Source organism: Homo sapiens, chromosome 6, assembly GCF_000001405.40.
Source record: "Homo sapiens chromosome 6, GRCh38.p14 Primary Assembly".
Classification (NCBI taxonomy): domain Eukaryota; kingdom Metazoa; phylum Chordata; class Mammalia; order Primates; family Hominidae; genus Homo; species Homo sapiens.
In genome coordinates, this window is record NC_000006.12 from 55284940 (window position 1) to 55693421 (window position 408482).

A 408482-nucleotide genomic window follows, 5' to 3' on the forward strand; every position below is an offset into this window, starting at 1 on the left:
ACTCAACATGTGAATCCAGGAATCCTTCTAAGAGGTCTAGATTTAGTATGGTTACCTTAATAGGACAAATGGTAAAGAAATAGGTGTTCCCAAACTCTGCCAATCTTATGAAACAAAGAGTCAACTCTTTACCTCATTATTTGCTAATGACACAAATGCAAAGACATCTTTTGAAAAGAATGTGTTGGGACTGTTTTATGCTGTACCTTGAATGTGTATCTCTCTTTTTTTTGCTATATTTCAAAGATTTAATGTAAGTTGTCAATGTCATTGAGTTCTTGTTATCAATAGGGATGATATAATTTTATCTAACATGGAATCCATTTTAACTTTGTTATTTCTGAATTTCTATGAAACCACAAAAACCTTCATACTTGAATTTATTTATTCTTGGCTAAAGATTACTCCCAGTTTGTGAGGAAATTTATTTCTGAGTTTCCAAAGCTTGGAGAATTTATTGGATATTAAATACCTGTTATAAATTATTGATGAGTTAATTGCAAGTAGCAGACACAATGATATTGAATTTCACTCCCAATACACATTGTTTTAATGAAGATTAAGGTAAATATGTTTATAAAATTTAGTCTGGCTATGCTTAAACCTGAAATAGCAGAATGGCAAAAAACCCCAAAGCTGTTTATGGACCCAAATTGTGAGGAGGGCTATTATTTTAATACTTGTGTAATAATAGAATGCACTTGATGTAAATTGTAATAGCCATCAACTGCATTTCAAAAACCTTTCGCTAGCCACTACAATTTAGAAAGCTTTTCAGTGTCAGTTAGTTTTACAACAAATGCCTTTTCTACTTTCTACAAGTCACAAGTCAAAAAAAAGTAAATTCCACCAAGTTTTATTCAATTAGTTTTCAAATTGCATGAAGCAAAAAATAGATTTTTAGAGACAATATATAAATAGAAAAAATATTGTAAAAGTCTACTCTATTACCTTATGTACCACAAAAAAATAAAGTACAAAGGCATGAAAAACACTATTATTTCCCAAAGTTCAAAGGGAATTGTTTTCTACGCAACTACTGCTACTAACAAGGGGACAACAACCCCCTCCACTTGCCACGTATTTTTATTCTCTTTTCTTTATATCTTTGGAGTTAAATGTCTTTTATGTTTTTCATGAAATGTATTCTATAATTGTTGTATTTCATGTGTGTAACATTATGTCAGTTGTTTTAACAATTATCTTATATCTTGAAATTCTTTATGCCTGATTGTACTGTGTCTTCATGAAGAAATTTCTTATCAAATCCAATGTGATTACACACTTACTGCTGTAAAGGATGCGCATTATGTAGTTTTTAAGTAAAAACTATAGTGAGAATTCTATAATCACATTCACACTCCCCTCTCTATTGTATGAAAAATCTTGTTGTTGTTGATTAGATAAGGTGGATATTCACTCATAGTTAATGTCAAATCTCTGCAGTTAAGGATTGAATTAAGCCCTCTGGTGCAGTACCTAATGATCAAAACATTTTTTCCAATAAGTTTATATAACCAAGGATAATAATGATATAAAAGGTTTTTAATGTTGTTTTTAAGAGCAGGTACTATAACAAAGAAGGTTAACACTGGTACAGAAATATTTCATAAAAGTTATGAAAACCAGATAAATACAGTATTAAATTTTGGAGCTTTTATCTGAGTTGAGAGATTTAGTCTACATTGACTGAGATGAAATGATGAACTCATAATTTTCAATTTATTATCAGAATAATAAGTGACATTTACATAATTAATTTTTTTCTGGGCCATTTTGTATAAGTCATTTAGGACTATTTTAAGTTCACTGGTAAATTTTAAAATGTATATTTTCAGCTTTTCAATTTTTTTCAAAATAGTTCTGAGAAATTACAGAATCAGATACTAAGGATATTAATTTAAAAATCAATTTTTATTCAGCACTATTTATTCTAACATATATAAAAAATGAAGCCAAAGTAACCCGTCAAGGTAAATACTTGACTCCTAGGAAAATGTGATTTTAGTAGGCATCTCAAGAGGAAGTGAAACTTCTCGTGGTGAAATTACAAGAAAAACAAGTTATTCAGTGGTGAGAATGTGTTGCTCTAAGCAATCCATTAGCACAGACTAGCTACTTGGCCACTCCTCTTCCTTCTGGAGCCAGCCCTGAAGAGTGGTCACAGCATCTTCATTTTTATCCAGGCCAATGGCCATGCATGAGAAGTTGGGTAGCAAAATTCTTGAAGCACCTCTTTGTTCTTGCTCTTCTTTCACTGTTTTCTCACTCTCCACCTGTAATGCTCACTGCCAGTTTTACCACCAAGCTAAGTATCAGCAGACCTCCCTCCACAGCGTGCCTTGCCCTGTAGAACTCCTGGTCCTTCCTTCAGCCCAACCCCATCCAATTGCCTAGGTTCTTGTTGTCTCCTGAGATGAACAAGAGGCAAGTAGCTAATTTGAGAACAAATGAAGCAGAGCTGAAGGAAAAAGTAAAACATTTATTTTTTCATATCCCAAATTTTATAATTTTACATTTTTTTAAAACCCATTCATTTTCTTCCCAGAACATTTATGCTTATCAGTGGTCTTCTGAATCTGTGACAACTCCCTTTTCAAGCCCCAGCTAAGCTTCTTGCCTCAAGCCAGAAGGAATCCCAGTTTTGAGTCTTGTGTTAAGGCCATGGCAGGTCAGTAGGGAGATTATCTGAGGAGGTACCGCTTGTGACACCTTCAGAAACAAAACAGCTATTGCCTTACGTTTCATAGGCCCAGGCCCTGAGCAATAGCAAAAAGATAATACTTATTTTTTTAAACTGTTGTTTATTAGGTGATCGATTTCTAATTAATTTCAAAATATTTAAGGTAATATTTTAATTACCGAGGAAGAATGGTACAAACAAAATGTTGTGGAACTGGAAAATCCTCAGTGCTTGGCAACATGAAACTTATTTAACTTATTATAGATGAGATAATGAGAACATCTTCAGAAAAGAAGCTATGTTCCTTAAAACAGGGGTACAGATTTAAAAGCTCTGTTTATATGGTTTTGGTAGACTAAGTGAAGAACTTGCCTATAAAGCTGAGTCTAGATCATATAGCATATCCATTATAAAGTGAGAAAATTGCAATTTTAGAGTATTGTCAATACATCCAAAAATTTTTACATGATTTCTAAATGCAGATGTGTGTGTGTGTATGTCTACGTATGTCTCTCCATATGCAACAAGCAGTTAATTAGTCCAAATATATCCCACAGTGTAGATTAGTTTCATATCTCAGCTCTTCAATGTCTCTTCTTCATTTAATTCACTCCTTGGTGTCTAGTTTTCCTCACTCTTTTACAAATATCCAGGTTCTATATTTCTGCTTTTCTAGAGAGCTTTTTCCCTCAAGAATATATTTCTTTTTCTTTCTTTCTCTTTATTTTTGTTTGTTTTTAACTAACATTCATATGGTTATAACAATTTGAGACAAGTGAAAAGGAAAGATCTGTAAACTGCCTATCTCCTTTGAAATTCATTGCCAATAATCCTTAAGAATATAAAGTTCCTTGATGCCAAAGACCTTCTCATTAGTGTTGCTGCCTGTTGTTTCATTGGTTCCCTAGAACAATGCCTGGCACATAAAAGTTATTTGATAAATATCTCTGCTATTAATGAATTAATAATAACTGCATGACAATTCTTTCCTCAATTCATCATTTTGCTTCATTTTCTCACAGTTGCTTCAATGTGTCTGTGGAACTATCTTTCCATGTGAACAAAACACTCTACATTCTCAGTGTCTACAAAGCACATATTTCCTTTTATTAAAATTAAACTTTGAGAGCACCAAATCCTAATGTCTAACCATCATCAAACTGGCAGATAGCACCAGTATTCTTTTTGCTCACCAATTTTATGCCCAGGCATCTACTGTTTCTTTCATGAATAAAACCTGACACCTGTAAGAGGATTTATCATGGTGAACTTCTCTTTGTTACTGACATTTTCAGCCTCTTGGGCTCTCCCCTCCTTACTTATACACATTGGCACCCAGCTTGAAGTCATACTCTCTAGACCCTGGGTCAATGTGGGTAATGCATCCAGGAATCCAGCTTAACTCTTCCTTGGTCTCTTTGATGTGACTGACCTTTATTTCTACATTTCTTCATCAAACCAGTCTCACAGTTTTGCACAGTGCAGATCACATGCTGCACCGTGTGCTTATTATCTCCTATAACAACAGATGCTCCACTGAAATGCAAAACTCTGTGTTAAGCCAACAACTGCTTCTCCATCCTTTCCTCCTATACGTTTCTTCTCACTACAACTTCCCTTCTCAACCCCAAAGGGACTACTGGATTCTTTACTCTTTTATTTTACCCCAGTCTATCAGTCCCATCCTGGACTTCCTTCCTTCTCTGCTTAGAGGAAAGCAAGATGCTCAGGTAGAATTGCACTTATGACTAGATATTATTTACTTCAAACAAATTCTTACTATTTTGTCCTGATGAAATTCATGACAGTTTTCATACAACAGAAAGCCTGCCCTCTTAGAAGAGAAGAGAACTGAAAAGAAATGGTTGAAGTAAGGTAGAAAGCCCTCATGGAGTTAGGTGGCTAGGCCAGCAGAGCTAGGCACTGTTCTCCTGTTCAGAATTGCACTCCTGATACTCCAGATGGGAAGCCTGCCATGGCACTAACCACAGCACTTTTTATACCCTATCTCTGCTATTATGAGCCCACATTAGTTTTTCTTCTGCTTCAGAAATTGTTGCAAAAAATAATTTTATTATTTACAAATTATTTTTAAACCATATAAATCTGCTTAGTTTGATTTCTCAAACCCTCTAAAACTTACACTTCTTGTTGTCCAATCTTTGCTTTTAATTGGGTATAATTTGAGGCAGAAATAAATTAATCTCATTTTTAAAAATGTACTAGCTATTAATAATTTTTAAATTTATCTTCTAAAATTGGAAAGTATCCACTTTAAATGCATCTGTAGCAAGGACTTTTTACATACATTCTGTAGCTTTATTACTTCCATTGAGAACTGTTAAAATAACAGAACTTACCTCACTGTACGCTGGCTTTTGAAAAGGCAGCAGAACTGTTTATCTGATTATCGAAGTAATCATATTACATTTCTTTTTCTTTTCTAAGAGAAACCTTCTTCATGTGCTCAGTCAAACATTTTGGTGTTTAAGAATTGACTTATTAGGTCAGGCGCGGTTGCTCACGCCTGTAATCCCAACACTTTGGAAGGCCGAGGCAGGTGGATCACTTAAGGTCAGGAGTTCGAGACCAGCCTGGTCAACATGGTGAAACCCCACCCCTACTAAAAATGCAAAAAAAAAAAAATAGCAAGGTGTGGTGGTGCACATCTGTAATCCCAGCTACTTGAGAGGCTGAGGTGGGAGAATCATTTGAACTCGGGAGGCGGAGGTTGCAGTGAGCAGAGATCACACGACTGCACTCCAGCCTGGGCGACAAACAAGAATCTGTCTCAAAAAAAACACAAAAAACAAAAAACAAACAAAAAAGAGTTGACTTAGTTAATGAAAATATTTTTATTAGGAAATTATACTTCTCTTTACAAAGTATGTATTATTTGTTGCATCTATATAGTCTATCAATTCTAAAAGCACACTTTATGCGAAAATGTAGTCTAGGCCTTCAGAATGTATTATTACAAGAAAGTATCTATCAACCATGTTTCATTTGTTTGCATGTTTTGTTTTGTTTCCAATAGACTATGAATATTCAGCTTCAAATGCTACCTCATGATTGTTACATTCCTGTTGTTGAAAGAACCCATCTCTTTCTTACCTTCTTGTCCCTAAATTGTGTTCTTCTTATAACTTACTTTGCACATAACCATAATGGAGTGAGATCATAGAATTAAGAGGATTGAGAAAGAAAAATACTTCCCTCATTCCATTGGCAGTAATCTGTGATTCAAAAGTTAACAACATACCATGTATTCTTGTAGGAGATTCTTTCATGCTTATCACTGATCAACTTACATGCAGGTTAAAACCAGCCCTGAAAAAATGCTCATCATCACTGGCCATCAGAGAAATACAAATCAAAACCACAATGAGATACCATCTCACACCAGAAGAATGGCGATCATTAAAAAGTCAGGAAATAACACTTGCTGGAGAGGATGTGGAGAAATATGAACACTTTTACACTGTTGCTGGGAGCGTAAACTAGTTCAACCATTGTGGAAGACAGTGTGGCAATTACTCAAGGATCTAGACTAGAAATACCATTTGACCCAGCCATCCCATTACAGGGTATATACCCAAAAGATTATAAATCATGCTACTATAAAGGCACATGCACACGTATGTTTATTGCGGCACTATTCACAATAGCAAAGACTTGGAACCAACCCAAATATCCATCAATGATAGACTGGATTAAGAAAATGTGGCACATATACACCATGGAATACTATGCAGCCATCTGAGCAAACTATCGCAAGGACAGAAAACCAAACTCCGCATGTTCTCACTCATAGGTGGGAATTGAACAATGAGAACACTTGGACACAGGGTGGGGAACATCACACACCGGGGCCTATCATGGGGTGGGGGTAGGAGGGAGGGATAGCATTAGGAGAAATACCTAATGTAAATGATGAGTTAATAGGTGCAGTACTCCAACATGGCACATGTATACATATGTAACAAACCTGCACGTTGTGCACGTGTACCCTAGAACTTAAAATATAATTTAAAAAAAAAAAGCCCTAAATGCAACTTGTTCAGATAACTGGAGCCATCTTCCTAGCTCTTTATTTCTCAGACAGTGTGGGTAAGTCCTGCTCCGTACGAATGCTTATGTCAGTTTTGAAGTTCAGTACTTTCTTAAGAGCCAGAGTCAGTCAAGATGTTCCCTTAACAAGATTTTTCAATGGGGTTACACATTAATGAGTTCTTTTTCCTCCTTTAAGTATTTGAAAATTTTGGTTTAATAAAAGGTTTAACTATGATGAATTTAGGATCCTTTTTCCTGTTACAGAACACAGAATAATAGTTAATATTTTACATACATATTGCAAGTTCATGTTGCCACTAGGAGTGTCCAGAATAGACGATTGAAACAGCCTTCTAGCTACTACTATCAAAAAAGAGCTTTAAATAACATATTTTAATTAAATAACATTATTTTCTATAGCTATACCTCAATAAAACCATCAACCAATGTTTGTACAATTTGATGCCCCCACTCTAAGATTTTTAGCTAGTGTAAATCAGAGTCTCCTATTTAATGAGACACTTTATCCAATCAGGTTGTGTTTATTATTCAACCAGATGATCTTGGAACTTATAACAAACTAGTAATATTTAAAGCTGGGCTTTATGTGCGTGATTTACTGGGATGTTTGCTTATACCTTGTTTCCAAGCTAAAAATATTGTGACCAGGTGTGTTAGTCTGTTTTGAGTTGCCATATAGGACTACCTAATGCTGGGTCATTTATAAAGAAAAGAGGTTTATTTGGATTATGGTTCTGCAGGCTGTACAAAGAGCATGACATCAGCATCTGCTTCTGGTAATGCTCTCAGGAAGCTTTTACTCATGCCAGAAGGCAAGGGGAGCCAGCGTGCCACATGGCAAGAGAGGGAGGAAGCACAAGAGAGAGGAGACGTACCAGGCACTTTTTAACAACCAGCTCTCACATGAACTAACAGAGTGATAACTCACTCAATACCCGGGGGATGGCACCAAGCCATTCATGAAGGATTTGCCCTCATGACCAAATACCTCCCACTAGGCCCAACCTCCAACACTGGGGGTCTCATTTCAACATGAGATTTGGAAGGGACGACTATCCAAACTATATCATCAGGATTTTCTGGCATGGACTACCAAGCCATTTCTGCTTCAAACTCCCCTGAGATTCTTGTTAAAAATGCAGATTCTTTGATACCACCCCCAATACACTATTTAGTCTGAGATGAAACTCAAGGATTCTGATTTAATTGATCTAGACTAGCATTTGACCATTGATTTATCATCTGGGATTCTAGGAAGTCAACCACTTATATGTTTTAGAGCAGACTTCATTATAATTGAGGAGAATGTTTGTAGTCTGTGGGCTCCTCTGTCCACTTCTGATTGGGGCCCCTTTGCCTGATTCTGACTGGATCAGGCAGAGTTTTATTCAAGCCACTGTCCTTTTTGGCTTCTTAATGTTCAAAATATATTAACACAATCTCAGTTTTCTAAGAGCTAAATTATACGACTTGGTTCTTGTCTGGTAACATAACTGCATTACTGGCTCTTGTCAAGATTCAGAGACATTCTCCCAGTTTCAAATTTGTAACTAACACTGTTTGATCACAAAAAAGTTCTAAGCCAAAGCAAAACTCTTTCTACCACCACCAGATGGCGTTACTTTGGACTTACCTATAAATGGATTTCCAAATGGTTTTTCAGAAACCAACTGGAGGTACTTAGAAAAACTTATGGAACTCACAACTATTCTTTGCATGTCAAAAGCTATAACAGTAAATAATATTTGTGGAGAATATTCTGTAAGATTAGGCTGCCTTTCTTTTCCTCCAGCTTATTTAAACTATATCCTTATATTAACCCTTGTTGGAGATGTGTCCTCTTATTGCACTGTATGTGAGTGTGTGTGTGTGTATCCCATCACGTTGGTATGATGATAGCACCCTTCATTGAGAAGCTTTGCAAAAAGAATATAAGAACATGTTATTATGTTTACTTAAAAGTATAAGGCCGGGTGTGGTGGCTCACACCTGTAATCCCAGCACTTTGGGAGGCCAAGGTGGGAGGATGACGAGGTCAGGAGTTAGAGACCAGCCTGACCAACACGGTAAAACCCTGTCTCTAATAAAAAATACAAAAATTAGCCAGGTATGATGGCACGCATCTGTAATCCTAGCTACTCAGGAGGCTGAGGCGGGAGAGTCCCTTGAACCCAGGAGACGGAGTTTGCAGTGAGCCTAGGTGGCGCCACTGCACTCCAGCCTGGGTGACAGAGTGAGACTCCATCTCAAAAAAAAGAAAAAAGAAAAAAAAGTATTGAGGACATTGCTCATGACATTCCAAGGTTATATAAAAGAATATATAAAAAGAAATTTCTGCCTGGACTTAGTGCCAGGAATACTTGTACTTTTCTTGCTTTCTTCTTAAGAACATTGCACAATAGAGTATTTTTAAAAATTGTGCTTGCTGTTCAAATTGCCTGCTGGAAGGATTAGAGGCAGATCTGTAGCATGCCGAGTCCCATCTTTGCATACAGGCTATCATGACAAACATTGTATGTGCTAATTCTGTCTGGCTTCTCTTTATATTCCTATCTGTCTCTATTTCCTGTCATTTTAATGTTTTAAAATTGTACTTTTTACTTAAATGGTTTTTGGAAGAAATAAATATAAGTAAAGTCTGTTAGAGGCCCGGCGCGGTGGCTCACGCCTGTAATCCCAGCACTTTGGGAGGCCAAGGCGGGTGGATCACAAGGTCAGGAGATTGAGACCACCCTGGCTAACACGGTGAAAACCCATCTCTACTAAAAATACAAAAAAAAAAAAAAAAATTAGCCAGGCGAGGTGGCGGGTGCCTGTAGTCCCAGCTACTCGAGAGGCTGAGGTGGGAGAATGGCATGAACCCAGGAGGTGGAGCTCGCAGTGAGCCGAGATCTCACCACTGCACTCCAGCCTGGGCGACAGAGCGAGACTCCGTCTCAAAAATAAAAAAATAAAATAAAAAAATAAAGTCCGTTACAAAGCACAAAAAAGAACGGCAAAGCCAACAAACATATGAAAAAAAGCTCATCATCACTGGTCATTAGAGAAATGCAAATCAAAACCACAATGAGCCATCATCTCACGCCAGTTGGAATGGTGATCATTAAAAAGTCAGAAAACAACAGATGCTGGAGAGGATGTGGAGAAATAGGAATGCTTTTTACACTGTTGGTGGAGGTGTCAATTAGTTCAACCATTGTGGAAAGCAGTGTGGCGATTCCTCAAGGATCTAGAACCAGAAATACCATTTGACCCAGCAGTCCCATTACTGGGTACATACCCAAAGGATTATAAATCATTCTACTATAAAGACACATGCACATGTATGTTTTTTGCAGCAGTACTCACAATAGCAAAGACTTGGAACCAATCCAAATGCCCATCAGTGATAGACTGGATAAAGAAAATGTGGCACATATAATATACAGCATAGAACACTATGCAGCCATAAACAAAGGATGAATTCATGTCCTTGGCAGGGACATGGATGAAGCTGGAAACCATCATTCTCAGTAAACTAACACAGGAACAGAAAACCAAACACCACATGTTCTCACTCATAAGTGGCAGTTGAACAATGAGAACACATGGACACAGGGAGGGGAACATTACACATCGGGGCCTATTGGGGAATGGGGGCTAGGGGAGGGATAGCATTAGGAGAAATACTTAATGTAGATGACGGGTTGATGGGTGCAGCAAACCACCATGGCATGTGTATACCTATGTAACAAACCTGCATGTTCTGCTCATGTATCCCAGAACTTAAAGTATAATAATAAAAAAAAAGAAAGCACAAAAATAAAAGTACTTGGAAAAGTTTAAAGGGTTAAATATTATGCAAAACTGAAAACTAGCTTCAGATACATTTAAGTTTATATCATGTTAACAAGTTATTTCTTTCTAAAAAATTCTAACCTGTAACACAGAGAGTGGACTTGAACTTGAAAATATGGTTAAGGTACAAATGCAGATTTGGGGTCCCAGTCTCCCAGACTGTGGCTTCTATGGAAGAGATTGTACTGGCTCCAAATTCCACAGATGATTGAACAACTTGTTTCTGCCTGTGTCAGAGCTGAAGAGTGAATATCTCCACTATATATATCTCAAAATCTCCCAAATGAAATTTGGTAACCCTCTATGCCATAACACATCACATTAATAATTTGTATTCAAAAGTCTCTCAGAAAAGATTTTTGAAATGCCAGATACTTTAATTTTTTTATGTTTATATATTTAGGGTGTATGAGTACAGATTTCTTACATGCCTATATTGCATAGTGGTGGAGTCTGGGCTTTTACTGTAGTCATCATCTGAACAGTGAACTTGTACCAAATAAGTAATTTTTCAACTCTCATCCACCCACCCTCCCATCTTTTGTAGTACCCAAGGTCTATTATCCCACTCTGTATGCCTGTGTACCTATTGTTTAGCTTCCACTTATAAGTGAACACATGCAGCATTTGACTTTCTGTTTCTGAGTTATTTTACTTAGGATAATGGCCTCCAGTTCCATCTACATGGCTGCAAAAGTTATGATTTTATTCTTTTTTATGGCTCCATTATATGTATGTGTGTGTATCTCAATTTTCTTTATCAAACCCTCTGTTGATGGACACTTAGATTAGTCCACATTTTTGCTATTGTGATAAACATGTAAGTGCAGGTATCTTTGTAATATAATGATTTCTTTCCCTTTGGATATATACCAGGTAGTGGGATTTCTGGATCTAATGGTAGTTCTATTTTTAGTTCTTTGAGAAATCTCCATACTGTCTTCCATAAAGGTTGTACTAGTTTACATTTCCACCAAAAGTGTATAAGCATTCCCTTTTCTCTGCATCCTCACAAACATCCTTTGCTTATTGACTTTTTAATAACAGCCATTCTGACTAGTGTGAAATAATATTTTATTGTGATTTTAATTTTCTCTGATGATTAGTGATGTTGAGCATTGTCTCAACATCACTATGCTAGTGGCATGCATGTTTTCTTTTGAAAAAAAGTTTGTGTTCTTTGCCCACATTTTAATGGGGTTATTTGTTTTTTTTTTTCTTTGAGTTGTTTGAGTTCCTTGTAGATTCTGAAAATTATTCCTTTGTCAGCTGCATAGTTTACAATTTTTTTCCCATTCTGTAGTTTGTCTGTTCACTCTGTTGATTGTTTATTTTTCTGTCCAGAAACTTTAGTTTAAGTCCCATTTGTCTATTTTTGTTTTTGTTGCATTTGCCTTTGAGGACTAGGTCATAATTTTTTGCCTGGGCAAATGTCCTGAAGATTTTTTTCCAGGCTTTCTTATAGTATTTTTATAGTTTCGGGTCTTATGTTTAGGTCTTTAATCTATCTTGAGTTAATTTTTGTAGCTGGTCAGAGGTAGGTGTCCAGTTTCAATCTTCTACATATGGCTATCCAGTTTTCCCAGCACCATTTATTGAATAGGGAGTCATTTACCCAGTAAATGTTTTAGTTGACTTTGTTAAAAATCAGTTGGTTATAGGTGTGTGGTTTTATTTCTAGGTTCTCTATGCTGTTCTATTCATCAATGTGTACATTTTTATACTAGTACCATGTTGTTTTGGTTACTATAGCTTTGTAGCATAATTTGAAGTCATAATATGATGCCAACAACTCTGTTCTTTTTGTTTGAAATTGCTTTGGCTTTTTTTCCTTGTGAGAGTTTGCTGAGAATGATGGTTTCCAGCTTTGTCCATGTCGCTACAAAGGACATAATCTCACCCTTTTTTATGGCTGCGTAGTATTCCATGGTGTATATGTGCCACATTTTCTTAATCCAGTCTATCATTGATGGGGGGAGGGGGAAGGGATAGCATTAGGAGATATACCTAATGTAAATGACGAGTTAATGGGTGCAGCACACCAACATGGCACATGTATACATATGTAGCAAACCTGCACATTGTGCACATGTACCCTAGAACTTAAAGTATAATAAAAATAAATAAATAAAATAAAATAAAATTGCTTTGGCTTTCTGGACTCTTTTTTTTGGTTTTATATGAATTTTAGGATTTTTTTCTAATTCTATGAAAAATGGCATTGGTAATTTGATAGGGATTGTGTCGAATCAGTAGACTGCTTTAGACAGCATGGTCATTTTAATAATATTGAATCTCTAATCCATGAGCCAGGGATATTTTTCCATTTGTTTTTGTCATCTAGGGTTTTCTTCCATCAGTGTTTTGTAGTTCTCCTTATAGATATCTTTTACCTCTTTGGTGAAATGTATTCCCAGGCATTTTACTTTATCTTATCTTTTTGTAGCTATTATAAATGGAATTGCTTTCTTAGTTTGGTCCTTGGAAATGCCAACTACATTTAAAATCCTTTTCCATTTGATGGATTTCAGGTCTTGATGAACATCTCAGTTGCAATTTTCTTAAGATTGAAAAAGTAAATATTTTTTCTATATGTATATATAAAATTGTCCTCTCTCAAAATTTTAATTCAATAACCTGCTAGATATCACTTTAGAATCTTGCAGTACTAGTTTTCTTCTCAATTAATTGTAGATCTTAGCCTTTTAATTTGGGCATGTTTTTCCCTATTAGGACTTAAGTTATTAGGACCTAAGTTTGTAGACAAGAACTATGTTATATTTGAGAAATTTGTGAGTCATGTACTGGGCCTAGCACAGTGCCTCATAAGATGTAGACCCTCAATAAACTTGTTGAATAGGTTAATAAATAAAAAAGCCCCTATCACTCAATTTTTTTTTTTTTTTTTTTTAGATGGAGTCTCACTCAGTCACCCAGCCTGGAGTGCAGTGGCACGATATCGGCTCACTGCAAGCTCTGCCTCCTGGGTTCACACCACTCTCCTGCCTCAGCCTCCTGAGTAGCTGGGACTACAGACACCCGCCACCATGCCCGACTAATTTTTTGTATTTTTAGTAGAGACGGGGTTTCACCTGTGTTAGCCAGGATGGTCTCGATCTCCTCACCTCATGATCTGACCCCCTCGGCCTCCCAAAGTGCTGGGATTACAGGCATGAGCCACCACACCTGGCCTATTTCAGTCAATTGTTAAAAGTGCTAAGAACAAGTGGAGATCTTGTTAATGAAGAAAAAAAAAATAGTATTTACTACTTACCTAAACACTCTACTAAGAAGGGATATACAGATCAAAAGGATTAAATCTCTGCCTGCATTAAGCTAACTGTTTTGTAAAGAAGAACGTAAACAAAGTCAAAAATGCATTTTTTAGGTGCTAGAGATTAGACAGGACAAAATCTTCTGGCTCTGCCTAGAGTTAAGTGGCTTTGGGAGAGGCTTTGCTGTAGTTTAAAGGCAGAGGTGGGGAAGGCCACTCTGGCCACAAGGACAGATCCACAATGGGATGGGGTATGAAACAGCACGAACCCTTCAGGAAATTACACATAATTTAAAAGGAAAATGGGAGCCCATGGCAGAAAATAGAATTGAACAGCAGGAAAAGGGTAGATAGTAAAAAGCATTTTATAATATTCAAGGACATTTGAAACTTGTGGTATACAATGAGGAAGAATTTAAAAATTCTATACAGAGGAGTGACATAGTTAGATTTGTGTTCTGGGGAGCATAATAATAGCATTACAGCGGGTGAATTTGAAAGCTGGGCCTCAAAAGTTTAGATCTCAAATAGGTTTTTATGGGAGTATTCATCCTCATGAAACATGATTTGGAACTAAACCAAGGCAGTGGCAATGGGGCTGGAAAATAAACACTAGATTTCATATCTAGATGAAGATTTGTGGAATAAGAGAGGCCACATTAATGTTTAATTCTATTTACAATGGATCCCAGCCACCATCCGCTTTAACACAGAGGTGCTTTTCCAGTAGCTAAGAGGACTAGGTGCTTTAGATACATTTGTGAAGTTGTCCTCCCATTGTTAACATGCTTTTTTTATTGTCTGTGTGTAGGTTGATGGGGGAGGCAGAGTTAGGATCACACATAGAAGTTCAGTCTTTGAAATGCTTTCTTTCTCTTTTTCCCCAAACAATGACCCCCACCTTTTCCTTCTGGCATATGTTGCCTCAAGACCCTAACACTGCTGCCAATCTGCTGGTCTTAGAGCCAAGAATCTGCCACCACCTGGCCCACCACAGCCTGCTCTGCTAGCTGCTCTCCTGCCAATACTGGCCTTCATGTACAAGTGTAGGTTTTGAGGGTTCCGTTCTCTCCCCCTTTCTCTCTTTGAGTGTGGGTTTGTGAGTGTGTGTGTCTTCTGTAATAAGAAGAAAACAGGCCACATTTTCTCTACTCGTGTTATACACTTCCCGGAGTGTCTCACATCAAAACCTGTCCTAAGTCCAAGCCTTAGAAGCTCTTTGCTGGCCCAGCCTACACTTGGGTTGTTACTTCTCAGGAGCTACCTTTCTGTCAGTTGAGATTTTAACAACCCACCACAGTACTCCAAGCGTGCAGTCCCTCGCATCTTGAAATCTGTGCTTTGGCAGCAGCAGAATCAGGGGTCTGTGGATTCTGAACCCAGAATGTGTCAAACCAAAGGGTGACATATTGGGACATTTAATAAGTCAGAGACTATTTCCCAGGAATATTTTTTTTGAAGCATTTAAACTAAAATACAATTGAACTGAGATCTCAAAACAGGAAAAATGAACTTGACAAGAATTAGGCTAAGCTGCATCTCATGACGTAAATATTCACATTTGCATATACATTAACAGAGTCAAGTCAAAAATTGATTTTTTATTGGATAGGATTAACTTTAGCTACAGAAAACAGAAAGTTTAAATGACTGGCTTTAAAAAGCGAAAGTTTACTTGCTTTCACTTATATGCAATCTGGGGGGTTGCGGGGGAAGATTTGTTTGTGGGTTTCCCATTCTCAAGGTGCCAGGCTCCTGTGTTTCTGCCCCATATCCTTAGAGGGAGGGTTTCCTCCTCAGGATTGCCTTATGTGCAAGGTGACTACTGAAGCTCCATTTTTTATGCCCAAATTGTAGCAAGAAAGAGAAAAGGAAGAAGGAACAGAAAGGCACATGACATCACTTCAAATAAAATTAGGGGGAAAATAATAACAGATATCTGATAGGAAACTAACAGTACCTTCTGCAATAATGATTACATTTCTGGAAAATAAATGTTAAGATCCTTGAAAACAAGGAGTAATAGTTGAGGAAAAGCTTCTTAGCAGCCTGGGACTAAAAACTTCAAAAAATTTAAGATAAAAATCTGAAAACTGGTAGAGAATTGGGGAGAAAAAGAGAATTTGAACAAGGCATGCAAGAGTAAGAAAAATGTCATCACAAAATTACTAAGAAAGCATAAAAGCAACTATATTTTATTAGAGTAAAAATAAATGGATTGAATAACCCTAGTAAAATAAATTCCAGCCATACATTGTTTATAAAAAGTGTATTTAAGGTGATTAGGAAAAAATAAAACTAAATTTAAGTGCAAAGATCTCCCAGGGAAGTCAAAGCAAAAATAAAGTCAGATGTTGCTGTCATTAGACAAAGTAAAATTTAAGGTGAAAACATGACAAAGAGGGACATTAAATAAGGATAAATGTACAATCAATGGTGACAAACTTTTATAAACTTGAAATTATATTAACAAAACATAAACCATGTAAAACTAAAATACCTTGATAAAATGCAAATTATCAGGTAACAAGAATATATCTATTGCAGAAAGTAATATATCAAACTAAAATAATGTGTATCTATTACAAGTATACAATACTTTGTAGCCTACAAAATAAGAATATACGATTTCTTCTTAAAATGTTATACATTTACAATAATTAATAATTTGGCCACTCAGAAAACCTTGGTAAAGCAAGGAAAGTAGAGATATTATAAGCCAACTTAATAATTTAGTAACATTGGGTAAAAATGGAAGAAGTATCATATTGTGGTTGTGAACATAAGCTCTAGTTCTCCTAGTTTTGTGATTTGGGAAAGTTAATTATCTTCTCTCTACCTCGTCTTAATTTTCAGTAATATTAGGATAACAATAGTTTGTACATCATCAGTGTTTTTTTTTTTTGAGGAATAAATGACTCACATGTATTAAACACTTAGATCCATTGTTAACATATAATATGTATAAATAATGTCAGTATAAATCAATGTCAGCCTAAAAAGTTAAGACTGTGATTTTAAATAATACTAGATTTAGAATAAAATCAAAATTGAAATGACATTATTAACTTAAAAATAACAAAAAAAGAGAAGACTTTAAACACAATGGATGGAAAGCAGCTATACCAATAAAAGACAAAAATGTGGAGTATTATATGTTCTTAATGTTTTTTAAAATTATAAAAATAAATAAACTAAAACATAGAATTTTAAAAATTAAATGTTGGAGGGATTAGGTCAGATAAGAGAAATTTCTGTTAGCAGCAGCTGAATTTTCTGCTAATGACAGAGAATTGTGAAAAGATGATTTCATAAATATGGCAAATGTTTGTAATAGCCATCCTAGGAGCACGGATATTAGTAACTAATTGAGGAAGTACTGTTGGGCAGTGTCAATATACTGGTTAAGAATAGAATTTAAAATAATGCTAATTATAAGGCCAAAAAACTCAGTAATGCAATTTTTTTAGTATAATTCAGTAGGGGAGAAGGAGAGATAATTAAACTTGGAAATTGACATACAGTTGTCCCTTGGCATCCATGAGGAATTAGTTCCAGGACTCCCTATGGATACCTAAATTCACAAATGCTCAGGTCCCTTATATAAAATGGCAAAATATTTGCATATAACTTACACACACCCTCTTTATAATTTAAGTCATTTCTAAAGTACTTATAATACCGAATGCATTATAAATGACTGTGGAAATAGTTGTTGTATTATTTAGGGAATAATGACAATAAAAAATATATGTATATGTTCAGTAACAGATGCCTTTTTTAAAAAAAAATTGTTTTTGATCCACAGTTGGCTGAATCTATGGATACAGAGCCCACATTTACTGAGGGCAGACTATATTTAGAGTACTTAAGGATCACAAGGGACACACATCTGAGGGTACTGAAGAGTGGGAAGAAATTACTAACCAGAGGGTCAGACTAGAAGGCAAGGAAGTGAAGCCAGGAGATGATTAGAAAATAAGAAAATCATACAAGCCTGGAGATTATGTTGAAGTGTAAGAACATAATTAGAGTGAGAAACATGAGTCAAGGAAGAAGGAGATTGGTGCTTGAGAGATGTGGCAGACTGTATCTTTCAAAGATGGCTACACCAATATATATCTCATTCCACAAGCTGTTTTTACCATGCTGTATTGACGCTCTTCCATATGGAGGTGGGGCCTATGTCCCCTCCCTTGAAACCAAATGAAACTTTGTAATTGCCTTGATCAACAGATTGCAGTAGGAGTGATGCTGGATGATTTCAAAGGCTAATACACACAAGAAAATAATGGCTTTCATTTGACTCTTTCTTGGAACATGTGCCTTGGAAACCATGAGCTTATTTGCAAGAAGCTCAGCTATCCTAAAGTTTATCTACTGGGTAGACCAAGTGGAGAAATTACACAGACATTGAGATTATGTTCAAGGGGTCTCAGAGGTTCAAGGCCTCCCAATTCAGGCACCAAACAAGTGGAGAAAAGGCTTTCAAGATCATCCCTCTGAAATAATTGTCTGATTGAAACCTCAAAAGAGTCCCTGAGCCAGAACCATCCAGCCAAGCCACTCTCAAATTCCAAATCCACAGACACCATGAATGACAGTAAATCATTATTGTTGTTTTAAAGCACATAAGTTTTGGGGGGTTATTTACACACAGCAACAGAAAAAAAAACTGATGAATGGGAAACATGGAGAGAAATGCAAATAGAATAAAATGGGGAGGAATACAAGGAGAGGAAAGTAGTATTGTGCAAAATAGGCAATCGGATGACCCTCAAAAGGAAATTTTTTTTCTGAGCAACTTAATGAATATAAGGTCAGATTAAATTGGAAGGTAACAGGTACAAATATCATTAATGCTAAATTCTATTTGTAGTAAGTCAACTATTTGTAAATTATGCATTGGAGACCGACTTTACATCAATCAAAAGTTAAATTTATTTAGAAATCTATAGAAGAAGAAAAAGAATAAAAGCCATTGGAAAAGTTTTTACAATTATTCCATTAAATAGACAAAGTCCTTTAAGGAAAGGGATTAAAATGAAGGTAAGGTGATCTGCTTAAAAATAATATAGCAATCTGGGAGCCATGGCTCATGCCTGCAATCCCAGTGCTTTGGGAAATCTAGGCAGGAGGACCTCCCAAAGGAGGACTTGGAGTTTGAGACCAGCCTAGGCAACACAGAGAGACTCCATCTCAAAATTTTAAATTTCTTAAAAGAAAAAAAATAAAATGAAATAATATTGTATTAATTCCAGTAAAAGCATCAGACCAATTTAGAATATGGATGAGAGAGAAAAACTAGAAATAACACCACAACAAGGAAGGAGAAAGCTGGTCTCTGGCAGGGACTTCTAATTTAGAGAAAGACAGATGATAGCAAACAGCAAAAGTTGTATTATAGATGTAACTTAAAAACTAATTTGATTTTTATTTTTAGTCAGAAAACTGCTTTAGGTATGGAACAAGTATAACCTGGTATTTCCAGTATCTCTCTGTTGACCTCACATCTCTCTCCAGATACTGCCTCAATTCTCTGCTTCTCTTTATAGCAAATTCCCTTGAAAGAGAGACTACCTGGATCAGAAATTCCTCTGCTTCAATTTGATCCTGAATCCACTTCATCTAGATCTTCCTCACCAATTCCCCCAAATATTTGTCTTATTATGGTCACATGGGACCTCTACTTTGCTATATCAGTAATTTTGTTCTCATTTTACTTTTTTGTAGTTAATTACTCCCTTCTCCTTGAAACACTTTCCTTGTTTGGCTTCTAGGATGCCCTGTTCTCATGGATTTCCTTTCACTTCTCCAGTCATTTCTGTTTGTTTTTTCAATATCTTCGTGATCTTATATTTTTAATGCGTCCTGCTAGCTTCCCAACTAGGTTTCCTACTTTCACCTTAATTCCCTATGGTTTATTCTCTACAAGAAAGGAATTATAATCCCTTAAAAATGTCAATAAAACTCTATCACTACTCAATACTCTCCAAGGGGTCCTTATTTTATTCAAGTAAAAAACTAAAGTCCTTACTATATGTCTGTAAATTCCCATAGGATCTGGCCCCACAGCCTCTCTGGCCCCTGTCCATTCTGCCCCTTGCCAATTCTGCCCGGCCACAGTTGCCCAATAGCTGGTCTGTGAACACATCAAGCACATACTTAATCTCAAGGCTTTTGCAATCATTCTTTCCTCTAGTTGTAATCTCTCATTACTTATTCTGAGTGTCTTGTTTCTGCAGTTGCTTTACTTACTTGACCTATATAAAATAGTAATTCTTACCCCTACAACTCCATTATGTCCTATCTTCTTTGCCTTGCCTTATGTTTTTTTCTTGGAGTTACAGATACCTGATGTAGATAGTATTTACTTTTTTTATGCTTGCATTAATCACCTAGAATATAAACTCCAAAAGAGGAGCTATTTCTCTTTTATAATCTATCTAATATATCTTGGATATTTGCTCCCACCTAAATTTCATGTTGAAATGTAATTCCCTGTGTTGGAGATGGGGTCTGGTGGGAGGTATGTGGATCATGGCGCGGATCCCTCATGAAGGGCTTGGGCCATCCTTTTGGAGAGAAGTGGGCTCTGGCTCTGACTTCACACGAGATCTGGTTGTTTAAAAGTGTGCGACAGCTCCCCTGAGCTTCCTCTCTCACTTGCTCCTGCTTTTGCCATGTGAAGTACCAGCTACTGCTTCATTTTCCACCATGAGTAAAAGATCCCTGAGGCCCTCCCTCAGCAGTACATGTCCCTATGCTTGTTGTGCAGCTGGCAGAACCATGAGCCAATTAAATCTCTTTTCTTTTAAATTACTCAGTCTCATGTATTTCTTTATAGCAATACAAGGTTGGCTTAATACATATCTCTAAAGCAAAAGCTGGGCCTGGTATGTAATAGGTGTTCAATAAATATTTATTGAATAAATGAATAAATACTAGGCTAAATAAAGTTTAAAACATCATAATAGAACACTGGGTAGATGTCAAGATGACAGTTTTGTTATTCACATATGGACATGGAAAGGTCTTTGTGGTGCATTGTTAAGGGAGCAAACCAAATTACAGAACACTATATAGAGTAGAGCTGTATAAAATACATATGGTGTATGTTTATAAATATGTCTAGAAAAATTTGAAAGCTATATATCAAATATCATATCATTTATCTTTAGAAGGCTAATTGCATATTTTCAATTTATTGTTTATAATTTTTTTTATCTATTATTATAGGTTACTTGTATAATCACAAAAGACAACTGAATAATTCTTTTTGTCTTCATCAACTTTTATTTTAAGTTCTGGGATACATGTACAGGATGTGCAGGTTTGTTACATAGGTAAACGAGTGGCATGGTGGTTTGCTGCACAGATCGACCCATCACCGAGGTATTAAGCTCAGCATCCATTAGTTATTCCTCCTGATGCTCTCCTTCCCCTTGGCCCACCAATACACCCTAGTGTATGTTGTTACCCCTCATGTGACCATGTGTTCTCATCATTCAGCTCCCCCATATAAGTAAGAATATGCAGTGTTAGGTTTTCTGTTCCTGTGTTAGTTTGCTGAGGATAACAGGTTCTAGATCCATCCATGTCCCTGCAAAGGACATGCTCTTGTTCCTTTTTATGGGTGCATAGTATTCCTTGGTGTATATGTACCACATGTACAACTAATTTCCACAACAAAAAATGTACTATTACATGGATATAATGTTTATATTCTCTTCACAGAATTTGAGTCACTTGAATTTTTGCTTTAACACTTAGAATTTGGAGGGTCTGTTTTCTTAAAAAAAATTAACACTTTAAATCCAATAAGTAAATGTGGAAGGTTGGTGGAAATAGTTAGCTGGAAACTCAGAATTGATATTAACTTTCACCAAGCCTTTGTTCACATTATTTTCTTCTACAATTTATGAATGAATAATCCTGCACTATCTATGCATTCAAACAATGATACATATGGTGCATATGTATATATGGCAAAAATCTAAGAAATGTAGCCAAATATTAATATTGCTTACACGTAAGTAGTCAAATCATGGTGGTTTTTTTTTATTTTCTTGATTTTGCAAGAAAATTAATAAAGAGGCTATTTACATTTTAATGTACAAATGTGTATACAAATATAATAGTTATGCTTTAAAAATCCAATAAATAAATGTAAGTAAAACATTTCTGAATTTTTTAAAGATTTCTCAATAGATCTAGGTATTCTTCTTAACCAAATACTGATACTACCGTTAACCACTTCTGGAAAATTCTGGCAATTGGTCCCTTTGGGGAAGAACTAGAGGAATCACTACTATACACACTTACTGTGGTATTCAGTGCCCTTCCTCAAGGGGAATTCGCCTATCTTTTTTTTCTTAAGTAATATTTTATCTTTAATAGACAAATAATGGTTGTATTTATTTACGGGATACAAAGTGACATTTTGATGCAAGCATACCTTGTGGAATGATCAAATCAGGCTAATTAACATATCTGTCATCTCAAATGCTTATCCTTTCTTCATTGTGGGAGCACTTAAAATCAATTCTTTTAGCTATTTGGAAATATAAAATATATTATTTTCTAACTATATTTACTTACGATGTAGTGTAATAGATCACAAGAACCTATTTCTTCTATCTAACTGAAACTTTGTACTCTTTGACCAACATCTCCCCTTTCTTTGTCCATCCTCCTAGCCCAGCCTTTGGTAGCCATCACTGTACTCTGTATTTCTATCACTTTGCCTTTTTAAATTGCACATATAAGAGAGATCATGCAGTATTTGTTGCTTTGTGTCTGACTTATTTCCTGTAGCAGAATGTCCTTTAGGTTAATCCATGTTGTCATAAATGACAAAATTTCCTGCCTTTCAAAGGCTGAATAGTATTCCATTGTTTATATATACCACATTGTCAAAATCCATTCATCTGTTGATGGGCATGTAAGTTGTTTTCAAATATTGGCTTTATTAATAATGCGGCAGTGAACGTGGGAGTTCAGACATCTTGTTGACATACTGATATTAATTCCTTTGACTATATACTCAAAAGTGGAATTGCTGGACTGTGTGGTAATTTTAGATTTTTAGTAACATTCATACTGTTTTCCAAAATAACTGTATGAATTAACAATACCATCAACAATGTACAAGGGTTCCCTCTGCTCCACATCCTCATCAACACTTGCTAGTTTTCATGTTTTCGATAATAGCCAGTCTATCAGGTGTAAGATAATATTTCATTGTGATTTAATTAGCATTTCTTTGATAATCAGAGATTTTGAGCCTTTTTTAATATATCTGTTGACCACTTTTATGTTTTCCTTTGAGAAATGTGTATTTAAGTCGTCTGCCCATTTTTAATAGGATCATTTGTTTTCTTATTATTGAGGGGTTTGAGTTCCATGCATATTTTAGATACTAGCCTTTTATCCAATGCGTAATTTGCAAATATTTTCTCCCAATCTGTGGGTTGTCTCTTTAACCTGCTAACTGTTTCCTTTCCTTCCTGCAGAAGCTTTTTAGTTTGATGCAATTCCATTTGTCTATTTTTGCTTCCATTGCCTGTGCTTTTGGGGTTAAGAAATCTCTGCTCGATTACATTTATTGATTTGCGTATATTGAACCAGCCTTGCGTCCCACGGATGAAGCCCACTTGATCATGGTGGATAAGCTTTTTGATGTGCTGCTGGATTCGGTTTGCCAGTATTTTATTGAGGATTTTTGCATCAATGTTCATCAAGGATATTGGTCTAAAATTCTCTCTTTTGGTTGTGTCTCTGCCAGGCTTTGGTATCAGGATGATGCTGGCCTCATAAAATGAGTTAGGGAGGATTCCCTCTTTTTCTATTGATTGGAATAGTTTCAGAAGGAATGGTACCATTCCTCCTTGTACCTCTGGTAGAATTCGGCTGTGAATCCATCTGGTCCTGGACTCTTTTTGGTTGGTAAACTATTGATTATTGCCACAATTTCAGAGCCTGTTATTGGTCTATTCAGAGATTCAACTTCTTCCTGGTTTAGTCTTGGGAGGGTGTATGTGTCAAGGAATTTATCCATTTCTTCTAGATTTTCTAGTTTATTTGCGTAGAGGTGTTTGTAGTATTCTCTGATGGTAGTTTGTATTTCTGTGGGATTGGTGGTGATATCCCCTTTATCATTTTTTATTGTGTCTATTTGATTCTTCTCTCTTTTTCTCTTTATTAGTCTTGCTAGCGGTCTATCAATTTTGTTGATCCTTTCAAAAAACCAGCTCCTGAATTCATCCATTTTTTGAAGGGTTTTTTGTGTCTCTATTTCCTTCAGTTCTGCTCTGATTTTAGTTATTTCTTGCCTTCTGCTAGCTTTTGAATGTGTTTGCTCTTGCTTTTCTAGTTCTTTTAATTGTGATGTTAGGGTGTCAGTTTTGGATCTTTCCTGCTTTCTCTTGTGGGCATTTAGTGCTATAAATTTCCCTCTACACACTGCTTTGAATGTGTCCCAGAGATTCTGGTATGTTGTGTCTTTTTTCTCGTTGGTTTCAAAGAACATCTTTATTTCTGCCTTCATTTTGTTATGTACCCAGTAGTCATTCAGGAGCAGGTTGTTCAGTTTCCATGTAGTTGAGCAGTTTTGAGTGAGTTTCTTAATCCTGAGTTCTAGTTTGATTGCACCGTGGTCTGAGAGACAGTTTGTTATAATATCTGATCTTATACATTTGCTGAGGAGAGCTTTACTTCCAACTATGTGGTCAATTTTGGAATAGGTGTGGTGTGGTGCTGAGAAGAATGTATATTCTGTTGATTTCGGGTGGAGAGTTCTGTAGATGTCTATTAGGTCTGCTTGGTGCAGAGCTGAGTTCAATTCCTGGATATCCTTGTTAACTTTCTGTCTCGTTGATCTGTCTTATGTTGACAGTGGGGTGTTAAAGTCTCCCATTATTATTGTGTGGTAGTCTAAGTCTCTTTGTAGGTCACTCAGGACTTGCTTTATGAATCTGGGTGCTCCTATATTGGGTGCATATATATTTAGGATAGTTAGCTCTTCTTGTTCAATTGATCCCTTTACCATTATGTAATGGCCTTCTTTGTCTCTTTTGATCTTTGTTGGTTTAAAGTCTGTTTTATCAGAGACTAGGATTGCAACCCCTGCCTTTTTTTGTTTTCCATTTGCTTGGTAGATCTTCCTCCATCCTTTTACTTTGAGCCTATGTGTGTCTCTGCACGTGAGATGGGTCTCCTGAATACAGCACACTGATGGGTCTTGACTCTTTATCCAATTTGCCAGTCTGTGTCTTTTAATTGGAGCATTTAGTCCCTTTACATTTAAAGTTAATATTGTTATGTGTGAATTTGATCCTGTCATTGTAATGTTAGCTGGTTATTTTGTTTGTTAGTTGATGCAGTGTCTTCCTAGCCTCTATGGTCTTTACAATTTGGCATGATTTTGCAGTGGCTGGTACTGGTTGTTCCTTTCCATGTTTAGTGCTTCCTTCAGGAGCTCTTTTAGGGCAGGCCTAGTGGTGACAAAATTTCTCAGCATTTGCTTGTCTGTAAAGGATTTTATTTCTCCTTCACTTATGAAGCTTAGTTTGGCTGGATATGAAATTCTGGGTTGAAAATTCTTTTCTTTAAGAATGTTGAATATTGGCCCCCACTCTCTTCTGACTTGTAGAGTTTCTGCCGAGAGATCCGCTGTTAGTCTGATGGGCTTCCCTTTGTGGGTAACCCGACCTTTCTCTCTGGCTGCCCTTAACATTTTTTCCTTCATTTCAACTTTGGTGAATCTGACAGTTATGTGTCTTGGAGTTGCTCTTCTCGAGGAGTATCTTTGTGGCATTCTCTGTATTTCCTGAATCTGAATGTTGGCCTTCCTTGCTAGATTGGGGAAGTTCTCCTGGATAATATCCTGGAGAGTGTTTTCCAACTTGCTTCCATTCTCCCCGTCACTTTCAGATACACCAATCAGACGTAGATTTGGTCTTTTCACATAGTCCCATATTTCTTGGAGGCTTTGTCCGTTTCTTTTTATTCTTTTTTCTCTAAACTTCCCTTCTCACTTCATTTCATTCATTTCATCTTCCGTTACTGATATCCTTTCTTCCAGTTGATCGCATCGGCTCATGAGGCTTCTGCATTCTTCACGTAGTTCTCGAGCCTTGGCTTTCAGCTCCATCAGCTCCTTTAAGCACTTCTCTGTATTGGTTATTCTAGTTTTACATTTGTCTAAATTTTTTTCAAAGTTTTCAACTTCTTTGCCTTTGGTTTGAATTTCCTCCTGTAGCTCGGAGTAGTTTTATCGTCTGAAGCCTTCTTCTCTCAACTTGTCAAAGTCATTCTCCATTCAGCTTTGTTCCATTGCTGGTGAGGAGCTGCGTTCCTTTGGAGGAGGAGAGGTGCTCTGCTTTTTAGAGTTTCCAGTTTTTCTGCTCTGTTTTTTCCCCATCTTTGTGGTTTTATCTACTTTTGGTCTTTGATGATGGTGATGTACAGATGGGGTTTTGGTGTGGATGTCCTTCCTGTTTGTTAGTTTTCCTTCTAATAGACAGGACCCTCAGCTGCAGGTCTGTTGGAGTTTGCTAGAGGTCCACTCCAGACCCTGTTTGCCTGGGTACCAGCAGCGGTGGCTGCAGAAGAGCGGATTTTCGTGAACCGCGAATGCTGCTGTCTGATCGTTCCTCTGGAAGTTTTGTCTCAGAGGAGTATCCTGCCGTGTGATGTGTCAGTGTGCCCCTACTGGGGGGTGCCTCCCAGTTAGGCTGCTCGGGGGTCAGGGGTCAGGGACCCACTTGAGGAGGCAGTTTGCCCGTTCTCAGATCTCCAGCTGCGTGCTGGGAGAACCACTGCTCTCTTCAAAGCTGTCGGACAGGGACATTTAAGTCTGCAGAGGTTACTGCTGTCTTTTTGTTTGTCTGTGCCCTGCCCCCAGAGGTAGAGCCCACAGAGGCAGGCAGGCCTCCTTGAGCTGTGGTGGGCTCCACCCAGTTCGAGCTTCATGGCTGCTTTGTTTACCTAAGCAAGTTTGGGCAATGGCGGGCACCTCTCCCCCAGCCTTGCTGCCACCTTGCAGTTTGATCTCAGACTGCTGTGCTAGCAATCAGCAAGACTCTGTGGGCATAGGCCTCTCCAGCATATAAACAGAACCAAAGACAAAAACCATATGATTATCTCAATAGATGCAGAAAGGGCCTTTGACAAGATTCAACAACGCTTCATGCTAAAAACTCTCAATAAATTAGGTATTGATGGGATGTATCTCAAAATAATAACAGCTACTTATGACAAACCCACAGCCAACATCATACTGAATAGGCAAAAACTGGAAGCATTCCCTTTGGAAACTGGCACAAGACAGGGATGCCCTCTCTCACCACTCCTATTCAACATAGTGTTGGAAGTTCTGGCCCAGGCAATTAGGCAGGAGAAGGAAATAAAGGGTATTCGATTAGGAAAAGAGGAAGTCAAATTGTCCCTGTTTGCAGATGACATGGTTGTATATCTAGAAAGCCCCATTATCTCAGTCCAAAATCTCCTTAAGCTGATAAGCAACTTCAGCAAAGTCTCAGGATACAAAATCAATGTACAAAAATCACAAGAATTATTACACACCAATAACAGACAAATAGAGAGCCAAATCATGAGTGAACTCTCATTCACAATTGCTTCAAAGAGAATAAAATACCTAGGAATCCAACTTACAAGGGACGTGAAGGACCTCTTCAAGGGAAACTACAAACCACTGCTCAATGAAATAAAAGAGGATACAAACAAATGGAAGAACATTCCATGCTCATGGTTAGGAAGAATCAATATCGTGAAAATGGTCATACTGCCCAATGTAATTTATATATTCAATGCCATCCCCATCAAGCTACCAATGACTTTCTTCACAGAATTGGAAAAAACTACTTTAAAGTTCATATGGCACCAAAAAAGAGCCCGCATCACCAAGTCAATCCTAAGCCAAAAGAACAAAGCTGGAGGCATCACACTACCTGACTTCAAACTATACTACAAGGCTACAGTAACCAAAACAGCATGGTACTGGTACCAAAACAGAGATATAGCTCAATGGAACAGAACAGAGCCCTCAGAAATAATGCTGCATATCTACAACTATCTGATCTTTGACAAACCTGAGAAAAACAAGCAATGGGGAAAGGATTCCCTATTTAATAAATGGTGCTGGGAAAACTGGTTAGCTATATGTAGAAAGCTGAAACTGGATCCCTTCCTTACAGCTTATTCTAAAATTAACTCAAGATGGATTAAAGACTTAAACGTTAGACCTAAACCATAAAAACCCTAGAAGAAAACCTAGGCATTACCATTCAGGACATAGACATGTGCAAGGACTTCATGTCTAAAGCACCAAAAGCAATGGCAACAAAAGCCAAAATTGACAAATGGGATCTAATTAAACTAAAGAGCTTCTGCACAGCCAAAGAAACTACCATCAGAGTGAGCAGGCAACCTACAAAGTGGGAGAAAATTTTCGCAACCTACTTATCTGACAAAGGGCTAATATCCAGAATCTACAATGAACTAAAGCAAATTTACAAGAAAAAAACAAACAACCCCATCAAAAAGTGGGTGAAGGATATAAACAGACACTTCTCAAAAGAAGACATTTGTGCAGCCAAAAAACACATGAAAAAATGCTCATCATCACTGGCCATCAGAGAAATGCAAATCAAAACCACAATAAGATACCATCTCACACCACTTAGAATGGCAATCATTAAAAAGTCAGGAAACAACAGGTGCTGGAGAAGATGTGGAGAAATAGAAACACTTTTACACTGTTGGTGGGACTGTAAACTAGTTCAACCATTGTGGAAGTCAGTGTGGCGATTCCTCAGGGATCTAGAACTAGAAATACCATTTGACCCAGCCATCCCATTACTGGGTATATACCCAAAGGACTATAAATCATGCTGCTATAAAGACACATGCACACGTATGTTTATTGTGGCACTATTCACAATAGCAAAGACTTGGAACCAACCCAAATGTCCAACAATGATAGACTGGATTAAGAAAATGTGGCACATATACACCATGGAATACTATGCAGCCATAAAAAAGGATGAGTTCATGTCCTTTGTAGGGACATGGATGAAATTGGAAATCATCATTCTCAGTAAACTATTGTAAGAACAAAAAACCAAACACCGCATATGCTCACTCATAGGTGGGAATTGAACAATGAGAACACATGGACACAGGAAGGGGAACATCACACTCTGGGGACTGTTGGGTGGGGGGAGGGGGGAGGGATAGCCTTAGGAAATATACCTAATTATAAATGACGAGTTAATGGGTGCAGCACAGCAGCATGGCACATGTATGCATATGTAACTAACCTGCACATTGTGCACATGTACCCTAAAACTTAAAGTATAATAATAATAAAATAAAAAAATAAAGAATAGAATAAATAAAAACAAAAATAAATAAAAAATAAAAAGAAATCTCTGCTCATATCCAGGCCATGATGGTTTCCCCCTGTGTTTTCTTCAAGTAGTTTTATAGCTTCAAGTCTTATGTTATATTAAGTCTTTAATCCATTTTGAGGTGATTCTTGTACAAAGGCTGAAGTAAGGGTTCATTTTGATTCTTCTGTGTGTGTGTATCCAGTTTTCCCAACACCATTTATTGAGAAGTCTGTCATTTCCCCATGGTGTGATCTTGTTACCTTTATGAAAATTTAATTGACCATAGGTGTATGGGTTTATTTCTGGGCTTTCTATCATATTCCATTGATTGATATGTCTGGTTTTATGCCAGTACTATGCTGCTTTGATTACTGTGGATTTGTAATGTAATTTAATGTCTGAGAGTGTGAAGCCTGCAGCATTATTTTTTCTCAAGATTGTTATCTGTGGCTATTTGTAGTCTTTTGTGGTTTCATATATATTTTACAATTTTTTATTTCTGTGAAAAATGCATTGGAATTTTCATATGGATTACATTTAATCCGCTTTGGGTAGTATGACCATTTTAACAATATTAATTGTTCTAATCCATGAGCATGGGCTAGCTTTTCATTTATTTGTGTCATCTTCAGGTTTTTTCAACAATGTTTTATAGTTTTAGTATATGGATCTTTCACTTCCTTGGTTAAATTTAGTCCTAAGTGTGTGTGTGTGTGTGTGTGTGTGTGTGTTTGTGTGTATGTGTGTGTGCATCAACTAACCATAGTCATGTGGGTTTATTTCTGGGCTTTCTATCATGTTCCATTGATTACTTCTAAGTGAATGAGTGTGTGTGTGTGTGTGTGTGTGTGTGTTTAAGATACTGTTGTAATTTTAAAATTTCTTTCTCAGGTTGTATGTTGTTAGTGTACAGAAATAATATTAATTTTGTAAGTTGATTTTGTATTCTGCAAATTCACTAAATTTGTTAATTTGTTTTAACAATTTTTTGGGTGTAGTCTTACAGGGTTTTCTATATATAAGATCATGTCATCAGTAAACAATTTCATTTATTCTTTTCCTATTTGGATGCTTTTTATTCTTACCCAATTGTTTTGACTAGGACCTCCAGTACTATGTTGAACATAATTGATGAAAGCAGACATCCTTGTCTTGCTCCTGATCCAAAAGCCTTTAACTTTTCACCACTGAGTATGATGTTCACTGTAGGCTTGTTATATATGGTCTTTGTTGTGCTGAGAAACATTCCTTCTATAACTGATTTTCAAAAGTTTATCATGAAAGGATGTTAAATTATTTCAAATGTTTTTTCTTCATCTATTGAGGTGATTATATTGTTTTTATTCTTCATTCTGTTACTATGGTGAATCATATTTTTAATTGTTTTTTACTTGCATAAATTTATTTTGTGATAGGTAGAAAAGCACATCTGCAGACCTAGAAGCAGAGTGAATCTAAAAAATATTATTTATAATTATTATGAGTACACAATAGGTATATATTTTCATGGGGTACATTCAATGTTCTGATACAGGCATATGATGTGTAATAATCACATCAGGGTATTTGGAGTATTCATTACCTCAAGCATTTATCATTTCTTTGTGTTAGGGAATTTCAGTTTCATTCTTCTAGTTATTTAAAATATACAATGAATTATTATTGACTGTAGTCACCCTGTTGTGCTATCAAATAGTATGTCTTATTCATTTTATTTAACTATATTTTTGCACCCATTAACAATCCCCACTTGATTTGAATATGGTAAGCCATTCTTGCATCCTAGGAATAAATTCCATTTGACCATGGTGAATGATCCTTTTAATGTACTGTTGAATATAGTTTTTGGTATTTTGTTGAGGATTTTTGCATCCATGTTCATCAGCGATATTGGCCTGTAATTTGCTTTTCCGGTAGTTTCTTGTTTTTTTATTATACTTTAAGTTTTAGGGTACATGTGCACAACGTGCAGGTTAGTTACATATATATACATGTGCCATATTGGTGTGCTGCACCCATTAACTCATCATTTAACATTATGGAAAATCTCCTAATGCTATCCCTCCCCGCTCCCCCCACCCCACAACAGGCCCCGGTGTGTGATGTTCGCCTTCCTGTGTCCATGTGTTCTCATTGTTCAATTCCCACCTATGAGTGAAAACACACGGTGTTTCTTAGTCTGGCTTTGGTCTCAGGCTAATGTTGGCCTTACAAAATGATTGTGGAAATATTTCCTTCTCTTCAATTTTTTGAAGAAGTTTGAAAATAATTATTACCAGTTCTTCTATAAATGTTGGGTAGAATTCATTTATGAAAATATCTTTTCCTGGGTTTTCCTTGATGGCGGACTTTTCATTACTGATTTAATTTCCTTGCTCATTACTGTTCCATTTATATTCCTCATGATTTGATCTTGGAAGGTTATGTATCGAAGCCTTTATCTATTTCCTCTCCATCGTCCAATTTGTTTGCATGCAATTGTTCGTAGTGGTCTCATAAGATCCTTTGTATTTTTGTACTATCAATTGTGATATCTTTTTTCATTTCTGCTTTAGTTTACTTGAACCACCTGTATTTTCTCGTGGTTAATTTAGCTAAGGATTGTCAATTTTGTTTGTCTTTTTGGAAGACCAACGCTTAGCTTTACTGATCTCTTGTATTGTTTTTCTAATTTCTATTTCATTGATTTTTGCTCTGAAATGTTTCCTTTCTTCCACTAACTTTAGGCTTAGATTGTTCTTCTTTTACTAATTCATTGAGGAGTAACATTAAGTTGTTTATTTAAGATCTCTCTCTCCTTCTCTCACTCTCTCTTTTGATGTAGGCATTTAGTGTTACAAACTTTCCTCTTAGAACTGCTTTTGCTGAATCCTGTAAGTTTTAATATGTTGTTTCCATTTTCATTTTTCTCTAAATATTTTTAAAATTAATTTTTGAATTTCCTCTTTGACTCAATAGTTTTTCAGGAGCATGTTGTTTAATTTGCATATACTTGTTAATTTTTCTTGGTTTCTCCTGTTATTGATCTATAGCTTTATATCATTGTGATTGAGAAAGATACTTGATATAATGTTGATCTTCTGACACTTGTTAAGATGTTTTGTGGTCTATCAATTGATTTATCCTAGTGAATGTTACATGTATACTTGAGAAAAATGTATATTTTGTTGCTGTTGGATGAAATGTTCTGTATAGGTCTATTAACTCCATTGGTATACGTATAGTTCAAGTCATATTTTGTTATTAAAAATTTTTTGTCTAGATAATAGTTCTGTTGTTGGAAGTGGGATATTAAAATTATTTACTATTATTGTGCTGCATTTATGTCTCTTTTCAGAACTCTTAATCTTTGATTTATATATTTAGGTGCTTCAGTGTTGGGTGCATATATATTTACAATTGTTATATTATCTTGATGCACTGATCTTTTTATTATAATATACTGACCTTCTTTATCTCTTTTTACAGTTTTTTTTAACCTAAAGTTTATTTGGTGTGAAATAAGTATAGCCACCCCTGCTCTGTTTTATTTGCCTGGAATATCATTTTCCATCACTTCATTTTCAACCTGTAAGTTTCCTTTAAGGTAAGGTGAGTCTTCTGTAGGCCCATATAGTTGGATCTTGTTTGGTATGTATCATGGTACTGTATGCCTTTTGACTACAGAATCTAATCCATTAAACTTTAAAGTAATTATTGATAGATGAGAGGTTGCTACTTCCATTTTATTGTTTTCAAGTTGTTTTCTAGATCCTACATTTTTTTTCTTATATCTTGCTTTCTTTACTTGTGATTTGATTGCTTTTTGCAGGGATATATTTTGAATTTTTTAAAATATTTTGTGTATCTATTATAGGCTCATGCTTTGTGGTTACATAAATCATCTTATACCTATAACAAGCTATGCCAAGTTGATAACAACTTAAGTTTGATCACTTACACAAAGGCTACACTTTTACTCTCCTCCTTCTAAATTTTATGTTTTTGATGTCATTCTTTACATCTTTTTATAATATGCATACTTAACAAACTACTGTAGCTGTAGTTGCTTTTAAGAATTTTGCCTTTTAACCCTTATACTAGAGAAATCCTTGATTTGTTCACCATCATTACAATATTAGAATGTTTTGGAATTGAAAAATGCCATTAATTTTACCAGTGCGTTTTATACTTTCATATGTTTTCATGTTTCTATTTTGAATCCTTTTCCTTCAGCTTGAAGAACTCCCTTTAGCATTTCTTATAACGCAGGTCTAATGGTGAGAAACTCAGCCTTTGTTACTCTGAGAAAGTCTTTAACATCCCTCATTATTTAAAGACAGGTTTGCTAGGTATACTATTCTTGATTGGCAGGTTTTTTTCTTTTAGAATTTTGAATATATTATCCCACTCCCTTGAGCTTTCAAGGTTAATGCTGAGAAATTTGCTGATAGTTTTATCAGGGTTCTCTTATATGTGACAATTCAATTCTCCCTTGCTGCTTTCCATACTCTAAGTTTTGACAGTTTTGTTATGATGTGCCTTGGTGTGAGTTTCTTTTCCTTTTTTAAATTTTAGATTCAGAGGGTACATGTGCAGATTTGCTGCAAGGACATATTGTGTGGCGTTGGGCTTCTGTTGATCCCACCACTCAAGTGGTGAACATAGTATCTAGTAGGAAGTTTTTTGTTTTTTTGTTTTTTTTTTAGCTCTTAGACCCTTCTTTTTCCCTTTTTGGAAGATGCAGTGTCAATTGTTTCTATATTTATGTCTGTGTGTACCCAATATTTAGTTCCTACTTATGTGAAAGAACATGCAATATTTGGTTTTCTGTTTCCGTGTTAATTTGCATAGGATAATATTTTCCAGTAGTCTGTCCATGTTGCTGAAAAAGACATGAGTTTGTTCTTTTTTATGGCTTCACAGTATTTCATGATGTATATGTACTTGGTGTGGATTTATCCGGATTCATTTTATTTGGTATTCTTTGGGATTCCTGTATCTGGCTTTCTATTTTCTTCCCCAGTACTGGGAAATTTTCTGCCATTATTTTTTGAATATGTTCTGTGCTTGTCTCTCTCTCCTCCTTCTGAACACCTATAATGTATATATTGCTCTGATTGAGGGTGTCAGTATGTCTCTTAAGATGTGTTCATTCTTTTTCATTCTTTTTCCTTTTTGCTGCTTAGATTGGATGATTTCCAGTGACTTGTCTTTGAGTTCATTGATATTTTCTTCTGCTTAATCTCATTTGTGGGTGAACCTTTCTGTCAATTTTTTCAGTTTAGTTTAATATTCCTCAGCTCTAAGATTTGATTGATACTTTCATATACTTTCTCTTTGTTAAAGTTCTCTGTTTTTGCATTTCTCTCTGGACCTTAGTGACAGTCTTTATAATCATTATTTTAAATTCTCTATTGGGTAAATTACATCTCTTCTATTCACTTGGGTCAATTTCTGAACATTTATTTTGCTCTTTATTTGGAATATATATTTCTTGTTTCTTTAGTTTCCTTGACTCTGTGTTGTTTACTGCACATTAGATAAGACAGCTGCCTTTCCCAGTCTTATCAAACAGGACCTGTGTAGAAGAAAAATATCACTAGTCCATTTGACAAAAAATTTTAATGTGCCTCTCAAAGCTTTGTTTGTCCAGGCCACTGTTTCTGTTATTGGTGGCTCCCAGGAGATTGGGATATGCCATGTCCTATCAATACTCTGTGAACTATAAGATAGAGGCCAGACTTTCAAAATGTAGCCAGAAAAATGTCAAGTATTAGATGTGTGGTCCAGTTCCTTCTATCCTCATGTTGAAATTGGGTGCAGGTGTTACTTCTCCACTCTCTCTGCATGAAGCCAGGGAGAGGTACTATGGAAACTGCCTGTATTTGTGTTCAGGCCACACTTTTTGATTCTGGGAAGATAGCTTTGGGAGTGGGGCCACTGTTTGTCTACATCTTTGTTATCTGTGATCTAGAGTAAGTTAGGAATGCAAAGCTCCACCACTCCCAAGCTTAGGCTGTTAAGAATTCAGTCCTTTGGGTGGGAGCTGTAGAAGTTGTGACACTTAATTGTGAACAAACTCTTTTCAAGAAGAATAGGTAGGCTATAAAATAATAGAAGAAATGAATAGAGCTATAGAAGTTGTGACACTTGGTATGTGAACAAACTCCTTTTAGGAAAAATAGGCTGGGGACAAGCCAAGTTCTGCTTAGTCTACCTGAGAGCTACTATTAGTCTGTCTTGTTAGCTCCCTGATGCAAGCTGGAGGTTAAGCTATGTAGTTGTCACTGGATGAGTGTGCAGTAAGCTGCTAGAGAAAAAAAAAAAAAGGAGCTGTGCATTCTAGCCCCTGTTCTCCACTGCTCCCAAGAGATATAGTTCCTGGAAGAGTTTGCATGCCTGTTTAAAACCACCTCTTTGTTCTGTGATCTAGGGAGACTTGTATATGCCTAGTCTCTTCTGCTCTTAGAGCCAGGAGTTTTGGGATATAGTATTTCTGGTAAATGCTGTAAAAGGGCATTTTGTGGGTGAACACACTCCTTCCAGGGAGAATTGGGAGAGCTGGGATTATTGCTGAGTTGAGCTGGAGGAAGTCTCAGGAAGTGTTAAGCTGCTGCTCAGGCTGTTAGAGAGCTACTTTTTGCTTGCCCCTTTAACTCTCAGATGCGTTAGTTAGAAACCAGACTGTCAAGTAGCCGCTAGGGGAGTATGCTGTAAACCTCTTCCAGGGAGAACCAGGTAGTGGTATTTTTGAGTCCTGTCTCTGTACTAATTCTACTAATTCACAGTGTTAAAGCACCTGAAAAAGTGCTTGCACACACATATAAAACTGCCACTGTTTTCCTGTGGTCTAAATAAACTTGTGTATGTCTAATTCTCTCTAACTCCCAGAGTTGGTGAATTAAGAGCCAAACTGTTGGGCATCTTATAATTGGGGTGCCATATGTAAGGTCCCAATCCTCTCCACAGGGAGAATCTGAGTGTTAGTGATTCCAGTTATATGGTGAAGTACCTGGAAGGGGTCCATGCTCAAGTATGCCTCAGATTTGTCTACCCATTTGAAGTGCATGTTTGGGTTTTTATTTTGCTTTTGATGTGTTTTTTTTTGTCTTTTTTTTTGAGACAGAGTCTCATTCTGTTGTAAAGGCTAGAGTGCAGTGGCACAATCTTGGCTCACTGCAGCCTCTGCCTCCCTGGTTCAAGTGATTCTCCTGCCTCAGCCTCCCGAGTAGCTGTGACTACAGATGCGTACCACCATTCCCAGCTAATTTTTGTATTTTTGGTAGAGACAGGGTTTCATCATGTTATCCAGGCTGGTCTCAAACTCCTGGACTCAAATAATCCACCAGCCTTGGCCTCCCAAAGTGCTGGGATTAAAGGCATGAGCCACTGCGCCCGGCCATGCATGTTTTCTTTCTTGCCTGGTAGGCAGGAATCTCTCAACTTATTTCTGACTTTCTCTCACAGGGAATTAATTGAGATGTTCATTCTGTGCATTTGTGAGTATTGGGAGTGCCAGGAGCTTCCTATTCTGCCATGTTGCTGACATCAGTCTAAGGAAAACAGTTTAAAGAAAGTTCATCAAAAAGTAACAGTAGACACATCTGGGTGTCTTAAATATGAATACATTTCTTTCTTTCTTTCTTTCTTTCTTTCTTTCTTTCTTTCTTTCCTTCTTTTCTTTCTTCCTTTCCTTCTCTTTATTTCTTTCCTTCTTTTTCTTTCTTTCTTTTTTTTTTTTTTTTTTTTTTTTGGAATTTTGCTCTTGTCGCCCAGGCTGGAGTGCAATGGCACAATCTCGGCTCACTGCGACCTCCGCCTCCTGGGTTCAAGTGATTCTCCTGCCTCAGCCTCCCGAGTAGCTGGGGTTACAGGCATGTGCCACCATGCCCCGCTACCTGCTAATTTTTGTATTTTTAGTAGAGACAGGGTTTCACCATGTTGGCCAGGCTGGTCTCAAACTCCTGAGCTCAGGTGAGCCACCTGCCTTGGCCTCCCAGAGTGCTGGGATTACAGGCGTGAGCCACTGCACCTGGCTACTTTTATTTCTTATATTTTTCAAATGCTATATATATAAGTATCAAAACTTTACAATGTAAAAACTATTTTGAAAAGGAAAAGATCATTATAACAGTTATAGATCTGTTTTCAGTAGCCTTAGCAACTTATTAACAATCCTTTTATGTTCCTGTCGGACATCTCCCCCCATGGAATGTCCAAAGCCCCTTTCCAATGCACCATTGAGAGAACTGGCCTTACAAAATTGCCCTATCTGGAATTCAGCAGGACCATACACTACCCCCATTCAGTCGTCTCTCTGAAAGACAATGTTGGCAGTGTCTGGCCACAATTCAAAGGTTACTATCTCCTATTTTTAAAAAAAGGACTAGAACATATAAATTTGAATACAAATGTATAATGTTTTGAGGTGATCTGGTAAGATGTTGGTCTTCCTTCATTTAGTAATAACCTCGCTGGATCAACAGGTACATAACATCTTTTCACGGTGATAATTGGAATGTGCACTAGACTCTAGCAGTTACATAAAATGGGAAACAGAGAGTAGCAAACGAGTTATAAGGAATTTAAAGGCGTTATGAATGCTTTTTAATAGTTGGTCTTAACTATGGTCTTAGAGATGTAATAAATTTCTGAAAATCAGACCCAACTAATAGAGTAACACGACCATCACCAAAACACAACCATGGAGACTTACTCAATTTTAGCTGAAAGGGGATAGCACTGTCTCAGCCAAATTGGACTGATATGATTGAGTATATTAATTTACCCAAAAAAGAAAGAAAATGACATATACCTCCTTATCATGAAGAGGGCTACATGGGGTTTATTCTAACCTGATGCCATTAAATATTCAGGTTATATAGAATGAATTATGGAACTAATCCTCTTTAAATATTTTCACCCACCAATTTTATGTTAGCATACCTACATTAAGATACTGGCTAGCATTTAGCTTTTTTTATAAGTAAATAAATTGGCAATATCATTAACACTTCCATCAATATCATTGTTTAAAGCATAAATAATAAATGAGTCCATTCTTTATTTCCTACTAGACTGAGGGCCAGAACTTAATAATAATCCTCTAAGGCAATCTTATTTTTTGGAGCTGTTTTAGTTCTCTTGAAGACAGGCAGCGTATCTTCCCAAATGATGACATGAGCCAAAGGAATGGCTGTTTAATTAAAATTTTTAACTTCATCAATGGATTGAATGATTTTGTATAAAGAGTATTGAACTGTGAGTCTTGTGCCTTGATAAATGGTGACAACCAACACCAAGTAACGCAAAACAAAAGTAAGAATTCATTCCTCCTTCTCAACCCGCCCACCATCTCAAATGGTTGCCAGATCCTGTAAATTTTAAATTCTGAAATTTCTTGGACCTACCATTTTCTCTGCATCATTACTACTTTTAGTTCAGCCCTTGTCATTCTCCCCTAAACTACTGACATAGCTTTGTGACAGGCAATTTACCTTGTTTCCAAACCATCTTCCATAGCATTGCATAAGCAATTTTTCAAAACCCAACCAGGTTACTCTGTTCTGGAACTCACCAAAAGCCTCTCTTTCTTCTGTTAAACTCTAGTCTTCTTGGTAAAGCATAAAAGGCCACCCATAATTAGCACTTATCTTTTCCTCTTCATCCACTGAGTCTCAGTAACGTTAGTCCATCTGAACTCCGCAGAACAAACCTCAGAGTCTTGGCTCCTTGTGGTTTCTCAGCTTCTCCCAGTTTTGGCGGCCTTGTCCCTCCATGCCTGGCCACATCTCATCAGGTTGTGAGTGAGGAGCTTGATGGGCAAGTTATGGTGAGGTGATTAAGTATACCTAATTATTATTATTTTTTTTGGTGAGGTCTTCCAATAAAAAAAGCAAGAGTTTTTTTGTTGTTGTTGTTTAATTTCTCCAAAAATTACTGCTTCATGTCTGCTTTTATTACTTGGCATCTTAGAACTCTGTTTACAGGTCTTTTAGCCAAGAAACTCATGACCATATGTATGTATTCTTTTCAGAATGTCAATTTTAGGTTGGCTAGAGCTGAACAGACTCCTCCAGACAGTAGCATGCTACAAAAGTTTTAAGTAGACAAATATAGTGGTAATGCAAAGGTGATTGGAGGAAGTCGAATGTCACTGAACAAAAGCTTTAAACAACTTTATGTTCCAAAAAGAAGTGCCCTTGAATATGAAGTTTTTTTCACTGATTTATCATAGAGTTTTATTTAACAATTTTTCTTTTTTCGCTTTTATATGTAGCTTAATTTGCATTCTAGTTTATCCAATTCATGCAACTAGTGTCTGTCCCTCATTTTTGTTTTTGTAGAGTCTTTGATACAAAAGTCTTTTAGTAAATATTACATGTCTTTTGCCAAGGTGTGAGGTCTAGTGCATTTAACTGTCATGAGAATGATACGTTAGCTAAAACAAAATTTATCAAAAAGCAATTACATAAATTTAGGGAATTTTGAATGGGAATTTCAGAGCCTTTGGGATGCTTCAGTAGCAGCTGTGAATGTGCTGGCAAAGCCCAATAAGTAGAGCTGAGGACTACTCATGAAAATTCCCACCGGAGCAGCTGTACTTTCTTCTGTTTCATTTATATATTACAACATTTTACTTGAAATGTAGAATACATTTTAAAATTAGGCACACATTATAATTAGAAACTATCAAAATTGATAATTCTATTTCTACAATGTTCTGATTCAATAGCAGCTTTCATTTAAATAATCGAGAGTATTATTTTCGTAGACATTAAATTTGGGTTTATGAATTTGAGGTTCTATAATTTGCTTGGGGTAAAATTGTGTTATCTTTTTACTAAACTCATTGAAATTCAGTACTTCCTGTGCTATCTTTGTCACTAATAGAAGTTACAGATATTTTTATATAACATTTTATTAGTGGAAGTTCTTTCAAATTAGGATCTGTGATAATCACTACACTGAAACAACAATATTTTTAGACTCACTTAGATCTTGATATTTCCTTCTGCAATGAGGAAGCATATGTATTACTTTATCACAAATTTAAAACATATTTTGACAAGTATATTTTAACATACTTAATTTCCTTTATGATCTTTAAAATTTTTTTTTGCCATGAAAATATTATCCTGAGAAGGAGTCTATACACAAAGAGGACTGATGGCTCAATGAACAGGCATTCAGTGGTAACACAGCTGATATTATTTTGTGTTGGATAAACAGCTATATGACCACAGGTGCTTTCTATACCTATAAGTTATAGACCGAAGCAGCTGTACTTGTCTGGCAAAGATTAGCACCATTCACAGGGTCTTATATTCAGGTTCTGTGGATCACTGCACTCTAGAAAGTCATAACTATATCGCCTTCCTTGAACAGAAAATTATGTTATTCTCTTCCTTTGTTTCATAAGTTTATTTTCCTTGTGGTTGCTCTTCTTAAACTCAGCACTTAGATACATTACTAAGCATGTGGTTTTTGCTGCCCCAAGATCCCTTCAGCTGCTTCTTCTAATACCATAATTTTCCTTCGTGATGCACACCTTCTGCACCATCAGATTCTGTGCTTTGAAAAGGGCCAACTACACTGACAACCTGTATCTATGATACTGGACATGGGGTAAGTTCCTTTTGTAAAATTGATTGGCACTTGACACATCTAGAACTGATGTGACTTAATTCTGCAACTTTAATAGTAAAAGAATGACACTTTCTACCCTGCTTTCTAAGAGAGAAGGATGTTTGCCAAGGGCTTCACAGCCATCTTCCCACCAGAAGGAAATAGCCTTTCTGGGAATAGAACTGGTAGAGAAGAATGCAGGTAAGAGACAGGAGGAAACAAACAACTTAGACCCAGAGAAAACAGTTTAAAACACACCTGAAATTAATTCTTCCCACGGACTCTTCAACTATGGTAGTAACCAACTCTGTCCTAGTTTAAGTCCTTTTAAGTTGGCTTATATCTAAGCTTGTCTTGGTAGAAGTCATTAGGAAAGTTTAGTGACTCAATCCCTTGAAAAGAAGAAAAGATTGATTAATTTTATGATATTATAATCCTTCTATTATGTAATAATTAAGTCAGTGAATGTAATATAATCAATTTTTTTGTGATATAAGCCCCTCATATACATACCTTATATTACAGCAAGAATTAATACAATTGACACATTTTACAAAGGAGTGAATAACTTCCAATGCTAAGTCACTCATCTAGATCTATAGAGAAAAGCAGTGTTATAATTTTTGTTTGTTGGACTCTAGAGTCTGTGTTTTTTCATTATGCCTGCTGAAAACAAAATATAGTATAACTTCTCTACTGGTATAAAATAAACATGAACAATATGCAATCAAAAACTCAATGGTGTAACTGCACAAATACTTCTCTCCCATCCCTATCTCTTCTTAATTTCTTGCCAAAGCAGCATTTTATTTTTTAAGCATTCATTCTAGAAAGGCCTCCAGGTGATTTAGAAATAGAAGTCTCATGACACCCCAAGAAAGATGATGTGCTGTAGGTTTACATGAGGAAGGGCGTAGCCAAACCAAGGCATAAGATAAATAAGTCCCTTCATTGAAACTAGGAAAAAAAATAGTTGTCAAGTGATGCACACAAATGTAGATGATTATCTTTCCAGTGGAACATAGAATTTCTGCATCACTGAGAAGAGTATGTTTTTTACACTGTAGCTGTACTTGGAAGGTATCAGATACTGTAGCTGAAGTGGCATAATTTTTAAGCATACTGGGGTTTGTGGCACATGTAATACAACATTCTTTGTTTGGGAAGCAGCTTCCCAGTATGTTTGAGTTATATCAGGCTAATTCTAGTAGAACTTCGATTTTGCATACATTTTCCAGGGCTATTATGCGTTTTTAGCTTTTCTATATCCTCAAATGACATGAAATTGCCTTAATGAGGCTAATTAAACAAGTGGAGACTGAGTATGCTCAAGTGTCTTTGAAAATTTTGGGTCATATTTGGGAGGCTTTTACGTAGTGTTGTATTTTAGTTAAGGAAAATAAACCTTTTTCATGAACGTGCAGATTATGTATCATTTCTCTTAGTATTTGGCTCATGGGCTTTCTTAGAGGCATAATATCCTAATATTCAAGACCAGCACCCTCAGGAGAATAATCGAATTTGAATATAATTAGAACAGTTCACAACTTAGGAAACACTGGGGAGGAAATGATGATATAGGAAGCTGACTTGAATTGGTAATGCCTTTAGGAAGCAAACACAGAGGCTGAAGCCTTATTCTGGACAGTTACTCTTAAGAAAGTTGTCAGAAGAAACGCATCTGCCTTTTTTTCCAGGTGAACTGCCGTGAGTTGTCCAGCATGATAGTGTTTATTTTCTTGGGTAAGTGAATGGTGCTTCTGGTTTATCTGAATTATTCATAATACTAATTCTTTGTAAACTGAATACCATCACACTTAAGCTTAACAGGGGCTTATAATATGAAGTACCAAGTAAATTACAAATTTATGCTTTAACATGGTTTATTCTTCTTGCAAAAATGTACACTCACTTTTACTCACTTATTTCTAACTCTATAGATAATGCAGCATGTGAAAATTGTATTAATCTCTCAGCTTGTTTCTGTTTTATTGTATAGAATGACCCAATGACTTTGAGTTACTTATTAGGATTAATGGAATTCACACATGTGTTAGAACCTTTTAGAAATAAAAATAAAACCTTCCAGTATCTATTTACAAGTTATAAGATGAAAAATTTCAAACTGTTATCTATTTTATTTATTTTGCTTTGAAATTAAACAAAAATAAGATTAATTTAAAACATTCAATTTACCTACAGTGTTAATATTTGCTAACTAGAAGTAATTTAGTGAAGTAAAACCACTTAACACCATATCAGAATGCTTCATATTTTCATTAATTTTTATGACCTAGAACTCAAGTGTGGACTTACTTCTCTTGTATTGGATCCGATGAATGTATTATAAGATGTTGATGAAAAATAATTTATTTTTATTTAATGTAGAATCCATGAATCTATTTGCTAGATGTGTGACTGGAGAATATTTTATATCTTCTTTAGCATTTGGTAGAATCTATAAACTGAATTCAGAAAAGGAATAATTGTAACTGTAGCTAGATTGTAATTTTAAAAATATGGCATTTTATGTTTAAGCTAATATATACTTGAATAAAGGCATAATTATGGGCCAGAAAGCAAAGAAGTTTACTTTAAATTGTATCGAACATAAAAGGAGAGTCATATCAAGTCAAGGAAACAAGTTAAGAAGGAGAGAAATCCCTTATATTTTCAGTTTTTCTTTTGTTTAAGTAATATTTTTCCATTGTTCCATAATTTTGCTTTTTGTAATTATTCCTAAAATATTTTCTTATTTTTATAAAGATTGTTAATATTTCTTTAGTTCTTTTTTGTGATAAAGAGAAATATAGGAAACTTTAATTTTTATAGATCAGGCAGCAATATAATGAAGCTCACAAAATACATTACAGACTCATTATGACCTCAGTTGAAAAGGCAATGGCCTCTTATTTTCATCTTTTACTTCTAAATTAACTTGACACCAGGTTGCATGAAGGAGGGAAATAACTTCTTAACATTGTTAGAACTAAAATTATACTATTTGATATGTTGTACCAACATTTCCCATATTATATTTTTTAGAATGCTTGTTTGACATTATCTAAATAGGTCTTATAATGAGGAAAATGTCTGTTGGTAAAGAAATGTGGAAAACAATGAATTTTAAAATCTCAGAACATTTAGTAGGATAATAAGCCCCATACATCTTTAAAACACTGATATAATTTGCAGCATTATCCATCTTATTAATTTAAAAATAGAAGTTATTTTTCATTGAGTATTACAGGAAAATTCTTGAAAAATCCTAGGTTAAATACAAAACCACAAGTCATAGTTTGGAATGAATAAGACAGATTTTGGAGAGGTAATACATTCTTGATTCTTGTGGACCAAATCATTGAGGTGGTTTTCTTAGTTGAGTCAATATTTTGTTGAGTAGGAAGTGTGGAAAATCCTATAAAATAATCTATTAAGAAGCTTGTTCAACCAAAAACTGAAAATGTGAAAGGAAGTAAAACATTAAAAACTGAAAATGTGAAAGGAAGTAAAACATATTTGGGGAAGACAACATGTAGTATTTCTAAGTGATTATTACTCTGAAGTACTGATGAAGTTTTGATGATATATCTGGGATATTATCACTTATAAGATTCTTGAAGGGGCTTTTCACAAGATATAATGATTAATGGCAAATAAAATACCATTTTCTTATAAGTTGAGTTTATGACTTCAAATTTCTATTTCTGGGTCTTTGGAAAACTGGATTTGACCAAGTAAATTTGTGCTAGGATCAAAAGAGTCCTCTTTTTCTTTCTTTGGGCTAGCCAAATAAGGAGTACAAGGGCTTGGCTAGATGAGGTTGTCCATGAACACATGAGAAAACAGAAAGCTGATATGTCCATTTCCACTCCAGCCCTCAGCAAGAAAAATGTTACCAAGCTACACCCATGGGCCTAATCTCCAAATGCAGTGACCCAGCAAGTAGTACACATGGTCCAATCAGTTGTCTTGGATTCTTCTTATAAGATGAGATTTGCAAAGAGGTAAGATTTAAAAAAAAAAGAGAGATTTCAAGCCCTTACTTGAAGCCTATCACTCTACATTGTCACAGGTGATTCATAATTAACAACAGCATTTAAAAATTCAAATAATTTGGCTCTTATTTAGTTATAGCTTGACTCTCTTGATGACAGTTACTACAACTGTCTCTGTAACACAATTTCAATCCCTGTATTTTTTTCTATTAATTGATTTGGCTAGTGTCACTTCATATGTTTGCAGAATCAATTTGACTAACTTGCGTAACATATTAAATTAACATTGCTATTTTCTTGATTGTTTTTAGAAAACTTGCTGGATTTCTCCTCTAGCAAAAGTAACTTGTAAATATCTGGAAGGTATTATTTTTTAGATGTTATCAGTTATTTATATATCTTATATATAAACATCTAATAACTTGGGTATAAGCCAATATTCATTTATTGAATACCTATACTGCATCACTGTGTTTGGTGACAAAAATACAGTTATAAATTATCCTTAATGTCTGTGGGTAAAGCTGTACAATCCAGTGGTGGAGACAGGCACATGAATATATACACTACAGAACAGTAAAATCTGTAATTGCGGGATCCCCACAGTTCTAGTAAATGGATGGAAGATGTCAAATTCAATTTGAGTGTGGAAAAAGGGGAGTATAGAATTCAAGTAAAGTTTCCAGAAAATAGCTAATGATTGTGTTCAGTTTTAAACAACAAAAAGGGTTATTCCAGAAGAAAAAGAAAGAAAATACTTATCAGGGATCAGACAGTAGGTATGCAGAGGTAGAAGACAGCATGGATCATTCGGGAAACGATAAATGCTTGAGACCTTCCAGATTGCACATGGTGAGGAATATGAGAGCCCTGATATGAGAAATAGTTTAAAGGATATAAAACAGAAAAATGGCAAGACTAGAATAGTACATCAGGTAGATTAGGGGTTACAAAGAACCTATCTGAATAAGGTTCTGAATAAGATTCAAACTGGAGGCAGACTGACTAATAAGTTAAACAAATGCTCAAAGTGAAAGTCAATAAATTTAGCAAGAATGAATATGGGAGAGTGAAGTTGAGGATGGAAAATAGTCTACCACAAAACCAAGATTTCTAGTTTGAGTTCTCATGTTAATTGTGGCATTGTGAATGAAGTAGTGGTCCACAGTGGAACAATGATGATGAAGATCCTGTGAAAGTGTTTCTGAAACATTCAAGTAGAGATAACAATTACGTACCTATGACAGGAACGCTGGAAATACTGAGATTAAATTATACATTTGAGAATCATCAGACTAACATTTTAGTTCAAACCATAAGAGTACATGGAATTTTCTGCAGAGAATGTATAAAATGAAAATAGAAAAGGTCTGAGAAGAGAACCTAAGCTAAAATTATACTTTACTAGAAGAATAAAATGATCCTGGGAATAATTTTAGCTATGGTCAGAAAATACAAAGTGGATAAATATCAAGAGAACAGAAGGGAGGGCTGGCAAAGGAAGAGTTTCAAAAACAAAAAAGTCAACAAAATGGTCAATGGTGAGATAAAGTTTAAAACCATTAAGTTAGATTTTAAAGGGGTAATTAGAGACTTTTTTAAGAGCAGTTTTAATGGAATAATAGTAATAAAAATAAATTATAAGTTGAGGAATAAATAGATGATGAGACGTCAAAATGAGCAAATTTAAAATATTCATTTAAGAATCTATAAAAAGAAATACAGATCTACAGCTAGAGAGGAGGTTAAGGTTATTCCCACCATCAATTATTTCACTACATGTTATTTTCCATAATTCTGCTCTTTATCATTAATAACTTAGATTTGAAGAAAATGGATGCCAAATTTATATTACAACCTTGTTTTTGTTGTTGTTATTCAAGCTATGGGGTTAAGCTTGGAAAATGAATACACTTCCCAAACCAATAATTGCACATATTTAAGAGAGCAATGCTTACGTGATGCAAATGGATGTAAACATGCTTGGAGAGTAATGGAAGATGCCTGCAATGATTCAGGTAAACAAGTTGCTAAAAATACACTCAAATGATTTATTTTTACTAAGATAAAAACAGGATTTGATATTTTGTCATTATCCTAAGAACTAAGTTTTTTTCTATGTATCTTATTTAATCTTGACCCCCATCGATTCACTTTTAATCATGTATTAGCAAATTTAATTACAAAAGGATTTTCTTAATTACTAAAGAGCTTTAATTACTGAGGGCAGCATTATTCAAGATTTCAGATTATTTTCTTACCTCTCTCACCATGTATAATGCTACAATTTTATGCATTCTTCTGAGAACCATGGCACTATTTTTTTTCAAATAAAAGGTTATTTTGATTACATATGTCAATGATAAAATAGAAAAAATAAGATTTGTTATAATAATTGTTGTGCATTTGTCCATGCACAATGTACAATGTATATTCTTGAAACATATATGCGGTATTTCCAATTCTATGTCAAGAACAAGTAAAGCTATAGTTTTGTTTTTAACTTGGCCTACCTTCCAAACATTTGTGGGGAGGTTCAAGAGTTGAGAATGTGAAGATTGGAGAGTGACTGGTATTTTCTTTCTTTTTTCTTTTTTTTTTTATTTTGAGACTGAATCTTGGTCTGTCGCCAGGCTGGAGTGTAGCTGCGTGATCTCGGCTCACTGCAACCTCCGCCTCCCGGGTTCAAACGATTCTTTCTCCTGCCTCAGCCTCCAGAGTAGCTGGGACTACAGGCGCATGCCACCATGCCCAGCTAATTTTTGTATTTTTAGTAGAGACGGGATTTCACCACGTTGGCCAGGATGGTCTCAATTTCTTGGCCTCGTGATCTGCCTGCCTCGGCCTCCCAAAGTGCTGGGATTGCAGGCGTGCACCACCGTGCCTGGCCTATATTTCCTTAAAAAGAAAAAATATATATATTTTGAATATTCAAGTAGCTAAATAAGCATTGAATGAGAACATTATAGTAAGACTCCTTTCATTAAAAGTAAATAGAATAGTATAAACTACAAATAGAATAAAGTAAATAGAATAAGTAAATAGAATAAACTGTCTATGTGGTAGAACATAGTCAATTTATACAGTAGAACATTGTTCTACAGCATAATCTATACAGATTACAGTATAATCTATCTACAGTATAATCTAAAAATAATCTATTTATTTTGATGATTAAACTTCTTGCTACATTTTATAAGGCAATTTAAAATATGTTGTTAAAATATTATATTTAGGTGTCACAAATTGTACCTTATTTAATTTCAGTATACAAATAGTCTTTTGCAGTAAATTGCAATAATATTTGCATAATTATTTTATGTATGAAGCTGAAATATGCGTATTCTCAAATGTACAAATGAAATAAACTAAGGTAGTTTTATTCAGAATAATAAATAAAAGAAAATGTTCAGGTAGAGGATTACATATTTTTAAATTAATGTAGAAAATGAAATATTGGTAATTATGAGACTTATTCAATAATATTTATTGAGTGCTATGTGCCAGGACCACATAATTTTTAATGATAAATTTAGAGCTACCTGCACATATCTTTCTATAGTCTGAGAATGATATGAAAATAAAAGATCAGATTATGACAAAATAGCTAATAAAATAGATAAGCTGACAAAATGCTAAGATTAGAGAGCATTCTGGTCACCTCCTGTAAGAGTAGCCTTATTTTTACTGAAAAGCAAGAAATGATATTCTAAGTAGGAAAAAGCTATTTTGAAATGCAGAAAGTTTTAATATAGAAAGTACATTATGGAAAATATTCAATGAAAATACAGGTTTTTCATAAAATGTCACTTATATGGATATCTTGCAGCAACCCCAGATAATCTTACCATATTAATTAATTATTCAGGTTAATATGTTAAAAGTACTTTGGGGAGGAAGAATCCAAAATTATAATCAGATTAATATCTATAGTGTTATGTGTTTGATTGTGAGATCCAGGTGACCCCTGCAAGATGAGGAATTCATCATACTGTAACCTGAGTATCCAGTACTTAGTGGAAAGCAATTTCCAATTTAAAGAGTGTCTTTGCACTGATGACTTCTATTGTACTGTGAACAAACTGCTTGGAAAAAAATGTATCAATAAATCAGGTAATATTTTGTTTTAAGAAATGTTTATAGTCATGAAAAAGAAAGCAACAATTTCAAAATTAACCACATCTATGTAATGTGATTAATGTTTTTTGTAATTTGATTAATTCTTTTCAAAGCTTTATTATTTTAAAAATTTTGTTGGTATATAGTAGGTGTATCTATTTGAGGGGTACATGAGGTGTTTTGATACAGTTCTTGATGTACCTTGGGGTTCTGTGAGCCATAGACCTCAGTAAGTGCACGACATACTTCTTTCATTACTAACCACAATTCTAAGCTTCATTCGAGTCAGTGGAATTATAGATTCACTCATTCAATTCATATATTTGTGGAGTTTATTGTGGCCTTGCACAAAACCTAGATGATAGAAGGCAAATAAGATATTATCTTTGTTGTTAAGGAACTCAGTGTCTCCTGGGAGAAATCAAAATGTAACTAATTGCTAGAGTTATACTTGCCTTTGCATAGGGACATTTAATCAGGCTAATACACTGGAGTAGGGGTGATCAGTTAGCCTGCATGTACCCTTAACTGTACAACAAAGACATTCCAAGAGATGTGCGAGATCAAACAGTTCTAAAGTCAACAGTTTCCAGTCTTCAATGTCCCTATATACTCCGAAAAGTAATCAGCAGAGGAATGCACCTGTTATCACAGAGTGCTCAATTCTTCTTTCACAATCAACCTTCTCTCACTTTACAAGAGGTAGATTTACCTCTCATCTACACGGAATGGTCTCATCGTCCAATCCAACCCATTCAACCATCCGTTGTGGGCTCATTGGACAAATTTCTGTTCCATAATTTTGCCATTTCCAGAATATCAACAAATGAAGTTATGCAACATGTAGCCGTTTTAATTCAGTTTATTTTGTTTAACATAATACATTAGAGATTCATTAATTTTTCTCATGTGTAAGTTTATTTTTCTTGAAGAGTAGTATTTCATTGTGTGAGTATATCACAGGTTGGTTCCATTCATTATCGAAAGTAAATTGCATTATTTCCAGGTTTTCAGGGATTAAAAATAAGGCTGCTATAAATATTCACATACAAGATTCAGACAAACATAAGCTTTACTTCACTTATGAAATTGTGGGGTCACATGGTAAGTATATGCTTAATGTTACAAAAAGCTTCTAAACTGTAATTCAGATTTAGTGTAATCATCAATGTATAAAAGTTCCTGTTGCTTCATATTCCCAGCAACACATTTTTTTGCCATTCTAATATATAGTGGTACTATATTGTAGTTTTAATTTGCACTTAATTATAATGTTAAGCATATTTTTATATGTTGTGTGCCATCTATCTGTCTATCTTATTTGGTAAAGTATTTCTTCAAAGTTTTGTCCATTTTAAAATTGGTGTTTGGTTATTGCATTGAGTTTTGAGAGCTGTTTCTGCAAGTTGAATAGATTTTTTTTAATCAGAATATGTGTTTTGTATTTTTTTAGTCTGTATCATTTAAGAGTGTCTTAAAAAACAGAATTTTAAAAATTTTGGTGAAATTGAGTTTATCATCTTTTCTTTCATAGATCATACTTTTGATGTTGCATCTAATAAATATTTAATTCACATTAACAAAGATTTTCTCATAAGATCTAGAAATGATGTAGCTTTAGGTTATATATTTAGGCCTATGTTACATTATGAATTAATTTTTGTATCCAGTACAAGATATAAGTCAGATTTTCTTCCCTGCAAATATCTAATTGTTCCACCCACATTTGTGGAAAATAATATAATTTTACTTTTCTCAAAAGTCATTTGGCCATATGTTGGTGGCTCTATTTCTAGACTTTCTATTCTGTTCCATTGAGTTAATTCTGTACTTTTGCAAATATTTTATAGTCTTACTATAGCTTCACAGAAAGTCTTGAAATCAAGTAGTATGATTCCATTAACTGTTACTTGAAAAATAATTTTGGCTATTCTATTTCTTTGTCTTTATTTTATTTTATTTTATTTTATTTTATTTTATTTTATTTTTGTTGTGTTGCTGTAGTTGTTTTTGAAACAGGGTCTTATTCTGCCACCCAGGCTGGAGCATAGTGGCCCAATCTTCACTCAGTGCAGCCTCTACCTCCTGGGTTCAAGTGATTCTCTTGCCAAAGCCTCCCAAGTAGTTGGGATTACAGGCATGTGCCACCACACCAGCTAAGTTTTGTATTTTTAGTAGAAACGGGTTTTCGCCATGTTGGCCAGGCTGGTCTGCAGCTCCTGGGCTGAATTGATCTGCCTGCCTCAGCTTCCAAAAGTGCTGGGATTACAGGTGTGAGCCACCGGGCCGGGCCACTTCTTTGTCTTTCCATAAACATTTTAGAATCAGCTTGTCAATGTCTGCAAAGAATCCTGCTGACATTTTGACTGAACTTACCTTGAAATTATAAACCAATTTACTATGTCGAGTGTTCAGATTTATTAACATGATATATTTCTTCATTTATTTATAACTTCATTGATGTAGTTCATCAGTATTTGATAGTTTTCAGTATATAGTTCTTGCACAACTTTTTAGGCTTCTACAAACACACTTCAGGTTTTGGTGCTGTTACAAATGGTAATTTATTTTACATCTTAACTTTCTATTGATTATAGTGATTATATAGAAATACAATTAATTTTTCTATATGGACTTTATAGCCTATGACTTGCTAAATGCAATTATTCTATTTTTTTGTAGAATCTGCAGGAAATTCTAAATAAATATTCTTGTCATCTATAATAGAGTTTCATTTTCCCCTTTCCAATCTTTAGTCTTTCATTTATTTTCCCTGCTTTATTACCCCAACTAGAGCTTTCAATATATTAAATAGAATTGTTGAAAGTGGACATCTTACCTTTTCACCTGTCTTAGGAGAAAGGCATTCAGTTTTGTACCATAAAGAGTGTGTGTGTGTGTTCTTTGCAGGTTCTCTTTATCAAGTGGAGGAAATTCCTTATTTTTGGTTTTCTTCGTTTTTAAAATCATAAATGTATAAATAAATGCTGAATTCTGCAAATACTTTTTTAGCCTCTATTACTATTAATTACTTCAAACATTTATCTTTTCCTTTTTTGGGGAGTATTTCTATTTTTCTGGCCATTTTAAAATATATAGTAAATTAGTGTTAACTATAGTCTCCCTACTGTACTATCAAGTACTAGAACTTATTCCTTCTATGTTAATGTATATTTGTATCCGTTAACCAACTTCTCTCCATTTCTCCTCCCCCGTGTCCTGCCAAGCTTGATCACATTTTTTCCTTTAGTTTTTTATATGGCGAAATTCATTATTTGATTTTTTACTGTTGTTCCAGCCCTTCATTTCAAGGCTAAATTCTGTTCAATCATGGTGTATTATTCTTTTTGTATTTCTGGATTCAACTGCTAATATTTTGTTTAAAAAACTATGTTCATAAAGTATATTGGCATGTTGATTTGTTTTCTTATAATGTCTTTGGTTTGGTATCTAAGTTATGCTGGCCTGTAAAATCAACTGGGAAGTATTTCCTCCTCTTCAATATTCTGGAAAAGCACAAAAAGAATTGGTGTCATTCCTTCCTTACATGATCTATTTCATTAACCAGTAAAGATATCTGGCCCATGCTTCATTAAAAAGATTTGAAAATATAAATTCAATGTGTTAACTTGTTGTAAGACTATTCTTGTTATCTATTTCTTCATGAGTGAGCTTTGGTAATTTGTGTCTTCCATTTGCTGAATTTATGTTGGATTTTTATCCTTAAAGTTTTCAGTTTACTGTTTCTTTTTGGTTTCTATCTCCCTACAAAATTGCTCCTAGTATTTCCTAATTGTCCTTTTTAATATCTGTAGCAGTTGCAGTGATGTCCTTTTTATGTTTACATATTGATAATTTGTATAATTTGTGTCCTTTCAATTTTACTATTCATTGTTTCTTTATGTGTATGTCTGATTTGATTTTAATGTGTTCTCCATTTTCTTGCTTCCTAACATAAAACCTTGAGCCACTGATTTGAGATTTTATTCTTTCCTCATATAAGCATTTAATACTATGAATTTCCTTCCAAGTACTGATTTAGCTATAGCCACACATTCTGATATGTAGTTTTAATTTAAATTTATGTCAAAATATTTTCTCCTTTTCTTTGTGACTTCCACTTTGTTATGATTTATTTTATTATTATTATTATATTTTGAGGCAGAGTCTCTCTCTGTCGCCCAGGCTGGAGTGCAGTGGAGTGATCTCAGCTCACTGCAAACTCCTTCTCCTGGGTTCAAGCTATTCCTCTGCCTCAGCCCCTGAGTAGCTGGGATTACAGGTGCTTGCCACCACACCTGGCTGATTTTTGTATTTTTAGTAGAGACATGGTTTTGCCATGTTGTCCAGGCTGGTCTTGAGCTCCTGACCTCAGGTGATCTGCCAGCATCAAACTTCCAAAGTGCTGGGATAACAGGCATGAGCCACCATGCCGAGCCAGAAGGTTATTTAATTTCCTAATATCTGAGATTTCTCAGATATCTTCATTATTGATTTCTAGTTTAATTTCAGTATCATAATATAACATATTTTGGATGATCTCAATTCTCAATTCTTAATTAAAATAATAATTGCCAAATATCACCTATACAATGTGATACAGTCTACACACATAATAAGGACACACACATACACACACAGACAAAGTACTAGAAGCCATAGAGTAAAAAATAATGGTGACTCAGAAGACTTCACAGAATTGTTAGACTTGGGCCTTTTAGGGTAAGTTGGTTTCATTAGGTAGGCAAAACAAAATGGATAATTTAAGCAGAAGAAACAGAATGAAGTGGGGAGCATTTGGGGAGCAACAATTCCCTTGTTAAGCTGGATACTAGAATGGAAAAGTATTTAACACTGGAAAGAAATCAGCTATTTATGAAAAGGAGGAAGGCTGAACTTACATATCTTTCTAAAGAGATTAGACTTTAAACCGTTGCTATGAGGAGCTATTACATATTTTAAATAGAGGAATGTATCATCAGTTTCTCAAAAGTTATCACAGGCAATAACGTAGAGAGGATGGAATGGGAGGCAAAGAAAGATGCAGGTCAAGAATATCAGTTAAAAAGCCATCAAAATAATTTAAGAGAGAGGTAATGCATGCCTGAACTAAGGCACCGGTCCTGAGAATTATAATAAAATATATACTTAAGGTATATTTATGAATAATAATCAATAGGAATTGGTGACCAGTTGGATATGAGGAATTTAAAATGTATTAAGCGTAATCTCCAGGTGGCTGGCTTGGGACAAGGGGATTGCTATACATTGAGCCAAGAAATGAAAAATTGTACAGGACTGGGGACGAAAGTGATGAGTTGTATTCTGAAAACATTTCATCTGAGGCATGCTTTGGAATATTCGAGTTAGGAATGTTGGTATTTTTTTTCTAAATTTGCAATGATAAAAAAATAGTCTAAAAATGTAAAGGAGCATGCCTCATCAAGCTGGCATTGGGAAGCAGGGATCTTGAGGAGAGAAATCTAAAACAGAGATATAGAGGTTTATGAGTAGATAAAAAACATAAAGGAGAGTAAGACTGCCTGGGAAAAACACAAAGGGAGGAGAAAGATATTTTCAGAAGAATTTTATGACCTATTTGAAGAAACCAAAAAGAAGTTTTTTAAATAGGAAAAGAAACTACAGAGAGTGGAATTTTTGAAGCCAATGAAAGAGAGGACATGAAGAAAATTGTCAAAATTCTGAAAAGTCAAAAAAGATAGGGACTGATAATGGCATTAATTTGCTACTTAGTAGATATTACTAGTTTTAGATTAATTAGGCTGAAATGTTAGCATGCTGAAATGCTTATTAAAATATTTAGTGAGTTTTTTCAAGATGGTAAGACATCTGAACTTAATAGCCTAAATTGCCACTTTTAGCATATCAAATTTTGACAAAATATTGTATATCAACAGAACTATACATATTTAGAGCAGTTAAGTTGAAATCAGTTTACATACTAAAACTATTTTTTCCACAATAGAAATTTATTAAATGCTGTTATGTGGAAATATTGATGAATCAGGCATACAAAAACCTTGCACTCGATGAGAGTTTCATATGGACAAGACCTAAAGGAGAAAGCCTAAATATTCCCGATGGACTTCGTAAAGGACCTGACCTGGATTTTGTGTTTACAGAAAGCATTCAGCTGATTTATTATAATTCATGACAAAGAATTATAAAGAAATTGATAATTTAAATATGAGAAAGAACATGATAATTTAAATCTTACCATTCCTTCTATGTCAACTGCAGCATCCTCCACAGACCTTCTAATCATCACTTCAACAAAATGGTTTTCTCTCCATGCTTTGCATTCCCAAAATATTCTCCAGAGTACACAGACATGCACTTTTCTATTCTCAAGAAAATCAGTTTTGTTATTTCTTTTAAAAAATATGCTAAAGCACCCAGCAGAATACCTGACGCTTAGCAAATTATTAGTAAATATATAACGTAAATATTTTTCATTAACTAAATATTGAGCATCTCCATGATGTATCCATTAATAAAATATTTATGTGTAAACCCTGGAGAATATAAAGAGCATCATCAAATGAAATGAGCAAACAAAAGTGGTTGGCAGCAGTTCCAAGATGGCAGAATAGGAACAGCTCCAGTCTACAGCTCCCAGCCTGAGTGATGCAGAAGACGAGTGATTTCCACATTTCCAACTGAGGTACCAGGTTCATCTCACTGGGGCTTGTCAGACAGTGGGGGCAGGATAGTGGGTGCAGCCTACTGAGCGTGAGCTGAAGCAGGGTGAGGCATTGCCTCACCCGGGAAGCACAAGGGGTCAGGGAATTCCCTTTACTAGCCAAGGGAAGTGGTGACGGATGGCACCTGGAAAATCGGGTCACTCTCACCCTAATACTGCACTTTTCCAGTGGTCTTAGCAAATGGCACACCAGGAGATTATATCCCGTGCCTGGCTTGGAGGGTCCCACGCCCATGGAGCCTCGCTCATTCCTAGCGCAGCAGTCTGAGATCAAACTGCAAGGCAGCAGCGAGGCTGAGGGAGGGACGCCTGTCATTGCTGAGGCTTGAGAAGGTAGACAAAGCAGCTGGGAAACTCAAACTGGGTGGAGCCCATCGCAGCTCAAGGAGGCCTGCTTGCATCTGTAGACTCCACCTCTGTGGGCAGGGCATAGCCGAACAAAAGACAGCAGAAACCTCTGCAGACTTAAATGTCCCTGTTTGACAGTTTTGAAGAGAATAGTGGTTCTCGCAGCACAGAGTTTGAAATCTAAGAATGAACATACTGCCTTCTCAAGTGGGTCCCTGACCCCCAAGTAGCCTAACTGGGAGGCACCCTCCAGTAGGGGCAGACTGACACCTCACACAGCTGGGTACCCCTGTGAGACGAAGCTTCCAGAGGAACGATCAGACAACAACATTTGCTGTTCAGCAATATTTGCTGTTCTGCAACCTCTGCTTCTGACACCCAGTCAAACAGGGTCTGGAGTGGACCTCCAGCAAAGTCCAACAGACCTGCAGCTGAGGGTCCTGACTGTTAGAAGGAAAACTAACAAACAGAAAGGACATCCACACCAAAACCCCATCTATACATCACCATCATGAAAGACCAAAGGTAGATAAAACCACAAAGATGGGGAAAAAACAGAGCAGAAAAGCTGAGAATTCTAAAAATCAGAGCAACTCTCCCCCTCCAAAGGAATGCAACACCTCGCCAGCAATGGAACAAAGCTGGATGGAGAATGACTTTGACGAGTTCAGAGAATAAGGTTTCAGATGATCAAACTTCTCTGAGCTAAAGGAGGATGTTCGAACCCATTGAAAAGAAGCTAAAAACCTTGAAAAAAGATTAGACAATTGGTTAACTAGAATAAACAGTATAGAGAAGTCCTTAAATGAGCTGATGGAGCTGAAAACCATGGCACGAGAACTACATGATGAATGCACAAGCTTCAGTAGCCGATTCGATCAACTGGAAGAAAGAGTATCAGTGATTGAAGATTAAACAAATGAAAGGAAGCGAGAAGAGAAGTTTAGAGAAAAAAAGAGTAAAAAGAAATGAACAAAGCCTCCAAGAAATATGGGACTATATGAAAAGACCAAATCTACATCTGATTGGTGTACCTGAAAGTGATGGGGAAAATGGAACCAAGTTGGAAAACACTCTGCAGGATACTATCCAGGAGAACTTCCCCAATCTAGCAAGGCAGACCAACATTCAAATTCAGGAAATACAGAGAATGCCACAAAGATATTCCTTGAGAAGAGCAACTCCAAGACACATAATTGTCAGATTCACCAAAGTTGAAATGAAGGAAAAAATGTTAAGGGCAGCCAGAGAGAAAGGTTGGGTTACCCACAAAGGGAGGCCCAGCAGACTAACAGCAGATCTCTCGGCAGAAACTCTACAAGCCAGAAGAGAGTGGGGACCAATATTCAACATTCTTAAAGAAAAGAATTTTCAAACCAGAATTTCATATCCAGCCAAACTAAGCTTCATAAGTGAAGGAGAAATAAAATACTTTACAGAAAAGCAAATGCTGAGAGATTTTGTCACCACTAGGCCTGCCCTAAAAGAGCTCCTGAAGGAAGCACTAAACATGGAAAGGGACAACCGGTACCCAGCCACTGAAAAACTCATGCCAAATTGTAAAGACCATCGATGTTAGGAAGAAACTGCATCAACCAACGAGCAAAATAACCAGCTAACATCATAATGACAGGATCAAATTCACACATAACAATATTAACCTTAAATGTAAATGGGCTAAATGCTCCAATTAAAAGACACAGACTGGCAAATTGGATAAAGAGTCAAGACCCATCAGTGTGCTGTATTCAGGAGACCCATCTCACGTGCAGAGACACACATAGGCTCAAAATAAAAGGATGGAGGAAGATCTACCAAGCAAATGGAAAACAAAAAAAGGCAGGGGTTGCAATCCTAGTCTCTGATAAAACAGACTTTAAAACAACAAAGATCAAAAGAGAGAAAGAAGGCCATTACATAATGGTAAAGGGATCAATTGAACAAGAAGAGCTAACTATCCTAAATATATATGCACCCAATACAGGAGCACCCAGATTCATAAAGCAAGTCACTAGAGACCTACAAAGAGACTTAGACTCCCACTCAATAATAATGGGAGATTTTAACACCCCACTGTCAACATTAGACAGATCAATGAGACAGGAAGGTAACAAGGATATCCAGGAATTGAACTCAGCTCTGCACCAAGCAGACCTAATAGACATCTACAGAACTCTCCACCCGAAATCAACAGAATATACATTCTTCTCAGCACCATATCACACTTATTCGAAAATTGACCACATAGTTGGAAGTAAAGCACTCCTTGGCAAACGTAAAAGAACACAAATTATAACAAACTGTCTCTCAGACCACGGTGCAATCAAACTAGAACTCAGGATTAAGAAACTCACTCCAAACCGCTCAATTACATGGAAACTGAACAACCTGCTCGTGAATGACTGCTGGGTACATAATTAAATGAAGGCAGAAATAAAGATGTTCTTTGAAAACAATGAGAACAAAGTCACAACATACCAGAATCTCTAGGACACATTTAAAGCAGTGTGTAGAGGGAAATTTATAGCACTAAATGCCCACAAAAGAAAGCAGGAAAGATCTAAAATTGACACCCTAACATCACAATTAAAAGAACTAGAGAAGCAAGAGCAAACACATTCAAAAGCTAGCAGAAGGCAAGAAATAACTAAAATCAGAGCAGAACTGAAGGAAATAGAGACACAAAAAACCCTTCAAAAAATCAATGAATCCAGTAACTGGTTTTTTGAAAAGATCAACAAAATTGACAGACTGCTAACAAGACTAATAAAGAAGAAAAAAGAGAAGAATCAAATAGAAGCAATAAAAAATGATAAAGGGGATATCACCATTTAATACAGAAATACATCCCACAGAAATACAAGCTACCATCAGAGAATAAACACCTCTACACAAATAAACCAGAAAATCAACAAGAAATGGATAAATTCCTGGATGCATACACTCTACCAAGACTAAACCAGGAAAAAGTTGAATCCCTGCATAGACCAATAACAAGCTCTGAAATTAAGGCAGTAATTAATAGCCTACCAACCAAAAAAAAAGTCCAGGACCAGATGGATTCACAGTTGAATTCTAGCAGAAATACAAACAGGAGCTGGTACCATTCCTTCTGAAACTATTCCAATCAATAGAAAAAGAGGGAATGCTCCCTAACTCATTTTATGAGACCAGCATCAACCTGATAACAAAGCCTGGCAAAGACACAACAAAAAAAGAGAATTTTAGACCAATATCCCTGATGAACATTGATGCAAAAATCCTCAATAAAATACTGGCAAACCGAATCCAGCAGCACATCAAAAAGCTTATCCACCATGATCAAGTGGGCTTCATCCCTGGGATTCAAGGCTGGTTCAAAGCATACGCAAATCAATAAACATAACCCAGCATATAAACAGAACCAAAGACAAAAACCACATGATCATCTCAATAGATGCAGAAAAGGCCTTTGACAAGATTAAACAACGCTTCATGCTAAAAACTCTCAATAAATTAGGTATTGATGGGATGTATCTCAAAATAATAAGAGCTATTTATGACAAACCCACAGTCAATATCATACTGGATGGGCAAAAACTGGAAGCATTCCCTTTGAAAACTGGCACAAGACAGGGATGCCCTCTCTCACCACTCCTATTCAACATAGTGTTGGAAGTTCTGGCCAGCGCAATCAGGCAGGAGAAAGAAATAAAGGGTATTCAATTAGGAAAAGAGAAAGTCAAATTGTCCCTGTTTGCAGATGACATGACTGTATATTTAGAAAATCCCATCATCTCAGCCCAAAATCTCCTTAAGCTGATAAGCAACTTCAGCAAAGTCTCAGGATACAAAATCAATGTGCAAAAATCACAAGCATTCCTATACACCAATAATAGACAAACAGAGAGCCAAATCATGAGTGAACTCCCATTCACAATTGTTTCAAAGAGAATAAAATACTTAGGAATCCAACTTACAAGGGATGTGAAGGACCTCTTCAAGGAGGACTACAAACCACTGCTGAACAGAATAAAAGAGGACACAAACAAATCGAAGAGCATTCCATGTTCATGGATAGGAAGAACCAATATCATGAAAATGGCCATACTGCCCAAGGTAATTTATAGATTCAATGCCATCCCCATCAAGCTACCAATGACTTCCTTCACAGAATTGGAAAAAACTACTTTAAAAAGTTCATATGGAACCAAAAAAGGGCCCGCATTGCCAAGACAATCCTAAGCCAAAAGAACAAAGCTGGAGGCATCTTGCTACCTGACTTCAAACTATACTACAAGGCAGTAGTAACCAAAACAGCATGGTACTGGTACCAAAACAGAGATATAGACTAATGGAACAGAACAGAGCCCTCAGAAATAATACCACACATCTACAACCATCTGATCTTTGACAAACCTGACAAAAACATGAAATCGGGAAAGGATTCCCTGTTGAATAACTGGTGCTGGGAAAACTGGCTAGCCATATGTGGAAAGCTGAAACTGGATTCCTTCCTTACACCTTATACAAAAATTAACTCAAGATGGATTAAAGACTTACATGTTAGACCTACAACCATAAAAACCCTAGAAGAAAACCTAGGCAATACCATTCAGGAGATAGGCACGGGCAAGGACTTCATGTCTAAAATACCAAAAACAATGGCAACAAAAGCCAAAATTGACAAATGGGATCTAATTAAACTAAAGAGCTTCTGTACAGCAAAAGAAACTACCATCAGAGTGAACAGGCAACCTACAGAATGGGAGAAAATTTTTGCAATCTACCCATCTGACAAAGGGGTACTACCCAGAATCTACAAAGAACTCAAACAAATTTACAAGAAAAAAACAACCCCATCAAAAAGTGAGTGAAGGATATGAACAGACACTTCTCAAAAGAAGACATTTATGCAGCCAACTGACACATGAAAAAATGCTCACTATCACTGGCCATCAGAGAAATGCAAATCAAAACCACAATGAGATACCATCTCACACCAGTTAGAATGGCGATCATTAAAAAATCAGGAAACAACAGGTGCTGGAGAGGATGTGGAGAAATAGGAACACTTTTACACTGTTGGTGGGACTGTAAACTAGTTCAGCCATTGTGGAAGACAGTGTGGCGATTCCTCAGGGATCTAGAACTAGAAATACCATTTGACCCAACCATCCCATTACCAGGTATATACCCAAAGGATTACAAATCATGCTGCTATAAAGACACATGCACACGTATGTTTACTGCAACACTATTCACAATAGCAAAGACTTGGAACCAACCCAAATGTCCATCAATGATAGACTTGATTAAGGAAATGTGGCACATATACACCATGAAATACTATGCAGCCATAAAAAAGGATGAGTTCATGTCCTTTGTAGGGACATGGATGAAGCTGGAAACCATCATTCTCAGCAAACTATCCCAAAGACAAAAAAACCAAACACCGCATATTGTCACTCATAGGTGGGAATTGAACAATGAGAACACTTGGACACAGGGAGGGGAACATCACACACCGGGGCCTGTCGTGGGGTGGTAGGAGGGGGGAGGGATAGCATTAGGAGATATACCTAATGTAAATGATGAGTTAATGGATGCAGCACACCAACATGGCGCATGTATACATATGTAACCAACCTGCACGTTGTGCACATGTACCCTAGAACTTAAAGTATAAAAGTAAAAGAAAAAAAAAGTTGACCATATGTTGAGTCAAAGCAAATATCAACAAATTTCAAGACACTGAAATAATTAGAAACATGTAATTTTATCTTGGTGGAAATAACCTAGATATCAGTACAAAAAATAAACAAGAAATCCCCCCCCCCCAAAAAAAAGAAAAAACAAAGTAAGTGATGAAGAAAAATATCACCAAAAGAAATTGAACATTAACATTATGTGGTTCTATAACCTGTAATATTGGTGGTAATTAATTTTTTAATTTGTTGGGATGCTAGTTAAGTTGATAGTGTGACTTTTCTGTGAGAAAACAAAACAGTATAAATGAGCAGATAAACCACTCAGTAAAATTTTATAGGGTTGGAGTTTTATAGAGAATCACGGGAAAGTAAAAGAAGAAAGGACGAAAAGACAATAACAAGAAACTGTTCCTTTATCTGAATGGGTGAGTGATATAGGCTGGAAAGAGTCTATGAATCCAGGAGATGATGCTAAGATTGGGAGTGAATAAAAAGATGAAAGTTCTGGAGGTATATGTGCACATGAAATAATCAAGAATGTGAAGCTTTGGAAGCGAGTAAGATAAGTAATATTTGCAATTGAAAGAGAGAGAACTTCATGTCAATGTCAGGTCTAGAAGTCGATCATTGGTGTGGCATAGTTGGAGTGTCGGTGAAGGTCATAAGAGCTATGGTTAAGGAATTCTGAATTAAGGGTGGAAGATGGTTTTGTCCCAAAAGACATAGAGATAACTTAGCACAATGACAAGATCTGAGGTAGAGGAGAATATTGAGACAGTACCTGAGTCGATGCTGAATATCAGGGCAAGACTTTGAGGTTAATATTTGACAAAAGAAAAGAGGGAGGCACAACCCGACAGCATAAAATTCAAAGAAGGAGAAATGTTTTATAAGGATGAATAATTAATATTTTGGAAGCTACAAAGCTGGAAAAGTAGATATAAACACATTCTAATGATATCGTGGTATGATCTATATGGGAAATGGGTAGGATTCACTAGCAAGAGCTACAGGGAAGTGAGGCTAGAGAAAATCTAGGCTTCCCAGATATTACACTTTTCTATTTTTCTTCTTGCTTCCATGGGTGATTCTTCTCAGTCTCTTTTGAGCATCTTCTTTTGCTTTTGCTTTAAATGTTGCCACATACCCTCTAAAAAAGAAATCTCTGTTGCATTTAATTCAACTAGTCATTTTATAGAAACATGTTTGTCTACTAGTTTATTGTAAGCATATTTCTTATCAGATTATAAAATATAAATCAAAATATTTACATATACAAGAGTTTAGTTTCTGATATTATCAATGTTAAGAAAAAGAAGATGTATGGAAGTACTTCTGATTCTAATATTAGATATTAGAGCATATTTTAGGGATTGTTGGATATTTTCTGATGAACTGTATAGGATTTTATAACTCACATGTAGGTCTTATTGGTGAATACTTTTATTTGTTTCCTGAACATATTGACCTTCAGCTCCTCTTTCAGTAAAAGCCACTGTTTAAAATATCCTCTGGGAAAAAATGAGTGTGTGTGTGTGTGTGTGTGTATGTGTAAATGCTAGTTTTATATTTAATGTGTAAATGTTAATTTCATACAAAATTAGCATTTAATGTATAAGTATTAAAATGTAATACCTTCTATGAAGCACTTTATTTTCAGACACTAAAAATAACTGTTTTGTTGTGTTGGTAACAAGTACTCATATAGTAAGTAAATTAGGCTGCTCTGGCTACCATAACGAAATACTACGGGCTGGGTGGCTTAAAAAGCAAAAATTGTATTTTTCCCCAGTTCCGGATTACGAAAAATCTCAGATAAAGGTCCCCAGAATCTTTTCCTGGCTAGGACTCTTCTTTTACTAGCTTGTAGATAGCCAGCCACATTTTCCCTGCGTTCTCAGGACCTTTCTTCAGTGAGTACTCCAGGGGAGAGAGACAGCTAGCTCCCTGAAGTCTTCTGACATGGACACTAATCCTATTCGATCAGGGCCCCACTCTTATGACCTCTTTTAACCTAAAGACACCATCACCCCATAACTGCACACGGAGATTATGGCTCCAACTTATGAATGTAGGGGTAATGAGAAAAACATTCAGTCAATAACAGTGAGTGAAGCTGTTGTTTATTTAGGTCTACACAGTAGTTTCTTGAATATATTTTAGTCAGTGGCACAGCCTTACCAATCATTCCCAATGCAGGGGTACTAATCCATAAAAGAATGTCCAGCCTAGACTTTTGTACCTGTTACAAAAGCTATATGACTCCCTGGGATCTGTTTGTTGGGATTTTATTAGATATGGAATAGTAGCACAGAAGTTGGAACCTCCAGATCTTCCTCAGAGAGGCGGGATGATGGGTGGGATCAAGAAGAAAGAGTGGTTCTCAAGCTGAGACTTGATCAATTAAAAAAATGAAAAACAATGCATAATGAGAATAGCTTGGACAATATAAGGAGTCTGGAAGGCCATGACACACCTGGGGGTAGAAGTAAGTTTCCTGTGATAGTACCATCTTATATGTGCACTAGACTAGCAGGCAGGAAATATGAACAAACAGCTCAGATTAGGACATAATCATGAAGGGACATTTATGCCATAACAAAACTTATTATCTTAATATCCAATGAAAAAATAATAATTTTCATTTCAAAATGAAAATCTTATCATCTGATTCCCCTGCCACTTTATGGATACATTAGTGCTCCTTATAGTTTCTTTTGGCTTTGTTTTATATGTCTGTATTTCCTTCTGGGCTGTGGGATGCTCGATGACAGGGACTGCAGATTTGCATCCTCAGTTTGTCACCTGGTACATAGTAGGGAACCAACCAATGTTCCTTTAAAGATTTTGGAATTAGATGAACACCGAGTTCATTTTCGTTGATGAGATTTTTCAATACTATAATTATAATTTCTAAGAACTCTTGGAGGATAAGATAATCAGAGGTGAAACTGGTTTTAAAAATTGCATTTCATACTAAAGAAGACCCTTCTGAGAAGGGTTTTTATGCTGGGCAGGGTGGGAGGTAGTGTTCAGAAAATATTCCTTCTGTTTTTTTTTTTTTTTTCCCCAGTCAGCATCCAATGTTTGTTTACTCCGTGCACACAGTCTAATCACTAGCATTTATTTAAGTCTTCAAGTAACTGAATCCTCAGAGCAGGGCTGTATAGCTCACTTGAATGATATTTCAGAGGCTTGTTTTCTTCATCTATACCACATTAATTTTGAATATCAAGGGCTAAATACATGTTACATAACCTTGTATGTACTTTTGCTTGAATATATGTGGACTTTACTCATTTATAAATGTGGCCCACGTTTTCCTAGGAAATTCAGAAAATTGTTCAATAATGAAATAATTTCTTTGTTTTCCTTCTAGATAACGTGAAAGAGGATAAATTCAAATGGAATCTAACTACACGTTCCCATCATGGTAATGTTTTTAAGTTATTATTTTGATCTGCATTGCAAATACCTGATAATATAAAATGCAGTTACCAGGCTTCTTAAAGATAGGCCAATACAGAACAAATCATGTGGTTTAACAGTTCTAATATAATAAAATGCAGCAAAATCATTTCATTTCTTTTACTAATGATGCATCAAAGCAACTACTTTGCCCATCCATTATCAATTTATACATGCGCTAAGAAATACTTAATAATTAAAACCAAATACTAGGTTGGGCACAGTGGCTCACAGCTGTAGTCCCAGTACTGTGGGAGGCTGAGGTAGGTGGATCATTTGATCCCAGGAGTTTGAGACCAACCTGGACAACATGGCAAAACCCTGTCTCTACAAAAACAAAACAAAACAAAAACAAAAACAAAAGTCAAAACTTAGCGGGTCATGTAGGCTTGTGTCTGTGATCCCAGCTCATTGGGAGGCTGAGGCAGGAGGATCACTTGAGCCCAGGAGTTGGAGGTTGCAGTGAGCTGGGATCATGCCACTATACAACAAGACCCTGTCTCAAAAATCAAACAAACAAAAATCCAAATAGTAGATAGTGATTACATTTAATAGGTATTTGTGATCATATAAGTTATTTGGCACCAACTGTTTTTGTGTATACTTGTGTATCTGTAGGAGTATAAACATTTATATATGCTAGAATAAATATGTGGAGCCTTTATTCAAGATTCCCCTCACAAAAATGTGCAACAGAACAAGAATCATTTTGCCTTGAGCCAATGAGCTAACCATAAGCTACATAGTTCAAATGCAATTTCTGAAGATTTATCGTTTACATTTGAAAACCTTGGACTGGGAGATTTTTCCTTCAGCTCAATTTTGGCCCAGCACGCTTCCCATCACTCTAGATCACAATGTGTATCCTGTATAGATGAAAGATGATTCCAATAAGTCTACGATTTAGGTCTCAGTAAATTCATACTTACTCTAAAAGATGTAATGTTTGCCAAAAATAGGACATTGGTACATCATTGTATTTTGCTCATAGACTTCTCACAGTGTTTTATAGTTTCTGTATGTACAGCTTTGTGTTTACTTTTCCACGACCTGGGCATATCATTGCTTTCAGGATTCAAAGGGATGTGGTCCTGTTTGGAAGTGGCAGAGGCATGTGTAGGGGATGTGGTCTGTAATGCACAGTTGGCCTCTTACCTTAAAGCTTGCTCAGCAAATGGAAATCCGTGTGATCTGAAACAGTGCCAAGCAGCCATACGGTTCTTCTATCAAAATATACCTTTTAACATTGCCCAGATGTTGGCTTTTTGTGACTGTGCTCAATCTGATATACCTTGTCAGCAGTCCAAAGAAGCTCTTCACAGCAAGACATGTGCAGTGAACATGGTTCCACCCCCTACTTGCCTCAGTGTAATTCGCAGCTGCCAAAATGATGAATTATGCAGGTGGGTAAAAACACTCATACCTTACTTTCTTATTTCGGCACCTTATTTGTTATAGTCCAGTCCTAACACTTGATCTCATAACATTAGCTAGAGTTCCCACCATCATCCAACATAGTGTAAATAAAACCAGACAATTAATATTTTTTTGAATCTGTGGTACATATGCAGTATCATCTGAAATTCAAATGCAGAGTAGATTTTTGAAATAAAAAATCAGCATGTCAAAATATGGTAGCCATGAAATAATATTATAAAAATTATGTATTCAAGTTAGACTAATGAATTGGTTAATAGACCTGACTTACATATCAGCTTTTTAATTTTTTTTTTGTTGTTTGTTTAATTATGTAAGGCTGTTACAAATTTATTATTTTGGCAAGGAGACTCTTCAAACTTTGAAATAAATTCTTTCTGTCTTAGGCTGGAGATCAGGAGGAAGAAGGTAGCATAAATACTCACATGAGTGGTGCAAAGTCAGAGATAACCAGGTCCACACACATTTGTGTCTTTTCACAATGTCAGGCTTTAATACTGTTCAATCACAAAAGCCACAAGCTACATGGAGTTCCCAAGGAGGCAGTTCTCCTTAGTACTTCTCATTCACTTTGTTTTCAGAGCCATGGGTACACAGGCTCAAGCCACTCCACAAATCAGTCAATATTGCAAACCATACATAATAATATACTTAATATATAAGGATTATAGGTTAAACATTCCACAACAAAGTAACATTTAACATTAAGAGAAAAGGGATAGAGAAAAGGGTTAATGAAAAAGTCCAGGAAGAGTGACAAAAACAAAGATTCTTCTGGTCTTATCTGGGCTGTCCATTGATCTTGCAAGGAAGAGTCTGATGTGGGGAGAATTGTTGGCAGCAGATGCTGGGTGCTTATGAGCGACAGCAAGATGGTGTCAGGTAAGATGGCCATTTTGAGCTGCTGAAGTCCTACTCTCTTTATGGCCACAGAGTCCTCTTGAGAGGACCGATAGTGGAAGAGTATGCTTGTTTATGTCCTTATTTGGTTGGATGCAGTATTGTTTATTTAGCAAAATATTTTGTCCCTGTTGGAAAAGTACCGTATGAAATCTAAGATGGAGTCTTTTTTGGAGTTACTTATGTCAAGGATGCTCTATACAAGTAGGATTTGGACATCCCTAGCACACATGTATGCTATGACCATAGAAATGTATTCATTCTCCTCTTTCTAACCTCACACCTTTAATTATTGGGGGAGTAATGTTAGTCGTTTATTTATTAATTCAAAAAAAATTTATCAAGCACCTACTACTACTCTAGGCAATGGCGAATAAGGAAAACAAATGCCTATGGATCTTATAGTCCAGAGAGAAGACAGATATTAAATTAAAAATGTATGTGTTGTTTTAAGGCAAACAACACTAGGCAAACAGTAGATACTGAGAGAGGAGATATTAAGCAAACTGACCAGCCAGTGCTTAGGAAAACATGTATGTGGCATTTTAGAAAAGCAGTGAGGGTAGAGTGTGCAAAGGGGAGAGAAATAGGAGCGAGATAAGAGAGTTAATTGAGTGGGTGTGAACAGGCCTATATCATATGAGGGCTTGAAGGACACTGCCTAGGGCTTCGGACATGTAGGTGGCTTAGTGTGTGATTTGTCATATTTGTCCCCTTGTTTCAACTACTGGCAAAAAAACACAAAAAGTAATGATATCAACTTCCTGAAGGTTCTTAGTAAAATTCTCTCTTTTAGCTTTTTAACTATGTCTACTCTTATTTTCAGTCACTCTAACTGGCAAAGTAGTTCCAGATCTTGTAAACATTTGTTAAAAAGAACTGCTTCCCTATAGCACACATTCTATGAAATAAGTGGTAAAGAGCTAAGCAGAGTCCTAGAGCATTGACATATTTCGTCAACTTATAGGATATCAAGGTTCTTAAAATTGTATTCAAGAATTTTTCATGCAAATGTGTCAGTTATTTTAAGGCTTATTATTTATTTTTCTTGAGTGAATAAGGCATTGACAAAATACTTTTTATAATGCAATTTAGGTTTTTCAAACTCATTTATCATCTCAAAAATCCTTATTAGAGAAATACTACATTTCATTGATTCTAAGATGCAATTTCTTTTTACACATTTTAACATCTCTGACATATTTTAAATAAATTTTTAAGGTCAATAACAAAGACATTTGTCATAATTTAAGTTCCAGCAGGTGTTTTTTGTTGTTATTGTTGTTGTACATAAAATAATGGTATCTTCTGAAATCAATGAAATATGAAATCAATGAAATATCAAACACATGTGATTACACTACTTTTCTCACCTCAAATGAACTAAAACTATTACTATTCTGCCTTTCTAACTATCATATTCCTACATCAACAATGAAACCTAATAATATTTTAACCAGCCAGGGCCAGGGGCACCATGGTTTCAATAGCAAAATCACTATAAAAATATCAGATTTATTCACAGATGGGTACCCAGCTTTGCCTGATTCCAGTGCCAGGGCTTTCGATATGCTATCTAATTATCTGGAAGCCATTAGCATTCAACCTTCAAAGCATGGTATTTCTGAGCATCCACATCAAAGAAAATATTTTAATAGCAAGTGGTGGCTCTGCTGCTATAGTCCTTGAGAATTCCTGTGATAGACTCTGAAGCACACACTCTTACACTAACCTCCCCTTGGTATCAACACCTTCTCAGATGGACTGGCACAGAGTTGATGATTTTCCTCAACAAGGACCCCCAGCTTTAACCACCTTTTCAAAATGTTTGGTGTGGGGTCTGGAGTGGGATAAGCACTCAAAAAACGTCATCTCCCTTCCTCTCACTTTTGAATATTGTACACTTAATTGTTATATTTTAGTATACATATATGTATTTCTTCTCATGTAATTTATTTCTTAGATTAGTTCAAGTGTAAGGACTGTGTGTCTTCAATTTCCTTTCACTATGTGCAAATAGTCCCTTAATCAGTACTTTATAGAGGTGATGGAAATGTTATATAATATTAGTAGTCAATGTGAAAAGACAAATCCTATCATTTTCCTGAGCACATTTTGCCTTAGGGAGATTTCCAGCTTTTATATTAAATTATTGTTAATGTAATTCAGATGAAAAACAAATCTCCAAATGGAAAACCACTTCTTCAATGAGAATATTAAGCCCTTTATGATACTTATCTTTTTTGCAGAAGAGCCTGTACATAGGCAAAACAGGGCACTTCAGTTTTAAAATACAATTTCTGTCCCTGTTCCAAATTTTTCAATTCACGATGGGCTTTGAAATTCCTTTATTTTTTAACTGCCAAAGAGAACAATTTAAGGGCCATTTCTCAATTACCTTTCTCTAGTACCGACACCCTCAGGGAGGTGAGATTATGTCTTGCCAATTTCACAAAAGTCTGGGTATTTACAGAAAATTATAATACATTATATTTTTATATATTAACTTAAAAAAGTAATGACAAGGTATTTGCTTAGGAAATATTCTAAATACTTTTAAATATGTATGCATTATTTAATTGATTTAAAACAGATGACATCATATTATATACTTCTCTATATATTGTTTTTGTTTTTTTTCCCTAAATGTGGATTAAAGATCTTTCCATAATTGCATATAAGAAAATTCACACATCAGGGTCTGTTAGGGAGTCGGGGGCGAGGGGAGGGAACTTAGAGGACAGGTCAATAGGTGCAGCAAACAACCATGGCTCATGCGTACCTATGTAATAAACCTGCACGTTCTGCACATCTATCTCATTTTTCTTAGAATAAATTAAAAAAAAGAAAATTCTCAAATGTTTGAATGGCTATAGAGTATGCCATTGCATGGATGTAGCTTAATTAATTTGCTTAGTCTTTTTTGGACATTTAGACATATTCCAAGTATCTTATTTTATTTGTAGCTATTGTAAATGGGACTACTTTGAAGATTTGTTTTTCAGATTGCTTGCTGTTAGCATATAGAAATGCTACTGATTTTTGTATGTTAATTTTATATCTTGCAACTTTACTGAATTTGTTGATCAGTTCTAAGAGTTCCTTGGTGGAGTCTTTGGGTCTTTTCAAATATAAAATTATATAATCTGCAAACAAATTTTTCTACCTTTCTAATTTGGATGCCCCCCTTTTCTTTTCCTTCTCTTGTCTAATTGCTGGGCTAGGACTTCCAGCACTATGTTGAATAATAGTGATGAAAGTAGGCATCCTTGTCTCATTACAGATCATAGAGGAAAAGCTTTCAGTTTTTCCCCATTTTATATGATACTAGCTATTGGTCTGCTCTGTCATATATGGCATTTATTCTGTTGAGGTATATTCCTTCTATATCCTGGTTTTGAGGCTTTTATCATGAAGGAACGTAGAGAACTTTAGCAAATGCTTTTTCAGCATCAATTGAAAAGATCATGTTTTATGTCCTTCATTTTGTTGATATGATGTATCAAACTGATTGATTTTCATATATTGAACCATCCTTGTATCACTAGGATAAATCCCACGTGGTCATGATGAAAAATCTTAATGTGTTGTTGCATTTGGTTTGCTAGGATTTTGTTGAGGATTTTTGCATTAATGTTCTTCAGGAAAATTGTCCTGTAGTTTACTTTCCTTGGTATGTCTTGTCTGGTTTTGGTATTAGGGTGATACTGGCCTCAAAGAATGAGTTTGGAAGTATTCCCTCCTCTATTGTTGGAAATATTTTTAGTAGAATTGGTATTAGTTCCTCTCTAAGTGTTTGGTAAAATTCAGCATCATGTCCCAGGTTTTCCCTTGCTGGGAGACTTTCTATTATAGCTTCGATCTCATTACTTGTTATTGGTCTGTTCAGGATTTGGACTTCTTTATAGTTCAATCTTGGTAGGTTGTGTCTACAAATTTATTCACTTATCCATTTTAGATTTTCTGATGTATTGGCATATATTTGCTCATAGTAGGCTTCAATGATCCTTCGAATTTCTGTGGCATCATTTGTAATATTTCCTTTTTAATCTCTGATTTCATTTATTGAGGTCTTCTGTTTCTTTTTATTAGCCTAGCTGATGGTTTGGAGATTTTATCTTTCCAAAAGACCAACTTTTCATTTTGTTAATCTTTTGAATTTTTTTTGTTTCACTTTCATTTATTTCTGCTCTGAAGTTTATTTTCTACTATTAATTTTGGGTTCAGTTTGCTCTTGCTTTTCTAGTTCTTTAAGATGCGTTGCTAAGTTGTTTATTTGAAGTTTTTCTACTTTTTTGATGTAGGTGCTTATTTCTATAAACTTTTCTCTTAATACTGCTTTTTCCATATCCCACAGGTTTTGGTATGTTGTTCTTCCATTTTCATTGTTTTAATACACCTCTAAATTTTACTCTTAATTTCTTTATTTGCACACTGGACAATCAGGAGCATATTGTTTAATTTCCATGTATTTGTATAGTTTTCAAAGTTCCTCTTGTCATTGATTTCTAGTTTTATTCCATTGTCATCAGAGAAAATACTTGATATGATTTCAAGTTTTTGAAAATTTTAAGACTTGCTTTTTAGCTAACATATGGGTTACCATTGACAACGATCTGCGTGCTGAGGAGAATAATGTGTATTCTTCAGCTATTGTATGAAATGTCCTGTAAATATCTATTAGGTACATTTTATCTATAGTGCAGATTAAGACTGATGTTTCTTTGTTGATTTTCTGTCTGAATGATCTGTCCAATGCTGAAAGTGAGATGTTGAAGTCTCTCTCTTTAGGTCTAATACTATTTGCTTTACATGTCTAGGTACTGCAGTGTTGGGTGCATATATATTTACAATTGTTATATCTTCTTGCTGAGTTGAATCTGTTATCATTATATAATCACCTTCTTTATCTTTTTATAGTTTTTTTCTTGAAATCTATTTTGTCTAATTAAAGTATAGCTACTCCTGCTTCTTTTTTTGGTTCCATTGGCATAGAATATCTTTTTCCATCCCTTTATTTTTCAATCTATGTGTTTCTTTATAGATGATGTATGCTTCTTAGAGGTAACAGATCATTGGCTCGTTTTATTTTTAATCCGTTTAATCCATTCAGCCATACTATGTCTTTTAATTGGAGACTTTAGTCCATTTACATTTCAAATAATTTTGGAATCCAGTGTACCAAAGTAGTATTTTATTTTTAATTAAATATTCTTTAGTTCATCATTTTGGCAAAATTTCATGGTGTTTTTCCTGAGTGAAAATTTATCTACTTATGTATAAGTAGATAAACCATGCAATTTAAACTTAGTAAAACATATTTAAAATGAATAAATAGCATGTAGGTACAGATGTAGTCTCTATCTGAATGACAATCAATACTTCCAAAACTTACATTTAGAAGATATCTTATATGTAACCCTTAACAGCATTGAAGGAATATGTTTGTTCTTCTGACCTAATAATTACATGTTCAGAAAATTTGCAGTATTTCCTTTATTATAAATTTAATATACATGAATTAATCTTCATTATTATATTTAAAAGCTTATCCTTTAAGATGAGTTAAATATTTAATTATTAAAAACAATGTGACTTTGGTTTTTTAACATAGCAGCATCCATGTGGACAAATAACTTCATGAAAATGTCATGTACTTATAGGGCTTTCATACATGTTTGATGTCAACCTATTCAAGAAGAGTAAAAAGCAATTTTCGGTGACAAACATTAAATTGAAATAATTTTATTCTTGCATTCATTAATAAAAATATATTCTTATTGTAAAAAAATTCAAAAATGAAATTAGTGTACATTATCCAGACTTTTTTTCAATTTTATTACAGCAATAATCAAATACATACAGAAATTTTATACCTCACAACATATTGTAAATTCTAATTAGTCTGTTTAGTCTCTTGAGAAAGTATAAAGCGCCTCCCATCCTGTGGGATAACTGACTTGAAAAGTCAAATACCTTACTTGAAATCACTTGGTGTGACACAGTGGCCAAAGGCTAGCCACAAAACTATATTTGGAATAAAAAATTGCCAATAAATCTCTGAAGCAGTTCATGCCTCAAATAGTCATACATTGGAATAAAATTAGTAATAAAGGAAAATCCATCCGTGGAATCCTCAACTTAACTGCTGTCTTTCATCACAAAAAAGGGACAATAATTCACAATATTACTCTACAATTTCTTCCACACTACCTATGGTGATTTTTCAAATCACAAATTTACTTTTCAACTATGTACTGGCATCTCGAAGGCATTGTGTTCTATGTCTTTCATTAGGTGAGGGGGGATCACATGTTAATGTGAAATAACACTATTCAAAACTAATTATTTTTCTTCACTCTTTCTCTAGGAGGCACTATAGAACATTTCAGTCAAAATGCTGGCAGCGTGTGACTAGAAAGTGCCATGAAGATGAGAATTGCATTAGCACCTTAAGCAAACAGGACCTCACTTGTTCAGGAAGTGATGACTGCAAAGCTGCTTACATAGATATCCTTGGGACGGTCCTTCAAGTGCAATGTACCTGTAGGACCATTACACAAAGTGAGGAATCTTTGTGTAAGATTTTCCAGCACATGCTTCATAGAAAATCATGTTTCAGTAAGTTCCCCAAATAAAATTATCTGTCTATCTATCTATCTATCTATCATCTATCTATCTATCTATTTTGTTTTTGCCTATACAGTAAAAGAGGTAATCCAGCACAGACATTTTTGTGTTTGGTATTGCATTTGAAAATTTGCTTTCTGATTATGTTCTGTGTATTTGCTATTTTACTCACTTACTTGAAAATAGTACATTTTAAAAATTTATATGATAGGTCACTCTTAATTATCATTTATTGATTTCAATATCAAAAGCATAGAAGGTTTATTCTATCAGATAAATGGATATATCAAGTATCAATTGCTGCATAACAAACCATAAGTATCTATACTAAGTAACAAAACAATGGCTTAAAACGATAACCATTTATTTGCTCACAATTCTGCACATTGGACTTGGCTCAGCTGGATGGCTCTTCCGATGGTCTTTTGGGGGGTCACTCATGTGCCTATAGTCATCTGGTATCTTTAGGCTCGGCTGAGGCTGTTTGGTCCAAGGTGGTATTAGCAGACACCATTTTCTGGTGTGGTGTGGTTCACTTCAATATGACATCTTCAGCAATATAGCCAAAAACTCTTATGTGGAAGCAGAAGAGTTCCTAATGGCTAAACCCCATTGTGTAGCTGTCTAGTATCTGCTACTGTCACATTTGTAATTATTTCACTGAACAAAGCAAATCACAATGGCCAACCTCAGAGTCACTGTGGGAGTGGACTACATAAGGATATGAATATTCAAGGTCAGATTAATCAAGGATCATTACTCTAACAACCTACTATGATTGGCTGTCCTGGCCTATGTACAATATATTCACTCTTCAATTTAGTTTTTCTCCCCTTGGTCTTTAACATGTCTGCTGATCAACCTATAATGATGAAATGGAAAACATATTTTCCGAAGTTATTGTTTAATTTAGGGACAAGAAAATTGATATTTAGGAATTTAAATAATTTGTTCAGCATCTCAAAGTGAGCTAATGGTCAAGAAGGACTTTCATGAGTCTTAAGGAAACAACCTAAGGATGTGATCATGTAATAATTCAAAACCTCTCTATTATCCATCTTCAGGGTTAGACCATGCAACCTTCGACGTCCCCAAACTTCCCCAGGCCCCTACCCCTAGATCCCTAGCTGTAACTACCATATCTGCAGGTACTGTTTCTAGAAGGAAGTAATGGATATTTACTGTTTCATAGCAAACCAAATCTTTATATTTATTGAAAATGTTTGACAGACATAGATCTATATCTACATCTATATCTATATCTATATCTGTATCTATATCTATATACAGATGCATATTTACACATTTATATTTCTATTTTTCTTTACAGATACTTAGGAGATGCACATTAGCCAATGTGCTAAAAATTGTGATTTGTTGTATATTATGTAATAGGCATACAGCTCAGAGTTTATGGTTTTGATTTCGACAGTGTTTTCTGTGGAATATCCACAATTTCTATAATTAACACTACAGATATATTTCAACTGAAATCACGATACAGAGAAGAATTGAAGTGTTATATAAGTCATATTCTCTAATTTTCCTCTCTTATTAACATTAGTTCTGTTGAAACTGAAAATACTTATAATGAATGGCTCATATGATTACAGCAGGAAAATACCAAATAACCAATTTGGTATTAACCAAACTAAACTTATAGTAATATATACAGTTATATAATAATGGTTATTTATAGGTTCTTTCTAATATTACAAGGTATGAAGAAAAATGTTGATTCTACAGGTTAATAATGATTCAATTTATTTGGCAAAAATTCTCTAAAAATACAGGTCTAAACATCCTAATTCTAGTTCTAAACATGTTTTTCTCAAATATAATAACAATTGTGTTCAATTTTCATAGTGTTTGCTTACTATAACCTTTTCAGAGCAAAAAATTTGCAGAGGCACTAAAGATAGACATTTAAAATTGTGTAAATATTAAAGTTCTGTATGAATGCTTTAAAGAATGAAAATTCAAAATGATTTCACTTTTCTTTACTCACCTAGGAAGAGGAAGTTTTTGCTCCAAATATTACCTACTAAGACTAGGAATTTCAAATGACAGGATTATAGAATTAAAGGAACCTCAAAGGCCTTTGGTCACAGTTCTTGGTAGAATTGTCCCTTGGTATCCATGGGGAATTGGTTCCAGGACTCAAATGGACACCAAAATTTGTTCATGTTCAAGTCCCTGATATAAAATGGTGTAGTATTTGCATATAACCTATGTATATCCTCCCATATACTTTAAATAATATCTAGAATACTTATAATATCTAATACATGATTTACATATAAATGTCATGTAAATTGTAGTTATAATGTATCTTTTATATTCATATTATATTTTATCATTTTGCTGTTTTTTTAAAATTATTTTTTTCTCTCAAATATTTTGATCCAAAGTTGGTTGAGTCGAGGGGTGCAGAACTCACAGGTATGGAGTGATGACTATACTTGAATTAATAGGAAAAATTCCAAACAAAACCAGAAACCAAATCCTTAGGCCTTGCTAATTCTAACAAACCTTTATCCATTGCCTCAAATATATGAAAGTAGCACAAGGACATTTGCTGAAGGAAGTATGTCTCTCATCATTGCCCCGACTTCTCACATCAGCCTAGCACTCTCATGAATTTTCAAAAGATCGGTCATTACAGTATGTTTCTAAAACCCTTTAGCTTCTGCTTTCTTTACTTGAAAGGGTCAGAACTGAGTGGAACTGAGAGGACTGTGAAGGGAGGCTTTTCAGTTTGTCACATTTGCTTAATTAAATGCATTGTTTCTCAAACTCATTTGAGCTTAGGCCACAGTAAGTAATATATGTTTATATTAGCACTGTACTCTCATTTTTATGCAACATACTCTGTTTGTTAACAATTTTTATTGCTTTATTCTATTGTTCCCCAATGCTGACCACTACCCACTAAATTATTTTAAGACTTACTAACATGTTGTTCACTGAAGTTTCAAAAACACTTTCTTGGAACAAAAATTTTTCTGGAAATAAATTTATGAGATTAAATAGCTTGCCCAGGGTTCTACATTGGGTGTGGTATAGTCATGACCCTGGCTGGTTGACTTGGAGCCCGCTATGTTCTCCTGTTTGTGAAATGATAATGAAAAAAAAAAAAACAGCAACAACAAAACAAAACAAAACAAAAAACTTATATCTGTTCCATATGCTCCAAAGTCCTATTAGTCTGAACTTCATAGTTCTGTTCTGAGAACTAAGCTTGGAAAATGCACTGAAGAGCCCTTATCTGGTCCTGTGTGCAGGACTAGACTCAGGCAGAAGAGCATCCTGAACAAACCATGTATTCTGTCACCAACCTCCACTTACCTACTAACCTATGGATTCACAACAAACTTACTTGTCTGTGATAATCTGTAGCACAGAACAAATTTGTGGCCCTTAGAGCTAATAGGGAAATGAGAGCCATGGAAGAGAGAGAAGTTGGTTAAGAGACAGAGGACCATCAACACGGGAAGGATTAAAGGATCCATTATTGTTTTCAGTCCATTATACCGAAGGAGTGAGAGGGTATACCTTAAGCTGACAGAAATGTTCTTTTTGCATTTCCCAGAGCTTTTTTTTATTTAAATACCAGTTATATAGTCAACTAAAAGAGATATGAAATACCACCATTCTGACCCAAAATATTCAGATCCTCCATGTGGATAATTAAAAGAAAAAGGAGAAAGAAAAGGAGGAAGAGGAAAAGGAAGGGGCAGGAAGGGAGAGGGAAGAGAAAACAGGAAGGAAGAGTAGGAGAAGAAGTAGGAGGAGAGAAAGGAGAGGAGGAGGAGAAGGGGGAGGAGGGGAGGAAGAAGAGGAAACAGGAAGGAGGAAAAGAACAAGGAGAAGAAGTAGGAGACAAAAGAGGGAAGGTAGAGGAGGAGGAGGAGAAAGAGGATTAAGAAAAAGCAGAAAACCTCTGTTTAGTAAATTCTACAAGAGATGGAAAACATAGCAATACAAAAAAAAAAGCATGTGATACATGCTTAAACAAATTTAAAGAATACAGAAATAATCCCATTCTCAAGAGAGAGCCAATGTTCATAAGGTTGGTGTATATTCTTTTGAACTTTTTCTTTACTTGTAATACATACATACTTTGAATACCTTGTATATACCCAAACATGTCTCCTTTACTCTGATACACACACACATTTTTTAAGGCAATCAAACTATACTTATTGCTTTACAGGTTCCTTTTTAAACTTAAAAAATATATGGTAGACCCATTTCCAAGTATTTACATACATGGTAGCTTAATTCTTTTTTTTTTTTTTAATTATACTTTAAGTTTTAGGGTACATGTGCACATTGTGCAGGTTAGTTACATATGTATACATGTGCCATGCTGGTGCGCTGAACCCACTAAATCGTCATCTAGCATTAGGTATATCTCCCGATGCTATCCCTCCCCCCTCCCCCCACCCCACCTCAGTCCCCAGAGTGTGATATTCCCCTTCCTGTGTCCATGTGATCTCACTGTTCAATTCCCACCTATGAGTGAGAATATGCGGTGTTTGGTTTTTTGTTCTTGCGATAGTTTACTGAGAATGATGATTTCCAATTTCATCCATGTCCCTACAAAGGACATGAACTCATCCTTTTTTATGGCTGCATAGTATTCCATGGTGCATATGTGCCACATTTTCTTAATCCAGTCTATCATTGTTGGACATTTGGGTTGGTTCCAAGTCTTTGCTATTGTGAATAATGTCGCAATAAACATACGTGTGCATGTGTCTTTATAGCAGCATGATTTATAGTCCTTTGGGTATATACCCAGTAATGGGATGGCTGGGTCAAATGGTATTTCCAGTTCTAGATCCCTGAGGAATCGCCACACTGACTTCCACAATGGTTGAACTAGTTTACTGTCCCACCAACAGTGTAAAAGTGTTCCTATTTCTCCACATCCTCTCCAGTACCTGTTGTTTCCTGCCTTTTAAATGATTGCCATTCTAAGTGGTGTGAGATGGTATCTCATTGTGGTTTTGATTTGCATTTCTCTGACGGCCAGTGATGATGAGCATTTTTTCATGTGTTTTTTGGCTGCATAAATGTCTTCTTTTGAGAAGTGTCTGTTCATGTCCTTCGCCCACTTTTTGTTGGGATTGTTTGTTTTTTTCTTGTAAATTTGTTTTAGTTCATTGTAGATTCTGGATATTAGCCCTTTGTCGGATGAGTAGGTTGCGAAAATTTTCTCCCATTTTGTAGGTTGCCTGTTCACTCTGATGGTAGTTTCTTTTGCTGTGCAGAAGCTCTTTAGTTTAATTAGATCCCATTTGTCAATTTTGTCTTTTGTTGCCATTGCTTTTGGTGCTTTAGACATGAAGTCCTTGCCCATGCCTATGTCCTGAATGGTAATGCCTAGGTTTTCTTCTAGGGTTTTTATGGTTTTAGGTCTAACGTTTAAGTCTTTAATCCATCTTGAATTGATTTTTGTATAAGGTGTAAGGAAGGGATTCAGTTTCAGCTTTCTACATATGGCTAGCCAGTTTTCCCAGCACCATTTAATAAATAGGGAATCCTTTCCCCATTGCTTGTTTTTCTCAGGTTTGTCAAAGATCAGATAGTTGTAGATATGCGGCGTGATTTCTGAGGGCTCTGTTCTGTTCCATTGATCTATATCTCTGTTTTGGTACCAGTACCATGCTGTTTTGGTTACTGTAGCCTTGTAGTATAGTTTGAAGTCAGGTAGCGAGATGCCTCCAGCTTTGTTCTTTTGGCTGAGGATTGACTTGGTGATGCGGGCTCTTTTTTGGTTCCATATGAACTTTAAAGTAGTTTTTTCCAATTCTGTGAAGAAAGTCATTGGTAGCTTGATGGGGATGGCATTGAATCTGTAAATTACCTTGGGCAGTATGGCCATTTTCACAATATTGATTCTTCCTACCCATGAGCATGGAATGTTCTTCCATTTGTTTGTATCCTCTTTTATTTCCTTGAGGAGTGGTTTGTAGTTCTCCTTGAAGAGGTCCTTCACATCCCTTGTAAGTGGGATTCCTAGGTATTTTATTCTCTTTGAAGCAATTGTGAATGGGAGTTCACTCTTGATTTGGCTCTCTGTTTGTCTGTTGTTGGTGTATAAGAATGCTTGTGATTTTTGTACATTGATTTTGTATCCTGAGACTTTGCTGAAGTTGCTTATCAGCTTAAGAAGATTTTGGGCTGAGACAATGGGGTTTTCTAGATATACAATCATGTCATCTGCAAACAGGGACAATTTGACTTCCTCTTTTCCTAATTGAATACCCTTTATTTCCTTCTCCTGCCTAATTGCCCTGGCCAGAACTTCCAACACTATGTTGAATAGGAGTGGTGAGAGAGGGCATCCCTGTCTTGTGCCAGTTTTCAAAGGGAATGCTTCCAGTTTTTGCCCATTCAGTATGATATTGGCTGTGGGTTTGTCATAGATAGCTCTTATTATTTTGAAATATGTCCCATCAATACCTAATTTATTGAGAGTTTTTAGCATGAAGGGTTGTTGAATTTTGTCAAAGGCTTTTTCTGCATCTATTGAGATAATCATGTGGTTTTTGCCTTTGGCTCTGTTTATATGCTGGATTACATTTATTGATTTGTGTATATTGAACCAGCCTTGCATCCCAGGGATGAAGCCCACTTGATCATGGTGGATAAGCTTTTGGATGTGCTGCTGGATTCATTTTGCCAGTATTTTATTGAGGTTTTTTGCATCAATGTTCATCAAGGATATTGGTCTAAAATTCTCTTTTTTTGTTGTGTCCCTGCCTGGCTTTGGTATTAGAATGATGCTGGCCTCATAAAATGAGTTAGGGAGGATTCCCTCTTTTTCTATTGATTGGAATAGTTTCAGAAGGAATGGTACCAGTTCCTCCTTGTACCTCTGGTAGAATTCGGCTGTGAATCCATCTGGTCCTTGACTCTTTTTGGTTGGTAAGCTATTGATTATTGCCACAATTTCAGCTCCTGTTATTGGTCTATTCAGAGATTCAACATCTTCCTGGTTTAGTCTTGGGAGAGTGTATGTGTCGAGGAATTTATCCATTTCTTCTAGATTTTCTAGTTTATTTGTGTAGAGGTGTTTGTAGTATTCTCTGATGATAGTTTGTATTTCTATGGGATCGGTAGTGACATCCCCTTTATCATTTTTTATTGCATCTATTTGATTCTGCTCTTTTTTTTTCTTTATTAGTCTTGCTAGTGGTCTATCAATTTTGTTGATCCTTTCAAAAAACCAGCTCCTGGATTCATTAATTTTTTGAAGGGTTTTTTGTGTCTCTATTTCCTTCAGTTCTGCTCTGATTTTAGTTATTTCTTGCCTTCTGCTAGCTTTTGAATGTGTTTGCTCTTGCTTTTCTAGTTCTTTTAATTGCGATGTTAGGGTGTCAGTTTTGGATCTTTCCTGCTTTCTCTTGTGGGCATTTAGTCCTATAAATTTCCCTCTACACACTGCTTTGAATGTGTCCCAGAGATTCTGGTATGTTGTGTCTTTGTTCTGGTTGGTTTCAAAGAACATCTTTATTTCTGCCTTCATTTCGTTATGTACCCAGTAGTCATTCAGGAGCAGGTTGTTCAGTTTCCATGTAGTTGAGTGGTTTTGAGTGAGATTCTTAATCCTGAGTTCTAGTTTGATTGCACTGTGGTCTGAGAGATAGTTTGTTATAATTTCTGTTCTTTTACATTTGCTGAAGAGAGCTTTACTTCCAAGTATGTGGTCAATTTTGGAATAGGTGTGGTGTGGTGCTGAAAAAAATGTATATTCTGTTGATTTGGGGTGGAGAGTTCTGTAGATGTCTATTAGGTCCGCTTGGTGCAGAGCTGAGTTCAATTCCTGGGTATCCTTGTTGACTTTCTGTCTCGTTGATCTGTCTAATGTTGACAGTGGGGTGTTAAAGTCTCCCATTATTAATGTGTGGGAGTCTAAGTCTCTTTGTAGGTCACTCAGGACTTGCTTTATGAATCTTGGTGCTCCTGTATTGGGTGCATATATATTTAGGATAGTTAGCTCTTCTTGTTGAATTGATCCCTTTACCATTATGTAATGGCCTTCTTTCTCTCTTTTGATCTTTGTTGGTTTAAAGTCTGTTTTATCAGAGACTAGGATTGCAACCCCTGCCTTTTTTTGTTTTCCATTTGCTTGGTAGATCTTCCTCCATCCTTTTATTTTGAGCCTATGGGTGTCTCTGCACGTGAGATGGGTTTCCTGAATACAGCACGCTGATGGGTCTTGACTCTTGATCCAATTTGCCAGTCTGTGTTTTTTAATTGGAGCATTTAGTCCATTTACATTTAAAGTTAATATTGTTATGTGTGAATTTGATCCTGTCATTATGATGTTAGCTGGTTATTTTGCTCGTTAGTTGATGCAGTTTCTTCCTAGTCTCGATGGTCTTTACATTTTGGCATGATTTTGCAGCAGCTGGTACCGGTTGTTCCTTTCCATGTTTAGTGCTTCCTTCAGGAACTCTTGTAAGGCAGGCCTGGTGGTGACAAAATCTCTCAGCATTTGCTTGTCTGTAAAGTATTTTATTTCTTCTTCACTTATGAAGCTTAGTTTGGCTGGATATGAAATTCTGGGTTGAAAATTCTTTTCTTTAAGAATGTTGAATATTGGCCCCCACTCTCTTCTGGCTTGTAGGGTTTCTGCCAAGAGATCCGCTCTTAGTCTGATGGCGTTCCCTTTGAGGGTAACCCGACCTTTCTCTCTGGCTGCCCTTAACATTTTTTCCTTCATTTCAACTTTGGTGAATCTGACAATTATGTGTCTTGGAGTTGCTCTTCTCGAGGAGTATCTTTGTGGCGTTCTCTGTATTTCCTGAATCTGAACGTTGGCCTGCCTTCCTAGATTGGGGAAGTTCTCCTGGATAATATCCTGCAGAGTGTTTTCCAACTTGGTTCCATTCTCCCCATCACTTTCAGGTACACCAATCAGATGTAGATTTGGTCTTTTCACATAGTCCCATATTTCTTGGAGGCTTTGCTCATTTCTTTTTATTCTTTTTTCTCTAAACTTCCCTTCTCACTTCATTTCATTCATTTCATCTTCCATCGCTGATACCCTTTCTTCTAGTTGATCGCATCAGCTCCTGAGGCTTCTGCATTCTTCACGTAGTTCTCGAGCCTTGGTTTTCAGCTCCATCAGCTCCTTTAAGCACTTCTCTGTATTGGTTATTCTAGTTATACATTCTTCTAAATTTTTTTCAAAGTTTTCAACTTCTTTGCCTTTGGTTTGAATGTCCTCCCGTAGCTCAGAGTAATTTGATCGTTTGAAGCCTTCTTCTCTCAGCTCGTCAAAGTCATTCTCCGTCCAGCTTTGTTCCGTTGCTGGTGAGGAACTGCGTTCCTTTGGAGGAGGAGAGGCACTCTGCTTTTTAGAGTTTCCAGTTTTTCTGCTCTGTTTTTTCCCCATCTTTGTGGTTTTATCTACTTTTGGTCTTTGATGATGGTGATGTACAGATGGGTTTTTGGTGTGGATGTCCTTTCTGTTTGTTAGTTTTCCTTCTAACAGAGAGGACCCTCAGCTGCAGATCTGTTGGAGTACCCTGCCCTGTGAGGTGTCAGTCTGCCCCTGCTGGGGGGTGCCTCCCAGTTAGGCTGCTTGGGGGTCAGGGGTCAGGGACCCACCTGAGGAGGCAGTCTGCCCATTCTCAGATCTGCAGCTGCGTGCTGGGGGAACCACTGCTCTCTTCAAAGCTGTCAGACAGGGACATTTAAGTCTGCAGAGGTTACTGCTGTCTTTTTGTTTGTCTGTGCCCTGACCCCGGAGGTGGAGCCTACAGAGGCAGGCAGGCCTCCTTGAGCTGTGGTGGGCTCCACCCAGTTGGAGCTTCCCGGCTGCTTTGTTTACCTAAGCAAGCCTGGGCAATGGCGGGCGCCCCTACCCCAGCCTGGCTGCTGCCTTGCAGTTTGATCTCAGACTGCTGTGCTAGCAATCAGCGAGACTCCGTGGGCGTAGGACCCTCCGAGCCAGGTGCTGGATAGAATCTCATGGTGCGCCGTTTTTTAAGCCCGTCGGAAAAGCGCAGTATTCGGGTGGGAGTGACCCGATTTTCCAGGTGCCGTCCGTCACCCCTTTCTTTGACTCAGAAAGGGAACTCCCTGACCCCTTGCGCTTCCCAAGTGAGGCAATGCCTCGCCCTGCTTCGGCTCACGCAAGGTGCGCGCACCCACTGACCTGCGCCTACTGTCTGGCACTCCCTAGTGAGATGAACCCGGTACCTCGGATGGAAATGCAGAAATCACCCATCTTCTGCGTCGCTCAGGCTCGGAGCTGTAGACCGGAGCTGTTCCTATTCGGCCATCTTGGCTCCTCCCTGCTTAATTCTTTTTAAAGGTCATATCATATCTTATAGTAGAGCTATATCATAATTGTTAACTAATCTCCTGTTAATGTGGATATTTTGTTTGAATGCAATTGTTTTTACAGACATTGCTGCAATAAATGTTATTGCACGTATGTACTGGCATTTGAATAGAGTAAGTTTCAAATAGTGGAATTACTAGACCATAAGATTTGTGCATTTTTAAATTTGGTAGACACTGAAAAAAAAACAGTTTGTTTCTGTTACATTTTAATGAGAAAGTTTCAATATTTTTAATTTGTATTTTTATTATAAATAATATGGAACATCTTTTCAGTGACTTGTTGGAGATATTCTGTTTCTTCTTACCTACTCCTGTACTGTGCTTAAAATATCCTGCTTCTTTAGTCTCAGTAAATGACACTTTTGTTGCCTGTGTCAGCTGTTTGTGTGGATATGTGAAGACTCATTGATCTGCATACCTCCTTAATGATCCTGATCACAAAGTGATGACCTGGTGGGTCATAGCCTTGGGCTTGGAACTGGACCCTACTATGTGTTATCTGAGTGATGTAAAGAGCAAAGTTTTAAAATCATTTTTTGAATATTCAACCATTCTTCCTCAACTGGATAATTTCCATTGCTTTTTGAAAGGATAATTTTCACTACATGATTAATAGTCAGAAAACAAAATTTATAATATAAATATAATTATGAAAAATAATTATATTTATCATTCAGTTAAAGAAAAATAACATTGTCATGATTTTTGAAGTTCTTTTAAGTGTCTCTCAACATCACATTCTTTTCTTTCCCAATACAGAAATTAGTGTTGATTAATTCCTTGCTTCCCTTTCTAATTTTGCCACATTAAAAAAAATCCAATCAATATATTGTTTAGTTTTTCATGTTTTGAGCATTATATAAATGGAATCACATTTTTTTGCCCCTTTAGTATCCTGAAATGAAGCCATGTTGTGATGTAGAACTAGTGACTTATTTTTTACTGCTATGTAATATTCTATTGCAAATACATCTATTTATTCTATAGCTGGCATATGTTAGGATTTTTCCATTTTAAAAAATTGTAAATAGTGTAGCTTGATCATCTTAGTACATTTTTCTTGATACACACATGCAAGATAATTCTCTAGGGAGCAGTTCTCAATCTTTGCTAAACGTGAGAATCATTGAGAGATTAAAAATTCTCATGTCCAATAAACCAATAAAATCACATTATATAATGGCAGGACGTGACAGTAGGACCAGCTTCATGGACATGTGGCCAATGTAGTTACATAGGCCCTGTGCTCAGAAGAATCCCAGATCTGGGGTTTAATGCTCTGCAGTCATTGTCGAAATTCTTAATAATTTTCTTTTGCTTTTGTTTTTGAAATTCAATGAAATAATAAAGCACACAAGAGGTGGCTTGGAGCCTCAGCACATGTGTGTTTCTGTGTCTTGCCATTTCGCATCTTCTTAGGGGCAAGCAAGTTCTCAGCTGCCTGCTCCCCATCCTCTGATGCTGGGCCCTGCCCAACACCCCTTCACTTCGCCATCCTGCAACTGCTGCCAGACATTTGTCTATTTTCTAAAAAGTGATATTGAGCCTTCCAATCCACAGATATATATTTTTTTCTTTCCTGTCTTATAATAAATTTTTGTTACTTTCACAATGAAAAGTAATTTCTAAATAAATTTTTTCATAACTTTTGCTATCTATAATTATTTCTAGGTATGGCCCAAATATTACAATTGCTATTGAAAGTCATATTTTCTCAGGATTATACTGTCAAACTCTTCATGGTTGAACTATAGAAATTCATTTGATTTCTACACATAAATTCATGTGTAGCAAAGTTGTTAAACACTCATAGATTTTGACAATTTATGGAATTATTTTGTTCTTCCTTTTAGCTAACCATATACTCGTCAATAATCACAGTTTTGTTTCTTTTGTTCAATGCTCATGCTTTTTTTTAATCCTCCCCACCACTTCCTATAACATCTAGGACCTACAGAAAAAAAGTGAAATATAAATGGTGATAGTGAGCACCCTTGCCTTGTTCCTGATCTTGAAGAGAATTATCTCATCATTTACCATTAAGTCTGACATTTGTCACAAGTTTTTTGTAGATACTGCAGATTGGAATAAAGAAGTTATCTTCTATTCATGGAATGCAAATCACTTTTAAACAACAAATGAATGCTGAATTTTATTAAATGCTACTATACATTTGAAGATCTCATCTGAAATTTGTTCAGTACTTTTTAGTCATTGTCTTGTGGTAGAGTGATTTGTCATGGTTCTAATATTGTTAGACTATCAGAAATAGAACTAAAGTATTCATTTAAACACATTCAAGAATCTCTATTTGTACAAAAAGGAAAAAAAACAGACACAAATAAACCCAACTTATTCATTAGCACCATGTCTTTTCCCCTTTCACAGACAAATTTTCCAGAAGAGTTGCCTGGGTTTATTGTTTCAATTTCCTTTTCTCTAACAGGTTGATCCACCCTTTCCAGTCTGGCTTCTGGGTATAGATCCACTCACAAAAGCAGCTTTCCCATAGGTTATCAACAACATCCATTTCAGAGGGCCTGGAGGTCCTTGTCTTATTTGGATTTTAAGCTACCTTCAAGAACAATTGATATACTTTTCTTTCTTGATATACTCCCCTCACACCTTAGCTCCTATTCCTCTGATCACCCTGAATGCTCCTCTTATTTCTACTTTGTAGGCTTATCCAATTGGCTAATTAATATTTGTGTTTCAAGACTCAGCTGTAGATTCTCTACTAAAGTACTGCTATAATCTTCCCCAAGGAGATCCCATCCATGCCCATAGCATCATCACTTCTTATAATGACTTACAATCTTCAAGGAGACCTCTTTTCTAAGATTCCAACCCAATTGCCTGTCCTCCTACTTGATATATTCTTTAGGATTTTGAGATTGTGATATAACAAATAAGCTCCAGAAGCTCAGTGGCTTTACAGAATGGAAGTTTATTTCTTGGGAGCATTAAGTCCAATCAGCATTAACATTGGTCATTTAGAGGACTAGCCTCTTTCCTACATGCAGCTCTACCTCAGCATAGGACCTCTAAGTCTTCCCTACTCAGCAGAGGATAGGAAAATAAAAAATGTGGTTTGCCTCACAGTCATAAAGGAGCATTTTATGGTTCGATGGTGGCAACAGTGCATATCACACACACTCATGGTCCACTGGCCCCAACTCAGTCACACGGCCACACTTATCTCCAGGGAGACAGGGAACTATAGTCTAGCTTTGTGCCAGGAGGAAAGGCAATTGTAATTGTTAATCAACAAATAAGTCTCTGCAACAATTTACCCTTCCTCTTAGCAAATTTCCGTTGCATTTTTCTCTTCACACAGAGAATATGCTTATTCCTTCTCCATTGGAGACATCTTAATGTTTTTCAAATTTTTATTCAGCATCAGCCGCGAACTCAAAGCCCTGAATGTTAAAAGATGTGCAAGCTAAATGTTGTGGCACCTTGTAATAGACAGGAAACCCACTGCCATCTTCCCGACACAGACACCAAACACTAACACACCCAAACCCCCACTATAAACCTACATATAGTATCAGGGACAGCAAAACCTCAAAAAAAAAAAAAAACTTCTATTCAAAATCAGGAAAAATGGGAGAACAATAACACACAGTGAGATCCTATACTATAGGCATTGTGCAGCCTCTCTGGCAGTGTGGATTTCAGTAAGGAGAACCTGAATCAGATATCTGTGAAGAACCACCTTCTGTGGCTCCTATTTTATCCTCTGAAAGGTTCTTCCTTGACCGTATTTTTCCACGGCCATATCTGAAATAGGTTTGGCGGAGTACACCCTCCTCGGGGAACATGGAATGTTCATAGCCAAATCCTGTTCATAGAGTTTGAAGGACTGAAAGTTGTTTTAAAGTTTAACAGTCACAGACTTTTGCAAGCAGACTGGTGGCTCCTTTGGCAATATAATCTCTTAAAAATGTGTTAGATTTCTCATGTACTTGCTTTTTATCAGTTACATGTGCCAGTATTCACAATAAAAAATTTTTCTTGACTTAGTTCCCAAGTTTGCCTTATTTCTTTCCTTCCTCACCTCTGTGCCTCTCTCTCTCTCATTTAATAATTTAAGCTAATCTAAACAATAGACTGTGTAATAAGGTAATACTCTTAATCTGAGATTTGCTCCATCATTGAATCAATTTATTTAACTTAGAAATACTAGGCCTTTTATGACTGGAGATATTTTCCTTTGTTTTCTTCAACTTTTTTTTTTTAAGTTCTGGGATACATGTGCAGGATATACGGTTTGTTACATAGGTAAATGCATGCCATAGTGGTTTGCTGCACAGATCATCCCATCACCTAGGTATTAAGCCCAGCATCCATTAGCTATTCTTCCTGATGCTCTCCCTCCTCCCACCAGCCACCTGACAGGCTGCAGCATTTGTTGTTCCCACTGTGTGTCCATGTGTTCTCATCATTCTGCTCCCACTTATAAGTGAGCACATGCAGTGTTCGGTTTTCTGCTCCTGTGTTAGTTTGCTGAGGATAATGGCTTCCAATTCCATCCATTTTCCTGAAAAGGATATGATCTCATTCCTTTTTATGGCTGCATAGTATCCCATGGTATATATGTACCACATTTTCTTTATCCAGTCTATCATTGATGGTTATTTAGGCTGATCCCATGTCTTCACTATTGTGAATAGTGCTGCAGTGAACATATCCATGCACATATCTTTATAATACAATGATTTATATTCCTTTGAGTATATACCCAGTAGTGGGATTGCTGGGTCAAATGGTATCTCTGCTTCTAGATCCTTGAGGAATTGCCACACTGTCTTCACAATGGTCGCATGTTAGTTTTGATTTGCATTTCTCTAATGATCAGTGATGTTAAGCTTTTTTTCATATGTTTGTTGGCCACATGAATGTCTTCTTTTGAGAAGTGTCACTCCTTTCCTTTACCCACTTTTTAATAGTGTTGCTTGTTTTTTTTCTTTTCAATTTGTTTAAGTTACTTGTAGATTCTGGATATTAGATCTTTGCCAAATGGAAAGATTGCAAAAGTTTTCTTCCACTATGTAGGTTGTCTGTTCACTCTGATGATAGTTTATTTTGCTGTGCAAAAGGTCTTTAGTTTAGATCTCATTTGTCAATTTTTGCTTTTGTTGCAATTGCTTGTGGTGTTTTCATCATGAAAATTTTGCCTGTGCCTATATCCTGAATGGTATTGCCTAGATTTTCTTCTAGGATTTTCATAGTTTTGGGTTTTACATTTGTCTTTAAGCCATCTTGAGTTAATTTCTGTATATGGTGTAAGGAAGGGATCCAGTTTCAATTTTCTGCATATGCTAACCAGCACTCCAGGCATCATTTATTAAATAGGGATTCCTTTCCCCACTGCTTGTTTTTGCTAGGTTTGTCAAAGATCAGATGGTTGTAGCTGCGTGGTCTTATTTTTGAGCTCTCTATTCTCTTCTGTGTATCTATGTGTATGTTCTTATACCAGTATCATACTGTTTTGGTTACTGTAGCCTCACAGTATAGTTTGAAGTTGGGTAGCGTGATACCTCCAGATTTGTTCCTTTTGCTTAGGACTGTCTTGGCTATTTCGCTCTTTTTTTGCTCCATATGAATTTTTAAATAGCTTTTTTCTAATTCTGTGAAGAATGTCAATGGTAGTTTAATGGGAATAGCATTGAACATATAAATTACTTTGGGCAGAATGACCATTTTCATGATATTGATTTTTCCTATCCATGAGCATGGAATGTTTCTTCATTTGTTTGCATCCTCTCTGATTTCTCTGAGCAGTGGTTTGTAGTTCTCCTTGATGATGTCTTTCACTTCCTTTGTTAGCTGTATTCCTAGATATTTTGTTCTTTTTGTAGCAGTTGTAAATGCGAGTTTGTTCATAATTTGGCTCTCTGCTTGTCTGTTGTTTGTGTATAGGAATGCTAGTGATTTTTGCACATTGATTTTGTATCCTGAGACTTTGCTGAAGTTGCTTATTAGCTTAAGAAGCCTTTGGGCTCAGTCAATGGTGTTCCCTAGATATAGGATCGTATCATCTGCCAACACAGATAGTTTGACTTCCTATTTGAATACACTTTATTTCCTTCTCTTGCCCAATTGCTCTGGCCAAAACTTCCAATACTATGTTGAATAGGAGTGCTAAGAAAGGGCAACCTTGTCTTGTGTCACTTTGCACATTAATCTTATATCCTGAGACTTTGCTGAAGTTGCTTATCAGCTTAAGATGCTTTTGGGCTAAAACAATGGGGTTTTCTAGATACAGGATCATGTCTTCTACAAAGATAATTTGACTTCCTCTTTTCCTATCTGAATACCCTTTATTTCGTTCCCTTGCCTGATTTCCCTGGCCAGAAATTCCAATAGTATGTTGAATAGGAGTGGTGAGAAAGGGCATCCTTATCTTGTGCTGGTGTTCAAGGGGAATGCCTCCAGCTTTTGCACATTCAGTATAATATTGGTTGTGGATTTGTCATAGACGGCTCTTATTATTTTGAGGTATGTTCCTTCAATAACTAGTTTATTGAGAGTTTTTAACATGAAGCGATGTTGCATTTTATCAAAGGCCTTTTCTGCAACTATTGAGATAATCATGTGGTTTTTGTCTTTAGTTCTGTTTATGTAATGAATCATATTTATTGACTGGGCTGTATTGAACCAAACTTGCACCCCAGACATGAAGCCAACTTGATCGTGGTGGATAAGATTTTTTTTGTGCTGCTGGATTCGGTTTGCCAATATTTAATTGAAGATTTTTGCATCGATGTTCATCAAGAATATTGGCCTGAAGTTTTCTTATTTTTGTTGCATCTCTTTCAGGTTTTGGTATCAGGATGATTTTGTGCTCATAGAGTAAGTTAGGGAGGAGTCTTTCCTTTTCAATTTTTTGGAATAGTTTCAGTAGAAATGGTACCAGCTCTTCTTTGTACCTCTGGTAGGATTCAGGTGTTAATACCATCTTGCTTGGTAGGCTATTTATTACTGCCTCAATTTCAGAACTCATTATTGGTCTATTTAGAGATTCAGTTTCTTCCTGGTTCAGTCTCGGGAGGGTGAAGGTGTCCAGGAATTTGTCTATTTCTTCTGGATTTTCTAGTTTATGTGCATAGAGGTGTTTATAGTATTCTGTAATGTTTGTTTGTATTTCTCTGGGGTCAGTGGTGATATTCCCCCTTATTATTTCTGATTGTGTCTATTTGATTCTTCTTTCTTTTCTTCTTTACTAGTCTAGCTAGCTAGCTATTTTATCTAAAAAAATGGCTACTGGATTTATTGATTTTTTGAAGGATTTTCATGTCTCTATCTTCTTCAATTTATCTTGGATCTTGGTTATTTCTTGTCTTCTGCTAGCTTTGGGGTTTATTTGCTCTTGGATATTTTTCAATCTTATCTTTTACTATTTGGGACCTACAAGTAGTCGGCTTTTTCAATGTTAGGGGATCCTTATTTTAATGCCTCTAATCTTTGCTTGACAACCAATTTCTACCTGAGCTCATGTCTCTTTTGTAAAACCCTGCTCAAGCAGCCAAGAGTGAGCCATTCATACTATCACTCCAGTTCTTTCAAACCACCACATGTAGTGCTACTGGCTGGGTGGATATCTGATCTCCTTTGCAAATTGTACCAAATAATTTGCCAATTCACAATTTAAAAACGGTCTCCATCTTTCCAGCCCCCAATAGGCAGTTTCTCACCACCTGACTGCTAAGACAATTCTCCATATTTTAAACTGTGGCAGCTGCCCTACTTCAAGGTGTCAATTTTTATATAGGCTAGGCATCACTAAGCCATCACCAATAACACATCAAATACCAGTAGGCCAAAACAATAGTTAATTTCTGACTCACATGAAATTTAATTCCAGAGGGAAGAGGTGGGATGGGTTGAGTGAGTTAGAGGAATTTAGGTGTTATACAGCTATTTAGTGATTCCAAATGTTTCTACCGTATGGCCACACCCTCTTCTAAGTTTACAGATGCTTCTTCATTCATCCTGCAGATTCAGAAAAAGACATTACACTGGAGATTTTTAGGGGCCAGTCATAAGTGCATTCCACATGTACTTCTGTTTCTACTTATCTGTGGGGAGGCTGGGAAATATAGTTTAGCTCGATACCTTGGAGGAAGAAAAGTGAATTTGGTGAGTGGCTTGCCAGTCTTTGCCACAGTATTTCCAACAAAGCATGTAATCTGTCTCCCTAAAACTAGTCCTATTTAATTATCATTTGTACCACTCTATTATAGATAGATACTGAAAGATCCAAAATTATTTTTGAATATGGCCAGTACATATAACAGAGAACAAAGCATAAAGCAATGACTTTTGTGCAGTAGTTTATCTGGGAGCACATGTAAAGGAGATGGGGTGTCAAGAGTCAGTAAAAAGATGCAATACTGAGTTGTTTTCTAATTCAGGTAACTGAAGTTTTCTTCTTTGGGGACCTTCTAAGATGCTTTGTGAAATACATCACTGAACTTTATTCATAGGAGAAGAAAGGGGAAATCATTTGACCTTTGGATCCTGTCCCTCACTGATTTGGGGTGACCCCACTAGCCTTGATTCCCTCAAACTCGCATACAGTGTATGCATGAGTGCTGAGTGGGTCCCCACATTTCGTGCTTCAGTGGCAGAAAAGTACTGGGAAAAGAAAAATGAAAAGCATGGTACAATGTCCAAGATGAAGCACTCTTAGGTTGCAGCTGCATAAAAAAAGATTAGGCATTCTATGAAGAATTTTGATGGTGGGGAAGGAAGGCAAATTCATATCCAAAGTAAGTATAAATTCTAGTTGGAAAGCATCACTACCTCTTTCAAGTAGAAAGGTTACGGTATTATAAATCTGCCATCAACCTGCTAAAATAAGATCTTGGTATAGGTATCAGTTGTTGCTGGAAGGTTTGCCATTCAGCATTGGTAGAACACTAACTGATCAGCCTTATGGAGAGGAAATCCATTCTGTCAGGCCCATGCATAGCTGCCATCCTTGCCACCATAGCTACATTCTTCAAGCTCACTGCAAAACTATGGTCATGGAGGGTCTTCTCTGTGGTAGATACTCTCTGCTGGCAAAAATCTGAGACAGAAAAATTTGCCCACGTCTTGCCACTACCATGGGTACTTCCACAAGTCTTTTTCCCTCATTCCCTTTTCTACAGTCTTCCAAGTCTGCTGTTTTTTTTAATCCCTTTGACCAAGCAATTTACCACTGACCATGAGTCTTACTTCTAGCCACTTGTCTTTCCATACAAAGTGAACAGTCAAGAGTACTGCTCATGTTCTGCCTCTGGGAAGGATTTCCTTTTACCACTGGCTTCTAGAGCCACCTCTGTGAGTGTTTGTAGTCATCTGTGCATGGACAGTAAACACTGATATACTGGGTTCGTCTTTCTGGGAATCATTTACTTAACAGATCCGATAATATCCAATAGGTGCTAAATTTCAAATGGCAAGGAGTATTCTACTGCAGATGGAATGGTTTTGCTTCAGAGCCCAAGGTGTCTGTGTTGTAACTCTCCTATTAAGTTCTTGCCAGAGACTCCATATACCAACCTGAGAGCTTGAATGAGATTAAGTGTATAAAGTGACTATTAAATAGCAAATATTGTGTATATGTTACACACTGTGCCTTTATTTTTATATTTTTAACTTTTATTTTAGGTTTGGGGGTACATGTGAAGGTTTGTTACGTAGGTAAACATGTGTCATGGGGATTTGTTGTACATATTATTTCATCACCCAGGTATTAAGCCCAGTACCCAAGAGTTATCTTTTCTGCTCCTCTCCCTCCTCCTCCCTCCCCCATCAGGGAGACCCCAGTGTCTGTTGTTTCCTTCTTTAACACTCTGCCTTTAAAACCATTATGTTGATTTGGATTAAGAATTGAACCATTAGGCTTCTTTTATTTGATGCCTTACAAAGACTATAGTGAATACTGCTACACATTTTTCAGAATTTATTTTTTATGTTTTGCTTTTTCCCCAAATTTATATATTTTTTAAATTGATATAAAAATTATATGTATTTACCATATGCAAGATGATGTTTTGAAATACACACACACACACACACACACAAACTGTGGAATGGTTAAATCTAGCTAATTTACACACACATAACCTCACATAGTTATCATTTTTGTGGTGAGAACACTTTGCATTCACTCTCTCAGCATTTTTCAAGAATGTAATATATCATCATTAACTATAGTCACCATGTTGTACAATACATCTCCTGAATTTTTTCTTCCTATCTAACTGTAGTTATGCATCCTTTGACCAATATCTCCCCAACAACCCTTGCTTTTAATAATCATCCCTCTATTCTCTGTATCTATGAGATCAACATTTTTAGATTCCGCATACAAGTGAGATCATGTGGTATTTGTCTCTCTGTGCCTGGCATTTTTCGTTCAGCACAATGTTATACAGTTTCATCCATGTTGTTGCAAATAAAAAAATTCATTTTTTTCCATGGTTGAATAGTATTGCATTGTGTATGTATATCACATTTTCTTAGGTTGATTCCATATCTTGGCTGTTGTGAACAGTGTTGCAATAAACATGGAATGCAGATATATCTTCAGCACACTAATTTCACTTCCTTTGGATGTATGCCCAGCAATGGGATTGCTAGGTCATTTGGTAGTTCTAGTTTTAATTTTTAGAGGAAACTTCATACTGTTTTCCATAATGGCTGCCCTAATTTATTTCCACCAACAGTGTGCTAGGGGTTTCTATATTAAGGTTTTACTAAAGCCAGCTGGTTCCCCAACTCTATTAGTAACAATCTTTCCACTATTAATGAAGAAACATGGTCACAAAGACAAGCCCAAACTATTGAGGAGTATTACTGGACATTAAATTTTTGGTTCTCAAATCTGGCTAATCCTCAGAAATATATACAGAGTGTGTTGAAAATATAGGTATTTAGCCCTAACCCCAGTAATTCTAATTCAGTAGGCCTGGGATAGAGTTCAGCAACATGTATTTAAAAAGTTATCCAGGTGGTTTTGATTTTCAAGCAAGTCTGGGAACCACTTCTCTAATCCACATTTGGGAAAACCCAGTCACCAGCCATAGGTCCCAGATCCTCTTTTCACTTACACCTCTCAGGGAATAAGAAAAGTCTGTGCTCAGAAGGGAAAGACCAATAAGACTAATACCATGCAGCTCCCAAGGTGGCCTGCTTCACTCCAGTGCCCAAAACAATTGTTGGTACACATTAGCCACTCAATAAGTAGTGAATGAATGAATGAGTAAATGAATGAAAGTCAACCATAGTTCTATGGCAGCACTGTTCTTGAATTCAATAGCTTTTCCTTGCTTTATTGGAAGTATCCTAATACTGCTTCTCTATTTAGAGCCTCAATTCTTTATGTTTCCACTCAAGCTGGAACTTTTAATTCAAATATTTGAGCAAAAGAATCAGGAATTAACAAGACCAGGCTGCTACTGCTCACTTTAATAAAAACATTTCAAGCTCCTTGTATTTTCCAACACTTTTCCTTTTTATAGATCTGCTCTCAAAAAGTTTGAGTAGTAGGAAATAATTTTACAGTTGATCCTTCAGTGGTGTCATCATTGCAAATAAGCAATTGATCCTAACACATTTTTGCTCTTAAATGTGTGCATTCCTTTAATGACTGATATGGTTAGCCCTATCTGTGAATGACAGAAGATTGTTCCCAACTGATTTCCAGAACCAGCTGGCTTTTGTGAAATATTAACATAAAACCTCCTCAAAATGTATATAGTCTTTTTCAAGAAGCTTTAGAAAAGAGCCTTTCCGTACCTGTTTCTACCATTTCATTTCTTTTTATAGCCATACTTCTCACCCATCTGTCTATCGATCCCTCATGTTAGATGTCAAGATGCTAGTAAGATTGGTTTATTCATCTTACTTGTCTGCATTCAATGGATAGATGATTTATTTGGCTGCATTTCATCCTGCCTTACAACATTTCATCTGTCTACTCCCAGTGAAGGTCTGGGTTTAAAAATAACATTCCATTAGCGAGCATTTTTATAGAAAGTACTTTGAATACACTCATTTATATATGGAGGTGCATGATACATAGTCTTACATTTTTTTCCTTAAGTACATAAAATTTTAAACTTAATTTTACCAAAATAATGCAAAGACTGTGTAAAATGACTTAATAAAGGTTCGAACTCACTTTTGTAATTACATGTTATAATTTTTACTATTATCTGATCACTGACTGTCTGAAGAAAGATTACAGACTATAAATAAAACACTGAGCTAAGTGAATTGTGAAAGACATTTCCCCTGCAAAAACTCCTCTCTCTCTCTCTTTCTTTCCCTGTCTTATGCACACAGATATACATACACGTATACATAAATGCACATACATCACCTTCTAGTATAGCCAATTCAAATAAATTAGTATTTCAGGAGCTTTATGTTAAGTTTTGGCTTTAAATAAATCACTTCATCTAGCCAAAACCACTGACTTTTTCTTGGTTTCTACACAAAACTCTAATTCAAGTCTAGTTTCCTTCAAATTCAGTCCAGGTGCTAAAAAAGCTTCTTGGTTTTCCAAGGAACATTCAACAGAATTTCTCTACTCTGTATTCATATTTATATCATAGCCTCTAAACAGTCCAGTATTTGGTATTTTCTGGATTAAAATGGTTCCATGGTGAATTTGTAGTCCATTGGATTCATAGACATTCACTTATAAATGTTTGTTTTTCCTCTTAGAAATAAGTGATTATTCCTTAAGGATCTTGTTTTTTATTATTTGCATTGTTTTGAATTCTGTAGAGAACAGGCATATGTGTTTTAAGTTAGCAATAAAGAGAATAATAACAAATAAACTGTTTCTTTAAAATTACTTTAAATACCATCCAATGTAAAAATGTTGATTTATAATAAACTCTACAACTTTTAGGTTTTATGCTATTTAATATATACACTTAGAATTCTAGATATTTCTTTGGGTTGGGTCCTCAGGGAAAAGTCAGTGTATTTAACCATTATTAGCTTTCAAATTTAAAATATAAATAGTGCCCCTTCTTCCACTCTCCTTCCTCAGCCTGACTCTTACATTTTTGATTAAAAACAATAATCAGCAACAATGACTCTAGAAGTCAAATTCTGTGCTTGGAAATGTAAATAGACCTTATTACAGAGCACAGCCATAGAGAGGCAACATAGCACCAATGTGTCTGGGTTCAAATAATTTTTCCATCATTTACAAGATAAGTAACCATAAACAAGTTACTTCTCTCACTTTCCTTCAATTTCCAGTCTGTGAAATGAAAATCACAATAAACATTTCTAACTAAGAATGTTGGTACAAAAATTATATCAGTAAAGAAATATCTGAAACATAGTAAAACTCAGTAAATACTACTTTTTATCACAGATTTTGAGGGGTTTGAAAAATCAGGCAAATCAATACTTTTTGAATAATTATGATGTTAAACATGTAATATGGGTAGAAAATTTCTGGAAGATCTAAGGCATATTTTCTTAGAATAAGTGACTTCTTAAGTATGGTGTTATCTTTGAATAATTTTAGGGTAGATAATCAACTGGGGCTATTAGTTGCAAACTTCATTGTTCATAAGAATCACATGGTTTCCAGTTAAAATCCAGATTCTGATTCATTAGGTCTGGGGTAGGGCCTGAGATATGCATTTCTACAAGCAACTAGGTGAGGCTGATGCTGTTGGTCTAAGGATCACATTTTAAATAGCAATTACCTCTAAGGATCACATTTTAAATAGCAATTACCTCAACAATTTCTTGAGGACATTTTAAGAAGACATGAATTTACTATCCAATCTCATATACAATTATGCACTGCATAATGATGTTTCTGTCAAAGTCAGACTGCATAATGATGGTGGTCCCATAAAATTATAACATCGTATTTTTACTGTGTTATACTTTGTTATACTGTGTTTTACCTTCTCTATGTTTAGGTACACAAATACCATTGTGTTACACGTTGACTACAGTATTCAGTATTCAGTAACATGCTGTACGGGTTTGTAGCCTAGGAGCAACAGGCTAGACCATATAGCCTAGATCTGTAGTAGGCTATACCACCTAAGTTTGTGTACATTCTCTGATATTTGCACAACAAAATCTCCTAATGATGCATTTCTCAGAATGTATTCTGGTCCTGATCATTAAGCTACACATGATTGTACATACCTTCCTGCCGTCTACTGGGAAATAGACTAACCTGATTGACATGATGCACTTTCTAATCCAATGGGCTTGAAAACTGGGGCATTTACATTTAGGACAAGTTCCCAGGTGATGCTGAAATTGCTTGTCCAGGTACCACACTCCATGAAACACTGGCTTAGAGTACTCATTGATTCTCTTCGGAAAATCAGGTGGAATCTGGCAATGTTCACTTACTTAAATCATAAACATAGCATACACTACTGTTAACTCCATAAGGAGAACTTCAACACTAGTTCCTTTGAGATACCATCCCGATGTTTTCGAATTTGCTTACCAAGTCAATGGAACAAAAGATCTCACTCATAAGTGAGAGTTGAACAATGAGAACACATGGACACAGGGAGGGGAACATCACACACTGGGGCCTGTTGGGGGGTTGGGAGCTAGTGGAGGGATAGCATTAGGAGAAATACCTAATGTAGATGATGGGTTGATAGGTGCAGCAAACCACCATGGCACGTGTATATCTATGTAACAAACCTGCATGTTCTGCATGTGTATCCCAGAACTTAAAGTATATAAAAAAAACTCAAGAACTTCCATTTATCCCCACACAATAAAACATCCCCAGACTCAAGAGAAAGAGAAGCATTATTTTTTCTATTAATTAAAAATAAACTATTACTATATTCCAGAGGCATTAGTATCAAGATTATCATGTTATAAACATGAAAAAGTAGACTTGGATAACTGGAAGAATTCCCATTGGCCCCACAATTCTACTGTTTACATTTGATAACAACTGATGGGACAGATAAAAGTCAAGAGTCAGAAAACATCTGAACACTGAGTGTCATCACTTGATTTTCAGCATCAAGCACACTGTGTTTAGAAAGGAGTGAAGAATTTTTGCTTCGCACTGGGTAAAATTAGACTTGGAAGCAAAGAGCAACCAACAGATGTGTGTCAGGGAGAGATCAGCTGGATAAGGTTAGTTGTTTAACATCTAAGTCAAACCTGAACATATTTGAGTAAGTCATATTTTCCACAGTAACTTTTGCAACTTTAGAGGTTCTTTGGTCATGGCAGTTGGAATTTGCATCAGAACTTCGCAAATAGGAAAATCTCCCTTAAGTTCACTCTAGATTTTCCTAGATTTCTCCAAAAAGCAGCAAAAAAAAAAAAAAAAGTCAGACTCAGCTACGGAGTTAGCCTATGAGGAATGCTCCAACCTTGCTGATGGTATACTTGGGACTATCCTGGAAAGCATCAGTCTTTAGAATAGAGGTGGAGCCTATAGATGAGATCCACCTGTGCAATTAGCTTTACATTTGCTGTCACTTCTGATGGAAAGCACTAAGACAATCAGGTGTTTCCCTTTGAGCACACTACTACCTTCCTCAAAGAAACTACAGAAATAGTGAATGACTAATGACCAGAAGCATATCAAGAAAACATTACATTAATATTAATAGTATAAGAATCTGGACAAAGTCTTGAAAATAATTATCCCATTTGACCAGCTGTAAAGAATCTTCTCATGGATCTGCTTGCCACTTTATCTCCACATTGTAAAATGATGACATGGAGAAAACTGAAGCTATAAAAGATGTATCTTAAAAATGGAGATTTAATAAACATCTAAAGATACTGCTGTTGAAGCTACATTCTGACTACTAATGCTAGCTGACTTGTCTTTCGTTTGCTCGAGCTGCTGAGACCTAATTGACTGCTATGTGTCAGACATTGTTCTATTCATTTTATGTGGCTTAACTAATTTAATTTTTACAAGCAATATGTGAAGTAGGTGCTCTTTCTTTTACCCAAAAGAAAACAGAGGCGACTAAAAATTAGTAACTTGTCCAAGTCACAAAAAAAGACAATAGAGCCAGAATTTAAACATAGCTGTTTTTGGCACCAGAAGCTGTGATTTTATTCACCATAATATACTGCTCTCGTCTAATGATATAAATCTTATAATTGTCAATTGATTATAAATGTTACATTTCACAGGGAACACAGGAATATAATAAGAGACTATTTAAAAAGTTTGTTTGATGAGAGGCAATTTGTTGCAATATAAAGAAGAGCCTAAGAAGCCAGTTCTATCCCTACCTCCACCAGGTTGTGTAGAGGAAATTAGTTATCTTCTCCCTAGAGCTCAGGTTTCTCACATATTAAATTCTAGTAAAGATTTCAAAGAAATAGATGATCTCTGATATTAGATGTGTTCTGATAGTCTTGGATTAGGTAACTGAGGCTAAGTTCAGGGCCATTTAAGCAAACTCCAGACTGTGTATGTGGCCCCCTCTGGAGTGACTATTTATTTAATATTAAAAAGACAAGTAGCCCACCAATAACTTTCCTTTCCTAATACTATACTAAAATTTTAAGAAAGCCTGTATTATTTCTTTCTTTGCCCTTGAAAAAAGTACTTATTCTTTCAGAGAGCTAAATTGAGATTTGGGATAAAAGAGTTTTCTCTAGTTCCAGATTACCTTTTATTGCTTTGTTTTAAAAATTCTAAATAGCTAATAATGTGTCCATATTCAATAAACAATCATAATAAGGCACGTTTCTTTGCTTCTAGTACTTACGTGTTTGACTCTATAAAACTGCATATTTTTTTAGCAAGGAACACAATAATTTTCACCTAAGGGACATTCAAAAATATGATGTGGAACTTTTGTCATCTACAAATCCAGTATGTTGGTCATTATTTGCCACTTTGACCAGGCACTATTGTAAAAGTGTGTGAGTTTAAGTGAATGCGTGTCTGTTGGCTATGTTTTTGTAAGTATATGTGTATAGGGAATCTTTATCTGTTTTAATTTGGGCAACTTAAAATTAGATTACTGAGAGAGACCCAGCTTCCCCTCATCTCTCTCAAGATTTGACTAAGAGAGGCATCATATCTGGCTGCAACTTCTACCTTTGTTGGCTAAGATTTCAACCAGATACTCTAAGGAATTATCTGGAAGATTTTATCTTAGGACCTTTCAAAATTCAAAATTCCCTCAAGAGAAGAGACATGGAGGAGTAGTTCCTAAAGATGCAGCCCATTCCAGTGGAGACAAATGCTGGCTTTAGTTTCACCACTAGGTTTACTTGCACTCAAAAATTCCCAATAAAATCCAGCTGGTTTAAATTTTGTCTGCAGACCTGAAACACTGCATATTTGGCTAAGGCTTCCTATTTTGCAGTAAATGCTTCACAGGGCTATAATCTGGAAATACTGAAGTGTACAAACCCTCAACAGAAACAACAGGAGAACGGCTGTCTTCTACCTTCATTTTCTCCTAACTCTACTCTAAAGGCATAGGTGTTGTTAAGGAAGGGGAAAAATCCTTCATTGAACATGAAATGTTGTATGAATCATCATTTGACTACCTTTGTTGTTTGCTCAAAGCCAAAACATAAAGATTAAAGAGTTGCCATTGATGAGTGAGACAATTCACATTTTGGCATTACTAGAGAAGAAAGGAGCATTTAAGATCATGGAGGGAAATAAAACAACAAAACAATACTGTTGCAATTTGAACAATAACAGCCTTCAGTACATGAAATCATAGTATTATCTTTTCCATTTTCCACCCTTATATTTTCATTGGCTTCATACAATCCTCTTGTTGCCTATAATTGGGGATAGGGTTAGTGCCAAAGCTGCATAAAACAAGCAGCCTTTCCTTTATACTTTCTTTGCATCGTGATTGTGTATGTGAAGTCATAAAAATCATTTATTATGAGCATGTGTATTCTTGGCTTAAAGAGCCAAGTATTCTTGTGACAACAATATAATAGCATCAGATGTATTGCCATAAAACACCATATGTGGGCACTTAATAGTTACTGCCCTGGCACCTACATGCTGGGATATCATCTTAAAGAGGGACTCTTTAGAAAAAAAGAATGTTTGGTACTTAGACAAATAAAGCTCCTTGGATGAGATAGGTGAGCAATGAGTAGACATTTGTGAAGAATCCATTGATGATGGCAACGGTTCGTCTTCCATTAGTATCAGATTTTCTCAACCCATCTGCTGGAGTTCTTTTCATGGGTCCAAGAAAATCCTTTACAACATTGCAAACATCAATAAATATCTCTCAGGCTAAAAGTTGCAAGAATGTTTTAATGTCATATTTACAGCTAATAAGCTATAAAATGAGAACAACGTAATTTTCATTCTGTGCAACCATTACTCTTTGGAAAGCATTTATTTAGGGTATGTTGTACAAATCATTAGTAAACAAATTAGTTCTCAAACTAGATAAAAGAATGTAGAATGGATGAAAGCCACTGCATGGCACATGTGAGCCCTTGGTGGTGTTTCGAGCCTCTGTGACAGACACTGCTCCCCACTGTCTCTGTCCTTTCTTCTAGCAATGATTTCCCTTGGTTGCTGCTGAAGCTAGAGACTAAGCTTTCCCAAGCATCAATGCACTTCAAGTTTGCCATAACTCTGGGACTGATGTTCTACTTCTGCATTAGCACCTGAGTCAGGTGGCCAGACATTAACTGTAGACACATGCTAGTGTCTTTCAAAAAAAACTCAGTTGCAAAGGAGGCCAGAGTCCACTAGTTCCTGAGTGCATGTCTGCTTTAGTTAGGAGTGAAGGCGATCTGAAACAAGAAAAGCCACATAACTCTGTTTGCTGAGTTTTCTCAGAGGGCGACTCATCTTAGTGATACACTGCTGTGCGTCACTGGTGTCTGTGTAGGAAGATGCTACTCTTGATGTTTTGAGTTTCCAGGCCAGACATGATTCAATCCCTGAATCTCTATTCACTAGCTCTTTCTAGTATAACAGACAGTCTAAAACTTACAATGGTATTTTGTTGAAAGAACATATGGTAGCTATTACATTGAAAATGTACACTAAGCATATGTCTACAACCCTAATAGCTACTTCCAACACTTCTACACAACTGCTTCGACTCAGTCAATTTCTTTCACTGTTCTTTGGCCCAAACTGCCATTCCAGCACCCCTACCCTAAAATGGAAATATTATTCCTTTTAATTGCTTTTGTTATTTTAATACTGCCAGGTAGCTGAAAGGGAACTTTTGAGGTGGTAACATCTCTTACTGATCCAAATATGTTTTTCTTCAGTTGGTAAAACTGGCTTAGCAGTTACCGTCATTATGTCTGGTTCTTCTCTACCAGCTTATTTTTAAAGGAGTTTTCGTAAGAAACATAACTCCCCAACCTCTCCCTCTTCCTGTTCTTCCCCCAGCTCCCCTCACTAATTAAGTATTTCATTTCCACTAGCCCATTATAATGTTGTTTATGATCTGATTTCTCTTTCTCTTTTTCATTTCCAAAATCATGAGTTTTCCCCTTTCTACCAATGGTCTACATCCTGACTGTATAGATATATGCTTTACATGTTTTTGTTTTATTATTTTAAAAATTTTATGTTAAGTTCAGGGGTACATGTGCAGATTTGTTATACAGGTAGACTTATGTCATGGGGGTTTGTTATACAGATTATTTCATCACCCAGGTATTAAGCCTAGTACCCATTAGTTATTTTTCCTGATCCTCTCTCTCCTTTCACCCTCCACTCTTCAAAAGGTCCCAGCCAGCATGTGTTGTTCCCTCTATGTGTCTGACCATATATTGAAAGGGTATAGAAAAGTATTTGAAATTATGAAAGCCTAGTACTTATCTCTACTTTTCCCTTGCCCTATTAAATCAAAACGTACAGCAATAGAACCCAGAAATCTCTCATTGCTCCATAGGTAATACTAATGTGTAACCACTAGCAAAACATAATTTCTTACTTTAAAAAAAATAGCTCCTGTTGTATGTTTACCCTCTGCAAGTTACCTTACATGCCTTGCCTCATTTAATCCTCACAAAAAAACAGTAAATATTATTATCCTAAAATTTTCTAGGATAGAAAACTGGAGCATCAATGAGTCAGAAAAAAGAAGGAAAAACAAAAGTACAAATTTTAGAGCAAGGTCTTCAATCCATGATTGGAAGTCAAAGGCTGACCCCTTTCTACTATGCTACACTACTCCTCACTCCACTCTATTATCTATGTTTACTAGTATTTTTATTTCTAATTCTCATTATGTATTTGTGTGTATATGTAAAGTGACAAATCAGCTGGAAAATCCACATTTACAAAAGGTGCTAATACCTCATATGGTAATGCAGTACTGTAAGATGTTTATGAATAAAAGGAATGTGGCCCTGACTGACGTGGAATAATTTAAATCTCAGTAGAGATAATGATGCTGCATCCCATACTTACTTTTGAGAATATGGTGGACTTTAAAATAACACTGCTGCATAATAAATAAGGAGTGACTGCAATTAATGCATACCTCACTGCCTAAGGTTTCCCAAAAGAGAAGGGAAAGCCTTCCTATTTCCAAGGTGGGAATGTTCTTCAACGCTCTCCTGACCTTTCTCCAGTTTCCTCCTTTCTCACCTTTCTTTAAACCCTTTTCACTTTTTCTTCTCTTTTCACCTGCAAGTCTATTGACAGGTAAGTGAGAGAAGAGAAAAGAAAAAGCTAGTATTTATTAAGCACCTGCAATCTGTCAAAAATTTTCATTAGTGGTATATTATAACCCCCCTGAATTAGCTTTTGCTATGTTATACACTAACATGCAATTGTCAAATTTCAGTGGCATACAAAAACAAAGATTGATTTCTAGGTCATGCCACATGTAGGCAGCTGGGTTCTGCTTCCCATTTCTAGACTCAGGCTGAAGGCACAGTTGCCATTGGGAACATGCCATTTTTATGGAAAAGATAAAAACAAGCAACAAGATCACTCTTAAATATCTGCATGAATATAATATATGTCCTTTCTTTCTTACATTTTTGACAAATGCAAGTCAAAGTGAGCCCAATATCAGTGGAGTAGTAAATATTGACCTCCCATAGAAAGTAGTGCTCTAGGCCAGGCGTGGTGGCTCACACCTGTAATCCCAGCACTTTGGGAGACCAAGGCGGGCGGATCACGAGGTCAGCAGTTTGAGACCAGCCTGACCAACATGGTGAAACCCCGTCTCTACTAAAAATACAAAAATCAGCCAGGCATGGTGGCGAGCGCCTGTAATCCCAGCTACTCAGGAGGCTGAGGCAGGAGAATCACTTGAACCTGGGAGGCAGAGATTGCAGTGAGCCAAGATCGCGCCATTGCACTCCAGCCTCGGCGACAGAGCGAGACTCCATCTCACACACATACACACACACACACACACACACACACACACACACACACAAGTAGTGGTCTAACTCACAGGGCATTGGATGGTGCATGCATATATTTTTACAGCAAAATAGAAGTGAATCTTTATAAAAAAATATAATCTATCGCAATACCCTTTTTATATAGGGGAAACATGAGGCTCAGAGGTTAAATTAACTGTCCAAGAGTAGTGCATCTAGTGGACGACTCATTTAAGATTGTAGTCAAGTTTTTTCTAATTCTACAGCCACTGTTCTTGGATTTGCATAGCCAAGTTGAAGAGAGGGGAGACAGACTTAGTTCTCTCTTCTATTATTTTTTAATCTTTCATTCCAAATATTTTCTAAAACATCACGTCACCTTAAGGATCTAGGAATAATCTTTGATTTAATCCTCTTCATTTTTTCATATTAAATAAAACTCTACATTGTCTAATGCTTAATAATGATACAATTTTTTGAGCACTTAACTTGTGCCAAACACTATTTCAAACTCTCTTCACATACTGTTTTATTTAATTTTGAACCATAAGTTTTGTGGTAGGCATCATATCACTTTAAAGACAAAGGGCTACACATAGTGGCTCATCCATGTAATCCTAGAGCTTTGGGAGGCCAAGGTAAGAGGATTGCTTGAGGCCGGGAGTTTGAGGCCAGCCTGGGCAATAATAGCAAGGCCTTGTCTCTAGAAAAAATAAAAATTAGTAGGGCATGGTGACATGCCCCTGTAGTCCTAGCTACTCAGGAGGCTGAGACAGGAGGATTGCTTGAGCCCAGGAGTTCAAAGTTGCAGTGAAGTATGATTGTGTAACCTGGGCAACAAAGCAAGAACTTATCTCAATAAAAAAGGATAAAAACATTGAGGAAAAAATCTCAATAACTTGCCTAAAATGACTGACTGGGAGTGAAGTAGAGCTGGTTTTTAATCCATATCTGATGTTAACACTTGTGCTTCTATGCTCTGCATCATTCTGCTTTCTAATGAAAATCTCTGTTTTAAATATATCCTACACTTCTCTCTTCTCGTCTCCAGCTTCTATTGCCTATGTTTAGTTTTTATCTTGTTAAGCCTAAATTTCTGCTGTTGCTTTCTAGTTAGATTTCACTCATGAAACCAACCTATATACCAAGACTAGACTAATTCTTAAACTCTGCCTTGATCACTTTTGTGTGCAGAAGACATTCATTGCTCTCCCTTCTTCCTACTTTCATCCTTCCCTCATATAAACTCCTTCATCTGATTTCCAAGGACACCCAGAGTGCAAATTATTCTTATTTCCCACTAGTCCTCAAAGTGTACCATTTACCTGGTTGTCCCTTATTGATTCAACCTTGCTTTATTTACATTTTTCCCCTTACTGGAAACTAGATCAAGAACTTTACGGGAGCAAGGTCATGCATCATTTTATGAATATCTCTCCATATTGATTGTCATTATGCTAGCTTTGAAGTAGGAAGTAATTACTTACATAGGTAACCTTTACTTGGGTCCAAATATGGTGCTTTTCATCACATTGTTATGTGGACATTTACAGGTAACTAGGAATAAATGATCCATGAATTCATTTCTGGTTCTGCTGTAATGGGTCTCCTGAATAGACAGCAGATTCTAAATTCTCCATATCTCATGGGGACATGTTGGGAAATTGAAGAATGCCAGATTAACTGGCAGCAAAAGTGGGATTGATGTTGCATCACATCGCCCTCTCTAAGCAACAATAAGAATAGCACTTGAAAGGTCAGGCATCTTTCAAACCTCAGGGTGAAAAGTTTGCTTGAACACATGGACAAATAGAGGGGAACAACACACTTGGGGGCCTGCTAGAGGGTGGAGGGTGGGAGGAGGGAGAGGATTAAAAAAATAACTAATGGATACTAGGTTTAATACCTGGGCGATAAAATAATTTGCACAACAAACTTCCATGACACAAGTTCACCTATGTAACAAACCTACACATGTACCCTTGAACTTAAAAATTAAACAAAATAGAATAACATAATATAAAATAAATAACTGAAAAAGAAAAAAGGAAAGAAAAATTTGCTTGGCTCCCAGAAAAACATATGAAGAGAAATTGTCGTACATAGCGTTTGCATATACGTGTGTCTAGTAGAGGTAAGGATTATAAATTAGTACTTACATTTATCAACACACAATGTTTTCAGTGTGGTGTTCTCTTGCCTTCCATTGACTAAGCAAAAATAAAGATCCTCAATGAACATCTTATGCCTGCACACATTTTATAAATCCTTGCCATTTAATCACATATATCCATGTTTTCCAATTTGTTTTCCTGGATTCTAAAATATATCCCCTGGAGAAAGTAAATTTAGGTAATGTATGCCACTATATTATGTCAAAAAAACTGAAAATTACTTGCAACTAAAATGCATATATTACATCTAACCCAAAATTTTCTAAAGTCATTTACTTATGGGATCTTTTGTTTGCCTAACCCATAAAAGTATTCTGTAGAACCAGTGTTTTATGGAACATAATTCTAAAAACTCTGCCTCTTCTAAAAAAGACGTTGAATTTACTGTGTCCCCTTGAAAATAGAGAATGACAGATGGTTCTACTTGAGTAAAATGGCCTGAGAAAATCTTTCCCAGAAGGTGGTCTTTAGGCAGACACCTGAAGAAAGAGAAGGAGTCTGTTCTAGGAAGAGGCAATAGCAAGGGTTGAGTGCTCCAGCAGTAAAGAAAATGTTTAATGTGTTTGGCAAACTAAAAGGAAGTAAGAGAAAGAGGAAGGAAGGAAAAGAGGCAAGGGGGGAGGAAAGAAGCCTCTTGGTGGCTGGAATGAAATGGGCAAAGACGAGATTTAATATACCAAAGAGATTGCTAGAGTTTAGATCATGTGGGACTTCCTAGACATGATAGAGGCTTTAGGATTTCATTTAAGTTCAGTGAGAGGCTATTTAAAGATTTGAAGTAGGGGAAATTAATGATTTCATTTGGATGTTTAATAGATAATCCTGATTGCTTTCCTTGTAGTCAGGCAGAAGTGAAAACAGGAAAAAAGTTGAGATTACTGGGGGTATTTATTGAAGCACCTATGCTGGAATATGATGATCACTTTAGCTAGTTCAGTGCAGTTTGCAATGAGGAAGAATAAAGATACCTATTTATGTAAAATCAACAAGACAAACTGGCTAATGGGATATACGATTGAAAGAAGGGAAAAAATCTAGGATAATTTCCAGATTACCTGAATAATATAGATGGGCCATTTCATTTACTGAGATGAGAAACACAGTGAGAGAAGTAAGTATAGTAAGAGGAAACCTACATTTAGTTTAGAACTTGTTAAATATGAGATGGTTATAAGATATGCAAGCAAAAATATCAAGAAGGTAGCTTGAAATGAATCTGTAGTTTACTTAAAATCATTGGAAAACTGAGATCACTCAGTAAGATTATTAGGTTTCTTCTTACTTAAGGGGAGGGGCAGGACTGAATCTTATTAAAGGGAAGGGCCAGGACTGAACTCCAGCCTTTAGAAGTTGAAGACAGCAGAAGAAGCCAGTGAAGAAGAATATTTGAAATGACCAAGTAGGCCTTAGCTGATCTTGAAATAATAATTTCAGTGGACTAGTGAAGCAAAAACCTGTTTGGAAATGTAAAGTGAAATGGGTTGAGGATCAGAGACAATTATCAAGACAACTATTTCAAGACATTTGGCTATTGAAGGATAGTCAGAAAAGGTGGAAGGTAGTTGTCATATTGACAGTTTAATGCAGTAGTGTGGGATCTTTTCAAGATGGCTTGAAAATGTACTAATGAGAAAGGAGGGAGAACTAGAGGTAACAAAATGGTTCCTGAGTCGTCAGCTTTTAAGTGGTCTTTGGGTAATGACTGCAAAGACATCAAATCTGGTGTATTTTCACACCACATTCAACAATACTGAAAAATTACACGTGGATCACTTTTTAAAAAATCTCCACTGTCTATTAATAGTAAATGCTCACTAAATACTTTTTGAGGAAAGATAGGAATGAGAGAAGGAGGAGAAGGAGGAGAGAAAGAAAAATGAGAAAAGGAGCCAAAAAGAAATCCCATATTTTATCCTTGTTTTCCCTTCTACTCTCACTACAATTGTGCATTCTTTCTGATGGAGGTTCCCCATTTCATAACTCAGTAACATATAAAACTTTCTGGATTGTCTCATCATTCGAAATGACTGTGAACACTCTCCAAAAGAGTGTTCTCTTTCTTTTATTTTTTCCTAACTCTCCCCTGTTGTTTTCAATCAGCCTATGGAAAAAAAAAAAAAATATATATATATATATATAAGCCAGCTAGGTAAAATTTTACACATTTTCCAAAGGGTAGCCATAAGTGAGTTATTCAATGTCAAATGAAGACATCAAAACCTGTCTGGACAATCAGTGGTAATGTCATTTATATATTTTTTCATTGAAAGTATTCCATACACTGAAACCTCCACATATGAAATATAAAGTCTTGAAATTTATAAATTATAGTACAAACTATTTTCATTATCTTTCATTTGTCTTATTTATTACAAACTTGCCTAGTGCTTGTGTAATATAATTCAAGGTAAAAATTACTGTTCAATTTTGTGAACTTATTTTTTTCCCATGAAACTCATTCTAGATACAGGCATTTTTTCCCCCAAACTGACTCTTCTAAATGTTGCTTTAATTAAAATGAAATGAAGGTTTATAAATTTGCAGTTTGTGATATGTTAAATCCCTGTTTCAAATTATATCTCAAGTATTCTGACATTTATTTCTAAATCATTACTTTGTCTCTGATCAACCATAACTTTTACAATGCATTTACTGTTTCATGTGAATTATATAAGCAGAGTTTCAGTCCCCATGAACTCTCAACTACTGTTGCACAAGGATTTTGGAAAAAAAAAAAAAAGAAAAAAGAAACAGTAATGCTCACCTCTCCATAGCTCATTTGGGGAGAATATTACCTAAATTTGTTCCTAATGCAAGATTGAAATTAATCTTGATTTCCCATCAAATGTACAAGGATTTTACAATATAGTTCATAATCGTGTTTAATTTCTCCAGGGTACAAGTTAAGATAAACAAGTCACTGACAGTGTTTATCTATAAATAGAGCAGATGGTCTGGGGCTGAGGTTAGTTATCAACTTTTCTGACTTTAATTTCATGGTTATAAAACGCTGTAAACCTCACTGTTTATAAAAGGCAGGGAAGGAACTCCAGTGGGCTTCAGTAGCCAAGAAACCCTCAGTAACATTAATCTTTCTAACTGATATTCGGTATCCTCCTAGGGTGCAATATTTAAGATTGTGGAGTGATTGCTAGACAAATTTAAATTTTCACTGGGATAATTAGCTAACATTTCTGTCACTGATCTATTATAACGTTGTTAATGAGTTCCATGTGAGAGAAATTTAGTAAATGAGATGATTCTTTCTAAACTCTGCTAGGTGAGTGTTTAACAATTAAGGCAGTTACATATCTAAAAAAAGCCTTTTTTCTTTCAAAATAATACTTTTTTCTTCTGCAAAGATGAACTGTAATACCCAACTAGACTAAATGTACTTAGGGATAGAATTTCATAAGGAAAAACCATAGCATCATTTAAATAATTAATAATCATCTAATGTATATTGTATATACTTAGGCCATGAATCCAGCTACAGCTTTTTTTTAAAAAAGGCCATAGAACTTAAAAAGAAGTAAAACTATTGATTCTTCATATTCTGAATTGATTTAAATACACAATTTTATTGTGATCATTTATTTTGCTAAAGGTCTGTATGATCAATGTGATTAAAATTAATTTTTTTCAAGGACCCCTTATTAAAAAAAAGTATTATTTAAAATTTCTCATTTTTCCCCTTGCAACTTTATAGTGAATATAAAAGTAATTTTACAATCACAAAAGTAAAAAATAATTCACAAGTTCTACCTCTATTACTTTTACATTCTTAAGTGGTTTATTTTGCATTCTAACAAGGGGGAAGCTTTTTTTTTTTTTTTTTCTGGAGTCAGAGTCTTGGTGTTTTCACCCAGGCTGGAGTGTAGTGGCTTGATCACAGCTACGTCAATCTGGAATGCCTGGGCTCAAGTGATCCTCACACCTCAGCCTCCAGAGAAGTTTGGACTACAGGTGTGCACCACCATGCCCAGCTAATCTTTAAACTTTTTAGAGATGGGGTCTTGCTATGTTGGCCAGGCTGGCTTCAAACTCCTGGGCTCAAGTGATCTTCCCAACTTAGCCTTCCAAAGTGCTGGTTTTACAGGCATCAGCCACATTGGAGGTTTCTTAAATAGATGGTAATCCAATATGCAAATTGGAGACTAAAACTATTTTAAAAAAATGCCGGCCGGGCGCGGTGGCTCACGCCTGTAATCCCAGCACTTTGGGAGGCCGAGGCGGGTGGATCATGAGGTCAGGAGATCGAGACCATCCTGGCTAACAAGGTGAAACCCCGTCTCTACTAAAAATACAAAAAATTAGCCGGGCGCAGTGGCGGGCGCCTGTAGTCCCAGCTACTCGGGAGGCTGAGGCAGGAGAATGGCGTGAACCCGGGAAGCGGAGCTTGCAGTGAGCCGAGATTGCGCCACTGCAGTCCGCAGTCCGGCCTGGGCGACAGAGCGAGACTCCGTCTCAAAAAAAAAAAAAAAAAAAAAAAAAATGCCTTAACTGTATTTGAGTTCAGACTCCCTGAGAATGAGTTTTCTAATGACAAAATCCTCACTTTTCTAGTCTTGTGTTGGGCTGCTGCTTTCTGACCCACTCTGGGAGGTTTACTACTGGTCTGAAACTCCAATCTATCTCTCTACTGATTATTGTTAACACAGTGCTCAAATCTTGGCTCCCAATAAGCTGTCTTCTGAATAGCAGCAGCCCTAGGTGGAGAGATAACTGAATGGAACATTTGCTAATAAAGTCATGTACCTCGTAAGGACATTCTGGTCAATGACAGACAGACAGACTATACATCAGTGGTCCCATAAGATTATAATACCGTATTTTTTATAGTATCTTTTCTATGTTTATATGCTTAAATATGCAAATATTTACCATTGCATTAAAGTTGCCTAAAGTATTTAGTACAATAGCACACACTGTGCATGTTTGTAACCTAAAAACAAAGGCTATATTATATAGCCTAGGCATGTGGTAGGCTATACCACCCAGGTTGGTGTAAGTACACTCTATGATGTTCACACAAGCACAAAATCGACTAAGCATGCATTTTTCAGTGCATATCCCCATCATTAAGCAATGCATGACTGTAGATTTTCTTATCTCCCTTCCTGCTCAGAGTCTGTTGTCACTAGTTTTCATCGGATGTAATATCCCACTGTTTGATACATTCATTTTTGTAAACAACTGTCTACTCATAGTTAGTGTCAGGTCTCAAAAATGCAGGAAGCATCTATAACAGAAGACCGCAACCTCTCTAAAATGGGAGCTTTATCTCATTTTTCTTACTGCCTCAAAACCAGCTTTCATTACATAAATTGGTTACTAAACTATTGGTATGTTTGACATTCATATTTGTGTACAATTACTCAAAACTCGGAGTGATTTCACTTTAAAGTTATTGATAAAAATCACCTAAAAGAGATCTATCAGTTAATTGTAACAATTGCATCTTTCTGTTGTTAAAGTAGAAAAGCCAGAGAAAAGATTGTCCTCACAGGGAAAGATTTGTTTTTATGAACTGGTCACTCTAAAGCATGATTTCTAAAATTGTGAGCTATTGGAAACTGGTGGGAATGTATTTCTCAGAAACATGGCCAAGAAGACTAGCACCTCAGAATGGCCAGGAATAGCTCTGAAGGGAGGCAAAAATAGGTAACAGGAGAAACTGAAGTTTTAGCTAATAGAGAGAAAAAGAGAACAAGGGAAAAAAGCAAAACTAGGTATTCCAGTATCTGAGTGCAGAGGTACATTAAAATAATCACTTTTGTAAAGAAAGGATCTTTTTCAATATCCCAAAGATGGCCTAAAGTAACCATCTTTTATTTTTCTTGTCTGTATATAAGATACAATGATTTATGTTATAAAATATAATCATTGTACTAATCTTGGTTTGCAAAAAATAAAAGCTTATACACGGAAATTACCTGATTAAAAGGGGAAAAACAGGCTGTTAAAATTTAAGAAAATTGTTCCTAGTTTTATTCAAATCTATCAGATTAAAATAATGTAATGGAAATAAATTGCTGCCTTAAAAGATAAAGCAAATTGTAATCCATAAAATTAAAATAATGTATGATATGTAACTAATCTCATTTTTATGATTTTCTTTCAGATTATCCAACCCTGTCTAATGTCAAAGGCATGGCATTGTATACAAGAAAACATGCAAACAAAATCACTTTAACTGGATTTCATTCCCCCTTCAATGGTCAGTTAAAAATCAATCCTCTATAATATTTATATTATTTATTTCCTCTAAAAATCCAGTGACTATTATTTCTTAATCTTTTTCTTTTTCTAGGAGAAGTAATCTATGCTGCCATGTGCATGACAGTCACCTGTGGAATCCTTCTGTTGGTTATGGTCAAGCTTAGGTAACTGAATATAAATTAGAAGGAAAGGTCTGAAAGGGAGTCACTTAGCTGTGTTAAAGCATGTTGCACAATGGCTGAGCTTACAAAGAGCCTGAGAATGAAAGCTTCTCTGTTAAGACATATTAAATCAAGTTTTATGTGGCATAGGTCCATGGAAACGTTACTTTCAGTCTTCCTACATAAGGAAAATGTGATCATAGGAGATTTTTTATGTTGCATTTCATAAGCACATATGCATTGTATGTTCCTTCCAATTAAACTCTTATCCATCTTTCCCCTTGGCTTCCCTACCAAATCCAAATTGAACTTTGCTGCATTTGTTATTCAAATCATTTGCATGATTGATAGGCTCACATAACTGACCTATTGTTTACTGCATACAGTTTGTATTTACCTGAAGATGTATTCTTCACTCTAATATCTTATATGCTAATACATTTTATTCATTTTTAATAGGCAATTATTGAAAAAGACATTTCATAAAGCCTCACAGAGTGCCCCTAGAAAGACATTACCATTGCCTGACATTAATTTATTCTCCAAATCTTGGCTGCTTTTATTGCTGGAATGTAGTAATGCTCCAGCAGGCATGTGAGACATTGAGATGAGATATACATCAACCTCTAGATTTCTAAACGTCTAGTGTTTAAAATTTTTCCACTTATTTAGCATTTACAACTATACATAAAATAGTGTAGACTTGCCTTTAATTAAAAAAAACTCACATTTAAACATCAATCATGTTCATTTGCTTATTCTTTACACATATGGGTACATGTCTATAAAATTTGAGTAGCATAAATGTTAATGAAGAAATATACATAAGTGTGTATACAGCCATATATACATGTAAGTACATACACAAATTATATCAGTAAGATTGGGCCTTCAGAGGAACAGAAGTATTCACTGGAGATTTACCTTATGACATCTGACACCTAGAAAGATTAATTCAGTCAACTCTACAATACATATAAACATATCTTGCTCCTCCAGAGATCTCAGACTTAAAAAGGCCTTGACAATTAGGCAAATAAAAGACTGGCATGAGAAGGTGTACGGTGATACCAAGGGGTCAGGTACATACGGACATCCTAATTTATTTATTTTTAAATGCAATGCCAGCTAAACAAAATGTATCCACTGTTTGGACCCAATCCCTCTAAGCATTTAATTTGTTGTTAACTAAAATCAGTACCAAAACACACTGCTTTTCTCCAAGGCCTTAAAAGTTACATTTGTATGAGAAGACATTCCGTGGGTTCTAAGATATGGGTTGAAAGCCAAATAATTAGAGTCCATTGCTAAGAGGGAAAAATAGCATTTGGAATTTATTAAAGTTTACTTTATTTGGTTTTAAGTACTTGAGAACACTGTTTAGTTATTGTTCCTGCCTAGATATTCCATGACAAACATTGTTACAACAAAATATGGACAGTTTTCTGGCCCGGCAAAAACATCTTACTTTAATGGTTCTCAATCTTTACTTCTTAACTACATACAGAATGTATAAAATTTACACCTGTTCCATGATCCCACTGGTTTTTAGATACTACTGTTTTGCTACAGATACAAGATATAGACTACTCATAATTCCCTATGTATTTGCTGTAACTTCGTCTTTTTTCTCACCTGCATAGAAGGCATATCCCTTTTTTGGATGGCAGTGGGGGCATTATTATTATGGACAAATGTTTTGAATTTATTCTAATGTGTATTTTAAAGCAAATTATTCATACTATTAAATATATTTGTATTTAGTTACAAATTATTTTCATATAATTTAAAATTTATCATAATGTGTAATCGGAAAACTCCAGGCCCAGGATAAAAGAGACAAAATTTAAAGCCATCATAAAAAGAACAAACTGAAACAAAAGCATCATTGGCAACAAAACCTGTGTTGCCCCACACCTGGAGATAAATAATGCTCCCTAAAGAAAGAAGAATGATTGCTATTTCAGACATTGTTCACTCACCTGATGGTCAAGCCCAACCCATGTGAATACCTGTCTTCTGTAAGGAATAAGATAGTTGCATTTGTTTCATGTTATGCTATATTCAAATAGCCCAGAGCCTTCAAAGAAGTTTGCAGAGAAACAACTAAAAATTTAAATATTTACAAAAAGAAAGGACTTTTTAAAAAATGATTACTTGGACATCATAGTTAAAGGTGTGATGCTCCCTAGAAAGAAAATATGATATTTTACTATTGGGACTTTACATTCTGGAACTTGATTAGTTTTTTCCTCCAGGTGCAGACTCCAGCAAAAATGCAAACACACACAAGCACATTTGTGAAATCCTTAAAATGGCATGTTGTTAACTTTTACTTTTATTTTATACAGAACTTCCAGAATATCAAGTAAAGCAAGAGATCCTTCATCGATCCAAATACCTGGAGAACTCTGATTCATTAGGAGTCATGGACCTATAACAATCACTCTTTTCTCTGCTTTTCTTCTTTCCTCTTTTCTTCTCTCCTCTCCTCTCCTCTCTTCTCCTCTCCTCCCCTCCCCTCTCTGTTTCTTTTTCTTTTTCTTTTCTTTTTTGTGGCGGAGTTTTGCTCTTGTTGCCCAGGCTGCAGTACAATGGCTCAATCTCGGTTCACTGCAACCTCTGCCTCCAAGGTTCAAGTGATTTTCCTGCCTCAGCCTTCCCGAGTAGCTGGGATTACAGGTACCCGCCACCACGCCCAGCTAATTTTTTTGTATTTTTAGTAGAGATGGGGTTTTGCCAAATTGGCCAGGGTGGTCTCAAACTCCTGACCTCAGGTGATCCACCCACCTCGGCCTCCCAAAGTGCTGGGATTACAGGCGTGAGCAACCACGTCAAGACAACAATCACTTTCTTTAAAGCAAATCCTACAGCTGGTCAACACCCTATTCCATCTGTCATCGAGAAAGAAAATGTTAAAATAGACTTAAAAATATTGCTTTGTTACATATAATAATATGGCATGATGATGTTATTTTTTTCTTAATACTCAAGAAAAAATATATGGTGGTATCTTTTACAACACTGGAACAGAAATAAAGTTTCCCTTGAAGGCAAAAAGTGTTATCCCAAGTCACATTTTGCATAATTTGCTTTATGATGAATATAAACACATATCATATTAATTATTTGCATCATAATATGACATAGTTAGCAGTTTTTCTGATCAATTACATAAGTTCCCATTAACTTGCCAAAAAAAGTTAATATATATATCCAGTGTCTGTGTTATTGGTATATTTTCGACCATTTTGAAATCAGTCATTAACGTATTAGCATTGACTTTAAGTTCCTATATATATTTGATTAAATGAAAGCCTTAAAAAATTGGAAGTGACATGTTTGAATTTTGTAATTTGAATACTATTGAATTTTACTTTTTGACCTTGATATCTCATTTTATTCCCATAAAATGTAAAACAACTACACTGGCTGAAAGAAAGTCAATGTGCGCTTCAATAATCATAGATTTTTGTGAATTAAATCTTTCTAGGCTAATTATGAGGAACTTCTGCAATAATAAAGTAACACCATAATTGTTACTTTTTATAATATTCCTATACTGTGACTTTTGGCCTGGTTTGACATCAGAGTATAATTGTGATTAGAAAATTGTAGAAAATATGTTCATTAGTTAGAATTTTAATACATATTTGCTTTTCAACCGCCTGCAATTACACTAGTACCTATTACTCATAATAACCATGAGGTTGTATTATCTATAGTGGCACAGAGGCACAAATATTCAATAACCTGAGGATATCATACTAACCGTGGCATATTTACAATTAAAATTCAAATATTTTCTGCTCATTTGGTCTCATTTCTATTGCTATTCACTACACTTCAGATTAAACTGTCTACATTAAATTAAATTTGGAGTTAACATTTGGCTATGTTTACTCAAAGTAATTGAGAAGCCATCGTTTATCTTTTAAAACAGAGAAGAATAAATTGATGAGTCACAGATGTTTCTCAAGGAGTTCTATATATTCCAGTGGCTAATGCAGAGTATTAACATGAAGAGAATGCAGGGATTTCCTTCTCCAAATCACTGCCATTTAATTTAGGCTTGGTAATGTCTGGGAAAATGCAAACTGTTCTCTGGAAAACTGAGAAAAGAAGTCAAGTTCCTTCTAGAAACATGCTTGTGTTGAGCAGAGAAGGGGAGAACAGAGTGTAAAATGGATGGCTTCCCTAGGAAACAGAATCTTGTCTCTTAGGACAGCAGGAATAAGTAGGCAAAACCACAGAAGGGGGAATCAGCATGAAGCATTTAGGGAACACTAAATAGTCACCTATCTCTAGAGCAGAGAGTCCAAATTGAGAAAGTGTAGGACATACAGCTAGTAAACATCAGGACTAAGACACTGAGATACCAGGCTAAGGAGACACCTATAAAAGTGGAGTGTGGGCCTCATAGGACATGGTCCCCATATTCGTTGTCTTCTTTTACTCTTCAGTCCTCTGGGAAGCCTTTCCTAACATTTTCTTCCCTGTAGTTCAAAGATTCTTGTTCAGTGCTTCCCAGCACCCGGTGATCCCCCATCTTAGACTATTACACTTCACTGCCGCAGCTTCGTTTATTATTTTTGCTTAGTAAATTGTAAGCACCCTGATTGAGTCTGTTGGCTCATCTTTGTTTTCTATTCCTTAGCACATAGTGTATGCTCAATAAATAAGTGTTCAGTGACAGAATTGCTTCATTTGGAATCCTACAAAGTGCTGCAAAATAATTTTAAGCAGATTTTTGAATAAAAAAAGTTATGCTAGCAGACATAGAAATGGACTATAAAGGACTAAAACTGATGCTGAAGAGACTGCTTTAAAGTGTAACTAAATTAGTTAGCTAATAAGTATTGGAAGCCTGCACTAATTTATTCATTCAATACTTATTTATCAAGCATATACTATGTATCAGCCACTGTACTAGGAACTGGAGATACAATCCTGAGCACAGTCTTCCAGTAAATTTGAAAAACAAAGTAAACAAGGTAATTTTTGAAAGTGATAGATGCCATAAAGAAGTGAACAGGCTGCAGTGATGGTAGAGTGATGTGAAGAGAAAAATTAGCAGTGATGTGAGAGAATGGAAGGCACTTCACAAATCTCACAATTTAGAATCAATGGAAACTTGGGGTCAGATATTTGTATGAGTTGAGATTGTAAGGATCATGGTAAGAATGAGTGTTGAGTATATTTTGATTTGTGCCATTAGGTAAACCGTGTTGCCAATTAGAAAACTGGCTCATACAAGTGGAACTTGGAATGGGAAAGGGGAATATGCTAGTTATTTTAGGGTCTGTTCCAATTTTCCTCCACCTCTCATACACCCCTAGGAGGCTGACATATATGCAACATAGTCCCCTTTGTCCTCTGGCTTCCATTTGGTTGTCGATAGTGAGAAATGGTAGAAAATGGGGGAGAAATTCTCCTGGACTCCTTGCTGAGATGTCCCCACAGGCTGGCTGTTTCCTTCAATTGTTTCTATCAGTGTGGCCTTTTCTACACACATCTTTCCTGGATGGCAATAAACCTTTCCAGGCCTTCTCCCTGCAGGCTTAGTGGTGTTAACAGCTCAGTCAGTGCCATTCCTGAGTTACTGGACTATGCCTTGAGGTTTTTCAACTACCTACACCTGTATAAAGAGTACCTAAATCAAGCATTCTTAAGAGTCATCCAATTTCAGATAACTTGCAGTTTATTCTAATTGGAGTATCCCATCTGCTTCCTGTTGGTTCCCTGACTGACACTGGTAAATATTTCAAGTTTAGATCAATTGACTTCCTAACACCAGTGACATATCCATGTGGAGTCACCTAATAGTCAACTGGAAAATATGATTTTGGCACTGGTAAGTGGGATCAAGCTAGAACAATTAAATTTCAAGATGTCCAATATCTTCCTTACATCTCTCTCACCCCAGATGAGAAAGCAAATTTACCCTTGTGATTTCTAGGGGGAAAAATGCTGTAGGATAGGATAGCCAGATCACCAGGTGGCACAGATCACAGACCTCCCCGCAGAATAATTTGACCACTGATTAAATTCCCTCCAGAGTAGTCTCTTTCCTAATAAGTTTTTGTACCCCTAGCTGCTTCTGCATATTTACCCACAGCCTCTTTTCCTTCACAGAATCCTTTCCATAAAACCCACAGGTGTTCCTGGGACCCGGGAGTCAGCCGAGCTGTACAAGCTGGAACTCTGCAAGGTGAGTCAGAAAGGTCTCTCTGGAAAGGGCTTTAGGGCAGTAGGAAAACAGGGACTTTGTGGTTACTCCAAAGCTGAGGCTTGCGTCTGTTCCTACTTTTGAATTCCCTGTGAGAGTCCTGAGAAACAGATCTTGGGGTTATTAAAACATGCATCCTTTTTCATTGCCATGTACAGTGAAATGAATACAAATGACTTGAGTGAATAGAATATTTTTTTATTTTTTAGAATAAAAATATTCTAAATTTTTCAAATTGTGAGCTCAACAAATGCAGGAGTCAAATCTGAGTGACTAATGGTCAAACGATGGCACCACCGCTTTAAAGGCAGTGCCGGGTTGGCATGTACCCTGTATGAACCAACAGTGCAATTTTTACATATCCCTGTCTGCTTGCTCTGTTCTTTCACAACGTGTTCCCCCTCAGAACTCTGAGATGAATACCATCTGGGCTGCAATGATTTACTGCACTGGAGTTTCTCAAGTTGTTCCCAAAGTGCCTCTTTGAGGCTTCAATGTCTATTCAGACCACACTGATTGCACCCCAAAACTTAGGGTAGTAGAATTGGTGTTTCCAAAACCTTAGACAAGTCAATTGCAATAAATGTATCTTTAATAAGGGTTTCCATAATACAGTTGTTTATAATCTTGGTTCTACTAAGAAGGAAACATGCCTTTAAAACACAGTGGTTTAAAATTAAATTTTGGCAATATTGTCAGATTCAAATATTTATTTAGGGTGGCAAACAGTCAAACAAAATTACATTAAAATATTTTTGAGATTTCACTTGATTTTTCTAATGTAAGTTACATTGCTGGTTTTGCAGAAGTTACATGACTGGTTTTGCAGAAGGTCATTATATTTTTATAATGGTCAGTATAATTAAATGCTTAGTGAATGCTTAATTCCATGTGTTACATTCTTTTTTTTTTTTTTTGAGACGGAGTCTTGCTCTGTTGCCCAGGCTGGAGTGCAGTGGTGCAATCTTGGCTCACTGCAACCTCCGCCTCCCGGGTTCAAGCGATTCTCCTGCCTCAGCCTCCTGAGTAGCTGGGATTACTTACAGGTGCCCGCCACCACGCCTGGCTAATTTTTGTATTTTTAGTAGAGATGGGGTTTCACCATATTGGCCAGGCTGGTCTCGAACTCCTGACCTCATGATCCACCCACCTCGGCCTCCCAAAGTCCTAGGATTACAAGCTTGAGCCACCACGCCTGGCCACATTCTTTCAATACTTGGAAACAAATGTAATTTTTACTCTTCTGCCTGAAAATTCTAATTTAGTGAGTATTGAAGATACTATGCCTCTTAAGAGTAGCAGAAGGTATTAAAAAGGAAATGTAAACATAAGAAAAGGAGTAGTCATAAATTCAAAGGTGGAACACATATCTACAAACATCACATACTCATTACAATATAATTATTTTAATCAGTGGGATTACAGAAAATAGTAAAAGCAACTAAACTATATAAGATTATTCTACATGCTTTACATACATTATGTAGTTTAAGTCTGACACAAACTCTGTGCCAATTGTCTATTTACAGAATTAAAATAAAAAATAAAAAACCCGATAAAGAAGTTAAGCAATTTCCCAAGCTTCAGAGCAGAAAATTGGTAACTGAGGACAGATATATCATATTTCAGAATCTTCCATCTTAATTTCTAAGCTTTATCACCAGCCATCTCCAACTGTAATTATGTAATTCTTATACTTTAAAAAAGGACCAGGAAAGATCTATTTTAAATATTCTTCTCTAAAGTATTATTGTTATTAACTTGCATGTCTGAATCACATGTATGAGGTGGAATACTTTTACCTGAAATTAAAAATCTTAATAAAAAATACATAATTCCTATAACATAAATTCCAGATGAAAGCATCTATAGGATTGGTGAACTTAATGGCTCAATGAAATCTTCAAGGACTCGAATTTTTCTTTTCTGCCATGCTTACAGTTGCTGAGTGGATTGTACAGTTCAGGATTTATTTGAAGACATAGAAACAAGGGAATTCAAATTACTATAATTGACTTAGTCTAGTCAGAATTGACCCTGAATTACCTAGGAGAAGGGTGGACTCCCAAACAAAATCCATTAGCAAGGATGAACAAGAGAGGGCTTTTGGGTAGGTAGCCAATAGTTTATGCTACAAAAGTCTAGATTAACTTCACCAATTAAATACAAAGTAAAATGGCTTCAAACAAGTAAATCAGATTACTTGGGTTTAAGTTATACTTTTCATTTTGTTATTTGGAACTAAATAGTCCACACCTAAGACAGTGTTTCTCTATGTTGACATCTATGGAAGTGCTCAAGTTCTACCAATTTAGGATTTTCTATTTACTAATGAACAAAATTTGTCTATTATGAAAAAAATGTTGACTGTTTTGTATTAGCAAAATAAATATCACCTTTTAATGAAAACTTTTCCAGATACTTGGAGATCATTCATTCATTGAGAAGGAAAGAGATTAAAGGCTATGCAGCTGACAGTTGAGTTGCAGAATACAGTGAGTAGTGGAGGAATCAACACTGCCTGGGTTTCTCCTTGATATGATTTGGCTGTGTCCCCACCCAAATCTCATCTTGAATTGTAGCTCCTATAATCCTCATGTGTCATGGGAGGCACCTAGTGGGAGGTAATTAAATCATGGGGGTGGGTTTTTTCCATGATAGTGAATAAGTCTCACAAGATTTGATGGTTTTATAAAGAGGAGTTCCCCTGCACACACTCTATTACCTGCTGCCATGTAAGACATGCCTTTGCTCCTCCTTCACCTTCAACCATGATTGTGATGCCTCCCCAGCCACGTGGAATTGTGAGTCCATTAAACCTCTTTTTCTTTATAAATTATCCAGTCTCAGGTATCCTCATAGCAGCAAGAAAATGGACTAATACACTCCTCTTTTCTGAGAATTCCATTCCACAAAAAAGTACTGTTTAGACTACTTATCTATTGGCTAGACACCTTTGCCTTAGTAGCTCAGAAAGGGTAAAGGAATAAATGTTTCCCAGGTAGTAAAAAAGATATGCCAAATCAGTGTACCATTAAGAACAGGAGGGGAGTGTTTAGAAGCCAAAGCTGAGATACAATATATAAAAGGAAACAATGGGAAATAACTTCTAAAAAGTGGAAACTTAAAATAGTTGTTTGTTAGGCAGTCTTCACAGATACCCTATTCTCTTGGATGAGTCAAAATTAGTCTCTGCAAATAAAAAGTGATAGGAATAAAATATTAGAATTTAAAGATATGTAGTAGGAAAGGAAAACAAAATGTGTTACTGCCCCTAACATCTCAATAATAGAGAAAGAACATGGAGATAAGTTTTGAGGAGTTTGACAGAATGAAATGATAGATTGGAAGATAAATATTTATCTAGCATTTTCTTGATTGCATTGAAACTTGATGGAACTGGGGATGGGGTATAGGGTAGTAGTGAATAGAACTGGGAGTCCTTATTGGCAGCAATATTGAAATACAGGTGTATTGTTTATTATATAATGAAGTATTTTTCATATGAAGTAATATATTCTATTGTATTTGTTCATATTTTAACCATGCAACTAGGTAATAAAGGAAACAAAGTGTTGTTCTATATAATTATTCATTTACTTTATCATCTTAGAAATACTGCAAATTTCTTTCATCATAGTATTAATCTTTTTCTGTTTTTCTTCTTCCTTTTCTCTCATCTTGTTTTCCTTTTTTCATAACAGGAGGGGAACAAGCTCAGGAAAGTTAGCAACAGGCAATAAATAGAATGCTCTGAAAATAGCTAACAAGTTTAGCTTAACTTTTTTGTTTTTATTTTTTGATATGGAGTCTCGCTCTGTCCCCCAGTCTGGAGTACAGTGGCTCCATCTCAGCTCACTGCAGCCTCTGCCTCCTGGGTTCTAGCAATTCTCCTGCCTCAGCCTCCTGAGTAGTTGGGATTACAGGTACCCGCCACCCTGTAGGGCTAATTTTTGTATTTTTAGTAGAGATGAGGCTTCACCATGTTGGTCAGGCTGGTCTTGAACTTCTGACCTCAGGTGATCCACCCGTCTAAGCCTCCCAAAGTGCTGGGATTACAGGCGGGAGCCACCGTGCCCAGCTTAGCTCAACTCTTCTAGTCATTTAATACCCAATTATCTTTCACAAATACATTTTGATGGAAATAAAGCTAGTGACGCTTATTGATGTAACAGATACAGGAAATAGGGAAAACCTAGAATTCAGTGTGGTTACACAAGATTTTTTTTTCTTTTTTTTTTTTCTTTTTGTTTTTTTTGAGATGGAGTGTTGCTCTGTCGCTCAGGCTGGAGTGCAGTGGTGTGATATCGGCTCACTGCAAGCTCCATCTCCTGGGTTCATGCCATTCTCCTGCCTCAGCTTCCCAAGTAGCTGGGAATACAGGTGCCCCCACCACGCCTAGCTAATTTTTTTTTGTATTTTTGTAGAGATGGGGTTTCACTGTGTCAGCCAGTATGGTCTCTATCTCCTGACCTCATGATCTGCCCGCCTTGGCCTCCCAAAGTGCTGGGATTACAGGTGTGAGCCACCGAGCCAGGCATTTTTTTTTTTTTTTTTTTTTGGCCTGGAGTAGAGTGTGATTAGCTGAAAAGGAAAATATGTGTTTGATCTTTTTGTTTTTGTTTGTATCCAGCTGTATTTTAAGGTAGACGTAATTGTTCAAATATTTTTAATTGGCAGCTTTTATATGAAAGTAGAGACCCATAATAAAGTCAACCTCAAATGTATGAATGTTATTTAAAATCACGACAATAGAAGAAACCACATAACAAAAAAATGTGAGAAAAGATGGAAAATGACCAAAAAATGACTTGGATGATTACAACACTTAGTGGTCTGGAAGAAGAAGGTGAGAAAGTGAGAAAGCAAGGCTACTATAAATGGGTGGCTAATGAGAAATGAAAGCTAGCAGAAATAAGCCAAAAGTGTAGAGATTTTCAAGATGGAGAGCATGTTCAACAATGTCGGATATTGCCAAGAGACTGAATAAAATAAGGTCTAGAATTTAATTTTGGCTTTGGTAGAAGGAAAGTCACTGAGATCTTAAACAGATCTTATAGATGTGGTGGAGACAGAGGCCCAGTTGCAGTAGATTGAAGAGAGATTGAGGAATGAGGAAATGAAGGCAATGAATACTTACAACACTTGTGAGAAGTTTTGCACTCAAGAGGAGCATTACAATGGGTGTTTATGTGGAGTTTCTGTAAAGTATGAGGTCATCAACAGAATTGAGAGGAAGATGTTAGAGATGTGAGAAGAGAGAGAATGTGAAATGGTTATCTTGGGGAATAGATAAATTTAGTAGGGAGTATAGGAGAAGCAATATTGCTAAGCCTGCCTGCATTCAAATCCTCACTGACTCACTTGTTTTATAATTTGAGTCAACTTACCTAAATTCTCTGAACCTCAGTCTTCTCAACTAACAGCGATATGTCCTGTTAATTTCCCTAACAAAGAAATTAATTGCACTTACCTTACAGGGTTTGAAAGGAATAACTTTGTTAATATGTGTAAAGCCATTAGTAAGAGGTATATGTGAATTTTCTACTAGGTAATGATTACAATTTCTCAAATCACCTGACTTTTTGAGATTCTTGGTCAAAAACACAAAATATGTCAGTATAGTTGAGCGATTTTTCTCCATTAGATACAGAGAGCTAGATTTTACCACAGCTGGAGTTTTCTGAAGTAAGTTCGATGGAGAGAAGAAGCTGCAGCAGCGGAAGTTCCCTATGAACGCGTGGTTGAGCCCTTCTGGTGGATGATGGGAATACAGCAAACGGGTCATGGGCAGTTAAAGATAGTTGAGGTGGCAAGGCATAGTGATCTTACTGGAAATCAAGAGTTGTTGAAAGAAAAATGCTGGATTTGGTACAGGTAGTTATTAGGCATGAGCAGGACAGGAGAGGGCTCTACCGCCACCCACTAAAAATCTCCGCCTCTCTAAAATGATAATTTGGCAGCACCAGGGAGAGGCCATTTCCTGATGGTCCACACCTGTTAACATCAGAATGTTAATTGAACGCAAGCCCTAAGGAGAAGCACACTCCCTGGGCATGTGCATCAAGAGATAAAAATGGTGCAGTATATTCTTTCAGGAGCACACTCCACTGGAAGAGGGAAGAAAGCTTCAGATGGGCCTGCATATAACTTCCTAAACACAAGCGCCTGCTCAGTCCCAAAGGATAAGGAAAGCACTGGGCATGCAGAAAGCCCACCCTATGGAAAGAATCATGGGAAAGGGGTGAGCCTGTAAGTCTCATGATCAAGGTTAAAGGCCCTTTTTTGCTGTCTTCTTTTGCTCTCTTTTCTTTCTTCCAACTTTAGGTGCCTGATTGGGTCTCTTTCAAGAGAATTTTCCTTTCTTTCCTGTTCTAAAACCTTTCTAAATTTCCACTCATGCTCTGAAACTTGCCGTGGTCTCTTTTTCTGCTGTATGCCCCTCAGTTGAATTCTTTCTTCTGAGGAGACAAGGACTGAAGTTGCTGTGGAATTGGTATGGATTCACCGCCAATAACTCGTGGTAACTCGAATCTCTTCCACTGCTAACAGTTTGAGAAAGCTGGAAAAAATGGGGTATGGGGGTAAAATCAATTTCAGAAGTTATAGTCACTAGAAGTGTTAGAATGGTCGCCTGAGTTGGACGGGGCATCAAGAGAAAATATTACACGTAAATGAAGTGGACAAGAGCTAAGAGGTCACAGTATGTGTGGAAATATTAAGGCCACCAAGGATAATAAAAGTAGTGATATAAGCCAGGCACAGAAAGACAAATTCTGCACAATCCTACATGTGGAGTGTAAAAAAAAAAAAATCAAACTTAGATTAAAATGGTGGTTACTAGAGATGGGAAGTTGAAGGGAATAAAGAGATGTCAATCCTCAGATAAAAAATCGATGATGCTTTAAGACCATGACACATCAATTAAATCAGAACTTCTAGGAAGAGGCATGGGTATCAATGACTCTAAAAGTTTCTCAGGTGATTATAATGGGCAGACAGAGTTGAAAGCTGCTAAATCAATGCTACTCAAAGCTTGGCCTCCAGATCAGCAGTGTCAGTATCATGTGGAAGATGTTAAAAATGCAAATTCTCACCCCACCAGACCAGTTAAATTAGAAACTCTGGAAGTGGAACCCAGAAAGCTGTCTTTAACAAGCCCCCTGGGTGATTTTGATGAGGACTAATGTTTAAGAACCATAGCGCTGGGCCAACTGCAGTATGGCTGGTGCCTGGACACTCCACCCCATAGTCCCATTAATTTTTGGCAGTTTCCTCCCACAGCTCATGTTTGTCAGGACCTTGAGGTGGGTTTTATATTCTTCTTGATTCCCTTTTCTGCTTCCAAAATGTGTCTTCTTATTGATGCTTCAAAATACCCCAAATCATTGAGGAGAATGTCATTAAACTTGGTTAGCTATTATTTTTCCTTATTATCTACTTCATTTACTGTATTAGTCTGTTCTCATTCTGCTAATAAAGACATACCTGAGACTGGGTAATTTATAAAGGAAAGAGGTTTAATTGACTCACAGTTCCACGGTTCAATCATGGTGGAAGGGAAATGAGGAGCAGTCACATCTTACATGGTGGCAGGCAAGAGAGATTGTGTAGAGGAACTCCCCATTATAAAACCATCAGATCTCATGAGACTCATTCACTATCATGAGAACAGCATGAGAAAGACCCACTCCCATGATTCAGTTGCCTCTCACTGGGTCCCTCCTACAGCATGTGAGAATTATGGGGGTTACAATTCAAGATGAGATTTAGGTGGGGACACAGCCAAACCATATCACTTACTATGCTTCCTATAATCCCTTCTCATTCATGAGTCCAGTGTTTGACTCAGTCCACCCCCTAATTCTTGCTTTTCCTCTGTAAAAATTGTATATATTTATGATGTATAATGTCCTGATATGCATACATGGTATGGAAAGGCTAGATCAAGCTATTTTACATATGCCTTACCCTCACGTGCTTTTTTCTGTGGCAAGAACACTTAGACTACTCTCAGCTATTTTCAGTATTCAACATATTGTTATTAACTGTAGTCACCATATTTAAAATAAACCTCTTGAACATATTTCCCTTGTATAACTGAAATTTAATGAGAGCAAGGAGAAAGTAGCATGAAGAGGTTAAAGATGTAAGGTAGTTGGCCGATAACCAGGAGTGAATTCCTGAAGCCCAGTGGAAGGATCTGAAAGGGCAAAGAGGAATGGAAGACAGGATCCTACTGGGAAACAAAAAGTGAAGAAATAAGCACAAGACAGTGGTTGGTCTGGAAATCTGGACCTTCCCATAGCATTTGAGGCTCTCTTGGATTTGTCCTAGAAATCACCATGAATAAAGGATCTTGGAATAAATGATGTAATGTAAGCTGGAATTTTGTGGCCGTCTGAAGAACTCAGAGTGGCCAGTCTTGCCCCTTGCTGGAGAGATCATTAGACATGAATTCTTCTTTCCTCATTGGGAGGAGAAAGGAAGTTTTCAAGGGAGAAGGAGAAACAAGCAGTGTCCGAAGCCCCTGCAAACTGTGACCTTGTAGGTGTTGCACAATTACATGGTTTGAAGTAATATCCTTAGTAAGTACTAAAAGAAAATCTGCAAGTGATAACTCATATTCAAACATAAATACAAAATCCTTTTTCAAAGACAATAGAAATGGATGAACAATTATCTGATTCCCTGATGCCCTATGGTTGGCTATAATGGATTTGTTCAGTTGAAAATAAGCAACTGAAGGACAGCTAGGTATAAATAGGCTCAGTTTACTAAGCATTTCTAAAGCCTGCTACTACAGGAAGAAAACCAATTTCTTCGGGTCTGCTGATTGGTACTTGTTTCAACATGAAAAAAAGTTTTAGTTAAAATAGGAACTTAGGTCATGTTGTCATCATTTCTTATTTAGAGTAATATAATAGCTCCCTAATTTTTGTGCCCATTTGCACACTTGCCCCTCCAATCTGACTTTTTTTTTTTTTTTTTTTGAGATGTAGTTTCGTTCTTGTTGCCCAGGCTGGAGTGCAATGGCACGACCTCAGTTCACTGCAACCTCTGCCTCCTGGGTTCAAGCAATTCCCTTGCCTCACCCTCTCGAGTAGCTGGGATTACAGGTGCACACCACCACTTCCGGCTAATTTGTAATTTAGTAGAGATGGGGTTTCACCATGTTGTCCAGACTGGTCTCAAACCCCTGATCTCAGGCTATCTGCCTGCCTTGGCCTCCCAAAGTGCTGGGATTACAGGCATGAGCCACTGCACCTGGCCGACAATTTGATTTTTCACCTGCCCACGTATTACTTAAAATGTTTCAGTGGCTAGTCAGTGCTTTCAGGTTGCTGAGTAAATTACTTACCATAGCTCTAAAGCTACAATTAGCATAACTTAGTGATTGAAAGCACAGTCCCCAGAGCAAGACTTCCTGGGGTTGAAGTTAATTATTTCATAATGATTAGCTGGGTGATTTGGGGCCAGTTAGTTAAACTGTGCCTTTGTTGCTTATGTATAATGAAGAAATAATATAGTACCTCTTTCATAAAGTTGTGAAGATTAAATTACTTGGCACTTACAAAATGCATAGAATAGTGTTGGTGTGGAGCAAGAGCTCTATAAATGCTCGCTATTATTGATGCTCTTTCAAGCAGTTTCTATGTGATTATCCCTGTCTCCCCCAGACTCATCTCCCATGAAGCTACCACTCACTCACTGGGTTCCAGCCATAAAGTACTTGTTTTCATCCCTTACAATGAATAGGATTATTTTACCAGTAAACCCTCATATTAGCTTTACTATCCATTTGGAATCCTTAGTTCTCTCTTCCACAAGTTAATTCCCATGCATCATTCAGAATTTAGATGGTCACTTCCTTGGAGAAATTGTCACTGGCCTCTGTGACTAGTTTAGTAGCCCCTCTTCTAGCACCATGTGCCTCTCATTTAAAACAATTATTACATGTGTGATCATATATTTGTGTGGTCATCTGATTAAGCTCTATCCCCCTCTACACCCTCAAGCTACATGAGGCCAGAGACCTATTCTGCTTTGCTCACCAGTATATCAGCAATACCTGGTGCAATTCCTGTTAGAGAAATGCATGGGTTTTGAACAAAAAAGAAACAACATTTAGAAATTATTATAAATTTGCAACTGCTAAATTGGGTGAACATGGGTTAAATTCATAAGTATATAACAGTAAGTTTCATTCAGAATTAACTTTGCTTTTCAGTCACATCCAAAATGGATTCGATTCTATGTTTGGGTCTTTGAATCATTTAGCAGGAAAGAATAAGAAACAGAACTATTAAAACTAATTTACATATTTGTATATAAACATTCATAAAATTGCTAACTGGAATCGTTAGGGACCAAGCATTAAAGTATAGGAATAACACCATTAATCTGGGTTATTTGATGTGATGCCCATTTGGACAGGCAGCACTTGGAGAAGTTGGCTTTTGCTACTGGTTTCAACTTTAGTTTTCCATCTTCCTTGAGTGACTTGGAGGTGAAAGTATACAAAGAATAAAAAAAATTTAAGTAAATATTTTAGGAAGAGAAGCATAATTTTATAAATGGATGTTTCTCTCTGTAAGATCATCATTTTATAATGCCAAATTCCCATCTTCTGCTTTGCAATATGTTACTTGGGGATTTTTTATGTTGTTGACTCTATACTTACTATAGTGGCACCTCTAATATCTGAATAACTTGCCTAACAAGGAACATCTGAGATAGTTAGTTCTATGTAATCAAAGAAACGTACAAAATAAGGATCAAAACATTATGCTATTACTTTACAGTATATTACATGATGCACCCAAAGATAGTAAATATTTATCTGTATATTTATTCATAATCTGATCTGAGAAGACTCTGTTGCTCCTGATAAGAAACATATCTTAAAGTTACCAAGAAAGGGCCAGGCGCGGTGGCTCATGCCTATAATCCCAGCACTTTGGGAGGCCGATGCGGGTGGATCACAAGGTCAGGAGATCAAGACCATCCTGGCTAACAAGGTGAAACCCCATCTCTATTAAAAATGCAAAAAAAAATTAGCCAGGTGTGGTGGCGGGCGCCTGTAGTCCCAGCTGCTCGGGAGGCTGAGGCAGGAGAATAGCGTGAACCCAGGAGGCAGAGTTTGCTGTGAGCTGAGATCACGCCACTGCACTCCAACCTGGGCAACAGGGTGAAACTCCGTCTCAAAAAAAAGAAAACAAAATTACCAAGAAAGATAACCCGCATGCTTATGCATATTAACTAAATCCCTGTAGAATAATTAATCAACTGTTTTAACTTTGAATTCTCAGTTGGAGAACTCTCATCTCTTTTACTCTTCTCCCTCCTCAAGAGGGTATCTTTGCGAATGGAGAGAATGCTGAGGTGTGCATGCTGCCTTCTGGATCTTTGGTGCTCTCTGCTATGGAATGACTGTCTTGTCTGGTCTCTCCTCATACTGCAGCAAAGCCAGCTGAGGAGGGGCTGGTTCATCTTGATAATTTGGGTACCAGGGTTTCTTCCCATGGCTTCCAGTTTTATGGCTTCTATATACAATGGCTCCTTGTTCTGACTCTTCTGGCTCTCTAGAGAGGATCTCAACTCTCCTGCATTCCTCTGGAGAGTAAAGTACCTACTTTCTCTGCACACTGATATATTTGGTTGAAGCTAACTTGAAACCCCTCCCTCAGCTGTGGCTTCTTTCCTGCTGCAGTCTCAGTGCCATGTTGATTTGGCAATATAATCAATATCAATGCACAGCTTTGCTGAGAGGCAAGAAGTAAGGCCCTCTTACATTGGAATCTCCCCAAAACTTATATAGGTGTGAGTATTTTTCTTCATTTCTACCCTGACCCCAAGCCCATGGTGGGATCAACAGTGGGTGGGAGGGGATGGTGATGGCGGAGGTGGAAGTAATCTTGGGAAGGGTTTGGGACAGGACTGCCCTCAATTTCTCCAGTGTTAAAAGTTCCTATCTACTGTGGTCTTTTCCTGCAACATATACTCCACAGTTTTTGCACTATAATTTTAGTATGGTTTTACAACTCAAGTCTGCCAGAGTAGGATCATGATACATACAAGGAAGTTTTAAAAATATAGAAAACATTGCTCACTTGCTCTCAACAAAGCCTGGCTCTCAATGCTGTTGTTTTTTTAATGTTGTTGAAAAGACTAGCTTTTAAGCTCAAACTGAACATTGACTTCTTCATTCTAAGACAATTCCCAACCTATCCTAGGGGTAATGAATACTGTTGCTTCACTGGAGCTGTAGAACACCATAATTCAGGAAAATTTTTAAATACCGATGGTTTAAGATTATCCATTATTTCCTATAACTTATACACAATGTCTCAATTAAAAGCTAGTTCAAGTAAAAGAAATGAGATGAGAAGAAGTGAGAAGACAGAAAGGAAAAAAGAACAGGGTGCTACAGGGTATTAAAAATTGTACCTCTTGGCTGGGTGCGGTGGCTCACACCTGTAATCCCAGCACTTTGGGAGGCTGAGGCGGGTGGATCAAGAGGTCAGGAGATCGAGACCATCATGCCCAATATGGTGAAACCCCGTCTCTACTAAAAATACAAAAATTAGCTGGGTGTGGTGGTGCCTGCCTGTAATCCCAGCTACTCGAGAGGCTGAGGCATGAGAATCACTTGAACCCAACAGGCGGAGGTTGCAGTGAGCCAAGATCGCACCACTGCACTCCAGCCTGGCGACAGTGAGACTCCGTTTCAAAAAAAAAAAATTATACCTCTTTTCCTCTTTTCATCTCCTATATTATCTTAACTCTGTTGCAGGTAGAAGACAAGAGAGACAAGAGAGTTATTATTATGGTAGAAAGAACCTCAAATATAAAACCACCTGTAAGACAACACTTTTGTAGACTTTGTAGGCTAGTTGCCTCATTATCATCTTGCAAGTCATTGTTATTATTGCCACAGATCAATCAGAGAAGACAACCCCAAATCAGATATTTCCCCACATTTGATTCTATTGGCTGGTCAAATATAATCCCTTTTGTTAAGATCCATAAGAAGCTAAGATTTCTGAACTAGAAGTAGTTGGATTTCCATTAGTAAATGATTTCTTTGTATATCACAGACATTGAATCCAGTATCTAGATATGTTCTTTTTTATTACATAGCTGCTAGAAACCTTAGAGTTCCATTTGCACCTAATCTTTAGAAAGTATTCTTGATTGTACATATTTTTATATTTTTATTTTTCAGTATCTGTATTTGCCTTCATTGTCACCATTACTTATAATAATATTGCTACTAGTGGTAGGTGTATAGAGTAGGATAGGTTGGGTTATTCTACAGTAACAAGCAACAATGGAGTATCAGTGGATTACGATAACAAAAATTTATTTCTTGCTCACACTACAAGCCCATTACAGGTCAGCTCATACTGTTCTATTGCCTTCACTGGGAGGCCAAGGCTGACAAAACAACTTTTCTCTGGGATATTACTAGAAGGAAACTAAAGATTATAGCAAAGCACATGTTTCATTTTAAAACTTCTGTCTAGGAGTAACACGTCTTCCCTGCTCACACTTTGCTGCCTAAATCAGCAAGGCAAGGAACTGTACTCTTCCCCAAGAGAAGCCAAGGGACACCAGGGGATAACAATACAGTCAAACAAAATAGGTTGCATTTACTTAAGTAATTATTCAATGCATCATTCATGCAATATTTATATATTTAATACTCATCAGACTTCTGTTTGGTATGTACTAGGTTTTTCTTCATTTTATACATGAACAATAAAGAGTTTAGAGAAACCAAGACATTTGTTCAAAGTTATACAGTTGGTAAGAAACAGAGTTGAGATTGGAATTGGATTTTTCTGTTCTAAACCCAGTCTTTACTCTTGTATATGGTACCTCTCCTGAGATAAAGAAGGGGAATGCATTTTTAAATACAAGAAACCAATAAGAAGCTGAATGATCCACTTTACCACTCCAGTGTTAAGAAAATCCAGTTTGATGGCAGTGAGTTTTCCCCTAACCCTGCTTGAGGAATCAATTGCCAATGAGTCAAAGTAGCTGCTAATGAGCTAATAATCTCTCAGTGGCAGCTAATTAATCTGCAACCTGGGGGCACCTATCAGTTGGTATTCAGAAGACCAATAAAATAAGGGGTCAACTGAGATGGCTCAAAGAGGTCAAAACCAGATTTTTGAAACAGAAAAATTATGTACATTAAATTATATATACAAGAAAGTACCAAAGGGAGAATTAAGATCAAACATATTGATTGCCTTTGTCTTTTTAAAGACGTCATCCTTTTACACATGAAAACAGAATTGTAGTCATTAGATTAAGTCACTGGCATCCTAATTAGGCAATCAAAGACTTAACCCATTTTAGAATTGTTGAATAGGCAGCTTAATAGTTTGATAAGTGCCTCTTCTTTCCCATACACTGTGGCCCTTGGTTTCCCACTGTTATTCTTCAGAGTGATTTCTTATGGCACCACAGAGAGTGGATAATTAAACAAATTTTGGGACACTACTGTGTGTCAGTTCTTGTGCTGGACCTGGATGTGACAAAAGCCTGGCCTTTATAAAGCTGAAAGCCAAATGGAGGTGACTTAAACATGTAATTACACAAATAACTTTGCAAATCATTATTAGTCTCTGGCAGCATTGAAGCATTTTGGCAGCACATTCTATTTACACTCTCTTTACTTGGTATCCTGAATTGGAAAGAAAATCAATATGCGAATTTAATTACCTTGACTCTAATATTATGATTACACTATACAGTAGAAGGTAGGTATTTGTTAGTCTTGAATGTAACAATTCATGCCACAACAATTATACAGCAAAGATTTGGAAACACATTTATCAGAATTGAAAACTTATACATTGAAGCTTGTCATTTTTGAAGGCTTAAATTTTTAAAAAATTTCTCATAAAATTTAAATGATTTAATAATTCATAAAGCATGTGTCAACATTCAGAAATTATTTTAAATATATTTATAAGTAAACAATAATGTAGGAAAATACCTTTTGTTGATTAAAATTTCTTCCACATTTTCTTATAAGAACTATAATTATGTTACTAATAGACATCTTTTAAGGTCTATCTTGAAAACAAATAGTGTATCTATTTAAATTATTGAATAAAAAAACTTGAAATTTTCTGATTTCCAGACTGTATGACAATGTATTAAGCTCATCTTTGAATGTCTTGATACATACTATGTAGCTTAGAGTAAAAGTTACAGGCCCTCAAACAGCGGGATAACATAATTTTCATTTTCCTAATGTATACCAGAATCTAAATTGCATCTTTCCTTCATTTGAAACCCAACCATTCAGTTATAGTAAACTGACTTGATGGGAAGTTTATCTTAAGACTTATGTAATTTTTGCCCCTTGTGTATCATGCTATTTGGGGAATATATTTTCTGGGGATAACAGTCTTTCAGGTTACCTGCTGTAACCCTGAGTTTGCATCATGGTAGTAAAATATGCTTCCAATTAAAATTGCCCTATGGGGATACTATTTTTTATGAATTCAGGGTAAAGAATAGCAAAAGAGTCTAGGCTGTATTTGACAGCTGGGGTAAAGCACCTTGAATCAATAAAATTCTAATTAATTCCATCCTAAGTACTTGCCATTGTTTCACATTGTCATGATTCTATATAACTACATTTGGAAACCTCTAATACAGGTGGTTGTCCAGATTAATGCCCAATATTCTTGAAAAAGGCCTACATACTGACAAAAATAACATCAAATAAATAAATAATTGCACACAGTTTTTGGGTTCTGTTGGAGTGGCTGTGGCAAATTCTTAAAATAAGACAACAAAGTGTGCCACATTGATCTTCCTTTCATAAAAATAATTCTTCCTTTCATAAAAGACTTCTCTATAGCATGTTATACTGTTTGATAACATTTTACCCACAATAGAACTTCTTTCAAAATTGGAGTTAATTGGCCAGGTGTGGTGGTTCACACCTGTAATCCCAGCACTTTGGGAGGCTGAGGCAGGTGGATCACCTGAGCTCAGGAGTTCCAAGACCAGCCTGGCCAACATGGTGAAACCCCATCTCTAACCCATCTGTTTTAGGTGCTTTGAGAGTCAAAAATTTAAAGACATAATTTCTTTTCCTGAATGATGCTCCTAAAAATAAGACATATAATTTTAACTTAAGTCGATGTAGACCAGGGTTTATGGAAGTTCTATTCTTAAATACATGAATTTACTTTTTTACAACAATGATCCAACCATGCACAAACTATTCCCTTTGTTGAACTCTGAATAATGCTAAGCCTGCTAAACATTTTACAGAGTCAAGTAAAATCTGATTGAGTAATTTATCTTTATTTTTCTTTATTCTTTTCTAAGCACAGTCGTTCAGTTTCCTCCATATTCAGTATATCATTCACTGCAAAGCAGGACATATTAATATGTTACACAAAGTCATATTAATTATTTAATACAGGCATACCTCAGAGATATTAGGGATTTGGTTCCAGACCACTACAATAATACAAATAACACAATAAAGTCGCATGGATTTTGGGTTTTCCAGTGCATATAAAAGTTATGTTTATACTATACCGAGTCTATTATGTGTTCAGTAGCATTATTTCTAAATAAACAATGTACATAATTACAATATTTTGCTAAAAGTTGCTAATGCTTAACTGACCATTCATACAGTTATAATCTTATTGTTGGTGTAGGGTCTTAGCTTGATGTTGATGGCTACTAACTGATCAAGGTGGTGATTGCTGAAAGTTGGGGTGGCTGTGGCAAATTCTTAAAATAAGACAACAAAGTGTGCCATGTTGATCTTCCTTTCATAAAAAGAATTCTTCCTTTCATAAAAGACTTCTCTATAGCATGTTATATTGTTTGATAACATTTTACCCACAATAGAACTTCTTTCAAAATTGGAGTTAATTGGCTGGGAGTGGTGGCTCACGCCTGTAATCCCAGCACTCTGGGAGGCTGAGGCAGGTGGATCACCTGAGCTCAGGAGTTCCGAGACCAGCCTGGCCAACATGGTGAAACCCCATCTCTACTAAAAATACAAAAATTAGCTGGACGTGGTGGTGGGCACCAGTAATGCCAGCTACTCAGAGGCTGAAGCAGACGAATCACTTGAACCCCGGAGGTGGAGGCTGCAGTGAGTTGAGATCCCACCATTGCACTCCAGCCTGGGCAACAAGAGCAAAACTCCATCTCAAAAAAAAAAAAAAAAAAAAAAATAGATTTAATCCTCTCAAACCTTGCCCCGATTTATAAACTAATATTCTAAATCCTTTGTTATTTCGACAATATTCACAGTATCTTCATCAGTAGATTCCATCTCAACAAACCATTTCCTTTGATCATAAGAAGCAACTTCTCATCAGCTCAAGTTTGATCATGAGACTAGAATAATTCAGTCACATCTTCTGTTTCCAGTTCTAATTCTAGTTCTCTTGCTATTTCCACCACATCTGCAGTTACTTTCTCCACTGAAGTCTTGAGCTCCTCAGCCATCCATGAGAGTTGGAATCAACCTCTTCTAAACTCCTGGTTGATATTGTTACTTTTATTTCATTTCATGAGTCACAAATGTTCTTAATCACATCCAGAAGAGATAATCCTTTTCAGGAGATTTTCAATTTTTATTGCCCAGATCCATCAGGGGAATAACTAGCTATGGAAGCTATAGTCTAACAAAACATATTTCTTAATTAATAAGACTTGAACATCAAAATTACTCCTTGATCCATGGGATGAAGAATGTGTATTTTGTTAGCAGGCATGAAAACATTAATTTCCTATAAGGGAATTAACATCTTCATCAGAGCCCTTGGGTGATTAGGTGCAGTAACATTTTGAATTTTTTTTTCTCCTGACCAGTATGTCTTAACAGTGTGCTTAAAATATTTGTAAACCATACTATAAACAGCTGTCCTGTCATTTAGGCTTTGTTGTTCCATTTACAGAGCACAGACAGAGTAGATTTAGCATAATTCTAAAAGGTCCTAGGATTTTTTGAATTGTCAGTGAGCACTGGCTTCAGTTTAAGTCACCAGCTGCATTAGCTCCTAACAGTCAGTCTGTCCTTTGCAGCTTTGAAGCTAGGCATTTACTTCTCCAATCTATGAAAGTCCTAGCTGTAGCTTCTTTTAGTGGAAGGCTGTTTTGTCTGCATTGAAAATCTGTTTAGTGTAGCTGCCTTCATCAATGATCTTAGCTAGATCTTCTGAATAACTTGCTGCAGCTTCTCCATCAGCACTTGCTGCTTAGCCTTGCACTTTGTTATGAACATGGCTTCCTTCCCTAACCTCATTAACCAACCTCTGCAAGCTTTTCTTCTGCAACTTCCTCACCTTTCTCAGCCTTCATTGTATTAAGGAAAATCAGGGCCTTGTTCTGGATTAGGCTTTCACTAAAGGGATGTTGTAGCTGGTTTGATCATCTGTTCAGGCCACCCAAATTTCTCTGTATCAGCAATAATGCTATTTCACTTTCTTATTATCTGTGTGCTCACTGGAGTAGCACTTTTAAATTTCGTTTAATAACTTTTTCTTTGCATTCAAACTTTTCTAACTGGCACAAGGGGCCTAGCTTTCAGCCTAACTGGGCTTTCGATATGCCTTCCTTACTAAGCATAATCATTTCTATCTTTTGATTTAAAGAGAAATATGTGACTCTTCCTTTCACTTGAACATATATAGGCCATTACAGTGTTGTTAATCAGCTCAATTTTAATATTTTTTTTGTCTCCAGGAATAGAGAGACCCAAGGAGAAAGAGAAAACACATACAACTAAGTTTGCCGTCTTATGCAGGCATGGTTCGTAGCTCCCCAAAACAATTACAGTTGTAACATCAAAGATGACTGATTGCAGATTACGGTAATAGATATGATAATAGTGAAAAAGTTTGAAATATTGTGAGAGTTACTAAAATGTAACAGAGAAACAAAGCATGCACACACTGTTAAAAAAAATGGTGCTGATAGACTTGCTCAACCTCTATGCAGGATTGCCACAAGCCTTTAATTTGTTTCAAAAAAAGAAAGAAAGAAAGAAAAACAATATCTGCAAAGCAAAATAAAGGAAAGCATAATTAAATGAGGTATGCCTATATTTGGTCTTTATGCTTTTCTAGTTTGTTATTGTACCCTATTTTTTTCCTGGATCATATTTTACAGCTTTACCTACCGATTCACATCTCAGTATACATATCTAAATATATAGTAATTTTTCTTTTGCTATACTTGCTAGAGCCCCTAGCCTCCAGTAGAATATCAACTGTATGGCCAATAATGGGGAAGGAGTTGGAAATTCATCCCCTTCCTTCCACTACAAGAATCTCAAGGTAATTCAAAAATTTTAAAAGATGGTTATGAAGATGGTCATCATTCCAAATGCTCCTTAGCAGCCAGACAATTGGAGGAAGGAAAAAAAAAGTCTCTTTCCTTTATATTTATTCAGTCCTAAGGAATACAAGTGTTGTTTGAGAAACATTTATTGAACTAATGATATCATATCATATAGTAAATTTCCTGTTAAGTAATTTTTGTCTTTTGTAATTTATGACTTATTTTATTAAACAAATACATAAGTGGGTGAGTGATTGTTGTGTCTCAAACACTAACCACAAGATCATAGATAGTTGAAGCTCTAAACATAATGTCCAAGCATTTGTCTAAATGAATTCTTTGCAAATTATAATTAATGAGCTTCTTAATTGGACATCCAGATTCCTCCATTTTCCCCTGTGCTTCAACCACATTAGCCTACTTTCAATTTCCAGAAATGCATCACGCTTCCTCCTTCCAGAGGGTTCTTCCACATGTGTTCCTTTCACAAGAAATGTTTTCTCCCCTTCCTCTTCTACTATTTAACACCTTGCTCTTCTTTCAGATCTCATCTCATGAATCATGTCCTTTGCATGGACGTGTTTTGTTACATTCTAGAGAATATGATGAATTTAAAGAAAGATGAACTTCTCCTTCATAACACTTATTACAAGTGCAATTGTGCTTTTTATGCCAATGTCTATCTTCCTCAAGTTTACTTATCTTGTTTTGACTCACTATTTGTCCTCAAATTCTAGCATCTATAGACCATCATGTACCATTTATAGATTTATTTATAACATCAGTTCTCAGATCTTCGCCACAACACCCAAGTTAGAGAAAAATGAACTTAGAGAAAGATGAACTTCTTAGAGAAAGATGAACTTAGAGAAAGAACTTCTCCTTCATAGCATTTATTACAAGTGCAATTGTCATTGTATCATAATTTCTGTGATTCCCCCATTAGGCCATTCCATAAAGAACCATTGATAAGTTTATTCATTGTTACATCCCTAGCACATAGCACATCCTTGCTCCTACTTGGTAAGGTTGACTTAAATAGTTGCTTTACCAGGATTCAGTCTCATCCATTTTCATACATAGAATTATGATTTTGTTTGGTGTGGCAATACACTTAAATACAATTCTTGAAATCCCAGACTCTTTAACAACTAAGTGATGAGTTGTGATGTGACACAGTTATGGCCAATGAAACTCAGGGTTCCTGGGAAACCAATAATTTGAGATAGACAGCAAGATTGCTATTGTTCCTTCTTCTGGCCTTGAACGTAAATGTAAAGTTTGAGTGGCAGCTATCTTGGAGCCGTTAGGAAATTAGTACGAAGATGAAAGCTAACCTGTTCCCAAGCTAATGAGGATGATGAAGCAGAAAGATGGCGTTTATTATAGAGTGCTATAAACACTCACATTGACAGAATGGACCTCCCCACAAAACTGGCTCAGATGTTGAAACTGATAATGCCACACACATACCAAGAGGGTATGAAGAGGTAAATTACTCATGTATTAAACATTCTGGAAAGAATAGGGTAGAAAGCAAAGCAGATCCAAAAATAGCTTGAGTGAAGGAAGGAGCGAGTGTCTCTGGACTTTATTGGCTGGGGAATAAAGCCAAGGTGAGGATTCCTGCATAGTTTGAACTTTCCTGCTGGTGATCATGTAGTGGTTTGAGCTTCCTCACCAGTACTAATGGAGGGAGTACCTGGGCTTTCTTACCTTCTTGATCACATGTAGCACAGAAAGAGAAGGAGACCTGAAAGTTGTCGGTGGTTACCTGTGCTTGTTACACAGGGCATTAGGACAATAACTGAAGCCATGTACTCTGTATTCTTATTACTTGCAGGTAAACACAATCCTAACTGTACAGTAAGTGCTCAATAAATATTTTTTAAATGATGAAGAAATGAATGGGAATTTATAAAGTAGTCAATGGCTTAGACTTTCAGTGTCTCAATTTGTCGTGTGTGTGTGTGTGCGCACATTATGCTCTTTAACTTTGGTGTTGTGGCAAAGATATGAGAACTGATATTATAAACCTATGAATAGTACCTGATTGTCTACAGATGTTAGAATTTGAGGACAAATAGTCAAAACCAAGATAAATAATCTTGAGGAAGATAGAAATTGACATAAAAATAGACAAGTACATAGAAGTATATAATTTGCCAGAAAGAAATATAATTAAGCTTAACTAAATTCTTTTAGAAACTCCTTTATATTTTTCCACTTAAGTATCATTGATCCCCAATAATATAGATAATATAGGCTGGTCTAGATCTTGGGCTCCACAAGTCTTACCTGGAAGACCCTGTCAAGTACATCAGATATACTTTAGAGTTACCCAGTTGCATCTAGTCATTTGACCTGTGCATCTAAACCTGTCAACTTACAGAGTGCACACACAACTTGCACTGAATTACCTTCTCAGCACTGCAGTATAATATCCATCAAGACAGGCATTGTGTCTGCCTTATTTACCATTGAAATGTGAGAACGTAGCAAAATGTTTATTTTACACATATGCACAAGAAACATTTGTTAATGAACAAAATTATTCTGAATCTGATAGGCAAATAAGAACTCTGATTTGTATTTGTGTTATTTAAATTATTTTCAGAAGAACTTACAAGTTCATTCACAGTTTATTACCTTGTATGTGAGACTAGTCTAGCAAGAGTGGTTCAAACATCAGCTATATTTTGGCTACTTATGCTTTGCTAGGACTCCCCATCTTCAGGTATTTAAAATAGTAATTAAAATGGAAAATTTCAAGAGGTCCCTTAAGAGGAAGTACACTCCCAAATCAGGAAAATAAAGGCACAGCTTTTCAAAACAGAATAATTTAGGTTATTCAGAACAGGGCTTATATTTTACCATACACATCTTAATAGCAACTAAAATTATTACTAAAGCTTATAATAACATTCCCAATATCTCAAGACAGCAAAGTCATGTTAATTACTTTTGAAATGCTATAATGTGTTAGACATCATGAGAAATACTAGGGATATACAGGTATATATTATACAGTTTCTGCATTTTAGAAGCTCATAGTCAAGTGAGCAAGACTAACACATAGCAAATAATCACACAAAAGAGTGATCAAATTTGAACAAATTGCCTTGGGAAAGTGCTGGGTGAGTACAAGATACTTCAGGGAGAAGAAGAAATGAATATAAAGAAAGAAAGGAACTGAAAACTATTGATTTGTTTTGAGGGGGGTTGAACAGAGGTGATGAAAGGGAGGATAGAAGTAGATACCAGGAAATTATGCTAGGTAGTATATAGAATCTACATTAGGATTGGCCCTGTGTACCACAAAGAGCTTATAAACTGGGGGAAAATAAGTTATATCTGATTTAAACAAGATAAGTCTGACCACAACAATACTTCCTACAGAAATGTTTATTCTTTAAATAGTTGGGATATAAAGTGGAAACTTCACTTATCTGGGAATCACATATATTTAATAGTTCATCTTTATTTAGATAAAGAACATGGTATTATATATGGGTTATAAGAAATTTAAAAGTAAAATATGATTTTTAAACTAATACAGAAGTGAATGATACCTTTCCAAAATTATTGCCTTGCAACTCTAGACAACTATTCAAATATTCTGCCAGTAAAGCAAATGTGTTTATTTACTGCTCACTGAAATTGTCTCAGAAACATTTGACATATTCTTTTGAATTACCTGTGAAGTAGAAATTTGTTTTTTCTTTTTCAGCCTGGATTTGATTTTTAGAAATAACTGAATGTCATTTGGACAAAAATCTGGTGTGAATAAAGTAGACAAATAAATTGATAAATACATGTTAACTAAATTAACAGGAAAAATATGGTTAATACTGTCTTTGTTAACAATATTAGAACAATATAAAAAATGACTCTATAGTAGTGACATTTAGTTTCTTTTATGGAAGAGACTCAATGTAATTCCAATTCTGAAAGATAATGTCATTAACATGAATGCATAGCTTCCCAAAATGACAACTTTGAAGGACAACCATGACTGCAAACATTAAATACCCAATAAAAATGGTGTACTGTTATAGAAATGCAGAAGGTTCAGGGAAGAGCCTCTAATCAGTTAGTGGTAAAAGTAAATTTCCAGCCAGGTGACATGGCTCATGCATGTAATCACAGCACTTTGGGAGGCTGAGGCAGGAGGATCACTTGAGGTCAGGAGTTCAAGACCAGCCTGGTCAACATGGCAAAATCCCGTCTCTACTAAAAATACAAAAATTATTCAAGTGTGGTGGTGCATGCCTGTAATCCCAGCTACTCTGGTGGCTGAGGCATGAGAATCGCTTGAACCCAGGAGGCGGAGGTTGCAGTGAGCTGAGATCTTGCCGCTTCACTCCAGCCTGGGTGACAGAGTGAGACTCTGTATCAAAAAAAAAAAAAAAAAAGAAAAAAAAAAGTAAAAAAAGAAAATGTCCATGAGGTAGAAGAATACTAAGAGGCTTTTAATGTCTAGATGGTCATAAACCCCTTACAGAAACATACCTATCCCCACTTACGCTCTTAGCATTTGTTATCACATGTTTCTCACTTCTTCCTCATGCCCATAATTCTAGCCTGAACTACTTTGGTCTTCAAATTCTTTGCAGATGTTTACAGTTGAGAAAAACAAAGACATACTGTTCTTTGATTAAAGGAAGGTCCATAGATATGTTTTCCTTTATACTAATGTGATAGGTACTGAGCATACAAGCTGTTATAAGGAGACAGACATTGGCACTCTACAGCTTCCCTTCACCTCTGGAGTATACACACATTTACAGTACAAATTTTGTGAGCTGACTACCAGATAATTCGGTTTTATCTAAACGAAGCTACTACGAAAAGCAGTCAGTGATTCCTTGTAATTCTGTGGACCCCTCTGAATGCTGCTGGAATGTCTGCCCAACAATCCAATATACTGGTATTAGTGTACAGATAGTGAGAGGTCACTGTGAAAACCTTCTGACTGAAGCCACCTTTTCAGGATTCATATAATTCAGGATAATGATCTGGCTGGCTACCTATGATATTTTGCTCTGCTTTACTAATGACAGGAGGCTTAAATAACCATCTGGAGAAGGAAAGTTTAGATGGGATGATCATCAGAAGTTTTGATTTATTTCCTATTAATTCCTAGAGGAGCATAATCCCTTTTAAGTTTCATACTATGGCTCAAGTCAAAGGAAAGACAACCCTCATGGAAGAAAATAATACTTCAACTAAGCACACGGTTCTACTTTATAATGGAACCAGGAAGAATAAGAAGAAAGCAGAAGCTTTCTAGGTAGTCCACCAAATAAATACAACTCATATAAAAATAGATATCAAAATCTATCTGCTCACCTGTCCAACTGCCAAAAGACTGACACAATTTCCTAATGTTCATGAAATTTTTGACTTTAGATGATGTGATATTTCTTAGATAAGTGTACTCAGCAAAAGTCTCAAAACAAGTTCCTGTAGCAAACTACTGTCATATGAAATGCAGAAAAGAATTAGCTCAGCACACATACCTCAGGGGTATAGCATAATAAGGAAAGCATGGGACTCTGGTGCCAATTTAAGACTATGTGGTCCTGGAGTTTGATGACGAACGGCCTTTTTGGGGATTATTGCAGGCCCTTTAAGACAACACACACTTTACATGGAACAGGATATAGAAAGAGAGCCTCTCTAATTGTTAACTCTCAGTGGAGGGGAAGTTCCACTCCATGGCAGTGCCATAGGAAAGGATAATAAAAATTATGATTGTTAACATTTATTGATTACTTTCTAAGTACCAGGCGCTTTGCCAAACACTTATAAGCATTATTTCATGAAATCCTTCCAATAGCTGTATAAATAAAGGTTATTATCATCTGAGTTTTACAGGTGAAGGAAGTGAGGTTTGAAATTAGGTTTAAAGACCTTAGGTAAATTGAACGAGTTTGCATAGCCATTGAGTAATAGAGCCAAGACTCAAAACTCGATTGTGTGCTTCCAGAGCCTAAGATCAGTTGATGCCAAAGAAGAATCGATAGAACCCTGGTGGAATTTTTCTCAGACTCAAGCCTCCTGGAGAAAATCCTAATGATGAGTCTATTCATATGCCTCTTACAACTTACGAAGCTGGGAAACACAGTCAAGGGAAAGAATGTGGCAGAGGACATTGACATCTGTTTTTATACTTCATTCCTCTCTTGAAAGCACTGTTCACATTGGAAATGTAGGCTGGAAATGCATGCCTATTTGGATTACATGAGTGCTAGTTCAAAATGATGCTTTGTTGTGTGGATATAGGGCATACAATAAGCTAAATCGTATCCATTTTTCTCTTCTACCAATTACAAGTGTGGTAAAATCACTGCCTTAGAAGGTCAGTGATTCTCAAACTTTAGGGTTCCTCAGAATCCCCTGGAGGATCTGTAAAAACACAGATTACTGGGCCTTAACCCAGAGCTTCTGATTTAGTACATCTACGTTGGAGTTTGAGAATTTGCATCTCTAGTGAATCCTAATTTGAATTCTAATGAGTTGGTTATGTAGTTTGCTTATGTATTCCCTCTAAATCTCATGTTGAACTGTAACCCTCAGTGTCAGAGGTGAGCCCTGGTGAAAGGTGATTGGATCACGCGGGTGGATTTCTAATGGATGGTTTAACATCCTCTTGGTGCTGTCCTGGTGATAGTTGTTGTAAAGTGTGGTACCTCCTCCCTATTCTCTCTCTTGCTCCTGTTTTTGCCATGTAAAGTGCTGGCTCTTGCTTCACCTTCCACCATGAGTAAAAACCTCCTGAGGCCCTCCCAGAAGCAGATGTTGGTGCTATGCTTCCTGTACAGCCTGCAGAACCATGAGGTTCAACCTCTTTTCTTATAAATTACCTAGTCTTAGGTATAGCAAGGCAAGGATGAGCTAATACAGTTGGTGTCCTCTTACTGTCCTTTATCTCTGTAGTATACACAGATTCACAATCTGGATTTTATAACTGACTCTGAGATGATGCAGTTTTCTCTGGATGAAGCTCCTAAGAAAAGCAGGCCATTTTGCTGCTGCTGCTGCTCCTGGGATTACACTTTCAAAACCATTGCTCTAAATTGGAGATTTTCAACTAAACTTGCACACGAGAATTGCCTTATATACATTTTTTTTTAAAATGTTGATGCTTGAAGTACTACTCCAGACGAATTAAATCAAAATATCCGAGGGTGAAGTTCAGGCATCAATATTGCTAAACTCCTCTCCCGTCATCCACTGATTAATCTAATGTACAACATGAATTGAGATCACAGAGAATAAGTTTGCTTATGTGTCAGTGACAGAAAATTAAGAGTATGTCTCTGCTAAGACTTGACTCTGAAATATCTATAAGTTACTAAAAGAATTTAAGGAATACTGAAGTAATAAGGTCTTGATATCAAGTCATTATGAAATTTTTATCTCTTAGTAATATAGATAACAGCTGATATAACAGGCTCGCTTTTCTTCGATGACATGTACAGTGGACTTTTAAATAGGCAATGCAGTTCTTGTTTCTTTGATAGAGAAGAGACAGGTTACAGAAGTTTGAGAAAACTAAATTTTTCTGGCCATTTCTGGAATGGTGTATTATGTATGCATGTGTGCGTGCCCGTGTGCATGTGTGTAAGACACACAGGAAGCAATGGCATGCCCATAGCAAAGCTGATTAGATGCTATTATAGCTGTTGCCTCTTTACCTCAGGAAGGTTTTTGTTGTTATTGATATTGTCCATTTGTTGTTATCAATTCCAGCAGTTTCACTTTTACTTTATTCTGCTTAAAAAGATATGTATTTCCCTTACAATTTTGGTTTATCCAACATTTCTTAACAACCTCTTTGGTGTATACAGGCATTCATTCCTTAATTCAATCATTCAACATATAAACTGGAACAAATAAACCTTAAAAATCTATTAAGGGCTCAGGAAATATATATGTATATATTCAGAAAACAGAGTTCATGCAGAATAGTTTCCTTCCTTCAATTCCCAAATGTCTGAATTAAACCCGTTTCTATTCTTCACTCTAACATTTATTGGTATTTAGTGCTAGACCCTAGCACTATGTTCTGGGCACTGCGGAACTAAGAGTGAAGAAGATAGCAAACCCCTTGCTCTCAGGTGTATATATTCTGTTGGAAAAAGAAAGAATAAACAAACAAGAAGGTAAAAATTCTATAATTAATAATTAAATGAGTTGATGTGAGAGAATGTAACAGGACTTACTTTAAACTGAGTTGTCCAGGAAGATTCATTAAGGAGGTAAAATTTATGCTGAGACCTCAATGACAAGAGGGAGCCAAACATGCCCAGGGAAAGAGCCAGGGAAACAGACACAGAAAAAAACTAAGGTAAAGGACCTGAGATGGATCTGAGTGTGCCTTGTTCCAAAAACAGAGAAGACAGTGGGGTAGACTACAGTGCACAAAGTGAAAAATGGTACAAGAATTTTGAATATATATGAAGCTCGAGATGCCTGTTGGATACCCAAGAGGAGGTATCAAATAGGCAAGTGCCTCTCAAAGTTAATCTGCATATGAGTCACGTAAGGATCTTGTTTAAAATGCAAACTGTGATGCAATGGGTATGGAGTGAAGGCTCAGATTCTATTTCTCAAAAGGTCCCAGGGGATTATCCTGCTGGTCTTGGACCACATGTTGAGTTGCAAGAATGAAGGCAACTGTGCATTTGTGAGTCTGCAGTCAAACATAAGAAGGAAGAGGCCAAAAGATAAATAAGGTGGAGAAAATAAAACCAGAAAAGAAACTCTCTTAAACTATCAAAGGGATTTAGATGGTTTGTGTGGAGAAAGGATACCAAATACCTACAACAAGCTTTCTCATACTAAATGTGATTCAGTAGCATCAAGGTATTCATGGAAGTGACTCAGTACACTGATATGGATGCTATGTAACTGTGCTGTAGACTGTACTTGGAGTTTCTGACTACTTGCTCTGTCTTTCAAAGTCCATGGTTTTCATTTCAAAACAGCAATGCTTTCCCATCATCCCCTTAGTTGTTACTATGGGCAGTTTGTAACAAGAGATGCTTTTCCAAATATCTGAAATTAGGAACAGCATAGCATTGTAAGAGATAGGAAGTCAGTCTCCTCAGAATATGGGGTACGTATCCAGTTGTACACGCTAATTGCAGGTGTCCCATTACTGCCAGTGTGCAGGGTCATGTGCTTCGTGAAGAGAGATGCACAGGGAGATGTAACTGAAAAAGATTCATAACCAGCTTTGATTTTTGTCTGCTCCCTGCATTTCCCCCAACCCACAAACATTAAGCCCAAAACAGAGAATTGCTCTCAGTATTCCTGCTCCAGAACCATGCAACATAATCAGTACTTCTTACTTTCTTGAATTTATTTTTATTTCAATGGTTTTAATGAATATTTCCTAGAAAGTTCACAATACTCATTTTTATGTTTCAATTTATATTCAAATTTACTCAAAGATAATATCACCCGGTATTATTAGAGAAGTCTCTCTAAATACTAGAACTGACATTTCAGATCCATTTGTAATAATACTGCCCCCATAAAATATGCATAGGTTACAGAAGTTTATCTTGAATAGTCCTCCTGCTCCTCATCCCTGACTTTGATATATTACATCTTGCAATTTCTGGCAATCAATTCTAAGACAATAGACAAAATTTCAGCCACTTCAACTTCTAAAATAACCACTAAAAAATACACCAAAAAATAATGTGGGTAAGCAAAGCACCATGAATAAAAGGAAAATGGGTATTTCATTAACCTAAAATTATCTTAATATTCTTAGGATCACAATATTTCCTTGGGCAATTTGAAAGTGATCTGAAAATTATAAAGGTAGATTATGATACATGTATCAACCTATTCTTATCACTGCAATTTAGACATCAGGACAAAAAAAAATAGCTTACAATTTCTCAATAGTTGAGTAACACCATGCTGGTTTTTACTATAACTGATGACAGGTAAAGTGTGGTAAACTGGATGCATGTAACAAACATGGGAGGTCGTAATATGTTTCCAGGATATGGCATCTTGCCATTGGCCACAGCCTCTTGGAACCAGATAAAGTCACTGAAATAGTTAACAGATGTTAGCCATACTTGAAATATAAAAGTTCTATTGCTAAAATTATGTAGGGTCAGATGGAGATTTGGCTTTTGGTCCATAACATAACTGACTTGGCAAATGAGTAGTTGAGATCCAGAGGCATAATGTATAATATTGAGGCCACACACTCTGCATACTATGCAGGAGCTCATAAACTACTGACAATATGTACACAGTGTTAAGCCTGCTTGATTAAGTATTAACACAGTATTTGATACTTGGGGAAATACGAAGTCAATTTTCCCATCTACTAAATTAAAAAGTTATTTCTATGAGAGCAAAAGAAACTTTTTTCCAAGTTCAAAATTATGACAAGTTTTATTATTTATCCTCAGCTTGCAATTTACCTGATGACTGATATTGCATTTTGTTGACTTAATCTATCCAGTTATAATCTTTTTGAAAAGGATCTCTTTTTTCCCACTCTTGTCCATTACTTCACATATCAGAGCAAGTTGGCATTAATGATTTTCAGATGAGTATTGTAGCTGAAATTGATCTTCTCAACGGTACGTCATAAATCCATTCAAGTCAAGCATTGAAGGAGGCTTGTGCTACTTTAGAGTTTGTGGTTTTATTCACAGCTTTGCAAATAAAGTCACCAGCTTCCATCACTTTGTATAGATTCACACCCTGGTGACGAAATGAAGGAATATCAGGAAGGCAGAGGGATTAGAGAGAAAAAAGATAAAACATAGCCTTTTAAATTTTATTAGTAGTTACTTAACCATTTAAAATTACTAAACAAAGTGGTGTTGGTCATTATCAATTTTGGGGCAACATTTGTTTCCATGAATAATGTTGTTAACATTTTAGATTTGTCTGCTTTATTACAGCATATCTTTAATCTGACCCTTGTATAATAATATAGGTAGACACACTTGAAAAACATCATAATTCAGGCTGGTATCTAGAGTCTAGGAAGGACAATAATGGAACTAGAAAAGCAGTCAACAAAGCATCAGCGAAGGACAATCAAAATAATGTTTTGGAGCAGTTTATAGATAAGAACTGACTTAGAAAAAAAACTATCCTCTTTACTATATAAAGAAACAAACTTGAAAAAGCCATAAGGATTACAGAAAAGGTGTATGCATATATATACATATATATTTTTTAAACCAAGGCCAGAAATACTATTACTAGTATGATATTGAAGGAGGTAGTTGCAAGTGAAATAAAATGAAGTGGTATTTAGTACACATCTGGAACTTGTTCGCCTGAGAGGTTGTACTGTCTGAAAGTATAAATAGGATCAACAAAAGCTCAGGTAAATCCATGGATGACAGATATGCAGCTGGGTATAAAGGGCAAGTTCAGGACATGCTCTTGGCTTTAGTGTAAGGAAAGGGTCACTATCAAAGTTTCCACCCAGCACTTTTGTTGTCACCGGAGGAGGCAAAGCATTAAGTGGATTAAGCACAAACTTGCCCTTATGTGGCATTTCATAAGCTTCTATGTTCCCCCTCAATATGGACTAGAAACAATGTGGGCTTAAAATTGAAAATATTCAGTTTTCCTTGCTATTATAAAGTACTTTTTAATATCTATGAAAACTTGTCACTTTCATAAAATAGACAAGTATAAAAACTCATAGGGGCTTTTCATAACAATGAATATCATTTTAGAAATTGGAGACATTTCGATATAGCTAATTACTTATCTCTTTAAGAATTAAAAATATTTTGTAAAGTGATACTTGTAAATTATTTTCATGATGTCTTTTTATTACAAAGTTGTTTTCAGGATACTAACATTTGCTTTGGTTTGAGAAAGTTGGTTTTGTCGTGGTAACGGCTTTACGTGGAGTATCTGTTTAACATCCTTAATCCAATGATACTTAAATTCTGTAAACAATTAACTTCAGGTGCCTTTCACTTATAAATTACATCCAGCAAGGGTTGACAGAAAGATTTTTGTCATTAATGTCTTTCTTCTCTTTTCAGTAAGTCCATTTGTCACAATTATACAGTAGAATTTGTTGATATCGCACCAAAGAAGAATTTTGTTTTGGCTTTTCTCTACCATTTTATTTAACCAGTAGATATCATTATGAAACAACACTGCATGTATTCTTAAATCATTTGTCGGGTGCTTAAATATGTCTCGTATACTATGATAGATTCTGGAGTTTCAAGAACCTCACGTAGAATGTGGTTTCTGCCTTCAAGTTCAAGCAAGCAATGTGGACTCACAACAGAAAATTCTGTACCATAGTTAAAGCCACAAATAGAGATATGCCCAGGTTATTACGGAGGCAGAGATATGAGGCCATCAACCCACTGAGGAAAAAAAAATGCAGAAAGGAATGTGTCAGGGAAAAGTGCCAAGAAGGGTAAAGCCTGACCTGAGGTTTATACAAAATGTATAAAAGAGGATGGAGGATATATGGGGCACTGTATGCAGGCAGAGAGAAGAGCAGTCCAAGATATCTTAAATATCCATGGCGTATATGGATAAAGGCAAAATATACCATTAACCCTGGAAAAGGTAATAATAGGCCAGATTATGTGATAGAGCACAGGCTTCCTTTCAGGAAATTAGAATCCACTGATCCTTGCTCAAGCAGACGTAGAGCCTATTCATACTTATATGTTAGGTGTAACCCTTTGATGGTAGCATGGAAGATAGATTTTAAAGGCAAGTCTGGAGCCAGCGACCAGTATATAGGATGAACACCCAGGAAAGAGATGCAGACCTGCATCAATGTAGTCATAGCAGAGGTAGTAAGGGAAGGACAACCAAAATATTTTAAAGTCAGATTAGCAGCTCTTGGTAACTGATTGGACATGGAATCCATAGTGAGATTAAATTCTATAGAGAATCCTGGTTTGTTGCCTTGGGTGACTAGTTGAATTGTGGCAGCTACTCAATGTAGCAACCCTTGGATGTTGAAATTTTTAGGAATAAACTTGATTTATTTGCATTTGGACTCCAGAGTTATGGAACATAACTGGCATATATTAAGCATCAGCTATCAGCTATGGAGTTCGATTCAGTCATCTAAATTTCTAAGAAAGGAGCTATTTACCCTCATTTATGTCATTAGCTTCTGATATAAATGATTAAGATACGATGTAAATGAAATAACATTTATTTCTAACCAGAGAAAATAGGCAATAGCTTTTGGTGTTTATGGGCAACAGCTGTTGGTGTTTAGTGCCAAGTGAAATCAGTCTTTCAATAAATATTTATGGAGCATCTTTATGCCACAGGCACCAAGTATAAAGTATGAATAAGCTGTCATAATTGCTCTGTGGTTGCATGGGAAGATAGACACATAAACAAGATAATTATATAACCTTGTGGTAAGTTCAGAGGAAAACATGAAAACACTAAGGAATGGGACCTAACAGTTTGACCTGGGGGATAGGCAGGGAGATGCCAGACGGCTTATTTTTAGGATGGTGGTGTCTTACTTTCCAGGCCAAATGGAATACGAGGCATAAGGCCATTTCACATGGTAGTGAAAACCTGAGCAAGGAGTAGAAGTGAGGAATAAAATGGTACAGAACTGTAGACTAGAAGCAAGTTTAATGCAGCCGGAGCATTAATGTAAGTAGAATGAGGAAAAAGGAGGAATAGGAGCAGCAGAGAGTAAAAAAATTCATTTTACAATACAGATGATTATTTTACATCTCAGAAATTCTAAATGTCTAATCATCTGTGATTTTTATTTTTTTCCTAAATAAATCGGTTCTATAGACTAACAGGTTGTGTTAACAATCATAGGGCAAAACAAGGTGCTGAATTTGGTGGATGTGGTTACATAGCACGTGACTTTTCCGGTACAACTTGCAAAGAGACTATTCTTGCCATCCAGTGTCTCATATGCTAAGTGTTATGAAGCTCCCCTCTTTCACTGATCATTTAAAAAGTGCCCTGGGAGTTCTTCCAGAAGCTACAGTTGTCACTGAGACAATCAAGATCTCCATTTTCTCCAAGAAAAACATCCATACAAAAAACAAAACTGCAAAACTCAACAATCGTAACAGCAAAGACACAGGCTCCAACTCACAAAGTGTATAAAATCAAATCAGATAATACATGAAAAAGTTCTTTAGAGGTCATGAAGCACTATAAAAATGTGAAATGGTAGCATTATTGGTGATTGAGCTATAGCAATGAGTTACTTTATAAAGACCCCAAAAGAATTTTTATTGCATTTTCCCACTGTGCATTTTAGCAAATAGCAAAAGTGTAGTAAAACTTTGACCTCAAAATTGCTTCCCACATCTTAGAAGCTTTGCAATTTGGAGCTGCAAGGAATGCATGAATATTAAAATACGTTAAAGTAACTTACTGTATTGAGCCCCAGGCCATTAAGCATATATATCAAATCCTCAGTGGCTACATTCCCAGAAGCACCTTTTGCATAAGGGCAGCCACCTAATCCGGATACTGCGGAGTCCACCACATTAATTCCCATCTGGAAAACAAACCAAACCACCTAAAGCTTGTGTGTTTATGGCATGTAAATTGTTGCATTTCTATTTAACCTATGGTAAACTGCAAATAAGCAAAATCTGAACTGGTTATTCAAATATATTCACTTACCCAGTGGCCTCTAGAATGGTCCCCAGGGTGCTTATTTCTTTTATGTCTAATCTCGTCTTTGAGGCTAACAGAAATTCTGCTAAGGCTCTCTGGAGCTAGAATAATCTTTGATCAAAAGTAAAATGGTGTTGTTCGTTGGTAACAGCTCAACTGTAGGTGGTGAAGCTTAGAGTAAGGTTAATTTACTCCAGATTTTCACATATTATCCAATTCTCTAACTTTATTCTAAAAGCATTTTATAAGCAACATGAAATATTTTCAACATTCTACTTCAACATCAAAATGCCTTAGATGACTGGTATGTGAGGGCAGGGGAGAGAGAAGTCACTGGGTTTGAAATAGGGTTTTGTGGGCTCACTTTACCCATTCAACTCACCAAATCTTTATTGAGACATTCATTGTTTTGCACACAAAACTCCACTACTTTGGGAGAAGGAAGAAATATTTAAGAGACAAAACACTTGCCACCAGCAGTAACGCCAGCTTACATTATTGGTTCCTCACTAAGTGCTGGATGCTGTTATTAACAAATTATGTGTATTAATTCACAATTCTCCCCAAAATCCATGAAGTAGATACTCTTGTATCATCCCCAGTTCTCAGAAAGAAAACTCAGGTACAGAGGGAATAAACAATTTACCCAAGGTCACTATCTGGTAGGTGAAATCTTCTGTCTCCAGGGAATCTACACTCTGCTTTGATTTATAGCCTCTGGAAACATGAGATTTGGTACATGATTATGCACTTGGGGATATCAGAGGTGGAAGAGCTCTCTGTGTACCGGAGAAGTTATGGAAGACATGAGTACAACAGGGTCTGAGAAGGGCCCCGGAGTTCAAATGTTAATAATATGAGAAGAACAGAGGCAGGCATGCCATTCCTCTGTGAAAGGTAACAATTCGGTAATCAGAAGATACAGTAAAGCCTAATCCGATTCTTCACTCTTGGGCATTAAAGAAAAAGTAACATGATCACATTTAAAATGAGAAGCACCTGGAAGCAGAGCTCTTTCCAACCAACTATATCATGTTTCTCAATCACAGGTTACTGCTACATTCCCTGAGTTTTTGACTCAGAAGGTCTGGGCTGCGACTTGAGAATTTTAAATTTTGACAAGATTCTGACAGCTGCTGCTCATGTGGGAATCTCTTTCTCCCTTCCTTCCTGCCTTCCTTCCCTTCTTTACTTTTTTGATAAACTTTTAATTTTAAAATAGTTTTTGATTTTCACAAAATTTGTGAAGATAAAACAGAATTCCTATATATTGCACACTCAGTTTTCTCTATGGTTAACATCTGTTACAGAAAACATTATTCAATGATACTTATTAAAGCACAGCAAGGATGAATTTATTTAGGAACATTGCAGTAGGTACAGGGACCACATGCAATGCAGGAGAGAGAGACTGTGCTGAAATCCAAATACAGCATGGGCAAGTGAGAATTTATAGCCAAGGAGTGGGGTGGGGGTCAGTGGATTAAAAATTACTAGGAGAAAACATCAGGAGTGAAAGGAATTCTGGCTAAACTGACCTACCAGGATTTTTGCAGAAGACAGGATAGGGTGATCAGACATGACCTTCGGGTTGGTAGAGGAGGAGAGACCTAATCAGATCGGGCATTTGGATATTGACTATAGGGGTTCTTGTTAAGCTAATTTAGTAGGAATTGCTAAAACTGGATTTTACAAGGAAATGAAGAGGTGGGCTTAGGAGAAGTTTTAGAAATCTGACTGAAGTTTGGCTTCTTTGTCAGATCTTATTATGGTATATTTGTCATAACTAAAGAACACATGTTGGCAAGTTTTTATTAAAATCCATGCAATATTTAGATTTCTTTAGACTTTTAAAATGACATTTCTAAAGACATTTTTAAACTGGTGTCTTTTATCTGTTCTGGGAGCTCACCAGTATACCACATTAGTAGTCAGGTATCCTTAGCCTCCTATGGGCTGTGACAGTTTCTCCGAACTATTTTGAGTAGTATAAGTCATGTTTTTGTTTTGTTTTATTTTGTTTTTTTGAGATGGAGTCTTGCTCGGTTAGCCAGGCTGGAGTGCAGTGGTGTTATCTCGGCCCACTGCAACCTCTGCTTCCTGGGTTCAAGCGATTCTCTTGCCTCAGCCTCCTGAGTAGCTGGGATTATAGGTGCGCACAATCACACCTGGCTAATTTTTGTGTTTTTAGTAGAGACAGGGTTTCACTATGTTGGCCAGGCTGGCCTCAAACTCCTAACCTCAAGTGATCCCCCCTCCTCAGCCTCCCAAAGTGCTCGTCATGTATTTTGTACATTGTCCTTCAACTTGGGTTTGTCTAAGTTTTTCTCCTGTTAAGACTGGAGTTATAGAGTTTTGGGAGAAGACCACAGAGGTAAAGTGTCATCCTGAAAGCATTATATCAAGGATATATAATATCAATATAAATTATGACGGCTGGTATTAACTTTTCTTGTCTGGCTGAGGTGGTGTCTGCCAGGTATCTGCACTATAAAGTCTCCCCACAGTCTTTCTGTATTGTACGTTTTGGAAAAATGTCACTATGCGTAGCTCACACTTAAAGAATGGGGAGTATCTACACAAAAATTTTGAATTCTTCTGTATGGAAAATTTGTCCATTCTCATTTATTTACTTATTCTAACATGTATTTATATTAGGGAGGACTCATAGCTAATTATAGGTAATTATTTTGCACTTTGGGTTATAACGTAATACCAATTTATGTCTTTTGTTGCTCAAACTGTTCAACATTTGGCCATTGGGAGCTCTCTCACTTGGCTCCTGTGTCCTTTAGGCATGCCAAAGGGACTGTGGGTTTTCAACCACTTGCCTAGAGTTTCCTTTGCAAGACTGAAAAGGATACTTACAAAATCTCACAAAGGAAGAACTACAGTCCTTAAAAAGCCTTAGAATTCTTTGGGACCTAAGGAAAGTTTACAAAGGATAGACTGTTTCTCTACCTCCATTTCTTCTTCTTATACTCTCCAACATGAGAAGGTCTCTATTGCTTTCTTTCCATTACCACAACATTTCTCACATAATGATCTGACAAGCTTAGTCATATTCAGCAGTAAAATACTGGTACCTTTAGGACAATTTTCATTTACTATGAATCAAAGCAGTAAGAATGGGGAATTATACTTTAGAAGTGAAATTTGTGGCATTGTTCAGTACTTGGAAAAGACAAATATTAAGATGTTGACCCGTCTCTGGGAGTCTGCCATGATATAAACAGGCAGGGGCATTTCTTTACTTATAGGTTAAAACTGATCTATTCAGTGGATCTGAATGTATCAGTTTAGGAGTCAGAAATTTCCATTATTCTCAATCCTGTCAACCCATTGGAATCACCTGGAGCCCTTTTCAAATGACTAATGTCTAAGCTTCTCCCTAAATTAATCAAACCAGAATCATCTCTGTCCTAGAATCTCCTCTTATCCAGTGATTCTCAAATCCCTAAAGTAGAGTTTCTTATCTATCTCACCCTTTATCAATCCGGGGTATGGGTCAGCTTTAACTTTAGAGAAACTTTGTACCCTGGGGCAGCAAACAGTTAACCAGGACTGGTCAGCATTTCAAGAAAAGCAGGTTTTGAAAAAATACCCAAAAAAGTATAAAGTAGCAAAAGTCAGAGGAATCAGCCGGATAGATGAGAAATGGCTTCAGCCCGAAATGTGGATGATTCACTTCTGGGATCTGGAATCCACGTATCATGTTCCTTTTCTCGCTACTGAGGATCAAGACCCTGCAACTACAGGAGTCCCAGAAGGGAAACTTGTTACCTTGTCAAAACAACAGTTTTTAGTCTTAATTGGCCTTTTGGGAAAGAGTGAGGAAACAACAGTCATTCTTCTATTTTGTAACTAAAGGCCAATGTAACCTATTGCTTGGGCAAGAGTGAAAGATTTATTTACAATAGAGAAACCAGTATTACCACAGAGGAACAATAAATGACCAATGTCACACTAGAGCAAATATAAATAACCAGTGAAGCCAAAAAAAAAAAAGTTCAACCTCACATTAAATCAAAGATTGTGCGTGAAAACTGTAACACTGTATTTTATACTTTCAGACTGACAACAATTAAAAAAGAATACTGGCATTGAAATAGTATAATATAGAGCTCAAATATATAAAACACTCTACAACTTCAACAACATGGACTAATTTCACAAACACAAGGTTGCTTGAAAAAAGTCAGGCTCAAAAGAAGACATACGTCATTTCATTTAGATAAAGTCCTAAAATAGACCACACTAATCAAAGCAGTGAGAGGTTAATAATTATCTTTGAAGTGTGAATATAAATAGACACAAGGAGAGCTTCGAGGGTGCTGGTAATAAATTTCTTGAACTGAGTTGATTACATTGATAGTATCAGTTTGTGAAAATTCATTGAGCTTATAATTTGTACACATTTCCATATATACATTATAGTTCAATAAATATCAATGACAAAGGGAGTGTTATTGGAACTGAAGGTAAACAGTCAAACCTAAATGAGTAGGAATATACAGTTAATTGGAATTCTTTGGGTGAGCAATTATTTAGTAATAAGTCTTCACTCGTCAATATTCTTTGTCCCAACAGTTCCTTATCAAAGAGTCCTTTCTAGAAATATTTAACAAATCCTAGAAAATAACTAGATAAAAATAAATACATATGGGTGACGTATATTGTATCTTGGTTTTGTATAGGATATATAACACACACACATATATCTATATAAAGACTCATCACAGTATGTTTTTTAAGAATGAAAATTTGAGAACCATCCAAATGTCTCACAATGGAGAATAGCTTTATGGTGTAGCTAGAAAACAAAATGATGATGCTATTTAACTGCATGATTAAGGGAAAAACAGGTTAGAAGATGTTATAACAGTACATAGAGTCATGACACAATTTTCTAAAAGCAAAAAGGATTTGGGAGATATATAAAGTGCTAATGGTAATGATCATGGGTGCTATGATTACAGATAAATTATTTTACTTTAATTCTGTTTTCCAATGCCTCCACAATGAATGTTAATTACCTACCTAAGTAGAAAAAGTAAAATATAAAAGTTTTTGGAAATTTTAACCTGTAGTAAAATGACTGTAAATAAGTGAAAATGAATGTAAATAAATCCAAGACTGAATTTATTCATATTTTGCAATAATGGATCTTTCTAGGATCTAAGACTACAGGACTAATCTGCAAACATACTCTGGCGAAGGCAGACATAATCTGAGTAAAAGAGGACTTGTAAAATGGTCTTTCTGATTTTCTAGTACCAGATTAGCTCTAGACACAGATTCTCTTTCAGTAAGCTCTATTCACAAATTAATTGACTCAGTTCTAAATGCAATATGTGGATTTAAAGTTTAAGCAATTTTAAAGAGTTTATTCAAGGATATATGACCTATAAAGGAGAATATTAAGGCATCAATTCCCTTTAAAGTCTCTCTTTTTAAAAAAATCACAGTACTTTAAAAATATTTTAATACAATTTCCCCTAAATTCTCTACTTTATTAAGTGTGTAATTTTCTTCTCAGAAATAAAAATTTTCTCAATGATACTGTTATCCTTATACTAAATTATATGCTCGTTTTTCTAAACGAGCTGCTTTGGAAATTTCTAGTCATAATCTTCTAAGAAAATTTTATTTCACTATGTATGTTTTCTTCACATCTACTACCTTATTTCATCAGAAATAATTTTAATATGATGTAAACAAGCTCTGAAAAAAACTAGGAAGAAAAACATTATTTCTTTTTATTATTAGTTCTTTATTATAAAGAGTGGAAAGACATTTTTACTTAACCATTGAAATCATATCATTGTGTGTTTGAAAATAATAGACAGGCCACTTAGCTAATTTTCCTATATGAGAGACTTTCGGCATTAAAGGATTACTCTTGGAAAGATGTTCCATTTCTCTCCTTTTCAAGCACAGTCACTACTTTCAGACTCAGGTTTCTGGTGTGCATGCATGTGTGTGTGTGTGACTGTATGTCTGTGTGTGTGTGTAAGCACACAGCACAAACTTATGTTTGCACCATATATCACAAAAGCAAAACAGTTATTCTTTGTTTTGTCTATTTTTGATTTTTGTTTTTGAAGAAAAGTCCATTTTTAGATGAGTAACCACAAGGTGGCAATATAGCACCAAAATCCACCAGGTTAAAGTCAAACATTTACAACCCCACTCACTGTGTTGCAGTCCCTCAAAACTGTAAATAGTAAATAGTTTTATATTTATCAAACAAACGGGTTTTCTGCATTTAAAATAAGGACACTCTTACTAAAGGTGTAGAACACATGAAAATGTGGTTCAATATATTCAGCATATTTGTATTTTTCCTTTGACTTAAAAGTGTTTATTAAGCACACTCTTTGTGCCAGGGACTTGGAATAAATAAAAGTCCTGTAGCTCACAGAATTTAGCATTATAAACTAAAGTGACTATATATTTTGGCTGTTATTGAGAAGTAGCTTATGACTATCTAATGAGAAGCAACTGTTATTAGTGCTCAGGGAACCAATGTTTTCTAAATTATATACATATTTATATATTCATATATAACATATATAACATGTATATTTATAACATATTTATTTAAATATTTATAACATACATAATATATAAATATATTTTTATATAACATATATAAATACATTTATATAATTATAACTCTAAGGACTGAGATGTCCTTGGCTTCTCATTTTCTCTAAGTTCACAATTAAAGCTATTAACTCAATGGCCCAGGATACCATAAACCTGGTGAATTCAGTTATGTGTGCTCCGTCTACTTGAGCTCTCTGCATATGTGCTTGGACCTAAGGCCAGAGAGAAATGAATAAAATGTTAGTGGCAACTTTTTCTGGAGGAGAGCAAATTGCCTGTAGATATGTCATAAACATATCATGTCTGTATTCTAATCTTAGGTGAGCTCTGGGGAGTATTGATTCTGTATGATGTTCTAATGGTCTGATGTTGCTGATATGCTAACTAAAAGTACCATCACAACTTTTTCTTGTTGCTGTATGGTCTTATAACCCAAATAAAATGAATACATACAACAATAAAGGGAGTAAAAAATCATCTTGCAAAATTTCTAATCTATATATTCATGTTTTCAAAATATTTTATGAAACCTAAAATTTTAGTTATTGAGGTTACTAAAGTCCCAAAAAACAATTAGATCTGGATTATTATTTTTGAAGTCATCTACATTTTTTATCCCCTAAGATCAGTATTTTATTTAATAATCTATAGTAATGTTAGATTTAATTTAAAATAAAATTTCTGAAAGTGAAAATTATTCATTTTAACATGAATATTCATATAGAATAAAATATCAAAATATGCTTATTTTCCAATATTTTTATTCTCAACTTGTTTCTCATAGCTACTATTCACTCTACCAAAGGACTGAAATTACCCATACATGAAGTATTACTCGTAGTTCAGTGGCCACGCTTATTTCCAATAAGCCCAGATGTTTGCTTCTCAACCAAGACTCTAAATAGATACTATATGAGCTACTGTACCACCTGAGAGAGAACCCTACTTGCCATTGATGTGTATTGTGAACATAATATACGTGATAGGTAAGCCATAGATAATGAACAGTTAGCCTACATGAATAATGTCAATGTTTTAGTAAACAGGAGTATATATAAAAATTGGTAAGTAAATAATAGGATTATATATAGATGCAAAGAGAGAGAGCTATGTTGAGGAATGACTAAGCTAATGTGATTATTAATCAAAATAATTAGACTTCTCATCTTTAAAACTAGTATTCCTAAATGCTTCACTCCTCCTTGCCTTCAAAAGGAGATAGATTATATTTCTACCTTCACTGGACATATTCAAATTGAGATAGAAATGGGAGTGTGTACACTGAAGGAAGTAAGGAAAAAAAAAGCAAGAAAATTTTCAATTTCTTTAAGACTAAAAATAATAAATACTATTAGCAAACATTTGCTGAATTGCTTACTTTTTCACAAGGATTGTACCATGTGCTTCACATATGATAAAGCTCCACAAAGTCAACCTGAAGTGGTTAGTAACACATGCCCATTTTACTCATGAGTAAACTGAGGTTCATGAAGGGCAAGTGATATGTCCTGCTTCATATGGTTAGTATGAGGCAAGGTAAGAATGCAAATCCAGGTTTAACAACTGTGTGCTACTGCACAATATTAATAGTTAACAAAATACTGACGATATGCCGGACATATTACTAAACACTTTACATGCATTGATTCATTGAATCCATATAACAACTCCAGGAGGCAGGGTGTGAATTAGAAGAAGAACATCGACAAATCAAAAGGCTTCCTTTTCTTATGAGACTTTCTGAAAAGTTTCCACACAAGTTAGCAACATTAGCAAACAACTTCAGAAAGTAAATATTTGTTGTCCTAGTGATTGTATTTCTAGGAAGCTAGCCCAAGAAGACAGCCAGAAATATTCAGATAGATTGATGTTCAAGGATGAATATTTTTTGTAATGTTACTCAATATTAACAGTGAAAATAAGTTCATAGGTTAAATGTTGAAAAATAGAGACAGAGTTGATAAATTACATAAGATTGGCTATCATGAAATAGTAAAATATTTCTGTATAATACAATATTATATATACAAAAATATAAATATATAAATATATAAACAGTACTATATATACAAAAATACATAATATGAAAAAATGAATAGGAGAAAATGGAAGATAAAAGAAAAGGATACTAACTATAGTTCCATTTATTTGTGCTTCTAGATTTTTTTCCAATCCTCTATAATAAATATATACCACTCATATATTTAGGACAAATGAACTTTATTAATAAAGGTCTATCTACTTTTTTTCATAGTCATTTCCTTCTTTTGCCAGTATCATACCCCCAGAAGTATTCTGGTCTATCTCAGGCTCACATGGCTTGAATTCCATTCAAATTCTGTAGATGATTCTTCTCAGAATCATCTGCTTTTGCCTGTTGTTGATTGGATAATGCTCCTATCACTTTACTTCTACAGCCATCCACATTCTCTAACATCTTGGCATAAAATAATTAGACCAGTGCTCCTGAAACTGTAATGAACATATGGTTTCACTTAATAGGTCTGAGGTGGTACCTGGGATGCTGCATTATTTACAATCCTGAATTATGCCAATACTACTGGCCCCCAGAACACACTTGAGTGGCAAGAGACAACAGATCTTCCTGGAAACATCTCAGATGTTAACATATCCAGCTTCAGTCACAGTGGCTCCCTCATGCCTTGTTCAGTATTTCTCAGAATGATATCATCTAAGTTTTGGAATCACCTGATGTCCTATTTAAAAATGCAAAAAGGTAGCACCTAAAAAGGAAACTGAATTTTTCTTGTAAAGTATATTTATTGTTTCAAACTCCAAGATGGTTTTTATGGATAAAAACATTGTGAAAATTTCTAACCTTGTGGCTGAACTGTTTATCTGTGGCAGATAGAGCTAGTTTATTACCAAAAATCTGTTTCTTCTTCCAGGACCCTCAGCTAGCTGATATTACCAAGCTGCCCTGTACTTAGGTATGGATATGTGACTACAGTCTAGCCAATGGCATGCAAGCAAAGTGAAACAGGCCATTTCTAAAACCAGTCTTCTTAGAGACTACAAGCATTCTTCTTCTTTAATAGCCAAACGCAGATGACATTGAGGCCTTAGGGAGTGGTGAGCCACAAGGTGGAAGCAGCCTGAGTTCCTCAATGACCACTTGGAGGAGACAACACACTCATTTACCAGGAACATGTGTGGTGGGCTGTTAAATCAGTGAGAAACAAACATCTATGTGTTGGAGTCATTATTCATTTCGAAGTGTGTTTTTATATCAGCATAGCCAATTGGAACGGATATACCAATTGATAAAAGGTTAGATTAAAATCTGCCACTTTGCTGGCTGCTTTCTATTTGTTCCACACTTTTAATTTTTTTCCTCTTTTCTGCCTTCTCTTCTGCTAATTGAACGTTTTACGATTTTATTGGATCTCTTCTGTTGACTTAGTATTTAGATTTCTTTAAATTGTTTAGTAGTTGTCATCTCATTTACAATACACATCTTTAATTAACCATAATCTATCTTCAAATAACCAGTCACACACAGGGAAGGAGCTGCTAACAGTATATTCTCAATTCCTTCCATGCAGCCTTTGTGCTCGTGTTTCCCTGTTACTTTTACATAAATAAACTGATAATATATTGCTACTATTTTTTTTTTACTTTAGTTAGTCAGTTATCTCTTAGAGCAATTAAAAATAAGGAAAAAATGATCTCATCTTGACTTATTCCATTTCTGAGTTCCCTGAAGGAACTTGGCTAGAATAAAAATGGCAGAGGTTCAAATCCTGGGTTTTGGTGAACACTCACTTTTTGGAGGTGGGAGAAAGAAGATGAGTTAATGAAAGAGACAAGGAGTTCAGGAGGAAGTTCAATGTCACAAGCCAGGGTAGAAAACGTTTCTCCAAATACATACCACAGTGATGAGTGCAACAGATGGTTAAGGAAAATGACAGCTGAGAAAATCCACTGGATTTATGCCATTGACAAATTTTGAAGTTGATCATTTCAGCAGAATGGGAGGACAGGATAGAGCTGGCAGAAGATTTCAAAACAAACGAAGAGCATACAGCCTACTGCTTAAGAAGTCAGTTTCAGAAGACAGACTTCCATTTGAACCTGTTGTGCCATTTTAACTGTGTGATTTTGATAATGTTTGTTCAACCTCTGTTCCCTCAACTGTAAAATGAGTATAATAGTACCAATTAACAGGCTTGTTGAGGATTCTATGAGATCTTTCATGGAATGTGCTTATCACATAGGTTGGCACATAGCAAAATGCTGGATTTTAAAAGTATATAACAAAGATGTGGAGGCAGACAGAGGACATGTGATAAAAGGAAGAAGAGAGTTGAGGAAGAAGTTGAGGGGGGTATGTGAACAGAGAGATATCTAGGTTATGTGAGAAATATAAGTAGAAAACCATAAAAGACAGAGCTAATTAAATGGAAGTAAGGGATGATGCCATGAATAGAGGAGAAAATTAACAAAGAAAAAATCTTATAGATTAGGATAAGTTTTGGGACCAGGGCAGAAACAAGGAGGTGAGCCAGGAAATAAATAGAAAAAACTGTCCTTTGAGTTAGGGTGTAAGGAGAGACAATACATATATCCCTTAACAGAGATATGTTAAAGGAACAAGGGCCCTGAAGCTTTTGTAGAAAACAAATAACCAATCTCAAAAACACAGTAATTGAGTTCATTGGCTGAGAGTCATACAAAGAGTTCATCTCATTTCTAGCTCCCTAACACTTGCTTCTTTTGGACTCAGCCAGGCCCTGCTCTCACAATAGTCTTCAGTGTGTGCACAAAGAGAAGGGGATGGAGCTAATGGTTATGGGGAAGAGAAGTAGGAAGAGAATGAGAGAGACCACAAACAATATTGTTCTGACAATATCTATTCAGGTGGAGGTCCCCATGTATTTTTCATACTAATCTGCAAATCACAGACTTTTACAACTAGATAATTTAGCCAAAATCCCTTATATGTTTAATGATTGATTGATTTAAAATGAATTAGGCCCCATAGTTCTTAACAAAGAACTTTTGGAGGTTATCAAAAGTTACATAGGGCTGGGCGCGGTGGCTCACACCTGTAATCCCAGCACTTTGGGAGACTGAGGCGGGTGGATCACCTGAGGTCAGGAGTTCAAGACCAGCCTGGCCAACATGGCAAAACCCCGTCTCCACTAAAAATACAAAAATTAGCCGGGCACGGTGGTGTATGCTGAGATCGCGCCATTGCACTCCTGCCTGGGCAACAGAGTGAGATTCCATCTCCAAAAAAACAAAAACAAAAACAAAAACAAAAACAAAAAAAGTCACTTAGGTGGTCAGTTATAGGCAGTTATAGTGATGTATATAGAACTTAGAACTTAGGCCTTTCTGTTCCTGGAATTTCACTAGGAGGTAGGAGGTAAATAACTTCCAGTTCCAAGGTAGATGTTAGTGGGAGACATACCTAATGTTGTGAAAATACAACTAAATGTTAATAAGTTTTTTTAAGTGTATTAAAAGACAAAAGAATTGAAAACAGTGGTTCTGACAAAGAATGAGCAATGTTATAAATATTAATAAGCTAGTGATGGCTTGTGAGAATGTACAGACCAGATTTTTGAAAATAGCAAAAGCAGCAGGCAGTATATATTAGCTTCATGATGTCTGGAATTTCACTTTATCTCATTCCATTATACCTTCAGCATATGGCATAATACCTAGAACATAATAAGTTATTATTCAAATATTCTTGAAGGCATAATTGAACAAATAATGAGTATGGCACAATACTGTATGTAATATCAAGATCAAGGTGCATATAGGCCTATATATTATAAAAACTGAAGACACAGCACTGCATGTTTGAGGACACAAAAATAAAGGAACATTTGAGTGGATCACTACCTATCTTGTTTTCTCCTTAAACCTTCTCCTCTTGGAAGTGCCTCTCATAAAGAAGGGTTTCTGGAAACTGCTCAATGACTCTTTTATTAATCTTGGCTGCAGCTGATTGGACTTAAATTTGGTCAATCACAGTCTTCTCACCCAGACTTAGAACAGACAAAGACAGAATCCGTCTTTATAAGAGGTGAGATGTACAGCAAATGAACTGTGGACCAGTAACTTTTTCCATGAATAACGGAGAGCAGAGAAATTCAATCTCTAGTAAAATGAGAAGTGAAGCATAGGTGAATCAGAGAAACATGGCCTGAATTTCTGACAGATTTTCAGTCCTTCCTGAGGTCCAGCTTCATTCCCTTACCAGCTTTGTTTTTGGAAGTGGGTACTATTATTATCATCCTCATTTTTTAATTGAGGAAACTGAGGCATAGAATGTTTAATATGATCATATATAATGTTACATGTTTGGCAAAAGGTAAAGCTGAGATTCAGAATCAGGTAAAAAAAGACTTCTTTCTAAATCTCTGTTCTTGACTTGTGTGCATAATTTCTCCAAGAAGTTTCCTGAGACACCCCTGTGTCTTCATAATAAATTTTCCTTTTTTGTTTACGGTAGCCTGAGTTGGCTACTGTTGCTGGGAAACAAAGACTAGTAACTAGCATCATTAAGTTAATGACTTGGCAGAGAAGATATTCATTAATACAAAGAACTTTAATACAAAGTAGAATGTCATAGCTATTATGAGAATTATAAACAAAGCTATTCAGAAACACCAGTGAGATGGTTTGTATATTTTGTGGTGGAGCAAGGAAGGGGTGGAGGAGAGGAGGGATAGTGAAAATGTTGTTATAGTTTGCCTCTGAATTGGGCTTTGAAGGATATTGACAAGGGTGGGGAGAGGATGTGGGAAGAGGTATTCTACAGAGAAGAAGCAATGTGGAAAATCATACATACGATGAACATGCCAAGCATGTACTAAGAAGTTTGTTGTTGTTGTTGTTGTTTGTTGTTGGTTTTGTTTTGTTTTTGAGACGGAATCTCGCTCTGTCGCCCAGGCTGGAGCGCAGTGGTGCAATCTCGGCTCACTGCAAGCTCCACCTCCCAGGTTCACGCCATTCTCCTGCCTCAGCCTTACCAGCAGCTGGGACTACAGGCGCCCGCCACCACGTCTGGCTAATTTTTTTGTATTTTTAGTAGAGACGGGGTTTCACCGCGTTAGCCAGGATGGTCTCGATCTCCTGACCTCGGCCTCCCAAAGTGCTGGGATTACAGGCGTGAGCCACCGCGCCTGGCCAGAAGATTTTAATGAGATGTTTATTGTAGGGGCTTTTGGGATATGGATGGAGCATAGCTCCTGATCATGGGAAGCCCTGTGCCTTGCTATAGGATATGAGCTTTATTCTCTATGAAATGAAGGTCTATCTAAGGTTTATGAATAATCATGCCATCATCAGCACTTTTATTTTCTAATTTTGCTAGCAAGGGAGCAATAATTGAGATGGATAGAGGCTGAGAAATATGTAAGTAGAAACATTTGTTAGAAAATTAGTGCAATACATCCAATCATTAGTGATGACTATTTAAAATGAAGCATAAGGAAAAAGATTGTTGTTAAGGAATAAATTTGAGATAAATTTACTAGGTAAAATACTGTCTAAATGAATGAGGAATGACTGAAGAAAGAAATACCATTAACAAAGCACTGAGATCTCTCGCTTAACAACAACTTAATAGAGGGTGGTCCATTAACTGGAGTGGGATATAGAATCATCTTTAGTGAAAGGTGAAAGTTGCTTTCTTGAAAATCATTATAGACATAGAAAACTGGCTATTTACCACGTTTCCTGAAGCATTCCTAATTATTCAAAACTAATTTAAATTCACATTTATCTTTCATTAAATAACTTTTTTTCCACTTCCCCATTTGCAGTTGGAGTGATTTCATGTCTTTGGTAATGTTTATATTTATAGTTTAACATTCTTGTAACTCAAATAATTGGACTCCATTGGTCAGTAAAATAATTTAAAAGATAGGACACAGTGATTCCTAGGTCTCTAGAAAGAGCACGAGGCTTCCCATATGCTGAGTACCAGGGGTGGGGGCAGGGATAATGAGTGATAGGAATTTTATATGGGTTTTGGGGAGCCCTATAACAAAGGAGACTGGTCTTGCTTTCAAAGGTGTATACTGGAGGGCATACAAGACTCAGAAGCTCAGCATCCAGCTGACAGAGGTAACAGGGCAGCAAAGGCTAAGTGAGATACCTAGCCAGTGGCTCAGGTAACTTCAAAGAATACAGAACACTCAAACCTGGCATAGAAAGCTTACAACAATTTCCCATTTTCCCTAGCAGAGCTGAAAAATCACTGGTGGGCAAGAGGGAACTAAAATCATGACCAGGATGTGGTACAGAGTATGGGCTAGAGTTGGATGGATCATGGTTTGGGTACCATCACAAGGACAGAGCTGAATGGGCCGAATAGTCATATCTCCAGGGAAACAAGGGAGGACTAAGAATGTTTGCAGACCAGGTAACTCCCCACTAATGCCAGGATGATACTTAAGCCCTCTTCAAACTTAGCTCACTCATAGGAGGAAGGAGAAAGAGAATAGGAGGAACTTGAAATCTGTTTTAAAGGAGAAGTGGCTAAGCGGATTTACACATGTATTCCACCATTTATTAGGAGACATCTATTTGGGGGGTAAACTTCAGAATTCATTAAACTGGACACTGCTGTGTTTTTACATAGATATAAAATATTATGTATGCTATTAAGTACAAAAAATATTACAGGCCAGGCACAGTGGCTCAGGTCTGTGTTCCCAGCTACTGGGGAGACTGAGAGAAGATCACTTGAGCCTAGGAGTTTGAGGCTGCAGTGAGCTATGATCATACCACTGCACTCCAGCCTGGGCTTCAGAGTGAGACCCCCATCTCTAAAAAAATAAAAATAAAAAAGTATAGAATATTTTATGATATTACTTATATGAGTATTACCATTCACATTCTTATTGTTAATTTCAAATAGCTCAAGTTCAGCTTGATTTCTAAATGACTTACCAAAGACCTTGCTAGCTTGAGACCCACCATTGATCAAAATATCTAACAAGATATTTATCTTAACAATGGTATTAATTTTTTAAAGCATTGGGTACATCTTGGAGGAAGAGGGAAGGCTGTGAATATATAAAATAATTTTTTTTTTCTGCCACTAGAAATAGTCCAGTTGAAGGCACCCGAAATGGTGCAGTTGAAGCCAGTTATTCAAAGAAGGTAGGAAAATAAACATAAGTATAATTACAGTTAAATATATAGAAGAAAAGCAGATTTGGAGAAAACTCGCATGTCTAGAAAACATAATATAATCCATGGTTGAGGCAATTGTGGATATTTGCCTTGGAAAAGGCTGAGAGATAAATGAGAGTTGTAGTTGCATAGTTCAAGATCATTATGTGGTCAAGAAAGTAGACATATTCTGTATGATTCCAGAGCCAAATAGACAGATGTAGATTTTGGTTGATTATGGGGGATAACTCTCTAGCCATTTAATGCTGCCCAAACACAAATGAGTTAGCTTTCAAAATAATGATAGCCTTGCCACTGAAGTATTAAAAGACAATCTAAAGGTTGCAGAAGGAATCCCTTCTACTGTTAGTGAAGCCATCAGCTTTGATGGCTCTAGGATTTTCTCCAATCCTATGGCTTTCTATGAATACGTACTGAAGTTGGTTTGCTCAATTTTATCTAATTATGTCCTCAAATTATAAACATACCCAAATAAAATTAGAATATTAAGGGCTTTTGCTATTATAATTTGGGGCAACACATTATTGTGATAGGTTCATTCCCTTGGCATCTGAAGATATGGCATACAAATGCCAAGCAAAGATATAGTGACTTAATGGGAAGGTCACACGCATATAAGCTTCCAGATGGCATACAACCATGATGGCCAGTGCTAATAGCCAAGAAAAAAAAGTCATATAAGACAAAACTCTTAAAACATTTGCTGAAGATTCTCATTGAGGAGTGCCAAACCCACACATATTTGGTGTTGTAGCAAAGCTGCCAAGTACCACTAGGCTTACAAAAGCTCCTGTGTAAACTGTAACATATTTTATGCTTCTGTTTTAACTTCAACGATTCGAAATACCTGAAATTCAATGTCATCCTTACTTAAAAATGAAAATATATGAGATAAAAATCTTTAGATATGAGTCAAATTCAAGTGCTATTTCACTTACTTCACATAAACATGGGGTATGCAGGAAAATACACAAAATATTAATCATGGACAGATTAATGTCCAAGGAAGAAAAAGAGTTCTTTCTTGTCCGTCACGTCTTTGCTCTTCATCACAGGAGACTGATTCCTTCAGGATGCATTTCCCCAGTTCTCATATCAGCTGGATTCCTACAGAGTTCAGCCAACAGTAAGCTCTGGTGTTAGGAAGAAGTCATAATATTTCCCACTAACAGCTTTGGGTGGTATCTCAAGTAGAGCCCATATTTTCTTTGTGTCCTCCAATGCCTTCTGCTGACCATGGACAGGCCCAGCATGGTTCCAGCTCTCTCACAGTGACTCTGGATGCTGGGCTCCAGTAACACTGCTTCTTTCTTTGTCCATCCAGCCTATAGGGCTCACTGCTATTGCAACGGTGGGTTCCTGCTATTGCTAATCTCCAGGAGTGCCTCCTTAACAGTGAAGCAAACAGGGTGCAAATCGTAGGAAGCCATTCAGCAACTCAGTTGGTGAGCAAGTTGAAAATCATCAGCACCTGAGAAAGAATGCCTCTTAAATGTTGTGTTCTAGTTACCTGGTTTGCCTTACCCTATTCTAGGTCCTGCTAACCTCTGGGATGCTTTTTTGTCCGATGTTCAGTTTTATACTTTTCCTTTCACCTGTGTTTCCTACATTCAATTATTTTTGTGTCTTCTGCTTTCTGACTGATCCCAGAAAAATGTAATCATCCTTTCCAAGGAGTTGAAACTTGAATTATTTTCTACCAAACTCTTATCAAAGGCAGATTGGGCAAAGTGATACTAAACATAGGCACTTTATGAGATTCACTGTCTATCCTCTTCTAAGTATTTTAGTTCTGTCCTTATGCCAATTTCACCAGAAAGTTCTGGATCTCATTAGCTCAGACTCCTGCAGAGATAGCTTCCTTGAATCCCATTTTCAGGTTATTCAAAGTCATGAAAATAAATAAATAAATACACACAGAAATGAAAGACTTGTTAAGGAGGATTTTCCCTCCCCCCACATTTATTCTAAAAACCCCTACTGGAGACACTGTCCATTTATTTTATTATATATTAGCCAGGATAAGAAGTTTGAGTTATTAAAGCCAAGAAAAGGGCAGGAGAGAAATTCATTGGTTCCCTTAAGTGAATTATAGAAAAAGTTTGGTTGGTTAATCTTGGGAAACACTGAACCAGAGATTCCAACATCCTACTTTCTGTCTCTTTCTTCCCTTCTTTTTTCCTTCGTTCTCTCTCTTCATCTCTCTCATCATTTTTTTTCTTCTCTGTGTGTTGGCTTTATTCTTTCAAGTCGGCTATATCAAAAGTCACAGAGTTTTATGTAAGAGAAAGGAACTCTTTTTCATAAGCTCTAACTAGAAAACTTTTGGCAGAGTGATTTTTATTAACCCACCTTGAGTCACACATCCATCTGTGGACCAGAAATTGAAGCCAGTGCACCAGAATACGAAAATTTCCCTCACTGGGGCCATGAGTGCACTTTGTAAGCTAGACATTGTGGGAGGAAGAGAGAAGGATGCTGCAATTTCTAGGTCCTCACTAGAACCACATATTTGGAGTGATGAAGACATGTTTTCCTAGAAGTGGGGTGTATTTTGAACATACTAAACAATAAATATTCACTAGATACCTTTTCTAGAAACTATTCAATATATTCCATTGAAAGTGTAATACCAGAAAATGATTTATTACTGTTAAACTCTCATGTTTTTCCTTAAGTCTTTGCTTTTAGGAAATTTAAAATGACATGTAATGCTTGCTAGTGGCAAGTATTCATCATATCATTGAACAGATATTTATTGAGTTCTTATATTGTTCTAGGTGCCACGTATACAGTAGTAGAAAATAAAGCATACAAAATCTGTGCTTTCAAGGAGCCAGTTTTTAGTGGGGAAGAAAAACACTTCTAAAGCCTAAACAAGATAATAGTGATACAGGAAAGCAAGTGACAGGATAGAGATGCATGTGTGACTCAAGGTGGGTTAATAAAAATCACTCTCCCAAAAGTTTTATTCTGATGAAGGAGTATTTGAGCTGAAACCTGAACGAAGTGGGAGGTTAACTACGAACTGGTCTGAAATAATAGTGTGTTAGGCAAAAATGAAGACGGTCAGAACAAATGCTTTGACAAGGAGGAGTATTTGGTGTGTTTAGAGAGAATTAAGGAGACCACTGTGCTTGGAGTAGAGGGAGTCATGAAGACAGTGTTGCAAAGTAATATCAGACATGTAGCAGGGCCGTGTCTTATGAATAAGTATTTACTAATCAAGTCAGTATCATTAGTGAATCACATTGCAATCCCCACTAGCATTTTTTAATAAGAATAGAATAGAAAATATTATGTATTTGTGCATTGCACTTTCTTCCATATCACAAAAGACTTTGCTGTTTGATAGACTACACTGTTTTGGATGAGTAAACCACATGTACTAGGGAGTATGCTATGGGCCAAGGCTGATACGAAGCCATTAACAAATTAATTTGGGTAATTTGGGTCACATGTATACTTTCTTGCCCCATAAAGTATGTTTAAACAAAAATCTCCTGTATTTTATAACAGAAGATTTTAGCTTCTTACTAGAGAGTGCAATATGAATTTTATAAATATCTATTAGTTGAATGAGTTCAAATTTCACAGAGCAGCCTCCTCTCCTGTCAAAATTAGTACAGAATGTTAGCTTTTAGAAGAGCATTTGTATTTATGTCAGCTAAAGAGTAAATCATGCAATCAGCCAACATGTACTAATTATTCACTCACAAAAGGCTTACCACATTATCATATTTAAGATGTAGCCTTTGACTCAAAACAACTTAGAATCTAGTAGAAAAGATATAATGTATACATGAATAATTAAAAGGCAGATTATGAGAAGTGTTAATTCAGGCCAACTAGGAAAATATTAAGAGTTTAAGGGGGAAGAAAATTATTTTAGACTGTTTAAATTGAGGCAGGTTTTATAGAGGAAATGACATTTGAACTTGGCCTTGAAAAGTAGGGAGATTCTATGAGCAGAGAGTGAGGCATGGGGAGCAGACCTTAAAAAATATAAATAACGTCAATGACAGAACTTGTTAATAGCAGGTTCCTGTTTACTGATGTTTTTGATGTTAGCTCTGACATAATGCTGGATCCCTCCTGCTATGTAGCACAATTTGGTACAAGTCTCCCAAAACACTATTTAATAACGATTTATTAAAATGTATTTGTGTTTATTAAGTGGTTTCTATGTACAATCCACTGAGAGGGATACAAATAAGAGTAAGATGCAGTAAATTGAGATGTATAAATCAGATGCTCACTAGAATAAGTTTTATATAACCTTATGATGCCTATACAAACAAACACTTTTCAAATTTCACTCAAATGTTATATTGTTGAATATATATACAGATAAATATATAGGTAGGTAAATATATAGATATATATCTGTATCTGGCTATATAACTCTGTATATGTGTGTGTATATGTTTGTATTTTGGTTACATTATAGAGCAACTGTTTAACTTTGAATTGTCATTTTAGAGAAACTTCATTTCAGCTAATGTCTATAGAACATCTGTAAGTACTATGGCATTTCTTAATAAAAGTACATCTGTTATTGCTCAGTATTTTAGGCTGGTACCTAATCTTTTATCAATTACTCACATGATCCCATGTGTCCAGGAGGAATATATATCAAGGGTTTTGAACCATCTAATGAATGCATGCATGCCTCTGTAATATATAGCTGTGTTTTAGAAATTTTAGAGAGGTGGGACTCTTCCAGGCAGTCTCTCACTAAGGATAACAAATGTAGAAAACTATGCATAAAATGAAGTACCATAAAGTATAGCTATATTCACAAAGGCTAATTTATTTTAATATATATAAAACCAAAAATATCATTTATCTTCAAGTTGGTGTTTAGCTCTAAACCAAATAATTTATGTATACAACCAATTTATTTCACATTACTAGAGACAAATGACAGGCAATTGAAACTCATAGAAAGCACTAAAGTTTAATTTTAATCATACTTTATCTGTTTTTATCAGCCGCATCTTTATAAACATTATAACAAAAAGCGTATGTTTATTATGCAAGAAATCTTCATGTTTTTCAAGACCAAAAAAGCTCTTCTCATAAATCACAATTCTAAATATTTTGTAAGTCATAGATTCCTCTAAGAACATGAAGAAAACATAATATCCTATTACTAGGAAAAAAAATACATACATAGACACATGCTTAAAATTGTATATGTTTATCTATCCATGGCAAAACACTTTTCTAAAATAAATCTATTGAATTCACTTAATTGCCATCCATATCTAAAAGTAAGGGGGACAGTATTATTCTGTTGTTATTTGAGCTCTGTAGTCCAGTTATGCAACTTTTTTGGTGTCAGTATTTTTTAACCCAGCAATTTTTGAAATTTAGTATGACAGTAACTTTTAATGTCAACATTGCTTATTTATTGTTATAACACTAGCAACAATGAAATATTTAACCACGTAAAGTAAGAAATATCTAGGAGACATATAAAATATAAGACACAATATTTTTTCATGAAAAGCAACTTAATGTGTTTTATTAAGACTCTTTGCCCTTAGGGTGCTGCTACAGGATTTGGAAGAAAAATAATTTAACTCTCTGCCCTGAATGTAGGAAAAAAAATCTAACTTGTATCAAATAGCATCTATTTTGGAGTGCTTTGTTGACAAGCAATGTGAACATTCTAAAGAATAATGATCTACTATTTATTTTTTTTAGTAATCTAGACCGTCATCTAAGGAAGTAAAGATTTTTTTTTATTGTAAGTGCTTTTTTGAAGAGTCAAAAGAAGAAATATGTGGAACCCATTCCTTAGCTTTCTGAAATCTCCAACTGGGAGAAACACATATACAGTACTTTTAAAGTTTAAAGAAATGAAACAAGAAACGCAAATCACATTGTAATTCTCCAAGTAAAATAATACTATGTCCACCAAATACTATTATTACCATGAAAGTTTGGCTAGAGTTTCAATGCCTGGATGGGGGAGGCTGCTATCAAATATATGAAGATGCTGCTAAATTTGAAATACAGTAAGGTTTAGGCAGAATACTTGGAATAAGGTAAGAACAAGAATATAACTAACTTATTTTTCAAGTTGCTTTGACTAGTAAATGTACCGGCTATAAACTGGTTTGTTTTTGGTATTTCATTTTAAATTAAAATCATCCTGTAAACAAGACAAGGTAACCATGATGTTATCAGAACTTAAAGCACCATGAAATTAGATCAAGATATAAGCAAAGTAATAGTTCATATTTTAAATGTAGGTACACTTGATTTGACTATTTAGACTGAAATAAACTAAAAAGTACTCAAGATAGTCAATAAAAAAGTGATTACTCTGGATGTTCCAAAATATATACCTGTGAAGAACTACTCAATAGCACCTTGCTAATGAAAACAATAATATCTCTAGTTTTAGAAGAAGACAATTAAGTAGCAGGAAAAAATAAAAAAGAATATAATTCAGGTTGATTGTTAACTAATATGGCAGTAGGGTCATATGATTCATTGTGGTCCATATAAATGACATTCCTACCAAATACAGCAAATCAACACCAAACAATCTTTCCAGACCATCAGATATGCCATATATTCATGCGATTATGGGGTTTTTGGGTAATTCTAATGCCAAATTCTGTCAAAAATTAGGATAAATAAATAAGGAAGACTATATGACAATACCTCATAAATGTGGAAATGTGGTAAGAAAGACTGCTTTCCTTCTCTATGCTTACCTTTCTAAAACATGAATTACTCCTCGTCTAAAATGCTGCCATCTGCTCTCTTGGGACCTTCCCTTTCTTAAAATTCTCATCTTTATCTGTTGCAACTACATACGAAATAACTTCCTTCCTTCCTATGCTCACCATGTATGCTCATGTCTTCAGTCCGTGGGTTTGTTCCCTTTCTCAATTATACCACATCTTAGCTGTCTCCCCTGCCCCCATGACCTCTCTCCCTCACATATCTGCCTTCACACCCTATTTTGGGAATAACAACTGCATGATTTTAATTTGTCCAGAAATTTAAATTTAAATTTTCTAGAGACTTTAATTTTTCTAGAGACTTAAGTTTCAAAACATAATCCATATATATTGTGCCAATAGAATCTTATAAATTATTTAAACGTATCTAACCTAGAGCATGCAAATAATTATTAGACTTAGAGCATTTAATGAAAATGCCAGCCATCTTTACCTGTGCTTAGGTAAGCTGCCATAGAAAGGTCTAATAATTATTTTGAACACCACTTACTATTAAACTAATTATACAAACTTCTTATGTTGTAGGTATAACTCACATATATCAGTTTTCTAGGTAGTATATTGCTGCTATACATTTCAGTCAATAGGCTTCTCAGGAGTAGTTAACTGCAGAACGTGTAGACACAGCACTGACTCCATCACAATTAAAAACATCGTTTATGTAAAGGAAAGTTGTGCATGAAAGGTACAAGGAATCGCCCCAGAACTGGAACAATATGTAGGGTCAAAACTCACAAAGGAGTTATGCTGGGCTTTTGGTGTTGAGTCCAATCTTTTCTTTTTTCTTTCTTTTTTTTTTTTTTTTTCTGAGATGGAGTCTTGCTCTGTTGCCCAGGCTGGAGTGCAGTAGCGCAATCTCGGCTCACTGCAACCTCCGCCTCCTGGGTTCAAGCAATTCTCCTGCCTCAACCTCCCGAGTAGCTGGACTACAGGCACATGCCACCATGCCTGGCTAATTTTTTTCTATTTTTAGTAGAGACGGGGTTTCACTATGTTGGCCAGGCTGGTCTCGAACTCCTGACCTCAGGCAAACCGCCTACCTCGGCCTCCCAAAGTCATGGCATTACAGGAGTGAGCCACTGTGCCCGGCCCCAGTCTTTAGCTGAGAAGAGAGATAAATGATACATGAAAAAGTGGCCCTTACAATGTGAAAATTGCATGGTTATTTAAAAATAAATTTTAAAAGATGTTATATTTCATGATTTAAGTTATTTACTCTTATGCCTCAGGTTTCTTTAGAACTCTCTACTAAAGAGAATATTCCAGAAAAGTTATTCTAAAATATACAAATTTCCTAAGAGCCTCCTGAAGTGAAATAAATTGTAATACAACTGCTTCAAAATATAATAATACAAATATAACATTTTTGGCTTCAAACATTGGGGCAACTGCAGACATTTACATATTTGAAACTAAATGTCTACTTTCCTCTTTTCCTAAATCTAGTAACCCCTAGGCATCTCTCCAGATGGAATAATCATGGAAAGAAAGTGAGCTTTGTTTGTTGTTCTGTTTTTGATTGAGCTGTCCGTTTTTCTGCTCCACGTATTCCTGCTTTCCTGAGAGAATAGTTGGGATATACTTTCAGAATAAAATATTTTCAACCTCTTTTGAATGTTTTAAGTCTCACCTCCAGGGCAATACTTTGTATGCACAGAATCATAAAAAAAATAGGAAGAAAAAATGAGAATATAAAACAGGTAGAAGTCCAGAAACCACCCAACGCTTTAGACTGAAATATTTTGATAATAGCTTGTTTCATTCCTCACTTGTTCATACTCTTTGAATTTTAAATATTAAATTGGTAAAGGGGCTCTGTAGAATTATCTAGAATTAACATTTTGAAAGATATGCATGTTGAAGGACAATAGCTGTGAATAATATTAACATTAAATTCCAAGAGAATTTAATTCTCTTAATTTACTAATGTACAATATCAACTGAAAGCATAATTAAATCTGTCTATGTCATAGATTTTTATAAAGATAATTTACTGTCTTAAAAAATCTCACAAGATTATTTTAGATAAAAATATTAGACTCCTAGTTGCAAGTAGAAATCATATTGAAAAGGAAAAAGTGAAAGATGTAAAAATTCTATCCTGCAACCATAACACTAACTAATGTGACTTTTAGTGGTTTAATTATTTTTTGAGTTTAAAAGGCCGTTTCTACTGCCAGGCTTCTGTGTACATACATGGATAACCACCTCCAGGATATTTTTAATAAATATAACCTACTACCAAGTTCTCCAAAACACAAGCAAATTGCATGACAATAATTAGCCTCACACTCAGTTCTGAATTTGATTCAGTTTCATTCAGATTAATAATCTACTCAAGATTAATGATTAAACAAGTCTCCTTGTACATACCTACAGAGGCTCCCAAAATTTCCTACAGGTAAACTCAAATTCCTACCAGTTTAAGAGATTTGACACTCAGAGCCCAGGCCTTCCCCTACCCTCTCCTTCTTTCTAGCCTTTTTGGAATTACGTGTTTGCTACTCATCTCATCCCAGGCGCTGTGAACCTACCTTGGTTTCAGGATAGAATCAGTCCTGGAGGCTGCTTTATTATCATAATTAAGTCTTTCAACCTGATAAGGCAAGTTCTCCTCTCTTGTTCTAAAATGTGTCTTGTTTACTCTGTGCTCTTTACTCCTTTACTCCTCTTTTTGAAGGTTAAATTTGATCATCAACTTTCACGAACAAGACGGCTAGGGATTTCACTTGAAAGTTTATAAATCAAAACCAGGACAATTGCCATCTTTAAGATACCAAATTCATTCATCTGTGAACATTATATATCTAGTCATTTATTCTGATTTATTTGTATTTCTTTCAAAAACATTTTGGAATTGTGATATACAGGTTTTACAACAAAGGTTTTAATATGTATTTGGTTTAAACACATACCTGGTTTCTCCTAGTACTTTATTGTTTTTGCTGCTAACTTGAATATTGTATTTTTCTCTTATGTTTGATCAGTTACTATTTCCAACTGAAATTTTGTCAAATGCTCTTATTACTATAAATATACACATTAATACGTATGTCCATTAATTATATATATAGCCATTACTTCACACACCCAAAATCAGTTATCTTTACTGCAAATGATATGATTACTATATGAAAATCAAAGAGAATACATATTATAGATAATAAGTCATTTGCAGATATAGATAATTTTTGTATTCCTAATTATTTTTTATCATTTATTTTCCTTATTTTAGTACATTGGCTTAAATCTCCTCTGTAATGCTGAAACAGTGATGGGTACCTTGCTTGATTTTTTAAATTGATACTATTTCTAAGAGTTAATCATTAAATATGATATTCATGGTAAGTTTCTGGTAGATACCCTTTATGAGCTTTAGGTGGTTCCCATTTACTCTTAGTTTATAAAATTTTATTATAAGACAGTGTTTAGTTTTATCAATTTTTTTCTGTGTTCCTTAAGAAATATTTTTCTCCTCTAATCTGGTAACGTTCTGACTACGTTAATTCCCAGAGACTGAACTAATCTTTCAATTATTTCTGGTATAAACCTTACTTGGTAATGTAATCATTCTTAAGAGATTCCATTTTGTAAGAGTGTAAAATCAGTGACACTGAAACTATTTCTTGTTTTCCATGAGGATTTTTTTTCTTTTTTATATTTCCATGTATATTCATCTATGCTTTAAGGATTGTCTGAATCCAGAACCACTGCCCTTAACCTTTATTGTATAAGGATATTACTAATAGAAGTTAACAATTTTCCAAAGACATATCAAGGTAAAAATAAAAGCTTGCTGAAAGTATGCCAGACTGTAAGATTCTAGACAACATGGTCCATTTGTAGAGATCTTGCTTTTCTGAGGCCTACTAGTATTGAGATCCAGAACCCTACAAGCCTCTATGGGAAGTGGGGCAGGAATCTGAGCAAGATTATGCCTGATGGACTTAATTATTTTGACTAATTAAGAGGCAATAACACTAGCTATGCAGGAAGAAACATGGTTTTGTAGGAAGCTTGAAGAGAGATGAACCTGAGAGCAGTAGTAACTGAAGGGAATGAGAGAGGCAGCATCAAGAACAAGAGCTTTGTCAAGTTCCACAGGAAACTGATGACCAAGTTCCATTTCTTTGAGCTAATTTGAGAATCCGCTTTGAGAATCCGCTTTGAGAATCTGCTTTGAGAATCTGCAATGACCTTTATGCTTTGCCTCTTTTATTTCTACTGCCCCTGGCATAGTTTAGGCCCAAGTGTCTGCTCTGGAGGACAGCTATGCATTTAACAAATGTCTCTACATGACAACATTTGATCATTGGTCACCTAGTCACTCATGCAAAAAGTATGCAACTCAGCTGTTTCTTCCCTCTCTCTGGCCTTCCATGTTAAGTCAATCTTGAGGTCCTACTACCTCTTAAATGAATTTCCAATATGCCCTTCACTCCTCTGTACTATGCACACCTTACACACAAGGCCTTCAATATTTCTTTCTTGATTCACTGAAAGAGTCTAGGATCTGATCTGTTTTGTCCTATGTTCCTTAAATCTACTTTCTATAGATATACTAGAAAGAGTTCTAAAATACAAATCTGAAGTGCAAATAGCACTTCCCTGCTTAAAACTCTTGTGGTCCTCCATCACCTGCTGGATAAAGTTCAAGAGTTTTACCTTTACTAGTGAGGCCTTTGAAGTTTTGGCATCAGAATGTGTTTTCAGCCTCATCATTTATCATTGTCTTACATGATATAATTTTAGCTTTGTTTAAGTTACCATTATCTTGAACTTGATGCTTCAACAACATAAAATTTCTTGTAAATTCCCCTACACTGTTTCTAACCTCCGTGGCCTTACCATAATGTCTTTTTGCCTGGAATCCTTGTCTATAAATTAGGTAATTCTTCCTCAACTCAAGGCATTGCTTCTTCTAATAAGCCACATTTCTGAAGTGAAATTATGGCATCAACTAATAAAGGTCTCACTTTAAGACACGTGTAAAAACATTTATTCTATGTATTCCTACACATGTACATCAACTATATTGCCTCCATGTAATACAAAATATATTTTTTCTATGTGAATATTTTCATGTTTTTTTGCAAATGTTTAAACCAAATGTCATTCCAGGCTTCTTACGTACAAGCATGTGGAAATAAGTTGCCATGCCACCTAAGTGGATACTATTTCATTTCTGCTCCACTTTATATCCAATCCCAACTAGAACGAAATTATATACAGATAAGAGCAAGAGCTCCATTAAGGAAAATTGGCACACCTAGAAACAGAGAGCTTCTGAATTTTAAATCACTTTGCCAAGACTCCCAGCATATACCCTCATTAAGTGCAGGTATGTTCTTCATTTTATATCCCTAGCTACTATGGCATCGAGTAATCATCTACAATTCCAAAAGGAAATTAAGTGAGTTAAAACAAATTACTCATTGGGATATAAAAAATGGAGTGTTTCTGTTGAAACTATATCTTGACAGTATTGAATCATTCCCTGAAGATAGGTGTTGAACATAAAGCATATGCTACATGCTAGGCCCGGTGGTAGAGGCTACGATCAACTGTGATGCACAGCCTTTCTCCTTACTAATGAGTGGTGCACTGATATGTAAATAAGCAGTGAAGATACTATGTGAACAGCACACTGTCAGGTGAGGTGCCATGTGGTACAGGAGCATAGCTTAGAAACACCTCTTCAGGAAGTCTTTCTAAATTATGACTTAAAAGATAAATAGGCATTGTCTAGAGGTAAATAAAGTGAAGTGGACCATACAGAATGCCTGTGTGAAGGCCCCCAGTCCAGGGGATTTGGGAATGAGAAGGAGCATGACAAGAGAAAAGGCTGCAGTAGCAGATTGAGGGCAACCTAACAAGGGTTGGGATCTCTTTTGCAGACTCGATATTAAGGTTGCAATGAAGCCACTAAAGGCTGTATGCAGAACTTGAGATCTGTCTAACGATGTATATTGTAAGGCAACAATAAATTTAGGTTTAATGCTTTTTGAATTTTTTGAAAATGAATGGCCTGATAGCATCTCCCAAATACAAACACGTCCCATCATAAAGTTATAGAACAACCAGTCAAATCTAGCATCTAGTAGAGAACAATGCCTTATGGAAGGTGCTCAATAGATGTTTGATGAATTCCTATGAGGAATAAAAGAATGCTGTCATAATGAGATGTGTCAACATCCAATTATAATACCTATCTTTTAGACTCAGGATTGAGAGAAGCCAACCTTCTAGTGGAAAGGTAGAATGATGGAGTGACTGTTCTGATTCTGATATGGAGATTAGATTGACTGTTAGCTGAGGAATGGAGCCAGTAGAGAAGGACGAGAAAAGCTAACACCCCTAGTGCCTAATATGTGCCTACATTCATTTAATCATCACAACAGCTCACAAGTACAAACTTTTGAAATTCAAAATTTACAGATAAGGGAACAATGGAGCATAGAAAAATTAAGTAATTTGCCTAAGAAGACAAAATCAAAATTTAATCATAGACATTTAGATTTTAGAGGCAGTGCTTGTAACTACTATGCTACACTCTCCTTTTTACCACCTAACATATACCAGATAGAATCAGGAAGAAAAAAATCATGAGTTGATTTATCAGAAGCAATAGCTGCACTTTATTTCCTTTAATTCATTTAGCTATGCACTTATATATGTGCATATTTGACTAGAGACTACAAAATATGTTTGGAGGTAGGGGAAAGAAAACTTGTTGAATAGCATGTATTTAGCAGGGAACTATGTAGGCCTCTATTTGATCGTGCAGCATTTCCTTTCTTCACTAATTAGTTTTCTGAGTTTAAACCCAGAGCTTTTGAAGTACTATGTTGAAATTAGAACAAATATTAATGCTGCAAGAGGAATTAAGTGGAATCAATAAGAACTGGAAAAAAAAAAAAGAAAAAAAGATTGTCTAAACAACAAAAAGAAAAACCTACAAGATAGAGACAGCTTCTATAATTTGTTGATCTTGAAGCCTGACATTTATTTAAGAAAAGCCCATAACATGGAAGTACAATTTTTTTTGCTTCCCATCTACATATTCACACATCCTAATATATTATGCAGTGATCCTAAAGGTCACTTACTGATAGTGCATATATATGTACACATACATATATACACATATATACATATATATGTATATATACTTATAAGTATACATATATAAGTATATATACATATATATGTATATATGTGTATATATGTGTGTGTGTGTGTATATATATATATGAAGTTAGTTATCTTGATTTCCTTGATTATATGTAATAAAATGGAAAGGAGGGAGAAAAGAAGGGAAGGAGAGAGAGGAATTGCTTGAGCAAGGATGAGAGTTAGCGAAGTCGAGAGGAAAAGAAGAGAGGATGAGGAAAGAGAATAAATGACTTGCTACTGTTCACTGATTTTCACTGGCCAAATGGAACCAATGTAAGGTGGACAAATTATAAAACTCAAGTGTAAACAAAGAATCCAGGGGGCTTCTTATGTCATGGGGTTGATGCAGGTGCATATTCATCTTTTGGCACATTTGGGAAGTGAAAATTTTATTCCATATTCAAATGCCATTAAGTTATTTACAACTAGATCTGGAGGTTTCATATTTATCATCATGAAGTATAAAGCCAAATGTCCCTTTTTCAGAAGCACCAAAGATTAACCGATTAGAATGTTTTCCACATGTCCATTTTTACTGTCAAGAGAATTTTAAAGTTTTCCAGCTTCCGCAGCTGAGCCAGATGTCAGTGGGTCCCACAGTGAAATGAAATTGGCAGAGTAGCCTTCTCATGACCCTGGGGTTGTTTTATCAGGGATCACTTTAATGTCTAAGAGTCGTTCCTTGCTGAAGACTCTAAAGTTTTGGGTCCAATCTGCCACAATTACAGAAATATGCTGACTTGGTTGAACCACTGAAACCCAGAAATATTTCTTACAACTTTTCTCACATCGCACTATAATTGTTGTTTGTGTTGGCACTAGAATAGTACAGGGTTTCATTTCCACTGTACGTTTCCGGTCTCTGGTTACAGAAACATCAGTAGAGAATATTTTACCAGCCACATTTTTTGTTGTGTAAACAGGTCCTGGTGATTTACTCTGTTGGTCTCTTCACTGTGTTCTCAAATGACCATGGTCTGAAAGATATCAGATGGACACTTTCTAAAATAACTTTAGGAGTTAGCACAATGTTTTTTAAAATATTGTAATTGATAGCTTTGGTTCAGGAAATCTTGGCAAAAAGTCCCAAAATGGTTACATTGACATATTTCATTTTTTTCTTTAACTTTTAGATTTCTGCTACCATTAATATAACAATTATATTTAAGGTAGACACAATTTAAAACACAATACAATAAAATGAACATAATTTTAGTCACCATGCAGTTTAAGAAATAGGAGTATGTATTCTGTTTTCACACTGCTATAAAATACCTGAGACAGGGTAATTCATAAAGGAAAGAGCTTTAATTGACTCACAGTGCTGTATGGCTGGAGAGGTCTCAGGAAACTTACAATCATGGTGGAAGTTGAAGGGGAAGCAAGGCACATCTTATATGGTGGCAGGAGAGAGAGCATGAAGAGGGAACTGCCAAACACTTTTAAAACCATCAGTTATCATGAGAACTCACTCACTAGCATGAGAACTGTATCAGGACAATTGCCCCCATGATCAAATCACCTCCTACCAGGTCCCTCCCTCAACACCTGTGGATTATAATTAGAGATGAGATTTGGGTGGGGACACAGAGCCAAACCATATCAGCATTACAATATTTTAGAATCTCCATATAAGCCTGCCTTCATCGAATGACCCCTCTGTCCCAGAAAATTCTGCATATCATTCTCCTGTTTTACTTTAAAATGTTATAATATGATTGGTAAATTTGTCTTTTTTTGGACTTTACATAACTAGAATATTACTTTATTCTTCGATAACTTGCTTTATCCACCCATTACTGGGTTTTTCAGTTCAACCTGTGTGACTGCACATAGCTGTCAATATTCCTTGTCTTGACTAGATGATTTTCATTTGTGTGAATATGGCACAGTTTGATCCAATTCCTTAGAGGTGAAAAATTGTTTCAGTTTTTATCATTATAAACAATTCTGCTACAAACTCTTTTTCTGTCTTCTGCTGCATACAAGAGATTTACCAGGTATATACCAAGGAATAAATTGCTGGGTCATAGAGTACACATGTGCACAAATCACCAATAGTATGTGAGAGTTTCTGTAAGTCTACATCTTTACCAACATTAGATACTGTCTGGCTTTTCTATTTTTGCCAATATACCAGGTATAACATGAAATCACATTTAAATTTGCATTTTTCAGATTAATGTTGAACATATTTTATGTGACATTTGTGTTCCCTTTTATGAGTAATACTGATGTAATTCTTAACAATTTTTATATTTTTTTCTTTTTTTAAAATAAGCTATTAAGTTTATAATATACATATAGAGAAGAGCACAAATCATAAGTATACAGATCAATAAATGTTCACAAAGTTAAAACACCACTCAGGTCAGAAAATTGAACATTAGCAGCATGTTCTCATGCTGCTCTCACACCTTCTCCCTTATTATCCTACTCCTGTGTAAACATCTATAACCATGGATTAGTTTTGCATGTTCATGAATATTATAAAAATGTAATCAAACAATATACTTTATCATGTCTGACTTTTCTCATTCAACATGTTGTTTTGAAATTCAACCATGTTGTATGTAGCAGTTTTTCATTCTCATAAGTGATACATATATTCAGAATCTATGTACAAATTTTATTACTGATATGTATTTGTGTTGCTTCCAATTTGGAGTTACTATAAAGAGTACTAGTGTGAACATTCTTGAACATATCTTTTGGTGAATACATGCATACATTTCTATTGGTTATATACCTAGGAATGGAATTGTTGGGTTCTAATGTATGCATGTTTTACAGAGTGGTGGCACCAATTTAAACTCCCAACAGCAATATGTGAGAGTACCATTCGTTCCACATTTTTGCCAGTACTTTGTACCTCAGACTTTATCATTGCAACCAGTCTGGTGGCTGTGTGGTGGTATTTCATTGTAGTTTTAATTTACATTTCTCTGATGACTAGTGAAGTGTAATGACTTTTCAGAACTTACTTGCTATTAATACACCTTTTCTGTGCAGTGTCTCTTCAAGTTATTTGTCCATTTTACCACTGACCTGTTAATATTTATTTTATCATAGATTAATAGGAGTTTTATATGTATTCTTGATACTATTCCTTTGTCATGTATATTAATTCAAAATATCTTTTCCCACATTGTGACTTGTTATTCAATCTTATAATATATATTTTTGTTTTAATTTTTATTTAATAGGGTTTTAGATTTTTAGAAAAATTGTGAAGAGATTACAGATAATTACCATAGACCTACACCCAATTCCTCCTGTTATTAACATCTTGCATTAATATGTATTCTGATATTATTGTATGGATGATTCACAAATGTCAATTAAAACAAACTGCTTGATAGTGCTGTTCAAATAAACTATATTCTTGTTGATTATCTGTCTGCTTGATATATCAATTACCAAAAGAAGTATGTTAATGTTTTAAACTATAATAGTGAATCTGCCTATTTCTTATTTCCATTTTACCTCATGAATTTTGATGCTGTGTTGTTAGATTTATAAAAATTTACAACTGTTATTTCTTCTTGGATAATGTATTTATCATTATATAACATACTACCATATCTTTGATAATTTTTTTCTTTTGCGAAGTCCACTTTTTTCTAAAATTAATATTGCTACCCCAGCTTTCATTTGATTGGTGTTAGTATGTCATGTATACTTTTTCTATCCCTTTACTTTTAACATACCTGAGTATATTAAATATTTATAATGGATTTTTTGTAGATAACAAATAGTTGGGTCTTGCTTTTAAAATCCGCTGGCAACCTCTGTCTTCAAATTTAGACCATTCACATTTGAAATGATTGTAGTTGGATTATAGGTGGATTAATATCCACCATATTTATAAATGTATTACAGTCATTACATTCTTTTTTCTCCACATTTTTCAATCTTCTCTGGTTTTAATCGATAATTTTATATGATTCTTCTGTACTTTATCTCCTAGCATATCATTTATATTTCTTAAAATTTTTAGTGATTTATCTACAGTTTCCAATACACCTTGTTAACTAAAGTCCACCTTCAAATAATACTATACCATTTCATGTGTAGCACCAGTACGTTGTAATAAAGTATCCCAAATTCATTCCTCCCATATTTTATAACATTATTATCCTTCATTTCACTTACACATATGCTACAATTACCCTGTACCTTGTTACTATTTTTACTTTGAACAGTTATTAATAGATGAATTAAGAATAATTAAAATAAAAGATTATATTTTATTTTCATATATTGCATCTCTGATGTCTTATTTTTCTTTGTGTAGAACTAATTTTCTGATATATACATACATAAGTATCCTTCTTTGTGAAGACTGTCTTTTTAAGTTTCTAGTTGGGCAGATATATTGATGGAATCCTTCAGTTCTTGTTTTTCTGAAAAAGTCTTTGTTTCTACTTCACTTCTGAAGAGTAATTTTATTGAACATAGAATCCTAGGTTCTACACTGGTGGGTTTTTACTTTCAGTACTTTACTTCATTCTACTTTCTAGTTGCTTTTGTGGTTTCTGAAGGACAGTTGAAATGCAATTCTTAATTTCATTTCTCTATAGATACGGTGTATTTTTTCTCTGGCTTCTTTCAAAATTCTCTGTTTATCTTTGTTTTGTTGCAGTTTGAATATGATATGCCTAGCTATTGATTTTCAGTATTTATCCTGCTTGACATTCTCTGAGCTTCCCGGATCTATGGGTTCATGGCTGTCATTAATTTTGGAAAGCTGTCAACGATTATTGCTTCAAATATTTATGCTACTGTGTTCTCTGTTTCTTCTCCTTCTGGCATTTTAATTACACATACATAATGGATCTCTACAGAGCCTTTTAAAATCGTGTAATAGTTCTCAGACAATCTGTTATGAATTTTTTCATTAATTTTTCCTCTTTGCATTTCAGTTTTATGAAGTGTCTACTGACATATTTTTCAGCTCACTGATTCTCTCCTTAGCCACGTCTAGTCTACCAATGAGTCTATCAACAGCATTCTTCATTTCTATTAGTTTTTTTTTCTAGCATTTCTTTTTTATTCTTCTTTTAGAGCCTCCATCTACAGGTTTACATTCCCGTCTCTTTTTTGCATGTTGTCTACTTCTGCCAATAAATCCCTTCACATATTAGTCATAGTTAATTTGAATTCCCTGTCTCATCATTCCAATATCTGTGTCATATCTGAGTCTGATTCTGAGGGTTGCTTTGTCTCTTCAGGCTGTATTTTTTATTGGCTTTTCATCTGCCTTTGATTTGTTGTTGTTGTTGTCGTTGAAAGCCTACACATTGTATCTGGTAATAGTAACTGAGGTAAACAGGCTGTAAGTGTGAGATTATATGTTTATCTGGCTAGGAGTTTGGTTGCATTTAATGTTTGCTGCAGCTGTAACTGCCAGAGGCTTCAAATTTCTCTAGTTTCCTGTCTTTGCCTTTTCTATATAAGGCGGGCTTTCCTAAGTATTCCTTCTCAGATAAACGGGTCTGCTTCTTGTAGTTCTTTCTGCTGTAATCTGCTGTTATTAGACTGGAGCCCTTTCGGTGTGGTGATAAGGTGTGAAAGAAGAGAAGCATTCCTTAATCTGGTGATTAAATTTCAGACTTGTAGTGGGCCTGTGGGTTTTAAATGTTGACCTTCCCAAGTGTTTCTCCAGTGGTATCAACTTTTGTTTATCCCTGTGGTACTACAGGAAGTCTATTGTGGGCTGGAGAATGATGAATACCCTTTCCCCAGCTGGGATAAGGTACTAGTAATTTCTTTGTATTGAGAATAGGCCTTTGTAATGAAGAATATTCTGATAATATTTCAAGTGATTATTCTTTTCCTCTCCTTGCCAGGGTCACAGAAAAAGGTCTTTCTCAAATTCTCACTTTTAGATCCTGATAGAAGGTAAGACTCACAAAATTAGCGACCCCCTTAAAACTCTGGCTTCAAGTGTTTCTCACTTTTATGCTTATCCACACTCAGACTCCAGCAATTTGTCAAAATTAGGCAGTTAAGAAGATCTCAAATCTGCAGCTCTGGATTTGCCTCTCTCTCCAGATTTCAGGGCAGAAGTTTGCTCTTCAACCTCAGTTTTCTGATAGATCCAAGAAAAGTTATTTCAGTTCAATTTTTCAAGCTTGTCCATGCCGTAAAAATAAGGGTGATTTCCAAACTCTTTACATTTGGAGCTAACATAGAAACTCAATGTATCTTTTTATGAGCAGAAAATCCTAATTGTAATATAGCCTGTTTATCAATTATTTTCCACTGTTAGCCTTTCTCATGTGTTATGTAATGTCTCTCTCTAGGCAAAATATTACTCTCATGTTATTTACTTCTATAGTTAGACTTATAATCTTTGTGTATCAAGATTAAGATTTTTTTTTCTGTATGAATATCCAATTGAACTAGCACAATTTATTGAAAAGATCATGCTTTTCTCACTGAAGTGTAGTGATGCTTTTCTCACAAATCAGGTGACTGTATATGTCTGAATTTCTTTCTCAGCTCTCTTTTCTTTGTGGTCTATATGCCCATTCTTGTATTGCTATCACACATCTTAATTATTTTAGCTTTATATTAAGATTTGTTATCTGATAAGTTCTTCAGATTTGAAATTCCCCTTTTCGATTGCCTTGGCTATTGTAGGCCATTTGCATTCTCACATCAATTTTAGAATCCACTTGTCAATTCCTTGCACACACACAGATCTGCTGAGCTTGCATTGAATCTATGGATCAATTTGGTGAAAACTGGTATTTGTTCAATATTGAGCCTTCCAAGCCTGAAACTTATCTCTCTGTTTACTTTTATTTATAAAACTTCTCTTCATAGTGTTATGTTACTTTCTATATAGTAATATAACATGTCTGTTGTTAAATCTATGCCTTACCATATTTTAATAATATTGCAATTGGAAGTGTGTCATTTCATTTCATAATGAATATTTGTTACTAGTATATATAACAGTACCAGTAATTTTTATATATTGTGCTTATATTCTACAATCTTCCTAAATTTATGTATTGATTTTAATAGTATACCTATAACTTATGTTGGAAGTTTGAATACACAATTATGACATTTGAAATAATGATAATTGTATTTCATCCTTCCCAACTTGTACATTTTGTTCATTTCCTTTCCTTATTGCACTGGCTAGAAACTCCTACTTTGCTAAGTGTGTCAAATAATTTTCTACATCATTTGAGATAATCACAAGATTTTTCTTCTTTATTAATGTGGTAATTCTATGATTGGTTTTATATGTTAAACTAGAATTTCTGGGATAAATCCAACTTGGTTGAAATGGATTAGTCTTTTAATATGTCACTAAATTCCCTTTGAAATATTTTATTAGGATACAGTGAAATAGATTTGGCTAGGAGTTTCTTTTCTTGTAATAATCTTGTAGGATTTGTGATCAAGGTTATACTGGACTCAGGAAATGAATTAGGAGGGGGCAGAACAGTGGAACTCAGAATGACTGCATCTAACATCACACGGGGCCTCTACAACAACAGCTGCTCTTAAATCAAATTATGAATTCGCTGTCCTTATGTGTAAGCCTTGTTTATAAAAATTATGGGCAAAAATCCTTTGGGTATATACCCAGTAATGGGATGGCTGGGTCAAATGGTATTTCTATGTAACAAACCTGCACATTGTGCACATGTACCCCAGAACTTAGAGTATTTTATATATATCATATATATATAATAGATATAATATATATATTATATATTATAATATAATATATATTATATTTATATATTATATATTATATAATATATATTATATTATAATATATAATATATATTATATTTATATAATATATAATATATATTATATAATATATATTATATATTATATATAAAATAATATATATTATATATATAATATATATTATATTATATAATATATATTATATTTAGATAATATATATTATATTAATATAATATATATTATCTAAATATAATATATATTATCTAAATATATATTATCTTAATATATATTATATATTATATATATAATATATTACATATAATATATAATATATATATTATATTACATATACATATTACATATATTATATATGTAATTACATATATATATAATATATATAAATAAATGATGGACCAAAAAAACCCACAAAAATTGAATAGTAAAAAGTACCGGATGCCTAAATGTCTTTTAATGGGGGAATAGATAAGTAAATATATGAGTTACAGTTTATATATGTTATATAACCATTGAGATAATCATATCTTTACAATTTTAGTATTTTAAAGCAGTGACTTCTAATAAATTTTCTAATGTAAAGCCAAACTTGAATCCCTGGAACAAAACAAACTTTTCTGTGATGTTACATTTTTATACATTAGTAAATTTGGTTTACTGTTTTGTTTAGAATTTGTCATCAATGTTCATGAGTGACAATAGCCATAATTTTACTTTCACATACTGTTCTTATATGATTTTGGAACCAGGAATATATTACTTGTAAAAATCAAACAGAGTCGATTCTGTATTTTAACATTCTCTGAAAATGTTTGTATAATATGGGAATTACTTGCTTATTTTACATTCAATATAACTAACCTATAAAGCATCTGGGCTTGATGTTTTTATTGTGGAAAAATATGTGAGCTACTGATTCAGTGAGGTTCTGTTTTTTTTTTTCATTTTTCATAGTTTATATAATTTTATGAATTTTATTTTACACCTAAGTTTCAAATATGTTGGCATAACCTTTTTACAATAATCTCTTGTTACATTTTGATCTCTGCTACATGTATAATATTTTGCCCTTTTTCATTCCCTCTACCTTCTCACCTCTCCGTATGACATCAAAAATAAGATACTGTGAAATGGCTCATGAAGGAATTCAAAGTTCTACCGAAAATCAATAAAGGCTTTCGAACAGAATTTGGTAAGAAATGTATCTTACTTTCTACAGACATTTTAAACTGGAGAAGAGAAGTGAAAGGACAAATAAAATAGTATATATGAATAATCCTACAAATTTTACATGGTAGAGAGAAAATTTACACATTTACTGAGCAGTGACTTCTTTGGATTCACAGATTATAAAGGAACAAATATATGTTTTAAAATAATTAAAAATGTATTACGAAAATATTGCATATAATCCAAAAACTAATTCTTGAAAATGAAACTATTTAGCAGAAACCTGAAAACAAATATGGATATGGATGAGTAGTCATGTAGATACCTAAAAATTTTTCATATATATATATTTATTTTCTCTATAATATAGCAAAACACTCAAATCTTTAGTGAAGGTCATCGCTTGTCTTATGTGGAGTCAAAGTTTGCATTTGTAGTGGACAGCTTGTTGATCTAATTACCAAACTAATTTTTATTTAGGCTGTTCTCACATAGTATTGTACTGATTGGATGAGAATTTCACATCATTTTTTTTTTCATGGTAAATGGATACATTAAAGATGCTAAGGAAGAAATCTTTCTCTAGAAATTTACTCTTTACTATTATCTTTCTACCTAAATTCAAAAAGGGAATACTATGGCTCTGAGCATCCTTGTGCCTCTGAATTTCTCTCTTTTTTTGCCTACCATCTGCCAGTGAATTGAACTATGCACAGCTTTAAGTAGTTTTAATCTTAAACAAAGTTTAAGCTGAAAGAAATCTCTCATCACCTAGTTGACACTTGCGTTTTGCAGCTGAAAAGAATGAGTTTATGGAGCTAGGGACTATCCTCACCAGGCTTGGGCTTCATACAAGGACCATTTACCATACAACAGGAAAGTCCTGTGGCAGCCTTTCCACATCTGTCATGGGAACTTTAACTGTCAGGCAGTCTAGTATCTGCTGAGAACAATTTTGCCAGTCCTGTTTTCTTAACCACAACACTTTAGACACATATAAACTACACATTTTTCCTTATTTTATGCTTGTATTTTGGTGCTGCCTATTTTGTTTGCATTATACTATGTGGTGGGATATATCTGAAACTATGGGATGTGGTTTATTTAAAATATGGAATCCTAATAAAATCTGGGCAGTTTAATACATTTCCTGAATCACTTTCACAGAGCAATTACTAATCACTTGCCACTCTCATCCTACCTTTTTCATTTATGTAATCATAAGTGATCTTCATGTAATATTATTCTTTCTCTTTATATTTTCCTTTATATCCATTTTTCATTTTTTATATTAGCACAGTAGGTCAGAACAATGTAGACACTCACTTAGAGACATTTAATGATTTCCTTTTTAGAATGAAAAAAGAAAACTTGACTTCAGTATGTGAAAGCCTGAAGATTTAAAGGATAAGCAGAAAGTTAATAGCAAATGTCTGTGCATGTCGATTGCTTTTAATCACTTTAGCTTACCACAGTTCAACAGGATTTGTTATAAAGTCCAATACCCACTAATCGAATCCAGAATTCCTCTGCTTACTAAAGAAGGCAGTCTTTCTAATTGGATCTTGGGTTACTAAGAAGCTCAGACTTCTTTTTATGAATTTACCATTTCCCATCCCCATTACCAACATTTTTTTCCTTCAAAAATTTAAAACAGATTAAATGCTTGAAGAGGTTAAAGAAGTGAGAGAGTTTCCCCAATGTTTCTTTTAGTAATTTCACAGTTTGAGGTCTTAGATTTGTCTTCCTTGAGTAATACCCTACAGAGCAAAAGTGGACAAATTACATCAACTTAAAATAATGTAATTTTAAGGGATTTCATCTGCTTAAAAAGCTTCTGCATAGCAAACAACAAAGAGACAACCCACAGAATGGGAGAAAATATTTGAAAACTATCCATTTGACAGGGATTAATAACCCGAATATACAAGGAGCTCAAATAACTCTATAGGAAAAATCTAATAATCCGACCAAAAATGGAAAAAAGATCTGAAAAGATCTTCTCAAAAGAAGACATATAAATGTCAAACAAGCATATGAAAAGGTTCTCAACATAACTGATCATCAGACAAATGGAAATTAAAACTATAATGAGATATCATCTCACACCAGTTAAGACAGCTTTTACTCAAGGTAACAAATGCTGCTGAGGATGTGGAGAAAAAGGGAACTCTCATACGCTGTTGGTTAGAAATTGTATTAGTACAACCACTACGGAGAGTGGTTTGGAGATTCCTCAAAGTAAAAATAGAGGTACCGTATCTATTTAGGTACCGTACACATAGAGTAGCAATCCCACTGCTATGTGTATATTCAAAATAAAGGAAATTAGTATACCTAACAGATATCTGTACTTACATGTTTACTGCAGCACTATTCACAATAGCCAAGATTTGGAAGCAACCTGTGTCCATCAATAGACAAATGGATAAAGATAATGTGGTGTATAGACACAATGGAATACTATTCAGCCATAAAAAAGAATGAGATCCCGTTATTTGCAACGACATGGGTGGAACTGGAGGTCATTATGTTAAGTGAAATAAGCCAGGCACAGAAAGACAAACTTCACTTAGTCTCACTTACTTGTGGGAGCTAAAAATTAAAACAATTGAGCTCATAGAGATCGTAGAACAATGATTACCAGAGGCTAGGAAGGGTAATGTCGTAAGGAGTGGGAATGGTTAATGGGTATAAAAATATAGAAAGAATGAATAAGATCTAGTATTTGATAGCATAACAAATGACTACAGCCAACAATAATTTATTGCAGGCTGGGCACAGTGGCTCACGCCTAGAATCTCAACAATTTGGAGGGCTAATGTGGGTGGATTGCTTGAGCCCAGAAATTCAAGACCAGCCTGGGCAACTTGTGAGACCCTGTCTCTAAAAAAATACAAAAATTATCTAGGTATGGTTTTCATGCCTGTAGTCCCAGCTACTTGGGAGGCTGAGGTGGGAGGATGACTTGAGGCTGGGAGGTTGAGGCTGCAGTGAGCTATCCAGCCTGGGTGACAAAGTGAGACCCTGTCTCAAAAAATTTATTGTACATTTAAAAATAACTAAAAGAGTAGAACTGGAACGTTTGCAATACAAAGAAAGGATAAATGCTTGAGGTGATAGATACCCCATTTATCCTTATAAAATTATGTATTGTATGCCTGAATCAAAATATCTCATGTATCCCATAAATATATATAACTACTATGTACCCCCCAAAATGAAAAATAATAAGTGGGATACAAGAGACAAGTGAGATCTACACTCTTAGAGTAGGCTCAGTCTGTGTAAGCTAGTGAAAGCATGCCCTATTTCAAGGGGCTACTTGCAACTTAGTTCCAACCTATTTTTTTTTTGTCATGCAAAAAAAACTTTTGTAGACAAGTTTAAAATTAAAATTCACAATAAAACAGAATTTCAATATGAATTTTCACAATTTTGGAAAATAAGCAATCAATCTTATCTATCTATCTACCTACCTACCTATCTACCTACCTATCTATTTATCTTTGTGCACCAAGACCTAAGGGTAAAGCAGTATTAATATTTGCCATAAGATATTTATTTACTAGTGTTCTTTTTCAATTGAACATTTCAAGTTAAATGCTCAAGAGAGGCTCCTCCTTCATCTGCCTCTTTCTTACTGTTTCTTCCATTTTTTCCCAGTGAACACACAAATTTCCTAAAAAAAACAGTGCTTTTATTTCCACTTCTTCATAAAGTAGTCACATCTTCCCACTTATATGAACTCACTCACCTGGAATTTGAGACAGAAACACATTTCTAATACTCTGATTCTACAATAAGACACCATGACTTTAAGTAAGCAAACAAACACTATTACCACTTTGGCAAACATTAATATCTGTAAATCACAATTATTTTGAATTAACATGGTTTTAGGCATACCCTTAATCCTTAGGGAGTTCTGTGTCTTTTTTTAAAAGAATGCAAATGAGGCAATAATGAATCAGGGTAAAATTTAAGAAGTTGCTTTCACCTCTTTATTGAAGTTACATCTTAGCAAATAAAAATAGTCTTCCTTCTTTTTAATATTTCATATTTTTTAGTGGATTCAGCCATGGATATTCTTTTAAAATTACACTGTTGGCCCCCTTACAGCTGAAGTGGGTATTAACACTTATAACTCTAAGGTCTGTTATCTATAAAGCCTTGTATATTTTCAAAGGAAAGTGTTCCAAAATGTCTATTTAGAAAAATAAATAACATTTTCTTTCCTTTCAGAATAGAAACAGTATTCTTTTAATTTGGACCTTCAACTGAAAGTCATGGGTTTTGGTTACTGAAGCAAATGTTTCCTTTAAGAATGTTTACTGAACTGAAAACATTTTACTAAGAAATGTGAGCTTTATTTAGTTATCTGTAGTTACTGTGAGATCAAAGTAAAAGGAACCTAATTCTCAAAGCATCCTCTTCAAACCTCAACTTTTTTTACCTCAGGAAATTGATGTCATGAAAATATTTTCCATATCCCGCAAGAAAAGGTTCCCCCCCAAGAAATTTTTCAAGGTATTCATATGCTTAATATAAATAAATTTAAACTTTTATATGCAAATAAATATAAGAATGTTATGAAAAATTTGAATGAAGGGAAGAGCGATTGATAGAACTCAAGGAAGATACAGTTCAAATCAGGAAGATAAACGAAACATGTATTACAATGATCCCAATCAGAAGAAATCTATGGAATCATGGGCCTCCTATAGGAAAAGAAATAACCAAATTTCATTTTTATACAAATAATAACCTGAATAAATTGAAAAATACACCAATTTCTTCGATGGGATGACTGAATATTATCATTAAGTCAATTCTTTGTAAATTATGTATTTAATATAATGGATATTTGGGGGATGTAGTTTTGAACAAATTTAAATTCAATTAGACAAAATACACATAAAAATGATCAAGAAGGATTTTATTATATTTTATTTTTTGAGATGGAGTCACACTCTGTCATCAGGCTGGAGTGCAGTGGCACGATTTCTGCTCACTGCAACCTCTGCCTCCCAGGTTCAAGCAATTCTCCTGCCTCAGCCTCCCGAGTAGCTGGGACTATAGGCACGTGCCACCATGCCTGGCTAATTTTTGTATTTTTAGTAGAGACGGGGTTTTACCATGTTGCCAGGATGGTCCCGATCTCTTGACCTCATGATCTGCCTGCCTTGGCCACCCAAAGTGCTGGGATTACAGGCATGAGCCACCACACCCAGCCAAGAAGGATTTTATTAAAGGACTAAGGCGTGGTGTTATGTCAGATTTAAAATGTAATATAGAGACACATTCATTAAAAGTGTGGCATTTGCACGAAATAAATAGACTAAAGAGATGGAAAGACACAAGATGAGTTGGGTTGAAATCCCGGTTCTACTATTTTTCAAGTAGGAAACATTGGACAACTTCCCTAACCTTGCTAAGCTACAATTATGTCATTTTTTAAAAATAAAAAGTTACAAAAATTACTTCATGGGATTGTCATGAGGACAACATAGAACTCAGGTAAGATATGATTTTAAAAATTATTAATATCAGCTATTGTTATCACAGAATAGAAATTCCAGAGACAGACACAATTTAAGCACGTTATGTGTCATGGATGAACATTTTGTATTAGTAGGGAAAGAATGGGTTAGGTAATAAATGGATAAAAAATGTGTTTATATAGAAAATAGATTCTTGTCTTGCACCTTGAATAAAAATAAAGTCCAGTTGGGTTAAATATTTTATTGTAAGAAATGAAGCCAAAGAAAAGATAGGTAGTCATGTACCTCTTCTTGGAGTATTAAAGATCTTTCTAAGCATAACTCCAAAAGCAGAAGCCATAAAGGGATGACAATGTGGACAATCCTTGGTCCTCATCATACGTGACCCATATATAGCATTTAACACCTCTTTCTTCTTGAAACCCTTTTTTGAGACTCTAGGGCTCAAGACTCTCAGTTTTCTCTTACTTCATAAATCACTATTTCTCAGTCTCCTCAAACTACTCTGCTCTGATCTCTTAAGGATGGAATGTCTCGGTGCCCCATTTATCATCTTGTACAGTCTGCTGGATTTAAATATGATCTATATGCCGCTTATTATATCCTCACTGAAGACTTCATATCCCTTCCCAATTCTTTTATATGCAACTGCCTACTCAAAAGCTCCATCTAGATGTGTAGCAGATTTCTCAAATATAACATGCCCCAAACTGAAATTCTAATATTTGCCAGCAAATATTGTCCACTCATAGCCTTTTCCATTTTGGTTGATGGCAGTTTCATCCTTCCAGTTGCTCACTCGAATGTCTTTGTGATCATTTTCTTTCCCTTTTAGACACTCTACATCTAATTCATCATGAAATCAATTCAAATTTAAAAATATACTTAGAATATGCTCACCACCCCTATAGTTACCACATTTATGCAAACCATCATTATTTGTTTCCTGGACTATTGCAATTGCATTATTTCTAACTTGTCTCCTAATTCTTATTTGCCCCTCCTTATAGTCTAGTCTCAACAGAGCAGTCAGAATGATCCCTTTTGAAATGCAAGCCAGGACTGCTCAAAACCCTGTAATTTTTTTTTTCCATTTCACTCAAAGAAAAAGCCAAAGGATTTACAATAGCCTTCAAGGATCCTCTCTTATTCTCTTCCTTACTCACTTATCTCCAGCCACACTGGCCACATGTTGTTTGTTGAACACATGTTAGAATCTTGACTGTAACTATTCCCTCAGACTGAGATGTTCTGTTCCCAGTTGTGAAGTGGAGTAATACCCACATCTTCTCCAGTTCTTTGCTTACATCTCTTCTTAAAATTGCCTTCCCGACCACTTAGTAAATACTGCAACCTGCCCCCTTTCACCACCCCTCCAAATTTCCCATCTTCTGTATCTTACTGCACTTTCTCTATTTTTTTGCATAGCTTTTATCGCCAATTAATATGCTCTAAAATGTACTTCTATATTAGGCGTGTGTGTGTGTGTTGGGGGGGTGTTTTTAATCATCTGTACTCCCCTGCCAGAATGAGCTACTTGAAGACATGACAATGCTTTTTATCGTGGCTGTGTGCCTAGAACAGTATCTGATAGTAGTAAGCATTCAAGATGTTTCTTAAAATAAATTCATAAATTAATAAATATAAATGTAAAGTACATATGCATTAAAACACAAAAGAAAGCTTTGAAAAATAATCCTACCATATATACATATATATGTTAGACACCTTAATATTTGAGAGATAATATCTTATATAAATAGCTCTTAAAATTTGTGAGGAAAAAACATTTCAATACAGAGTAGACAAAGAACAAGAACAACAATTAATTTAAAAAATACAAATAATCATTAAACATATGAAAGAACTGTTCAGCCCCACGAAACAAATGCAAATAGAAATTAAAATGGCATATCAAATGCAAATCGAGTTGGCATACATTTTATATTATAATATAATCTACAAGTGAGGTTTGCTGAATTTAGCAATATTATATAAACCTAGTGAGTGTATAGGCTGGAAATAGCCTCTCTAAAAACCCTTGACTTACATAATATATCAAAAAACCCCTAATGATCTGATATTTTCCCTGAAAATCCATTCTAAGATGAATAAAATATTAGAAATAAGAATGTTCATTAAAATTATATTAAAATAACTGCTCCCAATCAAAAGTGGGATCAGTTAAATTAACATACACATTTAACATACACACAAGTTAAGGGTAGGCTATGTCGGTGTATACACACACACACACATACACAATATGTATGTGTGTGTGTGTATATATATAGTCTATGAATATATATGTAATATATATTAATACTTATTTTACTAATTTAACATGTTTCCTCTGTGTGGTAGAATTACAAGTAAGTATTTTTTGTGATTTTCCATATTTTCTAAATATTTAAAAAATAATTTTTTAAATTATTGGAAAACAAGCCAATAAACTCCACTACAACTGCTTTGGTCAACAATAAAGCAGTAGATGTAAAATATAGGTTTCATAGTACACACTATTTTATTTGGCAGGCAGGCCTTCCAGAAGTCTACTTGCCCAAGAGGCTGAGATACATCTAAAAATTATTCCCACAATATTTCGGGGGGCAACTCTGCAGCATGTTTGTGGCCCTGTGGAAGACGAACTCATTAAATATGGATTATTATCATTAGCAAATAGGTCTCTGCATCTGTTCTCATAAAGCTGGCAATGCCTTGGAAAGATCAATATTTTAATGACATCCACCTATTTTCCAAACTTGCACCCTTAGAGTCATCACTCACTGTCCTTCTCCCAAACCTTTATCTTTTATCACCGTCACCTTACATACACTCACAAGCAATTCTTAGTTTCACTGCTTCTGCATGGGAATAACCTCTCTCATATGATTCTTCCACCTTATCTCCCCCCTTGTCAGTTTGGGCTGCTATAACAAAGTACCATAAGCAGGGTGGTTTATAAATAATAGAGATTTATTTCTCACAATTCTAGCAGTTCTAGAAGCTGGGAAGTCCACGATAAAAGTGCTGGCAGACTCAGTATCTGGTGAGGGCTGTTTTTAGCTTTGTAGATGGTGCTTGGCATCTTCTTTCCTCCTACCATGTCTTCACATGGCAGAAGTGGCAAATAAATTCCCTTGGGCCTCTTTTATGAGGGAACTAATTCTATTCATGGAGGAAGTCCTAATCACCTCCCAGAGGCCTCACCTTTTAATACCATCACACTGGTGATTTAGGTTTCAACATAAACATTTTGGAAACACAAAGATTCAGACCATAGCACCCCTCATCATTTTTCACCAGGAGCAACACTATTCCAACAGTGTTCTCTTTAGTCTCTGGGTCTCTGGTCTTCAGACCTTTTGTACTTTTTTTTTTACAATTTGTGTGCCTTTTATTTATTTTTATTGCTTAATTGCCCTGGTCAATCTAGTAAAAAGTTTGTCAATTTTGTTGATCTTGTTTGTTTGTTTTTATATATACTTTAAGTTCTGGGATACATGTGCAGAATGTGCAGTTTTGTTACACAGGTATACATGTGCCATGATGGTTTGCTGCACCTATCAACCCGTCACCTACATTAGGTATTTCTCCTAAAGTTATCCCTCCCCTAACCCCCTACCCCTTGACAGGCCCCGGTGTGTGATGTTCCCCTTCCTGTGTCCATGTGTTCTCATTGTTCTGCTCCTACTTATGAGTGAGAACATGTGGTGTTTGGTTTTCTGGTCGTGTGATAGTTTACTGAAAATGATGGTTTCCAGCTTCATCCATGTCCCTGCAAAGGACATGAACTCATGCTTTTTTATGGCTGCATAGTATTCCATGGTGTGTATGTGCCACATTTTCTTAATCCAGTCTATCATTGATCTTTACAGTACCCAGGATAACAGTCCATCTTCTAAATAAAATTTAGATTAAGTTCTCTAACACAAAGCGTTAATCAAATGATCCCTGATTAAAAACCTCCAGTAGCTGTCCACTGTTTTCAGTATTAAAAAAAAATAAAATAAAGACAAAAACAAGAAATACTTCACCCCAGGTTTGCTTCCAAGTATCTCCTCTGGGTTATTATGACACTTTAAGTTTGTCTCTGCTCCTACTGGAAACTCTCCAAGGTCAGTAACCTGAGCTTACTCTTATATGCATCCTTCCTAATACTAGACCACTTCACTCTTTGAATTAGGTATATGCATACATACATACACACACACATACAAACATACACTCGTATATAAGGTAAATAAACTGTTGGGCAGAATAGAAAATTTTTCAATACAATGTATGAAAATAAAATGCATAATGTAATTTTGGGCTAGGAGGACAGAGGGTACTATGATTTTTACATTTCTTGGGAAATCTGTTAAAAGTTCCATTAGAAAAAGACACAATTTTTATAAAATAGTATTACTTAACCTGAAAAGTCTTTAGTAGATGTAGCCATACATGATTCTTACAGTTAATCATACTTACACAGATTTTTTTAAAAGTTAAGTCAGTACAAGAAATTTTGAATGTGGATACATACAACTTCCTGACTATGCAATTTGACATGATTTTCACATTTAATTAGATAGATTAAAAAATTATTGAGGAAAAGGATGATGCTTCATCACGCTTTTTTAAAATTAACCAGTTTGCCTAACAGCAGAGAGACTTTCACATAGAAGATAACCAATAAACCTTTTTTTGGTTAAATTAGTACTTTTAAATAATTCATAAAATAATTCTAAATGGTCATAATTGATAGAAATAATTTATATTGTATATTATGCTCTCTATTGAAGAGAGATTTTAAGTAAATGGAAAAAAAACTGTCACTTCTAGAAGAGGGTTCCAACTGTTTGACTTAAGATTATTAAATTCTCCACATCCTCCATTCCATTGGCTTTCATTCTTTAACCTAACCTTCACTGATACTATTAAATAAGTCTGGTATTCTAAACTGAGAAGTAATTTTATAAGAATGAGCCACTGTGATCCAACAATATATATTACTTCTATTTAGTCTAAACCCAGAGTTAGAAATATTTTGGCAATATATGAGAAAGCTGTTCAACTAAAAAGCTAAGAGATTCCTGAATTTGGGCTATTGGAGTTATCAGTGCTTCTAATTGTGTGTTTTCGGGGTGGTGTGTCTAAGGGCTGGGCATATAACCATTAACTGGTTATATTACATTAAGCTAAAAAAACAGTCATGTGATAATAGTTTATGTTCAGTACAACACTGGCCAATTCAATCCAATGTTCCAAAGGAAAAGTCTGTGTTACATTATATTCAGGGGCAAGAATGTATGTGCATAAAATTTCCTTGTAAATATGAACTTTCAAGTGAGAAAAAATTGAAAATAAACATGAAAAGAAGTTTAAAAATAAAAAGCTTAATGTGTTTTATGCAAACACCATGGCGCAACAAGAAAATTTCCAAATTAAGGCCATATGTGTTAAGAAGTATGCAACAAGTATTTGGTTAAAAACAAGATATTGAAAACAAGATTAATAAGATGAGACATTTACAGAATGGGTAAGAGGTGATCAAAAAGGTAATGAGTTTTGAAATTTCCATCTCTTATGCCAAGGGAAGAATCATATCATTTTCTGGCCTCAATTCTTACTATACTATAAAAGCCAAATTTAAGCCCCCAAAAGAAGAAATATTAGACTGAGAAGAAACTAATAGTATTAATAGATAAGGCTTTCTTTTCTCGAAGGTGATAGCAGCAAGAAAAAATCATTTTAAAATTAAGAATATTTATTTTTAAAAGGTAAAAATTAACCATAATGAGTTGTACTGATTTTAAACTTGCAATATTATGTCTGAAGGAAATAAAATAACAGCTGAAACCTAGGATTAATGTCATACTAGGTGCAATTAGTGATAAAAACAAAGAAACATCCATATCTTTAATTTTTGGAATTACTATAATCACACTAATTTAATTAAAATTGCCAAGAAAAGCAAACAAAATATTTTGATTAACTATATTTGTTTTGAATCTAAGAAATTTTCATGAAAAGGGTATGAGCATATACTTTGATTTATCTTCTAGTGTAACAGAATTCTTTTGCATATGAGGAAATGCAATTATCCCAATATCGTATTCTGTAGATAATGGAAAAGTCAGTGAAAAAATTGAAGTACCCGTTAGGAGGACACTGGAGAATTTCAAGAAAATGAAGCAGAAAACCATAACACTTGGCCCCATGGAAAGTGAAAAGCTACCAGCCATATTCTCCGTCCTGTAATCTCTCAGTTTCATGAGCCTCGACTTTACTTCCCTGTGTATATCTGCACTCGAAGACTCTGCCTATGACCTTTTCAGCCTCTGGATCCCAAAAAAGATGTTCTACCTATCAGATACGTGTTGAAGAGTTTCCTTGGTCCAGTGAGCTGTGACTTGTGAGAATGGAGATCACAATGTATATTATTCCCTGTGCCTACCCTTTTATCCTAGAGTATCAACCAACATAAATTAATGGTGCTGATGTAAGCATGGAAACAATGATTTACAAAACACAACAACAACAAACAAAAAACTGTTAAACTGTGATTAAAAAGAAAATCAACAAACAAAAAACCCTTCTACTGATGAATCCAGTGTTCATTCTTTTTTACTTTTCCGACTCAGGAAACACTTGACAATCAATTTTTCTACTACTTGCCCATTTGATCAGCATGGATGAAATGCTGTGGGAGTGGCAGGGTGGGTTTAGACATGTTTACTTTCTTGGTGAGCTTGAAGTTTGTGATCTAAGTATAGTCTGTTGCATGAAGATTAACCACTTTCATTTTTAGCTTATTACAGTAGAATCAGAACTTTTATATGTGTTATTTTTAAATGTTGATTAAATGAATGTCAGTTTAAAATTTCCTGTAGCTCAGAAACAGCTTTTTCCAACTATCCATATTACCTGTGGATATCTAGAAATAGATGAAGATTATATTATCCCTAAAGACAAAATCTAATTGATCACCTATTGCCAAAATCAGAGAGATGCTTATATTAATATAAAGATGTTGGAGATGAACTAAAGCAAATAGAAGTATTAAAATGTATACCCATTTTTTTTTTACCACTGATATAAACAATCCAACCACTTGTAAAAAACATATATAAAGGCACTTTGTTCATCTTTGTTCATTCAGACTTCTGTGGCTCAGGAGCCTTGGTTATACACACTTGAAAATCCAACAGTCCAACCACATGTATTGTTATCAAGGCATCATTCTAGAAATTCTGTATCTCATCTCAGTTTTGCACAACTCAGGGAAGCAGACATCATTACATCATCCATTCTTACAAATATAGAACTGAGAAACAAAGAGGTTTATCTGGCTAGTAATGGGAATTTAAAAAATTTCTTCTTGAGAAACTCAAAAACAAATTATATGAAGAAAGATTTGCTATTTGGTAGCTTTTAAACATGGTTTATTAAGCAGCACACCAACATAGCACATGTGTACATATGTAACTAACCTGCACGTTGTGCACATGTACCCTAAAACTTAAAGTATAATAAAAAAAGAGTCAATCTAAAAACTGAAAGCTTTTGATGTAAAAATTAGGTAAATAATTTGGTCTTTCTAAAAGAGAATAGTAAACATATGAAAAACATTATGAGAAAAGGCACATTAAAGTTTATTAAGCTTAAGAGAAAAAAGGGCACATAGTACTTCAGAAGAAGAAATGTAAATATTGCCTGTTCTTTGTCTTTGTGCTACCAATCAATGTGTAGCTGTTATTTCAGTATTGGATCTCATTTGTTTCCTCATTTCAGTGGAGAAAAATAGAGGCTGAGAAATTAATTAAACAGTTTGTTAATTGGCCTTTTACTTAGGTACTTGGCAGAAGGGTGAAGCTAAATTTTTACATTAAAAATTCAGATAAGTTTATTGGGCCACATCCGTTTCTTCCGTTACTAAAATGCTGTACGTTTTGTCACCTCATTTTCTTGCTCTTTTGGTTTTGAGGGATTATAAATATCCCACACTGGGATCGACATGCTCAGAATAATTTCTCTATATTAAATAATATGATAATTATTCTTGAATTCCATACAACAATCTCTGGTCCCATAAATCATATATTTAAGTAATAAAAAAAAAATAAAACCCAGGAACCCCAGAAAGATCCCTCAGATCCCTCTACTACACTATTAGTGTGTGCTTTCCAGACTGAGGGGGACGTTCCATTTATAACTTTCATTTGTTTCCTATCATTGTGGCTAAGTTTCCACTTATTACATGTCTCCTTGCCTTAATATTAACTTCCAGTCTGAAGCACTGTAAACTGTTTCTGCACCCCTAAATTAAAGCAAATGATATCTAGTCCACATCCACCACCAATCTTACTAGAAGCCACTTCAAAGATTCCATTTTTTAAAAATGAAGTATGGCCTCTGCTTCCTGAAGCAAAGGTTGGCCCTGTTCATAGTGAAGTTAGATTTTCTCTGATTCTCCTTCTATTCAAACACTGACAGTTTTCTTCAATATATTTTCTTCTTCTCCTCTAAAGTTAAACCTGCTTATTGTGTTTTTGTTGTTGTTGGAAGAGGGGTAAGAAGAGAGCACTGGTGAACACCTCACTCAGCGCCACTCAGGACCAGTCCACGTGTGTTTGCAGTGACATTCCAGTACCACATGTGGCTGTTTTTCATAAACATAAAAGTTTCAAAACATTTGAACACTGTATCAGTTACATACAGTTTCAAGAAAGCAGTTGTGTATATGTCTTTCTTATGATATCAATGCGTTTATCAAACTCTATGCCAGCTGATGGCGGAAAAGACAGAAAGCTCTACATCTCTGCTTTTTGAACATTTTCTCAGTCACTCATTTATAGTAGCTTCTCCGGCCTCATATCATGTTGCTTATCATGCAAACCACTTTTACTCTCTTATCCATGTATTTACACTGTGGCTATAAATTAAGCCCTGGGGCAATGTAACACAGAGTATACTATTGCTTTCCTAGCCCCCTTCCCTCCCTTCTGCCCCAGAGTCCCAGGCACACAACAGAGCTTCTGCACATGGTAGAAAACCAGAAAACACAGATCCTCAGATCCTGACAATTAGACAGACAGTCTAGTATCACAGGAGCCACTGAGGGGTACAGTATCGATCTCTCCCCTCACACACACACACGTGCACAGAAACACACAGATCTCAAATAGTTTAGCGTAAGCCGAAGATATGTTCCTTAAAAAATATATTTATATATTATATATTAACATATAAAAATACATTACAATATATGTATATATTAATAATGTATATTTTATAAGAATATTCTTCTGGCACCTGCAGTGCTACTAACCCATAAGTATTTGAAAATAACTCATCTGCTTAGGTCTTTCCAGTTCTGCAGGTATGTGAACTTGAACCCTAAACCCACAAAACGTTGTGTAGTATAAAGAGATACATCCTATTTCTCCTCCACTCATAGCTGAGACCATGAGACATGAATATGCTTGCTCTCTCCCTTTATGGGATGGATCTTTTGCTGATTCACCCTTTGACTGGGGGTGTGGTCTTTTGGGGAGTCCTGTCCTTACATATGTTCTCATTAATGTTCCTTATCTTGCTTCGGCCCAACGTTGTTTCCTGTCCCCTGTATGGCTGCTATAAGATGGAAAAATGGCCCAGAATTTCAGTCCGAATCTCTCAGAAAATAGAGACAATGCAATTCAACCAATTTAGCAAATTTCATAAACCTTAATTTATCTGAATACATTAGTCTTCTTTTAATTACTAGGACATAATCCTCTCCTTCTCCAAGGACTTTTGCTCAAACGATGTTTCATCAGCTTAAAACATTCTTTTCACACACGTGCACACACACACCACAACACATACACACCATTTTAGGATTAGTTCCTTCTGTTTTTGTTTTTTTTGTTTTTGTTTTTGTTTTTTTTTTTGAGAAGGAGTCTTGCTCTGTCGCCCAGGCTGCAGTGCAGTGGTACGATCTCGGCTCACTGCAAGCTCTGCCTCCCAGGTTCACGCCGTTCTCCTGCCTCAGCCTCCCAAGTAGCTGGGACTACAGGCGCCCACCACCACGCCTGGCTAATTTTTTTGTATTTTTTTAGTAGAGACGGGGGTTCTCCGTGTTAGCCAGGATGGTCTTGATCTCCTGACCTCGTCGTGATCCGCCCACCTCAGCCTCCCAAAGTGCTGGGATTACAGGCGTGAGCCACCGCGCCTGGCCCCTTCTCATTCTTTAGATATGATTGCAACAATTACTTCTTCAGATAGGCCTTCCTTAACCATTAAAACCGCATTGGGGTATTAGCAATGTTTTGTTACTTGGGCATTTTCAAGAGGCAGACATAGTCCAGAAGCAGAAGTTTGGGCAGGTCCCAGATCTTGTTCTATAGCCCTTTATCCTGAAGACCTAAACTGTTATTCATTCTATAATAAATATGCTACACAAATAAATGATTACTCAAAGTGTTAAAATATAGAAGATATATTCATACAGAGAAACGAGAGAGAGAGAAACAGCCCTTCAGAAAAATAACTTCCAGTTGCAGCTGAACACAGGATACTGAAGTGCTGCCTAGTTTTCTATTGTTTCAGAAACTAGAATACCTAGGGAAGGAAAATTGCAAAAATTCCCATGCCCCAAAGACCATGGAATAACATTTTCTTTTTTCTGTGATTCAATAGAACGTTCTTTTCTTGCTGCCAGAGGATAAATAAGGATTTGTACACATATGTTACAAAGTCAAAATAAGCCCTTGTGGAACTTGATCTTCCCATTGTTTTTTAACTTCTGCCAAGCAACTGTATACTTTAGGACTGTGATACTAAGTTTACATATTGGTTTTCAGCCTCCAACCAGAAAGCTTTTATATAGTCTTATCTCTGATTGTCAAAATCTTGGATTCTGAGAATATCAAACAAATCATTTTTAGCTGCATTTAAGAAACTGACATTAATTTTAAAATAATACTCGTTTAATGCTACTTACAGCTATTCTTTCAAATGAATACATTTAAAATAACACAGAGTATAATAAGCAATTCATAATCTTCCAACTTTCTAGATCTCTTCACTTTATCATATAATGGAATATAGTGATTAAAAGACATAAGTTCTGTCAAAAGTAAGCTTGCCAACCTCAAGAAAACATTTTAAGCAAAATATACTATATTTCAGCACCAGATCTTCCCATCATAGAGCATGAAATCACCAAAGAAAGCATTGTTTCATGATTATGATAGTCTACTATTTTTGTGTTTTGCACTGCTCAAAATGCCATCGTATTTCAGTCTACTGAATGTTATGGTTGATAGAATATGAGGAGAGAAACAAGCAGACATAACTCTGCTAAGATTAATACTTTTCAAAAGAATAGATTACAGATTTTATCAAATCAAACTAACAGTAATAAGAGATCTTCATTGCCCTAAAAAAATGTGAAATTGACAAATATTTCCCAAGTGCCTGTCATGTACAGACACTGGTTAAAATTAGATTCATAACATTTTATGAAAATTGTAACAATACAGCTTTCAGTATGTTTATATTACAGATAAAGATGAACACCCTATGCACACACATAACACACAAAGAGTACAAAATACCTGAAGGGCCGTAAGGATATTTGCTAAGGCTTGTCCGTATGTGTCATGACAGTGAACAGCAAGAGCACCTGGTGGGATTTCTTTCATCACACTTTCCAACATTCTTTTCATACTTCCTGGAGTTCCCACTCCAATTGTGTCTCCTAGAGAGATCTCATAACAACCCATGCCGTACAATCTCTTAGACACCTGTTGATAAAGGTGAAGTGCTAGTAAAATAATGGAAATGAAGAGACTCAAACCCTCTTGTGCCACAACTAACATCATCTAAAGGTAAAAATTACAACTAATACCAGTAATGTCCATGAAAAATATATAATGTATTTTCTGGTCCTTTTTCTTTGCTTATGATATTCTAAACATTATATAAGACTTTGAGATTATTGCAATTATCTTTTTCTAATATTCAAGTTTGCCTTAGAGTCATATCTACCTATCTTTTTATCCAGCTATTTGTTCTACTATGAAATTATAAGCTACAATGTCAATTATGGGAGGCGTATGTTTCTCAACACTATAATCAAACCAAAGCATTACAGATCTACTTTGGAAGTAGTATTTCTCAAGCTATTAGTTTAGGGGTCAAAATAGTAATAAGAGATCTTCATTGCCCTTAAAAATGTGAAATTTACAAATATTTCACTACATATATATACAGCTGACCCTTAAACTACACAAGTTTGAACTCTATGGATCCACTTGTACGTGATTTTTTAAAAAATAACTATATTAAATTTTTTTTCGGAGATTTTCAACAATTTGAAAAAACTTGCAGACAAATCCCATAGCATAGAAATGTCAAAAAAGAAAAAGGTATGTCATGACTATATAAAATATGTGTTAATACTAATCTATTTTTCTCATTTACTATAAAATAATACAAATGTATTTTAAAAGGTTAAAATTTATCAAAACTCAGCACACAGACTGTAGATAGTGCCATTCTCATTCAAGAGAAATGTGCATGTAATGATTCAGTACTGAATCATAACTGCATAAAATTAATTATAGTACATACTGAACTATTGTAATAATTTTGTAGCCACCTCCTGTTGCTATTCCAGTGAGCTCCAGTGAGGGTATCCACTTAAAATCCTGGTGATGCTAATCATCTCTGTATGAACAGTTCATCTTTCCAGTAAATTGCATATCGCAGGACAAAGTGATCTCTTGCACTTCTTATGTGTTTTTCATTATATTTAGTGAAATACCATAAACCTTAAATAACACCAATGAACTCATAGGAAGTGCAACTAGTGATGCTGGAAGTGCTCCCAAGAAGCAGAAAAAAGTCATGACATGAGAGAAAGCTGAATTGCTCAATACGCATCATAGATTGAGGTCTCCAGCTACATTTGCCCACCATTTCAAGATAACGAAAATCAAAATATGTGTTAATTGGTGGGTTACATTATCTAAAAGGCTCCCACTCAACAGTAAGCTATTAGTAGTTAAGTTTTGGGAGCAAAAGTTATACCTAGATTTTTGACTGTGCATGTGGAGTGTGGTGTCCCTAACCTCCAAATTGTTCATGGATCAACTATATTAAGTTCAGCTCTTTCACTAAGTAGCTTTGCAAATGGTAGAGTCATTTAATATTTCTGGTCTAATTTATCTGGCTCATAAATATATATACTTTGAGGTAAATTGCAAGATCTCTTTAAGCTGAATAATGTTACTTTCAAAGAGCAATATGAATGCATAAAGGCAGCATGGTATTTTGACAAAGACATGGGTTCTGGAATCAGAGAGGTCTGAATTTAAATCTCAGCTCCCACGCATCCTAATCATGTGACACTGGGCAGAAGATTAGTCTATTTAAGCCTCAATCCCTAATCTTTAGAATACAGACAACAAAACACCTTCTTTTAGCATATTTTCTAAGCCTTGGTTACTCTGTTCTTAAAAAAAAAAGATAAAAACAATTTTAATAATGATGTGTTTGGTTGTAAAAGTGAAATGAGAATGTATAAAAGCCATTTGACACACAATCTGGCACATGATACTGATTCGCTCATTCATTTAATATGCATTTCTTCAATACCTATTTTATGGCAGGTGCTGTGCTAGGTCCCAGGATATAATGGGGAAATGAATATTGACATGGCTCATGTTATTACAGATCCTGAAGTCAAGTGAGGATAGATCTTAGTCAACCCTACTGAGGAATAAATAAATACCAGCTAAAAATAAGAATTTTCAAACAAAGAAACAGGATTCTAAGAGCATGTAGTAAAGGAAATTGACCTGGATCTGTCAAGCTTAGGACCTATGTGACAACTTGAAATAAAGTAAGCTTTATTATAAAGTGCTTACTAACTCGTTGAAGAGGGTGAGAAGGAAGGACCTGAGAAGAATGTTCTAGGAAGAATATCAGATGCAAATGTTAATGGCTTCCAGGCAGCTGACATACAAAATGCAAAGAACATTCCAGGTAGGGAAAAAGCTAAATGCAAAGGACAGTGTAATGAGAAAGCAAAAACTGAGGAGGGAGACAATGAGGGGAAGGACCAGAGGCCTGAACAGAGTAATCACAGTTTGAAGTAGTAATTTCAGAGAGAAGAGAGTGAGTTAAGCACAAAATGTATTAGAATCACACAAAAGGCCCCTTTAAAGTTTCTGGTCCTGAATTATTCCTGTTACATGACTCTGCAGTAGCACCTTAGGCGTTCGGGTACAGAAATGGAGATCCTCACCCAAGGTGTGTGTGGTTCATTCCTACGTGGTGCACAGCAAAAGGAAGAAAGCAAGTCTGCTGGTAAGCAAAGGTGGATCCAGGTTTTGTGGGGCCAGCCTGAAGTTATGCCCTTTGGAGGTATTCTTAAAAAATATATATACAATTGTGAATGCAAATTAATGACAGCCTTGGAAGGGTCCCATGCAAGTGAAAAACCTAAAAAATCTGAATTGTGTTATTTTATAGTATATGTGCCTCTGTGTGCAAGGGTCTTGTGTAAATAATAGATAAAAGGATATGTTTCATTTGAAAAATCTGCAGTAGATTCCAAAAGTTCAAATGAAAGCACAAAAGAGGAACAGCTTTAGCTAAACTGAAACTTTATCCTGCCTAAATTTGGATTTTCTTATAAGGCCGTCTTCACTGCTTTGGTGCAAAATTTTTCAAAAATTAATAAATTTGTCAAAATTAACCTTAAAAACAGGTCTACATTAATATACTTTATATACAAATAAATTTCTGAAACTAATATAATCTCAAAGACAGTGCATTTTGTATTCATTGGTATAAATAAATAATAAAGGACAGGAAGAAAATAAACTTCAGTAATCAGGGCCTTAATGACTATAACCTATTGCTGTAAAATTGTTCTGGAATAACAGCAACTTAATCACAGCAGTAAGATCTCCAGGATCACAAAAGGACAAGAACACAAAAGTAGTGTATATTCTGATATAACGGGCCAAAGTATGCAGGAGCAAAACAGGGATGCTGCCTAAGCAACCAAGGAAAGTTTAAGTGTTTCTCCAAAAACTGCCCTGACATTCTGATGGAGATTGGAAAGGCCACTCACTACGTTATAGCCACAAAAAAACAAAATGTATATTTTTATTCCTTCCACCTTTGAGCACCCAAATTATAGGACTCAACTGTCCCTTAACGTTGAAAAGTTATAGCCAATGTACAGGACTTCACTGTTAAAATGAAACTATTAGTTAAGTGATCAAATATGTCTTCAGGGTTCGCCTCTTAATCCATGGCTTCATGCTATGCAGATTCAATAAATATTAAGAAAGCCCCCTTTTAAAAATAATATATATCATGTTACCATAAACCAAAAAAGCTGAAGATGTAGCTTACTTCTGTCACTTTTTGCGGTGTAATACTTCCTTCATATGGACAGCCCAGAGCACAAGACACATACCTAAATTAAAAATACAGCCTTATAAATATGCATATGGTAAATAAGCCATTTCCATTTTATAAAAATTAAGAATTAGCTGAAACTGCATCAAGAAAATTTATTTTGCACTATTACTTTATTATTATTTTGTCATTGGACCAAACCAAATGAAGTTTGAAGCATTTTCAATCAGCTCACATTTTTATCTTTCTATAATAATTACAATTTGATATGTGTTTTTGATGACAGATGGGGATAAATAGTAAGTGATTATCTGGTAAAGTTATTCATACCATAGCAACATATAACATTCAAAGCAGAAAATACCAGTGAAATATATGGTTTTATTAAAATAATTACATACACTCAACTGTTAAATATCTGGGTCTTTGGAAACATACAAGGAGATCATGTAGTAAACTAACTGAATTTTTCTTCTTACTCCCATCTGGATATTTTGGCCTCATTTAGGTACAGCCATTAATCATCCAAAGGTCTTGGAACTGGGCATAGCCTCAGAGTTCATTTTTTCTCTCTCTCTCATGGGTTTACCTAAATCATTCCAAACAGAAGAGTGTCTAGTGTGTTTAGAAGGCTTAGAATTAAGATATTCTATAAGCTTCTTTTGTAACTCATTCTAACATTAAAAAGTCAAGCATTTCCTGCAAAGACAAACATCCATTTCAATCTTAAATAATTAAGCTTTAGGAAAAGCCTGCTTTAGCTATTTCCAGCTCAACATCAATCCCATTTTATTAAACTTACTTCAGAGACATTTACAATTCTTGTATTGAAATAATGCATAACGAGTATGATATTTAGGAATGAATGAAGCAAGCTGCATAAAAGGGAGAGGGATGGTGGGAAATGAGGCTGGAGATCGAATATGGGGGTCACAATATGAAAGGGTTTAGAAAGCAAAGCCTTTGAACGCCATTCCAAGTTGTCTGGACTTTGAGATCACTCAAAAGTGTTTTGAGGCACTGAAAATTATTACGTAAGGTAGTGGCAAGATCAGATTTGTTTCCCAGAAATATAACTCTGTGGGGGCAGTGGAAGCAGATGCCAGAGAAAAGGTAGAGGCAAAAACACAAGAAATATCCTATTTCCTTAATTCTAATATGCTATTGATTTGAAGATGCACTATGAAATTCCTAACAGTCTTTGGAGTAGAAAAATAAAATACATATTCAATGATTCAGTACATAGCTATTGATTCTAAGATGTAACCAAATTAGGTTACAAAAATTATAGAAGTGTTAAAATGTCAATTAAAACATGTTTTAGTATTAAATAGTTTTATAAGCCATTCAAGCAGTTATGAGGGATAGAAAAGGATAAAAGAGGATAAATTCAAGTAAAATTGGAAAGTTATGCCAGACAGGAAGCTCATCCCTCCGTTATTCCAATCACTATAATCTAAGTTTATGCTTTAGATAATCTGTACATTTAATCAAGATGTGTGAAAATAAAATGTTCTTAAATGAACATAACACTGGAGAAGGTGGCTAAGGATGGAAAAGGAGAAAAAGTTTTAATACAAATGTAATGATTACAATAACATGCTAATATATAAATACATTGATTTTTGAACCCAAAACATCTAGATGTGAGTAAATAGAAAATCCAAGGTATTTATTTACATGTTCTCCTTCTAAATGTGAAAAACAAACATAAATGCAAAACAAAACAAACCTCTCCTGCATTTTCAAATTATTATTTGGCCACAGCTACCACTTTATTGACAGAACCTTAACTCTTTATGTGGGCATTTTTATTTATTCACACTTTCCCTCCAGGACATTTCCATGCCTGTGTTTCTGAGATCTTCACACTGTCTCATTTCATGTTCATATGCTCTTCCCTATCTTGTGAGGGAACACTGTTTTGATCTAGTCACGCATGCGGCTACTTTCTCCAAGGCTAATGTGATGGTTCTCAGCTATGTTCCCTTAACTGTATACTTTAACATTCTAAAGCAGAGGTTGGTACACTAAGGCCCAGAGACCAAATCCTGCCTATTACTCTTTTAATAATAAAATTGTATTAGAATACAGCCATGCCCATCTGTTTGCATACTTATTTATGGCTGCTTTTACACTACAGCAGAGTTGAGCAGTTGCAACAGAAATCATCTGACCCACAACACCTAAAATGTTATTGTCTGGAACTTTACAGAAAAAGGTTGTCAACTCTTTCTAAAGAAGTCAAGCTGCTTTTCCTGAGTGAGAAAAGGCCTCTACCGTCATGAATATGAACTGAATTCTCTTATTTGACAAGCGGCCAAAGCCAGCTTCTGGACTTCTGCTCTTCTCCAACAATCTATTACAGTGGTTCTCAACCTTGGCTGCACAGAATCACCTTGGTGCTTTAAAAAAGATAAACACTGATGCTTAGGATATGTTCCAAAACAATTAAACCAGAAACCTAGTGGATGAAATCCAACCACCAAGATATTATTTTATATAATTTTTAAAGTTCTATTATACTGCCAACATTGAAAATCACTCAACTATTAGCAATACTGCATCACCTGGATTGCTCTACTGATTCCCTTGTGTAAAAAGTTATATTACATGGACCTGACCGTATCTAACTAATCTCAGGAATTTCCTCACAACTATGCCATAATATTTTCATTCAGCTTTGATTGCCTGGTGGTTAAGTTTTACCCAGACCCGTTCCAAATGATTTCTACTTTTCTGAAGCTGCAAACTCCAATTGCTCCATTTATTTTTTTCATCTTATTCCTTATTTCTGGTTCAATGTTTTTGACTTAAGTGAATACATAGTAGTTCTTTCAGCAAGAGTCTGGTAGATGTTGCAGACTGTTTTGTCAGCAAATGGTTTCATTTCATCTTCATTCTTGAGCAATAGTTTGACTAGGTATAAAATTCTATGTTGACAGTTATCTTGGCATATTGAATATATTATTTTACTGTCTCTGGTCTCAGTTATTGCTGATAGGAATTTTACTGTCAAGCTAATTCTTTCATGGTAGTCTATTTTTTTCTCTACTGTTCTATCTGTTTCTATCTTATCTGCATTTTACTATTAGCTATCTCAGGATCTGCTATACTTCTTCAATATTAACAGTGCTTTTCCTAATTTCTAGAAAATTCTCAAGGTACTACCTTTTCAAACATATTTCTCATATCTATTTTCTCTGTTTACTCCATATGGAAATTCTATTAGGCATTTTCTACTAACCTTACTTTTACAATTTCTATTAATTTATTTTTCTGGGTTTCACTCTTACAGTTTTCTCAAATCTTAATTGCAGGCTAAGCTGCACATAATCTGTTGTTCCCTTTGGCGACATGTAATCTGCTGTTCAATTAATTCATTCACTTTTGTATTTTAATGAATATATTCCCATTTAGAGATAATGTTTCATTTTGTCAAATACTAATTTTGTTTTCTGTAAAGATCTGGTTTTTTTTTTTTTGCTTGCATTGTGAATTTTTTAAAGATTCATTTCAAATACATGATTTTGCTATTTATTATACTTTGTTAGACTGCTAAATTGTTTCAAGTTTATCCATCTTCTGAATTTTATTTTTCTCATCCACAAAGATGTTATATCTTTTTTATTATTATTATACTTTAAGTCTTATGTTCTTACTTTGCCTCTATAAACATTTCATGTGGTTAACTTATAATCTTTTTCAGATTGTTCTGTTACCTTCTGTTCTGCTAAAGTTTTTTTCGTTGTCTCCTGTGTTTGTTTTCCTTAAGTTAGCTTGTTTTCTCATGTGCTTTATAGTTTTTATTGTGAGTGCCTTTTCATGGCAATTTTAGTTTCTGTAGGAATTCTATGAGCATCTTGAATTATTTAAACAATCCTATCGAAAGAATCTGATTGCTTTCTGCCCTTACCCTGTGGAATTTATCAATTATTGAACAAATTTCTACCTTAATTTCTTAATTTGGGTTTCCACAATACTCATGTGTCACAAATCCACAACCCATAAAAATAGCTGGCATGGATCTCAATGACTTTGCATTGGCAAAGAGGTGATGCCAGACTCCAAGACATAGTTCCAAATTCATAACTTAGCAGAACATTGAATTTTTTCCCATGTAGATATTAAAATCCCATTACTACACTACTAGGTACTCTTTCTGGGATAGATACCCCCATATGCTTCTGTGGTATCAACCTACATGATTGCCACATTTTCATTGATGAAACCTGAGACTTTTTTTTTCTCAGCTAGGTGATATGTTTTAAAAGTTATAAAATTTCTGTGTGTGTAATGAGAATGAAAAAGGGGGGTCTATGGGTTAGCTAAGTCCTCCATAGTCCCTCTCGCTCACCATTATGCCCATAACCCCAGGATCAACCCCAAAGTGCCTCATGTATATTACAAGCTTGATGCATTCACATAGCATATTTAGTTAAACATGTCTGAAGTGGTCATCGTCCCTATTTCTTTCACATAAACCTGTTTCCCCTGCATTTGCCATTTAAAAAAATTACATAGTTATTCTCAGGGTCAGTCCTGCTAAGTCACTTGATGGTCACCTTTGTAAACTTATTCAATAACCAAAGGTTAGCTGATTCTTCCCCTCTAGCTTCTGTGGCATTTAGCCTCTGCCAGCAGCAGCTTGAGTGTACAGAACCATTCCCAAGAACCCTCTCCTAAGTGCTCTCCTTGTTTCTAACCCCATGTCTCTCCACTTTACTTCAATTTCTAATGTCAAAATTATATTCTTAGAGCATGGATTTGATTACATATTTTTCCACTTTGACAATCTTTAATGGCTTGCTATTTTCTACTGAATAAACTGGTGTTCAAGTTTAGCAATCTGTGAAACTCCAATCTAACCTTCTACCTTTCTTTTACTATATATCCACAAAAAACTTTATTTCAATAAAAGTAAGCTTCTTTCTATTACCCAAACATTTCCTGAGATTTCTCTTCACTGTGTCTTTGCTCTTTGTAGATTCCCTGCCCTGCCTGAAAAAGCCATTATTTTGATTATGTTTCCATACATTCATATATTTTTAATGACTTCATTGTACTGGTACCTTCTTTATGAAGTTTCTCTAAATCACCCCAGATATTAGAATTACTTTAAATTTCAATAGTATGTATCTTTATCTCTCTTAATGTACTTGCCGGTTTTGGCAGTACAATAATTATTTTCATACATATTTTATTTTCCCAGTCTGCTAAAAACTCTTTGAAGTTATGCTGAATTTTCATTTTCATAGCCCACATGGTATCACAAGACAGCACTTTGTTTAAAACAAATATAGTCATCCCTCAGTGTTTGTGGGGAATTCTCCCTATATACTTTAAATCATCTCTAGATTACTTATAATACCTAATATAATGTAAATACTATGTAAGTAGTTGCTAGACTGTATTTTTATTTTTCTTCAAATTATTTTTAAAAATATTTTTGATTCATAGTTGGTTGAATCCCTGCATGTATAACCCATGGATATTGAGGGCCTACTGTATTCAATTGCTATTTCTTGTATGAATTAATACACAAATACGTTAGTTAAAATGTCATTTTTACCTTCTGAATACTTGTCTAAGACATTCCTAATTTTTATAGTAAACAAATAGGTAAGGTTTATTTATGTTCTAAATCCTGTAGCCAGAAATAATAGCACATATTTGAGAGATCAGAACTTGAAATCCATTTTTAAACATTATTCAGATGACATAGTAATCATCAACCATATTGAAACGAATCTTGCTAAAATTAACAAAAAACACAGCATTACAGTAAATCCTGTGGAAATGAATATGAATTGTTTTATTTGTATTTGTGCTTGTTGAGGTCATTTTTTAATAGTCTGTAAAAACATGATATAAAAGAAGACGTGAAGTGTTTCAGTCTTTAATAACCTTACCTAGAAGAATTAAATCATGAAAAAGAATCTACAGTTAGGCCTTATCCCAGCCTACCTTCTCACAATTATCCCATGTTCCTCCAATCATCCTGGCAAAAATTGAAACAAAAAGTATAAGTAAAAGTCATGTATAAATGTCACAAACATTTGGAGTGGAGTCAACTATTGCTTATCCTCAGAAGAGAACAATGCCAGGAGTGATGAAATTATATGTAATCTCAAATAAAGGGAATTAAGATCTATAAACATAGGAGCTACTTTGCTACATTCATGTGGAATACACCTTTCTGTAAGCAACACAAAATAACATGCCATTATTATTAAGTGAATGAACAATATATTTTGAGAGCCTGTAATGCATTTATTATTGTGGATAACATAAAAATTAAAGACTGTTTCATGGCATCCAGGAGTAATTCTGCTAAGATTCAATTTTTGCTCTAGAATACTTGACTGATTTTATTTCTCCTAAGCCTACTATTAGAATACCGTGTATTAAAAATACCTTCTGTATAAACTGTGATCTCTCTACAAATATATGCAAAGTTTAGAAAAAAAATTTCATGTAATATCTTACTTTACATATAGTTTTGTTCCTAAAGCTGTATATGCCTGTGAGGTTAATTTATCTGCGTAGTTCCTGATGAAACTAAAAAGTAAATTTGTATTCAAGTTAGAATATTTTAGGGTTTTCTTTTAAAGAAAATGGCATAACCTCCTTCAGCAATTCATCCTTGGAAAAGTTGCCACGTAAAATATTTAAACATATGTGGGGCTAGACATTTGCTTAAAATTTTGTAATCTCCACAATAAATCCATTTCACCAATGGAAAACCTGAGCCTCAAGTAAATTAAATAGGTTGCAGAATACAAATAGAGTAAACTGCTGAACTAGGCTTTAAAACCAAACTGTCTGTCCAACTTGAAGGCTGGGTCTTTCTACTACATCAGTTGAGCTGTTTACAATGAGAAAGCTTCCTGTGTCAAGCTCAGATTCCCACACTAACTACAAGCTCAGACCCGGGAAGCCAGACATAGAGACTGGTTCAGACTGACTTTTAAATTATCTTTACCTTGATCTTATTTTCTGCCATACCTTTTGAAACTTTCTATACCTTTTTGCTCTATTTGTCTTTCCACTCTAATTGATAAACTACTTCATTTGATCCTTTGTGTTTTTTCCTCTTAAAATGATGAATCCTTGGAGTAATTTTTAATTAAAAGGCCTCAGCCCCACCCAGAGCCACGTGGAAAAAGTGTTAAGAGTCCCATACTGGTAGAGTAGCCTTCCCTTATCTAAGGTTTTACTTTCTGCAGTCTTAGTTACATGCAGTCAACCATGGTCTGAAAATATGAAATGGAAAATTCCAGAATAAACAATTCATAAGCTTAAAATTGTGGGCCACTCTGAATAACATGATGAAATCTCATACCATGCTGTTTGAGATGTGACTCTTCCCTTTGACCAGCATATCCATGCTGTAGATGCACCCATCCCATTAGTCACTTAATGGTTCTCTCAGTTATGAGATCAACTGTATCTCAGTGCTTGTGTTTAAGTAACACTTATTTTACTTAATGATGGACCCAAAGCCCAAAAATAGTGAGGTTGGCAACTTGGATACACCAAAAAGAATCTGCAAAGTGCTTCCTTTAAGTAAAATGGGGAAAGTTTTCAACTTAAAAAGAAAAAAAAAATATTGTATGATGAAGTTGCTAACATCTATGGTAAGAATATAAAACTCCTATCAATAGAATTGTGAAGGAAAAAATAAATTCATGCTGGCTTTGCTGTCGTACCTCAAACTACAAAAATCACAGCCACAGCATGTGATAAGCTCTTAGTTAAGATGGGAAAGACATTAAATTTGTGTGTGGAAGACATGAACAGAAAACATGTTCTGACTGAGGACCATGTGTTGTACCAGAAAGCATTGAACCTGTAAGACTTCAGCAAGGGATCTCCTGAAACTGGTGACCCCAAGCCATTACTGCAGGTAAAGGACATTTCACAGATTCAGGAATAGGTTTGGACTCAAACATACAAAAATTACTGAAGAGGCTATATCTGTGGGTTAAACTTTATTATACATATGTATGTAAAGGATAAAAAGAGTATACATAGGGTTTGTTATAATACTATCGACAGTTTCAGGCATCCACTGGGGTCTTGGAATACATCTCCTGCAGACAAGGGGGACTACTCTAAGTATCCTTTGGGACAATTCTAAATGGGACCTGCATGGCAGACTCCCTGTTTCCCCAGCCCTCAAACTAAACCCAACTCAATATCTGAATATGTTCCCAATGATCTGGGCTGGACACTTCAGGTAATACTTCATGTTCCATTTATGATGACTTATATTGTTTGTTTTTTAGAAGAGATTTGTAAAATAGTCTGTCTTTTTAAATAGCATGATTATGTACAAAATATTATTTTATTCAACAAATTAAACCAATGTAGTTTCAGAGACTTTTCTCAGAGTTCTGTATGTCCTGGCTTTTGACTCTGTCTCCAGCCAAGCTCTCAAATTTTTAATGATCCACTTAAATCTCTGAGACCTGAAACTTACATCACTGTGCAATTTGTTCTCTTATGTTCAATATGAAAGACATTTCATTTCATAGCTCCCACATTATATTTTATTTTGTAAACTTCAACAGCATGTCTGCTTTTGAAAACAATTAAAAAAAGCATCAATGTTAAATTCAACTACTAGAAACCAAACTAATCTTGCCTTTTTCATATAGTGCTAAAACTTTAATTGCCACCTTTTTTTTTGGCCTACCCACTCAAAATATTTAGCTTCTAGGGTTTCTGTCCAGTTGATTGATGAGTGAAGAAGTGAGAATTTCAGAGCACTGGCCACATGAAATGACAGGTGAAAAAGGGATTCCAAAGATCAGTAAATGTGAGAAACTCAGTCCAACACAACAGCCATCTTCCAGCCCTAGTTTAAAGAAGTCCTATATTTGGAGGGCCTGGTTAACAAGGATAACCATGTTTAGTCCAGGTGTCCACAAATTTTTGAACCATGAATTCTCCCCTTACCTCTACCTCCACTACTACTGTTTTAATTTTAATGTAACCCTACTAAACATGTTGAGTAATGCTTTCAGAGAATCTGGTTAGATATTTCCAAGGTAAAGCTCTGAGATTGACTCATTTCAATCCCTAATTACATTTTTAAAATAAATTTTTGATTCAATTTTGAATTAATTGAAGAATGCCTAAGATTATGTTTTCTGCTGAATTATATTGAAAAAGTTAAATAAGATTAGAAATAAATTTATCGAATACTTATTATTTCCAAACTTTATTCAGAGTACTTCTTCCAGGTATTCTGTGTTCTAATTTCATATGAATAGTGTTTCTAAATAAAAGTAAATTTGTAAACACTTTTCAGGAATTCATAGTAAAGTTAATCTCATGATAAAAACTTCTAAATGTTCATTTTTCTATTTAATATGTTGCACAACTCTCTTTTCATACTTATTAAATTCACTTTGTTATATCCTTGTTTCACATTGACATATATAATAAAAGAAAAAGCATGTTAAAAATAATTTTAAATTATTGTAAGTGACTGTATGGACTATAAACATATACCATTCAACCACAATCCGTGCTGAATTAATTTCACACCTTAGGGACACCACTAACTTTCTTGAAATTACTTGTGTAAATTAAAATTCTACTTCTTGCCCAGGTATGGCAAGGTATAATCCAGCAAAAGAATATTTAATAATGAAAAAGTATTAATGCTAATTTCATGAGAAATGATTAAACATATTCTTACCTCAAAATGTCTAAATGAAGGCTATTTAGACACAACTGCACAAACCCAGCTTACAAATATTAACTGCTGCTGGGTATGTGTTGTTCTGGCACACAGCAGTGCCAGAATAATATATAAAGCTTAAAAAGTACAAACCCTTAAACAAACCATATGTATGAAAGAAAATAGCTTTCACAGATGTCTTATTTTTAGAGTTTTATGTCCCATATTTTGGTGGTACATAATGATGATTGAATTGTTCTTCCAGACCTAGGCCTCAGTTGAACAATAGAATTTGGAAAGGAACTTCTGTGGGCAGCTTCTTGCTGCCCACTTACAAGAATATGATGCTATAAATGCAAGTGTTCCATAGAGGTAGATCATCCAATGGAAAGGATTTGATGCTGTCATAAGAAATGCTAGCTACTAGTCACAGTGTACTTAAAAATGGAGCCCTAAATAAGGAGACTCATTATCTCACTCAACAAGACTGCTATTATCTTCAGGGTCAGGATCTGAGTCCATACTGAGATTCTACATTAGACAAGGAGAAGAGGAAAGACACACTCAATGCAACGTGACCTAGGTGGTTTGGCTAATTCAGCAAGTAGGTTGCAAGTTTTTGAATAAATGTGTGTAGTTATAAATTATCTCTCAAAGGGGGAAACAACAGTGTTTTAAAGGAGAATACTGTGCCCTGACTTCATGGCACGTGGGAAGATTGCCATTTCAAAGGATGAGAATTATATAGAGCTGAATCAGTTAAAAAAAATAATTAAACACAGGAAGAATTTCCTAACATTGAGGATCTTTCATCAAAGGAATTCTTCACGATTGTATGTAATGCAATCCCTTTTGGAAGCATTTAAGACCAAATTAAGTTTTCCCTGTTTTTGCATAAGAAGAAAGTCAATAGTGAGAAAAATAGTAGACGAAGAGATGGACAAAATGAACACCCTAGATTCATTACAGTTCTCGGAAAATCTGACTCCTTACTTCCTCCTAAATACTAAGCACATTTTATTTAAAAAATTATGACTAAAGTATGACATTATCACACCTGACAATTGTCTTTGTTTTTCTGTATCTAAAAGTAATCTATGTTTGTCTCTATTAGTTGAAAAAAATTCAACCAGTTACAATTCACAGATAAATATTTTAAAGTTTTATAATTTTTAAAACAATGAATCAATAATTTTGTGTGGCTCCTAGGAAAAATGTTAAATATACTCTTCTTTGAACTTTCAGTATAAACTTTCAGAAGGTTAATCACGAATCAAATGATTCTTGGCCATCTTATAGGAGAAGTATAAGATGTAATTATGTAAAGAAACTTTCATGATTTATGCTTTAACTGGGTATATACCCAAAGGACTATAAATCATGCTGCTATAAAGACACATGCACACGTATGTTTATTGCGGCACTATTCACAATAGCAAAGACTTGGAACCAACCCAAATGACCAACAATGATAGACTGAATTAAGAAAATGTGGCACATATACACCATGGAATACTATGCAGCCATAAAAAATGATGAGTTCATGTCCTTTGTAGGGACATGGATGAAATTGGAAATCATCATTCTCGGTAAACTATCGCAAGGACAAAAAACCAAACACCGCATGTTCTCACTCATAGATGGGAATTGAACAATGAGAACACATGGACACAGGAAGGGGAACATCACACTCTGGGGACTGTTGTGGGGTGGGGGGAGGGGGGAGGGATAGCATTAAGAGATATACCTAATGCTAAATGATGAGTTAATGGGTGCAGCACACCAGCATGGCACATGTATACATATGTAACTAACCTGCACATTGTGCACATATACCCTAAAACTTAAAGTATAATAATAATAATAAATATATATATATATACAAACCTGCTGACCTTGTAATTTTATAATTTCTATTTATAATCATTTTAACCATGAAATTAATAATGGCAACTTACTAAGAATTTCCTTTTTAAATTAATACTCTCACAAAGAGTGAGCATGTGATTAATGTCATTTCAATAAAGAGAAGCTGATAATCACTTTAGACAAAAATAATAAATTCTGAATGTCTTATATATTAAAGTACTACTTCATATCTTGAAGAATTTCAATTTTAAAAGGATCCTGGCAAGCCAATAGATATTTCTTTCAATAAATACCATTGATAAAAGGAAAATAATCACATTTGTCATTGGCTTTTATTTTTCTTTGCCCTCTTAACCTTTTACAATTTAGACAGTTAATAGAAAAATTATCTAGATTTAAAAAAAGTCACATGAACTGCACATTAAAAAATAAAATCCAAACTGCGGATATTTCATTTTGCATTCGCATATAACCAGTAGTTTGCTGACTCTGCATTTTGTCACTGATTTGGCATGGTATCTCTTCACAATGTGTCCCAGACGTTATGTACAGTTCTGAGCGTGTGTTAAAAATGTGTACACATGCATGTGTTGTGTGTGTGTTTCAGTGAGTGTGTGGGGGGAATTTAACAATAGCCTTCATAACTGTAATAAAAGCTACTATTTGGACTATATGAATGTTTACTATTTTATAAAAATTTTAATAGTTTTAGTGTGCTTTTATAAAATGTGTACTGCTATGGCCTTTAAAGCTGACAACTGACGACATAAATTTTCTGGATGATTATCAAGTATATGTTGATGCAGCTGTTACCATGCAAGACATGCTGAAGCATCTACTGCAGTTTCAACTAGTTGAGCATGGCTCCTTTCCTTAAATAGGTACTAATGGCTTATGACTTACAATGGTGAATACCTAAAATCAGATTGCCAGTAAAAATAAAATCTTATTTAAACTTTATATAAATTGTTGGGAGGAATAAGATATTTTCAACTACACAAATAGCTGCTGAACTCTAATACTGAAAGGCATATTTCTGAAAATGAGAGTGTTTCAGAAAATTCAGGAGTTGTACTCCAAAGGAACAAAATCCACACTGGAAAACATACATTTGTCTATAATTCTACAGTAAAGTCTCCACTATACTCTACTCATTTTGCTTTACTGTGGGTCACTTCTTGTTCATCAAAGCCTGGAAAACTTAAGCCACAGCACGATTAGAAGTTTTCATTTTTCTGATGAGGCAATATTATTTGTCAAACAATGAGTATTAAGAGGGTTTAAGATTTTTATTAGCCCAGTTACATTAACTATTCCATTTTACAACAGAAAGCTAAGATAATAAAAGGTTACTTCCTACAACTTATATTTGCATCCATCTTTCAACACTAAAAAAACCCTTCCTATTTGAAGAGCAAGCTACATAAGCAATTTACTTCTTATAGTCACATACTTTTTAACTTTCCAATGAGAATTACTTTAAAGCTTATACTCCACACTTTAAACACATATTGAAGTAGAATAGGGTCTTCATCTTTCTCTTTATTTTAAAGAAAATTGAGACAACTTATTTATATTCGAATTGAGAAACCAATAGTATATCTCTCCTTTTTGATTGTGGTTTTGTAACTTTTGCCTGAAAAATAAATATCCTTTATTTTATGTCTTTGGAAGTACATTGCCTTGGATTTTAAATTTTTCTCATATAGTCCTTACATGATATGCATCTATCTTAATTACAAAAGTAATTTCAAATTTTAGAAACTCATGTAGACTTACTATGGAGGACAGGAAAAATATAAATAGAAAACAAACTAACAAAATATTTTACTAGGTATAGTCTAACTCTAATTGTTCCCCCAAAACACCTTGATTGAAATTCCAATCATTTCACTAATATTTTCAGTCACAATTGACTCACTTATCTTTCTCATTAACTGTTGAATCTTTCCCGCTACCATGAACTTTGCTCACCTCAACTAAGGGAAGTACAGCCTGCACCCAAATCCATCCCCAGCTTTCAACCTTCTATTACCAATCGCTATGCACTTTAACTTGTTACGATGTGTGTTCATCATATCTCCATATTTATAAAATTAATAGAAAAAGTAGCTAATGTCTTAGAAACAAATTCTTCCTTAAGAAACAAACACACACAAAAATGCATTATAGGTTTCACAACCCATAGGCCTGGTTATAATACTTGAGGCAACTATTGGTCCTGGAAGCAGACAAGCACCAAGGCAGATTTTTCCCTCTCCTCCCTCCCCCATACCTCTCATCACCGCTAGGAGCCTCCTTTTTCCATTTCTGCTTTCTACTACTCTGTCCTGTCACTGGTTTGCATGTGGCTCCATCCTAGGAACCCCAAAATAGTGAACTCAGTGACAAAATCACATAATCTTTCAATACAAGTAACCATGTTTGGTATACCATTTCTAAACTCCTGAGAGAGAAAATTAGGTTTGTGGATCTTGGGTCAGTTTTTATTTTCCATGTCCTGTAATCAACATCTCTTAGAATGAACAGCTGATAAGTTTCCACAAGAAAAAGGCAAGGCGAGGAGAAAGGGATTGATATCTCTGATACTCCTAAATTTATAGAAATCACATATAATAGAAAATAGTAGAGAACTGAAAGTTTATATTTATCTTCTATAAGCAATTTATCAAGTATTTTTAAACAGTGTTCTGCAAGATACTATGGAGGTGATTTGGGATCACCCAGAGGAAGTAGAAAAGTCAGCCATTGAGGGGGAGAAAGAATGGATAAAATGATTTCCCAGAGCAGCTCAATTTTATATCTGCTGTATTCTATTGAAGTTCTACATAAAATACTCTTTGAAGAAAAAGTCATGTTTTAAAAAAAATTTGAAAACCACATTAGGTGATTCTTTTCCAAAAGCTGTTGTGAGTTTATACCAACTTATCAGCACATGTAGGCTGAGATAAGAGGGCTGCATTTGGGTGCTAGAGTGTTAATAAAATAGTTAATAATGCCAGATTTGCATGCTAGTTCCTCTGATTTCAACTGCATGACACATTCCACAAGCTAGATACTCACTAATAATCAGCAGTGATGTTAATGAGATGTAACTATATAGTGATTACCCTGATTAAACAAAATAGAAATATGATATTCTATGTATATTTTTATAAATGATATAAGAATCTCTAGATAATTTTTGAGTAAGCTTTAACAATAAACATTAACAAAACAGAATTTGTGGGATTTCATAAGTACCCTCGTGCTGGAATATTCATGTGTCTTGCAGACTTAACAACCTCCTCAAATTTTCCCATACTTTCTTCAATGGAACAGTTAATATTCTTCTTGCTAAAGGATTCAGATGCAGCTCCAAAAACTGATATCTCAGTAGCTCCAGCAGCAACCTGAAAAATATATAATTTAAAGCCAAATCTAATAACTTCAAAAATGTGAATGACAGTGGTAGAATAAAGATTAACTACTCTATGAAGGCATACATGTATTCTTTAATATTTGCCTTAGAATTTAAAATTGGATTCCTCTCATCTTGCCACATATATTCTTTCGAAATGTAAAAATATTTTGTAATAACAGAATAATCCACAAACTGCAATATTCATAAGTCTGTGAGGCACAAAAACACAATGAGGATGTTCTATTTAATTATGCCTTTTAAAAATTATGTATTATCTTCAGAAATACTGTAAGCCTAATTATGGAAAATACTAGCACCCCAATAAAACCCTTATCCTCCATGAAAAAATATTTCCAAACCAATTATTAAAATGGAAGATACTAACTACTTTGTTTATCTTCTCTTCCTACAATCCAACAGAAAAATATTTTTCCAATTCATCATTTAGATTTTGCCCCCAGTTTTTCTTTGGTCTCCTAACCTAGCTTTTATTTTTTTGTATCCTGACTTCTACAGCCATACTCGTGTGTACCTAATGCTTTGATCTTTTTGTCAGTCTTTAAATGCAAAATATTAATCTAATCAATTTCCTTTTTGCACTTTTTGTCAACTTTATTCCTTCTTCCAGGCTCTCCAGTGACTTGTTTTCAAATATCAAGCCTCTCAGTCATTCAGCTGGATGTTTAAGACCTTCTGTTAATGTATTTCTAGCACTTTGCCTACGTTCTCCCCTCTTGCTAATCCCCCATTAACACATGGGGGGGAGGTCAGGTGCGGTGGCTCACGCCTGTAATCCCAGCACTTTGGGAACTCAAGGTAGGCAGATCACAAGGTCAAGAGATCAAGACCATCCTGGCCAACATGGTGAAACCCCGTCTCTACTAAAAATGCAAAAATTAGCTGGGTGTGGTGGTGTACATCTGTAGTCCCAGCTACTTGGGAGGCTGAGGCAGGAGAATCGCTTGAACCTGGGAGGCGGAGGTTGCAGTGAATCAAGATCACGCCACTGCACTCCAGCCTGGCGACAGAGCAAAGCTCCATCTCAGAAAAAAAAAAAAAAATACATGGGGGGAGAAAAACTTAAAAGCTATCTTTTCATCTTTCCTCAAACATTTAAAAAATATTGGCTTTTATGCCTCTATCCAAAATAAATTTTCAATTTCTAAAATAAAAACTCTATTAGTGAACATCTACTATTTGTCTGTACTGTTTTTAGTACTATGGATGTGCTTTTTGTCATCTACAAACAACTGTGTAAACTAAGTGTTGTTATGCCAATTTTACAGATGAAACAGCTATAGCGCAAAAAAGGTAAATCCTTAGCATGATATCACACAGGGAGTAAAAGTTCTGGAGTCACGTTTTGAGCACAGAATTGCTCCAAAGTCAAGATTAGTTCCACTCCAGTGCTTGCCCCTCTGAGTTAACATGAGAGTGTCCTTTCAGTATCTTCTTCAAGGTAAGATACATTCTTTACTTTGTTAGGATTACTAGATGACACCAATATTTATAATTTTTAAATGACTTTTTAAACAACGCAATAAAAATTTTATCAAATCAAACCCAAGAGAAAAATAAATGGTTCTAACAAAATACATTATACGATTAATACCCCACAATCTCAACTTTACATAATATAGTTTCATATAATGAATATTTTTCATTAATATTCATTAATACCAGAAATAGCTGCTGCAAAACCTATGCAATAAGCCCATATACGGATAACACCTTAAAATTGAAGAGGATAGTCTCATATGTATAATTATTAAAGCTTTATTTAAATTATATAAATTTCTAAATCACAGAGGATCAAAAGAAACAAATCAGAAGATAAATAGGGAAAGTAACTAGAGCCAGATAAAATGACAATTAGCTTTTCACCCAGAGGGAGAAAATAACAGACACAAAAAGCTGATCAACAAAGGTTGACAAAAATAATTACCAAATTCAACAATATTAATAACTATAAAAATTGCATTGAAAAATGCTTAAATAGTATTCTATATTACTTATTTAAGAAGAAGCACAAAATATACTTCTAAGAAATTTCACAAAAAAATGCAGAATTTTACTTTTGTGTTTTGATTTTTGAACGGTGAAGCTGGAAGAGCCAGGTATATAGACCACTTTAGTCCCCAACAATGCTGTGAGGACTTGGAGCTCTATGTCTTCATGTTAGTACATTAGCATAGTATTTGTATTACAGATGAGTTACATATGACACAATTTTAACTTTGTAAATATCTTTAAAACGATAAGAGGCCTATCAATTTTAGAGATATTAGTAGCACACTTACAGCATGGTGAAAACCCTGAAGATTAGGAGTAAGGACAGGATAGCGAACTCCTGGATATTGATGAATGCCTTTCATTACTTCAGTGTGATCAGCCATCTTAAATACATAATAGTTATATGTAAATGTGTAACTTCGAATATGTTACCGAGAATCATTTTAGTTTCAGGTAGGTTATAGTTACATGGACAGTTAGAGTCTTTAAATTAATATCTGAAATAAAAAAAAATGCCAGTGAATGTAAAGGAAAGTAGTTCTCAGTCTCATAGACTTATAATAAGTAGAGATAAGTTTAACTGTTTTACAGAATGGGATCTTGTAAAATGAGTTATTACAGATAGGAATTCGGAACTTTATTATTTTCACTTAACCAATCTTTATTCCCTTCCTTTCATTTCATGGTCCAAGGCTGAAATACTCCTGAGACTGGGGAAAGTTGGAAAGGCAATATGCTATTCATTTACCATACACATGAAAATTTTATGTCCAAATAATTTTCAGTGTATGAAATTTTACAATGTTTAGGAAAATGTAAATTACACATATTCTTTAGAACAGTTTAACAAGGCTGAGATCCCAGAATGCTATTTGGTGAGCATTGGTGCTTTAGTTAGTAATAGTTATAAAGCTTTATGTAACACTATCATAGTATTACCACGTTTTCATATGTGAACAAATTAATACAGTAGAGTTTTCACCTGAAAAATTTAACCTACCCTGTCAACACTTTGTTTTCTGTATCTCTAAAAAACTCAACTTTGAATTAAAATATCAAATTTACCAGTTTGCCACAAAGTCTAAGAATTAGCTTCTTAAAACAATAACTATTAATCAGATCCCATAATCATCACACAGAGAAATTACCATTGACATAACCATGAGCCTTACATATTTAAAAATAATAAATTGTGGCATGAACAATAAATATGAAGAATAGTATATAAGCAGTGGAAAGTATACAAAATGAACATGCAAAAAGCTGTGAAAATATGCCAAACCAAAACTGGAATCCTCAATATAGAAATGCAGAAAAAGGGCTATTGGGTTTTCTTTATATAACTTGGTTTGCTATCATCAGAATGCATTATTTTTGAATTTAAAAAATTAAAAGCAAATAAATCCAAACAAAAAATGCTTTTTAAAACATAGTTAAATACATTTGAAAAATATTATAATATTAAATATAAAAATACATGTTACAATATTTACTCTTATTGATACATTCATCTTGTCAACTCTCAAATGCCAGCAGAGTTAAATTTAATGCTTTCAATTAGTATAATCTGCATTACTTATATGAGTTTTTAAATACATATAAATTTGAAATTAAATACCTAAGATGCAAAGAAGTACCTTCCTTTGACTGCCATCATGACTTATTACATTTAAGCTTTCGTGTTTCATTCATAAACACATTTATTTGTGTTTACCAGGTGATCTTTTCTCACTTAATTCTATACTATTGTATCCACTATCCCCTGCCTCACCAATTCCCGTCTTCTCCAAACAGTATCTACCACATTCATTTACAATGCATAAAAGTGATATCTCTCATTTCATTCTAAATCTATCTGACTTTAATCTAGCTGTTTATTGAGCCCCTACTATGTCCAAAGCTCTATGCTAGGTCCTGTGGAAAATAAAAATACAGACCTTACTTTCCTGGGGGAAAATGAGGTTATTGTGCTGAAGTAGTTAGTAGTATAGTTGGGGAGACAAAACAGATACACATGGAATGTTAACAATTCAAAGAAATATACTGGTTGTAAATGAGATCACAGATTATAAGAGTTCAGAATGAATAAAGGTTGGTATGGCCTATAAAAGTCTGGGAGAGTTTGAAAGAGCACATGGGATACAAGCTGCAGTCCTTCACTGTGGCATTGTTCCAACAAAAAATGGCCACACCAATATTTCTGGTCCTGTATGTTCTTCCAGGATCTCACCACTTTTCACAAAGAGGTAAACTTTATTTACTCTTTTCCTTGAAGCTGGGTAGACTGTGATTCCTCCAACTATTAGAATGTAGTGGAAATCATACTATATGACTTCTGAAGCCAGGTTACAAAAAAGGATACAGCTTCCATATGGCTTTCTCTTTTGGGGAAAGCCACTGTGGGGAAATCAGCCAACATCCTGTAAGAAAGCCCAAATTAGCCTACGCAAAGAGGCCACATAAGGAGACCCTCTTGGAGAACCCATGTGAAGAGGAACTGAGGCCCCCAGCCAATAGTCAGTGTCACCCCCTAAATTTGTGATTGAAGTAGCCTCCAGATGACTTTTGCCTCCAGCATTTGAGTCATCCAGCTGAGGCCCTAGACACTGAAGACCAGACACAACCTGTCCCCCATGTCCTGTTCAAATCCTGGCCCACAGAATTAGTGAGCATAGTAAATGTTTACTTATGCCACTAAGTTCTCAGGTAATTCATTTTACAGCTATAAAAGCTGCAACACTGAAAAACCAATAGGGTTGGAAAAGAAAGACGGACGGTTGCGTAAGTGGTAACATATTATTTGGCTAGAGAAGATTAGTAGTGAACAATTGGGGATAAGCTTATAAATGAAGAGGAAATCACACACTGTGATGTGTCTTTGAGTTAGGTTCACGTTAGTATAAAGATTCTGATTTATGCTGAAGGCAATAGAAAGCCATGGAGAATGGGTGTTGAGAAAGGAGAAGACTGGACTAAATGTAGTATTATAGAACAATTAATTTAGGGGAGGTGCAAAGGATAGTCTAGATAGGAGAGGCCAACTCTCAGGTAATTGTGAGAATCCATCTTGTGACAAGTTCTGTGGTAGAAAAAAAATGGTACTGGGAATAGAACTAAAGAAAAATGAAGAGGACACAGTGGCTAATAACACAGAGGAGCACTTTACTCAAAATTGTAATTCTCACCATTTTATAGCCTTCCTTTGTAAATAGTTTGTACATATTTACACAGTTTTTGATTGCATATCCATGAATTTAGCTTTTGTGCTTGATGCTATTTAGAGTGTGAGTACTCTCTGTCTCTGTCTCTGTTTTTCTAACATGCACACACAAATGTGCATGCACACACAAATTACAAAAAGAAAATAAGCAAACTTATTTCCGATAATAAGCAGAAAGAAAAGCAAAGTTTTAGGATATTGTAATAAAATGTAAAACAACACTAAAGAATAATGTTAATCAATATTATTAATGCTTAAGCCTAAGTAAACATAGTATGTATAAGTATTTATTAGAGACATATGTATTCTCATGATAACAAAAGTTAATAAAGATCATGTTCCTAACCAAATACAGATTTGGATAGAGATTGGCAGTATATCATAAAACGGAATAATGGGCAAATAAACAAATTTTAATCTACAATAAATATAGATAATCTTGGCCTATATTTAATTCATTCTGCACATAATTTAACAAAAATCTTGAGACAGTGGGAACAAGCTTATATAATGAAGCAAACAATAATTTTTTTAAATAGATGTTTCAATCAATAGATCAAGAAAACCAAACACCACATGTTCTCACTCATAAGTGGGAGCTGAACAATGAGAACACATGGACACAGGGAGGGGAACATCACACATCGGGGCCTGTCAGGGGGTGGGGGGCGGGGGGAGGGATAGCATTAGGAGAAATAGCTAATGTAGATGACGGGTTGATGGGTGCAGCAAACCATCATGGCACATGTATACCTGTGTAACAAACTGCATATTCTGCACATGTACCCCAGATCTTAAAGTATAATAATAAATAAATAAATAAATAAATAAATAAATAAAAGAAAAAAAAGGAAAATGAACAGGGATGATAATGAAGTTCCCAGATCATGAAAACTAAAAATTGATAATCACTGAAGGTATCTTAATAAAATTATGATAAATACAGAAAGTAGAATCCAAAAAAATCACTACTTTTACATTTTTAAAAGTGCTCACAATATAATGAGGCCATTCAAGAAATAATAGTATTCTGTCTTAATTTAGTCAGTAAAGGCAAGTAAGTAAAGAGTTTTAGGAAATCCTGATAGAGTATCATTTTATTCCAATGAATAAAAAAGGGCAGGTTCCAATTCAAGGTACAAAGTCCTTGCTTTAATTTTTTTTTCTCTTGGGGAGTTTATGTTATACTTCAATCTTAATATTGTTTTAATGTCTAAAGTTTATAATTTAAACAATGAAACTAACAATTCATTTACATTACTGTTTTGACATTTTAAGAAAGCCTTTCTACATCTGGTTTTATTTAACAAACTTTTTTCAGACGTTGCAGTGATTTTTTAAATTTAAAATGATAAAAATCCTCATGATTTGGTTAGTAACAAGTTTTGCCATCACCAGCACACAGTCTGGAAATGGCAATATCTGTATATCTCTAGCCAAAAAAAAAAAATAGGCCTACCATGGTTAAGAATTGTTTTAAGCATGCACATTTTGATATAGATCCAAATCATCACAATATTTGCGTAACATTCTGCAAGAGTTTTCAAGATATGCAAAGCATCATGAAGATTATAGCCTAACAAGCTTAGAGATTTTATTTGCTACTAACTCTTATCATGACGTAATTAAACTGGGATAGTTCACACTATACACATTTAGATATCCTATCATGTTGTAATTACCTGAATACTATAATGTGTTCCAAATATTTAGGCTTTCAATATGTTCCCCAGACAATGGCAATGGCTAAAATACAGTTTAAGTGTTGTTAGTGTCATCAGCTCACCCAAATTCCCTGAGATTAGTGGAATTTCAAGATAATGCATATGAGAATGCAGTGATAAACAATGAAAGAGTTTCTCAAAAACTTCTGAAAGAGAATCATATTGGAAGTTTCAACTGTTTTTTTGTAAATAGGCTACAGCAGACCTAGCTTTATTCAGCTGTGCTTTATTGTATTTCACAGGTACTGTGTTTTTTACAAATTGAAGGCTTGTGGGAGCTCTGAGTTGATCAAGATCTATTGGCATCATTTTTCCAACAGAATGTGCTCACTTTGTATCTCTGTGTCACATTTTGGTAATTCTCACAATACTTAAAACTTTTTCATTATTATTATATCTGTTATGGTGATCTGTGATCACTGATCTTTGATTTTACTATTGTCATTATTTTGTGGCACCATGAACCACACCATATAAGATGGCAAATTTAATAAGTAAAGGTTGTGTGTGTTCAACTGATCTATCAATTGGGCATTCCCCACCTCTCTCCGTCTCCTTAGGCCTCCCCATTCCCTGAGACACAACAATATTGAAATTAAGCCTATTAACAACCTTAAAATGGCCTGTAATGTTCAAGTGAAAGGAAGACTCACATATCTCTCACTTTAAATCAAAAGCTAAAATGATTAAGTTTAGTGAGAAAGGAATGTTGAAAGCCCCGATAGGTGATAAACCAGGCCTCTTATGCCAAACAGTTAGAAAAGTTTTAAATGCAAAGAAAAAGTCAGAAGGGAATTAAAAGTGCTACTCTGGTTTACACACAGATAATAAGTGAAACAGCCTTATTGCTGAAACGGAGAAAGTTTGAGTGGTCTAGGCAGAAGATCAAACCAGCCACAACATTCCCCTAAGCCAAAGCCTAATCCAGGGAAAGGCCTGATGCTCTTCAATATTATAAAGGCTGAGATTGGTATATTATTGATATATTATTTATATATACTCATATATTTGTATGATAAATTATTACTTTTTAGTGTATTGTAAAAGAAAAACATTTAATAACCCTAAACTTAAAGGATACTGTTTATTAAAATACTCCAAAAAGTTATAGGGTGAAATTTTTTATAGGAATTAATTTTTAACATTTTTCAAAGTATACAATTCTTTCATTTTCAAGTCCCACAAAATTAAAGGTAAAAATACCTATCACCCTTTACTTCTCTTCAAAATGACAGTTAGAGAAAATAGAACTTTCACTGAGTAAAGTTTACTCAGTTCCAACTGATAACATGCAATGTGGGATGTTCAATAAAGTGAAATAAATATTTACTTTAAATGGAAGTACATAAGGAACTGAGAGTTCCTATTCATTTTTTGACAAGAGTTGACTCCTATTCATTTAGATTTTAATCAGTGATTAACTCCCCGCTGCACCGGCCCTGAACAAATGCAGTTACAAAGCTACTCCATGTACAGGTCTCTAAATTCCAGAGCTGCATTTGTAATACACTTTTTATATGTAATTCTCTCATACCCATTTATGATACATGTCATTTCTATGTTTACTATTTTAACTTAATGAGAGATTAGTCCACTATAAGTTTGCAAACTACAGAAGAGGAGAATGTTTTGGGTGGTTCTGTATTACCATAGAAATTATTCAGTGTGTTTTTGTAGCTCTGCTGAAGATGAGAAAATTTAACTGTGTGATGGGGTGGAAATATTAAAAGTTTAAGTTAGCACTGTTGTTAAGTGACAGAAGAGTTCAGAGGAGGATCTAAAATTCATGTGAGAAAAAAATACAAAGATATTTTTACAGTGGTATCTTTACAATGATATCTACAAAATTATATAACTTGACCACCTCTCTTAGAACTAGATCTTGTAACCTAAATATAGGACTCTATATTTTGTACCCTTTTCCCTGACCTGGTCAAGTTGATATGACTGAGTCAAGCATCACCAGTAAGTGAGTCTCAGCCATTGTCCTGTCTCCACTCCACCTATCTGATAAAGGGCTCAAATTGTTTCCCTACCTTGCCCTCTAACAAGAGAGATTTTATGCTTTGTAATAGTGTACTAGGTAAGAAGCTAGCTGAGAAGTCCTAGGTAAACAAGGAAGGCATAGCCAGAAAATCTAAATAATCTAAACAGTCATGATATTCGGGAAGGACAGCCTGGGATTTGAAAGGTAAGCTTTACTGGCAAATTGCTTTGACTGCTCTATAGCAGTGAAACGGTGTGAGATGAGAAGAAAAAAGGGGAGTTATACAAAGTATTGCTGTGATGTATACAGCGGTTCTCCTGCAATGGTCTTCAAGTAACACATGGCGATTGGAATACCATTTAATTCCTTAGGTTGCTATATTATATTTTTTTATGTACAAATCCAGGCCAGACTCTGCCAATTGGGAGAGCTCACAATTGCTGCACTCTTTCAGAATGTTGGTGTAAATATTCTCATACACTGAAAATATATAAAACCCAGTATATCATATAAGATATAGTACACAATTTTACCTCATATTACAACTCACTGTAGAGTAGAGCAAGAGTGCATATTCACCATGTTAATGTCCTACACTAACTGGCACCAGAAGTATGTAAATAGTTAAGGAGAAACAAAATTCAAAATGTATACAACCAGAGGCTAGTTTGTGCAAAATTCTTCCAAACATTATATACATACTGTTGTAAGGAAATGAATCTGTTTTCATCCATGTGAAATCAAATGGAAATTTTCATCTATCAAAAATATATTCCATATAACAATTATACTGTGCATGTTTCTATTTTTAATTGCATAAAATTACAAAAATAGAATATATCAAAATTCCTCCGTGTGAAGTGTGCAAAACTGTAGTAGTTCTTCTAAAATAAAGACTATATCTGCGTACAAATTTACATATATCAAAGTATTAGATTACATCTTAACACATTACTAATAATGAATTATTAAACTGAAAGATTTTTCTAACCTATAAATAAAGTTTTATTGACAGTGCTAGAGAAAAGACTGAATTATCTGTCTACACTCTCCATAGAAAACATCATAGTGTTGACCTTAGAAAGAGACGAACAAAGAATGTATAGTCACAAAATAAGAGAAAAAGCGTATTATGAATTAACCTCAGATGCTCACTTAAATTTTTAAAACTAAAATTTTATTTTTCTGAATTTTGAGATATTTGTAATATGTGTTAACTTTTAAAATTTTAAAATTTCATAAGTTCTTTTTTCTCATTTAAAATTAATATTTATTTTCCTATATAATGTTGTATTTGGCATTTATAGTCTTTAAAAAAAAAAAAAAAACGGGATCCTCCAAATTGATGTATTCAGTATCTAAAGTTCCCTACAAGTGGTTGGCCATATATCTCCTAGTGATTTGCAGATCTCACCCAGAGACAGACAGGTGGCCCTAAACCATCCAGACATATCAATTAGCAAGAGCACAAACAGTTGCTTCACTTGAAGTAATAGGGCATAGATAGTGGTAAATGACTCTCAAACTGAATGATCCCAGAGACTGGCTCAAACTTTGCATTTTGCCAGAAACGCGATCCTTGAAGACAAAAGAACCTGAGGCATATCTAATGATTGTCCCTTGGAAAATTTCATATTTCCTGGTTCCAGTGTTTGTGATGAGGGACCTTGACAGATGCAACAAGGCTAAACTTTACAGCACTTTCTGAGGCACTGAATAGGAAGTAAAATAACCAAGAAAAGGAAAAGAGGAATAAACTGTAACAGCATGGGTTTTTGAGTAGTGTAATTAATACTAATTACTATTACTATTAATTAATAGTAATAGTAATAGTAATTAATATTATCTGTTATAGAAGTACAAAAAATGATCAAACAGAGTAAAAATTGAGGAATAGTATTTAAAGGCTCTTCCTGACCCCAGCAACTTCCATGACCTCATCATCATTCAAAGACAGCTCTGCCACTGTTAGCATAAATCTTTCCCTTACTTCAATCCACAGACTTGGTCTATGCTGGTCTATGCGACACCCACCGGGATATGGAATCAGAAAACTAAAAAAAGAATTCTAGAGGGCCTTAGAGGCATAATGAAAAAAAGGATCACTTAGAGATCCTCTAAATGTTTAGGCTCTAAAACAGAGTTAGGGTATAAGATATTTGAAAAGGGGGATTTTTAAAGTCCTATGGTAGGATATGAAATTAGGTCCCTTCAAATATTCTAAATGAAGCATGAGTGAAGATTGGAATGACTTAATTATTTTGACATTTTGAGCATGCTTTCGTATATGAAAGGATAGCATGGGGCTCCAAATTTTATTTTAATTACATCTAACTGAAATAATTAAGGCCCTTTATCTTGTTAACTAAGCCAGAGTTACTGAGACTCAAAGCTGGAACTCTCTTAGAAAACCCACTTCCACCAAGTGGAACCGACTCAGTATGTGTCATTTACTGAAGGGTCCAGTGTGCTTAGAGCTGTGCTTCCAAATACTGGCCTGAGGACTGCCTAGGTCAGAATGATCTGGGACGACTTTTAAAATGCTTATTTCTATATTCTGTATTGGCCCCAATGAACCAAAAATCTCTGAGACTGTAAACTGGAAATCTGCACATTCAGTAATTTCCTCTGCTGCTTTATATGCATGGTTTAGAAAAGTCTGCAACTCCTCCCTGCGGTGAGGAGTAGAAGTTTTGGAGTAGATTCCTGTGTAACCCACATAGACCCTACAAAACAGATTTTTTTTGCTGTGCTTTACAATGAGCATTATTATGGTCCAGAGTACTGTGGTCAGGTCACACTAATCCCAACTTATTGGACTCTAAGAAATGGATGTCACCTTGGATCTGACATCCATGACCAATATACAACCAAGGAAAGCCTTATATTAAGGTTATCCTTACCCCCAGCTGGAACTTCGTTATCATCTTCTTACTACTGAGATTCCAGAATAATTTGCAGCTAAGCCTTTGAAGGTCTGGAGGACTCCAGACCCCTATTTTTTCTTAACAGCTCACCTCACTCTTATTGAAGTGCTCCCAGCTTGCCTTTGATGATAGCAAAATGTCTGCAGCATTATGCCCACTATTTCAGGTCTCTGATCCTTTACATTATTCCTTCTGCCTAAAAATCTTTTTCCCTTTTTTATCTAGTTAATTGATTTCATTTTTCCAATATTCAACTCAAAAATTCCTCTTACATGACATTCTCAATAACCAACTTGACTTAGATGTCTCTATACTTCCTAACTTGCTTTGTATTATCTATCATTGCTCTTATCAAATTTTGTATAATTTTTGATTCATGCATCACTTTCCATTATTAAATCATTAGCTCTTTAAATACTTTGCATGAAATAAGATTTAATAAATGATTGTTGAATTGAATTGACATTTATCTCCCTTGGTTTTAGCCCTTTATTCTAATTCGAATTCACTTTGAATTCAATCCACTTTGAATTGTGATTTTTTTCCCACTAATTCTTCTACTATTTTATTGTTAATAATGATGGTAATAATGGTAAAAGCACATTTACTTTATGCTGAGTTACATGTTAAACCTATGGGTATTTAATTCTTTATGTGGTATCCTTTTACAAATTTTTAACAACCTAATAAGAGACTCCTTTCTAAATTGCAATCACTTCAGGCCCATAAAATGGGGATTCACCTCTGAATAAAAATAAAATTAGGCTTTCCTTATTGAAGTAGGAGCAGAGGGCCTAGAGTTCACTGGTTTGGCCTCCCTCAAGCCAACCTTGCTGATTCCCAACCTTGTTGATTCCCAACCTTGTTGAAGTCTAACATCAACAGAACTAGATAGTGATATTAGAAATAAAGGTCACCCAGTTAGTGAGTGCAAAAGCTGGGCAGGGACCCAAGTCTATCTGACTGCAAAGCATGTTCTCTAATACCTCCTTGATAAACACATCTTCCATATCTTCTACCTTCTATATCATCCATATCTTATCTTTTCTATATCTTCATCTTAGTCACTACTAAAGATTGTGTGCATCAGAATATCAAAGGCAGAGCTCCTAGAGAGAACTCACCTTCAGGCTGAACAGTCTTGTGGCATATTTTATCATCTAGCCCAATATCTCTCAAACTGAATCCATCATCAGCATTATTTGAGGTACTTTTTAAAAATACAGATTTCTTGGACATATTGGTACAGATTCTAATTCTGTTCTCCTGTAAGAGCCAGGAATCTATAATTAACAAAACTTCTCAGGAGATGTTAGAAATCCTAACAAGTTTGGGAATCAATAAGGTTGGCTTGAAGGGGGCCAAATTAGCACATTCTAGGCCTTCTGACCCTACTTCGATAAAGGAAAGCTAATTGTATTTTTATTCAGAGATGAATCCCCATTTTGTGGTCTTGAACCTAAAGCGACTGCAATTTAGGAGGGGGCCTCCTTAAGAAAAAGAACACAAAAATATCTATTGAAAATTTCGTTAAAACTTATAACAGATGATGACACTGATAAGACCTCTCCTACAGCCTAGAAGGGACCTCAACAAATCTTTTATGGTGACTTTCTTGTCTATATCATATATTGAAGTTCTACATAAAGTTTTACCCATGACAAAAAAGAAAAAAGTTTCACTGATAAAAACTAAAGTTTGGAAAAATACCAGTTTTGGTAAAATTTCATATCTTGCTCAGAGAAATATCAACAAGATAGTCAAGGATATTTTTTAAATACTCCAGAAATACTATCAGCAAACAAGTGAGGTCAGTTTGGTATGTCTTTTTATTGGTACATCCATAAGATTTCCGAGTACATCTCATGTTCATAAATTCTCTGTTTAATCAACTATCCTAAATTTTGCTAGGAAAAGACTTAAACTCATGGACCTATAAGCCCTCATTTTTCCTTTTCACTAATATAGATTGCTAAATAATTTTAAAAATATATTTTTGAAGGATACTTTGCTTTCTTTGCCCCACCACCAACTCTATCGATAATCCAGGACAATATTCATTATCTCTTCAAAATGAGCGGATAATGTCAGAAGCTATCTGTCTACAATCTCCAGTAGCTGGATTAGACATAACTGACAGTATTACTTTCTATATGCAGGCGTACAACAGGAAAGAGACATAGAGCATGCAATTTCTTCAACACATGCCATCGATTACTATAAAAATGTAAATAATGTGGTTTCAGACCCTATAACTCAAAACTCAATTTGAGCAGTAACTCCTCTTAAAGGCGATACATTCGTAAATTCAGTAATGAGAAAAAATGAGACTAGAGCTCTTCCTGACAACCCTGGGTGAAAATGCTGTAGCCAGTTATGAATAGCACTGTAGCCTGGGTACAGTAACCCTGTCTCATTCACAGACTCCTTGCACAAACCCCATATATCTTAGCCTCAGTAGCACAGAGGAGATCTTGGTCTGCTTGAAGAAGTAAGACAGTTTTAATAAATCACAGTCTTACAATAATAAACACAGGAAATCTCTGGAAAATTGAACATCCAGTTTTTTTTTTTCTACCCAATACCCTGTCTTGGCTGCCAAAGCTAAAATAGACTGACACCATATTCACAAAACTTCTTAAGTCCAGAAGCCTTGAAACTAACTTGGTCTTGTGTATAATTTCCTGTACTTCCTTATTCAGCATTACCTTTGTGTACTAAGGACCTCTGTACTGCCCTCTATGGGGTGAAATGCCTACACGTCTCAAGAGTGACCAAAACAGGAAGCATATGACCCAAACTCTTCTATTGTAAATGCAGGCAAGACATTTGAGTCATGATCCACTAATGTCTACAAGTATTCATTTTTTAAATTAATAAAATAGACCCAGGCTACCCAAATGGATCTGTGAGTTATAAACTGAGAGACCAATATTCCAGATAAAGAAATAAAAGTCATTTTATTCAATAGCATTTCCTAGTTTCCTAAGATAAACATAATAAATATGCATTAGTTATTATTTGTTCAGGTTAATGCCTTTTGTGACCACCCTCCTGGTCTTCCCATGTCAAAACAATCATGTTCCCAACATCATTCTGAAGTAGGGCAAGAAGTCTCAAAGCTCCCAGTATAATTTTTTTTCCACTCAACTGTGCTGCCTCTCATATATCATGTCTTTATGTTTGATAATAACACTGTCAAAGTTGTTATTTCCCATGCATGAAAGCAGAAGTGATTTTTGAAATACTGTATCTAATTGTAGTTACTGTATACAGACTGTAAACAAAGTTTCCTTCCTATACTTACACTTCTTTCTGTAAGCCAACTTGCACAGAGTGGAGGGTAGGCCTGGGTTGTTGGAAGGAGACTAACTCACTGGTAATAAGACACTGGAAATAAGTAATAAGACACTGGCTGTGGAAAAAAAAGGGTCTTATTACCACAACAAGCAATGCCATCACTGCAAATTTGTGGTTTGGCCATCATATAGATCCGGAGATCTCCGTTTTGATATAAGACAGAACTTTAAAAAAACTGGCCAGAGTGCTCGATGACAAACTGCTTAACATACCCTGGTTACTAAGTTCTATTTTATAACTCATTTACAGATATTCACTTGATTTTAAAACGCCATTTGTATGAGTTTGATTTTTTTATTATTTTTTTCCAATTATCTATTTTAACTTTACACTTACCTTATTAGGTATATATTATGGTTATCGATAGCAACTACTTATTATTCAACATTTGGGTCCAACAGAGAACTCAATACAGTTTTGAATAGAGACACAATAAAAGCAATAAATGGGTGAGTGAATAAATGGAAACAATCCAAGGCATAGAGAGATGAAACTACTTCGCCAAATCATATCATACATGAGTAAGAGTCAGGTCTCAGATTTTGTATTGCTCTACCAGAAAGCATGGGTTAAACAGACAGAAAAAGTGATAAAAACCTCAGAAAACCTGAAACCTGGAGGATCTGGTGGGGGGTTGGGGGGCGGGGTGTGGATGACTATATTTGGGCTACTAGAAATATATTTCTTACTACGTATTATAAGCAGAATTCAATACAAGATGCATCCATCTTGACTGATAATAGTGTTAAATTTATAAATAGATTACACATTATAGCAGTATAAGAAGGTCTGAAGTAAGTAGTATTAGTGCTATAAGGTTATTAGCATGAATTTGCTTCAACAGGTTGATATTTCAAAGTTCTTAATTATAACCTATAAGTTTTTGCAATGACAAATTTAAATTTGTCCAAGACATTTATAAAATAAATAGCATTCTTCAAAATATATCTTATATATTAACAATGAAAATACCTAATATCCATAGATGTTATAAAATATTCTACTATTCTAAAAATTATAATTCCAATCAGTGATGAATTGATAGGTCAAATGTTCAAGATAAATAAGCTTGGATAAAATTTTTAAAAGCAAAATAAAATCAAATATTTTATGAAATATGTTTTTGATTTACAGGCATACTCTAAATAAAAAACGTATATTCTTTTTCTTTTATCAAATGTAAAACAAGTGAAACATTAGCATATATACATTTCACTAATGTGTAGGTTTTGACATGTAAAATCCATTGTCTAATGTGATATTCGGGATACAATATTACTTTCGGCATTCATGTTTATCTTTCTAAGTCTCTATGTTTACTAAATAGTACTTCTAGAGAACTTTCCAGCAATTTAATCAGATAATATTAGATCAATCCGTGTGTACCTAAAAATTAGAAAAATCACTTTATTTTTATTTTTAAAAAATATTCAAATAACATAACTCTTTATGAACATCAGCCAAAACGTATGTCTTTAAAACGCATTATCCTAATTATTTAAAAATAACTGCTATGATATGTTTCATTTTAAGTGCTCAAGGATACAAGGATAATGTATTCTTGAAAATAAGTACTGCTAGAAAATACTCAAAACTGGGCTATCCAGACTACGCTTAATATCTTAATGCTTTAATGTTTAAACCAGGTTTTGAGTAATGGATGTGAATCTCCAAGTGAGCAAGTCGTAACTATGGCACACTGGAAATAAGTATTACTAAATACTTTCATTCCCTCTAGTCTAGTCCCTAGGGCATACTCTGCATTTCCCAAAGTGGATTTCACTTAAGTGGCTTGGGAGTCATATCAATGAAATGAGTTTGCACTAAAATAATATCAACAATGTTTATCAACAGACTAATCACAGTAATGCAAAAAAGACCACTAAAGAGTCAGAATCAAGTCTTTCTGAGCCATACTGGACCTCTATTTGGGTTTTAAACAATTACATACAGACCTTTCAAATGTCAATGCATGCACACAGTTCTACAAGACCAAATTTTAAGGTACTTTTAGTCAGATACAAAAGTGGAATTTTAATGTGACCAACACGGCTTTGAAAGGTTTTTTTCTCTTTCTCATGGAAAAACTTATTTACAAAATTGACAAACATGATGAACTCAATACAATTGAATAAAAGATAAGGTAAAGCAGTGGTACCCAACCCCCAGTCCACAGACCAGTACTGGTCTGTGGCTGGTTAGGAATGGGGCCACACAGCAGAAGGTGAGCAGCAGGAGAGCAAGTGAAGTTTCATCTGTATTTGCAGCCACTCCCCATCACTCATGTTACCTCCTGAGATCCACCTCCGGTCAGATCAGCAGCTGCATTAGATTTTCATAGGAGTGCATGCAAGGGATCTAGGTTGTTCACTCCTCATGAGAATCTAATGCCTGATGAACTGTCGCTGTCTTTATCATCCCCATATGGGACTGTCTAGTTGCAGGAAAACAAGCTTAGGGCTCCTACTGATTCTACATTATAGTGAGTTGTATAATTATTTCATTATATATTATAATGTATTAATAATAGGAAAAAGACATAGTAAACGTAATGCACTTGAATCATCTGGAAACTACCTCCCACCTCCCCGTTTGTGGAAAAATTGTCTTCCACAAAACCAGTCCTTTGTGCCAAAAAGCCTGGGGACCTCTGAAGTAGAATATTTTATTTTAATATTATGTTTTGGTTATTTTTTTAAATCTAAGAACAAAGAAAACCCAACTTGTTAGTCAAAGTGTAATTGAGCAAATTAATTATCATCCTACTGAAAAGTAGTACATGCTGAGCATAATAATCTTCGAGTATAATACTTTTTAGCTAGTGGGGGTAAAAAGGACAAAAATGCTTGAATTATATGTTCTGCTTGAAAATATGAGCATATTAAACAATAAAATTGCTGACATTATTGCTTTCATTATAAATTTTGCTTTTTCTTAGGATACAGTAGTGGAACTACATCCCAGGTACAGTAGAAGTTGTTGTTGAATGCTGAGTAATACCAAACGATGTTAGCAACAAATATTTTCCCCCATTTTATTGCATATTAACCTTAAAAAAAGTCCAAAGAGAAAAAATAATAGTGGCTGGGTGCAGTGGCTCATGCCTGTAATCTCAACACTTTGGGAGCCTGAGGCAGGTGGATCACAAGGTCAGGAGTTCGAGACCAGCCTGGCCAAGATGGTGAAACCTCGTCTGTACTAAAAATACAAAAATTAGCTGGGTGCGATGGTGGGCACCTGTAATCCCAGCTACTTGAGAGGCTGAAGCAGGAGAATCGCTTGAACCCAGGAGGTAGAGGTTGCAGTGAGCTGAGATCACACCACTGCACTCTAGCCTGGGCAACAAAGCAAGACTCTGTCTCAAACATAATAATAATAATAATAATAATAATAATAATAATAATAATAATAATAATAGTTTCCACCATCCCAACAAAAACAGTGTTAACATTTCCATATTCTTTTTTTGAGCGAGACAAAGAGTGTTTTAAATATTTATAAATAGGCTTTGGGCAATTGTTTCTCCTATGTGGTAACAGTAGCAATGATTTAATTGTACAGTGGAACAGCTTTAAAGTATTGCATTTCAACTTAATCCCTACTTAAAAACACAGGAATTGATTAGTAGCCCCCACTCTTAACCAGAGGAATTCAGGAATTTATATCATCACTATTTGTAAAGATATAGTAAATAATACCACTATTACATAAGTAACACTTGTATAGGATATAAATCAAATATACTGCCACATTATAGAGTGTCTAGGATAGTATTCAGAATATTTATTATTATATTATTTTAGTATCCAAAATATGTACTATTATTGTATTATTTTAGTATCCAAAATATGTACTATTATTATATTATTTTAGTATCCAAAATATGTACTATTATATTATTTTCATTCAATAAGAGATAAGTTTGCAAATTTAGAGAAACATTTAACACGGCAACTTAAAATAATTCTGGGTGTTTGTGCTAACAAAAGAGCAACAAAAATCTAATTGCTACTTTTCATTTCTAGAGTACATTGATATTTTGCTCTGAAAAGAGATCCTCCTAGTGTGTATTATTTCAAAAGCAAATAGGTATTCATAAATAATTTAACATATAGAACTGAATGATGTGTGTATTCCAGACGTGTCATAGAAGTTACAACAGACTCGGCCGGGCGCGGTGGCTCACGTCTGTAATCCCAGCACTTTGGGAGGCCGAGGCGGGCGGATCACGAGGTCAGGAGATCGAGACCATCCTGGCTAACACGGTGAAACCCCGTCTCTACTAAAAATACAAAAAATTAGCCGGGCGTGGTAGCGGGCGCCTGTAGTCCCAGCTACTCGGGAGGCTGAGGCAGGAGAATGGCGTGAACCCGGGAGGCGGAGCTTGCAGTGAGCCGAGATCGCGCCACTGCACTCCAGCCTGGGCGACAGAGCGAGACTCCGTCTCAAAAAAAAAAAAAAAGAAGTTACAACAGACTCTGAAAAGATGTCAGTACAGAGTTAGGACTTTGATGAACAGGTCTGGACATAAAAAACAGCTTCAGAAATACAGGGACATAATTTCATTCTACAGTAAAGACAGTGATTTGTGTGGCGGTGTGTGTTCACTGTTTTCAACACCTCTTAATCTCATTTAAAGCAAAAGAAATTAATTTTATAGAGGGAGTGGATAGGAGTGAGGTAAGTATTGTAGCCATGACAGTACTAAAATAGGTATTCTTTTTAATTTGGGAGTTTTTTGTTTATCTATCAACTGTACTTATTATTTAACTATTAGTAAGAAAAAGCATATAATTAGGTTAGTTATTAGGCCAGTTTTAAAAACATAAAAGTGGCAGATTATAAAAAGACCTCAGTGGTATTTCCCCTCCCACTTGCTCTTCCAGAATGCTGTGACCCAATATAAAGGTGGTAACTGTCCCCTCCTTTTGAAACTCGGTGGGCTTTGTAACTGACTCAACTAATAGCTTATGAAAAAGTAATGCTATAAAATTTACAAGGCTTGGTTATAAAAGCCATACCACATTTGCCTACCCCTTAAGACACTCATCTTTGGAACTCTGAGCCATTTATGTTAGATTAAAGCTGCTATGCTGTGATAAAGTCCAAACTAGCCCCTGCAGGAGACCACGTGGAGAGTCTTTGAGAACACAGGAAGAGAGAGGTGGACAGCAAGCCTGCAGCTGCCCAAGCCCCCTGCCCCTGCTGTTGCAGCTCTGACCACTGTCTATCTCATTGTGAGTACCTAAGAAACCTCTAGCTAGAGATGCTGAATTGAGCCATTACTGAATTCTTGATACACAAATACCATAAGCAAAAACAAATGTTGTTATTGTTTTAAGCCATTAAATTTAAAGATTATTTGGTGTGCGGGTAATCGAAGAACCAACACAAATTTACTAACGCTCAAGGATATGTAGCAATTACATATATTTGAATATATACATTTGCACAAACACATAAAATATTTCCCACAAGCTGCATAGTCAGTGAAAACACGTTAGACCGATTGAAGCAATGTGGAGTCTATGGTTCATGCCATTTAAGTACTGGGAAAAAAATGAGGTGGCAAATAGTGTATGCTTGTTCTCAATTTTCTTGAAGAGCTAACATATTTTATCTATGTGGATCTAGCTCTCAGAGCACAATTTTACCTACATTTAAATTTCAATGACCATTTGAGATCATTTACTAAAGAACTAAGTGTCTTCATTCCTTCTCTGAGACCAAATATTGGACAAACAGCAATTATTTGTTATATAAGAAATTCAACGTGTTTATATAAGTTGAAAAACAGAACGAGCCTCATATATTTAGAAACAGAAAATGAACCATGACAACTCTTATAAGGAAGCAACACTAGTGTGCATACCTGCTCTACGAATTCAGGAGAAAAGACAAGAATATGAAGACTTCACCAATAAATATTCTCAGTGATTTTAATCAGCTGATTCTCTAGGATAACTGATTAATAGATCTACTTCTGTCATAAAAATATGTGGAAGACCCACAGTTGCTGAGTAGATCATCAATTAAGTGAGAGTTGGGTCATAATATGGTTTTGATCTCCATGCCGGCATCTTAGTGTGCAGAAGAAAATAGTGTTCTATGCACAGAATTGAGTATTTTAAGTCAGGCTCATTTGGAGATAATTTGGTTTAAGTCTCCCTCCCTCTTTCAGCCAACATTCTCCTCTCCTCTACCTGTCTGGGTAAAGGACTCCTATAGCACCAGGGAATAAGAATTGTGATCTTGGTAAATTTCACCAGGAACCTCTTTGGGAAGGTGACAGAGGCCAACTCATCTGGATAATAATGGATGAGTCTTACTCTGGAAAATTTCCCAAATGGAAAGTTTTTCTGAATGAACTGTACCTTATAAGCAAGCAATTTGGGGGCTCTCTGCCTCCTTTCTTTCTCACTCTCTCTTTCAGCCCCTTCGTGCACCCTCACATACACCTCGTCAAAATCACCTCCTTCTTTGACTCTTTTCCATACCTACCTTCCTCAAAAGAAAAGAGCTAGGAGGAGACATCAGGACTGGACTTGGTAGCAGAAGGTATAGCCTCCTGCATCTCATCAACGTAAATCTGAATTTTAAACTTCAATCCAGTAAATGTGTCTTCAGTGCCAATAAAGAGCTACTTGTATCACACACCAAAAGGAGAGTAGGGGTAATTTACTCGTTCCTTCTTGCTAACATTGTGTTTGGTCCATATTTTTAAGTTTTAGAGTGACTTGAAAATAATTATTTGTCTTTTACATACATTTCTTTCTACTTTTATTAAAAAAATCTATTTTTATTCCCTGGTGTTGGGACTTGTGACCCATCTATTCCAACAGTTAAAAAATAGCTAATGAGGGAGCAAATATTTTTAAACTAAGCCTTTGCCTATGGCATACATAAATGTACAATGTTATGTATATTTAATGTATTTTTATTTTTAAATAAGTGATATTCATTTTAATCACTTGTGAATAAAATATTTACAATCAAATGGCTAAACTAAAGATGAATGTAAAACTCTAGTTCACTTTTTAAAAGATTATTGTATTTACAGTTTAAATAGCTTACTACTAACGGCCACATTCCAATGTTGCAATAAACTTTATCTATTTTTATAAACATGTTTTCTTTCTGCTGCTATTGTTCATTCCATCTGAGCGAGGGGCTATCTGGACTCATTTCAAATGTTCTTATATTTCATGTCACTCTAAGGAAAGCTTTTCCCAGATAAGTTGTAAAGAACATGTATTTTTTAATGACAGGTATTTTATCATCTCCAGCCATTCAGGTTATAGGTGTGGGATCCTGTTTTATATGGCACCCTGCTACTGTGGAACTTTTCTTTTAGCTGTTTGAGTTAGAAAGTCTTTGCCAAACAAAACAGTAGGAGGGAAACTGTAAAAAAGCTTTAAAATCCTAAAAAAAGAAATAAGTGATCAAGCAGCAATCTAAACATCAACTAGAGGACTATTCCCATGACCTACATTTGAGGAAAAAAATATAAGATGTAGAGAATTAATAGAATACCAATTTAGATCCACACACATTGTCCTTAAAAGTAGAAATTATTTCAACCAATATATATGTAAGCTGTTGTACTAAAATTATCGTCAAAATCTCAGATGTTAAGTTAGACAAGTCTGACTTCATAAGATTTTTTTTCCAAAATAAGAGAGTAATATAAAACTTCAAAAGAGAAATTTTAAAATGGTCTGCTCAGACAAGCTCCCTGAAATCTAAAATCAAATTGGAAAAGTAGAATATCCTCAATATTTGCCTTTGACAAACATTTAATGTGTTATATAGTAAGTGACTGATACAACTTTGGAAGATAAATTTCCTGTCTTGGATTCAGGCACACTGATCTTTTACAAGTATGTGATTTATTTAAACCACTTAAAAAATTGGAATGTATATAACTAGATGAATATTAAAGTAAAATATATAACATAGCCTTTAGCATTTGAAAGGCAAAATATCTTCAATTATTCAACTTGAGCTCAACTCAATATTGTAACTATACACATACTTTAATCTTCAGAATAAAGGCTAGTTATCAGAAAAGGCAGTGAACTTGTGTAGAGCCCAAGATCCATCCATCAGTATGTCTACTAATCAGGCATTCCCTTAAATAACAGTACTGAGCACTGGTCAGGAGTCAGGTGCTTTGGACTGTGGGCATTCACACTCAGGGACCATTCACGTGCCTTATAATCTCCAACACTCTGATACTGCAGGCATCACTGCTGGGATTTCCAAGGTTCAGAGAGGTTAAGTCACTTACTCAAGTTCAAGGCAGAATGTGAACAGGGACACAATTTCGGAAGCACTTCCTCTCACCACAGCTGTCCTCAAAAGCTATGTGGGGGAATTCAGGCACTTATTCGATAATACTTTGAGCCTTGGAAGAGTTCATTAAATTTGAATAGTTTAAGCCCTAAACTCAACTTGGGAACAAACCTAGAATAAATCATATCATTTTATAGTCCTATCCCATGTATCTACTTAATGTAAGGTCAGGAGGCATTTTCCAATTACTTCTCACAAAGGGACTGCCTTTTTTTTTCCTTTTGTCCATCTTTTCTCTTAACTAGCTATGCAAGAAGTGTAGCCTTCTAAAAATTATTTCTGCCTTATCCTTCTAAATGTCACTGAGTATGTCCTAAATCAGTTTTTAAAAATCTATCATCAATTTCCACTCTTGCATAATACTAGAAGGTGGCCATGAACATTACTATAGGAAAGACTATTTTGTAGGCAGCTTTATAAAACCACTGAGGAAACAAAAAAGAATTTCAAAGAGGGCTAGCAACAGTTTGTACCTGAAATATAACTTTAGTTGGTCAATATTCATCAAATAATATTAGCGAAATCTATTATCTTTCCTAACACTAATTCTAAAGTTATATCAGCCTATTCAGTTTCTCTCCAGCAATAATCAAATATGTGAAATTAGCAAAGACTGTATTAAAGACAGAAGTAAATTTATGAAGATATAAAGACAATAAAAATGTCTAGAACTCTCTTAAAATTAATGGTGGCTAGTGAAATAATAGCTAGCATTTTACAAATTGACAATTTCAAGGAAATATACCTAGCCTAATCAAACTAGTAGTGTTTTCCTAAAAAATAGTTTTGTGACCTTCATTATACAGGACCAAATACATGAACAAAGTGAGAGTCAATTGCCGATGCCAGAGAATTGAAAGTAATATGGTATTGTTCTCTCAGACTGATTGATTTATTTTTTTTATTTTACATTGAGCACCTACTTACTATGTACTGAGAAATGGGTGTACAGTGATAAGTAGAAGATAAACGATACATGATCACTACTTTTAAAATACTTATGGTATAGGTAGTGGCTAATCAAAACAAAATATATACACATACACACACACACACACACACTATAAACAGCAGTGACAATGGGATAGAGAAAATTAGTTTCTTTTGAGGATAAATAAAAGTCACCCTCTGTGAAAGGTGACATATTACTACTACTCTTAATCCTATTTTGGCTTCTGTTACTTCAAATGTAATACAATTAAAAAGCCTTTAATGTTTTAAGCCTTTCTATCTAATTGAGTTCTAACTGCAGAGAAACGCAGAAATACAGATACACATAAGCAAGTACAGGTAAAGTGCTATATGGACAAAGAGGCAGGACATGTAAATAGAGGACAAGAAACAGTTAATTTAGCAGTAGCTTCCACAAAGTAATACAGTTAACACTAAGAAGGAAAAAACGTGGCCAGGTATAGACAGTCTTGAATACCAAACCAAAGTTTCCAGGCTTTGTCAATGGGAGGAAGGGAACCATTAAAGAACTTAGAATGTGACTTTTTGACCTAAAGACAGAAATGCCATTTGACCCATCAATCCCATTACTGGGTATATAACCAAAGGAATATAAATAATTCTATCATAAAGACACATGCATGTGAATGTTCATTGCAGCACTATTCACAACAGTAAAGACGTGTAATCAACCTAAATGCCCATAAATGATAGTCTGGATAAAGATAATGTACTCCTGTATACCATGGAATACTATACAGCCATAAAAAGAATGAGGTCATGTCCTTTGCAAGGATACGGATGAAGCTGGAGGCCATTATCGAACATATTATCTAGCACATTAACTAACATAGGAATAGAAAACCAAATACTGCATGTTCTCATACATAAGTGGGAGCTAAATGATGAGGACACACGGACACATAGAGAGGAACAACACACACTGGAGCGTATGGAAGAGTTGAGGGGGGGAGGAGGAGAGAATAAGGAAAAATAACTAAAGGATACTAGGCTTAAGACCTAAGTGATTAAATAATCTGTACAACAAAATCCCGTGACAGATGTTTACCTAAGTAACAAACCTGCACTTGTACCCCTAAAGTGAAAGAAAGAGGAAGAAAGAAAGAAAGAAAGAAAGAAAGAAAGAAAGAAAGAAAGAAAGAAAGAAAGAAAGAAAAGGAGGATGAGGAGGAGGAGAAGGAAGGAAGGAAGGAAGGAAGGAAGGAAGGAAGGAAGGAAGGAAGGAAGGAAGGGAGGGAGGGAGGGAGGGAGGGAGGGAGGGAGGGAGGGAGGGAGGGAGGGAGGGAAGGAAGCAAAGGAGGGAAGGGAAGGAAGGAAAATATGACTTTGTGAAAGCTGATAATTCTGGAAGATTATTTTACAAGGAAAGTATGACGAATGGAGAAACAGTGCTTATAAATACCATTTAAGGGACTACTGTAATGATTATTTAATGAGGACCTGGATCACTAATGTATCAATGGGACTGAAAAGAAGACACAGGTGTAGGCCATACTGAAGAAGAAGACATTTCATACATCAGTAACTGTTATGGACTGAATGTTTGCACCTCCTCAAAATTAATATGTTGAAATCCTAACCTGTAATGTGATAATATTAAAAAGAAGGATCTTTGGGAGATAACTAGGTGATGGGGGTGGAGCTCTCATGAATGGCATTAGTAACATGATAAGGAGAGACATGAGTGTGCTCCCTGTCTCTGCTCTCCACCATATGAGGATAGAATGAGAAGGTGACCATCTGCAAATAAGGAAGTGGGTGTTCACCAGACACTGGATCTGCCAGCACCTAAATGTTGGACTTCCCAGCCTCCATAACTGTGAGAAATAGTTCTCCTGCTGTTTAAGTCACCCAGTCTATGCTATTCTGTTATAGTATCCCTAAGTGACTACGACAGTAACTGGATACAAAGTCAGCTCTTAAAATCCAGATTTTAAAGGAAAGATTTGCACTCCTGGCATAAAGCAGGGTGGACAATGAGTTTGATTTTAACCCAGTGAGATTGAGGTGGAGATGGTACATCCACCTGAAGTTTATCAGGGAAGGCAGCACTAGAAATGCAAATGACTGTTGGTATTGGAAAGACAGCCAAAGAAGAGAGGATAGGCAGAGAAAAGCACTGAAAACAGAATCTTAGGGGAACCTTAAACTAAGAGGTCATGAAAGATGTCAGAGATGACAGAGAAAGAGCAATTGGGGAAATAACTGATTCATTAGAATAGAGAATAATGGAAACCAAGGAAATGATATCAGGAGTAGTCAGTGAAACTAAGTGCTGTGGAGAAATTAAGGGATCCAAGGACTGAGAACAGACACTGGATTAGGAAGAGTGTTTTACTGGTTGCTAATTACTAGTGATGTTTCAAAGATCAGAGTCAAGTTTCAGAAGTAATGACTGCTGCCACATGCCTGAAAACCCTAGAGAAAGCTCTCTCATCATCTTTCAAGGCAAAATTCTAGATGACTCTCTGCTTTATCTTCAATGATATATTTGATGACGTATCCCTGTTGCAAATACAAGTGTCAAAAAAAGCAAAGTAAAAGGAGTATGTGTCTCCATTTCTCACTCTTCAATATGGGATTCTAGAAGGAAGCTATCAGGCTACTTATTATCATTTGCCTCTAACAGACAAAATGACTAATGCATTTGGAGATGTTCAGATTATTTAGAAAGTCAGCCATAAAATGATAAAGAAAGGGCAGACCCCCTAAAATGCTATTCAACGGCCTTGTCCCCTATTCATTATATTGAACCATACTCACACAGGCTTAGTATAAAGTTCTAAGTAACTTGTAGGACTTCATCAAAGGGTTTTTATTTAATCATATCACAGTCCACAGGTTAATATTTTGAAAGAATATGGAAAATTAGTAATTATATCAAGTTAATATCACAGTATTTACCAAATATTTTTTGGTGAAGTTGAATTAGGATCTAATTAAGAAATTGTGGGTTTACATACCTGTGGTACCCATCTGGAAGACACAAAGCTAGTCACTTCTATTACAGACAAGCCAGTTTGGGAAAGTCGATTGATAAATTCAATTTTTATATCTGTAGGAACTATAACCTATGAAAACAAAAAATATTTTATAAGTAAATTGTATAGGTCCTATTTAAGCACAAACAGAAAATTACTTCCTAAGTCAAAGTGAGTATTATTTGTAATTTACAAATTCAAGTAGCAATTGAGAAAAAATATAATCAGATAACATATGAAATCCATGTAAATCTTTACAATCTTAAATTTATTAATTTGTAGACAGCATTTGAAGTAAATGATGTAAAACTACCTTTTCATTCTGCAATCCATCCCTAGGCCCAACTTCTACTATTTTAACAAACTCAGGGAGTCCAGATAACTGGGATGTTTCCTGAAATGCAAAATGTAAGAACAAGATAACGTAACTTTTAGATTGTTACATTTGCTTATTTGAAAAGTTAAACAACTGCACTTTGTTATACTCTTACCCCAGAGAATTAAAATACTGAAAAATCAATACAATGATATCATGAAAATGCACTATTTATATTACTTGCAACATGAAGTATTTTTTCCTTATAACCAAGTGATATTTAGTCTAGTTATGATTAAAATTCAAAAGATTAATTTATAAAATATAATTGAAGAATAATTGATTTACTCAGGACCTAAAGATCAAATCTGTTGGGTGATTCCGCATATGACAATAAACTAACTACTGTTAGAGTTCATTTAAAAATTACATCTTGACCAGGCACAGTGGCTCACGCCTGTAATCCCAACACATTGGGAGGCTGAGGTGGGAGGATCATGAGGTCAGGAGTTTGAGATCAGCCTGGCCAACATAGTGTAACCCTGTCTCTACTAAAAATACAAGAAATTAACTGGGCATAGTGGTGGGTGCCTATAATCCCAGCTATTTGGGAGGCTGAGGTAGGAGAATCACTTGAACCCAGGAGGCGGAGGTTGCAGTGAGCTGAGATCGTGCCATTGCACTCCAGCCTTGGTGACAGTGCGGAATTCCATCTCAAAAAATATATATACCTATATTTATATATATATATTACATATATATGTAATATATATGTATTATATATAAATATATATATATTTATATATTTTTATATTTTTATATATTTATATATTTAGATTATTTATATTGTTATTAGATTGTTATTATATTACTATATTTATAAGTGTATATAAATAATATATAATATATATTATAAATAATACAATATATATTATAAATTATTATAATATATCATATATAGATATATAATACATCATATATAATATATCATATATATGATATATAATATATATACAGGTGTGATATATATAATATAATATATGATATAATATATAATATATATCATATATATGATATATTATATATTATATATATTATATATATAATATATAATATATAATATATAATATATTATATATTATATATTATATATTATATAATATATAATATAGATATAATATAGATATATAATATATAATATAATATATCTATATTATATATAATATATTATATATCATATATGATATATAATATATAATATATATTATATATCATATATGATATATAATATGATATATTATATATTATATATATTATATGATATATAATATCTCATATATAATATAAAATCATATATGATATATATCATATATCATATATGATATATATGATATATATCATATATATCATATATAATATATATATGATATATATCATATATATCATATATAATATATATATTTTTATGTGTATATATATATTTACATATATATTTATATATTTTTATATATATTTATATATTTATATATATATATTTTTTTGCCAGCACTTTGGAAGGCCAAGGCATATTTGCTTGAGCCCAGGAGTTTGAGACCAGCCAGGGCAACATAGTGAAACCTCATCTCTCTTAAAAAAAACAAAAAATCAAAAATTAGTCAGGCGTGATGGGGGTGGTGTATCCTAAAGTCCCAGCTACTCTACTTGGAAGGCTGAGGTGGGAAGATTGCTTGAGTCCAGGGGATCAAGGCTGCAGTGAGCAGTGGTTGTGCCACTGCATTCCAGCCTGGGTGACGCAATTAGACCCTGTCTAAATAAATAAATAACTCTTTAAGTTAAAAGACTATTTCTACTTCCATGAAGAGGTATACAGGATGCCACCCTCTCTACCTTGAACTTGAATATGAATTTGGTTTTGGGAATTGGGCCCAGAAAACTGAGGCTAGAAAAGACAATTTGCTGCTTATTTTTTCTCTAGGTCACACAGCACAGCTACCACCTAAGTGTCGCTCCCTGAAAGACAGACCTATTCCTAGTGGAACCTATACCACAATAACCCACTGGGAGCAGCCTAGCTCCAGCCAAATGTAACAAACCCCTTGTTCTACCTTTTGCTAAAATCTGAGATGGCAAATGGTCTGGTTTCTGAAACCTCTGGTTTCAGACTAGGTACCATGGATCTAGTTTAGAAGATATATTTGCCTTCTAAATATGCCCATTTAGAAGGCTGTTATTTAAAATCGGGGGAAAACGAAACAGCCTTTGAAATAGTATATTGCAGTTAAAGTCAGAAGCATACTCCATCTTTCCAGACTGTACCAACATAATCTCTTGGTACCTCTGAGCCGAGTTAAGTTTGGGTAACCCATATTCAAGTTCTTTAAGTGGATAGTTGACAGAATCAGCCCAGAACCACAGAACCTGTACTTCAAAAGTTTTTGTTTGCTTGTTTTTGCCTTTTATCAGGAATGATGAATTCAAGCCAACCAGTTTATACTGTCACACTCTGTCCTTGTAAAAATTAAAGCATACATGGGTAAGGTGGCTGTTTTGAATGCAGAACCAAATTCAAGTCTGTGGAACAAAAAATATTCAAAGGCCATTTTTAGGGTCCAGAGCTGTTATTGGTTTTATCAGCATTCTGAGCTATCAGCAAAAGAACCCAGATGGTCCCCATTACAATGTTTACAGACCACTCTCTACAATTTCCATGAAATTAGTCAATTCAATAAGCAAAAAAAGCAACCTAGAAGAAAAAGAATTTTCTTTTCTGCATTTTCTGTGCAGGTTGTGATGCATGAAGTTAACCTGAGAGAGTGGAGGGATGAGAGGAAGGCCTGGGGTTCCTCAGCTTTAAACTCCATTTGGATGACAACATGAAATCATGCCTGATTTACAAGATGCCTATAATTTCAACAGAACAATAAATAAAATATATGACATGGGAAGGTGAAGTAAATAAGAAAAGCTCACTCTTCTTTCTTATTACCTCTAGTCTTCAGTTGGCAGGAATGAAACAAAAACAAAACTAGGCAATCTTAAGCCATGTGGTCTCATTATCACTGATTGTTTCTTGAAACTGCATTTCAACAACAATTAGCTTGGCACATACATGGCAGAAGAGTTTTCTTTTACTCAATGACAATGTTTGCCAAAAAAAAAAAAAAAAGAAGAAAAAGAAAGGTACGTAGTGTTTTTTAAGGTAATAACCATATGCCTCCTGAATACAGTTGAAGAACTGAGGACCTTTCTTTGCATCAATGTATTGTAGCTGGCATTATTAACAAGTAATCTGAAGAAATTAAATCACCGATTATTAACAATTATGGCCATTTCAATCAAAGCAGAATATGTGTTCACTTGACATTGTTTTTGATTCCTCTTGAATCTAATGTTACTATTTAGTCTTTCTAGACTATCTGAATTAAGCCAGTGACAGAAGTGACAGAAGAAATTATCCAATATGATCAACAAGTAATTATTGAGTACAGTCCATATGTCATGCATTGGGCTGGGGCTGATATATGCCAACTTAGAGCCAGTAATAAATGGTCCAATTATATATAAGTGTAAGATAGAAGGTAAGGAACAGCATGTACTGGGGAATATCTGGGGAGAAATATGTTCTGGTGGGGAGATAATGAGCTTATTTTTGAATTATTGAATTCTACGTGCTTGTATAACATTTAGTTGGATTTGCCTACTAGGCATTGTTTGTGCATATCTAAGCTCATTAGAAAAAAAAAGTCAATACAGAGATAGTAATGCTCAGGAAGAGACTAAAGATCAGTAAGAGAGGGCTCTTAAATCACACATAGTCAACAAGTATGAAAGGCAACCCATTTAAAAATGAGAAACTAGAGGATGACCAGGTAACACCAGCATATGCAATGGCTCACACTGCAGGAGCTGCACTTGGGGAACCTCAGAATTTCATAATGGGCTGTAGGCATACCTGCCCTTTGCCTTAGAGAGAGATACTATCTCTCTTTCTATGGCTGTTTGCTAGAAAAACATTCTTGAAAAGATATTCTCAAAGAAAGGCAATCAGTGCCTTGCTAATAAAACATGCAGATAAGCAAGGGTTCCATAAAAATTGTTCCTCAATACTATTATTAACTCCATTAATATCCAATTATTTTCAACAAAATTTTTATTGATTTTATTGATTTTATTGATCATCCAAGATTCAATTTGTCATCTACTCAAGAGACTTCTGACTTCCGCAGATGGAATTAAGTTATTTCATTTCTGTATTTTCATAACGTTTTGTAGAAGCCTATTTTAAAGCATATCTATGAGTACTTCTTTGCTTGCCTGTTTCTCCTTTTTTATTAAAACCCTCAGAGTTATCAAAATGGATACATAATAAGCACTTGATCAATGTTTGACTAAATGAATGAATAAAATTTGGACAAGTAAAATTGAACTTTCTTTTAGCTAACACATGCTAAGTAGCATTATTATAGTTATTGGGTATAGGAGGTGAATCATTCAACCAAAACTCCTGCCCATAACTAGCTTACATTTTAGTGCTATAGAGATCTGGAAGCAACTGTGAGGCAGGGATGGGGAGGGACACTTTTCTTACATACTGAATATATGAAAATTAACGAATGACTTGTAAGTTACAAGGAATTGTGTTGCATTTTAATGTAGTCTGGAGAAGTTAGAAACATACTTCTTAAACAGGCCAATAGTCTAAAAATTTATTTTTATAGCATTTAATGTCCTACATTACAGAGCTCAGTATATCCTGTTTAATGTGCAGTGTAGTATATGATACTAGCGAAAAAACAAAAGATGTTTTATCCAGAGTGAGTGTTTCAAAAGGCTATGTTTTATGGCTGAGCGTATGCCCACGTTTGGCATCAGATTTCTAATGGTTCACTTTCATAGAGTAACAATAAAAGAAATACTATCTTGAATTTATATGTTACTTTACTTTTCCAAAGAACTTTTCTATCTGCGTTTCATCTGTGAAGCTACTCTGTGAGGTAGGCAGACCTGAAAGAGATTAAATGACTTCCTAAGTTTACCCAGCTAAGCTCCCTGGCTCTTATTCTAGTTTTCTTTAGGTTAAGATTAAATACATCACCAACTATTGAGTTATGGTTGAAGAAAATAATAATGAATCATTCTTTTATACAGAACATAAGTAATGTGCTTCACTCACATTTTTCAATCTTACATAAAATTAAATGGAAGGCATATTTTGATGGGGATTTCTCTGAAATATTTAGAGTGTGTGTGGGTGTATGCCAGCGTGTGTATGCTTGTGTGTAGCACACACATTTCTCAGCAGTAATAATGGATGACTTCTATATATACAATCAACCCTTCTAATGGTAATAGATATGATTGCTTATTAGTCACCCTACAAGTACTGCTTTTTTTTCCCCTAGGAAAATAACATCATCTATAGTAGAAATTTCCAGACATATTTGCTTATGTTTCATGCACTTCATTTCTTGAGAAGTATTTTTTTGTGTAAATAAGGTCTTTATGAATATTGAAATATTCTGTTTCATAGCCAGTATTCCCAAGAACTGCTATGATGTTCCAATCAAATGTTCCTATTACACAGATCAGAGGGCTGAATCAGGAAATTGTGTGACTTTCTTTCAAAATTAAATTAGGCTTTTTAAGGGGGCATTAGAGATCAGCTTTTCCAAGAAAATCTATTTTTGTTGTCTCATTTGAAATATGCACATGGTGCATTTTGTGGTAATGTTAAACTCTCCACATTCTGCTATTTATTGCTTTTTAGATATTAATTTCTGTTTTAATCAAATATAATGAGAAATACAAACTATTATCATTTATATAGCAGATATCCATAGAAACCTTGATCATCCAGAGCAATCAAAAGACATTTCTCTTCCTGGGTATCTCTCTAGAATGGAAAGGTGACTCAACAAAGCTGATAGTGAAACTGTTCTTTCAGAATACCTATGTGCCAACGTTGATTCACAGGCAATCTTTGGCAGTTTAATAAAAATTTATTTGTAACCATGCAAAAATAAGTTTGTAATGTACTATTATGTCATCTAAGACTCAATAAACAATATGTCTTAACTTACTACATCAAAAAGTAAAGGAAGGTATCTGCTTACTTTTTAGCAGTTTTTGAACAGCCAGAAGAGAAGTGGAGAATTGTGCTACACTTTGTTTTCAACAGCCTTCAGTAAAAGCTTTAGGAGAGATTAAAAACAAGCTCTAGAAATGATAAAAGCCCTCTCTGTATATGTATCCTAATATTAACTCTTGGAACTCAATGGAAAATCAGTACAGAGTATCAGTGTGGACATACAGCATAAATAAATACAAGTTTCTCCTGGAAATATATACATTATATACATTTCATGAACACTTGAATCAATCAAGAGTAGTTACAAAAAAGCAAAAGAAAATTATACAAGGGGCATTTGCCACATATGACAGATTGAAATGTAGTAGAAAGATGGACAAGGTAAGATCATCTAAAATTGTTTATTCAAATTTTTAAAATGAGGTTTTTAGCATCTTTACCATATGTGTTCACTTACTACTTAAATAAATTCCATTTTTTTAAAAGTAGCTTCAGCAATAAATGCAGCCAGGTGTTTAATATTCATCAATTAATTATTGTTTTAATATAAAACTACATTATGAATAAAACAAACTATGAAAGAGGAAATAGAAAATATGAGATTAAAATAGATAATAGTAAGTAGATTAGAGAATATTAAGTAATAGAGAAAATGAAGAATATTAAGTTTATAAAACATGGATAGTAACAAAATAATAGAAAAAACAAAAATGAGACAAAGTACATGTAAGAAGAAAAAAATCAAAGAAATCAAGAATAGGAATTTTTAATGCAAGAATTTAATAAAGCATTAAAATAATTCAAAACAGAAAAACTTCTATGAATTGATAGAGCACAAGATGCTGTAAACATGATAATGCTTCTTTAAATGGTGGCTGTTATTTACATTATTTATTTTAATAAATAAAATTATTTATTCTTGTATTCATGGCAATTTAACATTGAAACAAAATAAACTATGAAAAATAGCCAACATGACCTATAGGTGTTTCATTACAATTACAATCATTATTGCTATATTGAAGGTTAAGATAGTAATAAAAGTGTTACTTTGAAAATCAAAAGGAAATGTTTGACTTCAAATATTTTATATAGAAAATTTCTTCTCCTTAGTGTCTTCACCAACAAAATTTGTTTGATCTCACACTCTCCCACCTTGCTGTCAGTCCCAAAATTTATTTTGAAAACTACGAAAATTGTTTTTGCCCCCTGCAAATACAGAAGTGTGTGTGTGTGTGTGTGTGTGTGTGTGTGTGTCTGTGTGTATTTGGTAAAGCTTAATTTTCTGGGATAAAATTGTGATATGCCAAGTTTCCTCATGGAAATATTTTCTGGGATGATACATTTCTGAAAACTACGGTTTATAATAGAAAATGAAACTATTCATATTAAGCCAGTTATACCAGCAGCATGTCCTGATAGCCACAAAGTTGAAGGAAACTATTAAAATGCATAAATTGTCAGAGTTTTCAAGTTCAAACTCCTAAGATGGCATAGCAGTGTGTTAGCTGAGGACACTTGGTTTAATATTTAGCTAAGAAGACATAATTCATCATTCTAAATAGTTATTTTAATTGAGGCTGTTATTATTTATAAAAAGCAATCAAATTTCATTACTTTTTTTTTGTTATGCCATATTGATTATATAACAATGTCAAATTGGGAAATCACATCAGTGATGTGCTATGAGTTTTCAGCTTTATAATACACTCTATTAAGCACAGTAAGACTACTCAGTCATCCACACAGTCATCAACCCAAATCCATTCAAACTTCAAATAAAAATTTTCAGATATTAATGAAACTTCCATCAAAATACAGCTTTATGTAATGTTTCTTTTCTGATTGGCAAAAATAAAAATGAGCATTTGCGTGACTACAGACACACAACAAAAATTCTCAGAAAACAACAATCTATGGTCCCTTATACTTCTTGATATGTGAACAGTGTTTTATATTTGTTGGAGATGAATTATTGAGTGCTAAAGGTGGCAGAAGGGGTTGAGAAAAATGTTACCATATCCTAGTGAAGTTAGGTGAAATCTATACCTTTGGAAATTTTTATTTCTGATTAATAGACTACAGCGGATGTTGTGAGATGTTGCTCAGGTACTCCTAGGGTGGAGAAATTCTCAGAAACTAAAGTTTTGGCAGCTGATGGCATTTCACTGGGCCCCTTTTCTGTAATCACCCTCAGCTACAGCGCCACTTTATCCAAGGTCATGCCCCCATCCTAACTGGAAAGGCCATATCAGCTCCTGGGATTCCTGTGTGACTCACTGAAGCCTCTGTTGTGAGTACATCATAGTTCAACTTATTCTTCTACCTAGTTTTATATCCTTTACTTCCCCACAGTTATTGAATCCAATGGCAATAACGTCCCGCAAACAAATCCTTGTCCAGGAGACTGTTCCCAGGGAACCAGACCTAAGAAAATTAGTGCCAGGAGTGAACTGAGGAAGTGGTCTCCAAAATGGGATTTGGGAGCTAGATGAGTTGCTGGTTAATTTTCAGTTATTTCATATTCTTCGAAGTAGGTGGGATATTGCTACTCCCTGGCAACCTGCAGCAGTGTAATTATTAACATATTCACTCGTTCTCATTCAGGACAATTTTGCACCCCAAGGGACACCCGGCAATGTCTGGAGAAATTTTGGTTGTCAAAATTGCTGGGCACTACTGGCATCTAGTAGGGTAAAAATCTTACAATGCACAAGACAGGACTCCACAACAAAGAAGACATCCAAAATCCATAGTGTTAAGGTTAAGCCATCCTGACCTATACAATAAAAATTAATGAAGGCTATAGCTCATCAATTAGCTTTGGTTAGCTGCTTCAATGTAAAAGTCATGATCCCTTGCCTAGTCTATACATCTTAGCCAATTTTCAGACCAAAAAAAAAAAAATAAACCACAAGTGACTGAAGCAGCAGCCAGATGTTTATGATGAGGACCTTGTAATACTAAGAGAACTATATAAAGTAATTCATATAATCTTTCCCCAAAGAGATCTATAGGCATTCATTTGAGTAAATTTACACTGGGTAAAGAAGAATACCAAAAATTTCAGATTCTTGGATACAAGGTTCAATTTGACAATGACACTTGGAGACCCAAAGTATCATTATATCCCCATTGTTAAAATGAGAAATAGGAGGACCGCATAATAAGTGGAGTCCTGGGTCCTTATTCCCTGTGGTTATTTCTCAGTCCCTGAGTATATAATTGGAAATAACATATTTAGTATTAGGAACAGGCCTTACTGCATCTTAGTTCCTTGACTTGTAATGTAAGAGCTATTGTAACAAGGAAGGGCAAGTAGAAGCTTCTGAAATCTCTCCCTCCTCTCCTTCAGCTGAAATAGTAAAAAAAGAAAAAGAAGAGGAAGGGAAAGGAGGGGGAGGAGAAGAAGAAAGCATATTAGGTGAGCCAGCAGAGATTATTACCATCCTCAAGAATCTAAAGAAAGTAAAAGATACAGGGGTGATGGCCTCATCAGCAACCCCCTCTAATCACCAGTACAGCCTCTACCCAAACCAGAAAGATGTTATGATTTTGGAGGATGACACTAAGCTACCATAAATAAACCCCAATTGTAGCTTCTGTCCCAGTTGCAGTATTTTTGCAAAAGCAAATTAACACTGCCTTATTTAAATGGTATGCAGCCTCCAATGGATGAAAGCTTTCTTTTCTGTACCTGAAAGAAAAAACAGCATTAAAATTCCAATTTGCTTGGGACAGACAACAGCAGATTTTATAGAATTCTCTCAGTGCTATATTCATTCACCTATTGTCTGTCATAATATATTTCAAAGGGACCTGAAATAGCTGGACATTCTGCAGAACATCACATTGATCCACTGTATCAAGACTAACCAAAGTTCTAACTATATGAAAGGAAACTCAATTAAAATGAATTAATAAATTATAAAAGTAATTTAAGGGGCATTTTAAAAAAATGCAGGGATCCAAAAACAAACAAACACACACAAAAAAGATAAATGATTGCTGAATACTCATTACAGAATCTAAAGTCTCAAATAGACAACCCCGTAGTGATCTATCTCTGTAGGGCATATACATGTAGCATAGAGATTTAAAATCCTAAACATGAATGCTACCAGTCCTCCATTTCAAACTCGGGACAGACAATAGTAATTCAATATGGCAGTTTTTCACAATGAGTACAGGTGCATCTTCTAGGCATTCTCAATAGAGCTACCTACTCCAGTATCTGCTATCCAGGTAGAAACTATTATCTAAATTCAGGTATCTACTATCAATGATTGACTCTATTCTGCAATAAAAAATATATTTTCCATCCCTAGTATAGTGAAAAATTCTATTACCACTCTGTACCTCATTTACTCATCTATAAAAAATGGAGGTTACAATAGCTAAAAAGAGTTGTGGTAAAGCCACATATAGTGCTGTATGTATATATGTGATGACCATTATACAAATAATAGGTACAGAAAATTATTTTTTGTTTATTTATTCATCCACTTACTACTGAGTGGACATTTAATGTGTGTAGGACCCTGTGCTAGAATTTGGTCAAAGAAAGCCTATTTGGATACAGAGACTAATTTTGAAGGAGATACCCTAGTTAAAATATTCCTAAAATAAAGCATTAGTTTATTTAGCAGCTGTGTTTCCAATAGCTCTACTGAAGGAAATCTTACAAAAGTTTTAAAAATGATGGTATATGCCGGGCGTGGTGGCTCACACCTGTAATCCCAGCAATTTGGGAGGCCAAGGCGGCTGGATCACCTGAGGTCAAGAGTTCAAGACCAGCCTGGCTAACATGGTGCAACCCCGTTTCTACTAAAAATACAAAAAATTAGCTGGTCACTGTGGCACGTGCCTGTAATCCCAGCTACTCAGGAGGCTTAGGCAGGAGAATCACTTGAATCCGGGAGGAGAAGATTGCAGTGAGCCGAGATCGTGCCATTGCACTCCAGCCTGGGCAACAAGAGCAAAACTCCATCTCTCTCTCTCTCTCTCTCTATATATATATATATACATACACACACACACACACACACACACATACACACACATATATGTATATATATACATGTATTTACATATATACGTGTGTGTGTGTGTGTGTGTGTATGTATGTATGTATGTAACTAGCAGGGCATGGTGGTGCATGCCTGTAATCCCAGCTACTCGGGAGGTTGAGGCAGGAGAATTGCTTGAACCCAGGAGGCGGAGGTTGTGGTGAATCGAAATCAGGCCACCAAACTCCAGCCTGGGTGACAGAAGGAGACTCCGTCTCCAAAGAAAAAAAAATGATGGTATAGTAGGGCATCCAGACTGGTGATGAAAAACTCTAGAGACAAACAATCTAGCTCTATCATGTACTGATGAGAAAACATGAGAAAATAATGTAGTCTTCCTCATTCTCCTCTGTTAAAAGTGGGAATAATAATAGCATTTAGCCCATAAGTCTGTTTTAAGGATTAAATGAGAATGTGTATATAAAGCATTAGCACATTGATGAGTTAATACTTCATCAATGTTTGTTGCTTCCCTTTTTGTAAGGCTAACTTGAAGACATGGGACATTTTTTTCTGATATTTTGCAAAAATGGTAACTTAAATTATTCCATTTATCATTTTAAAATATAACTACTTGTTTAAAATTTGCAATGAAAGGAATCATTGTTGATAGTAGAGCAGATTACCTTACACAGCTCTTGCCACAATCAAAATAATACCTGGAAATTATTCAAGTTCTTTCAGCAAGGAGCTCAAAACACTTTGGAGACATTATCCCATTTTGGAACCTGCCAACATTTTTATCCACCTCCAGTGCTGACAACATCAACTCCACCCATCCTGTTCCACTTGGCAATGTCAACCTCAGTTTGAACCTTTGAGAGGCAACAGAGGGGCACTCACTTCAACATGAGGATAAATGAGAGCTCGTATTCAAAACCTGGCTCAATAATGCCATAAGTGAATACAGGGGGCACAGCTAGTTACTTGTTAGAAATGTTTTCATGGAAAAAAATACTAATGTAAAAAGCAAATTAAATACATTAATAATTCTGATTGGCATCATATGCTTAGAGGCAAGAGTATCAAAAAAGTCCTATCTTCTTCACAAGCTAGGCTTTAATTTCTTCTTTCACCCCAGGGAGTTTCTTTGTAACTTCAAAACATAGTTTTGGGGTGTAAAAAGATCTAAAATTTTTTAAATTGTGGATCCACTTGCAGAATATGGAGCTGGCAGATGAATAGTTAGACATTCACATCACAGGATAAGGTTTGAATTGACCTACACCCTCAAGCAAAAGAGACTTCACGATTCCTTTAAGCAACCCAGTTATTCATTTAGCCATCATTCTTGGGGTACATTAGTGATTCTAATTGCCACTATAGTTAATTCAATGAAAAAAACTTGACATCAAAATGTATCAGAATTTTCAGAAACCATAATATTTGGGACATTCAAATTATAAGGGCAATGAAATATGCTGAGAACAATCCAAGCAGTAGAGGGGGACTTAGGCATTTAGAGGAAGCTATGCCAATACACAGGACCCCTTTAGGCACCATGGCCAGGGAAGGGGTCCTCCTTGCCCAGGTCTAAGGCGTTTGTTCTAAAACTGATACTTAATCCATTCCTCTACATTCTGTTCTCCCACAGACTTCCTGTTCTTTGGAAATACACATGAACTCATCTTTGATTCCTCTCTTCTTCTCATACCCTATATCAGATCTATCAGCAGATCATGTTCTATCTTTAAAATAATTATTTCTTACTTGGATAACTGCAAGAACATTATAAGCAATCTCTCTACTTCCACTCTTGCCACCTCCTCTGCAAGGCAGAAAGCAGCCTTCCTAATACTTTGAAAACATCAACTAAATCACATCACTTCTCTGTTCAATATCCTCTATAACTTTCCATTTCCCTCAGAGAAAAATCCAAAGTCTTTGCCATGGCCCTGGAGGCCCCATGAACTTACATCTTACCACCTTTATGATGCCTTCTCCCACTCATCCTTTGCCTCTGTTGAAGCCACACTGAATTATTTGCCATTTCTTGAACACCTGAGCATTTGCATTTGCCCCTGTTGGACTGTTCTTCCCCTATATATATCTGTGGCTCACTTCCTCACTGCCTACAGGGGCTCTACTCCTTAAAAATACTCCATAAAATATCAAAAAGTCAACAACAACAACAACAACGATCCCACAACAAAAAGGAAACTCCACTCTCTACTCCCCTTACTCTTTATTATGCTTCTAGCACTCATCATCAGCATGTTATATATGCATCTATTTGTTTGTCTATTTCCTGTATCTTCTCTTCAACTAAGAGCCCTTTGAGGGCGCTTCATTTTGTTGGGTTCACTGCTGTGTCCCAATCTTTAGAACCGATCCTGTTGTATAGCACACACTCAGTAAACACTTATGGAATAAATAAATGGGTACAATTCATCCAATCAGATTTCAAAGAAGCGATGAACTTTTTGTCAGCCACTTAATAAAGGATGTTCATATTCATATTATGGCTTTGAAAACTAACAAGAATTCACTATACATGGTGTGTCTTGACACTCTGGGGAAGACAAATAGAATCATTATTTGCATATTAGTTATTCAAGGGAAGCCTTCACAAACACTTGGAATGGGAGCTGCATTTGGTGAGGAAATTTCGACAAAAGGAAGATTGAATGCCTGGATCACTGCTCTTTTAAACAGTAGGTCCCATGGTCTAACGGAATACACATGTTTCTGTTGTGGGGGTTCTTTTGGGCAGGATGAGGTAGAGTTGAACATTTCCATTGGTATTACTGGCCATAATAAAGATTTTTGACCCTGAAGGCCAGTATGCAGGATCTTTGCGGGGGTTCCCTAAACTGGAAGGAGAAAAGTTGCAATAATTGTTAGCAGCATCAACTTACCTGTGACTATTGATAAGCTATTAAAAAGCTCATCAAATCATTACTTTATTTGATGAGGCCTGGCAGACAGCAGTGAACAGGACACACAAAAGTCCCTGTCTTCACAAACTTACAGACAATAGCAAAAAACAATAATAATTAAAATATATAGTATAAGTGTTATAAAAACAAAGAAATCAAGTAAAGAGGAGAGGAACTAAGGGAATAAGAAATAGGTTGCCATTTTATGTAAGAATTGTGTTTTGAGCAAAGAATAAAATGAAATAAGTGGTGGGGATGACTGCAAAGCTATACAGACATCCTGAGGAACAGCCTTCTATTCAAGGGGACAGCCAGCACAATGTTCTGTGAGTTGATCAAGGGAAATGTGCCCAGGGTGTTAACTGTTCTAGCAAGAACCAGAAGACCAGTGTTAGATGGAGAAGAGTGAGCAAGGAGTAAGGAAATAGCAAATTGGTATTGGAAGTGTAAAGAGGGCCTGGGTAAAGATTTTTGTTCCCAGGCAGATGGAAAGCCACTAGAGAGTGGGCTCGGGAGCAGGGGGATGATATGATCTGAGGTACATTGGACTATGCTCACTCGGGATTTTATAGAGAATAGACTGAAAAATGCCAGGGCAAAAACAAGGAGACTAAAAATTAGGAGTTCATAGAAATAATCTAGACGAGAGATGACAGCTGATTAGATTAGGATCTTTTGGGTACGAGGGCCAAGTGGAGACGCTGAGAGTACATTAACTTTTCACCCTGACAAAATAAGTCTCCTGACTCCCAGGCTGGGCAGGGCAGATGCGTACCTTACATCTTGATTTCTCCTGGAAGTTTGATGTAAAATGCATAGAAAGTCAGAATACTTACGAGAGGGAAACAGTCCCAAATGTAATAAAAAGTAAAGTAAATTGTTAAATGTATTCAAAACCTGCTTCTCAGTTAAACACTTTCCTCCCTTCCCCCAGAATACTGCTAAATATTTTCCTAGAAGCTTTCTCACACTTTATAAAGTTAGATTCAATCACCCTAATGATAGCAATATTTTGCTCTCTCCATTTTACTTCCAAGAACCCCCAAACTGAGAATTCATCTACAGACACTAATTTATACTACATAGTCTTACACGAAGATTTATTCGTATATTTTTCCAGCCACTAAGCTTTAAAGTATATGGTTGTCTTTAATCTGATCCTGCTTAAGGGGATGAGCCTTTAAGCCAGACACTAACTTATTTTGCTTTCCTGCCTGTAGCATCTAACATCAGGCTGGTGCGCCAAAATAACTGCACTTCTGGTTGCCTGGCAGCGCGTCTGTGCTCCTGGGCAGTGCTTGCCATCAGCAACCCCAGCTCTGCTCTCAGCCATATCTAGTTTGCTTCTCACTCACTGACCCCTCACTTGGCTTCGCTTTCTAACACACTGACCTTTCCCAGCCCCGATTCTAATTAAAACTTGTATTTTGTTTCTTTAGGGCTCTGTACCCAGCTGATGAGGTTACTACCGGCTTTATTATACTTTCCTTTCCAGGTGACCTATTTCATTTTAGAGACACCATATTTTGAACCCCAGAGGTGTCTCTAATGTTGGGAATGTGAGCAGGCTGGTGAGGGGTGGTCTGGGGCCACTGAATTTCTAATCCTTCTTAAATCACATCATGTGTGTATTTGCTCATTCCATGTAAACCTAAATCTAGCCCTGCTTAAATGTTTTCCGTATACAAGGGGGAAAGGGGTTAGCAATAAATTACGTTGCCCGTATAGAGTACAGCTGGTGCCCGTACTGTACTTAAAAGTGCTTCATGTACTTGCAGGCTGTGCCTAATTTGTTCCACAACCTTCTATCCTCAAGCTGAACAAGTGAGAAACAGGATACTTAAATAAAAGTTTAGGTTTAGGTCTGTCAAAAATACTGGTGCCTTACTCAGGTTTGGTTGAAAACTAGCTACAGAACCCTGTCATGCTTCAGGCTCCATTTAAATGGAGAAAGGGAATTAGGAAAGGTCCGCAAAATGATTAAAGCACATCTTATAGGTAGGACAAGCAAGGCTAAAACATACTGGAAATGCATAACCAGAAGGATAGAAAACTAACATGCAAATTTATAACTTAAATGTGCAAAGGGTTACCCTACTAAGGTTAATTTTTCTGTCAAACTTTATTTAACATAGGATTAAGTTTAAACTATAGGTTGAGGATGAAAGCTTCTTAAAATGAGGGCCATTAAATACTTGTGGGTTATCGTTAGATGAATGCACTATCACTTTTTAAAAGTAAGGTGGTTATACATCTCTGTTTGTTTGAGGTGGTCCTGGTTTATACCTGTTTTCAGAGGGTAATTAATCCTATCCCCATATTCTCTCATATGGTCCTTGTTAGGACCATAAATTACTTGATTGTCCCACTTAAATTTACTATATAAATTTACTCTGAAAGAATACAGACTTAATGATTTTACACTTCCATTCCAGCTCTATCAGAATCCATAGCTTTCACCGTGACAGAACAAGATCACTGTCTCTGGCTCTGCTTCTAGATCTCATAGTCCTTCCATGTGAATATGATGACCAATAACAATCACAAATAAGCAGAGCCACTGCTCCAAGAATCACTTAGTCCCATACATGGGCCATCCTGGAGACTGAGCTTTTTCCACTTTCTTTTCCAGAGGGTAAGCTCTGGGCAAACATGTGAAAAAGGAACTTTGCTTTCAACCATGCTACCCCAAGAGCTGCTCCTTGGCTCTTTAAAACAATTTTCCTTCTATCCCTTAATGATTCCACCATGACCAGAAGTATCCAAACTGCTACTCCTTCCAAATCTCAATATAATTTATCTAACCTTGTTCATAATCTGCCAGGACTATGATTTTGGTTATCTAAATCTGATTTCCACCCCAAGGTAGCCATTTTGGGAAAGTAGGCATTTCCATACCTTTCATTTAGCTATGGATCCAACCCTAAGACACATTTTAGCAGACACATTTTGACTTCTCAGAGGCACTTAATGAAACCATCACCCTAAGGGAACGCCAGTCTAAAGAGACAGATAAGCAGCAAGGCTGGACAGGAGGAGAGTTATTGAAATTAAATTAAATGAGACTTTTTGTTCCCGCCAAAAAAAGTCCACGAAAACGTTTTGCTCCCCTAAGTTTTAGTGTAGAGCAAATACTACAAATATAGTCCTTTATTTAATTTGCCCAAATTTGTTTGTTTCTAAATGTGCCCAATTTGCTTAACATTTCCTTATAATCAAGAAAAAGAGGAGCCTTCCTAGAGATTTGACCAGAAGGTTAAGTCTATCTGGCAGAGACTACTATGAACATAAATAGGTAAAACTCTGCTGCCATCCCCACATCTGAGTGTGACCATTGAAGTTATTTCTGGACAATGGAGTGAAGCAAAGTCATGTTACTTTCTGAGTGAAGTGGTAGGAAGTGGATGTTTCCTCCTATGGTCTCTTTTCCCAGCAAAATGGAAATGACCTAGAGGAGAGCAGGGGCACAAGAAGGAGCGTGGGTCCTGGAATGACCAGATCATTCACACTGGACTTGAGCAAAAATTCACCTGCAATTATTATAAGCCACAAAGAATATGGGGTTGTGTGTTACAGAGTTTAGACATACTGCCTAATTAAATCTAATTCTTCGATGTGCAGAGATTGAATCTTATGCTTGCAAAATCTCCATACATTTAAATTAAATGACCTCTCAGGGATGATTATGAAGGACTGGGGCTAGAGAAGAACACTGGCTTCCATAATGCTGCCTTACCTTTCTCTGTAATTTCTCACTTTTCCAGATGCTGAAATGTCTAGCATCAAGAAGAAAAGCATATATTCAGAGTTAAACTTCATTTTGTTTTTAAAATAAACATGAACCTTTAAGGAAAAAATAAACTACTTCTTATATCATCTAAGCATAGAGCTTTGTTAATATATACATTCATTCCTGTATTCACTAATTCATTCGTTCATTCACAATTGAGAGTGGAAAGTGTCATTGGGCAAGATAAATGAGCCAGAAGACAGGATTGTTCACAAGAAGAGTAAAACAAAATTTTTGTTCAAAGTAACTTAAATCAACACTGCTGCAGTATAAGTAAGTTATCAAACTTCTAAAGCAAAATCACTCACTTGATCAAAGCCTTGGATTTCCATTTCCAAAGGCCAGCGTTTTCTTAGGACTTTAAAGTAGGGCCAATATAACTAGAGCAAAACTATAAAGGTGTAATAGCAGGATGTCTTTGCAACTCTAGGAAATGACGCCTAGTGGCTCTGAATAACTAAACATCATCACTGTCCTTTACTATTCCAGAAAAATGCTTCCCAGTATGTTCTGCATTATATGAATCTCATGTTCTGTTTCATGTGATACCTATAAGCTGTTCTGTCCAAATTCCAATTTCAGTTTTTTATAAGTTCAGCTGTGATCTGTAGTTCATTCTGTTAAGTCTTTTCCATAATCCCTCTGTTCCATATTATATATACACCTTCAGTGCTTCCTTCCCTCCCTCACATCCTAACACCTTCATTTAATCGCCTCTTAATCATTTGCCTGAAAAGTAAACCTTCCAATCACTTATTGTTTCCTTCCAGATGCTGCTGTTGAATGACTCCCCATGGGCTTCACCTAACATTCCATCCATGTTCATTTGGCTGTGCAGACTGTGATTCCAGCACACCAAAGCTTTTAAGCTCTTTCTTTCCAAGAAAACTCATAGCTAACACCATTATTTCCTCACAAAAAACAGCTAACATCTGCAGACTGAAACACCAAAACAAAGAAAAAAATTTGCACACTTCTGCTAAACTTGGATGCAACCTTTATCAGCCATCTTAAACAATAAATCAATGTTTTTCTTTTCAATCTCTAGTAAAAAATAAACCACAGTGGTTGATTTCAATTTCCCCTCAAAGGAATAGTTAACAAACAGGTTATAAGTGAACTAAGCCTCTATTTGGAAAACTAATCTCTAACACAATTCATCGGGTTGTTCAATTATGTTTAATATTATTCTGTATATTAACAGTTCATTTCAGCAGCATTATTTAGTCAATTCACTAAAATATCCCAACATACTATATATTATAAACAAATAGTATGTAATGTTTATCAAAATTATTTCTTCCCAGAAGATTCTCATATTAATAACAACTTGGAATATATCTAAACTACATTATCTTACAAAAATCATCTTTAAAACATTGATCCTTTTTGTCCTACAATCTCAGGAAATTTAGATTCCTTATCTAAAAGAAGGAAATAAGGGCCCTACAAGTAAAACTGAGAAAAGAAACCCAATCTGCTAATTCCCAGCTGTTTGCTATATAGATCATAAGGCCCTTCAGCCATGGACTTTTAGATCAGTGGTTCTCAAACTTTAATGTGCATATGAATCCCCTGTAGAACCTGTTAAAGCCATTTCCTGGGATCCCTCTCCAGAGATTATAATTCATTAGGTTAGACTGGGTCCATGAATTTGCATTTCTAACCAGCTCACAGATGATGGTGATGCCGCTGATCCAAGGAGCAGTATTTGAAAACCATAGCTCTCACTTAAAAGCCAACTTAAAAAAAGTATATGATTATGTCTAAATAACAGTTTATCATCAGCTGTAAAATTGATTTGAACAACTCTTCTATCAGTATAATGCAGCACATATAAAAATTTAGATTCCAATTTTTATATTACTATCCATTCTAATTCCATAGTTTGAAGAGCATTTTCTAATTTCTTCTTTCATTTTATTTCATTTCATTTCATACCACTCTTTCATTTTTGAGTGAAAATGATTTATCTTTCTTCACTTGGACCATTCCAGGTAGGTCTTCTCAGCATACGATAAACTAAATGATGGAAGAAATTATAAACTATAACACAAATGTTCTCAAACAAGTCTATAAAATTTCCTTACAAAATTCATAAGTCATTTTAAATTTCTATTAAATAATAAACCACAGTGGTTGATTTCAACTTCCCCTCAAAGGAATAGTTAACAAACAGGTTATAAGTGAACTAAGCCTCTAATGTAGTTTATATATTTTCTTCTTTTAGATGAGGAACCCAAATTTCCTGAGATTGTAGGATGAAAAGGATCAAAGTTTTAAAGATGATTTTTGTAAGATAATGTAGTTTAGATATATTCCAAGTTTTTATTAATAAGAGAATCTTCTGGGAAGTAATAATTTTGATAAACATTACATACTATTTGTTTAGAATATACAGTGTGTTGGGATAATTTAGTTGATTGACTAAATTTAAATTTTTCTATCCTTCTTTAAGTTTCCAGTTGTATTTTAGAAGTACCAATATCAGGAACATCTACATGTATTACAGGGTACTGAAAGAAACACACACACAGAGACATTATTTTTAACGCTGAGTACTTCGAAAAAAATGAGAGATGATTGTTTGGTAAAGGCCTCAACATCTGTTGCCACCACCAGTTGCCCTGCCCTGGAACGGTCTCCTTTCAGTTCTTGTGGAGAGAAAACATCAACAGCTGACTTACATGGATTTTGTCCAGTAATAGTAAGACTATGTTTTACTGTCCAAAGCTACTTAAGAAGAAATTTAGAAACTTAAAATGGTCACTGGAAAACTTACTTGAGGTACTGTTTTACAGTCACAAGGACACTCAAAGACAAGAGTAGAACAGGCTAAGCGATCAACTACAAGGCTGATGAAACAGTGCAGGATAGTGGAGAGTCTACCTTATCAATGCTTTCTCATACATACCCAATTTTCAGTGGTTTCTTTCAGTTCTCATTATACCAATCTCATACACAAATGTCCTCAATTGCTGCAGTTCCTAATTTCTCTTTGGCCAACTCATTACTTCCCCTTAAGAGCTCTAACTCCAAGAAAAAAAAATGCTTTGATATACTACCATTTACCCAACAATAGTAAATATGTCCATATATAAATATATATATTCATATACATAAACCTACATACATAAAGACACATTCATATACTGACAAATATATTTGGATATGGATAGTGTCAATTTCAGTGGCTATGTGTATATGCACACACGGTGATATATAAAAACATATTTACAAGAACAAGTCTATAAGCAATAAGTGTTTGCTCTTATGAAAATTATAACAACTAAATTTTATAAACACTCGGAAAGTATTCAAATGTTTAGTTGATAACTAAGAAATTATAAATTAGTGATCTAAGAAGTATTGGCATGTGCTTGGGTGGCAAGGGGTGGGAGGAATTAAAGCCAAAATGTAAAAAATAAAACATACACCCTATAGACCAAATATAATTATGTTCTGCTGCAATGGCAGTCCAGATAGAAAAACTGTGTAAGATATGCCCAGTTTTTTTGGTTTTCAATTCCTATTATTTCTACTGTATATGGAAATTCTATGTTTTATTGATTATGCATAAATTTAATTTTTCACACTTATTTTTCACTCCTGGGAATTAGTGAAATATCATTATTTTATAGTATAATTCAGCCTATTTTAAATATTTTAAACTTTGTGAAAGTGTTCCCAGCATTCACTTTCTTCTGTCCCTGCTGATTAATAGTAAATGTTTCCAAGCACACTATGAATCTGAAGACAGAAGAAAGTTTTCACATGTGGTTTGAATAATCAAAGAACCTGATACCAAAGTTTACATATGGCTGCATCAAAACTAGCTAAATAAGAGTTCATACAAAATTAATGACAAGGATCATATTTTATTCTCCTTTCAAACAGTTTGAGAAGTTGTTAGGCTTCTCCTATTCTCACCTTTAGTAAAAGAGGGAGAGGTGCCCTCAAATATGATGGGGATCAGGGCTTCCTGAGAGGTCCATGGTGCAGCATCAGCATCACAGACTGAAGCTCCTTTGGAGAGGAGGAATGAGGAGCTGTTGAAACAGGGCATTGAAAACTTCTGGCTACCTCAACATTCAGCACGTGCAGTTTTTTGAAATGCTAAGCAGAAATGGAAAGGCAGCAAAGCCTCATGAAAGTGCATTCAGTGATAGCATAAATTCAAGTTCAAGTGTTCAGTCACAGTGTGACTGGCTCTGGGCTCCTGAGACTCCTCATTTCCTAAATGAAAATATACTGAAGCTCTTATCTTATGGGTGGGGTTGTGGGTATGAGGACAACTGCCTTGTCATTATTTTTTTCATACATTATCTTCTTTATTCTCTGATCAATCATGTATAATTTGTTGCAGTATCTTTACTTTTATGTTTCTTGTGAAAACGATGGAAAATTATTGTTTTATATGTCTCAACTCATATCTTAGTAACCAAGATTTTCATTAACCTCAAAATAGCACCTCAGCATCTTTTAGGTGACTGAGGTTTTCTTTTTCCTTTTTTTATTATACTTTAAGTTTTAGGGTACATGTGCACAATGTGCAGGTTTGTTACATATGTATACATGTGCCATGTTGGTGTTCTTATTACATTTATTGCATTATACTTTACACACTATGGCTTCAGATGGTCTCTTATAAACAAGATTAAATATTCAGTGGTTTGAAGCAAAGTAAATATATTTCCCAACAGAAGTTATCCAAGAATTTTCATTATGTATGTGAATTTTACATTACACAATATTTGGTATAAATGCAGTAATACATTTTACACAAATTTGATCTTTTTGATGACTTTGAGTCAATGGTACATGCTTTGATTTTGAGCTACTTTCTAAAGAACTAAGAAAGGATGCATGTATCAGAAATAGCCTATAAAGCTTACAAGAGTTTTGGTGGTGTGGCATGTACAGAACAAAAGGAGAAGGTCATGAAAGTTTTCAAAAAAAAAAAAACCACTATGGAATAACTTTACAGAGTCTGAATAACATGTCTCTGAGAGAAAAGTGATTCATTCAGGTTTTTCCACCTCAGCCTGTGAATGTTGGGTCTCAACATGAATTAATGATAGAAGTTGAGCTACTTCATCCTAAGGATTTGTAGCAAACTACAATTTGTTTCCTTAAAGTGATAGCTTAATCTAGAACTTAATTAATATATTAAAAGAAAAAAGTTATCTTCCAATGAGTACTAGATAAATAATTGTATTATTATAACCTAAGTTCCTACTAGTCAATAGACTGACATTATGCAGTGAAAAACATTCACGCTTTGGTACCTAGTGTAAGTTAAAGTCCAGTACCTCTACCAGGTGAGTGGCCTAGAGTGGGTTTTATTAACTCTCTGAGCCTCCATTTCCTTATATTGAAAGTGAGAATAACAGGATCTTCTTTGCAAAACTCTAAGAGTTCAAAAATTATGTAAAGCCTTCAGCAAAGTCACTGAAATTATTTTGCTACTTGGTAAAGAGGAGTTAGTATTATTCTAATCATATAATTTTCCAGATTCCTATTAATAATACTCTATTAATGGTTAATGTAGTATTTTGTATATTGTGTATTATTTCATTTGTCCCATGTGATGTAAGTTGCAAATTGACAGCAAGTATGTTAAAATAATACTACTGCCCTTATATAACACTTTTTAATTAAGACAAATGATTGACATTTTATTTAATAAATTATCACTATATCTTTCCCATCAAAAGGTCAACATCTGTACAAATTCTTCAAAGAGCAAGTAGATTTAAGGGATCCAGCTCTCTAGAGATGAGTATTTATGCAAGCTTTATGTTCCATCTTTTTTAGCTCAAGTTTTCCTTTCAATATTTTCTAGAACATACATTTAGCAGAATTAAATTAAATATTAAAATACGGTCATAAGGGAATGGGGGCTAAGTGATAGTAGACATTCATGAGTGAAACCCTGAGTAACTATATCTGTTTCTCCAAGGTCTTGAAATTGTCTTTTAGACACAGTCCTAAAACCTAGGCAAGCAGAGTTCTAAATTACTCTCAGCTTTAACATTTGACCAGGTCCACAGTTTTCTATAAAATGCAAGGTTTGAACTGTCTCATATCATTTTAAAAATTAAGGAGTTATCAGCCCTTACATCAAAATTCTCAAAAATGGAAATTGTGTCTAACAAAAATAAGATTCATATTTTGACTTCAACATTAACCTATGATCAGTTTCTATTTCACAGTGAAATAAATATGAAATTGAGTAGAGAATTTAAAAAGTGAATGCCAGACTCTGTACACCCAGTGGGTTACAGATGTATGAAAGTGGTGGCAGAGAGCCACTCCACTTCCTTCAAGATCCAAAAACATTTGGAAGGAAAACTCAGAAGGAAAAATGTCTGACAGACATGTTCTCTTTGGGGCTTCCTGCCTCATTGTTTGCCAAGCTTCCTAGACCCTATTGCTTCTTAATAAAGTTCACCAAAAAGACTTTATGAAATGCAGATTTCATAGAATAAAACTTGTGTTAAAGGCGTTTTTATGTAGTTGAAGTTTTCTGCCATCTGTATTTCTCTACTTCACAAAATCAAGGAAGCGTGACTTGGAAAGTTATAAGTGTAAGGTGACATTTGAGGCACTTACTATTGGTGGAAAAAAGAGCCCGAACACTGAATCCTAAACCGGAGACCATAGCTTAGACATTGCAACAGAGAAGCTGCTTAACCCTGAGGGGATCATTACATCCTTCAATGTTTCTACTCCTTCTCCTGTAAAATAGAGTCATGTGAACATGCATATTGTGCACTGTGTGAATTAACTTAATAGAAACACAGATATGGAAAAGAAATGAAAAGTTGGAATCTAATTTCTCTGATCTTTACAACAGTAGCCAAGAAAAGGAACAAATAGGCTTTCAAATTTTCTAAAAACACCACCAGGATTTAAAAGTAGGCATTATAGTCTAACATGAAAAAGAATAAATAAGAACTAAAGCTACTAATTTTACTACTCAAAGATATATTTGATGTAATTAAATACATATTTTGCCAATCAGAAAGGCAGTTAATTTGGCTAAAATCACCTAAAGTTTAATACCAGAAATGTTGGTTATATTTACTTCTATAAACATTTAATGAAGACCTAAGTGTTTATGTCCTTGGGATAACAGAAAACTAAATAAAATATAGCCACATCCCTTAAAAAGACCTCAACATACCAGTGCTAATATTATACATTTAATAAAGAGATATTTCATTCTATTCAACCATATTGTAAAAGGGAACATGAAGAAAACAAGGATGGGTATCCCAAGTACTTCAAAAGTATTGAGGTTGGCCATTGGGAGAGGTGAAGGATACAAAAGAAATAGTCTTAATACTTGTAAAAAGTGAGTGAACCTCCAAACTCATCAAATTTGAAAAAAAATGTATAAAACAATTTATAAGATTATGGGGTCTTAAAATTATTTTTGTAAAGTGATAGATTAGATAGATGGATGAATATAGATAATAGTTATAGTTTTATAGGTATACACACACACACACAACTAAATGAATAACTCCCATGATTTTGCTCTGTCAATTCCACCAAAATCATCAATCATCTTACTCTGAACAGGAATGCCTTCTCTCTATCCAAATCCCACCTGACCCTCACATCCACCTTCACCACAAAGATTACTATTGTTATCACTAATTGAATTAAGCTGAATTAAAACAAGTTTATAGGCTTGTGTTTTTAAATGAATTGCAAGAAAAAATTGCAGGGAAAAGAAATTAACATGATCTAAATAAACAGCAGAATGGAGAACTGAACTTTCAAAGGAACACAGCAATGAAGAATGAAAATGTGGTCTGGGTCATGCCCTTGAGATAGAAGCTCTAGGCGTTCTGTTTCTCATAACACTTTGTCCCTCCTCTTCCACAGTGATACTTACAGCCCTGCTAGCGTCGGAGTGCCAGAACCCAGCTCTTCTGCTCTCTCAACCAGGAAAGTAAACCTCAGTTCCTTGTATTAAAAATGTGTTTGGAACTCACAGCTCCGGTCCCTTCATTATTGTTTAGAAACCACAGCTTTTGTTTATTTACTTATTTAATTTTCAGAGGTTTTCTATCCTTGTTATTACTTGGCAGTCATATAAACTATATGGGGGGAGAAACATTTTAAAAATAAAAACCTCCATGAATCTAAATAATTCTAAAAATGACCTTCACATAAAATTATTTTATGGTCTGGTTTTGGAATGAATGTTTTGGGAACAACATTTACTAATTGGTATTATTTTCTATAAGAAAAAATGTAAAAATTGGCTTATAAATATGGCTATATCTGAGAGAAGAAATTAAAAACACCTGAGTTTTCATTTAGGACTAAATTCTGATCACTTAGAAAAAGGGAGATTGTCCAAAAGGGAAGATGGCAACCTTCTGGCAATTTAAAGATAATTTCCTGCTTGTTGAATGATAATGAATGATTAGGCTCCACCCTGCAGAAAAATAATCCAGTGTTCAGAAATGGTCTCATTTAAATATCCCTATGTAATTGTTCATGTGAAAGATCATAAAACCAAACATCTATAATCACAGGAAGATAATCTTGATTCCTGAGGAAGCTAAATATATTAATTAATAGTGCAAATTCTGTTTAAAGGCATTCAAGTTTACTTATATTTTAACTGCAGTTTCAACTAAACAAAATATTTCAGGGGTTATATTGGGCTCACCTAGGCTGATAATTTGCAACTACTACGTAGACTAACAATACATAGTCAGAACAGTGGTGGGAAACTGGGATTCTAAACTTTGTTTTCATTATTAGGGCTTTAAGCAGGCTGGACAATCCCTTTCAAATCTGAATTTCTATAAAAATGATAGCCTCCAAATACACAATTTTGCTTTATATCTTTTAAAAACCATGGGTCATATGAGAGTAACCCACTAAGTTATGGGTGTGCACGGTCTAGCCCCTTGGTTGATTAGGGGAAGTAAAATGAAACACACACACACACACACACAAACAGCTAAACTTGGAAGGGGATAGACACAGAAAGAAGAAAGGGTCAGGGAAAGTTACAGCACAGAGTGAATAAGCATAAAGAAAGCCAGAAGACTTGGAGGAGCTCAGAGCTAATGAAAAAAACAAGAACACAGAGTAGGGGGAGGGAAAGATGTGAAAGCCAGCTGGAATCTGAGAAAGCAAGAAATACAGGAGCCAACAGAAATCCAAGGACAGAAAGTATTGAAGATTGAAGGGAACAGGAAATTTATTGGAAACCAAGTTGTTTTTCCTTTTGTATCCAATGCAATTCTATTCCAGGCAGAACTCTAGTCTCAACCTCAAAAAGGATAGAAGGGAAGTCAAAAATCATAGCAGTCTTTTTTTCATGGGCAGGAGCCAGGAGCTCTGGAAAGACAGATTAGAGGAAACATGACCCTTTGACAGCAGATACAGGGGTAGAGGAGTAGCAGCACCATCCAACACAGTGTTTACTAAAATTGGGTTAAGTAGAAATAAAGATAATTGGGCTCCAACTCAGAGCTACTGAATCAAAATTTCCTCTATATTTAATAAACAATTTAGGTGACTCTTATCACAAGAAAAGTTTAGGAAGCACTGGTATCATGGCAAAAATTGCAGGCTTTAGAACTAGAACTGCTTGAGTTAAAATTCTAGCTTACTAGCTGTTGATCATAGGCACATTTTTTTAACCTTTCTGAACCACAGTTACCAAATCTGTAAAATGGATTATTGTAAGGATTAAATGAGCTACTGGATGTAAACAGGGAGTGCCGGGTTCATATTGAGCGTTCAGTAGTGGTAGCTGTATAGCTACAAAAGTCCTTATAATAAGCAACTCATACTAAATAATATATGTGACTTGATTAAAAATAAAAAATAAGGAGGGTATAACATGGCTATATCTCTTATGAAACACCAAGGAACACACTTGCTAATGGCACAGAGACAAAGCCGCACTCCCCTGGGATGCTGGCCTTGTTCTCAGCATGCACTAGTCAGCCATTTCCCTTCAGGAATCAAAATGTGAACAGCCTTAAGCTTTCCTTCAAAAGTGCATGTAAGTCAAGTCAAATCAAAGGTGGCTTTAAAAGCTAGATTCTTCATGCTACAGAGATAAGGACTCTCTTAAAATGCAATAAACCCAGGACTTGGCTGAGGCTGAGATACCCAAAAAGACTCACAGCCACCTCAAGACTACTGAGATTTACTCACTTGATAAGCCACCTTATTTTACAGTCCAGCTTTCTTTAGTCATTTCCCAATATATTATTCCCAAGAATCATCTACTCCTTCTGTAGAACCCTACGTAGTTATCTGACTTTCCTGTTATAGTAAGATTCAAGTCTTCTTTATTTTTCCAGCTATAAACTCAGCTTCACACCTAAAACATTCTAACACATTCTCAGCCTCTTTACTGAACAGTCCTATTATCTACTGGCCTTAGATGAGGTCTCAATTACCCTTGAGAAGAAGGCACCTCTCCTGTAACCCTCTCAAGGAGAGCCTGCTTAGTCTCCTATTCTTTGCTTAGAGACTAGAATTAAGGATGGCATCTTTAATTTCCATTACTTCTTGAAGACTCCCACTTCTTTTTACTAATTTAAAAGTCCCTGCTTTTGGAATCTATGTGATTTGGCCATATAGTCTCTATCCCTGTTTGATGATTGGTATCCTTCATATATCAAGGCCATTAGAACTTATTTCACCATCATTCCCTTCATCCCAAATCCTGACACCATTCAGCAGTTTATTCAATGTCCTGGTGGACCTTCCATCCAATATTTGGTTTTCAGTGAAATTCACTGGACTTTTACTCCATTCTGACCATAATCTATAGGGTCATAAAAGGGGCTTATTATTTTTTGTGGCAGCTCACTTATTAAGTCTGTGACCACAAATACTATATTAGTCCATGTTCACGCTGCTGATAAAGGCATACCTGAGACTAGCTAAATTATAAATAAAAAGAACTTTAATGGATTCACAGTTCCACATGGCTAGGGAGGCCTCACAATCATGGTGGAAGGTGAAAGGCTCATCTTACATGGCGGCAGGCGAGAGAGAATGAGAGCCAAGCGAAAGGGGAAACCCCTTATAAAGCCATCAGATCTCATGAGACTTATTCACTACCACAAGAACAGTATGCGGGGAACACCCCTATGATTCAATTATCTCCCACCAGGTCCCTCCCACAACGTGTGGAAATTATGGGAGCTACAATTCAAGTGAGATTTGGGTTGGGGACACAGCCAAACCATGTCAAATACCTATCCTTTTAAGTTTCTAACTTTATTGTGTTCATGATTAAATCTTTAACCTCAAGTAAAAATTACAAGTCTTTGGAACTCCCTACCTTCACCTCATCTGTTAGATGCTTTACATCAACAAAAAGAATCTTGAGAATGGTAATATGCCTGGTACATGTTATTTGAAGAATCATGGTGTAACAATTAAACAATCTTTTTCTCAAGATAACTGAATTCATTCTTTAAAATATATATTTTGCTCTAAACAATAGTACTGATTTAAATATAAAATAAGAATGCTGAAAAGGCATAAACAGCCTTAAAAATAGGAAATGTAAAACGGTGAGTGAGGCTGATAGATTTGGCAGAAAGTAGGATAAACATAGTAATAGATCAAACGCTGGGCAAGGTGGCTCACGCCTGTAATCCCAGCACTTTGGGAGGCCGGGGCAGGCAGATCACGAGGTCAGGAGATCGAGACCATCCTGGCTAATGCGGTGAAACCCCATCTCTACTAAAAATACAAAAAAAAAATTAGCCGGGCACAGTAGCGGGCACCTGTAGTCCCAGCTACTCGGGAGGCTGAGGTAGGAGAACTGCATGAACCCAGGAGACAGAGCTTGCAGTAAGTCGAGATCGCGCCACTGCACTCCAGCCTGGGTGACAGAGCAAGACTCCATCTCAAAAAATAAAAAATAAAAAATAATAGATCAAACATGATTAGAGGTAAATTCATCTAATTAAAGCTAGAGAGTAATCATATAAGCAGCTTATAAGACATACATTTAAAGCAAAACAATAGAGAAATGGGCAGGTATAGTCTTAAAGCACTTAATTTTTAAAAAGACTAAAATCAAGTGAGCTAAATATTTAAAGAAAATTAAAATGCTAATGTAGAAAAAGTAGAGAAGAATTTTTTCAAAGAATAGAAATCAGTTGCTAGCACATCATCCATATGCATAAGCACATACAAACATACACATACAGTCAAGAGCATAAACAAGCCTACAAGATACTTCTAAGTAAAGTGATAAACTGTAGGAAGACTTATAGAGAGAGAAAGAGAAAGAGAATGTACCCATATCAGAAAGAGGCAATGCAAAAGATAAGATTGAAAAGAAAGGTAAATAATAATAAGAAAATACTTTTACCAACTTTATGCTAATAAAATGAAAAGATTTGATATACATTATGACAATAGAGGTAAAATATTATAAAGGAAGTACTTTAACAAATTTTATTAAACTATTTTATTCATCTATCAAAATTTTATTGAAGTATATTACACATAAAGAGGGAGTAAATAGTACATTGTTCTTCAAAGAGCAGATACTAAAATTGGACATAATATTACTTTTAACATTATTTAAAATATATATTCATTACCTTTATAACTTGTTCTTCATACCAAAAACCATTTGGAATAGTCATTTTTTCCATACAATATTTTTCATGAGGCAGATAATCTTTTTATTCTTTCTTTGTAATTCAAATTGGTAATCTGAATAGTATGTATGCTACTATACATATATAATGGAATATAACAAGTTCAAGTAGTATGGTAAATGAATATATTTTTACAATTTAAACTAAATTGCACAATTGGTATTTTTAAATTTAATTTCCTTATTATATAATCTTTCAATAATGGCTGACTAGCTTGTTCACAACAAACCTCTCACTGACAATGACTATATTAGTTGGATAAAATATTAATGAAAACCTAATAGTCTCAGAAATTTGGTTAATGAGTATTTCAGCAGCCAATATACTATGCAGGAGAAAAAAATAAAGTGGTGAGCCCAACAGTCAGCAGAACTTTTCTTTTTGAGGCATTTGCCAATTCTGTATGAGCAACTGAGAAGCCAAAACCATCAGATCTTCCAGGAGCCTAGCAAGGCTGGAGTGGAAATAGTTTGAATTCAGGTCTCAGCAAGGAGGAGCAACCCTGGTAAACATTTTAGGTTTTAGTTAGGACCTCTGAATGACTGCAGAATACAAAAAGTAAGGATGAAGAGAAAAAAGTAAAGCCCTTACAAGTAAAGTAGGCTAAACCTCATATCAGGTAAGCACTTGATTAGCTTAATTTAAGTTATCTCTACGCTTATTGTTTGATAACACCAAAGAGAAATCCCACCTGAGAAGGACAGTATTATTCAGAGTCTCAAATTACATCTATAATTATTTTCATACCAGGTGTCTAACATATTATTTAAATTTCGTAGGCATACCAGGAAGGAAAATACATAAAACAGACTAACTGGAGATCTGGATATTGGAGTTGTCAGACATGGGATCTAAAATAATTCTAATAAGTATTCAAGAATTTATAATATGATAGAGAATTGTGGCAGAGAACTGAAGCCTATCTTTTAGAAATCATAGAAACACTTTAACTCAAAATATAATAACTGAAATTAAGAACTCAATAAATTAGATTAACAGCAAATTAAACAAAGCTGAAGAAGAAATTACTGAAATGGAATATAAATGAGAAGAAAATATTCAGATTGAATACGGAGAAGAAAAGAAAGAATGAAAAAAATGAATGTAAGAAACAAATAAGGCACAGAGAAAGTTCTAATATTCTTCAAATTGTAGGCCTAACTGGAGAAGATTTAAAAGGAAACAAGAAACAAACAACATTCGAAGCAAAAATGGTTGAAAAGCTTCCAAAATATGAAACCCAACAAACATCAAGTCATAGATCCAAGAAGTGTTGTACATTATTAGCCAGATGAATGCAAAAGAAAGTATGCCTAGATATGCCATAGTAATACTATTAGAAACCAAATACAAAGATAAAAGAATGAAAGATAAATTATCATCAAAGGACCAAAAATAAGACAAATCGCTGATTTTATTGTAACTGGCTTCCACTGTATCTGTTGAGAAATCTGCATTTTGCACTGCTATCATGGCTGTTAATTTTTTAGATAAAACTTATGTTTATAGTAAACATTCATTTATACTTATAAACATCATATATGTGTGTGTGTATATATATACATTAGTGTATATGTGTGTATGTAATTTCAAACAAAGAAAAACTGAAAAAAATCAATATTAGTACTTTTTTTACTAAAGAAAATATTGAAACAAATACTTCTGGTTGAAGGAAAGTAATCTGAGGAAAAAATGGAGATGAAGAAAGGAATAAAAAGAGAAAATATGTGCACAAGTATAAATGGATATTGACTGTATGCATATGTATTGTAAATACACCATATAGATAATAAGTATATAGAAACAAAAACGTAAAAGGCAGAGGACAGAAAATGAAGTTAAAGAGTCATATTTGCATTTTTAATAAGTTGTAATAGTACTAATATATTATTTTAATAAGCCACGGTTGTATGTTGACATCTTATAGACAGCAATTAAGGGTATAGTAAAAAAAAGTATATCACTAACATGTCAATTCAGGGGGAAAATGAGAAATTAAAATGCTACATGATTTCAAAAGAAGCTGGAAAAGAATAAAAAATGGTAAGGAGACAAATAAAGAATACATGAGACAAATAGAAAACAGTATGATGGCAGTTTGGTCCCTGTCTGAAAATTCCTCCTCAATCATCCTAAAATATTTAGTAAATGTACTAACAACTACACAGTTGCAGGCCAAAAGTATAAAGATACATTATCATCTTATTACATTTAAGCAGAAATATAATACATTTAAATTCCAGAGACCCTTTAGCACCAAATAACTTTACGCTGAATCATAATTTTTGCTGACAGCAAATGTAACACAAAGGATCAGAATCGAATGTAAAATAACTATAAATTTAATCTCACATAATCTACTACTTTATTTTAGAAATATAATAGGTTTGAAACATTATTTATATTAGAATTTAGGTCTTTGGAAATTTTATTTTTGCAAAAGGGCATTAATATGTGAAGAGATTTAGTTATTGCTTAAGGAACACTTGAAAATCAAAGGGGGATCGCTTCACTAGGAAACTTAAATTTAATCAAAACTTTAAAACATGCCAATTAAGCCAGCTTCATTATACTCTTTTTAACAGAGACAACTACAGAAAATAAAACAGGTCCTAAGAGATAGCTTGAATTACAGAATGAGCAATTTCAACCTCTTGGTCTATTAAGGGAATTTTCTGCAAAACCATTGTCATTAGCAAAAACAGAGACCCACATAATTTAATTAGTGGACCTGTGATAGAATAAGCCTTTCATTCATATTTATTCTTTTTATATTTGATAGTACATTGTTAAACTTCTAATATGTATATGTGTATATATTCATACACACAATATTTAATTTAAGTCTAATAATTCATCAGGGATATATTATCTCTAATATGTAAGCTGAAAAATTAAGGTGTGGCCATGCTCTTGCACACACAAAACCATGGAATAAGTTGGTAACAGAAAAATATCGAGGTTTTCAATATTCTATTGCACACACATAATTATTTCAAAATACAGAATTTTCTATCTGTTCTAACTACAATCAAATTATTTCATATTACAGGAGTCAGGTTTATTCATGATTCTCTCTGCCAGATTCAACAATAGAGAATTAGTTAAGCTCTCTGCTGTGTTGACAGCCTCCAGAAACCATTTTTACCTCATCTCTCCATTAAACTACTATGAGGTCCTATGAGACAAAAAGGTGAGAGAAAAACAGTAATAATATTCATCGATTGGTGCTAAGATCAAACTCTATACCATGTCCCCATTCTCACTGATTTTGTATTCACTTAGCAAATATTTATCATGATGCTACAGTGTGCCAATCATTTTGTTGGACCTTGAACAAATGCTAAGAAGAAGTCCATGGTCTTCATGGGCATGTGATGCTTATGGCCTATAAGGGAAAACATTAATTCATTTGTTCATTCAAAAAGTATTATTGGCCATAAAAAATTAACCAGACATTCTGATAAGTGTTGAGAATCCCGTGGTGAATTGCTTCCTTAGTTTTACTATGCTTAATATCTGCAAAGCAATTAAATATCAAGTAATCATGAAAATAAATATATAATGCATATTATCTACAATAGGTTACTATGCAATAGAAGTCTAACAAAAGCTGCTGGCATGGAGAGTCTGGGAGAGATTTCACGAGAGGGTAACATGCAAGTTGAGGGCGGAAGATTAATTAGAAGTTAATTTGTTGAAAACAATCTTCCTAGCAGAGAGGAAGGTAAGCAAACACTGTGGTTCCAGAGGGAACACAATTTATTATAGAACTCAAAAAAGGCCACTGTGGCTAAAGTGGCAAGAACAAAAAAGAATAGCTTAAGATGATGTTGCTGAGAGATGCAATGAAAAGATCATTTGAAGTTTAGAAAACACATTAAAAGTTTTGGTGTCCACTCTTAAAAGCAATGGAAATTCACGGATGGTTTTGAAACAGAGAAATAGCATTATTTTATTTGAAATAGGGAACACTTTCCAATTAGCTATATAGGCATTGGGTTGAAGAGGGATTCCTGGAAAGTAAGAAGACTACTGCAACAGCCCAGTCATCCATATGAGAGATAATGCCATTTTAAAATTGATTGGTGCAATGAAGTTGGAAAAATAGATTTGAAAGAAATTCAAGAAGTAAAATTGCAGGACTCAGTGATACTTTGGGTGTGAGGGAAATGAAAGAAGATAGTTTCTGGTGTATGGCTCATAGAACTGAATAAATTATACTGGCATTCCCTGCAATAGGAAATATTGCAGAAAGTCCAGTGTTGGAAGAAGTAGAACATTAATAAAATTTTGAAAATGTTTGAGTTTGAGTTGCTTTTGAGATACCTAAGCGATGATGTCAAATGAGCAGCTGAACATCTGGACTGGAATTCAAGAGAAATAGGGGAATGTAAGTCTAGAAAACACTGGTACACAAACAGTAATCAAATCAGTGAGTGTAGATTGTCACTCAAACTCACACTAGGAAGAGTGTAGATAGTGATGGGGCATCTGGATATTTACCCAGTGGATACAAGCCACCGTGCCTGCCAAGGAGACTGAGAAGCCAGAGACATCGGGCTGAAAGCAGTGAAGGTTTGTTAGAAGAGAAGTCTAGGAAGATAAAGTTCAAAAAGCCAAGTGTCAGATGTTAGTGCTGCTGTGAGTTCAATTACGATAAGATAGAAAAAATCACAATTCAACAGTATTGGAACTAAAACAGAATTATTTTTAAAAATTCCCGAGAACACAAAAAGAAGCATAACTCTGGAGGGAGCAAAGGGCTGGACTAAAAAAAAAAAAAAATTTAAAATCTGTACTTGAGAGACAAATAAGAGTTTTCTAGGCAAAGCAGTTGGTGGGTAAAAAGGCAATATTTAGAGAAGGGCTATTATATCTTCAGAATGGGCCAAAAAAGTCTTCATTAAGCTGATGAATGCCCCAGAATTTTATTTCTCGGGAATCCTAGTCATTTTCATTTAACCTGCTTCCATATCTTAGCAGGGCAAATAAGACATCCTTACCTGCAACCAATCTTCTATCATTGTCCATAAAACCCACAAAATGTGTAAATCAGAAAATAAAGAGGGAGAGAGAAATATAATATTCACTCAAAAAGAAAAATCATATAAACTCTCAGACTTAGGAAATATAAGTTAATGGTTCCTGATTAAATAACAGACTGAATTTAAAAAGTCAAGAACATTAAGATAAAAGTTACATCAGGAAGGTCAAAATAGAAGGTAGGAAAATTAAATAGACATATTAACATGTGGGAAGATAAAGGATAACTTTTCACCTCTACCACTGTCATCAACAGGTTTTGAGTTAGATGACCATGGCCATCTTTTAAGTAACGAGAAACAAAATATCTTCTAAAGAACACAAATGCTGAATTCCAATTTGTAAAGATAAGATTGCAATTTCACATATGATACACTAAACTGAGAATACACAATAGAAAATGAATATTTTATATTAGAATAGTTGATTTAAATCCACATGGTACAATTATGCTTAATGACTAAAATATTACAATAACAGAAGTTATTTTGTTCACTAGTCGAATCAGAAATAATCTTGTATCCAGCACCTGTAATTTAACAAGAAGTCCTCACAGTGCTCCTCCTTTATTCCATGTTTCAACATTTTCATAACAATTATCAGTTATTTAATATTTTGTGGAATTTTAGATTTTCAAGTTTTTTAAGGAAAAAGTTAATTTCTTTATACACCTTTTCTTTATTTATCTGACACTGGTTAAGAGTGCATTAAATCATAAGTATATGAATAATATTAAGTTGCCTATTGTCTTAACATGCCCTTTCAGGAACAATGTGGGAATAAATTTTAGTCTGAAATTGCTGTTATTTACACTTTCTTTCAAGTTTGTTGAAGCACAAATACATTTGGGATAATTAATGTTCTGATGGATTATTTCATCCTACTATGTCTTCTTAACCTTCTACCGGTTTCATTCCTTTTTCTGCCTCACATTGTGACAAATTTGTAGTCTTTGTTACACAGTACAAGGAGCACTGAGAATAAGGGCGGTATCCTTGAAGGAATACCTATGAATACAAATTGTATTACGTAATGCATCCCTTTCCAGGAAAACACAGAGAAGGAATTCTTTTCTTTAGGCGACCAGCAAATGGTCACAGGCAGGGATTTTGCAGGGTCTGATCTGTAGAGGCGGGTCGATACATTCACCGAAGAGAGATAACGGGAAACCGTTTAAGGGGTGCGGCCTAACACGACAGAACTGCTGCGGGAAGGGTCCTGGGGTGAGGAGGTGACATAAAGGGAGGAGGGCACCAAGAGGTTGCAGGGAGAGAGGCTGGCTGTCAGTGTGCGCATGAGGGTGGGGACACCCTGGGCCGCGAGGTGGTACCTGCGCGGGGTCGAGCGCCCCTGCCACTGAATCCCCGATCCAGAGATGCTCCCGGAGAAGCTGCTGGTAGCTGAGGCAGTGCTTCACCGCGGATGGCACATTCCCCATGGCGGAGCCTGGGGCGGCAGTCGGCGAGGGGAGGGAGACTGGAGGAGGATGAGGGGCGGGCACCGCGCTGGGAAACTGCGCCAGCTCGGGAGCGCGCCCCTCCGGTGCACTGGCTGTGAGGACCAGAGCTGTTCTGCGCACTGCGGCGGCGCCGAGAGGGCGGGGAGTGGGGCGTGGCAGGTGGCCGCGCCTGGGGCAGCGGGTGCACGGGGCACCTGCGGGAATCGACAGAAATGCCGAGCACCTGAACAGGAGAGAAAGGAGCTGAGCCAGAGGATGTCCAGGGGTGTCTCATTTTCCGCACTACACTGAGCGCCCAGGGCTGACTGTATCTTAACGTGCCCACCTACTTCTCACCTGGCATAGATCAGGTGTAGAAGAAAAGGGGTCTAAAATAAAAGGAAGGGGCGTGAGTGTTTATGTTGATGAGTTCGTTCATTCCCAGCTGCAGCCTTGGGTGCTCAAGTGTAGATTTGCCTACCGTTGAGCTCACGGAGTTTATGCTTTATAACAATAAGCTCTATTTAAAAATGTTTTTGAGGCAATCAGCAAGGTTAAAACATATCCAACAGTCTAATGAAAAGGAAAAGATAGTCTTAAATTAGGTTACATGTCAGAGGTACTCTCAGAGGTACGTTCCTAAATGAGAGGTAAGCTGTAAGTTGGTGCTGCGGTTAAGCGCTGAAATGGAACTGCGTGTTTAAAAGTCTCATGGCACAAAATTATTAAAGCCCTAAGGACTAGATTTATCCAAACGGAAAATTCTATACAAGTTCTTAGGATATTAGAATTGGAGACATTTTTAGTGGAAGAGAGGGTTTGAAAAAATAGCCTTCGAGCAGACCACCGGCCTACCTTCCCCCCCTCACTTTCACATGTAAACTTACGTGTATTGTCACACCCTAATAATCTTCGCAGTGGGTTCAGTGGTTTGCAGCTAAAATGACATAGTCATCAAGAATAGTCTCGTGCAGGATACCTAGGGTCTTCCGGAGACCCAGCCAGGGTGTCCATGGCCAGGAATACGCATCAGCCCTGGTGGCTGATGGAGCAAATGTAAACCAGGAGCCAACCGATGCACACCGTAGTATAAACACACAGAAGAAATTTACCATTCAAAGTCAAACCATCCTTACCACTTGTGTGTTGCATGGGTGGGGGTTTGGGGGGTGGGCAGTGAGACTTCCACAGGTAATAAAAATAAATGGGTTAAGGGAGGAAAAAGACAAAGAGTGGAAGAGAAATCGTGTAGATCCTTCGGTAAAACTGCACTAGAAAGGGCAAAGAGGATGAGGAGGTCATAGTCTTCTTCTCACAGTTAACCAAGGATTTTTTTTTTCTTTTTTCTTTCTTTTTTTTTTTTTTTTTTTTTTTTTTTGAGACGGAGTCTCGCTCTGTCGCCCAGGCTGGAGTGCAGTGGCGCGATGTCGGCTCACTGAAAGCTTCTCCCCCCAGGTTCACGCCATTCTCCTGCCTCGGCCTCCCCAGCTGCTGGGACTACAGGCGCCGGCCGCCACGCCAGGCTAATTTTTTGTATTTTTAGTAGAGACGGGGTTTCACCGCGTTAGCCAGGATGGTCTCGATCTCCTGACCTCGTGGTCTGACCTCCTCGGCCTCCCAAAGTGCTGGGATTACAGGGGTCAGCCACCGCGCCCAGCCGGATGTTTAACCTGGAGAACATTCCCTGAACTGCTAAAGTGAAGTTATCCAATTCCTGGATGCGCTTAAAACTCTGTAAAGCACCAAAACTCCGGTTGTTATTTACCTAAGCATGACTATCATATAGGTGTACATTCATAGAGCTAAATCTATTAGCTGTACCAGCAGAGCTCAGCTGTTAGTTATTGTTCCACTGCAAGTGAAATGGACGGTACTGGTTATATCTATGCTTACTATCATTTTTCTCTCTATATTTAAATTCTGCAACAGGGAACATGATATTTAAAAATAATTTTAAAAGATCCAACTTCAACAACAATAATTTAACAAGGCAACCTTCATAATGGAGTCAACAATCATTCTAAACCTCAAAAAGGATTGGCAATTAAAATTGAAGTCTAAACTTTTGGAGAATAAGACCTCTAAGATAAGTCAGATATGATATGATCTTCTGCTACTAAGAACAAGAACATTTAGGGAAAAAAAAATTATTGCTTAATCGTTTTCTAAATTAAAAGGGTCTGAAGAAAATTTCATATACCAATTAGTTGACCATAGTGATACGTGTTTTTTTACAGAAAAGTCTTATAAATATAAAAGTATTTGTTTTTTATTTTAATTCATATCATATGGAAAATGCTATGATCTCAAATTTTTAAACAAAATTTGTACAAATGCCAAAATCTTAAAGACCAAATATCTTAAGAATGTTTAATCTAATGAATAAACAGGAGTTAAAATAGATGTGATTTTACTGGTAAGTAAAGTTTGGTGTTAATTTATGAATGCTTAAAATTTATACATTTGAAAAGCATATGTTTTTGTACTTAGTATTAATGTACATCTTTCTGTTCTGATTACTCAAATAAAACATTTTCAATATGTACCCCTGTTCTAAAAAGCTCTAGATAAAATGAGAATAAAAAGAAGTTTGTGGAAGGTTCTATAGTTCTCTCTTGCAATATAACAGGTTAGAAGCTTGGGCTCCATTAGAAAAATAAAGAAACCAGTTGTTAAAAACTACGAAGTGAGTAAGTGCCATATCCTGCATCTGCACTCTATACTATGCTTGCTGCATCATATGACTAAGCCATTTTTATTTCATTGCATTTTACTCACTCAAGCAGAAGAAGATACGAACATTCACCTCAAATTAAAGTAAATTTTCTGTTTTCTCTAGTGACTTTATTAATGATTTTACTATGTACAAAAGCATTCAATTCAACCTGTCTCTCCTGAATTATTCTTGACTTCCTTCTCTCCTTAATCCCACCAATCTGTCAACAAGTGATTTGAGTTAAATATCTTGGACTCATCCCTTGCTCTTTTTCTTTTGCTAAGAACTTCTCTCTGCTCCACTTCCTATCTGTTTGACAAGCAACACCATAATGCAGTGGGGAAGGGCCTAAGAGTTGGTTCTAGATTATCTATGATGGGAGCCAGGTTCTAACAGGGACTGAGTGACCCTGGACAACTTTGTTAGCATCTGTATCCACATGTGTAAAAGGGTGACAATAACAGTTCTTACTTGTTGCCAAAATTAAATGACAGAATATATAAAGTGTTCAACATTTGGTCTCTGGCATGTTGTAGGCAGCCAGCAAATGTTAGCTATTATTATTATTAATACAGTAGTCTGGCTTCCTGGGTGATTTTGCACTCAACAATTCATACTGTATAGTCTGAGAGATTTTGAAAATATATATCTGATAAACATTTCTGAACTTAAAATTCTTAGAGGTGTCCCATAACCTCTGGGGGTGGGGGTAAGTCATATTTCTTAAAAATGGTTCAATTAATATTTCATGAAGAGACTCTTAGCAGTCTTTGCAGTCTCAACTCCTACCCATTTTCTAAACTTATCCATAACTTCAGCAATATCAAATTATACATGTTTCCCCAAGTTTTAGGATTATTTCATGTCCTATCACTCTAATTATGTTTCTTATTACAGCAATTTTGAGAAATTCAGAAGATACATAAAGATATCAATGAAGACACCTAGTGTTCTAATTCTAGAAACATTTTAATACATTTTATTTCAGAGAGAAAAAATTAATATTTCTTGTATATACTTTTTGTTTTTCCCATTTTATTTTATTTAAATTATTTGAAACCATGATGCTATTGGCTGTACGATACCTGTATATATGTATACATATATGTATGTACACATACACACATATAATCAAAATCATTTCTTATAATAAGTTTCTAAAGTATAGCATGTTATTTATTTTTTGAGAGAAAAGTAGGTAGCTAGAAAATGATCATACGAATCTTTGTATGTATAATTAATTAATTTGCCAAAACAGCATGACGGTGGAAATCCTCCACTATAGTTCTGTTTCTGTCAATTTCTCTTTATATTTTTAAAGTTTTGCTTTGTATGTGCAAAGCAAATACATATACAAACCAAATTTGCATGCTTGGTAATTTGCTTATGTAAACTTATCTTTGATGAAGCCATTTATTTTTCTTTTTTTTATTATTATTATACTTTAAGTTTTAGGGTACATGTGCACAATGTGCAGGTTTGTTACATATGTATACATGTGCCATGCTGGTGTGCTGCACCCATTAACTAGTCATTTAGCATTAGGTATATCTCCTAATGCTATCCCTCCCCTCTCCCCCCACCCCACAACAGTCCCCAGAGTGTGATGTTCCCCTTCCTATGTCCGTGTGTTCTCATTGTTCAATTCCCATCTATGAGTGAGAACATGCAGTGTTTGGTTTTTTGTCCTTGCGATAGTTTACTGAGAATGATGATTTCCAATTTCATCCATGTCCCTACAAAGGACATGAACTCATCCTTTTTTATGGCTGCATAGTATTCCATGGTGTATATGTGCCACATTTTCTTAATCCAGTCTATCATTGTTGGACATTTGGGTTGGTTCCAAGTCTTTGCTATTGTGAATAGTGCCACAATAAACATACGTGTTCATGTGTCTTTATAGCAGCATGATTTATAGTCCTTTGGGAAGCCATTTATTTTTCTATAGGAATCTTTCATGGGTTATTGAAATATTCCTAAAGGATGATTTTACTTTTGCTTCACTGGGATATCTAATGGATTTAATTTGGTGGTGCTGAGATTTGTTTTTGTTAACATCTTAGCTTGGAGTCTCATAACGATATAATAAATATAGAACTTAAAATCATGCATGATGACACTTGCTTTCAGTCTTCTTACGGAGATTTACTTTCTCAACCACAGAACCAGGTGACCTTTTTTTCATCTCTCATATATGGAATGGCCTTTTGAGACCAATGGTTCATGTTCATGGCCCAGTTAACTACCATACTTACATGGCCATTTGCTTAAATGTACTCTTCCATTTGGTGCTTAAGACCTCAGATCCTGACTAGCAAGGCCTGTGCCTTCTTGTGAGCCTCTTGGCAATATTTAGCTTCTGAGAATGTTCTTGATATCAGTAGTTTGAGGGGAGGGGAAATAATCTCCACGATAAGCTCCATATTTAACAGAATTCTTACTTGAAATTTTCTCTGAGTATTATATTTGTTCCATAATTTTCAATGTATTCTGGAGTTCCTATCACTTCTATAAATAAAGACAGGGAACAAGAGATGCTGAACAGAATGAAGAACACTGGATTTAACTCAGAGCCTGAGGATCTCATGATATGGTTCTGATGTCTTGACTAATCCACAAGAAAGAAAACTGAACAGAAGCCACATGCTCTACACTTACTCCCATTCTTCACCCTATCTCTTCTCTGTATAAAATGACCGCAATAAATTACTACCATATAATAAATTACAGGGTTGTTGGCACTGTCTATATTCTAGACAAAGGGTCTCAAAAACAGAGTGAGGAGGGATTTGTGTTTCAGAGATCAATCAACGCCAAACTAGGCAGACTGACTATACCAATTGTCTCGAGTGGGAAGTACTTGGGTGAGAAGGATCTAATTAAAACAGGTTGCTATCTTGTGAGTTTCTTTGGTCCCAGAGATGGCTATTTGAAAGTCTCTATGCTGACAGCATGGATAGAATCAGAAGCAAGTGAACCAATTGAAGTTCTTATAGTAACAAATGCCAAACTGACATGTAGCCAAGATACCTATTGGGCAGGGATAAAAGACACATATGGTGAATCTCAAACAATGATTCCATAGAACTTTGGTGAGCATTACAAGAGTGATGTGGTACAGCCTTAAACAATAAAAAAGAAACAATGAGAACAACCTGGCTAACAATACTAGATGATACCTAAGGGGAAAAAAGCTTTCATCATATCAGTTTTATTGCTGAAAATTTTAGATAACTTCTCACATATGTTATATCTGGCTGATCTAAATTGATCAGAAGGATAACAGAGTGTTTAAAAACATTCTTGGCATTTGGTTCTAAATTCAAAGTTCCATTAGCAATAGAATTGTTCTGAAATAGAGCATTCTTTTGAGAATAAGTAATGAGTTCTATTTTACCAAAATAACACCCCACCCCAGGTGATGAGTACCTGGCAGCAAATACTGAAATCAGAACAAAGCCATAAACCACATTTATCCAGATGTAGGAGTCTATTTATTCTCTCACTAATTCAGAAGGATCCAAAAGCATTAGCTTTGCCAACTGTATTGCAAAATAAAAGACACAGACATGGACTGTTCGTTAACTAGTTTTACTTTGTTAGATGGTTGAAATCCGCATATTTTTTGCCAACAGATATAAAAATATCTTTGTTTCCATTAACTACAAGCTCAAACTTCACTTAGAAAATATTTTATCAATTAGTTGATAAATTTTGGTGGGTTATAATAAGATCTTAATAGGTAAACTGTATTATCTCTTATCCAGAGATTATATCATTCTTTGAAACTGTATCAAGTACTATTGAATGAGAACACAATTCACTATCAATTATAATTATAAAGCATTTAGTATTTTTCTTTGCACATAATAACTGCTCAATAACTCAGCTTTCTTTTGCCTTTATTGAATCAAATTCATCCATTTTTAAGAAGACGTAGTAACATTGTTCCAGCTAGTGGGAATCTGTAAAAACCAAATTTAGGACATTTGTTTAGTCCACTACAGATACTTTTAAAATTTAATACTCAATAGCTAATGGAAAAATAAGTATGAATATATATTTAAGATTAAGATATGCCTTCTTGGCTTTAAATACCTCACATTCCTGTGGCAACATCTTAAGAAAAATAACTAAAATAAAAGAATGCAAAGCATATCTATTTTAATTAGAGGAGTATAAGAAATTAAATTCTAAAGCTGTAGGATCTATATACAAAACATTATAGTAGAATTTGCATATCCACCAAATGTGAATTGAATAATTAATGCTTAATAAATACGGGGCCATATAATACTGTGTGGAGGGTAATGCTAAACAAGGTAGTCAACACAAGAAACTTCTAATTTAATAGGGAAATATAATGTTGCTTAACTAACTAAAATAGGCCAGTATGTTGATAAGTGCCAAGTGAGAAGATAAGTTTAGAATCATAGAAGTAAAGGCAGTAGGTTTCTCGTTTAACTATGATAATAAGAGAACACTTCAGGGAAAGAGACCACATTCGAGAGGATTGGGTAGACAGAGCCTATCATGATGAAGAGACAGTGCAGGGGAAGTGTGAGTAAGAGCAACTGAAAACAGCCTCATTATTACCAAAAACTAACAAAACATGGAAATCAGTTTTTTTTTTATTATACTTTAAGTTTTAAGGTACATGTGCACAATGAGCAGGTTTGTTACATATGTATATATGTGCCATGTCGGTGTGCTGCACCCAATAACTCATCATTTACATTAGGTATATCTCCTAATGCTATCCCTCCCTCCTCCCCCCACCCTACAACAGGCCCCAGTGTGTGATGTTCCCCTTCCTGTGTCCATGTGTTCTCCTTGTTCAATTCCCACCTATGAGTGAGAACATACGGTGTTTGGTTTTTTGTCCTTGCGATAGTTTGCTGGAGAATGATGGTTTCCAGTTTCATCCATGTCCCTATAAAGGACATGAACTCATCATTTTTTATGGCTGCATAGTATTCTATGGTGGTGTATATGTGCCACATGTTCTTAATCCAGTCTATCGTTGGACATTTGGGTTGGTTCCAAGTCTTTGCTATTATGAATAGTGCTGCAATAAACATATGTGTGCATGTGTCTTTATAGCAGCATGATTTATAATCCTTTGGGTATATACTCAGTACTGGCATGGCTGGGTCAAACGGTATTTCTAGTTCTAGATCCCTGAGGAATCGCCACACTGACTTCCACAATCATTGAACTAGTTTACAGTCCCACCAACAGTGTAAAAGTGTTCCTATTTCTCCACATCCTCTCCAGCATCTGTTGTTTCCTGACTTTAAGGATCGCCATTCTAACTGGTGTGAGATGGTATCTCAATGTGGTTTCGATTTGCATTTCTCTGATGGCCAGTCATGATGAGCATTTTTTCATGTGTCTTTTGGCTGCATAAATGTCTTCTTTTGAAAAGTGTCTGTTCATATCCTTCTCCCACTTGTTGATGGGGTTGTTTGTTTTTTTCTTGTAAATTTGTTTGAGTTCTTTGTAGATTCTGGATATTAGCCTTTTGTCAGATGAATAGATTGCAAAAATTTTCTCCCATTCTGTAGGTCGCCTGTACAGACAAGCAAATGTTGAGAGATTTTGTCACCACCAGGCCTGCCTTACAACAGCTCCTGAAGGAAGCACTAAACATGGAAACGAACAACCGGAAAATATGCCAAATTGTAAAGATCATCGAGGCTAGGAAGAAACCGCATCAACTAAGGAGCAAAATAACCAGCTTACATCATAATGACAAGATCAAATTCACACATAACAATATTAACCTTAAATGTAAATGGACTAAATGCTCCAATTAAAAGACACAGACTGGCAAATAGGAAAAAGAGTCAAGACCCATCAGTGTGCTGTATTCAGGAAACCCATCTCACGTGCAGAGACACACATAGGCTCAAAATAAAGGGACGGAGGAAGATCTATCAAGCAAATGGAAAACAAAAAAAGGCAGGGGTTGCAATCCTAGTCTCTGACTAAACAGAATTTAAACCAACAAAGATCAAAAGAGACAAAGAAGGCCATCACATAATGGTAAAGGGATCAATTCAACAAGAAGAGCTAACTATCCTAAATATATATGCACCCAATACAGGAGCACCCAGATTCATAAAGCAAGTCATTAGAGACCTACAAAGAGACGTAGACTCCCACACAATAATAATGGGAGACTTTAACACCGCACTGTCAACATTAGACAAATCAACGAGACAGAAAGTTAACAAGGATATCCAGGAATTGAACTCAGCTCTGCATCAAGTGGACCTAATAGACATCTCCAGAACTCTCCACCCCAAATCAACAGAATATACATTCTTCTCAGCACCACACCACACCTATTCCAAAATTGACCACATAGTTGGAAGTAAAGCTCTCCTCAGCAAATGTAAAAGAACAGAAATTATAACAAACTGTCTCTCAGACCGCAGTGCAATCAAACCAGAACTCAGGATGAAGAAACTCACTCAAAACCACTCAAATACATGGAAACTGAACAACGTGCTCCTCAATGACTACTGGGTACATAACGAAATGAAGGCAGAAATAAAGATGTTCTTTGAAACCATCGAGAAAAAAGACACAACATACCAGAATCTCTGGGACACATTTAAAACAGTGTATAGAGGGAAACTTACAGCACTAAATGCCCACAAGAGAAAGCAGGAAAGATCTAAAATTGACACCCTAACATCACAATTAAGAGAACTAGAGAAGCAAGAGCAAACACATTCAAAAGCTAGCAGAAGGCAAGAAATAACAAAGATAAGAGCAGAACTGAAGGAGTTAGAGACACAAAAAACCCTTTAAAAAAATCAATGAATCCAGGAGCTGGTTTTTTGAAAAGATCAACAAAATTGATAGACCGCTAGCAAGACTAATAAAGAAGAAAAGAGAGAAGAATCAAATAGACTCAATAAAAAATGATAAAAGGGATATCACCACTGATCCCACAGAGATACAAACTACCATCAGAGAATATTATAAACACCTCTATGCAAATAAACTAGAAAATCTAGAAGAAATGGATAAATTCTTCAACACATACACCCTCCCAAAACTAAACCAGGAAGAAGTTGAATCTCTGAATAGACCAATAACAGGCTCTCAAATTGAGACAATAATTAATAGCTTACCAACCAAAAAAAGTCCAGGACCAGATGGATTCACAGCCGAATTCTACCACAGGTACAAGGATGAGCTGTACCATTCCTTCTGAAACTATTCCAATCAATAGAAAAAGAGGGAATCCTCCCTAACTCATTTTATGAGGCCAGCATCATCCTGATACCAAAGCCTGGCAGAGACACAATGAAAAAAGAGAATTTTAGACAAATATCCCTGATGAACATCAATGCAAAAATCCTCAATGAAATACTGGCAAACCGAATCCAGCAACACATCAAAAACTTATCCACCATGATCAAGTGGGCTTCATCCCTGGGATGCAAGGCTGGTTCAACATACACAAATCAACAAACGTAATCCAGCATATAAACAGAACCAAAGACAAAAACCACGATTATCTCAATAGATGCAGAAAAGGCCTTTGACAAAATTCAACAACGCTTCATGCTAAAAACTCTCAATAAATTAGGTATTGATGGGATGTATCTCAAAATAATAAGAGCTATTTATGACAAACCCACAGCCAGTATCATACTGAATGGGAAAAACTGGAAGCATTCCCTTTGAAAACTGGCACAAGACAGGGATGCCCTCTCTCACCACTCCTATTCAACATAGTGTTAGAAGTTCTGGCCAGGGCAATTAGGCAGGGGAAGGAAATAAAGGGTATTCAATTAGGAAAAGAGGAAGTCAAGTTGTCCCTGTTTGCAGATCACATGATTGTATATCTAGAAAACCCCATTGTCTCAGCCAAAAATCTCCTTAAGCTGATTAGCAACTTCAGCAAAGTCTCAGGATACAAAATCAATGTGCAAAAATCACAAGCATTCTTATACACCAATAGCAGACAAACAGAGAGCCAAATCATGAGTGAACTCCCATTCACAATTGCTTCAAAGGGAATAAAATACCTAGGAATCCAGCTTACAAGGGAGGTGAAGGACCTCTTCAAGGAGAACTATAAACCACTGCTCAACGAAATAAAAGAGGATATAAACAAATGGAAGAACATTCCATGCTCATGGGTAGGAAGAATCAATATCGTGAAAATGGCCATACTGCCCAAGGTAATTTATAGATTCAATGCCATCCCCATCAAGCTACCAATGACTTTCTTCACAGAATTGAAAAAAACTACTTTAAAGTTCATATGGAACCAAAAAAGAACCCGCATTGCCAAGTCAATCCTAGGCCAAAAGAACAAAGCTGGAGGCATCATGCTCCCTGACTTCAAACTATACTACAAGGCTACAGTAACCAAAACAGCATGGTACTGTTACTAAAACAGAGATATAGACCAATGGAACAGAACAGAGCCCTCAGAAATAATGCCACACATCTACAACTATCTGATCTTTGACAAACCTAATAAAAAAAAAATGGGGAAAGGATTCCCTATTTAATTAATGGTGCTGGGAAATCTGGCTAGCCGTATGTAGAAAGCTGATACAGGATCCCTTCCTCACACCTTATATGAAAATTAATTCAAGATGGATTAAAGATTTAAATGTTAGACCTAAAACCATAAAAGCCCTAGAAGAAAACCTAGGCAATACCATTCAGGACATAGGCATGGGCAAGGTCTTCATGTCTAAAACACTAAAAGCAATGGCAACAAAAGCCAAAATTGACAAATGGGATCTAATTAAACTAAAGAGCCTCTGCACAGCAAAGGAAACTACAATCAGAGTGAACAGGAAATCAGTTTTTAATAAAAAATCTTCATAAAATTTTCTGATTTCATGAGATTTTTATCTCATGCTTATTAAACTGTGGATACTATATGTAAAATGATCTTTTTTATTTTTCCACAGATAAATATAAGCACATAAATTTTAACATATATACTAAAGACACTAATTTTAAAGTATTTATTTTGAAATTCAGCTTTAGATGTCTTAAAGTGTGTCATGCCAGTTCTCCAAGGGCAGAGGAGGAAAGATAGTATTCATTAAGTGCCTAAACCTATGAAGCACTTCACTGGATATTTTAACTATGTGTATGAATTTAACATATGAAGAAACTGAGAGTCAGAGAACTTGAAAAACTATTCGGAAGTAACAAGGAAGTGTAAAAAGTGGATTCAAAATTGTGTCTGTCAAAGCCTTTGCTCTTTCTTTTTCATCTCATGATTTTCAAGAATAAATAATAAAAAGACACTTTTTATGTACATGGTATTTCCTGCTTCTAATATATTTTAGCGAAAGAAACCCTTGCTCAGAGATGTTAAATTTTTTCCAAGAGAGCTTCTTTAGAGCTAGAATTTGAATTCAGTCTTCTGACTCTTCATTCTAGAGATTCACACACTATGTGAAGGACTCAATCTTGTCCTAAATATGAAGCCCAAGAATGTTTTCAGTCCTGATAACATCATAAGTACTATCCAGGAGAACATCATAAAGTTAAAAAACTCTTAATATCTTCAGCAGTGATGTGTGTTCTGCCTTCTTCTAGGGTTTAAACTTTAGTTCTAGGTCTTCGAAGCAAACTTGCAGAGGGGCACTTCATCTTGATAATCATGCCTGGTGGGGGTGGGACTTCTCTTTTCGTAAATCATGCAAGCCATGATATTTTTATTGCTACACATTTATAAAAACATCTATGTATTGGATAGGAATTAAGATTTTTGAGTTCCTGTTCACTTTTTTTTTCCTTTCCCTTTTTTTCCCCTTGGTGGCCTGGCATACTCGTTAATACATTTTCCCACATATCATGTGGTTTTGTTTTGTTTTCCCAAACTAATGAAGTTTTACTCTACCACTTAAGGAAGTTTTTTTTTTTTTTTCCATTAGGGAAAACATAATTTTCTTGCCAAAAGTTTCCCAGAGTTCCCATGGAAGTACAATTCTCTAAAGAATTCATTAAAATGATTGAATAATGGAATCCTTTTCTTACTAGAATGCCATCATTCCAAGAACATTTTAGTTGAATATTTTAAGGGCAGAAAGTTATAGGAGTGCTTTATTAACTGGTATTATTCAATGACCTATATTTCACAAATCTCAAATCTCCACTAAATTTACACATGGAAATACACCAATGTGGAATCATTACTTTTCAAGGCAGTAATCTATAGTTATTTTATAATAAAATACTAATTTTTATAACTTTCAAATTACATTTGGAAAACTTTTTTGCTCATTCACTTAAAGCTTGAAATTACCCCAAAAATTATAAGCCAGTGCTAAAGACCTGGGAGGGAAGGAGGTCAGGGAGAGATGGGACAACAGGCCTAAAGCAATATTCCTCAGATTCTCCTCTTCCCACTTAATTTCTGTTCCTATTAGGAAGACATTCCTCTAGTGTCTTTTATTTTACCTTTCTCTCTTTTAATTTATTTACTACCATTTATTACCCTAATTTTTATACTATTCTCTCAGAAACTTTTCCCTATTGCATAGTTATAAGTTCATGAAGATATCTGATTCTTAGTAATTCATAGTTTGCTTAACAAAAGTTTAGAAGATATGGATTTACTAAGTTAGAATTAGTCAAGTTTATGTGCAACATTTTGAAAATGTTTGTTGGTCTTTATGCTTCATCTTCAACAATAGAATAGCTTAAAATGGTGTTTTTCAACCTCAGCACTATTGACATTTTGGGCTTAATAATTCTTTGTTGTGGGTGGTGTCCTGTGCATGGTGGGGATTTTAGCAGAATTCCTGGCTTTTACTCACTAGATGCCAGTAGCCTCTGAGATGTAACAAGCAAAAATATATTTGGACATTGCCAGATATCCCCCTGGAAGGCAAAATCATTCCTAAATGAGAACCACTGGTTTAAATAATGGTAATGAGAACAAGTACTAACGTCTGCTGAGCATTTTTCAAGTGCAGTTCTAAATATTTAAGTGGACACTAATTCATGAGAAGGGTCCTATGATTCCTATGTTACAGATGAGACCATTTGAGCACAGAGAAGTCAACTAAGTTACTACCAACACATGGCTAGTAAGTAAGAGAGCCAGAATTCAAACCCAAGAAGTCGGACATCAGAGCCCCCTTTTTAAATTGTTGGGCTATAGCTGTCTTGCTGAAATTACACTAAGCTAAAGTGAAATCTATAAAAAGCATGCATCATATATAAGGTTAAATTTTTTCCCATGATTTCAAACATTCAAACCTTGGAAAGGAGACTTCCTACAAATTCAAAACCTCCCAAGATAAGTAAGTTTCCTTATTCCCCTCATCCTGTTCACTGAGCTGTTGAGAGCCCTTCAAAGCTCAGATTCCCCAGGCAGATATTTAAAGACCAGGTCAAGGAGTCAGATTCCTGGGATCACATCCTGACAGAACCATATTCATGAGTATGAGACCCATGAATATCATAAAGCTGCTTACATGCTTTATTCATAACAATCATTCAAATATTAGAAAATGTTTATTTTTTAGTGTCAGTAGTTGAGAAGAAAACAATTAAAATTAGTTTTTTAGGATTTATCCTATATTTCTCAGCATTCAAACATCATTTCCTTTTAACCTTTTACAAATAACAGCCAGCAAAATTAAATTTATTTTTCTACCTCTCCATCTGAACTGCGTGTGGGAGAAGTGATATTTCTCCTATCACTTATGTAAATCATGCCATGGGATAACAAAAATTATCACACAGCATAATTTATAAGGCTTTCATCTTTGTAAGTACTTTGTCTTCAGGAAATGTGAATTAGCTTGTTTTAAACGTTGTTTTAATTTTTAAAGGAATATAGTGTAATAACCAAGTTTTATATCTAATCAAACACAACTAATTCATATAACTTGAAATACATGGTATATATTATCTTTCCAGTTCCTTAGACAGTTGATTGAAATAATAATAACAACCTATACCTAACTTACATTTCCATGTGTCAGGCACTGTCCTAACAGTTTCTCATATATTAGTCCATTTACTCCTCATAATAATCACTTAGGTTGGTATTTTTAATATCCCGATTTTGGAAGTGAAAAATCAGAACCACGGAGAGGTAAATTACTTGACTAAAGTCACAATAGCTAATAAGTGATTTAGCTGGCTTATAAACCTAAACGGTTTGGGACCAAAGCTGTGCTGGTTATTACTTATATATACTTCCCTCCTAAAGAAGAGAAATTATCACCAAATATATTATTCATCATTTTATTAGATGGATCAAATTAGAATATGTGTCTTATATTGACACAGGAGAAAAAATATATTCGGTCTCAAAATTGTACAACCTATGAAATTCTTGGCAGCAGAGAGTAAGAATTTTATCTTATAAAGAAGTGAATTCATAATTATAAAAAAATTTGAATCTAATGATTCTGAATTATTCCTTAAACAGTTGATTTATTTTTCTTCTTTCCTTCTCACTAGTTCAAATGTCTGGGTTTCCCCATGTCATCACATTATCTAGGTCATTGAGAACACATGTCCCAGTTTTCCTGGTTCAGGTCTAGTTTACACGGTCTTGGTGTCCTCTACTGTTCAGAATTTCCTGAATTTATCATTTTTAACCAAGAATTTTGCTTAGTAATTGCATTAAAATGAGCCAAGGTGAGTTAAGTCAACCTTCACATTGTACTTCCAGCTTCTGCCACAATCTCTTCTTGAGTGTGTGAAACATTTGTTCTGAGAATAGAGTTCTCACTTTAACACATGGTTAAATGTGCAGGAAAACCAACAACAAACCTCTTTCTTTACTTGATCATTTCCAGATGCAACATATCTACTATTCCCCTTTCAAGTAGAGCACGCAGGGTGCTAGCTGATAAGATGTGCTTGAGATAAGCAGCTAGGGACAGCTAACTCCCTCTGGTATTGGGTAGTGGTGGTGGGAGAAGTCTGTCCTGTTGCCCTGATGGTCCCTTGGTTTAACAGCAAGTTGTCCCATGACCTGTGCCTAGTGTGATGAGATGCTTGAAGGTGTCAGGACACGAATCCTCTTAGTCAGAGGGAAATACTTAAAATTATAGCTCAGATATACATGAATTACATGGGGAGATGGAGGCTGAGCAGTCCTGCTACCAAGTATACAGAGTAGTAAACACTCTGGATATTGTGTTTCTTTAAAAAAATATATTGTGCAGTATAAATCTACAACTGTTTTTTGGCTTTTAATTTCTGTTAATGCTTTTTATTTTTCCGTACAATATTTCAATGACAATTTCTTGGAAAAATAGAAACATACATTTCAAAAATAAGTTCTCAATTTCCATTTCTCGAGAAAATTGAAAATGAATTTTTAAGTATTTACCAACTACCATGAAGGTTGTACTGACCACGTGAAAATCACACGACACAAATCTACTACTGAATCACAATCATTTTATGAAGACTATGTACAGAGACAACATCCGAACAAATATAAGTAGAGAGATGAAATATATCTATCTATAAAGCCTGAATTTTCATTTAGATAAATGACTATTCTAAATAAACGCTGTCAAATTACATTTCAAGAGTTTTTGTTCTCATATGTAAATAGTGAGGAGAGGACTGTTAATATGTCCACTCCAAGAAGAACTCTGTAAAAGGTGACATATATTTATTACATTACCTACAGAAGTTTCAAATAGAAAAGCAGTTCAGCTAATGACAATAAAGTCTTAACTTTGTTCTTCACAGGATTTATGGAATCAAGGTGAAGCTATAGAAATTTTATTCTACTAATGTAAAAAATCTGACTTTATTGTGAATGCTACTGTAAATTCAGTTAAAAGTCCAATATGAGAGATAAAATTCTTTGTGTAGTAACACAAAATTTTTGATGGAGCACAGCAGTGTAGTAAAAGCAGTGTTCTTACTAAGAACCTATGAAGAAAAAATGTACTTGGAATTGGTTGGGAAACACAAATAATTCATGAATCTGGCCAAACTGGGGGAAATACTCTGTTAATAAAAATTGAAGATAAAGATGTAAAATTTTATATACTAGGAAATATATCATTGACCCACAATTTTTTGAACCAAACTGACGTTAAACGCTGCAGCATGATAACATAACATTTACTCTTCAGTGGTCATCTTTGATCTGATTTTAGAAATTTTGGAGCCTTTGTGAATGAAATACTTTGTAAATAATTGTCAATCTTCAACATGGTATCAAATGTTTTGTAAAAGATGTATCTACATTGTGATGGCGTTTTATTAAAAAAGGAATTGGAAAGTTGGGCTCGATGGCTCATGACTGTAATCCCAGCTCTTTGGGAGGCCAAGAGGGGTGGATCACTTGAGGCCAGGAGTTTGAGAGCAGCCTGACCAACATGGTGAAACCCCATCTCTACCAAAAAAGTACAAAAATTAGCCGGATGTGGCGGTGTGCACCTGTAGTAGCAGCTACTCGGGAGGCTGAGGCAGGAAAATCGCTTGAGCCCGGGAGGTGGAGGTTACAGAAAGCTGACATCACACCACTGCACTCCAGCCTGGGTGACAGCAGTGAAACCCTGTCTCAAAAATAAACAAATAAATAAGTAAATAGGAATTGAAAATCTTTAGTACATATATACAATTAGCACCAAAGGCTTCAGGTGTTGAAACTTAGACAAATTGCAATTGTAGAAAACAAAGCCTGCAGACAGATGGTTTTAATGTTTATCTCTAATGCAACAAGCTTAATAATGAATATTACATGATGTAAAAGATTTAATTATGAGGTTTCATAATATTCTGAATTTTAATTGCAGCTTTGTAAGATCCTGAGGAGAGGACTCAGTTGAGCTACGCCTAAACTCCTAAGATATGGAAGTGGTTAGATAATAAAAACATAGTAAAAGTTTCAGGACATCATAGATTAGCAGTTTAAAATCTCAACTATATTTCTTCATGCATTAAGTATAAATTACGTATATACTTAAAACAAACTTTTTGTCTCAAATTTGTTATCAGCAATTAGTTCATGAAGTTTGTATCCCTGGAAGTTCAATTTTTCATTTAACAATCATTTGCCAAGTTAGCATTTTACATTTAAAACTGCTGTGACTATTCTATTTACTATGTAGACATTGAAAATCAATGAAGGATGCTAAAATATATATAGCCTGTAACTAAAACCAGTTGTTAATTTATCAACATAAAAAAGTTTAAATACTACCATGTAAATGAAAAATATATTAAAATAACACGTTATATATAAAAAGTAAAATATAATGCACAAAACCCAATGATTTTTGTGATCAGCAACCAAATATGTGTATCATTCGCTTTTCCACATTTTGTTTGAATTTTATTTCAAGGTTGAGTTGCAGCATGTTCCAGGATAAATAATGTAAGATCTTCCTTAGAACTTAACGTATGGAAGTGAAAATATTGTGATTTTTGGCTTCCATTACAAACATCATGTCAATAAACTTAATAATATTTCAATTTAAAAATTCTGAAAAAACTTAGATTCATATATACTTTTAAAAAGATTATAAATGGAATGCCTCTATGAGAATTCTCTTTTCATCATAAGAGTGCTAAAGCATATTGAAAGAAAAAGGGTTAGATGTGATTTATAGACGTTTTCTATCAATGACAACATAGCTTCTTGCATAACAAGACAGTTCTAAGAATTAATCCCAGATTTTCATATCTGTGTTTAAAAAGGATACAGAAGTTGATAAGAGGGAATTGAAGTACAAAACATATTAAGATGTTAAAAAAAAAAAGAAGGAAAAAAAAGAGGTTGTAAGAGCTTGGTGCTCATGACCAAGAAAATTACATGTATGGATTCTACGGAAATCCAAAAATTTGAATTTCTCCGCTTTTTTCATTATATTTGAGGGATGGTAGAAAGGAACTACCAACAACAATGGTAAAATAAAGTAATTATTTTCAAAGCTAAGGGCTTAAAGTTCCAAGTAATATGCTAGTTGAAATTATAAATGAGACAGTTTGTAAAAATGGAAAATGGAAATATTATTATGGCCAGCACAACTTTACAAAAGTAAATCACTTTAAACTGAATTCATTTTTTTGATAGACTTATTAGCTTGGTAAGACAAAGAAATAGAGTTGAGATCTGTATATTTCACTTTAATAAGACAAACTCATAAATGAACATGATATATAAAAATAAATATTTGGGGAAATTCATTGTAGAAGGATTAGACTGGTCTGCGTGGCTAAAAGATTAAAATTTGGACTAGTGAGTGAAAATCAAGGCTCACTGTAATGAAGACTAGGTTTTCCACAATAAGATCATGATCAACTAATCATAGCTCAAGTCATATAAGGTCCTCATCAGTGGATGTGTTCAAATACACGGTCAAATAATAATAATAGAATAAATTTGTGCTGTAAAAGAATCTATCAGTTATCTATTGCCATGACTGTTGCCAAATGTCTTGTATATACAGAACATGTCCTGTATTTAATGATTTTTATCCTGTGTCCTGTTCTTACTTTGACGAGATACCCTAAATATCCTTTATTTAGCTTGTGTTGAAAAAAATTACAAAAAAAATTAGAGAGCAATGTTTCTGCCACAGTAAATGGTGTTTAAATCACTTAAATGCCAACAGTAGTTGAAACCAATACTCCACAAATGAGCTCAATTGCAATTCTAGACAACACACAGACTGCGTTGTACTCCAATGACCATGTTTCTGAAACTCAACCAGTCAATAGCAGCCTTCCTCCTGTTACCACGCTAACATAGCTGAAAGCATTGAAACCATGCCCATTTCTGAAAGTCCACCAGTCTCCAAATAGCAAGCTTTTCAGAACCTTATAGAAGATCAGTTCTGGCTTTGTAGTCATACCTCACAAGTACCGTTCTCTGTTGAGGCAAACAGGAAGTTAATTATTTTTTGCATGAGATATCAAGTTCATTTATTGTTAGTTTTCAAGCTTGCAAACGTTTAATGGTTCAATCGCTGATTACAGTTGGTAATGAGTTTGCATTCATGAGTAATAGACACACTGTTGTGGCTGTAAAACTAACAAATGAACTCTTTCCAATTCATGTAATGATTACTATTATTTACTTTTATGTGTGCATATTTGTACCCAAAATGCAAGAGTAAATTTTATGATAAATTATCTGAACAATAACATTTATTAAAATGCAGCCATAAAAAAGGATGAGTTCATGTTCTTTTCAGGGACATGGATGAAGCTAGAAACCATCATTCTCAGCAAACTAACACAGGAACAGAAAACCAAACACCGTATGTTCTCACTCATAAGTGGGAGCTGAACAATGAGAACACATGGACACAGGGAGGGAAACATCACACACCAGGGCCTGTCGGGGGTTGCGGGGCTAGGGAAGGGATAGCATTAGGAGAAACACCTAGTGTAGATGACGGGTTGATGGGTGCAGCAAACCACCATGGCATGTGTATACCTATGTAACAAACCTGCACGTTCTGCACATGTATCCCAGAACTTAAAGTATAATTAAAAAAGAAAGAAAGAAAAGAAAAAGAACTCTTGAAGCTCATTGAGTAGTATGCATTTGTTAATTCAATGTTGAAAATAATGGAAACTTAGATATAAGCCAGCATTTTCCAGCTATATCTGCAACTAGTACCAAAGTGATAAATAATATTTTTTATGAAGATAAATTCAGATAAAGAAGATAAGTTGGAAGAAGTTGGAAGAAGATTATCCTTCCATATTGGATATTTTCAACAGTCTTTCAGCCCAAATGGCTAAATGAACTACTACTGAAAGAATTTTCTGATTCCCAAACTGCAAGAACATTTTCAAGTGCCCAGATGAAATCTACCGCAATTAAAGAAAAATAAGTACTAACTCCAATTACTATCACAGAGATTATAAAAAATATAAATGCCTTGCCTTTTTACAGCATAACCATGGATGCAAGTAATCACAATACAGAAAACAATTTTCCCTTGGTTCATACACAATTTTTCTTGTGAAAAATTCTTGCTTATAAGATGAAACTTAAGAAACAATAGAAAATTTTGCAGAAACACTTAGTGAAAACAAATGTACTGCCACTGTATAAAAGTGATGCAAGTATACATTTGGTGAATGTTTGCTTAAAGGTAAAGACAGTGTTTCTTCAAAGCCGAAGCTAAGCATGAATGATTCTGTGAAAGGTGTTGGCTATCTTGTCCATATTCTCATTAAGCTCTCAATTATCATTAGATATTTTTATGTTGAAATTAAAGTAATTGTTATAAAATTATTCTCTTACTTCAGTGTTTCTTCTGTTTAAACTGAATGATTTACATTGGCGGTATTTTTTAATTCTCTCACATTCAAACCCTGATGACTCTCTTTAACAAATGTAGTTGAGAGAATCTTCAGTTTTTTTAAATCTCTAAAATCATATTTCACTTCTGAAAAAAAGGCCTCCAAAATTATTGTTGACATTTTAAATCCATTAAGTGAAGTCTAGATAAACTCTTTAGCAAAATAATTATGCAAATTAAAAGAAGAGTAAACAGTGTTATTGAAGTACTCCTTTGCTTAAACTAACTTCTTGAATGTGGTAAAGAAAGAATTTTGAAAAATATATCAATTTAGGTGTGAGAGCTATTTTTAAAGCAGGCAACATCACTTACCAACAGGAAAATAAGCTCTGATTTGATGTGTAAAATTATTCAGATATTTCTCATGACTATCTTTTGAAGTAAATTTAATTACATTTGATTTTGAGTAGATTTAATTAAATAATTTAATTCTTATATATGGATGCTAGTAAATACTATTACAGCATGAAAACACGTGAAATAATCATGTGTATTGTTGAAGACAACAATGTTCTTTTTGTTAATGGACAGCCTTTTAAAAATATATTAATCAAGATATGCAATGTAATTCTAAAGAATAAAAAAATTAACATAAAAAACATTTTTATGTGCTTCAACAAATCAAATTTGAAAATCATTTATCACAGTTGTCAACTTTCCCCAGTATGTGTTCTGCAAACCAACCTATAATGCTAATGTTGCATGCATTTTCTCATTAATGCTCAATGAATCAAATAACAAAATAAGTTAGATTTAACTATTGTAGAAGCTATGTTACAATGTAAATGGAACATAGACTGCAACTACAAAAAATCTGATAAGCAAATTATGCAAAAACAAGGAACTGTTTATTGAGCCAAATCATGAGAAAATCATAGTTTAAGAAAGAGGTATGTAATTTAAATACTTATAATTTATTTCCAATAAATAAAAAATAATTTTTAACATTTTATGTCAATGTAATATATCTTATTAGAAATAATTTAGATTTACCTGGGCATCCTGAATTTTACTTATTAAATATAGCAATCCTGATTGCCACAAATGACAACACCTCAGTGCCATATAACAATGAAAACTGTTTTTCTTGGGAATTGTGAGACTGCAGGTCAATTGGATGGTGCTGCTCATTTGAGGCAGGCTTGGCTAGTCTTGGCTGGGCTTTTTCCAGCATCTACAGTCAGTCACTAAAGGTAAGGGACCAGCTGTTCAGGAATGACCTCACTAGTCTGTATGGCTGACAGCTAACTGGTGACTGCAGGTATGCAGGTGACTGGGCTGCACGATTCACATTATTCTGCAGGATAGCTTTGACTGGTTCGCATAGCAGCTAGGAAGTTTTCAAATAAAAACAGGGCAAGCACACAGGTCTCTTAACTTGCATACTATAAATTCCACTGCATTCTATTAACCAAAACAAGTCCCAAATTTAATCTAAACTCAAGAAATAAGGATATCAACTTTACTCCTTGAAGCCACTGCAAAGGGCATAAATATATAAATAAATGTAGAATTGCGGTCATTTTTTAAATCAGTCTACCACACAAGGATTCAAGCTGTTTAGCCCTAAAAACTTTTTTTTCCTTGTAAGTCCATTCACTTTCGAATTTTAAAACATTTTTGACTGAAAGGTAAATTGAATATAAATTAATGCTTTAAAAATTGACTTGGCTATTAATCACTGATTTTGAGCAAATTTCTTCACTGGTATATTTTATAATGTTAATTTCACATATTAAATAAAGACTATACAACCCCAATATTTCAAACATAAGTAATATGATTTGAGCTAAATGCTTTTTCTCTTCTATTTTTTAGAAATTACTTTTCTACGCACTTGTTTTCAGTCTAAACAAATGCAATCCATTCAATCCTAATGTGTTCTCCTTATGGGCCTTTCCTTACAGTTTCCACAAAAATTTCTTCATTTTTAAATATAATAAATAGGAGAAATTTTGATAAAATGCCCCGTTATCTCTCAGATTTTTTCTTTGGCTCTTCATCTCTTAGACGTATGTAATAAAATATGGAAAGATTATGATAAATAAAAATACATGGTCAAATAATCTAATCAGCAGAATGTATGCAGAGCATAGTGGGGAGTAGAGGTGGCATTCTATATTTTCCTCTCTGGCTCCAGGAGATACCTCATAGATCTTGTAGCTTGAAGACTTTTTTTGTTAATGTTATTTACACTCCCACAAAAAATGAATATCCAAAACTATAAGGGAAAATAAAAATGTTTCCATTCCTGGTAAGACAAAAAATATAATACAATCTAAAATTACATTTTCCTTTAAATCATGATCTTAAATGATGTTTCCCGCATTTCATACATTCTCTTGACTTGTTTGTATTTTCTTCTATGATTAGACACAAAATCAATAGGACTAAGTTCTATAAGTATGTAGGTGGGACTAAAAATTTGCAACTTCTGGTGAACTTAATAATTAACAATTAGGCATTAATCATCAAGTATTATTTTACATAGAATCTGTGAGAATTCTATTTAAATAAGTAGCAGTGGCACTTCGATATTTTTTCTGTGTTACATTCTTTGGATAACAAAACAAATAAGATGTAAAAAATGTCACATTCAAAAATTGACCAAGCAGATACTTAAATACAGATGCGAGATGATCTTGAGGAATGAACCATTGCCATCACCATGTATTGAAACCAATTGGAAATGCATCAGCTAATGTCTAAACTGCATGTGATTTAAAATCTATACATATAAAAGTTGAGATCTGTGTATTATTTAATAAAATAACATTTCTTGTTTAAAGGCATGTAATTTTTTCTAAAACAATGGTTATCATCTTAAGAAGACTGAAGGACCTTACTCCAGAAATTTTGATTTTGTAGGTCTGCAGTGGTGCTTGAGAATTTGGTTTTTTAACGAGTTCCCATGTAATGATGCTGCTGCTGTTCCAGAGACCAAACTGAGAATTCCTGATTTAAGAGAGACTGGGGAAATAGTATAAAAATGATATCACCTGTTATTTCTGAGTATTAAGTCTACCGCCTCTTCAGATAAATTATTCTCGTTTCTAAGCAACTTAATAAAATTATTCTAGTTTCTAGACAACTTAATAAAACTATCAGTACCAATCTGAAAATAGACACTACTATTAAATATTACATAACCTAAGAGAATATTTTAACCTTTTCCTTATAGCAGGTTGACATACTATCTCTAACTCATTCTTACTTGATAATTTCAGATATTTGGCACTCTTTTGAACTTCTATATTTAGGTTATAATTTAATTTAAGTATTATCTCTAGTTAACAAATTCCACTTTTTTAAAGGGTTAGGGAGGTATTTGTGAGCACTCTTGCTACACACAAATATCTATTCATATCAGTTGTTCTCATTGCTCAGGGAGAACAGTTTTGCCACCTCTTCTGTACACTCAACACAGGAATGTACATATTATAAACACTGAAGTCTTCTCAGTCATCATAGCATTGGATTTATTCACTCGAGGATTTGGGAAACAGAAAAATGTCCATGCCTACTCAATTTTATGTCACCACAGAAGGTCTTCTTGGGGAAAACTGGTAGTATCTTTCCTATGGCCCACCATTAATTTTAGTCTTTTCTTACATCTCACCAGTCTGAAAATTATTAAGACAGTGAGCGTACTTAACTCTGAAAAAACCAAAGTTATATAAGCATGTTTATGTTTCTATAAAATGTATGTATGAAAAATCCGTAACTCTTTTTGTAGCTTAGATTTCTGCCACAAGAATGCTTTACTTTTCCTTATGAGGGGCAAACTAAAAAGCAGTGGTTTTCTCGCATATTGAAGTTAGACTGTTTTCTCAGCAAAAATACTCAATAAAGAAATGTAAATTGATTTTATTCCATAAGTACATACAAAAATTATATTGATTTAATATCTATTCCCATAGAGAAGTAGTTTGTTGGGTGTCTGGAGAGTCTGGTGGGGAGAAAGGTTATTCAAAAAATTGTTTCAGCCAAAATTTTCCTTCCCTTTTTTTTCTTTAAAAGGAAAGCATTTAGAGAAAAGTAAAGTGCAGCAAGGGAGTTGGCCCAGTTGCTGCAGGCTTCACCCCTAGTGAATGTTTTATCTACAGAGCTCTTGCCAAGTTTCCTACTGTCAAAGAAGCCCTGAAATATGAACCTTTAAGTCAATTCATCAGAAAACAAATATTACATATAAATTAGTTTGAGGAAAAGAAAATCATATACATTCTTTAACTTCCATAGTTATTTTGAAACAAAACAAACCTTTTGCCAAATTATGTAGCAAGCACACATAATTAGTACATTTTAGGTCTTAATATTGAATTTATATTTCTAGATTAGATTGAATTAACTTTGTGTTTCTCAAGTTTTCTAGCTTTATATATTGTAACTTTAAAAATACATTTTAAACGCTGCATTTATTTCTAGAAGGTTTTGATAAAGACAAAAGAAATTTTTGAAAGTTAGTATATTATACTAGAGGGACATATTAAAAATAGAATGAAAAACAATGGAATTTTCAAGGGCTATTGACAAATAAAACTTGTAGTTTTAAGTTTTTCTTAAACTTTTTAAAAAGTTTTTGCATTAATAACAAATGAAATATTTTTCTTGAAAATATTCCATTTGGCAGAAAACCCAAATCTACAGAACAACTATCACTATTATGATACCAGCTATGAAGATTTTACTCTCTCTGAATACACGGAGTTATGTTAGTACTTCATAATCCCCAACATTCACACAGTGGGCACTACATTACAGGGAATATTGTAAGCATTTTTACATGTATTAATTTTCCACTATCCTATGTATAAGTGACTATTTTTTAAATGAGTAAAGTGCATGGAAGTTAATTAGCTGAAGATGATATAAGTGTAGTTTACATTATTTTATTTGTTGCTATTTAAAATCATAATGTGCTATGCACGGTAAACATGGAGATCTGCTGTTCAGATTCCACTAAAAAGAAGTAGTAGGCACAGCTACTAGAAAGGCACTGGGAAGGCAGACAGCCTTCAGCTGGCAGTACTTACAAGGACTGCCTCAGTGCAGAGAGCAGCACCTTCCCCAGGGTGGTCTATATCCAATGAGTAAAGAAGGAAAGGGTAAAAACACTGGTCATTCCATTTAAGATGGGCTAACTCTGCCTGTCTGTATTAGCTCCAGAGGCTATTGTTAGGCTTACGTTACACTCCGACTACTCCTTTTATCCCATCCTGCTTCCCTTCCCTTCCTTTCACAGGTATTAATTCCAAGAATATTTCCTAATAAATATCTTGCACATTAAACTGCATCACAGTACCTGTTTCCCAGATAACTCAACCTAGAATGATATTTCTGCATAATAATTAAATACATTTGCATCTATGTTACACATTTCTAATTACTCTACATAATATTGTAATAAACATCCTTGTAATATATTTATAGATATTGGTGAAAAATTCCTGTTCAAATGTGTCTGATATTTTTTATTTGATGCCTAATTTTGCTTGAGCTTAGGATTATACTTCTTATCCTAAAAACTCATTTTCATATATTGATTTACATATCTTGATTCACAACAGCTCTCTAATTATGTATTCCTACCAGGTCTAACAGCAAATATTCTAAGATTGATGGTTTTCTATTTTCTATAGTGCTGTATCCTCCAGTAATAGTGAGTAACCAGTATTACCACTGCATCAACTCTCTAAATCACCTTCCCAAACTCCTGAGTTAGAAATCCACTACAAATGTTGCAATATTTATTTTCATAAATCGTTTCTAACTGTTACGTAGACCTTAGGGCCATTTTAATTTTCCATCAATGATATAGGTGCTTTGTAATTTCCCTCCAGCAAAATAACAATGCAGTACAATTTTTCTTGCTTACTTTTTTGAAATGGATGTAATAGTGTAAGATATTCTCTTTAACATTTTCCTATTTGATGAATTGAAGAGGTTCAGGTTATTGAAGAGTTAGTTATCCAGTACAAAGATCATTCTCCTGTGTACTTCTATTACTACTTTTTAAATATTTCATTGTTCTGTAAATCCTCTACTTCTTTTTGAGCTAAGAAATGAGTAAGGGAAACAGGAAACAAGAATTCGAGCTACAGACAGAAGTTCACCTTCCGATAAAAAAATTTGGTGAAAGGACACAACAAAATCCAAACAATAAGTAAAAATTAATATTTGAGATTTCTCAATGACTTTTTATACACACGACATATATCCATTATTGGGACAAATATCCCATTTAAGGTTAAAATAAGAAATATATTTATATTTTATATCTTGGACAGACAACCAGACTTTTAGAAAAAAATACTGAGAACTGTGAGTTTTCATAATCAGTTAGTGGCAGAGATAAGATTTGAATGGAAGTATCTTGGTTCCTAGCCCAGTGTTCTGCCATTAGCCAATCAATGTTGCACAGGCTATCTAGACATAATTTTTTATTTGCTCTTCTATACAGTATAAACTAATAGTTTTTTTAAAAATTTATAAAAATATTTAGGCAGATATTTTTATATGGGATGATCTACATTTCTACATCAAAGATGTCACCACAAACATAATTCATGCTAAAATTAGTTTTATTCTGTGTTGTAGACAGAATTCCCTCATATATATATTTGTCCAAATCCCCAAAACCTGTGAATATGTTATTTTACATGGCAAAAGGGACTTTACGCATGTGATTAAGATAAAGGATTTTGGGTGAGGCGATTATCCTGGATTCCCAGGTGGGCCCAATGTAATCACACAGCACCTTAGAAGAGGCAGAAAGTTTAAACTCAAAGAAAAAAATAAGGAGATATCACAGTGAAAGGGAGAGAGAGAAAGAGAGAGAGGAGAGAAGAGATTTGAAGATGCTATGTTTGCTTGATTTTAACCCATAGAGATGCATTTTCAATTTCTAACTTCTAGAATCATAAGATTTGTTATTATTTTTAAGCAATTAAGTTTTTGTTAATTAGTTAATCAGCAATAGGAAGCTAACACTCTCTGCTTGTCTCTCTGATATACTATGCAGGTGCATGAGATGAGTAGCACTAGAATAGCTCACTTTTGTTGTTATGCTTTGAATGGAGATAAGTATTTGTCACAACTCCACAAAATTTGGGGTTAATTTTTCCTGTTAAAAAAAGTTTGAGAAAGCAAATTTTGCATTTCTAACAAAAATTACTCTGAGATTTTTCATGAGCATTAAGTAGCTCTCAACTACATTTACTTACCACAGTTTGGAAAAACAATTACCAATATTTATAGGAGAATGCTTCCATCATTTAAAGTGCAAAAGAAGTTTGGATGAGCAGGTAATGTGGTGGATGCTATAATGTGCCTCCAGATTCTCCTTCTGAGAAAGAGTTGCTGCACTAGCTTCTGGGGATGCTGACAACAGAAAGTCTTCAGCTGTCAGTCTCTTCAGGGATTGCCTGAGCTGCAGGCCACCTCAACCAAGGTCATGCCCTTTCTCACGGCCGCCCACACAGAAAGACTGGTCCCTGTAAGGAAATAAAGGACCAGCATCTCAGCCCAAAAGGAGACAATGCCAAAGATCATTCTAACACCTAAAGCTCCGACTGGGGTCAGCTGCAACTGTCACTAGCTTGACTTTTCTCTCTACTCACTCTTGCTTTCTTCCCTTCCCTTTCCCAGGTGTTGATCCCAAGAGCCTTCCTTAATAAATATTGTGCAAAATAAACTCCTCCTCAAAAATCTACTTCTCCTAGAATCCAGACTAGAAGAGACAAGGTTCTTTGAAACCTGGTTCCACCTGTGCCACTAAATATTTGTGAGTTGAAGAACAAGTCATCCTTTCAGTTGCTCAGATGACACATCTATAAGATGAAAGAAACAAAACACACTAAAACCCTTTGATTCTTCTCTCATTCTAATCTCACATGAAAAAAAATAAATACTTCTGCTCTTTTAATGCAGCTAATTCCAGTCCTCTTTTCTGCTAGACCAAGACCATTTTCTCTCTCCTTAATACACATTAATTTGCCTCTTATATTAGTAAACATCTAGGATATACATCTTGGCATTCTCACTTCTTATATAGTTTATCCCACTCTACACTGCTTCCTTAGCCAACTAGAACCTACTGCTACTACTTTTTCTGATCTTCCTTCAAAAGTCTCATGATGTGTCCTTTAATATGTACTCCATGGGGACACTGTTACTTATACAGTTACATATATCGTCTTTAAAGAAAGTCAACACTCTTGCACTTGACTCTGCCAGAGACAAATTCTGAGTTTACAGGATGAATAAGTCAGTGACTCCAGAGAGATTTGTGGATGTTTAGTTTCGCCCTTGCCCTGGTCCAGACTGAAATAAAGTTTATGTTTCTCGGTTAGAGAATCAGGCATTTTTCAGTTAAAGTTCCTGAGAATTAAAAAGAATTTAGGGAAAAAAAACAGGCTAATCGGATTCCCCCAAAATTAATTTTAGGGCAGCCAAGAAGGCCAGTTAAAAATAGCAGCAAAATAAAGAAAAAAAGCCTGACTCATTATGATAACTCCTCCTTTCTTATCCTCTTAATTCAATGTGTGTATGAAAATTAAGAAAAAAGAACTATTTTCCAGTCTCACCTAAAATAATTTCTAAAAATAAAACTGTGTAAAACCTAGGGCATTATAAATCTACTTGAACAACAATTCTTAAAGTTGCATTTAAGCACATTGAAAAGCACGAATACTGGGCGAAGCCAAGATGGCCAACTAGCAGCAGCGTGATGGGAGACACTCACCAAGGAGAACCAAAGCAGTGTGCGAATCCTGCACCAGCAACCAAGGTATCCAGGTTCTGTCATCAGGACTGATTAGATGGTTAGTGTGACCCACGGAGAGGAGAGAAGAGCAAGGTGGTGCGTGAGCCACACAGGGCAGGGGAGGCCCTACCCCCAGCCAAGGGAGCTGGTGAGTGAGAGTGGTACCCAGCCAGGGAAACCATGCTTTTTCCTTAGAACTGTGCAACCCACGGATCGAAAGATCCCATTGGTGAGCCCACGCCACCGGGGCCTTGCGTCCCAATCACAGAGCCTTGCAGATTCTCAGCCTCCTCTCAGCTGGAATCTACCTAAAACAACAGGGCTCCCTGAGGGAGGGGCAGCCATCACCACTGCTGCTGCCTGCTAAGTCAACTGAGCTCCCTGGGGGAGGGGTGGCAGCCATCACTGTGAATGTTAGCTTCCTAAGACACTAAATTCCCAGGGGAAAGGGCAGCAGCCATCACTGTATCTCAAGGATGCACTTTTCCTCTGCTGGAGCCGGGGAAACTGGATAGCTTGGTCCAAAGAGGTATTCTCCCACAGCACAGCACACTGGCTGTGGCACCCCATGGCCACACAGCCTTTTAGGCCAGACCCTGACCCATTCCTTCTCACTGGGTGGGAAGCAGGAACTCCAACAACTCCAGCGAAGGGCTCAGGGACAGAACTCTGATCTCCCTGGGCCTGAGCTCCTAGGAGAAGGGGTAACCATAGCCTCCATGGACCAGCAGACTTAGTCTTTCCTCCTGCAAGCTCTGAGGAAGCTGGGCAACCCTGACAAGTGGGTTTCCCCCCAGGGCAGCACAACTCGTCCACCAAGGGACAGCCAAAATGCTTCATTAAATGGGTCCTTGTTCCCATGCTCTCCAACTGCATGAGAACCCCCAACAGGGGCTGCCCAACACCTTATACAGGAGCATTCCTACTGGCATCATGTCGGTGCCCCTTGAGGTCAGAGATCCCAGGGGAAGGAGGAAGCACCTGTCTTTGCTGTTCTCTAGCCTCCTTAAGTGACATCTCTAGGTGCAGGTGCAAGAGTGACCCAGATGAACAGGGCCCGAAGTGAACCCCCAGCAAACCCTACAGAAGAGAGACCTGACTATTGAAAGAAAAACAAACAAACAGAAAGCAACAACAGCATCAACCAAAAAAAGTCTTCACAAAAGGCTCATCCAAGGATCAGCAGCCTCAAAGATCAAAACTAGACAAACTCATGAAGATGAGAAATAATCAATGAAAAAATGCTGAAAACCCAAAATGTCAGAATGCCTCTTGTCCTCCAAATGATCGCAATGCCTCTCCAGCTAGGGTACAGAACTGGATGGAGGATAAGCTAGATGAATTGACAGAAGTAGGCTTCAGAAGGTGAGTAATAACAAACTTTGCTTAGGTAAAGGAGCATGTCCTAACCCAATGCAAAGGATCTAAGTACCACGATAAAAGGTTATAGGAGGTGTTATCTAGAATAACCACTTTAGAGAGGAACATAAATGACCTGATGGAGGTGAAATACACAGCACGAGAATTTCATGAAACATATATAAATATCAATAGCTAAATTGATCAAGCAGAAGAAAGAATATCAGAGCTTGAAGACTATCTTGCTGAAATAAGGCAGGCAGACAAGATTAGAGAAAAAAGAATGAAAAGGAATGAACAAAGCCTTTGAGAACTACGGGACTATGTAAAAAGACTGAACCTATGACTGAATGGAGCACTTGAAAGAGATGAGGAGAATGGAACCAAGATAGAAAACACACTTCAGGATATCATTCAGGAGAACTTCCCCAACCTAGCAAGAAAGGACAACATTCAAATTCAGGAAATCCAGAGGACGCAAGTAAGATACTCTATGAGCAGATCAACACTAAGACACATAATCATCAGATTATCCAAGATTGAAATGAAGGAAAACATTTTAAGGGCAGCCAAAGAGAAAGGCCTATTCACCTACAAAGGGAAGCCCATCAGATTAACAGTGGATCTCTCAGCAGAAACTCTACAAGCCAGAAGAGAGTGGGGACCAATATTCAACACTCTTAAAAAAAAGAATTTTTCAACCCAGAATTTCATATCCCACCAAACTAAGCTTCATAAGTGAAGGAGAAAGAAAATCTTTTTCACATGGCATTTACTCAAAAATCTATCACATAATTGGAAGTAAAACACTCCTCAGCAAGTGCCAAATAATTGAAATAATAACAAACAGTCTCTCAGACCACAGTGTGATCAAACTAAAACTCAAGATTAAGAAACTCACTCAAAACCATAAAACTACAAGGAAATTGAACAACCTGCTTTTGAATGACTCCTGTGTATATAATGAAATTAAGGCACAAATCAAGAAGTTCTTTGAAAACAATGAGAACAAAGATGCAACATACCAGAATCTCTGGAATGCAGTTAGAACAGTGTTAAGAGGAAAATTTATAGCACTGAATGTTCACATTAGAAAGCTAGAAAGATCTCAAATAGACACCCTAACATCACAACTAAAAGGACCAGACTGAATCACAGCCAAATTCTACCAGAGGTAAAAAAAGGAGCTGGTACTATTCCTTCTGAAACTATTCCAAACAATTGAAAAGGAAGGACTCCTCCCTAACTCATTTTATGAGGCCAGCGTTATCCTGATACCAAAACCTGAAAGAGACACAACAAAAAAAGAAAGCATCAGGCCAATATCCCTGGTGAACACTGATGCAAAATCATCAATAAAATACTGGCAAACCAAATCCAAGAGTACCTCAAAAAGCTTATCCACCATGATATACTCAGCTTAACTCCTGGATGCAAGGCAGGTTCAACATACACAAATCAATAAACATAATCTGTCACTTAAAAATGACAAAAACCACATGCTTATCTCAATAGATGCAAAAAAGGCCTTTGATAAAATGCAACATCTCTTTATGTTAAAAACTCTCAATAAACTAGGTATGATTGAACATATCTCAAACTCATAAGAGCTATTTAAGACAAACCCACAACCAATATCATACTGAATGGGCAAAATCTGAAAGAATTCCTTTTGAAAACCAGCACAAGAAAAGGATGCCCCCTCTCACCACTCCTATTCAACATAGTATTGGAAGTCCTGGCCAGGGCAATCAGGCCAGAGAAAGAAATAAAGGGTATTCAAATAGGAAGAGAGGAAGTAAAATTGTCCTTGTTTGTAGATGACTTTATCTAGAATACCCCATCGTCTCAGGCCAAAAAGCTCCTTAAGATGATAAGCAACTTCAGCAAAGTCTCAGGATAAGAAATCAATGTACAAAAATCACAAGAATTCCTATACACCAACAACAGGCAGGCACAGAGCCAAATCATGAATGAACTCCCATTCATAATTGTTACAAAGATAATAAAATACCTAGATACAGCTAACAAGGGATGCCAAGGGCCTTTTCAAGGAAAACTACAAACCACTGCTCAAGGAAATAAGAGAGGACAAAAACAAATGGAAAAACATTATATCCTTGTGGATAGGAAGAATCAATAACATGAAAATGGCCATACTGTCCAAAGTAATTTATAGATTCAATGCTATTTCTATCAAACTGCCATTTACATTCTTCACAGAATTAGAAAAAAAACCTACTTTAAAATCCATGTGGAACCAGAAAAGAACCTGTATAGAAAAGACAATCCTAAGCAAAAGGAACAAAGCTGGAGGCATCACACTACCTGACTTCAAACTACACTACAAAGCTACAGTAACCAAAACAGCATGGTACTGGTACCAAAACAGACACATAGACCAATGGAACAGAATAGAGACCTCAGAAATAAGACCACACATGTACAACTATCTGATCTTTGACAAACCTGACAAAAACAAGCAATGGGGAAAGGATTCCCTATTTAATACATGGTACTGGGAAAACTGGCTAGCCATATGCAGAAAACTGAAAAGGGACCCCTTCCTTACACCTTATAAAAATTAACTCAAGATGGATTAAAGACTTAAATGTAAAACCCAAAATCATAAAAGCTCCAGAAGAAAATCTATGCAATACCATTCAGGGTCATAGGCATGGGCAAAGATTTTATGATAAAATCACAAAAAGCATATGTAACAAAAGCTAAAATTGACAAGTGGGATCTAATTAAACTAAAGAGCTTCTGCACAGCAAAAGAAACTACCATCCAATTGAATAGGCAACCTAGAGAATGGGAGAACATTTTTACAGTCTACCCATCTAACAAAGGTATAACATCCAGAATTTACAAGAAACATAAACAAATTCACAAGAAAAAAAACTCCATCAAAAAGTGGGCAAAGGACATGAACAGACAGTTCTCAAAAGAAGACATTTATGCAGCCAATAGACATATGAAAAAAGGTCAACATCACTTATCATTAGAGAAATGCAAATTGAAACCACAATGAGATACCATCTCACACCAGTCAGAATGGTGATTATTACAAAGTCAAGAAACAACAGATGCTTGTGAGGCTGTGGAGAAATCGGAGCGTTTTTACATTGTTGGTAGGAATGTAAATTAGTTCAACCATTGTGGAAGACAGTGTGGCGATTCCTCAAGGATCTAGAACGAGAAATACCATATGACCCAGCAATCCCATTACTGGCTATATACCCAAAGGAATATAAATCATTCTATTATAAAGATACATGCACACGTATGTTTATTGCAGCACTATTCTCAATAGCAAAGACATGGAACCAACTCAAAGGCCCATCAATGATAGACTGGATAAAGAAAATGGAATATTATGCAGCCATAAAAAGGAATAAGATCATGTCCTTTGCAGGGACATGGATTTAGCTGGAAGATAACATTTTTCAGCAAACTAACAGAGGCACAGAAAACCAAACACTGCATTTTCTCACTCATAAGTGGGAACCAAACAATGACAACCCATGGATACAGGGAAGGTAACAACACACACCAGGGCCTGCCAGTGGGACAAGGGGAGGGAGAGTATTGGGTCAAATAGTTAATGCATGCAGGACTTAATACCAAGGTGATGTGTTGATAGATGTAGCAAACCACCATGGCATACCTTTACCTATGGAACAAACCTTCACATTCTACACATGTATCCCAGAACTTAAAGTAAAATAAAATTTTAAAAAAGAAAAAGCACTAATACTTCTGTTTTAATGAATAAAACTAATATTATATTCTGAACAATAGCAAGTATTGAAAAATATTGATATAATTTTAATGTCATTTTTTCTAAAATATCCACATTTCCTTCATATGATTTTTCTATTTGATTAGATATATGTAAATTCATGTGGAAATATGCAGATGTCTTATACAAATAAATTGCATTAAAAATGACCATAGGATGTGGACTGAATTCTGTCTCTCCAAGGATTCATATGTTGAAGCCTTAACCCTCCATGTAATGAAATGTGAAGATTAGATCTGTAGGAGATATTTAGTTCATGAGAGTGGAGCCCTAATGATGGTATTAGTGACCTAATAAGAAGAACTTAGAGACATCTTTCTTCTTCTCTCTGCCAGTTAAGGATATAATAAGAAGCACGGTCTGCAAATCAGGAAGAAGGCCCTCACCAAACACTGAATCTTCCAGCATCTTAATCTGAGATGTCCCAGCCTCCAGAACTATGAGAAATAAATGTCTATTGTTTAAGTCACTGAGTCTATGGTATTTAGTTATAGCGGCCCAAGCTAAGAACACCGAAATTATATATTTTCATAGTATGAATTAATTCTAATCACATGCACATAAATAATTTCTTCCGTTTATTAAAATTCTGCCAAAGTTACTTTTTCTTCATTAATTTAAGATGTCAAGATATCTGTAACACTTATATTTTTGTTCTGTTAGCCCATTTTGATCTATAGGAAGTTTAGGTTTTATTATTTTCAACTTTTATAGGTTACTTAGTGTATAACTTTCTAGCATTTAATCTTAAAGTTATAAAACTTCAAGAATTCTTACAATAAAAATCTGTCATTCGGTCTAAGCAACAGCAACAATATTCTGACATATGGTCACTTTTTCTATTAAATCTTATATGTAAGGCTGGGTGCAGAGCCTCATAGCACTTTGGGAGGCCAGGGAGGGAGGATTTTGAGGCCAAGAGTTTGAAAGCAGCGTGAGCAGTATAACAAGACCCCATCTCTTTAAAAAAAAGTTATATGAAATATATATTAGCTCTTGTCTCATGAATTAATTTATAAATAGAAATAGTAATTATAAACTGTATTTTGTTGCCATTTACCAAATACACATTTTATTTGGATTGGCATTTAGTGTAAACAGCATAGACTTTTTCTAACACCAGATTATACATAAATGAATGATAATTTTAGCATTGTTTATAAAAGTAAAAAGAAAAAGAAAAAAGAGGGAAGCATGTCTACTTCCACCACTCACTCCTATAAAAATTATGCTATGATTAAAAACCCAAAAATCATAGGAAAAAAAAGAAAGGAAATGATAGCAACAAAATGTTGAAATCTAGAAAGCGTACACATGAGGAATAACTGCCCCAGCAGAAAAGACAAAGGTGAATCTCAAGCTAGCAGTTGGGAAAATACTGCAGAAGATTTCAAGGCTCAAAGATTTGCAGGCACCTTGTGCCTCTATAAAATGTACTTGCAGGTGGAGTGTAAAGGGAAAGGCTTGAAAGAAGTTATTATATGAAGAGTTCCCAGCTCAATCACCTAATCCAATGTAATTAGGACGGTTGGTAAGACTTTTGTGAAATGTCTTTGGCTTACAACATATTAATTTAAATGTTTGATAAATAAAATATATAGCATTTGAAATTTGTACATCATGAAAAGATTTACCTATAGACTATTTCTGAATAATAGTATCTGGTAGGCCCTGCCTTAAAGCCACTTCATTGTTAACTACAGCTACAAACATCATAGGTGCATTTGTTTAAGGCTTTATCTGCTGTCTACATAATGAGACAACTTCCTCTCTACCAACTAACAGAAGACTGAAAGCTTATTCTTTGGGAAAGTTAAGCTAGAGGGTCTCTTGATTTATGTCAATAGGCAAAGATGAGTGTAGAGTACCAAAATGAATACAGAAAGTTTAATAGAAAGTTGGCATAATGACTGAAAAGACCCTGCCCTATCCCCCACTTGAAACAGTTGTAGCCACACTTACATTCCCTTAAAATTTTATTCCTGGGTAAAATTTCTTAAGAGAAAATATTTATATAATATGACATTTGAAAATACCCAGTAAAGCAACAGCCGGGAGCCATTCTGCAGTAGATTATAAAAATAGCCATATAGTCTTCTTCTCCTTGCATCTTGCAGTGTAACATTGAAGATCTTCCCATTAAGACTTGGGAACAATTTCCCCAGCCTTTGAATCTATGTTTGCTATGGGATTTGCTTTGGCCAAAGAACATTCACAAACATGATACAAAATTGATGCTTCATAAACCCTTGCCTACTGGGACTTGATCTCTTGATCTCTTGGAATCCTAAGGCCATCATGTAAACAAGTCCAATCTAACCTGCTGGACAAGGAGAGGAGAAAAACAAAGATTCATTAGCTAACAACCTGCCAACAACCACACTTAAGAACCTGTATCATCCAGCTACCAGCCAACATGACAGTTGATCACAGAAGCATGAGCTAATCCAGAGAGATCAGCTGGGCCAGTTCAGACTCCACCTGAACCATCATGAGCTGAATAAATGGATACTGTTTTAAGCTAGTCATTTTGAAGTTGAGTTGTGATACGGCAACAATGAACTGATAAACCAACTGACCAATCTACTGTAATGCCTACCATGTAATGAGATCGAATATTGAACATAAAATTTCCCACTGACCTTACAGAATCTAATTATTAACTAGAAAATTAAAGTCAAGTACAGTCTTAACTCATATATGAGAAAAACAATAATATGACTGAGAACAAAACAATTTAAAAAATTAAACAAACTAGAAGTAAAAAATATCAGTAAAGAAAGAAGAATAAAACATTATGAAACTTAGTTATGTCTTTAGAGAGGTGAGAGAGATTTTGCTATATAACAAAAAAATTAGATTATAAAAATGGAGACTTCAAGAACAAAAAAAGATCTATTGGAAATTTAAAATGTGACTGCATAAATGAAAAACTAGGTAGAAGTTTGGAAGATACAATTCAAAAAATCTGCCAGATAAAAATAATAAGACAAAGAGAAAAAAGGATAAGATTTTTAAAAATTTTTCTTTCCAACTTTTACTTTCACGGGTATGTGTGCAGGATGTGCATATTTGTTACACAGGTAAATGTGTGCCATGGTGGTTTGCTGCACAAATCATCCTGTCACAAAAAAAACCCTAAAGTTTCTTAATAGTTAAGGACTTAGACCACACTCATCTTGCACTCATGATGTCCTGTCTTGCTTGTTTTCTTGGCAAGTAGCCTGCACCTGGACATATCTTTGTGATGTTTGAGAATAACTTCTCATTAAGCCTGATTCTCCACACCCACCAGCTCATTTGGGAAGACAATATTTATAGTCTTGGAAACCGCATGCTAAAAGAGACATGGACAAAGTGAAGCATATGCACAGAAGAAGGAGTTAGACTGTGAAGAGGTTGGGAACCATGCTAAATGAAACCAACCTATAGACCACTTTGTCACTTGTACAGCAGGGGGCAGCAGTATTAATGGAGTTGCCAGCTCTGCTAGGTTGTGAGGAGAGGGCATACACTGAAGATATCATACTAAGCTTCATAATTGTGTTTTATTAAAAGTTAAGGTGGAAGCTTTTACAAAAATCAAATCTGAAATTCAGAAGTCTTATTAAACACCGTTGGTTGGCGAGAATGTAGAGCAACGACATTTTCATCCGCTGCTGGTGGAATTGTAAACTGGTACCACCACTTTGGAAAGTGAATTATCTGGTAAAGGTGATGATATATACCCTCTGTGCATCCTTGCAATTCCCCTTCTAGAGAGCTCCATGCCCTAGGGAAACAAATGCACATATGCCCAAGAATATATGTACAAGTAGGTCCACAGCAGGATGGCTCATAATTGTTCAATGTGTGAACCAACCCAAATATCCATCATAGGTAGAATGGATAAATAAATTATGCTATGTTCATACAATGGAACATTACACAGCAATAAAAAAACATAGTTATAAGGAACGTGGATTTTTATAACTATAATATACACATGAAGCAAGTTCGAAATAATGCATGTAGTATGATTGCATTTATATAAAGACCAAAATTTAGTCAAGTGAAATCATGATTTTTAGGAATGCATGCATAGGTGATGAAACTATAATATAGTGTAAAACAAGGAAGTAATTATAATAAAAATCAGGATAATGGGAAGGGAGGATGTTATAATTGGTAAGAGACATACTGGAAACGTCTGGGGTCTGGTAATGTTCTATTGCTTGACCTGGGAGATATTATGTGGGCATTTGTATTATAATTAGCTGTTAATTGTACATTTATATTTTATTTACTCTTCTGTATGTATGTTGTAGTTCACCAAAAAAAGTAAAAAAAAAAAGTGACCTTTTGAACAAATGGTGGCCTATAGAGCAAATCATTAATAAAATTATTCTCTAGTGGACTTCTAGTAAGAAAGAAAAAAGAGAAAATAAATTTTGAGAATGTATTTGGATATGAATAATAAACATGTCAGAGAGAACAAATAGAGAAGAAATTATCAAAAAAATAATTCAATGTATTTTTAGAAGTTAGGAACATGAATTTCCATATTACAGCACAACAGTTTTAAAAAGGCCAACACAGGTACTATGATTTGTAAACTTAGAATTCTAGAAACAAAGACAATATCTTAAGAGCTTACAGAGAGAAGAGGAAAAGAAAAGAAAGAGTCTATATGCAAAGTATCTGCAGTAAGTATGTTATAAGATTGTTAAAAGTAACTTTTTAGTTACATTATTAGCAATTTTGTTAACTAAGAGATTTTACTGAAATTTAAAAGCTAAAAATCATTGAAAGTTAAAAAGAACCAAAAGCTAAACACCTTAAACATTCTAAAAGGAAATGATTCTCAACTAAAATTTTACACCTAGTGAACTTAGTTATCAAGTGTGAGAGGAGACTAATGACATTTTCAGGCATGTGAGATTTTAAAGTGTTTACTGTTCATGCAACTTTTCTTAGGAAGTTACTAAAGGAGGTGTTTGCTCCAAACACAAGAAAAAACAAAAGGAGGAAAAACACGGATTTCAGGAAACAATGGACCCATCCCTGGATGGTAGAAATTGTCAGCAGGCCTCCAGAGCAAGCAGGCAAAACTGGGGTGGGAAGAGGGAGAGGTCAAAGATAGGGATCAAAAAGAAGATGAAGTTGGTAGGCTATCAGATGGATGAATTTGGAACATGTGCAGGGGCATGAAAAAGAACTTTCATGTTTGGTCTGTGCACTCATGTGTTACGAAGTTGAATACATGTGAAATTGTAGTGAAAAAAAATTATATAAAAAAATCAGGCTGTAAAAGCATTAAATTCACATTCCTCATAAAATGGCATCTAAATACGATTTTGTTTTTACCATAAACTGTTTCTGCAGAGTTAATAAGACTACTGATTCTAATGCCTTTTCGCATATTTCAAATTCATAATGAAATAACAATAGTGGCACATGGGAGGGGGGTTCTGTTGACTACTTATATTTAAAATTAGTCAATTATATTTATTTGGTTCTTCAACAAACCAAGAAGTTAATAAATACTTATTTTCCAAAAAAAATTAATTGTTATGGGTATGTGGTAGGTGTATATATTTATGGGGTATGTGAGATATTTTGATACAGGCGTACTATGTATAATAATCACATCAGGGAAAATAGGGTACTTATCCCAAGCATTTATCACTTCTTTCTATTATAAACATTCCAATTATACTCTTTAAGTCATTTTTAAATGAACTATAAATTATTGTTATCTCCAGTCACTCTGTTGTGCTATCAAATAGTAGATCTTACTCATTCTATTTAACTATATTTAGGTACACATTAACCATGCCCACACCGCCCCCGCTCCACTACCCATCCCAGCCTCCATTCTACTCTCTATCTCCATGAGTTCAATTGCCTAAATTTTTAGTTCCCACAAATATTAAGAACATGTGAGGTTTGTCTTTCTGTGCCTGGCTTATATCGCTTAACATAATGACTTCCATTTCCATCCATGTTGTTGTAAACAACGGGATCTTATTCTTTTTTCTGAGAGTACTCCATTGTGTATAAGTACCTCCTTTTTTTATTATCCATTCATTTGTTGATGGACACTTAGGTTGCTTCCAAATCTTGAGCATTGTGAATAGTGCTGCAGTAAACATAGGAGTACAGATATTCCCATGTTTGATACACTGATATTTTTTTCTCTTTTGGCAATATACCTATCAGTGGAATTGCTGGATCATATGGTGGTTCTACTTTTAGTTTTTTGAGGAACCTCCATACTCTTCTCCACAGTGGCTGTACTAATTTACATTCCCACCAACAGTGTACCAGGGTTCCCTTTTCTCCATATATTTGCCAGCATTTATTATTTCCTGTCTTTTGGATAGAAGCCATTTTAACTGGGATGAGATTATATTTCTTTGTAGCTTTCATTTTCATTTCTCTGATAATCAATAATGTTGAGCACTTCTTCGTATATGTTTACCTTTTATATCTTCTTTTGAGAAATGCCTATTTGAGCCTTTTGTACATTTTTACTTGGATTATTATGATTTTCTTTGCTTATAGAAGCATTTTAACTTAAAATATCCCATTTGTCCATTTTTATTTTGATTTCCTGTGCTTTTGGGGTGTTACACACACACACACACACAGACACACAGACACACACACACACACACAATTTGCCCAGACTAATGTACTGGAAAGTTTCTCCAATGTTTTCTTTTAGTAGTTTTATGATTTCAGGTCTCAGATTTAAATTTTTAATCCATTTTGATTTGATTTTTGTTTTGTTTTGATTTGATTTTTATATGTATAAAGAAGTCTAGTTTTATTCTTCTCCATATGGTTGTCCAGCTTTCCCAGCACCATTTATTGATGAAGCTGTCCTTTCTCCAATGTTTGTTCTTGATACCTTTGCTGAAAATGAATTCACTATAGATGTGTAAGTTTATCTCTGTGTTCCATGTGCTTTTCCATTGGTCTATAGGTCTGTTTTTATGCCACTACCATGCTGTTTTGGTTACTAGAACTCTGCAGTATAATTTGAACTCAGGTAATGTGATTCTTCCAGTTTTATTCTTTTTGCTCAGGATGGCTTTTGCTATTCTGGGTCTTCTGTGGTTCCATATAAATTTAAGAATTTGTTTTCTATTTCTGTGAAAGAATGTCATTGGTCTTTTGATAGAGATTGCACTGAATCTGTAGATGGCCTTGGGTATTATGGACATTTTAACAACATTGATTATTCCAATACTTTAACATGAAAGTGTTTTCATTTTTGGTATTCTTTTCAGTTTCTTGCATGACTGTTTTATAGTAGGGGCTCCCCAAACCCTGGGCTATGGATGGGAGCCATGGCCTGTTAGAAACTGGGCAACACAACGGGTGGTGAGTGGTGGGTGAGTGAGCAAAGATTCATCTGTATTTATAGCTGCTCCCCATTGCTCACATTACCGCCTGAGCTCCAACTCCTGTCAGATCAGCAGCAGCATTAGATTCTCATAGTACCATGAACCCTACTGTGACCTGCCCATGTGAGCAATCTAGGTTGCGTGCTCCTTATGAGACTCTAATGCCTGATGATCTGTCATTGTCTCCCATCACCTCCAGATGGGACCATCTAGTTGCAGGAAAACAAGCTCAGTGCTCCGACTGTTTCTACATTATGGTGAGTTACATAATTATTTCATTACATATTACAGTATAATAATAACAGAAATAAAGTACACAATAAATGTACTGTTCTTTAATCATCCCAAAACCATTCCCCTCACACCAGTCCATCATCGTTATATTCCAGGTCTTAGAGGACAGGCTTTCATCTTTTACCCTTTCAAGATATACTAGCTGTCTGTCTGTTATACATGACTTTTATTTTGTTGAGGTATGTTCCTTCTAGACCCAGTTTTTTGACAGGTTTTATCATGAAGTGTGTTAAATTTTATCAAATGCTTTTTTAACATCAGTTGAGTTTTCATTATAGAGAACTTTCTCTTCTTTGGTTAATTTTATTCCTAGGTATTTAATTTTATTTGTATCTATTAAAGTGGTATTACCTTCTTGATTTCTTTTTCAGATTGTTCATTGTTAGCATATAGAAATGCTACTGATTTTTGTATATTGACTTTGTATCTTACTTTACTGAATTTGTTTATGAGTTCTAATATGTTTTTGGTAGAGTCATTGTTTTTTCCAAATATACAATGATGTCATCTACAAACAAGGATAATTTGAAGTCTTCCTTTCCAATTTGGATGCCCTTTATTTCTTTCTCTTTTCTGATGACTCTAGCCAAAATTTCTAGTACTATGTTGAATAATTGGTGAAAGTTGGCATCCTCGCTGTGTTCCAGATCTTAGAGGAAAGGCTTTTCAGTTTTTACTCATTCAATATTATACTAGCTGTCAGTCTGTCATATATGGCGTTTATTATGTTGAGGTATGTTCCTTCTAAACCCAGTTTTTTGATGGTTTTTATTATGAAGTATGTTGAATTTTATCGAATGCTGTTTTAGTATCAGTTGAGATGATCATATAGTTTTTGTCCTTCATTCATGTATCACATTGATTGATTTGTGCATGTTGAACCATCTTTGCATCCCAGGAATGAATCCCATTAAGTCATGATGAGTGGTCTTTTTAATGTGTTCTTAAATTTAGTTTGCTACTGTTTTGTTGAGGATTTTTACATCAACGTTCATCAGATAAATTGAACTGTAATTTTCTTTTTTTGTTTTGTTTTGGTCTGGCCTTAATATCAGGGTAATATTTGCCTCACAGAGTGAGTTTGGAAATATCTTTTCTCTTCCCCTGTTTTTTGTAGCATAGTTTCAGTAGGAGAGGTGTTAGTTCTTTATATGTTTAATAATATTCAGCAGTGAAGGCATTGGGTCCTGGGCTTTTCTTTGCTGGGAGACTTTTTATTATGGCTTTGATCTCATTACTTGATATCAGTTCATTCAGGTTTTGGATTTCTTCCTGGTTCAATCTTGGTAGGTTGTATATGTCTAGGAATTTGTATACTTCTTCTAGGATTTCCAATTTATTGGTATATAGTTGCTCATAATAGTCTCAATGATTCTTTGAATTTCTATCAGTTATAATATATCCTTTCTCATCTCTGACTTTGTTTGATTCCTCCATTTTTTTCTTAGCCTGGCTCAACTAAAATTTGTCAGTTTTCTTTATCTTTTCCCAAAAAAACTTTTAATTTTGGTGATTTTTTTCATTTTCTTCACTTCAATTTCATTTATTTCTGCTCTGATCATTGTTATTTCTTTTCCTTTTCTAATTTGGGGTTTGATTTGCTCTTACTTTTTCAGTTCTTTAAGATATATTGTTAGGTTGTTTATTTGAAGTTTTTCTACTTTTTGATGTAGGCACTTATTGCTCTAAACTCTCCTCTTGGTACCACTTTTGCTGTATCCAATAGATTTTCGTGTGGTGTATTTCCATTTTCATTTCTTTCAAGAAATTTTAAAATTTCTTTCTTAACTTCTTCATTGACATCAGTCTTGCAAGAGCATAATGTTTGATGTTCATGTGTTTATATACATACACATATATATACACACACCACAATGGAGCACCCAGATATACAGAGCAAATACTATTAGAGCCGAAGAGAGATATATACATATATACATATATACACAAATAATATATATACACAAACATATTATATATAATACATATATACATATACACATATAATATATATTACATATATATGCATATGATATATATGTGTGTACATATATGTGTGTATATATGTGCATATGTATATACACTCACCATTTGGCCTTTCCCACCATCATAGCCCTCACTCTACCAGTCAGGGAATTCTGCCAGCTGCTAAGTATGTCTATGCCTATGCCAATTATGCATTCTGGCACTTGGGAAATGACAACAGGATGAGTCCAGGGACCGACTGTAAGTCAGACCTGAGCTAAAACTTTATTAATTACCTGACCTCCATTAGCCCCTACTTTACCTGGAGGACCACAATGACGTTTTGGATCCACTGTAATCAACATCAGTTCAGAGCCAGTGTCCAGTAGTCTCCGAAATGTCTGATCATTTCCTTTTCCCCAGTGCATGCTTACCCATGCCTCTACCTAGAAAAGTAGAAATTGAAAGCAATATTGCATCCCTATAGGAATTGTGCAAATTAGTGCCACCTTCAAGGACTTGAAAGATCCAGGAGTGGTGATTCCCACCATATCCCCATTCAACTCTCCCATTTGACCTATTCAGAAGACAGATAGATCTTGGAGAATGGCACTGGATTATCATGAGTTTAACCAAGTGGTGACTCCAATTGCAGCTGCTGTACTAGATGTGGTTTCATTGCTTGAGCAAATTAACACATCTCCTGGTACATTGCATGCAGCCATTGACTTGACAAATATCTTTTCCTCCATTCCTGTCCATAAGGCCCACCAAAAGCAATTTGACTTCAGCTGGCAAGGCCAGCAATATACCTTTACTGTCCTACCACAGGGGTATATCATCTCTTTGGCTTTTTGTCCTAATCTTATTCAGAGGGACCTTGATCCCTTTTCACTCCTGCAAGATATCACATTGGTCCATTCCATGGATGATATTATGCAGATTGGATCCAGTGAGCAAGAAGTAGCAAACACACTGGACTTATTGGTGAGATATTTGCATGCCAGGGGATGGGAAATAAATCTAACTAAAATTCAGGGACTTTCTACCTCAGTCAAATTTCTAGGGGTCCAGTGGTGTGGGGCCTGTTGAGATAGTCTTACTAAGATGAAGGATAAGTTACTGCATTTGGCCCCTCCTACAACCAAGAAAGAGACACAATGCCTAGTGGGCTTATTTGGATCTTGAAGGCAACACCTTCCTGATTTGGATGTGTTTTTCCAGCCCATTTATTGAGTGACCTGAAAGGCTGCCAATTTTTAATGTGGTCCAGAACAGGAGAAGGCTTTGCAACAGGTCCAGGCTGTTGTGAAAGCTGCTCTGCCACTTGAGCCACATGACCCAGCAGATCGAATGGTGCTTGAGGTGTCAGTGGCAGATAGGGATGCTGTTTGGAGCCTTTGGCAGGTTCCAATAGGTGAATCGCCGTGGAGGCCTCTAGGATTTTGGAACAAGGCCCAGCCGTCTTCTGCAGATAACTACTCTCCTTTTGAGAGATAGCTCCTGGCCTGTTAATGGGCTTTTGTGGAAACTGGATGTTTGACTATGGGTCAAGTCACCATGCCACCTGAATTGCCTATCATGAACTGGGTGCTTTCAGAACCATCTAGCCATGAAGTGGGTTGTGCACAGCAGCATTCCATCATCGAATGGAAGTGGTGTATAAGTGACCGGACTCGAGAAGGTCCTGAAGGCAAAAGTAAGTTACATGAGGAAGTGGCTCAAATGCCCATGGTCTCCACTTTTGCCACCCTGCCTTCTCTACCCCAGCCTGCACCAATGGCCTCATGGGGAGTTCCTTATGATCAGTTGACAGAGGAAGAGAAGACTAGAGCCTGGTTCACAGATGGTTCTGCACAATATTCAGGCACCACCCGAAAATGGACAGCTGCAGCACTACAGCCCCTTTCTAGGACATCCCTGAAGGACAGCAATGAAGGGAAATCTTCCCAGTGGGCCGAACTTTGAGCAGTGAACCTGATTGTGCAATGTGCATGGAAGGAGAAATAGTCAGATTTGCAATTATATACTGATTCATGGGCTGTAAGCCAATGGTTTGGCTGGATGGTTTGGGACTTGGAAGAACCATGATTGGAAAATTGGTGACAAAGAAATTTGGGGAAGAGGTATGTGGATGAGTGGTCAAAAACTGTGAAGATAATTGTATCTCATGTGAGTGCTCACCAGCGGGTGACATTAGCGAAGGAAGAGTTTAATAATCAAGTAGATAGGATGACCCGTTCTGTGGACACCACTCAGCCTCTTTCCCCAGCCACCTCTGCCATTGCTCCATGGACCCATGAACAAAGTCGTCATGGTGCAGGGATGGAGGTTATGCATGCACTCAGTAATGTGGGCTTCCACTCACCAACACTGACCTGGCTATGGCCACTGCTGAGTGCCTAATTTGCCAGCAGCAGAGACCAACACTGAGCCTTTGATATGACACCATTCCTTGGGGTGATCAGCCAGCTACCTGATGGCGTGTTGATTATATTGGACCTCTTCCATCATGGAAAGGGCAGTGGTTTGTCCTCACAGGAATAGACACTCCAGATATGGGTTTCCCTATCCTGCACACAATGCTTCTGCCAAGACTACCATCAGTAGATCACAGAATGCCTTATCCGCTGTCATGGTATTCCACACAGCATTGCCTCTGACCAGCGCACTCACTTTATGGCTAAAGTGCAGCAGTGGGCTTATGCTCATGGAATTCACTGATGTTACCATGTTCCCCGTTATCCTGAAGTAGCTGGATTGATAGAACTGTGGAATGGCTTTTTGAAGTCGCAATTATAATGCCAACTAGGTGACAATACTTTACAGGGCTGGGGCAAAGTTCTCCAGAAGGCCATGTATGCTCTGATTCAGCATCCAATATATGGTTCTGTTTATCCCATAGACAGGATTCATGGGTCCGGGAATCAAGGGGTGGAAGTAGAAGTGGCACCACTCACCATCACCCGTAGTGATCCACTAGCAAGATTTTTGCTTCCTGTTCCTGCGACATTATGTTCTGCTGGCCTAAGTTCCAGAGACAGGAACATTGCCATGAGGAGACACAACAATGATTCCACTAAAGTGGAAGTTAAGATTGCCACCTGGACACTTTGGGCTCCTCCTACCTTTCAGTCAAGAGGCTAAGAAAGGAGTCACAGTGTTGGCTGGGGTGATTGACCTGGACTATCAAGATGAAATCAGTTCACTACTCAATGTAGGTAAGGAAGAGTATGTATGGAATACAGGAGATTCATTAGAGTGTCTCTTAGTATTACTATGCCCTGTGATTAAGGTCAATGGGAAACTACAACAGCCCAATCCAGTCAAGACTACAAATGACCCAGACCCTTCAGGAATGAAGGTTTGGGTCACTCCACCAGAAAAAAAAAAAAAAAAAAAAAAAAATACAACCACTGAGGTGCTTGCTGAAGGCAAAGGGAATACAGAAGGGGTAGTAGAAGAAGGTAGTCATCAATACCAGCTATGACCACGTGACCAGCTGTAGAAATGAAGATTGTAACTGTCATGAGTATTTCCTCCTTCTTTTGTTGAAAACATTTTTGTGCATGTATACACTTGTATTAAGAAAATATCTCCATTTTATTTCTTTTTTCCTTTATTATGTGACATAAGATTTATTGACTTCTTGTCAGCATTTAAGTATGGTTGACTTATGTAATAGTATTTGGTTTGGGGATTGGTGCACTTCTGGTTGTACGGAGGATAGTTGTATTACATTAGGCGTAATTATAACCTCATTATTGTCTTCATTTTAAGATTATGTATGATCTCAGGAGATGTGTATGGGTTCACATTGACAAGGGGTGGACTTGTGATGGTTAATACCGAGTGTCAACTTCATTGGATTGAAGGATACAAAGTATTAATCCTGGGTGTGTCTGCGTGGGTGTTGCCAAAAGAGATTAACATTTGAGTCAGTGGGCTGAGGAAGGCAGATCCACCCTTAATCTTGTGGGCACAATCTAATCAGCCTCCAGGGAATATAAAGCAGGCAGAAAATCCAGAAAAGGAGACACAGGTCTAGCCTCCCAGCCTACATCTTTCTCTTGTGCTGGATGCTTCCTGCCCTTGAACATTGGACTCCAGGTTCTTCAGTTTTGGGACTTGTACTGGCTCTCCTTGCTCCTCAGATTGCAGACAGCTTATTGTGGGACCTTGTGATCATGTAAGTTAATACTTAATAAACTCCCTTATATATATATATATATAGTATATATACTATATATATATAATATATATACTATATATATAGTATATATACTATATATATAATATATATATAGTATATATACTATATATATTATATATATAGTTATATACTATATATATAATATATATATAGTATATTTTATATATATATAGTATAATATATATAGTGTATATATATAGTATATTATATATATAGTATATATACTATATATAATATATAAAATAAATATATATAGTATATATACTATATATATAATATATATATAGTATATATACTATATATATAATATATATATATAGTATATCCTATCAGTTCTGTCCCTATAAGAGAACCCTGACTAAACAGTAGGATAACATTTTTTTCTCTTTCAGCACTTTATTGTTCTTATTTTTTATTTAATTTAATTTATTTATTTTTTTGAGACAGAGTCTTGCTCTGTCACCTAGGCTGGAGCGCAGTGGCACAACTTGGGCTCACTGCAACCTCAGTCTCCTGGGTTCAAACAATTCTCCCTGCCTCAGCCTCCTGAGTAGCTGAGATTACAGGCACGCATCACCACACCTGGCTAATTTTTGTATTTTTTAGTAGAGATGGGGTTTTGCCATGTTAGCCAGGCTGGTCTTGAACACCTGATCTCAGGTGATCTGCCCACCTCGGCCTCTTTCAGCCCTTTAAATATGTTACGTCACTCTCTCCTGGCCTGCAAGGTTTCCACTGAAAAGTCTGATACCAGATGTATTGGAGCCTGATATCATTTGGCAGTGTCCCCACCCAAATCTCATCTTGAATTCCCACGTGTTGTGGGAGGAACCCAGTGGGAGGTAATTGAATCACAGGGGCAGGTCTTTCCCATGCTGTTCTCATGATAGTGAATAAGTCTCATGAAACCTGATGGTTTTATAAGAAGGAGTTTCCATGCACAAACTTCCTTTGCCTGCTGCCATCCAAGTAAGACTTGACTTGTTCCTCTTTGTCTTTCACCATGATTGTGTGGCCTCCTCAGTCATGTGGAACTGTAAGTCCATTAAACCTCTTTCTTTTGTAAATTGTTCAGTCTCAGGTATGTATTTATGAGCAGTGTGAAAACAGACTAATACAGTAAATTGGTATCAGTATAGTGGGACACTGCTGTAAATACCTAAAAACGTGGAAGCGACTTTGGAACTGGGTAACAGGCAGGGGTTGGAACAGTTTGGAGGGCTCAGAAGAAGATAGGAAAATGTGGGAAAGTTTGAAACTTCCTAGCAACTTGTTGAATGGCTTTGGCCAAAATGCTGATAGCGATATGGACAGTAAAGTCCAGGCAGAGGTGGTCTCAGATGGAGATAAGAAACTTGTTGGGAACTGAAGCAAAGGTGACTCTTGTTATGTTCTAGCAAAGAGACTGGCAGCATTTTGCCCCTGCCCTAAAGATTTGTGAACTTTGAACTTGAGAGAGATGATTTAGTATATCTGGCAGAAGAAATTTCTAAGCAGCAAAGCATTCAAGAGATGACCTGGGTGCTGTTAAAGGCATTCAGCTTTATAAGGGAAGCAGAGCATAAAAGTTCAGAACATTTGCAGCCTGACAATGCAATAGAAAAGAGCATTTCATTTTCTGAGGAGAAATCCAAGCTGGCTGCATAAATTTGCCTAAGTAACAAAGAGCCGAATGTTAATCTCCAAGACAATGGGGAAAATATCTCCAGGGCATTTCAGAGGTCTTCACAGCAGACCCTCCCATCACAGGCTTGGAGGCCTAGGAAGAAAAAGTGGTTTCTTGGGCCAGGCCCAGGGTTCCTGTGCTGTGAGCAACCTAGGGATTTAGTGCCCTGCATCCCAGCCACTCTAGACATGGCTGAAAGGGACCAACATAGAGCTCAGGCCATGTCTTCAGAGGATCCAAGCCTCAAGCCTTGGCTGCTTCCACATGATGTTGAGCCTGTGAGTGCACAGACATCAAGAATTGGAGTTTGGGAGCCTCTGCTTAGTTTTCAGAGGATGTATGGAAATGCCTGGATGTACAGGCAGAAGTTTACTGCAGGAGTGGGGCTCTCATGGAGAAACTCTGCTAGGGCAGTGTGGAAGGAAATGTGGGTCAGAGTCCCCACACAGTGTCCCTATTGGGGCACCACATAGTGGAGCTGTGAGAAGAAGGCAACTGTCCCCCAGACCACAGAATGGCAGATCCACAGACAACTTGCACCATGCACCTGGAAAAGCTGCAGACACTCTCGCCAGCCTGTGAAAGCATCTAGAAGGAGGAGTATACCCTGCAAACCCACAGGGGTGGAGCTGCCTAAGGCTGTGGGAGCCTACCTCTTGCATCAGTGTGACCTGGATATGAGACATGGATCAAAGGAGATCATTTTTGGAACTTTAAGATTTGACTGCCCTCCTGGATTTTGGACAAGAATGGGGTGGGTGGCCCCTTTGTTTTGGCCTATTTCTCCCATTTAGAATGGTTATATTTACCCAATGCCCATACCCCTATTGTATCTAGGAAGTAACTAACTTGCTTTTGACTTTACAGGCTCATAGGCAGAAGGGATTTACCTTGTCTCAGATGAGACTTCAGACTGTGGACTGACATGTAAATGCTGAAATGAGTTAAGATTTTGGGGGACTGTTTGGAAGGCATGATTGGTTTTAAAATGTGAGGACATGAGATTTGGGAGGGGCCAGGGGTGAAATGATATAATTTGGCTCTGTCCCCACTCAAATGTGGGGACATGTAAATTCCCATGTATTGTGGGAGGGACCTGGTGGAGGTAACTGAATCATGGGGGCAGGTCTTTCCATGCTTATTCACTACTCTCCTGACAGTGAGTAAGTCTCAAGAGATCTGATGGTTTTATAAGGGGGACTCTCCTACACAAGCTCTCTTTGCCTGCCCCGCTCCATGTGAGACATGACTTGCTCCTCCTTGCCTTCTGCTATGATTGTGAGGCCTCCCCAGCCATGTAGAACTGCAAGTCCATTAAACCTCTTTCTTTTGTAAATTGCCCAGTCTCGGGTATTTTTTTATCAGCAGCATGAGAACAGACTAAATCAGAGCTTCTTTATATGTTACTACTTTCTTTTCTCTTGCTGTTTTTAGAATCCTTTCCTTATCCTTGACCTTTGAGAGTTTGATTATTAAATGTCTGGAAGTCATCTTCTTTGGTTTAAATCTGCTTGGTGTTCCATAATCTTCTCGTACTTGAATCATTAATACCTCTCTCTAAGTTCTTGTACTTGAATATTAATACCTCTCTCTAATATTAATAGCTCTAAGTTTGGAAAGTTCTCGGTTATTATGTCTTTGAATAAACTTTCTATGCTGATTTCTTTCCACCTTCTCTTTAAGGCCAATAACTCTTCGATTTGCCCTTTTGAGACTATTTTCTAAATTTTTAGGCGTTCCTCATTCTTTATGAAGACTTTTTTTTATATGCATAGTTGTTCAATTTGGTGTTCCTGAAGGGTGGGTGGTAGGCAATAACTTGAATATTCTGTTCAGCCATCTTCTATAAGGAATTATTTGTATCATTATAACCCAGGAACATTTTCCCCAGAATGAAAAATAATGCCAAAAAGACACCAAGACCATGGTTGTCTGCCAGCGTCAGGACGCTGAGACAGGCTTTCAGAAACAATGCAGTCCCAGGAAAAGACAGTGCCCTGCTTTGGTGTCTACGACTCCCAGCAATATTTGCATTTTTCATTAAGCCTCGTGATCCTAAACTAGAACTAGAGCGCACTGTTTCTAGAACAATTGTCTTAGAAATTTAACAATGCAATAATTCATTGATTACTATGTAATCAATTAATTATATAATTTCTCTGTACCGTTACTGGGCACCTTCTCCACAATTTACTGTGGAATTGATATATGTATTCTAAATACAACATGACAAATTAATGAACACATTTTAAAAGATATACAAAGTTTGATTTAATAAAGTTTATACTCTTCCCCCTTGGATGTCAGGTAGGTCTGACTCTGATAATGTAGTCTCAAAACCCTGCAGAGCAGTAAAGGTAAAAGGCACAGCACTTTAAGGAAGGGTATTCTATGGGCCTTACCTATTTTGTCATTTTTCTGGAAAGTTTTTCTGAAATTAGTTTCTATGAACTCCTGTGTTTGCAAAGTATTAAGGTTTTTTTGTTTGTTTGTTTTGCTTTGTTTTTAAAATTTTTAAGTGAAGTCATGAGTGAAATGGATTAGTTAATACTTTAAGGAGACACCTAGATGAAGAACCAGTGAAATGCTAACAACATTTGAGCCAAGATGTAGGTTATAATTTGTACTTAAAAATAAAACAGCTGCAGAACCATTTTTACTTGCCTCACATTTCACCTTAGTAAAAGCATACAATAATATTGACAATTTAAAACATAATAAAGAAACTTGTACTCAATTACATCTAAGGATTCTTATAAGGAGAGGAAATGGAGAATAATACAGCTACTCATAATAAGCTAAAATAATCTGCTTTGGTCATGGCATCTAATTGAATGAACATATTTTAATATATATTATATAGATAATTTCTTATAATTAATAATCATTATAAATATGTTTCATATAAAGTTATATATATAATTCATGATTGGCAGTTTATCATTAGGTCAGAATGTATTACTCATCTATAAAATATCAAAAAATAGCAAGCCTTGTATTTTGATTCAACTTACTAGAACAGATCTGTTCTGTTTCAGATTTTTATAATACAACTTACATCAGTTTAATATTTTTGAAGTATTCATATTTTTAGGGGCCTACTTATTATATCAATTGAGAGAAAAGTGAATTTTGTATATACCTATATTATAGCACCTGTTATATCATAATGGATTTGAGCTCCTGAAGTTGAGTAAAATATTTGCATTAAAGGTTACCATGCCTGGTAAGTAAGCAATACATTTTGGTTTAGTAAAAGCATAATCATATTCTTCCTTGGAATCTGCTAGATTTGGATGATAGAAAATTTCAGTGTATAGTTGATTCTCCTGTGAATTTTATTGACTGGCTGGGGATACTAGACCTATACATGAAGCAATGAGGAAACCACATAAAGCTGCATATAGACTCTTGACATCTCTGAGAGAACTGTCTTGAGTTCTGTTTGACCCTCCAGATTGGCAAGAATTTACATGTACAGCAGATGTTATTTTTTACATGGGATAAAAATTGTATTACTTTAAAAATGACTGTAAATGTGAATATAAGCAGAGAAGTACAGTGCTGGCCAATTCACTCACTAGCAAGTGACTCACTAGCCCACACCAGCCTCAAGGCATATGTCATTCAAATTTACGTTTCACAAAATTACAAGGGAACTTACATGAACTTTTGTGTTCTTGAAGAAGGTCAAAACTGGTAATATAAATAAGAGAATACCTATGGTTAATGCATGGTCAAGCATGCCCTTTAGTTACAGGAATCAGAAGAAGGGGTAGTCAAATATGGTTGGGCTAGTTATTAGTTGTTCATGGAAAAGGGAAGTATAGAGTAGCCTCAGGAGAAATAGGCAGAGAGAGAATTTCATATAGATAAATTAGCATAACATAGGATTAAACATTGAAATGAGAATAGTGTGCTCATGGAATAATAAAAAAAACAATCTAATTCAAGCAGAAGGTAGACATATGAAAAAATGGAAAATAAGGTCAGAAAAAAATTTTCTGCATAACCATTTTATGCAAAAGCAAACAAATAAACGTTAATGTTAATTTGGGAAATTCAGACATCAGGGAATCACTGTTGGTTTTCTAGCAAGGTAAAATGATATAAGCAAATAGTGTTTTAGAAACAGTAAACCAACGTTGATGAGCAGAACAGGCTAAAAAGATTAAAATTTCACAGCAGGAATAATCATCAGGAAGCTCTGTAGTGACGTTAAACTGTGGGCAATGGGAAATGAAGAGGCATGTACAAGTCTAAAAAATACTTAAATGATATGTTGCCACAACTAAAGAATAGATATGAGAAAGTAGAGGCAAAAGTGCCGAAAAATTGTTTTTAAGTCAAATTCCTCAAGTATCCGAAACATTCTTCTGAATAAATTTGCAAATATAAACGCATTTTACTTATATTTGCAAATATTTCATTCAAATAAATTTTGTATTCTTATATCATATTACTTTCAATCCTTCTATTTTTATGGTCTATAATTTGACATCACTTTTTTTTTAACTGAAGGAAGGCAAACTTTTTTTTTTAATAATGCAAGCCTCATCCTCAGTGATAGAAAGCAATATTAATATGTAAAGTTAATACAATGCAAAATGGTGTTCTTGATTCAAAGTGTCAACCAGCAGTGGAGAGCAGGGAGGTCATTAGCCAGATGACAGATATTAATAAAATTGATAGATTTAGGTCTTTGCTGAAAATGTGTGTGGAGGGGCATGGGGAGGAATGCTTGCTAAAACATCTGCTCAGCCACAACATCCAGCAAGAGTAATAAGAAATGAACAGGAAAGAAAGATCTGAAAAAGCATGCACACTATATGTCTTAAACCTCAGAATCCCTGAGTAAGCTTTTGCTACTTGACTTTAGCACTCTTTCTTCAAGGCGACTACTGTGAACCCAGCAGGAATTTAAGACAAAGAGGAATTGGAGAAAAGACTTGAAAGATCTTAACCTGGTAACCAGAAGTGATAAATGACATTTCTAAAATGACTAAAATGTTTCTTCCCAACATTCCTGCAGTTGAGATGTCCATGATAATGAATATGTACACATCAAATATCTTTCCCACATAGATCAGTCTGTTAATATGTTTCCCAAATTCTTAGAACTTTACTTGATTGAAACAATAAGAACCCTTGTGGCACACTGAGTAAATTATTCACCCATATTTGGTCCGTTATTCAAATCTTGGAAATAGAAGATCCCTCAGAAGAGAATTTTAGTCTCTAGAAGATGTTTTACTTCCTTTGCTCACTATTTAATTGGGCCTTTTGTGAATAAAATCAACACTGCTTAATGTGAGGATGGAAAATCGTACTCTATAAAAGAAATTTAAAGAAAAGGATTTCTAAATACTCTAAAAGCAACTGAGACAGCTTATTATTGGTTAAGGCACACTCATCTTGATTTTTCAAGTAAATAAATCCCTGAATATAAAAACTCAAAATCTCCCTAAAGGACAGTTGGATGTGCCTATAAACTGAAAATAAAGTGACTTAGACAAAACACTTAGAACTATATTGTCTGGACAGACAAAATGACCTGATTCGTATAGATGTTTTTCATGTCATTCTCAAGAGCTCTGAGTAACTTACAGAAAAAAAAAATCATATGCCCATGACAACAAAAATAGAAAAAATCAAGTATATATGGAACTTATTTAAAGTAAAGCTTATCTCTCTGTCCATATCTAATGGTAGGGTAAATAGACAACTGAAACTTAGCTTTGAATTATACACACTTATATCACTAAGAGAAACATCCATCGGGTCAAGCCCTAACCCTTAGTATGAAACATTGCAGAACTAGGGACTGTCAAAAATTAGTTATGGCCAAGACCTGACTGTTTTGAGGGCCAAGCCAAGAATTCTAGATAAAAAAAAAAATTCTTTTATTTTAATGGAATATACCACCTACAAACAAGGGATTAAGTTTCATATGTATTATATTTAATATTCTGTAGTTGAACAGATTAGCTTACAAATTAATAAAGACTATATACTGTCTGTCCAAGGTGCAAGCTAGTCATCATTTAGATGCCATTCTTACTGATAGTTGATTTTTGCTTTCGCTTAAGTTTGTGGAGAAGGTGCTGCATTATATTGAATAATCTGCCAGGCACCTTCAGCAGGATTTCTCCTTTATGACAGCACTATGAGAATGGGACAAGAAAGAAAGAGTAAAGAGAGCTCAAGTGGTAGGACAGAGGGCATAAAAGAAAAATTCATTGTTCCAGCCCTATTGATGCTGGCCATTGCTGAACACAAAGAATAGTGACATTGAATAAAAAATGTGACCAGAGAAGTAGAGTTAAAGTTCTGGGCACTTGGTAGCGGCCATGAGAGTTGAACACAGAAGCTGCTCTGGGAACCCAGTCTTGTCTTCCAGCATCGCCCACCCTCTGACCCAGATATTAGCCTAATAAGAAGTAGCTGGAAGTCCTCCAGCAGCATAATGAACCTCTGGTGTTTCCACTCTGAAACACTGAAAATATCAGTCTCATGATCAAGTATAGCACTAGATTTTAGGGTACTTGTTTCATTTTCACAAGTGATTAATAATATGACCTAGGACATCACACAGAACCCAGTCCTACACACATATTAATAAAGTAGAGACCACCTCAAAAGGGAATATAATTAAGGAATGATTAAAAACATTTTAAACTAGAAAAAAAGCCAACATTTTAAAGCATATTTTGAATGCTGATGTGTTCAAAATATCCTGCAAGTATTATGGAGGGTATATGTAAACATTCAGGTAAAGATCAAGATGGAACATCAACAGAACTTTGAAGGTTAATATGAAAAATGAGTAAAATGTACAGTAACTTGTTCTCACTAAGAACAAAGGGTCTAAGTTTCCTGGCTATACCAGTGGCAACTCACTCAAATTTCCATATGTCCTTATTACTATACATGCTTTGTTTCCAGTGTTACAGCTGGACTCACAACCTAAATCTTTTAAATTCAATTGCTGGTAAGCTAAATAACTTATGGCTTAGTGTAAGGATTCATATTTCTTAACTCTAAGCAATGAGCTGTTGCCTGTGGGCATGTGTTAAACTAACATATGAGTAATATGCCTCTGGAGAGTGCAAACAAAGGAGGCATCTTGCATTCACACCAGGTCCCCCATGCATTTTTCTCATTGCAATTACAGGCAAAATGGTATCACTTTTAAATCTATATAATAATAAAGAAAAAAGTTTAGGGTCAAAGTGATGAACTGTTTAACAAATTTAATAAAATGAAACAAGCTCTGTGAAAAAGGTAGATTGAAGAGAGAGTTCCTGGTATCATTATTCACTTCTGACAGACCCACCTGGAGTATAGGACGGTACAAAGGGCTTCCTGCAGTGATATAACCTTTTAAAACCTTGAGTTAGTTGTCCCTCCAAAGTCTAAATAAGTGTGATAATAAAATTACTTCCTCCACACAATACATTTGAAGATTGCCTTTTTAAAGAGCCAGCTAAAAAATAAAAACAAATGGAGCATTATTTTTGATATACATATTCAAGGAATTCCTTCTATTTTCGAAATACCTTATTACCATTTAAGATGTTTCAGCCAAGGAACTAGCATACATCTGTCAAAGAGAAAATAACAACAGTATAGCTATAGACTTGACGAGCTTTTATTTGAGATTCATAAATCGGCACAGTCTCCATTCTACAGAACAAAATGAGAGCTCCCTCTGAGCAATGGTAGATTATAGGGTTTGTAAAGTGGTGATAAGGAAGCAGAATATAGAAAACAAAAACAAAAACCAACATTGGTGAACATCAGGTTACTTCGGGTTACTTTTTATAATAATTAAAGCTGAGGGGAATAACATATTATGCTGTGGTAGACTAGAATCTCATGTTCACGAAAAATTGGTCTGTTTTGGGATTTATTTGCTTTCTTAATGTTTCAGTTCGATTATGTGGCATTTAACATCAGCAACTCCCTTTTGACTTGGCTTGATTTGTTAGGGCCTGGTGTATAAGCTCAATCCAAAACAATGGTCTCTCTTAATTTCATTTAATACACTCTTCTGAGTAGAGATCATATCTAGTCATAGGCCTCCTGTATTCTTCCTAGAATAGTGAATGCTCAGCATGAACATCAAAATTATATACATTCCCCTGGTCTTCCTTCTATAATTTGATATGTGTGTGTGTGTGTGTGTGTGTGTATGTGTCTGTGTGTGTCTGTGTGTGTGTGTTTCCCATCAGCATTAAATTGATATCATAGATACATGTATGTACAGCATATTTAATGGAATTATTCATTAGAGAATGAAGACTAAATCATTGTCACAACAGTGGCTTTGTAAATCCAAGAGGAAGGGCACTAAGAAAATATGTAAGAGAAGATCCACAATGGATGCCCAAAACATAATTTGTATTATCCATATTACTGTCAAATGTTGAAACTACAAAACTCACTTTGAACATGATCTAAATAGCTGTGACCCTAGAATTTGATGCTATAATAAATGATAAAATTAAGTCTCCATTGCAATTGTGATAATAAACCAAACTGGCAGAATAGGATGGGGACAAGGTGATATTAGAAATAAAAAGTTATAGCTGGGCGTGGTGTAATCCCAGCACTTTGGGAGGCTGAGGTGGGTGGATCTCCTGAGGTCAGGAGTTCGAGACTAGCCTGGCCAACATAGTGAAACCCCGTCTCTACTAAAAATACAAAAAATTAGCTGGGTGTGGTGGCGGGCGCTTGTAATCCCAGCTACTAGGGAGGCTGAGGCAGGAGAATCCCTTGAACCCTGGAGGCATAGGTTGCAGTGAGCTGAGATGGTGCCATTGCACTCCAGCCTGGGCAACAAGAGCGAAACTCAGTCTCAAAAAAAAAAAAAAAATGGAAATAAAAAGTTATTTAGACACATCTATTTTAAGAAAGAGTTTAATATGCAGCTTCCAAAACTACCTCAAATGACAAAAGCTTAGTTTAGACAGAAGCTAGCTAGTTTAGAGGCAAACCTAAAAAACAAAAACAAAACAAAAAATACTTTCAGTCTGAAATGAGTCCTGGATTCTTTTATTTTCAGACTTTGTTATGTTTTGAAAGTCATGTTGTCTTCTTGAAAACTTCATTTACTCATTTATATAATGTAGATAAGGCTGCCTAATCCACAGGATTCTTAGTCAAATGACAGGAGATATGCCAAGTGAAGAAATCTGTTTTCATATGTTCCTAACCTTGTTTTGTTTTAGGTAGCTTTAAAAAATATATACAGTAAAAGAGATAAATTAAATAGTTTAGGGAATTAAGATAAATAAAAAATGGAAACAGGAGAATAAAGCCAAGAGTATAATAAACACTAAATTTATACCATATGGTTCTAAATATTGCTAAGAATAACTTGCAAATTTAAATCTATGTGTCCTAGCAGCAGCCCAGGCAAACACAGGAAAATGACAATATTTACACATCTGACAGATAAACAGACTAATTATTTAGTTACTATGGTATCATTCTATAAACTCTAGTTATAATTAGTAATAATTGTTTAAACTTTATTTGCTTTAGTTTTCTTATTCATGAAATGATGGTATTTATACTTGCTGCAAAGAAATGTTGAACTATTAAATTAAGTAATTCATGTGACTGACATATAGTGCCATCTCAATAAATGTTAGCTACTATTATTATTCCTAATAACAAAAACAGCATAACCACTACCATTACTGATAACATTTTTGCTGCTACTAGCAGGACAGTACCTTATTAGCAAACATTTAGTGAGCACTTATTATGTACCAACACCTTGCTAAAATAGTTATTTCATAAATTCTTTATTCTGTGAATATTTATTGAACGTCTACTAGATGGCAGCACTATTCTAGACACAGGAAATGCTTTCCAAACACCATGTTTCTGAACCAAATACTCATATTTCTTGTCTTTCTGGAGCTAAAATTCCACTGGAGAAGACAGGCATATTTATTTTTGTTTATTGATAAGGAAATAGAGATGAATAGTCTATGAAAGAGCATATCATAAAGACAGGCAGTGCTGGAACTAGAACTTAAGTTGCTGCTCTCCACACATAAGCACCATACACTCTAATTTGTTTAAGTGTTTTAAGGTTATAATCTCCTAATAATCACATAAATGTTCTCTACTCTCAGTTTTATTCTAGTTTTCCTTCACTAGTTGCATAAACTAGGGAAAAGAAGGATAATGACAATGAAAATTATGAAGGAGAAAGAAAAGAAAAAGAGAAACGTGGGCCAGGCACAGTGGCTCACACCTGTAATCCCAACACTTTAGGAGGCTGAGGCGGGCAGATCACCTGAGGTCAGGAGTTCAAGACCAGCCTGGCCAACATGGTGAAACCCCCTCTCTACTAGAAAAAAAAAATTAGCCAGGCGTGGTGGCATGTGCCTGTAATCCCAGCTACCTGGGAGGCTGAGGCAGGAGAATAGCTTGAACTCGGGAGGCGGAGGTTGCAGTGAGCCCAGACCATGCCATTGCACCCCAACCTGGGCAACAAGAATGAAACTCCATCTCAAAAAGAAAGAAGGAAAGAAAGATTAAGAAAAAGGGAAAGAAGAAGAGAAAGTGGATAAGAAGAGGAGGAGGGGCAGGTGGGAGATAAGAGGAGGAGAAATAATGGGAGGAGGAATTTGGCAGTGTCTCCAAAAGTTGAAGATGTTCATGCAATACTCCAGTAATTTAACTTCTCAATACATACAAATAACAAACAAACTAAATGTGCATTAACAGGATAACAAGTAAATGAATTTCATTTATTCATTGAAAATTATGCCCAAAACTAAAAGCTAATGACAATAACTAGACGCTTGCCTACTACAAGAATGAATCACATAAATATAATATATACAAAAAAGAAGACATAGAGGAGTACATACAGCATCATTCTTTTATTAAGCTATACAACTTGTGCTGTATAAAGAAATATATTAATTAATTAGTTAATTAATTTAAATTAATAAAAACATAAAAATGTAAAACCTCACATTCAAGATTGTGTTATCACTAGCACTATAATGAGGTGTAAGAAAGAAAGGAGAGAGTGATATTTGAGAAAAGAGAAAGCCCTTCAAATGCATTAGTGATATTGTATCACCATTGTAGGCACATGCTACATTATTCTTTAAAACATTATCACATCCTTATTTGTATTATATCATATATATTTGTGACATATATTATATTACAAAATTTGTATTTTATGTATTATATATACTATTTAGTGTAATATTTTAAAATTTTACTTCTATGAACTAAAGTTTATCTTTCTGTTGTTTGAATGGAATTCTCCAAACCCACGATTGACTTAAAAATATTTTTGGAAAGACACAGTTTTCATATGTTCAAAGATGTCCACTATATCCTTATATTTTGTGTATAAATCAAAACTTAATAACTAATAAATTCACATTGATGAAAGAGTGGGTGAAAGAATCAAAAAATGTCTAAATCAAAATATAAAGCCATTAAGAAATAAATTAGAGTAATATCACTTTATTTGGAGAGATTTTCACAAGATATTACTGAGCAATTATTAAAACATACAAATATGATAAATAGGAAACCAGATAAATTTTTGGTAAAAAAAAACAGTAACAAAAACTATGTATTTATAATTGTATATATTATGAGCTATTATAAAAGACAGGAAGGAGAGGGGAAGCAAATAATAAGGAAAAAGAATGAATAATTTTTAAAGCTAGCATGTGTTGTATAATTTCTTATATATAATTAATTTTCTATTTATATGCATTAATGAATTAGAGCAGCAACAGGTTAAAATTTGATCTACTGACCAAAAAGGTGGGCCCATTTACTAAGTGAAAAAGCAAGTTGCATAGTAATAGGTATATTAAAGACAATATCTATAAATAACAACAAATGATAAAAATGTTATATACGTGTGTGTGTGCCTGTGTGTGTGTGTGTATTCACACACATGCACAAATAGATATGCTTTTCTGATCAAGGAGAAATAAGTACAAGGATATACTCTGTAGTTACCCTAGGAAAACAGAATTGGAAGAAGGGAGTAGGAAAACAGTAGGGAAAACACAACTGGAATAGAGAGTAGGGAAATGAATAAATTTATTTTTGTATATCTTCCAATTATTTCAGCCATTATAATAAATACGTATTCTATAACTAGAAAACATCAAATGCAAAAATATCGTTTTGTAAAAGGGAAGAAAATCAAATCTGTTTCCTAGCAATTGTATTTCTGTTTTGATGGCTAAAACAATCCTTGTAATTTTAAATTTATAAAGGTATTTCACATTCCCTCATAATTTTCTTTTTTTTTAATTTTTTTTTATTTTTATTTATTTATTTATTTATTTATTTATTTATTTATTTTTTATTATACTTTAAGTTTTAGGGTACATGTGCACATTGTGCAGGTTAGTTACATATGTATACATGTGCCATGCTGGTGCACTGCACCCACTAACTCGTCATCTAGCATTAGGTATATCTCCCAATGCTATCCCTCCCCCCTCCCCCCACCCCACCACAGTCCCCAGAGTGTGATATTCCCCTTCCTGTGTCCATGTGATCTCATTGTTCAATTCCCACCTATGAGTGAGAATATGCGGTGTTTGGTTTTTTGTTCTTGCGATAGTTTACTGAGAATGATGATTTCCAATTTCATCCATGTCCCTACAAAGGACACGAACTCATCATTTTTTATGGCTGCATAGTATTCCATGGTGTATATGTGCCACATTTTCTTAATCCAGTCTATCATTGTTGGACATTTGGGTTGGTTCTAAGTCTTTGCTATTGTGAATAATGCCGCACTTAATCAGAATTAGAAAAAGATATAGCTCTTTTAATGGACTGATTAACAATAATATAAAATTATGAGTCAATCTGAATGAATTTTTTATGGCTGCTTTTAAAAAAAATTTATGGGTATGTATAGGCATATATATTTATGAGATACATAAAATATTTGAAACCAGCATGCAATGCTTAATAATCACATCATGGGAAATTGGTTAGTCATCCCCCTCAAGCATTTATCCTTTGTGTTACAAACAATCCAATTATACCTTTTAGTTGTTTTGTTTTTTAAAACTTCTACTTTACGTTCAGGGGTACATGTGCAGGCTTGTTGTAGAGGTAAACTTGTGTCACGGGGTTTTGTTGTACAGATTGTTTTGTCACCCAGGAACTAAGTACTAAGCTTAGTATCCAATAATTATTTTTTCTGACCTTTTCCCCCATCACCTTCCACCCTCAAGTAGGCCTCACTGTCTATTGTTCCCCTCTTTGTGTTAATATGTACTCATCATTTAGCACCCACTTATAAGTGAGAATATGCAACATTTGATTTTCCATTTCTGCATTAGTTTGCTAAGGATAATGGCCTCCAGCTCCATCCACGTTCCTGCAAAGAACATGATCTTATTCTTCTTTATGGCTGCATATTATTCCATGGTGTATATGTACCACATTTTCTTTATCCAACCTATCATTGATGGGCAGTTAGGTTGTTTCCATTTCTTTACTATTGTGAATAATATAGCAATGAACATACACGTACATGTATCTTTATGAAAGAATGATTTATATTTTGTTAGGTATATACCCAGTAAAGGGATTGCTGGGGTGAATGGTAATACTGTTTTTAGCTCTTTGATGAATTGCCACACTGCTTTCCACAATGATTGAACTAATTTACACTTCCACCAATAGTGTGTAAGTGTCCCCTTTTCTCCGCAACCTTGTCAACATGTTATTTTTTGACTGTTCAATAATAGCTATTCTGACTGGTATAGATAGTATCTCATTGGGGGTTTGATTTGCATTGCTTTCTAGTTGTTTTCTAGTTCTGTGAGTAATGTCATTGGTATTTTGATAGACATAGCATTGAATTTGTAAATTGCTTTGGGCAGTGTGGCCATTTTAATGATACTGATTCTTCCTATTCATTAAATTATTATTGATTATAGTCCCCTTGTTGTGCTATCAAATACTACATATTATTTTTTCTTTCTAGTTTTTTTGTACCCATTGACCATCCTCACCTTCCCCCACTCCCCACCACATACTACCATTCCCAACCTGTGGTGACTATCTTTCTGTTTCCAAAATTCAAGTGTTTTTATTTTTAGATCCCCCAAATAAGTGAGAACATGCAATGTTTGTCTTTCTGTGCCTGGCTTATTTCACTTAAAATAATGACCTCCAGTTCCATCAACATGGTTGCAAATGACAGAATCTGCCTCTTTCTTATAGCTGAATGACACTTAGGTTTCTCTCAAATCTTGGTTACTGTGAACAGTGCTACAACAAACAGGAGAGTGCAGACATCTCTTCAATATACTGATTTCCTTTCATTTGAGTATATACCCAGCAGTGAGACTGCTGGATCATATGGTAGCTTTATTTTTAGTTTTTTGAGGAACTTCCAAACTGTTCTCCATAGTGATTGTACTAATTTACATTCCTCCCACCAGTTTACTCTGGTTCCCTTTTCTCCACATCCTCACCAGGGCTTACTACTGCCTGTCTCTTGGATATAAGCCATTTTAAGTGGGGTGAGATGATTACTCATTGTAGTTTTGAATTGCATTTCTCTGAAGATCAGTGATGTTGAGCACTTTTTCATATGTCTCTTTGCCATTTGTATGTCTTCTTTTGAGAAATATCTATTCAAACCTTTTGTCAAACAGTTGTTAGATTTTTTCCTATAAAGTTGTTTGAGCCCCTTATATATTATGGTTATTAATCCCTTGTCAGATAGGTAGTTTGGAAATATTTTCTCCTGTAATGTGGGTTGTCTTTTCACTTTGTTGACTGTTTGCTTTGCTGTCCAGAAGCTTTTTACCTTAATATGGTCCTGTTTGTCCATGTTTGCCTTGATTGCCTGTGCTTGTGGGTTATTATTCAAGAAATTTTTGCTCAGACTAACGTCCTGGGGAAATTCCCCAATGTTTTCTTGTAGCAGTTTCATAGTTTGAGGTTTCAGATTTATGTCTTTAATCTATTTTGATTTGATTTTTGTATAAGGCAAGAGATACAAACCAAGTTTTATTCTTCTGCTCATCGATATCCAGTTTTTCCATCATTGTTTATCGAAGAGGCTATGTTTTCCCCAATGTATGTTCTTGGCACCTTTTTCAAGTGTGAGTTCACTGTAGCTTTGTGGATTGGTTTCTGGGTTTTCTATTCTGTTCTATTGGCCTATGTGTCTGTTTTTATGCCAGTACCATGCTGTTTTGATTACTATAACTCTGTAGTATTAGTTGAAGTCAGGTAATTTGATTCCTCCAGTTTTGTTCTTTTTGCTCATAGCATAGTTGGCTATTCTGGGTCTCCTGTGACTCCACATATGTTTTAACATTGGTTTTCATATATCTCTGAAGAATGTCATTGGTATTTTGATAGGGATTGCACTGAATCTTTTGATTTGTTTGCTAGTATGGACATTTTAACAATATTAATTCTTCAAACCCATGAACATGGAATATCTTTCCATTTTTTGTTATCCTCTCAATTTCTTTCATCAGTGTTTCATAGAACACTGTTGTTGTAGAGAACTTTTACTTCTTTTTTTAAGTTAATTCCTTGGTATTTAATTGTATTTGTGACTATTGTAAATGAGATTTTTTTTTACTTCTTTTTCACATTGATCACCATTGGCATATAGAAATGCCACTGATTTTTTTATGTTGACTTGTTATCCTGAAACTTTACTGAATTTGTTTATCAGTTCTGGTATTTTTTTGGTAAAGACTTTAGGTTTTTCCAAATATAAGAGAATACCACCTGCAATTGAGGATAATTTGACTTCTTCCTTTCCAATTTGGATGCCTTTACTTCTTTCTCTTGTCTGATTGCTCTAGCTAAGACTTCCAAGTACTAAGTTCAATAACAGTGGTGAAAGTGGGCATCCTTGTCACATTCCAGATCTTAGAGGAAAGGCTTTCAGTTTTTTCTCATTCAGTATAATACTAGCTGTGGGTCTGTCAAATATGCCTTTTACTATGCTGAGGTATGTTCCTTCCATATCCATTTTCTGAGAAGTTTTAACAGGAAGGGATATTGAACTTTATCAAATGCCTTTTCAGAATGAATTGAAATGATTGTATGGTTTTTGCCCCTCATTCTATTGGTATGATGATTCCGTTGATTGATTTGCATATATTGAACCATCCTTGCATCCTTGGGATAAATCCCATTTGGTAATGAAAAAGATCTTTTTAGTATGCTGTTGAACTCAGTTTGCCAGTATTTTGTTTAGGATTTTTGCATCAATATTTAGAGAGATATTGGTTTGTAGTTTTTTTTAATGTATCTTTGTCTGGTTTTGGTATCAAGGTAGTACTGGCCTCATATAAAATGAGTTTGAAAGTATTCTCTCTTCTTCTATGATTTGGAATAATTTGAGTACAATTGGCATTAGTTCTTCTTTAAATGTTTGATAGAAATCAGCAGCAAAGCCATCAGTTTCTGGACTTTTCTTTACTGGAAGATTTTTTATTACAGCTTTGATCTCATTATTTGTTACTGGTCTGTTCAGGTATTGGATTTATTTATGGTTAAATCTTGGTAGGTTATATGTGTCTAGGAACTTACTAATTTCTTCTAGATATTCCAACTTATTGGCATATAGTTACTCACAGTAGCCACTAATGATCTTTTTGATTTCTGCAGTATTAGGTGTAATGGCTCCTTTTTCATCTCAAATTTTATTTATTTGGGTCTTCTTTTTTCTTTCTTAGTTACTCTGGCTAAAGTTTTGTCAATTTCATTTATCTTTTCAACAAACTTTTTATTTCATTAATCTTTTATATTGTTTTCTTAATTTCAAATTTATTTATTTATTGTCTGATCTTTATTATTTCTTTTGTTCTCCTAATTTTGGGTTTCGTTTGCTCTTGTTTTTCTAGCTCTTCAGGATGCATATTAGGTTCTTCTTTAGTGGACATTTTTCTTCTTTTTTGATGCAAGTGCTTACAACTATAAATTTCCCTCTTAGTACTGCTTTTGCTCCATCCCATAGGTTTAGGCATTTTGTGTTTCCATCATAATTTGTTTCAAGAAATTTTTCAATTTCCTTCTTACTTTCTTCATTGGCCCACTGGTCATTGAGGATTATATTGTTTAATTTCCATGTGTTTGTATAGCTGCAAAAATTCTTCTTGTTATTGATTTGTAGATTTATTCCATTCTGGTTGGAGAAGATACTTGATATTATTTCATTTTTTTGAATCTTTTAAGACTTGTTTTGTGATCTAACATATTCTTGAAAATGATCCATGTGCTGAGGAGAAACTTGTGTATTCTACATCTATTGGATGAAATGTTCTGATAATATTCATTAGTTCCATTTGTTCTGTAGTGTAGATTAAGTATGATATTTCCTTGTTGATTTTCTGTCTGGAAGATCTATTCAATGCTGAAAGTAGGGTGCTGCAGTCTCCAGCTATTCTTGTAGTGGGGTCTATGTCTCTTTTTATCTCTAGTAATATTTGCTTTATATATCTGGGTTCTCTAGTGTTGGGTTCATATATACTTACAATCAATGTATTCTCTTGCAGAATTGAGACTATCATTAAATTATGAACTTTATCATTATATAATGACCTTCTCTTTTTTTAAAGTTTTTTTCTTGAAATCTATTTTGTGAGGCATAACTATACTTAATCCTGCCCTTTTTGGTTTCCATTTGCACAGAATGTCTTTTTTTATCCCTATTTTCAGTCTATCTGTATCTCTATAGGTGAAGTGTGTTTCTTGTAGGTAACAGATCATTGGGTCTTATTTTACATCCATTCAGGCACTCTATGTCTTGACTGAAGAGTTTAGTCCATTTAAATTCAATGTTATTATTGATAAGTAGGGACTTACTCTTACAATTTTATTATTTGCTTTCTGGTTGTTTTACAGTCTTCTCTTCCTTCTTTTCTCTCTTCCTTTTAGTGAAGATAATTTTCTCTGGTGGTATGCTTTAATTTATTGCTTTTTAGATTTTCTTATCAATTGTATGTTTTTTTTATTTGAGTTACCATGAGGCTTGCAAACACTGTCTTATTACCCATTATTTTAAACTGATAACACTGACTGCATAAACAAACAAACACGCAAAAAGGAAACTAATAAAAATTCTACACTTTAATTTTATTCCCCCATTTTAACTTTTTGTAGTTTCTCTTCATGTCTTTTTTTTTTCCTTTTTTTTTTTTTATTTTATTTTATTTTTTTTTTTTATTATACTCTAAGTTTTAGGGTACATGTGCACATTGTGCAGGTTAGTTACATATGTATACATGTGCCATGCTGGTGCGCTGCACCCACTAATGTGTCATCTAGCATTAGGTATATCTCCCAATGCTATCCCTCCCCCCTCCCCCGACCCCACCACAGTCCCCAGAGTGTGATATTCCCCTTCCTGTGTCCAAGTGATCTCATTGTTCAATTCCCACCTATGAGTGAGAATATGCGGTGTTTGGTTTTTTGTTCTTGCGATAGTTTACTGAGAATGATGGTTTCCAATTTCATCCATGTCCCTACAAAGGATATGAACTCATCATTTTTTATGGCTGCATAGTATTCCATGGTGTATATGGGCCACATTTTCTTAATCCAGTCTATCATTGTTGGACATTTGGGTTGGTTCCAAGTCTTTGCTATTGTGAATAGTGCCGCAATAAACATACGTGTGCATGTGTCTTTATAGCAGCATGATTTATACTCATTTGGGTATATACCCAGTACATCACAATTAAAAGAACTAGAAAAGCAAGAGCAAACACATTCAAAAGCTAGCAGAAGGCAAGAAATAACTAAAATCAGAGCAGAACTTAAGGAAATAGAGACACAAAAAACCCTTCAAAAAATCAATGAATCCAGGAGCTGGTTTTTTGAAAGGATCAACAAAATTGATAGACCGCTAGCAAGACTAATAAAGAAAAAAAGAGAGAAGAATCAAATAGACACAATAAAAAATGATAAAGGGGATATCACCACCAATCCCACATAAATACAAACTACCATCAGAGAATACTACAAACACCTCTACGCAAATAAACTAGAAAATCTAGAAGAAATGGATACATTCCTCGACACATACACTCTCCCAAGACTAAACCAGGAAGAAGTTGAATCTCTGAATAGACCAATAACAGGCTCTGAAATTGTGGCAATAATCAATAGTTTACCAACCAAAAAGAGTCCAGGACCAGATGGATTCACAGCCGAATTCTACCAGAGGTACAAGGAGGAACTGGTACCATTCCTTCTGAAACTATTCCAATCAATAGAAAAAGAGGGAATCCTCCCTAACTCATTTTATGAGGCCAGCATCATTCTGATACCAAAGCCGGGCAGAGACACAACCAAAAAAGAGAATTTTAGACCAATATCCTTGATGAACATTGATGCAAAAATCCTCAATAAAATACTGGCAAACCGAATCCAGCAACACATCAAAAAGTTTCTCTTCATGTCTTATTGTACTATACATGACTTGAATAGTTGCTGTAGTTATTATTTTTTATTGGTTCATCATTTAGTCCTTCTACTTAAGTCAAGAGAAGTTTACACACCACAATTACAGTGTTATGATATTCTGTGTTTTTCTGTGTGCTTACTATTACCAGTGAGTTTTGTACCTTCAGATGATTTCGTCTCACTCATTAACATTCTTTTCTTTCAGATTGAAGAATTTCCCTTAGCATTTCTTGTAGGACAGATCTGGTGTTAATGAATTCCTGAGCTTTTGTTCATCTCAGAAGGTCTTTATTTCTTCTTCATGCTTAAAGGACATTTGCATCACAAATACTCATATATAGGGTAAAAGGTTTTTTTTTTTTTTCCTTTCTCCACTTTAAATATGACATGCCACTCTCTCCCGTCCTGTTAGAGTTCCCCTGAAGTCTGCTGCTCCTTTATATATTATTTCTTTCTTTTTTCTTGCTGCTGTTAGGATCCTTTCTTTATCATTCTTGGCCGTCAGGAATTTGATTATTAAATGCCTTGAGGTAGTCTCCTTTGGGTTAAATCTTCTGGCTGTTCTATAATCTTCTTGTACTTGAATGTTGATACCTTTCTCAAGGCCTGGAAAGTTGTCTGATATTATCCGTTTGAATAAACTTTCTACCCCTATCTCTCTCTACCTCCTCTTTAAGGCCAAAACCTCTTCAATTTGCCCTTCTGAGACTATTTTCTAGATCTTCTTGGTATGCTTCATTTGTTTTTATTCTTTTCTTTTTAATCTCCTCTGACTATGTATTTTCAGGTAACCTCTCTTCAAGCTCACTAATTCTTTCTTTTGCTTGAACAATTCTGCTCTTCAGAGATACTGATGAATTTTTCAGCCTGTCAGTTGCATCTTTCTACTTTAGAATTTCTGCTTGATTGTTTTTAATTACTTCAATCTCTTTGTTAAATTTATCTGATATAATTCTGAATTCCTTCTCTGTGTTACCTTGAATTTATTTGAGTTTCCTCAAAGCAGCTATTTTGAATTCTCTGTCTGAAAGGTTATATATATATATATATATACACACACATATACATATATATATATATATATATATATATATATATATATATATATATACACACACACACACATATGTATATATTTCTCCAGGATGATTCCTGGTGCCTTATTTAGTTCATTTTTTGAGGTCACGTTTCCCTGGATAATGTTGATGCTTATAAATGTTCTTCAGTGTTTGGGCATTGAAGGGTTAGGTACTTATCACATAGTCTTCATAGTCTGGGCTTGTTTGTGCCTGTCTTTCTTGGGAAGGCTTTCCAGGTGTTCGAAGGGACTTGGTCCCCAAGCCTAACACTGTGGTTGGTTGTCTTGGGTAAGATCTGGAATAATTCTCTGAATTACTAGGCAGAGACTCTTTTTCTTTTCCCTTACTTCCTCCAAAATATATGGAGTCCCTCTCTCTCTCTGTTTGTGCTGAGCCACTGGAACTCAGGATGTGATGATGCAAGCAACCTTGTGGCCACCAGTACTGGAGGTGCACTTCGTCTAACATGAAGCTGGCCAGCACCAAGTTACCTTGCCTTGTCAAGGTCTTTCCCTTCAGCATGGCAAGTTCCCCTATCCCCCGGGTATGTCCAGAGATGTAGTCTGGAAGCCAAGGATTAGAGAAAACAATCTTGGCAATTTATCTGATGTTCTATTCTACTGTTGTTAAGCTGGCACTCAAACCACTATACAAAGTTTTCCTTGCTCTTCCCTCCCATTTCCATAGGCAGAGGAGCCTCTCCCTATGGCTTCCACCACAATCTGTCCACAGGGTGTTCTGCCAGGCCACCACGAATTTTTACTTAAAGCCCAAAGGCTCTTCTGTCAGCTTTTGGTGAATACTGCCAGGCCTGAGACTCACACTTAAGGGAAGTAGGCTCCCAACTGGCCCAGGGTAGGCCCAGAAATGCTGTCCAAGAGCTTCAGCCTGGACTTGGGGACCCTAAGAGCCTGCTTGTTGGTCTATCCTGCTGTGGCCAAGTTGGAACCTAGGGTGCAAGGCAAAGTCACCTTTACTTTTCACTCTGCTTTTCTCAAATAGAAAGAGTCTTTCACTGTAGCCACCACACCTGCAAATGTGCTGGGTCTCCCCTAAAGCCAGCATGTGTAAGAGCCTAGTTCCTGCAGCATACTCCCTCAGTTTCACTGGCGGTAATTCAGAACTCAGCTCTGTAGTCAGAACGTGATAAATCTTGCCAAAACTACATCAGCTTCATGTTAGACGAAGTGCAGCTCCAGTAGTGGTGGCCACAGGGTTTCTTTCTTTAAGGCAGTGGGTTTCCCTTTTGGCCAAGCCTGTGTCTAGAAATGTTACCTATAAGCTAGGGACCAGAATGGGGCCTCACAACTCTGCCCTATGCCTTATCCTACTGTCACTGAGCTGGTATCTAAGATACAAGACAAAGTCCTCTTTATTCTTCATTATCCTCTTCTTAAGCAGAAGGAAGGAGCAACTTTCCTTGCTAAGAGCTGCGCTGCCTGGGGTTGGCGGGGGAATGGCACAAGCATTTCCTTAGCTGTGCCAGTTGGTTTCTCCCTAGGTCATGTGCCACCCTAGTTCACTGGCTCTAAGCCCAACCTGGGACTAGGAGCTGCCTAGGAATTGTAGTCCTTGTGACCTAGACTGTCCTTTAAGTTTACCTAGGACCCCAGAGCACTTCAACCCATGGCGGCAAGGCTTGCCAAGAAACCCAAGTTACCACTACTGGGATAGGTGATGCCCTTCTGACTAGGGCTGGTCTAAATGTTGCCTCCATGTACAGGTGCTGGCTTAGCCTAGCAGAGCTCTATTCTCTGTTGTGAGAGAGCAGCACTGAATTCAATGTAAAGTCTCTGAGTCACTCCACTCTCCCTTCCCAAAGTGCACAGATTCTCTCTTTGGGTCACGTGGCTGCAGGGAGGATGAAGGAGGGGTGGTATTGTTGATTCAAGGCTGTCTCTCCTGCCCTCCTCAATGACTCTTAGTGATATGAAGTTAAAACCACGTACTGTGATTTTTCGCCTGATTTTTTCGTTCTTAGTCCTTTTCTATGTGCAGACAGTTGTCAAAATTTGGAGTTCCGTGGTCACGGGGAGGGGAGATAAGTGATGTGTGCTTTTATTCTGCCATTTTACTCCATCCCCTGAATGAATTTTTGATCAGCTGGATTTCTTATGCTTCTAACAAGATATTCATTTTTGTGACTTTCTTCCATCTATCTCTTATAAAATCTTTTTTTTTAGCCAAGAGGACTTCAATGTTGTCATACCACTATTAGTACATCAATATCAACACTCTTTAAAAATCTGGTAGACATCTGTAGGTAAATAAAAACTGATTTTGAATGTGTAATGTCTAGATACTGAAAACTCTGCATTTACATAAAATTTAGACACTTTAGTTCATTATGCAGTCATTTTAAGGAAAAAAATAAACCCTAAGAGAATAAACTGCTATGAGAATAGAGAATAGAATGTTCTCCATGAGATAGAAAACAGGTATCTGTGTCTGTGCTGAGGAACTCCTGAATGATTCTGTGGTTCTGCAAGTGGTTTTTCAGATAATTAGACTTGTCAGTGATGTCCATGTTCTGCAGTTTGTCTAACATTGTTCCTGTTTCACAGAACTTGAAACTCATACAGCTCACGGCCAGGGAAATTTCATGGCCTTCACAAGTCACATGCAAATCAATCTTTTCTGTAAATCTTGTCTACTTGGGAAAACAAGGGCTGCCTTTGTCTTTCTTTCTAGAAATTCTCTTAAGTATCATAAAAACAAGAAAATATCCATGAAAAAATTGTCAAATTAAGAGCGGATCTTGGATTGTTACAAATTTTAACACATATGTCTTAAATAGCTTCTAATTTATCTGTATGCAAATGTGTTGTTATTATTAGCTCACCTGAATAAACAACTAGCACATTCCTTATCTCTTTACCTAGTTGCTTTAAATAATTATGGCTTGATTCTGAAGTCATCATTCTTTCCCAAAATGGTGTTTGTGAAGGAAGAACTCATGTTTATAGGGAAATAATGAAATCCATATCCAACTTGATTTCTAAATTCCATATTATATCATTATCTTTTCATTGCCATATTAAAGAAACAAAAAACCGGCTTTCCAAAAGTTCATAGCATTCAGCTTCTTTGTTTCTTTTATGGCAAGAAAAAAATTCTTAGCTACTAACAAAAAAAAAGTTCTTCCCCAGTATTTTTCTTGTTGTATCCAGTAATCTTCCTGTGAGACAAAGGTCTTCAACACTCCAGGACAAGAGCAAACACAGAAATGAAACAATTTTAAGAAATCACTTAAATTTTAAAGTCGATTGTATGAAACCTAGAACAGGAAAAAAATTGAAATACAAAACAGTTTGGATTTTCAAGAGGCAGATCTTAGAGAAAAAATACATTTTTTATTACCAAAAGACATGCTTTCAAATAATAATGAAAACTTCAAACTACCCTGTAGGTAGAATTTATATCATAAACCAGGACTAGGAAAAATGTATGATATCTAAAATAGACAAAGTCAATCCAGTTTGAGGAAATAAAAAACTTTAAAAAGATGAGCAATAGAATTAATTTTTGAGAATCCCTAAGAAGGTACCTTGCTTCCCATCTCAGCCACAGGCAGAGCCCTTAAGGTATTACCAATAGGAACCCTGGACCAGGTCAATGGGAACCCAGAGCAGAACAACACTTCCCAGTGTGTGTTCTGGGAAGCGCCTTGGGAAGAGCTGACCCCGTAGAGAAGTTCCACTTCCAGCATAGCACCAAAGTACCTGATTACAAATGAGGCACAGTCCATCTAAGTAAAGAGAAGACCTGTATTAACCCTCCCATTCCCTGGGGACTTAAAAACAGTTTGAAGAAAGTCTTGAGAAGTTTCATATCCCAAAATAATTATGTTGAGTTTGACATTGAGATGGAGCACCCACGGAGATTTCTGATGGTAGGAAAGAGGGCAGTATTTAATGGTGAGCATGGCAAGACTGGGATCATCATCTAATTATCAGCTTGGGATCATCATTTGAGTATCAGCTAAGGAGTGTAAATGCCAACAACATAAGGCCAACCACCTAATCCTACCTTTCAGCGAAAGCCTACCTAAGAAAGTACTGATAATTGTGAACTAAAAATGTCTTCCCCAGATACTAAACAATATATAATCCTATGAAAGGGAAAGAGGAGGACACTGAACTGACTGAATTTGACTGAATTTATAATGAAATTTTTGAACACTCACAAATTTAACTGTGTTTATCTTATAAAAATTATATATTATATAAATATGTATTATATAATTTATCATTAGATTAAACTTTCTGTTATTGACTCAATAAGGACTTGAAGTCAAAATTTGAAGTTATTTCTGAAAATGAAGAACATTATATTTTGCACAACAGAATAAGTTGCTTATGAGCATATATCCACCATAATGTCATCTATCGACTAACTCTGGTTCCTTGAAGACTTTAGCATGGACTACTATCTTCCTGGCAATTAAAAGTTCTGCCATCTCCTAGGTGATTTCAACACCATTGAAGATGATATATTCAATAGCATAGCTTATCAGTTGTTTGACTTCCAGTAAGTGCTTGATCAGCACTTCCTGATCAAGCACTTACTGTCCAAATGGGTACCTGGAAAACAGCAGGATAGCTCATCTCTGAAATATTATATTGAAACATTATATTGGTCATCACAACTCCTCATCCTTCAGCTTGCACATATCACATTATCAAATTTCTTCTTCTCTGTCAACCCTTTCCAGGATTCATTTTTTATAATATTCACCTTAGACTCTGTAGTTAAATCATGTAATCAACTCTCCTCCTCATAACCTTAAATGAGGTTCTGTGGTCTTGCAATGATTCATTCTAAAAATCCCAATGAATTCCATTGAAAAATCCCAATTTGAATCCCATGTTTCAAATGGTGAATTTCTCTTGCACCTACACATGCAGGCACCGAGCACTGTTGGAGAAAATTTTAAACTACATAGATTAGCCATATTATAAATGTTTTTTCTTCAGCATAAATTGAGTCCTCAGTTCTTCTCATTTGTATTTCTCTGTTTCCCAGATAAGCTATTTTCCCAATCCCCTACAATGTATTTTCAACCTACTCTACTTTTATCACATCTCTGATCTTTCTACTTATTTCATTTTAGTCGATAGACTTTCCTTCTACTTACTAGAGAAAATATAATCTACCAGTGAAAAATTACATCAATTTACTCACCAAACCTATTCACTTACCTTAATACGTATGTATTATTTCCCCCAACCTCCATCCCCCTCCTGTTACAATTATACAGAACTCCTTATTTTAAGGTAAATCCTGTCATGCATACTATGGCTCTGTGTCCTCTCTTTTTAATTTATATTTCTACTGGATTCTTCCCATCAACGTTTAAATATGTTGCAGTGTTTCTTTACAATGATAAATAGATGATAGAGAGATAGTTGGATAGGTAGGTAGTTATATTGGTAGATAGATAGATAGATAGATAGATAGATAGATAGATAGATATCCTGCCTCCAACTCAAGTTTCCTTACAAATACCACCCTAACATATTGAATGAAATATGTATGGACTCTTTCTCCACTTAATTACCCCATTTGTTCCTCAACTCACTAAATCTGTCAACCACCTTCATACTTACCAACACTTCTTTATACTATGGTCTTGGCAAAGTTTTCTACAGCTTATCTTTGCTAAATTATTGAATTGCTTTTAATTGTTATCTTAGATGACCTCATTATGTGAGAACATTTGAAATTTTTAACAATTTCTTCTTATCAGAAACATCTACTCCTATACATTATCCCCTCCTAATTTAATTCCTATTTTAATGTTCTCCTAGTTACACATTGGTCATCCCTTGATATTTGCTGAGTTCATTTCTAGAGATCATTTCTTCTTAATCTCCCAAGGTAATCTCATATATTCTCTTGATTTCCTTTCCTATGCACATACTGATAATTCCAAAATAATATATCTATCCAAGATTTCTCTACTGAACTCATGATTTAGAAACCCAACTTCCTATCGGGAATTTTTTTCAATATCTCATTGGAATCTCAACTTTAATATATTCAAAAAGTTTTATTTCCAAAGATGTCCCTCCTACCTCACTGAATAACATCATTACCTAATTCATTTCACAAGTCAGAAATCTAGATGTCATGTTTTACCATACCCTCCTCCTAACCTAACCCTAAGTTTCTCCAGGTCTGAATTTATGGATTATGGTGAAAATTTTAGACTGCACTCTAAGAATTATAGGAAACAATTGTGAGAAGACAAAGTGTTCATCAATATCTATCTTTTTATTTTTCTTCCTGATCACACAGCTAAGCCATATTCCTCAGCTCCCATGCAGTTATGTGGGGCATATAACTAACTTACCAGGTGAAAATTATAAGCACCATTAACAGGCCTGGCCACTTAAACACCTTGTGTACGTCCCTCCACTCCTTGATATCTCTCTTTTCATCCATCTGCCAGCCAGATCCAGGAGACCCAGTGGAAGACTCGGAGTCTCTGTAGGGTAGTGGAGCCACAACAAAGAAGGAAACTGGGATTCTGAAACACCACAGTAAATAATGCCCACTGAATTATGATGCACTAAGAAATAAACTATTGTTGTGTTAAACTATCGAAGGTTTCTTTTTTTCACCTAAAGCAAGCAGTTTATCCATTGAAAGTTTCTGAACATAGTAATAACACAATATGATTTCAAAGATTGCTGAGGTTTCTGTGTTGAGACAAGGACTAGAGGGCAATGAGTGAATGTTGATGAAGGGAGACCAGTTAAATTTTTATTGCAAAAATCTGGGTAAAGAAAAATGGCTACTTTGACACTGTATTACTTGTGGCAGTGGTGAGAAGTGGTCAGATTCTGAATATATTTTGAAAGAAAAGACCACAGAATTTGCTGATGAATTAAATACAGAAGTGTAGGATGTACTTTGCCCACTTTTTTATGGGGGTTTTGTTGTTTTTTTTCTATAAATTTGTTTAAGTTCCTTACAGATGCTGGATATTATACCTTTGTCAGATGCATAGTTTGCAAAACTTTTCTCCCATTCTGTAGGTTGTCTTTTTACTCTGTTCATAGTTTCTTTTGCTGTGCAGAAGCGCTTTAGTTTAAAGAGATCCCATTTTGTCAATTTTTGCTTTTGTTGCAGTTGCTTTTGGTGTTTTCATGATGAAAACTTTGCCCATGCCTATGTCCTGAGTGGTATTGCCTAGGTTGTCTTCTAGGGTTTATATAGTTTTGAGTTTTACATTTAATCTATCTTGAGTTATTTTTTGTATATTATATAAGGAAGGGGTCCAGTTTCAATCTTCCACATATGGCTAGCCTGTTAGCCCAGTACGATTTACTGAATAGGGAATCCTTTCTCCATTGCTTGTTTTTGTCAGGTTTGTCGAAGATCACAGAGTGTGTGGTTTTGCTTCTGAATTCTCTATTTTGTTCCATTGGTCTATGTGTCTGTTTTTGTACCAGTACCATGCTATTTTGGTTACTGTAGCTCTATAGTATAGTTTGAAGTCATGTTCATTGTAGCACTATTCACAATAGCAAAATATGGAATCAACCTAAATGCCCATCAGTGATAGATTGGATAAAGGAAATTTGGTACATATACACCATGGAATACTATGCAGCCATAAAAAAGAACAAGATCATATCATTTGCAGAAACATGGGTGGAGCTGGATACCATTATCCTTAGCAAACTAATACAGGAACAGAAAACCAGATACTACATGTTCTAATTTATAAGTGGGAACCAAAACATGAGAACACATGGACACATAGGGGGAACAAAACACACTGGGGCTTTTTGGAGAGTGGAAGGTGGAAGGAGGGGGGAGGATCAGGAAAAATAACTAATGGGTACTAGGCTTAATACCTGGGTGATGAAATAATCTGTACAACAAACCCCCATGACACAAGTTTACTTATTTAACAAGCCTGCACTTATACCTTGAACTTAAATAAAAATTTAAAAAAAAAGTGTAGGATTTGTGACAAGAGGGGAATCAATAAAAATTCTAAAATTCTTGAGCTCCCATTTACTGAGCTGAGGACAAAAGGTTGATTTGACAAGACTTGAGAATAGATGACAAATTTATGGATCAAAATGCCATCTGGACTTAATCTTCTCTTTTTGTCTGCCTTCCACCTTGACAGCCCATTCTCACTTCCAAGTAGAACCCCAGGCAAATTCTGTTTCAACGTCTTAGGTTAAATTCTACATAAAATTGTTGCTGTCTTTTGCTAATACTCCCAACAAAAATATCATCTCTGATCCTAAATTGAATAATGTGTCCAAACCTGAAACAACATCCTCCACCCCCAACCCAGTGCAAACACCACTGGGAGTGAGATGGGAATGCGTTGTGGGGCTTGGGCTTCTGTCAACTTGGGCACAGAATTAGAGTCATTCCTCTGCAAACCCCATGGACCGAGATCTGAGAAGTGTTACTGTATTATGTATATATCTAAAGAAGGTTAATGAATATAGGGAAACCAACAACAATGACAACAAAAATATATAAAACCTCTTTATTTCAATAATCTACCATAGGGATTGTGTAACATGGTATATAGCTAAATCATTTCTTTATTCAACAAATACTTTTGTTAGGTATTGGGATATGTTCTGATAATAAATGATAAGTAAAAATAGACATGTTCTGTATTTTCGTAGAGTTGAATAATTCTATGAAGAAGAGAGATTTGAACCAACAACTCACTAAGCAAAGTATAATTATAAACTTTGTAGGTACTATAAAGAAGCAAGCATATTCTAGGATAGAATATCAAAGCACAGCGACCCAGACTGGGGCATCAGAGGATCCTCTAAGAAATTTGTAAAGATCATTCTGACTTCTGTGTGGAGAATGAACTGAAAGAGGGGGCAGAGTCTATATGTGTAGACAAATTAAGAGGCCAAGTTAGCAGTCTAAGTAGAGGTCAATAGTTGATTTAGCATAATGTTAGCACAATATGAAGAGAAGGGGACACATGTAATGGATATTTATGAGAAATACCATATCGTATATGGGTGGATACAGGTAACAAGAGAGGGAGAAAGGTCAAGGGTTACTCCTAGGTTTCCAGCTTATGCAATTGAGTGGATAGAGATGTCATTCCCTGAGAGAGAGAACACAAGCAAAAAACCCCAGAAAATTATAGCAGGAAAGAGCAATAATTTTTGTTGGATGAATAATTCAGTAGAATATATAACACGGGCCCTAACTAAAATCATTTATAACTTCATTGGGTATAGTCTCAAAGATTCTCTGGGCTGAAAATTAAAATTTATTTCCCACTTCTCGCTCTTTGTCTCTCTGAAGGGCAAATTGCCCTGCAGAGATAGAATCAGAAACATGTGTCTTAAATGTCAAAATAAATGTCAAAAGAAAATAACTGGCATAATTGGTTAATTGCTAGTTGTCATGCAACTGAAGGAAGGAAATGCAATTAGAAGAGGGTGATTTTTCCAGACTTCTCATATCTATCATACTTTTCCTTTTACTGTTCAAGAGACGTATGTGAAGTATAATTTTTCACTGACTGGCTTAATTATATGTTTAAAATTCTCATGTTTTTTGATGTGTTCATTTATTTCTATCTATCCTGAAGTTCTACAGACATGTATCTTTGTTCTTCACTTTATGCTGTATTCAGCACTAGGTTATTCCTTCCTGAATACAACTGAGAGGTAAATTACACTATAATATCCTCTAAACATAAAGTTACCAAAGTATTTCCCCCTTGAAATGTCAGTCTATAATGTAGCTGCAAGATCAGTTCTAAATCTTCTTGTATTTTGGACATATCATGCTCTGAATACATGTCAGAAAACTACAGAAGTTTGGGATTCATTGAATTCACTACTTCCACAGAGTGGAAGTCCAATGAGATAGAGGTGTCCAGTGGGATACTACTAAAATAAATGCCTCCTTCAGTGCTTTTATCCTGGCTAGATTGTCTTCAAATTAGGGAGGGAGTCAACTCAATAATTGGTTTGTGAGCTGAACTATCTAATTTATGCACCTCATACCCCTGCATTACTGAATAATATTTAGTGTGTTCCAGACTCTGTCTATGGTTTCAGAAAGACAAGAAAAAGCCAGGTACAATCATTATATTTAACTTTTATTTTACTTTCATGGGTACATATGCAGGTTTGTTATACAAGTAAACTCATGTCACAGGGTTTTTTTGTGCAGATTATTTTGTCACCCGGGTACTAAGCCTAGTACCCAATAATTGTTTTTTCTGTTCTTCTCCCTCCTCCCACCTTCCACTCGCAATTAGCCCTGGTGTCTATTTTTCCCCTCTTTGTTTCTGTGTGTTCTCATAATTTAGCTCCCACTTATAAATGAAAACATGCCGTATTTGGTTTTCTGTTCCTGTGTTAGTTGCTAAGAATGATGGCCTCCAGCTCCATCCATGTACCTGCAAAAGGCATGATCTCATTATTTTTTATGGCTGTGAAGTATTCCATAGTGTATATGTACCACATTTCCTTTATTCAATCTTTCATTGATGGACATTTAGGTTGATTCCATGTCTCTGCTATTGTGAATAGTGTTGCAATGAACAAACACATACATGTGTCCTTGTGGTAGAATGATTTATATTCCTTTGGGTATATAACCTGTAATGGGATTGGGCAGGAAAATTTTAAAAAGTTCTGTTTTTAGCTCTTTGAGGAATTGCCACATCGCTTTCCACAACGATTGAACTAATTTACACTACCGCCAATGGATTATAAGCATTCACTTTTCTTCTTAACCTTGCCAGCATCTGTTATTTTTTGACTCTTAATAATAGTCATTCTGACTGGTGTGAGATAGTATCTCATTGCGGTTTTGATTTTCCCTAATGATCAGTAATATTGAGCTGTTTTCCATTTGCTTGTTGACCACATGTATGTCTTCTTTTGAAAAGGGTCTGTTTATATCTTTTGCCCACTTTTTAATGGGGTTGTTTGTTTTTTCTTGTATATTTGTTTAAGTTCCCTATAAATGCTGGATAGTAAACCTTAGTCAGATGCATAGTTTGCAAATATTTTTGCTCACTCTATAGGTTGTCTATTCACTCTGTTGGTAGTTTCTTTTGCTGTGCAAATTCTCTTAAGTTTAATTGGATCCTATTTGTTAATTTTTGCTTTTTTTGTGATTGCTTTTGGCATCTTCATCATGAAATTGTTGCCAGTTCCTATTTCCAGAAGTCTGTTGCCTAGGTTGTCTTTCAGAGTTTTTATAGTTTTGGGTTTTACATTTAAGTCTTCAATCCATCTTGAGTTTATTTTGTATGTGGTGTAAAGAAGGGGTACAGTTTCAGTCTTCTGCCTATGGCTAGACAAGTATCCCAGCACCATTCATTGAATGAGTTCTTTCCCCAGTGCTTGTTTCTGTCAGCTTTGTTGAAGATCAGATGATTGTAGGTGTGTGGACTTATTTCTGGGCTCTCTATTCTGTTTCATTGGTATGTGTATCTGTTTTTGTATCAGTACCATGCTCTTTTGGTTACTGTAGCCCTGTAGTATAGTTTAAAGTCATGTAGTGTGATGCCTCCAGCCTTATTCTTTTTGCTTAGGATTGCCTTGGCTATTTGGACTCTTTTTGGTTTCATATAAATTTTTAAAAAGTTTTTTTTTCTAGTTCTGTGAAGAATATCACTGGTGGTTTGATAGGAATAGCATTGAATCTGTAAATTGCTTTAGGCAGTATTGCCATTTTAGTGATATTGATTCTTTCTATTCATGAGCATGAATTGTTTTTTCATTTGTTTATGTAATCTCTGATTTCTTTGAGCAGTGGTTTGTAGTTCTCCTTGTAGAGCTCTTTCACCTCCCTGATTAGCTGCATTCGTAGGTATATTCTTTTTGTGGCAATTGTGAATGTCTCTTGGCTGTGGTTGGTGTATAAAAATGCTAATGATTTTCGTATGTTGATTTTCTATCCTGAAACTTTGCTGAAGTTGTTTATCAGCTGAAGGAGCTTTGGGGTTGAGATCACGAAGTTTTCCAGATATAGAATCATGTTGTCTCCAAACAGGGATAGTTTGGCTTCCTTCCTTCCCCTTTGGATGCCCTCATTTCTTTTTCTTAACTGATTGCTCTGGCTAGGATTCCCAATATTATGCTAAATAGGTGTACTAAGAGAGGGCATCCTTGTCTTGTCCTGATTTTAAGTGGGAATTCTTCCAGCTTTTGCCCATTCAGTTTGATATTGGTTGTGGTTTTTTCATTGATGGCTCATTATTTTAAGGTATAATCCTTCAATGCTAGTTTACCAAGAGTTTTTAACAAGAGGGCTGTCGAATTTCACTGAAAGTCTTTTCTAAGTCTCTTGAGATTATCATGTGTTTCTTGTTTTTAGTTTTAGTATGTGAGGGATCACATTTATTGATTTGTGTATGTTGAACTAACCTTGCATCCCAGGGATAAAGCCTATTTGATCATGGTGGAGTAGCTTTTTGACATGCTGCTGAATTTGGTTTGCAAGAATTTTGGTTGAAATTTTTTGCATCGATGTTCATCAAGGATATTGGCTTGAAATTTTCTTGTGTTGTGTCACTGCCAGGTTTTGGTATCAGGATGATGATGGCCTCATAGAATGAGTTAGGGAGGAGTCCCTCCTCCTCAGTTTTTTTTGCAATAGTTTCAGTAGGAAAGGTACCAGCTTTTCTTTGTACATCTGGTAGAATTTGGCTGTGAATCCATCTGACCCTGGGTTTTGTTGTTGTTGTTTTTGGTAGGCTATTTATTACTGATTAAATTTCAGAGCTAATTATTGCTCTATTCAGGTAATCAATTTTTTTCTGTTCAATCTTGGGAAGGGGTATGTGTCCATGAGTTTATATATCTCTTCTAGGTTTTCTAGTTTGTGTGCATAGAGGTGTTCACAGTAATCTCTGATAGTTGTATTTCTGTGAAGGCAGTGGTAACAAACTCTTTGTTGTTTCTTATTGTGTTTGTTTGCCTCTTCCCTGTTTTCTTTTTTATTAATCTAACTAGTGACCTATCTTATTAATTAAAAAAAAACATACTCCTGAACTCATTAATCATTTTAATGATTTTTTTTCTTTGTTTCTCAATCTCCTTCAGTTCCGCTCTGATTTTGGTTATTTTTGTTCTCTGCTAGTTTTGGGGTTGATTTTCTTTTGCTTCTCTAGTTTTTGCAGTTGCAATGTTAGGTTGTTGATTTGAGATATTTCTAACTTTTTGATATGTGTATATAGTGCTATAAATTTCCCTCTTAACACTGATTTAGCTGTGACCCAGAGATTCTGGTATGTTTTATCTTTGTTCTCATTAGTTTCAAAGGCCTTCTTAATTTCTACCTTAATTCCATTATTTACCCAAAAGTCAATCAGGAGCACATTGTTTAATTTCCATGTAATTGCATGGTTTTGAGCAATTTCTTTTAGTATTGATTTCTGTTTTTATCGCTCTGTGGTGTTTGGTACAATTACAGTTCTTTTGCATTTGCTGAGGATTGTTTTACTTTCAATGTGTGGTTGATTTTAGAGTAGGTGCCATGTGGTGATCAGAAGAATGCATATTCTATTGTTTTAGGTGGAGAGCTCTGGAGAGGTCTATCAGATCCATTTGGTTCAATGTTGGGTTCAGGTCCTGAATATTTTTGTTAATTTTCTGCCTCAGTGAGATCTACTACTGTCAGTGGAGTATTGATGTCTCCCACTATTATTGTGTGGGAGTCTAAGTCTCTTTGTAGAGCTCTAAGAACTTGCTTAATGAATCTAGGTGCTCCTGTGTTGGGTGCATATATATTTAGGAGAGTTAGTTTCTTGTTGAATTGAACCCTTTACCATTATGTAATGCCCTTCTTTCTCTGTTTTGATCTTTGTTTGTTTAAAGTCTGATTTATCTTAAATTACAACTGCAATCTCTGCATTTTTTCTAATTTCCATTTGCTTGGTAGATTATTCTTTATTTCTTTATTTTGAGCTTATGTGTGTCATTGCATGTGAGATGGGTCTCTTGAAGACAGCATACCGTTGGGTCTTGCGTTTTTATGCAGCCTGTCATTCTGTGCCTTTTAGATGGGGCATTTAGCCCATTCACATTCAAGGTTAGTATTGATATGTATGGATTTGGTTTTGTCATTGTTTTATTAACTGGTTACTATGCCAGCTTGTTTGTGTGAATGCTTCATAGTGTCAGTGTTCTGTGTATTTAAGTATGTTTCTGTATTGGCTGGTAATGGTCTTTCCATATTTAGTGCTCTTTGCAAGATCACTTGTAAGGCAGGTCTGGTAGTAATAAACTGCCTCAGCATTTGCTGATCTGAAAAAGATCTTAGTTCTCCTTTGTTGAGGAAGCTTAGTTTGACTGGCTACGAAATTCTACCCTGTACAATTTTCATATATATACAGAGATTAATAATATATATGTGTGCCTTAGTAAAAATGTTATTAAAGTATAAAGTAAAATCCTATTTGTATTTTTAAACTGTCAAATTTAAGTATTTTGATTTAGCTATCTATTACTTTGTAGCCAACTTTCTCAACACTTAGGGCCTTAAAACAATAAACATTTATTATTTAACAATTTCCGTGGGTCAGGAATCTGGACAAGGCTTAGCTGAATGCCTTTGGCTCAAGGTCTCTCATGAGATACATTCAATTTGTTAGTCAGGCTGCAGTCATCTCAAAACTTTGCTAGGGCTAAAGGATACACTTCCAATCTCACTCACACAATTGTTGGCAGCCCTCAGTCCTTTGCTCCTTTGGCCTCTTCACACATATGGCAAATCCTCACTACATGGCAGCTGGCCTTTCCTAGAATGAGGGATCAGAGATAGAGTGAGAGTGAGGTGGGGAGAGAGAGAAAGAGACAGAAAGGGAGAGACCAGGAAAATTCATGGTCTCTTTATGAACCAAACTCAGAAGCAGTATACTATCACTTCTACCCTGTACAATTTATTAGAAGTGAGTCAACAGGTTCAGCACATACTCAAGGAGGAGGAGTTTATGCAAGAGTACAATTACTAGGGAATAGGAATCATTTCCCCTCCCTGCTTAGAATTTGCCTACAACCTACATATTTTTACATGTCTGTGTTAACAGGATAGATATGTATCTCGATAATGCAAGAAAATTTTGAAATTATCTTCAGGGGCAAACTTTTTGTTGTTATTGGTTTGATTTTTAGAGGCAGACAAGTGTATTTTAAAGTAGATTCTGAAAAATATAATAGATAATCAAGTTATGTAACATGATTTTATCCCAAATAAGGGTGTGGCTGTAAAGTAGGAATACACTCCCTTGTTGAGTCATCTATAAGTTTTCATTCATCAGGGCAGCCACAAGGTAATTTAAGTGCACACATTTTCATAATTAGGCTGTTCTTTTATGTTAGTAGGATTATAGTTGATTGAGGAATATAAGACTAGGAAGAGATTCCAATGCTGAAACAAGTGGTACTCCCTCTCTTGGTTGTTTCACTAAGTACATTACCTGCCTCCTTCCCCACCCCACAACTGTCCAGCTGTTGAAATTGTTTCTTCATCCAAGGCCAGCCAAAGCCTTTCTTTTTATCCTTGTTGGAAAATTCTCTTGGGCTTTTAACTGGAATTAAAACATTACTGCAAAGTCATCTGTCTCAAATCTCTGCTATGGTACAAAATACCTTTATGTTAACTGAATTGGTTACATGAGGAATTATTTAAATTATTGCTAAAAGTCCTCAATACAGCCTGTTCTAAAATTTCTCAAGATAAGTAGATGAAACATTTCATTGAAACGTTTATTTTTCTGAACTCTAAGTTATGTTATATAATAAAGATAAAATGATATACCTACTATAAAGTTGGGCAAATTGATAAATTATTAGTTATACAACTGAAACCTACAGGAAGGGCCACATATTGTCTCACAATAACCATATGAGAAACTATGGTTCCCTTGACTAGAACATAAGCTTCTGAGAATGAAGTAACAGAGAGAGGCAGAGGAAAGGAATCCCTACGCTCATAACTTTTCAGCTCACAAGCTTTTCCCCTACAGGAATGTACTTCTATAAACCCTCTTTTTTTTGGTTCTGAATCAAGCGTGGACAAGAAAGTCCCAATTGTATGCTAAAAAAGTAATGGAACCAGCATGATCCAGCCATGCAAATAATTTTATAAATAGGGCCTAGAAACAGCATTAACTAAACAGGACTGTATGCCAGAAACAGTTTCCCATTTCAAGAATTAACCCACAGGGTACTCAGTAATCAGTTAACCCTCTTCAAGGAAAACCACATTCTTATCCACTCAAAGTTTCAGAAATCAGTTACTGTACTTTGTGAAGTGCCCGAGTTAAAGTCAGGGTAGGCAAAGTCCTTAAGCAAAAGCAGTTATATTTTCTTTCCCACCCCTTGCCATGTCAAAGAAAAAAAAATTACATGTTATTGCATCTAATATTACATGTTAAAGCCTTGTAAAGATTAGAGTTTTTATTTTTTTATTATGAGAGACCAGGCCACAAATTATCATAGATTCATAGCGGGACTCATTTATTTTACTCTAATATTTTCTAGCTAATGGAGCATGGAGGACTCACACAGATATTCTTTCCAAAGCAATAAATCTCAAATTATTTTCTCTGAGCTATCATCTTAAATGTTTGATTTATACCAAAAGGAAACAAATCCTACTGCATGGGTAGCAGCCAGTTTAGAAAGCTGCACCAGTTAAATTTTTCAAAATTTTTGGACACATCATCTGCCAAAACTGCATGGAACATCCCTTAACCAGACATGGGAGGAGAGTACCAAAAGACATCGCAACTGAGTCTCTTTTACAACATTATACATAGAAGCCAGGAAACACTCACAATCTTTTATTTTTTTTTTTCAAAAGTTTGGGCTCCTGCACATCATGTTCTTAAACAGACTAGGTTGTAAAACTCATGAGTTTCCATTGACCTTTGCCCGGCCTTCTTAACTTTGAAGAGCATTGTATCTTGTGTTTGAAAAGAAGCATAAGTGGGTTTCCAGTAGAGATATTCCAGATTCTAATTACCTTCTAAGTCCACCACATACAAGAAGGTGGACAATATTTAGCATTGAGAAGCCCTTTAATTTATGAATCACTTGCAAAGAGTGCATCACAAATCACAAAATATTCATTGGTTGTAACAAGTAATTTTCATTCTACTCAACATTGAAGATACTTTTGATTATCTTAGAGGGCAAAAATAAATGACTCTATTTTATTGACATATTAAAAATTAATAATACTAAGCATAGCTGAAGTTACCAAGTGTGTACTATGTACCAGGGTTTACATTTACCTCATTTAATCCTCTCAGTAATTCTATAGGATTGGAACGGATATTATCACCCTCATTTCAAAGATAAGAATCCTGGATGCAGAGAAGCTAAGTAATTTATCCAAGCCTACTCAGCTAATAAGTGACAAGAAACGGTACAAAGGAGGCTTTTTCACATCAGAGTCTGTGTTCTGTACTCTACACATTAAGACATAAATACTTCAGAGGGAAAGAAGCCAGTTTGTGCTTTGTTGGTGGTGGTGGTGATTTGTTTATAGCACAGAATCATAAAAAGGAAACATATATAACATTATAAATTCTAAGCACAACTGGAGAGAACATTATCTATAAAATATTTTCCTTATCTACCAATGTTCAATGCCACAATCAAAACACGTAAAATACCTGTTAATTTTACTAAACTTTCTAGGAATATGAACAGATGAATGCTTTTCCTAGCATAATAGATCACATATTGTTAGTAAATAAATCAGGACCGGCATTTCTTATACAATATACACTAAATGCAACAGACTTTTTTTTTTATTTTTTGATTTTTAAGTTGTTTTATGTTTTTTATGTTTCTTGGTTGCCCAATACCTTTTGAATGCCCTGACTATGCTTGGGGAATTTTCCTCCATGAAGTAGAGCCCAGAGAATTCACTTCTATGGCACACTGTCACTGTTAAAAATATAAGTACATGACTTGGATTGTACAAATTAAACTCACCTATGAGACACTTTCATTTAGATGTGAGTGACTTGAGCAAGAAGGCATTTCGGGCTAAAATGGATGTTTGAGTTCTGGCTTTGGAGATGGAATCACTGCTGACAGCATGGCTGTTGTGAGAAAGCTGAGTTTCTGGCAAATGCCAACTTTGTTCTTGTAGCAGGTGTTCCCTGATCCAGCAGGATCTGTGACAGGGTTAACAGAATTGTCCCTAAAATATAGCCTTCCGGCTAGTTCTTAACACTCTCAAAACTTCTGTAAATTACCCAATAACCTTTTAAAAGCTTTTCTTCTTTATCAGCCAGAGTCAGCTTCTATTGCTTATGTTTAAGAACTGTAAGTTAGGGGCTCTGGTTCTGGGTAAAATAAAGTAAACACATCACATCCCATCCCATCTCTCTCACTTTACGTAACTATAAAACCTAGGCAGATTGAATGTACTGGACTATGAGGAGTCTGAAAAGGAAATAGCAATATGTGGATAAAGAAAAGATACCAGAATTCTAATCACCACTAAGCCTGTGGTGAGTTTACATTTTTTTCCTTTAATATCCTTGACCTGAACTCAAGGCAGCCAAAAACCCGGAAGTGAACATTGTGTTAAAGAGCGAGCTTTAAGAGAAGCCTGGCTCAGGGAACAGGGAAGGAAACTGCCAGATCTCAGAGAAAGTAGAGGAAATCAGCCAAGTGGTTATTTTTCTTTCATTTTTCCTGTATTCGCTCATGACTTATCCCCCAGGCAATTCACTGGTACCACAGCAGCAGCACCAGTAGTGGCCAGCAACAGGAATCAGTAGGGTATACAACTCCAGGGAGGGAAACCTTCCTTTCCACTTGGTAGAGCTGTGTCTTCAAAAGGGTGAGGACTAACCCATTTCTTTTTTCCTCTTCTCCCTGTCCTCCTACCACATGGCCTCAGACTTCGCACAGTAATAGAAGTGGACAATTTCTGGCCAAAGTACCAACAACTAGAGCCTGTGGAAACCAGAAAGTTCCAAGAAAACAGTAGAGAAGGAGGAATTAAAAAAAAAAAAAAAGAAATGTTTTATTAATTCCTGGAGTCACTGTCAACCTGAACATGCCTGGATCTATCATTAGTAGCATACAAAAGTTTCGCCAACTGAATAAATGGATCAATTTCCTTCCAGGTCCCACATGGAACAGTGAATGATGTACACATGAAACAAATTTGAATAACACTGCAACAACTTTGGCAATTAAACTGACTTTGGAAACAGCTTACAAAAGCTGGGTTGATACATGTAGTCTGAGCCAAACCAGTCAATTGCCTGCTGAACTAAAAAACATCAACTTTCTCCATGAGATTTAAACAAGACTCAGCCCCACAATATTCAAAATGCCCAGTATGTAATCCAAAATTACTTGGATTATGAAGAAAAAAATAATCTAAAATTACATGGTAAAATACAATCAATAGACACCAATAACAAGATAACACAGATGAAAAAGGCTTTAAAATACCTATTATAAGAATGTTCAAAAAAGCCATCACGAAGTCTTGAAACAAATATTAAGCTACAAAGTATCAGCAAATAAATAAAAGAGGCAAAGAAGAATCAAATGGAAGTTTTTGAAATGAAAAATTCAATAACCCAAATTAAAGGCTCACTGGATAGATTAAAAAGCAGAATGAAAACGACAGAGGAAAGAGCCAAAACACTTGAAGGTAGATCAATAGAAATTGTCTAATCTTAAAAGGTAGAAGAAAGATTTTTAAAAAATGAACAGAGCCTCAAGGAAATGTGGAGCAACAGCAAATATTTAACAATGATGTTGTTGAAGTCCCGGGAGAGAACAGACTCTAGAGGTTTAAAAATGTGAAAAAGTAACAGCTAAAAATGTTCTAAATTTGGTGGAAAACATATGACCACAGATTTAGGAAGTTAAATTACAAATAGAATCAATCCTAAGAAATTCACATTCAGATTCATCATAATGACAATACTGAAGACTATATACAAAGAAAAATTCTTGAAAATGGTCACACACTCAAAAAGACACATGACCCTATAGGAGCAGAAATATGTGAATGACTATGGAGTTCTTATTATAAGCCATGGAGGTCAGACAGGTGTCACAAAATATTTTTCTTCAGCCTGGAAAGAGAACTGTCATTCCAGAATTCTATCTCCAAAAAAAATATCCTTCCATAATGAAAGAGAAATAAAGATATTCTCAGATGAAGGAAAACTAAGATAATTCAATGCCAGCAGGCCTGCTATTTAATAAAGAATTGTTAAAAAAAAGTACTTCAGACAAAACAGAAATTATACCAGAAGAAAATACCATGAATAAACAAGTAACAACAAAATGGTAAACATCTGAGTTATGTTACATTTTTATTCCATTTGAGGTCTATTAAATATATTCGATGCTTGAAAGCAAAGAACATAACATTGTTAGGATTGTCAATATATGTAGATGTAATGAATAAGATACCTACATCATAAAGGGGGAATGTAAAGGAATTTATATAGTTATGTTTCCATATTCCTACTGAAGTGGTAAAATACAAATTCTTAATAGACTGTTAATAGTTTAGTATGGATTTATAATCCTTGGGCAACCACTATAAAACATTGTAAAAAGATACATTATGAAAATTACAAATGGAAGGCAGAAAAGGGGAAACATATAAAAAAAGTAGGAACCAACAGAAAGTAAATAATAAAATCACTTGCTAATAAACAAATAATTGCATTGTATATAATTGCAACATCAATAATTGCATTATATGTAAATAATCTAAACAAACAAATTGCAACAGAGATTATGAGTGAATACAAAGCATGACCCAACCAAACTCACTTCAAATATAATGATAAGGACAGATTAAAAGTAAAGGAAATCAAAGAAAGCTATAGTAGCTATATTAATACCAGGCAATATAGGCCTTAGAGAAAAGAAAATTACCAGGAATAAAAAGGAAAATTACGCAATGATAAAAGGGTCCATTTTAAATGTGTATTCACTTCTAATAAGTGAAATTCGAAGAATGATCCTTGACCTTTTGCCTTTGTATAATCTGCCTTCCTTTGAGTATGGGCTGAAGCAGTGAATAGGATGAAATACCACTCCCATGAATATGTTACGTTTCTTGGTAAAAGGAATGTTTCAATTGTGTTGAGTTTAAAGCTGAAAGTTTTCTCTGACTGGTGGGATTAGTTGGAGAGATTTGAAGCATGAAAAGGACTTTATATGCCATTGCTCTTTGGGACCCAATAGAATCCACCTGGACGTCTGACTTACAGAAACGTGAGGTAATAAATGGAAGTCATTTAAAGCCATTGAGGTTGTGATAATTTTTTACTCTGAAAAAATAAAAAACTATTACAACCTCTAACAAGACTTTTTACATGAAGCGAAACTAACAGAACTGAAAGGACAATATGAAATTTTAGTTGGAGACTTCAACACTCCTCACTCCTCTCCTAGTAGTAGGTACAACTGGTAGAAAACCAGCAAAGACATATAAAAACTTAAACTTGAGATTTTTCATTTATTCATATTTAAATGTTGGAGGTTCTATCAGCTTGATCCATTGAGAAAGAACTACGTGGAGTTAGGTACCTGGGAAACCAACAATGGACATGCAGCATGGATGAAAATTCAACTTTTATTGTATAAGCTGCTGAAATTTGGGGATTCTTTTTTTTACAGCAGCCGTATCTTCTTCTTCTGGTTGATATAGTCCATTATTAGGGTATTGCTTAAATAATTACAAAACATAGTGTAATGAAACATATTATGAATATTACACAATATAATTTTTAGATACATTGTTGGTTGAAAAAGATATAATACAAAAGAAAGTGAAGAATATGCTAGCCTACAGGGTATGTGTTTTTAGTGGATATGTATTTGTGTGTTCATATGCTCCTGATTAGCCCAGAAGGGTGCATAAACTAATAATATTGATTACCTCTGGGAAGAGGAACAGGGAACCAGGGGACAGAGGAAGATTTTCAGTGTCTATCCTTTTGTACCTTTTAAATTTTAATTCTTGAGAATGCATTATTTTTTCAAATATCAATAACTGATCTTAATTTTTTAATCTGTATAGTTTCAATTATATTTAAAAATACATTTACAGAAAAGACAGCCAAAAGAAATAAACTAATCTACTTTATTACCCTTTAAAATTACTGATTGCTTAAAATGTTGTCTGCAAATTTTATGTCATCTGTATCTTCTAGAATAAATAAAAATTAATTTTGTGAATTTAAGTTTTATAAAATGAAAATTTATTTATTAAGCTCAAATTCTCTTAGTTTAAAGAATACACTTTTAATCTCTTTTTATGACATCAAATCCTTCACCGTTTATAGCTATATCTAACCTGCTTTCCTAACCTATACTATTTTCCTTTAAAATAATCAAATATAATATAATCAAATTGAACAGCATTCTCTTTCCTTGAAGACAGGAAGAATCCTGTTTGTTTCCAGTTCGAGGGTATGTAATAACACAGAAAGAGCAACAAAAGCAAATTGGAATACTTTGCAAATCACTTTCACCTAACTGGCTTGTTACTGAACATTAGCCTTGAACATAAGAAGTACTATTCAAACATGCATATACCACACTAAAACTACTATTATATGTAATTGCAAAATACTATAATAATATATAGAATCTACTCTTGATAAGAGACTATATTCCACTTGAGTTTTCCATTGTGTGTTATTAGTAATCAGCACTTCTGCATGTGTGAAGTAAAATGGTTGATTTAGCTATAAAAACTGATCACAAGTTAAGTGCATGTTACGCATTCACATGGAAAACCTTTAGGCACACTAATATTGGAATTTTTTCTTAAGTATGTCAGGACTAAGATTTCTAATTTTCCCATTTGACAGTCATTATTAACAACTCAGTTTATATACTGGATACTCCTTATAGCTCTTTCTAAGGAGAAATAAAAAGAAGTCCCTTAGCAGAGGCCTTCAGCTGATACCTATGCAACCTTCCTATGGAATCAGTGTCCAAATATAAACCATTTCTCATAACAGCAAGATTTTAAACCTAATTTGAAAACTCAGAGATTTCCAACTCTGTAGGTGAGGTGTGTCTCCTCATAGCTCCTGTATAAATATGCAAGGAGGCAGGAAACTGGTTTCTCTCTTAGTGGAGAATCCAGCTATACTTAGCCTATTGGTATTGTCTAGAAGCAAAGTAAGCACAGTGTAAAAAGCCATGTGCACTTATCAGCCTCGGCTTGCAAGCGTTACTGAGCCTGTACTATGTATTTTATATGGTGATCATGCTCTCCCTGTGTCCAATGATTACCAATATTACAAAAAAATGAAATAAAGACCCAAACTATTTACATAAAGATAACTGATGCAACATGACATAAAATAAAATGTAAAAACAAGTTGGGAATAAAGTTTTAAACCTACACAAGGGCGAACGAACATGCTTTGGAGAAAATAGCAAACACCGTTAACAGAATTAAACAAGCAAATAAAAACAAGATGGGATTAAAAGCAGTCACGTTAAAATATTGCTAAGATTAATAATTTGCTGCAAATTAGATACAAATAATGCATAATAGCAAACTATTTTGGTAGTGATGCCCCTTAAGGGATGATGATAATAATAAAAATAATATAATTGCAACACTAGTATTAATACTTTTCCTGCTCATTGTGTGTCAGATACTTTACAAAGTATTTCAAATATATTATCATATTTAATATGATGTTAAATGGTCCATTTTGTTTTGACCCTAATGTTATGGTCAGTTTTGTTGTTTACTATTTTATAGATTGAGAGACTTAGGCTTAAGAACATTCAGAACTTTCAAAGACATCAGAGAGATTTAAAAAATGCCAGAAGTAAACTAAAACTTGTTATCTTAACTATTGTACTATACAAAATTGTGTTGATATCAATGAATGCAAATGGAATAAGATGGATAATTGGTAGGCTGAGAGTAAAGAAGGACAAAAGGGATTGCTTCCAAAGTAGTAGCATGTCGTAATGTTTCTAGTTGAAAATGATGTTGATACATGTTACCATTATCAAATTATTCTCTAGATGCCATTATCTTTTTATATTCCTGACTCCCACAGGACTTCAGGGAATCAATAGAATATGGTGTCAAGTTATATAAAGGAAAAGTAAGTTAGTTTTATGACTCATTCTGGCCTTTATTTACAAAAGAGATACCTAATTTAAAGTAGAATAAATGATTTGCTGAGCATGGGATTCAAGGTTATATGTGATATGATCATGCCTGTGGATAGCCATGGGCAACAAAGCAAGAATCCGTGTCTTAAAAAAAAAAAGAAAAAAAAATTTGAAAAATGTTCAATTTAATTTAGGTCATTGGTAATGAGAACAACTAACTTTAAAATATGCAATGCAAAAGCACTAAATTGTGAAAAGCAATTAAAGATCACAAGCAATCAGTAAATTTACCTTTCCTCCATGTTATTATCATAACTACCTACAAGGTTATGCAAATGAGCTAGATAACCATACTTTTGCTGAAATTTCTGTCTTTATGAGTCTACGCTTCCTAATTTGGGGCTCTACAAATGAGGGACAATGATAATGTTACTATAGGATTGCATCCAACAAAGTTAGCAAGGGTAATAGGACCTGTGAGGAAAAATTCAGGGCTTAGGGCTTTTAGAGGAACTGAAAAACAAAACGTTAAAGACAGACTTATTGTAAGAGCATGATGTCCAACAGCTGTTCTCTTTTTCCAGCAAACCAAAAGGAAGAGGAGACAGGCTTCAATTAAGGCAAGAGAAATTTAAATTAGACATCTGCTGAGTTGGCATAATGATCCCATGTTCTTTTGGAAGTGGAAAGAAATGAAGAAATCTATGAGTTTAATGTTTGAAAATATTATTTAAACAATTTCATAAAAGACAAAAATCCAGTCATACTGATACATGCTGGAAGAAGGAAAGAAAAACATTTACTTGTGCCTAAGAAGTATTTTGTTGCATCATCCAATAACATTGTAAATAAATATTTTTGATCAAAGGAATTAAATCAAAAGTTCCATGTAAACATGGGCATAAGGTAGAATGCAATCACTGGAAGTTGCACAGGATGTGCTGAAAATCCTATTCACCAGAAGTTTCGATAGTAAATTTTATCTTTGTATACAGGCAAAAGAAAAAATACTAGAGAACACACACATATTTTATCCAATCTATTCTTATCTTTTCTGAGTGGTGTTTCACCTAATTGGCTTGTTACTGAACATTAGCCTTGAACATAAGAAGTACTATTCAAACATGCATATACCACACTAAAATTACTATTATATGTATTATATTAACACTGCCAGTAACAATAAAATGTTTTCCATTTTTGGAATAAATTATGTCTTCTCAGGTGTCAGTGGCCATATTCAAACTGACTGAAATGTCAATGATTGATTCTTTTCTAAAGGATGTAATGCCTAGATATCTTACTGTGATTATTGGAATTCTAGGTTCCAGGTTCCTAAGGCATTTGAGAGACCAACAATGTAAAATAACAAGTAATAAGTGAATTTAGTCTGGAAACACTTATGGTGATGATCACTGCTTCTCTCTTCTGTCATGCGCTACTCTTTGAAACCCTTAAAATTCCTTCAATCCATGTAACCTTAATGACATCACTCTTTGTGTGTGTGTGCTTATTTTTATTCCATCTGAATGCAAAATAAAATGTGAATGTTTGATGTTATTGTTCATTTTAATACTGTAACTTTAATTACATCGTTCTTTGTGTTTGTGTGTGTGTGCTAATTCTTATTATAACACAAAATAAAATAGGAATGTTTTTTATTACTCATTTTAGAATTGTTAGTAATACAATCATTTCCCATTTACATATCAAAGCTCTGAGCTGCAATGCTTGAAATCAAGAATTGGATGCTTATCTGGCCACCTACAGCCAATTTTGCCTGAAGATTGGCCTTATGTGTTTGATTATTTCCAAATAGTTAAGGCATATGCTTTTTGAGAAAGCACACTACATATTTTTAGAATTTCATCACTCAAGGCCACAGCTGGTTAATACCAAACACCACTCATTTTCAAACTTTTAATAACCATTAAAGTAAAATCCTGCACATCACAGAACAAACACTCTTATGCTTAATGTACAAATATAAAAACAAACAAAGATAAACAAAAAAAACAAGGGGCTGTATGTCTCAGCTACCATAAACTACTGACACTAGAGACAAGTATAGCAAATTTTCCTTCATTTCTCTTCCTCCCTCTACCATCTTATGAGAAATGGCATACCAAAACAGGTCAATATTCAGACCAACGTCTTCCAAAATTTTAACACTATATTGCCTTATAAAAACCTGTGGATGCTAAGTTCATTAAATGGCCTTGCATTGAGGAAGTAATGACAGCAACAGTATGGCCTAAATTTTTCCCTTTTCCTCACCCCTTCTCCATGGCCCTTTACCAAGCATTCCTCCCACTTATTACACATTTGCCTACACTTAATAATGGCAGTGGAGGGACAGCATAGCATCCCATGCTGAGCATATTTTTTACAGTATCTGAAATCTCCAAAGTTGTAATAATCTTCATACACTTTCTTTCAAGAATGCTTGAAACAAACACTGCAATAAAACTCTTCAATTTGCAAATCTTTTGATTGTCCACAGTTTCCATAAAAGAACCCATGTAATAGCTTGGTTTTAAGAATAAAAAGAGTGTCTTAATAAATGCAGTGTAGAAACAGTTCAAACTGTCTATCTTGACTGAAGTTAAGTTCATAAGAGATGGTTCCCGCATGCGGGGAAAAATACTTTACTTGCTTTTGCATTTGCTTGGCACTTGGGGCCTATTTATTACTTCGTATACTTGGATGCAACAGCAACTAGCACATAGTTATAGTTGTGGAAAGGGGTGCTATTGTGGTAGATATACTCTGAGTGTTAGCAAATGTCACATAATTGTTATTTCTAGGCTTTTTCAAGCCCAGATAACAGGACAGTTTAAAAATATGACTTTACAAAATACTTCCGGCTGGGCACAGTGGCTCACGCTTGTAATCCTAGCACTTTGGGAGGCCAAGGCAGGAGGATCACTTGAGCTCAGGAATTTGAGACCAGCTTGGGCAATATGGTGAGACTCCGACTCTACAAAACAATTAGCCAGGCATGACGCTGCACACCTGTGGTCCCACTACTCGGGAAGCTGAGGTGGGAAGACTGCTTGAGCCCAGGAGTTCGAGGCTGCAGTGAGCCTTGGTGACAGAGCGAGACCCTATCTCAAAACAAAACAGAAACAACCCCCCCGACACATACACAAAATATTTCCTACATAATAATCTTTAAAGCCTGAGACAAATTGTGAGGAGAAATTTACTTCATTACAATTTACACTTTTAACATCCAAGTTTGTTTTTCTTATGATGTTAAAAACTGCTTTATACATATGGGTTAGTATTTTGGAACAAATTTCTTTTTAAGATTCCTTGGTTTGGGGATTGCACTAAAGTAATTCTTCAGTTACAGTCTGTGTGTCTTTAATTTGTCAGAGAATATTATAATTCCTACATTAGGGTGATACCTGTTATCAAATGACTACACAGGGAGGTGCTTATTTTGCTAAATAACTTAATCCAGTCTACTTGTGGCTCAATTTTACAGTTCATTAAGAGTGTGAAATAAAACACAACCTATAAGTGATAATATCACAGTAACCTTTGCTTCAAAAGCCATTCTTATTTATTTCACCTAATTTTCACATTTATCCAATAAAGTAACTATGGAAGACATTGTATTTTATGCATCTTGGCTGCCTCAATGTCTATCTGTAACGTGTAAGAACTTACTATTAGTGTCTGACAATAATGGATGAGGTTGATGTTGATTACCTAACCCCAGGCATTCAGTGAGACTGTGTCATTGTACAAACTAGATTCATGAACATACTCTAGCCTCCAGACTCTTCTCATAATACCATGCTGAAATTAACTATGAGATTGTTAATAGTCAGGAAGCTACCATGTATGAAAAATTATTAACCACTCTAGGTCAGGGTGTTGGCTCTTATGGCTGGCATTTTGAGAACCAGAGCTATGGGTGAGGTCATATTAAGTAGGAATAAAAATGCTTGGCACTTCCAATATCTGGAAAGATCATTCAGGTCTATCTTTGCCTTTCTCCTCCAAATCCTTTATCAGAGATACAGCTACACAGATTTTCTAGTTTACTAAGGGCAGGGAAAGATCATTAGCACAAACTTTAGTTTCCATGAACATTATTTAAATAAAATATAATCAAGAAATAAAATGAAATACAGGGAATGAATAAACAATAAGCTACTAGTAAGCCTGCTTTATGGTCTTAAGGGGGCCAACCTATGTGTAATGACTGGAAGTGATGTAATAGTAAAATTGCACCTAAGCTGTCAAGTACAATGCCTACGAAGTCTGATAAGCTCACTGATATTGAGCAAGAAAAAAGAGGAACCATCGAGAGAAGGGGACTGTTTTTCTTTGTGATGTCACTGCATTAGCTCAGCAGTTAGTTAAAAACAAAAACAAACAAACAAAAAAACTAGTTTTACATTATTCAGAAAAACAATAATCCCACTGACTTTCCAGTTTGTTACTATCATTTGGCATAGACCAAGGAAAGAAACAAGGTTGTAAGAGAATTTTAACAGAATTATCTTTTTTAACCAGTTAGAAAACAAATGGAAGTGAGAGGTGGAGGAGTAAGGAGAAATGAAAGGGCACAGACAGATTCCCGACATATAAGCATTATTAAATATTATTGGTATTTTGTTGAGTATACTTACTCTTGTTAACATTAACTTGGTCAGTGCTTGTCTATGAATCAGACTCACTGGACTCATGTCCATGGTGTACTCTAGAGCAGTAACTTATCATATTGTAATGGGCCTGCGATTATGTGGGAATGTTTTTAACATGCAAGCTCTGATTTAGGAGGTCTGGGCTGCTAGGAGACGCAGCAGATCCACGGACCACACGCTGAGTAGCACTGCTCCAGGCAATCCATATTAGCTAAACTGAAGGTCTTCATAACAGCTTTCTTCCTGTCCCACAACGGATTGTTATGAAGAGGTTAATATTTTCCCTAATTGTGTTTCTAATTCTCAAATAATAAGATCCCCATTGTAAGCAGATATTATCAATGTGACTTATGCCATAAAGAAACTGTGCTGTAACAGTTTGTGCTATAACAGATTATTTCATAATAGAATTCTCAAACAAAGATGATGAAATTATAGAATTTAAAGCTGTCTATCTGCACACTGGAGCTCTATAAAAATATGATTTTTTAAAAATGAGTTTTAACAACAGATGTCTTGTTTTTCATGTGAAACCTCTCATGCCTCTCTATATTCAATATGTGAATATGTGAAACAGATAAATGAGAAAGAGAATATCTTACCTCTGACTTTGCCTGTGTGTAATGATGCTGGGAACCTTCTTAATATCTCTGAGAAAGCCCTTGGGTATGAAAACAACTTTTCCAGGGGAAAAGTCCTGTCACCTTAAACCAAACGTGAGACTAAGGCCTCACACATAAAGTAAACCACAGAATGAGTCTTTGCTCTCTTTGCTCGTCAATACTGGTTTTCAGCTCAATTAACTCTGTCCCTTTCAGTCCATTTACCACACTGCCCAAAGTAATTTTGCCAAATATCATATTTCTGATGTTACTCTCCTGTCCAATAAAACCTTCAGTGCTTTCTACCTCTTTAGAAAACAACACATTTACTAGCACAACATTCAAGATTTAGAATTAAGCGTGGGTTCTAATTTACTCTGTGACACAAGTCCTTTAAGTATTGTCTTATTTTCTCCAACTACAAAATAAGGACTTACAATTGGGTTGAAAGAAATTTAGAAAAAACTAAATGAGCTTTTGATCAAAATGATTATTTGGTAAGAAATGAATAAAAATAGTCACTCCCCTACGTACCCCTGCCACAAAAAGCTAGTTACTTTGAAGCATCTCTGAGAAGTTTTATAATCTTTTGATTTTTGGGGGGAGTCTTTCATTCTTTTATTATAATATATATATATATATATATATATTCAGATACACACACACATATATATATACACACACATATATGTGTGTGTATATATGTGTATATATATGCAGGTTTGTTTTATGTACAACAATTGATCCCATCAAATAATCAGATGAAGGCATTCTACTGGTAATTTCCCCCCAAATCAATTCAGGTAAAATTAGATATTAATGCACTTAAGAGAATATTAACATTTGAGAATTCATGATCAATTTCAGTTCTGAGGCCATACGCACAATTCAAAATACACATTCACTGAGTTAAGGCAATAAAAGTGGATTGAAAGAAACCACAGTTTTCAGAACAATTAAACTTTGTATTTTGCTTGCATTAGAGTCACGATATGAAGAACAAATATTGTGTGTATCTCACAGGTGTTTTGTGCAGTGTGAGCAGCTTCTGAACACCTAAGGTGACTGCACAGCAGGTGGGCAAACAGCTGGTGTGGCCGGCTTAAGGCTTCTCGGAGGGCACATTTCTTCTCCACCTCTCCTTTCTCGGGTCCTTATTTTAGTTTGTAACCAGCCAAGTGGCCTTAGTTGCATCCTCAGCCAGCATGGAGCAGGCAGTTTCACAGGAGGAAGGCAGGGCTCCTTGGTGATGTCTGTGTTTTTGAGGGTATAGGCTTCCTCTATCATATTCTTTTTCACCCGGTCAGTGGCTAACGGGCTGGAGGCAACTGCAGAACTGCAGCCAGATGTTTTAAACCTCATGTCCACAATCTTCCCCTTTTTGTCCACTTGAATCTGTATTTTATCACCTCATGCTGAAGCCCACACCAATCCAATTCCAATATTTTTAGATGTCTTATCATGGGACACCACATTTGCAGGATTTTCACAGAAATCAACAATCTTCATTTGACCTTTTGTTTAAAATTTTTGTTGGTTTTGAAGGGTTTTATACTTGTTTGATGTTTTTCTATTTTATTTCTTTCAAATATTATTGCCTTTCCCTAACTATATTAGTCATATTAAGTTAGTTTCTAAACCAGTATGTGTGTTCCATGCAAGAATCATAGAATATGAACTTAATGGAAATAAAATCAAATGAAAAATTTTTGACTTTTTAAAATGTTAACATATTATTAGAGGAGGTACAATGAGATGAAAAAAATTGTGGAAGACAGAGGAAGGAGGGTTTGAAAAGGATAATCCTTCCAAATAGCAAATGTTAAAATTCTATTATTTGGTTTGTTGACTCCATTCAGTTACTGTTGTTGGAATTACAAAAATGTAAAATAAAATAAAATTGTGACCCTATCACACATATAAGAAAAATAGCAAATACAAGAATGGTATTAAAAAACTTATGAAGCTGTTCATAAAAATCAACCATAATCTGCACAGTTTTATATACTTCCAAATATATTTCTATGCACATATACATGAATTTACAGAATGGAGGCTCGCTTTGTCCCAGGCATTGAGCTAAACGCTATTCTTATATAACCTCATATAATCCTCACAACAACTTTGAGGAGTAGATAATATTCCCATTATTTTTTATATAAAGTGAGGTTTAGAGAAGTTACAAATTATTCCACTGCATTGTTATGTCATAATGTATTTAACTAATCATTTATGTTTAAAAATTCAGATTTTAAAAACTTTTAACTACCACAAAGAGCTCAGGATAAGAATAATTGCCTAAAAATGATTTCAAATAATTAACAAGAACAAGAACGAAACTTTATTTTACAGTTTAGCAGTTCTTGGATAAATGTTCACCTCTCTACCTTAGCTTCTTTTTGTCTAGTACAATATTGCAGCTTTACTATCAGACTCTGCTAAACACCTTCTTTGTGTGGGTGTGTGAGTGCACTTAGTGTCCACAATAGCTCTATAAAGCAGAAACATCATCCCCATTTTATGTAAGAGGAAACTATAGGTCAGTGAGGTTAAGTAGCATGTCTAAGGTGACAGAGCTACTGTACAACACATTTAGAATATAAGCCAGATCTGTCTTGCTGCCCAGCTTTTCACCATCAGTTCATCAAATTGCTTCTCACCCCACTAGAGTCTCTTCAAATAACAGAAACAGTGAACATTAGCAAACTGGCACTCTGTACCCTCCCTTTTGAACCCCTGATTATTGTATGCCCCACTAAAATAAGGTCTGTATCCTCCAAATGCCTAAGAAAACCTATCATCATCTATTTAGACTTAGTTTTCTGTTTTTTTGTTTTTTTTGTTTTTTTTTTTGAGACGGAGTCTTGTTCTGCCGCCCAGGCTGGAGTGCAGTGTCGCGATCTTGGCTCACTGCAACCTCCACATCCTGGGTTTAAGCGATTCTACTCCCTCTGCCTCCGGAGTAGCTGGGGTTACAGGCGCATGCCACGCCTAGCTATTTTTTTTTTTTTTTTTGGTATTTTTAGTAGAGACGGGGTTTCATCATGTTGGCCAGGCTGGTCTCGAACTCCTGACCTTGTGATCTGCCCACCTCAGCCTCCCAATGTGCTGGATTACAGCAGTGAGCCACCTCGCCCAGCTGGACTGTTATCTTTAAGTTTGTTTTTAATTTACCTCTCCACATATTCTAGATTTCTGCACTATGGGCTCATGCTTTAGGTGTTCAGTAAATATTCAAATTGCCATGAAGATGAAGGAAATGATCAAATTACCTGTTACTGTTATGTTGTTTCGATCACAAAATGCAGACCAAGCCTTTTTTCATCTTTGCAATAATTTTATTTTCTTTTAAGTAAAGATATTGCAAACAAAAAGTAACTTATTAATAGATATTTAAAGTAATTTATTCTTAATAAAATTTATTTTTCTATTGAATTTCTTGTTAATCATTAAGTAGTCATTGCCTTTAAACCTTTGGTCCCCAACCCAACCCCCAAGCCACAAACAAGTACAGGAATCCGGCTGCAGAGCAGGAGGTGAGCGGCCTGTGAGCAAGCATTACCACCTAAGCTCTGCCTCCTTAGATCAGCAGCTGCATTAGATTCTCTTAGGAGCAAGAACCCAGTTGTGAACTGCACATCTGAGGGATCTAGGTTGTACACTCCTTATGAGAATCTAATGCCTGATGATCTGAGGTGGAACAGTTTCATCCCAAAACCATACCCCCGACTTCATCCACAGAAAAACTATCTTCCACAGAAACCAGCCCCTGGTGCCAAAAGGTTTGGGGACTGCTGCTTTACACATTTTTTAAATTTATAATCTGTCAAAGATTAATTTTGCCACAGCCATTTTCCTTTGGTTAGTATTTTTCTTTCTCTTACCTTCAAACAATCTGTAAAGTGACTTCTGGAGGTGTCTTCTGTAAAAGGAATATAACATGATTTTTTATAAGCCAATCTACTTTCTGTTTTCACACTTTAGAAGTTAATGGCAAAATATTACAATGAGAAAACTCAAATTTAAAAAATTTTTATTTTGGGAAATAAAGCAAATTTTATAACAAACTTTCATTTATCTATCACCCAACTTCAACTAGTATCAACAATTAATTCAATTTTTTCAATGTATATCTCAACACACTATTTTCTTGAGAAAGTATCTTTTGACATATACCCTTGACCTATTAACATTTTTTGCAATTGATAAATATGGAAACTATTTCTACAACTTTTTTTTGCCAATTTTTCTTTTCTGTCTTTTATTGAATCAAATTTTTAAGTTCCTTTTCATCTTTTATTTATTGTACATTATATTTCTATTCCTTCAGTAACTGCTTCAAAAAAATATCAGTTTCTAAATTAACAAAACCTAATAATGATTAATATATTTTTTCTGCTACTGAATATATTTGATATGGTTTGGCTGTGTCCTCACACAAATCTTATCTTGAATTACAGCTCCCATAATCCCCACCTGTGGTGGGAGGGACCCGGTGGGAGGTAATTGAATCATGGAGATGGGTTTTTCCTGTGCTGTTCTTGTGGCAGTGAATAACTCTCAAGAGATCTGACGGTTTTATAAAGGGCAGTTTCCCTGCATATACTGTCTTCCCCCCTGCCACGTAGGATGAGCCTTTTCTCCTCCTTCACCTTCCACCATGATTTTGAGGCCTCCCCAGCCATGTGAAACTGTGAGTCTATTAAACTTTTTCTTTATAAATTACGCAGTTTCGGGTATTTCTTCATAGCAGTATGAAAATAGACTAATATAACTTTAAAAAGCATTAACTGTATATCCTAACCCAGTTGCTATTATTTAATATTTTATATTTACTTTCTATATACACTCAGATGATTATTTTTAATTTACATAGTCAATGTTTCTTTTACGTTTACAACTTGTTACTTCTTGCTTCCTTCTATTGCTTCATTTTAGGTGCAATTTCCTTCCTCGAAGTATTGCTTTGGTCATTCTCAGTGATGGTCTGGGAATGGTAACCACTTAAATTTTTACTTTCTCTAAATATGTCTCTACTTTACACTCAATCTTGAATGGTAGCTTAACTGAGTAGTCATTTTATTCTCCTAACTTAACAGTATCTCTAGAAAAGGAAAAGCGTTTAAGATTTTTAAAAAGTAGGGGGGAGGAGCCAAGAGGGCCAAATAGGAACAGCTCCGGTCTACAGCTCCCAGCGGCAATGACGCAGAAGATGGGTGATTTCTGCATTTCCATCTGAGGTACCGGGTTCATCTCACTAGGGAGTGCCAGACAGTGGGTGCAGGTCAGTGGGTACACGCACCGTGCGCGAACCAAAGCAGGGCGAGGCATTGCCTCACTCTGGAAGCGCAAGGGGTCAGGGAGTTCCCTTTCCTAGTCAAAGAAAGGGGTGACAGATGGCACCTGGAAAATCGGGTCACTCCCACCCGAATACTGCGCTTTTCCGACTGGCTTAAAAAACAGCACACCAGGAGATTATATCCCGCACCTGGCTCAGAAGGTCCTACGCCCAAGGAGTCTCACTGATTGCTAGCACAGCAGTCTGAGATCAAACTGCAAGGCGGCAGCAAGGTTGGGGGAGGGGTGCCTGCCATTGCCCAGGCTTGCTTAGGTAAACAAAGCAGCCGGGAAGCTCGAACTGGGTGGAGCCCACCACAGCTCAAGGAGGCCTGCCTGCCTCTGTAGACTCCACCTCTGGAGGCAGGGCACAGACAAAAAAAAAGACAGCAGTAACCTCTGCAGACTTAAATGTCCCTGTCTGACAGCTTTGAAGAGAGCAGTGGTTCTCCCAGCACTCAGCTGGAGATCTGAGAATGGGCATACTGCTCCTCAAGTGGGTCCCTGAACCCTGACCCCCAAGCAGCCTAACTGGGAGGCACCCCCCAGCAGGGGTAGACTGACACCTCACATGGCCCGGTACTCCAACAGACCTGCAGCTGAAGGTCCTGTCTGTTAAAAGGAAAACTAACAAACAGAAAGGACACCCACACCAAAAACCCATCTGTACATCACCATCATCAAAGACCAAAAGTAGATAAAACCACAAAGATGGGGAAAAACCAGAGCAGAAAAACTGGAAACTCTAAAAAGCAGAGCGCCTCTCCTCCTCCAAAGGAACGCAATTCCTCACCAGCAACAGAACAAAGCTGGACGGAGAATGACTTTGACGAGCTGAGAGAAGAAGGCTTCAGATGATCAAATTACGCCGAGCTATGGAAGGACATTCAAACCAAAGGCAAAGAAGTTGAAAACTTTGAAAAAAATTTAGAAGAATATATAACTAGAATAACCAATACAGAGAAGTGCTTAAAGGAGCTGATGGAGCTGAAAACCAAGGCTCGAGAACTACGTGAAGAATGCAGAAGCCTCAGGAGCCAATGCGATCAACTGGAAGAAAGGGTATCAGCGATGGAAGATGAAATTAATGAAATGAAGCGAGAAGGGAAATTTAGAGAAAAGAGAATAAAAAGTAACGAGCAAAGCCTCCAAGAAATATGGGTCTATGTGAAAAGACCAAATCTACGTCTGATTGGTGTACCTGAAAGTGACGGGGAGAATGGAACCAAGTTGGAAAACAATCTGCAGGATATTATGCAGGAGAACTTCCCCAATCTAGCAAGGCAGGCCAACATTCAAATTCAGGAAATACAGAGAATGCCACAAAGATAGTCCTTGAGAAGAGCAACTCCAAGACACATAACTGTCAGATTCACCAAAGTTGAAATGAAGAAAAAAATGTTAAGGGCAGCCAGAGAGAAAGGTCGGGTTACCCTCAAAGGGAAGCCCATCAGACTAACAGCGGATCTCTCAGCAGAAACTCTACAAGCCAGAAGAGAGTGGGGGCCAATATTCAACATTCTTAAAGAAAAGAATTTTCAACCCAGAAATTCATATCCAGCCAAACTAAGCTTCATAAGTGAAGGAGAAATAAAATACTTTACAGACAAGCAAATGCTGAGAGATTTTGTCACCACCAGGCCTGCCCTAAAAGAGCTCCTGAAGGAAGCGCTAAACATGGAAAGGAACAACCGGTACCAGCAGCTGCAAAATCATGCCAAATTGTAAAGACCATCGAGACTAGGAAGCAACTGCATCAACTAACGAGCAAAATAACCAGCTAACATCATAATGACAGGATCAAATTCACACATAACAATATTAACTTTAAAAGTAAATGGGCTAAATGCTCCAATTAAAAGACACAGACTGGCAAATTGGATAAACAGTCAAGACCCATCAGTGTGCTCTATTCAGGAAACCCATCTCACGTGCAGAAACACACATAGGCTCAAAATAAAAGGATGGAGGAAGATCTACCGAGCAAATGGAAAACAAAAAAAGGCAGGGGTTGCAATCCTAGTCTCTGATTAAACAGACTTTAAACCAACAAAGATCAAAAGAGACAAAGAAGGCCATTACATAATGGTAAAGGGATCAATTCAACAAGAAGAGCTAACTATCCTAAATATAGATGCACCCAATACAGGAGCACCCAGATTCATAAAGCAAGTCCTGAGTGACCTACAAAGAGACTTAGACTCCCACACATTAATAATGGGAGACTTTAACACCCCACTGTCAACATTAGACAGATCAATGAGACAGAAAGTCAACAAGGATACCCAGGAATTGAACTCAGCTCTGCACCAAGTGGACCTAATAGACATCTACAGAACTCTCCACCCCAAATCAACAGAATATACATTTTTTTCAGCACCACACCACACCTATTCCAAAATTGACCACATACTTGGAAGTAAAGCTCTCCTCAGCAAATGTAAAAGAACAGGAATTGTAACAAACTATCTCTCAGACCACAGTGCAATCAAACTAGAACTCAGGATTAAGAAACTCACTCAAAACCGCTCAGCTATATGGAAACTGAACAACCTGCTCCTGAATGACTACTGGGTACATAACGAAATGAAGGCAGAAATAAAGATGTTCTTTGAAACCAATGAGAACAAAGACGCAACATACCAGAATCTAAGGGATGCATTCAAAGCAGTGTGTAGATAGAAATTTATAGCACTAAATGCCCACAAGAGAAAGCAGGAAAGATCCAAAATTGACACCCTAACATCACAATTAAAAGAACTAGAAAAGCGAGAGCAAACACATTCAAAAGCTAGCAGAAGACAAGAAATAATGAAAAACAGAGCAGAACTGAAGGAAATAGAGACACAAAAAACCCTTCAAAAAATTAATGAATCCAGGAGCTGGTTTTCTGAAAAGATCAACAAAATTGATAGACCGCTAGCAAGACTAATAAAGAAAAAAAGAGAGAAGAATCAAATAGATGCAATAAAAAATGATATAGGGGATATCACCACCGTTCCCACAGAAATACAAACTACTATCAGAGAATACTACAAACACCTCTACGCAAATAAACTAGAAAATCTAGAAGAAATGGGTAAATTCCTCGACACATACACTCTCCCAAGACTAAACCAGGAAGATGTTGAATCTCTGAATAGACCAATAACAGGAGCTGAAATTGTGGCAATAATCAATAGCTTACCAACCAAAAGGAGTCCAGGACCAGATGGATTCACAGCCGAATTCTACCAGAGGTAGAAGGTGGAGCGGGTACCATTCCTTCTGAAACTATTCCAATCAATAGAAAAGGAGGGAATCCTCCCTAACTCATTTTATGAGGCCAGCATCATCCTGATACCAAAGCCAGGCAGAGACACAACCAAAAAAGAGAATTTTAGACTAATATCCTTGATGAACATTGATGCAAAAATCCTCAATAAAATACTGGCAAACCGAATCCAGCAGCACATCAAAAAGCTTATCCACCATGATCAAGTGGGCTTCATCCCTGGGATGCAAGGCTGGTTCAATATACGCAAATCAATAAATGTAATCCAGCATATAAACAGAACCAAAGACAAAAACCACATGATTATCTCAGTAGATGCAGAAAAGGCCTTTGACAAAATTCAACAACCCTTCATGCTAAAAACTATAAATAAATTAGGTATTGATGGGACGTATTTCAAAATAATAAGAGCTATCTATGACAAACCCACAACCAACATCATACTGAATGGGCAAAAACTGGAAGCATTCCCTTTGAAAACTGGCACAAGACAGGGATGCCCTCTCTCACCACTCCTATTCAACATAGTGTTGGAAGTTCTGGCCAGGGCAATTAGGCAGGAGAAGGAAATAAAGGGTATTCAATTAGGAAAACAGGAAGTCAAATTGTCCCTGTTTGTAGACGACATGATTGTATATCTAGAAAACCCCATTGTCTCAGCCCAAAATCTCCTTAAGCTGATAAGCAACTTCAGCAAAGTCTCAGGATACAAAATCAGTGTACAAAAATCACAAGCATTCTTATACACCAACAACAGACAAACAGAGAGCCAAATCATGAGTGAACTCCCATTCACAATTGCTTCAAAGAGAATAAAATACCTAGGAATCCCACTTACAAGGGACGTGAAGGACCTCTTCAAGGAGAACTACAAACCACTTCTGAAGGAAATAAAAGAGGATACAAACAAATGGAAGAACATTCCATGCTCATGGGTAGGAAGAATCAATATCGTGAAAATGGCCATACTGTCCAAGGTAATTTACAGATTCAATGCCATCCCCATTAAGCTACCAATGACTTCCTTCACAGAATTGGAAAAAACTACTTTAAAGTTCATATGGAACCAAAAAAGGGCCCACATCCCCAAGTCAATCCTAAGCCAAAAGAACAAAGCTGGAGGAATCACACTACCTGACTTCAAACTATACTACAAGGCAATAGTAACCAAAACAGCATGGTACTGGTACCAAAACAGAGATATAGATCAATGGAACAGAACAGAGCCCTCAGAAATCACGCCGCTTATCTACAACTATCTGATCTTTGACAAACCTGACAAAAACAAGCAATGGGGAAAGGATTCCCTATTTAATAAATGGTGCTGGGAAAACTGGCTAGCCATATGTAGAAAGCTGAAACTGGATCCCTTCCTTACACCTTATACAAAAATCAATTCAAGATGGATTAAAGACTTACATGTTAGACCTGAAACCATAAAAACCCTAGAAGAAAACCTAGGCATTACCATTCAAGACATAGGCATGGGCAAGGACTTCATGTCTAAAACACCAAAAGCAATGGCAACAAAAGCCAAAATTGACAAATGGGATCTAATTAAACTAAAGAGCTTCTGCACAGCAAAAGAAACTACCATCAGAGTGAACAGGCAACCTACAAAATTGGAGAAAATTTTTGCAACCTACTCATCTGACAAAGGGCTAATATCCAGAATCTACAATGAACTCAAACAAATTTACAAGAAAAAAACAAACAACCCCATCAAAAATGGGCGAAGGATATGAAAAGACACTTCTCAAAAGAAGACATTTATGCGCCAAAAAACACATGAAAAATTGCTCACCATAACTGACCATCAGAGAAATGCAAATCAAAACCACAATGAGATACCATCTCACACCAGTTAGAATGGCAATCACTAAAAAGTCAGGAAACAACAGGTGCTGGAGAGGATGTGGAGAAATAGGAACACTTTTACACTGTTGGTGGGATTGTAAACTAGTTCAACCATTGTGGAAGTCAGTGTGGCGATTCCTCAGGGATCTAGAACTAGAAATACCATTTGACCCAGCCATGCCAGTACAGGGTATATACCCAAAGGACTATAAATCATGCTGCTATAAAGACACATGCACACGTATGTTTATTGTGGCATTACTCACAATAGCAAAGACTTGGAACCAACCTAAATGTCCAACAATGATAGACTGGATTAAGAAAATGTGGCACATATACACCATGGAATACTATGCAGCCATAAAAAAAGATGAGTTCATGTCCTTTGTAGGGACATGGATGAAATTGGAAATCATCATTCTCAGTAAACTATTGCAAGAACAAAAAACCAAACACTGCACGTTCTCACTCATAGGTGGGAATTGAACAATGAGAACACATGGACACAGGAAGGGGAACATCACACTCTGGGGACTGTTGTGGTGTGGGGGAAGGGGGGAGGGATAGCATTGGTAGATATACGTAATGCTAGATGGTGAGTTAGTGGGTGCAGCGCACCAGCATGGCACATGTATACATATGTAACTAACCTGCACATTGTGCACATGTACCCTAAAACTTAAAGTATAATAATAATAAATAAATAAATAAATAAAGATTTTTAAAAAGTACAATTTGTCAATATTTTTCTTTTATGTATCATACTGTTGGTGTCATATCTAAGAAATATTTGCTTAACCCAAGGTCACAAATATTTTTGTCTCATAAAGGTTTTTTTCTAATTTTAGGTGTTTCATTTATAATGTAATGAACGAATTTTTTGAAATGGATATTCAGTTGTTCCCCCACCATTTGTTGAAAAGGCTGTCATTGTTCTCTGAATTTCCTTTGCATTGTCAAAAATTAGTTGTCAATACCTAGGTGGATCTGTTTCTGAATTCTTAATTGTTTGACTTCAAATTCTTTTTGAAATAAAAATATCTTGATAACAGTATCATGTCTTGGTTACTATAACTTTATACTTTTTGAAATTACCAAATATGAATTCTTGGACTTTTAAAATCGTTTTTGAAGTTGTTTTGGTTATTTTTCTCATTTGTATGTCCATACAAATTTTAGAATATATCAATTTGGAAAGAATTAACAATATTAACAATATTGACTCTTCCAAGGGGTATCTCCTCATTTATATTTTTAAAATGTCTCTCAGTAATGTTTTGTAGTTTTCAGTTTAAAGGTTTTGCACATCTTTTGTCAGATTTGTCCCTAGCACTAATATTTTCAATGTATGGTTTACTTTTAATTTCAACATCCCTTTGTTCATTAGTAATAGAACTATGCTTGAATTTTGCATATTGATCTTGTATGCTGTAATATTGATGAAATACCTTAATAGTTCTGGTAATTTTTTGGTGGATTTTTGTGAATATTCTGTGTAGATGAACATGTTATCTTAAATACATATAATTTTACTTCCAATGTCTTTTTGCCTCATGGTACTGGCTCCCATCTTTAGTATAATGTTGAACAGAAGTAGTGAGATCTGACATACATGTCTTGTTCTTGATCTTGATGGGAAAGTATTTAACACTATTAAGTATAATGTTAACTTTCCAGATATTTGTTGGTCCCTTTTGTCACTTTTAAGATGTTTTCCTTTTTTTCTTATTTCACTGAGAGGTTTTAAAATTTGTTTTAAAATCAGGAATGGAAGCTTGATTTTTGTCAAATACTTTTGATGAATCTATTGAGATGATCATATGGTTTTTCTTTTTTTACTTACTAATATGGTGAATTATATTGATTTTTTGCAATGTTAAACCAAACTTTCATTCCTGGTATAAAATATCTTTGGCTGAAAATGCATTATCCTTCTATCTATTTTATTCAGTTTCTAAAATTTTGTTCAGAATTTGAGATTCTATGATTATGAGGAAGAGTGGTCTGTAATTTTGCTTTCTTTAACTGTTTTTGTTTGGTTTTGATATTAATGCAACACTAGTCTTATCGAATGTACTATGAATCTAAAAAAATCTGTGTAGAATTAGTATTATTTTATCCTTAAATGTTTAGTAGAACTCACCTCTGAAGGTATCTGAACTTGAAGTTTTCTTGTAGAAACATTTTTTTACTACAATTTTAATTTATACACATAGTACCATTCAGGCTATTTTTTCTTGAATACACTTTGGCAGTTTGTGTTATTCAAACAAGTGTCTATTTCGGCCGGGCACGGTGGCTGATGCCTGTAATCCCAGCACTTTGGGAGGCCGAGGTGGGTGGATCACCTGAGGTCGGGAGTTTGAGACCAGCCTGACCAACATGGAGAAACCCTGTCTCTACTAAAAATACAAAATTAGCTGGGCATGGTGGTGCATGCCTGTAATCCCAGGCATGGAGCTACTCTGGAGGCTGAGGCAGGAGAATCCCTGGAACCCGGGAGCCAGAAGTTGCGGTGAGCCGAGATCACACGACTGCACTCCAGCCTAGGCCGCAAAAGCGAAACTCTGTTTCAAAAAAATAAAAGTGTCTATTTTATTTAATTTGACTAATCTATTATCATACAGTTGTTTACAATGTTCTCTTAACTGTTGTTTCAATACCTGTAGGATCTCTAGTGGGCCATCTTTCCATTCCAGATATTGGTAATGTGTGTCTTCTCAATTTCCATCTTTTTTCAGATTAGTCTGGCAAAAAGTTTTTAAGTTTTAAAAATATTTTCAAAGAGACAGTTTTGGGTTTCATTGGTTTACTGTCTTCATTTTGTTTTCTCTTTCATTAATGTTGACTGTGTCATTATTTTCTTATTTTTTGTGCATGTTTGTTTCTTAAGGTGGAAACTGAAATCATTGATTTGAACTCTTTAGTGCAGTCAATTTTCCTCTTTGTAGTGCTTTTTCAGTATCCCAGGAATGTTGCTATTTTGTGTTTATATTTGCTATTTTTTTTTCAGTTAAAAATAATTTCTGACCCCAGTGTGGTGGCACACACATGTAGTCCCAGATACTTGGGAGGCTGAGCCCAGAGAATACTTTGAGCTTGGGAGTTCCAATTCCAGCCTGGGCAATGCAACAAGATCCCATATCTTAAAAAATAAATAAATAAATGCTCTTCTATGTATTTTTTGACACATCAGTTATTTAGGAGTCTCTTAATTTCCTCATACTTGGGGATTTTATAGATTAATTTCTACTATTTATTGCTAATTTAGTTCCACCATGGTTAGAGAATACATTGTGTATTCCCTTAATGATTCTGTATTCATTGAGAGTTGTTTCACATACCAAATCTATCTCATGATTTATCTTAGTAAGTATTTCATGCTCATATAAAATAACGTGTATTATGTTATTAGATAAAATGTTCTAGAAATGTTAA

General features: G+C 35.4%; 2 protein-coding genes across 11 annotated transcripts, besides 1 other annotated feature; one reads left to right on the plus strand and one right to left on the minus strand.

The window, feature by feature from the left end:
• Positions 42530 to 117554, plus strand: GFRAL (GDNF family receptor alpha like). Its single transcript, NM_207410.2, has 9 exons — positions 42530 to 42637; positions 46776 to 46910; positions 48847 to 49005; positions 65153 to 65206; positions 66314 to 66644; positions 73949 to 74199; positions 114241 to 114336; positions 114430 to 114502; positions 116851 to 117554. Exons 1-9 carry the CDS (start codon positions 42616 to 42618, stop codon positions 116912 to 116914), a joined length of 1185 nt encoding a protein of 394 aa, NP_997293.2. The 5' UTR covers positions 42530 to 42615; the 3' UTR covers positions 116915 to 117554.
• A 31879-nt stretch (positions 117555 to 149433) lies between these two features.
• On the minus strand, positions 149434 to 393980 carry HMGCLL1 (3-hydroxy-3-methylglutaryl-CoA lyase like 1). 10 transcript variants are annotated; one of them, NM_001287746.2, is made up of 10 exons: positions 294009 to 294253; positions 278880 to 278975; positions 257121 to 257201; positions 256790 to 256897; positions 231569 to 231664; positions 229109 to 229257; positions 214297 to 214360; positions 210480 to 210668; positions 154495 to 154620; positions 149434 to 150824 (listed from the first exon to the last, which is right to left on the minus strand). In NM_001287746.2, exons 5-10 carry the CDS (start codon positions 231662 to 231664, stop codon positions 150723 to 150725), a joined length of 726 nt encoding a protein of 241 aa, NP_001274675.1. In that variant the 5' UTR covers positions 256790 to 256897; positions 257121 to 257201; positions 278880 to 278975; positions 294009 to 294253; the 3' UTR covers positions 149434 to 150722. The 10 variants fall into 10 exon arrangements, 8 of the variants coding, with proteins under 8 accessions (NP_001274675.1, NP_061909.2, XP_047274858.1 ...); NM_019036.3 differs by lacking the exon at positions 278880 to 278975 and adding an exon at positions 292139 to 292228; XM_047418902.1 differs by lacking the exons at positions 278880 to 278975; positions 294009 to 294253 and adding an exon at positions 393960 to 393980.
• Positions 243752 to 244046: an enhancer, noted in NCBI's record as "tiled region #3486; K562 Activating non-DNase unmatched - State 13:Ctcf". NCBI's record gives its function as "activates a minimal TATA promoter and a strong SV40 promoter by Sharpr-MPRA in K562 cells {active_cell/tissue: K562}" and the evidence as "EXISTENCE:reporter gene assay evidence [ECO:0000049][PMID:27701403]".
• Positions 393981 to 408482: the final 14502 nt, after the last annotated feature.

What these genes read in the sequence shown, in the direction of transcription:
- GFRAL (NM_207410.2), top strand. Translation starts at nt 42,616, where the DNA reads ATGATAGTGTTTATTTTCTTGG. An exon ending in GATAGTGTTTATTTTCTTGG is followed by an intron (nt 42,638 to 46,775) that starts GTAAGTGAATGG and finishes TTGTTATTCAAG; the next exon opens with CTATGGGGTTAAGCTTGGAA. An exon ending in ATTTCATTCCCCCTTCAATG is followed by an intron (nt 114,337 to 114,429) that starts GTCAGTTAAAAA and finishes TTCTTTTTCTAG; the next exon opens with GAGAAGTAATCTATGCTGCC.
- HMGCLL1 (NM_019036.3), bottom strand. Translation starts at nt 294,116, where the DNA reads ATGGGGAATGTGCCATCCGCGGTGAAGCACTGCCTCAGCTACCAGCAG. An exon ending in GGGCGCTCGACCCCGCGCAG is followed by an intron (nt 292,229 to 294,008) that starts GTACCACCTCGC and finishes TTATCTTCCTAG; the next exon opens with ACTTCTCTTCTAACAAACCT. An exon ending in ATGAATATTCCAGCACGAGG is followed by an intron (nt 214,361 to 229,108) that starts GTACTTATGAAA and finishes TTTTTAATTTAG; the next exon opens with GTATGTGTCTTGTGCTCTGG.